General features: G+C 40.4%; 31 protein-coding genes, 2 long non-coding RNA genes and 2 other non-coding genes across 61 annotated transcripts; 21 read left to right on the plus strand and 14 right to left on the minus strand.

Annotated features, from left to right (window-relative positions):
* Positions 1-4,235: 4,235 nt before the first annotated feature.
* mybpc2a (myosin binding protein Ca) lies at positions 4,236-61,146 on the minus strand. Of its 8 annotated transcripts, none has more exons than XM_028600308.1 (30): positions 61,067-61,146; positions 47,249-47,284; positions 47,041-47,049; positions 38,515-38,529; positions 37,819-37,902; positions 37,528-37,676; positions 36,368-36,485; positions 36,083-36,131; positions 31,622-31,678; positions 31,363-31,535; positions 30,958-31,090; positions 26,335-26,459; positions 23,305-23,410; positions 22,726-22,895; positions 21,374-21,539; positions 20,679-20,785; positions 20,562-20,591; positions 19,272-19,411; positions 18,848-19,007; positions 15,947-16,051; positions 15,601-15,789; positions 15,327-15,461; positions 14,618-14,785; positions 14,213-14,301; positions 11,566-11,761; positions 10,331-10,470; positions 8,925-9,084; positions 6,558-6,694; positions 4,693-4,879; positions 4,236-4,388 (listed from the first exon to the last, which is right to left on the minus strand). In XM_028600308.1, the coding sequence occupies exons 1-30, from the start codon at positions 61,086-61,088 to the stop codon at positions 4,354-4,356; spliced, it is 3,390 nt and encodes a 1,129-aa protein (XP_028456109.1). In that variant the 5' UTR covers positions 61,089-61,146; the 3' UTR covers positions 4,236-4,353. The 8 variants fall into 8 exon arrangements, with proteins under 8 accessions (XP_028456109.1, XP_028456107.1, XP_028456106.1 ...); XM_028600306.1 differs by lacking the exon at positions 38,515-38,529 and adding an exon at positions 43,108-43,125; XM_028600305.1 differs by lacking the exon at positions 38,515-38,529 and adding an exon at positions 46,870-46,890.
* An 8,556-nt stretch (positions 61,147-69,702) lies between these two features.
* On the plus strand, positions 69,703-73,899 carry emc10 (ER membrane protein complex subunit 10). 2 transcript variants are annotated; one of them, XM_028599489.1, is made up of 8 exons: positions 69,703-69,876; positions 70,026-70,092; positions 70,448-70,560; positions 70,910-71,023; positions 71,290-71,474; positions 71,796-71,889; positions 72,987-73,084; positions 73,570-73,899. In XM_028599489.1, the coding sequence occupies exons 1-7, from the start codon at positions 69,784-69,786 to the stop codon at positions 73,071-73,073; spliced, it is 753 nt and encodes a 250-aa protein (XP_028455290.1). In that variant the 5' UTR covers positions 69,703-69,783; the 3' UTR covers positions 73,074-73,084; positions 73,570-73,899. The 2 variants fall into 2 exon arrangements, with proteins under 2 accessions (XP_028455290.1, XP_028455288.1); XM_028599487.1 differs by lacking the exon at positions 72,987-73,084.
* A 9,326-nt stretch (positions 73,900-83,225) lies between these two features.
* On the plus strand, positions 83,226-86,417 carry LOC114568863 (uncharacterized). 2 transcript variants are annotated; one of them, XR_003694351.1, is made up of 3 exons: positions 83,226-83,375; positions 86,076-86,101; positions 86,176-86,417. It is a non-coding gene; the product is annotated as an uncharacterized LOC114568863 (long non-coding RNA). The 2 variants fall into 2 exon arrangements; XR_003694350.1 differs by having other exon boundaries at positions 86,198-86,417.
* A 1,003-nt stretch (positions 86,418-87,420) lies between these two features.
* On the plus strand, positions 87,421-97,462 carry zgc:195001 (tripartite motif-containing protein 16). Its single transcript, XM_028600522.1, has 5 exons — positions 87,421-87,512; positions 94,993-95,019; positions 95,121-95,183; positions 96,183-96,322; positions 97,030-97,462. The coding sequence occupies exons 1-5, from the start codon at positions 87,458-87,460 to the stop codon at positions 97,438-97,440; spliced, it is 696 nt and encodes a 231-aa protein (XP_028456323.1). The 5' UTR covers positions 87,421-87,457; the 3' UTR covers positions 97,441-97,462.
* Positions 97,463-99,665: 2,203 nt separating this feature from the next.
* Positions 99,666-103,106, minus strand: akt1s1 (AKT1 substrate 1 (proline-rich)). Its single transcript, XM_028600635.1, has 6 exons — positions 102,950-103,106; positions 101,567-102,348; positions 101,192-101,462; positions 101,020-101,103; positions 100,741-100,922; positions 99,666-100,038 (listed from the first exon to the last, which is right to left on the minus strand). Exons 2-6 carry the CDS (start codon positions 101,957-101,959, stop codon positions 99,901-99,903), a joined length of 1,068 nt encoding a protein of 355 aa, XP_028456436.1. The 5' UTR covers positions 101,960-102,348; positions 102,950-103,106; the 3' UTR covers positions 99,666-99,900.
* Positions 103,107-105,790: 2,684 nt separating this feature from the next.
* On the plus strand, positions 105,791-120,312 carry tbc1d17 (TBC1 domain family, member 17). The gene is made up of 17 exons (XM_028600568.1): positions 105,791-105,897; positions 106,847-106,942; positions 107,016-107,093; positions 107,185-107,296; positions 107,384-107,567; positions 107,755-107,866; positions 108,110-108,280; positions 108,391-108,516; positions 108,805-108,908; positions 109,115-109,209; positions 109,323-109,439; positions 111,150-111,250; positions 111,950-112,049; positions 113,111-113,208; positions 113,878-113,994; positions 114,078-114,164; positions 119,495-120,312. Exons 1-17 carry the CDS (start codon positions 105,871-105,873, stop codon positions 119,657-119,659), a joined length of 1,890 nt encoding a protein of 629 aa, XP_028456369.1. The 5' UTR covers positions 105,791-105,870; the 3' UTR covers positions 119,660-120,312.
* A 5,783-nt stretch (positions 120,313-126,095) lies between these two features.
* On the plus strand, positions 126,096-128,713 carry ccndx (cyclin Dx). The gene is made up of 4 exons (XM_028598521.1): positions 126,096-126,453; positions 126,559-126,774; positions 127,410-127,740; positions 128,568-128,713. Exons 1-4 carry the CDS (start codon positions 126,190-126,192, stop codon positions 128,711-128,713), a joined length of 957 nt encoding a protein of 318 aa, XP_028454322.1. The 5' UTR covers positions 126,096-126,189.
* A 690-nt stretch (positions 128,714-129,403) lies between these two features.
* On the plus strand, positions 129,404-137,115 carry nucb1 (nucleobindin 1). Of its 2 annotated transcripts, none has more exons than XM_028599309.1 (13): positions 129,404-129,503; positions 130,729-130,852; positions 130,945-131,052; positions 131,179-131,311; positions 132,026-132,129; positions 132,395-132,580; positions 133,864-133,954; positions 134,046-134,104; positions 134,345-134,437; positions 134,555-134,644; positions 136,163-136,333; positions 136,522-136,636; positions 136,761-137,115. In XM_028599309.1, the coding sequence occupies exons 1-13, from the start codon at positions 129,487-129,489 to the stop codon at positions 136,844-136,846; spliced, it is 1,377 nt and encodes a 458-aa protein (XP_028455110.1). In that variant the 5' UTR covers positions 129,404-129,486; the 3' UTR covers positions 136,847-137,115. The 2 variants fall into 2 exon arrangements, with proteins under 2 accessions (XP_028455110.1, XP_028455111.1); XM_028599310.1 differs by having other exon boundaries at positions 129,408-129,653.
* A 9,085-nt stretch (positions 137,116-146,200) lies between these two features.
* On the plus strand, positions 146,201-171,885 carry ppfia3 (PTPRF interacting protein alpha 3). Of its 3 annotated transcripts, none has more exons than XM_028600353.1 (30): positions 146,201-146,755; positions 151,837-151,938; positions 152,145-152,384; positions 152,476-152,535; positions 153,634-153,762; positions 153,902-153,994; positions 154,670-154,722; positions 154,819-154,912; positions 155,097-155,231; positions 155,786-155,869; positions 156,144-156,275; positions 157,463-157,525; positions 158,052-158,131; positions 158,629-158,797; positions 160,252-160,472; positions 161,107-161,344; positions 161,827-161,960; positions 162,045-162,199; positions 162,800-162,899; positions 163,000-163,081; positions 163,208-163,408; positions 165,560-165,625; positions 165,831-166,208; positions 166,379-166,554; positions 167,035-167,132; positions 168,946-169,121; positions 170,000-170,068; positions 170,170-170,335; positions 171,238-171,299; positions 171,568-171,885. In XM_028600353.1, exons 1-29 carry the CDS (start codon positions 146,414-146,416, stop codon positions 171,288-171,290), a joined length of 4,089 nt encoding a protein of 1,362 aa, XP_028456154.1. In that variant the 5' UTR covers positions 146,201-146,413; the 3' UTR covers positions 171,291-171,299; positions 171,568-171,885. The 3 variants fall into 3 exon arrangements, with proteins under 3 accessions (XP_028456154.1, XP_028456157.1, XP_028456155.1); XM_028600356.1 differs by having other exon boundaries at positions 166,182-166,208; XM_028600354.1 differs by having other exon boundaries at positions 160,279-160,472.
* Positions 171,886-176,196: 4,311 nt separating this feature from the next.
* Positions 176,197-185,187, minus strand: ntf4 (neurotrophin 4). 4 transcript variants are annotated; one of them, XM_028600117.1, is made up of 3 exons: positions 185,090-185,187; positions 184,058-184,135; positions 176,197-177,764 (listed from the first exon to the last, which is right to left on the minus strand). In XM_028600117.1, the coding sequence occupies exon 3, from the start codon at positions 177,743-177,745 to the stop codon at positions 176,318-176,320; it is 1,428 nt and encodes a 475-aa protein (XP_028455918.1). In that variant the 5' UTR covers positions 177,746-177,764; positions 184,058-184,135; positions 185,090-185,187; the 3' UTR covers positions 176,197-176,317. The 4 variants fall into 4 exon arrangements, with proteins under 4 accessions (XP_028455918.1, XP_028455917.1, XP_028455919.1 ...); XM_028600116.1 differs by lacking the exon at positions 185,090-185,187 and adding an exon at positions 184,286-184,594; XM_028600118.1 differs by lacking the exon at positions 184,058-184,135.
* slc1a9 (solute carrier family 1 member 9) lies at positions 184,695-217,557 on the plus strand. 3 transcript variants are annotated; one of them, XM_028600111.1, is made up of 12 exons: positions 184,695-184,781; positions 186,526-186,701; positions 201,530-201,682; positions 202,358-202,510; positions 203,289-203,542; positions 207,051-207,156; positions 207,309-207,435; positions 209,781-210,014; positions 210,800-210,994; positions 214,397-214,531; positions 214,729-215,161; positions 216,676-217,557. In XM_028600111.1, the coding sequence occupies exons 2-12, from the start codon at positions 186,557-186,559 to the stop codon at positions 216,853-216,855; spliced, it is 2,115 nt and encodes a 704-aa protein (XP_028455912.1). In that variant the 5' UTR covers positions 184,695-184,781; positions 186,526-186,556; the 3' UTR covers positions 216,856-217,557. The 3 variants fall into 3 exon arrangements, with proteins under 3 accessions (XP_028455912.1, XP_028455913.1, XP_028455914.1); XM_028600112.1 differs by lacking the exon at positions 184,695-184,781 and adding an exon at positions 185,730-185,783; XM_028600113.1 differs by lacking the exons at positions 184,695-184,781; positions 186,526-186,701 and adding an exon at positions 190,953-192,125.
* A 2,829-nt stretch (positions 217,558-220,386) lies between these two features.
* On the minus strand, positions 220,387-229,395 carry kcna7 (potassium voltage-gated channel, shaker-related subfamily, member 7). The gene is made up of 3 exons (XM_028600114.1): positions 229,036-229,395; positions 227,426-228,177; positions 220,387-223,381 (listed from the first exon to the last, which is right to left on the minus strand). The coding sequence occupies exons 2-3, from the start codon at positions 228,116-228,118 to the stop codon at positions 222,449-222,451; spliced, it is 1,626 nt and encodes a 541-aa protein (XP_028455915.1). The 5' UTR covers positions 228,119-228,177; positions 229,036-229,395; the 3' UTR covers positions 220,387-222,448.
* A 2,301-nt stretch (positions 229,396-231,696) lies between these two features.
* Positions 231,697-237,710, plus strand: hsd17b14 (hydroxysteroid (17-beta) dehydrogenase 14). The gene is made up of 9 exons (XM_028598953.1): positions 231,697-231,931; positions 232,014-232,052; positions 232,669-232,766; positions 233,127-233,193; positions 233,314-233,405; positions 234,067-234,171; positions 234,265-234,332; positions 235,523-235,619; positions 236,587-237,710. The coding sequence occupies exons 1-9, from the start codon at positions 231,850-231,852 to the stop codon at positions 236,731-236,733; spliced, it is 795 nt and encodes a 264-aa protein (XP_028454754.1). The 5' UTR covers positions 231,697-231,849; the 3' UTR covers positions 236,734-237,710.
* Positions 237,711-237,802: 92 nt separating this feature from the next.
* On the plus strand, positions 237,803-253,086 carry bcat2 (branched chain amino-acid transaminase 2, mitochondrial). Its single transcript, XM_028598952.1, has 11 exons — positions 237,803-238,281; positions 243,429-243,500; positions 243,962-244,162; positions 244,676-244,786; positions 246,393-246,512; positions 246,696-246,859; positions 248,831-248,973; positions 249,107-249,192; positions 249,982-250,122; positions 250,749-250,823; positions 251,613-253,086. The coding sequence occupies exons 1-11, from the start codon at positions 238,264-238,266 to the stop codon at positions 251,652-251,654; spliced, it is 1,173 nt and encodes a 390-aa protein (XP_028454753.1). The 5' UTR covers positions 237,803-238,263; the 3' UTR covers positions 251,655-253,086.
* A 685-nt stretch (positions 253,087-253,771) lies between these two features.
* On the minus strand, positions 253,772-260,348 carry ifi35 (interferon-induced protein 35). The gene is made up of 11 exons (XM_028599820.1): positions 260,262-260,348; positions 259,892-259,918; positions 259,502-259,582; positions 258,243-258,401; positions 256,895-257,011; positions 256,670-256,814; positions 255,683-255,792; positions 255,399-255,585; positions 254,505-254,611; positions 254,211-254,413; positions 253,772-254,023 (listed from the first exon to the last, which is right to left on the minus strand). Exons 2-11 carry the CDS (start codon positions 259,904-259,906, stop codon positions 253,966-253,968), a joined length of 1,182 nt encoding a protein of 393 aa, XP_028455621.1. The 5' UTR covers positions 259,907-259,918; positions 260,262-260,348; the 3' UTR covers positions 253,772-253,965.
* A 1,054-nt stretch (positions 260,349-261,402) lies between these two features.
* Positions 261,403-264,872, plus strand: rpl27 (ribosomal protein L27). Its single transcript, XM_028600524.1, has 5 exons — positions 261,403-261,495; positions 262,050-262,132; positions 262,586-262,755; positions 264,340-264,450; positions 264,786-264,872. The coding sequence occupies exons 2-5, from the start codon at positions 262,052-262,054 to the stop codon at positions 264,832-264,834; spliced, it is 411 nt and encodes a 136-aa protein (XP_028456325.1). The 5' UTR covers positions 261,403-261,495; positions 262,050-262,051; the 3' UTR covers positions 264,835-264,872.
* Positions 264,873-267,075: 2,203 nt separating this feature from the next.
* rundc1 (RUN domain containing 1) lies at positions 267,076-273,707 on the minus strand. The gene is made up of 5 exons (XM_028600023.1): positions 273,113-273,707; positions 271,509-271,667; positions 269,428-269,626; positions 269,205-269,297; positions 267,076-268,942 (listed from the first exon to the last, which is right to left on the minus strand). Exons 1-5 carry the CDS (start codon positions 273,503-273,505, stop codon positions 268,080-268,082), a joined length of 1,707 nt encoding a protein of 568 aa, XP_028455824.1. The 5' UTR covers positions 273,506-273,707; the 3' UTR covers positions 267,076-268,079.
* A 1,059-nt stretch (positions 273,708-274,766) lies between these two features.
* On the minus strand, positions 274,767-284,199 carry grna (granulin a). 2 transcript variants are annotated; one of them, XM_028599365.1, is made up of 16 exons: positions 284,108-284,199; positions 283,400-283,540; positions 282,832-282,969; positions 282,603-282,731; positions 281,641-281,722; positions 280,679-280,785; positions 280,325-280,478; positions 280,085-280,207; positions 279,649-279,746; positions 279,445-279,552; positions 279,256-279,414; positions 278,923-279,159; positions 277,357-277,722; positions 276,370-276,606; positions 275,938-276,195; positions 274,767-275,437 (listed from the first exon to the last, which is right to left on the minus strand). In XM_028599365.1, exons 2-16 carry the CDS (start codon positions 283,538-283,540, stop codon positions 275,294-275,296), a joined length of 2,481 nt encoding a protein of 826 aa, XP_028455166.1. In that variant the 5' UTR covers positions 284,108-284,199; the 3' UTR covers positions 274,767-275,293. The 2 variants fall into 2 exon arrangements, with proteins under 2 accessions (XP_028455166.1, XP_028455165.1); XM_028599364.1 differs by having other exon boundaries at positions 279,256-279,552.
* A 371-nt stretch (positions 284,200-284,570) lies between these two features.
* Positions 284,571-292,209, plus strand: slc25a39 (solute carrier family 25 member 39). 2 transcript variants are annotated; one of them, XM_028599330.1, is made up of 12 exons: positions 284,571-284,875; positions 286,357-286,462; positions 287,267-287,326; positions 287,523-287,573; positions 288,394-288,503; positions 288,589-288,656; positions 289,291-289,415; positions 289,520-289,693; positions 290,324-290,433; positions 290,698-290,779; positions 290,873-290,953; positions 291,039-292,209. In XM_028599330.1, exons 2-12 carry the CDS (start codon positions 286,366-286,368, stop codon positions 291,155-291,157), a joined length of 1,077 nt encoding a protein of 358 aa, XP_028455131.1. In that variant the 5' UTR covers positions 284,571-284,875; positions 286,357-286,365; the 3' UTR covers positions 291,158-292,209. The 2 variants fall into 2 exon arrangements, with proteins under 2 accessions (XP_028455131.1, XP_028455132.1); XM_028599331.1 differs by lacking the exon at positions 287,523-287,573.
* A 582-nt stretch (positions 292,210-292,791) lies between these two features.
* Positions 292,792-296,303, plus strand: rpl3 (ribosomal protein L3). Its single transcript, XM_028599159.1, has 9 exons — positions 292,792-292,893; positions 293,485-293,677; positions 293,933-294,101; positions 294,444-294,579; positions 294,790-294,976; positions 295,065-295,327; positions 295,414-295,509; positions 295,631-295,750; positions 296,181-296,303. The coding sequence occupies exons 1-9, from the start codon at positions 292,891-292,893 to the stop codon at positions 296,223-296,225; spliced, it is 1,212 nt and encodes a 403-aa protein (XP_028454960.1). The 5' UTR covers positions 292,792-292,890; the 3' UTR covers positions 296,226-296,303.
* Positions 294,621-294,714, plus strand: LOC114570443 (small nucleolar RNA U83B). The gene has a single exon (XR_003694519.1). It is a non-coding gene; the product is annotated as a small nucleolar RNA U83B (small nucleolar RNA).
* LOC114570441 (small nucleolar RNA SNORA54) lies at positions 295,965-296,096 on the plus strand. The gene has a single exon (XR_003694517.1). It is a non-coding gene; the product is annotated as a small nucleolar RNA SNORA54 (small nucleolar RNA).
* Positions 296,304-301,181: 4,878 nt separating the features above from the next.
* Positions 301,182-307,023, minus strand: LOC114570182 (uncharacterized). Its single transcript, XM_028600437.1, has 7 exons — positions 306,963-307,023; positions 305,714-305,914; positions 303,136-303,204; positions 302,675-302,787; positions 302,120-302,277; positions 301,672-301,804; positions 301,182-301,574 (listed from the first exon to the last, which is right to left on the minus strand). The coding sequence occupies exons 1-7, from the start codon at positions 307,021-307,023 to the stop codon at positions 301,182-301,184; spliced, it is 1,128 nt and encodes a 375-aa protein (XP_028456238.1).
* A 9,723-nt stretch (positions 307,024-316,746) lies between these two features.
* On the minus strand, positions 316,747-387,320 carry cacng2a (calcium channel, voltage-dependent, gamma subunit 2a). Its single transcript, XM_028599160.1, has 4 exons — positions 386,949-387,320; positions 345,175-345,258; positions 320,906-321,046; positions 316,747-317,713 (listed from the first exon to the last, which is right to left on the minus strand). The coding sequence occupies exons 1-4, from the start codon at positions 387,172-387,174 to the stop codon at positions 317,178-317,180; spliced, it is 987 nt and encodes a 328-aa protein (XP_028454961.1). The 5' UTR covers positions 387,175-387,320; the 3' UTR covers positions 316,747-317,177.
* A 12,529-nt stretch (positions 387,321-399,849) lies between these two features.
* LOC114569333 (uncharacterized) lies at positions 399,850-403,840 on the plus strand. The gene is made up of 4 exons (XM_028599158.1): positions 399,850-400,418; positions 400,952-401,509; positions 401,589-401,708; positions 402,711-403,840. The coding sequence occupies exons 1-4, from the start codon at positions 400,351-400,353 to the stop codon at positions 403,687-403,689; spliced, it is 1,725 nt and encodes a 574-aa protein (XP_028454959.1). The 5' UTR covers positions 399,850-400,350; the 3' UTR covers positions 403,690-403,840.
* LOC114569336 (uncharacterized) lies at positions 402,100-412,099 on the minus strand. Its single transcript, XR_003694396.1, has 3 exons — positions 411,984-412,099; positions 411,068-411,160; positions 402,100-403,575 (listed from the first exon to the last, which is right to left on the minus strand). It is a non-coding gene; the product is annotated as an uncharacterized LOC114569336 (long non-coding RNA).
* A 1-nt stretch (position 412,100) lies between these two features.
* Positions 412,101-419,724, plus strand: LOC114569332 (uncharacterized). The gene is made up of 5 exons (XM_028599157.1): positions 412,101-412,178; positions 412,280-412,347; positions 413,959-414,555; positions 414,633-414,752; positions 418,379-419,724. The coding sequence occupies exons 2-5, from the start codon at positions 412,334-412,336 to the stop codon at positions 419,397-419,399; spliced, it is 1,752 nt and encodes a 583-aa protein (XP_028454958.1). The 5' UTR covers positions 412,101-412,178; positions 412,280-412,333; the 3' UTR covers positions 419,400-419,724.
* Positions 419,725-424,450: 4,726 nt separating this feature from the next.
* LOC114569750 (uncharacterized) lies at positions 424,451-429,339 on the plus strand. Of its 3 annotated transcripts, none has more exons than XM_028599796.1 (4): positions 424,451-424,698; positions 426,208-426,804; positions 426,883-427,017; positions 427,984-429,339. In XM_028599796.1, the coding sequence occupies exons 1-4, from the start codon at positions 424,685-424,687 to the stop codon at positions 428,960-428,962; spliced, it is 1,725 nt and encodes a 574-aa protein (XP_028455597.1). In that variant the 5' UTR covers positions 424,451-424,684; the 3' UTR covers positions 428,963-429,339. The 3 variants fall into 3 exon arrangements, with proteins under 3 accessions (XP_028455597.1, XP_028455598.1, XP_028455599.1); XM_028599797.1 differs by having other exon boundaries at positions 426,883-427,002; XM_028599798.1 differs by having other exon boundaries at positions 424,451-424,638.
* A 739-nt stretch (positions 429,340-430,078) lies between these two features.
* Positions 430,079-432,035, plus strand: LOC114569107 (amine sulfotransferase-like). The gene is made up of 6 exons (XM_028598941.1): positions 430,079-430,301; positions 430,442-430,647; positions 430,794-430,920; positions 431,148-431,242; positions 431,438-431,609; positions 431,694-432,035. The coding sequence occupies exons 1-6, from the start codon at positions 430,160-430,162 to the stop codon at positions 431,801-431,803; spliced, it is 852 nt and encodes a 283-aa protein (XP_028454742.1). The 5' UTR covers positions 430,079-430,159; the 3' UTR covers positions 431,804-432,035.
* Positions 432,036-433,276: 1,241 nt separating this feature from the next.
* LOC114569106 (amine sulfotransferase-like) lies at positions 433,277-438,345 on the plus strand. Its single transcript, XM_028598940.1, is given in 8 exon segments — positions 433,277-433,431; positions 435,912-436,060; positions 436,508-436,655; positions 436,657-436,711; positions 437,131-437,257; positions 437,540-437,634; positions 437,728-437,899; positions 437,977-438,345. Coding segments are annotated over 7 exon segments (849 nt in total). The 5' UTR covers positions 433,277-433,431; positions 435,912-435,918; the 3' UTR covers positions 438,087-438,345.
* eif3d (eukaryotic translation initiation factor 3, subunit D) lies at positions 438,236-450,605 on the minus strand. Of its 2 annotated transcripts, none has more exons than XM_028598939.1 (16): positions 450,429-450,605; positions 449,308-449,433; positions 449,164-449,209; positions 448,413-448,549; positions 448,209-448,294; positions 448,042-448,114; positions 447,330-447,445; positions 447,112-447,244; positions 446,849-446,996; positions 446,257-446,387; positions 445,873-445,958; positions 445,521-445,650; positions 441,932-442,074; positions 441,233-441,425; positions 441,017-441,110; positions 438,236-438,349 (listed from the first exon to the last, which is right to left on the minus strand). In XM_028598939.1, the coding sequence occupies exons 2-16, from the start codon at positions 449,428-449,430 to the stop codon at positions 438,336-438,338; spliced, it is 1,653 nt and encodes a 550-aa protein (XP_028454740.1). In that variant the 5' UTR covers positions 449,431-449,433; positions 450,429-450,605; the 3' UTR covers positions 438,236-438,335. The 2 variants fall into 2 exon arrangements, with proteins under 2 accessions (XP_028454740.1, XP_028454739.1); XM_028598938.1 differs by having other exon boundaries at positions 447,330-447,451.
* A 4,457-nt stretch (positions 450,606-455,062) lies between these two features.
* LOC114568959 (cytohesin-4) lies at positions 455,063-525,809 on the plus strand. Of its 5 annotated transcripts, none has more exons than XM_028598650.1 (14): positions 455,063-456,873; positions 503,888-504,060; positions 506,771-506,853; positions 507,119-507,183; positions 511,451-511,517; positions 517,047-517,165; positions 521,256-521,336; positions 521,494-521,606; positions 521,960-522,108; positions 523,155-523,266; positions 523,383-523,459; positions 523,574-523,645; positions 523,868-524,016; positions 525,223-525,809. In XM_028598650.1, exons 2-14 carry the CDS (start codon positions 504,021-504,023, stop codon positions 525,296-525,298), a joined length of 1,203 nt encoding a protein of 400 aa, XP_028454451.1. In that variant the 5' UTR covers positions 455,063-456,873; positions 503,888-504,020; the 3' UTR covers positions 525,299-525,809. The 5 variants fall into 5 exon arrangements, with proteins under 5 accessions (XP_028454451.1, XP_028454450.1, XP_028454452.1 ...); XM_028598649.1 differs by lacking the exon at positions 455,063-456,873 and adding an exon at positions 497,183-497,311; XM_028598651.1 differs by lacking the exon at positions 455,063-456,873 and adding an exon at positions 497,732-497,756.
* On the minus strand, positions 459,794-461,956 carry LOC114568957 (somatostatin receptor type 5). Its single transcript, XM_075447447.1, is given in 2 exon segments — positions 459,794-461,928; positions 461,930-461,956. Coding segments are annotated over 2 exon segments (1,470 nt in total). The 3' UTR covers positions 459,794-460,485.
* A 3,574-nt stretch (positions 525,810-529,383) lies between the features above and the next one.
* fam83fa (family with sequence similarity 83 member Fa) lies at positions 529,384-546,415 on the minus strand. Its single transcript, XM_028599898.1, has 5 exons — positions 545,846-546,415; positions 540,084-540,251; positions 538,374-538,495; positions 532,226-533,022; positions 529,384-530,142 (listed from the first exon to the last, which is right to left on the minus strand). The coding sequence occupies exons 1-5, from the start codon at positions 546,317-546,319 to the stop codon at positions 530,093-530,095; spliced, it is 1,611 nt and encodes a 536-aa protein (XP_028455699.1). The 5' UTR covers positions 546,320-546,415; the 3' UTR covers positions 529,384-530,092.
* A 2,463-nt stretch (positions 546,416-548,878) lies between these two features.
* grap2a (GRB2 related adaptor protein 2a) lies at positions 548,879-565,711 on the minus strand. Its single transcript, XM_028599854.1, has 8 exons — positions 565,455-565,711; positions 554,792-554,952; positions 554,606-554,697; positions 553,920-554,039; positions 551,962-552,151; positions 550,887-550,979; positions 549,898-550,014; positions 548,879-549,425 (listed from the first exon to the last, which is right to left on the minus strand). The coding sequence occupies exons 2-8, from the start codon at positions 554,867-554,869 to the stop codon at positions 549,246-549,248; spliced, it is 870 nt and encodes a 289-aa protein (XP_028455655.1). The 5' UTR covers positions 554,870-554,952; positions 565,455-565,711; the 3' UTR covers positions 548,879-549,245.
* Between the last annotated feature and the right edge of the window lie 8,661 nt (positions 565,712-574,372).

The following is a 574,372-nucleotide window of genomic DNA, read 5'->3' on the forward strand; positions in this document are numbered from 1 at the left end:
ATAGCAACCTAAAACTATAAAGGGTTAAACTTGCATCTTTTCCACCCTTTTCTATAATATTAATCAATTCTGAACAAAATGTCTAATTCAGCAGACATTTCATTACAGTGAGAGCAATCAAAATACTAGATAAGACATGCATGGTTTTAAGAGCAGCCTGTTAGGGATTAGTGAGGAATAAGGGGCTTTATCTCAAATCAAATGGTGAGACTTTGGTAAGAACAGTCAGACATCTTAGTAGTAGGTGTTGTACTGTGAAGGTTGTGACTTGTCAGCAATCCGTCTTTTTTTCATGCAGTGTTCAGTTTGGTTTATTTTAGTTTAGAAAGAGGACTGAAGTACACCATCACTTGCATTACAACAGCTTTTGTAGGGATCTCCGTAAGACCAGTATGGACCAGAATAATGATAACAGCACCCTGTAACCCTTTACTTTAAAAAAAAAAAAAAAAAAAAGCCTACATATGGGCATGTGAGTATAGTTTTAAGATGTCAACCAGGATTGAGTTTAAAATCCTTCTCTTGACCTACAAAGCTCTAAATGGTCTAGCACCATCATATCTAGAAGAGCTCCTAATACCCTGTTGTCCCACTAGAGCACTGCGCTCCCAGAATGCAGAGTTACTGGTGGTACCTAGAGTCTCTAAAAGTAGAATGGGAGCAAGAGCCTTCAGTTCAGTTTTCAAAACAAAATTTCTCTTGGTTTTCATTCAGTTGCAAAACACTTGCTTTGTTTTATTGCGGAAAATCATGAAAATGTCATGTTAATGCGGCTCCAGCTTCTTTTTTTTGGTACCAAAAAGTCTGTCATGAGTATCTACTGTATGGAATCTACATAAAATGAATAAACACACACTTTGTTACAAAATGTATGATTTAAGACTATACTTAATTTGGAACCTGAGCTTTGCATCGGACTTGCAAAACATTGACTTTGTCCCTCCTTCTTCCACCTTAACTCTAATCCCTGTGACTAGGGCTGCACAATATATAGTTTTTTTTGATATCAACTGCCGCAATATAGATATTGCGAAAGGTTGCAACATATCGCACTAAACACTTTGAGATTTTTTGGGTTAGTTGAAAGAAAATGTCAGTAGAAAACTTTAAAGTGTAACTGTCATTCTTTTTTAGCGGGGCCTGTAATTGTCAATTCAATGTTCAATTTGTTCAATAAAAGAATGTTAGAAATGATTTCCTTTTATTTGTTTTAAATTCAACAAGCGACTTGTTCTATTGTAGAAGAATACTGAAAGCAGCAGAAATGCAGAACTGAGTACATTTAATTACTTTATCGCAAGTAATATCGTTATTGCGATATTCAACAACGTTATCGCGTATGACATATTTTCCTCGTATTGTGCAGCCCTACCTGTGACCCTTACCAGCTCCGTGGTAAAAAAAAAAGAGACCCAGACAAAATGTTTTAACTTTGGAGGATGTTCCCAGACAGAAGCTCAACATCACAGAGTCACCCTCATTGTAGACAAAGCTGTCTGTTTCTGTCAGCCACATGCAGTCATGAAGTTTTCATTATTGTGAAATGTGAGGGCAGCTCTGTCCTTTAACGCCTCCACCCCCTAGATACATTGTGCTCATTATATGGGTCATGAGCTCCGGGAGGGTTTGGGCTCTTTAATCAATGAACACGATGACACAGGGTATAAGTCACACTGGTATTCAATAAAGCATACAACGGCAACCACACACACACACACACACAAAAAGCAAAAAAATGAAGACAGAATGCCCATGTGCGTAAAAGCGTGGTGAAAGATACAGTAAGATGGTCAGGATGTTGCTTAAAAGGGAGGTGGACAGACATTGTGTGCGGTGCAGAGAAAACAAGTGGATGGTTCTATATGATATGTGTGTGTTCTCCCTCTGTTTCATTTAGTTCTTATACTGTAATTACATGGCTGAGACTCACTGCAAGGCTCTTTCCCTCCAGTGCTCTTCTTCTCTTTCTCTCTCTCTCTCTCTCTGTCTCTCTCTTCCTTTCTCACTCCAAGTCTGTGATTTCATGTATAATTACTAGCATAATTATAGTTCCCTCCATCCTACTGTTTCAGGAGGTCTGTTTCTGTCTATCTGGTATCTCTTGTCTGTCTTTTTCTTGAACACACTCTCTTCGGCACACACAGACATAACAGTGCTTGCACCCTACCGATTCTGTCTCCCTCTCACCCAGTGGTAAGACATGTCTTGTCACTCTCTTTTGTCTCGTCTTCATCTGAGGCAGGCCTGTTCTAATATTGGAAAGACAGCAGAGCAGATACAGTGTGCAAGGAGAAGCTGATGGTTTACTCCTGGGCTGCCACGCTTCCTCATTAATTATTCATTCAGACATCACAAACTTAAAGAGCCTTAAGGTGTGTCACAGGGAAAACAAAAAACTAAATGCTTACTACTTAAAGCTTTGTGTGTGAGAAGGTTGGGAGGCACACACAAACACTGACTAGCATTGTAAACCTTCACCTCATGTTTTGAAAGTTTCATAAGGCTCGCGGATGATGCCAGTAGATACAATTAGTTTGATTGCTTAGCAACTGAGCATCACTTTTGAGAGAGGGAACAGGGGGTAAAGCTCAGGTGGAGTATCAAGGTTACATGCTGTTTTTCTGAAGAATCTGTTTTTCCCCAAACTTCCATGCAAAGTAGCATGCGGTGTATCTTCAGCGCCGCTTTCATGTGTCAATCAGCAGAGTAACACACCACGCTGTGTCTCAGGTTAACTGACAATAAGATTATATCAACACCACACATAATCCACACAGCCACACACACACTTGCAGAGTCATTTACTGCTTCACAGGGTTCAACATTTAAGATTTGTGCTGCACCGCAGGTCTACTGTGCAACCAATCGTGGCCTACTTTTAGGTATCTGGAGGATTTTCCCTGCTTTATCTGGACATTTATGCCCTCACCCTATTTCAACTCATCTTTATCAACATGCTGCAATGTAAAGGAGGAAAAGCAATCTATTGGACTCAGAAGTGCTGAATGTTTGAAGTGAGTGCAAGAGTCAGGATCAGGCTGGCATATTTTGGAAGCAGTCAGGTTTGGAGCTTCAGCCAGAGATGCATTGGTTAATGTAATAGTTCTTTATAACCTGCCACTCACGATTACACCACCAGACCCTAATGATGGGCAGTCGTGGTCTTTGTCACTGTTCTCTTACCCCCTCTGCTGGAGAGACAGGAGACCAGGACCTGATGCAGACAGTAGTGGGACGGGCCTGGAGAGTAAAGTCCCTCACGTCTCCAGAGGAGGGTGACGTATTTATCCTGCACATAACTCAATATAACGCCACAAACATCTGGTGCGTTCAATCTCAACTTCAGCTTGGGTTATAGGGGGTGTGGGTGTAAGGAACGGCAGGGTCACTTGGGACGGCGGTCTGGGTTGCAGCACATCGGTGAGGCTTTAATTTGGTGTGCGAGGCGAGCCGCGTCGGACTCTCCCTGCAGAGACGGTGCTGTGTTTGTTTTGCGGGTGTGTAAATTAGCGGTAATTCGTTTGCTCAGTAATGACGTGGGAGAGCTAATTAGGGCAGTGTTGATGGGTGCATTAATTAGTCTCTAGTGTGTGATGCTAATGAGACCCTGATTCGGAGTGTGTGTTTGTATTTGCATGTGCATGAGTGTAAGCCATGTATGTGTAAAGGCCTACCACTATAGGTCATGTCATGAGGAATGTAGTATGAGAGCATGTGGGAATGGGTGAAGACAGGGAGAGTGTGTCTGTGAGTTACAATGGGCGCCCTCGGTATGTGTGTGTGTGTGTGCGTGTGTGTGCACACACACGTGCAGGATGTAGCAGGTATATCTGTATATAAGAAGCCCTTTAATCCCACACCTTGCACGGGAAGAGGTGTGCAGCTGTGTCAGTCTCAGTCACACTGCAGAGGTTTCAGTGCTACAGATGCATCCCAATCATAAATTCATCCCAACTTATAAAAACGTCCCGGACACAAAACAGACAACACAGGGAGCCGTAATGGATGAAAGGCTGTTTTATAAGTGTGTTCAGTGACAGGTCCACTTCACAGATAAGAAGGATCCATCTGTGTGTGGTCACAGCGGGGCACTGCTACTACACTACTAGTAGCTTCTCTCAGTCAGGATGTGACAAGGTGGCAGCTTGCTGTAAGAATTTATGGCATATTACTGATGTGGCATTCGTCATAGCAGCGGTGAGAGGCAAGCATATAGGAGTAAGGGAGGGGGGGGATTGGCTTTAAAGCCTCACCAGTGATCTATTCTAATCATATTTATTCATGACTATCCCATTATACATAATCCATTACTATTCGTGTTCGACTGTATCCTCTGCTGTTTCGTGCTGTCGCTCATTTCTTCGCCTCCACTCCTTTCTCTTGTACAACTGGGGAGAAAAAGAGAAATTTAAATCAGCATGAGAGGCTAGTAGATCATCCTGTTTAAAGAAACTACAGCACTCAGTCTTCTGTGGCTCTGAGACTTTATGACAAATACAATAAGGTGGTTTTATTTTTAGCGCAAGCGGCTCAAATTTTAACTGAAGTTTCTCGAGTAGAGATCAGTCAAAAGGGGGTTGGGGAGATGGAGATTTGTCATGCAGAGCTTTATTAAAGACCGGCCCTGACCCAGGACATGTTCACTCCCTACTCTGAAACTATGGCATTCTATGGAAGTGAAGTTCAGCATACCTCGAACCTCCAGCTTGCACTCCACCTCGTCTTGCCCAAGATCATTGATGGCCCTGCAGGAGTATCTGCCCCCGTCAAATGTGCTTGGCTTGCGGATATTCAGAGTCAACACGCCCTGGTTGTTCTGCATCATGAACTTGGGGTCTTCACGGATGATCATATTGTTCTTCATCCAAATGATCTTTGGCTGAAGCACAGTGTGTTGGAGGAGGAGGAGAATTTAGTGGGATGGAGGAGAAAAGAGGAGGAGGGAGCGTATAAACAGAGTGAGGCACGTTGGGAGTGGAGGAGAGCAGAGGGAAAAGGGAGAGGTGAAATTAGGTCAACATTTCGGCTTGACAAATCTTTGCCGATTCGGAGGGATAAAAAAAAAAAAAAGTGTGTTCAAAGATCTTTCTGCTCCACCTCTTGTTCTAGCTTCAGACATAAAAATACACTCCTGCTGCAAAGGCATCAAAATCCTCTCTGACTGTTCTACATTCACTGTTTGACACTCAAAAACCCCCTCTAAAAACACAAAACATGAAATCTGTGGCATACCCTTGCAGCAAAGCTATCAGGGGCCAACACAGGTAAAGTGTACCCTGGATGGGTAATGCTGCAGCGCTGTAATGTATAATTTCCTCAGAGATAGATACAGTAGCAGGTACAGTAGGGACACTGCCTATATTCTGCATGTTTCTACACTAAATGACAGTCCAAATATGTGTACTTTACCCATTGCCTATATTTGAACAGAAACACACCCTTATTACAAATATAGTACAAAAAATACACTTATTGATAAGCAGTGTTTTTCATTCCTGCAAGTGAAAGGGGAGATCTTTCTGGGAAAATATCATATATCAAAGCGTTCAGAGAGATCTTTTAAAACTTTCTTGGATCTGCAACAACAGCTTCTGGCTTATTCCATGTCCGATGGACAAGCTTTTTTTTTTGATGATTCAAAAGCAAAGACCACATCATCTACTGATATTCAAATGAAGAGTTAATTGAATATGAAACATATGAGTAGTGAATGCCATGGGGGAATGGTGGAGCAGGATGGCGGCCGCAGAGTGGGGAAAGCTTCGGGAAGGGTCTACCATTGGATTCGTGCTCTGCAGACCAACAAAAAGCCTTCTTGAGGCACAGGTCTTCAAAGCCAGAGCACATGAACAGCTGGTAGGCTTGGGATATACAGTAGATCTAAACTCAGAATGCCAGAGGGGACCAAAGAAGTCAGCAGAAACATTGAGACAAGAAAGAGAGAAAGGTGTCTTGAGTATAGACAGTTCATGCTGCAGAAAATGGGCTAGCTAGAGTTGGGGGAGATGATAATAAAGGATTAGGTTTTAGCTATGGCTGAAGCATTCCCTGCCAAAACTGTCTGCGTAGGCTGGAAACTGGCGTTCTAGGGCTGTAAGACTGACATGGAAAGTTGGTGGGAGGTATGGGCAGCAACGTAACTAAGAACGGGCATTGCAAGTGGGTGGTTGGAGGATATTGGGATTGCCCGAAAACCTGGCATACTGTTTTTGAGATAAGGTAGACTAGCCAAATGAGTAACTGGCAACCAGTATCGCTAATTAAAACAGCGTTCTTGTGGAGGTTGTGGAGGAATGGTGAAGTGGATTTGCTGCAGTTGGGGAGACGGTTGGCTAAAGGAGGTGAGTCAAAGTCTTGAAACATTTCAGTACTAATTATTGGTCGTAGCTTAAGTTTGTTGCAGAAACAACTCTGAGACTGAATTGGAAGAGTGAGTGTTTGGGGTATGGTCCTGCTGCTGAAGTTCAGCTAAAATAAGCTTCAAGCTGATTATTAAATAATAAAAAATAAATATAGTTTCACTGACGCACACTGGTTAACTGTAAAGATGTAAATACCTTGGGGTAGCCACGGACAGCACAGCTGATGGCTGTGGCGTAACCTGCAACCACACATCTGTCCACCAGGGGCGCTGTGAATTTTGGGGAACGGTTCACATCCATCTCTTTGAAGGGTGGAGGCTTGTAGTCCAAACCTGGACAGGTGGAGAAGTGTTACACGTCTCAATGTATTTCTTACTTAAAAAAAATGCACGTACACCTCGCTGTAAAGGTGCAGAACAGTGTGAGCTTCAAGTCCATTCAAATGAAAACTCTTGTCCAGTACAGCATGCTATATTCACCAAACATTCTCAGTTGTCTTGTCTTCATTAGGGTAGTTTCTGGTTTCCTTATATGAGGTGTGTGAGGTTGGAAGATTACAGAATTTGTTCCCTGGTTTTAAAAAATGTTTGTTCAACCTTTTTTCTCATTGATGGGTTAAGATGAAAGATTGTATTTGTTTGAGAATATTCTGAAAAGATGGTTATGTATTTATATTCACTATCTTGTACATTTGTGTAACCACTAAGAGTAATGGTAAATGCGGGTTTGCGAGAGGTCCCGGGTTCAATTCCCTGACGAGCCCCCACTTGTCACAAACCGGCTCAAAGCATGTGACAAAGAGGAGACATGCCATGATAAAGTTTAACCAAAAATGTACTTTATTAACTCAAATCAAACCAAATTAGACCAAATAAAAGGATTATTAAGGTGTGGAGTGTGGTTGTCAGTATTGTCAGTGGTGTAAGTGCGCATGAGGGATTATGTGTGTGTGTGTGAGTGAACAGTGCAAGCAACGCATATAGATAAACTAAACTACATAAACAAACCAAAAAGGAAACCAACAAAACTAGGAGAACAGGCCCGGCAGCAACCAGCCACAAGCAGAGCCCAGAGCTGCCCATAGCCTGGGCACACTCCGGTGTTCTGCAGAGACAGAGACAGGTGAAGAGCCAGACACAGCAGGGATCGTCACAAGTATTTTAGAAGAAGAAAACCATGTTGATTATGTTGTTTTGTATGCTTGCTATCTTTGATGATTATCAGTAGGGATCGACCAATACTGTTTTTTCTAGGCCGATACCGATTATTAGTAGTTAATGAAACCGATAACCGATATTTGGAACCGATATGCATTTACCGTGAAAATGACAATCTTTAAATCAATATCAAGATTTTGAAATGTTACAATCTCCAACACAAAACTTTGTTTAAATGCTTTAAGCAAGTATTTAATAAATTAGAAACTTTCAACATAATACACAGTAAAAGATAGTCAGATAGTGTTGTGGGCGGGACATTAAGCCAGACTCAGTGGTGAGTGAAACTGAAGCAGAGGGACAGACACAGAGCTGTAGCCAAGCCAAAGTAGCGCACTTTTTAATTCAATAACTTTATTTATTTATCATGCAAATAAAACGCCAATACAGATAATCTACAAACTGCCAAAAAACTGCCCAATAATTGGCCAGGGATGATAATCGGTCTATCCCTAATCATCAGTCACACTGATCAATAGACAATATAAAAGTACACCTAAAATAACCTCAGACACCACCCTGATGAAGGCCAAATAGCCCAAAACATTTGATCATGATCTCTTTTTTTTTTTTTTACAATTTTATGCTTTTTACAAACTGGTTAGTTTGTGTCACACTTTTAAAGTCACATCTGTTCCAGGATTATGTAAAACATCGACTGAAACGCTTCAATAGAGACCAACTGTTGTGTCTTTCAGCTGCTTAGGGATTGTTTTGCCTTTCATATCCATATAGGCTGCTAAACTAGCTAATTGTTTCAATTAGCAGATTACCACTTGAATTATCGAGACAGAAAACAGACTTTTGTTTCATCATGATGTCAGGTGGGTACTATAATCAACAATCCTCACAATTTTACAGGACAGACTAGTGCTTGGAACACAAAAGAGATTGGCTGGTTGGCTGCCACATTTTCTGGTAGAGTAAGCAAAGGCAACAACACAACAACAGTAGCAGCATTTGGCTGGTGGCAGGTGTTGACTTCCCAGCCTAGTTGCTTTCATAATCCGCAGCCAGTATTAAATGTTATTTAATATTTTTGTTTAACATGATCAGTGTGAATTCATTTTCATTAAGTAATTAATACAATCCAAAAAAAAGAATAGTTCTCATGTTAATGTAGTGTTCTATAATTGAAAATCATTATTACAGATATTTGCATGTGTAATAGTAACCACAATACCTTTCTCTTTTTAGCATTGTGCTCATTACATGCCATAACATTGACTTTAGGTTTTAACTGAATACAGTGTAGCTTACAGTTCAGCATGCACTACATGTTCCTTGGCATCAAAAGCGATGCCCTTACGTTACAGAGTGTGCTGCTCTGCAGGGATTACATTACCTGTTTTGGTAATGAGTGCGGTGTTTTTGCTGATGCCAGCCTCGTCGCTGAGGCCACAGATGTTTTCGCTGAACACTCGAAAGAAATACTCGTTCCCCATGACCAGGTCAGACACAGTGCAGCTGGGCCTGCGGTTGTGCTCATAGACCGTGAACCAATCCTGATGTGAGAGAGACAGAAGGAGAGACATAGGGAAAGACAGAGATAGAGACAGAGGGAGAGACAGAGAAAGAGACAGAGGGAGAGACATAAAAAGAGAGACAGAGGGAGAGAGGAGAAGCAGAGGTTCAAAGAGGCTTATTGCCGAGATTGAGATCTATATAAGGTGAAGAATCTCCTATCCCCAGCATCCATGTTCTTCTGGTCCACCTTCCTGTCGATTCATACAACATAATGACCATGACAGTACCATGAGGCTTTACAGTGACAAATCTCCCAGCAGCCATGCCTACACCCATCGCGAAGGTCCACTGGACGCTTATTGATGTTGGGAAATAGCAATCTTGAAAGTGGCTTCTGTTAACAAGTCTTGTTTCGCTTTCTACTCCAAAACACTTCACAAATCTGTGTCACGTAAACATGGTGTTTATACTCAGGTGGGACCTGCCATTTGTGTCTTCACAACAGTAAAAACTATTTTTGCCATGTCTGCCATTGCACCAAATGTTGCCTTATTTGTGACGCCTTACAAAGGAGCTCACGGCGCACACAGTTTGCATGTGGACGAAAGGCCAAAAGACATAGAAAAAGCTACCCATTTACGACTAGGCCTTAATGTGTAAAGTTACAGATTGCAACTTTAACTGGAACAAACCTGCTTACGTCACTGTTAACTCAATAGGCAGCTTCACACTCATTTAGGTAAGCAAAAAAAGCCTGTCCGCCTGACCAAGTGCATGCCCTGTTGTCCTATCACTAACCTGCGCTATTGTTCTCTCATTAGTGCAAAATGTAGAAAACTAGCAAGCCATGCTGAGCAGATAATCGTTACACCAAACATCTGATTGTCTGACAATGTGAGGAGGCATTTTGGATTTGACCCAAAAATTGAAAAATAATGGATAGAGCTGTTTGCTGATTTAAATGTAAAATGGAACTGCCTTACTGTACCATTATCTTGTACATAACGTTGTTAATTCTACAAAGAGTTAAGAATTAGGCTACGTGGATTGCGTCCAAAATCATTCAACTTAATTTTGTGTTTGTTTAACTTTGTTCGAACTGTGACAGCCCTTGTATTTGGTCAGTGCTAATCAAGCAGATCTTGACTTAAAAATAATTTACTGACGCAATTTCCTTTACAGCTTATTGCTCAAGAGTTGCAGACCTCCAACATGGCTGCCAGGGAGTTATATCCCTGAAACCTTTCCGTACACTCCTAGACAGTTCTCTCCCACCACGCAAACCTTAGTCTTCATGTCTGCCTTCTGAATAGTGTAGCCGATAATCTCGCAGTTGCCGTCGTCTTTGGGTGGCTTCCACTCCAGCGCAGCATTGAAACCCCAGACTTCTGTGACACGCACAGCAATTGGAGGACCGGGCTTTTCTGGTGGGTTTGTGAGAGGAGACAGAGATAGAGTGGGAGGATTTTGTTATATAGCTGGTTGATATAACTGCCTGGGTAGACATGTAGGCAAGCTTTTAGAGGTGGAGAGAGAGAGAGAGAGAGAGAGAGAGAGAGAGAGAGAGAGAGAGAGAGAGAGAGAGAGAGAGAGAGAGAGAGAGATGTAGATTAATAAACTGGCGCAGGAAAGTGCCACCGAGAGAATCAACATTCGCAGCGGTAGAGATTTGGCAAAGATTGACAAATTAGCACAGCAAAAGACAAAGGTTCAAGGAAAGGAGGAGATGCATACATTACTGGAAAAACTGTGTTGGCATAGAACTGACAAACTGAAGAAATAAATAGTATGCTTTGCCTGCCTGTTTTACAGAGCAGAAGAATGCAGCATGCTTATCATCAATCTTTCTGTGTGGCCTGCACTATACACAGCGCTGTACAGAAATACTGTACAACATAGTAATGTATTTGTCATTAATCTTGCTCTGCGTGCTCTCCTCTGTGGAGTACAGCAAAAACAGGGAACAGCGCTACTGTTTTTGCCCGTTAATCCTTCCTGTTCTGTCTCCTGCTGTAACAGTGTGGTGACAAATCAGCCGAGGTGGTGCTGATCAGAGGAGCTGCAGCCTCTCATTAGCTCAACCTTCTCAGCAGAGGAAGTGACAGAGTAGCCCTCAAAATCCAAACCTAATCCCAGGCTACACGCAAATAATCCCAGCGGAGCCCCGCCAAATAATCCACCCGGCACCCTGACCCGGGGAGACGAGCTGTAAGATGAGGAATGAGCTGGCGGCCACAGTGGCAGTGCAGGAGCCAGGATTATACGAGAGAGAGAGAGGAATCAGTACTTTGATGATTTGCTACTGGGTTACAGATCCCTGGGAGTATGAAATTAGGAATTATCATCAAATTTCAAGGAAAAAAACTCTTGACATGTCACAGATTAGGGCTCAAGCCATCATCCCCTTCCAAACAGGTTATTAACTGTGTACCTTGTGAAGTATTAACCGAGAACATGCAACAGGAGTGTACGCTTGTCTAGGTGAAGCTGAGAGGTGTTGGTGCCATGATGGGACTGACCTACAACCTGGATGTAAATGTCAGCGCTGTCTGACATGTTCTCAATCTGAACGGACAGTGTGTACTTTCCGGAGTGGGTTCTCTCTGCTGAGCGGATGAAGATGATGGTGTCCACTTCACTGGTACGAGTTCCCACTGTATTGTCCTCCAGGAGAACACCATCTTTGAACCAGGTCACGACAGGGCGCGGTTTACCCTGCAGTGAGAGTAATGGAAGGGAATCAAAATAAAGTACTGCGAGACATATTCCGTGGAGAGAGAAAAAAAGAAAAAGAATCTGTGAAATAACAGAATAACTTGGTGCAATAAGTTTATAACTGTCAGTTGGCTTGTGATTATCAAGGTAAGCAAGTCGATCTCTGCAGAACACCATTCTGAATATGTTGAAATGTGGTTTTTAGTTATTTGCGACGGAACATTTCTTTCATGTTTTGGGCGTGAAATATTTTGGGGCATCCTATTCTGGGTAAACATGTCTCAGCTTTAGTTACACCAAATATTCCTATGTGTGAAAACAGCCATTGAAATAGACTGCGTCCAGCTCTTGGATAAGATGACAGAGCTGTGGGTGCTCTTTTCTCCCAGGAGAACATCATGTTTTTCTTGTCTGTTTTTATTTGTAACAATGGCTTCCCCTTACTGTATGGTTAGCTTCTTTTTTACCAATGCTATCATTTTCAGGGTCCTGTCAAATGCTGTATTTCCTGTCAAGTGCTGTAATGCTCCCTGTGGCCTTTGAGCTCCTGCTCTCTCTGTGACTGCAAAGTTTACAGATCTGATTTGCATTTCACAAGAAGAAGAAAAAGCAGCTATGGGGTAAATCTTAGGCATGTATTTGCTTACTTCACCTATCAAAAAAATATACTAGCAAAGTGCATTTGGACATGTTATACAGACAAAGTTAACATGGATGGATTATAGAACAGGCCTACCGAGCACAGGCCCTGGGGCCCAAAATGTCAGGGGGCCCCCTGGCATTCACCTGCAAAATGTCACTCGAAGAGACACCTTTGGACCATGAAGAGATGCAAAATGACCACAAAGAGACACAAAACGACTACAAAGAGACACAAAAGGACCTCAAAAAGACACAAATGTCTACATAGAGACAATAAACAACCCACAAGGACACAACATTGCTACAAAGAGGCACATATAGCTACAAAGGGATGCAAAACAACAACAAAGAAAGAGGCAAAACGGTCAGTGTATCTTTTGCTCATTCGATTTTCATTTCATAAACAGGTAATAAAAAACAAATGGTTGTTTGATTTTCGTTTTAAAATACAAAATTGGAAATTGAAATACAAGGCGTTTCTTCCTTTTCATGGTCAAAAGGGGATGAGAGATATTTAAAAATATGCTTTGATATTCATTTTCTATTTCATATAACAAAAAATAAAATCACTCGAAAATAGAAACAAAAAAAGGCCTGTTTTGTTCATATTCAGAGACCGGATGTTGTCATTTCCAAGGCAACAGCGCCAGTGTACCAGTGTTGCTTTCAGCACAGGCTAAAATGACTTTGGAACATAGACTGTTAATATTAATATTTACAGTCTATGCTTTGGAACCCTACTCTGATGATGGTTGAGCGGACTTTTATTTCAAAATGTCCCATTTATTTATTTCCCTCTCCCTGCCTCCCTCCGACTCTCCGTCTCTTAGTACCGGCATTATGCAACATGACCCCACACAAATTGCAACTTCATCTCTTTCAACTGATTTAGTCTCATAAAAGTCTCCTATGACATAAAAAGTCCTAAGAAATCCCATTGCAGCCTATGTTAAAGAATAGGGAAAATATTTGAACTAACAGATATCTCCATTAAACTTCCCCAATTGATTATTTACATTAAGACAATAATCTCTTGTATTATAACACAGGTGGTTCGGGATCAGATCATGGGGATCAGACCTCTGGACCTCTGGACGCTGTGAAGCAGAAGCTAACTTCAGCATGGTGTCAGATGAGTCCATACAGTCTATGGTCACATCAAGTTTGAGCCATTTTCAGCGCAAAATCTCCTCACATTTCTTGCAGAAAATCCTCTTGCCCCCCAAAGTAATTTTAGCCTGTGCTGAAAGCAACACTGGTACACTGGCACTGTTGCCTTGGAAATGACAACATCCGGTCTCAGAATATAAAAAAAAAAAACAGGCCTTTTTTTCATTTTTGTTTTCTAGTGATTTTATTTTTGTAATATGAAATAGAAAATTAAAATCAAAGAATATTTTAAATATCTCTCATACCCTTTTGACCATGAAAAGAAAAAAAACACCTTGTATTTAAATTTAAAAATTTTATATTTTAAAATGAAAATCAATGTTTTTTTGTTTTATAATACCTGTTTATGAAAGGAAAATTTAATGACAAAAAGATAGACTGACCCAAAACCACCACAAAGTATTTGTCTTGCTCTCATGTTGTAAAGGTGGTGGGGCCTTTTGCATGTACAGTATGTGCCCAGGGGCCTAAACTTAAGTGTTAGTTTTAAATGCTTCAGAGTCAGATATATTCATTTCGTAAAAGCACCTTGTTTTGTTCACTCTTGGCAGAACTGGTTTTGCTCTGCTTTTACAAATCTAGTGAATATACTCTAAACTAAAATGGGAAAAGCCGGAGCTTGGCCAGACTCAGACTAACCTGGAAGGGGATGACCAAGTTCACTTTCTCGCCCACAAACTTGACGAGTTTGGTCCTCAGAGAACGGGGCAGGCGGATCTTCGGATTCTCTGGGTGGTGGACACATGAGAAACAGAGAAGGAAAAGATAAATAGAATTTGAGCGGGAGGTGGGGGTCTGTACGTACTTAAGGTTTCATGAGGTTTACATTAATATTACAACAGCTAAGACCCAATGTGAAACTTGATAATTAAATTATGTTTTTTTTCCACCAAGCAGTATTGTTCTTTAACAGTGGCTGACTGGTACCAATGCTGGGTTTCTGTTACAGCTTTATCATATTTGGATATTTACAATGTCTTCCAACAAAAGCAGTTTTTAAATATGCATTTCTGTTAAAAATGACAGGTGACAAACATCTCTGACCCATGATCTCTCTGATAGTGACGGCCTGGGTGAGAGTAGCGGGGGGGCTGCGCCCAGCGATGTTGACAGCCACCACTCTGAACAGCATCTTCTCCCCTACTGGGAGACCCTTCACCCTGTACTGGTTCTTTCCCACTGGTTCTTCGTTAGCTTGCACCCACTGATCACCTGAGGAAGGAGTCGCAGCAGAGGAAGAGAAGGAACAGATCAGAAAAGCAAAAACGATCTATTGTTCACTAATTGACCATTTGCTAAGTCCCGCCCCCCTTAGTTACTGTTGCTATGACTGTCGAGCTTTACATTCTCTCAAAGCATATTATGCTGTTTTGAGTAATAACCTTTTATATATGTCAATGGTAATAACTGAATTAGCACTCAGAATTCAAAGTAATTTTAAACAAGCTTCAAGCAAGGTAGCTAATTAGGCTAATGTTAGCTCCATGAATTGGTTGAAAACAGTATCTATGGCTGACTTTTTACTGACTTTGACTCGCTTTGAAATTAGAATTTTTTTGGGGTCTTAAATAAAGAACATCAACCAAATGCATTTTTCTTACAACCTGGAAACCCAAATTATGTCCTATAATAATAATAATAATAATAATACAGGTCTATAAATCATCAATAATCAATGTATTTAACGTTTACAGCTTATAAACTCTCTATAATGCCTTAGTATAAAGTGCCAAACATTTTTGCATGTATTTACTTCCTTCTATGCAGTACTCAATGATGTAACCGTCGATGCCGCCTGCTCCAATTCTCTCTGGAGGACGCCACTTGAGTGCACAGGTAGTGTCTGTCACATCATCCACCATGAGACGAGTGGGCTCGCTGGTGGGGGCTGAGAGAGACAGGAGCTAATTAATACGTTAATACCCAGTGTAAATGGGATGGGAGGTAGGTTAAGCTGCCTTAAAATGAGCATTGTGTGAAAAGCCTCTGTTAATTAACCATTCTACTAATGATAAATGGCAACGCACCAATGGGCATGAAGGGCTTTGAGTTTGCACTTGGCTGAGAAATGCCAATGCCGTTGACTGCAAACACTCTCATCTCATAAAGTACACCTTCAATCATCTTCTTAGCCTCATATGTGGTGGAGTCATAAACATCAAAGTTGAGCTTGGTCCATCTAGATGAGCCAACCTTCTTCCTCTCCATCAGGTATCCTGGAGGAAGCGATATAAACATACAATGAAGTCATTAAAATATCAGTGTTCGTTAGAAAAGAGTGTAGACATTGCAAATTGAGGAACAGAGTGGATTCTAAACTCCTGGGAGGGAGACATCAGATGTGAACTTAGCTGCTGTGTGTTTCAGGGGTACCTTTAATGGGAACTCCACCGTCAAATGGTGGAGGGTCCCATGTGATGGTGCCAGAGTCCTCGCCAACTGATGTGCACTTGACATTCTCAGGAGGGTTGGGCACATCTGGAGAGGCAAATTACAGTTGGAAATGGAAAAACAGGAAAGATGAAACCGAGATAGAAAGGATAGAAGGCATGAGTATGACAGAAGTGGGTTTTTTGGGCAGTAGAGTAAGTATTTTATTTAAACAGTATTCAAACCTTTTATTTCTTAGCTTTGTTTTGACCCTAATTAAATGATGTCTTTCATAACACTGGTCATCCACTTTCCTGCCAAGGAACTTTGTAGTTAGAGGCCCCATATTGCAACCAGGTCAACTTTAAACGAGCCGTTAGGACTTCCGTACGGTTGTGATGTCACAACTATACTAGATGCTGCTACAGTGTTGTTACAGTCAAGCTCCTCCTCCATCAGCTCCTTCTCCAGCTCCTCCCTCACATTGCATCTGTTTTTATTGATCGAAAAGGGTACAAGCCCTGAGCTACATTCTAGGCTTAAGAACTGTTACTAATACTGTTACAGTCATTCCCCGGTTCCAATGACTCCAGAGACTCCGAGAGCGCAGATGCGGAAGACCCAGAATGTGGTGCCCAAATGATTGACATGGTAAATCATTATACTTTTATACTACTGCTGACCACATTTTGAGGTATAGTTTTTCAAAGCATGCAGTATTATTTTAAGTTATGTGCTTTCTATTCATTTTTGTTTGGAGTAGAACCCTGAAACTCGCATTAAATTCTTTACAGTTAACATATTGTCTGCCTTTATTGGTGTAAAACTCATTTTCACTTTTAACTGCATTAATGCAACACAATAACCTAACTTTTATAAAACATAATAAAAGCAAACTGTCAAACTCAAGTTTGATGGCTCTAAAAGTTTATTTGTGAATTGAAATAAATGAAAAAACAATGGCTGCCTTGAAATATTCATACATGCAGTTTGGATACGCAAATTCTAGTACACTGGCTACAAGATGCAAAAGCGCTGTATGGACCTAAAGTTCTGATGATATAGGGTTTTAAAAGATGGCACCAACTGTGACAATTCTACCCAATTTCTATCCAATTTCAAATTACCCAATTTCAAATTGAGCAAAGCCCTGTAGCTCTCAGTCAGCCATAAAAAATAGAAAAGGAGCAACAATTAAAATTAAAGCTGCAAGCAGCGATGGACGGGCCCTCGCGCCTCTGCGTGCGTCGGGGTTACCGACAGACGCCGCTCCTTGCGACCGTGCATTTGCGCAGCACGCAGACGCCCCAAATCGTCAACAATGAAAAGGGAACTCCCCGCCAAGTTCAACGATACTTCACACAAGACTCTACATCATACGGTTGATTAGCTGTGAAAAGGGGCGTGGCTAAAGCATAGGGGGCGGGTCAAACCATCACAAATTAAAAAGGAAGTCTCTGCTGAGTTCAATGATACCTCACACAAGAGTCTACATCAAACGGATCATTAGTTATAAAAGGAGGCGTGGCCTAAACATAAGGGGCGGTCCAAACCATCACCAATGAAGAAGGAAGTCTCTGCTGAGTTCAATGATACCTCACACAAGGGTATACCTTAAACGGTTGAAATGTTATGAAAGGGGGCATGGCTTAAGCATAGGGGGCGGGCCAAACCATCACCAATGAAGAAGGAAGTCTCTGCTGAGTTCAATGATACCTCACACAAGGGTATACCTTAAACGGTTGAAATGTTATGAAATGGGGCATGGCTTAAGCATAGGGGGCGGGCCAAACCATCACCAATGAAGAGTTTCATGCAAATCGGATGATGTTTGTCATATAAGGCGCATTTCATGTTGCCAGTAGGAGGCGCTATGACCAAAAGTCAATTTTGGCCTGTAGGTGTCCTCAGGCCTGGACCCTTCGTCAATCGTGAGAAATTTCGGGCAGATACGACAACGTACACTCAAGTTACAGCAACTTCTTTTTCATCGCTAAACACTCAAAATGGCCGCCACGCCACGCCCACACCGTCTGACAAAAAGTTTTTCTTTTAATAACTTTTCATCTTTAAGGTGTTGGGATGGTACAGACCAAGTTTGAAGTCCATCGGATGAAATCTCTAGGAGGAGATCGTTAAAGTATAGCACCTTGACTTTTAGGCCTACTTCCTGTTGCCACTAGGGGGCGCTATGACTTTAAGAAAGTTTCGGCCTTTATTTGTCCTCAGGGTTGGACTCTTATGAATCCTGAAAAGTTTCAAGCCAGCTGGACAACGTACACTCGAGTTACACCCACTTCCTGTTTCGGCAGCAAAACGCACAAAATGGCCGCCCCGCCACGGCCTCGCCCTATGACGAAATTTTTTTCTTTTAACAACTTTTCATCTTTAACTTCTTAAGATGGCACAGACCAAGTTTGAAGTTGATCGGATGAAATCTCTAGGAAGAGTTTGTTAAAGTACGACATGTGGAAATGGCCGAAATCGCACTAATTTCGAACTTTGAAATCAAAATGGCGGACTTCCTGTTGGGTTAAGTTTTTTGTACATCTTGACATGTTGCATATGTCTACTAAGTTTCGTGAGTCTATGTTAAACCCACTGCAGGGGCTCAATTTTCTTAACTTTCTAGGGGGCGCAAGCAAGCCATTTTTGGGCGGCTATTCCCAAAACCCTTAAAATACGTAAATTTTCACCAGACTTGATACGACCGCCAAATTTGGTGAGTTTTTGAATATGTTAAGCCCCTCAAAAAGGCAATTAATTTGACTGGGAAAAGAATAGAAAGAAAGAAACAATAATTCCTTCAGTTTCAATAGGGCCTTCGCCGCTGTCGGCGCTCGGGCCCTAATAAAAAATGAGGTGAGAGGTGAAAAAAGGCAAAATAGATAAAAAGCCACTGACCCACTATCCTGACAAAGAGTTCAACCTTGTCCTCTCCAGCAGGGTTAGTCACGGTGATGGAGTACCGGCCCTCGTCCTCTTTCTCCGCCCCCTCAATTACAAAGCTGCTCAGGGTCTTCCTCGTCTCCACGCGGACCCTTCCCTCGGCCTCAGAGACCACCTACCGCACAAGGCGGGACACAGCAAGAGAGACGGACAGAACAGAGGGGATTGTTGAAGAGAACGGTGTCCCATGACAACAGCACAGCTGACACAGTGACACGTGATTCAACCTTCCCACTCTAGTTCATGTTTCATTCTTCCTTTGTGCTGTTCAGTGACTAACGGCCGGATACTCTGATTCATGCACAAAGGTAGAGAGTATCTGATGTATGTTTGAGTGTGTATGAGGTGAATGGTGAGAATCCTTTCTATTCTTCCTCACTTCGCCTCCTTTCATCCAGCACACAGTGGGCGCAGGCTCTCCTGTGATCTCAACGTCAAGGCGAACTTTGTTTCCAGCCACCACAGTGATGGTGTTCTTGCTGCCGGTGCTACTGGTGTCCAGGTGGATTTTGGGAGGGTCTTTCATTATGAGAGAGGAGAGAGAGAGGTCATTCAGGTGAGAAACATAACATGTTTTGAGGGAAGAGCTTCTTGAAGATGACATTCTATGCTATTAACCAGCATGTTAAATTTGATCAGAAATGTTATAAACTTGATAGAATACTGAAATGAAATGTAGCATTGACATGGTGAATATGTGCTACTAACATTTCCACTTTTGGTGTGTGTTGTGACCCTCAGGCGCCTCAGTTCAATATTTTGTCTTTATCTTTTCACCGAGTGTTGCATTTCCTGACCCGACAACTCAATTTTGAGGAGGGAGAAGCAGCAGCTGAAAAATCTGGTGTTAAAGGGATAGTTTGGAATTTTTTGAAGTGGGGTTGTATGAAGCAGGTTGAATGAAGCAGAAAGGAAACTAAGTAATGTACTGCTGTGGGCAGACAGTCCTTTCCGACAGGGAACTGAAGCCATTTTACCCATCTATGCTTTGTTCAAAGCCAAAAAACAAATAACTTTCACTCGCAAGACAAGGGAGTTGCTGGTCTACCACTGCTGCCTGCCTGCCAGTTCATTTGTTTCTGTTAATGTGTGACTTTGGTGAATCCAAACTAACCCTTTCAAACACAAAAGTCAACAAACTAACTTATCGAGGTATAATTACTGTTTTTGTCAGAGGGCTATCTTATGAAAGCACATTGGTTGGACACTGAAATGTTTCAGTAAGATTTTGGTTTTCCAAGATTCAACTATAAAGCTACTACGTGTATAGTCCAGTGCCTGTGAGCAGTTTTTCAGGCAGTTTTTCAGGTACTTGCACCAGCACTTCTATCTTTGTATCTATCTTTTTAAAGACACATAGTGCAAACATGCCTATACTTTGAATACTGCAACATTAGTAAGTAAGAAACTTTCCGGTTAGCAGGGTGAAGGTTTCCATTCAGGTTTTACAACGTTAGAGCATTAAAGTTGTAGAGTAAAAAAGAAAAAAAAGAAGAAAAAGAACCCTCTCAGTCTATTGGCACTAGGTGTCCTGCCTAGTGCCAATATCCTACTTTAGCTCAATATTGGACCTATGCAGAGTATCAGCACCCTCACATAGATCTAGCATATACATGCAAGATGATGAATACAATTTCAGAAACATATTGTACAAAAAAACAACACTTACCTTGTCTGGGAACATAGTCAATCTTGATTTCTAAGGGGTAAAATATATGAATCAGTCTTATTCAAATATGCTTAGCTCATCAAATGCTTCATAGTTGCGTTTACGTGTTGCTCTTACCCAGGAAGTTGAGTTTTGCAGAGAGAGAAAGTGCATAGCCATCAGGGACAAAGGTGTAATCTCCAGCGTCCGAAGGCTTCACATCATCAATCATCAGCTTGTGGGTCCTGGGGAGGTGTTACCAGATGTTACCAAGGAGACAATACTCGTGGCCTGCGATTATGCATGAGACAGTTGCCCTAGCAACGTATTCCATGAGGCAATATCGCAGAGTTAGAAACATACTAAATGGCTTTCACCTTGTGTGACCGCTGTTGCCTTGGCGTATCTCCTGCCATAGGCAGCTCTGATGGAGGGATTACTGAGAGAAAGCCCAGGACCTAGGGGTGTGTATGATGTGTGTGTCTGTGTGTGTTAAGGGGGTAGAGCTTAACAGATTGCAGCCTATCCGAAAACTGGGTCAAATAACTAAGAAACCCCTTTGGTAATAGTTTGCCAAGCCGTGTGGCAGACAGTGCTTATTGTGATAGCTATGCTGTCTGTCTGTCTGTCTGTCTGTCTGTCTGTGTGTGTGTGTGTGTGTGTGTGTGTGTGTGTGTGTGTGTGTGTGTGTGTGTGTGTGTGTGTGTGTGTGTGTGTTTGTGTGTGTGTGTGCGTGCGTGCGTGTCTGTGTGGGCCTGATGGTTCAGAAAAAGAACAAGAATACATTGTTTTTTGACATTCAAACTTTGACCCACAACAGTCAGATATAATACCTTCCTATGTGTGTCATTTTGATGCGATCACTGGGCAGGACTTCGACGCCGTCCTTGAACCATTTCCCCGTCACTTTTTCATCAGACACTTCACACTTGAACACAGCCTGTTCAGCAGCCTTCACTGTCAGGTCAGCTATGCTCTGCAGAACCTGCAGCTCCTTATCTGAAGAAAATGATACCAACATAGATCAGTAGGTAGCATACAGATGTTTGTTCACGCAGACAATTAATTTTATTCTGACCAGTGCAGTGCTGGCAGATGGCGAAGTGTAACAATAGGCAAGAAATGCATGCAGTCATGGCAAAATTCAGCAAAACTTTTATCTCTTCTGTTTTTATAAAAAGAAATCACATTGAGATATATATATCTATATATATAGATATATATATAGAATATATATATCTATATATATATAGATATATATATACATATCGGCAAGAAACGGAATTACCGTATTACCCAACATTTTTAACTGCTCCTTTAAAATTACTTTTATATTTATTGTAGTAGATCACACGTATTTATACATTTTATTTTATTTACTTATTTATTTAAATGTATTTATTACTTTATATTATATTATTATTTCTATATGGTATATATTTTTTTTTTCTTATCAGTTTCTGCACTTGCTGTACTGACTTTGCCATGTCTGTAGACAACTCAATAAAAAAAATTGATAAATAAATAAATCAATTACTTTTATGTTATAATATAACAAATTGAAAAGGGATAGCTGCCTCATACTGGTGGCTAGCAGGTCATATATTTATATATTTGAGGATTTGAGAAAAAAGGCATGGTAATTTCACTCTGAGCTATGTTTTTGTGACTACTGTGGATGTCAGCTATAACGCCACATGTGGGACACAACACCTTTTTAGAGCAGTCTAGCATTTTAGGTTGCAACACCATGTTCATATTGATCACCTGGCGACTGTAGTGTCCACTGAGGAGGAAAGACACACATTTTCTCACACTCTAATCAATTTAGGAGACACGTCTGGCGTGCAAGTATGCAACGTCTGAGGGGTCCAACCATCAATTTTGGCGGTGTAAAAGAAAATTAGCATGATGTGTGGTGAACTACTGATACAGGGGATTAATGAATGAATATTAATTTTGACTTGAGTAATGACTAATTTATTGCTTTTCATGCTTGTCAGGATGGAAGACATCAACATGTGCTGATGTGTACATTTTCTTTAAGTTCCTAATTGAGTAGCCATGTCTGAAATACTTGTTAACTTTATACTTTATACACCAGCTGATCACCCGTAAATTGCACCTGCTGTAGATTAGACTGTGTTGTATTGTAGTGTAATTACTTTAATAGAAGACACTGTACCTTCAACCTCCAGTTCTGCTTTCGACTCTCCGCCGTTAGTGAACACGTAATACATTCCGATGTCCTCCTTAGTGGCTTCATTTATAACCAAAATGTGCCTCTTCCCATCCTTTTTAAACCTGTACTTTGAACCTGCTGTTTCTCTGTTCAACTCAACTCCATCCTTCATCCTGAGGAGACAAACACACATGCTTCAGTGACACTTCAACACACAGAGATGGGAGGAAGAGTTGATTGATACATCTGCAATGGTCTACATGGCTACAGCCTTCAGGGATCACAAGGCTTTGGCACAACAAAAAACTACTGGGTGCAGGAAAAGATCTGGCAATGTCATGATTATACAATATGGTCATACAGTTTCATATTTGGCATTTACTGTGTGAATGTTGCTGTTATTACCTCAACTTAATGTACTTTGTGCTCATGGTCAATAATCTACTACTTGAGTTTTAATGAGACCTGCAAGTCTTTGTCTCAATGCACTAGGTTTACTTATTTGTAGAGGGGGATTTGTAAACCAGACAATAATCTGACCACACAGATTATTAAATGATAATGCATGATATACTGCCTCACCATTTGACGTTGGCTCCCTCCTCGGACACTTCCACCTCAAACTCCACCTTCTCTCCCACCACGGTGTGAACATCATCCAGCAGCTTGGTGATGGTGATTGGAGGCTCTAGAGACAAAACGCAAAGCTTTGAGTCAAACTTTGAAACAGCAGAGTGATACTGAGTCATTAACAAAGTGTACTTCTGTATTATGTGAATCACTTACTGTTCTGTACACTATACGTATCTAGTAAAACTGACAAGGAACATGAGCGGGGGATGAAAGCAGTGTGGTGGATAAACAGAGCTGGAAGGTATCAGTGTGTGAGTAAAGCGAGTAAGGCTTTTTTTTTGTACAGGACATGACAAAACAACAAGAATGGTAATTGTTGGAATTCTAACACATGCAAAGTCTTAATTTCAAGCACAATAACGTGGAAATGCACTTTACTCAAATGGGATATAATTCAACATTATTTATTGTCTATCTGTGAGATTGTATCAGGACATTATTAGTATGTTATGGTTGTACATAAGTCAATTTAATTGATGACTCTGAGCATTCTGTAATTAAAAGTGAACAAAATTGTGGCCGGGTTAGCTCAGTTGGTAGAGCAGGCGCACATATATAGAGGTTTAAACCTCAACGCAGCGGCCGTGGGTTCGACTCCGACCTGCGGGCCTTTCCTGCCTGTCATTCCCCATCTCTCTCCCCTTTCATGTCTTCATCTGTCCTGTGGAAATAAAGGCCTAAAAATAATCTTCATAAAGTGAACAACATTATGTGTTAAAGACTTTTGTCTGATGTAAATGGAACATGGAATCCATTAGACATCATCAATCAGAAGTTCATTAATCAGAATATGAATTTGAATATTTGAATAGAAAAAACATTTTCATGACAAAACTGGTTTGAGTAAAAACAGTATGTGCAATGTGACTGCGGGCTTCACAATCGTTTGATGAGATGAGCTTGATGTTGTCAGTGTAAATTGTGGTTTCTCTGTGTAAAACCCATAGACTGTTATCCAAGAAGTGGATGAAGACTCCGGGTCTGATAAGTAAAGCCAATGCGGAAGTGCCTTAAACCTGTATTCTTTCTAATTTCCAGCAGGGGGCGACTCCACTAAGCTCCGCACAGAGCCAGTGCAAAATAGCCTCGGGAAGGAACTTGTTTTCACGTTTAAGTTCAAAAGTTGTTTTAGTCGTGCAAAAGAAAACTCAGATTGGACAGATAGTCTAGCTAGCTGTCTGGATTTACCCTGCAGAGATCTGAGGAGCAGTTAACCATAGTCCTCAGAAATCCACCGGAGTTTAATGCCAACATAAAGAAAGCGGAAGGAAACGGACATCGGCGAAAAGACACCCATCCGGCAGAATTTCCTGCAGCACCGGAGCAATCCCGGAAGTAGAACGTTGTGGATATAGACTAATAAGAAAATGACCCTACTTCTCACTTAAATTTATTACCTCAATAAACATTTACCTAACAAGTTTGTGGACTCAATTGCTACTTTCAAGTCTTCCTCAATACAGCATGATGTTCATTTTGTAAATGATGGTCCCATTTATTTTAAAATAGACAATAAAGAAGGGTATGTATTAGAGCTTGGCTACCTTGTGATTGACAAGTTGCTACCACCTGTACAAGCTTAGCAAAGCGTATCCCTGGCACTTTGTACATTCAAATAGCCATGAACCTGTTTTTGGGTGTTGTTTGTGTTTTCGTGTTAGAACTTTGGCCCTTTCACAGCCCTTTTCAGTTGATGAATGTTAATTGTGACACATTAGTTGCCTAAAAATGTTTTGTTAAGCATTCCGCTGTACTAAAAGACACTCTAAAGGGTCGGCTTTTCATTTTTTCCAGTGAGTGCATTTTTCGCTAGCCAAAATTAACATCCGAATTAATATCACAGTTAACCTGAATTACAGATACACCTGTGTTAGCTGATAATGTTTGCAAACAGCAACATGCATTATATTTTTTATGGAAACAAAGAGTTTTTGTGTCTATAGAAATCTGTGTGTGCACATACAGTTAAGCTGCACGGTGAAGAGCTTGCCCTCTACTATGCATTTTTTGCTTTTTGCGTGTGTTATTTCACGCCATTTAGCCTCTACTGACTTATATTTTGATGTAGTATGTAGAGTGGGAAAGTCAGCGTAGGAGGGAGGAATGGGTCAAACAAACAGGACTTTCATCCAGGAGAACTCTGTCTGTGTACCGTGTGAAACCAAAAGTCACCGTTGACGTATTTCAGTTGACTACTCAACTTACGTACGGAACTTGTTTACGTTAAAAACAACTTATTTTAAACCCAAACCATGATCTTTTACAAAACATAATCAAGTCCTTTTTTAGTTAGTCATTAGTTGGGAATGAGAACGGGGGTGTTAAATGACCCTTGAAAAAAGATTAAATGCATACACATGATGGGCAAAATGCTTAAAAGTTACACTTAAAAGTGGTGTGCTATTTATATGCCTTTCCATGAGGTCATATTGAAGCACCAGAGTTAGACTGAAAAAACAGTATAAGATATAATATAATATATTTTAATATAATATTTGTCTATTAAAACGAGAGAAGGAATAGTAGTATTTTTGATTATTAATATTATTATTAACAATACAAGAAACAATTAATACTTGTACTTGATTATTTTGGGAGGTTATAAAATTACGATATACTGAATGCTACCACAAATTATTAATATTTTAATTGAACAGTATGAAAGTGACCTTTAAAAACACACATATCAGTCAACCTCTGATAAATATGACACATAAACACAGCACAACAACAGTGATACATGACAAACAAAACATCAGACTTTCAGTCGCCACATACCCATTAAAAATGAGTGAGCAGACAACAGAGAGCAGCATGCTATAAAAGCATGGAAATAAACAGATTATAGATGACAAACACAGACACGAGAAGGGAACAGAGCTGTCAAGCCTCTCAACGCTCAAATGACAGCATTTGCTAAACCGAGCAGAAAAAGCTTTGCTGCTGAAAGGACTCCTCCAAAGACAGTGACTCATGTACCTTTGACAAAAACCTCCGTGAAGCACTTCTCCTCCTCGACCACGCACTCGTACGCTGCGTCATCAGACAGGTTGCACTTGTTGATAGTGAGTGTCCGCTTGTTACCCACGCTCTCAAACACATACCTGGACGCACGGGGATGACGGGGGAAGATCATACAAAGGCGATAAAGAACAAACAAGGGAAGAGAGCCATAGAAAGAGAGAGAAAGAGAATAATGAATAACTGCTTTCAGCCAATCCGGCCACAATCAGATGCAGAGGGGCCTGAAGACAACGAGAGTGACTCACAGTTATAGACCGAGAAAAAGAGTCCACACATTCTTCTACAGACCTTCAGAGCACAAGTATGCTCCCACACACACACACACACACCCAGACACGCACCAGAGTTGCTGTACAAATATGGTGACAGACATCAAAGGATTAGTAATGCCACGGTCTGATCATCACACGCAATGGAAGGTAGTGATGGGAAATATTCCCATGGTTACATATGTTCACATCATTGGACAACTCAAGGTGGCAACTGCCATTCACAGTACGTTTAATTTGAATAGCAACAGATGAGGCACGTGAGGCAGTAAAACTAAGGGCCCTATCTTGCACTCAGCGCAATTGCCTTTGTACACCGAAGCATGTATCATTCCTATTTTGCACCCGACGCACAGCGGACTTTTCCCTCCACAGACGCACGTCTGTAAAATAGGGAATGTATTTGCACTCCCGGGGGCGGTTCAGCGAAAAGAGGAGGTGTGTTCAGGCGCAAACGTTCCCTGGTGCTATTTTGCAGTTTCAGAAAACAATTCCGCCACTGACCAGGAAAAACCTGGTTTAAAGTCAGTGGCGCGTTATTCAGATGCTATTTTAGGGGCGCATGCATGGCCATAATGTAGCGTGTGCACAACGCGCATACACCTTGCTTCCCTCATCTACACGGACGCAGCAATTCCCATTTTTGCAAACCATACATAATTACAAGGAAAAATATTACTGAACATGCGCTTCAAGTGTTTGGATCGGTCAGGAGGCACTTTACAGTACAGTCCTCAAAAAGTTGCAGCATTCTTTGTGGCTTGTTGTGTTTTACACGACATTTCCATGAATGATGGATGTGTTGATGACATAAATGAGGAAATATTAGAGGACTTAAGGAGACATGACGTTGAACTACGGTGGGATTGGACACTCCGGCGGGATCTGGTCCTGGAGTGGCAATGCGCAATGCGCTCCTGATGGAGCGGGTGGACGGAGATGGAGTGGGGGGAGGAGGAAGGGACACAACAGGAGCAAGTGGTGCATTTGGAGGCCCACACTCCATGGCTGCCGCAATCCTCTCCAGACTGTGGAGATACGCCCAAGAGGCCGCAGCAACATCGCCACCCGGTCAAGACGGGTATTTATTACTTTGCCGCATCCTGGACAGCTCCCGCTGGCGTGCGCCATGCAAATCCGCTGTTATAATAGCAATCCGCCATGGAACAAGCGCGCCTGCTCTTAAAGGGAATGTGAAATGACGCTCTGATTGGTTTATTGCACATTACGCCCAAACCACACCTAGCTACTTCAGACCAACCCATTTTAGATTTGCGTTGGGCGCAACACTCATTTATCCCGCCGGTATAATAGCAACAGCGCCCGAGATCTGCCCACAAAGCTACTTGCGTTTCAGATCTTCAAAATAGGGCCCTAAGTTTCTATGATATAAAATAGTATATTAATCCTTGTGCATCACTTTCAAAAAGTTGATCGGATGTACATTGAGGACAAAAATGTCTGCGTCATAAAATTATATATCATATACAGGGCTTGACATTAGCACCCGCCAACCTGCCAAATGCAGGTAGATTTCAGCAGTGGCGAGTGACACGGTCAATCTCACTAGCCACTTTGGCGGGTGGCATGCCTTTATATTGTAACACTGGTGGCTGGAGTACTGTGCCACTGTGCTGCTGCCCTACACAGGAACACAGCTGTGACCCAGTGTGCAACGGCAGCCCACGGCCAGAGTACGGTGGCCCGTACGGCACACCAGAACAGCAAACTGCTGCGATTTCTTAAATGATCCCCTGGCAACAGTTGCGTCTGTACAGGTCATAGACTGTATAAGGTATAGGTTTGTAGAAGAAGTACAGAGAGAGCGCACAGCAGACAATTTAGCAGGACATTTGGTCTGTGCGCTCTGTTTCCCATCACCGAGGGTGCGTGCCGGCTGCTAAGTGACACGCGAGCGATCCAAATCACTTTCAATAACTTTCAACTAATCTTCTACACCTCTGCACCACCTAGCCTATGCATAAGAAGCTACTCTTTTATGTCTGTGTCTTATTCGGTTGCATGTTTTAATTCAAAAAGGATCTTTACACACATTATCAGAGCTGAAAGTTTGATGATTGCAGTGTTATATTTTATGTAGTGTTGATTTAGGTGTTTACACTGCTCCTTTAAATTTGAAAGGGCTGTAGATCTGGTTCTTCAAGTTAATTGTTGTTATGTTGAAATTTAGTTTTTTGTAATACATTGTTTTTCTTATTCTTTTATACATTTAATATGTATATATTTTCTCTTTCTTTTAATCATTCGGAAATAAAGATTTCATTCATTCATTCAGTACTCCACCAATTCAATATTGCACTCCTATAATATCTTTCATTTTCATCTATCAATCCTAACCAGAACATTGAGTGGTAAAATAGCAGCACTGGGCACATAACGATCTTTGTTTTTTAGATAAATTATTTACAACATAATTCTCTGTACAATATTGAATCACACTAAATGTGAAAAAAAGAAAAATGTTAGCGGTATATCTTAACCACAGCAGTGGTTTGTTTGAAATGAAACAAAGAAGACCTAGATTGACTGGAAAAGCCTTAATCCCACCGGCTCTAACCCAAAACATTTGATTGGTTTAGCTCGCGATGGTCACAGTGCAGAGCCTGGAAAAAGTCCCCTTTCCCATAGTAACTGTCTTCATCAAAACAGGATACGACTGCCTTACTTTCAATAAACAGCATTAAGCTACTCAAAATGGCAGATGGTGAAGCCATTGAAAAAACACCACTCGCAACAGCTGTACCCTCTTCAATAAAACACCAAAAGAAGCCTTTGAAGGAGGGGAAAGAGCAAGAGGGGAGCGAGAGACACTGAGGAGAGCTCAGCAGGCTAAAGAGGCTCAAAACTAACATTTATATTTACTGTCTGTTAGTCAGAAAGTCAGATTTATTTTTTATTTTTCTATATAGAGTATTGTTGCAACTGATCAGAGTGGGCTTTCAGTCCACATGCAATGCCAGGTGTAATAATAATCATCATGTCTAGTTAGTTAAAAAGCTACTAATTATGTTAGTTAGTCCAACTATTTACAAGTTACTCTTAATGCTAGTCGCTTTGGACAGCTGACTACCTAACATAACAACCCAACACTCCAGTGAACATAACAATACAGTTTTACATGAAGCACACATGTATTGACTGTATAGGAATGATTACTATCCAACTCCACCTGCAATGGCGACTGAAACAACTTATAACCTCTCTAAAGTGCATTTTTTCCACAAGACGTAACAAATGTTACTACCTCTGAAGTGTGTTTTTGTGATAATATTTTGTATTAACAATGGAAGAAATAGCAAAAGGGTTGCTTGTAGCTAGGAACCCTCAGATAATTATCAACCAACTCTGCAGGTTTCAATCGCTACAAAGCGTTTTAGTGTCTTCTAGTTCAAGGGTTGTAGTTTTGTTTTGCTCCACAATTTAACTGTTTAACTGTTTAACTGTCTAATCTCACCACTTTCATAGACCTCATTTCCAGCAGTGGCAGGCAGCTGGTTTTAGCACCGAAAAAAAGCTCTAATAATCTGGTTACCCAGCACCAAGTGGCACACAGACAAAGTTAACTACTAGCTGGTTAAAATAATGAAGCATTGTAGCAAAAGCCAGATATTTCCTATCTTTCCAAAACAGATCTAAAAGGAGAGTAAATATTGGACATGGTTACCAGAAACACAACTCCTAATAATTGCTAATATTGCTTCAGGTGGTCTGGATGTGTAAATTGGCAATTGTTTGCTAACGCATTCGCCATAACAACTTGATGTTGTCAAAGTTTACAGCTTGTTGCAATTATTTATTTTATTTTGAAATGTTTTCCTTTCTCTTTTTAATTTGCTTTATATTTGTGATTGTATAATATTAAATATATTTGTATAATTATTTCCTATAAATGGAAATAAGCATTGACACAACAATATACAGTGAATAATCTTTTTTTGGCTCAATAGAAATATTGACCAAGAGTCCAAAACACCATGTTACCTGATTGATGGGAGTCTCAGCAAATCACCCTCAGTTATGGAGGCGTCTGTGTGTGCTCTGTGTCTAAATTATTCTTTTTTTCTGGCCACTACCAAGATTGCAGTGAGTGGTAAACCTCCATCAATATATCAGCAATGAACGTGAAAACCTACAGGTAACGTAATAGACACATGTCCATGATTTTGAGTTTATAGTTTAAAGTATAGTTGGCACTCAAGGGCCCTCAAAAAAAATTTTTTTTTACTACTGTAGTATATTCTTTAACATATACCATTCAATGCACCACCTAAAATGGTAATTTGCTCACTTGGCTGATGGTTTGATTTCTTGTCCATTTTTGAGCCACTTGATTGGAGCGTTGGGGTCAGCTAGTTCCACTGACAGCTGAATCTTCTTGCCCTTGTCCACTGAGTAGGCTGAATCCAGCTTCCTCAGGAAAGCTGACAAGAAAGTATCCAGTTAGTATAGTTCAACCACTGCTTTAACAGCCAGATAATCCATAAGTGCCAACCAGCAGCAAGTTTATGCTAACACACACTCCACCTGTTGTCCCTGCAATGTAACTTCCCCCCCTCCCCGAGACCTTTAAACGTCGCTGGTATTTACGGCCTCCTGCGTTTAAGAGCTTGTTTCCTGCCAGCCACCTCACCCCTACTGCACTAGTCTTCTTTTGCCTCATAACACCTGTCCTGTCTCTTCCCTCGCTCCTCACCATCACTTTTCTTGGGCTCCACCTTCTTCCTCATATTCTTCAGCCTCTTCAGCATGCCCCTCAGGTCTGTGATGCCATACTCAAAGGCAATCTTCTCATAGTCGCATGGCTTAGCCGCCTTCAAGATTTCCCACACATCTACTTCTTCTACAACCTCCTTGTGTTTCTTCTCCCTTTTTGGAAGAGAACCAAATTTAAGAGACCCAAATTTAAGTTATGACGTATGCCTGTGACTGTTGTACTTTGTAGATGCTGTTACCTTTTCTTAAGCAGGGCACTGAAGTCTAGATCACCAGCATCCTCACCTGCATCTCCACTGGAATTAAAAGAAAAGAGATGGAGGGGGGTGGGGGATTATCTTGGTACAGTATGTTTATAAACCTGTGCTATTTACAACACCAGTGAATTGGTTAGTGAAAAAAAGAGCATTATGAGATATACATTTCTAATAATACATCCCCCTTTTTATTCCACATTACACAGACCTATAAATACACACAGAAATTAAAATACAATTATAAACCCAAGAAAGACAACACAAACAAATACAACAGCAGAGTTATAATGAATTAGTGGCTGTAGTTAAAGCTTACCCTTTTTTTCATCCTGTGTTCGGATAGATGAAATAATAGGATGAGTGAGAACATAGAGCAGAGCGTTTGATGAGGACTACAAGCTACCATCATGCCCTAAATTCAAGTGACAGACAGACACGTGCATATAAGCAACCGACAAGCAAAATACATAGCGGTCAAACACAAACATTGCATACTGTAAATCACGGGAAGCACAAGTGCATTATTGAGCTGATTGCACAAGTTCTAAAGCATGGCTAAAATGTTGTTAGTACAGATGTGGCTCAAGGTGATGTTATATGGAAGTCTGAGACATCAGTAAATGGACGTACACACTCGATGCATTTTCATGCAGAATTGTATGTTGAGAACTTCACAGAGGGGCAAACTACAACTGTGTTCCACTGCATAAACCCTTTATTACCCCCCCCCCTCACATGCACATTTCCAAGTGATGAGAAGCAATCACGTGGTCTCGAGTCATCAGTCACCTTCTTGTGCTCAACAAGGTGACAAAACTGTGTGTGGCACACGCCAATAAATGTCTACAGACTCAAGTGCTTGTTGTTTTCCTCTTGGAAAAGTTTTCCTGGCATTGTTGAGGCTCATTGAACCCCTCAGAGACAAAGGTAAATGCCAATAAATTCAAAGCCATTCCGAGCAATCGTGTTCATCCTATGGATGAACGGTTCATCCAAGGATAACATCCATCCAAATTGTCCTTGCCATGCTGTAAGCCAGTGAATTCTCCCAGGGTGATAATGCCCTCATTCACGCGGCGCATGTGATCACCAAATGATCGGGTGAGCATGAAAACGATGTTAGCAGTATACTGCATGCAACAATTGCTACATTTCAACCTACTTGCGCACTTTTGAGAGATAGCACCATCAAATGAGGGAAGAAGGGCGCTCCAGGAAGCTTTTACACTAAGTTTGTTTTAACGCATCTTTTCATCATCTACACTAAAGTTCACCGATGTAAAAAAAACAGATTTTCCAAATCTGTTGTGGTGAAGTCAGTTGGACTAGAATTCACATGAAAATGGGACTCAGGGGATGAACTCTCTTTCATGTGCATTGAGAGCAAAGCACAAAATGCTCATCTCTCTCACATTGGCCGATGTCATCAGAAACACTTCATAAACCTGTTCTGACTCCTGCTTGGTCATTGGCTCTCAGAGTGCACATGGAACTGCTGTGATTGATTGAAGATGCGGGAAACTTCAGGTTATTGGTCAAATTTGCAGAAAAGTTGCGGTGATTGGTCAAAATTGTGAGTCGTACCAAATTTGCGGTGATTTGTTGAATTTGCGTGAATTGGCGCAATCGCGACATCTGGAAATCCTGGAGGGACTGTAAAGCCACCTTATTTATTTGAATGAGTCCAGTACAGCGTAACAGCAAGGGTCAATAGAAGGTCTCAACATTTGGCACAACCCAACGTCACATACATGGAAGCGCACATTCCTGGTGCATTACATTGTAACTTTAAGTTGTAATTTTGCGACCATAGTGTTGCGACCAAAACTAAAATCTTTGCCGCCAGTGATAATTTTCTAAGGTTGTAAGATCCTGTCTCTTGGGTATTATAAACCATTGTGCAGTGTCTGATAAGCTTTCAAACCCATGGATCTGTTACTCAAATTGGACTTCCTTGATCAATTTTAATGTCTTACCCACCAAAGCAGTCTGTCACTAGGGCTGGGAAATATATCGATATTATATTGATATCATGATATGAGACTAGATATCATCTTAGATTTTCGATATCGTAATATCATGATATGACATAAGTGTTTTTGTGGTTTTAAAGGCTGCATTACAGTAAAGTGATGTACTTTTCTGAACTTACCAGCCTGTTCTAGCTGTTCTATTATTTGCCTTTTCCACACTTAGACATTATGTCCACATTACTGATGATTATTTATCTAAAATCTAAGTGTGAAGATATTTTGTTAAAGCACCAATTTTCAACCCTAGAATATCGCCACAATATCGATATTGAGGTATTTTGTCAAAAATATTGTGACATCTGATTTACTCCATATCGCCCAGCCCTATCTGTCACATTGTTTAATGCAGGGCTGTTTTCTATCCAAACCCCCGCTAAGTGTTAAACTTTTCTTTACTCCCATTCTAAAATCAAAAAACACATACATGGGGCCCACCTCTACCCTGCTGAACCACTTTGACTTCCATACTTGTGGCTGGAACATAGATCCACATTCTTTTTTTTCTTGTGTTGTGTTGCAGCAATAAATCTAGCACTGCACTTTCTTGAATGGCCACCTGAGGCTGTCTCTAAAAGGGAGTCAATCCCCATAGACCCCGATATTAAAATGTCCAACTTTACTCTGCCAGTAGCAGAGTGGCAATCGGAAGAGTGGGGACTTTTCCCGGTGGGCCGATAGTGTTTCAAGGCTGCGAGGGCCGGTCTGATAATAGTTATACATTGCAAGTTCTTAGCAATACCATCCGGCGGCCTGGTGTGCGGCCGCTGCCTGCTGGTCAAACTGTGCAGCCTCTGCTCAACCCATACGGCGGGCCACAGCAGACTAACGAAGTGCAGGCCACAACCATGTCTAGGATTTTCAGAAATATAGGGGGATCAGTGTGCGGCCCTCCCCAAATGGCATAGCCCTGTTTGGCCTATGACGTAAAGCCATCAAACTTTTCCTCGTCACATTTGGAAGTCTATCAGTAACGTTAACAGACAGTGTGTGAGTCTAATGATGAAAAGCCAAAAAAGAAAAGGTAAAGGTGGAGCTGAGAAGGTTAGACGCAAAAGGAACAATCTACCCTCCCGGTAGATTTCTTTGGTCCCACTCCGCCCCTGTTTACAGCAGAAATAAGCATGTTTACAGCCTGGTACTGGGGGGGTGAATTTCTTTCATAACTCACCCGTTTAAATTATATGCATAATTAAGAGCGTGCCGCTCTGAGTGGCGGGTGGCTGCCATCGTACAGTATGTATTCCATGGAATATTTTCTGTTTCCCTTTGTAGCCTTTTCAGCTGACCAACCAGTCAGCCAAGCAACAACATGAAGAAGAGGATAAGCCTGAAATGCCTGGGGCATAGGTACGATTGAAACTTTGGGCTATTTCAGACATGAAACACATAAGACACAGAGTTAAAATGAAAAAGAAAAAAACTCCACAGACATAAGCAGTGAACAGAAGTGAATATCCTAAAGAATGGATCGAATCTGACAGTAATACATGTTTAGAGAAAAACACAGAGGATCTTATAGGAGACAGTACTCTCCATGCTTACCTTTTAGAGGTTGAGCTGCATGACCTCCACACAACAAGGTGTTTCATTCATTATCTCTTCAGCAACAAATTTGAGTTTTAACCAACTTTTCACTTTCCATTCATCACACCAACCTCTCCCCTTGCCCTCTGTCTCCTTCATATGAGCATTCTGCAAATAAGCACACTGACATCCTGTCTAAACCACAATATGATTCTGTCTTTTAGCCTGCTGTGTTTCTCATCTTACCTGCGCCTTTCTGCTCTAACGAGGGAGGGAAATTATATTTTTAAAAACAGATTACAAACATGGAGACTCGAGATGTCAGTGAGAAAGTGTTGGCTGATTTACGATCACATAGGATGCATACAGTATACAGGCTCAGAACAGCTGAAATAAAAAAATAAACTCTTTAAAAAAGCTAAAAAGTAACAGAATACACACTCCGATACACTTCACACATGCAAATGCAGAGACAGAAATAGCCAGTGAGGGAAAGAGATACATATATATATATATATATATATATATATATATATACATGTCTCGGTGGCAGTCTCTGAAGACACTTTATATGTATATATAAAGTGTCTTCAGAGACTGCCACCGAGACATGTGATGAAGTACATAAGATGCTAAACCATGAGGGACTCCAGGTGAAGCAAGCAACACCAAGGCGGCGGACGCATTGAGATGTGACAGAAAGAGAGAGAAGGCAGACGGACTGACTTGTACAAAGTCGGCTACAACTGAGGGAAAGACAGACACACAGGCAGAGACACTCCTTGAGACTGACAGATGCCCAGAGGCAGCGATCTACAGAGGAGCATATGGGAGACAGTGTGACGGGTGACATGTTGAGTAGACCCTCGCCGACACTGACACTCACGATCGCTTAAACGACTCCAAGATGTTGTCCTGCTGCTCCTCTTGTACAGCTGAAAGCAGACAGTAGGAGAAAGACTGGTGAGAGCCCGGCTAGGTTAATTCATTACACAGCGAGCTTTGAGCAGCAAAGGAATAATGGACTGATGACCTCGCTAGGCCACTAAATGATAGGACCTAATGCATATCGCACTCACTGAGTTATTGGCTGACAAAGCCGGTTATATAATAATGGTGGATACGCAGAATGGAAGATGACAATAATGAGATTGTCTGTCTCCAGACCTACCCTGCACGGAGACTTCGAATGTGCAGCTGTCGCACTTGTCTTTGGAGGTGACCTCACAGCGGTAGCCACCTGCGTCTCCATCCACTACTTTGATGATGCTCATCTCGTAAGTGTAGATCTGACAGAGAGAGAGAGAGAGAGAGAGAGAGAGGGGGATGATGTGCTAGAAACATATGCAGTTAAATGAACGCCCGTGCACACACACGTGCATGCACAGATATGCTTGACGTGCTCACAAGCTCAGAGTACACATAACACGGTTTGACCGATATCGGTTTGCTGATAAAGCCATCGAGCCGATATTTGTTTTTATTAGCTGGTTGGTCGGTGGCGTTTGTTTGATTACACACTCATCATTCCCTCCAGTTTGTTAATGCACAAAGTATCTGTGTCACAGAAGTGGGAAATCCATTGAATGAGGAAGTTGTGATATAAAATAAGTGATAGTATGCAAACCTACAGTCCTGCAGTCTCAGATTCATTTAAAAGTTGAGGGGGGGCATGAGACACGTTCTCTCTCTTTCTCTCTTACACACACACACACACACACACACACACACACACACACACACACACACAAATTAAACTAAACTAAACTAAATAGTTGGAATATCTTAGAATATCTTTTGGTTTAGTTTGAGATTTCAATGTTGAAGCTGCAGCTATGACATATAAAACAAGATGGTAATGTAATGTACTCACAGTGACAATGCTAAGGTGCTATGTTTAGCAGGTAATATTTACCAGGTTCATTATCTTATTTAGCCGTTTAGCATGCTAGCATTGCTAATTCGCAGTAAACACTGCGGCTGCCCGATCCGTACCGGAAAGCCGATTTGTTTTAGACATGTGCGAAGATGGTTGAGTTTATGCTTTCACCTAGAATGGTTAGGATCAGGATAGGTTTAAAACGGATTGGGTAGTGACTAGTCTATTTCGTTTACGTTCCACTTCCGGGATTGCTCCGTTGCCGAGGGAAAGTCCGCCGTATTTCACTCATTCAGCCTGGATATGACAACACATTTCCTTGGTAAAGGACAGTAAATAATCTACTTATCAATCTATTGCTCTGCTTAGAGCCACAGCGTTAGCACGGCTACTAACCTAACGATGAATGTACAAAGGTTATATGTACACATATACAGTATGAACACACACACCTTGGTGTTCCTGTCATAGACCTCTTTGAACTGCAGGTGCTTTCCAGCTTTGCTGCCCAGGTCCAGCCACTTCCCCTTCAGCCATTTCATGTTCGGCTTCCTCAGCAGGCTTGAGGAGTCAACTTTAGCCACAAACGTGATGTCCTTGCCTGCCACGAAGAAGAATTAGACACAGTAATTAATTCAAATAGATTAGCTGTCTGTATTCCAGAGGGAATTTGGCACTAAGTGGGCAACTCCTTTCATTTGGGATGTAATTTAGGGTTTTTATGGCGGATCGTCTTGCCAGACCTTTTGTTGCCGTGACACTCTCCGGCTTCAGCACGAACATGCCGCTTAGCTCGGACATCTGAGGATCCTCCCCTGCTACGTGTTCTGTGATGGGTGGTGAATAGATGAATCACAGAATATAAATTAAAGCTAGAAATCATGATGGGAACGACTCACATAAAGACACAACAAACGGATGACAACAGGAGACAAGTCGACCAAGCAAACCACCTAATCAGCAGTCTTCTTAATCATCATCAATTTGTTGATGAGATGTCTTAAACCAATAAATTCCACCCGCTGATCTCAGAAGCTATTACTTTTATACGGTTATCTGGCACTAAAACTGAGCAACAGTCTTTCCATGAGGCAAAAATATTCAGCAAGCAATGCCTTTACTGTTACACTGCATAAACCATTTGGGACCCTCTGATAAATGACAGGCCACCAAGGAGTCCCCTGGAACAGAATGGCCCCAGGGAATAAAGAAACTCCTCAGATCACCTCTGAAGACATCACATTAGGGTTGACTCTGCAATCTACCCTGACTGAACATAAGCTGAGGCTGTACACTCTTATCTTGGTGATAAAAAAAAATGAGCTGGTCTTAAACCATTCACTTGTTTCTTTTGCAGGTAAATTGATTAAACCTCTGTAAGGTGTTTGCTTGTCAGTTGATTTGCTTTACAGATACGATAATGTGTTCATTTCTCTTACCATCGGGAGGCAACTCTACATCAGATGGGGAAAAAGAAAGAGAGAGCGGGGAACACGTCAGTCTGTACAGTATGTGTGCTGTTTAACACAAGCGTTAATAGGCCCAATGATAATCTTGACTTCAGGTGAGGAACACTCACACGTTAAATCAACGTGCTTTCACATTCCAAAAAAACACATCTTTCTTTCTCTGAGTCTAATTAACAAATCCTGTTTTTTTCTTTTACAAAAAAAAAAACACAACTGTTAATGAGTTATGTCTTCAGCAATCAAGTTCAAAAATCACTTTGACTGTGCTAAAGTCAGGAGGGTTATTAACTGTATGTAATATGCATAAACTCTTGTTTCTCTCACTTCCTGAGTCGAGGCCTTGATCACACTTGGTTTTAAAATGCGTTTCAGGGATCCGAACACAAGGCCAAGACCACCCAACACTTCATCCAACTTGTCGTAAAATGGGTAGGTTGTAGAGTGTTGGCACACTGCCACCAAAATAACCACCACGTCCTGCATTGATGAGGTATTTTCCTGTTACATCCTTGAGGATTATTATTTCAGGATATGTTAGCGTTAACCCTACAAAAGATATGTGGTCAAATGCGTCCCAGACCACCTTGTCAAGTGGTTTGAGTAATCGTGTATTTAGCACTATCCACTTGTGATCCAATCGCCCTAGGCGTATTTTAAAACCAAGTGTAAACAGGGTCAGAATACTGTAAAGGCTATTTATGTTCAACGTTAGATACAGACGCAGACTTCTGTCCATGCTCGGCGCTCATTTTGTCCGTATTTTGCATGTTTTCTGAAAGCTTACAGATACGGACAAAACTGAGCACTACCACTGGAAATTTTGGGGGCATTGTAGGCAATGACACAACGATAGGTAACAACTATATTTTAAAAACGTTTTGAGGAGAGGCTGGGCAAGTTGGTCAGAAATTTAAAACATCTACAGTATACTTACTTTGCCTGAGCACATAAACAACAAGTTACTACAGAACAGCTGGGAGGAGATTGGACAGGACTTAAATGTGAGCTGGACAGTAACAAAGGATAAGTGGAGGTCCGTGTGAGACCAATTTGCTCGAGCCTCCTCTAGTAGATGTACTGTATTGCTTAACATCCATGCTAACATAAAAGACCTATGGAAGTATGTGGGCAATGACAGTTACATCATTTAAAATAGACGTTAAGTGTTTTTGTAAGGGAGCATAAATGAGCCTTAAGTGTTACAGGAAAAGAGGGTTTATGGACAAGCAGCAGGTAAAGATAACATCAGACCACCAATCACGTAGAGTGAGTAGGGCCCTGGGTGGACATCTATTGGACGAGAGCAGTTGCTGAGAGAATGGAGCCAGGGTCACGTGTCAAATAAGGTCATGCGCCTCCATAAATTCAGAGAGCCACACCGTCGGCGCCTCTTCCTCTTCCTCTCTCTCTCTCTCTCTCTCTCTCTCTCTCTTTTTATGGGCTCAGTTAATTTGATCTTTTAATCAAAAGTGCCCCCGAGGACAGATCCAAGTTCAGATGTTCAGGATGATTTAAAAGGTTTCAGTTAGAATGCTAAATGGGTAAAGCCGATCCTGGAATGGCACCCACGGGACACTTTTGAATTTTTACGCTCTTACAGTTTTACATTGGACAGTTGCTGTGTTTGTGATAAGGGTTGCATGGTGAAATTATCTCCAGATACTGTCCTTGGTTCTGAGAAGGGAAGTTTTGAAATTTTGGATAATGAGGACAGCAATTTTAACCCACATTAAAGAGCTCATATTATGCTTTTTGGCTTTTTCCCTTTCCTTTATTGTGTTATATATCTTTTTTGTGCATGTAATAGGTTTACAAAGTGAAAAAGCCCAAAGGGAGCTACCATCTCCCACAGAAAACACTGTTCACTAACTGCTCGAAACAGCTCTATTGTAGTCCAGCCTTTATTTCTGTGACAATCGCGCATCATTTTGCATCACCTTGTAACACACATTGTAACGCTCGCCTAGCTGCTAGTGGGGCACGTCCTCAAACCAAGCTAGTTAGAGCGGAGGCCCGAAGAGTTCAGACAGCTGTATCGCCATGTCCAGGAGACAGTGCAGAATTAAAATGTTACGTATGAAAGACTAATTTGTTAACATTTAAATAACTTACCACTCTGAAACGTCTTGCTCCAGTCTAGGTTGCAAAGCTGGTTTGGTTTGTTCTGCCTGTGTTTCGGGATCAGACTCGGGTTTGAACGTAAACTGCTGACCCAAAGCCATGGTTACCGGCTGAAGCAGGTTTGTTTGGGATCACACTAGCTTGCTTGTCAGGGCCCGCCCTACTCTGCTTCTAACTGGCTAGTAGTCCTTACCTAGGTACTGCACATGTGCGACTCCCAACAAAGATGGGATAAAAGTGAGATGCCTCACTCTGTAGCTAAAACAGAGAACTCAACACACAGAGTGAAAAGAGGAGCCGCAGCAATGTGCAGTATAACAAAAATATGGTGTTTTTTGAAAATTAAACCATGTAAACCTATTCTGGTACAATCTCTCTAATCTCAATGCTCTAATACAATTATGAACCTGAAAATGAGCATAATATGAGCACTTTAAAGTATTCAGTTGATTTTACAGGCCCAGAATTTCCTGATAACTTCCTTATAATTTCTCGAAACATTTCTGGAAATAATAAATGTTATTTGGAACTTATTTGAGTTGAGAGACAGAGTTTGGGACTCGTTTAGTTTAACCCTGTCCTCCCAAGAAGAACAAATTATGTTTCTGTTAAGGTGACAAAGTCCTTTAGTGACTCTTTAATCCAAAAAAGGCAAAAAAGTGGAAGTCAGGTTAAATTGTTACAGCAGCAAAGTTCACATCGAGAGGAGTTCAGGTGGATAGATGGGTCAAGAAGATGTTGGACTATAACACGGGAGACTGCTGATCGTTTCCTGTTTCAACAGTCAACCTTTGTTTCTTTTAGCCATGACCACGATTGTTCCCTAATCTTAACTGAGTGGTTGTTATTTTAACCATGACAATTTCTTGTTTATTTACTTTTTTGTCTGTTTAAATTCATTTTTATGTGTTATGGCCCCTGTAATACTTGCTTTGCTACTTTGCCTATCGACAAATTGCACATTGTTTAGCTTTACCTGCTACTCACTGACTAAAAGCATTCAATTAGAATTGATTATTTAATTATAATTAATGCCAAATTACATAGTTCTTTCTAAGAACCTTCCTAGAGAATTATTAGGAAAGGATTAGGAATTTATGGACCCGTAAAATCAGAGATTATTAAATATTCTATGCCTGACTGGGAATTACTGCACTAAAATAGTAACATATCTATCCATTCCATCCATAAAATATTCTATTCATAGGAACGTATAGTAGTGTAATTTCACAGTCATTACTTATTCAGTATATTCTCCATTTATGATCAGAGCACCACCAGATAAGTGTCTCAAACTCCTTCAATCTCATGTTGTACATACATCATATTACCAGTGTGGTTACCAGCAGTCTTGCACTGTTATATCAGTCAGTAGTAGTATATTGTAGTATATCCACATATCACACACACATTTGATATATACCCAGCATTAGTATAGGCAGCATATATCACTTTTAATAAACCAGACCTTATCAGTTCATTTCACATTGAAAACACTCTCAAACATTCTCTTGGATGCTTTGGTGGAAGCAATCTAACCACTTTAATCTCTTGGGTTTTATTGCTGTCATAAACTTCTCTGTTGTCTGTTATATTTGTATTTTATTTAATTGCTTCATCTAACAGTTTATCTGATGGCTCGAGCTGCTTTCAAGTTGTGTCTTTGCATTGTTTTCCTCCTTTTCTTCTACGTCCCTTTATCTATTTGCTGTGAGGCACTTTGTCACTTTTGTTTGCTACATAAATAAAGTTATTACTGTGATCATTATTATACTCAATGTCCAGAAATCTTCAAGGCTATATCTGTGCAAAAAATAATTATCACGTTCATAAGCAATAATGAATCCATCTGCTGTGAGAAAACCTTTGATCTTAACCACCAATGATGGCCGTCACCAGAGCAGTCCCAGGCTTCTGGGAGCAACACTTTCAGTCTGTCACACTCAGTAACAGATTTACATGTTACGAAGTGGTTGTCACAAAACAAGCAGAGAAACGGAAAGCACAAGCAGGCTGGGAAATAGTGTGCTGTGTTCCTTACCATCCCTAGGCTCATTGTTCGCTGAATGAAAAGAAACAGTTGGTACATGGAAATTAGTAGTGTGGACAATGAAGGGTTAAAATACTTCCTACAGTGATGCTGATCACCTCAGGCTGTGTGTGTGTGTGTGTGTGTGTGTGTGTGTGTGTGTGTGTGTGTGTGTGTGTGTGTGTGTGTGTGTGTGTGTGTGTTCCAAGCTGTTCATCAAAGATCGGATTAAAGACAATACAGTGTAAGCCTATTCACTGAGACAACTACGATATCTTAAGTCTGGAACTCTATACACTCACACACACACACACACACACACACACACACACACACACACACACACACACACACACACACACACACACACACACACACACACACTTACAAATAAGACAAAGCAAAGCGCTTACCTACAGCAGGCTGGACATCTGTTAATGAAGAATAGGCACAGGTTAAGCAGATTAGAAGACCAAATGAGTGGAAATAATAGTAGATATAATGTAATATAAGTATTTCATACATATACAGACTGAACATAAACACACACACAACTATGACAGAATAATGCTTAGCAATGGTTCTGTAAATGATATTGGTAATTTTAGAGATAAATCAATGTGTTTAATTTAGCTGATGAGTATGCGCACACACACACACACACACACACACAACACACACACACACACACAATCCTTAACCTTGTTTATAATTTGGCTTTTGTCCACTGTTTATTGATATTTTTATAGTTGTACTTTGTACCTATTGATATTTTATATTTGCACTACTACAATTGCTGCACAACACTTTCCCTCGGGACAAAGACAGTTCTTATCTTATCTTTTCTCTAGACTGCTGCACTGACTGCAGTTTGTTCCTGGTATTTGATACTTGATCTGAGACCCCAAGTCAGGCTGGATCCAAATTATATTCAGGTAATTGGGTAGGGTCACATGTATTGCCACAGTTCAGTTCATCTTCTAGCTTTAATATTATAGTATTCTATTCATACTATCCTCCCTTCTTGAAGTTCAGAAGAAAGTCTGAGATTTGATGTAGTCACATTCAGGTAAGTTTCCTCTGGTCCATTACATATAGCCCAAAATGTAGCTTTGCTAACAGCAGCTAATTAACATTTACTAATTTAGAAACCCGCCAACACCATAATCTGCCGTGTAGCCCTTTGATTGGTGGTCAAGTAGCCCTGATCATTTGAAGCAAACACTTACACTATCTCATAAACGTCTTGCTCTGGTATATAAATGGTAAATGGCTGCATTTTTATAGCGCATTTATCTAAAGCATAATTTGCTTTACACTCGCCCATTAACACTCACACCCACCGATGGCAACAAGCCATCATGCTAGGTGCTGGCTGACCATCGGGAGCAATTCAGGGTTCAGTGTCTCGCCCAAGGACATTTTAACATGTGGACAGGAGGAGCTGGCGATCGAACCGCCAACCTTGTGTGTATATCACTATGAGCTAATGTCTTTGATCTATGTTACACTTCCAGGGCTACCAGTAACAAGACGGCAGAACATGTTGTAGATTTGATCAGAGGGAGGTGGTGGCAGCAGGTTGTTGCAACACAGTGGACACAACACAGTGGAGGATTAAGAGGACATACTAGCTGTTTAGGACTTCATTGGAATATGATATGGGCTGTGAATACACTACAGCAGGTTAAACAAAAGGTCAGGGTGTTAAAAGCAAACTAAAGTTGTGTCAACCAAATTCTTTCAAGTCGAATGTTATTTTAGCTCATTGATTTTTGTTGTTTTTTTATATATTACTATTGGCCAGTGTTCCCCTTCTTTCAAAGACAGGGACTATGCAAAAATGAGTAGCAGTGGTATAACTCAATGCTCTACCTCGTCACTGCACCTGCACACACTCTCAGCGAGCCACTTAAAGTTTATGCAATAATTCATCTTGAATGGAAGTGTCTGCTCATACACTAAAATAAACACACATAGAAACATGTGTTCATCTTTCTTGCACGTACCGTATTGCTATTGCTCCATAATATGAATTGACATTTAATCCAACAAGGTGAACTGAAACTGTACACAAATGGGCTCTAAATGTACAACAAAGTATGTTTTACTCTCTCTCAGGGGACTCATTACTTATAACTGAATGCGTGCCACTGGCAGAGGAAATCTCCATAAACATACTCTGTATCCTATAAAAGCGTGCAGTGTTGCAGCTGCAGCACACTGATCTATAGTATATATATATATATATATATATATATATATATATATATATCACATATCATGTAGCTACTCGCTGTGGGCTACTACCCCCACACATAATTATTTCACACATTTAGCTGAATGCATTACCCTCAACATGGATTGGACAGAATTTTTAGGAACACAGGGAAAAGAAATGCAAGGAGCAATCTGCCATTCTGAATCTATCTCAGACTTCTTTCTCACACATGTAAAACAGTATTATCGTGCGACGTATACTGCAGGTTGTGAAAATATATATACCGATTATGAAGTGACCGCAGTTAGAATCACACAACAAAGGTCCAGACAACAACAAATCTCTGGCGAATGTCTCAAAAAACTAGCCAGTACTCCCATGTCAGTTCTCCTGTATGTCAGGCATTGTGTTGAATGTAGGATCATTGTGTGGAGGAGAGAGGCTGCCAAAAAAATAAATAATAATAGATTCACATGCCATCAAATGGACCAAAAATAATATAAAAAATTGTAGTCATTAAGTATTTGATAAAATGGGAGATGAATTGATATTAAGTTTTAAAATGTAGTTATTTAATTTTGCATTTATCTTTTGTTTATTTTACATTTATTTTTAAATTAATTTATTTTTAAATGTATTTACTAATGTATTATTTTCTCTTTGCATTTTTCCCCTTATTTATTTCCCAAACTTATTTATTTCTGTATGGATTTGTTTTTATACATTTTGGCAGCATCCGTCCTACATATCATTAGAGCTGCTATGGTCCCACATCATCAAAATGACCCATTATTGGTTCATTCTACAGGTCTGTAAATTCTCAATACCGTAATTTCCTAGGAGTGTCCTGGAAAGAACTATGTAATTTCATGAATCACAGGATCACGTATTATACAAAAATCCATCTTGTCAAGCTCCAACCTAATGCATTTGTGTCTGAACAACCAGCGTACCACACCAATCAGCGTCCGGTCAGGAACTACTGGCTGCTACGGGCGTGGTTTACCACGCCTGATCGTTAAAAACAACAACGGTGGATGTGATAGACAGATGGTTTATCCATTCACCTGGCAGTTATTTTTTGAAAGTGCCTGCCTGCCCTTTCCCAAACAGTTTCCAATGACGGCTTCTCAGAAGGTTCTGTGTTAACAAAGAATCTGGCATGTCAGATTAACTAATTACAGGGAAATGAGACAGATCTCTTTTAGTTTAATTAAATTATTACTGATGTTTCAGATGAAAAATTTAAAGTCAGATTTTTATTTCATGATTAAGAGATTCGTCTTTCAAGACAAGGATTTAAATAAAGAATTTTGGTCATAAAGCGGGTTATGTGCATAAAGTGCATAACTCGCTGTCTCAATGTGATGAGCAACTTTTTTAAATTGCACTTTGTTGGAACTAAGAATTGGCCAAAAAAACATGATCTGTAGTCAGCAGCCATAAGGTTTAAATGAGGAAAGCTAACACTGCTAACAAGACACTTTTACAATGACAGCTGAAGGACAAATGTGAAAAATGTATTTGCATGGACTGTGTGTATGTGAAGATTTAAGTATACTCAAGCTAAAATAGGAAAGTCAAAGTCAAATACATGCACATACATCATATATCATACAGTGCATACATATATACATGTACTTGCATACAGTGTGATGCTTACCCATAAATTAAACACCTTCTATTTTGCTCCTACCACCTAATTTAATTATCATCTCTGGTGCTCAAAATAAACTCATAACATGTCCTCAGCGCTAATAAAAGAATATTGGAGAAACACTGTGTGTGTGTGTGTGTGTGTGTGTGTGTGTGTGTGTGTGTGTGTGTGTGTGTGTGTGTGTGTGTGTGTGTGTGTGTGTGTGTGTGTGTGTGTGTGTGTGGCATCATGCATATCCCCACACTCAATCACCACAGAAGTTTCCTGCTTCTGTGTGTATTTTTCATCAAATCTTACCCTTCTCTTCCACTGGCTTCTCTGAATGAGGGGAAACACATTATTTTGTCGATGAGGATGATAATGACAGTGATGATGATGATGATGATGATGATGATGATGATGATGATGATGATCTATACAGTCACAGACACACAGACATACAAACACTGAATACAGTGTTTTCCTTACCCTTTTTGTCTGAAAAAGAGAGAGAGAAGAACCATTTATTAGAACATTAAACACTCTTTATAAGAAGCTTTTATTAAAGTATTAGTATTTCAGTGGTTATTGTAGTTCAACTGTATAATAGTTGAATATTCTATGCGTAAATCAGGATTAAATTGGATTTCTGGAGCACAGTTTGTGGGCTCAGATTAGATGTCATGAAGGCACTTACCAGCAGGGGCTGCTGCAGCCTTATCGCCCTTGGCTGCTGCAATTAAACAACAATTATGTAAAATAATTTGTACATCCTCATTATTTCATATCATACAACACCAGCAGCACAGTGTTTGGATAGTCACGGCTTCCAGAGCTGAGACTTGGTAAACTGTTTGAAGAGCCGCATCTTGTGATCTGAATCCTCAGGAGACAATAACTAATAATAATTTCTATACATAACTGAGGGCACTTGTTCATCACTCTTTATCTGCATTACTATGCATATATTATATATATATATATATATATATATATATATATATATATATATATAATAATATATATAATCTGAGAAAGCACACAACATATAGAAATAGAAATCCGGCACCTTTACAAATATACAAAACTGTACATAACTGCACAAAATATACACTTTATAACGAACAGATTTATTTCAGTAACATAAACACACATTGACAAGTACCCGCACAGGGAAACTACATTAAGGCAACCTTGCTTTATGCATCTCTTCTTGATTTCTGTAGGGTTTGCCTCTGGCAAAAGAGAGAATACTGGATTTCAGCAGGGGAATAGTGCATGATTCAAATGAGGCAAGGTTTACAGAAACAGTGAGGCTGAGATAAATATAAGTACGTTTTTCAGAGATCATGAGGAATAATTGGGCTTAAAAAATTCTGAAAGGGGCGGCCTCAAGACAAAAATGCTTTTGATAGGATAAGTACATCAAAGTTCCAGGATCCCAGATCTAGGTTACTTTAGAAGCTCAAGGGTGTCTAATGAGATGGTAGATTAGGCATGACGTTCTCTCTGCCAGACAAACTAAAGCACACAGCTGTTGAGCAATAATTCAACTTTGGCAGCATTCACATCTTAACCATCTAATTCAATAATTTCACAGGTCTGTGACCTCTTTAGGGCCGCTGTTTAAATGTTGAAGAAGGTTTTAGTGCCTTTATCCTTCCTTTTTTGGGGATATTCTGTAGAGGAAAGCAAAACGTACATCAATGGGCTGAGCCACATAAATGACGGAGGACATAATTTTTTAGCTATTATCTCTCCAAACCACAGACAACGAGCCACAACTGCAGAGCAAGTGTCCCATGAGACTACTTAACAGTGGGTCTAAGATATCAAGGCCCGGCCTTGGCACTCTGCATGGGTTCCAGGCTGGCACACTGTCTGGCATACTGGCGGGGGGTGGTGGGGGTGGGGGGCAACACTTCTATTTTGGATAAGGTTTGTTTTTCAGGGCGTAATCTTTTAATGCCTCTGTCAGCACTTCAAGAGGGGATCTGTGACGCACCAGGCAGTAAAAACTTTCTTTAGGTTCCTGCTGAAGCATCGATCCCACCCCTCTACTGAAAACAACCCTCACTCTATGACAACTGGGTTGTAAAACTGATGTCACAAACTGGTTCTATAAAGCTTTTTCGATGTAAAAGTCCCAATTGTCATGAATACCCAGTCAGGGCCTCATTTATTGTCAGTGGAGTGGCTGCACATCAATATAAGATCTCAAATGAGAGTTTTGGTTTGTCAGTGTCAAGATTTGAGAGAAAGCTATTGACGCTCAGAAACTCTTATTTGACTGTCTTCAACCTTAGGAATGGTGTATGTGGTGTGTGATATTTTAAACTATTTTAACAGTGCTGATTTAAGCGGTCACTGTGTCTGATGCCAAAATCCTGCAGTCTCAAAAACCAGTGCAAGCTCTCCTAAACAATACATGAATAAAACAAATATTTTGTTTACACGATACACTGGAAAAACACCTTAAAGAGTTAATAGGAGATTAGATGTGCTAATTTCTGAGAGATGGTAAAAAAGCTTAATTCATATTCTAACTGACAACCTTTTTCTTTACATCCTAACTTAAAAATAATAAAATATATGATGAGAAAACATCACAAACATAAGATGCAAGATCCTTCTACCATGCCTCGGGGCGCTGTCTCACTGTAAAGAGGTAAGATAAATAAAGTGACATTCTCGGCAATCACTGTGCAGTACTTCCAGCAATATTTTGTGTGCAGTAAATTGAGTTTCCACAAAATACTTTTTAAAACGTCAGTGTTGCTGCTACCTCCTCTGCAGATGATAACACATGGATTTTATAGATGTTATCAGGATCATCCTTTCATATCTAATTTATAAAATTTCCACTGCACAGTCTTGTGTATTTTTTCTGGTTTAAATAGTTTACAGCGTGAGGTTCTGTATGTCCCAGGTGAAAGATTTTATGCAGATGACAAGAGAAAATAAAATGCAAATTAATAAGCAACATCAAAAATACCACACAGAGAAATATATTTAAAGTCGTTCAAGGCACATTTAATGTTGGCAGTTCAAAGAATTTAAATATCCAGAAATAACAAGGACGAGATGTGATGTAAAATGCACACAAAATACTTGTATTTACAAAAGGATAGCAAAGGGATAAGAGGTAAAAAACCCTACTTAACTTACGTACCCTACTTAACTTACGTGAGTTAACAAACGTACTTACTTGAACCCAAACCACAATCTTTTCCAAAACGTAAACAACTAGTTTTGTTGCCTAAACTCTGCACTGTAGGGGCTTGCGAAGGCACCCTGATCCCTCATGTTGCTGTGCATTCGTAGGATACAGTAATGCATGGAAAATTGTGCATAACTTTTCGTAAGATGTCATATGAGAATACGTTGGGTATGTTAGTATGCTAACAATGGATATCTGTACTGAATTATATGCCAATCCATCAAAATTTCTGCACAATATTTCACTCAGAATCACAAATCACAAAGTTAACCTGCTGGTGGTGCTAGAGTACAGGTCGTGGGATCCCCAAAGTTTGTAGGATTCATCCTCTGGGGAACATGTGTGTAGAAAACTTCATCACGATCCACCCAATAGTTGTCAAGCTAATTAAGTAAGTTGGACCAAATTGATGGACCAATAGGAAAGGAAATGATAGAAAGTTATGATCTGGATCACAAAAGGGCTGAAAGTTTTGTATTAAGTTTCATCAGTTCCATACTCGATGCTCATATTTAATTTGAGCAGATAGGGCAAATCTACAGCATCTCAATTAGTGAAGGTTGTTCTCTACTGAAGCTCCACTTGATAGGTTGATAAGATGTATTTCAAAAATGTATTTTTTCCTGTAATTATCCACAAGTGACCTGCTTCTCCTTCAGCCCACTTTATGAGGTCCTCTCTCTAAAGTCTTCCTCTATCACAGGCCTGTCTGTCTGTCCTGCTTTGTAAGAAAAGCTGTAAGCAGCCGTTAAGTCACAACCAGGACAACTGTGGCCCTTCAACCCTTGGCGCTAATGCTGAAGGTAATGCAGCTGATGAACACGGCGTCTGAGCAGATCCATCTCCTTTCTTCTAACTGTCCACGCTTCATCGACGGTCCTCCCTGGCCTAGATCATTTCACTCTTCAGCCATCTGTCTCCCTGTCTTCTAGGTATCTGTTAAATGGATAATATCTCTTGCAGTCTCCATTCCTTCTTCCTTTTCACTTAATGCAAATCCCTACTCTCAGCACTTTTTCGACCCACCGCTTCTTTGTCCTACTTTAATCTGATTCCACTTACTTTTGAAGAGAAGAAAAAAAAAAAAAAAAAAAGGAGTTAAGCAAGATGGTGAACCAAGAGGTGGGAACTAAAAAGGGGAGACAGAAGAAGAATGAGCCAGGCCAACAGGGGTCAAGGATGGTGTGAGGTCTCACGTTAAGAGCCTGAGGATTGGGTTCTTAAGTGGGCAAGATGAGACCGTTTATATTTAACAAATATGTGAGATGATTTTATTTACTCAGTTTTTGCTGACCCCGCCACTGTCGATACTGCCTTTAAATACATATATTACTTGATGCTCTCTGCATCGTAATTATAGACCGTTTTTATTTCCAAAAGCTTATCACTAATATCATTTTAAACTTGAGGGTTTTAATGCCTTGCAACATGATTCCGGCCATAAACTGATTAAGATAAAGTAAAAATACCGAAGTAGAGACATAGGGGGAGTTTTTTCTTTTGGTTTTTAAAACACTGCCTGGGTTGAGGATTTGTTTCTGACCTATAGCTGAAAGACCTTATACAAAGCTGTGTAGATTTGTTGATATAAAAATATTTATTATAGCCGCTTTACGAATCCCTGACATTCGCTGAGCTGTTATTATAGTTGGTACACTTGGAAACCAACATATCCTCCATTATTTATGATGCCATAATGGTGTTTGACAGAATGCATTTTTCATTCTAACCAGATTCTCTAAAATGTTTTCTAATTATAGTGCGTAACTGTCAAAAATATGGAAATAGATTGAAGTTACTTCCAACTGTGGCCTACCACATAAAAACCCATCACCCCAAAACCAACATATCTAAGTGCTGTTCAGTGTTCATTGCTTCCCAAAATGCATCTGTCAGTACCAGGCACAAAGTTTCATTTATCATGATTTCTTCTATCATGTTATAATCATATACACATCATATTATATACTGTACAGCTCAACAGACATTTAGGCTGTGTTTAGACCGAAATGATCTGAAGAGAAAACGCAAAAGTGAAAACAAAACATGGCTTAGCGAACAACAAAAGCTGACAATTTTATCTATACAGAGGAGGAAGTGGAGTTATTGCTCCAAACAACCTTAGATTATAAAGCCACAAAGGCACAACAGGGTGTGGACTGGGAGTCCTCCCAGTCAAAATATATAGACATTAGGACCAAATTTCTTCAGCAGTAACCTGTACTTGGAGGGACGTCATATCCACACGAGAAAGACGCTATCTGTAAAAGTCAGATATCATCAAAGCTGAAAGCCATCTGACCAACGGCGGAGTGGCCATGGGCAAGTAATCATTCTATATTTGATTTATGTAACGAAATATGGGGTGCCACCGGGAGCAGATCGGAGCAGACTTTTGCGTTTTTACCCTTTAGACGGGAACGCGACAGTGGAGCATTTTTAAGATTTCAAACTCTGGAGGGTGGTTTCACTGTTTTTTCGTTTTTAAGCCCCAAAAACGCCGTCGGCGTCTAAACAAAAGGCACATCTGATAAAATATGTTGTCGTTTTCACTTGCGAATTAACATGCCAGAGATTATTACAATGAGAACCGACAACCTGTATCATGTTTCTTTTGGACTATCTTACCGGAAAACAAACATCCGCAACACAAATACTGAAAAACAAAGAGTAGATTTACATTTGTGTGCTCATCGTCTCCACAGTCTCTCCCTCTCTCCCTCTCTCTCCCTCTCTTGCTCTCTCTCCGGTTTGCTTTTGAAGGGTAACCTCTGTGGAATGTGCTTCGTTAATCTCTCTTGACATTTCCCAGTCTTCCTTTGCTGCGTACGTCTCCTGCTTGTTCAGTCGGTTAAGCCAAAGGAGTCAGGCCAAGCCAAACATTAGAAACCTGAAATCTTTCTCTCTCATCGCTGAATGAGGCCAAAAAAGGGCACAATATCCGCATATGCAATTGTTTGAATGTGTGTTTTGAAACCGAGCACCTGTGTCTTTAAAGGACGTCTAATGCTGCTGCTGAGGAATGCACCAGTGGTTTTGTTTCTGATGGAGCTTGATGTTGGAGTACTGCTGAATAAATTAAGTCACTTAAGCGTGTCTACAACCGTAAGCTATGGCAGCAGCAGATGTGTTAACTAGAGAGTGGGGCCAGCGCGGCCTCCTCTCTGGCTGAGCACAACGCCAATTGGTGGTAACATATTTGCACGGCTCACACTCTGTTAATGCAGCCCGCAGGGTGCCACTTTACACAGCAACCCAGTTGCACCACTCTAAACTGAACTGAAGTGTGACAGTCACAGGTGAAACTGTAAGCTCATGTTACCATGTGTAGCTGTATACATGCAGACCCAACAAGTAGCAGGTCGCAGTTTGAAGTTACTTCTAGAAGTCCAATCTGCTCCGGAGGCAAAATGTTTGAGGTAAACCTCAAAGTGCAGAGCCAAAGAACCAATATTAATATTTCCTTTAGATGCTAAAAGTTTATTTGTCGGCAGATGGCGACTCAGAAAAGCCGAATGAAGAGAAGCCCTGAGGTATAGCAGAAAAAAAGGTTTGTCTTTTTCAACCACGCAAGAACATCTGTGCATCTTGACTGATCACATAACATCAAGCTGAAACCATCTTACATACACGTCGGTCCGCGCTTATGTTCTCTCCAAGATGGTTTTCCACCAAGACACAGAATCAGCTTTTGAGAATCGATATCCAGCTGCTCTTTTTCTTTTTCACATTGAAGTAAACTGAAGCCCAGTGAAAAAGAATAAATTGTAAGAGAGGATTATTTTTAAAGGGGCACTCCACAAATCAAGATTAACAGCTTGTATAAAATGGTTGTAAAATAGTTTTGATTTCTCTGGAGCAAGCATTCAAAAGTTAGTAAAAATAACCAATGGTATCATCAGGATCATCTTAGCTTGGAGCCTGCTATCAAGTTGCATTGTGGGAGGTGTAAGGTCCAGCATTTATTGGAGCTTAACCAAGGACTGCATTGGTTTTAATATTTCTATCTCTTATCCCCAAATTTTATGGAAGTACAATACTAAATTGTTGGAAAGCCCCTTTCAGCCTAGCTAGCTTGGTACACATAATTTAGCCATTAACTGGTTAGATTTCAGAATTTGATTTCAAACTTAATAATGAACTTCAGAGCTGAAAACTGTCTCCACCTACTTAGATTGAACTCAACCAATCAGATTGCTCCGAATTAAGAGCAGCTCTGCTTTGAGTGATATTTTAACTAACAAAACATCCGCTCCAATTTCGACGCACATTTAGCAGCACTATTCAACAGGGAATCCCTCAATGCCTTAAAAGCACCTTAATCCCACTTTAAAAGCAACTCATTTTATTATTATACCCCATGATCACGTGTGGCCAAGCTGCTGCTGCTGCTACTGTACTTAAACCACGCGATGACTGAGATGTGTTTTTGTATTTGCATAATATTTAAATAAATGGGGAATATTGGCAGTGGAGCATAAAAAGAAGATTAATATTCAAACAATCTATTTATAAGCCAGAGTGTGTGGATGAGTATCAATGGTATTATTGGCACTTGGCTGGCATCCATGCGGGGGGGCATGCGTGACTGATGGAGTTTCACCATTTTATGATGAGGATGAAGAGCGGTGCTGTCGGCAGAATCGGGTACACTTAAGCCTCTGCCCTCTCTATCACTCAATCATTTGCCAAGTTAATTTGACAGTCTTGATGATCTGACTTACATCATGTCACTGCCTGCAGGAGGAGGAGGTAAGGGGATACATTCAGAGTCACGATTAAGTATAGCTTGACATGCAGATTCGTAATGGTTTTGTAAAACCAGATATTTCAGTAATTCCTGTTAAACATCAAAAATAATAACCACCTGCAAGTAAAAGTGTCAGGGAGCTGCTTACAGTGTAAGAGCTCCCGGTTCCATAGTTCCATAGTTGGATGATAAAGGGGGGGACACGTAATATTTTTCCTTTCCCAATCTCCATTAAAACTTGTTGGTTAAACACTCTGATCCAAATTGTCTATTCTATCCTGTGTGGATTAAACTATTTTTTATTGACAATAGAACTAACAGAGATATTGTTGATTCAGTTTATAATTATAATTTCTTTCATGACAAATGACAGCTTAAAAAGCTGCAATGACTGGTGAAATTTGTCATTCTAGACCACTTTTTTGAAGGATTTATTTGGTTGAGAAGATAAAATGTGAGGAACTGTCAGACAAACAAGCTCGTATCATAATTGCTGTTTATGAAAATGCTTTGAATTTCTTCAGTCTGCCTCCAAATGTGACAAATGGGACTATTTGCTGTTTCTTCGAGCCTTCTATGGTAGCAAACTGAGTATCTGTAGACTTTGACTAGACTAGACTGTTGGTCGAACATAACAAGCATTCTGAAGACATTTTGTAGACCAAACGATACATCAATTAATCCAGAACATAATCGGCAGATTTAAGAATTAATAATAGAAAAATGTGTTTGTTGCAGTCCTTACGCTGAAGGACACCAAACTGCCAAGATTTAATTGGAGATTCAGTCTTCAGATGATTGTTCTGCTGTCTTTTTCATAGAACTGATATCTTTATTTTGTGTTTATTTTATTGTTGCAGGAGGGATAGAATCCAAAACATATATAACATTATACTACTCTGTTTCATGTTGATCTCAGAAGAATACACTGAGCTCTGCAGATATACCCCTCAAAGAAAAAGGTCATTAATAATGTTTGTCCCACTGCGACAAGTTGACAAACCTTTAAAGGTGTTGACATTGCTGTTATTTAATGTATACATGCTGTTACTGTCATGCAATAAGCCTGTTGTGGCTGAGGACTGAGGGATTAGACACGCACGCCCGTGGAGGAAATGTGAGGGATTGGACGGCTGTATATAACACTAGTTATAGTGATGATGATAAGAATTATGGCTTGTTTGAATTCCACCAGTGATGTCTCTCTCCCCTCCCCTCCCTCTCCTCTCTGCCACACGTTAGGAGGAAGATTTATGGATGAACCAGGGAAGAGAAAAGAAAAGGATTTGTTAATAGGGTTGGTAAAAGGGTTGCCAAACTGAAAATTTGATTTTATGGCATGCACTGCTGTAAACTTTCCTGGCGATTTGAATGAATTGTTATTATGTGAACAGAGCAGTCTCAACATGAGAAAAAACAATTGCTAAATGCAACTCTAATTTAGGGATGAGGAAACTGTGGTGTTCGGTAAACAAAGGCGGCATTAAATACCGTATTAAGCTGTCATTCACTTCAGCTTTCCATTCATTTCCTATGGCCAACTCGCATTAACACAGCCTGCACTCCAAATAGGCCAAGGCCTCTCTCAAATCACAGAGGAAGCTTTTGGAATAAAGAATTCACTCTGGCTGTGTATCTGCTGCACAACATGCTACTTGGGCTGTGTTTAGAGAGACTTTGTTAATGATATATCAGGGCTCACTTTTCACCCCTCTCTTTGTGGGACCTCATGGCGCAGTCGCTTGACTCTGCATCTGTCTGTAATCCATCAAGTAGCGGGTGCATACTGTACCTGTGGGAACTTGATGATAGCCTCGATATAAGGTAATGCAACACTGGACCAGTTGTGAGATGGTGGTTTTGGGGGGGTTATAGGATGTCTCTTTCTAGCCTGCAGCAGGACAGGAGGTTTAACCTTCCACTGAACAACATCTACTCTCCAAAAACAAGATGATAGACTCGTAGATGTTTCACAGTGGGCTCAGTTTTACAAACATATTTTAGACGGGTCTACAGTATAGTGTGTCACAGAGATAGATTCACTCCAGATAGACATCCAGATTCATCTGTTGGAAACTGTTTAGTTCTTCTAGATGTCATGTGGGACTAATTTGCCATAAATTCTGTGTAAATTAAGACTCTTTTTAAACTAAAAAACATTGCTGACGGAGTAACCGCGTCAAGCCGCTCAGCCCTGTTCACTCCAGCAGAAAATGTTGACCTTTTGGAAGAATTCAACATTTTACTGGAAAAACTCATTGAAGACTGTGACAATACAAAAAAAACATCTGGTAGTATAAAATCTCAGAGCAGTGCAGACGCGTAGCAGGACTTCTTTTACCTCCTCACACTCCTCAGAACACAGAATATCTTTGGACAAATGACTGATGATGTCCCCGCTGCTGTATGTTTCTGACAGCTTACTGTGGCCTCTAAAAACTCTTTCCCTTCTGATCACTCCACAACATTGTTAGAAAACCACAAATCATGAGCCACGTTTTTGTCTTTTTTGTCATTTGGTGCAGCTGGTCAGAGGTGTCTCTGACACAGGTGTCTCTGATTGGTGATTGTTCAAATTGATGAGTCGTTGTTAATTAGAAGGATATCTAACCCAAGTTTAGTGCTAGCAGGTCAGTAATCCTCTGTCTCTCCGCTCGTGGAAAACAAAAGTTATGTATTAATCAAAATCATCATAGATATCCAAGGGGTGTAATCTATCCCGGAGAACGCAAAACAGCCGGTCACTCATCCTTTTCTAAAACTATGCGCCATGGAAACCATTTCAGCTGGTGCAACCCTGAACATGTTAGTAGCGCTTAAACTCTGACCTAAGTTAGAACTTACATTCAAACTAGTTGAACTTACACAGCTGGTGCTGGTGCAACCCAGTGCTGAATTCTAATCTAAGGGAAAAGACTGGACTAACACTACAGACCAGTCTTAAATAGCTTTGTAACCAGCCTCAGTTTTAACTTTCAGAACTTAGAACCATTAGATTAGTCTAGTCAACGTTTTTTAGGCCAAGGACCCTTTACCTGAAAGAGAGACTGAGCAGGGACCCCCTACTACATATATTGTATAAAATTGAGTTGCATATTAAACTGGGCCTACAATAATGTGTAGAGCAACCTAAAGCCTCTATACATACCTTTTTACGGTGCCTTACAATACTAAGCTATTAAAATAATAATTATTGACATATTCATATATATTTATACATCATGTTTTAATGTTAGTCATATAGCACAGTGTATCCTTGAAGCTTAACTGTATCTGTGGATGGCTACCTTAACTACAGGCTAGTAAACCTGTCATCAATTACTGTCTGTAATTTGGCCGATTTAGCTTTCCTATTAATATGTTGGACTTATGTTTATGTAGCCTATATTTTCAGACATATTTTAAGTTTTGACAACAAAAACAAAAAATGATTTAAAAAAAAAACATCACTTGGTGGACCCCCTTCAGTAACTCTGAAGACCCCCTAGAGGTCCCGGACCCCCTGTTGAAGATATCTGGTCTAGACAAACAATACTGACTTATTTTAAGCCTTAGAAGTTAGCCAACCTCAGAACTAAGAGCTATGCTTTCATGGTAACAATTATCGATAATATACTTTAACTACATTTTCCTAATTACACACTTTACTTAAGTAAAGTTTTACTTGTAGTGGAGTATTTTCACAGCATGGTAGTACCTTTACTTAAGTAAAGGATCTGAGTACTTCCATCACTGCCTGCTGACCAGCGGCACCAAACGACAAATAAAATAGAAAAACATGGTTCATAATTTGTAGTTTGCCAACATGTTGTCTAAAGAAACGTCTTAAGTCTCACTGTTTGATCTGAGCCATAGTTAAAGTCCGTCTTTGTGCAACTGGCTCCTGCTCCGCCCCGTCCTAAGAGGGGAGTGAGGGAGGGCGGTGTGTTTTGGATAGAGATGCTGGCCTCTAGCAGTATTACTGGTAATTAAAAATTGGGTTGTTATTTCTGCACACGCTCAGCAATGGAGCAGCGCCAGCGAACCGCCATCCTGGCACCCTGCAACTATCAGCATCAACACTGGTGCATGAGGTCTAATTATTGTGCATCTGGCTCATTCCAAAGAGCCCACTGGTTCATCACAAAAAACAAGTCAATAATCCATAGCTGTTGTGAGAAACAATGATTTTGCTGCGCTGTTTTTTTCCTGTTTTATTGGGTCAACTTGCCACTAACCAAGTAGACACACACCCTCATACCCAGTGGCGTCTTTTCCTTCTTGGATCCAAAAGGCCACAGCCCCTACACTTGAGAACTATTCTTGTGACTGTTTATTTGGGATGCGTGCTTCTTCTTGATCCTCACGTCCCAGGGCGTCCTTAACCATGGAGAGCAAGACGCCATGGGGGGAGTCACATGAGACTGTAACTAGCTGATAGACAGGGGCAGAGGGGCTCCAAAGTGTGATGAAGTTCAAGAGAGGGGCAACGATTTGGGATGGGTGGAAACACAAGAACAAGAGGAGCCTGAGAGAAGGTACTAATGTGCTGTTGGAAATATGATATGTGTGATGTCAGGATGCTGGATTGGCGACACATTGGTAAGATATAATGCAATGTAGGGATGGAATTACTGCATGATGGAGAATTAAAAGGCAAAGGGTATAAAGTGCTCTGGAGGGGAAAGATTTCAGGTCTATCAAATGGACGTCTTTTATCACACGTCAACAATGATGTGTGTCTCCAACGTGAAGGTTTAAGGAACTAAGAAAGACACCTTTTTGTTTTCAGCAAAATATACTTTGGATTTTATCCGGTGGAGTTTGAAATTGCTCCCTAAGCAGAAAAAGATCACTGCATTCCTTTCAGCCCATGACAGAGAATGTGACACCTCGACCGAAATCCACAAGAAAATAAAAAAAGTTCTGACTTTTTCCACACAATAACAGTGATACGGTAAACTTCCTGCAGATTGGCAAGGGGAGATGGATGCCAGCGGAGGAGACAGCGTAACAGAATGAGGGAGGCAATCGGGGTCAGATAGATTAGGTGTCTGAGGTGCAGAGATACGACGCAAGGTAGTTACACCTGACTTGGCAGAGGTCCCTCTAACAAATCATGCTGCTCATCTCTCCACTTTTATCTGTTACCTCGTCTCTGCCTTCATTCCCACCTCTCCTCATGCATGCATTTGTTTCTCGGGTTTCAAGCGAACAGCTGATTTATGGTTCTTTGAGGTCAGCGTTGACAAAGGCAGCAGAGCATATTTCAGACTGACACAAACATTACGACATGCACTATAGCCTGTACAGTTTAATGCCACATATTACGGTGTTGTATTAATGGCACATACAGTATATGGTTAGGTTATTATGCTATGCTGCTGGACTCTCACATGTGTAGTTTACAGTGCAATGACAGGGCATATTAGTGACGAAACTGTATACCCCTATTTTTCATTTTATCAAATTGGAATCCTCCAATTTCATTCAACTGAACTGTTTCATCGCTTTAGGTCAACAGTAAACTAAAAACTACATGCATAAATCAGCAATATGGCTTTTTCCACCCAACACATTTTGCAACTGTTGGGTCATTGGGTTCTTTTTGCAGCATTGGGTTATTCATACTTGTTCAGGCCTTTGTACAAGATATAAACACAAATAATAACTAGGTTTCTGTATAAAACTTAATCACATACAGCTAATTAATTTCTTCAGTTATAACCCTAACCTTATGTCAGACATTACAGTAGGCATGACGACTTTTGACCGTTCACCATTCCAGCTTTCCTCAGCTTAATGAACCACGAGGACCTGAGAGGATTCCCCCTCACACAACACATTTGTCCCTATATGAGCCTAAAGGATCCATTATTATTACCATTAGTGACTATAATATCCCTTTTTGAGCGATCCATACTTTTTGATGAATGTTTAATTAAATGAAACAAATACAGAGTAAATACTAAAACCAATCACATCATCTTTTTACTCTCTTAACATTATAAATAAATATTCTTTTGTTCACACGCTGCTTTCATCCTTTTGCATTTATGTCTTCATTACTTTAAAGACAGCTTGAGAGTTTGTCCCCCTAAAAGACAACTTAAGCAACATAGATACTCTGAAGGTGAGTTTACGAAGACATGAGCTTGTCACTAACAACTGAAAGCTAAAACTCATACCACAGAGTAACGCTCATGCTTGACAGCTTTGATTCACATGCCAACTAATGAATTTTAGATAAGACATATCTTGACTATAGTAGAGGTAGTAAAACTCAAACGGCATCTTGGTTTTATGTCTGTATTAGTGAACTATAGACTAAATAATTACTAATGATCTTATAAAAACTTGTTTAAAGCATCATGATACAATTTCATTCATTTCATTCTCATTTGTCTACATTTCAAGCATTTCTTATCAAGAATAAATTATGGATTCAAATTGCTTTGTTGTTTTCTTTTTGACTCATCTGAACGTTTCACAGCATCGTCAGCTTCCACTTTTGTTTTTTGCTCAGTGGGTTTTCGGTTATAATCCTACAGGCTGGACCATCTTACCTGGCTTCTGGGGCTCAGGCATGTCTTTGTCTGTTTATAGCGATTCCTCTGACAGCGTCTTCCTCCCTCCTTGTCTGTGGATCTGCCTGCATTTCCTCCTTCATCCCTTTTTATCACTGCAACACCCCCCACCCCTCAACACCCCCACCCCCCAACACACACACACACACACACACACACACACACACACACACACACACACTACCACTGTCAGTGACTTCATCCTCCCCTCCAACAAGTGGAACAAGGAAGGAAGAGAGTGACAGAATGACTGTCACTTGAAACCTTGGCAGGAGCTGCAGAGCTTTGAGGAGCAGAAGGAAGACACCATGAGGGGTAAAAGCAGTCCAGAGCCATTAAAAAAAAGTCCAGCCTTCAAGGAAACCTGCCAACTGATTAACTAATTTGGCCCCGGAGCCGGAACATTAACAAACTGACTGATGCTAATCACCACTGACTGACAATTTGATGGAGTGATGCAGCAGCGGCTGAAAGTGCTCTGATATGTTTCGTGTTTAACTCGGGTAGAAAAAAACTGACATGTTAAATCTCTTTAGTGGACTGCACAGACATTGTTAGAAAGGAAAGTGGCCTCTGAGTTACTGTGGGTATTTTTGTTGTTGCTGAAGGGACGGTAATCAGATTCTTTTTGGGAGAGCAGAGGAGGTTCTTTTATTTATCCTTTTCTAGGGCTGAAGGGTTGAATAGATGCATTGACATTTTTGTGCTTCATGGATTAGATGCAGAGGAAAACAATCATGTCTCTGCATTAGGGCTTTATTTCCTTGTTTTTAGTCTAGTCCAAACACTGAAGATGTAGGCTATTCATTAATGTGCATTGTCCTCATAAATAAATAATTCTTAAAAATAAATATTGAAATATATATTAAAATATGAAGCTTGAAATCAGGGTTGAGTAGAGAAAATGGTGGAAATTGTGTTGCAACATTTTTTCATGTCCAAACCAACTATCCATAACCCTGAGGAGGGTAAAAGTAAAAGTTAAATAAGATCCCAACCCCAATAACTTTGTACAGTCCATTTCTGAAAATGATGAGATAGAAAAAAAACTCAGAAATAAAAATGAGAGCAAAGCAGCAGCAGCCTTGCGTTCCATTAGGCTCTGACAATCCCATTTGTTCTCCAGAAGCCGTAGCTGTCAACAGGGAGTATTTTATATGGGACCCAAAGCCCTCTGCAGCAATGTGAGAAACATCGTCAAAGACAGTAGAAGGAGGTCGCTGACCTTATGAATTCCAGAAGAGGTACAATACAAACTCCCTAACCCACAAACATGACTATACACACATGCATGCTTATTTGCCATATATATTTACATGTTGTGGAATAAATAAACAGTATAATTAGTATCATAAAACAACGATGGACGACTATGGTCTTTATCCTCCTTCCTTTGATTCCAAATGACAAGGCAGACCCAAAATGGATATTATAAGCATCAGTGTTAAATTATGCATTTAAGCAGCTTTTTACTTTCCATTCATTTATCTGTATACAGCCATCCCTATTTTTTAATTCTGCGCTCGTTTTCTTGCGGCACAAATTGCCCGGGCTGCCATAACCTTGGCGACAACAATAAACATTCTTTGAGACTTTAATTTGGCAGAGAGAAGTTAAGTCAGAAAGAGAGGCAGAGATTGAAGAACGGCTATTTAAGGCAAGTGCAACTTGAGATTCAGATGTTCAAGGAGAACAAAATACCCTCAAGGATGATTATGGAGGGGTTTTTGAATAGGACATAAAAGGTCCTTGAGTCTGTTAGACCTACTGTATATTCTAATGTTACATTACACTGAATTGTCTTTAATAAGTCCTTTTGATGCAATCACAGCTCATCTGTGGTGATGTATACTGTGACTCTTTGGAAATGTTGAAATGCATATATTGTTGCTTTAAAGTGGATATATAACTTCTAAACAGTGGAAATATAACATGCAAATACAACCTTTAACTGTTCTCCTGAATGCTGTGTTTGTTTCAGGGACGTATTAGAAGTATTTTAGTTTTGGTTTGTTTACATGATGCTGGTTGCACCAGGCTCCGTCACAACACAAACAACGGGCGCATCTCCTGATGCAAGCCACGCAACAATGTGTTTTCAGTGAGTGTCCGAAATCTCATTTGGTCGTTCCCTATATATTTTACTATTTAATAAACACCATATAGGGAATAGTGAGTGAGTGAATGAGGGAACGGTTTTGAACACAGCATCTCTCTCTCTGAAATGACCTGTGATTGGCCAAAGTCTCCCGTCACAGGCTACATTTTCTAAAGCCTGAAAACAGAGCCAAGGGCAGATGCAGCAGTCTAGATTTCTCTCAGACCACTTGAATTGCAATATGCTGATAGGTTATTATGGAATTTTTGCCCAACAATACCAAAAATAAAGTGTCTACTGTACCACAGCTAAAAGCTAAAGAAAATATCTAGCCATCCCATTTTACATTTTGAGAGTTAAAAGAGATGTAGAATTAAATATTATCTGCATAGCAGTGAGTAGATATACCGTTAAAACTCCGTGAGCAAAGGTATTTTTGCTGTACCCTTATTTCACCAAATTATGTTTGATATATAGTTAATATGGCGAAAGATCTGTGGTTTAAATCAAGCCAACAACTACGATCAGATTACTGAAGGTGCTTAAAAATGTTAATGTACAAAAAGTCAAGTATTCAGACAAATGACAGTTTCTGTATTAGGGGTTACATTTGACCTAAAATGTTCAGTTTCTCTCTCATACTGTAATTGGGGTCATTATGGTAAAGAAAATAAAAACTAAAATGGGATATACAAGACAGTGCTGGCTCAGTTTGAATTAAACTTTTAAGGATGAGCCATTTTTGCACTTTGGTAAAATATTTCAAACAATTTCTTGTTAATTCCAGTAATTGGTTGAGTCGTCTGATCAGTTGTCGACACTACAGCATGAAATGTATTAACAAAGACCTCTGTCTATACAGGCTGCTGAGAAAATGATTTTTCAGGTATTAACCACAAACCTATTTAAACTTCAGGACGTGAAAATAATTTGTTGACTTTCTGTCTCATTTTTCAGAATGCTCCATTTTAAACAGCACACAGGCAGATATGACATGACAGTGTCTTCCTTCAAAGTGAAAGTCCTGTTGCCATTTCACATAAATATACATGCTTTCATATTTGACTAAGAATAGTAAGTTGACACCGTTGTTTAGGGCGGTGACAGAGAGTAATGGGCTGTCCCAGTAAGGGGGATTAGATACTGTATAGGCCTGTATATAGTTACAAAGGCAGCGCCCCGGGAATCACATGCCACAGTCACCATATGCTCCATGCAGAGCACCCCCACCTTCAAGAAAGACACACTGTTTCATACAGACAGTATCATGATAACAATGATGCGCATCAAAAACAAAACCATTCAAGTGTAATTGAATGTTTAAAATAAAAGGAAAAACTGGTGTTTTTTGTTGATATCATCAGTTGTTGGCTTCTTTGTTTAATTATTGTTGACAGTCTCAAAAGGAGATATGGGGCTTGAACTTGTGTAATGGAGGACATTTTTTAAGAATATTTTTTTTGTAGTTTAAAGGGAAAGTTCATCCCAAAATCAAAAATACATATTTTTCCTTTTGCCTGTTTTTCCCTTTTTACCTGCTATTTATCAGTCTAGATTGTTTTGGTGTGAGTTGTCTAGTGTTGGAGATATCAGACTTAGAGATGTCTGCCTTCTCTCAAATATGATGAAACTAGATGGCATTCGGTTGTGGTGCTTCTGGTCTATATCCACAATGCTCCACTTCTGGGAATTCCCCCGTATTTCACTCTTTTCGGACAGATGTACGGTACCTTCCGCTTTCTTTGTATTCTAAACTCCGGTGGATTTATGAGGACTATGGTTAACTGCTCCTCAGATCTCTGCAGGGTAAATCCAGACAGCTAGCTAGACTATCTGTCCAATCTGAGTTTTCTGTTGCACGATTTAAACAACTTTTTAACATACACATGTTCCACCAAAACAAGTTCCTTCCCGAGCCTATTTTGCAACGGCACCGTGGCTCCGCCCGGCACTTAGCACCGCCAATGCCGACTGTGATTGGTTTAAAGAAATTCCAATAAACCAGAGCATGTTTTTCTCCCAACCACAGAATGCTGTGTGGACTAGCTAGACCCTCCTCCGCAGCACTGTGGAGGAAGGTCTGGCAATGCAAGACTATGGTGCTCCAACAGCGGCAACAAATACATCAAACTCAACAGTAATGTCTCTTTCCAGAAATCATGACCGACCCAGTTGCTTATTTATGATTAGATAATTCACAGACCTGGTTGTGAGCAGTTTTATGTAGGAACTACTTTCTTTCTACCAAACTACACCCACCAACCGTACCAGCACACAGAAGGGAGTGTAATCATGGCAAAGAAGCTCATGATTTTGGGGTGAACTATCTCTTTAAGCTAGATCCAGTCAAGCAAGAACTTTAGGACATGTGGAAAGGTGTTTTTGTGCACATTTCTTTTAACTCATCGAGGACATTCCTCATTTCCAAATATGTTTAATATGTTGTCAGTGATTCTAATGTGAGCCAGATTGACATTAAATGTTGGGAAAAAAGTTAGTGGAGAAGGTGCAACACCCCCCAACGAAGTAGTGTTGCACATTAAAGTGTTCATATTATGCTCATTTTCAGGTTCATAATTGTATTTAGAGGTTATATCAGAATAGGTTTATGTGGTTTAATTTTCAGAAAACACCATATTTTTTGTTGTACTGCACATTGCTGCATCTCCACTTTTCACCCTTTGTGTTGAGCTCTCTGTTTTAGCTACAGAGTGAGACATCACACTTCTATTCCATCTTTGTTGGAAGTCGCACATGCGCAGTATACTGTTAGCTTGTCAGTTGGAGAGTATGAGTGCGTGCCACGCTAGCAGCTAGGCGAGCATTACGTGTGTTACAAAGTGACGCACTTTTGTCACGGAAGTAACGGCTGGACTACAATAGAGCTGTTTGGAGCAGTTTGTGAACAGTGTTTTCTGTTGGAGATGGTAAGTCCCTTTGGGGTGGACTTTGGGCTTTTACACTTTGTAAACCTATAATGTGCACAAAAAGATATATAACACAATAAAGGAAAGGGGAAAAGCCAAAAAGCATAATATGAGCACTTTAAGTCGTGACTTCCAGATACTCTAAACTTTAAAGGATTAAAACTGGATTCAAAACTTCTTTTCAGCACTTTGATGGATAAATGTTGAAGTTTAAAATGATGGATGCCTTTCACTTGTATCCACAGAGGTTTTCTTGCATGTCAGCAGATCTCCTCAGCCAGGAATAAGCATTGAGAAATATATCACATCAATCACATTTGGCAGAAACCTGAAGCTGCTGCTTCTCTTTTCTCTCTCAGTTGATACATCTAAGTTTTGGGGCTCTTCTGGCCACAACCCCAGATAAGTGGAGTCACAGACGTTCTGCCCCTTAGTTGACCCTTGGACCGTTAAACAGGGATTTGGCGCCTGGAAACTTAGCTAAATTAGTAACTGGAGCCAGGATCTATTGCACACAGGCCCAGAGAAACAACGATCCATAGATTCTGGTCTGGAGGTGCAAAATATTGGAGCCACATTCACTGAACCTGTTGAGCTCAGGGAACGCTGCAAACAAACTAGGCCTGAGTCGCTGCCATATAACGAGGAGAAAAACTGGCTGTGCAACTCAGAGTTGTGAATGCTATCATTCTAACGATATTTGGTACATTCACATTGTCAAAACGGATTGTCTAGTTTAGTACTAAAATGTGTCTTGATCTGACCACATGTAGGCATCTCTAAATACCCCAACACCACTTCGAACACATTGGGTTTCTGTCTGCTTCTCCAAACTGGCCATCCATATGACTAAGTACCTCATACAACTCCACTTCAAAATATTCAAACTATCCCTTTAATGCTTTATTATTTCAGAGATACTGTACATCACAAAATAAGTGTTCCTCCCTTGGCTATTTTTTTATTTAACTTGGATGGCAATGAAACAACAAGAAATGAGCAGAGAGGCCCTGGCTGGATTCAAACATGAAAAATTGTGGTTACATGGTTACAGCATCTAAAGCCCTAGGCCACCAGGAGGTTCCTGCGTACATTAGAAGCTTCTCGGACACACTGGGTTACAGTAGATGTGCCTCTGTTAAACAACTCAGACAAGTTTTTTTAGAGTCAGAAGCAAGAGATCAAACAGCCACTGAAATCCTCCTCTCCAGTTTTACAGCCTGTACTAATCGAGCTCTCTCTTCTCTGCTCAGTAGCGGCCACAGTTTCCCACAGATAACAAACAGCATTTGAGCAGGAAAGTCAAATCTGATCACAAGAGGTCATCTTTGTAGCGACAGTGCATCCCAGCTGGATGAAGACACAAAATGAATATAAGACGCTGATCTTGTGAGAAGTGCAACTGCAGTTTTTTTTTTTTGCTCTGTGTGAGTTAACATGTAGTTAAATAAACGCAGGCTAAGGTAGAACATAGAATGCTGACTTTAAGAATTTAAAAACACAAACAACCCTTTTTCTAAATATGTATTATTCTGCTGATAAAAGGCACTTTTAGAGGCCTTTGGAGAGGGGTGGGTTGAGAGGAAGGTTGAGGGTCTTTTCTGGTCTGTTAGCAGCCTCTGCTGGCCCTGGATGTGTCAGTGCATCCATCAAGAGGAGATCCGTAGATATTCACAACAGGTCTGCATTATGTTCAGTTCAGCTGGTAATGTCCAGAGGACTATTTCACAAAACCTAGATAGCAGATGAAGCCGGGATTTCCCAGTTATCCTGGCTCAATATAGCCTTGACTTGGTTTCACAAAAGCAGAGGTACTTACAGTAAATTACCATGGAGATTTATTCTGTGCAGCTAGCTAAGATTTATTAATCCTGGAGCCTTTTCTGTTCACTCAGCAGTGGTTTTACCTTATTATTATCAGCCTGCATTAAAATACAACAGGTGCATATTGCTGTTCAGTATTGCTGTTCAGTTTTGCTGTTCAGTTAAGTACTGTTATTATTTAAAATTGACCATTATTTTTTATAATTATTCATTTGACAGTCATTGTTACTGTTATATTGCTGTATGAAGACTGCTGTTCATATTGTTGTTAGAAGTTTGATGAATATAGTACGGCAGTTGTTGAGATAATTCGAAAAGATGAAGTTGCAAATGTGTTTTAAATAAAGTCTGTTACTAAGGGCAATACATAACATGCTGTACATGTGTGTTTCTATAGTGGACCAATGTACCTTAAATTAATTATTTTGTAGTCTTTAACAATAAAGGATCATGTATGTTCCTCTTCCATGTGCATTTTATTTGGCATTCTGAGCACACAGGATTTTACAATTTTAAGAACATTAAAAACCTAATTGTCCAGTGGCTTTTGACCTTATATTTTGCTGGGGGGAAATAACTGATGAATATACTCTGTTACATTCATGTTTATAGTGTGCATGGAGTTTATCACTTAATTATCTTTATAGTTTCTAGATTTCAGAGTTCAATTTCTTCAGTTTCCTATAGTCCATAGATACAGTCGGTTTGCGATTGTCTGTCACGCTTTCTCTCACTGTTTCATTATAGCCGCCGTGTTTCTTTTCTTTTTTTTTTTTTTAAATAATGTGTTTCATGTTATCACACTTACACAAGAAGCTGCTGCTCACTCTGTATAAAGTATGAACAACGCATATTCCCCATTTTAGATTCAGTAAATATGTGATCGATATTTTTTTTTGGCTAACTGATATTAAACCAACAATATTGGATTGAACTATAAATCCTATACTTACACATTGCTCTAAATATAAAGGGATAGTTAAATAGCTGTCCAAAAACAAAATGATCATATTAGCACATTAGTTGTGTGGGCACTCAACAACTCAATAATGTGTTTTTAACATACTTTGTTATGGCTAACATTTAGAGCAACACTAAGCGGAAATTAAGACAGCCCAAATTAGATATTAGAACCTCTTCAATTCACCAAGAAAAAATGAACAAGACATTGCTGCTGACACTTACAAGACAGCAGCACACATACACATACAGACCTGGTTCATTAGTTGCATTCTGTCAACTGACAAGGAAACTAATGTAAACACCAAAATGCTAAAAATACTAATTCAAGGACTAAATATGGTTCCTGTGCAGAAGCACTGGCAATAGCAGATGACATGTTCAGAAACAGACAGAAGTGAAAAGTAAAGTAAGTTGATAGATATTGAGAGGTATGCATAAACAACACACACAAGTAGGTCAGCACATACCTTAAATAGCTCAGGATGCACATATTAACTGTGTATGTGTGTGAGAGTGTGTGTGAGTGTGTGTGTGTGTGTGTGTGTGTGTGTGTGTGTGTGTGTGTGTGTGTGTGTGTGTGTGTGTGTGTGTGTGTGTGACTTTTAGCTTAAAATAAAAATGTTTGTTCAAACTCTAAAAATGATTATGCATATTTTAAAATTTTAGGTAACACTTAGGGGGAATTAATAATCAATAATAATTGGGTGTTGTACTACCTAAAAAGCTCCCGAATGAGCATTTTAAAAGAAAAGAAGAAAAAAAATACGATTTACATAATGTCATGTATTTTAGAGACTTTTGAGCCTTTTGTTGTGAAAACACTCCGGAAGTGCTAATGTTGTTGTAGAACGCTTGACTGTCTTTTGGTGTCTATTTCTGTCAAAATGGCTCGTCCACTACCATTTAAAATTGCCGTTGTTTCCAGTGTTTTGTTTATCGTATGTACTAATTTTGTACGTTGTAATAACGGCAGAAAGGTAAGTTGGAAATTGTATTAAATTAACCCTACCATTTGACTGCGGTAAAGCAGAAGCTGCACCTGTTAGCCAAGCAATTAGCATTAGCTTTGACTCGGTGAAGGCTAACAATATGTTTTTTATTCCATTCCTATTCTTTTTGTCGTCAGGTTGGCGATGTCATGGACACTGAATTCAGTGGTTTCTCCGTACCTCTTGAACACTCATTTGAAGTCGGTGAGGAAGTGTTATTATTATTTTGTTATGTTGTAAGACACAGTATTGCTAAGCTAGCTAGCTAACTAAGCAGGCTTGTGCTACCAGCGCTAATTACGCCATATCCGAATGGAGAAACCTACACACCAAACTTCATTCAAAAATCTGTCAGTTGAATCTTTTTGGATATATCGATAAGTTAATTTACCAGTTTCAACATAAGTGGAGATCTTCAGAACTGCCAATGTGTTCTTTGATACTCGGCATGTAGCTAGCTAGAGTAAACGGCAACATTATTTAATTTACCATTATAGAGCTAATCAGTCATTCATTCAGCCTATCTGCTCTGTTCAGTCTGTTGTCCTCCTTGTTTCAGATGATGTAGCAAAGTTTCGAGTGCGCGGAGCACTGGTGTTAAAAGCTGGAAGGGAGCCCAGCGTCTCACTAACTCAGAGCCAGCTATCAGAGGAAGACAGAACCAAACTGAAGGCAAGAGGATATGATACGGTTTACAGGATGTGGACTGACGAGTACTGTAGTTACAATTAGTTGTGTCCAAAATAAATATTACTAACACCACACAGAGATGGTGTGTTTCCTCCTTTTTCAACAACAAATGTAAGTTCTTTTTAGACATGTTTTGCTCACGGACAACCACAGACCAAAAGGCTGCAGCAAAAAGTTGTTTCCAATTTTGAAATGAGCACTAAGCAGATTTGAGTCACAGACATAAAATCCTTGGTCCGAGAGCCAGAGGATTTGAGTGTGATCAGTGTGGTATTATGGTATGGTGTGATCCAACCTGCATCTCTTAACATCTGTTTGTTTTGAACTTCAGGAAGTGGCTGCAGTGGACGGTCTGTACAGGGTCAGAGTGCCTCGTGTTTTCCTGCAGGCAGACAGACAGACAGAGCGGCAGATGGAAGGTTACCTCACAGCATTTGTCAGAGCCGTATGTACAGTATTTAATACCGACTTAAAATTGCTCAATCAGACTGTATTTGGGAACTGAGAGAGTATTAGTACATGAAGAGTTTCATCAGTATTTTAGAAATATGTCTGCTCTGTGTGAAATCTGAAATATCTAGTTAATATCTTGAATGAATTCAGATTAAGCCACATCATATCCATCATGTAATATGAATGTGTGTGTGATACTAACTGGCTAATAGTGGTGTAACTCTAACATGGACCTTTTTATTGTGCTGTGATTCTCAGTGTGCCATGGTTGAGTCTCATCTGAGCGATGTCATCTCCCTCCACACTGACGTCTCTGGCTACCTCATCGGTGTCTCCATAGTGACGTTACCTGGAGCCTGCAGGGGCACTGAGGTTGAGGATGAAGTTGATCTTGAGGTTTTCAACACCACACTCAGCATAATGGCTCCTGTCAATGCACCAGGGTCAGTCCTACATCTAGATTTGTTATTATTGTTGTTCTTCTTGCTGCTTTTCAGTTTCTCGTTTTGGTTTTCTTCCTTCCAATCTCAGCTGCTTGATAAAGCTTTATGGTAGCACATTGCTAGTATCCGTAGCTGTCTGTGCATTAGTGAAATCCTCTTGGGTAGCTTTTTCAGATGTCTTTTGATTCAGTTCTATTTGCCTTGGCGTAGTAGCTTTACATAATTTCCCCATAGGTAGAACAAGTCTCTCTGCACTGTTCTGCCTTTCAGATACACTTTTTTTGGGGTTTGTTTGAATACTAATTGCCAACTTTCTTCCAGTCCTGAGACAGCTCTGTTCCTTGAGCGAATGGAAATGGAATCTGAGAAGAAAGGGAAGAATCCACAAGAGCAGAAATCTTTCTTTGCTAAATATGTAAGTACTCATACGTATAAGGCCAGCAGGCTGTGTCTAAACTAAGATATACTCTCTCTGCTTTCGGTAATTGGGTTCTGATGTTGCAATGGCCCATATACTTAATGGATACATGAACATGCATATTAAACTCATCATTTTCTTTTGCTCCACCAGGCCCACCTTAACTTTTTCTATGCTTGCAGCACCTGTTAAAATATAGTGTACAGGGCACATCAACACTGTGGTGCAAATTATATTTTTCCTTTTATTTCATTTGCCAATACTTTTGGCAGAAAAGGAGGAATGTCTCCAAAAAAGTCTAAATGGTTGCATTTTTTTTTTTGGTTTGTTCTCCCCATTTTCACTTTCTGGTTTATTAGGGAAAATCCCCACACTCGTGTGTAATGTATATGTTACCAAATTATCTTGTAGTAATACAACCTATATGTCGCATATATATATATATATATATATATATATATATATATATATATATATATATATATATATATATATATATATATATATATATATATATATATATATATATATATATATATATATATATATATATATATATATATATATATATGTATATATGTATATATGTATATGGCATTCTCACACACAACATTCTCACACAGACCAGTGGTTGGTCTGCTTTTCTTTCACACCATAAACCAAATTGCATCAGAGTCTGTTTGGAGCTGGTGCCAGACCACCCTCTTAAGGTGGCCTTGGGCTCAAAAAGGGGGGCCCGCACCAGAGTTTGTTTGACAGCTGTCATACCAGCCCAAGCCCAGCTCTGTACTGCCATGCAGTCATAGTCATCCAAGATTATTCTGCCCAAGTTAAATTTGAAAATCAGCCCTCTTTTAAAAGCAGCGGTGAGATTTAGTTTGTCTTTTGACATTTGGAGCTGTCAGTTGGCGTAAGCTCCAAGTTTTGAAACATTCCCACAGAGAACCCGGGGCTTTAGTCCTATCGCTTGGCTTGTCTGAGCTCTTTTTTTTTTTATGATCTCTGTATCTTGCTGTGTTCAGTGACCTGTGGTGACTCTGTGCTGTGCTGCATCCAGTGACAGTGTGTTGACTTAGTGCTGTGCTGTGTTCCAGTGGTATTTGATTCTGGGAGGTGCAATCTTCCTCATGGTCACCAACTCAGCACAGCCCCCAGCAGGGGGAGGCAGAGAGCAGAGCTGATTCCCGCTGAAGTACTGTTTTCTTACTTGTGGCTTGTTCTGTCCTTCCTCCTCTGTCAACTCATTAAGTTAACTTCTAAGCAACATGACTAACTGAAACCCACTGCCTTGTTTCCCTCTTGTTCCTTCTTATCCAGTCTTTGATTCCCAAGTTCAATGCCAAATACATTTCAGACTGATAAATGACTAAAATTTTCTGAATTCAAAGTACTTTGTATGAGAAAGCCTCCATGCTAAACCATCAATCAATCCTAAATCTTAATTCTTGGTGTGGATATGTTGAGCATGTGTTTGGTGTTGACCCTCAGATTTCTTCTGTATTTACCCTCTTACCCACTTTTAACTTTTCTTCTCTTCTGTTCAGAAAATAAATATAACGTACAGTAATCTGGGATGAGCAAACAGGGACTGATCTCCGTGATTTGCTGTCTAATTAAAACTGTCTTGTAAATCAAATATTGTTGTATTTACTTCCATTTTTTTCTTGTTCTCTCCAGTGGATGTACATCGTGCCTCTCGTTCTCTTCCTCATGATGTCTGGGGCTCAGGACCAATCAGGCGGAGGAGCCGGGGGCGGAGCAGCCAATGGAGGCGGCCGATGATCAACACGCAACAGCTTCTTTTTCTCTTTTTTTTGGTGAACATTTCCTGGACAATAATTCTCTTGAACAGATTTTAATTGCTGTACATAATGCTATTTAAATAGTATACATGTCTGACACACACACATGCTTAACTTAAACTTGTACATCATAAAGGAGATATTGTGCCCTGCAGATGACTGCATTTTTAATACTAATGTGAAAATAAAGTATTTATTACTTGAACTGCCTTTTTTGTATGTCACTCAGACTGAAGAGTTTCAGACTCTTAGTTCTCAGCCACAGTTCCTGTTGTACTTTGATGCTGTGATTTAGTTGTAACACCAGTACAGTAATATAAAACTCTAAATGAAATATACATACCAATTCCATCCAGGACTCCTTAATGTGTGCAGAAGTCTTTTCTCCTTGAAAAAACAAAAACTGATTTAAACCATGAATTTGAAAATAAATAGATTTGCTTATATTGCAAATGGAAAAGATTTAAAAATGACACATATTCATTATTCATACAACTAATTGGTGTAAACAGGTTAATAATGATGGCACATTTTTAGAGAGGTGGCCCAACTCGAGGAAGTCTGTGATACAAACTAGATAAACATTTATTTTAAGAACATTTAATGTAATTCAAGTCAAATGAAATAAAAAGGCCTCTTCCGGACTCACTGATGAAGGAAACCTGAACCGCTTCTGTGTCATTTTGTCACAGTTGAACTGGAAAGACTCCACTCAGCTGTTTAATCCTTTTTAATACAGCCACAATGTTTACCTCGTTGGGATAAGCGCAGCTGCTGCGGCCCCCCAACAAGTGTCAACTGCTGTGGCAGTCAGTATTCAGTAAATACTGTTTATATCAACAGAAATGTTGTCCTAATATTCCTCCAAATGCTTCATATCATCATGTATATAGATTGTTTCTACTTTCTGTTCTAAAGCGCTGTGGTCTCTCCCATCCTTCCTTTATTCAGCATCCTCTGATGGTTTTGGAATTCCTTGAATACAGTAATGAGATTCTGAAAGAGTTTGTTCCATATGTACTTGATTATACATCAGTTATTTAAATGTATGTATTTGATTTTGTTAAATTACTTAGAGAAAATACAAATCATTTCAAAGAGAATTATAGAAACACAGTAGACTAGATCACAGCCTCAAGGGGAAATCTGTTGCTGCTTTACTTTTTTGTTGCTTGTTATTTTTTTTTATTTTTTTTTCAAGCCAGGAGCCACTAAGGACCACACCATCTGCTTGTCGGCAGTTTCATCACTGTCTTTACTCTTTTAGGTTTCTGCGCAGAAAAAAAAGCATCGTCCTTAACAAGGGAATGCACATATACAAGAAAAAACAAAGAAGAAAAAATAGCATTGAGCCTCATACCTGTAAGGCGACAACCGTTGTTTATATTGATGATTTAAATGCAAGGTCATAAAGGCAAACACTAACATTTCAAATCCTACAAAGGCAAGCTAACAGTCCAAACTAAAGGGCAGCCACCGGTCTGCCTGGGATCCTGAATACAGCCATTTTGGGGAGCGAACATCCGTGTCTCCGCTGCGTCCTCCTGGCTCCTGCCACCTATCTGTGTATTTATAATCATGAGTCAGGAAGAGAGATCACAGATTCAAAACAGCCTGGCTTTAGAAACAGAATGTCCCAAAGTCCGTGTGTCAACATCGCTATCCTCTTCCTCATGTCAGTCAGTCAGTCTGGCTGTTTTTAGTCGCCGTGTCAAACTGTGAGGAAAATCCTCTTATTTTAGGAGGCTCAGCATTGAACTTCAACACTTGAGTGCCCTCTGGCCCCGTCCAATCACCAGCCAGGCCTTTCTCAGAATGACCCACCGAGTCCCACGCTCTGCGGCTGCTTTTCAATCACCTCCTCTTGCTGCTTCGCTGTACAATGTGAGAAATAAGGTGATAACAACAGCTGAGGGAAACGGGAGAGTTAGACTGAAGTGAGCCGGACGATAAAAGTCATCAGTTTGTAAAGAGATCTGCTTCTGTCGCGTCGGGGCAGAGGTTAGGCTGCGAAAGGAGTCTGTGTGTTTTCATTTGATATCATTAGAGTAACACGATAAGCCATGAGAACATGTTTTAAAAGGTTCCTATCAAAAGAAACCAGCTCCTTATTCCACCTAACAAACCTCAACTATCTCAGCTATTATACCTTCAGCACAAACTATGAGTCATGGGAGGCCTCTCAGCAGAGAATGTGATGTATCTTCTTCTACCAGGAAGCCGGAGGACACTGACTCTGGAATCATGTGTGCCATGTGCAGTTACACCGAGGCCCCACATACAGTGAACACATGTTGCTTTTAACAAGTGTATAACAGACTGCAGGCTAAAATGATCATTCACCTAAAAAAATAACAAAGTTATAGCCAAGTAAAATGGACCCAATGACAAATTATAGTATTAGAATGGCATGCAATGTGATTTAAGTAGTAGTCACTACGGTAGCCATTCACAGATACAGCTAATCCGGATTCACTGTGCCACATGTACTGTATGTTTACATTAAAAGATGATTTATAAAATCCCGCCAACAATTATTATTTTAATAGCTTAGTATTCTATGCAAAAAAACGGTATGTATAAAGACTTTAGGCTGTCCTACACGTCATTGTAGGCCCAGTTTAATATGAAACTCTGTCTCTCTTTCATTTGGGGTCCTTGGTATTTTAGGATACCCCTGCCTTGAGTCAAATATTCTTTAAAGTATTAATCTCAGAGATTTTTATTTCAATAAATGTGTGTTACTGTAAGTCACTATCTATCGCTGAATGAAGTAACAAAAAAGGTGATTGAGCCTGAGGCCTCCTAATTAAATCCCTTGCATTTTCAGTATTATGAATCTAGGTGTCCAACCCTAACTAACCACTGTTTGGATCTCTGGGAAATGTGATCCAAAAACAAACCTGCAATTAGTGCTTATCGCCATAAGTGCTGCCAAAGAGAACCAAACGGAGATCTTCGAGATTGTAACTTTGAGCTCGATTTTGGTAACAACCAACTAGCTTTTAGAAAAAGAATGAGAGTAGAACTGACTGACTATTCAAATCAACATGGCAGGATGGTCAGAGCGGCGGCCATTTTTATGTGTAGTCTACTGTAGAACCTGTTGTAACGGCATAAACTTCCATATAAACCAACTTGCGGCAAGTCACAGACTCACTGAGTTGAGATTTTTACAAACGAGCAGTGGAGTAGTACGAAGCATGGAGAGGTGTATTTTGTGCACTATGTCTGTTGGCTTGCTGCTAGTGCTAGAGAGGAATTGAGGATTGCTGGATTTAATTGCTTCATACTTTAATTGCTTCATACATACTAAGCCATATTCCTTAAAGGTCCCATGGCATGACAATTTCGCTTTATGAGGTTTTTGAACATTAATGTGAGTTCCCCCAGGCTGCCTATGGTCCCCCAGTGGCTAGAAATGGTGATAGGTGTAAACCGAGCCCTGGGTATCCTGCTCTGCCTTTGAGAAAATGAAAGTTCAGACGGGCCGATCTGGAATCTTGCTCCTTATCAGGTCATAAGGGGAAAGGTTACCTCCCCTTTCCCTGCTTTGCCCACCCAGACAATTTGACCCACCCATGAGAGAGAGACATCATGGCTTGAAAACAAGCGAAGCATGGCAGTTGGTCAAGGCCACACCCCCACCCTCCACCTTGCCCCCCATCTCTCCTCCTCAATAGCTACAGACACAGAAATGGCACATACTAAGGAAAGCTCATTGTGGGACTGGCTCTAGTGGCTGTAATTCTGCACCAAGGCTGAATTTCGGGAAAGAGACTTAAGATACAGTATTAAGATCCTATAGCCTATATAAAAGCATCCAAAAAGCAGCATGTCATAGGACCTTTAAATAATAGGCCAAAACACAGTTCTCAAACCAGCCCACCGACGTGTGTTGTCACCATAACAACTAACTACAATCGCCATTTTCTCTTGAACTTAGTCAAATGACCATGGCCAACAGTTCAGTGTCTGTTCTACTCACATTCTACATTGTTCTAGCCTCTTTAGACGCTAAATTATCCTCTTTCTTCATCAGTCTGCAGAGATGGCTGTTGATTCTCAGTGGGTTCAGTACTATGGAACTAACTGAAAACCTTTACCTTCATCCGAACACATTTTAATTCACTGTGGATATAAACACAAAAAAAGAAAAGTCATTTAATTTGGCTTTACGTCATATTGCAACCGTTTAATAACTGTAAATAAATTACATTGTGGTTAAAGTAGCTGGTAGCCTTATTCATACCAGCAGCATTATTATTGGTAAGTCTTTTTCCTCCTCTTACAAAGTGAATTAAACTGTGTCTCTCCTTGGCTTTACTGAAGAAAATAAACATTAAATGATGCATTGCCCTTCACTCCAGCCACACGCCAGCGGTAGATACACCAGTGTCTTTAGAACACACTTCCTGTTGTGTCATAAAGGAATGCAGAAAGTGTGATAGACAAAGTAAAATGCAGTTGAGTCCAGCAGATGCTGTAAATCATTTCAAATGTAATGCACATCATTTAAAATGATTTATTGATATGATGCTATGTATCACCTGTAACAGTTAATTGACAAGAAATCCAAGTGCTCACATGGTTTTAACAACACAGAGAGAGGATAAAAGGTCAATGATGTAATGCAGAGAAATATTGCAGAAGAAAACATGATGGCAGAGAGTGGAGGGGCTGAGGAGAAGAGGGTAGGTTACACATGAAACAGGCTGCCGCTTGCATAGCAGCAGTTACTCATAAATCTCATGGATCTCTGTCGCTTGGAGACCAATGTCATGGCATGACACCCTGATAGGCACTCCTTACCCCCATGACATCTCGTGATTTAGGAGTGCAGTTACAAGGTTTATGTTGCACTAAAGCTGTGGGGGCCCAGTTGATTTTAGCCTGTCGTTATCACACTGTAAATCTGGACACTTTAACTACGCACGCTTTATTAAAGATGATTTATAACACAAATCAGTCATTTGCTTTATGAAATTAAGGAATCCAAATGATAAATTCTGCTTCTTAGAGCTGCTGTGGTTTAATAAAGAGAGGAACTAAGTACCTTTACTCAAGTACAATTTTGAGGTACTTGTACTTCTCCATTTCTCCATTCTATCTCCATTTTCTGCTTTCTACTTCGACTCCACTACATTTCAGAGGGAAGTATTGCACTTTTTACTCCACCACATTTATTTTACAGTTATAGTTGACATAAAATATACGTGATAAGCTTCTAAAACACAACACATTGTTAAAGATTAAATAATTGGTTCCCAACACTTTTGACTTGTGAACTGTGGTGGAATGTAACTAAGTACATTTACTCAAGTACTGTACTTAAGTACAAATGTGAGGTAGTTGAGTCTTTTCTTTTCATGCCACTTTCTACTTCTCCATTTCAGAGAGAAATATTGTACTATTTACTCCACTACATTAATCTGACAGCTTTAGTTACTAGTTACTTTACAAATTAAGATTTTTGCACACAAAACACATGTACTTTATAACGTATTATGTTTTAATATAAATTAAACTATCCAATAATATACAGGCCTACAAGTCCAGCTGAAATGATGAGTCGATTAATCACTTAGTTGATTAACTGAACTGTATGGATCGTTTCCACTTTCTAAAATGTGAGGATTTTTCTGCACCTAGTACTTTTACTTGTAATATTTTAAGTACATTTTCCTGATGATACTTACATACTTTTACTTAAGTAACATTTTCAATGCAGGACTTTTACTTGTAATGGAGTATTTTACAGTGTGGTATTAGTACTTTTACTTAAGTAAAGGATCTGAATACTTTTTTCCACCACTGCTTGTGACCCTTTACAAGAAGTAAGTCTAGATGTGTCTCCTTGGCACATTTCACCTTTCCCCTCTAAACCTCTGTGTTTAGCGGCCCATAAATGTCAAATTATTGTTTAAATGTTATTTTCTTCCTTTCTCTCCCATTAATCATTCAACAGAAATAGAAGCTTTATGGTTTCAAGCTCATATCCCCCATTTGAATGCAAATTCTGATTATCTAGATAAATTGTTTGATATGATAGATACAGTATGTGATCATGCCAATTAAATTTATCTCCTTGGAGATCTAAATATTGATCGGAAGTCTTTACATTGTCCACTTAAGAATAAGATTCAAACTATTACAGATGCATGTGGATTAACACAAGTGCTAACTAAACCAACACGAGTACGCTTAAAAAAGGATGGATCCAAAACGGCAACCTGTATAGATCATATATATACTAACCAAGCAGAACAATGCAGCAAAGGAATGTCTTTGCCAACTGGATGTAGTAAGGAAAACAAAGCTCCCAAAAGCCAGACCACAAACATTATTAAGAGAGCATATAAATACTTCAATGAGAACCATTTTATAGAAGATGTTAGCAATATTTGCTGGGGTAGTGTGTTGAGGCAGGAAGATCCAGATGATGCTGTTGAGGCTTTTAATAAGTTGTTTGTAGAAATAGTTGATAAACATGCACCTGTGAAAAAGAGAACTGTTAGAAATGTGAGATCTTCTTGGATTGATGAGGAATTGAAGGATTGTATGGCACAGAGAGATCAAGCAAAGAAAATGGCAAATAACTCAAATTATGAATCGGACTGGCAAGTTTACTGCAAACTTAGAAATGATGTGACTAAGTTAAATAAAAAGAAAAAGAAGATGTATTATGAAAATGCAATTCCACCAACACGGAAAACTGCTAAAATCATTACTTTACCGCAACTGTACCATTTAGTAGCCCGAATAGTCGACCAATTAGCCTGCTGCCGGCTATAAGTAAAATCATGGAGAAAATTGCTTTTGAACAAAGACAATGTTATTTTTCAGTAAATGATTTATATACAGATTATTAACATGCCTATAGAGTTGGACATTCAACAGGCACAGCCCTCACTCAAATGTCAGATGACTGGCACAGAGAGATAGAAAATGAGAAATGAGTAGGGGCTGTGCTGTTGGATTTCACTGCAGCTTTTGATATCATTGATTACAATTTCTTATTAAAAAAACTAAAATGTTATTGTTTCGATTTAAGTGCAATACTTTGGCTAGAAAGCTATTTAGCAAATAGGACACAGGCGGTGTACTTTAATGCAAGTTTTTCTGAGGTAAAATCAGTAAGCTGTGGAATTCCACAAGGAAGCTGTCTGGGGCCATTGCTATATTCTATATTTACCAATGACTTACCTTTAACCTTAACAGATGCAAAAATGGCAATGTATGCTGACGACTCAACAATATACATGGTGGCATCCACAGCTGAGAGGCTTACTACTGTCTTGAATGAGGAATTGCAGTCAGCATTGGAATGGGTAACAAATAATCAACTAGTTCTTAATGTATCTAAAACCACAAGCATTGTATTTGGAACAAAAAATTGTTTAACAAACTTAAATTAAATTTATATGTTGAAGGTATGGCAGTTGAACAGGTACAAAGGACCGAGCTTCTAGGCGTTATAGTAGACAGTAAATTATCCTGGTCTCAACACATTGATGGGGTGGTGAAAAAATGGCTAGAGGCCTCTCAGTTATAAGGAGATCTTCAAATTTTCTCAATAAAAATGTAAAGGGAAACGTCATTAAAACAATTGTCCTATCCCATTTGGACTACTGTTCAGGGGTTTGGTCAGGTGCTGCCATATCAACTATAAAGAAACTGCCAATTGCTCAGAATAAGACAGCACACTGTTTACTAAGGTGCCCACTCAGATCAAGCATTGATGCAATGCATGGCTGCCTATCTTGGTTAAGTGTAAGAAATAGATTAACTGCCTCCTTGCTCAACTTTATATTTTAGTGACTAAACAGCAAAGGGTGTTGTATCAGCAACTTGGTCTTAGTTCTGATAAACATGACTATAGCACTAGGCATGATACATAGGGCAGATTCACATTACCTAAGGTAAGAACAAACAAAGGGAAAAACACCGTAGTATAAAAAGCCATGATTAATTGGAATGCAATGGCTAGTCATGTCATTCAAGAAAACAGAAAATCTCAATTCAAAGTATTACTTAAAGAACATCTCCTAGCTGAGCAGTACTCTGTATTATACACTATGTATTGAATGTTGTTTTTTGGTGGTTGTTTTTAATGTAATGATGCACGTTTGGGTGGACTCCAGGAAGAATAGCTGTGGCTATGGCACCAGCTAATGGAGATCCCAATAAATCAAATCAAATCATTAGCCTGGTCCTACTCTCGTACATTTCATTTGTACAGAGAGTCTGGCCACTCTCCATTGACAAATATTAAGTGTTGGTGTGAAGTGAAGGCGGGTACTCTGTTGAAGTTTAAAACTATTGGATCTGCCCAGAGCCACTCTGGTAGCCTGGCTCCGTCCTCCTATGTACTATCTGGTAGGACCAGGCTAACAAGAGGGGAGACAACAACTATTGGCTTAGCATCACTAGCGTTAGCCTTAGCTAACTCCTTCACCACTAATGGAGCGAGCTGGATAATCAAACTTTTCCCGAACCCCGTGGGGAGGAGGGCCACAACATCATGGCCACAAACACAACTCAGCAAGGACTGTTCTTGCTCGGGCTTTAACTTCTGGATATTCAGCAGCGTTGCCACAACTGACCGTATCTTTCTCCGCCGCCATTACAGAACTCGCCGAAGGTTACCGAACCTCAACGTCATCGTTCTCAGCTACTCCCTCTGTTCGCTGATTCGACCTGTTAAAATTTGATCGGAGAAAACCCAAGAATATACCACAAAACCAGACGTAGTACTGAAGGAAAATGACAATTGAGTGGAAGTACGTAGGAGGGTGGAGCCAGGCTAATTAATCATCTCACAACCCCTTATATTTATCTACTGACCCTTTGGAGGGGCCCCATCCCTAGGTTGGGAACCACTGGACTAAACTAACTGTATGTAAAATGATTGAAACTAGCTCCACCTCGAGCAGCAACAAAAATTAAAGGCTGCTGCTGTTAAAGGCTATATCAGTTAGGGGACATTTTACTGCAGAATGAGTTATTTTTACCTTAAATAAAGTACATTTAGTTGAAATACTTTTACTTGGTTTTAAATACAGGACTTTTACTTGCAATATAAAATTTTTTACATTGCTGCATGGGTTCTTTTACTGAAGTAAATGATCTGAATTCTTCCACCATTGCATTGTTCACAATAAGTAAAAAAACAACTGTTGTTTCCGAGACTCTGGAATAAATGTCAGAATGTGACTTTAGGCAGCTTTTCATTTTTGATCCCAACTTTGTATGTTTTGGTTATTGCCCAGTTTTAGCGGTGTGTGTATTTTGCATTTGGTGTTATTGGTAGATGTGTTGCATGTTTTAATAGTTTTTATTTTGAATCTTAGTGGATTTTCTCTGTTTTCTTGATGGTTTGTTGGACTGGGAATCAAGGTTATGAGGATCAGCTGTGATTGCCTGGACCACACCCCCTCCACAGCTCAGGATTGGCCACAGGCTAGTGATGATGTGCTTGTTAAAGATGGATGTGAAACAGGTGCAGAGGAGAGGGAGGACAAAGAAAAAGAATCACGGGTGTGACGGGTTGCCGGAGGAGAGTTTTGTTTTTAGTACTTTTTATGCAGAAGTAACCTGTTTTATTTTAAATCAAGTATTTAAGAGTCATACTGTGGAACATTTTTTAACAGTGGAAACCCTTTTTTGCTGGCATAACAGGTAGTGTTGTCAGTTAAACGTGTTATTAATGGTATATGGATACCGATATGGATACCAATAAGATTCTGAATGGAAAGTTGCCAAATGGTTCCATTGACAAGACCAAAGTGATCTGTGTGTTTTGTTGTTGTGAACTGAGCTATCCTCGCAGCACGTCCAGTCTGAAATACCACCTGATGGCCAAGCACACAGCTGATGCAAATTCTCCGCCCCCTCGTCAAAGCCAGGCGACAAAAGCACAAAGCAAGCAGATCCACTTTTCCATGATGATAAGAGCATTAAAATGAGAAAAAATAATGGGACAAAAAGAAATCAAGGGACATTTAGAATAGATAAAAGTGTGCGATTAATTGCGAGTTAACTATGGCATTAATGCGATTAATCGAGATTAAATATTTGAATCGTTTGACAGCACTAATAACAGGCCCTAACACAACCATGTGACGTAAACACCCTCAACAGTGATCATACAGAGAGCCACTGAACAGGACAAAAACAGTGAGAGGGGAGTGAGAAGGAGGAAGCACCTGCCTTGTCAATCAGAGGAGAGCCCGGCAAACTCCAAGGAGAAGTCCCTGAAAAGCATCACAGCAGGCCTTCACAGATTACAGCCTCACACCTATTGTATCCATATGTCACTATAGCACCACCATGTTAACATGTAATGAAGTAACACAATAGGACATCTGATGGCCAAACTGGGAGGTAATGTACACTGTAATATTACATAGAGATGGTTGACTGTATAATGATATGCATAGCGCCCCTAAACACACCCAAAGGTCAGGCTACAATACTATTTAAGCCCTCTCACTGACACCAGTAAGTAGCAGGTGTTGAAATGTGTTTCATGCCTCACACAGAGCATATCTGGTATTATAAGAGCCAGCGCTAAGCAGGTAGTTACACTTCATTAAAATTCTTCTTCTAATAGCAGTGAGACAGTGTCTCGTGACAGGCAGTTATTTTTCTATTAATTTGTATCAATTAAGATGCGCCAGTAAAGGAAACCCTCCAAACGTTATCTGATTCTCTATTGCTTTTCATTTGGTGAGCATGTATTACTGCCTGTGGTTGCTAATAAGGGAACGAGACATTTATTCAAGTACCGTACTTAAGTACAATGTTGACATATTTGTACTTTATTTGAGTACTTTCGCTTATTATTTCTGCTCCACTACATTTACCTGATAGTTAATAATAACTTTGCAGATTAAGATTTTGTGTGTGTGTGTGTGTGTGTGTGTGTGTGTGTGTGTGTGTGTGTGTGTGTGTGTGTGTGACTGATGTAGAGCTAATAGGCAAGGCAAGACAGCTATGTTTATCTAGCACATTTCAGCAACAGGAAATTCAAAGTGCTTTACATAAAACATCAAAGAGTGGTTAATAATAATAATAATAATAAAATGTCCAAATATAGTTTTAAATGTTATTTTCTTCCTTTCTCTCCCATTAATCATCTCACAACCCCTTATATATATCTAGTGACCCTCTGGAGGGGCCCGACCCCTTGGGTTTGAACCACTGGACTAAACTAACTGTATGTAAAATGATTGAAACTAGCTCCACCTCAAGCAGCAACAACAATAAAAGGCTGCTGTTTAATAATATATATCAGTTAGGGGACATTTTACTGCAGAACGAGTTATTTTTACCTTTAATACAGTACATTTAGTTGAAATACTTTTACTTGATTTTGAAAACAGGATTTTTACTTGTGATTATAACATTTTTTTTACATTGCTGCATGGGTTCTTTTACTGAAGTAAAGGATCACATTTCAGCAACAGGCAATTCAAAGTGCTTTACATAGAACATCAAAGAGTGGTTAAAAACAATTACAACATTTTTAAAGGGAATATAAAAACAGCTAAAAAGAATAAGACAGGTATGAAATACAAGAATAAATGTTACAGTGTGCTATAGATTCAACTACCAACCAGTAAAGTAGTTACAATTAAACACCTACAACATTAAACTGCAGCTTACAGATCATACTTATGTTGTCACAAAGTCCACTTCAGTTGTCTGATTTCTTTAACATTCTGTGACTCTGTTCCTCCTGGTAGTAATCCAATAATATAAATGATGTAATATGAAAGTTTGAAAGGTTTGATTCTGGTTCATGAATACTTTTACTTTTGAGTTCCTTTATTGATAATACTCTTAGATCCATTCCATTGAGAGTGAGAGAAATGTCATGAACACATCCTTATAGCAGATGTTTTATGTCTGATTACTTGGGGTTCTGTTTTCCATTTGATCCTTAAGGCTTAACTGCATAGCTTTTTCTCAGGTTTGCAATTGTTTAAGTAATTGCAAATTCATGCTTTTGTTGGAAATGTGATTATATTTTTGAATATGGTGCACACACGATATGGATCGATATGGATTTTGTTAGGCAAGACATTAGACCCATGTCAACAAGACAATAATGTGAGCACAAGATTAAAAAACATGTTTTTACACTGCATGGCCTCCAAAGAAAGTACTAATATTTCTAAATATTGTTTCACTAAGGCTGCTAAATTCATGCACCCTTGCATTAGATTAAGTAAATAAATGGAATTAAAGAAAGATTTAGCACTCATCAAAACCAGAGATAAAGTGCTTTACAAGGAAAAAAGTAAATGCAAAATCATGAAGCTGAGTGAAAGGAAGAATCCCTTTACTTACTTATTTATTCTTGTCTCTCTCCAGCTTCTACTCTGTGGGCGTTCCCTCTAGTAAGCAGTCCAACCAGATCTTGCTTCAATCTCTCTTATCCAATCATATCCTTGCTGTCAACCTTTAAAATCAGTTCTCTTCTCCACTGCTGTCAGTTGTCCCTTTCACCTCCAGTCTTCATCATATCAGCGACCAGTCCTGCTCCACATTCCATCATCCAGGGCTTCACCAACTCTCTTCACCCCCACCACCACCACCTGTGTCTAGACCCCAGGGGGAAATATCCTGAACTAATCACAGCATCACTACCCCCCTAAATATATCAAGTCACGATGGGGTCTAATCGCCATAAGACTCTTCTCTAATACTTTTTGTCATGCAGTTGAATAAAAATTGATTGGTCACTCTAAATGAATGTCCTGATTTAAATAAACACATACTAAGTAAAGTATAGTGAACCAAAAGATGTGCATTATTATAAGACATACATTAAACTATTGACATGTATATCTGTTTTCCAACCAGATTTAAGAATTGCTCTTGATATGTAGTATGTAAGTATAAAATGTGGGAGATGAAAGCCAAAGTAATGACGCGCTCATTAAAAATGAATCTGTGCTCAATTAAAAATGAATCTGTGCTCAATTAAGAAGTAGTTACTTGAGATGACAAATGTCAGCAACATCTGTGCTCTGACCACACCAGCACTTCAGTACACTTTGCCCTAACTTATCTGCCAGAGTGCACACCCAGCACTTGCTGATTGATGGGATCTGAAAATGATGACAGCTCTCTGGTGAGTAGCTGGACGCCATCTTAAATACTGACCGCTCCCCCCATGCGTTCTCCACACAGACACAAACACCTATAGCTTGAGTCAGGGTCACTTTAAGCTGCGGTTTTAAAATCAGTGGCCGTTCATTCTTGGAGGGGGTCATCCTGTTGCTGAGGTGACAAAAACAAAGCACAAGTACATGTACTGCACATATGTGAATTCAGTCGCCAAAATGTATGAATCTAAATATTCCACACATGTGGGCACCAACTTTGACCCCCCCACATGGCTGTAAAATCATCTTTCCCTTAATGACTCAAATTAATTTATGTCATTTCACATGAATGTGTTGCTCAGATCTGGGGTGTGTGCATCAGGCACATGCTCAGTCCATGTGTATGCAAATGAGCATGCATACTTGGGATATACTGGGTATTTGCTTGTCTCCAACTATCTGATCCCTAGAAAGGAACTCGAGTGTTATGTGACAGGACCATCCCTATGGGTGGCCGTTGCATCCAACCAAAACATATGCACCCCCCCCCCCCCCACCTCCCCCGCCCACAGGGTTAGAGAGAGAGTCCATAAGAGAGAGCCTCCAAAGACGCACAGGCACACTATCACAAGACCTCCCCGTTTGATGCCAATCAGACCCGTGAGCACCAAGGGAATCATGCCTGTGCCCAAGAAAGCAGGTAAGAAACCACTCAACCTGAGTCTCTATGGGGACCTGTTACATGTGACCATTGCATCATGTGCCATGAGAGTGAAAGCATCACCTGTTTGTCATTTACCATTGAAACTATATTATAATTTGCCTTTGCTACTATATCAAACAAAGTACAGCTACGTTGTACTGATATTTCTTGGCAAATATAGAAGTAAAAATCTATTACACTTTGTTATGATTTAAAGATATAATATGTGTTGTTGTTTTTTTATAATTCTGTGATTCAAATTTGGCAATTTCAATCTGAGAAAATTTTGTGAACTTTTGATTGTTCAGCACCATGTGGCCTGTAAACTTAGCTCAGTTTTTAATTTTAGTCATTCCGAGCTTTTTCTTCTTCCTTCCTTCCTTCTCCTTTTGATATTCAAAATCACAATCGTTATTTATTTTGTTCTCTATTTTGTCCAAATTTCACATTAAGATGACATCAATCATGCAATAACTATAGGGCGCAGAGACGTACCATACTGTTATTTTAGCCATTTTTACTGTATTTAAAGTGTGTCACCACTTAAGCAGATACAAGTGATTTATTGCTTGTCACATTGTTTTATAATCAATATATTTTATGTTACACATGTTGTTGATTTGATGGTTTTTAAGTAACCTCATGTTGACCATCTCTGTAAGTCAGCATCGAGCCAAACATCTGTCCTCACCTTGGATTCTACCAGTTTTCTCTGGATCATTACTCATGTCAACAAAGTGCATGAATGATCATCTCCCAGGGTGGTTATGGTTTCTTCTGCACTCGTCCTGTCGCTTACCAAATTCCCCTTAATGTCAAAGCCAGCTACAATTTCAGAGCTCGTATTTCTGTCTGTCCACTCAACATGACACACCTGTCTCAGCTCTGTCACTACTGCAGGTAGTTCTTCATATGAACATCTATCATCCCTCTCCTGCTTCTTTTGGATAATTCTAATCCATGCTCAGTGTTTCCTATTCCATAAAAGCTTCTATAACTCAGACCCCCCTCCCCCAATTTCCAGCCCAAATTATATTAATCCCTCCCCTGGCAGTCCCAGTAATGAAGTGTGAAATGCTGCACAGCAATTCAAGTCACAAAATCGAAAAAAAGGCTTGGCTGTTTGATTCCGCCATTATGTAACATATGGCACTGGTCCTCTGCACTTTGATGTCTCAAAAGTTGACTTTGTCACCATAACTGAAAGATAGTCTAATAAACTAATGTAATAAACTAATGTGATTAGCTAGTTGCACAAAATACACTAAACATTATTGACGTTAACGTTAATTTAATGTGGCGACTCTGTGCAGAAGCCCACAGGAGACTTCACAGTAGCTTTGCTTTTTTAAAGCTAATGTACTTGCACTTACTACTTGTTGTCTAGAGTTTGGACCTTCTCAGTTGAATGCACTTAATTGTAAGTTGCTTTGGATAAAAGCATCAGCTAAATGACATGTAATGTAATTTTCTAAATCGTACCAGACCCTTTAAAAGGCTTTTCCTTTGGAATTCTTCCTTTTGTCAAGAATCCTTTATCCATCGGTCTATCCGATGTGTTTTATTCCCTTCCCATCTCCAACCTCACATGTGCGCAGGGCTTCCAGCCAGGGATTCCTGACAGGAACCAGAGGGATGAGCCTGGGCCTATGCCAACTGTGCTCATCTCTCCCCCTCCACCTCCTCTCACTGTCTTTTGATCTTGCTGTCTCAGTGGGATGTTTCGAACCTGATCTGCACAGATACTGTAGCTCTGTCCCACTGTGTGCGGAATCTGGGAAGTCCAAAACAAGCAAATCCAACGTTGACCTTTCGACAGGGTACTGCTGAGCTGTTGACTCTTAAACATGTGCTCAGGAGGACAAAACTCATGTTTTGTGTCTTGTCACTGGTGGGAATCCTTTTGAAATTAAACACAACTCAAGCTCAGTTACTTGACAGTTTTTGCTCAAACTCCAACAGCTTCATCACAAAAATTCATCCAATATTCCCGACTTGATTCGTGAGGTGTCTTTTTTATGGTCCCTCTGCCCTGACATATTTCAATGCCTCACACCTCACTCTTGCATCCCCATCCGTCTACTCCATGTGTCTACTGCTGTGATGTCAAGTCATCAATCTTTTTGACTGTTCTGTTTATCTCTGCGGGGCTTTCCTGTTGATCCCGCTGAGCGTGGACCAAGGTTTAACCTCCACAGAGCAGCCGCAGAGCTCACATATCTCCAATCACCCGCAGCGCTTACTGCCAGCCTGATATCTCACTCCGAGGTTATCCGAGGTGTTCGCCTCATTTCCCTCCAAAAAACATCCTAAAGATTTGAAGATGATATATGATACGTCTGTCTTCTAATCTATCCTCAGTAATTCCTCTTAATGCCTGGCTGAACCCAGCACTATTCCACAAGGCTTTTCTTTCATCGCGTCTCACCCGCTGTGCTCCTTAATGGACATGCTCAGAGAAGGAAGGGGAAGAAAGACGAATGAAGTGATCTGTCACCAGTGTCTTTTTGCTCCACCAATTTCAAAGACGACCACGTGACCTTCACTTTACCCCTCTCTGTCCTGCCAAATCTGTCCTCCTCTCCTCACACTTCAGCAACAGGCCTGCTGGAGCTCTGTCCAGTCTGTAAGGACAAGGGGACAATATCCAAACTCAAATCTGCTCTGTAATCAGACCCTAAGCCTCAGTAGGGTCCAATTGATATTCCTGCATGCCCTGTCAATTATCAAATTGTCCGGTCTTAGTGGCTTCAGTCAGGTAATTGTGTTTGACATAATGGTCTCCTGCACAACAGTAATACTGTATATATTTAGATTTTCAATCACATCACAGTATTTAAGACTCTAAAGGAGGAGCCGAGGATCTCTGCCTTCAAAGCCAACAGTTTGAAAGTTGCAGATGTTATACCAGACTCCAAGTTTACCCTTCTGGTTGTAATGCTGCTGGCGTCCCCAGCGGAGGGGCCATGCAGGTCAGGGAGGTCATGTTTCCTCAGGCTCAGACATGTTCCGAGAAAAACTATCCAACTTTCCTCTACAGGCACATGAGCACAAACAGCGCTGTGATCAAAGGCCAGCCGTCACATTTAAAAAGTGCATTCAGTGCATTTACATCCATATTAATAATCCAATAGCACCATATAAAGGCCATACTCTACATACTGCATGTAAACACCTAAACACAAAGATGTCACATAACACTCAAAAAATGCAGAAACACAAAATACAAAATAAAACTATAAATAGCATATCAGACAAACAAGGTGTTCTCCATAAAGCTGAAGCATGAGACATGTAATATAATATGGATTAAGTACCTCTACTCAAGTACTGTACATAAAGTACTCAATTGAGACACTTGTACTTTTGTATTTCCATTTCATGCTACTTTATACTTCTGCTCCATTTAATTTCAGAGGGAAATATTGTACTCCATAGTATATGGTTACTAGTTACATAACAAATTCAGACTTTACATATGAAATACATGATGAGTTTATAAAATATCATGCATTGATTAAAATACCCAACAGTGTGTAAAATAGTTAAACCAGCTCCACAGCTAAAACAGTGAAATGCTGCTTTCACATGAATGCAAAAAGTAATGATAATTAAATTGTAATAACATGTTTTAGTACATTTTACTAATAACACTTTTACTTTTACTTATGTAACATTTACAATACACGGCTTTTACTTGTAACAGATTATTTTTACAATGTGGTAGTTCAGTTTTACTGAAGTAAATTATCTGAATACTTCCTCCACAGTCAGATGAAGGCAAATAGAGTAGACATGCCCATTAATACACTTGGCTTGCTTCTAAAGCTTTAAAGTTACTGTGATGTGTTCAGTATAAACTGCAACATGTCTTTTGGTGTTTTACAAGAACGTAGTAAAAAAGATCTTCTCTCCATTATGTTGATCTGTTCAACTTTAATGTCTATTTCTTTATTTCCCTTCTGTTGGGGATATGGTTTTCTGTAGGGGACCATATTATTGCCAGTTCTCTGCAGCATGTAATTGCTTTGATTGGACTGTACAATAATATGGATTTTCACAAAAGTGTAAATGTCATGTAGTGATTGGTGTTGCAGTTATCGCAGGTCATATAGCTTTTCAAAGTCTGTGATTTTTAAGCTAAATTCTTCCCATCTGCTCTTCCTGAGAGGACGAAAAGCTGTTTATTTTATGATATTTTATCCTGATTATCATTTGCTTCCATTCTGCTCAAACTGTAGTTACCAAATCACTAGTCTCACATTGCTAGACCTTCCTCCACAGCGCTGCGAAGGAGGGTCTGGCAAGTCCACACAGCATTCCGGGATGGGAGAAAAACGTGCTCTGGCTTATTGGCATTTCTTTAAACCAATCACAATCGTCTTGGGCGGTGCAAAGCTCTGCACGGAGCCGCTGCAAAATAGCCTTGGGAAGGAAAGTTTTGGTGGAACATTTGTACGTTTAGAAGTCGTGTGAGAGAAAACTCAGTTTGGACAGATAGTCTAGCTAGCTGTCTGGATTTACCCTGCAGAGATCTGAGGAGCATTTATCCATAGTCCTCATAAATCGACCGGAAAGACATGCATCCAGCGGAATTTCCTGCGGCACCAGAGCAATCCCAGTAGTGGAACGCTGTGGACATAGACTACCAAATCACTGACAAAGCAAACTGTAAGCAACCATAGTTATTGTTCCATAAACAACCCTGAACCCTGTGGCAGTCCAGCATTGCGCCAGCAAATGGCCCAAACACTGTTTAAACCCCCAAATCGTAAATATATCAATTCTGTCCAACTGAAGTAGAGAGAAGTGTATAAAATGGCAAGCAAATGTAGAATATTTCCATTTGCTGTTGTAGCCATAAAAATATGCAATCTTTGGTTCAAATATTTCTCTCAATTGAATCAACACATATCTTCAATGAGACTTCAATGAGTTTGAACATGCTGATACAGAATATATGTGTGGAATGTTCTCAAACTTAGTGGGAAAATGCTATTTTTAACTTTAAAGGGAAAACATATGGGAAACACTGGAGGTAAATATGTCACATATTAAGAATAGAAAGCCTGTTACTACACAGCCATGAGCTATGTGAAAATTATACTTTGAAACGTCCTTATACGGAATCAGGAAAATTGAGGCTGTTCTGTCTAATCTTGGCAAAGGACACTTCAAATGGGCTAATGTGATGATGTAACAGTCTGATATGTGAGTAAGAACGAAGAGGCATTAGTTGTCTGTGTGAAATTTGAGGAACAGTAACTTGAGCGCGGATGACTTACGTACGCACAATCCTGACCTGACTGGCCAGGATTGGATAGCAGTTTTCTCCGAATGTCAAAAGACTCACACACTGAAGGAAGAACAAACAAACAGAGATTATACACCAGCCCACACCATGACAAACATGCCCTCGGCGGTGTGAAGTAACAGCATCATTCTCAGAATGAGACACCATGCTGTCAGTGGCCGTGATGTGTGTCCTCAGATGTATGCGCTGGCCTTCGGATTCCTTATGTTGAAATCTAACACCTAAATGAATCAGCCGACATAGCACACATACGTCTGTGTATGTTGAGAGTAGCAGGTGATTTACTGTCAATGCCTGACAGAAGCCTTATTGATGAAGGGAGAGGCTACAGAGGAAAATGGGAAGGTTTAAAGTAGCTGGCTGCAGTTTCTTTTGTTGATGCCACCCTGAAGAGTGTTGTGCATTGAGAAGAACCTGTAAGAAGAGGCCATAAAACGTATTCTATATACAGTACAGGCCAAAAGTTTGGACACACCTTCTCATTCAATGCGTTTCCTTTATTTTCATGACTATTTACATTGTAGATTCTCACTGAAGGCATCAAAACTATGAATGAACACATATGGAATTATGTACTTAACAAGAAAGTGTGAAATAACTGAAAACATCTCTTATATTCAAATTCAAATTCATCTTCAAAGTAGCCACCCTTTGCTCTGAATACAGCTTTGCACACTCTTGGCATTCTCTTGATGAGCTTCAAGAGGTAGTCACCTGAAATGGTTTTCTAACAGTCTTGAAGGAGTTCCCAGAGATGCTTAGCACTTGTTGGCCCTTTTGCCTTCACTCTGCGGTCCAGCTCACCCCAAACCATCTCGATTGGGTTCAGGTCCGGTGACTGTGGAGGCCAGGTCACTCTCCTTCTTGGTCAAATAGCCCTTACACAGCCTGGAGGTGTGTTTGGGGTCATTGTCCTGTTGAAAAATAAATGATGGTCCAACTAAACGCAAACCGGATGGGATGGCATGTCGCTGCAGGATGCTGTGGTAGCCATGCTGGTTCAGTATGCCTTCAATTTTGAATAAATCCCCAACAGTGTCACCAGCACCACCATCACACTTCCTCCTCCATGCTTCACGGTGGGAACCAGGCATGTAGAATCCATCCGTTCACCTTTTCTGCGTTGCACAAAGACACGGCGGTTGGAACCAAATTTCTCAAATTTGGACTCATCAGACCAAAGCACAGATTTCCACTGGTCTAATGTCCATTCCTTGTGTTTCTTGGCCCAAACAAATCTCTTCTGCTTGTTGCCTCTCCTTAGCAGTGGTTTCCTAGCAGCTAATTGACCATGAAGGCCTGATTCACGCAGTCTCCTCTTAACAGTTGTTCTAGAGATGTGTCTAGAACTCTGTATGGCATTCATCTGGTCTCTAATCTGAGCTGCTGTTAACTTGCGATTTCTGAGGCTGGTGACTCAGATGAACTTAACTTAACTTTCTTTTTACTTAGCTGATTGGTTCTTGCCATAATATGAATTCTAACCGTTGTCCAATAGGGCTGTCGGCTGTGTATCAACCTGACTTCTGCACAACACAACTGATGGTCCCAACCCCATTAATAAGGGAAAAAGTTCCACTAATTAACCCTGACAAAGCACACCTGTGAAGTGAAAACCATTTCAGGTGACTACCTCATGAAGCTCATTGAGAGAACACCAAGGGTTTGCAGCACTATCAAAAAAGCAAAGGGTGGCTACTTTGAGGAATCTAAAGACATGTTTTCAGTTATTTCACACTTTTTTGTTAAGTACATAATTCCATATGTGTTCATTCATAGTTTTGATGCCTTCAGTGAGAATCTACAATGTAAATAGTCATGAAAATAAAGGAAACGCATTGAATGAGAAGGTGTGTCCAAACTTTTGGCCTGTACTGTATACAGTGGTGGAAGACGTACTCAGATCCTTGAGGACCCACACAATGTTTTCTTTTTATACCCATATATTTATTCTATTGATTTAAATTGAATTGTTCTCTGTTCTGAAATAGAAAATGTACCCATATACTCAGAACATACTCCCTGTTTGAAAAAAATATCTCAAAATTGTGCTTAAGCACAGTACTTGAGTAAACGTACTAAGTTGCTTTTCACCACTGTATGTTTTTGTCTTATACATTATATTATTGCAGTGAAATTACATACTACCTTTTTCTTTTGCAGGAAGAAAAAGCAGCAGTGCTGGGGAAGGTAAAGACCTATACATGCTGTATTACTATTGGGAAGTCTCATTCATTAAATTAAATACGTGGTGCTAATTCTCTGGTTATGTCTCCCATCTGTCACCTCAGTGAAGCCACCGCCATATGAGCCAAATATCCCTGAACCCACCACCAGAGCAGACTTCATGAAATGTGAGGCTTTTTTAATTTGTTTAAATGTCTCAGAAAAAGAAACCGGTTTTGACACTAATTAATGCAACACAATATATAAATTCAATCTATAAATGGAAACTTGAGTGTGGAGTTTTTTAGTGTGCAAAGATAAATATACATTATGCAAAATTCATTAAAACTATTTAGAAAGTAAACATTTAAATTCAGGTTTAAAGCCACAATTAATAAAAGGATTAATAGAACAATTAAATACCAATCGAGAACTAATGAAAATAATTAAATTAAATTATTTTTTCACACATTTATTTACATTTACTGTACTTATTTTCTTTCTGTAGCTGTAGTTTTTTTTTTATGAAACATTTAGTTCTAGCTGGACATTGTATGGGTTACACTATGGTGTTGCTGCTGTAAAATGTATTCTTTATTCTTTCTTTTGTGCAAAGTAGAGTATGTTGTTTGTGGACATTGGACCGGAAGCTTTGGGTGATTTGGTCTTTTGTAGAGGTGTCATGTAATTCCGTGTGGGACTGGCCACTTAGTGGCATGACATGTAAATAAACCATATCATATCATATCATATCATACTTAACAATAACTGTATGATAATTAGATGACATGCTACAGAAGTGTTTTGGAGAAAAGATCTTCCATAATAATTATTTGCTTAAACTTCTTTTCTTTTTAGAATAAATATATTAGGGCAAAATAAAATAGTCTGCAGGATGACTAGTACAGTACATATTTTTGTAAATAACAAAGTTGACATGAACACTGTGACACCTGTAACAAGGCAAACGTCACCAATGCCACTAATTAATCTGTCTTCAATCAGTTTGGTCATACAGCGCTATGAAGATAAGTCTGGCAATGCGAGACTACTACACTGAATTTTCAATGTATTCCTTTTTTACTTGATCATTCCCATCCTTTCGGCTCTCTACTCTTCAGATCCCATCCTCATGTAAACAATTTCTTCACTTTTAGTCTCCCACTTTCTGCTTGCTTTTCTCTTAGATTGGCTCCCGCTCACTCTGGATGATAAAACTGCACAGAAACTGTTGTGGATTTCAGAAGGTGGGTCCAAAGTGGCCCGTACGTCAGACGCTGTCTGCCCATATCCCAACAGGCCCGAGAGATATGAACACTCGCCACAGGTAGGCCTGGCCTGAGTTTGGGGAGTAATCACAACTACAGTGTTGCTGTCACTGTCTTGGTCGTAGAAAAAAATTATCTTTGTTGTATGTGATTTCTTTTAAGTCACACAAAACAAAAAAAGCTACACAATAGACTTGCATGCTCTTTTTTCTGTTATGACATCCTCAGTTCAAAAAGTCACGTTGGGCTATTCAAGCATGAGGAACTCCTTCAGTGGTGGAAGAAGTACTCAGGTCCTTAAAGAACCAATACAATCATGTAGAAATACTCCCATTACAATAGCAACTACACCTGTTAAATAAGTATTTCCCTTTGATATGTACTGGAGTAGAAATATTGGAGTAGAAGTAAAAAGTATCGTAAAATGGAAATACTCAAGTAAAGGATCTCAAAATGGTACTTAATTACAGTACTTTCCACCACTGGTCTCCTAATAAATACTTTTGGGTATTCTGGGTTGTTTCCTGCAGTTATTTGAGAATACATTTTCACTCCTCAATAATCTGCATTACAGCATGCAGATATTTGGCATCCCATTACCAGTGGTGGAAGAAGTATATTCAGATCCTTTACTTATACCACACTGTAAAAATACTCTATTACAAGTAAAAGTCAATAATAATCAATCAATCATTTTAGCTGCAGATTATTTTCATGTCGATCAAGTGATCAATAAATCCACTTGTGTGCCTCCTCCCTTCTTTAGGTGCTGTGTAAGGAGGCTGTGATGGGCTACCGGGGGTACTGGGAGGTGGACTACGATGGCTGGGTGGTGCTCGGGGTGGTCTTTGAGAGCGCACCCAGGAAGGGGAACGAAGGGCGCGGACCCTGCGGCCTCGGGGAGAACAGCGGCTCCTGGGGCGCTGGCTGGTCTGGCTCCTGCTACCAAGTCTGGCACAACAGCGAGAACGTGGACGTCCAGCTCCCCCTGTCCTCCACTATGGGCATCTACGTTGACCAGCCCGCCGGCATCATCAAGTTCCTCGCGGTGGAGGGAGAGGGCACGAAGGAGGTGCGGCTGATTCACAAGTTCAAAGCAAACATCCAGGAGAAGATTTTCCCCGGGTTCTGGGTTGGCACAAATTCCTATTGCATTCTTCGGAAAAAGGATCAGTGACAAAGTGGAGGGTTGAGCATGGGAGGTGTGTGGGGGGGGGGGTAGTGTAAATCTAAGGTGTTAGGGAGGGAGTTGGCGAGTTTGTAGAGTGTGTTTGCTTTCTCTGTTTGCATGAATTGCACATTCATATCATATTGTATCCAACGATGGCTACTTATTTTATTTATGGTGTATTTATTTATGTATTTTATTTAACTCAGAATTTTAGACGCAGTCTTGTGTATGTTTTTGTAACACGCAGGGCTTTGCATGTACCAGAGTGCTTGTTTAACTTAAGAGCCTGCATCTTTTTTTATGTGCTGAATGTAGTCAATAAATTCAACTATTGTGTAATAACACTGACATCGCATTATTGTTTTGCCATGCTGCATACAAGACCTGAGCAGAAATCAGATCTTCACTTCAGTAGAGTGCTGAGGCCCTCCAGAGGCCTTCATTATAGTACATCCTCAGACACAAATATCACACAAATACACAAGTCTTTTTTCTCTTGGTGTTGCTCCTTTATTTGAAACATAAGTACTTAACGGAATATGTATCTGTTTTTTTAAATGTCAGAGATGGACATTTGTTTCTTTTAAATCAACTCATTATACACACACACACACACACACACACACACACACACACACACACACACACACACACACACACACACACACACACACACACACACACACACACACACACACACACACACACACACACACACACACACACACACACACACACACACACACACAAACACACACACACACACTAAAGCAAAAAGAAAACACTATAACTCACTATTGATTTACAATCATTCATTGGCAAAAGTAAAAGTAGGCAGATTGTGAGGAGGTGCTGGTGTCCTCTGCTCACATTTTGAAAAGCCACAAGCTTCATGTTCAGTCAACCATTTATGTGGTTTCTACCCCATTAAGGAATAGATCGGTGTGTTTTTCTGCGAGGGGTGGACAACGTCAACAACTGGCTTGTTGGTCATCTTAGCCTGTAAACGATAGGAGCATGCAGGGAAAACATCCATGTGGTCCTGGGAGATGGCTGGCTCTTGTGCTTCATGCTAAAACGTTAAGCATGTACTGAGCTAAATGACGGCAGGGCAATGAGCTATAGCTTAGTGATGGTTAGCTTAGCTTAGCATAAAGACTGGAAGCAAGAGGAAAAACAGCCAGCCTAGCTCTCTCTGAAGTTCAGAAATACACCTACCCACATTTTTAAAGTTCACTAATTAAGTTGTATTTCTTTTCTTTTTTAAAAAGGAGCTACACACCGTTTGTTTGTATCTAATTTAACTTGTTAAAAAGTATGTAACTTCGCAATAGTAGCTTCTCTGGGGTATTTAAATGATGTGACTATGAGGCTATCAGTTGGGGCAGCCATTTTGAAGTCAGAATAACGGGTGGTTTTACTTGTACTTACCAGTTTGTCCAACATTTTATGAATGCAGCGTGTAGCAGGAGATGCTGGGTGGAAACACTGCCCTTTGTCAAGAAAGAGTTACAGCTTAACTTGTTATTTTACATTTCTGCTTGTTTTCCAAAACATGATGCAACATGTTAATTGGTGAGCTTTAGCAGGTGTATTTTTGAGCTTCAGAGAGAGCCAGGATATCCGTTTCCCTCTGCCTCCATTCTATGCTTAGCTAAGCTTACCATCTCCCAGGTCGAGCTCCAAACTTCACACGCAGACATAAGAGAGTAAAAGGTAAAACTATTTCTGTTAAGCTGTTTTTATACCATGTTTCAGATTAGGGACCAAACCATATATCGTCTAGGGTAACTTAGCATTTAGCTTTACTAAACATTAAGGTTGATCAAAAACAGTGTCTGCTAAGGCATTAGCATGCAGCACAGGAGCCAACAATCAACCGGGTACCGATGGCTGCTCCCCAAGTTCTCATCACTTCTCGGGAATTTTACCAAAGGGCAAACTCCCCAAAAACTTTTATCAGCAGCACACAAGGTGCGTAAGAATTAGCCGTGCCAGTTTGACTACTATACACCCTGTTTTAGTTTCCTTGTTGGTCAGTGCAGCAGGGCACTACACACACACACATCTTGAGGTCCAAATCTAACATAGTGTTCTGTGATGTGTAGTAGCTGGTATTGTGACATATGTAGTGACAAAGTGTGTGTGTGTGTGTGTGTGTGTGTGTGTGTGTGTGTGTGTGTGTGTGTGTGTGTGTGTGTGTGTGTGTGTGTGTGTGTGTGTGGGGGGGGGGGGGGGGGGGGGGTGTAGTGTTGAAAATGTTAGTGTTCATAACAACTTTTGTTTTCTCCTCAAAGCATGTGCCGTTAATTTCCGTTAGTGAGAAATAAATGGAGGTACTAGCTTTTACACCGTTTCACATACTGCACACCACATCTGCCAGCCAGTCCAGGTCTCCTTTCAACATGACAACCTTTATCTCTCCCTCTATTCCTTTCTCTTACTCTCCACTCGCCTCACTCTCTCTCAGCGCTTGAGGGAGAAGTCCCCCGTGTTGAGACGGGGCCGAGGCAGGGCCCCAAACATTTCCGTCCCGTCATTGGCTCCGGGGACCAGCAGGGCCTTCATACTGGCAGCGATGTGCTCCAGGTCAGCACAGCCCACCTGAAGAACAAGCACACAGGGGCCATATGTTAGCATTGCACAGGAGGGAAAACACAAGCCCTGGTATTGTTTACATCCAAGCACTTTTATATACAAGGTGAAATCTGGACAAAAATGGAAATTGATGCTAACTTCTTGTAGGATTTTTTTCATTCTCTAAGAAAATGGTGTTTGACATTCTGAAAAAGTTATTTGTAAAATATTTGCCTGGCACAATCTCACACAATTGTCACACACACTTTCGCGGTCACATGAACTGATGGAGCCGTTGTGGTCATTAGTTGGCGCATCAGGATACGGAGACTTGAATAGTTCCTTTGTCTTGATCTTCAGACAGCATGAAATATGTCAACTGACGTCCAAAAACAAAAAAAAAACAGCTTTTTTAACTTTCAGGATGTCTGCTTTTGAATTTAAATCAGGCTGATGGAACCTGGTTATACATTATAAAATCTTCCAGTGATCTGATTGGTCAATAGTCAGGCTGTGAACTTCTAAAGTTACCCTGCTCCAGAATAGGTTAGCCAAGAAGAACAGGTTACCATGGTGTTCTACAATCGTTTAAAGTAAGCCAGCTTCATGCTATCTGAAAACTTGAGTTGACCCCAAAGATAGCTGGCTAACCCACAAATCTCCAACAACATTTTAATCTCTGCAAACAAACCAGCAGCTCTGTCCTATTGTACAATGATGTGTGCTCACCCGCTCTCCACTGTTGCTGTCTTGAGCTCTGTTTCCTCTGCAGCCCCACACAGGCACAGATACAGGTAGCGAGCGGGCCAGAGCCATGGGGTGGGGGTGGGGGTGGGCGTGACGAGCAGAGTACGCAGCCTGGCCCATAGCCATGCCACGCGTCGGCGGAGGGGCATCCTCGCTTAAAGAGCCTAGAACAGGTAGAGAAAAAAAATCTATGTGGCTGATGCACTAATGTGGATGAGTGCGCATATGCGACTACTTTCAGTCAGCATAGCAAACTCTTACCATCAGTACTCTCCTCCTCCCCGTCGGACTCAAAGAACGGCTCGCAGTCCCGAGACAGAGAGTCCTCGTCCATGGAGAATACACCTGAGGCACAATGATGAGAAATATTCTGAATGAACCGCTCGCACATCAAAAGCATTTAGATACACAGATTAACTGCGTCGCCCCTCACCAGCACTTTCATTCCCATAGGGTCTCCTCTCATCCATGTCCTCCTCCTCCTCTTCCTCGTCCTCACACTCTTCTTCCAAGTCCTCAATCCTAGACCTCTGTCTCTCCTGCTCGGCCTCCAGTGCACACTTCTCCCGTTCCCTCTCTCCGTTGTCGTTCTGCCCGCCGCCCTGCCCGGTCACAGCTCCTGAGCTGTAGATTGACGGGTAGCTTTGGGAATACAGTCTGCTATTGGGACTGACTCCGCCCACCCCGCCGTCTCCTGTAAAGCTCTGGAACAACAACAACAACAACAAAATCCACCATGTTATGGATGTGGACATTTGGAATGAATATGATGAAAATGAGCAGTATGCAGCATGTGCAGGCCACTCACCCCCCTGTTTCCGGGGTCAGAGGTCAGTTCACACACCAGCTTGGTTCCTCCCTCTCCCCCCGCCTGGCGTGTGTGCTTTTGGGCTGTTAGCATGGTGGTGGAGTGCAGCACGCCAATGTCGTCCATGTAGCGACGCGCCGACTCGGCCAGAAACCCTTGGCCCCATACATTGTAGGAGAAATCACACTCCTTTGGAAAGGCACTGCTGCTCTCCAGTTTCCTCATCCCGTCTCCGCCTCCAGCCGATGACCGGAACTTCTTACACGCCGTTAGTATGGCCAGGTCGCAGCCAGACTTTTGGCAATACTTTTCCGCGGCAGAAAGTAGCACCAGCCAGCTCTCTTTGTGGTTGTCTGGGATCTCAGGCTCGGACGACTTGGTGATGGAGGCCATAATGGTGCAAAGTAGTGTTTACAGCGTTCTAATATGGATCGACCTGATGAGAGGACTGAGAAATGCTGATGAATGATGAAGCGTTTTGAGGTTTAGATTTTTAAGAAGCTTTGTTGGATTTTGGGGACACCAAACTTAATACAGTATTAACAGGTAACTTTGGTAGCTGCGGTGTACCTGACTTTGCTCAAAATGTTGAAAAATCTCTTAACTTGTGTTTCCTCTGTCCTGCTGGTGTTAGTTTTAGCACTGGTGAAGATACAGGGTAAAATAACGATCCATTGGGTGGAGAGGCACTGGGTGACTTTAAGATATGATACACAGAGCGGTGTCCTTACACACTGGAGAGCCAGGGGAGAGAAGAGATGTTGCCAAGATGCTGGTGATACCTGTAAAACATTGCAAATAAAACAAAATCTGAGTTAGCTTTAGACATTTTGAAAATGGCACAACATATCACGTATTGTAAATGGGTGCAAATGGGTGAAATATATATATATATATATATATATATATATATATATATATATATATATATATATATATATATTAATATGAGTTGATAGACATTGCAAATTTAAATATGTGCAGATAAACATAAAATCAACCTGCTGAAACTGATCTATCAAGATCGTCTTAGCCTTCACCACCTTCATGAGCTGCTTGACACCAATCTATGCTAAATAATGCTACAGCAGCTAACGTTTCTGTAACGTTAGCTGCTGTAGCTTTAGAATGACTCTGCTCTCTATTAATCTCTTTACTGCCATCTTTGCAATCGTTTCTGTCTCGTTTTTAACTGCATTCTACGGACTTCCCTGCACGGTTACAGTCGCTGCTGCAGCTGTTGTTTGTTGATCTTGTTGTTTATTCAGTGTTGTGTGCAACCTCCTCATGATGGAACCACATTTCACCTCCATTTTTCAGGCTTTAGCAGGAGCTGAGACGCGCAAGTATAAATTACAGAAACAAGGAAAGACGTTCACCTACCTTTTTAGTTTCTTTCTTCCACGTTGCCGGATGTTTATCAATCCCAAACTTTACTTCTTTTTGGTCATAACGTAATCTACATTCTCCCACGGTTTCTCTCCCCTAGCTAAACTCGACACAGCACAGCAAGCTAGCAAGGATTAATAACGGCTGTTTTTCCGGGGGCTAGGGATTTCAAAATAAAAGCCGTGTCCATAAACGCGTTTTTGTGTTAAGTATGTCTCCACAGTGATGTGGAGTAACACAAAGTGTAGGGCAAAGCTATAATTGAAGAAAAGTATGACATTCAAATGAGAATTATGTGGTAGTTAGTTGAATATAAATCAAGATTTGTTTTATGTCTGAAACAACAGTTAAATATGATGATAATATGTTCTGCTCTCAACTCAGGAGGAATCTATAAAACATTAGGTAATAATAGGTCTTATATATATATATATATATATATATATATATATATATATATATATATATATATATATATATATATATATATATATATATATATATATATATATATATATAATTTTTTATTTACTAAAAACTTCCAAAAAGTTTTCTTGAAAGAATTATGTAGTTGACTAATATTTTTGTAATAATGTGAGCAGGAATCAATTGGTACACATTCAATTATTGTATTCCAGTTAGCTGCTGGAGTAATCTAGAGCACAGCAGGTCAGCTGATATGCAATTGTAAAATATCTTTAAACAACCATACAATCCAACACATATGAAAAGTAACGTTTTTTATTTGGATTTAAATTAGCTTTTTTGGCAAGAAAACCAAATTGATTAAATTTTTGTATTATTTAAATTTGAAGGCTAATGACATCTATTCTTATCCGGTTGCAGCTCTGACGTCACATGTTACTGACTTCCAATCGGACGCACGTCGTACACGCACTACACGCACACTGTTATATCACAGCCATTGAACTAACGCACATAAAGTGTAACAATAAGCATATTCGCCGAAATTTTCAGAGAAAGAATACAGTTGTGCCAAGGGGCAACTTTTTGTGGAGATCTAAAATTGAGAACATAAATTGGAGAGGGGCTTGGCTTCTACCGTATATGTACTGTGTTTCTAACAAAGCTAAGGAAGTACACCTCAAAATAATACATAAAATATACCCTTAATTGTTGCTAAATTTGCCGACATTGACTCTTCCTTTACATTTTGTAAACAGAATTTTTAAACAATATCTCACCTTTTTTTATTGTGAAACATCCAAAAGATTTTGGACAGATGTAAAGTCTTTCTTTTTTTAAACCACCAACTTTGTCTACACCTTTAACCTTAAAGATATCATCTGTTTCTACAATAATTCAGGAAATGGTGCTCTCGAGTATCATTCTGTATGCCAAATGTTATATTCACAAGCAGAAATGTTCTAATTCATCTCCTAATTGTGTACCTTTTCTCATAGAATTTAAATTTCAACTGAAGTCACTTAGATCGTTGGATAACAAAAAAGTATTAAAATTGTAGAAACTGGAGTGCTTTTTTCCCCCTGAAACCTCTGACTAATTGTAAATGTAAGTTTTCATGTAGGCCTACCTCTTTTTATTTACTTTTTTCTATCTAATGATTCTGTGATCTCATCGTTTGTATTGCTTTGTATGTTTTTTATTTTTATCTTCATAACTTTGTACATTTGTACATACAACATTTTGTCAATGATATAGGCTTCATTAGGCTATTATTTTGAAAGTTTTTCACTAATTCTATTCCAGTGGTGAGAAAACCTCATTCAAAACACCATTGACATCCTTAGCTATATTCTAATAACTAAAAATCCAACGATAGAGCATTTCGCAATGTCATGTAGCTCGCTCAATAAAAACCTGAGATAAAAAAAACAATCTAATAATGTTTCTGTTTAGTATTTATCCATCATACTGGCCCCTATTGTATAATCTCAGTTATCTATTGTATTATGTCTGTACATGATTTGCACATATCCTTCATAGCCTACTTCATACTGCAGACTTTTGCACATCCCCTGGTCAATATTTCGCACATTCCTGCACACAACTATACAGCTTTTTGATTTTAAAACAGATGTAGCCTAGACATATTTTTTTATAGTATTTTTGACATATATTATTGTATTCTTTTTCTATTTCTAATTTTTTACTTTTGCAGTGCTTGCTTTTTTATTTTCTCTTAAGTCAAGTCAAGTCACTCTTATTTATATAGCCCCTTATCAAAATTTGTTTCAAGTGGGTTACAATCTATATTTATATATGTATATATATATATATATATATATATATATATATATATATATATATATATATATGTGTGTGTGTGTGTGTGTGTGTGTGTGTGTGTGTGTGTGTGTGTGTCGCATTGCCAGACCTATCTCCACAGTGATGTGGGAAAATCTGTACAATATATTACACACTCATTTGAGCCTCGATTCCGATAAGGAAAACCTCAGAACCACCGAATAACAAGCATAATGAAGATATAGTCAAGACCATCAGGAAGACTAAATTATAGATACATTGTAAACACATTTAGACTCTGTTTATTGTTATTCACCAAGGCAAATGTATTATATGTATACAAAAATTCTGATGTGCACCATTTCCTGTATAGTATATCAAATGTATGCACGCTGTAATCTTGTGAGATGCTTCTGTCAAAATAAATGTGGCTAAACTGAAGCAACAGAAACTAATATTCCTTTTTTTAGAAACTATATTACTATACATGTAAATATACTATGTTGACATAAAGCGGGTTGAGTGTCTGTTAAAATCGTATTATAATAACAAAAACAAAGCAGTATACGCAGTCTGATTGGTTCGCGGTCCTCGGCGTCTCTTGTAGGGGCGGGGCTATCCAGAAGCAGGAAGTCTGACGTAATTTATTTTGGTAAAACGAAGTCGAGACAGAGGTGACGGGAATAATGGAGCAAACCGTTGAGGATTACAAGGTATTCACAGGTTTTTGTTTTTTTAACAATGTCTAACTGTCAGTATTTTAATTTGTGGATGTTGACATTTTCTCCTATATCGCGACTGGGACATTGTGGGTGAAACCACTCGAGCTTGCTGTCAGTGATAGCTTATTGTAAGTACTTGAAGCTAGCTATCGGTTCTCGATAACGCTCGATAAAGTAAAGCACACTGTCAGCTAGCTATGTGTTTTCATCTGGCTGGATACAAGATGTCGGACTCTGTTGTGTAGCTCGACGATAGCGGTATCTATAACCATACAGACATTACAACTTGCCAGCTAGCAAAGTGAGTCGATACTGGGTCATCATACCTGTTTTTGTATCTGCTTGTCTTGTCTTCACCGAGGATTGATCTGACACACCGAAATCACATGATATGCTTCAGGCATTTACAAGCTCTTTGTAATGTGATTTCACTAGCCTGCCACAGGTTATAGCTGATGTGCCACTTTAGGCCTAGGCTTATTCTTTTGTTTTTATGTGATCAGTAATGTTACATATCATACAGATGACCTGATTTATTTTCACCATATTCAGATGGTAGTTAAGCCATATAACATCATTGTAACAAGCCAGAGTCCATCTGGCCAGACACCATCCCATATATGAGCTTCACACACGTGAGGATTTGTTGCTTTTCTTTGTCATATAGTATACTGAATATAATTGGTCGTACAAAACAAGCGATTTGAAGATCTCATCTAAAGCTGTGTAGTGGAATAGATAGGATTTAAGAGAGTCAGCAGCAAATTAATAGTTTATGAAAATACTGTAATCATCACTTACCAAACATGTGAGCCATCCTATCTTTATTTTTATTTGATATTCTGGAACTCTTGAAGATAGTTATTTATCTTTACATCTTTATTTAATTTTCTGATTGACTTGGATGCATTTATGTGGGGTTTTCTTTCTCCTCCCTCAGCTGATATTTGAGAAGGAGGGAGTGTACCTCCACACAAATGCCAAGAGGAGCAACCAGGACACTACCATCCCAGGGTTCATCCGAATTGTAGAGCGGGTAAGCAAATCTGTGTGAGTTGTTCAGATACAAAGAGGGAAATCAAACCATATTGACCATGCGCTTGTTTTAGGCTGGTGTGCCAGCTTTAGAGTGGAGCCCACTTGAGGATGAGGGTCGCAGTGCCCCCGCTGTACTCTACACCAAAAAGGTAAGTCATCATCTGCTACACATGAAAACAATAAGAGTATTTTCTTTCTGCCTTAAATATAATTTCCATGAAACCACTTCATCCTAATTAGGATGGAGAAGGAGGGGAGGACGATACAAACTTTGATCCTGGGTATGAGCCGGACTGGGCAGTCATCAGCACGGTGAAGAAAGATCGAGAACACGTCCCAGTCAAAGACTCAGGTGCCGTTTATATGTCTGTCACTTTGGGCAAATAGTTAACCTCCACAAAGGGTGCAAAGAACCAAATGTCCCCTATTTCGCCTGCAGGTCAGTGGTCGTTCTCTCTGCCTCTGTCAGAGTTATACTCTCTTCGGAGGGCTCGGTTCTCCTTGGGCCGAAACTTCCTGGTGCTGACTAGTAGAGGGGGCCACCCACTGCCCGCTCTGCACTTCCACAGAGGAGGAACCAGGGAGCTGTTTAGGGCCCTGCAACGTTACATCATCCTGGACCAGTATGTATCATCACCCTAATTTCTAGCAGCAGTTTCTGTCTTGTTGTTACTGTGGAACATGTTAGAATTTATCCAGTGGCTGTTCTTGAAACAGCTGATGTACAGTCTCCGACAGAGCTGTTTACATCTTTATTGACAAATCACATGAGCATGGAAAACATCACTCGGTTTCTGTTGGTATCGCCAGGTCGCCGGTTGAAGGGCGGCTCTTCCTCGCCTACCCTCATGACTCCGGCGCTCTCTCTCAGTCCTTCGATAAGCTGCATCTCTTCGATGACGGAGGCTCGGATCTTGTTTCGGTAATTTGCTTTTATTTTTGATCATCAAATCTTTATTATTAGCTTGTTGGTCAATACCAATGACTCACTGATCAAAGTCCCACTCCAGCCCATACTCTGTATTGGATTGCAGACGTACAATCTATTCACTGAAGTTGCCACTCCTAACCTCCACTCACAATCACTGGGAGCAGATGAACTCTATCTAGCTTGTTACTATTCTCACTCAATGTTTGTGATCCTGTCCTCTCTCTACCTGCACAGAGATTTATCCAGGACCCATATGCCACTACATTCGGTGGATTCTCCAAAGTCACCAATTTCTTCAGGGCGGCACTTCGGCCTCCAGGGTCCCCCACTCACCTGCGAACTGCTCAGGATCGTAGTTTGCCCCCGCAGTCGGATGAAGAGCCCGGCTTCGAACTCATCAACTGTGTAAGAAAAAGGAAACCACAAAAAAGAACAATTTAAAGCACACAGTCGTGTCTAATACATTAAGACTACAGATTGTTATAATGTTAAGAGACATGAGCATTTTTCATTAGGGGGTAGAGCTTGGTCCCAGACCAGACGTAACCAGGGGAGAACCGCTGGACAAATGGGAAGAGTTTCTGGACCCAGAGGGGCAAGTGAAAAACCCAGAGAGGATCAAAGAGCTCATATTCAGAGGGGTGAGACAGTAAATACAGTGACAGTACACCTCCTATGTGAAAGACATACTTTGTTTCCTTTTTCAACCCTCTATCTACTGTGTGTGTGTGTGTGTGTGTGTGTGTGTGTGTGTGTGTGTGTGTGTGTGTGTGTGTGTGTGTGTGTGTGTGTGTGTGTGTGTGTGTGTGTGTGTGTGTGTGTGTGTGTGTGTGTGTGTGTGTGTGTGTGTGTGTGTGTGTGTGTGTGTGTGTGTGTGTGTGTGTGTTTGTGTGTGTGTTGCGATGCGATGCCATTCTTGTCCATTGCAGGGTGTCATACCGTCCCTGAGGAAGGAGGTATGGAAGTTCCTCCTTGGCTTTTATCCATGGAACAGCACTTTCAAGGAAAGAGAGGACATTCTGCGGGCCAAGACGTTAGTGATTTTATTACTGCACACCTCCTTATAAAGCTTTTTGATGGTTAAAGGAATAGGCTGACAGTTTGGGAAATGTGCTTATTTGTTTTCTTGCAGAGAGTTAGCACTCTCATATCTGAGAGTGGTATCGATCTTCTCCTCTAACTCTGTATAATGTCTCATCTATTCCTTTAAGGCAGTCAAACTCCTTTCTGTGTCTGCAGGGACGAGTACTTTAGAATGAAGGTGCAGTGGAAGTCCGTCAGTGAAGAGCAGGAGATGAGGAACTCCCTCCTCAGAGGATACAGAAGCCTGATAGGTCAGCCCCGCAATCTGTCATAAAACAGAAGATGTGTTCATGGTATCAGGCAGCTGCCTGTGACAGCTGCTATAGATGTTGAACTTTAAAGTGTCTTTGTTCTGTTGTGACAGAGAGAGACGTCAGCAGGACAGACAGACACAATACGTTCTTCTCTGGGAACGACAATCCAGGACTGACTCTGCTGCATGATGTGCTGATGACATACTGCATGTACAACTTTGATCTTGGTATGTATGTCTGAACTGTTGGCAAACTGGAAAAAAATAAGTAAGAGTCTGTGTCATGGGGGTCCCGGGCCTTTCTAATGAGGCCCCAACTCGGGAAGAAACAAAGTTTTTGTGGCGTGAGGTGCTTTTCCATCCATCCATCCATCTTCGTCTGCTTATCCGGTATCGGGTCGCGGGGGGAGCAGCTCCAGCAGGGGACCCCAAACTTCCCTTTCCCGAGCCACATTAACCAGCTCTGACTGGGGGATCCCGAGGCGTTCCCAGGCCAGGTTGGAGATATAATCCCTCCACCTAGTCCTGGGTCTTCCCCGAGGCCTCCTCCCAGCTGGACGTGCCTGGAACACCTCCCTAGGGGGGCGCCCAGGGGCATCCTTACCAGATGCCCGAACCACCTCAACTGGCTCCTTTCGACGCGAAGGAGCAGCGGCTCTACTCCGAGCTCCTCACGGATGACCGAGCTTCTCACCCTATCTCTAAGGGAGACGCCAGCCACCCTCCTGAGGAAACCCATTTCAGCCGCTTGTACCCTGGATCTCGTTCTTTCGGTCATGACCCAGCCTTCATGACCATAGGTGAGGGTAGGAAAGAAAACTGACCGGTAGATCGAGAGCTTTGCCTTCTGGCTCAGCTCTCTTTTCGTCACAACGGTGCGATAGATTGAGTGTAATACGGCACCCGCTGCGCCGATTCTCCGACCAATCTCCCGCTCCATCGTCCCCTCACTCGCGAACAAAAACCCCAAGGTACTTGAACTCCTTCACTTGGGGTAAGGACTCATTCCCTACCTGGAGTAGGAACTCCATCGGTTTCCTGCTGAGAACCATGGCCTCCGATTTAGAGGTGCTGATCCTCATCCCAACTGCTTCACACTCGGCTGCTAACCGATCCAGTGAGTGCTGAAGGTCACAGGCCGATGATGCCATCAGGACCACATCATCTGCAAAGAGCAGCGATGAGATCCCCAGCCCACCGAACTGCTACCCCTCTCCACCCCGACTACACCTTGATATCCTGTCCATAAATACTACAAACAGGATTGGTGACAAAGCGCAGCCCTGGCGGAGGCCAACCCTCACCTGAAACGAGTCCGACTTACTGCCGAGAACCCGGACACAGCTCTCACTTTGGTCGTACAGAGATTGGATGGCCCTGAGAAGAGACCCCCTCACCCCATACTCCCACAGCACCTCCCACCGTATTTCCCGGGGGACCCGGTCATACGCCTTTTCCAGATCCACAAAACACATGTAGACCGGTTGGGCATACTCCCAGGCTCCCTCCAGGATCCTTGCGAGAGTGAAGAGCTGGTCCGTTGTTCCACGACCAGGACGGAATCCGCATTGTTCCTCTTCAACCCGAGGTTCGACTATCGGCCAAACCCTCCTTTCCAGCACCTTGGAGTAGACTTTACCAGGGAGGCTGAGAAGTGTGATACCCCTGTAATTGGCACACACCCTCTGGTCCCCCTTTTTAAAAAGGGGAACCACCACCCCGGTCTGCTACTCCTTTGGCACCGTCCCAGACTTCCACGCAATGTTGAAGAGGCGTGTCAACCAGGACAGCCCCTCCACACCCAGAGCCCAGAGGTGCTTTTCCGACTGGAAAAATATTCACACAGCATTTACATTGTGAAATAGGGCATGCTTTGGCCGAGATCATTCAAGCAGATATAGCCATGTCACCCTGACACATCTGTTTCCGTCTGTCCAGGTTATGTCCAGGGGATGAGTGATCTCCTTTCTCCTCTCCTGTTCGTCACCCAGAATGAGGTGGAGTCCTTCTGGTGTCTGACTGGCTTCATGGAGCTGGTGGTGAGTAGAAATGCTCTATTTCTAAGGATCTTTGAATTTCAGTCAGAAACAAGTTTAGTTTTGGTTGCTCCTTCCTCTACCTATGTACATTCAGGCTGTACAGCTGTGATAGGCGTGATTCATGCTTCTGTGTTAAATCTACGCCATAGCTTCGTGCGTAGGTATGTGGAGACACAGACCCTACGCCGTAGCCTGACATGCACCTCTCGAAAAATGTAACTACTCGTGGCTCGGCTGTGGCTTGGTAGCGTTGCATTTCCCCTACTCATTTCCCCTACTCATTTCCCCTACTCATTTCCTGGTTCTCCTTCTCCATAAACAACATGAAATCAAGAGGAGGGTTAACTTTTCCTGCTACAATAATTACCACAAAAAAAGCACAGGGGAGACACTGTTTTTCTCACTATGCCTCTAGAGTCGGCACTCGCTCCGAAGCTAATCGTCGTCACTTTCTCACTCGCTCTACCACACACTCCCCACACACCAACTCATGCCGGCCCTGTTATTCTCTTAAAGAGATCTACACACACACCAACGCACAAGTATAAACTTCAGGCCACATACGTAAGCTACTGCAAAAGCTCTGCATGGAGCCTCCGCAGGACCACAAACCAAGCTTTACTGTGGACAGGTCCAGCTGGTTACAGCTCAGCAGTGACACAAACCAACTTTACAAGTCTTTCCTGTTTTCCTCTGCAGCACCAGAACTTTGAAGAGTCTCAGGAGGCCATGAAGCAGCAGCTCCTTCAGCTCAGTATCCTGCTGAAGGCTCTGGACCCGGAGCTGTGTGACTTCCTGGGTTAGTCAGCTAATGCTCACGCAGTCCGACTGGATTAGATTCAAATCAAAGTCCTGAGGCAAAGCTGCGCACAATTCAATGAGGATAATGCAACAAAAAGTAGGGCAGAAACGAAAATAAAGCAAATGAGATATTTCACATGATGCAGCCTCAAGGACATACATTAAAATCTATTAATGATGATGTATAGAAGTTTACACATTTATAGCTTTTGCAGATGGGGTGCACATCAGGTAGATATGCATGATAAGCATGCAAATGTATGCTAAATGAGAGACAATTCATGCAAAATATGCTTAAAGCCTCTAAACACCCACACAGGTGATTTCAGTTATTGTGGCTGAATAGACCTCAGCTCAGGTTGAAGCCAGAGCTTACCGTGCGTTCATGGGCATCGGAAAAACATTTTCCCCAGTGAAAACATCATCATTCACATCACTTCATGTGGGAATCAGAGGTGGGAAACTGGGGCTAGATTTTGCTAACTGTTTCCCAGTTGGTGACGCGTTGTTGACGACTGATGTACAGAAACATGGCCGACGATCGTTCAAATGTGTTGAAGGGTGAGAAACCTTTCCTAAATATAGAAAATTAACGCATGCATGTAATATATTTTGCAAACGTCCACAATGTGCTATCGTTTTAGGTTGTTATTGTGGCCTCCATGTTTTCACACACTTGATGCTCTAGGCTACGCCCAACAGTTGGTGGCAGTCTTGCAACAAGTTGTTATGCCGAACACCAATATAACAGAAGAAGAACACGCATAGACAGTGAAGCACATGAACACTTGCAGTCGATAAAACAACATAATCACGGGAGCGGCCCCTGATATTCCCAGGTGGCATGAACGGACCATTAGATGGGAACTCATTAGGTCACATATCTTTTCTACCAAACAGTCCCGGGAAGGGGTCTAATCACTTAAAACACAACATGTGGGTGTTCAGGGCCTTTTAAGATGTAACTCTCGATATTAATTATTTAAAAGCAGCTCATTCTTTTTTTCTTGGTCACTAAACTAAATTTAAAAAAATATATATATTTCTTGTGTCCATCAGACTCTCAGGACAGCGGCTCTCTTTGCTTCTGTTTCCGTTGGCTTCTCATCTGGTTCAAAAGAGAGTTTTCCTTCGAGGACATCCTAATCATGTGGGAGGTGAGTGCACTACAGCTGCATTTACTATATACTATATATATTAATCGGAATAATACTGGAATAATGGCGTGCATGTAAACGTACTCAATGTCAATAGTAAAAACACTCAAATGACACCACGGGGGCATTACAGGTGTCTTCTTGATTTTAAAAGTGTTTTTTTGTGAAACTTAAACCTAGCTGCAACATGTCTGAAGAAAAGAAGAGCTCTGTTTTTAGATATCATACTATTGAAAACACAGATAGAATATAATAGAAAGCCTTAAGAGCGCTACTCTTCTATCTATCAGTGCAATAAAGACACAGGAAAACACCACAAAACAAACTTAACTAGCAAATCAACATCGAAAATCTTAAGTCAAATAAATGAATCCATAAGATCCAATAAAGCACAAGATCCAGTAGGTTTTCCCTTTGAAAGACAAAAATAAATTACAACATCAAATCTTACAAATCTTTGTATTTATTTTTCAGCTCCTACTACGCCTCTGTGCGTAACGTAGTTTTTCCTGCGTGTCACTACGACGTGTAACGTTAGATACGTTAACGTTAGATTGCCAGAGGCAATTCGTCACACTGAGACAGATCAAACATAGTGCGACAGTGTGTCTTATCTAGCTAAATGAGTTCACAAATAATGTTTTGTAACTTCCTTTTTTCCTTCCTCAGGTCCTCTGGACTCGTCTGCCATGTGACAACTTCCACCTGCTGATCGCCTGTTCAATCCTCAAGTCCCAGAGAGGAGAGCTGATTGGCTCAGACCACGACTTTAACACTATTCTAAAAGTGGGTACTGTATACGTGTGTTTTTGAGACAGAATTTGAGTTACTTTGACTGTAACTATACACTCATCTGTGCAACTCTTCAGCACATTAATGAGCTGACGATGAAGTTGGACCTGCAGACTGTTCTCCAAGGAGCGGAGGCCATCTACCTACAGCTGACTGCGTGCAAGGTGAGACGTGCTTCATAAGCCAATAAGATTTAGCCTGGAGTCCATGGAGTGTCTCAGTCTCAGTGGTTGCAATGAAGAGCAAAGATGAGGCAAATGCTTAGAACTATACCTGAATTTTAAAAAGCTAAATCTAAAAAAAAAAGAAGCTTTTCTAGAAGCTGTAGGGTCAGTGACACCTCTACGCCACTGGTTCCCAGTGTTGGGAAGGTTACTTTGGAAATGTAACAGGTTACCGATTTAAAATATCATAGCAGGGTAACTATTTACATTACTTCATCAAAGTAATGTAACTTATCGCATTTCATTACTTTTTGATTACTTTTCAAAATTTCTCAGTGTTTCCTCTATGTTGATTGGCAAGTGGCGGTACGCCACGGTTAGATTTCTACCGCCACGGTATCAGAAATGTACAAAAAGCCGTCTATCAGCAGTGATTGTTAGTCCAAGAATAGCGCGGACACGCGCTTCACAACGCGAATGGGTAGGGCTGCACAATTAATCAAATTTTAATCACGATCACGATTTTGGCTTCCCACGATCAAATTTGCGTGATCGAGCGATATTTAAAATGCGTCATAGAACGCTAATTATAAAAGTTTTTGCAAAGCCACTCTAGCGCTCCATAAACCACTCTCTGATCACGTGCCTCTGTGAGCCAATCAGAGTTGTTCCCTGCACCGCGCAGCTTAGTTTCTAGATGTAGACAGTCACAGAGGACAGAGGAGTAACGGGAGGAAAATTCCACAACAGGTAGCAGTCGGTCATTATAAGCCGGTCACAATGTTTACCAGTAAACGCAACATTATGTCCCGTATGTTTTGTTTTTCAGACAACAGCACTGACTATAGTGCCAGTTTGTGTCTGTTAGCTCATAGCTTTAGCAGCAGACTGTTGGACGTCCCGTTGTTGGAAATACATTCACACTACACCGTTTAGCTGTCAGGTTTTTAGCTGTGTTTAATCCATTTACTACAGTACAGTGGGCTAACGTTACCTGCTGTGTAACGTGTTATTAGTGTTTACTGTAGCTAACGGTAGGCTAACGCTACCTGCTGTGTAACGTGTTACTAGCATAGACCGTATATAAGGTTATTAGTGTTTACTAGCGTGACATCCAGCAATGTTTATGTTGCCCCTAACTTGGGTTTCGTAGCATCAGAGCGCAACGCAGACATGTAAGTGGCAGTGTAATGAGCCAATGAAATCCGTGTTGCTATTTCGTCAGGTAGCTACCATACGGCAAACCTGCATGTATGGAAAGCGGTTCCACAACAGCTGAAATGGCATACTCCTTCACAGTATCCTTCAATAAAGGAGGAATGTAGCACAATATGGATGTAAAAGCAGTTATAATTGGCCTATGTGACAATAAAATTTGTTTTGGTTAAATCAACAAATCATCGTGATAATTAATCGTGATCTCAATATTGATCAAAATAATCGTGATTATCATTTTGGCCATAATCGTGCAGCCCTACGAGTGGGCACACGTGCCACTCGGAGAAAAGGGAGAAAGAAAAAAGAGACAGGTTGTCCGGAGGACCCGGGGCCTGTTTCACAAAACCAAGATAAGGGATTAAGCCGGGATTTCCTGGTTATCCTGGATGAATTTAGCCTTGACTCGGTTTCACGAAAGCAGAGGCACATAAATCACCATGGAGATTTATTCTGTGCAGCTAGCCTGGTCCTGACCAGGCTAACAGCCAGGATTTATTTAATCCTGGAACCTTTTCTGTTCACTCAGCAGTGGTTTTACCCTTTTGTTATCAGCCTGGATTAAAATACAACAGGTGCATATTGCTGTTCATTTAAGTACTGTTATTATTTAAAGTTGCGACCATTATTATTATTTTTTTTTATAATTATAAATTTGTCATTGTTACTGTTGTATTGCTGTATGAAGACTGCTGTTCATATTGTTGTAAGAAGTTTGATAAATATATTATGGAAGTTGTTGAGATAATTAGAAAAGGCTGATAAAATTTCAAATGAGTTTTAAATGAAGTCTGTTACTAAGGGCAATACATACAATGCTGTACATTTCTATAGTTCCCCAATGCACCTTAAATTATTTTAGTGTATCATTTCTTTTTTTATTCTTTAACAATAAGGATCATGTTTGTTCTGCTTCCATGTGCATTGTATTTGGCATTCTTAGCACACAATTTGTGTTGTCCAGTAAACTGGGACTATAATTTGGGAGGATTGTACAATTTTAAGAACATATCCTAACTGTACAATCCTCCCAAATTATAGACTTAGTTCACTGGACCAGTAACTATCTAGTGATGTAGGCTACTGTACATTCATGTAACAACAGGGAGAGGACACCTTAATGGTTTTTGACCTTTTATTTTGCCTGGGGGGAAATAACTGATGAATATAAAAAATAAAAAAACGCGAGAAAAAGCGTGACAGATAATAGCGGACAGACCAAATGATAGTCTAAAAATATACATTTATGAACTACTGCTCTTAAATGAAACCATTCAATGTGTCACTTGTCATTTGCAAAAACGAACACCTGTACACTTTGCATTAAAAGCGAGTAGTGGAAGTTAATATGACTTGGGAAATTAATATTTTAGCCAGTGAGAGAGAGGGAGGAACAGAGTGAAAGAGATATTTACGCTTCATATTCTAGCGTTATAGAAAATGGATCTTCATGGTAAATTTCCTGAGTAACATTATCTTCTGCTTACTTTTAAGGCAAAGCGTACAATTGTTAATTTGTGCAAATGATTAGTAGCCTAATCATTGAATGGTAGGATTATGACGGTTTCCATTCAGAGCAGTGGTCAGTTAATGTATATGCTTAGGCTGCTTACGCATTCAGTCGGTCTGCGATCGTCTGCTAAGCTTTCTCTCTGTTTCAGTACAGCGGCCGTGTTATTTTCTTTTTATTCAAATAATGTGTTTCACGTCATCATACTTCCACAAGAAGCTGCTGCTCACTCTGTATAAAGTAGCCTATGTACAATGCGTATTCTCCATTTTGGCATCAGTAAATCTGTGCTCGACCTCGCGGTCTTTTGAGGAAATCCGTGGACGCGCATCTATCTGAATTAGTTCAGCCTGGCTCGACCAAGTCGCTCCTCCTCAGCCTGGCTTGGCCTTCGTGAAACGCACCAAGCCAGGATGCACAGATTAGACTAGGTCAAGCCTCGCTTTATCAGTTATCCTGGATTTATATATTCTGCTTTTGTGAAACAGGCCCCCGGTTGAGATGGCATGTGTGCATCCTTGAGAACTGTAAGTCGTATAACTTATGTTGTCAGTTGATTTAAGCCTGTATTATTAGTCTATAGTTCTTGCACATTTTTAGTTTCACCTTCACCTGCTAGCTAAATTGCACATGGCTGTTGATTCAATACAACGCCCTTGATATCATATCATGGCGTAGTAGGCTAAACCGTGATTATTTCATACATTCATGTCCCGAAACATATTGGGGGAAATTCATTCAACATAATTCACAGCCAAATAACAATTAAAAGTATGTTATTTGAACATTTATAACCTAACCTAACCTGGCACTGCCTCCATTTTGGTGTCTGCTGTGGTGCGCACTGCGCAGCGCTGTTCAGACCGTGCGCCGTTTCCCTTTTTTCCTCCATAAACTCCGCTCTCAGCTACTTTGCCAGTTGCTGCATGAACTTCCTCCGGGACATTTTACAGCTGGTGCACTCCTTGGAGAGGATGGGTTCAATGATTCCAGCCAGTTGTAGCATGTATAAAGTTATATGAACACGTAGACAGCTACCGGCCATCTACGTGTACCGCGCCTTTCACAGAGTGAGCGCCCGGTGCTTTCCTTCTGATTCAGAACAGAGGCCATCCACGCCGTAGCCTACGTTACCGACTCCGGCTTTGCCTTCGGCCCATCGCTGATGCCCACACTTGTTACTCGAGACCGCTACGTTTCTCTGACAGAGACTATGATTATTACTAAGCAACCAAGATGCATCTGCAACCACGCAAAAGATTAAAAACAAAACCGCGAAAAAATGGCCAAAATAGGTAAAAGTGATTGTATTTTCTTTGCCTTTTGTGTAATGTAGGCTATATAAAAACAATTTTAAATAAAAATACAGACTCTTTTAGGAAAAGTCAGGTACCAGCAGGATTGTATTTTTTTATTTAGCAAAGTTATTACACATATAAATTTCAAAACGGTCAAAATGACCGTCCTGGCCATTCTAGTGTTAAAGAACAGGCCACAGGGGGACCATCTAGCAGCATGTATGCTACTCAGCATTAATGAGCCACCTCTTTCTGAATTCCCCTATAGCCCAGCCTTGGAGTTATTTTTGCAAAAGCCAAGAAAAATCAAATGCACACAGCAAGGCTGCAAACTTTGCCACTGAGGCAAATATGCAATTAGTTTCAATATGAATGGTTTCATACTATAGCCTACTTTGGGTTTTGGTTTCCCTATGAAGAATTTCTTGTAAAATTCATTTTGTAGACCTACAGTTCCTCAAAAATACAGTTCAATCAAAACGAAATGAAAATATGCCTCATGTGTGAATATGTCAGTTCCGGGTTTCCGACAGATCTGCCCCCACTGCTAAAAAAAATCCTAAAGGAAACACTGTTTCTAATGAATGTTTTCAACTGTTAAACCTGCTGGTGTTAACCTTACAGCAGTACTCAACACTGACTACCGTCAAACTTCTGTTAAGATCCTTTATCACATGAGTTAGGATTATAATAATTTAATTTTGAAGAACAGCCACCACAAAGTCAGACTTCAGCACCTCTTTTTAATATACCAAGCAAAATATGGTGCTTAAATACATCTTCAATACACATAAGAAGCCCGGTGTGTCACACGGAAGGTAGGCATGTCATGAACCCTCCTCAGATTTTTGTATGAAATGTTTTTTATATTTCCAGCACTTTTATCGGTAGCCATAGCGACATCTCTCAGTCAGCTTGAGAGGCAATTTAACTGTCAGACGGGCTGCGCTGCAAATTCAAGCAGGAGAACCAATCGAAAGCATCCGAATAGCATCAATCTGTGGCTGGAATTGGCAAAAGAAGACGTGTATGTGCATATGAAAAACATGCAAGGCAACAACATTAATATTATTTAACATACAGCCTAGCGTTTTACAGATAAAATTCAGATGTAACCCCCAATGTATTCATGAATGTTTTCAGAGGTAACTGTACGTAATTTAAACTATTTCCCCAGTAACTGTAACGGATTACAGTTACCTTTATTTTGTAATTAAATTATGTAACACCGTTACATGTAACTAGTTACTCCCCAACACTGGTGGTTCCTAACCTCCTGTCATCCATCCCCCCCCCCTCTCTTTCAGGAGATTCCCATGAAGGTGCAGCAGGTTCTGGGTCTCTACACCCCCTCCAGTTCTGAGGAGGACAGCCCAGACTCCCAGGCCAGCGAGACCCAACGCCTCCTCAGCCAGTCCCAGGCAGGAGCTGCTGCTTCATCTAACTCAGCATGCGGTCCCACCTATCCTTAAATCTGCGCTTTTGCTCTGGACTGTTAGTTACCAGGAAATGTATGGACAAACTTTATATATGAACAAAACAAAAGAGATATATGAACTCTATATGATCCAATGAAAAGGAATGAAGACTGTTGTTATTATTTGTCAGAGGCAGGGGGCGTTGTTGAGGCTTGTTTTTCTTTTAAAGTACCCATGAATGTTACAATTGAAGATGTTTAAACACTATAGCAGCCTACTTGCAGTGCTCCTTTTCTTTGTGTATGTTGTCCTCCTCCCTTTCCATGACAGCTTGTCATTTGTTTACATGTCCTGTGTCTTTGCTGAAGAGTATTGCCACCCTTTCTACTCTCCATCCTCCTCTTTTACCTTTTCCCAAGTTATTTAATATCTATCTGTGCTTGCCACTTGTGAAACAGTGTACTTTCAGTGCATTTTGCATTGCGTCCCCTCGCCACTGTTCTGTAAGAAGGGAAGAAGATGAAGGATAAACTCACTGGCAGCACCTTGTTATTACTGTACGATGCCATTCCAGCCCTATGCAAACTCTATTGCATGCCTTATAGTTTCCACATGTGGTAATATTTTAATCCTTGTTATTATCGACACAATGTCATAACATTTTCATCCGCTGATTATTTCCAAATAAATGTTTAAATCTTAATGAAGCAGGGTATTCAGACTTTATATTTGCTCCTTTTTTGTAGTTAATCTCACCGCCAGGATCTGATGTCTTTATGTACAAGTACATAGCACAGACCAGTGTCACATACCACTACATTTAAACTCGCCAATCTACCCTCATTGATATCAATGGGGTAAACAAATATTAGAATCACCTCTCTGTGTAATGCAATACAGTTCAACAACACCACAAACCACATCTTTCAAAACTACCATGAAGTTAAATCAACACCGGTTTTAAAACTGAACATTAGTTAAACCTAGTTTCCAATACCCATCCCTATGATCCCTTACACAAAAACATGCAACTCACCAAGAAATACATAGAAAAAAACACAAAGTCAAGAAACACTTAGAAAACAGCATCAAACTAAAATTCAAAAGAAAAACACAAAAATCAACAAGGAAACCCCTACAAAACAGCCCATAAACCTGTCAAATGTATGTGAAAGCATGTTTTGTGCTGTATGAAAGTATCTGTTGAGAGATGCTATTTTTCTGTATTTTGTGTTGTCCTTGTAAAGCTGCGGATCGGACAGAGTCCAAAACAAATTTCCCTTCCGGGACAATAAAGTATATTATCTTATCTAATCTAATTTTAACACAAAACTCAAGAAAATGCAAGAAACTGGGCGGCCTCTGGCTCGCCCAGTGGGGACATTCGCCCCATGTTGGCTGGGTCCTGTGCCGGCGCGGGTTCGGGTCCGGCCTGCTGCCCTTTGCCGCGTGTCGTCCCCCATCTCTCTCCCCCTTTCATGTCTATCCACAGTCTCTACTACTAATAAAGGGAAAAGCCCCAAAAAGTAATCTTTTAAAAAGAAAAGAAAATGCAAGAAACAAGACAAACTGCACAAGTCGACTTGAAAATACGCATAAAACATACTGCAAACAATGATTCAAGAAAATGACCATGAAACTCAATGATGAGCACCAGATCATTCATGACTAATGAATTGAAAATGATCCCAGTAATGGTCCATTTCGAGGTGGATAAAGATTCCTCGTATCATTCCTCTGAACTGAGAAAGTCGTCCAAATGGGCCTAAGCCAGAAACCCTGAGAGGTAGCAGCATGTCACTGAGCACTGAAGGAGCCTGGGTATTAAAACATGAATGTATGAGTTTAATATAAGCAACGTTTAATGAAATGATCAAAAGGGAAACACTTAATTTTACCTTCCCTTTTAAGCAAAGTTTTAATAATAACACACTATATTGTAGTCGTAAGCAGCTATAAGGTTTACTGTATATCATTGTTGAAAATATTGTACATTAATAATCACTTACAATGTCCTTAAATCGGCTTATAACTACATTATAATGTGTTTAAAAAAAAAAATATATATATATATATATATATATATATATATATATATATATATATATATATATATATATATATATATATATATATACTGCTTAGATGATGAAGACTCTGAAAAATTATGATTCCAGTGTAACAGACCAACTGTTTGTTTATGTAGTGTCTTAACTTGTGAACTGGTTAAACTTTGGCCTCTCCCCCCTCCTCCCCCACTGGCCAGCAGGTGTCTGTGCGAGGTGAATGGCTGAGGGGAAAATAGGACCTCTGTTCTCCACTGTCCCGGGAAATGAGCTGGAAAATGAGGGGCGGGGAACCACACCCCTTTCTCAGGACCTCTTTCTGCTCGCCGCTGTCTCTTTCCCCCTCCGTCCGTGTTGTTTGAATACAGCTGGGACGTATGAATTTAGCAGGGTGCTTAAACAGGCCGCCGATCTGTCACCCTGTGTCTCCTGGCCCCCTCACTCCCTCCGTCCACCCCAACCTGACCTCACTTGACTGGCAGAGCCAAACTTACTCAGCCCTTCATTCAAACTCAATCTGCTTTCAGCCCCTCTCAAAGCCTGTTTTATAGGCGACGGCCTTGTCCACAGCTTTAAACCCAATATTCTCTCACTAATGCTACAATCGACTAAGTGTTAGAGGATTAGGGCCTCTTCATGTTGTCATTATGCTGGGTGTCTTAGAAAAGCTGTTATCGGCAGTAAATGATGTGGCTGAAGCCCTGCCCCATGGGTTTGTTTAAAAAAAATATGTATGACACTTTATATTTCTCCTGGTGTGTTATTATGTGTGGGATTTTACAGGTTTTGTTATTATTTAGTCACTAGTTTTGCTCCTGCTTCACACTGTCTTTTATTTAAATGAACTTAAACACTCTCACAAGAGGTATGAAGACAAGTATTATAAATTACATGCTCTGTTTCTACACATTTATTATGGTCAGTTCACCACCTTTTCAGGCTGATTTACACCTTTATAAGAGTATTTTAAAGGAGAAACATTTAGCTCTGCAGTGAGATTATCGGTGATCAGCCTCTCAGCACGGTCAGACAAATAACATTTATTGCAGAAGGTAAACTGATACCTGCCACCTCTTTAATAAAGAGTTGAGCTGCTTTCTTCAGGGCGACAAGTATAAACCAAGATAAATAAGTTTAAATATTAACAATAAAATCTCTTAATTTGCATGTCCACCCCTAATTGTGTTCCCTTTGTAGTTACCAATTTTGTCTAATTGTATTGATTTGTTTTTATTTACTGCTTTTACCTGTTTTAGTTTTTTATGGTATTTATTGTTATGTTGTGTTCCTCTTTCTAAGTTCCTCTTTTATTTCTTTTTTTAATCGGTTTAACTGATAGATGAGTCTGTTGATGCTGCAAGCCAAATTTACCATGTGGGACAATAAAGACTGGATTAAACTGAACTACTGCTGTTAAGTCAATATCTTCACATAAACATTAGATCAGACCATTAAGACATGAATTCATAATGTCTTTAGGTGGCACTTGTTGGAATTTGTCTTTATGCTAATGGAGTTTTTGTTTTAGACATACTGAACCTAAGTGGAAATCAAGCAGGAATTCCAGCTATGCATCACAAAGTGTGTCCATATGGCAAAGTGTGCCCATTCTGTTATTCAGTGTGCTACTCTTTATTACTATTTCTTATAATTAAATAAATTTTCTTTTAGGGTGGATTTTCCATTTGTAAAATGTGAAATATAGTTTTTGTTAATGTCGTTAACCCAGCTCCACTGACTGCTCACTGTTACCTTGATATAATTATGTCTGCAGTGGAATGTAAGTATATTTGCAAGTACTGTGCTTATGTACAAATTTGAGGTACTTGTACTGTACTTTAAATGTTTCTATTTTTCGCCCACTTTATATTTCTTCTTCTTAACAATTCAGAGGGAAATACTGCACGTTTTACTAAGATATGATGGGTTGTTATAGATTAAACAACAGAATGTAAAATATGTTAAACAGCTGTATATCAGTGTATAATGGTAATAGCTTCAGTCCTATAAATGACAGTTAAAGCAAAGTAACGTAATCATCATCTTTCTATTACATGCTTAACCATGTTCTGCTTAAATATTGTGTCCAATTAAATGTATTCATTTAGTCACAAATAAGTTGAAATAACATGTGCCTCTGTGTATATGAACCTGAATCTACTCTTAGTCATAGTTAGTGAAAATGGCCACCAGCTCTACTTTGAATAGAATGAATAATTGATGCTGAGCTGAAATCATGGTGTCAGTGTGGTCGTCCATTTAACTCCAATCTGAAACATGAGCTGCCATTGAAGCCCTAATGTCTGAAGAGCCACCTGTAATGACTGTCAAATACAATCTGTATTCTCCACTGGTGAGTGCGACCCCTTTGTGACCAGGAGTCCCCGGAGAGTGTGTGAAAAGTGTGTCTACCCCATGAATGTGTGAAGTGTGTGTGTGTGTGTGTAAGGAGCCAGCAGCAGGCAGAAGGCCAGGGGCTGTTGTCTGACACTGATTTGTAAAGGGAGACAATACGGCTCATTGACCTGCCCGGCTCCACTGTCTGTTGCACATACCTCGCCCAGCCCTCCCCGGTGGCTTCGCTGCTCTTTAAATGAGCAGCAGATTGCCCCAGGCGCAGGCAGGGAGGGAAGGAGTGGGAGGGGAGGGGAGTTGGGCAGCGGGCCACAGGTTGCTTTGACAATGAGAATCCTCAGAGAACGGGGGGGGGGAAGGCAGAGCCAAAACTTTGATAAACACATTCATATTCTACAAATCTTACGTTAAGACGCTCGCAGAATCAGTGGCATCTTTAAATCACTTCTTTTTTTATTCTAGCACACTGATTTATTTCTAACATGTCTTATCTGTTTCATTATGGTTTTTATCTTTATATTATTGTTGGGTATTTTATTCCATTAGAGTTTTGTATTAGTTCAACTGTCTGATTTAATTTGCCTCATCGCTTTCCTGAAATGTTTTAATCCTGGTTCAACCATTTAAAACACTTTGTACCTTTATTTTGAAAAGTGCTGTATAAATAAAGTGTATTATTATTATTATTATTATTATTACTATCTTTCCTTATCTATCCTTATCCTATGGTAAGAACTATATAGGATCAATGCAGTATTAGAGGCCAACTCATATGGTGTTTCCACTTATGGTTCCCAAACTTTTACAATCCTACAACTCATGATTATTTTCATTATCGACTGCCAATCCACTTGATCAATTGATTCATTGTTTGGTTTATATTTGTGTGTTTTTTTTTTTTTTGCATACAGCTCCTGCGTGTTTTGAGGTTGTGTGCTGCACTTTTGGAAAGCTTTGCTATTGTTTGGGTTGTGAAAAGTCAGAAAATGGTGAAAAAATGTCTAAAATAATTTTCCAAAGCATGAGGCGATGTCTTCAAATAACTTGGTTTGTCTAGAAAACATACCAAAACCCAAAGATAGTTTATTTACTGTTCTATAAGAAAAACTGAAAAGAATTTCATTCGAGAACCAGAAATGTGATGATTTTTGTTAATAATTAATCAATGATCAGAATTGTTGCTGATTCATTTTCTGTTTGATTGAATAATCGATTAAATTACTAATTATTACTCTTTTTACCCTAACAGATTGCTGTTGATTTCAATAATTTGGTCTGAAGAGGTAAAACTATCCAGTATTTCACAAGAAAAAAAGTAAAGATTGGCGAAATGTTTAAAATAATATGTAGAAAATTGTCATGCCGACCCTGACGAGGTTTGAAAAACCATGATTTGGAACATTATTAGACACTAAAGTAGTGGAATTATTAAAGTAGTAAAGAGTAGTTGATTATCGCTTAAAGACAAACTAATAATAAATGGTAAATGTAATAAATATCAGTACTTGAGGATCTTTATCTAACCACAGCAGACGTTGACATATTTCCTCTGGTGCTCACGTTGTAAACAAACCCTCCTCCTTTTGTCATCCATTCCCATTGTCAGAATCTGTATATGACCTTTTCTCTCCCCTCTCTGCCTCTCACCCCTCGTAGCCTTTTCTTTTCCTTCCTTCTCTCTTTCACTGTCGAAGACAAGCTGTTGCTCTGTCCCTGCGGGCCACTCCCTCACTTGTCTGCTCCTCTTTCCTCCCCCCCGCCTCCCTCTCTCCCATGCTCTCCTTCTTTCTCCCTCTCCCCACCTGTTGAAGCAATTGTTGCACAGACCATATTGTTGTCTTCTTATTATTTTATGTCACTCACGAGGGTCCATGCCCCTTTTTTACACTCTTTTTCCTCCCCTCTGTGCCACTCCCTCTCTCTCTCGCTCTCTCTCGCTCTCTGTCCCTGCTGGGTATAAAAGTCCGAGACGAGAGTTGAGCAGTGATATTCAACAGATCACCACAGGAAGCCCAAACTACTTCAACAAGGAAACAGGATTTCCCAGCTTCTGTTTACCTGCAGAACACCCAGCTTCCTCAGGCAACAGCGGGACATTAGCTGCCGCCTTTCTTTCCCATTTGGACGTAAACACGTTGATATTTTACCCAGCAGGCTGTGCAGATGGACAGAGGCATGTCTGTGTCTCTGTGGTGTGAGGAGGTGGAGGACCAGAGTCAGGACCAGAGCCAGACTGAGGCCCAAACCCAGGTCCACATCGTGGGCTCGTCTCAGCTGCGAGCCGCCTGGGATCCCACCGTGTCCGGACACCGTGTGATCCAGAGGCTGCTTCATGTGGAGGAGAGGTACATGCCCTCCATGCTCTACATCACCCTCATCCAGCGGGAGCCAGAGCGCAGGGAGGACCTCGCCAAATGGGCCCTGGAGGTATGAAACTCTTTCACGCTCCAGTTTCCCCTGGTGGTGCAGGATGAGTTATGTCATCACGGCAGCTGTGATGCCGATGCCTCACATCTTTCTCCTTGTCTCCAGGTGTGCTGTGAGTGTTGCTGTGATGAGGCAGTGTTCCCCCTGTCTGTCTCTCTGATGGATAGGTTCCTGTCGGCCTCTTTGGCTCTACCTGTGTCACCATACTGCCTGACTGCCGGCTGCATCCTCATCGCATCCAAACTCACAGAGTGTGACAACGTCACCGCTGACACTCTCTGTGCTGCAGCTGAATACAGCTTCCAGCCTTCGGACCTGAGGGTGAGTCAGTCACACAGCATCCACACATGTGGGTACGAATGGGGTTCTTTGAGACCTCACAATCAGGGCGGTAGTGGAGTCTGAGCAGAGGTTGGGTCATTTCCAGCTGTGGGTCCCTGATATCATCATCGCTTTTAACCCTACTTACAGTTGCATAGAGCATAGGTCTTAAGGGCTAAACTCAGTTAAACTCAGTTACACCTTGGTTTTAAAAGTAGAATACCTTTCACCTTTTTGCAGTGTTATTACTCTAAAGAGTTGTAGCAGCCATACTGTATCAAAATAATGTAAAGATAGGATGTTAAAGTCAAATGAGGGAATTTTTCTACCATTTGTGATGCCTCGGCCCACTTAAAACTTTAATTTACAATCCAATAGGGCTACAACTAACTTTTTTAAATTAGGCCTACTGGTTTTTCTACCACTTATATTTAACTGATTAATTAAATAGTTTCAACTGTAAAATTAGATGAAATGACAACAGATGCCTCATAAATTACAAGAGCCCCAAATGATGCATGTGGATGACAATGACAAATCAATTAGGGCTGTAACCAATGACTATTTTCATCATCAATCAATCTGCTATAACAATCATTTCTGACTGCTACATGCACCTATCTTCCCTCGATCAGGAGATGGAGCGTGTCATCCTCGCCACCCTCCGATGGGACACAGCAGCAGTGACTCCGCAGGACTTCCTCCCACACTTTCTCGCCTCCGTGGACGAGAGAGGAGATGGAGACAGTGGTGACTGTGAGGAGGGGCTGCTCTCCACCCTGCGGCGGCACAGCGACACGCTGGCTGCCATGTGTGCCTGTGACTCCCGCTTTCTGGGAGCTCCACCGTCCCTTGTTGCTGCGGCATCACTGAACTGTGCTCTGAGGGGTCTGGGCAACAAGGGCCCCGCTCAGCTGGCTGTAATGAGTGATGCACTGGCCAAGCTCTGCCAGGCTGACCTGGTGAGTACACCTGCAAAGTCTGAGGCTGCACATAAGCCTATATTTATCGGATTTTTTTGTGATTTTTTGTGATAATAATTTTATTTTTCAAACAACACACAAAACATACAATTCGCTACATGAACATATCCCCTCTCCTTCGTCATCACCACCCACCCGGACAAAAATCAAGAAAAGATGACACAGTCACTACAATATTCCAGACAATTCAACTAAATAGTAACAAAATAGACAATAAACCATAAACCAAATAAACATTTGTATAAATGACAACACCATAAGCCCATCATACACATTTCTCCCCAGCACAACGCTTCTTAGGAGCCCTACAGAAAGCTCAGGTACTTTCCCCATTTTCTAGTGTAGACATCCAATCTGGCAAACCGTTTACTTGATATTTTTTCAAACGCCGCCACCCTAGCCATCTCACAAGCCCACTCCTGGATTGACAGCCCCCCTTCATTCTTCCATCCTTTTAAAATAATCTGTCTGGCTATCATTAAACTAGTCTGGACCCAGCTTCGTATGTGCTTATCCATCCCGCTTAGGATATAGACCCATCTCCCAGAACAAATAATCTTGGGCTGAATGGAACCTGGCTCCCTGCTATCCGACATAGATCATCATGTATCTATTTATCTGATTTGATCATTCAGGGTTTTTTTGTTTTTTTGCATGAGTGAAGGTTGCAAAAATAATCAGTTTTAAGCAACAGACTCAGTACACTTGTGTTTTGAGGGACCTGTTTGTTTTACAGGCATGCCATCATTTATATATTATTATATTTATATTTATATAATTTATTCTCTCTGTGCCTTGCACCCCAGGTAGTACTGCAGTGCTACAGTGACATGATCGAATATGCCCTCCGACAGCGGCTGAGGAGTGGGCTTCAACAGGGCCCCATGGAGAAGGATGAAGAGGTGGAGAACGAAAGACCCGGGACACCTACTGACATGAGAGAGATTGATTTCTAAACACTGAATCAACTGTTGCATTGAAAGTGTGAATCAATCAAAACCTTTCATAAAGTTCATCAGTACAACTGATATATATGTATAGATTATGACCTCAAAATGCTCTGACATGTTTTTTATATTTTAAAATTACTTTATTGAGTGACTGTTAATTTATTTTTTATCTTTATTTATTAGTGAAACATTTTTGCAATTATGTGTTTTGCATGTGCCATATTTTATTATCTATTTCCATTAATTTTATTGTAGGCCTAGATGTTATTTTGATGCATAATATTTATACCTTTTATTTATTATCACGTGCAATTGTTGACTCTTTCGATGTTAATTTATTTCAACTTACCATGACTTTTATGTTTGTGTACTGAATTAAATATACAACAAATCTATTTTTCAAAGCAATTAAACGTTTAAAACGTTTGTACATATTTTTCATCCGTGTGTTATTTACCAATGGGATTATGCTGCGTTCACTTAGGATTCATAGGCTAGTACTTACGAGTCATAAGCTTGTGTTAAAATTCATTCTACTTTTGCTAGGATATAATTACCCCCTTTTACAAGAGCAAATGTGTTGATGGCTGATTTATCTTTTTAAATCGTGGGTTTCTGACCTATTTTAGGCTGTTGTACGAAAAAAATAAACATGAATTCACTATTTCTGACAGAACTTGAAGGCAGCATGTTGGAACCACAGCTGCAATCTCATGACGTCAAATTTATCCGACGCGAATAGAGACCGCTTTTAGTATCCGACCCGATCGGATCAGATAATGTCAATACACATGCGGTAAGAGAGCAGCTATTAAAAGATATTGTGTTTTATAACACGTTTTAATTGTCGTTTTTTTTATCGGCGCTGTTTAATAGTAACAATTTATAGAACATCGTGACATATAAGACAACACAACGCAGGTAGAAGACGTCTCTACAAGTCACGGTAAAGGATACCCAGGTTCTGTTATATCACCTCTAAAATAACCTTTTAAAAATCGAATAAGGTGTAAATGTTGTTAAAACCAAAACGTAATTCACTCACGCTATAGGTTTAATCTCACAGGTGATTCCACGTATACATAAGATGTTTTTTGTGTTGAGACCTCCTCTCATCCGCCTCCGTGTTGTCCCTGTTTTAAAATAGCTAGCTAGTTAGCTAACGTTAACTAGCTAGCTACAGGCACGAAGGATACCTAAGTTATAATAGTAATGTGCTATTTAAACCGTGTTATTTTAACCGTGTTAAGTAACACTTCTGGTGTTAAAAACTAAATGTATGCTGTTAATTCAGCTCGCAAACTAGCTAAGTGTTCCTGCTCAAAATGTATCGTTTGCCCAAGCGATCCACCTAAGAAATCTGATATTATGTATTCCTCTTCTCGGTGAAGGCGTCTAAAGAAATAATAAAAAGGAGTTAATTTACTATCTTTCCATGTGTGTTTCGGACTGGAGTCATGTACTATTTAGGGAACCATATTGTGATGAACACTGTCTGCACCTTTTTAAATACAAGTCTAACACTGGTCATGTGGAGGATAAATTAAGCGGCCGTCCGGTGTTGCCCTCGTCTACCGTTACATTGAAGATATCTACATAAAAAGTGCAGTAGTGTTCAAGCAACTATAAACCAAACATGGCGCAATACTATACTGCTCAGTTACAGAATTGTTTTATAGTTTGCGTGTGAACATAATTTAAGATTTCAAACGAAAAATGCATCTTGTTTAATTTGTTATGGTCCAAATTTGTAGCCTATATTATGGACTGTGGTAAATAAAAGTGCGAACTGGATTATTTTTGAAGAAAGCTTTGCACACCTGTTATACAACACATCGATTGCACAAGATCTGGTGTCAGCTATTATGTTGGAGAACAACTGACACTCACTCTAAGACATTTATCTTGTTTTTTCTTTCTCACACACCTCTGTCTCTTGTTCTTTTCTGTGCTAAAATTGTAGACTTTCAGTCAAAGCTTTGCATGCTATATTACAACGTACGTTGTTGTTTATTTTGAAGGACGATGACCTTAAAACCTAGCTGGCTGCTGCTACTATCCATCTCTGCTGGGGTCTGGTCCGTGCCTATTGATCGCAATGGAGACAACCAGGAAGCAAAAGAGGAAGTGCCGGAGGAGAACGCGGTAATGACCATAGTAGTCTCAGTCATGTAGCCTACTGTAGTTTAGATTCAGTTTGTTGTCAATAACCCGTCCTTTACAACACACTCTTGCAGGACACAGGCCTGTACTACGACAGGTATCTCAGAGAGGTGATCGAGGTTTTGGAGACAGACCCTCACTTCAGAGAGAAACTGCAAACAGCCAACACAGAGGACATCAAGGTCAGCGTCCATTTCTCCTTCATTCATGCCCAATAACGGGAAACACTCCAAAAGCTTTCTGGTTTACATTTTACTGGTGCCATTTAATCTGTTCTTCTCACCTGTATGTCTTGTGTTGTCCGTCAGAATGGCCGTCTCAGTAAAGAGCTGGACCTGGTCGGTCACCATGTGAGGACGCGCCTGGATGAGCTGAAGCGTCAGGAAGTTTCTCGCCTCAGGATGCTGCTCAAGGCCAAACTGGACAGCACCAACACGCAGAGTGAGTGGACTCATTCTCCTGTTGATCACTGCAGAGGGAGAGTGTTTGTAAAATACCTAGATAGGTAGATAGAGTGCATCAGATTTAATTTAAAGATCTCCAGTGGAAAATTAGATGGTTGGTGTATCAGAGAAAGGCATACAAATGACAAATACTAATGTTTAAGGTGGTATAGTCTTTTTTATAAGTAGTTTATTATGTACTAAATTATAATTTATGTTATTTCCTGCATAAAACGTCATATGTTAAAAATTATCTGAACCAAACGTGTCTTCAAATCTTACTAGTAAATAATAAATACCACATTTGAACTACATTCTGTACTGTGTGAAGCAATAGGTTTGCGTTTGTGACAACTGTAACTGTCAATTTTTGTTACTTGAAAAATGACTAGTGTTATTAATTTAAAAGATTGACTTTACTTACTTACTTTAATTACTTTTTTGGTCCTTCAAATAATCAACAGCTATACTAATTATCAATTGCCAGTAACCGTTTCAGACAGCTTTTAGCAATGTAAGCGTAGATGTTCGTGTAAAATATTGGCCAAAAATAAAAAAAATATACACATGAATAGAAATTGGTAAGGTGTGTATTGAGAGAGGAATGTAGCCCCTCGGCACAGAGATGTGTTCAGTGTGTGCAGGACATAATGGAAGTCATGTGTGTCAAAAGTCCAGCATGTGTCTGTTAATTGCTGTGTCTGCTGTGAAGGCCTGCAGATGGACCACGCCTCCCTGCTGAAGCAGTTTGAACATCTGGATCCCCACAATCAAAACACCTTCGAGGCCAAAGACCTCGAGCTGCTAATCTCGACGGTAAGATCCTCCAGAGATAATCAAAAACTGGATTTTTGTTGACCCCAGAGAGTGAGAAATCAGTCAGTTGGTTTTATGTTCTGACATGAGTAAGTGACGAATCCTGTCACAGTCCAGCAGAATCAGAATTACACTGATCAGACTCGAGGGTGCTACAATTACAGCAGACCGAATGACGGCAGACCTGCCGGTAATTGTTCCAGACACCATATGTGACCCCTCTTTGGTTTCAAGATGACAGCCCCTGTCTGGTGCTTTGTTCTAGGCCACCAAGGACTTGGAGAACTACGACGCCGAGAGACACGAGGAGTTCAAGCGCTATGAGATGCTGAAGGAGCACGAGAGACGCGAGTACCTGAAGGGCCTGGACCAGGAGAAGAGGGAGACGGAGGAGAAGAGACTGCAGGAGCTTAAGGACAAACACCACCAGCACCCTAAAGTCAATGCTCCGGTACGCACAAATGCACCCATGTTGGTTATTTGGTGGAAAGAAGTGGAATTGAATCAGAATCAGTTTTATTGGCCAAGTATACTTAAATACACAAGGAATTTGACTTTGGTAGGTGTTAACTCTCTATACATTCAACAAATAGACATGTAGTAGTAAACAGTCAGTAGACAAATAGTAATATAGACACATACTGAGCAATTAATTGAATTTCGATTTTGGCTCCCAACGATCACCAAAATAGTATAATCGAGAAAAAAAACAATTATTTTGCCATGTTCTGTTTTGCAAGAACACTCTTATTTTGTCTTGTGTTCTGAATGACACGCGCACATCCGCCCCTCCCGAAGCCAGTCAGGGAGGCAAGTCTTGTGCATATCATCCGCTGGAATTTAAAAACTCAGCGCGAGTAAAGATGGCAGCAGCGTTTGGTGAGCAAAAAAAGGCAAAACCAACTCAGTTGTCTGGGAACAGCTAACGTTAGCCAACCCTGCGGTCCCTCTGCCTTTGCCCCCCCCCCCCACCCACCCACCCACTGTAGTAGAGATTGTATTCCCCCGACACGCTGTATTCACTTACTGTTTTAAACTTTTACCAGCTTAGTTGGGGTGCATAGGCATACTGCTCAAAACCAACATGAAAAACATAGTAATGTTCCCTCCGCATTTGGTTTTGTTGTTAAACTGTATGTAAATGAGCAGGGACATTAAATCACCTGTTTCACGTAACGTTACTCTAAGGTACCGTCTATGTGCTGGATTTTTCCTAAGGTTAGCTAGCAAATAGCTAATATTTTTGGCACAATGTTTAGTAATGACAGTAGTAGTGGTCATAGTGAGTGAACATGTGATGTGAGATGCACATTGTGTTATGTCTGTGGAACTGTTCATTAGCTGTGTAACGTTTTGTGTGATATCTGTAAAGCTGAACCGATTCACAGTAGTAAAACAGATTTTATTCTGATCCAAAGACTCTTTCTGTGAGATAAAGGACACTAACAGATTATACCCTGGACACTATCCATTATATCCAAATGTTAATGAGTAATCGTGATTTCAATATTGACCAAAATAATCGTGATTATTATTTTTTTCCATAATCGAGCAGCCCTACATATACTGTACAATAGAGACAACAATATGCATATAGGCACATATCAACTTAATATTAATACAAGTACACATGGAGTGGGATGTAAAGTAGTGTGCAAGATGCATATTGGAATAATAAGTATCAAAGTATAGAATGTTCTTTTACATGTTTTGCTGCATTTTTCCCATATTCAGGGTAGTGTCGCTCAGCTACGGGAAGTTTGGGAGGAGACAGATGGACTGGATCCTCAGGAGTTTAACCCCAAAACATTTTTTAAACTGCATGGTGAGTGACTCCTCTTCTTTTAACCCCTGTCATTTATTCATATCACGCCAGTAAGTTCAACATGAATAAACTTCTTCTCTGCCCTGTTTAGATACAAATGAAGATGGTGTTTTAGATGAACAAGAATTGGAGGCTCTCTTCACTAAAGAGGTACGAAACCCTGCAGTACTGTATATCATGTCTTTAAAATCAAGGTATTACTTGTTTGATTTTACAATGAAACGGCTTAAAATGACATGACAGAATATAAAAAAAAATGGATGATCATCTATTTGAAAATACAGCTGTTTTGTCTGTGCATCGCAGGCTTTTTAAAAGTAGAAGTTTTGAACCTGACCGCAGTGATATGCACAGCAGCCCTGTAACATCTGTTCATTTCTCTTCCTCCAGCTGGAGAAGGTCTACGACCCGAAGAATGAGGAAGACGACATGATGGAGATGGAGGAAGAAAGGCTTCGGATGAGGGAGCATGTCATGAAGAATGTGAGTCTTAATTATTTACTCTTATCTGCTCTTGTTTGACTCATGTGCCGTGAGTCACTCTCCACTTTTCTCTCTGCTTTGCTGTGACTGATGCTGCGTACGTTTCTGTGTTAAAAGGTGGACGCAAATAAAGATCGTCTCGTCAGCCTGGAGGAGTTCCTGAAATCCACCGAGAAGAAGGAGTTCAGTAATCCCAAAGAGTGGGAGGTAAAGAGCCCAGAGGTGGCCTGAAAGTCTGCAAAGTGGGCGGGTGATCAGAGGGTCTGTGGTTCAAATCCCAGGACAAGCTGTGTGTGTGTGTGTGTGTGTGTAAGTGTGTGTGTGTGTAAGTGTGTGTGTGTGTGTGTGTGTGTGTGTGTGTTCGTGTGTTCTAACCCGCAATTTCCACTGACTGCTGTGTTCTGACTCCGTCCCAGCACCGGCGATCCGGAGCTGATACGCAGAGCTTCTATTTTTGCCGGACGCTGGAGAGCTCCGCAGCAATTCAGCACAGGGCAGATTGTGCGGTACAGGAAGTCGAGCGCAGAAACAAAATAAAACAGCCGGTTAATTTTCAAAATAAAATACACCGTGCTCACGGCGGATCATATTTGCCTGAACTACACCTTGAAAACGTCATAATGGCCAGAGACAGGCCTGATGTCAAACTGTTGTTGGTTTTGGGGTTCTGCGCAATCATATGTGAATTCGCGACTTAAGCGGTCAGTCATGGCCGCAGACGCTCCGCAACAAATTCAGACCTGGTGGGTATTGAAGGACGGCGGACCACGGAGCCGACACGCAGTGGAGCAGTTCCGCAGTTGGTGGAAATTGTGGGTAATCCCTTACCAACTCGCAGACCTGAAGTGGCTGCTGTGAATAGAGGTAATGTTGCATTTAGTTAAAAGAGCAATTTAGCACTGCACCGCTACAACACTGTCAGCTTTAGGATGGGCAGTTTAGAAAAAAAGATTTAAAAAACAATTCAGCAGAACCAGAAAGATTTTTATTTCACACATTACTCCTTTCTTTTCAAAACATGGCACCTACAATACCCACAATGCTGTTATGCCTTAAGAAGAGATAAGGAGCAGCTACTTCTCTCTAACTTCACACCCCCAGATTTAAAAATGTTCAAACTTTTAGTCCAACTGACACTTGAGGGCATTCATTAGAGTGTGTGTGTGTGTGTGTGTGTGTGTGTGTGTGTGTGTGTGTGTGTGTGTGTGTGTGTGTGTGTGTGTGTGTGTGTGTGTGTGTGTGTGTGTGTGTGTGTGTGTGTGTGTGTGTGTGTGTGTGTGTGTGTGTGTGTGTGTGTGTGTGTGTGTGTGTGTGTGTGTGTGTGTGTACTGGATTCTACAAAAACATTCTGTAAATGTGTCCGCGAGGAGTTTGAATGTGATGAAAATATAAATATAGTATAATATTTGTAGTTTTTATAATATGGAGTATTACTAGCAGTACGTCTTCTGTGACTAACATAATATAGATTTCTCTTCCAGTAAAGCAGGGGTAATAATTATGTGACATAAAGAGCATTGCAACAGTGGACTATATGCCTTCCTTTTAGTCTAAAGTATGTTTGTATAATATGTACTTTTGCATGCAAAATAAAGATCTAGACCGAAGCAGAACCAACTCATGAGTTTATGTGCATGAGTATGGTGAAGCCTTTACTAAACCATAACCTTTCAGTAGTGGTGTGAATACCTTGCATTACATCGGCTCCCACTGCTGTCTCTGTAGACTCTGGAAACCAGACCGGTGTACACCGAGGAAGAGCTGCAGCGATTTGAGGTTGAACTCCGGGACAAAGAGGAGGAGCTGAAGAGGAAGGCAGAGAATCTGCGTCAGCAGCAGGACCTGCTGAAGGAGAGAGGCAAAGCCCTGGAGGCCCAGAGGAGAGAGTACCAGCAGGTAACTGTCCCGCCACGTCAGTCGCGGCTTTACGTATGTCGTCTGCAACTGGATTTAAAGAATGGATTTCATGACATCATCATATAGGGGTCAAACTTGAATTCTACTAACTCAACGGCCAGTTCTCAGCCTGTGATAACACTGACGCATGTTCAAATGATAATTCAATTGCGATGTTTCAATTTCAGGCAGTTTTAGAGATGTCCCAGAGACAGAAGGAACAGCAAGCAGCAGGCGGGCAGCCTCCTGCAGGTCCTCATGGAGAGCTACAGTTCCAACCAGAGATACAAGTGGAAGATAAAGGTAAGCAATTTTACATAATGGTAAATGTCTTATTGTTGTTATGGATTTATTTTGTTGTGGTTCTTATTGAGTGGATCTCTCTCTCTCTCTCTCTCTCTCTCTCTCTCTCTCTCCCCCCCCCCAGAGGCAAAAGTCCCAGCTGAGCATCAAGCCGAGCTCCCGAATAATCTGCCTGCAGAGCCTCCACAGAATCTGCCTTTACACACTTAATGCAGTACGCTCTGACAGCCTTAAAACACAAACACACACACAAAAACACACACGCACACACTCGATTTGCACTGACACAGATATCCAGATGGGTTCCTCAAACTAAATTACGTGAACTGTATGTATAAATTCAGAGAGACTTGGCTCGTGAACCATGACATATCGTACTGTGTGTTCATCTTTGTGGTCTACATCAGATTTAAAGACCTTAAATGGCCTTCAGTGTAAAATTATAAACCTCTTCAAATAAAGTCTTAATTTAAACCAAACTTCTTGAAATCAATCTATTTTGGGGGCCACTGGCCGGGATAAATTTCAACTGTACACACTCCAGCTTCCTCTCCTCACTGCTACCTGTCACAGTGATGCTGCGTGGATTGTATTTCTGGAGAACGGCATCGTCCTCCATGCAGGTCAGGCAGAAAGCAGCTACCTTTCTTGAAATTCTGAGAACTGGGTGACGTTTACTCATTAGATGCAGCTTGCTAAATCTGAAATGCAACCTTTTTAGTGACTCAAATGATTATAAAAAGATCAAAACGTTGGAAAAACAAAAATTACATTAGTGGGCCAATAAATTGTAACAATAAATTCTGTACATGTTGGGGGGGGGGTGGCCCTTATTAATTGTCTCACAGGCCAGATCTGGCACATGAGCCAGTAGATGGTAAGATATTACATTACATCTATTGTACATATGATGTAATGTAATATTGTATTTATATGTAAGAGCAGTTAGATACAAACTATTATAATAACAGCATACATTACAATAGAATAATATAAGTAATATTAGTGTGTGTGTGTGTGTGTGTGTGTGTGTGTGTGTGTGTGTGTGTGTGTGTGTGTGTGTGTGTGTGTGTGTGTGTGTGTGTGTGTGTGTGTGTGTGTGTGTGTGTGTGTGTGTGTGTGTGAGAGAGAGAGAGAGAGTCAGTCAGTCAGTCAGTCAGTCAGTCAGTCAGTCAGTCATCCTGTTGGGAAGTGTTTTTGTGCTCCTGTTATCCACTGTCATGGCTCCCTGGGGACCTGCTGATGCCTGTTGTTGTCCAGCTGATGAGATGCCTCCGCTCAGGGCATTCCTATCAGCATTCCTCTAACCCACTGACCTCCCGTGACCCGCAGTGCCCCTCCTCTCCTGTTGTCCATGCAGCTGCCTGCTGTCAGTCACCGCTGTCATATCGGCCAAATAAAGACGTCTTCAGGAAGCTGCCTGGATCATCAAGTCAGTGTTTATCACAGTAGATTTATTTTGAACTGCTCAGTCTTTTGGATATATTTGAGCAAAAACCTTGACATGCAAGCTTTTCTCCAAGATGTTGCAGCTGTGTCCTGGGACAGAATGAATTCCTTCCCCTCTTTGGAAGAGGCTTGGTGTTTTTTTCAAAAATACTTTTAGCTCAATTATGAGTAAGCATGCCCCCCTGAAAAAATGTAGAATTCAAAATCGATATAGTCCTTGGTTTTCTAATGATCTGGCTGAGATTATTCATCGTAAAAATGCCCTCTGGAGAAAGGCCCGCTCCACCCAATCTCCAGTTGACTGGTTGGCCTTCCGTCAATGCAGAAATAAAGCAACACAGGCTATCAGAAATGCCAAAATCTCTTATTTTAAAAAGAAACTCACCACATGTGGGAATGATACTAGGAAAACAGTCAAAGTAATGGAAAATGAAGTTGTTTCCTCCAATTTACCAACTTCTGTTATTTAATGACAATATTATCACTGAAAAGTCTTGGATGGCATCACTTTTAAACCATCACTTTATTAATGCAACACATACAGTGTCAACTTCAAATCCTAATCCAGTCTCAATGGACACTTCAGCTATAATTTCAGCAGATCTACAATTTTCCCCACCAAGTAACAGTGGCTTCTCCTTTACGCCTTTTTCCACCTCTCAAGTCCAGGATGAACTTATCAAGCTGAATACAAACAAATCTGCTGGCCTTGATGGTCTTGATCCCATGTTTTTAAAAGCAGCAGTCCGCTTTATTGCCACAAGATTATTTAATATGTCCACACAGCTCTCTGAGTTCCCCACTGATTGGAAATCAGCCATCATTTTTCCACTCTTCAAAGGGGGCTCTAAATCTGACCCAAATTGTTATCGTCCAATTTCTATCTTACCATGCCTTGCCAAAGTTCTTGAGAAGCTCGTCCATAAACAGCTAAATGATTTTTTGGGTAATAATCATATATTATTCAATATGCAATCTGGTTTCCGGATGGAACATGGGTGCATAACCGCCACCACTAAGGTGCTCGATGATGTAATTACAGCATTAGATAGTAAGCAGATCTGTATTGCCCACCTTTATAGACCTTACTAAGGCCTTTGATTCTGTCGACCATAGGATACTTTTACATAGACTTTCCAGTATTGGTCTGTCCACCTCTGCCTGTGATTGGTTTGCAAGTTATCTCACCAACCGTGTTCAGCAATTGAAGGCTGAAACCATCATGTCAGATCCACTTACCATCTTTAAAGGGGTGCCTCAAGGTTCCATCTTGGGTCCAATCCTTTTTTCTATTTACATTAATGACATAGCCAGAGCTGCTGGCACCTCACAAATTCATCTTTATGCAGATGACACCATTTTGTACACAGTTGGTTCTTCTCTCACCTCTACAGCTTCCAATCTTAAATTAAGCTTCACCTCGATAGAACAGTTCTTTGATAATCTTCACCTCTGTATTAATACTAGTAAGACAAAATGTATAATTTTTAGCCGAAAACCTGTTACTGAGACTCCACCTACAATCACCTGCATTAACGGTATGGCTATAGAGTATGTCGAAACATATAAATATCTAGGTATCTGGTTGGATTCATCTTTGTCATTTATTACACACATCAAGAACCTTCAAACTAAAGTTAAAGCTAGACTAGCTTTTCTTTTCTGCAATAAAGCTTCCTTTACTCATGCTACCAAATGCATCCTTGTTAAGATGACAGTATTGCCAATTTTGGACTATGGCGATACTATTTACAGAATAGCCCCAAATACAGTCCTAAAAAAACTTGATACACTCTATCATTCAGCCATCCGTTTCGCCACTAATGCACCTTTTCATACTCATCACTGTGATTTGTATAAACTGGTGGGCTGGCCCTCCCTTCATACACGGCGGCTCCATCATTGGTTTTGCTTCATATACAAGACAATCATGGGCAAGACACCTCTCTATCTGTCATCTTTTTTTCATGTTGCTCATAACACCCATTATACAAGATCAAGTAATTTTATTAAGTTTAGTACCCCCCCTACTTCTACTACCTTTGGACACAATGCTTTCCGTTTTCCAGCAATACATGATTGGAACACACTACAAAATACTCCAATTTCCACCTTTAAGCTTAACCTACAAAACAATATAGTCGATTCCTGTTCCTGTTGATAAACATGAATCATATTTATACACATATACTTAAGCATTTTATTTTTATTTTTTTTCTTTGCTGTCTATTTTTTATTTTTTAATTGCTTGTTCTGTGTGTTATGTGTATGACATGTATATGTATAGTCGTGGAGTAGTTAACATTTATTTCTGTAGCCTCTTGGCCAGGTCATGTTTGTAAATGAGAAGTTGTTCTCAAACAGTTTACCTGGATAAATAAAGGTTTAAAAAAAAAAAAAAAAGTCAGTGTTTATCACAGTAGATTTATTTTGAACTGCTCAGTCTTGTGGATATAAAAGCAAATGCAGTGTGTTATTGAGCATAACCATGACCTTTACAGATGCATAAACCTTTATTTTTGGATATTTTCCAGCCAATATCAATACATAAAATACACGTGTTGCAGTTTTAGCACAAATACATAATGCAAAACCGGTAGACCAATATAAGTGTATTCTGTTCATAATTAAGTGTTGTATTAAAGGACAACCTCACAGTGAAGAAGTGCCAATTCTGCAATTAGTCCAATGTTATTTGATCTTTGCAGTATTCTTCTTCAGTGTGGCTACGGTCGTGTACTGCTGCTATAACAGAACATTCTCCTCCGGGGATAAATAATGTATCTATATATCTTTGTCAGCAGTAGAATAATACTGGAAGATACCAACATTGTATTTTAAGGCTGATGTTATGTTGATGGATACAAATAGCATACCGAGATACATAATTAATGTGTCTGAAATGCAAAAGTGAGAGTATGGCAATACATCTGTTTAGATGCTTTAAAAAAACGTACCTCCTTAATTTAAAACATTCAAACAACAGTATTATAAACTAAAATTAGGATGGAAACTCACTGTTAAAGCCAGTTTTGTACGCTAAAATAAAAACACAATTAAGACTAACTTTAAAATGCCTTTCAAAAATTAAAGAAATCACGACAAACTAAGCTGAAGTTGAGGTATGTACCTATACGTCAATAAAAGCATAATAAAGAATTAGACATAGGGATTTTTTAAATTGTGCCTGTGTTCTATTCGAGATGGGATTTCCTGTGAAATGTTGAGCTGTGTAGTTGAGCTCCCTGTGGGAACTTTAACAGGTCAGCGTTGTGTCTGTTGGTCCACAGAGGGCATCATCCACAGCAGCAGCTCTGACATACATTTCATCCAGCTGTTTTTGAGCAGAGGTGGCACTGAAGCTGTCAACACACTGTCAGTGGGTCTGTTAAAGGTGTGATCTTGTGAGTGAGTATACTGCATTAAGGGGAGTTTTAGTTCAGATACTACGAAATCCTGATACTTTACTGGATAACTTCCCAGATTGTGAGACTTTTTCTCCCCTACTTTGCTCTTGAAATGGCACTTATTGGTTATTTTGCAAATAAATACACAATTTGATGCACTGTTAGCATTTAAAGTAGCCAGCTACTGTATATACATTTACCCAAGGGGCGGGGGGGTTGAGATCGCCACCTATCTATCTATTTGTTTCAGCAGGGGGCAAATTTGGGGCATCAAACACCTTATTTCCTGCATTCTGGTGAATTTTTCTGCAACAATTTGGACGGACAAGAGTTTTTCTTTGCTTGCCAAATACATTGAATCAAGAAAGCCAACCACTTATCATGTTTTACAACAGTTAATATATATATTTTTTTGCACTGGCCAGTTTTGCTCAGGGACACATTGGTTGATGTATCACAGTGGGAATTGAACCCACATCTGCCACACCAAAGGCGTGTGTCATATCCACTGCGCCATCACCACCCACAGTAACAAGTCCTTGCACTATAAAACAAAAAGTTAACAGTGAAAAGGAAAACTCTTCACTAAGAGACATTTTACTTTGATATTTAAGATTTTACTGCAACAACACTTCAAAAAAGTTGTACTTTTAATGTGGTATTATTCCATTATAGGTATTTTAATACTAGAACTAGAAGTATTAAAAGGTAAAGGATACAACTCATTGACTGTGGCCTCTGTGACTTGTGCAATCCCTGAAAGAGGAAGAAACAAACACTGTCGCTCTGTAAATGGTGCGTCCTCCTCCTTCTTTTGGCTGTTTCACAAGACGTCTTTCAGCTGCTTTTGCCAAATCACGCCGTGTCTGTGTCGGTCCGTTCCTTAACTGGTCTCTTCGTGTTTTCACAATCTTAGATGAAGTTGTTATTTGAGGCTGACTTGTCTTCAGGTATTTGCTGATTGTGTGAAATATTTGTGAGGCAGTTAATCGAGTCTGTGATTCTGCTTAGTCACTGACCCTGTCTGTCATTTTACTTTTACAGCTATTGTTCTCAGACGTGATCAAATGTCAATATGACATAAAACTAAATATAGTACAATAAATAAACAGAGCACAAGTAACATTTAAAAAGAAAAGTAGCCATACAATCAGCACCATGATCAATTAGCAGCACTTTCAGGGGATTTTAAAGGGCATATTTACAATTTGATTGTGACTGATTCTGAAGTATTATAAGTAACATTCAAACTAATTGTATGAACTGGTTCAGTGTCAGACAGGACGTTGACAAGTACTTTAATGTACTTGTACTGTTTTGATGTTCTCGATTTTTGAGCTGCTTTGCTGAAAAAAGAATAATCTCTGAGCTGTAAATTATCAGATTTTGAGACAGATGCAGATATCAAGTTGTTTTCTTAAAAAATAGTCCCAATGTTTCTCGGTAAAACCATAACCTGCAGCCAAGAAGAGTGTGTAAGTGTTCGAACTTGTCCAGACAGCTTTGTCTGCTGTTTGTCATCTCAGACTTTATTCCTTCTGTTCGTCTCTAAAATATTTGAAGTTAAATTTGGATGCACTTTGAATCTACCTACTGTACATCACCCTCTCTGAAGAGGACATTACGTCTCCTCCACCCCACCCTCCCCCCCCCCCCCCCGCCACTACGACGCCCGCCTCTTCTGCGATCTGTTTGGCTGACATAACAAGCCTTTCAGGACTGGTGATGGTGACAAAGTTTTACTGACATAAGTAACGGGTGATTTAATAATAAGGGGAAAAAAACAAAACATTTTATTCAATTTGTTTGAATAGAATAATGTAATGCCTAATACATCCCCCTAATGACTCACCGTATGAACTTGCAACAACAGTTCTGGTTATTTTAAAGTTGTTTATTGCTGGTTGACCTTTTAAAAGTTCATCAAACTGTTCAGTTTCACAAAAAACTGCGAATCCATGATGGAAAAAAAAAAAACTATGGTGGCAGTGCATTGCAGTTCTCTTATCGAGCCGCTAGAGGGTGCAATTGTTTAATTATTTTTTTGGCAAGTTCCATACCACTCACTGTGAGAATAATTGCGGGAAATAATTGCCATTCTAATGATGTCCATTGGTTTTGTGTTTAAAGGTATTAAACTGCAACAAAGTACAGTTAGAAGTAAGTTGTGAGCATAGACTGTAAAAATAAGCTTGAGAGGCTGTGAGGAGTTTATGTGGTGATGTGTTTCTTTAAGACCCAGCATCTTTACCGAGGAGGAGAGCTGAGGGAAGATGAACGACGGGAGGTCGTCAAGGTACACAGAAACACACAGACAGGGAAGCGGAAGCACGGTTATTTCTCTTCAGAATGAAGTTTCAACTTGTTTGTCTATGTTTTAGGTTAGGTCATTACCATAGAATGTAAATATGACCCTAATATTTACAGTCTATGGTCATTACTATTTTTTTATTTATTTTTGAAAGATTGATAGGCTACTATATTGCTCATTTTCAACAAAAGATACTTGTCCACAAGGATTCAGTACAGGTCACCTGTCCTAGATCCTTGTTAGCTGTCCTGTAGATCAGTGTTTCCCAACTGTTTTTAAAAAGAATTTTGATAAATACAATAACATGAATTATCAGTTCTGATTTAAATAAAACCAAACATATTTATTAAAGATTTTAAGAGGATTCAGGGGTTTTATTTGTTGCGTCATGCTCATACAAAATGTGCAGTCAAAGGCAGGTTGGCATTAACCTGACTCCGCCAGATGGATTGCTTCGCATTTGCTCGGCGAGTGGAAAATTGGAGCTCGCGAGATCAGGACGGTCTCACGAGGCTAGGTTGGCATACCCTTAAGGCAACAAGCTAGTGCAAAAAATATTTTTTCAATTACTTTTGCTTCATTTATCTGCTATTATTGACTTGAGAAATAGTCTACTTTGTTACATGTTTTTATTTATTTATTATTATTACTATTATTATTATTATTATTATAAATTATATATTAAATTATAATTAGAATAAAGGGAAAGATAAAGGACAGAATTTCAATTATAAAACATTTTAAAAATATGTAATTAGTCTATTGAATCGAGGTATAGGCCTGCTGTGTAACTTTTCAGTATATTAAACGTATAGGATTAATTGGGTCATTTTTAGCCATGTTGGGGTTCATGCCTTTTGGGGCTTAAATCCATATACTGTATCGTCATGGTTCTCAAGCGTTTTATAGACTTGCATGTTTTATTCTGAAACGTCCTGACCGGATGTTGGCTGTGTTTTCTGCGTGTAATTTGCCTGGCGCCGCGGCTGAGCCGAAACATCGCTCCCTCAGCTGAGAGAGGGAGTGGATGGAGCAGGCTGGTAACCGGGCTGGAACGGGGAGAAGCTGCAGCCTCCGTCTCTCAGGTGCTCTGGCGGAGTGAGCCGGGCAACGATGCGCCTTTCCTTCCTTTCTCTGTCGACCATGGAGAGGGTAAGACACACAAACCCTTTGGTGGCGGCTGATATCCACCGTGATATTCGGTGGGCTACACAGATCTAGCTGTGCGTTCGACCGTCCAGCTGTTTTTATGGGTGGGGGGAGTGGGGTGGTGCGGGGAGGAGGCGGGGGGGCAGTGGGGTGTTGATAGGAAATAGACGCCTTGCAGTCGGAATAAAGCCAAAAGCGGCGCTCCGTTTTCCGACGTTTAGGTTTCTCACATCACTAAAAATAATCCCAATTGAATGATAACGTCTGATTGCATGTGTTAATTAGGCCTACATCATTTACAGCATGATTGGCACCTCCTGCTAGATGTGATAGCGGCGTGAGGCTATAGCCTATCCTGCACAGCCCTACATGCATTAAATGCATGTGTTTCCCCTATTTAGGTCATTTATTATGTTAAGACGGCAATTCATTTCCCGTCCTGACAACCTGAGGATAATAAGCCTCCTGAATCACCCAGAGTATTTCTACAAATGGGGTTCCGGAGCCGTAGAAAGGAACCTATTTCCGCACGTAATTACAATTCATGATGACACCCTTTTTTTTTCTCACATGAATGTATGAAACAGCGCCGCATCTTTCTGCTACCTACAGGCCTGATAATTGTTCTGGGTTTCCGTGACGGCTGCTGAGGGAAAGGTACCATTCACGACTCATTTCCGTGCATCATCCGCATTCATTTTCACCATTATGACTATGGACGCTCGGGTACATATAGAGCCGAGACATGCACTGATGGATGAATTAGCCAATACGTTGAGTATCGCGATGCCAGTCAGTGGAAGAGAGAGAATGCTGCTGTAATAGCAATGGTTATTCTTTCTTTTCTTTGAGGTCTGGAGAAACGCCTGAGAAAGGTGTGTGTGTGTGTGTGTGTGTGTGTGTGTGTGTGTGTGTGTGGATGGATCATATGTGTGATGTTATGAGACAACCTGGTCGGAAATATAAAAGCTTTATCATATTTATATCATCATCTTGTTGTGTCCCTCCATTATTTTGTTCTATCAGATTTAACTCACATTTGCCTAAAAATATCCTCTCCCTTTTTTTCTTCTTCTCTTTGCAGGTTCATCTCTCATCTCAGTGAAGCCTGGGCCTGGGGGGGGGGGGTCAGAGGTCATCCACCAAACCTGCACTTCTCCCTCTTACCCCTGCACCCCCACCCCACCCTTCCACCAGACCCTCAGCACCTGTCGCCCTACACTGTATCCCCCCCCAAAAAAACACACTTTTCTCTCACGTACACATTCACAGAGCTGCCCTGTTGGTCTCACGGCCCTGCACTTGCCTCTTGCCTGCCACCCAATTGGCTTGCGAGGAAATTCCCCCTGACCAACGACGCAGCTGTTCGCCGTTTCATGACGAGTCAGTGGTTCCTCAGACGCTGCGCTCAAGTGTCCTAGACAGCCTCTCAGATAACGCCTCTCACACCCAGGCCTCAAGATGATGTGCGAGGTGATGCCCACCATCTCGGAGGACGGGCGCAGCGGCGGCGGAGGCGGCTCGTCTTCCCCGGCGGGGGTCGGAGGAGGGGCGAGCGGAGGGATCGGAAGCATCGGCGGCTACGGCAGCAGGGATTCCCGCGGCAGTGGTGGCGGCAGCGATGAGGGGGGCAGCACTGGCAACCTGGAGTCGCTGATGGTGAACATGCTGACGGAGAGGGAGAGGCTGCTGGAGAGCCTGAGGGAGACCCAGGACAGTCTGGGGACAGCACACCTCCGCCTCAGAGATCTGGGCCACGAGAAGGAGTCACTCCAGAGACAGCTGTCCATCGCCCTGCCACAGGTACGATGACTCAGGGGGTCAGGAGGTGGAGCTGCTCACACACCTCCAACAATCTCACCAGTTTGGATATCACACAATGCTGTTTCAGTACTGTACTGTACGACACATCTCTCAGCTCTACTGCTTATAATCCAGCCTTATTATCATTGTACTATATACCTAAATTTGGAACGGGTCATATTTTAGTGTTGCCTTGTCCGATGAAGGAAGGTTTAATCAAAAAGGTATCTGTGCAACTGGCTTGAAATGGTATTGCATGTAAGGCTGTAGACGTAGTCGTTCAGTATACGTGCATTCAGTTTTTACTCTGCATGTTTGACTTAAAGAAACACTTCACCCCCAAAATTAAGACTCAGTCAGAGTAAAATGTCTTTTAGATTTGGTGTCCAAATGCAGTGCATGGTGGATTGAGTACAAGTGCAATATTTCCCTCGTTATCTCCGTTTGTTACTCACAGTGCTGACAGACGCACCATGCACATCCTACAGTAGCATGCTGGGATACGTTGCGCTGCACGCATGACTGAAGCATTATCATTGAGGAAAAGAGTGGAGATGATTCGGTGAATATTGGATACCTGGACACGTTTTTTTTTATTTGTATATTTACAAAACATGCATTGTTTTGTTAAGAAGCTGTTTTTAGAAAGTTAGAGCCAGAAATAAACTATTAGCTGTTAGCTTTAGGTATATGTATGCTGACTTCAGTGGAGTGTTGACTGACACGTGGGTGTGTAGTTAGGGTGAACTGCACCTTTAAAATCAGGTACTAAATTAAATTGGGGATGTGCATACAGTCTCAGGCTGGGTGTCGTGTTCAAATCTAATGAAGTTAGGCATGTTATTATGAAAAGGGGAAAACGTCTCAAATATTTTACCTTTTAGGTACCAACTAAGAAAATGGTGTACATTCACATAATATAATATGTAATATATATATATATATATATATATATATATATATATATATATATATGCTTTATAGCACTTCATTTGCACAGCAGCAACAAAGGTACATGTTTCAGCACTTAGACAGAACATAAGTGTTACTGCATAGTGGTAGTGAGTGAGACATGTTTGTTGACAGCCTTGTTCGATATTAGAAAATCAGCCGACAAGTCCACACAAATCATCTAAAAAACAAAAACAAATGTAGCAATCATATTTACAGTATATGTATGGTAGTTCCAAATGATGCTATTTTTGTTGTTTTGTGCAAGTTATTTTAAATGAACATCTAAATGCCGTAAAAGAAAACACGAATACAAAAAGAACTTGAACTTGAAGATTCATCGTTGTGAGCAGCAGAGTTGGAAGAGTACTAAAATAAGGATAAGGATAAGGATAAGATATGTCATTTAGGAAATGCAGTCACAATTTGAGAAACAAGCTAAAAAAATCTTCAAAATCAAACCGGGGCTGCCTAAAACCTGATGATGATTGCACAATGTTGCATTTGCCCCTGTAGTGCAGGAGCCATTCATTATATTCTCCCACATCCCAGTGCCCGAGAGCTAATCATTTTGTAATTCCGCTCAACATACAAGAGCTCCATCTCTATTTTCAGGCAAGAGTCATTGTAGGATGCCTTGGGCGGCGTTGATGCCTCCCTCACTGTTAGTGCACTATTTCTCTATGTCGCAGCGCCTGAAAGATCAAAATGAAATAACGGATGTAGCGGCGCTGCACATTCTAACAGTGACTGGACATTAAAGGGCCATATTACCTCACTGAGAGGAGATCAATATGGTGCACACATCTACAGAAACACACACACACACAGACACACAGACACAGACACACAGCCAAAGGAACACATGGAGGGCTATGAAACATTCTACAGTAGATGAGTTCACAGAGTTCGCCTGTGTGTGTTAGATGTTGCCAAGAGAGAAAAATAGGAGAGAGGATGGAGAGAGTGACAGCATGGCACACACACACACAGACACACACACACACAAAGAAAAAAACCTGCTGATATGAAACACACAGAGACTAACAAATCATCCATTTGCATATTGCTGCATGCTAATGAGGTGGCTTCTAGAGTCTGTTTTAGATGTGGTGTATCATGACAGGGGGAGGTTGAAATGGATGAAGGGGGCGGGGGGGGTGGCAGAGATGGGAGAGAGTAGAAAAGAGGTGAATGCCAGAGCAGAATGATTTGCATCGACCAAAATGACGGCGCCCGAAAGAGACAGAGGAATCCAGAAAGTGTCTGGTACCTGCGGTCCATTTCTTGCACTCCATCTTTTACATGAAATAATCACAGAAATATGATATCCTTTGGGCCCAGAACATGCCATCTGCACACAGCATTTCTTCCTTGGTCCTCCCTACTTCCATCTTTTTAAATAAGCTTCTTCCTTTCACGTCTTCTTTTCCCCTCATCCTCCCAGTGAGCACATGAGCCTAAAACCTTGTTACAGACTGTACTGTGTGTGCTATACTTTTTAAACACATTTTGGCTGGGAGAGGGTGTGAGGTAAGGCACTTGTTTGCTGCCGTGTGGGTGAACCGATCATTGTTAACGCCGAGCAAAGATAACAGCAGCATGCATCGGTGCCCTTTAATGTCTCGTTTGCGTTATTTCTTTTTTTGTTTTTTTTAAAAACACATGATTCGCCGCACAAACACGTGGTCGAGGACAGTGTCGTGTGTGCATCATCACGTCGCCATCACACATGAGCAGAGTGGACAATCAGTGCACGGGCGAGTGCTCATGCTACAGTATGTGTGCATAATGTGTTCAGTGGAGGGTAGGCCTGTAACAATTATTACATAATCGTCTAATTGTCAATATTTTTACATAATCACGGTTTCTTTGTTTAACTGCAATTCATTGCTAACATTAGCTAAGGTCCTAAGGGCTAAGCCTGTTGATGGTAATAAAGAGGCGTAGTTTACTTCATAGGCTGTGTACTTGTGTTATTATATTATCTGGGTCACATAACCAAGTGATATAACCAAAAGCGTATTCTGGAATTCATTCATAAATTTAATTTGTTTAAAAAGGTAATACATAAATTGTCTATTGTAAATTGCAATTATTTCTGAGACAATTAATTGTACAGCTACATTTGGAATTGTCACAGCTCTAGTGGAGGGTTGTGATGACAGAAACTAAGACATCTTTGCTGAAAGTTCTGCGGAAAGTGCTTCATGATGTCGCTCATCCTCTCTGTTTATTTGTTGCCATAGATACTGTTTAGTTTCTAGATATTTCATCATAACTATCATGTAGCTAACCTCCCATTATACATAATCGGATTAAATTACACAAAATCACAACAGTTCAACTGGACACTGCTGTCAATTGGAAATATTAGACATTATACTTGCCTGGCCTCATTCCAGCTTCTCTCATGCTTGTTTAACCTCCAGGCGTTTGTTTTAATGACAGGCATATGCACAGCCAGTCCTGGTTATTGAGCAATTAAACCAATTTCAGGTGCAACACGTGCAATAAAGCTGGTTGTTATATTTTACATCGAGGCCTGGTTTAAGACTCCCGGTGGCCATAAACTGTGAGCGCTGTGGTAGATATGGCAAAGATTATACTGTATGTGCTGTGTGGAGCGGTTTCCTCTTTCAGTCATAGCTGCCCGTCTGTGCATGTTACATTCTGTGAGGTTGAATGTGTGAGTTTGCTAATGAAATCAAGATTTGTCAAATTGTTCACTGTAGTTAAGTGTGCCGTGTGGGTTAACGGAAAATATTGGCAGTACACGTTAACCGTTTGCAGTTTTTTTCCTTTGTTCATATGTTCAATAGTGTATGGTTCTTTGGGATAACTGGCCAGAGTCAGAAGAGGTAACCTCATGCTGAGATGGTACCATAGAGTTTGGGAAAAACAATGTGTTGACTGATTTTCATTTGTTGGTTTCAGACCCTCTGACTCAACATTTATCACTCATACGAGGCAGAAACCTGGAAAACTTCACTCCGTAGTAGGGCTGAACCATTAGGCTAATTCTTTTCAAATCGAGATTTAAGAAAAAGCGATTCGTTTAGATCCTGAAGATTGCGATTAATCGAATGTGCAATATTTAGTTGAATATTTGATGTAACATTTGGTTGAGCATAATAATGATGAGAATAATGTAACATATCACAGATTGTTTACAGAAATGTCCATATTTTATTTTTTTATTTCTTTATTTAACATGATATTAGAAGGTGCCATATGTAAATGATGCTATTAAACTGAGGCAGATCAGACATTTCAGTTTACAGGAAAGTACTGATATTTTTTTATTGGAATTAGTGTTTTATTATTATAACTTTAGCTTTTGTATGAATGCTCTGTGTGTTACTGTTCAATGTTCTATGGTTATTAAAAGAAAAACACTTACTGCTGGTTTTATCTGTTACACAGTAAATACTGAACTTCAGCTAAACATTTTTTTTTTTAAATCGCACATTGAATCCTAATATTTGGCAGAAAAATCGATAATTAGATTTTTTCCCCCTAAATCGTTAAGCCCTACTCCCTAGCCACAGCAGGTTTGGGGAATGTGAGAAAGTACAGCGCTTCATTCTAAAATAGTCTCGCTTTGCCAGACCTTTCTCCACCGCGGTGCTGCGGGGGAGGGTCTGGCGAGTCCACACAGAAATCCGGGATGGGAGAAAAATGTGCAATGTTTTATTGGCATATCTTTTAACCAATCACAATTGTCTTGGGCGGTGCTAAGTAGCCTCGGGAAGGAACTTGTTTTGGTGAAACGTTCAAAGGTTGTTTTAGTCGTGCGAGAGAAAACTCAGATTGGACAGATAGTCTAGCTAGCTGTCTGGATTGCAGAGATCTGAGGAGCAGTTAACCATAGTCCTCAGAAATCCACCGGAGTTTAAAATGCCAACACAAAGGGAGCCCAAGGCAACGGATATCCGGGCTAAATGAGTGAAATCCGGAGGACTTTCCCTCGGCAACAGAGCAATCCCGGAAGTGGAACGTCAAGGATATAGACTATTCTAAAAGATTGTGTTGATACAGTTTGATGAATGTGTGTGTGTGTGTGTGTGTGATCCTGACCTCATGCAGCATCATGGAGTCAATAACAGCTCCCTCTTGTGACCCTGCAGGAGTTTGCAGTGCTGACCAAAGAGCTGAACCTCTGCCGGGAACAGCTGCTGGAGAGAGAGGAGGAGATAGCCGAGCTGAAGGCGGAGAGGAACAACACACGAGTCAGTACACTTATGTCTGTTTAACATTATCTTCTTTATTTATTTGGTTAATTAAACTTCTGGTCTCATTCTTTTGGCATGAGTTTGTATCTGTTCTGAAAGAATTCCCAGCGAAATGTGAACTCTAATCATCTGAGACCGTTTATAACCGATAAGAGGTGCACCGTGGGGAGGCTTTATTGTATGTGAACCACATGTGTTTCCAGCTGCTGCTGGAACATCTGGAGTGCCTGGTGTCCCGTCACGAGCGCAGCCTAAGGATGACCGTGGTGAAGAGGCAGGCCCAGTCCCCAGCCGGGGTCTCTAGCGAGGTGGAGGTCCTAAAAGCCCTCAAGTCCCTGTTTGAGCACCACAAAGCTCTGGATGAGAAGGTCAGGGAAAGGCTCCGGGTGGCTTTGGAGCGTGTGGCGTCCCTGGAGGAAGAGCTGCAGTCATCCTCTCAAGAGGTGGGTCCACGTTTCTGTGCTTGTTTCTCACAGGTGTCTGTTAATGAGTGACGGAGACTCTCCTGACCTTTCCTCTTCCACATTGTTTCAGGTTCTGTCTTTAAGGGAACAAATAAAGCGACGGCAGCAGGGACTAGACAACGGTAAAGAGGTAATGGGATGCATTTCTTATGCAATTTCAGAAATGTAGATGCCTCATAAAGAACTTTGACATCCATGATTGACCTGTAGTGCTATCAGAGTGACAGTAGAAACCCAGAAAGGTGAACTTCTCAACCACCTAACATGAGAAAAGAGTCAGTGTAAAGTAACATCAAGAGGTCTGTGAGGCTGTAGACATAGCGGTGCTTTGAGATGAATGCTAACCATCAGCACGCTAACATGCTAACAGACAGATTAGAACCAGGATGGCCTTACTCCGAGTATTTCCCTGTATCTGTCTCACATGGGTTTCACCGCTGCCACGCCTCTTTAGCAGACTAGCGGCAGGTCCTGTATTGATTCCAATAGAGACGTGAACGTGAACACCGATTAGGACTGATTCTTTCGCTCCATAGTCAACAAAGTAAATATGAGACCCATATTTCACAAGCTATAATCCAAACGAGTAAATTGTGTTTTTGTTACCTATTACTTTATTTTAACTCGACTCAACTTTATTTATATAGCACCTTTCATATAAAACATCAACCAAAAGTGCTTCACAGAGCAACATTGAAATACACCGAAATAAAAAAAAAACTAAAAATTACAACAATAAGAAAATAAAATGTTAAAACTGAATACATAAAACCAACAGAATAAAATAAAATAAACCCCATGGATAATGCAAAAACTAACGATTAAAACTTCAGATTAAAACACAGATTAAAAAGATAGGTATTTAATTTACTTTTAAATATACTGAGAGAGCTTGCCATTCTAATATCTGATTGCTGAGAAGTTCAGTCCTTCCGGTTGGTCCAGGGCTGAGGGGGAATGCAATATTTGTTAAAGAGAAAATATGTATCAAACTATTCTGAATTAAGTACTGTGTTGCTGCAGAGACGTCCCAGCCTTCAAATCGTATCCTACAGATTAAATCCTCGCTAAAAACACATTATAATCATATGAATTTTAATATTTTTGTGAATGTGAATAATGATACCAAAATGAACATTCCCTCTGTTATCGGGAACTATATCGCAATCGCAAAATCACTCAATTAGCCCCTACCATTAATTTAAGGAAATCTTTTCTCTTCATTCAGAAGCTTCCCAACGGGCCTTCCTCCATCCTGGATGACGCAGACATCGACAGGCAGCGAGAGGGCGAGATAGAGCGACAGAGGTCCGAGCTGGGACAGCTGAAAGAGAGACTGGCCCTCATGTGCAGACAGGTACTCGATTCGGAGGCAGTCTTATGGTCTAGCGCTTACTCCAAAACAAACAAAATATCACAAGCCACATGATGCTAACAAACAGAAAATGACGTGTGCTCGCTCAGCCTTGTATCCCCACACTCTGGCTTCCCGTCAGGTCGGGGAGATCGAGGAGCAGCTGACGTCCGCCAGGAGGGAGCTGGCCCGATCGGAGGTGGCCAACCAGAAACTACAGAGGGATGTGAAAGAGGTGAGACTCGCCGAGCTGTCGACAGACAATAAACCGCCACTATGTGTGTCTGTCACAGTGGCACAAAGAGTCTATTTTGCTCATCCTCACAGAGATATTTAACAGTTTTCTATGGTAACAAAGCCATTTGCCTACTTGGCAGCTGTTACTGTACGCACCAGAGCCTCTACCCTGTAGCCATGGTGACAGTGCCATCGGTAATCAGTCAGTGTAGCTGTTTGAAAGGTGTGTGTGTGTGTGTGTGTGTGTGTGCGTGTGTGCGTGTGTGCGTGTGTGTGCGTGTGTGCGTGTGTGTGCGGGGGGGGCGTTTTCAAACGAGAACTAGTCGAGACAGTTTACTCAGCAAACCTTCTTCCCTTTATGTCTTCCCCCGGTCTAACTGCTTCTCCTCACTCGCTGTTCTTTTATCTTCCCCTACTCTCCCCCCTCTGTCTCTCTTTGACTTGTGCAACTGCATAAGCGGGTGCTTCTGAAAGCTGTCAACAACAACCAGTCATTATCATTCTTCAGCTAATAGCTGTTGGAGCCCAGTGAATTCCCTTTGATCAACACCTACTTGTAAACTTGACATTAGCCTGATCCCGCTTTCTCTGTCTGGTACCTCTTCGCTTTCTATTTCTACATCAGAATCTTTACATACAGTAAAAAAAAATGTCTTCACTTTAATTCTTCCAGGCACTCTGTCAAAGGGAAGACATGGAAGAGAGAATCACCACGTTAGAACGCAGGTTTGTGTTTCTGTCTGTTCGTGAACTCTCATTACCTTCTTCCCCAAGCGTTCCCTCACTGCTCCGTCTGTCTTCCGCTTTTGTTCCGTTATGCAGGTACCTGAGTGCCCAGAGGGAGGCGACGTCTCTCCACGACACAAAAGATAAACTGGAGAACGAGTTGGCCAGTAAAGACTCACTCTACAGACAGGTGGGGGAAAGTCCATGTTTCTGCTGTTGACTCGCAGCTTGGCCATGTTTCACATTGGCACACAGAGCGTGCCATTAATGTATTTTCTTTTTCTCCCCCGGTGGCTTTAATGACGTCTGCTGCCCTCAGCAACCTCGCGCTCCGAGTTTCACCTCCATTCCCTCTCATCCTTGTTTTCTTACAGAGCGAGGAGAAGAACCGGCAGCTCCAGGAGCGTCTGGATGATGCCAAACAGAAGCTGCAGCAAACTCTGCAGAGGGCTGAGACACTGCCTGAGATCGAGGCCCAGCTTGCACAGAGAGTGGCAGCGCTCAACAAGGTGTGTGCATGTGCGTGTGTGTGTGTGTGTGTGAATGCATGCATAAGTGAATCGGAACACGAGATGTCAAATGACTGATGAATACCAAATGTTTTCATCAAGCGGTGCCAGTAGTTCATAATCAAGTGATCTGAAGATGAAAGCCAGCTCATGACACACAGTCAGCTCAGCTATTTGATCCTTGGGCACTCAACACGTCAAGAACTGCATGCCGCATAAATTCTTCATGACTGACTGATTTAATTGCTTGTATGTTAACCTCCAGCATTCCTGTAAACACAATACTCACTCAATGCCAAAAAAAAAAAAAACACAATTCACTCTCCTCCAGGTAGCCAAACCCATTAAATGGCTACAATTACTTATTGCATGTTCAGGCAAGATGGCTTCTGCAGAAGGATAAGATGAATGGCCCTATAAGACACAAGCGTTTTTTGTTACGCTGTGATCTGTACAGGCATGTAACTAATTGGTAGACTCGGTCAACAAGCTGTTTCCTTTGTGTTAATTTGTATTAGGCTCTAACCCCGCTTCCTTCCTCTCCAATCACTCAGGCGGAGGAGCGTCATGGTAACTTTGAGGAGCGACTGCGACAGATGGAGGCTCAACTGGAGGAGAAGAACCAGGAGCTACAGAGGGTGAGTCATGCTTGCTTTTCCATCTCTCTTTCTCCTCCTCTGTTTTCATCCTCCCCCTCTTTCATGCCGTTCCTTTTGTCAGCCCTTACAAAGGCACACTAATTTTCTAAATCATCTATTTGACCGTGCACATTCAGATAGAAATCTTTGCCTCTCGCTCTCAGTCAAGCAGAATGCTTGTTCTTAACTCTCTTCTGTCCCCCTCCCCCTCCTCCTCAAACTCGATTTTTTTCCTTCTCGTTTGCTCTCACCCGTCTCGCTCTCTCCCCCTCAGGCGAGGCAGAGGGAGAGGATGAACGATGAACACAACAAGCGTCTCTCCGACACGGTGGACAAGCTGCTCTCTGAGTCCAACGAGCGGCTGCAGCTCCACCTGAAGGAGAGGATGGCCGCCCTGGAAGAAAAGGTGACCTGCTCAGACTCCAAACCATAATTCACAGCCTCTCTTCATTTTGATCTAAACCTCCTAAATCTGCAACAGAAAATGTCTCAATCCCCCCCCACCCATAAAGGTGCATCTCTTTATCCCAAAATGAACTCTTGGGGTCAGGTATGTTCACCTGGTAGCACCTCCCTGCCCTCCAGGAAGTGAATTCCAAAAGTGTCTCAAAGCAGCTGTGAATCCTACATACAGAACAGTGGTGGAAAGTAACTTTACTTACTTTAAGTACAACACTTAAGTACAGGTTCGAGGTACTTTCACTAGACTTGAGTATTTCCATTTCAGACTACTTTATACTTCTACTCCACTATATTTCATAGGGAAGTGTGTTGTACTTTACTGCACTGCATTAGTCTGACAGCTACAGTGTAGTTGCTTTAAATACAAAACATATAATCACATTATACAATCTAATGCATTAATACAGATTAACCATCCGTTATGTCAAATTTAGAATAAGCTCCACCTTGACCAACTGTAAAAATGCTATTTACACATTAATGCCATTATAATAATAATAATACTATTATATAGTAGATAATAGCATAACACTCATATGGGTCATTGTTCTGCATTTTACTTTTAGTACATTTTGTCAATAATACATACTTTCACTTTGAATGCAGGACTTTTACTTAAGTAAAGGGTCTGAGTGATGGGTAAAAATCTGGCCCAAAACTCATCGCTGGTTCCATTTTTTTCTTTACCTACTTCCTATAGTGCATTATCAGCACTTTATTAACAACTTCCACCTATTTTCCTTCTCTTGTATTTACCGGAAGCATTTTCTGAGCAGTCAGCATCCCAAAAGGAGCATAGTTACTGTAAATCACAGAGATTAGTGTCTATTTGCAGCAGGAAAACCTACTTTTGAAGGCGCAGGGACATAACATATGGGTGAAACTAGGCTTAAACCACTCGGTTCCGTTTGAACAGTCTGGGTTAAAAACCGAAAACTGCCTGGGTTATTAAACATTGCTGTGCTGTGTGTAGGTAGCTGATGTCCTCTTACAGAATTTCTGGGTGTTTCCCAGTTCTCCTGTGTATAATCCCACTGTAAGACCAGTTCACTAAACCTGCTGTCCAGTTTCTCATTCAGAATATGCTGTTGTTATTTTACAGTAATAAACTTCTCATTCTTCCACCTCCAGAATGCCCTGTCTGAGGAACTATCCAACATGAAGAAACTCCAGGACGATCTCTTGGCAAACAAGGTGCCTTTGCCTCTCAGCTTCACTCTTGGTTAAAGCTAAAGATGTTCATTTTGCCTTCCCCATACCGATTCCGATACCTGAACTTGCGTATCGGCAGATGCCGCGTACCCATCAGATACCAGTGTGGAAAAAAAAAATACATATATTTTATTATGTTTTAACAGCAGTATACTACTATCAATGTATGGATGTGATATTATTGCTATTTTTGTTGTTAAACTCTTTGTGAAACATGAACAAACACAAACAATGAACGCCACAGAACTTTGTTTTAAAATCCAGTTTGACAGTCAGTCATAACGGAAACAAAGAACATGAATAAACTACTTTAAAGTAGATTTTCTTCTGGGCAAAATTTTGTGGTATGGGATCGGTACATAAACTCAAGTACTTTGCGACACCTGCATTTTAGGCATTATCGGAGGCTTTTCCGTTGCTGGTATCGGTATCAGAACATCTCTAGTTAAAGCTAGTAGTCATATGTGGTTTTTTTTCCCCACCAACTCTGTCTGTTTCCCACCCTCAGGACCAGCTGATAGCGGAGCTGGAGCGGATTCAGCTGGAGTTAGATCAGCTGAGAGCGAGGCCCGGGGGCTCTTATTCCAGGTTTGTTGCTGTTTAACACAGAAATAGTGAAACTCTAAACATGATGTAGAGTCTCCAGCGTTGTCTGGCTGTAAAGACGCTAGTGTTGTGCCGTGTCTCTTATCTTGTCAGACATTGTAGATAAATCACTCCACGTTGGAGGCGTTTAACACTGTCAGCACTCACAGGGCTAAAAACAGTGTTGATATGTACACACACTCATTGACTGGGTGCCCACACACACATACATGATCCAACACTTCTAATTAGCACATTGTCATCTGCACGTCTCAACACTTGTAGCCTTTTGTAAACCTGTTCATGGGAATGTGATGTCCTTTTACACATTATATGAAGTAAAAGCACCAGTTTTCTTCATATATTCTTTTAGTTTTGTTATGGCCAGCTGTGTTACGTTTGTGTTTTTCCGTGTTCCGCCACAATCTTATCCACCCTGCAGAGATAATTACCATTTCCTCTTACCTTGCATCATCTTCTTTTTCCCTCCGTCTCTCCAGTCGCTCTCTGCCAGGTAGCGCTCTGGAGTTGAGGTATTCCCACGGGAGCGGTTCGCTCCCAGGAGGCTCGACCACTCACCTAGATCCCTTCGGTAACGCCTCGGCCGGGGGCGTGGTCAGGCGAAGTCACCGGGCACGTTGGAGCTCCGCCAGAGAGGACTCTACCAAGGTGAGAATCCAACAAACCCAGATTCATTCTCATCCATTTGCATCTTGTTGCACTTGTTTCCTCTTAGAAGCATCTCAGTTACTTTTCTGTTGAACAATAAAACATGGTAAAATATGCAACATTATCTAATTACGGAAGTGTAGTGCTGCCACGCCTGAAAAAGAGAAACGTATCAGTATAACATTATGTGAAAAGTTTATGGAAGTAACAAGATGTTTTCACATTTTAACAAGATGTTTTCCCATTTTCACAAGATGTTTTCACGTTTTAACAAGATATTTTCACGTTTTAACAAAATGTTTTCACGTTTTAACCAGATGCTTTCACATTTTAACTAGATATTTTCCCGTTTTAACAAGATATTTTCACGTTATAACAAGCTATTTTCACGTTATAACAAGATATTTTCACATTATAACAAGCTATTTTCACGTTATAACAAGATATTTTCACGTTATAACAAGCTTTTTTCACGTTATAACAAGATATTTTCACGTTATAACAAGCTATTTTCACGTTATAACAAGCTATTTTCACGTTATAACAAACTATTTTCATGTTATAACAAGATATTTTCCCGTTTTAACAAGATATTTTCACGTTTTAACAAGCTATTTTCACGTTATAACAAGATATTTTCACGTTATAACAAGCTATTTTCACGTTATAACAAGCTATTTTCACGTTATAACAAGATATTTTCACGTTATAACAAGCTATTTTCACGTTATAACAAGATATTTTCACGTTATAACAAGCTATTTTCACGTTATAACAAGCTATTTTCACGTTATAACAAGCTATTTTCATGTTACATTATAACAAGATATTTTCACGTTATAACAAGATGTTTTCATGTTTTAACAAGATATTTTCACGATATTTTCATGTTTTAACAACATTCAAACTTATCAAGTACAATATACTATTAATCATGTGAAAAGTCTCACGTTCTAACAATAAATTATTACATTATTCATGTGATAATTTATTGTTATAATGTGGAAATATCTTGTTAAAACATGTAAAACATGTAAAACCCGTAATAACGAGATACTGATAGGTTTTAGTTTTTCAGGCGTGGCAGCACTACGCTTCCGTATCTAATACCTTTACATCAGGAATTGGGAAAAATGTGTTCCCTCTGAAATGTCGTAAAGCCCTAATTTTTTCATCATTCATCATTTGCAACAAAATCTGTTTTTTGTTCTTTCCACTTGAAAAGAAGATTTCTTGCATTTCTTATGTAATCAAAATGAGGTCTAGTTTTGGGATTATTTAACTGCATCTGTTACCTGCAGGTTGATATTACATTTATCCATATCTTCTATGACTTTCTTATTTCAATAAAAAAATAAAAAATAAACTAATGTACCCCGCGACCCGTCACCGGATAAGCGGACGAAGATGGATGGATGGATAAACTAATGTAACATTTTGTTTTTTCACTGAAGAACTACAGTACTACTCTCTGTGTACAGTACCCAGACTGGGAGAGCGGGGCTCTACTGGGGACTGGGTTCGACCCGGGCTTGGATGTGGGCTGCTCCGACGACGAGGACGACGGGGAGCATCGGTTTGGCTCAGAGCTGCTGTCCCCCAGCGGACAGACGGACGTGCAGACCCTGGCCATCATGCTGCAGGAACAGCTGGAGGCCATCAATAAGGAGATCAAGTACGGAAGCTGGGAGGGATGTTAGGAACACCTCGTCTGATGACACCAACACATACTACAGTCTCAAAAACAAACGTATCAACACCTCTCTGACACTGTTTGAAGAAAAACTGCAGTGGTGGAAGAAGTACTCCGATCCTTCAGGAGCATTACTGCTAAAACTAGAAGCCCTGCATTTAAATCTCTATTTAAGTAAAAGTACAAAAGTATTATCAGCAAATTTGATTTAAAGTACCAAAAGTAAATGTGCTCGTTCTCCAGTGACTGATATATACTATTATATCTGACATTAATACATTGTTAATACTGGTGCATCAATGTGTGAGCAGCATTTTTGACTTTAACTTTGGGCAGAGCAAGCTAGTTTCCAGTCTCTATGATAAACTAAGCTAAGCTAAGCTAACCGACTTCTCGCCATAGCTTCATATTTTTCGTACAGAAATCTTAGTCTCATCTATCTCTCAGCAAGAAAATGAATGCGCTTATTTTCCAACATGAGGAACAGTTTCTTTAGCTCTATCCTGATCTGTTCAGTGTTGCATGAACTACACACCAGTACAGTATTTTAACTTCATCATATCGTCCAAATGTTTCAGTCCCTCCTGTTTTACTCACCCTCCACTCTCCAACCCAGGCTGATCCAGGAGGAGAAGGAGAACACGGAGTTACGGGCCGAAGAGATCGAGAGTAGGGTCAGCGTGGCTTTGGACAGTCCGCCCATCCCTCCGTCCTCCCTGGGGAGAGACGGCACAGGACGGGGCTTCATGCCCTCGTCCATCACATCCTCCACCCTGGCCTCCCCCTCTCCCCCCAGCTCTGGACACTCCACCCCTCGCCTGCCTCACTCCCCGGCCCGCGAGAATGATAGACAGGTACGGCTTCTATTCCCGTCCCTTTTTTTTTTATATCTCGCCTCTGTATTTCACCTCTATGTTTATGCAAACAGCTCCTCCAGACAGTGAGTCGTGTAAATCATGCAGACAGGGTCAGAGGAGTGCAGTTATTCTAACTAACAGCTTGTTAGATTGGGCGAGGTTGATTCAAATAACTTGTAGGATGGTATGACGTGAGGATGGTGCCAGACACGCTTTTGGTTCCAGCATTTCTGAAACGGGCGGATGGATTACAAAAGATGGTGCAATAAACACCAAACATGCAGTCAGAGGTGATTGTGAAAGTAATAATGTTAACGTGGGAGTTTAGAACAGAATGGTTCAAGTGATGAAGCAGGAAAACAAAAAACAGCTTAGGACAGAAATTGAGCTTAAAAGAAAAATAGCTCCTGAGGTCGCTGAGCATCACTACAAGAAATATTAGTTTTTGAATATCCCTCTTTTTCCATTTTGTCCTTCAGAACAGCAAAGACGAGGACCGTTCCCTCGCTCTTCTTGACTCAACGCCTCCTTCCACTCCTCGTGCACTGCGATTGGACAGGATGACCCTCACTCATCCAGGAGCAATGCTTGACGACCCCCGGGAGTTTCGCAGGTATAGCAGCCTCACATTAAATACAAACACAACCTTCCTTTTTTTTTTTTTTCTTCTCAGTGATTTCCCTTTGTCCTTTTCCAGTCTCTCGGCAGATGGCAGCAGCTCCAACAGCAGCCAAGATTCCCTCCACAAGTCCAGTAAGAAGAAAAGCATCAAGTCTTCCATCGGTCGGCTTTTTGGGAAGAAGGAGAAAGGAAGGATGGGCCAACCTGGGCGGGATGGATCTGCTTCTCTCGGTAAACAGATGGAGGATAACACTGACTGTTTATCAGTCATCCACGCTGTCAGCATTTTCATTTAAACATGTTTGCTCTGGCTCACTGATGGCGACATTTCACTTCCAGGGACTGTTCAGGTTCCCCCCTGGAAATTCTGCTAGTTGTCCCTCATTTAAGCCGGATGTCCGGTATCTGCCACTTTCTTTGTGTTTGAATTCTAAACTCTGGTGGATTTCTGAGGAATATGGATAACTGCTCCTCAGATCTCTGCAGGGTAAATCCAGACAGCTAGCTAGACTATCTGTCCAATCTGAGTTTTCTGTTGCACGGCTAAAACTATTTTTGAACTTACACGTTCCACCAAAACTAGTTCCTTCCCGAGGCTATTTTGCAGCGGCACCATTGCTCTGTCCGGGGCTTAGCGGCGCCCATGACGATTGTGATTGGTTTAAAGAAATGCCAATAAACCAGAGCACATTTTTCTCCCATCCCGGGAATGCTGTGTGGACTAGCCAGACCTTCCTCTGCAGCGCTGTGGAGGAAGGTCTTAACAATGCAAGACTATCTCTATATTATCTTTCATTCTTGTGACCTTTGACCCCACTGTGTCTCTTCCAGCATCTACACCCTCTGAAGACATGGCCTCTGGAGACCCAATGGGGATTAACAAGACTGGGACTCTGGGTCCAGCAGATAAAGACCGCCGCAGCAAGAAGAAGTTTGTGAATTATGTCTCCTCTTTTGTTTGGTTGTCAGAATAATATTTTGATCTCTCTCTTGAATGGCACCAAATATCAAAGTCTTCCTCTTCTTACCAGGCATGAGCTACTGGAGGAAGCATGTCGCCAAGGACTTCCCTTTGCATCCTGGGACGGACCCACTGTTGTGTCTTGGTTGGAGGTACTGTGCAATCACAGAATCCTAAGGAATGGGAGATATTAACTAAAGAACACAATTTTGGATCCATCTAACATTCTTTCCTCATATTTTCGTCCTTTATTTAATCTGTCGTCTGCCTCCTTCCAGCTGTGGGTGGGAATGCCGGCCTGGTACGTCGCAGCCTGTCGCGCCAACGTGAAGAGCGGCGCCATCATGGCCAACCTGTCGGACACAGAGATCCAGAGGGAGATCGGCATCAGTAACCCGCTTCACCGCCTCAAACTGCGGCTTGCCATCCAGGAGATGGTGTCCCTCACAAGCCCCTCTGCCCCGGCCAGCACCCGCTCGGTGAGACTTGAATACATTTTACATTCTCATTCAAAGAAAAGAGAAATTATATCCACAAATGGTCCTGTGTCATAAACAAAACCCAGGCAGCTTCCCTATAGGTTCAAAGGTAAAGAAGCCTTTAATTTGAGAACGCTAAGATCTTAAACACCTTCTTATTAAGGCCGGCAGCATTCTCCATGCTAAGCACAGAGATGGCAAAAGTACTCATTTCCCTTACTCAAGTAGTAGTACAGATACTTGTGTTAAAAAATACTCTGGTAAAAGTAGAAGTACACATTTACAGTACAGGCTTGGAAATTTACATGAAGTTTAAAAGTAAAAGTAGCCTTGCAAATGACAACCATTTTTTTATGCAAAGCTTCCGGACCACACAAATGTTACTAGAGTGCAAGCTGAGAAACTTCAGTGGACATGGAAAAAAGGCTCTTTATATGCCATTGCCTACATTTTAAATGGATGTCTGCCAATAGGCCTAAAACATCTATAGCTGCTCCCTCTTAGTCGATTAGTCGACTAATCGGTCGTTTTGGTCTTAGTCAACTTAGATTTCTTTAGTCAATTAGTCATGTTTGATGCTTTTTTCATGCTGAATGACTTATTTCCAAGAAATGTACAAGCACATCTCTGGTAAACACAAGAATTAAAGTGGTGCTTTTGCATGAGTCTTTACGGAGAAACTCAGATTTACAGATCTGTCGATTAATACAATTGAATGAGTGTTAGTCGACTAAGAATTTCTTCAATCGAGCACAGCCCTAAAAACATCACATATATGATTATTGTGACAGAGACTGGGACTCCAGGTTAATAAGATTCTGACTTGATGCCAACTGTCTATCTCAAACATCTCTCTCAGATAAGGCTGAGAATGATTGGGAATGTCTTGCTGCTTGTCTGCCGAATATCTGGGATCTCTGTTTTCTTCATTTTCAATCATGTCGCCGTCCATACTACTATGTGCTAACGTTACCGCCATCAAGCCACAATGATTTGCCGCGAATGAATGCCGCTGAATCTGTTGCGTTGTCTTGTAGTGGTGTGTCAAATGCAACGTATATTCCCATCTAATTAGATTGAATTCGGTATTGATGACGCCAAAAATAATAACGGTAAATTATTTGAAACTAAAGTAATAAGCTTATTTTGTAAAATGTAAGGAGTAGAAAGTACCGATATTCATGTTAAAAATGTAAGGAGTAAAAGTAAAAAGTCGGCACAAAAATAAATAGTAGTATAGTAGTAAAAAGTAAAAATATCTGAAAAAATCTACTTGTGTTCAGTACTTCCCATCTCTGGCTGAGCATAGACTCTGTGCTGATAATACCCAAATGTTGCATTCATACAAGGTTTGTAGTTTTGAGATCAGTTAAAATGTTAATGATCCTTGGGAGATTTGCAGGAGAAACTAATAATAGGATACAGAAATAATAATAAAATGTTATTGACAGTATATGATATCAAATAGGGATGATGTCAAATGAAAAGCAGATTTTGTTAAATGGAATATAGGACATGCAACGTATCCTGCATGTGATAAATGTCAAAGATAATAAAAATATGAGTGTATTTTCCATAGGAGAAGGACAGTAAACTGCGCTGGTACTGATAAAGTTCCACCTATTTAACCTTCGAAACAAAACTTGGCAACAAAAACTACACTTTCCCAAATTTTGCGTTCTCACACAGCGACAAAGCCAAACCACATGTTGAAAAATGTCTTAAAACTGTTGCACGCACATGCGTTTGTGCTCCTGTGTTTTAATGTCTTCCTGTTCCAAGAAAGATAAAGTTGCAAATAACCAAAGACTCGATTTTGGGAATTTGGAACAAATGCCAAGTTTTGGTTTGACTTGGCTTTCAAAATCCTTTGCTTGGCTTGGTATTTATTTACACCATGAATCATATTAATGAGATGAAATGTTTAAAAAATGATCACTCACACAATTTCAACAGATTTCACTTCACGTAAACCAGTTGAACCTCTTGTTCATCCCAATCACCATGGCGACGAGAAAGCAGTCTGCTGTTGTGGTTGGCCGACGTCTCGTAATGTGGCAGCATTAATGTACAAGCGTTGAGTCAGGGCTTTAGGCAGGCGAGGCAATATGTGGTTTCATCTCACCGCTTCATCTTTCCTCTCGTTCACAGTCGACCAGTAACGTGTGGATGACCCACGCAGAGATGGAGTCCCTGAACGCAGCCACCAAGCCTCCGGTTAGTGCCCCTGCTGTCCTGTCTCTGTCTGACCCTCTTTTTTTTTTTTGGTTTTATCATTATTATTTTTGAATTATGTTAAGCGTCTTGTCCGGTCTGAATCATGTTGACGAGTCTCTCCCCTCCCTCCCCTTCCCCTTCCTCTCTCTTTGTTTCTCTTTTTGAATTTCTACCTCTTTATTATCTCTTTCTTTGTGTGGCCCAGGACATAGTGTTGAGCATCTTCTTCTCTTCCTCTGGTTGCTGTTTCAGTGTGAACTGCTTCCAACTAATTACCCGTTCACTAACACACTATTCCTTCCTTTTGTTCTCTTTTCCTGCTGCTGCTGCTGCTGCTCCCTCCTCCTCTGCTTCTCCTCCATCATCTCTCCATCCGTCCACCCTGCTCTTGACCCCTGCTCCTCTTTCCCTCGCAACCTCCACATCACTCTCTCCGGCTCTGTCTCTCTCTCTCTCTCTCTCTCTCTCTCTCTCTCTCTCTCTCTCTCTCTCTCTCTCTCTCTCTCTCTCTCTCTCTCTTCTGTCTCTCTCTCTCTGTCTTGTCTCGGCACTGCAGGAGCTCAAAGAGTTCAGCTGGGATCAGGTAAGGATCAACTGACAAGTCAGAATTAGCACAACACGATGCATATTTGTCATCATTTTCTACCTCTAGTGAAACCAACCGCAGTGAGTCATGAGCTGCTGACTTGCACTACCATCAGATATGAAGCCGAGCGTGAATCAGCGTTGATCATCTGTGGTTGTCCCCCCCAGATACTGGCCTATGGCGATATGAATCATGAGTGGGTGGGCAACGACTGGCTGCCCAGCCTGGGCCTGCCACAGTACCGTAGCTATTTCATGGAGTCCCTGGTGGATGCCCGCATGTTGGACCACCTCACCAAGAAGGAGCTGAGAGGACAGCTGAAAATGGTGGACAGCTTCCACAGGTAGAGCTCGGCTTCGGCGTGGCCACTCTCGCCTTTTTTTTTTTCCTTTTCTTTTCACAGCCATAACTCACACTCTCTCCTTTGTCACTTCTCTTGTTTTCACTCTCATTCTTTTCTGTTGACTATGTGCTTGTGTGTGGCGAGGGAAATTAGGGCTGCTCGATTATGGGGAAAAATCATAATCACAATTCTTTTGGTCAATATTGAAATCACGATTATTTATCACGAGTACTCATTGGCTTTTGGAAAGATCTTGCATGTAAGAGATTAAGAGATGTTATTAGAACATATTGAATTTAAAAAACAGTGAAACAATTAAACAAATCAAGTGAAAACACCGCTCAGGTATGTGTCTCCAGGCCCTCTTTTGACAGGGTCACAGGCGCTGGATTGTGTTAATGCTTTCTGAGTAGAGGTGAGAGGGGAAACACGCCCTCAGTTAACCTCCTTTCAACCCTCTGGCACTTTGACCTCTCCCAGGGTCAGTTTGCATTACGGCATCATGTGCCTGAAGCGTCTGAACTACGATCGCAAGGAGCTGGAGAGGAGGAGGGAGGAGAGCGTCCACCACAACAAAGGTGAGCTCTTGTTTTCTCTGCCATTATCTCATTACTCATGCTGTTATTTCTCTGACCCCGTTCACCTAACTAATTCCTCTATTCACACTGTGCTGTTGTCTTTCAAGGCTTACCTCGATGATTACTATACAAACCCTTGACCATTGATATCCAGGTTAATTATTTACACAATTATTGCTGTTGGGATTTTTACCCTGTGTAAACTGGATAATGTGTATCGGCCGCATAGGGCCGCCTATCAGAAAACACCAGTCGTAAGAATGGTTAACATTTAGTACTCGTCATTACAGACTGAAAACAACTGAAGAATAGCTTAATCTGCTGCAACAATAGCTAAATATAAAGAGTCACAAATTAACATCGTCTGACTTCTGTACTGGCAACCGCCGTAATGAAAAGAACACGAGAGAGGCACCATTTCTTGCGTAACTTATGTAATTAGCAAACGTACTCACGTAGCCGGTAACTATACACTGTAATCTGCCCTTCTTCTTCTTCTTCTTCTTCTTCTTCTTCTTCTTCTTCTTCTTCTTCTTCTTATTATTATTATTATTATTATTATTATTATTACACATTAATACTGTATCTTGCTCTGTCCCTTTATTTATTTGTATATCTGTTATTTTTATTAGTCAGTTAGTAATGTTATTTATTGAACCATGTACATACTGTACAAGTACCCTACTCACATGGACTTAAAAGACACCAACATATCAGATATGATCAAAAAAGCTCCTTTCTACAGTAGTAGTAGTAAGTCGTAAGTAGTTTGGATATTTTGAAGTGGGGTTGTATGAGGTACTCATCCATAGTCATAGTAGTGTATTACCTACAGCAGATGGCGGTTGGCACGCCCCCGCTTTGGAAATGAGGCGGGAGTGCCGGCACAGAAGCTAAGCAATGTGCTGCTGTGGACGGGGGCAGCCGCTAAAAAAAGGCCCACCTAAAAAAAAAATATATATATATATATATTAGTTTAAGTGTACGCTATATTAAGAAGATTTTCACAGCTTTACCTTGCCGGCAGACAGTCATTTCCGACGGGGAACTGAAGCTATTATATCGCTCTCTTCAAAGCCACCAGACTCCTCTGACAAAAACAGTCATTTTTACTCTCCGGTAAACTTAAACAGGGCAGTCTGACGGCAATACATTACATTACATTGCTTAGCTTCCGTGTCGGTACTCCTGCCTGCTTCTCCAAAAATGGGGGCGTGCCGTCCGCCATCTACTGTAACACACTATGGATAAGTACCTCATAAAACCCCACTTCAAAAGATCTGAACTATACCTTTAATATTGGCAAACAAAACTAACATTTCCTTTGATTTCTGCAGTCGTCCACATTGCTGGGAGATGTTTGGACCACCCCTTGGTTATTGCTCCCCCTCTCCTCATACTTGGAAGAGATTATAAACCACAGCTTTCTAGTGCAATTTGGCTGTTATTATATAACGATTACATAAATGTCAACAGCATCAGTCATTAGACAAACCCAAACCCTTTCGCTCTCCCACCTCTTCGCCTTGGGATACACATGTTGTACATTCACGTCAGTTCATATTGGCTGATTTCTTCACAGAAGAATTTTCTGAGTGAGTAAATGTGTGGGTTTTTGTGAGTGTTTCACGTTTAGCTTTATTTAACCCCCTCAGAAGACCATTAATAAGCCTGCATGTTTCATCCAGCTTCAGGAAGTGAGCAGAATATTACGAAACCTTATCTGGCTTCTAAAAACAGCAAGCGGACAGCTTGCTGTTTGCAGATGGATGCCTTCTCTCCCTCCCTTCACCTTCTCCTTCTCTCCTGCCAGATGTGATGGTGTGGTCCAATGAGCGTGTGATGTGCTGGGTGCAGACTATCGGTCTGAAGGAGTATGGCGACAACCTGCGTGAGAGCGGCGTCCACGGGGCTCTGCTGGCTTTGGACGACACCTTTGACTACACTGACCTGGCCCTGCTGCTGCAGATCCCCAATCAGAACACACAGGTAATCCACTTATGAAGAGGAAGTACAGTAGCGAGAGAAGAGTTGTTTTTAAGGGCAAATATTTTTTCCCCCTCCAAGCATGTTTTTTAGATTATATCTTTTTTTCTGGCATTTTTTCTTTTTTAATATATTTGAGAGCCGACAGGAAACATGTGTGAGTGGTGCCAAGCCGGAGGGGAATCATCAACATTGTGGTTATGTGGTATGAACCCTAACTGCTGAAAACAAGACGTCTCCAAGCTCACTGGAAATGTGAGCTGGAGGCTTTGAGTTTCCTCATCACACTCGTTTAAGTCTTAAACGAGTAAGTTGTGTACTGGATCATGATTGGCTACCAAACTAGTTCTGAGATTTAAAGTAAAGACAGAGAACTCTCCCTCTTTCAAAACACACTTCTAGTGTCAAACTCTGCACAACGATCAAACATGAGGAGGACTTTAAGTTACCGCTAAACAATATTTTCCTTGCAGAACTAAGGCTTTTTACTCCCCTTCAGGTTTTCTTTTTAGTTTAAAAAGCGTCTTTAATAGCATTCACACTTATGTGTGTAGAATACATAAGTCAAATTTCCTTTGATTCTATATCTACTATATGTGTCCATAACCTTTCAAAGTAATATGGCAGTGACCTTTGTTTGCATCTCTCTTCATCGCTTCCTTTCTCCTGTCTGCTGTCTATTATAAAGGCTTGAAATGCCTTTAAATGTCTTAAACATTTAAGACTTTAACTCTTAACAATAACAAGCCACATCTGATACTTTAGAGTCCCAACTGTTCTGGTTTGAAGCAGGCAGGATATTTCAACATGAACTAATGAATAGCAGCAGAAAATGTGTCATCTGCAGAGTCTCAAAGCTCTTGGTCTCCTCTCTCCTGCAGGCCAGACAGCTCCTGGAGCAAGAGTACAACTCCCTTATCTCCATGGGAACCGAGAGACGACCTGAAGAGGTCAGCATGCTAAATCATCTCGAAGTAACAAGTACATATTTGACTAAGTGATGGATTGTCTGAGCGGGCCATCTTTCTGTTCACACGCTCTGTCTCTGTAGCAGGACGGAGCGAAGACGTTCACCCGCTCGCCCTCCTGGAGGAAGATGTTTCGGGAGAAAGACCTTCGGGGCGTGACGTCCGACTCCGCCGAGACCCTGCCTGCTAACTTCCGTGCCTCAGCCATCTCCACGCCCTCCGTTACCCTGAGAAAGGTTCAGAGTGATGGTGAGTACCACACGTGACCTCTGACACCTCCGCTCTCATGTTCACATTTTTTTGCGGCTCCTCTGAGCCCTCGAGGCGCGTCTCCATTTAAACGATGTGTGGCAACCTGGTACTCTATATGGCAATACTCACATGAAAAGCATGACAGGAATCAGGACACAAGTTCTGTCGGAGCTGATCAGGTATCCTGCACGTAATAAAGGTGTTAACATCTTGGCTTGAAATGAGCCTTGAATAGAAACATTAGTTTTCAGCCAGCAGTGGAGGAATGTGACTAAGCACATTTACTTAAGTACTGTTCAAATTCAAGGTACTTGTACTTTACTTGAGTATTTCCATTTTAAGCAACTTACTCCACTACATCTCAGGGGTAAATATTGTACTTTTTACTCCACTCCATTTGTCTGACAGATTTAGTTCCTTTCAGATGACAGTTTGTCATCCGCTTTCTGTGAAAACCACGGATCTCCAGATGTGTTGATGTTGAATGTTTGTGATAAACTGAAGGATGAAGTGTTCCTTTTATGTGTTGAGAAAATTCTCCTATTTTTAAGCTAAAATAAAGTCTTTAAAAAAGCCTCTTGTATTAGGACTTTTACTTAAGTAAAGGATCTGAATACTTCTTCCACCACTGTCAGCCATGTTATATAAGCCGCTGCACATGCACAGACAATTGGTTTGTTTTCATGCAACCCTGCCATTAGTTTGGCAGAGGAAATGTCTCTTTCCTTTAGCAAAGGAACTGGCAATAATGAGGAACAGACACTTCAAAGTACAGAGAAGGATTATGATCCCTCATTCCACTTCTTAATAGGAATGCCTGTGGAAGGTCAGTGCTGTTTAAGGCACGGCAGTTACGATAATGACCCCATCTGTGTCTGTTTCCCCGGTCTCCAACACAGCCAGCTCTGGTGCCCGGGGTGAATCTGCCTCAGTGAGGACGTACTCCTGTTGAGGGGCTGAGGTGAGAACACTCATAAATGAAACTGTCTAGTAGTGGTGTTGGGTTTTATCTGTGTGGTGAGACAAAACTCTTCCGAGATGCCTTTCACATGTGGCCAGCACATTTCTTTGAACTTGGTTGTTTTATGTATTTGTTTGTAGAGTCGGATTGGTTTGAGCCTGGGATTTTAGGTCTTTAAGTGGTGGGTTTGGTTGGTGGGGATTTAGGCAAGAGTTGAATTAAGGCCACGGAAGCAATGACATGGGAATAATGCTGTTTCTCTCCTCAGGGCGCTGACTGGATCGGGGCTAGAGAACTCTCTCGCTCATCCACGGGGAAAGAAGCAAAGAATATAACCATTTAACTTAACAAATAAATCTATCGGTCTGACCATTCTGCAATAACAGAAGCAAAGGAATAAAGGGGAAAATGACATGAAGAATGTATGAATGCATTTTCCGATCAGACTGGGAAGATTGAGTGGGATCAGCTGTTTTCTCTCTGTGTCTCTCTCTTCCTGTCGCTCTGCCTTTGCTTTTCCTCCCTCGGTGTGGCTGTGCCGCGGGGTTAATGAAGGGGCAACACCGGTGTTGGTCGCGTGGGTTTCTCCCCCCCCTCTTCATTCCTGCCAGAGTCTGCACACAGTCAGCAGAGTCGGCAATATCAGGGCTCATTTCCCTACCTACAGAGGTAACCACTACTCGCTGCCATTTATTCTCTTACAGTTTGAAAACAACAAAACGTGTCGCCTTATAACTTCTGCTTGACAACAGGTGTTTTTAACGAGAGCCGGGGCAGAAGTTAACCTCACCGTAAAGTTTAGATTTTAAAAACAAGAGTAATGACTGGAAGGCTGTTAAATTGTAAAGTGATTGGGAATAATGGCCGGGTTATAATAAACCGGTTATAATAGACAACACCGGTGTTCTCCTTTGTGCTCATGGTGTTCAGTGTCAGCCATCGTGGCTCTATTGTCGGCTTCTATGGTCCCATCAGGGGTGTCTTTAGTGTCCCCGATTGGTCGGAGTGGTGTGGTAAAACACGTCCGAGTTCCGACCACTGTTTGGCTCCGAGCACATCAGAGGGACCCTCCTCAGGCTTTGTCTTTTGGCACCTTGAAAGCCGATAGGCTGAGTAATCTCTTTTGAAGGGACCCTATTATAGAGATCAAAGGCCCAGAGGTGGATGGGACAGGGTGGAGCGAGGCCACAGAGGCACTGTGTTCAGGATGTCCATGGCAGGAAATCCATAAAGGAAGTGTTGGTACCACTTTCTGAAATGTTTATAACTTTTAAAGCGGCACTCTGCTGTTTGTTTTTTTTCACATAAATTCAGTTTGCTTGTTTACATGAGAAGAACTACTCAGCCTGTAAAAACAGTTGTATAGAGTCTTCTGTGGTGCTGGATGAGCTTTCCAAAAATACACTGGGTTGCATTATGGGAAATGTAGGATTCTGCAGGTTTTTTTGCGCTTCATTATTCTGGGGCCTAAATGTCAGAATATACTCCATTTATAAATCAGTTAATAAAAATAAAAAAAGCTGCTAATAAAGACAAGTTTTGGGTTGCCACGTTGTGAAAAATCCATTTAGATGGTGTCAAATTTGTGTCCACTAATGGACAGCTTTAACACATACGTTACCTCCTGGAAGAAAAGTTTTTATTATCCATTTATCAACATCATTAATATTTATAACTGCAGCGTTTGGTAGATAAGTACGAGGAACTTCATGTAAAAAGTCAAATGTTTGTGTCTTATGTCTTAATAATGAGCCATTAGATCTGTTGTCCAAAATGCAGTTATAAAGGCTTTTTTTACTACAAAAACTGTGTGGAGTTTAAAAAGTTATTGTTAATAAATGGATTAAAGAGCTAGCTAAAAAAATAAGACAACAGTCGAATGGATTTTTCACAACGTGGCAACCCAAAGGTTATTTTTAATAAAACAGTATCTTATTACTGGCCGATAAATACATACAACATGAAATATATATACACTTAGGACGGCATGACATTATGGTCAGACTTGTACTCCTCACCAACCGTCACGGACGTGTACAGTAACCATCAGCTCAGGGTCTTGGGCAATCCTGATGATGGGAGACGGGGGGGAGAGACAAAACAGCGACTCACAGGTAGGAGAGAACAAACTGAAAGGATGGACAGAAGCTGGTCATTTTCCTGCACACACAAGCCATAACAGAAACCAAGAGCTCTCTGGGGGGAGGGGGGAGATCAGAGAGCGGCAGGGAGAGAGGGCGAGCCCGAGGAAGCCCAAGAAACAAAACCTTTAGCCTCTGTGTTTACGATGCATGTCAAACAAACGACAATGACCTAAAAACTTTTTTTTGGTGGTGAAGATGATATGAGGTGTCTTTAAAAAAAAAATATATATATATATGTATGATAAACCTACAGGGGTTGGGAGCCTGGGGATCAATTTGTAAAATGTGTGTATTTTTTTCAGTTGTATTTTTTATTTTTTACGATATCTATTTATTTTCTTTAGGTATGTATTGGATAAATGTATGTACGTGTTCTGTTCCTTCTTGACTTCTTTTGATCTAGTTTTAAAGTAAATATGAAACATTGAAAATGGTCATTCAAATACACTACTGTATGTGTACATTTTGAGAACAAATTGTGCAATGATTTAACAAATTTCCATGATTAAAGTGATAGTAATACAAATTGAAAATATCATCTGGAAAATAAACAACAATGATGATGATGAAAATGGTGATGTTAAAGAAGAACAAAAAAAAATAAAGCGATCCAGGTGGATCTGCTGATCATCGCAAACTTTCTTCTTTTTTTTCTTTTCCCCCTTGATTTCTGCTGTTCTTTCCCTTCTGCAGTCACCGGTGTGCAGAGGTGAGTGTAACTAAGTACATTTACTCAAGTACTGTTCCTAATTACAATTTAAAGATACTTGTACTAGAAAACTTTAGGCATCTTTATACTTCTTCTGCACCTAATTTATGAGGCAAATATTGTTCTTTATGCTCCACTTTATTTGATAGCTATAGCCACAAATTACTTTTCAAAGTAGGATTTTGAAAACAAAATATGCAGGACTTTTACTTGTAATGGAGTATTTTTAAGGCGAGACACTACAGGCAATTGTTTTTTCATGCACTGGTCAATTTTGAAATTTCGGGCTATTTCGCTTCCATAACGTCTTTTTTCAGACTAGTGGAAAGAAAACCTCCAAAATACATATTTGGGTGTTTATTTTACTACACTGTCGATTTGCGTCTGTAGATTCCTCTTAAATTCACCAAAAGTAGGCATTACATAATGCCTTATTTTCCTATTTAAACATACATTTTCAGAAAACTTAATACAAATAACAATTGTCTTAATGTAAGTAATCAACCAGGGAAGTTTCACAGTGATATGTATAATTTATAATACATATCGTTTAAGGCGGTTTGTTTTTCCTCATACTCTGAGCCAGTATGTAGCACTTACTTTACATACAGCAAACTTTCCACTTTCGTTCCTATCTATATTCTGAAGGTTTCTACAGAGGAGGTTGTTCATATATCATTCATAGCCTGATTTATAGAACATTTTATTCCTAAAAGCATGGCGTAAATTGATCTTTTTATGGCTGTTTTTCTGATTTATGAAATGATAAAAAGAGATATCCAAAATCCCCTCTGTAAAAACATTTGACTCTAATATGTCAACCAAATTAAACAAGAATTTTATCCAATGTTCAGATTTCTGTTCTGGAGATATATGCAAATTAGCACATATTTAAAAAAAGAAATGCATCATTTGCATATTTAAACATAAAATAAATTTAAATTTAGAAAGACTGTGATCCAAAAAATATTCTCTTAAGTAAATAATCAACTGGGGAAGTTTCATGGTGATATCTACAAGTTAAAATATTTACCCTGTTCACCTGTAGGGTCTCCCCTTAAATGATGGTATTGTTACTTTCACATAAGTAACAGATCTGAATATTTCTAACACTGACTGTGTTTTATGAAGCTCTATTTTGAGGAAACTGAATCTAATCAGCAGATTGCAGCAGGAAAATAATCAAAATGTACTACTTAGGGTAACTTATCTTTTCCAAAATAAATCCCAGAGTGCTTTGAGAATTCAATACTACATATTTTTGAGAATTCAATTCTGCATATTTACATCAGTAACGTTCTGTGGAAAAAAAAATAGCTGAGTACAAAGATCCTTTATTACCACATTTTGGCAGGCAAACGGAACAAACCAGAAGATGGTAACATTAGCTTGTTTAGGTGTCATATAATTCACATTCATGAACCACAATGAACAAGTTCCACACTCGGTGATGTTTCCTGTCACATCATCAGCCTGAGGGAAACCATGCTAAAGTGTGCCCATGTTGTAGTTTCGGTATCCAACACTAAAAACACTGTCACATTCATGGTAATAATCCATATGGGAACAGTGTGGAGCAGTAAAACGGAGCCTCAGTAGGTGGCGCTCCTTCCTCTCACACCATGAGCGGCCCAGAGGCTGGAATTATCATCAGACACTGGAGAGACCTACCACTCCATGAAAACGTCTTCTATAAATACACACAGATATACATAGCTTCATACAAGAAAGGTATACTGGTGTCATATTGTACACATATATAAAGGAATATATTAATATCAAAGACATACACATGCTTACATACTAATCAAAAATAACTTAGATTATGAAAGATAAAATCATACAAAAACAGAACAGTACTTTTCAAAGTAAAATATCTATCTATATATATATATATATATATATATATATATATATATATGACAATTTTCCCTAAGATCTAGTATTGAGGTCTTCTTGTTTTTTTCAAAAGTCATTTGAAATTGTGGTGGTGGTGGTGGGAGGGTGGTGGGAGGGAGGGAGGGAGGGAGGGAGGGATGGATGGAAGAGAGAGAAATAACCAAATCCATCATGTTTAAGGAAGTGCACACAGAAGGATGTCACAGCTGCTCTGCTCTGTGTCACTTTCTACTTCTTGCCATCTCTCTTCTCTCTCACTCTCTCTCTCAGCCTCTCCCCTTCCTCGTCAAGACCTCCCTCCCCAGCGCCTGGTTGACTCTGGACAGCAGCACGCACACGCAGGACGAGTCGATGCGGATCCACCTCCATCCGGTTCTGTTGTTAACGTCTTTGGTGAGCGCTCGGACGTACGACTGCTTGGCTTTGCACTCGCTCAACCACTGTTTTGTATCCACGCCAAAGCAGCCGGCCCCGGCTACGCCTGTCCCGACAGATTTCGGAGGCGCGCCGGCCCTCGGCCTGCCGGTGTTGCTGAGCTGCTCGGCCTCGCGACAGCGAGTCTCATAGAAGTACTGTTTGAGCGGTCCCGTCTGGGTCTGGATCTCCTGCAAGATGGTGACCTTCTGACCGTGGGAGTCGATGGCGGTCTTCTTGTCGGTAACCCAAACACTTTCCGCCTCGCACACCGACTTCTCCCCTCTCCTTCGGTCGATCAAGTGCGAGCGTTTATCCCTTTTAACAGGACGGGCGACCTCAGCCCAGCTCAGAGTGGTGCTCCTGTCGATGGCCCGGTCCCCGTGACCCTCGATGTGTCCGTCCACGTCGTCCTGATCCTCCCGGTCCCTGTCCTCCTCCAGCAGGCCGCTCTCCAACATGAGCAGGAGAGGCGGGTGCTCTGGAGGCGACGGCGAGGGAGAGAACAGGACTCGCGGATGTGCGTCCAGAAACATCTCGTCTCCTTCTAAGATAGTGTCCAGCCCGGTCTCCAGACCCAGCCCTGCCTCCAGGTCCAAGCTCTCCTGAGCTAGACCTCTCGCAGCCCCCGGCGTCCACGTGCTCCCTGTCCCGACTGTAGGCGCATCTCTCAGCTTCTCCGAGGGAACAGTTGGTTCTGGTCCTCTGTGATCCCTTAGATCAGCAGCAGGACTGACGGCAATAAGGGTTTCCGCTGTAGAAACCCGCAACAGTCTTTCTGTGGAGTCCTGAATATTGTCCTTGGAAAAGTCCACAAAACTGGAGTAATCTCGCCTGCTGCTGCGGTCAGCTTTGTAGTCCTTTGGTAGAGAATTATCCTGGGGAATATCCTCGGTCCTGAGCGTTCCTCCTTCCGTGGGAGCATCCACACTGATTTTGTCATCGCTGCCTGAGTTGCTATTTGATTGGTAGGTTCCTTGATTCTCCACTTTGAACGTGGAAGTCTCTTCATCTGCGGAGGATTTCACATAATCCTTACGGAACTGGAGGGGTTGTCGGTTGCTGTGTTGGCTAAGAGCAGTAGCCATGTTGTAGTCCGTTTGTGAGGCATTTCCGTGGAAGTTGTAGTCCACAGGGGGCGCTGCGAGGCGAGCGGCCGGGTGCTCTCTGCGGTCTTCAAAGCCCGGCTCTGTCGTCGCGGCAGCAATCCTGGACACGGGGTTGTGAGGGAAGGGCAGGGCCGAGGCAATCACCATGGCAACCAGGGGAAGCCAGTGCATCACTCCCAAGACGTATCAGCTGGAAGACGAAACAGAGGTGATAGATGGGACAGAGACAGAGAGAACAGAGAGACAATGTTATTTTATACAATGCAAATTGTGGCTTATGCAGTTAAGCTAAGTACCTCAATTAAGATGTAAAATGAGAGGTTTTACTGGTGGCCCGCAGCTTTATGATCCTGGTGCTTTAACCGCTGAGGTATGGCTTTAAAAACTTGGCAGAACTCGTGGAAAAATAGGATGAAGTACAACAAGATTTTTCAAAAAATGGAGTTCAGCTTGGCAGAAGGGCTGCCCTTGATATAGAGACACCCGGTATGTATATGCAAGTCAGAAACTTTACAGGCAGCGGAAATAGATTCAAAAGACTTCTGCGACCAGAGAAAACAAGCCTCCCCTTTCAGCTTTTAATGGCATGACTTTTTCTCTTCTTTTTTTTTTTTGTTCGGTTGTTAAAGCTTTTTCTAGGATCCAAGAATCTGGGAATCTCTTCAACAAACATATGGTTTACCTCAGGTCTACTTGCAAAAACAAGCAAATTAGAAGAAAAGCATCCCAGTACCGCTGAGGTAAACCGCAGATATTCTACCCGATCACACCTGGACTGTGGGGGAATGTGTTTCCTTTGAAAAGATGATGCCTCAACATGATACCATACAACTGCTGCTTTCAATTGAAGGAGATTATTTATGAAATCCAGTGTAAACACCCTGCCTGCCATAACCTGCATTATTTAAACTTTGTGCAGCTTGTTATAACAAAAGGATTAGTAGTTGATTTGTGTAGCAAAACTATGGAACCAATACTGCAGGAATCTTTGTAATAAATCTTCTTAGGGCTGGAGTTATACAGCAGAAGGTGACCGTTAAAACAGTACATTATTAAAAAGTGTTGAGCATGTTATTAAGATGTTATTCAAAGTTTATTTTAGAGCTGCAACGATTAGTAATTCGACAGAAAATAAATGGCTCTCAACTATTTTGATAATTGGTTAATCATTTAAGTCTATTTTTATGCAGAAATACCAAACTTTGAATACTTCCAGCTTCTCAAATGTGAGCATTTGCTGCTTTTTCTTGACTTATATTATAATAAATTAAATATTTTATTTTATTTATCTGATTGTCGCTGACCAAACAAATCATTTTTATTAATCAAGAAAATAATGAGCAAAATAATCAATAATGAAAATAATTGTTAGTTGCTTTAATGGTTCATTAAATTAAATGATAGAAAATGAGACATTTGAGTCATTCGAATAATTTAACTGAATTTAATATTTGAATACAAAAATGTTAGTAACACAAAAAAAATTAAAAGATTACGCAATTAAATAAAAATGATAACATTGGTGTCATCAGAGTGAATGACAATCACATTTTGCCAGATTTGTCAAATTTGTGTTATTCATAACTTGAAGATACATTATGTTAAATGGTGACACAAAGAAAAAGTCCTAATAAGAACGGTTAACCAACAAAACTAAAAGATGAAGACAAAACTCGGAACAAGCACTCCCTCGTGTAAGCCAAATGTAAACACTTCCCCACACAGGGGAGACTTTTCATAGTTTCATGTCTGACACCATCATGAATCACACATCAGATAGAGCTGATTCATTAAAGTAGGGTTCACCTGTGACTTACTGGGAAAAAAAAGATTCCAGTCACCCACCCCATGTGGCATGTGCAGTGGGATAGCATTCAACCAGCACGCTGAAGAGGTGAGCGCCAGTTTAGTTGTTTGTTTTGAAAGCAGGGAGGAGGTCACTTGGAAAGAGTTAAAATAGGTGGAATGATCAGAATGTTAGTGATGCGGCTTTACTGGCACGGCTCCTTCACGGTTTTCCTCAGGCAGCCAAGAGGGAGGGGGGGACAAAACACGTAAAACATAAGTGGGAAGGTGTGGGTGTCACCACTGTTTGTGTGTTTGTTTGCTTTAGGAGGGTGACTGAACGGACGTATCATTGGCCATCGGTGACTGTGTGTGAGCATGTGAATGAGACATGACAAAAGTAAAACCCTGTCGGTGACGGGACATGTCCTCGGCACGGCCGCGCCCTCCACACAATGCAGGAGCAACAAGGTTTGGTCGACGCATCACTCAAGCAGTCACCTCGGGCGCTCAAAGCGTCTGCTTGCCATACTGACAATAAATAACATCAAAGTGCGTTGAGTTTCCTGTTTGCTCTGGCTACTGATCCAGGCACTGGGCCTGCCAAAAAAAAAAAAAAAAAAAAAACAGGCGTTTAAGGTGATGAAAGCAAGTTAAACCTTAAAAACCTTAACTCTGAGAGGCCAGCCAACAGCAGCTAAAGCTGGAAACAGACAAAGGTGAACACTAGGGGGTGGAGAGAAAGAAAGAAAAAAAAATGGATTCATGTATGTATCGTGATTTTTAATTATTTTTCCCAGAATCCATATTTTGTATTTATTTTTTATTTTCCTACCAATGATTCACCTAAATATCTTCCGTTTATATGGTACCGCTGATGGCGACTACATCACATCCGCTTCCAGCAAAACAAAGTGAAAGCAAAACATGCAGAAAATCCATGTTATGTACTTTACAAATGAAATAAATGTCAGACTGACTTTTTTTTTTTTTTTTTTTTAAATAATTAGTTTTTTAGAAACGTTTCATGATATATTGTCTCCAGAAGTGTATTATTCAACTTTTGTTTTTGTTAGAGAAAGAAAAAGAAACCCGCAATACCCGATACTATTCAATCGCAATACTTCTAGAATCGCAATAAATGAAAATCGCAATACAAATCCAATAGTGAAAGAATTGAATCGGGAGAAACGCACATCGTCCCTGCCCTATGTGAACACAATCTCTAATAGAAGATCAATTCAAATGAGCCACTGTGGAGAGGAGGAGGTACAGGCTGAATATCCAGGAAGAATCTGCAGGATTAGTATTCTGTTGCAGGAGAGCTATATGCATCTTTGGACTTTCTTGGAGCACTCAGGCACCACACCGAAGGCAGGCGAGCACACTCTAAGTGGTTTCTTTGTAAAGCAGCAGCAACAGCAGCACTACATCACCATGCTCCATTTGCTACAATGACACGCATCATTTGCGCTCCCTGCGAGGCTAGACGAAGACCACATCGTTCTTCCGCCCTCTGGACCAGACCCAGCCACTCTGAATCCCCCCCAGACCAACACACACACACACACACATCCCAGTCTCTCTAAATCAAAAACCTCACTTAGCAAATAAAACCCCACTCAACACAGACACTTGTATGTTAATCCTAATCTCCGTAGCCTGAAGTTCTTCCAAAAGAGCACATGAAGAATAGCCTGAAACCACAGGACTAGGGCCTAAACAAACCGACAGAACGCAATCACGTCACCGAGCAAAACTCCATGAATAAACAGACTAAACTATGACATTAACTGCGAGGCCTTCCGGGAGTCACAGTGGCACACTGAATTATTCAGCATTGATTATGACTGTATACTAATGAAACGGCGGAGAAGCGGCCTGTTTCTCCTGATTCTGTGTGCCTTTATGTTTACTCAGATCCTCTGGTTAATATTGTCAAATTCAACAGGATATTAGGGAGACCACCTCAGAGAACATCTTTAAGCGAATGCTTCAGACAGATCTATTTCACTTTGCTTTCAACTAGTTTCCTTCTCTCTGGATCACTATTTAGTATTCAGAATATTTACATTAGATTTATTATTTTACTATCATTATTGCTTGTTTCCGTTTACCCATGTTGCGGGTTTTTCTAGTTTCTCGTTATTGCAAAGCATCTTGCGCTACAATTTTCTATAAATTAAAGGGTATTTCATAAATACTTATTATTATTCTTATTAGCTGCAACTAATGACCATTTTCTTGTAATTGACTAATCTACTGAGCCTTTTTTTTTTTAAAATGGATTAATTGTTTGGTGGAAAAAATACCATGTCCAAGGGGATGTTTTTGTTCCATCAACTGTCTAAAACCCAAATAAATTACACCTACTATAATGTACGATGATGTAAAGCAGAAAATTCTCACTTTTTTTTTTTTTTGCTTTAAAATTGACCACAACGGTTAATCAATTTTCAAAAAAGTTGACGATTATTTTCTGTTTATTATTAGTATGACTATTTTGTTTTGTTACCAAGCCACTTTCAAAAAACATAAAACATGCGAATCAAACAACCTCGTTGATGTGCAGCTACTACACACGCCTTGCTCTAAAACAGGCAGACAAACCTTAACATACGGAAAAACAATAAAAAAAAGTACATTCATTATACTGTAGCTATATATTTTCAGAAGTGACATGACATAATGCATAAATAAGTATAATTTTTTTAAACAATTTCTGCAAAACATTTGGTGTTTCTCTACAAAATCTGGCACCTGGCAAATTGGTCTGACTTGTGTTTCCATAAAGCAGCCCTCACACCTGGCAGTAGCTACTGTAGCCTGTTAACAAACCAATGCCCCCCTCATGCGTGGCTAATGTCAGACACTTCCATCTGACAGAGTTAATGCACTCTGTGTTAGTGTTAGGACCAGGTCCCGTCCTAACCTAATCCTGCCTACTTTGAAGTTGACAGGGGTGGAAGATATCTTGAGCATGGCTGATTGGAGGACAGGTTGCACATCACATCTTATAGCAGTTTTTGTGTCAAGTTCCTTTTGACTAAGCTGTCTGAAATGCTGTCAAAAACAGTGACAACAGGAGTGGCTGCAAAACACATGAAGGTACATTCTCTCTCTCTCTCTCTCTCTCTCTCTCTCTCTCTCTCTCTCTCTCTCTCTCTCTCTCTCTCTCTCTCTCTCTCTGTGTGTCAGGGTAGAGTAAAAGCGTTGGTCTCACATGTGGTCATTTACAATGCCTTGCTGTCCCACTGTGCAAACAGCCCATTAATTCCAGGTCTGTGATTGTTTCATACCACGCTCAGCCTGCAAAGATCCAGCCTCCTCTCTAATCTTAGCTCATACTGTATGAAACACCTCTATCAGTCACATCTCTGTCCCACGCATGCTCACGCACACACACACACACACACACACACACACACACACACACACACACACACACACACACACACACACACACAAATAAATGCATAATTGAAGTGAATAATTGCCACATGCACATTGAAAGTGGTTATTTACACAAAAAAGATGCAAAAGAGGAGGGAGAGATGTGTGTTGACTGAGCAGAGATAACAATAAATGAGAAGTTGATCTGCAGGCGGATAAATATTTGAGAGCCTTAGTGTATTATATTATTATGTTTTTAGATTTTGAATTGTCACCTATGTTTCGTTTACATAAATAATGATATTTTCACCATAAATTGGTTTATATATATATCATTTTTATTATTAAATACTGGTTATTTGTAATTGATCAGACTGACTTTTGTATTTATGGTCAAGTATTCTTAAGTGATTTGGTCATCTCATAAAGAGATGTATCTCCCGAATGAAACTAATACATATTGTGCTGTATAGACGAACGTGGATATTACATATTTTTTTATAGTTTGGGGTTGGGGGGGGGGCGGCTACAAACCTCTGAGTACAACATCTGAGTACTTCTTCCACCACTGCTTATACAGTAGTGCAATAAAATAGCCGATAGCACGACAAATGTCTTCATCTTTTAAATTCTTACCTGACATCATATAAGCCAATGTGATGAAACATGTTGTAAGTGAAATGTATTTCCAATAGAAGATGTTAAAGTTGTAATAGTGGATTAAATTATGTCTTTAGTGGTTATTTCACTTGAATTTGCTCCTGATCTTGTGGCAATATCAAATGAAGACATGAGCATCGTGTTTGTTGTATATTAGACTACAACCTGTGTGATCTACCTGCGGGTTTGGATTGGGACTCGGTAGCTGTCTCGCCTCACCTGACTGACTGCCAACGAAAACAAAATGTGAAACAGGCTACAACTGCAGGACTGCCAAAGAAAATAACATGTAAAGTGGGATTGGGACTGTGTTCAAAATGCCTAAATGTTGTTCAAAGAGTTCATAAATGCATGAAATAAGTACACTTTAACTCAGAAATACATTTAAAAAACATTATCAGTATGCCAGTTGTGTCTGCATTCATGGATGTAAGTAAAAAATAAATAAAAAAACGTGAGCCGATAAATTAATAATGAAAATAAATTGCTAAACTGACTTTTTTATATAAGGGGTAGGCTATGTAACTAGTAGTGTATCCAACTGACGGAATAAATCAATAAATATGTAGGCATATGAATTCATACACACTGTAACCGACTTTACATGATGTGTTTCAGGCCTACGTGTATGATTTAAAGCCATACCGTTTAGGTGAGATCCGGACCCCGCGTCCTTCCAGCTGACACCACATTGATTATAGAGTCCTGTCGCCAGTTGCTCAACTGGTTTAAACAAATAAACTCATCAAACACCTTATTACGGAAAACACAAAACTAAACACAAACATTTCTTTCTTCTTTTAATAGTCCGTGACATCGCATGTGCCCTCCAAAAATCCGACGAGGAACACAAAAAAAAATAAAGTTACAAACCAGAAAACTCTCCTGTCCTGGGAGCGCGTCAACTGAGGGGGGTGAAAGGAATAAGCCCAGAAAGTGTCAAAAATGTAAACGTGCCACAACGTTTAGATATTCCATGAGTTGTTACTTCTCCAAGGCAGACCGGGGAAAATGTATCTCAGTTCAAATATGTGAACGAAGAAGTGGAGAGGTAAAGAAGTTGGCCAAATGTTTAAGACCTGAACTCCGCTTGAAACGTGTAAAGTCGGACAAACAGTTAAGCTAGCACGAGTTGGACTTATAACTTCTGGTCTTGACTTTCAACGTAAAAACCTGCTCTGAGGTATCCGTGTCGCAATGGAACGTTTGAGTAGCGGCGGTGCTTTTATTCCGAACACAAAAATAGCCACTTCCGGCGCAACTTCTTCCCCTCCGCTGCTAGCTTGATATATGGCTAACGACTCCGGTTTCTCTTGGGAAGCGCAAAGACAAGCCGAAGTTTTTTTGTTTAATGTTTCCACCTCAAGAGGTTAGTATATTGAAAAGAAACCTACAACATTAAAACGAGTAACATCTGTGAGAGCAGATGTGTTTAAAGCTCGTTTCCTAAACATGTGCATACATTATGAAACAGCAAGCCAGCGTTTAGTGAGCAGAATTAGCCAAAAAAAGGCACATTTCATGCTAGCTAGATTTGATACATTCAAACATAACGTTACATCGTGCAAGTCTTCACTTCACATGTACGTGACTGTGATTATGTTTTACCTTAACCCCCCCCCCTACTTTTTTCCCTCCCCGCCCCACTGTTCCCAAGAAAACTATTTGATGAATTACCAGCAGTGTTGTGTTGGCACGGGTCCACGCAATTTGAGTTCATTATAGGTTGGTAACAGTGCAAATTATTACAAACAAGTTGTTGTGAAGCTGGAAGTTGTCAAGGCTTCTCGTCTGCAAGTGCAGGGTGCAACATGAGCTCATTTGGCTCAATCAGACCTGAGGATGTAACGTTATGTTTAAATGCCAAATCCGAGTCTGTTTTCAGATTGCTTCCTGTTTGCTTGTAACGTTACCAGATCTTTTTTTTGTTTATGTGCCAGCCTCTTTGGCAGGTGAGTGTCTTGCTGAAGGGCATTTTGACAGGATAATTTAGATCTTACTTATCTTACTGACTGATTGGCTGTAATAAGTACTTTCATAAAGGTACTTTATTTTTGTCACATACACGTAGCGAAATTCATTCTCTGCATTCAACCCATCAACCCTCAAGGGAGCAGTGGGCAGCCAATGACAGCGCCCGGGGACCAACTCTGGGGAGCCAGTGCCTTGGAGAACCTAGTACATGTTTTTGATGGTGGGGGAAACGGGAGCAAACCCACGCAAAAATGGGAGAATGCTGTGTGGAGCCTGGAAAGACCTGGATTTGAACACAGAACCTTCTTGCTGTGAGGCCACAGTGGTAACCACTGGGCCACCAGTGGTCAGAACTGCAGTCTATGCTGCTCTAAGACTCTAAAGAGATAAAGTTAAAGTATGTTAAAAAGACCATAACAGAAGTTTCTTGAGTTCAACAGGTAGATGTAAGAAAACATTAGCTTTACGCTCACATTCACTACACATAGCTATGACTTTATGAACCGCCAGACAGAAAAATACACAAGGAAGCTGATACATGCTATTTAATGTGTACTAGTCCAGCCAATGCCTTCAGTTTTTATTCAAAATGTTCATATTACATTCCATACTTCATGGACACAGGACACTATATCCAAAATACACTGGTTTAAAAAAGTCAAAATACAGATGGCACACCAACACCACAGATACATTTTCAGCATGGAAATAGGCCAAAGTCCTTAATTCCATGCATACATTTTAACAGGGGTGGTCTTGCTGATTTTTGGGCCCCCTGAGTCCCAGCCTCCAAATATAGAGATCTGTGGAAAGTTTTGCAACACACAACATTTAAACATGTTTTTGCTGTGAATTACTTAGATAAAAAAAAAAATCAACACGTTATGCATTTTTCAACATTTTTATTTATTATATCAACAGAATTACATTATTGTGCAAGCTCAGTACATATATGTGTTTTCTAGATGTAGTATTGTCCCACTTCGTAAATGTAAGTTCCATATATGTTGTCCCATATATGCGTGCACTCAGATATTTATTATATGAAAGCTTCACGAATGGTTACGGTGAAATGTGGCAGTTAGTTGGCGTAATTAAACATTTTTTTCTTTCTGTATATGTTGGTTGTGTGAGTGCAGGCGGCTTCGGGATTCCTGTAAAGTTGAAAGGATGGAAACAGGAGCTGGTGACTGGCTGCTCTGTCCACTCACAGGTCTTTGGGGGAAAGTCGGCGAAGGCCCAGCGGAGACACAATGGAGGTCCATGGAGGACACACAGGCTGACAGACAGTTCAGCGGGTCCTCTGAGCAGATAAGTCGTCCCCATACAAACCAGACAGGGGTTCACTGCTATTGACCTGCAAGAACAGCGCGTCCACTGAGCCTCCCCACCTTCAATGGCCCTGTTGAAAAGGAGAGCACTAAATTGGCGGATGAGCGGGGGGGCGAACTCTGCCTACTCCCGCCTTCCCCTCTCTCACATGCTATCTCATTCTTTCCTTTACCAAGTAGTGGTTTCCATCTCACCAAACCCCTTTCCCCCTGAATGTTTAAAAAGATGAAAGGATAAGGAAAAGAATGGAGACAAAAGAGGGGAGGGTTCTGTTACAACCCTGCCCCTGAGAGACTGCTCATGAAAGAGTTTGGGGATGGGAGAGATAGGGACCGGAGAGGAGACACAGAAAGAGAAGGGGGATCATGAAAAGAGGTTTTTCAAACTCAAAGCCGCTAAAACGGGTCACTTCTGTATAGAGGGGCAGACTAAAGTGCAGTCTTCACTCAGGGACGGAGACATTTAACACTGTCAAAACCCTCTGATGGAAGGGAGCGTTGATGTACTTGCACCCGTTGACTGATTGCGCAAACACACGTGATCACACGCACACATACACACTCTGCCTATCTCTATTCTTTCTGTTTCTCTTAACCGTACCCACCATACAGCAGCACTCCATTTGTTGTCTTTGCCATTAACACACATTCGCCTCCCTCACGGTATTTAGTGTCAGTCACTCAAAATCCTTGCAACCCTCCCACCATTCTCTCTATCTCCCTCTTTGCCTGAACTTGCCCTGCATGCACTTAGATATTTCCACCTCAGGGTGCATCAGTGAGAGTTGGGGTAAGAGAGAGAGAGCAAGAGAAAGTTGTTAGCTAAGTGTGGACAGGAGTGGCGGTCACACAAAAATGGCTATTGAAAGGGATCGCTCTTTCTCTCTTTCACACACACACCCCTTCAGACATGCAAAACTAACCACAACCATTTCACAGTTGGGGAGATATAGAGATTTATTTCAATTTCATTTACAAAACAAGTTTTCCTTCATATTGTAACATGTCACATTAAAAGATTTCCTAAATCCCTGTGTCGACAAAAGCCTTTAACATTAGTCACAATATATTGCAGGGAATAACGCAAAACTCTTTCTGTTTTTCGTTTGGGGATTTGTATTTTCACCAACCAACATTTTTCATGACCCAAACAGATTTTCAGACTGTTTTTAAAGCCCCACAAAAAAACGATCCTTTTTCTGAACCTGCCTTGTATGCGAGCAACTTGCAAAGCCTTTGGCAACGTCACTCACTGTGTCTCATAGCCGTGATATCACTTTCACTAGAATCATTTTCTACTCATTTTCTTCTGCTCATCATCCACCTTTTTCAATCCTGACAACCGATTCTCAGTTCCAGATGTCACTTTTACTACCCTCGACTCCTTCGATGTAATCTTTCCCACACACAGCGCCATCACACATCAACTTATTGCTTTCGCGTTGGACATCCTCCATTTGAAACTCGGATCTGAGTGTAATTGGAAGGTAGTTATTATGGCAATTATTGCAAATAGCAGAGCTGTCAGGGCGAGGTTAACAGTCTGTCTGTCCACGACTGAGCCACCGAGTCAGACTTCAATTAGGGACCCTAAACCTCCCCGAGGTACCCAGTGTCAGTCCTTCATCATCTCCTCTTCCATCTTTACACACTTTGATCCTCTCCCACTGATTTATTTTACATTTTCAATCCTTTTCATCGTTCCTTCCATCGTTGACCTCACTTACTGCGCTGCACTCCCTCCTCCTCCTTTCCCCTAAATTCAAACCTCTCTAGTAGGAGCTTCACCACCATCACTACCATTACCACACACACACACACACGTACACACTGAGGTATAGCATATGTTTCCAATTTCAGACTTAATGCTCCTTTCTGCGCAACCTGACCCAATTAGCCAAATCCTCCTGGAAATGCCCCAGTCGGCAGCAATGGTGGTAGAGAGGTAAAGGGTCAAAGGTGAGGCCATTCACAGGGGGTTCAGACTCTGATGATTGCGTCACCTCCTGTCTGTCTGTCTTTGTGTCTGTCTGGCTCCCAGTCTGTCTTAGACATCCCTGGCTGCAGCGGTTTAGCTGCTGTGCAACTTCCCCACGGACACATTTGGCACAGGTGCGGGATTGTGCAGAAAACGCAACCCAAGCCTGAAATTAAATTTCACAGCTTCCTAAAGGTCAAAGAGGATGAGTGACAGGGTCTGGAGCCAGACCACACGTAAACACACACACATGCACGCACCCACACACACACACACACACACACACTCTGAAAAACAAACACATGCGCCTACAAGTCTGTCCTGCGTGAAACTGAAATTAGTGTATGGAATGTGAGAGCATCGGAGCTGAAAACCCTCATTAAGGGGAATGGAGGACTTAGTTAGGTAATTCTGTTTTATGCTTAATGAGAAACAGATTTGAATGGGTGCAAACTGCAGACTGGCGCTGCTTTGCATTACCTGGCAGTCTGCCCTGTCCCAAGTCTGTTTAGATTTTCTGCTACGTGTGGTGTTGGTGCAGAAGCCGGGTCACTGTCAGTTTATAGAAGGGCTTCAGATGCCGCCATGCAGCCGGCGTTGAACGCACACACTCTGCTCCTCTTGTTTACATCGTCTGCCCTGCCAATCCCTCTCCTATTACAGCACCTCTCTCTCTCTCTCTCTCTCTCTCTCTCTCTCCAGATCACCTCTCAATCACTCGTCCTTGCCTCCTTATCTGTCCCCCCTCAGTGTCTCCTTACAGGACTCCATCCACCTACAGTGGCTACACTTTTATTCACTTGCCACAGAGTTGTTGCAGTCTGGACGCCCCCGCATCAGACATGCAGCCTAAATAGTGAAATAGCACAACTCCCTGTGTTTTGCGGATTTATTTTGCACTTATCCACCCCCCGTCCTCTCTCTCCCCCTCCTCCGCATCCCCTCACCCCTCTCTTCCATAAGCCAGGTTTTGTCCCTTTTCTTGCCAGAGGAAAAATGTAACACATTGTAAACTTTACTCACTGTACAACACCCCGCAGGATTAGATTTCAGAGGCAGACTTTGTGTTTGAACTGCTCTGGCAATTAGTAGAGTATAGACTTACAGTGCACCTACTGCACAAAGGAGGCACCGGCCCAGTTGTACTGATCCCGCCCTGCCCCTCTCCATCTGTCACTCCTGTGGGACTGCATGTACACAGAGCTATATGTTTGAATTGTTGTACGTATGCGTGCATGTGTGCATGTACGTTTGCTAGTGTTGGTGCTGGATAATAAATCAAATTCAGTAAATGGCAACACTTCACTTTAAATCCCCCTATTGAGCATTATAAGCAGTATTTAAACATTTAAAAATACTTATAACACACTATTATGTGGTTATAAGCAGAAAAAAAGTTTAATTAATGTATTTGTCAGCAACTATAACTCCTCCTATAAGTGCATGCTGGTGCATAAACATATAATGATGACAATATCGTAAGTATCGTGTCATCATAATTGTCATCATAATTTTATGATTGATTTTAGTTTGCATATGTCTGCCATGCCAGAAGAGGCTGTGCAGGTTTCATACCATAACCAGGAGTCTTTGGATATTAATGACATGTCAATTTCAAATTTAATTACACTGCTCAATATCACAAATTTGCACATTCTGTACAGTATACTACACCCTCTGTTCTTTAGATCCTTGCTTCAGAAAAGGAAAAAAACCCAAAACCTTAAACAGGGAAAGTATGGAAGAAACTTCAGGGAGAGCAACTGTGGAGGGATCCCTATCCCTGGATGGGCAGACAGCAATAGATGTCATGTGTACAGAATAACCAACATAATAAAACTACGGTATGGACAATCAGGGTGACAAAAATATAGATAGATTGTAAACATATATGAACAATATGGATCTAGGAGGAAGTCGAGCAGGTTCTGGGTGCCGCCAAATAGACCTGAGCCACACAACCTCCTCCCCACCATGGAATCTAGGGTTGTGAATCTTCACTGGTCTCACGATTCAGTTCGATTATGGTTATCCTGTCAACGATTCAAATCGATTCGATGCGTCACCTCCTCAATATTATTATACATTACTACACATGGTTTTCATCAACAAATTCAAGCAGTCAGATCTAAATGAACTCCCCTTTTTATTGTATCCGCTCTTAAAGAAGACACTTCCTGAATGTAGCGGAGTCTAAGCACAGCAGACAACAGACAAAAGGCAAAAACAAAAAAAAGCAGCGCCTGGAAAATCAACAAGTAACATCAGTAGGCAATAACCGATGGTCTGTCACTGCATCGATGCAGAATCGTCTAGGTCCGCATCGATGCAATGATTCATTTCAACACCCCTAATGGAAACCTGGAAAGAGAGGACAGACCACACAAACACACAAGAGGTAAAAACTCAAGCCAAGAGTGAGAAAGAGGGGCTGAATATCCTAGAGGACAAAGATTCAGATCCAAACATTTGGAATGAGGCAGCGACAGTATGCTGCAATGTTCTCGTGTTAGAATGAGGCTTAAGATGTTCATTGAGACCGAGACCCAACAGGTACAAGGCCTGAAGTAATGAAAGGGATGAGCAACTCGCTGAAAGACGGGTTTGTATTTAAAGGCTTCAACAGAGTCAGACTGTCGGAGGTCTGCTAAGTCACGTCGTTAAACAACATTGTATTTGATAGTTGAGAAGCTACGCATATAAATCAATCCTGGCCGCCTCATAAAGCCCAATCATAGGCCGACATACTTCCTGCCACAGCACCATGTGTCTCCAGTTTGACAAACCTGAAACTCAACTTCTTTTTTCAGTTTATTTCTAATTCCGTGTGTCACGATTCATGGAAAAAGCTCAACCTATGTATGTACAGTATGCAGCAGCTCCACCCATGGGCCTCCATGCTCTTTGAGGCCTCACTGACTGACACTGATATCTGTCAAAGGATCCCTCAGACGGAGGCTACTGTGCAGGTTTCTCCACTCAGTGCAGAGTCATAGCGCCCTCTTGTGGAAGGGAGGGTAATCATGACCCTCACCACCACCACCACCGTGTCTGCTAACACTGTGGTTGTGCTGGATGTCCCAAACTCCCTCCCTGTTGAGAGGAGAGGAAAATAATTTGAGACTAGTTTTGTTATCTTTTTCCCATCCTGTCTGCGGTGATAAACACTGACCGTTTGAGTAAGGGAATCCTGTGATGGAGAGGAAGTGAATGAGGAAAAAAGAAGGGAGGGAGGAGAGTGAGATGGGATGGGAGGGGGGGGGCTCAGAGCACCAAGCTGTTGTATTAATCTGCAAATTTTCTCAGATGACGCAAAGTCTGTGACTTTGCCTCCTGTCCCCTCTCCCTCTTCATCTCCACATCCCTCCTCTCTTCCGTGTCTTTCCCGATGCCTCGCTCTTGTCGGATGGGAGATAACAACACACAGCAGGTAAGCCCGGTTGCCTCCTGGCTGTCATCCCCCCCACCCCACACCTCCACCCTCAGCATGCTCCCATTCATTCACAGCTGACATGTGCGGTGGTTTTGGACCATTCGTCACCTTTGACAGCAGTCATTTTGAATGAGCGTTGATTTATTGGTGTTGTTTTGCAAAGTTAACATTTGATCTTTTGTTTTTAATTCTGCTGTTTGAACATGTCGGGGCCTGTAATATCTTATCAGTAGACATCTGCAGTGTTTCAGCACGCTGTCTGCTTTAATGAGTTTCCAAGGCGTCTGTTGCCCATGCGAGAAGATGGATTTACTGTACTCAGTCCTGCTGGAGAAAGGAGCATTGGAGAAATTGCGACGACAGATCAAAAAGGAAAATAGGGGACAAAAGAGATGGGGGGAGAGAGAGAGAGAGAGAGGGAGAAAGAAAAAGTTTATAAATAGCAGAGCTTTGCCATGGTGAAGAGAGCAGATGTGATAGACAGTCTGTGCTTAAGGAGTTCAAACAACAGATTAATACACACAGATTATCGTCCGAGAGAGAGAGAGGAGGGGAGGGAGGAGGGCGTGTGCCTGACATGTGTGGACACACACACGCACACACACAAACACACACACACATATATACACACACACATATATGTAGAGTAAATCACACACAAAGATGCAGAGTAAATCACTCAAATACACAAGTGTTTTCTCTCACTCACACTTCATGTCCACCCAATCTCAAATACTGACACACACATACACACACTCACACAACAAGGTTTCTGGTTGCATCTATATTTCCTGCCAGACATCTTTTATTGCTGAAATGTTTAAGTCAATTATTCGATTACGTACTTGATAACAAAAAGAAGATAATTAATTGATGGTTTAAGTCATTTATGAAGCAAAATTGCCAAAACGTTTAACCTTTCCAGCTTCCTACAGTAAATTGGATGATTTGCACAGCATTTTTTGCCATAGGTTTATGTCTGCATTTTCCTTTCTATTTCTGTACATCTACAGTATTTAATGCTAAAATGTTAAAAGTTTAGTTAATCAAGATAAAATTAACCAAAAAGGTTTTTTTTAAATTAATGGTTACAGTCATGTATCAGCTTCTCAAATGTCAGGATTTTCTTCTTGTGGGTTTTTATCACTGTAAAAATAAATATCTTTTTTTCGGCTCTTGGAGGTTGTGATGGGCGACCAGTGTAGTTCCACTACAAGTCTGTACAAGATCTGGTTTTAGAGTCGAGCAGCAAATACCTCATAATGCGTTTAAACGTGCCAAGTGAGGACATGTTTTGACTCACGTGTGGTCACAACCAACCGCTGATGGACCGAGTGGAGTCCACATCTGAATGACTCTGACATTCACTGAGAGGGTTTATACCCACGGTTTAACCCTTCTGCTGCAGCGATCTGGTAAAGCCATTCACCACGTGTTTGATGGCAGTTGTGCATATGTTGAAGGAATTAGATGCTGCTCTGCTTTAAGCTAAATGGATACTCAGGATGTGTGTGTTTGTTTATTTAAGAACTAATTTAAAAAACGGGGGGAAAATGATGTAGAACATTATCTGTAAGGAAGCTGCTAGAGGAACCCTATACACCACAACACACTGAATAGAATGTGGTGGCTGTGACTCAGGTTGTAGAGCGGTCGGCTACTAATTAGAAGGTCGGTTCGATCCCTGGCCACTGCAGTTTTTCGTCAAAGTGTCCTTGGGCAAGACCCCATATGCTCCTGATGCTGCGCCATCGGTGTGTGAATGTGCATAATTGTTTATCTGATGAGCAGGTGGCAAATTGTATGGCAGCCTCGGCCACCAGTGTATGAATGTGTGTGTGAATAGTGCCTGTATAGTGTGTAAAGCGCTTTGAGTAGTTAAGACTGGAAAAACGTTATATAATATGAATGTCTATTTACATTTACACTGTGAACCAGAGACAGCATGTTGGGAAGTGAACATCATTGCAACATCAACATCATTGCTAAAGGTTGAGAAAGTCCCGATAATAAAATGCATAATATCTGCTAATTGTTACTGTGGTTTGGGTGTGAAGCACAATAAAACTGGGAAAATGACAAAAGGATGCATGTTTAAATCGCTCAAACAAAACTTTTCTGTAATTTGTTAATTTCTCGAAAAATAATTAGTAGTTCCAGAATATAGGTAGCCTGGCTCCGCCATCCTACGTACTTCTGCTCAATTTTCATTTCTGTTCAGTACTCTGTCTGGGTTTGCGGTATATTCTTGGGTTTTCTCATAGACGGTATCAAAGCCGGTCTACGGAAAGCCGTTCCACTCCCTATTCAGCCCCATTGTACCGAATTTGGTTGCAGTTCCACCAGAGTTCCGCTGGGGGTGATCGCGGTCCAGTGCAAAATGAATGGGACTCTATGGAGCTAGACGGCTAAATGTGTCTCTTTAGCCCGATTGTCGTTGAGAAATCTCAGATTTGATTGTAGTTTTTGCAAGTTCAACATGGGTTATAGGCCGAAAGTTGAATGAACGAGTACTTATGTCCTTTTGATTTCTTACAGGGTGAGTCTGTGATGGAACTGCAACCAGTTCAGAAGCCGGAAGTAACGAGGGAGTGGAACTTCTTCCTATATTAGAAATTCTTTGACAGTATATAAGCAAAGAATTTGTTTCCTCCGACCAAATATTTGGCGGTCCAATCAGCAAACAGAGGGAGTGGCTGAGAACGATGACGTTGAGGACGTGCGGTAGAAAGCCAGCGAGCGAAGCCATTCGGTCCGTTGTGGCAACACTGCCGAATATCCAGAAGTTAAAGCCCGAGCTAGAACAATATTTGCTCAGTTGTGTTGGTGGCCATGATGTTGTGGTACTCCTCCCCACGGGGATCGGGAAAAGTTAAATTTCCAGCTCACTCCGTTAGTGGTGAAGGAGTTGGCTAAGGCTAACGCTAGCGATGCTAATGCTAAATATAAGCCAATAGTTGTCGTCTCCCCTCTTGTTGCACGTGCGCATGACATACGTCATGACCAAACTTTAGCGATTGGTTATGGCAGATCCAGAGTGGCTCTGGGCAGATCCAATAGTTTTAAACTTCAACAGAGGACCCGCCTTCAAGGAAGTTAACACTTGTCAATGGAGAGTGGCCAGACTCTCTGTACAAATTAAATGTACAAGAGTCTGGTAGGACCAGGCTAGAATATAGGTGCATGCCTAATTTTTAATTAATGCAGAATACATTAATTTCATAATATTGCCATAGTTTGGGGATTTGATATTGCCATAGTTTTGGTAATTATTACCACACACCTAAATTCTCTTATGGATTTATGCCTAGCTGTTTGTGTGTTTGATATGTGAGGGGTGTGTTGTAGCAGCATTGTAGAGCTGCAGTGACCATCCTCATCTCCCTCTGCTGAACGAGGGGAGGATCGGGGGGCGGGTGGGGATTATATCTCGATCCCTTTACAAAGGCCACACCAAACAATCAGCCTTTGGAAATAATCCTCTGAGACACCAGGACACCCGCACACAGTTACAGACACACAAGAACATTTCAATGTGTTCATAAAATACACACATTGTCGATTTAGGGAGAATCTACAGCTTTTATCTCTTCAGTTAGCAGTTTAGTGTGGATCTGTAAACATAGTTATATATAGGCTAATGATATATGACAAAGACGAGCAACAAATCATCTCATGTGGGGGCATGTTTGGCATTTTTTCACTGTTTTTGCTTTAAAATTGACTGAATCAATCCTTAGAATAAGTGCATGCTTTTGTTAAAAAGTAGATTTATAATCCTGATGCATGCAATGAATAATTCAATCTTGATCAAACATTAAAGGTAACAACAGACTACAAGTGTATATTAATTGTTGTTCTGTAGCTAGGTTGTGTTAAATATACACAAACAGAATACATAAAGTCAGTTAAACCACATTCATATTGTTATGATGATTTCTATCACAGCTTTTAAATCTTATTGAATGTCTTAATTAAGATCAGAGGCAGGCATACAGATTTAGCAACACATCCTCATACCTAAACAACATTATAGGTCGATATAAAAAGTATAAATTCAAATTAAATTAATTAAATTTCCAAAGCCATTCTATTTACTGCCGCACGTTGGCGGTTTAATCATGTGACTGTAATCATGTGACTGTTCTATTTAACGTTAACAGGCACAGTTTTAAACACGTAGTTAACGTTGTGAAACCAAACTAGTTAAGTTTAGGCAAACAAACAAAAATTGGTTAGGGTTAGTAAAACATTGAGTGAAAATGAGTCACGTAAAACTTGGAAAATTATGATGTAACACAACATCACGGACGTACCTAGGTCACTGACTTACAGTAGGTCCGTAATTTCAAAATGACAGTTGACTTTTGGTTTCACATGGGACATAAACGCTGGTTTTCTGAGTGAATGTCCTGTATTTGTTTGACCCATCCACTGCCCCACCCTTCCTCCTTACGCAGAATTTGGCGCTCTTATACTTTGTCACCTCACTTCCTTGTTTGCTCTCGCGATAATTACTACATCTAACAAGAAATGCAATTGTTGGTCGTTATGGGCTGCTTGCATAATGGCTGGCTGGATTGAGAGAGAGGGGCGAGGTGTAATTGTATGTATAGCCAATGTGCATCTGTTTGATCTCTTGAATCAACATCCGTGATTGGCTGGTGACCTACTTGGATCATTACTTTTGATATGCGGAGGGTGTGGGGTTCTTAACACAGACGAGCCTGTGACAGCCGGACTGAGCTGAGTGCTGAGGTAGTTTGTCGTGTCATGCTCTGGTGGTGTGTGCACCTTCATCTCCAGCTGCTTGGGCTCATATACAGTAATCAAAGCCTGTTCTTCAGGGAGATTAACTCCGATTCTGTCATCGGTGGCCCATCGTCCTGGAAACCACGACAATTAAGAAGATGTCTTAAGTACATGACTGCATGTGGAGACTGATTGTGATGGTTATCACGCACTGCATAGGTCACCATCACACATCTGATGGACTACGAGAGTATTTACATTGAGGAACCTGATGTTTATGCAGTCTGCTTCTCTTAGAAAGTCTCTGTGGGAGTCTCAGCTCACTTTGAAGTCCCTCTACCTTCAGCTCTCATCACTAACATGTGTTTTCGAAGCTCTCTCTAAAAGACTAGGCTTCCTTTCAAAGGGGAATGTCTTCTGTTCCGCAGTATACCTGGCAGAGTAGTAATACCTGTCTCATGTTACCATGAAATTCAGGATTTACTGTAAGCTGCCTGACCAAACAGTCTAAACCCACTGAGTTGAATTGCTGTGTTTTATTAGGGTGCTAAACTGTGATGTAACAGGCGTGTCTACTGGCTGCTCTGATAAGCCTTTTTCCATGAACTCCGGACAATGTTCGACTAATCAGTTGCCCTTTCACACATGTAGCACAAAACAGCAGATTGTCCGTGTAAGACGCATTCTCACTTACTGGAAATACTCTGTTTGGTGTAGGCAAGGGGTGGCGGCTGGATAGAGCGTGTAGGATGCAAGACATGCCGCGGATTAAACTTCGGTCACGTAGCCGGTTCGTAATTTGTTCATAAACAACCAAGTATCTTGCCGTTCCATGAATTTGTCTGACGATTTCGGTATCAGCCCTTACCGACACTAGTTTGCGAAACTCGTTGTAAGACATTTTCGATGCCGTCTTTGTGTAAATGACCCTTCTTCACCTCCAGATGTTTGGTTGTGGTTCTGCGCCAGCCTCATGATAGAAACATCATCAACATGCCACTCGCTCGCTGTGAATTCTCTGGACAATGACCTGCTCTGTTCTCACATGGGCTCAATTGGATATTACACCAACTTTGTTCTTGGGAGCTGGCAAGTCTTTTAATGTCCTCTTCAACTGATTCGGACACTTGCGTTCGCAATACAGCTCTGCCGGCTAATGTCTAGATCATTTCAGGTTTGCAGTTCGTGTGAAAGGGGCTATACTCTGATTAGCATCAGTTTCCTGTGTCCCTATAAACTGTACTTTTGTAAGTACTTTTCAGGCAAGACATAAGAAATGTAAGAGTCTAATTCAACCCTAAAAGGTTGTAAACAGTTTCAGTTTTCCTCAGTTGAACAGACCCACCAGGACAGCCCAGTAAGAGCTAGTTCCTAGAGGCCAGCTACGTTTTGTCTCAAGGCGGCTCTGACATTTCCTGGAGGAGGAAAATAATCTGTCTGTTGGGGAAGGAAGACAGATTTGCAGAGCAGCTTCAGCTCCTTGAGTATGTCCTTTCAGCTTATACTCCCCAGCGCCGCCCTCTTTGCAGGACACATGCTGTTGCTTCATTATTTCAGGGCCTCCATCTGACCTGCTCAGGGAACAAAGGTTTAATATCCAGCTTTCACTCCTGGAGACAACGACAATCATCCTTATTCCTACTCTCAACACGTGTAACTGAGGCTTAAATAACAAATTTATATTGGGAGGTTTTCGTACATGTCATCACAGAATAACCTGCATTGCCAAAACTAAGCAAACCAGCCATAATCCTGGCATGATGACCTCTCGATTTTAAGTTTATCCGCTAGTTTTGGCAGGATCTGATTTGCCGGACAGGTTTACAGAACCTTATCAACCTACTGATCACTGATTTTAAAAATCACCAAACCTTGAGTTAATAAATAAAAAAAAAAGGCAGGGAGGATGATTTCCCCATCCCACCCCCTGTTAGACAGCTGTATAACTGAAGCGTATGTGGTCGACTGACGTTACCAAACAATGTTCATGCTAAGACTAACATAAGGATTGAAAAGAGGATTTGTGAAGACAATAACAGTGGAACACCCTCCCCCCTCCTCTCCTCCGTACTCTGCTCACTGAGGATTATATCTTTGCAATTTAAACTTTAGCAGGACATTCTCCGTCCCCAAAATATACAATTTCAGATTACACTGGCAATCCGACTTTGTGCCTGGACTGGCAATTGTTGCAGAGACGATAAAAGGGGCATAGATATGGCCGGAGAGTGGAGGTGAAAGCGTGAGAGCACACCAACTAGTAGGTAACATTTTTTGTGCTCCCCCTGTAACTTAGTTTGCAACTGTATCCCTACAGCTGCAGAAAATGCCATCCGCTCAGATGATGGATTATAATCATGTCTGATTGCAATTGTCTCACTGAGTCCGACTGTTTGTAAATGTGACATTCATACTTCTGACAAGGATTTGGCATGACTGTGCTGCTCTCACAATGTGTTTATATACGATTAATGTTTAGTGGCGGTGAGGTCTCCGTTGAGTAGAAATGTGTAGTGTTATTGGACAGTGGACATTCTTATGGGTTGACTCTTTTGTGTTGAAGTTGATGACTTTGCCTCGGAGGAAAATTTGATTGCTTCCATAACAATCCTGTGTGATGCACAGGAGCTAAAATAGACTTTGACAGATAGTTATTAACAGTTATCAGGTATTTATTGGAGAGCTGTTTGTCCACTCAAAGAAGTGATGTGGCTCTAGGGTGACTGTTCAAAATGACGGATGCAGACTTCCATAAGTACAAGAATAGAGTTGACGTATATACCATTTTCTGCATACTTTCAGATTTTTTGTGCTGCTGAATTGCATCTGGATAAACATCATACTTGAATGTCATCAATGCCAGATTATCCTTTTTTTAGCGATGCCAGTGCTGTGGCTTTAAACATGGTAATGCTGGTCCACTACTTTGGTCCACACTGAAATATCTCAACCCCTATTGGATGGATTGCGTTAACATTTTGTACAAACCTAATCCCCAGAGGATGATTCTTAAAGACTTTGGTGATCCCCTTCCTTTTCTCTAGTGTCACCATGAGGTTGTTTTTTGTTTGTTTTTTAGTGAAATAGCTCAACTATTGATATGGTTTGAAATGCCATGAAAGTGTATTCATGTTGCCTAAAGGATGAATCCTAATGAGTTCAGTGATCCCTTGACATTTCATCTAGCATCCCCACCAGCAGGTTAAAATTTCACATATCAAGTAAAATATCTCAACAGCTGCAAGTTGGATTGGCACAACATTGTCATGTCAAATGGTCCCATTTGTGGTTAAAGGTGGAATGCCTTAACAACTATTGGATGGATGAAAATGTGGCACATGGCAATGAAATATGGTACATACATTCACATCCCCTCAGGATGAATTGTAATATTTTTGGTGATCCCCTGACTTTTCCTCTAGCACCATCATCAGGTACAAATTTGTTCAGTACTTTGGTTTGTGACCAAATAACTGCAAATGAATGACACTTTAGGGCTAATTAGGAAATGTTAGCATGCTAACACGGAAAAAGTTAGAAGTTGAACAAGGTAAACATTACATCTACTAAAAATCTTTGCATGTGCCGCATTTCCCTCCCCTTTCTCTATCTCCACTATCTATTTTGCAAGGGCACCGTTTTTTTCCCTATCCCAGAATAGATAAGTGGTGTAGCCAGACCATACTCCAGCTCTGACACAGGGTTGTGGAGATAGGTCTGGTTATGCGAGACTAACCAATATGTAACTTCCACTAGGGCTGGGCGATATGGAGAAAATCAAATATCACAATATTTTTGACCAAATACTTCGATATCGATACCGTAACAATATTTTAGTGTTGACTATTGGTGCTTTCACAAAATATTTACACAATGACATTTTTGATAAATAATCATCAATAATGTGAATATGATGCCTAAGTGTGTAAAGGCAAATAATATAACAGTTACAACAGTCTGGTAAGTTCAGAAAATTACATAACTTTACTGTAATGCAGCCTTTAAAACCAGTAAAAGACAACATTTACGATATCCAAAATCTATGACGATATCTAGTCTCATATCACGATATCGATATAATATTGATATATTGCCCAGCTCTAACTTCAACTCAGATCTGTCAGTCACAAATGGTCAGACAGCACACAGTTTCCAGTCCAGCTATCTCCAGCCATCTCTTTATCAGAATAGTCTGTATTGTGTTGTATTTGGATTGTGGCATTTTCCATTTAGAGGACGATTACAGAGTTGTTTCTTCATGTCCTGTTTAGCCATCGCCTGCTGTGTTTGGGTTACCTGCAGTCATGCCTCTTCACTTCCCTTGGGAATGTAAACCGAATGCTCAAAGGACATTCCTGTTGTGTGAATGAGTGAGTGAGTGGTTGGTAACCCTGGTTGTCCCTCTTCCCCCTTTAAGAGCAGAGCAGAGCCAGCCAGCCAGAATAGCAACAATGTGAATCCTCACTAGCCACTGGACAAGAATGCTTTGCTAAGATAGTGTAAACAATCCAGCGTCTTCACATTTGATGAATCAGTTAAAGAGCCAAGGGAGCATCATTAACCAACACTCTACAGGCCAGCGTGTGCTGAATGATGTTTAAGCATGTACTCTCCCAGCAGCAAACCCGTCTCTCACACTGCCTCCACAGGCAGGATGACAAACAAGTCGACAGCCAACCAGTCCAACACAAAAAAGGAGACAGAAGAAAACCAGCGAGATGACAACACAGACGTTGTGTATAAAGATGCAGGTCACTGCAGCCGCAACACGCACAACCTACTGCTCGGACTCACTGTTTTGGGTATGCATGGACTGGGAAACTATCTATCTGTTATTAAAATATTCTGTGCTTAACTGCAGCACATTTCCATCAGCTTGTGAAAACTGGATTTGAGTTGTTAAAAAACAAGAGTTCAGTTTTATTGTTAAAAAAATAGCCATTTGTGCTGCAGCAAATATGAACATGCACACTAGATGTACAGACTCCGTCATCATTTTCTCATGAGACATCTTTGGCTTGTTTTCTTAAGTCTGCCTCTTTAAAAAATAGCCCCTGCCAAGTCGAGAAGTGTGTTATTTTTGTCTGCAATTTGTCATCCACATTTAAACCCAGATTTAAACTCAACCAGTAGACTGTTCTCATTTGTCAGAGGTCTCTTACATGGGTAAAAGAAGTAGGGAAAAAAAACTTCGAAACTGATGGTCTATTAACATGTGGATTTTAAAATTCAATACCAGTACAGAGATTTAGATATGACTCATATTTGGCTGATATTTTGTACCAATTTCCATTATCGTTACATGTAACAAGTATACACAGTAGCTTTATTATAACTTTAAAATAAAAAACCCATAATATATATATATATATATATATATATATATATATATATATATATATATATATATATATATATATATATATTTTAAATCAATGTTAGTTGTCTCCTCTCCTCCCCCCTCTTCTCCTCCTCAGGTGTTGTCATGGGAGTGGGCTTTGGGATGCTGCTGCGGTACATGAAGGTGACGGACAGCTCTGCCCTCACTATGGTTTCTTTCCCTGGAGAAATCCTCATGAGGATGCTGAAGATGCTCATCCTGCCTCTAATCATCTCCAGCCTCATCACAGGTGTGCCATTACACCCACATGCAAGCATAGACACACAGGAAGTAATGTTGGTTGGCATTTTCTTTTAGGTTACAACACATCCACAAATATTGGACATTCGTTATCCCCATTACCTTTCAAAGCACCACTAACCAGTCAAATGTTTCCCTTTTTAGAGCTATTTGATTCATGATAAGATACATTTACTATTGACTTTAAGAGTAATGCTGACATTGCATGCTAAATGCTAAGACGCTGTAAGGACGTTATACTAAAATGCTAAATTACGTGTTTTACCCACAATTCTGGTTTAAAAGCCATCAACAAGATACCTCTAAAGAATGACCAAATTCCTGTGAGCCTCAGCTGTGCAGAGGCTGCTAACTAAATGCTAACATGCTGTAAATATGTTATACTAACATGCTCAACTGTATCAAACTTAAATGCTAAATGTTACACGCTAAATGTCAGCATGTTAACATGCTAACTGTACACAAGCTAACATTCTTATGTTTGCATTTTAAGAGTAAAATTGTACTGCTGGCTCCATGGCTAACTGAGTGCTGACATTGCCTTCTAAACACTAACACATAGGCTAACTAAATATATTACACTAACATGCTAAACGTTAGCTAACCGTAACTAATTGTACAAGATATTAAACTAACATGCTTATTGTTAGTGTGCTAAATATCAGCATGTGCACAAGTCAACATTCTGAAGTTAAGAGCAGTTGCATTCACAGTACATGGTGTGCATATGATGAGTGTAAACACTGATGGTCATCTGTCGCTTTCAGGGCTGGCTGGTCTAGACGCCCGCTCCAGTGGCAGGATGGGTAGTAGAGCCATGGTGTATTACATGTCCACCACTATAATCGCTGCCATCCTCGGGGTCATCCTGGTGTTGGGGATCCACCCAGGGAACCCCAAACTAAGGGGAGGCTCATCAAGCTCAGTCCCGAAGAACCAGGAGGTCAACAGTCTGGACGCCTTCCTCGACCTGCTCAGAAACCTTTTTCCTGAGAACCTGGTGCAGGCCTGCATCCAACAGGTAACCTTAGCATCTGAAATGTGTCTTATGAACTGCTATATTACTATGCTCTTTATTTGTGCTCAGTATACAATTGCTTTGAATGCTGTAATGAAATCTGCATCATTCAACCTCAGGATGATGCTAACCAAACTACATTGAAAAATTAGTTTTAATTAGAGAGGCTTTCAACTGTTAATTTTTGTGTCCAGTAATGCTAAATGCTAATCCACTAGGCTTATTTAGTATGAGTTCTGGAGATTTCAATCATATCACATATAGATTATACTCATGAATGAACTTTGGAGCTCAGCTTTTAAGCCGAAATTGATTGAAAGATTGTGTGAAATGATCTAAAGCTGCGGTTCCAAGCTGTACGTGAGCTGCATTACGTCACTTTTTACGTCATTTGTACGCTGCTTTATGTTCTGCTCCTTGCATATTATGTTCATTTTGTACTAAAGTTCTTGATAAAATAAGAAAATACTTAATTTGTCAAGTATTTAATTCACTCAGGAGTATACAAAAATAGTCTCTACCATGTAGTTATTTCTTATTTACTTATTTATTGAATTACCAGAAAACATGCTAGAGTGTGATATATATATATATATTTATCGTTATTGAGATATAAAATGACCTATATTGGGAATCAGGATAGAAGATTTTGGCCATATCGCCCATCCCTACTTTTACATAATGTTTACTTTTCTCCAATCTTTGCTGTGAAACACTGTCTAGTCTAGCCTATAGTCTCTTTAGCCCTCAACAAAGTAGTCAAATGAAACACTGAAAAATCACTCTTTGATTCAGCTGCTCACATCTCAAAGACATGCACAGAGGGTCACAGGTAGAGGTTGGTGACCACTGATCTAAAGCTCCATCATCACTTTTCAATGGATTTTGAGGTGAGATAGGTTTGTCAATAATTATTATCAAATTCTTATAAATAAAAGTTGCATCAAAGAAAGACCCCTTTATGTGAACCTGAAATGGTCATAGTGTACAAGGTATTAACTGACAGAATGAAGGAAGCACAGAGAGTTGTTAACGACTGGTGATTCTTTGGAGAATCTGGTTGTCCTCCAAACTCCATACACAATGCTTTCTGCATGTGTCAGGAATGAGTGAGAGGATGATTTGACTAACAGGACCATCTGTTCATGTACATCATACACAAGTGTAACCTTTGTAGTGTAATTTTCCACATAAAGATGAAGTTTAATTAATGTGAATACAAGCAGAGCTCCTCAAATAAAAACCTAATGTAGGGCAACACCAGAGACCCTTTTTATTTAATACTATTGCAATTTGAATATATGTTATTTTTTTACTGTTGTTTACACAGAATAATTAAGGTCAAATAAGATATAACTTTCGGCAAATAGGCAAATGGAGATAGGAATTTGTAATGTTTGGGCCATTTAATAAACCTGTTTTGAAGGATAAGGATTTTTTGCAAAAGGTTCAAAATCAGAAATGATCCACATTGTTTTGAATAAAAACTGAAAAATAAACTTTGTGATTTTACGTCTGAATACTCAGTTACAGTAACGATTAGTTGGCTAATGGTGGATGGGACAGGATGACTGTTTATCCAAGATGATCATTTTTAAACGATAATCCAAGTCTCAATCATGATGCGAGTTCTTCTCCGTCCAAATCCTGTCTCCCCCCCCTCTTCTTTCTGTCATGCGTGTGTGTGTGTGTGTGTGTGTGTGTCTGAATGATTCCAAGTAATTGTTAGTGTCAGACTGGCTGGGGGTCAGCCCTTATGCTCCTGCTAATCTCTTTACATCTGTAATGCTACGTCTTTATTTACCACAGCAAGGCATCTGCTGTGGAACTGAGAGCACTGCTGAGCACCAGCTTATAGACTTCTCCTCCCTGGGGTATTCTCTGTTTCTTCCCTTTTTCTTCACTTGTCACATCTCTCTCTCTTCTCTGTCTGCATCTCTGTTTTACTGCTTCTTTTCTTTGTACTCATCTGGAATTCATTGAAGTCATAAAAGGCATAATTGCTTTTGCAGGAAGGAATCGTCCTTCCCCTTTCAACCTTCTTGTCTCTCCTTTCTTTTCCTTCCCTTTTTCCGTTGTCTTTATGTGGGAATCGCGTTCCCTCTTTTGTCTTTTTTCTCTAGACACAAATCTGTGTGTGTTGCGCGGCTGCCAAGCTTTTGTTTGAGCACGTTTAATATGAGAAAAAAATATATAAAAAAAAATCTGGGTTTAACAGGGTGAATTGGAATCATGTCGGTTCAATAATGCCGCTTTGCCGCTGCATGGTATACAGCTCAACTTTTCTCAACTCGCTCTTTTTCGGTTTTCCATTAGCAAAAGTTTTGGATAGTACCAGGTACCTTTTTTGATAACACCTTGGCCAACGTTCTAAGCGAGCTGAGGCGATACTAAAAGGTGTAGTTTAAGGCTCTGACACACCAACCCGATAGTCTTGCGAGGTCAGTGACTCAAGTCTGTTCGGTGTGTTCCGTGCAGTCGTCCGTTGGAGGAGCTGTCGGCCTTCATTTTGGCCAGCCTTGACTTGCTGTTCGAAGGGCGGGCAGTCGGACTCAGTGACCAATCTGATTGGTGGAGAAATGACGAGCAGGATGAGCGTGACTTAGCCTCTCAAAATCTGACAAAAATCTTTTAAACTGACTTTTGTCGATCTGAAATGAAGACAGATTCAGCAACTGTATGGCCTATTTCTCGCTTAAAATGATTTCAGAAACATGTTTTTGTGAACTATCTTTGTAAAATATGAGATTGTATTCCGAACGAAGCCGTCATTCCCAATCGTCCAATCAGCTGCCTGTTTTCATTTTTTGGGTGACAATACAGATTAGCGGCACCTGCTGTTATGGAGACGTATTACGTCCTGCTCACGCGCAGAACATACTCTCAAGTCGGCGTCTCTTCGGTGTGTTCCGAGGCACTTTTTGGACCTCGGGTAGCCGACTGATCAGTCCGACTGTCTTTTCTGCCGACGGTCGGCCGTCGGGTTGGTGTGTCAGGGGCTTTAAACACTGCAGACCACTGATTGGTCAGAGAGAACACGGGACATCCTGCACAAACCCGCCAATATTAAATAGCCAAGATATTATTAAATAGCCAAGATATTATTAAATAGCCAAGATATTATCAATAGCGACCGCAATGTTTTTATTCACTCCACCCAGATTTAAAAAATGGCACCCCGCAAAACTACAGCGTGCACTACGTACATTATGGCGTACAATTGACAAAGTGCAGACATTTCTCTGTTTGGTTGCCGATAAAGGCATGAGGATTCAGCAAGTGTCCCGTTGAAGATGATGTCACGGCAGTTTCACAAGCTGTCGCTATGGCGATCAGCTGATAATCATGCATGCACTTGCTTTTTTTATTATTCACAGTGGAAACCAAAAAGAGAAAAATACTGGTACCAAAAAAGTGAGTTGAGTTGAGCAGAGCCGTAGCATACAGTGGAGGCACGGCATTACCGTCTGAACCCCTGATCAATCTGAAAGTGGTTCTGTCCTCCCTCCAGGTTCAGACGGTGCTGAAAAAGGATCTGGTTGCAGCACCAAACCAAACCGAACCTGTCTTGGTGAGCAGGAAGAAACTGGAGTACAAATGGGGCATGAATGTCCTCGGTGAGTCAATGGCAGAGAGCTGATATTATTTTCTTCTTTGAATGGTTTGAAGCTCCCTGCATTTCATTTTCCTGATGTTTGCTGCTTTGCATTGAGAACTACAGTACTTTCCTGCAGTCTCCAGTGACGTGCTGCTTTGTGTCTTCCTCCAGGCTTGATTGGCTTCTTCATCACCTTTGGGATCTGCATGAGCAGGATGGGCGAGCGAGGGAAGATCATGTGCGACTTCTTCAACATCCTCAACGAGATCATCATGACGATGGTTTCCATGATCATGTGGTCAGTGTCTCTGTCCTCCCCCACCACCCCTTCCCCGGTGTGTGTTTGTGTGCGTCCATCGGCATGCGTGCATAACATGTGTCTCTGGTTTTGTTCATTCGGGCCAACGGCTGCATTACTTTGACATTGTGGAGATACCACACACAGAGGTCAGTGACAGTGATGGATAAGGCGAAGACTGCGTACATGAAACATACTGTGGGAGTGAGCAAGAGTGTCGGACATCGAAACTGAAAAGGAGCGGAAGGAAGAGGAAAAGGGAGAAAGTGTTAATGAAGGACACGGACAGATGGAAAGAGAAAAGAGAGAGAGAGGGTTTCCCTGGCACATCCTGGGGTCTTTGGTATGCTGGGGAGAAGCAGGAGCTGGGGCCCGGAACAATGTTGTCGGCTCCCAGGGGAGCCGGCGTGGATGATCTCCAAAATGTAATGGATCCACCGACGGCAGAGGAGCCACTTGGCAGCAAAGCAGAAAGCAGATGCGTGTGGGAGGGACAGCGGGCCATGGAAAGATGCATGTGAGAGCATGTCTTCAGAGAGCAGTGCACGCCTTGAGGCTTCGCAGGACCCCGGCTAGTCACACAGAGAAAGAGAGAGTAGTGGCACTCAGAGCAGGGACGAGAAGCGATGTGAAGGGGGGGAGCAGGGTAGGCGGTTGGAAGAGAAACAGCAGGATGCTTGTGTTGCAGCTCTCCTAGGCCATCTACATGTGCAGCTGGACACCAAAGGAATTGTGTCCTTGTTCGTATCACTCACACAGTATAAACAGATTACTCACGGGCCTATTGAGCTCGCCAAACACAGAGTCCAGTGTATACAAAAACACATATCATACAAGGAACCCATCCATCACATCATATACACGGCATACTCCACCAAACAACTGTCCCTGAATGCCAGGCTCAGGGTTCAGCATGCAGCTGACCTGGGAGAGAGCAGGCCACTGTTGTGATGGGACCCGCTCTGACTCGGACCAGGAAAGGCCTAAAGGGGAACACCGCTTTAATTCATGCGTCCCACAGCCGTCTGTATTCATGAAGGGGAACAACTGCACTCCAAAGCTAGAAACCAGAGATCCAAGAATGTGTCAAGTCCTCTCAAAGTGAGAAGTGCTGCTTTGACAGTGAATGAAGATGGATTAGGTGTTGACATTTCACACTTAAATGATTGTATAAGGATGGTTGTTTTTTGGCCAAACTTATGAATGCATCCACGTGCCAGGTAATATGCTTTCTAGGGCTGTAACTAACAATTACTTTCTCTTATCACTTTGTGGCTTTTAGTCATAAAGTGGTGTAATTGTTTCCCAGAGGCTGAAGTGACATCTTAAAATATCTTGAGAATATTTGGCTTTTTTTTTTTTTTTTTGCTCCAAAAAAGTATTTCAACGAATGATCAATTATCAAAATAGTTGCTGATGAACTGACCAATCAGTTAATGAACTGAAAGTCTCAGCTCTAGTACTTTCACCTCTCAAGTACAAATGATGATGCTTGATAGCATCTAAGATAAAAACTACAAGATCCACCTTCAACTTTAATTTTCAGGTTTGAGCATGATTTAGGACTGAAGGTTTGATTAAGTTTAAATAAATTAGAGCTGCAACAATTAGTCGATTAATCGATCAACAGTATATTTATTCACAAATATTTTAACAGTTGATTCATTGTTCAAGCAAAACATTTATATTTAATGGTTCCAGCTTTCTAAATGTGAAGATTTGCTGCTTTTCCTTATCTTACATTATAATAAACTGAATATGTTTGGAACTGAAAATCACATGTGGGAAACTGTAATCATTACAGTGTAGTGAATATTCTTTCATTACATTTCTGATGTCTTATAGACTAGACGAATAATCAGTGAATTGAGAAAATAAACTGCACATTGTTGGGGTTTTGGAATTTATAGTGTGGTCTAGACCTACTCTATCTGTAAAGTGTCTCGAGATAACTGTTATGATTTGATACTATAAATAAAATTGAATTGAATTCAATTCAATTAAGCGATAAGAAAATAATCATTAGTTGCAGGCCTAAAATATATAATTATTTAAATATGTATAACAAAACAGCAGTTTCAGAGTGCTTCGCATATATAAGAAATTCTTTACAAATGATAGAAAACAGAAAAATACCGATCGATTTTTGATGCAGTAAAGAAATAGAAATACATATACAGTACATATAAGTATAATCACATATACTAATTTAGTATAGTAGTAAATGACTAGTATAGTTTTAGGAGTCAGCCTTAAAAAGAATAAAAAACATAAAGTAATGAAGAACGATAGCAAGTTATCATAAGTAATCATTCCAGCTCTGATGCGTCTAACTCTGTGCTTAGGTACTCTCCTATCGGCATCGCCTCACTGATAGCGGGAAAGATTGCGGCCATCGGGGACCTTGAGATGGTTGCCAGGCAGCTGGGCATGTACATGGTGACCGTGATCGTGGGCCTGGTGATCCACGGGGGCTTGATCCTTCCTGCTATATTCTTTGCAATCACCAGAAAAAGCCCCTTTACTTTCTACTCTGGAATCTTCCAGGCTTGGATCACAGCTCTGGGCACTGCTAGCAGGTAGGACAGCCTGCAGGAAGTGTGTGTATACGTGTGTGCAAGTTTGGGAATGTGTTAACACATGTGTGTCACATGTTTCTTTTACAACATCTATTCCTCGAGCAGCTGCCGTACTTACTATGATTGATCGGCGTAGCCTGCTACTCGCTTTCAGCTATTTGGGTTGAATCTGAAACGGAAAATGGCGAAAATGTGTATTTACGCAGACAAATCAGTACGGCAGCGCCAAATGTGTGTAAGCACAGGCTATCATAGATGAGACCATGTCAGACAGATCCTGTGTTGTAAATGTCTAAGCCTTCGGATTAGTCATCAGCAGCTAAACTGGCCCCGCTGTATCCTGCCTGGCTCGGCTTGGCTCGGCCTGCCTCGGAGTCTGCATCGCTGCTAAAAACCAACTGTCATTTTGGCACATTACTGAGGCTTTAGTGAATGTGGGTAATCCTATCATCGTTTTCTCTAATTATATTATGACCCGAGCTTAGCAGGGCCAGGAATCAAATTCCTTTAAATCACATGTTAAAGGATTGCAACAGTGGCCTACACCAGCTGTTAGGAGGAGGCTGTCAGCCGACTCAAATTTCCACTATATATTTTTTTTTGTCTCTACCCCCACTTAACTCCCTCACTTCCCTCCTCACCTCTGCACTTCTGTCTTTCACCACCTGTCTACCTATTTTATATCCTTCAACAGACACTGCGCTCCTGTTCTTTGTACATCTGCACCTTTTTTTTTTTTTTTTTTTTTGCCTAACTCTGCATCTTGTGGGGCCTTCTTCTCTCAGCGCAGGAACGTTACCCGTCACCTTCCGCTGCCTGGAGGAAAATCTGAAGATTGATAAGCGAGTGACTCGCTTCGTGCTGCCCATAGGTGCCACCATTAACATGGACGGCACTGCGCTGTATGAGGCCGTGGCAGCCATCTTTATTGCCCAGATGAATGACATCACCCTGGACAGCGGACAGATCATCACTGTCAGGTAAGACACACGGTGGACATCCTCTACACACACACGCCTCGTGGTTTTTCCCTGTTTGTGTCTTTATTTTTTCATACTGCAAAGTTTCATAAAAATCTGTGGTTCCCAACCACGTAACATTTGCTACTGAGAGTTTCTACAAAGGAGGTAAGAGAGATAAAAAGCCTATCGTGTGTGTTAATAATATCCAAACATTTGACCCTTTATTTCGGATGTACGATGCTCCACAGACACACCCCTTTGTTAGCCACTCCACAACAACATTGTCAATATCAAACATCCCGCTGTGCCCGGCCTTAAAGGGTCATTTCAGATATTTTGAAGTGGCGGTTGTATGAGGTATTTATCTTTGGAGAAGCAGGCAGGAGTACCGAAATGGAAGCTAAGCAATGCACTACTGTGGATGGGGGCGGCAGCTAAACTTTTTTTTAGACACCTATCCAGCCAAAATCAACATCAGTTTGTACGCTAAATTTTGAATATTTTCACTGCTTTACCTTGCCGTCAGACAGCTCTTTTCCATGGGGAACTGAAGCTGGTATATCCATCTATGCTCTCTTCAAAGCCACCGGACTCCTTTGACATTTTACCTCGCAGAACACGGGAGTTCCTGGTCTGCTGCGATGAGTTAGTTTGTGTTATTGTGTGACTTTGGTGAATCCTAACTAACCCTTTAAAACACCAAAGCTACTGTCTACTGTAGGTAACACACCGACTATGGATAAGTACCTCATACAATCCCACATAAAAAAAAACTACCCCTTCAAATTACCTAAAGATCTCCTCCAGACATGTTTTAAGAAGATTAGTAAGATAAAAAAAAACACCATCAACATTTGAGTCTAATTTGACTCATCTACTAATCCATAATTTATGAATATGCAAATATCTATCATTTCAAAAGTGTAACCACTGGACACAAAGTCCATTCTCAATCTTTCCACTTCAGCAGATAAATATGAAAAAAGCCTTCTAGTGTCAAATTCTCAGGTCTATAGATCAAGCATCCAAGTGAAGGAATAATATACGGAACAAAACACATTTTTGAATGGAGGAGGAATTCTTTTATTATTATTTATTATTTCAGCACACATGTTTCTGGTCCATGGACCCCCAGAGGTCCATCCACTCTGCCAGGGGATCCATGAAAAGTTTTCAGATTCATTAATTTCAATTATCATGTTTTTTTGTGTTTCTTTTTAAAAATATTTTTACAAAAGGCTTTGGTGGCAAATAGTTTAACTTAATGCAGCTAAGTAGCATGAAGTTACAATTTTGTTGATTTTAATGGGCCACACACTGTGTAAGTCCACGTTTTATTACAACATTCCTGTGTACCAGTGTAAATAAAAGTCCAAAGGCCTTTTCATATGACCTACATCAGTTTGAAGCTGAATTTTAATTTGAGAATGTGCAGAGATGAACGGCAGCTTTGAACTCTGCATGAATGCAGTAAGAAAGTACAATTTCTGCGGTTTCAGTAAAACATTCATGTCTGATTGGAACCAGTCTACTTGGATCAGATTTAGCTTGTTGTGGCCACAGAGTTACAAATGATGCTCAGCACTTTGAAGTTGTTTATTGTATGTATTTCATAAACAGCCTTTAACCACTCGAATAAGATCCATATGTTGTGTAAATCTTATGATTGTCCCACTTAACGTCACAGCGGGGTGATAATTAGCAATGATATAAGGATTGAGATGTAACGCAGAGCCCTGAGATCAGATGAACAACATCGTGAAATAAACAGTGTCCAAACTGGCCTGCAGTCACATCTGGGAGCAACATGAACTGATAATTGCTCTAATTGCAAACATTTCATGACTAGCAGCATTCTTCTGAGAAATAAAGATTTATGTCTGAAAACAAAAGAAGTCAGGAAACATTAAGAGATTTGGTTTTGTTTGGCTATAAACCTATTTTTTCCTCAGATACCACTTTCATACAAGCATTGCATGTACGACACAGTGAAATTTACACACCAGGTTTTTTGCTGTATGACCAGCTTCTGTAACTGCAAACCACAAGATTATACTCCGCTTTACACAAAGTGGGCTAACAGGGTCAACTTTCAAAAACGTATCTGACATTTTAGGCACGCTGGTTTTTATTTTTTTATTTGGTCACATGAAAATGTAATACCACGACTCACATTCTGCAATTATCTACATGTATCTTTGATATTGAGAACGTTGAAATATCTACTCCAATTTTAAAGTAATGCTGTGGAAGGTTACTGTAATGGCATCTTGCTTTAAACCTGTGCAATAATGTATAAAAAGGATTATACTTTGCATCCTCTTTTTCCGCAAAAAATGTTAGATGTTGAAAATATGGCCGTGGAAACAACTTTTAAAAGAAAGGTTATAATCCAAAACACTCAACAGGATTTACTCCAGTTTTTCACATGCAAGTTATCAAAACCACATTTACTGGGCTGTGCTGTTATCAACTAAAACAAAGTCCAGAAAACTGTGATACATTAAATTAATTTCACTTTAGCTCATTCATCCCTCAGATCCTCACGTTTGCATTCCAAGCATCTGGGCTGGATATTCCCTGCATAATGTTTCCAGATTAAACTTCCACTTTTACTATTTCATGTGTTCCAGATTTCTGTTATGATTCATACTTCATCTGATACAATGCAAGACATCATGGATTGCAAGTTTGTTGATTTATAATCATAACAAATAATGCAGCAGGGTTTCATTACTACACAGAACCTTCAAACCACCTTGTCCCAAAACTGTCATGACCAACTTCCGACTCCACATTTACATGGGCTGATTTTATTGCCGACCCAAACATCTGTGCTTTCACTGTCAGCGACTGCTTTTAGATTGGCTGGAGAGCACATAACACATAAATCAGCTGGCAGATATGTGTATAATGCCAACCCTAACGGCAAGTGGTATCTGATCCCTTCAGGGCTCGGACACACCTAGTTAATTGGACTAATTGTGTTGATTGGTGCATTTTCAGATGACTAAGAATGTTGAATCAGCACTGAAGACAGTTGGTGAGAGGTAGTTAGAGAATCACGTGATTTCAAAATGTTGCAGTGCCAGTTGCACCTTTTTATCAAGCATATTTTAAATGTATATTCCAATATGCTGTATGTATGAAACAAGACGTAATGAGAGGAAAATGTTTGGCCATGTCTTTTTTGCTTTTTCATCTGTAGCAATGCTGAGGCTTGGAGTTTTTCTTTTTACAAACTACTGACAAATAACCAATGCACGCATGTCTGATTTCTGCATTCTTTGTGGTGTGTTCAAGTGCAGCATCTAACTAAATTGAGTACACCTTTGTTAGACGTCTAAAATGGAGTTAGCGTCAGGCCCTTAGAACCTCTGTTAGGTTCGTTCTGAAAATTGTCTTCTTTTTCCTCCCCAGTATGACTGCCACCCTGGCCAGTGTCGGAGCTGCCAGTATTCCCAGTGCCGGACTGGTTACCATGCTACTGATCCTAACGGCTGTGGGGCTGCCTACTCAGGACATCAGTCTGCTCATCGCTGTCGACTGGCTGCTGTGAGTCAGGTGTCTGGAGAGTGGAGTGTGTATGACTGTGTGTGAATAGCAGGAGATAAAGAGTCCCTGCTCTGACGCTCCAGAGCTTTTTAAACAATAACATTTGTAAGAGGAGTTATTAAGGTTCTGGTGTTATTCAGCTCTCGGTGGCTCTCTTCTATTTCACCCGCTGACACTGATACTGTTTGTCCACCCAGTGACAGAATGCGTACCTCCATCAATGTGGTGGGCGACTCGTTCGGCGCCGGGATCGTGGACCACTTGTCGAAGGCGGAGCTTGCCGAACTTGACGCAGCAGAAATGCAAATGCTCCAGCCAGAGGAGGAGCTCGATTTCATCCCTCCGCCCCCGATCCTCACCGAGATGGACCTGATTGACCCCATCAAACCGCCCGCGCTGCCACCCCGCTCCCCTCGCCCACCCAAACAAAACCACCACAGTCTCTCCCAGTCTCAGTCCATCACTTACTCACCGTCCCGTTCTATCCGATCTCCATCCCCACACTCCATTCGCTCTCCCTCTCCGCGCTCCGTCTGCTCCCACTCCCCCCGGCCTTTCCGTACCCATTCACCATGCCTCCTCCGCAGGACGGAGGCGGGCTACTGCGCCCTGCCCAGCTACGACAACCAGGTAACTACCCACTTCTGCTTCTTCTGGTTTTAACGCTACACAATATGTGTACCTCTATGATACAATGATACTTTAAATTTGCTTAAAGAGATACACCATGTTTTTGGAGATTGACCTGATGGTCAGAACATACAGTGGACTCCTAAACCATCCATGTATCCTTTGCGATACTGCATGAAAGTGCTCTGTGTGTTGAGTAATAGAAGACTCTTTAGCTTACATACACTGTGTGTCCAATTTAAACGGTCACTTCCTTTTTAGTCCACATTTTAGGACCCTGTATTTGTTGGACATGTAAAAGTTCACCAGGAACGGCTCCTCTGGATCTGGTGGTTCACCTACTAACCTTCAGTCCTCTGAAGAACACACTTAAGCATGCATCCTTAGAACGAGGAGGCGACTGAAATGCAACACAGAAACCATTTAGACTGTTGTCACCTTCCAAAGAAAACCATGTAACTTTAACTTTTCAGATCAATTGATGGATAAAGTGTTCTTTTATGGTTTAAGAAGAATTCTTAAATTTCCCATATTGTGAAAAGTGAGATTTCCATGTCTTTTTTTATTGTTTTTTTTTGGGTGGGGGCAGCTTTTCCCTTTATTATGTAGTGACAGTGGATAGACATTGAATTGGGGAGAGAGATGGGGGATGACAATCAGCAAAAGGCAGCAGGTTGGATTTGAACCTGCGCCGCTGCAGGACTGAGCCAACATGGGGTGAACGCTCTTACTGGGTGAGCTAGGGGCCGCCCCTTTATAATGTTTTATTATAAAGCTATATAAATACTGTGAAAGTACACAAAAGTATAGAAATGCACACAGCCCATATTCAAAAAGGTGACTTTAAATGAGCCGTCAGGGCTTCCGTACTATATATATGTAGAAAGGGCCTGTACAGTTATTCCCCGGCTGACTACGGGGAGTGCAGATGCAGAAGACCTGGAAACGTTGACCAATAAGAGCAGACTGGGCTTTTTCAGGAGGGGGGCTTAAAGAGACAGGCACTAAAACGGAGCGTTTCAGACAAAGGGTTGAATACAGGTACATTTAGACAGACAGTATGAGAAAAATAATGTGTTTTTTGATTGTTTAAAGCAGAGAAACTTCTAGTAGAAACCCAAAATACAAGTATGGACATGACAATGAGCATAATACGGGACCTTTAAAATACATAAACCATTTAAAAACACATCAGATAATCTAAAAAATGCATTTTCACAACTCATAGTAAAAGTTTTATATCTTGGAGATACATGTTTTGTGCCATCTTGCTCCTCTTGTGATAAAGTAACATTTTCTGTGTAATAGTTCTTAAATCTAAGATGATATCTAGTCTCATATCACAATATCGATATATTGCCCAGCCCTTTTTTCAGGTACAATGATCAAATCGCTCCAAACCCTGGTGTATACCTCACAACATTTAAAACGTGTACATTTATATAATTCACCTTTCTTTTAGTCACTTATTATAAACTACATGTTGTCATTATGTCCTTTTTTTGCCCTCTCAGATTCCCACAATGCCTCGCTCCTACAGGGAGAGAGACAGGGAGCGGGAGCGTCTCACGCGAGAGAGTGAAACCGAAGAGGAGGAGAGAGAGAGGGTTTTGGGTGAAGTAAGCGACGGCGAGGAGAGTGACGACACTGCTTATGATCGGAGGCACCCCATGCTGCCGAGCGACCTGCCATGATTGGAGTTTTACCACCAAAAAACTTCCTCATCGACTAGTTTCCGTTTTATGACAGCTTTTGGAGGTCCACAGTGGATTTCTGGCTGGTTACATTGCTACCCTCAGATGTATTTTCAGTTTACTGCTCTTAAGAAAGAACTTTTGGATAAATGATCAATAAGCTCACTTTGAGCTTGATATGCATATATATTAAAATGTTGAGATGGCCCTTAAAACCAGGCCTGTCAGCCTTTGGTTTCCTGCAAAAGAGCTTAAATGGAGAGTTGTTTCCCCAGTTAAATCATGTCTCCATCACTGTCTTGATTTCCTAACCAAATTTAAAATGTTCCTGTATGTCTGAACTTCCTTAAATTTGCCTGATAGGAGAGAAATTGTGAGTCTGCTCCCAATGATAAAAGTATCTTGGTGTTACCAGCGTTTAAACGCGCAACCATGAGTAATTAGTTGGTCCTTTACCTTTGCTCAACTCCTTCTCCTCTACTTCTACTTATTTTCCTGGTAGGAATTAAATTCACCATTTTAAAGGCTGTTATGTGCTGGAATATTTCATGTCTGGGAGCTGAACATTTCTGTAGTGTCCACTGGTTTCCTGCCAGTCGAGAAATAGTCCAAAAAGCCACAACTTGGTTTTACACTTCTGTTTTTGTGTGGATTAAACAAACAAAATACAACACGTTAAAGGGATAGTTCAGATAATTTTAAGTGGGGTTGTATGTGGTACTTATCCATAGTCAGTGTATTACCTACAGTAGATGGCGGTGGACAGGCACAGAAGCTAAGCAATGTACTGCTGTGGATAGGGGCAGCAGATAAACGTATTTTAGCCACCTAAAAAAAGGCCAGCCTAAAAAAAAACCCCCGCTATATTTAGAATATTTTCACTACAGAAACAGTCATTTTACCTCGCATAAAACAGAGTTGCTGGTCTAGCACTGTTCCCATCGGTTAGTTTGTGTTATTGTGTGATTTTGGTGAATCTGAACTATGCCTTTAAAACACCGAAGTCATACAAAAACAGAAACTAACTAACCGGTTGAGGCAGCGGTAGACCAGCAACTCTGTGTTTGGGAGGTAAAACGTTTTTGTCAAAGGAGTCTGGTGGCTTTGAAGAGAGCATAGAGAACGGCTCAGTTTCCCCGTGTAAAGGGCTGTAAAAGTAAAGGTAAAGCAGTGAAAATATTCTAAATATAGCGTACACAACTGATGTTTATTTTTTTGGGTGGCTACAATACGTTTAGCTGCTGACCCCAGTCCACAGCAGTACATTGCTTAGCCTCCATGTCTGCATGGCTGCTTCTCCAAAGTGAGGGCGTGCTGATCGCCTAGAAAGCGTTTTTCCCAAATGTCAAACTATTCCTTTAAATAACCTTGAGAATAGCAACAGGTTCATGTAAATGAAAGAATATGCAACCAGCAGACATTATTTTTATAATTCCCTACCTTCTTGCATCTCTTTACATTTTCGTCCTCGGTGCTGTTCTTGCACATCACCTCTCATCTTGATGTTAATATTGTGTATATCATCTATGGTTTGTATCTTCTTGTTGTGGTTTGGTGTCTGAAATGATGAGTAATAGGCAAGATGCCGCGTTTATTTTGTTGTATGTTTAAATTTACTAATTCTACTCTCACTTATCATTCTTAATTGCTGTAAAATAGCGTCATCAGTCTCTCCCTCCCAACTGGATTGCCTCTCATTTTAAATTTAAGTTCATCAACTGCCTCCCCGCGTCCTTAAATCTTGACTCAGATTCACAGGTCCAGCTCGTGTGTATATTGTATGTAATAAAATCGTAGAGATTTATTTAAAATAATTGCATTTCTGTTGTGTTTTCTCTGCTGCTTAAGTAACTTTGCACAATCGTGGAGGGATTTGCAGTCGAAAGGGGACAGGCGTCAGTGTTTAATGACCAAAGACGCAGGAACAATCCTGCAGACAAAGATATTACTGGATGGAAAAGTTGCAACAGATACACATGCAAACATTACTCACGAGGCAGCGCTTACACGCTGATGAGACAAAGACACACAGAGATACCAACACACTTAATCCTCTCAAAGAAGCGTTAGAGATGGGCAAGGCAGGAGAGAGTGAGGGATGGGAGAGGAATCGGAGGACGGCAGATGGTCGGAAAGACGTCAATCCTTTTCATTCTTCCCAGACAGCATAAGGGCACTGTGGGTAATTGCAAGCAGAGCTAACATTATAGCTCCAGGTCCCTGCACGTCAGAGAGGAGAGCTGAGTTAGGTAGAGGGAAATGGTGATATGCTGCAGGTCAGCAGAAATCTGGAAGTCTGACAATGTGTTGTGAATTTCAAATTTGTGATGACATTCTGGCTGATGTCTGTGGAACGAAGCACTAATCTGTCCTGTAGCATGAGAGAGACACATGACATGAGGATATCACACCATCTGAGGCAGCAGGGGGGTCAGGAATTTAATCACTGCAGCCATCATCATCCAGTGTGTGTGTGTGTATGTGTGTGTGTGTGTGTGTGTGTGTGTGTGTGTGTGTGTGTGTGTGTTTGTTTTTGTGTTCCTCAGTTAAGAGTTACAGTGCTTAGAACCACCATATTGTAAAGCAATAGTAATTTTTGGCTTGACTCAAATGATGCAATCACACGTTTTTATCTGCTTTAGTATAATAACTATAATAATTCAGTCAAAGTCTTTTTTAGATGTCATGGAATGAAAACAACATAATGTAAGTCATCTGGATCATATGGCATCAATGAACATGATCATTTCAAGAGGGAAAATTTTGCATTTGGTTTCTCTGAAGTCTTTCATGTCACATTACTGTAAATTAAATCCAGTGGCAGCAGGAGTGAGACAGATGTCCTGGTTTTAAAACACAGTCTGACATCTAGAGGCAGGCTGACTCATCACATGCACAGTGCAATATGCATACGGCTTACCATACAATCTGTACTCATATCTTTTCTGACCGTCATACTGACAGAAACTGAGATGTGCAGCCTCAAGTATGCATCACCCTCTGATAATACTGTGTAAAAGCCTCATGATGCTTTTAAAACGTTGTGTAGATCCGAGCACACATCTTTACATTCTCCAGAGTCACTGCACAGTCATTTGGAAAGAATTCAGAAATCCATGACCTGAGTGATTAAATATGAACTTTATTAAATAAAGTAAGACATATAAATACACAGCCACATCTGTCCTCAGAATATACTGCAGGTCACACTACATCCACACAGTCAAAACAAGTTATGAAATTATCTTAGATTCATCTCCTTCAGCCTTGAAAAATGTTTCTTAAATGGCTGCATTCTCACTCAAATTCATGTAAATTACAATGGATTCAAATGGTGACAACATTTCACCAAATAAAGTATCAATCTCCCAAAATAACCACATTTCTGCTGTTTTATCTGCTAATCCATACTCTCAGTATCTTCCAAATACTCAAAGGTTTTGACAAAAAATGGCTGAATACACATCTTCCACATCATGCTGTTGACCTCCTCAAAGTTCTGCTGGAATCTGGTGTATTTAGCTGTATTTTGGGAAAAGCAACAAGTGGGGTAAATTAGATTCAATATCTTTGCAAAATATATAACTTTTTGATTACAGTTTATCATAATATACAATTTCTTCTAGAATGTCCATTGAGAAGCTGTTTTAAGATAAATTGAAGAATTGTTAGAAATTCATACTTCATCCCACTGATGCAAATATTCTGCAAAAGTAATACTAACATAAAGCAGTCCAATATGCAGCCTTAAAGTCAGCTGGTAGCCAAACAGCCGATGAATGAGTCGCTGATTGGGAATCAGCTGAAGGGAACCGTACATGTTCGACATCAGTTTAATAACACATCTAGGGAAAGTTGTTCTCATTGACGTGAGGACAAAGCTGTGAAGATTGTTAGTGCTACCACTATCGCCTCGGACCATCAGAGCACAGTGTTGCTCCAGACACTGCAGTTAGTACAAATGTCAGCTGGCTCTGAGCTACAGTATATGGTCTGTGACCTGATATCAGCTTTCTCCACACACCTCTCCAGGCTGTATCTATTGCACTGCTGTATGTAGCTTACAAACTGGCTTTGGACTTGACTACAAGAACTCTGTCTGCACCGCTACCAGCCGATCTCTTTGTTGTCAACGTCAGCGCGAGATTACAGTGCTTCATCTCTGCCATAACTCTGACAAGTACAGGGCATCAACACTTGCTGTTCACTTAGCTCCTATACAGTATGTTCACAGCAGCAGTTAATGGCACTGTGGCTCACTTAACACCATCAGATGAATGTGCAGTGAATTGATTTCCTGCATTCAGCACTTCAGTCATTTTCGTTTCCACAGTGACACCAGTAAACCATCATCACAGGCATTATACAACCTGAATTGTATATTATAATAACGTTGTTATATAAGTTTTGTATGTCTCTGGAATATCTGTCTCTGAAGCAGTAGGATCATCAGTTCTGTTTGTAGTTTACATTGACTTTTGGTGATTTAATTTTCCTTTTTTACATTTGTGATGTTTGCAGTGATGATAACATGCAAGTGAGACGGGCACCTCACCAATTTTTTAACAACACTCTTCTCTGTTTTAAAGACATTTTTGAGTCCTAAAATAATCCTCCATCCAGCCAGCATAAAACATATACCATCAGCTGCACAGGAAAGAAGATGTTTTACCTGCTCTCTTAGCTGCAGCGCTTTTATTTAGCCAAACAAAGATGGTGGCTGGAAGTTCAGTCATTTGGTAATGGTTTATTTTACGGGTCTGTACTTTCTGAATAATTTCTTGGTAATATTCTTGGATGTTTCCCTGAAAGGACTATATAGTTTGGTATTAATTATAGGGAAATAGAAACGGTGTGATCTGTTGGAACACTTTCAGCAACTAAATTCCAATTAAACCGAGATAGTGTTTCAGTCAGTGCACAGCAAGTCAACTGAATATGAGAAAACTGTCCACAATCAAGCAAACATGTCTATATATAAGGAGAATAAAATGTCCAATGATAAATGTATACTGGTTGGAATATTTACTTTAACGTTTGTAATTTCCAGAAAACTTCTAAGAAATTATTATTATGTTAATTATGGACCCATAGCATGAAGCGTTACCTAAAACTTTTATTACCTGTTTCATTTGTCTACATTAATCATTTTTCCCTTGCACAAAACAAGACAGGAAAGCACCAAATGTCAACTCTGGCTGCCATATTTGTTGGGTTTAAGAAACAGAGTCGCAACTTTGGAAAGAAGTTAAAATCTACTTTATTTTGTACGGCAGGTGGTTTATTCTTTTATTTGAGCTGGATAGAAGATTCTTTGAGGTGTCCGGATATGTCTTTACTACAGCAGTAAGTTTTATCAAAAGACCTGCAGGGTTTTTTAAAGGTTAGATTTTATTTATTTATTGAGGAAAAAAACAGATGCTTATCAGTCAAATACAATCATGCAAAAGCCTCAAATGTAACACATTAGAGCTTATATCAGGGCAAGTCTTTGTGAACATTTTCTCCTGTATTGCCCTGCCAGCATCTTTCCAGCTTGGCACTCTCTTTTCCTTGATGTGAGACAGTGGGACAGCCCTGTCCATTATGTCTGTCAAACCTGAGTGACCAGAGGTTCTTTGAGGTAGAAGTTTATCCCTCTCTGATAACCAGCTTCCTGTCCATCACAAAGCCCTGCCAGGAGCGTCCCGTTAAGCGGAGGGCAGATACCCCTGCTGTCTTGCCCGTACAAGGGTACACAATCTCCCATGTGTTCATGCCCCTCGTCCATGCCTTCCTCATTTCCCCCCTCTTCATCGTCCTCTCCTTCCCAGACCGACGTGGAGACATGGTTGTACTGGGTCGTGTCCTCGCACTCCATCTCGCGGTGGTAGAAATAGCTGAAGTTGGACACAATGACGGGAACTGGCAAAGAGATTGTGAGCACGCCGGCGATGGCGCACATGGAGCCTACCAGCTTCCCTCCGACCGTCACCGGGTACATGTCCCCGTAGCCGACTGTCGTCATGGACACGACAGCCCACCAGAACGCCTCAGGGATGCTGGTGAACGCCGTGTCAGGACTATCCACCTCTGCAAAGTAGGCGGCACTAGAAAAGATAATGACTCCGATGAAGAGAAAGAAGATGAGCAGGGCGAGCTCTCTGAGGCTGGCCTTCAGCGTCTGGCCCAGGATCTGGAGGCCCTTGGAGTGACGAGAGAGCTTGAAGATCCTGAAGACCCTCACCAGCCTGATGACCCTGATCAGGGCCAGGGACACGGAGGCCTGCGCGTCCTTGTCCTTGGTCAGCTCCGTGCCCAGGGTGACAAAATAGGGAATGATGGCGAAGAAGTCGATGGTGTTCATGACGTCTTTGAAGAAGTGCACCTTGCTCGGAGCACAGGTGAAACGAACGATGAGCTCAAAGGAGAACCAGATGATGCAGATGGTCTCTACGATGAAGAAGGGGTCCTGGAAGGGAGTGAAGCCAGGTGGGATCAAGATGGTTTCGTTCGCTATGGTGGGGTGCGGTATGGCGGTGAACTTCTGTAAAACAAAACAACAGAAACATTGTTAGAGTTGCCGTCAGAGATAGAAGAAGTCAAAGCCTATACCAGGCAGGTATATTTTATCATCTGTCTATCAAACATGAGTTTGGGAAATATGAGAATAAAGGGGAAGGGTAAGGCTATAATAAATACTGTATCTCCATGGAGACGAAGTTTACAGGTGAGTAAACAGATAGAAAAGAAGGACAGAGGATAAGTGAGAAGAAGCAATTATTCTGAAGTTTGTTCTCAGCACATTCGGAGTATGACACCTGTCATCAGGATCTTATCGAGCCTGTATGATCTGTGATACTGTGCTAACTTTTCTCTCCTCTCCATTTTCACTCCCCCGGCTTTATTTTTCCCTTACGGACTTTTATATAAATCGGTTTCTCTATATTTAAACGCACACAAAAAAACATTAAGTTCATATGACGCTGGGTTGCGTTACACTCCTGACACCGGCACGGCCGCAACATCTGACACTTCATTTAACCCGGCGGCTTGTTTTTTTCTGGGAAGTAGGTGCAGGTTTGAAATGGCTGGGTATTAGTGTCTTTTAACAAGTTAGATAGAGTTACTCTAAGCTTCTGGTAAACCTCGCAGCACATATTGTCCCCAAATAATTCTAAGACTGACACAGTTCAGATAAGGTTGGCCTTGCATTTCCAACAGTCAGTTTTCAGATCTCCACTTCTGAGATTTCTGCCACCGCTTTGACTGACTCAACTATATGTTATCTGGTAAGGTTGTAGTTTGCAGTGGTGTTGAACACCAGTTCCTAATACTGCAAATGCAAGGGCTTTCATCAAGGGGCTATAGGCTCAATCACCACTGTGTTACCTCATTCAACGATAGTGACTTAACAGGCATTTATTTAAATGAAAATCTTCAAGATGCGTGCCCGTTCGGAACAGCTCGACTGCTTGACCCCCGGAAACGCTGCTTACAGCGTTCTCGAGAACTGCTCATCCGATCGACTTCACACTCAACACTGCACTCCCTTGGGTTCGCAGCGATACACTTGCCAAGTTGGAAGTGGATTGGATAAATGTTTTTTGAGATATGCGAAGGACAGTCATACATGCTTACATGCACAGACAGACAGGGATTCTTCCTTTAGATGATGCTGCTACAGCACCACCTATGGGCCAAATGTGTCATGGCCACTCAGACATCATATCTACACATGTCCACCAAATGTGGTTGCAATAGTAGAAAGCGTTCTGGATATAAGCCCTAAACATTTGAGCAAACTTTGAAATCATAAAAGAACTGAAAAAGTAACTTTCAGGCTTGGTTCAGAGATGTTCTGTACTAAATTTGGTGACGATTTCTCGAAAGTTCTCGGAGTAGCAAAACGGTGGAAAATTGATCGATGCAAATTGGCACTTACGGTAATTTACGGTTAAAAAGATGAAGTAGAAGTAGATCCGATTAACGGTTCTCGAGATATGGGAAGGACACACACACACATACACACTCCTTGCTTTATATAACTTATCATATAGAACCAATAACATCATCATCAGAATCTAACAAAACAAATGTAATTGGTTCGATTTTCCCCGATTTTCGACTTTAACAAGACGGCTCTTGTTAAAGTCTTTAATGACATCCACTTAAACACAGATAGTGGCAAAATTTCAGTCTTAGTATTACTTGATCTCAGTGCTGCATTTGATACGGTAGACCATGACATATTGCTTGACCGATTGGAAAACTGGGTTGGTCTTTCTGGCTCAGTACTAAAGTGGTTTGAATCCTATTTAAAGAATAGGGACTACTTTGTGTCTATAGGTAATTATACATCTGAGCATACAAATATGACGTGCGGAGTTCCCCAAGGCTCAGTTCTGGGGCCTCTTGTGTTCAACATCTACATGCTTCCACTGGCTCAGATTATGGAAAACAACAAAATAAGTTACCATAGTTATGCGGATGACACACAAATTTACATAACCTTATCGCCAGGGAACTATAGCCCAATACAACAATTAATTATGTGCATTGAACAGATTAATGATTGGATGTGCCAGAACTTTCTTAAATTAAATGAAGAAAAAACGGAGGTGGTCGTTTTTGGAGCAAAAGAGGAACGATTGAAAGTCAGCGCTCAGCTTCAAACGACAATGTTAAAAACAACAGACAAAGCAAGAAATCTTGGTGTAGTCATGGACTCAGACATAAATTTTAAAAGCCACATTAACATAATTTAAAAATCAGCCTATTATCACCTTAAAAATATATCAAGGGTTAAAGGGCTTATGTCTCAGCAGGATTTGGAAAAACTTGTCCATGCTTTTATCTTCAGTAGACTTGACTACTGTAACGGTGTCTTTACAGGTCTCCCTAAAAAATCAATCAGACAGCTGCAGCTGATTCAGAACGCAGCTGCCTGAGTCCTCACTAAAACCAAGAAAGTGGATCACATCACTCCAGTACTGAAGTCTCTACACTGGCTTCCAGTGCCTCAAAGAATTGATTTCAAAATACTTTTACTGGTTTATAAATCACTAAACGGTTAAGGGCCAAAATACATTTCTGATCTGCTACTACATTATGAACCACCCAGACCTCTCAGGTCGTCTGGGACAGGTCTACTTGTTGTCCCCAGAGTCAGAACTAAACAGGGGGAAGCAGCGTTCAGTTTTTATGCTCCACATATCTGGAACAAACTCCCAGAAACCTGTAGGTCCGCTGCAACTCTCAGTTCTTTTAAATCCAAGCTAAAGACCTATCTTTTTGATGTTGCTTTTCTTTAAATAATCTATTTTATTAACTTTAATTTCTTATACTGCACTGTAACTTTTATTCTTATACTGCACTATCAATTTTATTCTTGTCTTTTAATGTTTTTAATTTGTTTATTATTGTTTTTTAATTGTTTTCTAACTGCTCTTTAATGTTTTATGTAAAGCACTTTGAATTGCCCTGTTGCTGAAATGTGCTATACAAATAAAGCTGCCTTTCCTTGCCTTGCCACCATCCAGGTAGGTGAGTGATTGTGTGGGGATTGCTGTGCATGCGGGTTTTGTTGTGTTTGTGTAGCTTTCCAAAAGCGTCAAATGCTCTGATCACATGAGCGTATCTATCTATGGAAGGGAGTAACGGAGCACTGTTGGTGGTGATGGGAAACGTAAATTCAGCAAGCGCCGCCGCGGTGTCAATTCTGCTGCCCGAACCTCCAGAATCCGCCTCGTCCCCAGGCTACAGGAACAGTGTGCAGGTCGAATTTTTGCATTTTGCGTCGGTCATCAGAAAAGTTGAACTGTGAGCCTCTTTTCCATGCTGTTTTTCCCGTGTGTAGCCTATGAGTTACACCGTTTATTAATACAGACATTCGTTTATGTGTTGATGTGCTCTTAGGGTTGTCCTATCCCTATATATAGCCCTTTAGATCTCCAAGGAGTAACGTGAGACAAGCTCGTCTCTTTTCCTTCCCTTCACACTTGCTTCTTTACCTCTAACTCATTCTACTCGCTCTCTTTTCTCAGTACTTTTGAAGTATCCACTCCACCTGAATGTGCTAGTTGGCTCTGGAGATCAGCCCCGAGATCGTGACAATGCATATCATCTCCACAATGTTAACCTAACCTGCCCGGTCTGTCCTTACTCTTGCTTTTCCATCAGCGGTTTCACTGCCCGGCTCATCTCCTTCATTCCTTCACTACTTCGCCCTAATCTGGGTGGATCAGATTTAACGACAAGTCCAAAATAATCTCAGGAAAACCTCGCCCTCGCCTTCTTCTCTGTCTGCTTTACAGATTCCAATCATCCTTTGGATTTACTCTCCTTTTTTTCCCCTCAGTGTTGACAGAGAAGATAAAGACGTTTTCACCTCGTGCTGGAAGAGCTGCTTCATGTGACACCTGTCAGCACACGTTGTCCTTCTACGTTCACCTCATCACTACCTCGCAGTGTTAACCTCTGCGCCCTGACAGCTACCTGCCCGCTCCTTCACTTATCTGGTCTGTTTCCATACATCACCTCTATCTGCGGCCTCTGTTTCACTCATCAGCACCATTTAACCCATCCTCACCTCCCGCTGTTCCTTCTCATTCCTGAACTCAGGCATAGTCTCCAGGCAGAAGATGAGAATGGAGACCACGATGACCATGACGCTGATGATGGCAATGATCCGAGCTCCGCCGGAGGACTCCGGATACTCAAACAGCATCCAGAGGCGGCGCTGCAAGTCATTGGCGGGTAAGGGCCTCTCCTCCTCCTTGGGGAAGCCTTCGTCCGCTTTGTAGCGATCGATGATCTCCTCCCCGAGCTCGTAGAAGCGCAGCTCCTCCAGGAACATGTCCAGAGGGACGTTGGCGGGCCTCCGCAGCCTCCCGCCAGACTGGTAGAAGTATAGGATGGCATCGAAGCAGACGCGGCTCCTGTCCAGGAAGAGTTCGTTCCGCAGGGGGTCGTAGTAGCGAAGGCGACGCCTGGGGTCACCCAGCATGGAGTCGGGGAACTGGGCCAGAGTGCGGAGCTGGGTCTCGTAACGCATCCCTGACACGTTGATGGCCAGACGTTCGTTCAGAGCCCAGTCACTTCTCCAGTGACAGCGACGCTTCTCCTTCATGGCCTTTCCACTCGGCTCCTTCTCACTGCTCTCCTTCTCCAGCTTGTTGTGTTTATCTTTGGTCCACTTTTCCTCATCACCGACCTCCTCAGCTTTTTGTTTCTCGTTTGTCTGCCCTCCTCCTGTACCTCCTCCCTTGTCTTGGTTATCCATCTCTTAGTCTTTGTTTCTTTCCTCGTGTTTCTTGTCTTACTTTTTTGTGTCTCTTCACTCTGGAAAAGACAATTCAAAGTTAACCTTGCTGTGCGGAAACAACAGAACAGGAAAACATGGGTAGATAAAAAGGAAAAATATTGTATATATAGTATATAACACTTTTTAATCACCATGTCTGTGCATTAAAATACATAAAGGTCATTCATATGAAATATATCTTGAAATAAATTGTCCCTTAGTTGCTTCATTTTGTCATTAATCCACTAACCATTAACACAGCCTCACCAATAATACATATTGTTTTCCCAGAATATGTTGGAACTTATTAATAAAATATTTAAATTTAGATCTCGCCTCTTTTTTGTAAACTCAGCTGAGAAATTTTCTGGACAAACATCTTATTTAGATTACATTAAACTGCATAAAAGAGAGAGAGAGAGAAGTGTCCTACATTAAAAATAAAAAAAGAAATGCTTACCAAACCATTACAAACTAAACAGAATTAGTATTGAGATTTTCCCATTTCGTATGGCTTTACACAAAAGCCCTCATAACAATAATACTAATATTTTATTTATATAGTGTTTTTCCTAGTACTCAAAGACATTCACAATAAAACCAGAATATTAAGCACATTAAAAACAACCAACACATAAAAAGGAGCCTATTAAAAGCAAAAACAAACAGTGAAACCAGCAACTAACAGTAGAATAAAATGTGATATTATTATAAGGTGAAGGCTAATCTAAAGAGGTATGTTTTGATAAGTGATTTGAATGTGTCCAGGCCGGTACAGTCACTGATGTTAATGCAATGTTTTAACCTTTCTCCACCATATTCTGTACCGTAACTACCACCATGCAGACCCTCGGTGCAAAAAGCTCCACACATGCAGTCGGCTTCATGCTCCTCACCAGTTTATCACCATGTCCAGTTCAGCCAGTAGAAACCTCCTCTCACCCGTCTGCCGCTGATTCAAACTAATAACGCCTCCAGAGAGTGACCCTGACTCTCCTACTGTACCTCCACCTCAGGGTGCCTTTTGGGCTAAACCTTCCCTCCTTCTGAGACAGTTTTTGGATCAATTCCTGCATCATGATGTCCAGACAACCCCTCCTCCTCCTCTTCCATGTGTCACGTTTGGGAGAGGTGGCAGGGGGTGCAGCGTGGCTCCTTCAGGGGCTGCTGGGGTGTTAATCTGCAGCGTGGGTGAAGTTAAGATAGTAAAGCTTGTTTGTAGGTCACTCACGGTCTTCACTTGTGCTCTCTGTCATGCTCAGTGCTCCCCAGGGAATGCTGTTGGCCCGAAATTCAATATTCTACCCTCTCCTCCACCAAGAGCACTGCTGCCTCTTCTCTCCTCCCCTCCCCCCTTTTCTCTGCCCCCAACAACCCTTCCTGCCCAAAAATGTCAACCTCTTAACCCCTCACTCTTCTTAAACATACTGTTTGCACGCATGTGTAGACATGAACTTGCACACTCACATAGATGAGGCCAAAACTATAATATAAAAGAAAAGGAAAGATTTTAGGAAAAGTAAACGTTGTGTTGGTTATGGTCGTGATTTAAACTCTGAATGAGCACACACATATATGGTTAGTATTTTCCTTTGGTTTCTGTCCCCTCTAACTGCTTTCATAACTTTGCTGTCATCATCTATTTTAAATTACATTTGGCTACTTGACTGTGGCTTGTCCAAAATTTTCCACAATTTAAAACATGTCAAATGAAACCTGACCTGCCAGTCCAGCCTTAATTTTAAATTAACATAAATCATCTGGATGTCTGTGGTTATTTTAGACTCATCATGAAGTCTACACTCAAGCATCTATGTGTGGCACTGTGTCTGTGTGCAGTGAAACTACAATTCCCACAACAGGAAGCACTTTGCAAATGTTGCCTTTAAATACAGTTTCTGACTTTTCTAAATCATAAATGCAACTGTATAGTACATTAAATAAACAAGAAAGTGGACTCTATCAGAAGATATTGTTAGATTGAAAGCTTTGACTGTGATGATCTAAGGCTAGCCTAATCAATGTCTAATTGAAATTTATATGAAAGCCTTTCATTTTACTTGCATGTTTAATGCTGGAGCATTTTTTTAATTTGTCATTTTTAGCCATGCAAGCGAAATGGCTATAGGGATGATGCAGTCATTCCAAGGGTTGTTCTGTTCACTTCTTTGGTTCAGACAGAAATATCTCAACAACTATAAAATGGATTTCCATGAATTTTTTTACAGAGATTATTGGTCCCAAGAGGATGAATCCTAGTCTCACATTGACAGACCTATCTCCACAGCGCTGTGGAGTAAGGTCTACATCACACATACTTCTGTGATAGGGTTGTTTGCATGTCTTTAAACCAACTACAATCGTGAGGAGCTGAGGGAACTTGTTTTGGTGGAACATTTGCACCCCCGCAAAAGAAAACGCCACATCAAATATTAAATGAAGATAACTGTTCACACAATATAGGCCTAACGTGATCTATTAGCTGGATACATGGTTAAACCATAATTAGCCGTCCACAGCAATCCCACCAATTGGTCCCAAAATGTCCCCGTTAGATAGTAAATACCATAATAATATTCTTTGTAAATCTTTACAACCATTGCCCAAAAGAACCATGCAGAATTTTCATTTTCAGCATTTAGCTTGCTGAATCAAAATGTGTTGTTGTTTCCCGAAGGAAGGGATTTTGAGAACGGCAACACACAAAGAGAGGAAGGTGAGTGACATGTCAGCATGGATGTATTAAGAGAACTGGATACAGTGTTCGGCGGGAAGCCCCGTACGTTCCAATGAGAGTGCTCAAAAATTATGTCAGGCTTTATCCTGGAAATGTAGCCTACTTCCGTTGAGGTCAGCAAGTCAGTGTTTTCACATAATTCTGTGAAATATCTCAATATCTTCTGGATGGATTGGTACAAAATGTTGTTTTTCATGTCCCCCTCAGAAAGAATTGTAACCACTTCGGTAATCCTCTGATTTTGCATAGTGTCAACTTATTAAAATTGTCATTTATCTAATACCTATATATAAATATCACCAAAACTATTCCCATCAGCATCAGCTGTACTTTGTGTTCAGTGCTAATTAGCAAATGATAGCATGCTAACAGGCTAAACAAAGATGGTGAACCTAAACATCACCTAGCATGCTAGCATGCCGACAATATCATTTAGCTCATAGTGCTGTAGCTGTAGCTTTAGTCTCTTGCTAGTCTTGTTATTGTATTGAATAAGGGCAGCCATAGTTGAAAACGTCTGTGTAAAATGAACAATTATTATTGTTGTAGTTTTTGTGAGCTGTAGCAGTTTTAGTAGCGGTTTTCTAATTTGCTGCAGTGATTTAAAGAAGAACAGGTGTGTCATCATTTAACAGCCAGACATGTTTTCATGTAATCCTTCCAGGTTATGTAAACAGAGTTTTAATGTTCTTTATTTAATAAAGTTACCAATTTGGCGACTAAATTCTCCACTTTATTGACAGTTTAAGTGAGTTTTGTAATTTCCAATACTACCAACAGCACCTGAATGCAGCAGAGCAAACCCCATGATTTGGTAAAACTTTGAACCTCACCCACGCAAACTGCGTTGATCTAGCTAAGGAAGTGGGTAAACTGAAGAGACGCTAAGAGACACATTAGAGCAAAGAAATCAATACTCGTCTCGTGCAGTGTTGCGGCGTTTTACGACAAGATCATCATAATCACAGCCGAAATGTCCCTCCGATACCACGACAGAGTTGTCATTGTGACTGGAGGATCCAAAGGAATTGGCAGAGGGATTGTCAAAGTGTTTGGTGAATATTGATATTGATAATGTGGGTTTGTCTGTGATCAGAGAGGAAGTGGCGCACTAAATATTTTGCATCTTTTTTTCAGTGGAGAATGGAGCCAAAGTGGTGTTTTGTGCAAGAGGAGGTTAGTAACATTATTTTTGGTCAACTATTCCTGTTAAATTCTGTTTTATTTGACCATGCCAACATGTTTTTGATTGACATGACTTTACATTTACTCCTAACTCAATTAAAAGTAGTAATAGGTAGAAACACTGTAGTCTCCATTACAAGTAAAAGTCCTGCATTCAAAATGTTACTCAAGTAAAAGTACAAAAGTATCAGTAAACTGTACTTTAAATATGAAAAGTATTTATTTAGAAACACTACTTCCTTTCATTGTGTTATTATGAATACTATATGCATAATACATTGTATTATAGGATATTGTTATTAATGTTGTAATTGGTCAATGTGTAGCAAATGTTAGGTACTTTATGCACTACTGCTTAGCTTAATAGTAAAAGTACTGCAATATCAATGTAGCGAAGTCAAATGTACGATATTTCCTTCTGATATGTAGTGGAGTAAAACTATAAAGTAGCATAAAATAAAAATTCCAAAGTACAAGTACCTCTAAATTGTACTTATGTACAATACTTGAATAATTGCCCCCTTTACTTTCCTCCTATAACTAAAGGAGGGTTACTGAAAGCATTTAAACCTAAAATGTGACTATGTATGGCACTATAATCATACAGGTGCAGTAGGTGAGGCTCTGGAGGCGGAGCTAAACAATGCAGGGCCAGGCTCATGCAAATTTGTCACATGTGACATCTCCAAAGAGGATGACATCAAGGTAGTGTGTCTGTGTCTGTGTGTGTGTGTCTGTGTGTGCGTGTGTGCGCGCGTTGTTTATCAGCTGGTTTATTTCAAAATCCAACAACAATAACAACAAAAAGACCAAACAGACATTGATATAAAAAAAGGCAGTTATTTGGTTACATGGGTGATAGTACATGGCAATTACCCATCAAAATAATCAGCAATCACATGCTAAAACTAGCTTGCATTCAATCTTGCGTGTAAAACTAGTTTGTCGACTCCAACCAGTTCTGTGTTTGCTTGAGCGTCTGTGTGCTCTACTGGGTGAGGCGCTGTCTGTATTTTGTAACTGGGTTCTTGTTCCAATGCCACTGGTGTGATTGTCTCTCCGCAGAGATTGATTGCAGTCACAGTGGAGCATTATGGACACGTTGACTGCCTGGTCAACAATGCAGGGTGGCGTGAGTCTCACACTTCCTTATTCACTCCAGCACATGTGATAATGAGGATGTTTCTAGTTTCTAGTGGAAAATACTTACCCCCTCCCCCCCCCCCCCCCCCTCCCCCCTCTCTCTCTTTAGACCCGCCTCATAAATCCACTGATGACACCACAGCAGAGGAGTTCAGGGATCTGCTGAATCTGAACCTCGTCAGCTACTTCTTGGCGTCTAAAGTAATGTTTCGAACTTGTGTAAAACTTTTTGAAATAACAGATTATTTATCATAACTTTCTCCCAAAAATGCAGAAATGAAAGAAGGGCTGTAAGGTTTTTTATTATATTATAGAGAGACGATAGGAATGGAGCAAGAGATGCAACAAAGGTCCTCAGCCGTAAATACTGCTGTATTTATACTAAAATGTATGTGATCTGAATTCCTCTTTAACGTGGTGTTAAGTGGTGTTACATTTATTTTTTTTCACATTGAGAAATTCAGATTGGTAATTCAAGTGTCCGATATTGAAAAAAGTGAGAGAATGTTGCCTGTACGTATATACATGTGTAATGCTGTGCAGTGGTATCCAAGTAAAACCTAGTGAGGTAGACATAGTGCAAGTAGTAGTGTGGTGTAAAGTTGTATTGCAGTTATGAATCAGGTAATTTAAAAGGGTGTATTAGTATTTGCCCATTGAGGCTTCCCCTCCCGACCCCCCTGTCCTGACACAGAGGGGACTGGTTGAACAGGACACGGGGGTCCGGGGGTGAAGCCTTATAGAATTAAAATTATTACAACCTTTCTTTGCTTCCATTCACCTCCGTCACACACGAATAGACAGTGATGCATGAATGTATACAGGATATTTGAAGTGATTGGATGTCTCACTCTCTCTTCAGTATGTGTTGCCGTACCTGCGACAGCGGCAGGGAAACATCATAAACGTCTCCAGTCTGGTGGCAACCATCGGCCAGAAAGACGCTGCACCGTATGTTGCCACCAAGGTGAGTCCATCCTCCAGGCAACAAGTGGCATTATTCCTTAAAGCTCAGCTGAAGAGAGAGAAGAGTGCTGTAATGTGACCTTTTCTCCACAAGGGGGCGATTATCTCCATGACAAAAGCGATGGCTGTGGATGAGAGTCGCTACAATGTGAGAGTGAACTGGTGAGCCAAACTGCAGTGTAACTCAGATGAACTATAATTTGGGACTTCTTGAGTAAAAGTACCAATACAACAATGTAAAAAAAAAAAAAAAAAAAGAATACTCCATTGTAAGTAAAAGTCATGCAATCAAAATCCTAGTACTAAAAGTACTCGTTCTGCAGTAAAATGTCCCCTGTGAATGATATGTTAATTATATATGATATTAAATTATTAATACTTATGTATCAATGTGGGAGCAGCAGGTTACTGTTGCAGCTGCTCAGGGTGGAGCTACTGTTAACTACTTTATATACTGTTAGCTTGTTTAGTCCAGTGGTTCCCAACCTAGGGGAAGGGCCCCTCCAAAAGGTCACCAGATATATCTGAGGGGTTGATTAATGGGAGAGGAAAGAAGAAAAAAGTAAGTTCTGATAAACAAATCTATTTATTTATTTTTTTTATTAGGAATTTTCTCTCTTTAATATTTGACCTCTTTGGGCCTCAAACTGTTCTTAAAATAAACCATGTGAGAAGTATAGAGGGGAAATATGACAGGAGGCCCCATCTAGACACAAAATCACAAGACTAAAAGGTTTGGAACAACTGGTTTAATCTTTAACAATGCATTGTATTTCATAGGCTTATCACATATGATTTTAATATAAAATCATAATCAAAGTAACTATTTTAATCAGATAAATGCAGTAGAGTGAAAGTACACTATTTCTCTATGAAATAGCATAAAATGAAAACGCTCAAGTGAAATACAAGTACCTCACGTTTGTACTTATATAAAGCACCGGAGTAAACGTACTTAGTTACTTTACAACACTGCCTATTAATGTCAAATGGCACATGGCAATAATAAAGTCATGTCTAAAGGAGATAAACAAAGTTTGCATTAAGTAGCTGTAACCAACATACAGTATTTCTGTCGTATTTTTTAAAATTATTATATCAATTGTAACAGTTTTTTAGACTGATCAATTTTCTTTCAGTTAACTGATACATTAAACCTTACAGAATTTAAATGATGTAAACCACGATATATATATATAAACCATCCACTGATATTTAAAACGTGCAAGAGTCTTTGAGCAGACTCTGGAGTAACAATACTAAATTATATAAAGTATCTGAAAGTATTTAACTGACTACAAAGCTAACCGTACCCTCTCTTTTCTAATAATACTGTCTACCGTTTATTGCAGCTTCTCTCCAGGTAATGTGATGACACCTCTGTGGGAAGAATTAGCAGGACAGACACCAGATGCTGCAGCCGCCATTAAAGTGGGAGAAAATTCTCAGGCAAGTTCTCACAGTGGAACCAACATGAAGCTAGAAAGATGGGGAACATGTTCAGAGTGAAGTGATCTTAATGAGGCCGTGGGAGGTTTGGGAATGGCACAAAAACTTGAAACTGTGAAAACGAAAGACTGTCGATTTGTTGTGCGGCTGTAGTGAAAACTTCAATCCTAAAAAAAAATCTAAGAACTGTTAAACGTAAAGGTCCAATGTGTAGGAATTTCTCACATCTAGCGTTGAGATCATATATCGCAATCAACTCTCTTGCACCACGCACTTCAAAGTACGTATTACAGCTACGGTAGCCTTCACGCTTCACCTGTAAGTTTATCAGGTGACAGCGAAAGGTGGAGCATGTCCTGTATGTCCCTTACCGGCTAACGTATTTCAAGATGGCGCATGAATATGGAGCGGTATGCGGTCACTCTATTGGGTTGTTAATGTTCTCCCTTAATCCTGGATCTAAACAGAAAGAGTTTCTGCAACAGGCTGGTTTTTCTTTTTTTTTTGCCATGCAAATTACAGCTTTCTATGTCTCCCAAAGGTATGAAGGTGAAACCATTAAGAGGAGACACCAGATGTGGTCCTAAAGCACAGCAGTTTCCCCTTTACATACATAAAGATTAATCTGATCTTATTTTTAAGAGTCTCAGCTTGGTCATCATAATTCATAGTGGACAAGTGCAAGCATATTATCGTTATAGATTTAAAAATGTCTCTGCACTTGGTTCTGGAAGTGTTTCTAAAAAACTTCCTTCTTCATAGGAGGGCCCCTCCAGTCAATTTTTTGAAATGCTTGTACTTGGCAAAGATAAGATTATTTTTATTGTGCAGTAACACAGTGCAGCAGCAACACACACACACACACACACACACACACACACAGACAGAAGAAAGTTACATGATGCAACCACTGTTGCTGTTGGAAAGTGAACAGGAATAAGAAATGACACGTTGTCTTCTCCAACAGCTTCTGGGTCGTATGGGGACGGAGGCGGAGTGTGGACTGGCTGCCTTGTATCTGGCTGCTGATGCTACTTTCTGCACCGGGATCGACCTGCTGTTCAGCGGTGGAGCTGAACTCAACTACGGCTTCAAGAGTCAGATCCCTTCTTGACTGTCAGTGGTCGTGAAACAGCTGATTTAACATTAAATTGTTTAATCCAGATTATGCATACACTACCGTTTAAAAGTTTATAATCTCCTGCCACAGAAGCTAGATTGGGTCCAGTCAGATGTCAGTCTGAGAGGATTACTCTATAGCTGTGAATGGTCTTTGATGCTTTCAGGATGTAGAAAGTCCTCTTTACAAATAGATGTTATTTTGTATGAAGGGCTTGTTTTGTACGTGGAGAACAAAACTCTGTTTAATGGTTGAACCAGACTGACAACTGAAAGGCCAGAAAGAGACAAAGATTCCTCTGAGCAACAGTTATATAAGAATGGAAGAAATCAGCAGTCATTGGTAAAAGAAACGGTTAGTTTAGCATCAAAATGTGTGTAGATTTAAATAGGAACAGATTATGTGCATAATAATGCAGCCTATTACAAATTGGAATTAAAGGGCAACTGTTGCTTTCGTAAAGCTATAACTTCACAATAGAAAAAGAAGGTTATTCTAGGGTTAGCACTGTTGGAATTTGATCAGGGAATATCAACTCAATACTTAAGAGTCCAGTTGCACCATTGTGGTGTAATATTGATCTTCACTTAACGCTTTGATGGACTGGAAAACAAATTCAAAATCCAAGTTCCAACAGTATTCTCCCATGTAATGTAAAACTGTAGGGACATTCACTAAATAGAAGTTTTAATAATTTAAATCTTCTTCTTTTGAGGCCACAACTATTTCACATGTAAATAATACATTTGGTGTCTGAATTATACTGGTTTTATAATCTCTGTTAAAATAGCCACTAATTAAGGAAAAAAGAAAAAAACATCAATAGGCCTATAACAGGTGATTCCAAACTTTTGAACTGTAATGTATGTCTAAGTGTGTTGATAACATTTCTAAGATAAATACTAAATGGTTTTAAGGGAGGATTTTCATGCAATAAAAATGACTGATATTTAATAAATAGATAAAAGTGACTTTTCCCTGCTGTCAAATTGCCTGTCAGCTTAAAATGTTGGCATCCTGTCAACTGTGTAACAAGACCTGCACCACTCCCCACCGACCGACCAATCAGCATCAACGTCTTTGACTTCGAATAACCTCCCTTTTTTGAGCCTAATGGTGTCCGCCAATCAGATGTTACGCTTTTGTCACGCCCTCAACGACTTCATGAATGAATTATAATTACAAGACTACTATTAAATTAATGCTGTGGCTCTTTTTCCCCTCTAATATACTTGTGTCTTCTTATAGAACAGTCCAGGTGATTTTAAATGATTAACCAAGAACAAATAGGGGTTGTCACAACCCGTCCCGTTTAAAAGCGTTTATAAATTTGCTAAGTCAAGTGTTTCCGTTAAAGGACTAGCTAATATCACGAAGGGCAGTTTATGAGTTTATGTCTGGGACGTTTCTGGCTTCACCTCAGCCGAACACATAGCGTCTCGTATTTCAAAGCGGAACTCAAGTTGACTTTGAGTGTTTGTTTCCACACGAACGAATAGTCGCGGTTATCTATACGTAGCGGAGATGGCAGCCCTCCGATCGGTAAGTTCATTGAGCGATGTATGTGCACTGTTTATTATCTGTTTACATCGACTGTCTGGGTAAATGATTCACGTAAATTAGCGACAATGCAGCGGATAATGATCGAGATAATAGTCCTTCACTGTAGTCTGCTTCACACGGACTGATGTGTCTGTCTCGCCAGCACCGAGGGTGGCAAAAGAGGAGAGGTCATTAAACCAAACACCATGCTAAAAATATGGAATGTATCTTGTTTTCCTCGTAACGTTAAATACAACCTAATGCCTTGTGTACATCTTCATGGTGCGGTAACGAATTCGGCAGACGTCTAGTTAAGTTAGTTGGTTAATTAAGTTTGACCTTAATTTATGAAATAAAGTTACCCAACGTTGCATATCTTACCACCTTCCACGCATTGGTGGATGGCAGGCCAGTTAGATGATTGGTAGATTATTAGTATGCCGAATTGAAAAATATATCCTTTTGATGCTAGTAGTCATGAGTCTGTTTTCTATTTAGATTTTAAGCGACGCAACAGAACAGAGTTTGGCCCCCTGCGACAAGGCGTTGCTGCTGCACAGTTTGATTTAAAAGCTAGGCACAAATGCTAGATTTAGCTAATTCTATTCTACTTTAATTCCAGACTGTGGGTTCAAGTTAACAACAACAACAACAACAACAAAGATCACATTTCATGCATCTGATTTACACGTGCATGTCACAAACTTCACAGCAAAAACTAACCTGCACATACTTATGGTCGCAATAAAGACTCAACTTGCATCATCCATTCAACAAAGTGCACACACATGGGCTTCTGCAGCAGACTTTTTATACGGATTACTGAAGCATCAATCAGGCTTATGCTGTTTTCTAGAGTAGGCCACTCCCAGACATACTGTATAAACATGACAGTCACAATAAAGTCAATTCGAACTCAGCACCATATTGTGAATGTAACTGTGAAAGACCACCATTGCAGAATGTATGGCAAAGGTAAGGCAGCTTTATTTGTATAGCACATTTCAGCAACAAGGCAATTCAAAGTGATTTACATAAAACATTAAAGATCAGTTAAAATATAAAAACAACTAAAATAGAATAAGACATTATGAAATACAAGAATAAAAGGCACAGTGCAGTGTAAGAAATGAAGAATTTGTTTAAAGAAAGGCAGCATCAAAAAAGAAAAGTCTTCAGCCTTGATTTAAATGAAGTCAGAGTTGCTGCGGAGCCACAGTTTTCTGGGAGTTTGTTCCAGATATGTGGTGCATAAAAACTGAAAGCTGCGTCTCCATGTTTAGTTGTGACTCTGGGGAAAGAAAGCAGAGCTGTCCCAGACCACCAGAGAGGTCTGGGTGGTTTATAATGTAGCAGCAGATCAGAAATGTATTTTGGCCTTAAACAGTTCTGTGCTTTATAAACCGACAGAAGTTTTCCATCCATCCATCCATCCATCTTCGTCCGCTTATCCGGTGTCGGGTCGCGGGGGGAGCAGCTCCAGCAGGGGACCCCAAACTTCCCTTTCCCGAGCAACATTAACCAGCTCCGACTGGGGGATCCCGAGGCGTTCCCAGGCCAGGTTGGAGATATAATCCCTCCACCTAGTCCTGGGTCTTCCCGAGGCCTCCTCCCAGCTGGGCGTGCCTGGAACACCTCCCTAGGGGGCGCCCAGGGGCATCCTTACCAGATGCCCGAACCACCTCAACTGGCTCCTTTCGACGCAAAGAGCAGCGGCTCTCTCCGAGCTCCTCACGGATGACTGAGCTTCTCACCCTATCTCTAAGGGAGACGCCAGCCACCCTCCTGAGGAAACCCATTTCGCCGCTTGTACCCTGGATCTCGTTCTTTCGGTCATGACCCAGCCTTCATGACCATAGGTGAGGGTAGGAACGAAAACTGACCGGTAGATCGAGCGCTTTGCCTTCTGGCTCAGCTCTCTTTTCGTCCTGGCGGTGCGATAGATTGAATGCAATACCGCACCCGCTGCGCCCGATTCTCCGACCAATCTCCCGCTCCATTGTCCCCTCACTCGCGAACAAAACCCCAAGGTACTTGAACTCCTTCACTTGGGGTAAGGACTCATTCCCTACCTGGAGAAGGCATTCCATCGGTTTCCTGCTGAGAACCATGGCCTCCGATTTAGAGGTGCTGATCCTCATCCCAACCGCTTCACACTCGGTTGCGAACCGATCCAGTGAGTGCTGAAGGTCGCAGGCCGATGATGCCATCAGGACCACATCATCTGCAAAGAGCAGCGATGAGATCCCCAGCCCACCAAACTGCAACCCCTCCCCACCCCGACTCGCCTCGATATCCTGTCCATAAATATTACAAACAGGATTGGTGACAAAGCGCGCAGCCCTGGCGGAGGCCAACCCTCACCTGAAACGAGTCCGACTTACTACCGAGAACCCGACACAGCTCTCACTTTGGTCATACAGAGATTGGATGGCCCTGAGTAGAGACCCCCTCACCCCATACTCCCGCAGCACCTCCCACAGTATCTCCCGGGGACCCGGTCATACGCCTTCTCCAAATCCACAAAACACATGTAGACCGGTTGGGCATACTCCCAGGCTCCCTCCAGGATCCTTGCGAGAGTGAAGAGCTGGTCCGTTGTTCCACGACCAGGGCGGAATCCGCATTGTTCCTCCTCAACCCGAGGTTCGACTATCGGCCGAACCCTCCTTTCCAGCACCTTGGAGTAGACTTTACCAGGGAGGCTGAGAAGTGTGATACCCCTATAATTGGCACACACCCTCTGGTCCCCCTTTTTAAAAAGAGGAACCACCACCCCAGTCTGCCACTCCTTTGGCACCGTCCCAGACTTCCACGCAATGTTGAAGAGGCGTGTCAACCAGGACAGCCCCTCCACACCCAGAGCCTTGAGCATTTCTGGACGGATCTCATCAATCCCGGGGCTTTGCCACTGTGTAGTTGTTTGACTACATCAGTGACTTCCGCCTGGGAAATCGGCGACAATCCCCGTTATCCTCCAGCTCTGCCTCTAACATAGAGGGCGTATTAGTCGGATTCAGGAGTTCCTCAAAGTGCTCCTTCCACCGCCCTATTACCTCCTCAGTGGAGGTCAACAGTGTCCCATCCTTACTGTACACAGCTTGGATGGTTCCCCGCTTCCCCCTCCTGAGGTGGCGAACAGTTTTCCAGAAACACTTTGGTGCCGACCGAAAGTCCTTCTCCATGTCTTCTCCAAACTTCTCCCACACCCGCTGCTTTGCCTCTTTCACGGCAGAGGCTGCAGCCCTTCGGCCCCTCGGTACCCTGCAACCGCCTCCGGAGTCCTCCGAGATAACATATCCCGGAAGGACTCCTTCTTCAGTCGGACGGCTTCCCTGACCACTGGTGTCCACCACGGTGTTCGTGGGTTACCGCCCCTTGAGGCACCTAAGATCCTAAGACCACAGCTCCTCGCCGCAGCTTCAGCAATGGAAACTTTGAACATTGTCCACTCGGGTTCAATGCCCCCAGCCTCCACAGGGATGCACGAAAAGCTCCGCCCGGAGGTGTGAGTTGAAAGTCTGTCGGACAGGGCCTCCTCCAGACGTTCCCAATTTACCCGCACTACACGTTTGGGCTTACCAGGTCTGTCCAGAGTCTTCCCCACCCCCCTGACCCAACTCACCACCAGATGGTGATCGGTTGACAGCTCTGCCCCTCTCTTCACCCGAGTGTCCAAAACATACGGCCTCAGATCAGATGAAACGATTATGAAATCGATCATTGACCTTGGCCTAGGGTGCTCTGGTACCAGGTACACTTATGAGCATCCCTATGTTCGAACATGGTGTTCAAGTATAGACAATCCATGACTAGCACAGAAGTCCAACAACAAACAACCACTCTGGTTTAGATCAGGGAGGCCGTTCCTCCCAATCACGCCTCTCAGGTGTCTCCATCATTGCCCATGTGTGCGTTGAAGTCCCCCAGCAGAACAATGGAGTCCCCCACTGGAGCCCCATGCAGGACTCCAGTCAAGGTCTCAAGAAGGCCGAATACTCCGAACTCCTGTTTGGTGCATATGCACAAACAACAGTCAGAGTTTTCCCCCCACAACCCGCAGGCGTGGGGAGGCGACCCTCTCGTCCCACCGGGTAAACTCCAACACAGCGGCGCTCAGCCGGGGCTTGTGAGTATCCCCACACCCGCCCGGCGCCTCACACCCTGGGCAACTCCGGAGAAGAAAAGAGTCCAACCCCTATCCAGGAGTATGGTTCCAGAACCGAGACTGTGCGTAGAGGTAAGCCCCACCAGATCTAACCGGTAGCGCTCCACCTCCCGCACCAGTTCCGGCTCCTTCCCCCACAGAGAGGTGACGTTCCACGTCCCCAGAGCCAGCGTCTGCCGCCCGGGTCTGGTCCGTCGAGGCCCCTGACCTTCACTGCCACCCATGTGGCATCGCACCCGACCCCAACGGTTCCTCCCACAGGTGGTGGGCCCATGGGCTGGCGACAGAAGTTTTTTGAAATAAATTCTTTTGAGGGAGATTATGAGATTACTAAAAGCACAAACTGTTTAACAGGCAGTTAACTGCCTGGACAATTAAGCCACACTAACAGGTAGGGAGAAGAATTGACTTATTATATCAACTTTGCCTGTATTACCTTGCATGACAGGAACTACTGACATCATAAAGTCAGGTAGAATATCAACGCCAGTAAAACAAGAACTGGCATGAACTTGTTTAAGCTGTTAGTATATCAGGTGCCTAGGCCAGTTAATGTGATGTGGATTTTGTGCTTGACTAACAGCAAGCCATTATTGTTGGTTATAAGAACAGATATTGTTTTCCATTGCACCTTTTGTCACCCACATAGGATCCTTGCAAACTCATTTCTGACCTTGCATTCCTCATTTTGCAGAATAGCGTGCATATGCGCCCGATTCTAATTACAGCACAGCACTTTGTCTCCCACAGGCATGTGTGTTACAAGCTGCATACTGTGAATTGCAGGCAAAAATGATTGGTGCTGAGTCACACACACATACACACACCCACCCTCACACACTCAATGTCAGACACGGTGTCCCTGTGTATTCCCATGGCTGGATGAAATGTCACCTGGAAAGACATTGGTGTAAGACCTTCAAACTTCTGATACTAGTACTGTATATTTTTTTAATGTTTTTGTTGTTTTGATTTGCAGGCACTCCATGGACGACTTGTCCAGGCCCTCCCCTTCTCCTTTGGCTCTCTGCGGTTTGCTAGCTCCTTTAAGGTAATGAGGAACATTTTTTATTTCCCACGGTGAGGCCTATTTCTTCTCCATCCAGCTGGATTTACAGTCTGGCTTGCCTGTAAATGTCGGAGTACAAGGTGTTTGTAGATCATTATAGGGAGAAGGAAGTGACCTCTCTCCAAAGACGGGTTTGTCCTTTTCCAATTCAACTTGCCTAGAATTGAAAGTTATTTTCCCCTTTGTCTTTCCCTCACTGTCCGCCTGTTGTAATCATTTAATTCAGTTTAATTTACCTTTTTAATTCATTGTGTCTAATTGAGCAGATAAGTCAGCTTCTCAACTGACTCTTTATAACGCTCAACTAATTGTCTTTTTAAAGCATGCATTGCCAATAACGTTGATTTAAAAACAATCACCGTATCCCTCGCCTGCTCTGCTCTTGTACCGGCTACTTCATTTTCTTCGGCCGCCTCTGGCTCGCTTGTCCTTCCACACCTCAGGCAGCAGATCTCGTCATTGAACGCAACACAGCATGCAAGCCGAAGCCCGACCCCTCCACCTTGGTGTTCGGCAAACACTTCTCCGACCACATGTTGACCATCAACTGGTCAGAGAAGGGCGGCTGGGAGGCTCCACAGATCAAACCTTTCCAGAATCTGTCGCTGCACCCGGCCAGCTCCGCCCTGCACTACTCCATAGAGGTGAGGACAGAGCTCTGATGTTTTCACTGGGTGCAGCAAGACCCAAGAAGTGGATACAGAACTGCTACAGGCTGATATTTCATGCAGATGTATTATTACTGTCAATCTTCTTTACTTTCTCTTTATAGTTATGTAATTATAAAGGTGTAAATGTCTCTGAAGCAGCAGTAAGACCATCATGAGAAGATGTCCCAAAAAAATGAAATCCTTTTGTGTTATGAACGTTTTCTAACCTTGCAACTGAATGTTAGGTTTGTAACCAACCACGCTTGGAATTTACTACAACTGTTCAGTTGGAGGGAAACATTGGGGGAAATTTGGCCTTAAAACAAGTGAAGTAAATGCAACAAACTGTGGAATGAATGAATGAATAGAATAGAGTAGGCGAAGAAGACACTTTCTTTGCGGGTTTACGGCAGGGTTTGCTGTTGTTTGCAGTTCGAGGAGTAACCTTTAGATACATAGAGAGCAGAGATAAAGTGTTGTGTGTGTTTCTGTCTGTCTGCGCTCCAGCTGTTTGAAGGCATGAAGGCGTTCCGTGGAGTCGACAACCACGTCCGTCTGTTCAGACCAATGCTGAACATGGAGAGGATGCATCGGAGCGCCGACAGAAGCTGCCTTCCTGTGAGTTTGTACCCGACCTTGTCCTCCCCCAGTGAGGATAGTGTCAGTCCCTGGAATTGTACCTCATATAATTTCATGTGACAAATAAAAATGGATGAACTATTGGTGGCAAAAACATCCTGATTTGCTCCTGGCTTGGCTGCAGAGCAGTGCCACGTGATTGAGCATAATGCAGAGCACCGGCCATTCGTATGCATCCAGGTGCACACAACAGGGCCTTGTACCATTGTGTTCATTTACTTTAGAGCTGCAACTAATGATTATATTTATTGCAGATTAGTCCATTGATTAAATATCAGTTGATTAGTAGTTTACTCTATAAAATGTCAGAAAATTGTACTAAAATGTCGACCAGTGTTTCCCAAAAGCCAGGACGATGTGCTCAAATGTCTTGTTTTGTCCACATCTCAAAGATATTTGCTTTACTTTAAATCAGAAAATATTGTTGACCACTGTTTGATTAATCAATGAATCTTTGCAGCTCTAATTCACTGCTGCTGTGATGAACTCGTCAGAGTTGTACAGTCCTGCGTGATGTGTAAAAATCAGCAACTGCCCCTCTGTGTTTTGCCACAGTGCTACTGTTCAATTCTTCAGATTCTTTACACACTGACGCCCTGAAGCTATTAAACTTGCCCTATGTTATGTAACTGCTTGGCAGCATTCCCGTTGTAGGCTTACAACCAACACTTAACCGCAGAAACCTGATTCAAGAGTTAATACTTTACCAGAGCGAGGCTCAATGAGGCTAAAGCCAGGGTTTTCTGTGTCACGAAGGTTAACCCCGGTAGATCGCCATGGTAACTTATGCTGCACAGCTAACCTTGTGTGCACCAGTTTCGGTCCGAGTTCTGGCTTGAAATTGGCTAGCCTGACAAGCCAGACCCTCTAGTCTAGAAATCTAGACAAATTTATTTGGCAGCCAGGGGGGGGGTCTAGGCACTCTCCGTTGACTTTCAAGCTGCAAAAACCCAGTTTTGGTCAGGCCAATCACATTGTGTATAGAGTCGGTGGGCGGGGCTTATGGCTGCTGCTGCTGGGAACAGCGGACTTCTGGAAGACTTGGAGTTCAGTTTTTCTTTGATCAAAGAACGGTACAGAAATCATTCTTAAAAAAGGAAGATGTGTTCGGAGTTTTGCCGACCGGATACGGCAAAAGTTGAATCTATCAACTAGCTTCACTACCTTCTTCGTTGCTCTGCCTGGTTGTAGCGCTATCCTATTACGTGCAGAGGGAATTTGAAAGACAACCATTTATTCCGCCTATACTACTTTTGCCGTTTCCAGTCGGCAGAACACTGAACACATCTTCCTTTTTTAAGAATGACTTCAGTGCTTAACTCCAAGTCTTCAGAGTCGCGGCCAAAGCTGATTCAAAAGACCTGCTGCATCAAGTTTAAATTGTCAGAGCTGCGGAATGAGCAGCGGTCACGTTAGAAAGAAAGGGTCAACATTGAGCGTGCGAGTGGTGAAATAAATATATTCCCTTGTGAATTTACACAATAGTCATTTCCTGCATCACTATATCACATTCTCATTCTATTGATATTTTTCAGGGTAGAAGAGCGATTACGGTTTATCTCTTTGTCTTTTTTTCCCGTCGTAGCTGTTTGATAAAGATGAACTGCTGGAGTGCATCAGGAAGCTGGTGGAGGTGGACCAGGACTGGGTTCCTTCCTCCCAGGACACCAGCCTCTACATCAGACCCACCTTCATAGGAATAGAGGTGAGGTTTTATTCGTGATATGGTTTCACAATATCTATCTATCTATCTATCTATCTATCTATCTCTAAATCTAGAAAAGAAAATGTGGTTGGAATACAATCCTGCGTACTCTCTTTCTGTCGTACTAATGGAATGACTTCCTGCTCCTGATTACCCGTCTTCTCTTCCCCATACCTCCTCTAGCCGTCCCTCGGCGTGTCTCGGGCAGGACATGCTATGATCTTTGTCATCATCGGCCCAGTGGGACCTTACTTCGCAACCGGGTCCTTCAACCCTGTTTCTCTGCTGGCGGACCCTTCGTTTGTCAGGGCTTGGCAAGGAGGCGTTGGAGCCTATAAGATGGGAGGGTGAGTTCGGTATCTTTTAAATTGCCCCATTAGGGGCGACCTCTAGCTCACCCAGTAGGGTGTGCACCCCATGCAGGCTGAGTCCTTTGCAGCGGCCCGGGTTCGAATCCAACCTGCAGCCCTTTGCTGCCTATCCACTGTCGCTATCGAATAAAGGTAAAAGATCCCCAAAAAATAATCTTGTGTTAAAAAAACTTCCCCTTTTTAGTTATATATTATTATAATTTTTAAAAGCACTGGGATTACATTTTGACATTAGAATAAGAATAAGAAAACAGAATGAAAGCATCATAATGAATACATCTGTACTATTCTAAAGTCTGCTTTATAGCACTGCTAGTCACGGCTGGATGAAGTTTCTGAAGTGCTTTACCCCTCAGCTGTGTTTTTATTCAGCAGTGAATCTGGATGAAGTACAACTATTTGGATTTTCCGCTTGGCTCATGAAGCGTAGCGAAGGCTGCCACAGAGCCGGCTGGTGTTGGGGGTCAAACCTGTGCCAAGAAAAGAGAGGCGCTGCAAAAAATATACACCTTCTTCAAGAAGGACCTTTTGTCACGCCATAGCATGAAAAGTACAGGTTATTAATGTCAAGAGTCACAAGGACAAGGACAAGTGTAAACGTGTTCCATAAGATCACTGATTTGACTAGTTGGATTAATGCCTGACCAGTCAAAATGTCAAAGGTCTGTTGAGCTGTATTTATATATAAATGAAAGGAATGAGGTTAGACAAGTACGGACAGCAACACAACAACTATTTCACCATGGGAGACCTTTTTTTTTTTCTCTCTGAGTGAATGTTATTAAAGGGTGAGTCCCTCCAGTTTTTGCACTGCAGATACCGTCTGTGCTCCTGTAATCTCTGCACTTATTCCACACAGCCTCTAATCTCAGGCCTGCTTCCACATGAGTCTGCTCAGCTACACTGTGATTACATGACACCACTGAACAGCCACTCGACTCACTAAACCAACAGAATCTGCTCTCGCTGCCGCCAGATTTAGCAGCAGCAGTCACGGGACTGCTGAGTTGATATTTTAAGGTCTCTGTATGTGAATTATGTTATTGTGTACATTTAATGTGTGCAAAACTATGAATTTCAGGTCCCCTTTGACTTTTTAGGATTGCGTTTTTTTTTATTTTTATTCCCAAACATTATTTCCATATAAGGATCTTCTTAGAATATTTCAGAAATGTGTTTGGTATCAGAGGACATTAAAGTGATGGTTCGGAGTAATTTCACCCTAGGGTCCTTTGCACCATGACCTCGAGCCAAACACCCCCCAGAAGCTTTTTTCAGCTGGGTCTAACATTGGGAGAGTTAGCGTAGAGTAGCGTTATCAGCTGAATAGCTTAGCGCAGGGGCTAATGGACCCATGTTTGTATCTCGTAAATGACCCCACTAATAATGCCCGAAATGATTACAAACGTCTACTGTAGTACAAATAGGTTATGTACTACGATGGATTGGAAAGTTTGTAAGTACACCAGAAGTTTATGTAAATAACACTTGCCTGCTGGCTTCTGCTCTCTGCTGTTGTTGTTGCTGCTGTGAGACGAGTGCTTAACATAGTTAAGTATAGCTGAGTACATAACCTATTTGTACTACTGTAGAAGTTTGGTATCATTTCAGGCATTATTAGTGGGGTCATTTACGAGATACAAACGTGGGTCCATTAGCCCCTGCGCTAATAAGCTATTCAGCTGATAACGCTACTCTACGCTAACTCTCCCAATGTTCGACCCAGGTGAAAAAAAAGCTTCTGGGTTTTTTTTTTGGCTCGAGGTCATAGTGCAAAGGACCCTAGGGTGAAATTCCTCCGAACCATCACTTTAACTGTGAGGGGGCTTCCCTACTTCCTGCGGCTTTGCTCCAACCACACCCATCTTCCAGCTCAGCCTTCATTTTAATCAGCCGCCTTGACACTCACGTCTCTGCCTGTCTTTGGTTTATTTGAACTCTCTCCAGTAACTACGGTCCCACGATAGCAGTGCAGAGCGAGGCGGTGAAGCGGGGCTGCCAGCAGGTCCTGTGGCTGTATGGAGAGCAGGAGGAGATCACCGAGGTCGGCACCATGAACCTCTTCATCTACTGGACCAATGACAAAGGAGGTCCGTGTTTTTTTTTTCTGTCTTGACCATCTCTGAAATGTTGTTCCAGAGGTTTTCTGTCTACTACTCTACTTGGTGGAAATATTTAAACACCTTGTCATTTTAAGGATAAAACTTGTTTGTGTGTCTGCAGAGAGAGAGTTGTTGACCCCTCCTCTGGATGGCATGATTCTCCCAGGAGTCACCAGACAATCTCTGCTGGACCTGGCCAGAACCTGGGTAAGACCACCAGAGAGGAGACTAAGCACAACTCTCACATAGACCTCAACAGCACAGATATTGCAATTCACATTTCCCCTAAATTTCTCTCACTGTGCTCCTCAAAAGTTGCCCAAAATGCAACCAGAAAGCCATTGTGGGACGTCTGATTCGTAAAGAGGCATTTCCATTAGTTTTTCCAACATGGAAGTGCAATACCAACGCACTTTTCCTCTTCGGTCCCCCTACAGGTTGGAAGCGGAATTGTCCATTACCGCGGTTTCATTCAAACTACAGATCCGCTACCCAATCTGGCAAACTATCGGTTTTAGCTGATAGAGGGTCGCAAAGCGAATGCAGAGGTGCCGTTCACCCTGTTACGAGGTTGATGAACCACTGAAACAATTTTGGAAACATTATTTTAAGGTACAAAAGAATCTTTGGTGTTGCTTTAATATCCACGAACCAAATGCTGCACCTGGTGTCCCCGAATCTTGATTGATCACATCAAAACTTTCCAGATGGGGGCGCCCTGCATGTCATCCACCTCTCTCTCCCACTTTCCTGTCTTAAGGCAATACCCAATTTAGGAAATAAAAGCCCTAAAAATGATCTTTCAAAAAAATAAAACTTTCCAGATGGATAGATCGTACTCCCGGCAATAAGAAAAATCCCTCTTTGGTTGAACTGCTCACAACTCTCTGACACATTCTACCAGCGATGTAAACAGAAATTTGAAACACAAGCCAAAAACACCTCTGCAGTAGATCATTAAACTTGATTTTAAATAGCTTCTTGTGTGTCTGTCAGGGTGAGTTTAAGGTGACCGAGCGCACGATGGGCATGAAGGAGCTGCTGGGGGCTCTGGATGCCGGGAGGGTCCTGGAGGTGTTTGGGGCAGGGACGGCCTGCGTCGTGTGTCCTGTCGGCAGCCTCCTCTACAGAGGAAAGGTAGGCGTTCGCCTTCTCTCGTGATGATGTTTTTTTGTACCTTGTGTTGCAAAAATCCCATTCTGTTCTTATGATTTGCTGTAGATCTGTGCATACATGCAGTAGGTCAGTAATCAGATCTTTCCCTCACTCATTTTACATGATTTTTAAGAATTCAGCTTCCTGCAGAAAGACGATTGTAAAGTTCTGAGTTTTTGAATTGGGGTTGAGACACTCATCCATAGTCAGTGTAATATTATCTACAGTAGATGGCGGTCATCAGCCCAATTTGGAGAAACCGACAGGAGTATCGACACTAAAGCTAAGCAACGTATTGATGTACACATTTTAGCCACCAAAAGAATATTTTCACCGCTTTACCTTGCCGTCAGACAGCCTTTCACAGCGGGAAACTGAAGCCTATATATCCATCTATGCTCTCTTCAAAGTCACCAGACTCCTTTGACAAAAACAGTAATTTTACCTTGCAGAACAAGGGAGTTGCTGATCTACCGCTGCCTCGATCAGTTAGTTAGTTAGTTAGCTAGTTAGTGTTATTGTTTTTAAGTGTACGTAAACGCACTGATTGTAAATCACTACGAGTAACAGTATGAGCTTAAGTACAATAATTTTTCTTCCTTTCTCAGACATACCAGATCCCGACTATGCAGAACGGTCCGGACCTGGCAAAGAGGTTCCACAAAGAGCTTACTGATATTCAGGTAAGTGCCCTATATCAATACAGTATGCAACCGTTTCTTAAAGCTGCTGCTGGCAAACTTGCATGTGGGCGCCTCCAAGTGGCAGCAAAAGGGAAGAGTTTAAAAGATGTCCAGAAATACCGGTCTTCAGTTTTTCAACTTGGCTGATAGTTATTAACACTTTTTGGTTAGACTTTACTTGAAGGTACCTACATAAGAGTGTCATGAAAGTGTCATAAATATAATATTATAAACAAGTCCTCAACGTTTCTGACATAACGCTTCTTTTAGTAAGTGTCATTTGGTTGTTGTTATGGTTAGGGTTAGAGTTCCTGTGTCATGTGTTCATGACAGTGTCATGTCACTCTTATGTAGATACCTTCAAGTAAAGTGTAATCCCCTTTTTTTATACTGAAGAATCCACAAGCATGTGACAGGAAGTCACATAGACATATATTGCAATTTAGTGACTGAATCATGGCTGCACTAACGATTGTTTTCAATGAATCTACGGATACTTTTTTGGGGGAATATTTACAATAATTGTTTTTATTATTTTTTTATTATAAATATTTATTTTGTTCAATCCTCACACTGGATAAACTGCAACTAGATAAAAAAAAAATTCCACTATTTGTGTTTGATAAACTGAAACAATATTGACTAAAAATAGCTGCAAAAAAAAAAAAAATCATCATTTTAGCAACAACATAAGGTTATTATTTTTTTTGCAGCTCTAGCTCCTATTTGCAGCTGTAACTTTCACATTTAGCTTGTTAATTTTTGCTCTTGTTCCCTTGCTTCACCCAGTACGGACGCAAACCAAGCGAATGGGCACCACTGGTCATTTAAATGGCCGTATTGCACATGCCGGTTGTATCAACAGTTAGTCCCATGACTCCAGTTTGGAAGACCAGCAGCCCCCCCCCCCCCCCAACCCTCATACACTCTCAACCCACTAATGCACTCCTGCTCACTTACAAACAGAGGAGACGGACGCCTCTCTCAAACAACAATATGCAATGTTTTAACTGGACACAACTCTTAACCCTGAGGTATGTACGGCAAAGCAGGAAAACAGCTCTCATTAGACGGAGATAAGCAACCAGATGATAAAACCGCAGGGATGTGATGTGGCTGCTGGTGATATGCTGTATATTAGACTAACACAAGCACATTTAAATCTCAAATCTAATTCAATTTGCATAAAGAACCCACATCATTCAAGTTCTTGTCCTTATACTCACTCGGATTAATTCCTTGTGAGGAGGGCATTGCTTATAGTTATTAGCACAAACATTCATTTTCATCACATTAACAAAAAAAAGGCACAAACTGACATATTTCCGTCACAGAAGGTGATATTTGCAATATTAAAGCAGCTACATATTCAGTGTGTAGGACAGTTAACCTGTTGGCAGCACGCAATCTGTATGTGCTGTTTTATTAAAATGTATTTTACAACAGGATATAACTTATATATTAACAATAACCTGTACTACTTGCGACAACCTGTGGCGTTTTCTCCCCAACCTTTTAACTGTTAGGTGTGACCTGTAAACGCATCACAGGATGATGTTTTGTTACTGTTGTGTACATAATAATCTGAGAGAGTATACGCTGTTAGTTTTCCATGGGGCCACGTCACTTTGACACCAGTGTTTGCACTGACTTTAGTTTAATGTGAGGTTTGTATCTTTTGAGTGTGACTCAGCTTTTTAGGGAGGAATCAATGAGCGGGTTTTATTTTTGTTGGTTTAGTCTGTGGAGAAGACGACTCGCACAAAAACTAAAGATTAAGAAGGTCTGATGGTAGGACGACACGCTGTAGAAGAGAAGGACTGTTACATGCTGCCAGTTACTCCTGCACTAGTTTGTGTGTAATTATTATAACAAACAATGTAACAAGTAGTGTTGTTATTTTGGAGATTTTTAAATTATATTTTTCCCTCGTTTTGATGTGAAATTAGGCTGTCTTCCAAAAGCACTTGACTTGTTAGTGTTTTAATGCATTCTGGGCTTCATGTCCTTCCCTCTCTGGTTTGCTCACTTTGAATTTTATTTTTGACACGCATACTGTACACCTGTCCCTCTCTTCTGTCTAAGTGCCTGACCTCTGTCTGTTAGCTTGTTGTTCTGTGGATCTCCAGCTGCTGTTTTGTTTTTTCCAATTTGTGCACTAGGGGATGTAGCTGGATTCTTTTGTTGGTTTAGTTCTTTTAAATGTGCTTTTACTTTTACTCGGCTGTAATGTTTTTACAATAAACCTGGTCGGAGTTCAGTCTCTTTTTGTACTTCAGTTGTTGTGCTTTTGATGCATTACATCAGTGGTCATTTTCAGTATATTTTAAGGGTTCATTTGCACAAGCAGATATCTTTGTTTTATTTTTCATGTTTTTTTACAGTGCACTCAAGGGAATGTCAAACTATTTGTTATTATTCATTTTAAGAATGGCATTTGCAAAAATGAACGCTTATCACAAAAATGCCTTTCATACTTCGAATTTTTTCCTGTGACTTTCTGGAGACTCCAGTGGTTGCCTGGCAACAATACCCAGACAAGGAATTACCCTACAGAAAATCAAAAGTTGTCAGTTTTTGTACTGCCTAAATAAAATGGATAGAAAATGTTAATAAGTGAGCTTGAGGCGCTGCTGAACAAATAGAACTCATATTTACAGTCATGCTAAGCTGTGCTAACTGGCTGCTAGTTGGTTAGCTTCATCAAACTCCACGTGTGTGTGTGTGTGTGTGTGTGTGTGTGTGTGTGTGTGTGTGTGTGTGTGTGTGTGTGTGTGTGTGTGTGTGTGTGTGTGTGTGTGTGTGTGTGTGTGTGTGTGTGTGTGTGTGTGTGTGTGTGTGTGTGTGTGTGTGTGTGTGTGTGTGTGTGTGTGTGTGTGTGTGTGTGTGTGTGTGTGTGTGTGTGTTGCTTTTTACCAATCTAAAGAAAATGTAAGCCTGTGCCCATAGATACGTATACGGTCTTTCACAACAGTTTAATTGCACTTTCATAATGGAAAAAGTAATAATGTGCAGACCCGTTACATTTTAATGTAATAAAACTGCTAAACATACAGATTCCTTATTGATTACATCATTGTAATTACACTTGAATTATTTGTCATTTATTTATATTATTAAATAACTCGACAAAGAAAAAAGATTAAATACTTTCTTCAAAAGTGATATCCCCAATAGTGACAGGAGTCAGAGACTTTGTTCTAGAAAAAAGAAAGGGCAGTTTTATAAGATAAGAACCATCATAACTTTGTACTAAATTATACGTCCATCACAAAAGGTGTGAAAACAGACTGAAACAGATGCAGGGTTTACATCAGACGATCTCACCCTGAACCAGAGGTTGTTTTTTTTTTTTTTAAGAAGCAACGGTGATAAATGTAATCCTACTTTTCCTCTTTGTCTTCGGAGACGCCCTCAAACAGGGCCGAGGTGTGCTGACCCAGCGGGTTGTAGAGGAAGGCTTCGATCTCTCCTCCGCCGTTGCTGCTTTTCTGGAAGTGGATTTCCAGCAGATCCTGCAGGGTCTCCCGCTCCATGACATCGGGGATTCCCGTCAGCAGCACTGTCCGAGGACACGCCGACATCTTGGTCTGGGAGGGAAAGGGTAAAATAAAAAATAAATGCTGGCAACAACAAAGCATCTGAGAGTGAAAAACTTCTTTTCTCCTGACAAATGCTCACCTTTAAATTTGTGATCTTTCCGTTGAGAAAAGGAGTCACCCTCACTCTGTGAGTCTTCTGTTGTAGCTTCACATCATGGTACTCTGTATCTGTCAGACCTCTGGCAACTGAAAGCACAAAGGGTTCTATCAGCTGGGAGTCAGACCAAAACACAGCCTAGACCAGTGGTTCCCAACCTTTTTTCCTTAGCGCCCCCCCTACTCATGTCTAAGAAAAGCTGACCCCCCGAAATGGAAGTTGAGGTAACTCTCGACATAGAGCCTTACTTTCTTTTTTGATACAGAGGAGTTATCAGCACTTTTACGTTTGTCCGCCACGTTTCATTCATAAAATAGTGAGGCCGTGGCAGCAGGAAAAACCATTGACATAAAAAAATGATAGCAGCTAGCAGCTGACCTGATGACAGCAAGGGTCCCAGGTTAAGAGGTCCCGGAGGTTTGGCCTACTAAGTAGCCTACCTACAATTTTAAGCGAGAACAAAAATACATAGTTTTCATACAGACTTTTGTATACATTATATATTCTAGTGTATTATTGTAATTTGTAACCTGCAAATATTTTTATTTTTTTTACCTCAACCTCAAACCAGATAAAGACTTGCGCCCCCCCCTGTGATCTTTGCCGCCCCCCTGAGGGGTGCCCTGACCCCAAGTTGGGAACCACTGACCTACACAATACATCCTGTCTGTGCAGTAGAAAAAGTAGTAGTAGTTCTCTTTCAGGTGCATAGCCTACAACGTATGTATTATAGTAGAATTTCAAAATACGTGTTGATTCATATTTTGCCATAATGAACAGCTGTAGTCTCCAATGTTCTCCCATAAATAACATTCAACCGGAACTGTACTCCATCATAATCTCAGTATTGAATATAAAAAACAGAAGCCTGCTCACTGTGTTTATCCACAAATGTGAGGACCACAGTCCCAGAGTCAGGCAGCATTTCACAGTTCTCCACCTCTCCGCCTCCGTGTTTCCTCTTCGAGAAGTGGATCTCCAGCTTGTTCAGCAGAGTCTCGGTGTCCAGGTTGGTGGGCAGGTTGGAGATCAGTATGTGCTGAGGACTCACCTCAGAGTCTATCTGCAGGACAGACAGACGACATCAGATCACTCACAGGAAATGAATACCGATATTGATCAGTGGTAGTAAAAAACAAATAAAAGGCTCTGTGTCGCACCTCCACCAGCCTGGGCAGCATCAGATGAACTGGCTGGACCTCAACAGTGATGATGCACCCTCCTCCCAGATCCACTTGCTGCTTCTTCGAGGCCAGGATCTTCCTGGCCACTGATGACAGAAGGAACACAGAGTTCTATCAGTACTACCAGTCGAACTGGATACCTTACAGGGGCCTTGCACCCAAAAACCTTCTTTCAATTTATTTGTTTGTTTTAAACTGACTGTGAGAGCTATTTTCCTCTGAAGCCCGAGACACATTGTGTCAACCAGAGGTAGATGCATAGAGTGTATAAGTGAAGCCAAAACCTCGCGATTGCCCCCCCCTGGGGTGGCTGGCTGCAATACAGGTCATGAATCCCGCCCCCTTCATGTAAGCGGATGGGACATGGGCCAAACAAAAAAAATCTAAATACACCTCAAATATGCTGATGCTATAAAAAAGGGGCTTGTCATGATTGACAGCTGTGATCAACAAATGCCAGGTTTTGGATTGGTACTCTGTATCTACAAGTACCTTCAGATTTCAGAAACCTGCATCTCTAGTTTTAGAATAAAAGTGCTCCAACATACACTTTGCATTCTGCTGTTTAAAGACTAGATAACTGTGTTAAATGAACTAGTACTTTAAATTGGAAAGGACCAGTGGCTTGGTTTAAAAAAAAATAAAAAATAAAAACTTTTTTTTTGGCAGAATCCCAAGGATCTCACATGGGGAAATCTTATAAACAATCATAGAAAAACCCAGATTCTCCCTCTAACAAATACAGATGAGTGAAACACAGCGGCGGCAGCTTGCATACAAACTCACGCTCGATGGTGTTTTTTGCCCCCAACGGCTCCTTCCAGGCAGCGCTGCGACTGCTGCCTTCAAGGCACCTAACCCTAACCCTAACCCTAACACCAACCATAACCAGTGCCTAATCCTAGGCAGCACTGCCTGGAAGGAGCCGTTGGGGGCAAAAAAACACAGATAAACCAAACTCACCGACTTCTTCCTCAAATGTAATCAGTGCTGTCCCGCCCTCCATCGGATAGACTACTCGTGGCTTCATTTCAAATGTTTGTGTGTCGGCTTCGCTTTCCGTCGAGCCGGTGAAGACGACCTCCCTCTCTGGTACAGCTGTGAACACCTGGAATCAAAAGGGACCGGTTTACTGGACGTGTGAGAGATTAGACGGCGGGTGGCGGTGGGTTGAGTTGATAAACGTACCTCACTCTGCTGAGTCAGATGGTCTTTTTTGGCCTCTTCCTCCTTCAGAGCTTCCCCCACCTTCTGGATCTCCTTCATCAGTTCGCTCTCCTCCTGCTTCATCGAGTTCAGCTTCGCCTGCAAGACAGGCAACAAAGCAACCTGTCAGTACCTCGAATCAATGGTACATATTTGAAATCACTACTTGTTCAACAAAGGCCTTTTTATTATATTCCCTTTTGTTTTTTATCTATTTAACGCAAATAGTTACTGCTTTTATAATGAATTTTCTCCTTTCATTTTTAAGTGCAAACCATGTTTGTACGGTTCTTAAAACTGCTACATAAATACTGTTCACAGGCTATGCATACGAAAAAAGATCTTCTTGAGTCAGTGTAAGAACGTGATGCAGTCATGCAGAATTTGTATGTATTATAGGCTCGATAAATTCTAGTGTCTGAGTTTTAACCTCATTAAAAATGTGACATTTTAGTACATCTCTTCTTTCTCTCTTATTGAGAAACCTAAATATCTATAACTATGCAAATATTTCCTTCATTTCAGAAGTTTAACTACTAAACACAAGGTGTCTCCAAAAATTGTCCAAGTTGCATACCGGACCAATGATTGATCCAAACTAGATGTTGTGAAAAAAATTCTCTCTACGTACACATGTTATAATGAGCACAGAGAAACTTTAACCCTCCAGCAGATGTGAAAACAAACTCTGCACATTAGGGGTGGGACCAAATACCTATACGGCAATATATCGTTGTCCTCCTTCGTACAATAAGAGAATCGATACGCTGGCGCCAAATATTGATGTTTTAATTAATAAAATAAGGCATTCTAAATAGATTAGTTATTAGATATAGTAGCATTGCTACTCGGCTCCTCAAGGTGGTGTTTAGCACACGAATGAGGGGAACTTAAAACACTAGTTAACTAGCCGAAGAGGAAGAGGTTTTCAACAGGATGGCGGACAGCAGTTTGAGTAAGATAACAGATGTACCAGCCCCATTTAAGTCCACAGTCTGGACCCATAGTTGCTCTATGTTTGTGTCATTTTAATATACAGACTGAAAAACTTGTGCTGCAGAATTGTGCCATTTTCTAACAGTTTGGACTTGCAGTAAATAGAGAGAGAGAAAACCTGCACTTAACCTTGCAGGATTTGTATTCATAGTTAGACCGATATCGTGATGTCTCATTATAGGATTGAATATATTGATTATCGCAGAATTGCTGTATTGGGAGATTATCTGTATTGTGAGCAGTGTATTGCATATCGTACCCTGTGATTCCCACCCCTGCTACACATACGTACATCTTTGTGCACAGTGAAGCTTAAACATCAAAGCGTGGCTACCTTTTCATTTTCAATCTGCTCTTGGTATGAGCGCTGGTCCTCTTTCAGATCCTGGGCCAGTTTGACGGAGCGTTGCTTGAACTTCTCAGTCATGTCCCGCCGGTCGTCTCTGCTGGTGGCCAGCTCCTGTTGCTCCTGGATCAGCTGTTCATGCTTTTTCTGTGGACAAAAAAGCTGAAAATGAATGTACTTTACCAAAGTAAGCAAACACAGGTGCATCCTTTTACGCACATTTCCCCAAATTCAACCTGACAGGTGGAAGCCTCTTTGAAAACTTATTTTGAGCAGGACACAAAACAACTAAATTTTACCTTTTGTAATTCCCCTTAACTAAGAGGGAATGTTATCTTTGGGTTTAATTTATTGCAATAAAGTGTCTTAGCCTTGTGGCTGGTTAGCTCAGTTGGTAGAGCAGGAGCACATATGTAGCGGTTTATTCCTCGATGCAGAAGGTCCAGGGTTCCAATCTGACCTGTGATGGTTTCCCTGTGTGTCTTCCCCTTCTCTCTCCCCTTTCATATCTGAACTGTCCTATCATTAATGGTGAAAATGCCCATAAAAAAAAAAATCTTAAAAAATAAATAAAGTGTCTTTAAAGCCATATGCCACATTTGTTAAGGCTGAAACTGCATGTCAAATTGATAATTACTTTTGGTTCAAAATGGGAATTTTGGCATCTTTGGAAACTATAAGAAGTTAAATAATATGCAATACAAGTTTGGATCTGAATTAAAAGTTAAATAGGGCGTGGATCTCCCTTCAGTGTGTCTCACATGGTGGTATGTTGTCACTTTTTTATCTTTTTAATATTTTACTGCATATTTTAATTTTGGACTTTTGTTTTTTTAAATTGAGAGTTCCTATTGTACAAACAACACTATTGTATGAATTCCTGTTTCCTAAATAAATGACAATAAACTTGAACTTAACTGTATTGTTATACATACAGAAGCCTAAAGCATGTGTAGAATATGGCATTTAGATACATTGTATCTGTGTGAGTAACATCTCTTGTATAGCCTATGTCTATACCTATATTCAATTGTCACATATTACCTGTATATCTGTATAATACTTGAAAATTCTTGTTTTTATTTAGTGTTTCTATTTCTTATCTTATGTGCTGCTCTGGGCATGGAAACCTGTTAATTGGTAAAGTATAATCTGCTTCATGTTAAAACACAATACACTGCAGTGCAAGCCACACTATACTGTCTACTTTGTACTGTACTACTGTCCGATACATGAGTTTAGTGCACCTTGTAGCTGGTGATTAAAGTCTTTATTCCCTCCAAGGTGTTCTCTAATGGCTGTGGGTCCGTCAACACCAGAGAGAAATCCTGAAACACATTGACACACGATTAATGGAGGATAAATAAACTCATAGTTTTCATATTAATGTAAAAAAAACCCTTAAGACCTAATCAAGACCCAGGTTGTATAACACAGAAGAGCTTTAAGTTAGGTAGACTTCTTTTTATGAGGATAAGTTAGTAAAAACAGTTCATCTCACAGAGGAAATTGTATATGTATATGTTGTAATATTACAGATAGGCCTAAATTCAGTAAATCAGCCTATAATGTGTATTTTTTTTTTAACAACATAACAAGGAAGAATAACAACATGAAGAAGCAAAGTGACGTCTCACCTCATCTGAAGACATAGTGAAAGTAATCTGAAATAAATCACAAAATATTACAGTTTTTACATTCTGTCAGTCAAAGTCAGTGTATTAAATGCAGTTATTAACATATACCTAACAAAGACTGTGTGTCAGTCAGGAATAACACTGTTAAACAATAAACTTTTGGTTATTGATACACTGTAGGCCCTATTTTCAGATAAACAAACCACCGACTCTTTAAATATCGTTTAATACGTGAGAATAATTTTAAATTAGTCACATTCAACAAGAGTTATGACATCTGAAAACTAACATGCTATCGTTATATTAATATGTTGAACCAAACTTAGTAATGTTTAAGTTTTTACTAATAAGCAGTTAGGTAAGAACTTACATCCAGTCGACGATCTGTGCGTAAGTGGCATTTATTCTTTCGGTTTCTTTTCCGAGCAGCAGACAGAATCCGCTGTGTGGTGCTGCATTCAGGTGCTGTCGGAAATATTCTCTCTTTACATTTTAACAAGCGCAAAGCACCAAACCTATAATATTTAAATAATAATAATTAGGCCTACGTTTTTTTTTTAATTATGACGACTTACAGTTTAACGTATTTTAGTGTAAAATTTAAGTTTTACTCCATCTTGCAGCTGTAGCCTAGTTACTAGTTAGGCTACATTCAAAGCCACTTCAAAGTAGGCCTACTGAAATATTTTATGTAAAAGTATAAATCACAGCAATATCCTGTTACCAGTAAAATGCCTGCATTTAAAATCCTAATAAAGTAAAAGTGTAAAAATATACTTACTCATTAATGCAGAATGTCCCATTTCAGAATATTATAATTAGTGATGCATTAATGTGTTCATCACTTTAATGTTGCAGCTGATAAAGGTGGAACTAATTTAACTACTCTATACAGAGTATGATTTAATAAGACATCTTAATTTATTAATTGATTTATGTTAAGACCTTTTTCACAGCAGACATTTTGACTTGTCATAGAAAAGCACAGCTGAAATTGATAACCTTAACGATGGCTCAATTCCATCACGTGTCCCAGTAAGCTATTTCAGTGAGTCAGCATGCACAATACCAGGGCCTCTCCTAAGTGGAATGCAGCCATCATTAATGGTTTGGAATACACCTGTGCTTTTCCTACTATGACATGTCAACATGTCTGCCGTGAACAAATAAATGTGGTGGAGTTAAAAGTACAGTATTTGCCTCTAAGATACAGTGGAGTTGAAGTATAAAGTTGCATAAACGGAAATACTTAAGTAAAGTACCTCAAATAAGTACAGTGCTTGAGTATATGTAGCATACTCAGTTACATTCCCCTCTGCTTTGGTATTCGTCCACCACACAATTAATGCTGTGAATAAATTAAGCATTAATATATGTAGCTAACGTCATAATTTTTTATTATTATTAAAGAACATTTTTTTCTTTAAAAAAAAAGAAAAAGAACATTTTAGCAGTGTAATGCATTTTTAAAGAAATAAATAAACAACGCTCTTTATCAATAGAAAGTTACACCCGGAAGTGACGTAGGTGGATCGGTAGTGTCAAAGGTCACAAAAACCATCTCGGCTTCCTTTCCTGTTAGCGGTGGCCGTAGAACAGCATCAGTGAGTGAAATTTCCCTTGAAACAATCTTCATCCATCGCTCCTAATCTGGACAATTTAACTGTTTTTATCATACCACACGTACGACCATCACTCCTTTAGCTAAGATGAGTCTGTTATTTTCGTGTATTTTGAATTGACAAAGGTAGAAAATTAGCGTTTAATGCAGCTCTTCGTCTCCGTAGTGCTCATTTCAACATGGCAGCTTCCTTCATGTTGACGCACAGTTTGCATATGAACCATCTGTTGAAGACGCTAATTTTATATGTTCACACTGTCTTGTGCCATTTGGTTTTACTGTAACTTATCTAAATGTAACTATCCAATGCGTGTGAAAATAAATGTTAAAAGCTCTAGAAATTGTTTGATAGCCGTACCTTAGCGAGATGCTAATGCTACCTTAGCCCGCTAAGCAGGCAGCAACAACGAGCCGAGAACTGATATTTCCCCAGGTTTCAGTGTTCGACATAGTCATGTTCACATCGGTAATGTTGCTGGTGACTTATTGAATTTGATGAGGTTACACAGGGGTTTGACAATATTTTCTTTGTGGCAGAAATGGGCAAGTTCATGAAGCCTGGGAAGGTGGTGATGGTCCTAGCTGGACGCTACGCCGGGCGCAAGGCTGTCATCGTCAAGGTAAAACATGGCTATAGGTGGATTTTATCCGCTGCCTAATAGGCCTACCAAAGACCTGTATATACATATACACATGTTCAGAGCGGACATTCACTGGTACGTCTCCCATGTTCACCTGCATGGAATTTACTGACTTTTCCAGTGTCATATCCACTTACCTCATGTAACTTAACGTTATTAAGCAACCTGTTAGCTACGTCAATCGTTCCATGTTTATTCCAGCAGATTGCACTATTGTCTGTTTTCAAATGTCAATTTTATTGTGCATTTGTAGTTAAAGGCTTGTTTTACCGTTGCTCTGCTTTGTTGTTCTTGTTTTTAGCTGCAAGCATTGAGAGCAACGAAAAAACAGTTATATTATTTGCAAGTGTCAAGTATGTGAAATAAGCAGCACCACTGTATGCTTAGTGTCTGCCTGACATCAGTCGCTTTAAAAGATTTGTCTCTTTGCAGAACATTGATGATGGCACAACCGACCGTCCTTACAGCCACGCTCTGGTCGCAGGCATCGACCGCTATCCCCGTAAGGTGACCACAACCATGGGCAAAAAGAAGATCGCCAAGAGGTCCAAGATCAAGGCCTTTGTCAAGGTGTTCAACTACAACCACCTCATGCCCACCAGGTTAATGTCTTTTGTCTATTCACATTGTCCTATGATAGGAGATTTCGTTGCTAACTTACTTATTTTACTGATGTGCAGCAGCGCTTATTCCCCAACAATACAAATGTGGCGGTAGGTTGATGAAGCAAAACATACTTACAGAATAACTGATGTACTTTAAGACTAATGATGGACATTAAACTGTCCTTTTCAATCAGTGTAAAAGGATATTAATAGTACAGATGTATAAACCGGTGGGCATAAAACTGTAAGAGAAACAAACTGCAACTCCCAACCTGCATTTTGTTAGAAAACATTTAATTGCTCAGGCTAAATTTCACGTGCTGCTAACTGCTAGATAAAAGCTACCCAAACAGTCATCACTTTAGGATTCTATGAGAATTTTGTATAAATTCTGCAAATATGAAGCAGCATTTTGTTCCCAACTGCCTCTTCATAGCAGCAGAGATCTAGGCTCATGTCTAGTGTCGCATTTAGAGCTGACCGCTGTATAAAACTGAGTGAAGAACAAGTTCTCATGCTTAAACTGGTGGCCATAATCATTTATTGCTGAATTAACCAGGAGATGGCGTTTCTGTCTCACGGAAAATGAGGATATCATTAATACAAAACTTAACGTGAATTTACAGTGGGGGGGAAATGCATCAGAAACCAGCGGCTGCTTCACAGTACTATTGTCGATTTTTTTTTTTTTTTTTTTTTTTTTTTTTTTTATATATATAATTTGCACGAGAAACTTGTATCCCAGCCATGTGTTCAATCATTCTGGTCTTTGTGTTGCTTCTATGGAACCCATACACATTAAACCTCCTCACCCCAGCATTACTGACTCACTCAGTATTTCAAACAATATGAAGACAAACCAGTTTTTAATTTACAAAATGAATCCGTATAAATGTCTGAGTCCAAACATTGTATCAGCGATTGTTTTCCTGACATATATATACTTTAGACATGTTACTTGGAGGGGTTGAAAAGATTAATATATTCAGTTTTTCTTATTTAAAAGGGGTAAAACGCTCTTTAAGAAACTAGATTCCGTGATAATCATCCACTCACCCTTGGAAGCAGATTGTTGTAGCTCTGATGCAGGAATCGGTTCAGTTTTATTGTCATATTTGATAGATGTTGGTAGGCTGTGTAAATTTAATTGAAGTAAATTTGATGATTTTGCAATGTCATTCTAGAGCAATATTTAAACATGACAAATATTTGAGGGAGACCAAGTTAAGAGTGGCTGTTGACTTCAACATGTTCCCTGCTTAAAGTGCGTTTTGCCTAAAATGTTTCTCCTTTAATCGGCTGCAGTAACAGTTTAATTCCTGTGCATATACTAGATGTTAACCGAAATGCACATAGATGTAAAGAGCAGGTTTATGATCGGATAGCAAGTTTGTGAGCCCCAATGAGAATCTGAGCTGTGATAAAGTATTTCTAATCTTTAGGTACCTCCAGCTGCTCTTGTGTGCAGCACTTGTGTACAGATTTAAAACGGAATAAAGAAAGCTATTCTGTTGAATAAACGCGTGTAAAAGTGGAGGAGTTAAACAACCAGTTTTCATTGTTGCGCTGCCTTTCTTTCAGATACTCTGTGGATATTCCTCTGGACAAAACTGTTGTCAACAAGGACGTCTTCAGGGATCCTGCTCTCAAGCGCAAAGCCAGGCGGGAGGCCAAGGTCAAGTTTGAGGAGAGGTGAGTCCATGCAGTTCATTCGGGCAAATGATGGTAGAAATGGTCTCTTCAATAGAAGTTCAACCGGAGATATTGCCTTCGCCACATGCTGTTAGTGATTACCTTATAATGCCCGTCACTAATAGATCAATGTCTTTTGTGAATGCATCATTTGTTTAATAATCCTGATGGCAAACATAAGTATTCAGACCAAAAAGCCTTTCTGTTGCTGCAGTGTGATTATTTTTTTTAAGATAGTGAGATCAGTTGTCCAGATTTTGATGCAGGTAACTTTAAACACTTTGAATGACATGTTATCACATCCATTGTGCTAAACTACCGTGTTCTGTTTTTAGGTACAAGACGGGCAAGAACAAGTGGTTTTTCCAGAAGCTCAGATTCTAACTTCACTTTGGTTTCACAAATAAATGTTTAAAAATGGATTTTGACTGTTGACTCTTGATTTACATTTTGAAGTATTTTTACCGTCTTTGCCAAGTTCCCCAGTCTGAGGATTATTTGTCTGGTTCGTACAATACTTGTGAAAATCCTTTTTTGAAATGTTTCAGTAGTTTTACTGCATGTACTGTGGCGAGGTTTAAAGCCATTTTAGGAGCAGTAGTAAGTACCCACATACATGAAGTCCAGTTTTGAGGTACCTCCACACTTTCAGGTTTAGATTTTACAAACAAAACTTAAGATTAAAACATTCATTATAAACCGTTAAAGTTAAAATCATCTTCACTTTAACAATTAAAACACTGCTCACGGTAGACTAATGCGTTGGTAATATCTAAAACGTGCAGATTATTTTTTTTTTTTTTTTGCATGAGGTGATACTTTGTAAAAGACCTGTATTCAAAATTTTAAAGTAAAATGAAAGTATTGCCATCAAAACAAAGTACTTAAAGTAAAATTACTTGTGCAGAATAGCCCATTTCAGAAGAATCTATTATTGGATTATATTTTCTGATGCAATGGGTTCATCTCTTTATTGTTGCAGCGAATAAAGTTGGGGCTAATTTTAATTGCTATACTTTTTAGGTTTATTTTTAACAAAACCTACAATTTGCAACATGAGCATACCATCGTCATGACCACCCTCGAGTTGATGAACTTTATCTTGATCGTCCGAAGATAGTTAGATAATAGTTTAATCTTTAATGTTTTAAGCTGATTTATATTTTGTATTCTGAATCTATAAAATGTTATCAAATGAAGTAGCACAAGTATAGTACTTGAGAATATGTATTTGGTAACTTTTCATCACTGAATAAAAGTACAGTATTGGTTATATACAGTTTGTAACCTTGATCTTGAAAGTACTTGGTTATAAAATCAATGTAATGAAGTAGAACTGTAAAGTACAAACATAACATGTTTTAAAAGTTTTAAAGTGTGAGTAACTCAAATTGAACTTCAGTACAGGACTTATAATAAATAATTCAGGACAACAAACATAATTCGTTTTCTCCCAATACCTCCTAATAAGCAAAATAAAAATATAAGGAATTCTTTTTTACAACAAAATGAAAATTACTCCACATGGAAAGTTTGTGTGGAACTGATATTTCATGGCAGAAAACTGCTTCAATAGATCTGTTATTCCAAACTAATTGAATACAGTAAATCTTACATAGTGACTATAACTTAACCTAAAAATAACCTAATATTTTTATATTTCATTTAATATTTGTAGATTTTTTTTTACCTTTTATTTATTCAGGGAAGGTTCACCGAGAGGCAGCCTCTGTTTGCAGTTCACACAGTTCCACATTGATACCTGGAAGCTGCCCACAGTCTGATCTGCTGGCCACTGAGAGGCTGGAGGTTAAGGGCCTTGCTCAAGGGCACCTCAGTGGTGGTAACGAGGGACAGACAAAACATTTTCATGAACAACGTTCTGGAAGATGGATTATTTCGCCCAATAAACAAATCTTTTTCATTTATTGAAATCAATGTACAAGTATTTTCATTTAACATATACAATAGACGTCTCCAGGAGATTCTGTCACCTTTGTTCTGCGTGGAATGGGTTCAAATAAAGTTGGATAAAAAAATGATTGCTATTAAAACTAAATCTATAATCTGTACATTTTTTTAAAACTGAAAGGATAAAGACTCAAGCAACACAGCAGTTGGTTTTTTTTTACCATTTAATTTGTTTACATCTGTTCAGTAGGTATGCATTAAACATGATAAAACAAAACAAACTCAATTCAAATCTCCCAATATATAATTTTTAATTAAAGTAGGTAAATAAAAAATTACATAAATAGCTACATTTAAATGATTGAGCGTGTCTATTGTTTTTAGCTACTTTAAGTGCTAAAACACGCTATTATTAAATAAATAAGTCTACATAAATCACAACGTAACAGCGAAACAAAAATGGGGAAACTAGGAAGCTAAATATAGCATATTTACTACACATAGCTCAAACGGAACACAAAGGCTCCAATTACACAGTGACATCAAATAAACAATAAAATGTGTCTCCAGGTGCACTCAAGTCCCAAAGTGCACAAGCTTTTCATCTCGGGAAATACAAGCGCAGGTACACATACCTGTACATGTGGGCCCACAAACACTGAAGTTTCAATCCCATAAACAGCCGGGCAACATACAGCTGATATAAACTCCGCCTCAGTTTAATAGCATCTACGGTTTGTACATTCAGTATTTAAGGATAGGATTCGTGCAACTCAGCGGTCTCAGGAAGATAAAAACTACTTTTGCTGAAAAAAAAACAGAAAGAACTAAACCTTTTACATCCTACAATCATGTTACATACGGGACATTACATCATTCTTATCATACTGTCACCTGAAATAGGAGAAGAGCAGCAGTTCATACAGGGTCTAACACACCCGAAACACAACGTGCTTAAGTGAGAACAGCTTCAGACGTTTATGGAGTCATTGATAGCTGCGCATTTGTGGACAATGTTACACAAAACTTTACATTTGAAGAGTGCATTCTGATGGAAACTGTAAGAGGTGTAAGACATTTTAAGTTGACCTGATCAAGCAATCTGCTACACATGATTTCGTCCCGGTACTTTTCCCCCTGTGAACAATGGACCAATACATCACGAGCTCTTGTTACTGTGTAGAAGCCACAGTATTGAGTTTCTGCTCATTTTTTTTTTTTCCCTTTCTTCCTGGATTGTCTCAGCAGCGAGCACATTACAGTATTGAATACTGTATGCGTCCAACCTGTCTCTTTGCTGCACAGGTTAGGACGATATCATGTACACAGGGGGGGGGAATGATCCGGTATGATGAGCACAGGTCAGGAAGGCTTCTCTAAACATGAGGTAATCTCAATCTCCATTCTAAGGCATGTTTACAGTACGCGTAGCATTGTCATCTTTGACATTTTGGCATCTTAAACATAATGGGATATGCAGATTATGGTTGCTCGTGGCTGACACAACACAATCATCCATGCATGTACTTTAAACATCACATACTTTACTTAAGATGGCTGGCTACTTAAAAAAAAAAAAACCTTTAAAAAAGGTTACATACTTGAAGCTCAAAGTCATGCTTTTGGTCCTGAACACCAGGTAAGAGTAGTGTAGTTCAGCTGATCAAAATACTTGATAGACTGATGACTTTTTTTTTTTAATGGGATGTGTTGCCTCCTCAGAAAGCATCCTTAATGTTCTTCAGCTGCCGAACAGCCAGGTCCACCGGGAGGTTGAATTTGAGGTGGCTGATGCGGCCCAGGATTCGCAGGGCTCCTTCGAAGCCCGTCTGGGCCATGTAGCTCCAGCACTGGTAGTGCGGGTGTATCAGGGTACCAGACTTGCACAGCAGGTTGAGCCACGACACCAGCCGCTGCTCGTTCAGAGCCATGCACACCAGCGCTTTGAACTCGGTGTCTGGCCCTCGTTTGTAGCGCCCGTGCTCCTTCAGCACGGTGTGAATGGCCCACAGCAGAGACTGTTTTGGGGTGACGGTCACCGGGCCGCCCCCTACAGGCAGGCTGAAGGACTGCGAAAGCTGGCGGGCCGGTGTCTCCACAAATGCTTTCCCGTTTTTGGAGTGGTAGAACTTAACAAAGAGTTCCCATGGGTGCATGTTCTGTGGGGCTGGTCTGTAAGGCAGCAGGCAGGAGATGGGGGCCAGCACCAGGCTCATGGTCTGGGAGGGGGAGAAGAGGCCGTGAGCCAACAAGTCTTTCAGAGCGACCGCCAGCTCCTTCCTCACCGACGACGTCAGCTCGTCTCGAGGTCCCAGCGCCGAGTTGCTGGTGTAGTTGACGACGTGTTCGAGGGAGGGCTGTTTGCGCGAGCCCAGCACTCGCACCTTGTCCACAGCTGCCTCCAGACGCTGCAGCAGGGGCCCGTAGTCCCGCTGCGTCGACTCCTGAGGCCACACGTTCTGAGGAAGGTGGCCCGACGCGCAGCCAAACTGGCTGGCAGCGAAGATCTGCAGCACGGCGAGGGCCTTCTGGATCAGCTGCAGGCCGGTCTCTCGCATCCTCTGGGCCTGCTCTGGGTCCACTGCAGTCAGGGATGAGAACCACAAGAACATACTTATACTGGACGGCAACACCGGCGGTTTTATACACAGCATCAAGTAAACCTGGCTCATTTAGAGCTTACCAGTTAATACATCTTTAAAAACAAACATTTAGGCCATTGGTTGAACACTGTAAAGCCGGGTAGATTCAGCCAGATCTTAACTCCAGATCTTGTCTTCTACTGGTTTTTATTACTACAAACATTAAATGGTACCTGTAGTTAGAGATCTGAGCTGACTGACCTTTCTTCTTCACTCCTGGAGTTCTGGCATTGGCCCCTGCTGCTCGTGGCTGCTGGCTGTGTCCATCTGGTAAGAGAGGGTTCCCCACCTCATCTTTAGAAAAGGAAAAGAAAAATCATTCACAGCTGTGAAATGAAAACAAACAAGCAGGCACTGCCATCAAACAGGAGATTCTCATCCACTTGACAGACAGACAGTTTGGACCGTATGTGAGACTGTGTACCCTGGATGAAGTTGATGAACATCTCCAGGTCTCTGATCTGGGTTTTGAGCTGATCCACCAGCTGCTCTTTGACCCTGGCTGGGTTCACTATCTGAGCAATGGCAGCGTCCACTCTCTGTCGCAGCTCCTCGGGCGACATGTTGCCGATGTCCTCGTTCAGGTTCACATCCAGCTTTTTGATCAACTCGTCAATGATGACCTGAAAAGACAGATTGAACGCTAAATAATAGACTTGTTGTAGGCTAAACCACGGTGTCTGCAGTGGTACATTTCTATCGGTGTTGGTGTACTTTTTTTTTAGCACAGCAGTGCAAATTATAAAACTTACATCAGAACAATATCGGTTTCATTTTCTCTGCTGTCAATTTTTTCTTTTTCTTTTCAAACATAAAGACAACGGGAAATGAATACAGTCTGGGAGAGGTAAGTGTAAAGTGCAGAGTGTTTACAGGAAACAGAGGGTGTGACTGGGGAGGACTTAAAAGAACTTGAAAATAAAAAATATTAATCAAAAAAAAAGAAATCATACTATTAACAGAAAAAACCAAGAGGGACATTTCAACAACATTACATTACAAAGTGGTGTCCTTAATGTGTTGGTGGGAAGCTCGATCTTCTGACACTACATAGATGGTTGCAAAGCAGCATTGCATTCTTACTTCTTACTTACAACTTCTTATTAGGGAAGTCATTTTTTAGCCACGTTAGCAGCATGCAGTCTGTCCTCTACTTTGGCCCGTACTGAAATATCTCAACAATTATTGGATGGATTGTCAATTTTGTACAAACAGTCAGGGTCCCCAGAGGATGAACCCTTGTTACCTCGGTGATTCTCTGACTTTTCCTCTACAGCTACCATGAGGTTGAAATTTTACTTATGTGTAAAATATCTCAACTACTGTTAGATTGGGTATGAATTTGGTTTATTACAAAATGCTAGAAAAACTTAACATTTCCATTAGCCTCAGCTGTACTTTGCTGAGGAGCAAAGGTTAGCATAGTCAACATTATACATGCTGACCATCAGCATGTTAGCATTGTTATTGTGAGCATGTTAGCAAGTTGTTGTGCTTAAGCACAGCCTCACAGAGCTGCTAGCACTCTTAGTCGTTCTAATCAGGTAGACCTTTTAGTTCATCTACACTTTAAAAGGAAAGGAGTAAGAATACAAACATTTGAAAAGCAGGTTTGGAATCTGCAAAATGTATTTGGATAGGCTTTCCGAGAGATTTCTCTATATGAGAAACACTAAAGCCTGCAGCGTTTTAGGAACAGACTCGTTACACCTGATCTGAAATAGGTAAACACAATATTATGTGCTCAGACATAACTGACATGTGATAATTAGGATCCAAAACAAGCTTGTGTATGTGTTGGGCCTCTTATCACCACTGCCAAGGAGGTTATGTTTTCGGTTTGGTTTGTCCATTTATTTTTTTGTTGGTTGGTTTATTTGTCAGCAGGATTCTGGAAAAACTACCCGCCCAATTTATTTTTATTATTATTTATTTTTTTAAAGATTATTTTTTGGGGCTTTTCCGCCTTTAATGGACAGGACAGCTAGGTGAGAAAGGGGAGAGAGAGGGGGAAGACATGCAGGAAATCGTCACAGGTCGGACTCAAACCCTGGACCTCTGCGTCAAGGCATATACCTTCATGTCTATGTGCGCCTGCTCTACCCACTGATCCAACCCGGCCACACCTGCCCAATTTTCCAATGAAACCTGGTGGAACTGGAAGGGTGTAGCATGGGCCAAGGAATGGTAGGAATTACATTTTGGAGCAGATCCAAATTCACGGGGTGGATACACTATATTTCCCTTTTGTTTGCTCTGCATTCATGTGGTGTTGGAACAAATGGAAAAATTCACACTGTATTAACACTGTGAGATAGGACATGCCTTGGAGGAGGTCTGCGCTCTCCGAGGGCCCTTCTAGTTTGGGATGTTGTAATCATTGTTTTAAGTATGAGGATTAAAGGCTGATCAGCAACCTGATGCCAGTATGACACATCTACACGTGATAGGATTATACCCAGATTCAGTGGCAATTTTTGCATCAGTACATTTCCACAATCCCACCTTCTGTCTCTCCATGACGACAGACTGCGGCAGCGAGTCGTAGCTGCCCTCCTGATAGGCGTAGCGCTCCAGATCATCCAGCTGTGTCTTCAGTTGGAAAATGAGATCCTTCTGTTTTTCCCTCTGAGCCTCCAGGCGCTCCCTCTTCTCCCTCTCACTCTGACAGGAGGAAAAACACACAATTATTCATATTTATTATTATTATTATTATTATTATTATTATTATTATTATGAGTCACAGTTCTTTGCAAAAACAAACTGTATTCCCTTTACAGTCTAGCAGCTTTTTGCAGTCAAGATGAATTCAAGTTTCATTTACAAGTCCATGTAGCAATTTATCATATATTTATTATTTTTGCATCTTTTTGTACTTGTGTCACAACATTAACACAAAAATACACACACACCAAACTCTCAGAGAGACATCAGGCATCATACTCACCAGATCCCCCTGTAAGTAAAGCATGCAGCAAGGGAGAAATGACATAAAAAGACCTTTAGGGTGGGGAATATGGTGAGAAATAATTACAATACAACAATAATTACGTGAGGCCGAGACTTTACCTCAGTTCAGACTAAATGTAAAGAGGCAGGAAGTCAACAATGTCAGCGACAAAGCAGGTTGCTTCAACATGGTTGTGTACACACAGAAGCCTTTATTAAACAGATAGGGATCTGCTGGAGGCATTTTCATTGAGCCTTCAGCTCTGTGCGTCAACACAAAAGACGTTTTCCAACAGAGATAAGAGATCAATGGGAACACACAGCAGAGGTGGGCGCAGCAGCCTCGAGTGTGACGCAACAAGCACGCTTTTTATCAGAAACCTCACAGCCACTGAGGTGAAGCACTTCAGGTAATATGACTGGGCTTAACACCACAGAGACTCACTGTGCATGTGTTTCACGTCTGTATTTAATACCTATGCATTTATATATATATATATATATATATATATATATATAGTACAGTGTCCATTTATGTGTCTATGAGTGTTTAATATATCTGTGAGGATCTGCACAACCTGCAATTAACCACTACTTTCACTATTGATCAATCTGACTTTCTCAAATCATTGATTATATTACTAGTTTAAAAATGTCAGAAAATAGTGAAGAATATAGATTTTGTCCAACTTACAGTCTTAAACACAGACATTTGCAGTTAACTGTCACATATGACCATACAATCCTCTTGATTAAGAGGCAGGAAGTAGGGTGTTATGCACTTTTTCCTAAAAAAAAACAAACCCTGATTATAATAGTTGTTGATTATTTTTCTGTCAGTTGACTTATTGTTTTCTCACACACACACACACACACACACACACACACACACACACACACACACACACACACACACACACACAGCTTTTGGCAGAGACTGAGACACAGTTGTCATTAATGGAAATACTACACTACAGTCCTAAATCTATGCTAATATAAGTAATAAAGATTAGAATATCTAATTCAAGGATATTCTATTATTTCAGTTGCATGTTTTTGACTATCATCTTTTCCTGGCATGCACTCAGGGTGTGTAAAAGAGTGTGTAGCATCATGGTGGATTATATTTTGTGTTATCAAATCATGACCAGCAGTCTCACCGAGTTCTCCAGCTGTTTGGCATCCTGAGCTCGGCAGCCCACTACATGCGGGCAGCCCCTGAAGGCGAACTCCTCCAGCTCGGCCAGCATCCTCTCCTTCTCCTCGGTCTGGGCGTGAACGATCTGCTTCAGTCGGAACTGAACCTGGGCAAAGTGTGAGGTGAGGGCAAGGAGAGAAGAGTTCAGCAAGTCCTGCTCCTCTTCCAGCTTCTCCAGCCTGGCGGCCATTTCCTCATCAGTGGCCGAGGACGAGCCTCTCTGCTTCGGCTGGCCAGCGCTCCCGCTCCCGCTCTCATCCTCGGGACTGGCCACAGCGCCTACCGGTGCCCATCGCACCCCTGCGCCGGCGAAGGCAGCCTCGCTGTCCGAGGCTGACAGCTCCTCTGTGGACATTTTGGATGACGGAGTTCACTCCAGCTGTTTATCCACGTCTCCAGTTTATTAAAAGTCCGTTCCTGCTGCTGTGCTTTCTTACGTTGCGCAGACAACAACAAGGATCACCACCGGAGGAGAAACAGGTGTATCGCCATCTTGGTAAGGATGATTCAGACGTCAAAGCCAAAAACGGAGACACGTCAAGTCAACTGTAAAACAGTCTAGCACGGAAGTCTAGCACGTTTGGCTTCATAGTAAAAGTGTCCCTATTACATAAAAGCTCCTGTGTCAGTGGTGGAAGAAGTTTTCAGATACTCAACTTTAAGTTACAGGAGCAATTTCACAATAAAAAAACAAAAAATTTCTAAACATATTTTTTTTAAGATGGCATTTTTATAATGTCCTAATCAGGTCTCAATTTACAATAGGCTTTATGAATGGAGAAAATGCAAAAATATGAAAAATGTTGCATTTAAATTATGGAGGAGAAACCGGGAGAAACACTTGATTTGTTTTGTACAATAATGCAATATAGGGCATGTTATTTTAGGGGAAATTATTTAGTTCCTAAATGGTATAAATGAACTTTTTCACACTAAATTCCACTAAATATTGTATAAGTGTGTAATTACAAATTAGATATATTTGATGAATAACACAATAACCTTTAATTCTAATTTTAATTTTAATAACTATTATTCATACTTGTGCCTATATACTTTGTACAAATCATAGCTACTGGAGTTGCACTACTGGATTTCGTTAGCACAACTATTTACACAATTCATTTGTAGAGCTTAATCTATTGTAATGTGTAGATTTTTGAATATGATTTCTCTATATTATTGTTTTTTCCTAATTCATTTCATTCAAAAACGTCATTCTTTTTCAGCTTCTCACCTCTAAACCTACTTTAACAATAAATTATTTGGATGGATATTTTTTTTTATTTTAAGAAAATAAAAACATATTTACTTTAGGCTTTTATTTTGAATTGTATAATCGGAAGTGCCGATTTTTACTCCAACAGAGCTTTACACTGCTCACAAAGGGGAGGCCCCGTAGATATATGCCCAATGGGAGGCCTGAAAAGGAATTCCAACCCGGAAGAATGGATAAGGAAATGAAGAGTCTTCCTTCTTTGATTAGTCTTCGCATTTCTATCACTGTCAGACCTGCTGTCTCCACAGCGCTGATAGAAACTTATATATATGTCAATGGATAGAAACCAGGAAGATACTTTTCGATAGTAATCATAAAGGAATGCTTTGACACGTTGTAATGTTGTCACATCAGATCTTGTTTATTAGTTTTATGGAAAATGTAGAGCAAGCATGTTTTTTTTATATGTTTGCCTCACCGTGGCAACAACATGCACAAAATTAAAACACTGATTTTAGTGGACACCCCTGATTCAATTGTGAGTAAATATTGATAGAGAAGTGTGCTTTACAGCACATGGTAGCTAAAGCAGAAGATAAAGTTGATTGACAGGGAATACAATCACATTGCCTGTGGAGTGTTTTTTTTTATGGATGGAGTAGAGTTTGAAGTAGCTTGTAACTGTGCTTGTAATAACAATGATCTGACTTTTAAAATAGTTATTAAAGTCTTAATGCCCTGATCTTGTTGCATGTAGTTGTTGCAGAACATTATAACTCCAAAGTGCAATTCAATGTTACAGTTCTCCCTTTACTACTTTCCTCTTAGAACAAAGCATTTAAAAATGATCATAAAATCCCTTTGACATTATTTTCAATTAGTGCGTTGCATGCAGAAACAGATGACAGTGTAGGGGAGGTGTTTTCACAAAATTAGAGCTCTCTTTTTGTTGCTGAGGAACACGTGCCAGTTGTGCCAGGGGAGCAAGGTGTCCTTTGTGCAGTCTCCACTGTCGGTGCAGGTGTAGCCCTTGGGACAGCAGTGCTTCGTGTCTGCGCAGCACACCGCCTGTGGAGTGGACAGAGGGAGGAAGGTATGTAACACAGTCAACTTTAGCTAAGTAAAAGTAGTAATACCACAGTTCAAACATACTCTTATACAAGTAAATAACAGCCAGAAGTACAAATGTACAGACGTATTAGCGGCAAATCAGCAAATTTGATTAAGTATCAAAAGTACAAGTACTCATTAATGTCTGCTTTCAGAGTGTTAAAAACATAGGCAGCATTTTAATGATGCAGCCAGACTAGCTCTTTACCCTGTTTTCAGTATTTGTGCTAAGCTAAACTAAGCAGCTGTCTGCCCTAGCTTCATATTTAATTGAATTGAATTGAATTGAAAAAACTTTATTAATCCCGATAGGGAAACTGGTTTGCCACCAACCATACAGCAATCGAACACAATACACAACTAAAAAACAAATAAACAAACAAATAATTCTGGACTAGTAGACCAATTTACGCCAAACTACTCCTTTTGAAGACTGAAGTTATGACTGCAAATCGTACATTAGGAGATGGACAGCAGCCCCATGTAGTAGGAGAGGTCCTGCAGCAGGTCTCCTTATCTGGACAGCTGTACTGTTCATCACACGGGACATCTCTTTGCTTTGAGGGAACGAGCAGGGGTTGATTTTCGGGCAGAGACACCGGTGTTAGCGGGAGGGTGTCCAGCTGCAGCATGATGACCTTCTGACAGGAGTTAGAGGCGATGTTACAGGTGTAACCCTGTGGGCAGCAGTGCTTCATGTCTGGGCAGCACACAGCCTGCAGACACAGCACGCACAAAGGTTAGTGAACATGACATGCCTTGTTTTACATAAGCAAACTCTGACAAAGATAGCTGATAGTGTTTCTTATTGAGTAATTTCTCCACGCACGCACACACACACACACACACACACACACACACACACACACACACACACAGAGAACGCTCACATTTTGCAGCGGGCAGCAGCCCCACTCGCCCGTCAACAGCTGGCAGCAGGTGGTGTGTTGGGGACATTGATGCTGGCCGTTGCACTGCACAGAGCTGGGATCAGCCTCGATGCTGGAGGTGGCTGGCAGCTTGGTGTACCAGGGAATCACCACTTCCCCTTTGACACACGAGGTCTCGCTCTCGTTGCATGTGTAGCCGTTGGGACAGCAGTGGCTCCCGTCAGCGCAGCACACCGCCTGTGGGGAGAAGTGAGAGTGGTAGTGCTACTTTCACATCATCTATTCTGTTTTTAAGTTCTTCTTTCAAATGAATAAACTCAGAATAATACAAGTGGTGTAGTCATAGGAATAAAATGGGTGTAGTGAGTGCATTAATGACTCTGTAACTGCCATAACTTTAGATTGTGGCCTATGGCTGATGGATGCCACTGTAGAAGAGGAACTATATCACTATGCAAAGTAATACTACCGTCATTTATCTCTTGATGTTTGAGAAAACACATTGTAATATCGGTCTCTTTCGCTGCTGAAAACTCCACCGTGTTCACCAGCTGGTCTCTGACTGTGTTGCTGTGACCAAAAAATGACATTATAAGAGTGGTGAGAGTGAACCAAAACAGTAAAGTTGTGGACTGGAAAACCAAAGCCATGAGCTTTGTCTCCTACCATTGAAACTGCACAGTCAGGTGATAATTCCCTCTGGGTTCACTAGGAGCGACCCCTTTCACATTACACATAGTCATGTGATCCATTGTTCATATAAATATATAGATTATAGCCATTTTAAATACATTATTAAACAATGATGCAGTATGTTTAAAGGTTTCAGCTTCTTCAATGTTCAGATCTACAGCTTTTCTTTACCTCATGTCTTTATAAACTGAGTTTTGTGTTCTTTTTTAACTGTTGCTCACACACAACATGAGATTGTAAGATGACTTAAAATGATTTTTTGTTGGCTGGGTGTTACTGGAGGTCGGTGCTCACCTTTGGCAGCGGGCAACAGCCCCACTTTTGAGACGAGGTCATAAAGCAGCAGGTAGTGGATGGAGGGCAGCTGGTGCCGGCGTCACACTGAATGCATTCCTTCTCGTCATCTTCCTCATTCTCCTCCTCCTCGTCTTTTGTCTCCTGTGCTTTCATCACCTCCTGTTTCTCGGGCTCCACTGTTTGCTCTGTGCTTGTTGCCTGACTTTGGGTTGTAGTGGCCACTGTAGTGGGTGCCGCCGTGGCAACCGCAGGTATCTTCTGCATCATGGGCGTTGAGCCCAAGGTGCCGGCACACGAAAGCGTGGCCAGGTCACAGGTGGTGCCAGCAGGGCAGCAGTGCTCATGGTCTTCACAACAGACCGCCTTTTGAAAAAAGTGACGAGAATACTCACAAACATTGTTGGATGAATGAATTTGCACGAGTAGAAAGAATTGTCAGTCAAAGTAAAGTTCAATGGCAGACAAATCATTGCCAAAGGGTGTGACAAGTGATCAAATAAACTGCCCTAACTTTAAGGAATAGTGTTTTGAGAAATACGTTTTCTTGCTGAGATTTAGACGAGAAGATTGATGATACCACTTTTTATGTTTGTACAGTAAATATGAAGCTATAGCCAGCAGTCCGTTAGCTTAGCATAAAGCCTGAAAACAGGGGGTACTGCTAGCCTGGCTCTGTCCACAGGTGACAAAATCCACCAACCAGCACCTCTTAAGCTCACTAACAAACATGTTATATCTTCTTAGTTTGTACTAATCTGTACAACAACCTCTTGTGCTAAATTAAGCTAGCTCTTGTTGCTAACCTGAGCTAACCGGCTACTGGTGCTAGCTTCATATTTACCATACAGACATGCGAGTGCTATCAATCTTCTCGTCTAACTCTCAGCAAGAAAGCGAATGAGCGGATTTCCCAAAATGTTGAACTGTTCCTTTTATAGAAATAATGTGTAAAACCATTAGAGCCATATGAGAACTGAACACTGCCAAACACTGACTGTCTACCCTGACTGTCATCAGCACTACAATTCGCCACAGCTGCATTCCAACTGTATTCCGACCTTTGTATGTACAGTAGGCTATATACTAGTCTCACTTTGCCAGACCATCCTCCAAAGCGCGCTGAAGGAGAGTCTGGCTACTCCACATAGCATTTGAATATGGGAGGAAAACGTGGGCGGTGCTAAACTCAGCACAGAGCCACTGCAAAATAGTCATGCGACAGAAAACTCAGATTGGACAGATAGTCTCAATTTACCATGCAGAGATCTGAGGAGCAGATAACCATAGTCCTCATAAACCCACCAAATTTTAAATTCCAACACAAAGAAAGCGAAAGGAAACAGAAAATACATGCATCCGGCAGAATTTCCTGCAGCACCGGAGCAATCCCAGAAGTGGAACGCAAAGGATATAGACTAGCTACGTACTGCACAGATGTTTACATTTGAACCGCGCCTTTGTATATTCTTTTGTTTGTACGTATTTGTTCCCAACCGAAGGGGCTTTAAAAACTTTTTTTTAAGCCACAGCCATCAGTGTATGCATGTTGCTCTGTGTGTTTACCTGAGGTAGAGGACAGCAGGCCCAGGTTCCTGTTGCGGTCTTGCAGCAGGTGCTGCCATCAGGACAACTCTTGGTGGAGTCACATGTAACATTCCCCACCTGTCCACCCAGTCTGGGGATCGCGGGTACCTTTTCGAACCACGGCACAGAACGTGTGTCGTCATCACATTTCTGAGCAGCCAGGTTACATTTCTTCCCTTTTGGACAGCAGTGAATGAAATCTTCACAACATACAGCCTGACATGGTCAGAAAAACAAAGAATCATTAATGCATTGTCAAAACCTTTAACATAAAAGTTAGGACTGTGTAAAAATGCTAGCCAAAAATTGTACCTCGGGCAAAGGACAGCAAGCCCAGGTTCCTGTTGCGGTCTTGCAGCAGGTGCTGCCATCAGGACAACTGGTGGTGGAGTCACATGTAACATTCCCCACCTGTCCACCCAGTCTGGGGATCGCGGGTACCTTCGCGCCCAGTCTGGGGATCGCGGGTACCTTCGCGCCCTGTCTGGGGATCGCGGGTACCTTTTCGAACCACGGCACAGAACGTGTGTCGTCATCACATTTCTGAGCAGCCAGGTTACATTTCTTCCCTTTTGGACAGCAGTGAATAAAATCTTCACAACATACAGCCTGACATGGTCAGAAAGACAAAGAATCATTAATGCATTGTCAAAACCTTTAACATAAAAGTTAGGACTGTGTAAAAATGCTAGCCAAAAAATGTACCTCGGGCAAAGGACAGCAAGCCCAGCCGCCCTCTTTGGTTTTACAGCATGTGGTGTTATCTTGACAGGCTGTTGTATCATCGCATGGGACATCATTGCCTGGAAAGAAAAAAATACCAATATTAATATTTAGTACATATCTAAAATTTGCCCTCATAGTTAGAAAAAACTCCAGCAGAATTGAACATTTTCAATGACAAAAAAACGTAACCGGGCAGCCCAGGTCATCTATTTTTTATTAAAAAATTTTAAACTATAGCCAAATAGTTTCACAGATGAGCTGAAATTCCAACTTCCTGGAAGACACCTAAGACCTAAACCTGTCCGGTTGCACCTGGTCTTATAATGTACATTTGATGATATATCTGTGATGTGCTTTATTTTTTTAGCTGTGTGCTTGTTTTGCATTACTTTAAGATTTATGATAAGCATCTCACCTGCAACTGCCTTCGTGACAGATGATACTTCCTTCTCTAAAGGAGGAACTGTAATCACTGTAGGGACTTCAGGGTTTTTTTCTGAGCCACTGTCAACAACTGTTTCTGCGGTGGATTGTTCACCTTTTGGTATGGGAAACAAACAGAGATCAGGGCTGCATGAACACAAACACCCTCATTTAGATTTAGACAATGAGTAATCAGAATGAGGAACAAAGATTCACAGAAAACCAATCTGACCCTTTTGGTTCTCCCAGTCAGCTCTAATCCTGGCAGGAAGTTTGGCCCACATTGGCGTTTGTTTTTTGGTAGATGAGGAAATACATTTTGAGTGTTCGACATCACAAATACTCCCTTCAGGACAGCAGTGTGTCTTATCCTCGCAGCACACAGCCTGTGAGACAATAACGAAACACAGAGTATCACCTTGATGATACGACACCATAAAGTCACGATAACTGGACATCCTGGCAGGACATGCAAATCCCTCATTTGACTTCTCTTCATTCATAATCTAAATTATGCTATTGAATAACATTAGCATTTCTATAACATTTGTGTATGTCTGTAATGAAAAGATCAGCCATTTTGTACCCTTGGCATGGGACAACACCCCCACTTTCCTTCTGGGGTTTCACAGCAGGTGGTTTCATCTGGACACTCTGACACTCCGTCGCTGCACAGAACCGTAGACACAAGCTCTGCAACAACAACATTGAAACATTTCATAAAAATGTGCATATGATAACTTTAGGGGACCGTGAGATAAAACTAACCCCATATAAGAGTTAGACAAATTAATCTGTAAAGCACCTTTCATCAACCAACCAATTCATAGTGGTTTGCATAAGACATAAACAGGCGTTGAGAAAAATATACAAGGAAGGAGGCAAATAGACAGAAGGCAAAATAAAAAGTAAAATATAAAATAAATAAGCTAAAATTGAAAATGATAAATAAAACAGGAGAATAAAAGTTACAGTTCCGCTACAGTTCAAAATGTGAATAAATAGTTCCCAATGTATTCAATAAAAGGCAGAACCAGCAAAGTGTTCCGCCTAGATTTAAAAGAGCTGTGAGTTTGTTTCAGATATGTGGTACACAGAAACTGAAAACTGCTCCTGCTGAGACATAAGTCCTTAAATTCTTGATATATGCTTATGGTGATAGTGGGTTGATCTGGGAATTTTCTTAACGTGGATGTTAAAATTGAAGTCCACGGCTACACAATGATTTCTGCCTTGTTTTTTTGTCTTTAACATTAGCGACTAAAGCTGAGCGCTGACTTTTAATATTTTTTTAAAGAATTATTTCTGTGTTATCTTTGTTTAACAAGAGGACCTTTTGGGACATCCAATCACAGCTGAACAGAAGAGGCCCGAGACTGAAGCCTTGGGGAACCCCACATGTCATTTTTGTTCACTCAGATTTGTAAGTACCCATTGACACAAAGGGGTCCCTGTCCTGCAGACAGGATTCACACTAGTTTAATGCTGTGCCAAAAAGTCCAGGACTGTTTCCACACTGTAATAATGTAGTGAGTAGAAGAGTTTCACCTTTTTTGATGCATGAGCGGCTGTCTGCGCTGCACTGGTGGCTCTCAGGACAGCAGTGTTTCCCATCAGAGCAGGGGACTCCCTGTCAAGAGTTGGGAAATCACAATTCACTTACTAAATGCAATACAAATTGGAATCAAATGGCTTATGGATTCCCTCTTGTAATCATTTTTACTCAACAATTCATTAATTAAGGTTGACCTTAATGGTACTTCTCCGCATAGTTAGAGCATTTAAAGTGCCATATCGTCAGCCTGTACTGGTCTCTGCACTGCATTGTACATTGTTGCTGTATGCATACAGCAGACAACTTAACAGCAAACCATATAGAAACTGCTGCCTGGCCAGAGCTGCAGCTTTTGTATTACATTCCCCAAAATAGCAGACATCACTTCCTGTTGTCTTCAGTGAAGTGAAATAGGGGCTGGTTTGTTAAGCCAACCAGCAAAGATCCGTTTTTGAATAACAAATTTTGAATAACATATTTAAGGGATAATGTTGAGCAAGCTGGTCCTTATTGCAAATTAGAAACCCGACAGGATGATGCACCAGTATAACTGTATGAGTGGTTCACCGATGGACAACACCATGGACTTCATGGTTTTACGTGGACTTAAATTATGTCAATGATATAGCAATTCCGTTACACTTTACTTGAAGGTATCTACATAAGAGTGACATGACACTGTCATGAACGTGTCATAAACATTATAAACAAGTCATAAACGTTTGGTAGGGTGTTATGTTAGGGTTAGGGTTCATGGCAGTGTCATGTCACTCTTATGTAGATACCTTCAAGTAAAGTGTTACCAGCAATTCTTTGGAGTAAAAGAACAATTTATCAATGAACTTTGTGTGGTTGTTACTTCTGTTTTCCAGATAATTGTACTATTATTTGAAAATATATCCATCTTTAAAAATGCTACACGTTGTAATATCTGTGTTGGACACGGTTTGATTACCTGAGCTAGGGGACAGCAGCCAAACCTTGTCAAAGCCCTTAGACAGGAATACTCAGGTGGGCATCGTGACTGATCAGGACAGATGTTGTCTTCTTCCTCCCCCATGTTCGCCTTGATCATCCTGAAGGACTGCAGGCACAAGGTGGGGAAAGGTGGGCTCTCACCTTAAATACTTCAAACTCTCATTTAGTATCTTATCATGAAAGCAACGGATGTCTGTTATTCTTACTTTCGAGAGTCTGGGCTGCTCAGCAGAAGCTCTTTCCACCCAGGGGATGGAACCAGTAGAGTTCAAACAGCTGGACGTGGCATTATCGCAGAGTGTTCCCATAGGACAGCAATGTATATGATCCCCACAGCACTCAGCCTTCGAGGACAGCAGTAGTAGGATCACTTTGACTACCAAAGTTTAAAAACTCTTATCACATTAGCTAAATGAGGCCTGAGCTTGTATCTGGCTCATAAAGTAGTAAAACATCACTGAGCATGAATAGTACTGTTCAGCTTAAATTTCTTTTTATTTTAGAGTACACAAGACTGGTTATCTTATATTTACATTTAACTATGTACATTTAACTGAAGTTGAATGACTTTGCTGGGGTTTATCTTGTTAAGAAGATAAGGTACTTTTTTATTATATGACAAAAAAAGAATGACATACTGTATATGTCGGGAAAAAAATCCAGTATCAACAAACCAAATGGGTTCTTTCAACTTTCCCTAGTTTCTTGGAAGAAGTGTATCTGCTCAGGTTAAATTAGAGGATGCAGAGCATGCAGGTGTACAACCATGTCTACCTGATCAAACGGGCAGCACTCAAAGCCGCTGGCCGGGTTGTTGCAGCAGGTTTGGCCATCTTCACATCTCCCTCCATCTGGACACTCATCAGCACCAACCAGAGCCAGGAGAGCCCAACAGATCACAGCCCACCTCTGCATCTGCACACACACACACACACACACACAGAGAGAGAGAGAAAGAGGTCATAAATGAAAGTGAAAGGTGTGCATGCGAAATCCCCTTCTCCACTGAGACATAACATGTTTTGCTGAAGCTATTGGTCAAAGCCTGTAACAGAGCGTATATTAAGCACGCTCAGATATTTCAACATGTTCATAAACTTGTGGCTGTCTGTAACAACATTTCACAGTCATACACCTCAAAACAAACATGCAAATGATGTATGTGATTCAGCTCTGTTTTCATGTATTTCCTGAAAGTGCATTTGTTCCCTTTAGAGGTGTGTTACTGACTTCATTTCGCAATTAATGAAGCAAGTCAAACACAATAGGAGTTTAGAAAGGAAAGGTGCTATTTGTAAAAACATTTCTACTAGTCGGTGGGCTTTTTACATTTACAACGAAACGATTACAACAACGTAAGCAATCTAAAACTAAAAGAAGTAAATACAGTAAATGTTGAATCATTATTAAACCTCTTTACTAATGTGTCGAAAAGGATTTGCCAAGAAAGTATTATGCAAGATTAAAATAAATTGCTCTTACCTTGATAGAAGACTGAAGGACTGTTACGAGGAGTCAGATTTTTCACAAGTGTCTCGCAACTGAAGAACACAAATTATAATAGACCTGCTTCTTTATTGAACACGCCCCACAGAGAGAGAGAGAGAGAGAGAGAGAGAGAGAGAGAGAGAGAGAGAGAGAGAGAGAGAGAGAGAGAGAGAGAGAGAGAGAGGGGGATCCTACTTTCTCTGAATACCTTGCAACACCTCTCCTGGCCTCTTCCTTTAAATCAGCCTTTTTAAATTAAATTTTGCTGGTAAAGTTCAATGAAGTTGGACCTGTTCAGCGGTTTGCTACACTGAACAGGTTGCACTTGTTTACATGTATGGGACAGCTGTGGCGCAGCCAGGGTCTTGTCCACCAGGCGGCGCCAGAGCTACGGCAGCGGGAGGGGGCGGGGGGCGGGGCCAGGCGAACCCTGTCCTTTTACATCAGATCTCTATACTGTCTATGTCAGATCTCCACAACATGCGCACGATCTATCTGAATCACTAACAAAGGGCAATCGCTAAGCGTAGTTTTTTTTAAAGTTTACATTTTGTGACTTGCCCCGTAGGAGGGCGGAGCCAGGCTACCTCGAGCTTTAGCCCGACTCCAAAAAACATGTTTACGGGGGTTATCCGCAATGGAGAACCCGAATAAGTTGCAGCACGACAGAGTGGTTTAAACGTTGGCTCTTAAATGTGGCAACGTAACTGAAATGGGTGAAGACGCCACTATTTTACAACGACACTGGCAGCTAAAGTAGAGGTAAGTAACCTTAGCTTGTAATTAATACATTAACATTAAAGCGTTGCCTGGGAAGCTAACGTTAGCCAACGTTACCCAGCTATATTTCACTGACATGCTGACAATCAGCTAACGTCAACGTTAGCTAGCTAGCTACATGATAACGTTGGGTTACTGACTTTGAATCCAAGAATTTGCTCCTCTCCTCATGTGTGGGTCCAGACATATTTATATTGTTTGTGTATACTGTTAGCTAGCTAATGGTGGAGAAAAGGGACACAGTGTACCATCACAGAATAACATCCTGTCTATACAGCTAACGTTAGTGTTTCCATAACGTTGCACTGTAGCTATACAATGAGGTTATTTCATTGATTGAGTTGCAGAATTCAATGAAACGTTAATCTTTTAAATCTATTTTAAATTAGTTTCTCTCTGTTGTTTCATCAACTTGTTTCCTGTCAACACGACTGTCATCTAGGTTCGTTCAGAATGAGATATGGTTATGCTTCTTCTTGCAACGTTGTGTAATTACATGAAGGTGACAAGAAGACCCCCAAACATCCTCTCAGTTTAGGACACATTTAGCTACATGTTTGTTTGTTTTATTTTGAACACTTGTTTGGCAAAGCAGCTTATTGGCCAGGCAATCCCTGAGGGCCAAGTTGCTATAACTGTCACACTTAAGTCTAATCAAGTCCAGAAATAGGACAAGCCAGGGGGAACAAATGGCAACCACACAGGTAGTGAAACAGGAAAGTTTGAAATATTAGCTACTTATCTCTATAAGAATATTCAGCCAAACAATCTTGACAGCTAGTGATGGATTTGTTGGCATTGTTTTATAATTTCCTAAAAACATGAACAACTTAGTTAAAGACAGGGCTTCCCTGGGTATAGAATTTCATTAGTTTTGGTTCCATTCCAGTATTTCATGTTAAATGTTTATTTATCTGCTACTACCCCCTCCCTCAATTAGGAGTGGGTGGGGAGGCGGGGATCTCTTTGGCTGTCTGTTGACATGCACATTGTAGATAAGCTATCACAGTGTTTCACTGACCCCAGTTTAACAACTACACCTAGACTTACCCAGCTCACTCACTGAAGGTCTGACTTTATTAGACTGTAATAATCTTGAGTTTTTAGTGATGTTTCTGAAGGACGCCAGTATACATTGCAGTTATTTAACTTCTAGTATTGATGGATAACACTTTAACCTATTTTTTTTTTTGGTGCCAATGGCACTAATTACTCACCAATAACTTGGAGCATCTCAGGAGCAAGTGTCACACAATCAGCATTCTGATGTAACAGGACATAAACTCAGTGTTAGGTTTCTGATCGTGCAGGATGCCAACACTCCTCATTAGTTGTTACTAAACAAGGAGACAATAGACACCTGTCTCCAAACGTTCAACAGGGTCAGAAGACACCTCTGTTAAGTTACATAACGTAATGTTCGCACTGTGAAGTGGTTTGGTATTCTTTTTGTGGTCTGACAGGTGGGCAGGATGGGGGAGCGGGCCGTCAGCAGCTCGGTGGCTGCTATCTCTCCAGTGCAGCAGATGCTGGCTTCTGGCACTGGAGCCCTCCTCACGTCTATTTTTGGTGAGATCATGGAAACAAAGACTAGAAAAAAGCAACTTGTATTGCCTATTGTAATTGATATTTTATGTTGGAGTTTCCCCGCAATGTCTTTTCTTGTCCACTTGCTTCATGAAAGTTATAAAGTTCAGTTTTTGTTGAAACGGTTGTAGAGAGGTGTTGATTCCACTGTGCGATCATTTTGGAGGTTTTGTAGTTTGTGGTGCTGTTGGACTGTACTGCATTACACAGAGCAGTGACGTTGCTAGGTACGCGTCCTGCATCGCTGACGCATTAAAATCCGAAAGGACGCAGTAAACTCAAAACATTGTAAACTCACTATTTTTTACCTTTACACTCTTATGTATTTGACCTGATAATGCTACATTGTGAACAACACATGTGTGTTGAAATCATAGAAGTACACAAAAGAACTTTCACACAGCTCAAATAAAAATGAAAGGACCCACTCAGTTTCCCCGACTCACTTAAATCCCCACCTGTGAGTCCCAGGGACTCACTGCATTAAAAACCTATTAACATCACTGACAGAAGTTCTGTTATTTAGTCTACTCTTATTGCTATAAATGGGCTGGACAAAATAATAGAAACACCTGCCAGTATTATAAAACGACTAACCGCATCACAAACTACATCCTCCAGAACAGTTTCGACAAAAACAAGAACATTATAACTTTCGTGAATGGGGGATTTATTGCAGGCGTGTTGTATCAGACGGCATTAGTTTTAGCTTGGTGTACCTAAGAAACTAGCAACTGACTGCATGTCATTCATAATGATTGAGTCTGTCACTGCGTTTGTTTACAGTCACACCGCTGGACGTTGTGAAGATCAGGCTGCAGGCTCAGCAAACACCGTTCCACCAAGGTAGGACCAGGAGCTTGTCTTCTTCTGTTTTATAGATCATACATTAACTAAGGTAATGGAGTACTGGCTTTGCTTTTAACAGCTGCTTTTGGTTGCCACGTGTATCTTGATGCTTTTAACCCCACAACACCTGTTCATTGTGTCTTCATCTTTGTCCTCTGCCTTTCTCTGCCCTGCCTTTTGCTTTGTTTTGTAGCTTTAGCGTGTGAATCCGCTCCGTGGGGGCGCGTCATCCGCCCATCCAAGTGTGAGTATCTGACCGACTGACGCTGCACTTGAAAAACAATCACTGTAGTCCAGCACAACTTGCTTTCTGTCAGCTCAGATGTATTGTAGAATCTCTACCATCATAAACACGCATATCTTAAAGTTAAAGGTTTAACCTTTTTAGATGTGCATGTTTATGTTTCACTTCCTGGCCTTCAGTCTTATTCGTTTGTTGTGTGGCTGCAGTTTTGCGTCTGGCTTTTTTTTTTTTGGATTTTATGTTGGTAGATATTCTAAAGTTTGGTAGCTTCAAGAAACGCAAAACAACACTGAACGTGTTCCCTAACTACAATCAACCTTTCTTTGTACAACATTTTCTTTACTCCTGCTCGCTCATTACCCTTTCTGAGTAAATGTTATGTTTTTTGTTCTCTGGGATATTTCCACAGGGTCAAATTTGTTTGTAGGAGCAGGTTGTGAAATTCTTCTTCTTTTTTTAGAGTTTTTTTTATTTATTTATTGTCAATAGTCACCTCTTATACCAGCTCTAAATAAACACGCAAAGTAAGCAGTGACAAGGACAGCCCTGATGTTATCTTCTCAGTGACTCTGTGGTCATTGCCATCCCATCTATTATTAGTCACATTTCTCTCCTCTGTCAAAGATTATGTATTATATATTATTATTATTATTATTATTATTATGTTTAGAAAACGTAAAAACTTAACAGATTGAATCATACTACTATGCAGATACTTGTTTGACTAGAATATGTTTGAATGATCTGGTGATTGCTGAGAAGCCTTGTGTCATACAGCATGTTTAACTCTGCTAACCGCTGGTTGTTCTGTCTCTCACAGGGAAATGTTTCCTGTATTGTAACGGACTGATGGATCACATCTATGTGTGTCAGAATGGAACCAGTTGCACCAGCTGGTACAAAACCCCAACACATTTCAGTGGGACACTCGTGAGTACGAGTACATCAGCAGCTTTGCTTCTGCCAAAAAATGAATCCAGATGTGTTTACGTACGTTTGTTTGTTTATTCCATAGGATGCTTTTGTGAAAATCAGTCGACATGAAGGACTCAGGTCTCTGTGGAGCGGACTACCACCAACACTGTGAGTGTCAAAACTCTCATCAAGGAAAAAATACTTGTAGAGTAAATGTGTAAGAACCGAAATTCAGGTTTGGGTGAGGAAGACACTGATGTAAGTGGCCAATAGTTGTTTTATTCTGATATTTAGTATTTTACCATAATTACAAGTGTAAAGGTCCCTCTGTAAATGTAATATTTTCCAAATGAAAACAGCATTTGGACTCATTGAATGCTGCGAGGGTTACGTTTTTCAAACAGGATGACCCCGCCACAACCATGCACCTGCAGGGAGAACAGCCAATCATTTACAAAATGTCTTGAACACATGGATAAAGATAATGTCCCAAGAATTTAGTTTGACCGTAGACAGAAAGTCCAAGGTGTTGTCTTGTTTTGTCAGAAACCAAAAAAAGAAGAAGAAAGAAACCAAAACCCGGAGATATTCAGTTTAAATAATATAAAACAGAAAGAAGCAGGGAATCGCCATATATGAGAGGCTGAAAACAACACTTTCTGCCATTTTTGCATGTGAAATAACTTCTTCAGTTTACCTCTCGTGACACATTTGCATCTTTTTTTTGTATATGGAACTTTCTGTTGATATGGCATACCAGTGTACACTGTTGTCCTTGGTTTATTTGCATGTGTATGTGCAGGGTTATGGCTGTACCTGCCACTATCATCTACTTCACCTGCTACGACCAGCTGCGGGACTTCCTCAGATACGGTCTGGGTTTCCAGGGCAGCCACATCCCTCTTGTTGCTGGAGGTCTGGCCAGATGTAAGTCCATTAAAGCACACATACAGTAGATACCCTAATTGTAATATGTTTATGGGTTTTAGACTGCCAACGTGTGTGTGTGTGTGTGTCTGTCTGTGTTGCAGTGGGGGCGGTGACGGTGATCAGCCCTCTGGAGCTGGTCAGGACCAAGATGCAGTCCCGCCGGCTGTCCTACAGCGAGCTGCGGGTGTGTATCCGCTCTGCTGTGGCTCAGGACGGCCTGCTGTCACTGTGGAGGGGCTGGGGACCCACCGTTCTCAGAGATGTCCCCTTCTCTGGTGAGAGCCGCCCCACAGAATGCAGAGATAACAAATGCACAATCTATCCAGTTTTATCAAACTTTTTGTTGACTTCAAATGTGGCTGTAAAAAAGAACCAATTGGTTTCTTAAAATCTACGCCGTGGCTACGTGCGTAGGTACGTGGAGACACAGACCTATGCCGTAGCCTGACATGCACCTCCCGAAAAATTTTATTACATGTCGCGGGTAGCGTTGCATTTCCCTCTACTCATTTCCTGGTTCTCTTTCTCCATAAACAGCATGAAATCAAGGAGAAGGTTAACTTTTCCTGCTACAATATTCCCCACCAAGGTCTGAAAGCTGAGGGGAGACACTTTGTTTCTCTCACTATGACTCTAGAGTCGGCACTCGCTCCGAAGCTAATCGCTGTCACTCTCTCACTTTCTCTACCACGCACTCCACACACACACACACACACTCATGCCGGCCCTGCTTTTCTTTTAAAGAGATCTACGCGCACACCAACGCACAAGTATAAACTTCAGGCCATGTAAGAAAAGCTCGAAAGCTCAGCGTGGAGCCTCCGCGACCATAAACCAAGCTTGAGATGACTGTAGCGTGAAGCAAAGAAACCAAACAAGCTGTCCCTGTTTGTGTGCATTTGCAGCTTTGTACTGGTTTAATTATGAGCTGGTGAAGGCCCGGCTGTGTGAACGGTCCCGAATGACTCAGGCCAACGTCTCCATCAGCTTTACTGCAGGAGCCATCTCTGGAGCTGTGAGTACTCAGCTCTACTGTAAAGACCCACCTGTCCTCTGTTGCAACAAGGACACTTTTCTTTTAAGAATATCCTTGTTGATGTTACTTAACGTAGAAACACAGGATTCTCCCGGATAAAGTAACAGCCCTACAGGTTAATGTTTAGGCCACCAGTTATAATTATTTCTGAAATGAATGATTATTCTAAATGCACAAATAATATTTAACAGTTTGAAGTGTAATGATTGGCTGCACCTGTGTATTGTACATTTTGTCTGTCAGATTGCTGCGATCCTGACGCTGCCTTTTGACGTAGTGAAGACACGGAGACAGATCCAGCTAGGAGAAATGGACACTCTGGGAGGTCTTTACTTATATCTATATTTATGTTATGTGAAATGTATTTACTTATGTGTGCAGCATGTTCAAAACAGTAACTTATTCTGATTCTTCCTAGTTTCCTTAAAGAAAACCACGTCCACGTGGCACATAATGAAGGAAATATGGGCCGAGTTGGGCTACAGGGGTCTTTTTGCAGGTACGCACTTACTGTATGCTGTTTTATGTTAAGTAAAAAAACCATTTGCTTTGCTCAGAGGTGAAAACAATTGTATATTCTCCAGGTTTCATGCCCAGGGTGATCAAAGTGGCCCCAGCCTGCGCTGTCATGATAAGCACCTATGAGTTTGGAAAGACCTTCTTCCAAAAGATGAACCTTGATCGTGAGGGACTGGGATCCTGAATGCTGTCTGTACGGTGCTGGGTGATTGTTCACAGCAGCACAGTCAGACAGTGTTATCGGGACAAAGTCTTCTCAAACAGAAGCTCGAGGGCCTGCATTTGGTTTTATGTGAACATAAAATATGAAGATTCACCCACGAATCAGGGATGTTTCTTCTTTCAAATCTGCTCTCTGGAAATGTAAACACAGACTGATGAGACTTGACACCCCTTACATCCATGAACTGAATAACAAGCTTGGACAACAAGCTTGGAGCTTGGGCCACAGACTTAATGTGTGATTATTTAAGTAAATTTTAAACAGGTATCTTGAAAATTAAGAATTTTCCAATACGTAAGCAAAGGGACACATGACATGGATCCCACTTCTGTGCACATTTTTAAATGATGATAAACCTGTTCAGGACAGTGGTGTGCGGTTTAATGCTTGATGGGAAAAAGTCCACCCTGCATTCGCTTTATGCTTTCTTCTGCATTCTTGTAGCAGTAAAGCATGGCAATTTTGACATCTCAAAAGATGACTGACAAATCAGTTTTGTGTTCTGGATGGATTTTATCACTTGTGACAAGCGCTGTGAAATGAAATCATAAAGATAAGTACATGTTTTTATGTTTATTGAATGTATGTCCCTTCTCGTCTCATAACTGGAGGCTAAACTACAGTACATGAAACACGAGGCCTGATGGCAAAATTAAAACAAGCCTTCTTGGAAGATATGTTATCCTTGGTACATTAATTTACCCTTTTTATGCTATTATATTACAACAATAACAAATAATTCATGAACATTTTGAGCACAATTGTTTTGTGAAAGCTGCTGCAGCCAGCTTCCCAAAAAGCGCACAGATTTTGTTAAATGTTTATGTAATAAAGAAAAAACGAGGCTTCCCCTTGATGGTATTCTGGTGATGAAATGCTTTGAATATCTTCCCTACAATAAACATAATATCAAAACGTGTTAAAACACTGGATCATAAAGAAAAACATTGCTGCCTTAACCTGAAAGGTGTACGTGTCTTTCCTCTTTTTTTTTTTTTTTTTTTTTTTTTTTTTTTTATAAATGAAATGGAAATAAATGTAAAGACAGCTTGATTTTTGTGTGATTCCTTCCTTAGGAGTTTGTAAATGACTAACATCATTTAAAAAAACATGTACATTAGTTATGATTGAGAAAAGGTATTTAATATATTGTACATGAACAAAGACATAAAATACACAAAACAAACACCAAATTGTACATTTTCTCAAATTCACACACAAGTTCAAAGACAGTTGTCCACCTCTGTAGGCAATAATGTTGTATTTTTAAAATGTAAAACTCGCTCATATTGTTTCCTAACTAAATTGTTAAATACAGTATAAAGGCATATATAAGATGTACAGCACTTGAATGTGCAAATCAGAAATATTAAATTAAAATACGCATCTCCTTTTGTACTGTCTAAGTAAAAAATAAATATTTAAATATAAATATTTGTTTGGTCAATTATTGTGCAGATACTTTGTAGCAGCGCCGTATATTAGAGACGGCTCTGCTTTGTAGTAGCGCCCTATATAAAGGGCACTACTTTGTAGCGCTAAACAGTGACATCTAGTGGCTGCTGAGTACATCTACAAAGTGAAATAAATACTGGGGGCAGGTCGTCTTTGAGGATAGTCTCGCGATATTTGCTTGTGTATATATACAAGGTGTTTCCCTTCCCAAAGTCTCTTTGAATCGGATTGGAGACAAAATGGTAAGCGAGTTCGACCCACAGTGGAGAATCCGTCTCACATCTGAGGCATCCTTTACATTAGACTAATGTCAGACTGTCAGATTACTGCAATGGAATGTTTTTATTAATATCTTAAACAGATTACGTGACATTTCAGCCCGTTATTGCACTTTTTGGTGATTCAAACGTAACCATACCGGCAGCTCAGGATCCAAAATGTCAACTGGACATAGGCCGCCGTTAATTTCCAAATAACTTTCCTAGATTAAGCGCTGATTGCATATAATGTAGTTTTATTTATACATGTTCTGGATACTGACAAAGTTTACAGTTTCTCGTTTTTTTTTTTAAAGTCAATTTTTACAACCGTGCAAACACTAATGTTAGCTAGCTCACCATGCTAACAACGTGGTGAACTGCTATTCCCTTGCATTAATTTAAGTTACCTCAGCTTTTAAATTGAGTACCACTGTGCAACTAACGACGTAACTTCACGTCCATGCTATATTCGCTACCTACTATACTAACGTTAAATGATGTAGTTGGATAGCACTTGAACATCGTGGTTAGCTTATCAAATGGACTAATTAACTAAATGTTTCTTCCCTCCAGTCTCACCGTAAATTTTCGGCTCCGCGCCACGGATCTTTGGGCTTCTTGCCCCGCAAGAGGAGTCGTCGTCACCGTGGTAAGGCCAAGAGCTTCCCCAAGGATGACCCCAGCAAGCCCGTGCACCTGACTGCCTTCCTGGGCTACAAGGCCGGCATGACGCACATCGTACGCGAGGTTGACAGACCTGGCTCAAGTGAGTGGAATGACTTTTTATAAACTGATATACTTAAGTATCGTTAAGGTTGTAGATGTGTATGGGGTAGTGTATAATGTATGGTGTTCTGCCTATGATGAGTCTCTCGACGGGCGGACATAATGGGGTTAAACTCCTTGCTGAATGTCGAGCACTGAGCGCAGTCTATACCATGAAATGGTTCACATAATGTGGTTTGAAAAGTTAAGTGTTTGAATATATAAAGTTTAACTTTTCTTTTTTTTTTTTCTTCAGAGGTGAACAAGAAGGAAGTGGTTGAGGCTGTGACCATTGTGGAGACACCACCCATGATTGTTGTTGGAGTTGTGGGTTATGTCGAAACACCCCGAGGCCTGCGTTCCTTCAAGACCATCTTCGCTGAGCACGTCAGTGATGAGTGCAAGCGTCGGTTCTACAAGAACTGGTGAGACACTATACAATTACTTTTACTAGTGTTTGAAGCAGGTGTTAGTTGCACAGTGGAAATTTATAGTATTTGCATTTTCACTGAGTGAGTCTAACATTACGGTGGCCCCTGTGGCAGCTCCGCTCAGGTGCCATGTGCCCTGATGAGCTCCGGGCTCCTCTGGCCAGTGGAAAGAGCTTCTTAGAAACTGTGCCATGAGCCGAAATCATTAGCTGATGCAGCATCCCTTTCCGCATGGAGGGGAGGGCGAGCAGCTATGCACAGTGTTCTTCCGCTGGCCCTTTGGGGTTATGAAGGACCTGTGCCAAGCTATGTCTTCTCTGCACTGCGTGCTCTCAGGTACAAGTCCAAGAAGAAGGCTTTCACAAAGTACTGCAAGAAATGGCAGGATGATGATGGCAAGAAGCAGCTGGAGAAGGACTTTGCTTCCATGAAGAAGTACTGCCAGGTCATCCGTATCATTGCCCACACACAGGTTAGCATGTTTATTGGATTACCAATGAGAGATGTTTACTGGTTTGTCTGTGATGAGACCACGGATCTTGCGTCAGGCATGGCGCCCGACTTATATGAGGATACCTTCCATGCTGCCTTCCTTCTGAGACTACACATCTGAACTACTCACTGTACATGTTGATTATGTTGTGGATATTTTCTCTGTTCTCATTGAGTTATATCTGTGCAGATGCGTCTGCTGCCCCTGGCACAGAAGAAGTCTCACCTGATGGAGGTGCAGCTGAACGGTGGCAACATCTCTGACAAAGTAGACTGGGCCCGTGAGAAGTTGGAGCAGGCCGTCCCTATCAACACAGTCTTCACTCAGGACGAGATGATCGACGTGATTGGTATCACAAAGGGTCACGGATACAAGGGTAAATAAGGCTATAATTAAGTCGTCGCATGCACTTTTTGGTTAATCTGTATTTAGTCTGGACTCTAACGAACCTCTTATCCTCCCAGGTGTCACCAGCCGATGGCACACAAAGAAGCTTCCCCGTAAAACCCATCGTGGTCTGCGTAAGGTGGCCTGTATCGGAGCCTGGCATCCTGCCCGTGTGGCCTTCTCTGTGGCCCGTGCTGGTCAGAAGGGCTACCACCACCGTACAGAGATCAACAAGAAGATCTATAAGATTGGCCAGGGCTACCACACAAAGGATGGAAAGCTGGTGAAGAACAATGCCTCCACTGAATATGATCTGTCCAACAAGAGCATCAACCCCCTGGTAAGTGACAATCATGCAACCTGTACGTTGGTTGATGCCATCTTGCCTTGAAGTAGAAGATCTGACCCCTCGCCTTTTCTTTAAAGGGTGGATTTGTCCACTATGGAGATGTGACCAATGATTTTATCATGGTGAAGGGCTGCGTTGTGGGGACCAAAAAGAGGGTGCTGACTCTGCGCAAGGTTAGATTTAAATTTTTTTTTCTTTTTTGTCTGGTAAACTGACTAAAATTAAGAATTAATCTATATATTCTACCATATATGAATCTTTATCGTCATACTAAAATTTGTTTCCTTTCACCAGTCTCTGCTGGTGCAGACCAGCCGTCGTGCCTTGGAGAAGATCGACCTCAAGTTCATCGACACAACCTCCAAGTTTGGGCACGGCCGCTTCCAGACTGTGGAGGAAAAGAAGGCGTTCATGGTAAGACTTCGTACTGAGAGCCAATTTTTTTGAAGGTCTTTAACGACTTGAGGAGACTTGTCTGTTTTAGATCAAGTTTGAGATGCACTCTTCTATCGCACTCTAAACACTTATTCTTAATAATGCTCTAATGTGATGTAGCATTACCACACTGAGCTAATGATAAATCTAAAACCGTGACCATTTTATACAGCCTGCATGTTTAGTTATTTTCCCGCACTGTTCGTAACCTGGTTCAGTCTCAGTATGAACTCTGGGTTCCATTCCAGTGCCATAGTGAATCCCAGTGAGGCAGGGGAGCAGTGCCTCTTTGTGCTCGCTCCCTGTTCACTCTCTGGGAACATTTTTGCTGCTTTCAGGCAACACATGGACTACATGTGCAGTAGACGAAGTGCATAAAACTAATCTTGTCCTGTTTCTCATCTCACAGGGACCACTCAAGAAGGACCGTATCACCAAGGAAGAAACAGCTTGAAGTCCACAACAAAAGGCTCTGCTGCATTGACTGTCATCACTGTTGTGCAGTTATTTAATAAAAAACCAACTCAAAGAATTTGTCTTGTCAATTTAAAAGCATATTATACAAACTAAGATGTGTAGGCTTATGGTCATAGGAAACAGGGGGAAATGTGGTCAGCTGGTTGTGTTGTAGATAAACTTTTATCAGCAGGTTGACCCTTAATTTATTTGGCACACTTAACTGATGGCTTACAAAAAGTAAGGCATCTGAATAACAAGTCAATACAAACTGGCTGAAAGTTGGCCACTAAATGTGTAACCATTGGGTCTATTGGCATTTGTAGTGCAGTCTTAAAAGATCCCATGACATGGTGCTTTTTGGATGCTTTTATATAGACCTTAGTGGTCCCCTAATACTGTATCTGAAGTCTCTTTCCCCAAATTCAGCTTTGGTGCAGAATTACAGCCACTAGAGCCAGTACCACAATGAGCTTTCCTTAGTATGTGACCTTTCTGTCTGAAGCTATTGAGGGGCAGGGTGGGGGTGTGGCCTTGACCAACTGCCACTTTTCTCATTTGAAAGCCATGATGTCTCTCTCATGAGTATCTTTACTGTAGCTCTGGGATAAATGTTTGGTTTGAAAATGGTGCCTTAACTGAATTTCAGTTAATACTTTTAGATCTAAAATCTTAGTGTATATAAAGTGACTAAAGTTGGCAAATGTAGAGAAGATAAAGTACTATATTTCCCTCAGAGGTATAGTAGTTCTAAAGTAGCATGAAAATACTCAACAGAACAATTATCTCAAATGTGTACTGATGCACAGTACTTGAGTAAATGTACAGTTACTACTCTGAGCTTGTAACATGTGCTCTGACTCCCAATTCCAGCCTCCTGTATGGCGGTTTAAAAGCTTGACATCAGCTGTGATGAGAGCAGCTACCTATGCAGAACTGATGGACAGCAAGACACTTAGTTTAGCTAACATTGCATGTTTTAACTGGCTATATGTGTCCTTGAGCTGTAACGCTTGTATTCGGCTGACATGAGAACTCTAGCAGTCACAGTACAGTAATTAAGGCCCAACATCATCCATTCTGGCTCATCACTGCCAAAACTAAAACCTCCACTTCAGCAGGTTATGAGAAAGACCCTGAGAGGGCTCCACAGGCCATTTAGATGTCCTGCTAAACTTCTCTCTGAGACATATCTGCATAATATTCAGCACTCTTAGCAGAAATGTGGATTTCCTGTAAGGATTTTCAAGGTCCCACCTTCTTTCCATTAACCTACAGTGGAGGGAGTTGAAGCACAATTGTTCTCCGTTGAGCAACATTTCAAAAGTTTGAGATTTTCTCTACCAAAGCAGAACATAATCCTCTAAAGGATATTGTGATAAACTGAGCCCTGAAAAGAAGTTGTAAATGTAGAGCAGCGGGAGGAAGAAGCAGGGTGAAACCCTGTGTCACTGGCCATAGGACAGTCATGGAGATGGCTTTGCCGTTACATAATAACCTCCAGAGGCGCTAGCCTCTGCCCTGTTGCAGTTCAAAGCGCTCACACAGCCCTGCTTTACATAATGCCCCCTCTGCTGAATGGGACCGTTAACAGTGCAGAAGTAGGCCATTAATTGCTCCCTCTGTCCCATTCAGGTGAGGTTGGGTGTCCCAGCGGGCGCTCTCTTTATGACCCCGTACATCTGCCCGTACCATTTCCCCCTATTAGCTCAGTCCTCCATCATCTCAAATGAGCTCTCCTCAGAGCCAGAGACTAATGAAGCGGGGGGGCAGACTGGGGGCACAAATTCAAAGAAAGGGGACACATTTATAAATGGGTAAAGATGCTAATACTCAAATTGAAAGTGCTGATTATTGGCACTAATAAACTGTACATTTTGAATAGTTACATTGTTTATGAATAAACAACTTTTAAGTAACATTGGTATTTATTTGCGATTCGGAAAATTCACTTCTGTCGTAAATATGGACAGCTGTACACGTGCATTCATTGGATTAAATTACTCATGATCAGAAACTAGCCTTTCTAACACAACCACACATCAAGCAAATGCAACAGCACAAGACATATGGGTTAAAATAAGGGTCATTAAACATTTGGGCTTGTAAAAAAGTTTTGTAGCTGTAGAATTATTTTGTGAATGTGTAAAAGAAGTGTTGTAGCTGTAGAATAATTTCGTGCATGTGTAAATCTTGTGGAGGAATATTTTAAACAGTGATGTTTCACAAAGTCTGAGCGACGGACACACAAATTTCCTATGTTCGTGTGCGACACTGAAGTTACAAGCACAATGATTTACAAGTACGAATTTTGAGCACGTTGCCCACTGACCATCCAATCAGAGGTAAAATCAAACTGTCCAATCAGGGGGGCTGCTCTTGTCACTCACTCCGTCTGTAACATGCTGGAATCAACCATCGACACGGGAGCGAGCTGACTCTTGTGGGACACAGGTGAGTTAATTACACGTGTTAGCACAGAAATACCAGTAAAGTTTTTAAAATGGTAATTAACTAGATATATCAAGACAGCTGTGCGTGCATCCCGGGGTTACTTAATTAACTTGCACATATTAGTTTGGTGTGGTGTGCTCGTTGCTAACGTCCAGAGCCAGAGATAGTAGTAGTTGCGACACTCTTTGATCTCGCTAGCGGGGTGGTCACGTGGTTCATGTAGGCCTAAAAAGCCTGTATAGTTCCAAATAGCGCCCTTTATCCGCTTGTTAAGTCGTGACGTAACCACACTCCAATAATACTGTTTCCGGGTCCAAACGCCGGGTCCGCTCTAACGGCTCTAACGCTTTTGCCCGACTATGCCGCAGTGCTGTGTCCCGTGTTGTTTAAATAGATCGGAGTTTAAAAAAACTAGTGACATTCAACTGTCTTTTTACCGCTTTCCATGTGACGAGAAAGAGAAGAGGAAATGGCTGCAGTTGATAAGGTAAGTTACAAATATTAAACAAATGAAGAAACTTTGTTCTGTGCCGCCTAGTTAAGATGAAACTAGCTAGCTACGGCTAGTTAGCTAACGTTAGCTTTGGCAACAGTCTACAAACAAGCCGAAGCATGAAGATGTGCGTACGTAGCAAGAAAAAACATTAGACCAGTTTGATATTATGATAATCTGCTAACGTTTCTCATTTCAATAATAATTGAGCATTGTTAGAGGGAGTCTGACATAAGATCAGAATCCTGGTTAATGGCCAGGTATGTTTACATATTTGATTCTGATCTTACATTGCTCAGTGTACATACACAGAACAAGCCTGGCCAAATCCAATCTTGAAGAAGCTGTGTGTGTCTTAGTATGCTTGGTTTCAGGTTATGGAACAAACAATTCCCCTTTTAGTAAATTAGTGTTATATTATGTAATACAGTATTATTAGGTATTATCAAAATTTCACCTGTAGTAGGTCAGTCTGGTCACTAGGAAGGTACTACAACCTTTTGAACATGAAAAGAACTTTAATCAAATATGTTTATGAAACAATTACTGTAATTGTAATGTTACAGTAAAGGAGGTATTGTCAGAATTTCACCAGTAGTAAGTCAGTCAGGTCAATAGGAACATGCTACAACCTTTGAATAATAATAAAAAAAAAAATCCCTTTGGTGAATTAATGTAATTTGATTCTAAAAAGTAATATTTATTAATTTATTAATAATTATATATTTTTTTTTTTACAGACGTGAAAATACAGAACAACATCCCTCCACAGCCAAGAATCAAACATTGCTGCCAGACTGCTTCCAGCCCTTCCCTAACTGTAGGATCGCCCTCGACTGCACAGAGGTTGCCGTCTCTAACACAGAGGGCTTGATGCACAGTGCCATTTGTACAGCCAGTACAAAGGACGAACCACACTTAAGGCTTTAATTGGTGTTGCGCCTAATGGAGTTATTACCTTTGCCAGTGACCTGTACGGTGGGAGTGCCTCAGACAAGGCGATAACAGCTGACTGTGGACTTCTCCAACATTTACATCCCGGTGATATGGTTATGGCAGACAAGGGCTTCACAATTCGTGACATTTTGCCAGAAGGAGTTTCCCTGAACATCCCGTCTTTCCTTGTCAATGGACAGTTTACGCAGGAAGAAGTGAACAATAACCGATTCATTTCGAAAGCTAGGATACATGTGGAGCGTGCAATTCAGCGACTGAAAGCGTTTCACATTTTGGACCACATTCCATACCAGTTTAAACTAAATGTAAACAAGATAGTTAAAGTGTGTGTGTGTCTTACAAATTTACAAACACCCATTCTCCGTGAAATTGTATGAGTTAACTGTGTTTGTACATGCATGAATTTCTGTATATTTGCTTGCATATTTGATTACACACTACATGTACTTACTATAGAGTTAAAAAGACTAAATGTAAATAGGGTTAGGGTAGAATAAGGGTTTGGTTGAGGGTTAGTTTTACAAGTTTTGTATAGCATGAAGGGCTTAAAAACTATAATAATAAATATATGTAATATTTGTGATGTATAATATAAATGTGATATAATAATAAATATGTATAATAAATAAAATACCTGGCTTGTGTGAAATGTCAAAGTTTCATTTATTTTCTTAAAACTGTGAGAGTTGTAAGGTAGGAAAATCTTTATAAAATATAGGGTACACAGCATTTTATCTTATCTTGAAGTAAGTAAAGCACTACAAACATTCAACATTTATCTTAAATTACTTTAAAGCAGTTAAAGGAAAAAAAAAAAAAAAAGGTTATGCACAAAAATAGGCTACAGCTGATTAAATGCAAGAAGCCACAACAAAAGTATTTACAGAAAACAAGGGGAGACACTGGTGAATACATTTAACTAATATCACGTTTCCCAGTTATTTACTTCCATAAAAGCTTTAGTGGGTAGATTTGTTTTCTTTTCTTAAAACTGTGAGAGAATGTAAGGTAGGAAACAATCTTTATAAAATATTTCCAGAGTGTCAATGTTCACAGCCCATGTAGGATCTTTGAGCACTGGCAGAATGACAAGGTCAAGAGGTGTCCACACAAGCAGGTGACAGCTGTTGGCTCGGTCAGGTGCAGGTTTCCCTGGATCTGATGCCAGTAGTTGTGACTTTGTTTTAGTGTCAGGGAACCAACCACTTCATCGAACTCCATGAAAAAGTCCCTACTCTCCGCTGCCTGCAGGATAGTCTTGGTTCTGGCTGACCACGGACACTTGACTTCAATCACGCAGTTTCCAAACACCGTGCCATCAGGAGATCCACCAAGCAGGCCACTATCAGACAGGAACAGTCCCCTCTCTTGTATAACAACACCAGTGCGCTCAGTGTATTCCTGCTTTGCCCTTGGCTCATGCAGGATTCCCCAATCACATGCCTTGGGGGTAGGGGACAAATACCACTGAGTCTTAATAAGTGTATTCTTAGACACAGATGCCTTCATTTTAAATATTCACTTATTAACTACAGCTTACTTTAGATCCTTCTTTGAGGTTGTACTGGCCAAGCAGGGTTTTGAATAAGGAAGGCGGGTAAGACTTCCGCTTGACTGCTGCCAAGACCAAACCAAAGTTACTTGCTGTTATCCTTTTCTTGCGATATGTAAACCTGTTAAAAGAAACCAACGATTAGAGAGACCAATTTTGCTCAACAATTGGAATTACAGTTTCATGTACAAACAATCTGACATTCTCCAGCACACTTCTACATTTTGAGCAAATTTACAGCCTTTAGCAGACAATTTGGAACTGATCCGCAGCCATTCCACAGTTGGTGAAAATCCGGGGTTAGAGTAAATGACAGCAGAATGTCATCAGGGCTAACTTAGTTATGCTTTTGTTGTCTGTTTGCATGCGTTTAAGGTTCAGCGTGTTAGACTCTCTGAACCACCAGAGTATACTTTATATTAATAAGCTTTCTTACCATAATGAGTTCTTAGCCTGGCCAACAGTTGCTTCCTCAATCTGCTGCTTCTCCTGATCATTGACAGCAAGCATTGACAGCACATATAGAGCCTTGTCCTCAGCTTGGACAAAACCTGGGCTGGTCACCAGCCCATCAAACATCTTGATTGGGAGAGTCTAGATATAAAGTTAGGCACAAGTTGTGAAGTCAGTGAGGTGTCCACATACTTAGCCACATAGTGTATACAAAATACATTTGAAATGAAAGCAATGGTTTACATACATACATACATACATACATACATACATATATACATACATACATGTGTGTAGTTTACCAAATTTATTATGAGCCTAAATTATGTATTGTTATTTTTTAACTATATTACACAGTTTGAAACCTACCCCTGGTTCAAATTTTGAAAAATTAAACATATAACATTGTACAAAACAAAATGATTATGTGTTGGATGACAAAACCCTAGCTGAATTGTCATTGATTTAATGTAAGTGTAATTGTGATGTTTCTGCTAATTCTAATGGAACATTAAAGTACAAACGTAAAAAATCTTACCTGAGGTGTCTCTGGACTCAAAATCCACCCCATCCCTGTAAAACGCCCAAGCTGTAACAAGGATGCCTGAGCCCATTCTTTGTCCTCCTGGGTGACAGGTCTTTTGATGCCAGCTGAAATAATGGTATACAAATGGTTATAATGATAAAATGAGTAATGTATTTATCTCAATTTAATAGCATTTTATTATAATCATCATTTATTCATAGCACACAATCTAAGCTTTTAAAAAAAAAAAAAAAAAAAAAAAAAAAAAAAAATCTCAGTGTACATCTCAGCCTCACTGTCTTGCAACTATATTTCAATATGGTGATATGATCATGATTTTTCAGCTGCAATACAACACACCGCGAGTGTATGTTAACTTAAATACGATTAATCTCATTAGCAATAGCTTTAAACCACATTACGTAGTTAAAAAATAATTCAAACCACGCAACATCAACAAACCTATTACAAACCTCGTGTTGTGGATGGTGTCATCTCTGACACTCTCTTGGTTGCAATGTCGTCCCCTTCGGAGCGTTGGCCTTCTTCCACACACATTCCACGTCGGTGCGGGACACATTTTTCTCAACCCAAATCAACAAAGCTGCCATATGATGGCACTTGTCTCTGCCGATTGGGCACTCGCATGTGCTGTACCTGACTGCCTGGCCCTCAACGTGCACCTGTATTGAAAACAATTTAACCCTCACCCTAACACTTCTAAAACACATTGCTGTCAGCGCTGTTACCATAACAATACTTCTGTAGCTAGCCCGGGGCTATCAGATCATACTACTACATTGACTAGCCTAAAAGTTCCCTAAAACCTGACTGTCACATATTTACTTTTTAATCCTCGTTTAGTTACATCCACAGTTATAGCAGTCCTGTACATTTTTTTTCTTTTGAAATACCTCATCCAGAACATGGAATATCACCTTACGTCAACTAGCTAGCTAGCTTACAGCTAACTCACCTCAACCTCGTAAACCTTCTTTTTCATTGATGCCTGGACTCTACCCTTAATTATGCCACCTGAATGATGCGCTACACTAACCACTCTGTTTGAGTTAAAGGAGTTTAAACCCTTTTTGACCGCCAAGGGTACCTCACTAAAGAAGGACGTGATCGTAAATAAATTTACAGGTTCCGCCATTGTTATTGATCTGGACGTGCTGAGCGCTTGGACCCGGAAGAGGCTAAACGTCACGCGTGACGTCAGACTTAACAACCGGATATAGAGAGTGTGGCCAACTCAAATCATGGGCGCCGTATTGGATACCAACGCCAGATGACTCTACAGTGTAACCCTATGGGGTGAATATGTTATCTTGAAATAAATCTCTTATTTTCACAATAAACAGACATATATATGTTATTATCAACGTTTGTCAATATGTAAAAGGCCCTTATGGAAATATTCCAGTGTATATTTACCTTCTATATCGTAAATGGGCCTAAAAAAAATGCCCATTGTAGTGAGTGACCACATCATAAGTCTGAGCAGTGTTTACCTTTGTAATGTCCGCTAGCATACAGGCTAACTATAGCTAGCTTTGTGTTTAACACATAGACAGTAGGCTATATAAACTGGACCAACAGATCCCGTTGCTCTGGACAGAGACCAGTGAAGGATATTAGAAGCACTTTTCCGGTGAGCTCTGAGCGTAACTGCACAGCCTCCAACTGAGCTTGAAGACGTAGATGTGACGTGAGCAACGTGTCTGAAAGTTGGAAGTCTTCTGGTAGCTGTGCCAAGAGAAATCTCAATCATTCCCAATCTTGCAGAGTTGGAGGGCATATGTAAGGAGATAACATGGGCACAGGCTAATTATTGCTAACTAAAATGCTAGTTAACATTAGTAATTAAACTTAAACAGCTAATGTAAGTCGAAACTGCCCGTGAGCTTCTCCTGTACTATACGGTAATTCCTCTACTATGCGACAGTAAGTCACTTGGTTATGACACAATCGTTTGCCTATTTTTACAAAAACGTCTGCTACGGAGCCATAACGTGAGGTACAAGGTAATGGAGCCTTTTATACATTGTTGTGTTTCTTTAGAAATAAACAATGGACAAATAGAGTCTTTAAACGCTTCAGATGTAAAGTTATTTGCTGTCAAAGTGACGTCAAAATGAATGGCAGTCAATGGAATGGTAACGGGAGGTGATCGCTTTGGAACTTTGGAACAGCGCCTGAACACGCCTCCTCTTTTTGCTGAACCGCCCCCAGGAGCTCAAATACATTCCCTAATTTACCGACGTGCGTCTGTGGAGGGAAAAGTCAGCTGTGCGTCAGGTGCAAAATAGGAATGATACATGCATCGGTGTACAAAGTCAATTGCGCTGAGTGCAAGATCGGGCCCTTAGTGTCAGTTTGTGGTCATTTTTAGTCTCGGTGTTTTTTTTTTATGGTTGTTTCTGTAGTAATTGTCCATCAGTTTATGGCTATTTTGCATCTCTGTGTGGTTATTTTGTGTAATTTCTTGGTTGTTTGCATCATTTTGTAGTCATTGTGCCTGGTCGTTTTGCATCTCTTTGCAGTCTTTTGATTAAATTTCCAACAAGAAATGTTATCACTGACACTTTATACAGAGGTTCAGTTTTGGGGGATCCTGGACCTGCATCCAGTTCAGTGATCCATCCATGATACAGGCCTACTACCTATCACCTTCTGATTCTGGTACGGGGACACCAGAGGAGTCCCGTCTGGCCATGGCCCTGATGGTTCGCTCCTTTTATCATGAGCTCTACTCAGAAGAGCCAGGGACAGATGAAGCGTGTGTGTGTGTGTGTGTGTGTGTGTGTGTGTGTGTGATCCTGCAGTGGATCCACCAGTCCAGTCCTGAGGTAGCAGCTGTTGCTAGTAGGACAGCAGCCAAGTAACCAGGATGCATGCTGGGACGGCAGAGAGAAGGGCCAATTATTTGATTTATGTGAGTGTGTGCAGGTGCTTCTACGTGTAACTAGGTGTGTGCATCTGTGTGTTGGTGTGTGTCCTGGCATCGTGGTCCACCGGCTGGCACAGAGTCAGCGCAGGCCGTCCTACAGAGTGAGGGAAGTGCCTGGGTGGGGCTGCAGCGCGGCGTCTGACAGGAGGACAGACTGTGGGAGGGGACGACCACAAACGTAGCACCATTATTACACACGATGGAGGCCACAAGCTCGGCCACTACTGGTCCAATGGTGACTATCTGACTGCTTGACCAAATGAAAATTGTCTCGATGGCCATCTTACTAAGAGGGGCTCCTGCATGAACACACAATTTAAAAAAGTTATTGCGTATTTATATTCATGTCTGTGCCTTTCTCACTGATTTAAAGTCAGTGTAGTCTATATCCACGATGTTCCACTTCTGGGATTGCTCCGGTGCTGCTGGAAATTCCGCCAAAGGGGAAGTCATGCACTTCCATGCACCAATCAGGGTTTAGCAATGTTCAAATGTCAATCTGATTAACAGTTGTTTGAAGCAGATTAGCTGAGTTGTGCTCTTAATAAATAAGACTTTAGCTTTGATTATTGCAATTTGAGTCATTCATATTCAAGGTTATAGAGAAATACTTAACATTTCAGGGGTTTTGAGTCATTTATCAAGCAATATTACTAAACATTTGCTTGTTCCAACTCCTAAAATATGAGGATTTGCTGCTTTTGTTTGTTTTATTTTTAGTTGTCACCACAGGCTTTGGGAAGTTGTGATTGGCTTTTGTCAATGTTTTCAGAACATTTCCAGACTGAATAATACATCAATTAACCAAAAACATTATCTGCATTATCACTAACCCACAAATAATCACTATTTGTAGCCCCAGTGGAAGTCTTTTATTTTTGCACGGTGGAATTCAATGCACCACAGGTTGCTGCAGGGTGGAGGAGTTGGAGATGATGCTCCGTCTATATATTCATCTGTTACGTGGATGAATGGCTTCAACATAAGAACGTGTTTTTACGGCTTGTATTGTTGAACACAATTCTTTTGGCTACACTCCAAACAAGAACATATTTACATTTCATGCTTTTTATACCAGAACTGAGCATTAGTCACAGCCAAGTCACAAATCAGGATGTAAACCGGTGGAAATCATTAACCCACATCAAAAGATTCCCATCAGTATCGTATGTAACACTGACTAAAGCTTTATTTCATCACAAAGGAGGCAGTAGCCCTCTGTGTCTATGTAAAGGACAGTGAATCTGAGCGTTCCTCCTGGGCCTGCCAGACTGCAGCTCCTGCACCCCTGCACTGTGGCATCAGTATTCCAGGCCCGTTCATGGCCACAGCGTTCCCTGAGCTGACGGAGGCAGCCCTGCACTCCGTCTCCCATCACACCACCAGAGGGCAGAGCATGGCGCTCCATTTGCTTCACGCATCCCAGAGCACTTTGTGTGCTGCAGCCTACTTTGGTTCCTCCTCTTTATCTCTCTCTTTTTTTTAAAAACTGCCCTCTATTCAGAGCTGCATCTAAAAGCTTCAGATGATTTGTAAAATAGCAGTGACATAGCTCAGACTCTTTAGTGCATATATTTTTTATTCAGGAAATGGTAAAGCTTCATACTGCTTGTATCAGCAGAGGGGGTGATGTGAATGTGTCATGTCAGACTATGTTTGCTCCAATGATTTTTTTTCTTTTCTTTTGCAGTTGGTTGACTGTGCTTATAGCTCTCTGTTGCCATTCAACTCTGCATGACCCAAAAATAACCCGGGGTGAGCGCAGTCAGCAACTGTTTTCTGGTCAGCACAAACCGGCCGCACACACACATTTTGCACATGCAGATTCACAGTTTGCACGCACAGGAAAAAGAAACATTCCACTGGTAAAAATCCACACACACACACACACACATTTTGCCTTTAGTTGCCAGAGTGGTAATTCACAGAGTGAATGTCGAACGCTGCAGCCTCCTCCTCAGTGACTTAAAGTTGGCGGTCGCTTCGGAGGCTTCAGGTGACATGCCCACACAGATCCCATGGGTGCCTGCTCACTCTGTCCCAGAACGTTGTCCAGTAAAGTCAGAGAAAGGTCATTTGTCAGTTTGATGTGAGGTTATGTAACTTCACAGTCTGCCAGAAACTCAACGCCATGCTCAGAGAGAGAGAGAGAGAGAGAGTGAGAGAAAGAGAGAGATATTGCGCCTAATATTCAGAGCCAGGAGGAGACAGTGGCTGCGGTTGAAAAGTCAAAAAATGACCTCCTAAGTCCTTTTCCTAGCCACTTTTCCTTAACCCTGGTGGTAAACGTCATGAGGTCAAGGAAAGGGATGAAGGAGAATTCAAAAGGAATTGGAATAAGAAAACCGCGGTGCGAGGGGACTGCGGCTGTCCTTACACTCGGCTGTAATCATGCAACGGCGGATGTTATTGACGTGGGTCGGCCAGCGCATCTGGATACTTCGCCCAGTGCGTTCTAAACGTGATGTTTCATGCAGGCTTTTATAAACGTGGACAAACCGGTGGAAAATATTACTGCATCACCATTTTTTCCCCCTTCTTATTCTGTAATAATTACGTTGTTTCATGTGAAGCACTCATAGGTTGTTTCTTGTATGAAAGGTGTTCAACAAGTTTATTCTCATTGGTTGCTCAGCTCACCCTCCTGTCCACTCATTTTGATCCACATGAATCCCAATTAGGATTAATGTATGAAAATAATTGTTACATGTATGCAAGATAAGCAGAACGAGTTAGAACTACGAATCTACTACAGGCTACATATTCTATGTTATAAGGAATAGATGGTTGCAGGTGGGTGACAGAAATACATTATTAATGAGGACAATATTCTCTAAACTGTAAACAGAGCAGAGCTGTCTGCTGCTGTGCACATTTAGACACGAGGACAGCAGTCAGCAGCGTCAGTCCATCGAATATTTCATTAGCTAAAAGTCGAGTAATGTTTTCTCTGTCAACTTTATAATTACATTTTTTAGTTTTGCTGTTTAAATGTCCCACGATATCAGCTGCAGTGGATTACTGCGCACATGGAAACACTTACAGATACTAAAAACAGCATTCTCATCATTACAGTAAATCTTTGAAGAAAACACTGATATATCACGACAATGCATCATTTAAAAGCAATCGCCTATAGAGACTGTAGAAAGGGTGCAAATAACTTATTTGTGTTGGTGTGGGGGTATATCATGAAATTGATTTGAATGGCGTCAGAGCCGATCCGCGCATTCTCACATAATATTCCTACTTTCACACATGGTCATAATAATGTAGTCATATCTGTAGTAAGTTTTTAACAATTTTATTTATATATATATATATACAGTACAGGTCAAAAGTTTGGACACACCTTCTCATTCAATGCGTTATCTTTATTTTCATGACTATTTACATTGTAGATTCTCACTGAAGGCATCAAAACTATGAATGAACACATGGAATTATGTCCTTAACAAAAAAGTGTGAAATAACTGAAAACATGTCTTATATTTTAGATTCTTCAAAGTAGCCGCCCTTTGCTTTTTTATTAATAAGGGAAAAAATTCCACTAATTAACCCTGAAAAAGCACACCTGTGAAGTGAAAACCATTTTAGGTGACTACCTCATGAAGCTCATTGAGAGAACACCAAGGGTTTGCAGAGTTATCAAAAAAAGCAAAGGGTGGCTACTTTGAAGAATCTAATATATAAGACATGTTTTCAGTTATTTCACACTTTTTTTTTTAAGTACATAATTCCATATGTGTTCATTCATAGTTTTGATGCCTTCAGTGAGAATCTACAATGTAAATAGTCATGAAAATAAAGAAACACATTGAATGAGAAGGTGTGTCCAAACTTTTGGCCTGTACTGTGTGTGTATATATATATATATATATATATTGAAATAAGCCATGACGGGCAAACAGGTAACCTGTTTCAGATGCTGCTCTGGGCTCTAAATAAACCAGTGTCTGGTGCGCTGTGTAACTTTGGATCCAGCGAGCCATTCATTCACAGTTCTGTAAACACATGCTCACTGTCATGTTACGCGTTGGAGAGGAGAGTAAAAGTCTTGCATTAACCGGTTTATTAAACCACTCAAACAGTGCCATAAAGTACATTACCTCTTCACCCCGATACCTACCAGAGAGCTGTGCTGTAGCGCAATCAGAACCAAGAATTTTAAAAGGATAATTCAAGTTTATTACAACTCTGGGCTCTTTTTTTGTAGCTTTAGCCATAATTACCTTCGTCAAGGTGGTTCAGTTTGTTTGTTTGTCTGTCATCAGGAATAAAGAATAACTACTGGCCTGACTGCCATGAAACTTGGTGGAAGGGTGTAGCATGGGCCAAGGAAGATCCCACTTAATTTTGGAGCAGATCCGAATCACACGGAGGATACACAAATTATTTTTCACTTTTGTTAACATTGCGAGATAGAGCATGGCCTTGGCGGAGGTCTGCGCTCTGTGAGTGCCCTTCTAGTTTCTATTGGTTTTGATGATTTTGAGGTCACCAAAGTCGCTGACATCTGGGAAAACAGTGACAGCGCCACTGTAAAGTCTGACCTGGCATCAAACATGAGCAGTCAGAAGATCAGACAGGTTGTAAAGAAGTCAACAGTTTAGTCAGATTATCTAAACCCCTTCATTTCAAATCCAAGCCAAACGCCAGTATTAGGCCTAACACTTCTTTCCGGCAGTCTTTGTTAGAGACGAGTTAGTGAACGGAGTGGAGCATTTAGCAGCTAAAGAGACCGATATTTCCTGCAAGAGATGGTAATGACCAAAAACGGAGCTAAAGGAGAGAGAGAGAGAATATTGGAATTACATTTACCAGGTGGACACAAACAATGTTGCTCCTTATCAGAGGTGTCAATTCCAGGTCCAGAAAGTAAAAGTCCTGCCATGTGTTTATTCCACCAATGAACTCAGCCAGCTGATTTCACTACTAATTAGTGAAATCAGCTGCTAATTAGTAAAATCAGCTGGCTGAGTTCATTGGTGGAATAAACACATGGCAGGACTTTTACTTTCTGGACCTGGAATTGACACCTCTGCTCCTTATCTCCTGGATTTGGTAAATTGGCAACAAGTTCACCACATCAACCTAAAAGGTGATTATTTTCTACTGCCCCCAAGTGGCCAAATAACTCACTTATTGTGGGTTTAAAATGTGCTTCTTGCTCCGTCACATCTGTGTCCCCAGATGTCAGCAGTAATTACGTAAGTAGGTGAGTACATTTATTATCACAAAATATAGAAATGCTAGCAAAACCTATCGAGCTATCCTTTAAGGGACTAACCTTTTTTTTTTTTTTTTTTTCAAGACACTATTTTATATTTTCAAATACCAAGGACTTTTAAGGCCCATGAGTGAAGGAAGGACAATTCCACATCCACACACAAAAACACAATAGAAGGCCAGAAGGGAGTTTTTCTCCTGCCCTCTCTCTCTTTCCTCTTGTCCTATTTCCAATAAATGACACTTTGCGCCCTCCAGCAAACACAGCATGGAAATCTGGCCTCTGTGCATTACAGGGCCCCGCTCCGGCTGGGGGGGGGGGAGCTGTCATCAGTTTCGAGAGCTCCAGCGCTATAATATCATTAGTATTAGCGATGGAGCGCTCGCCCTGACCCTCCCTGACATCACTGAGCAGTGTCCAACTCTGTCAGCCTGCCAAAGAAAAAAAAAGAAAAAGGCTTTGACTCTTCAAGGGCATGTCTCCCTTCCTCTGGACTCCAACTCTGCGAGGAGCCAGAGGAGGAGGAGGAGGAGAAGGGAAAATGTCTTCATCCCACACCTGCACAGTGAGTCAGGAGCTGCAGGAACATAATACAGATTAATGTCATTTGCAGTCTGGTGACTGTTCCAATTTTTTTTATCCAATATATTTGTGTTGTTTTTCACCATTTCACCAGCTGCGCCTTGAACTTGTGTCCCAGTAAAAAGAATAGTTTAACAATCAATCCTCAATCTGTATTATTTCCCTATTATTTACCTGCAAACCCCACATGATAAAGGTCAGTCTGAAACCCCTATATTGATTTAAAAGGTTAACAACTCCCCAAATTAGAAATAAGGGCTGAACTTGTCCTCCCCCTCCCAATCTGTGATAGCACAGGTGATGTATTGTTTCTCAGACATTTACCTGCTGTCTCAAAGATCCAACCCACAGCGAAAAATATGTGACATGTTAGAAAATAAAGATGAGAAAGAGACCTAAGGGCAGGATATGAGAGAGAGAGAGAGAGAGAGAGAGAGAGAGAGAGAGAGAGAGAGAGAGAGAGAGACATTCATTCCTAAAAATGAGAGATTCAGACACCTGCACTGGGGCCAGGTGCTGCTTTATAAGAAAGCCAGTATCGCTAAGCCTCCTCCCCAACACACACACACACACACACACACACACTTTCTCTTTAATGTAATCCAGGCTTGTAAAATGACTTCTGTTTATGAATTCTGAATAAAGATGGCTATACATAAAAAAAAAAGACCTATTCATTTAGACTGCTACGTTGACATATTTTTCCCGTCAAATTTATGTAGAGCGGCTTGTGTCAGTGAACTCAGATAATGGCAAATCAGGATCTCAGCACTTTTTCTAATGGAAACCTTTTCTTATTTGATGAATCTGCTGGCCTCTAAACTCCAGGGAGCACATGCTGTGCATACTAACAAACAGAATTCATGCTGTGAATCCCTTTTATTTTACTTATTTAGTCTTTTTCTAGACGTCTCTCTGCACTCAACACATAACATAAAACACACCACGTTCCTGAAGAATTAACCACTTTTGTCTCACAAATAGATTTGCTTTGTATCTGCATATTTGAGCACTTCCTCACACATATACACACTCACAGCAGTATGTTAAGCCCTGAAAGCAATGCATTTAGGGCAGCGGTGTAGAAAGGTGTTGGATGTTCCCTTTACAGTAGAGTAAACTTGGTGGTGTTTTTGCAAACCTGTGTTTCTTTCTCAGGGATGTCTAGAGCGATGCCATGCCTGTCTGTGTCTTACATGCTGTCTTTTCTGAGGCTTCTTACCTCAAAAGAGAGAGAAAATATATGCTCAGTGGTGTGTAAAAGAGCTGTATCTGTGCAGCAGGAGTCAACACTATTATGTTTCTACTTGATAGATTGTATGTTTGAGCTGCTTTATACTAAAAAAACAAGCTTATGAAGTATCTGTACATACATTAAACTCTGTCTTTAAATTGTATAATTGGCACTAAGTTGAGGTAAAGATGTTTTCTAACTCTATTAATCCACTTAAATACACTCATGTCAACATTAGGGTTTTTTACAGGCATCTGAGGGCCAGTGGTGATATTTTTGGATTGTGACTCCCTGTGGTCGATTACAGTGTGTTATCACCATTTTGCAACAGCAGGCAGAGGCTGTGGTTTTAGCAGAGCACACAGAGTTTTATGTCTGACAACTCAGCTCTTTTTTATGGCTGTATGAAGGCTGATGCCAATATATTTCAGAGTGAAGTTGCCAAAAGCCAATATTTTGTGTCAATATTCAGTGTCTGGAAAAAATGGCCATTTTCAAGCCTAAAACTGTTTTCTAAAAGCATTTCCTCATCCCATGTCTCTGCCAAATCAGTTCTCACTAACATATAGTAGAAGTACAAGAGCACACACACACACACACACACACACAGACACACATTTAGTACTGTCATTCATGTGAGGACCCCTACTGACATAATGCTTTCCCTTCTCCTAACTTTAAAGGAGCGCATGCAACCTTGGCTTGTCATACTTGCCATATCTCAGATTGTGTTTAAATGGATAATTCACTGATTAGCATTAAGCTTTGTATCAGTAGAAACCTGGTAGTATTTTTGAATGACCGTGCTTCCCTCCCTCATGTCCCCCTAATACGAGAGATAGCTGTATTGTGTGTCAGGAAAAAAAACTCTGATGATGCAAAAATCGTCATTTTGCGTCATCGGAGGCTTTTTTGGCCAGAAGCTATGGACTACAGACACAAAAAAAAAATTAGCAAAATGACAATTTTGTGAAAAATGACAAGAGTTTCAGAAACACTAAAAAGTTAAATATAGTCACTTTAAAGGACTTTTAAAACTTGGGTTCAGTTTTATGGTTAGAATTAGGCTTAGGGTATGTGTTGGGGTTAGGTTTGTCAGACGGTAGAACTATGTCTGAAACCCGTGTTAAAGTAAGCAGGGGAGTCATTCTGTGTTAAATCAAATTAAACGAAGAACAACTAAAAGCTAAAAGGGAAAGTGAAAGACGGGCGAAAACGCGAGTCAACTTCGGTCGGGCTTATAACAGATGGAGACAATTACGGGATTGTAAATGATTCAAAAACGTCCCCGAATTGCCCCTCAGGTATGTAATATGTCTATTTCATTCATAAAATAACTTTACAATGCGCGATGTGGTTGTATGTCAGTAGCCGACATTAAATTACTTCCGTTTAGTGCAAACGTTTTATTCATTTTAGTCCGTGTTTGTGTTGGCCTACTATTTTCCTTTCCCTTGTCTCCCTGTACTTGTGTAAAGTGTCCTTGGGTTTCATGAAATGTGCTATATAAGTTATTACTACGTTGGTTGCTACAACAAACTCTTAATGCCTTGGCTCCTGACACAGTGACAGTGATAACGTTACCCGGTTTAGCTCACAAGACATCCAAAGTAGTTACTGTATGCAATGCTTGAAATGCAACGATACATCTGTAACGTATTCTCTTATTGTAAATTAATGATTTTCTGTCTGAGCAAAACATTCATCGCGACTAAATGGCCTCTCCGTAACGCTAACTCTGTAATATACAGTGGGCAACACAGCACCGTAAAGAAAAGAGTTTCATGACAGCAGGTGTGTGGTAAAAACACTACCGCTTTTGTCCAAAGCGGTCGCTAGAATCAACACAAACTGAAAGTTACATATAGCCACTTTAAAGAAGTGAGAACCAGTTTGGAATGTCCTTATTTTGCAAAAAAATTTCTTGCCCTTAAAGTCTGAAACTTTTCCACTGCATAGTACCGCTAAACTAGACTTTACTCGACTTTTTTGGTTTTTCATTAGCAAAAGTTGTGGATAGTACCTGGTACTTTCTTTGGTCCTCACCTGGACGGAAACGCAAGAACACACCCACACACACAAACTATGAGGACACAGCATTGACATCCCTAGTCCTAACCTTTACTTTAAAGTCTCAACTGTAACCCTAAAAAGTCTTGACCTTAAATAAAGAGGCAACTTCCAACATTGTGACTAAATTAACTCATCTTTGTCCCCACAACATGATTAATACAAGTCCACACACATACTATCCCATATGTCTTTTATGGTCCCAAGGGATGAGAATAAAAACACATTTTTATTACACACACACACACACACACACACACACACACACACACACACACACACACACACACAAACAACACAAAATTGTATTTTTAGGGCCATGCCTGACCTCGGGAACAGACATCACACTCTTAACTCAACATCAACTTACTTGATTTTTCCAGAGCTATTAACAGCATCTCATGGTCTTCATCAGCAAATGGAGTTAGTTGTGTGTGGAGGAGTTGGCATTACTTGATCTAGGTGTGAAACTTTGATCACAAAACAGTTGAAAGACAATACAGTTGAAAGACAAAACAAAAAAAGATGAAAGCTCTTAAAAAGCAAGTAAGTGAACATTGAGTTCAGATTAATTTGTCAAATGAGACACTGGCTTCGCTCATCTTTTTCGGGCCTCTTAAAATCCTTCAAATGAAACAATCTGAGACTAAAACGTGTTCATAACCTGCGATGAAGTGGACATTGCTTCATTTTAAGGGCACTCTATTCTACAGCTTACCATAAAGACAAATAGTATACTTTCAAGCCCAATTTACGTAGTTTTTTTTTTTTTTGCTGTCTGTGAAATGGAAACAACATTGCAGATATGATGATGTGACAGACAGACAAGTGTTAGTACTGGTAACAAGAAGGTGTTATAAGGTAAAGTGTGTTAGAGACACGCAGGAAACATGGTGATTTGTTCCCCCTAGGGTTCGTATTTTATTCATCAGGACTTGATGCATCCAAGTATAGGATCATTCGGTTTTGGCACCTTTTAAAGATTTCATTTTCAATTTGAACAACACATTAAAAATCAAATGAAACAAAGAAATGACTAAGGCTGTGTGAGTTTTTAAAAATAAAATACATACATACATATATTTATATATTTATAAAGAAATCAACCAAACCATTTAAAAAAGCAGTTTTGTTCAATGTAGATTGTTTGGTTTGTCTCACAAAAGCAATAAGATAAAATATACTAAATAAATAAAAAAAAGAAAACATAAGAAAAATACACATGAAAACATTAATACGTTAAACTTTAGCGTCTTTGCTTTTTTTCCCCTTATAATTATTAACCTTTAAAACTTAAGTTTCTCAAGAGCAGATTTGCTGTAATTTTATAGCATGCATTTAATTTCTGAAATTGTGAGTCACTTAGCTTCTCTTGTACTATTTCATATTTAACTTGTTTTTATTTTTGTGTTTGGCGTCCTCTTCTTTTCCTTCCCCTCTGCTCCTTCCTTTTTATTTTGTAGAAGTCGTGTTTGGAGTCTTTGTGAACTTTGACCCCTTTTGTTAGCTCTTTCTGTTAAGGGGTTCAACTCTCCTGTTACGACCCCCCCAAAAAAGAAAGCGAACAGGGACTGAGAAAAAGACGAGAAGGTTCTGTTAAAAGAATAGATATTATTCTACTGTTGACTGTCTGCATCTGCCTTTGGTGGCGTCAGTCGGCGTGTACTGCTAACTACCTACAGCACCTTCTCTTGTTCTCAACCTTCAAACAAACAGATACTAAAAGAGTCTTTTCTCAAACCAACAGCACTTGGTTTAGTTAACTTGGTTTTTCTTCTTTTTTGCTTCGGTAAAGTCTGTAACTCTTGATTATTAACGTAATAATTTATTTATAAAAGTTATTTATTTATTTTTATATATATATATATATATATATATATATATATATATATATATATATATATATATATATATAGTACCTTTGTTAGAGATTACAGATTGGGCTAATTCTTACTGAATCCCAAACTGTAACAATTCACAGTTTTAATGCAAAAAAGAAATGAGTCTATAAATAAAAGAGGTGTGAATCTGAGTGGTGGGCCTGCTGAGGGGGAGCTTGGCCTGTTGCTCCAACCAAACTTGCGAGGCAAAACTGTCAAACCAAAGGACTATGAAATCATGAAATATATATCTCATAAATGCCCAGACTCTCCCACCCTGCCTTTCAGTGCCCCAGACCTCATAAACAAACCCTGCGCAAAAAAATGACAGATCTCACTCTCTGTGGACACCCTGACCCATTCTCACTGTTCTGCTATTTAATCCAGGAACACAGCAGACTTGTTGAAACTCTCTCAACAATGGTAATGGAAAAGTCATGCAGCTGAACAAAAAGAACAAATGTCTATAAACATGGAAATCCATCTTCTCCTGGGACGTACCGCGCCCACAGGGGTTCCCGTGTCTCCTGGTCTCCGCCGGGCTGCCCTGGCCTGTGTCGAATCCCTCATACTGGCGTAGTGCGGCGGTTGGCTGTGTTGGTCTGGCTCGAGTCTTTCAGGTCCTTCTGGATGCAGTTGTGGACTTGCAGGAAGCCGTGGTCCCTCTCAGAGTTGTAGGTGGCGGTGGGCGTGCCGGAGGACTTGAGGGTGTCCCGGGGCAGCGTGTACATGGAGATCTCCGTGGATGGCAGCGCGCTGAAGCCCTTGAGGCCCACCGGCGAGGTGTCGCGGGAGTGGGACGGGTCTGTGGAGCGGGAGGAGGAGCGCGAGCGGCGTCTGTATCGGTAGCGATAGCTGGGGATTCGTGTTATGGCTGAGCCTTGGAGGTAGTCGGCTGCGCGCGCCCCTATTCGGAGCTGTCGATGGCGGTCGATGAACATGTGCACAGCCAAAACGCCCACCATCTCAGCCATGATGAAGGAGAGGGCACCAAAGTAGAAGGACCAGCCGTAAGAGTAGCTGTTCTTCTTCGAGTCGCTTTTTGAAGGGTCCCCCGCGTTGGCTGATATGTACACGATGATCCCGATGATGTTGCTCAGGCCTGAAGGGTTGGGAGGTGCAGGATGGAGAGGGATGGGTTATGGGTAATGGGTTCGTGGGGAAAAGGACACAGAAAACAAAACACAAAGTATCAGTCAGGATGAGCTCACAGGCCGAGTTATTCTTAGTGTATGCTTAACTTAATGCAGTATCATACCAAATATGTTCTGATTCATGCACTGTACACAGTGTACTAATCCTGTCCAACTCTCCATCCAACATGACTGATCTGAGACTCCTAATCTTTGCCCTTGCAGCGAGAAAAAAGGCGGCTTCCGTTCTTGATGCAGATCATTTGGGACAGGATATAACATAATCATCACATCCCATCATACATCCACATACAGTATATACTTTGACTTGTTTAGTTAAGTCACATATGGAGAAATGTTTGATCTAGGAAGATGGATCGTAGGGAAAGTGTGTCAGGGACACCGTATTTTTAGAGATGAGTCTCAATGGATGACTTTAGCCCAGCAACAAGATCAAGAGAAAAGAAAAGAGGACAAGATAAGGAAGAATAGAAGAAGTGACTTGTCGCCAGTGTTGTGTGTAACGTTACTGTAACGCGTTACGCTACTACTGAAAATGTGGTAACGAAACGTAGTTCCTTTTTCAATTCAATACTTTTCCCAGGGACAGATTTGACTGCGACACTGCCTTCTCACAAGCTCCACACGGTACGTGACAGAGGCTGGTGGCAGAGCAATCATGGCAAGCGAGAAGCAGCCAAAGCTAACTTTTGAGAGCGTTTTAAGCTTTGTGGCTTTTTGCTGGACGGCGCTCTGAGAACAGGCAGACACAAAGCTGACAACCTCACAGATGGATGCGGTGGAGATGACCTCATACATACACGCAGCGGACCACTGTGGACTTGTGTCGGTTGCACGGACGCATGTGTCTACGACAATGCACGGACCATCGTGGCTGCGCGACCGGTACAAGTCGATACAGACATTACATACACTAACCTGCCGACCATTCAACCCGCGCTGGACTCATTCATAATGAATCAGCCGTCACTCTGTGAGTAGAGAATCCAGTGTGCAGTGTAGTTCAGACACTTCACTGATAAACCAGAGATTAGCTTTATGGTCAAAGATAGTTTTTGTATAATTAACTTAAGTCTCTGCCAGAGACGCCTACTTTTAAAAGTAAAGTAAAAGTAACGAGTAACGTAAAAAGTTACTTTCCATAGGGGGTAACTTAGTAAAGTAACTAGGGCTGTCAATCGATTAAAAAAAAATTAACTAATTAATTGCACAATTTGCTGTAATTAATCACGATTAATCGCTTTTTTAAATTGAGACTGAAGCTTATAATAATGGATATTTAAATGCTAAATCACTTAACTTTGCAAATATGAAGAAAAAAACAAACAAGGAAAGGTTCTGCTAAGTTCAGAATGTTTAATATCTTTCAGAACAACAGCAGCAACAATTTGGCTTATTTAGTCCTGCTGAAGGCTGCTGAAACGGCTAGAAACTGTCTGACTTGAGAGCAGATTTTTGTCACTGTCCCCGGCTGCTGTCGCCTGCTCTCGTCTACTTTACAGGCGAGGCGCAGTTCATCTCCAACGAGCCGAGAGTTCAGTCGGCGGCAGGGCAGTCGGGACTCACCCGGAAATGGCAAGCAGGATGAGGTGACTAGTATCTCAAAATCTGACAAAAATCTTCTAAACTGACCTTTGTTGAGCTGAAATGAAGACAGATTCAGCAACTGCACGGCCTATTTCTTGCTGAAAATGTTTTCAGAAACATGTTTCAGTGAACTATTTTAGTACAATATGAGATCGTATTCTGAACGGCCGCCATGACAGTCTGGCTTTGGATTTCCGGAGAAAACAAACCCATGTGACGCGTTTGTCCAATCAGCTGCCGGTTTTCATTACTTGGGCAACAATACAGAGTAGCGCCGCCTGCTGTTATGGAGGTGTATTACGTTTCTCAGCCGCCACATGAAGTAAACAAACACAGCTGCGTTAATTTCGTAAATTTTTTTTTTAACGAGTTAAATTAACGCAAAAATTAACGCGTTAATTTTGACAGCCCTAAAAGTAACGGATTACTTTTTAAAGAAGTAACGAGCAAGCACTACTTTTTAAAAATAACTTCCCCAACACTGCTTGTCCCTGCAGTACAAGAGACGACCGGTGCATGGCCTTTTTAATTTATTGTTGTGATATAATGTTAATCACAAAAGATCCATCTACTAAACCCTCTAAACTTTTTTTGGACTTTGGACAGAGCCATGCTAACCAGTTGCTGGCTGCATATTTAACGGAAATTTAACATGATGGTGAGGTTAGAAAATAATTTGATAACATGAAATTCATCTGAAATGACTGGCTCATACATTTTGGTGGTCATTTGTAAGCTGCTATTCTAGAACCAACGAAAGGTTTTTATTGTAAAGCCACTGCTGGAGGCAGTCATGGAAGCTAAAAAAGTATTTTTTTAGGATTATGTATTTGTCATTTTTTTCCTTCATTACATAGTTTAACAGTGAAGAGGCAGACAGGAAACTGGGGGAGAGAGAAAGGGACAAGAAGCAACTGCAGCAACAGCTGGAATCGAACCAGCAACGTTGTAGTTATTTCCTTCCAGAAAAATGCGTAGTTTTCTTCTGATTGTTGCGCGCAAAAATCCTTGATTATGCGGCACGTTTTCTTAAAAAATGCGATGGAATATGCGGGATATTTATTCAGTTTTATGCGATGAAATTGCGGGAACTTGCAAAAATTGCGGGAACTTGCAAAAACTGCGGTTTGATGAAAAAAACCCTGCTTTTCGATGATGTTCACGTTGCGTAATTACGTCACTTCATAACGTTCCCATGGCAACAGGGGGAAATGGCTGCTCTTGTGTGAAGTAAACGCAACATTTTTCAACTTTCTGCTAAGATATATGACTTTTTTGCAACAAAAATGTGGGGATTATGAAATCATGCAAGCCCTGCATATTTTCCGTGGAAATCGGCAATTTATGCGGCGACAGTGCGGCGTATTTGAAAAAATGCGGCCCCCGCATAAATATGCGGACTTTGGCTGATTATGCATTGAATTATGCGATCGCATAATCACGTTTTTCTGGAGGGAATGACTTGGCTAAGGCACTACCAACCAGGCATTGTTCAATAAAACTGGTCAAATTCAAAGACACAAGAGGCGCTTTCAAGAGGTGGTTCGCCTCACCTGCAGACACAAAGAAGATTCCTGCGCTGAGGATGATGTTGTGGCGTGACTTGTAGAACTCACTGGCAGCTATACACAGGCCTCCCATGAAGAGCAGGATGACACTGAGGATGGGGAAGATGCTGGAGGCTCGCACCGCACCTGCAAATCAGCGGAGGGCAGAAAAAAAAGGGTGGAAGGAGTGTGACGGGAGAATGGGATGTAATTTTGGTGATGAGAAGAACAGCCAACAGGGGAACAACGAAAGAGGGGAAATGGCAGTGGGGAGTCAAGGGATGAAAGAAACGATGAGTGTAAAGAAACAAAGAGAGAAATGCACATTAGAATCCATTTCAGCATCTGCTCTTTGTGTGTGAGCACATCCTAATCAACACCCCATCAGGCCTGTGAAAGACTCCATCAACACTGTCTAGTGAGTGTGTATCCCCACAGTGAGCCTGTTACCCAACCTTATGTAATCACACCGCTTGACTCTCCCTCTCCACCCCCCTCTCTCTCCCTCTCTCTCTCTCTATGCACACTTATCTGCAGACCACAGAGCTAACTAGCTTTATGTAGCATTGTGTGAATGGCAGTCAACAGAAGTGCTACGGGGCTCTGGCGTGTACTGTATATGAGCCGGGATTGCGGGGCAGAGGGATGCAGCCCGGGTCCTTGAAGCAAAACAGCGTCCTTGCAGCTAAAAGGAGAAGAGGTACAGTATACTTTTTGTGGTCAAGCCAGGGTCAGAAAAGAGCTGCGCCGTCAGGTGTCAGGTAAAATTAGAGCCCTATTTGAGTTCAAGAAGCAGACAGTTGTTGGGAAACAATGAGTAAGTCACCTCCAGCCATCCTTTCATACTCTACCTCCCCTCCATCTCTCCCCCCTCTCTCCTGTTTAACATGCACACTTAAACTTTCATCAGGCTGGTTAAATTTTCACCACTTCACCTCATCTCCCCACGTGGCTGCCGCCTCAGCACTTTCCCACCTTCTCCCCAAAGTGCTGACGCCGGGCTGGGTGGCTCTGTGCTGAACTCGGCCGCCTGCATCTCCACAGGGACCCGCCGAGGCTCCTGGCGGGCCATCTGCCTGCCTACCTGCTGCCATTCATTGCCTACCCCCACCCCCTAACCCTTCTCTCTAACAGGGATTCACTTATCCTCTACTTATCCTCCACCCCACCCCCCAACCTAGGGCTGTAGCGATACACTAATCTCACGATACGATACAATACACAATATTCAGCTCACGATATGATATATATCACGATATTCAGCCAACGATACGATTTGATACGATTCGATATAATTCGATACACTTACATCATTTTCTGAAAGATTTAAAGGGGACCGAGTGATTTTGGTGACATCTTGTGAGTGTTCCATTTACTTGGATTTAATTAATTGAACTGAAAACATCAATTACACAATATATGTCTCTGACTGGACAGAGAGTCTACAGCAGGGATCATCAACTACATTTTTTTCAGAATTTTTCTAAGCACTGGCGGCCGGACTTTCAAATAAAATAAAATAAAATGAATTTATACCTAATACGCCTATTCTTTTTCAGTTTCTTACTGAATTAATGCTTTTTTATTTTTTTTTTACATGTATTAGTGTGAGCAAACTCCTAAAAAACATGGAAACTCCCTAATGATAACTGTCTCTTTAACTAGAAAAAGATCTCAGACTAAGAGGCAGTTCACTGAGGAGTGATGGTTAAAGTCTGTGATTATGGAAAAATGATTGTAGTATGCAGCATCCTGATTGGTGGAAAATGCTTGCAGAAAGAGAGGCTGTTGTCAGGTAAACATGTCACTGTCAAAGAGGCTGAAGCAAAAAGTTGAAGTGGAAAGGCCAAAAGACCAGCTTTAATGATGAATGGACTGATAAGCAGGCTATGCACTCGTCATGTATGCCTCATTTGCAATGAAACGATGTTGTTGCAAAATAATACAACCAGCATCATCATCATCATCATCACTGAACATAACGATCGCGTCATTCACGTGCATATTAAGTAGCTCCAGATTGTCCGCTCCAGCGGAGAGTTTGGTTTGTTCAGCCAGCAGTGAGGTTTACAAGAATTTGTCAAAATTTCCAGATTCCCGGCAACATAAGAGAAACAGTTAGTCTACAAACCGGGGGCTTTTGTTTTAGCTTGATTGTAAAAATTCGCTATTTGCAGAGTAGAGCTGTGTTTGCGTAAAACAGCGCGGTGGACTGAGCAGATTGAAATATCGCTTTCTACATGTTTATGCCGGTCTACACAGGTGAGTGCATTGATAAGTATTGTAGCCTATTTACAGAAAAGAGACAGCGTGAGTTCATCTGCCCCAGCGGCCGTTGGTAACTCTGTATCGTTCCCAGTCAGGTGCTGCGTGTTTTAACCTTTAACACACACACATCTCGGCTCAGCGGTGTGTGTGTTTTAACGCACACCCATCTCGGCTCAGCTGTGTGTGTGGAGCTCGGTCATTGCTGTAGAGAATCCCGGCATGTGAATAGAGATGTAAATACAGGGGGCTGGGTTTTTGCTCTAAATGCTTGAAATGATAAATAACAGTACACATTTTTTCCTCTTTACATTTTGTGAATTCATGATTATTCTGCGGCCAGACTAAAAGCTTTGGCGGCGGGCCGCCAGTTGACGTTGGCTGCTCTACAGCGACACTAACGGCTGGCTGACCAAATCGCTCTTCCTGCAACGTGAACGGGGGTAAACACGGGGTATTTGAATGGGACTTATGTATCGATACTCGCGGCATAAAAATCGATACTTTCTTGGGGAATAAAATATTGATTTATATCGCAGAATCGATAAAATTGCTCAGCCTTACCCCACCCCCTCCCTCACAATACCCTAAGTCTTTGTTGCACCCGGCTTGGTAGGTAAGCCACCCTTAGCCCACAGGCGGGCTGATAGGCAGCAGTCAACAGCTGCAATGGAAGAGAGCGCCAAGCGGTGGCCACGGCTGGCTGGATCATCTCTTACCCTCCACTGGGCTCTCAACAGCAACCACAGCAAGGCTCTGTGTGTGGCTTCATACTGTATGTGCTATTGTGCTGCATGCATCCAAACATGAAGATGTTATTCACGCAATTATTAATTATTATTATTAATTAGCTCGTTTCGATGGGAAGGCCAGCTGTGTGTGTGTGTGTGTGTGTGTGTGTGTGTGTGTGTGTGTGTGTGTTGTAGAGGAGGATTAGAGATACTGGCTTTCTTATAAAGCAGCACCTGGCCCCAGTGCAGGTGTCTGAATCTCTCATTTTTAGGAATGAATGACCGACCTGACCCGAGCCCGACACAGTTAAAATAAAAAAAAAATTCTCATACTAATGACACATAAGTTGGTTTGTGTGGAAAGCCCGCTTTTATTAAGCAACTGTAGGAAGGAAAATTCAATTCAGTTCGGAAATGTCAACAGATGAGTGCATCAGCGCACACGGGGCAACAAGCGCACGTTAACACAGGCGCGCACCTACATAATAAGCTTTTTTAAATTTAAAATGTTCAATACCTTATCGCGCTGATGTAACCGAGCCTGACCCAAACCCTAACATCATATATAAATATCTGTCCGAACCCGGCCCGGCCCGTCGGGCTCAGTTCAGGTATCCATCCTCTAGTGTGTGTGTGTGTGTGTGTGTGTGTGTGTGTGTGTGTGTTTTACCCTTGCACGTAAATACTAAACATTTTTTGTCTCCTATAATATCCCCTTTAAATAAAACCTGCTACAGCCATGTTGAAATGTGAAAATAAAATGAAAAAATTATTTTGGTTGAGACATGTTTTACAGTGATGGGTGAAACCGATTCTTTTTACAATATTGGTTCCTTTGAGCTGAATGCAAATCAAACCTTTTGAAATTTGATAGTAATTTCAAAATATGCCATCTTAAATAAGGCAGTGTCTCTGTGACACTCTTCAATGCATTACCAGTCATCATGTACGACTTTACATAAAATAAAATTTGAATGCTTTGATTCAGCATCCCATTTGAATGTAGGTAGGCTATGTAAGATCAGTACGATGTTACAGAAATGACTGCATTGAGACGGTGATTGCACCACTGCGGCAGGCAGCGTGAGCAGTACCCTACGATAACAGGGAGTGCATGGGCAGAAGGAGTGCGAATCATAAGCGTTCGACAGGCTGACCCGGTACATACCGGACACTTAAAAAGAGTCGTTCAAAATGATTTGTTTGTTCATTTTCGCCCATCACTAGTGTAAGACATTTAAAAACACTTTGACTTTCCAACTTGACTGTTATGTCCTTTAAGTACCAACATCACACTCTAAATTGCATATTGGACCACGAATTAGCTTGTTATGTGACTTCTTCAAATTAAATTGAATTGAAAAAATTCATCATGTGTTGTTTGGTAAAGATTTTGGTGTCCCATGATGATCTAAATGCTGGTCCAGAGGCATTTATAGCAATTAGGCAGCAGGGAAAGAAATCTAGACATACATGACAGCTACAGAGATTCTTCTCATACTTACTGTGCAGAAGGAAGCGTGAGGAGTTCACAGGTTTCTTTATATTCAGGTTCATGTGTGTGAAAATTGCACCCATTAAGAATACAGACTATATATTCATTTTTGGGCATGATGTGAAATGGTCTTGAGGCTGGTGACATCAATCTATTTGTCTAACATTTGGTCCAACTACTGACTACATTGGCGTGAAATTTCATACAGTTCTTTGAGCTCCCTCGCTGAGGCAAAATACTAATGATTTCGGTCACCCTGTGACCTTTCCACCTGTGCCACCATCAGGTCAAAACCTTTCACTTGGAATATCGTGCACAAGAATTAACTAAATCTAATGGAGAGATAAACATGAAATGTACTCTGATTCCCAGAGGATTGCACACAAGATATTTCATTTTCTAATGGGCAGGTTGGCAGAACATTTAGTGGACACAAACGGATAAATTGAAACAATACCTTTTTTATTTTCATCCCAAACGCTGGGTCATTAGAAATAAATAATCCATATGATCATTCTGTCCAACAATTTTGGCTATAATAACCTATAAATGTATTGTTTTATATTCATTTATCATCAATTCCTGATTTGATTGTCCGATTAGACATCAATTAATTGAATGCTTTATGACCATGACGCTTGTGTGGCTTTTTATTTAGTATTACTATTTAAATGACTTGTAATAGTGTAATAATTGTTATATAAATTAATTATTCTATCTTCACATTTGTGTGTTTTTGTGTATAAAACCTTTAAACTCGACTCAGCAATAATGGCGGACTGATCCATCAGTTTTAGCATAATGGGATGGAAGCTGAAGAACGTTTTGTATCACTAGCGAGCCTCTTTATGAATGTGTTTTTGACCCGACACCTTAATGTGTCTGCTCCCTGTCCCACCTGTGCTCATCATGTCATCATTCAGCTTCATGATGTGCTTATCACTTTCTTGAACCTTGACGGAAACAGCCCTGGCGTCTGAGCTGCATTCTGTGTGATGGAGAAGACTTTAATGCCGTTATTCGCCATCCTCCATCTTTCTCTCATCCGTTTGTCCCTGTCGGCTGCACACAATCATCTTGCTGTCTTTGCCACCCAGCAAATCTTTTCTTTCACTCTTTTTTTCTCTCTCCATCTCTCTTAATTCACACTCAGTCAAAGCACGAGACGATTTGAAATATAAAGTGTTGTTTCGTCCTACCACTGCTCCCCCCCTTTCCCCCTCTGTCTCACCATGCGCGACCAGAGGGGATTGTGGGGTTTAGTGTTACGGGTGAGGTTAGTTAATTAAATATTAACTTGTCCTGAGAGTTGACCCTGCTCCTGTGTCCCTCTCTAAATGCATCACTCTTCCTAAATCTATCCCCCCCACCCCCACCCCACACACACACACACACACACACGTCTGTGCCTCCATCTCGTCAACCCTGAAGATATTGACATGGTTGTTCACAGCACATTACCTAGGAGAAAGCACACGGGTTCTTTTTCATCCATCAGCTTCATTTGCAGAGACAAAAGAGAAATAGAGGGCCCGACTAAATGTATTGATTGTTGACAGAGGGGCTGATCTCAAGGTGACACCAAACTTTAAGAAACCTCAGAGAGGTTTTGTTGCAGTCAAATGCAGAGACAAAATGGTTTAAACTGTTTAAACTTTAACACTTGATCATGTCATTCCAGCTTGTTTGTTTGACTTAGACCTGATTACAATCAGGGGATTTTGCCTTTTTATTTCACGAAGTTGCTGACCTTCACAGGCATAGTTTTATTCACTATATCTGATCTCATTGTGGTCATAATTTAGCCCAAAAATAGTATTGGCAACATGTTTAATTTTGTCCATTTTGGTCCAAATTAACAGCTGTCTGTTTTAGTTCCTAAAGTTGTTGCTGAGCCTTCACAATGTTACACAGCCTCATGCTGTAGCCTACTTTGTGTAAATATGATCCATCATATGACGGCCACAAATATGAGAATAAGACCCTGTTGGAAAAATACCAGAATGTCCCTTTAAGTCAAACATGCAAAAAACTAAAACTGCCAAACCTGCAAGAAAATAGTATTATTATTGCATGTATTATGTATTTGTTTTTCTGTTAACTAATTGTTTAGATGCTGGATCATACTGCCATAAACGGTTAACACTAAATAACTGTCAATAGTGTCCCATGTAAGTCTAAACTCTAATTTTCCTCCCAATGAGCTATCTGTGGAAACACTGAGCAGTAAAAGGTGGTCACCCTTAAAAAAGCACAATATACAGTATAAAAATACTACTGCAGACTATTAACAATATGAAATTATATGAAGATCATATAGCAGCATCCACCTTATAAAGCCCATATTATTCGAACCCTTCTCAAAAAAACGTGTTAAATCCAAAGATAAGAACTCGGTGTGGCAGCTGGTCTCTGCAGAACGAGTGTCTCAGGTTTGGAGAGCTTCTGAGAAATCTTGAAAGCAGTGATGGGTTCTTGTGATGTCGGAGTTTTCCGGGGCAAAACAAATCCAACTCATTTGCATGGCTTCTAGGATCGGCTGGCCTGCAGTGCTTCTACGGTCCAATGCATTCTCTGTATTAACATCCATGTTTTAGCAGCACATTTACACCCTGCTACACCCTGTAACACCCTACAGTGCCCTGCTACGCCATGAACTACTACAACTACTATTTTAGTCATAGTTCCATTATGTTTATTGTGACTATTATTGCCACTGTTCATCACACCCCCAACGAGCACCGTCAGACACCGCCTACCAAGAGCCCGGGTCTGTCTGAGGGTTCTCCCTAAAAGGGAGTTTTTCCTCGCCACTAAATGCTTGCTGTTGGGGAAATTACTGGAATTGTTGGGTCTTTGTAAATTATAGAGTGTGGTCTAGACCTACTCTATCTGTAAAGTGTCTTGAGATAACTCTTGTTATGATTTAAGTACTATAAATCAAATTGCACTGAATTGAATTGAATTTAAAAAGTGCAGTGGCCTTCACAGTGACCTCCCAGCATGCACTGTTCCTTCCCTGGGATCGGGTTTCCTGCCCCTTGGTTTGTCTGACTGTGCTCTACTTAATTTCAGGATGCAACTCTGAGTGTGTCTCGTAGCGCACGTATGAAGCTCAGACTGCCGGGTCCGAGGCTGCTTGTTGCCGGGCCGACGATTGGAATTGTTGGAGGAAGACGGGACAATAACTAAGCCCCGAGGCAGCGAGGCTGCTTCTATCTGAGAGGCCACCTATTTAAAATCAATCCTTCCTCAACACATTCAGGAGATTTCACATCTTCACTTCCCATCTTTTAAGGAGCGGCTGTCAGAGTTTTGGATCCTGCCTGGAGGGATGTTTAAGCATAGCAGCACCCCGGGGGGAGGCAGGCAGAGAGACTGACAGGCTGACAGATAGACAGGGAAGTCTCTGCTGTGGATGGGTTAGTGCAGAAACAAGTCCATGCTACTCTGTGTTTAACAGCCCTGCACAGAGACAAATATATTGATTTGTAGATATATTGAGCTGACTTTTTATTAAACATCAGCTTTTGGCTTATAATATCAGCCACCTCTGAAAGATTGAAGGTGTCACAAAACCTGCAGTGAAATGTGACTTTTTTTTTTCTTTGGTTTATTTGACTTGTTTTAGCAGCTCAAGACTACTTTAATGCTAAATTAAATGAATGATAACGCCAATTAAAAGCTCAAATATAAAAAAGAAGCCTGCATTAACTTTAGTCTTGTAGTGGGGGATAATTTGATTTCTATTTTCCTGGAACAAAATAACTAAAGAATTTATAATTTCATGTTTTTTTTTTTATGCCTGTGATACATTAATAAACACATGGCATTTGTGCTTCTCTTAGTTTGAAACTTAATAAATAAAAAAATAAAAAACATTGTTTTTGTTTGATCGTTATAAAAGAATACAAAACAAGGTCACATTTGGGCCCATTTCTGGCAAACTATATCTTTTAGTATTTAGTAAGTATTCAGATCATTTCCTGAAGTAAAAGTACCAATACAACACTACAGTAAAATGTATTAGAACTGTATTTATGGTGCATCTTTTGAAAACAAGATGGTACATCTCAAGGGATTATTCCTAATGAAGAATTTCCAACAACTTTGGGGATATTCATCTGTAGCTTACATGTTACAACTTCACAGCGTGTAGAGAAAGGCTCTACAGCTGCTGGGACGGCTACAGTCCTGAGAAAGAGTTGTGGCAACGCTCCTGTGCGTTAAAATGCTGTAAAGAAAACAACGACCCCATCCAAATGAAAGCTTTAACCTCGGTGCTAATAGCTAATGACAGCGGCGAACTTCGCAGTGTCTTGTGTTTCTGAAGCCCTCGCCTCGGCCCACATGAAAGGATGCTCCAGGGAGCCCTGTGATTAGCACTAAGGTCTGCATTTTGATTTGGGTCGAGGTCGCGAACACAGAGAGTGGTGCATCTTCTGTTTCTTCCCCCCATGACAACCACATTCATGTGACACCCACTTAAATAGTGTTTCTGGGGCTGAACACCAGCTCTGCACTCGGCTGGTTACACATTACACTGTGTTTCAACATGTAGAGCTAATGCGAATCATCGGCCTTTGCTAAACCCCTTTTCCGAGCTGTGATTGTCCGATCTTAGCTTGGCAACTGTAACACACAAAGGTCTGTCAAGCACTGAAACAGTGTGTATGGGGCTTAAATAATAGAGATACTCAGTAACTCAAGAGTTTGGAGGGTGCTGTCTTTTATTTAGCCCTTCCAAAATCAAAAAATACATGAGCAAAAGTGAAATTAAGACCCGCCTACACGCCAAATGTGGGGAATTGTGCCATTGGTGGGTGAAACTGTCAATCTACCTGTCACAATGGCGGGTAGCCAATGAGAATTGAGAACTGCTTGCATTACTTACAAAGGCAAGGAGGACACTATAAGCCAACTAGCCAAAGTACCTTATTTTGTGGGGTTACAGGTTACGTTAGAAAAATACCTATTTAGGACAGGAACATCCGCTGTATGGGAGCTAAGATGCTACCACTAAACACTGCTCACTCCCACATCCAGCCACTCCCTCCAGGCCTGCAGTGACCCCTTTCCCTCCAGTCCCAGATCCCGCCCACTTGCTCACCTGTTCCCACTTTCCTCATCAGCCCTGCACATCTTTAACCAGCCTCAGATCGTCAAAGATGCTTTGTTGCTACTTGTCTTTGCCATCTAGCTGCTGAAAGCTGAAGTGTGTGTGACCTGATGGTTTTGAACCTCTGCCTGATGTTTTTGGAATTTGGATTTCCCACCTACCCGCATTTGTTTACCTTTCTGGTTTTGACCCTTCCTGCCTCATTAATTTGTAAGCTTATGTACCTCCAGTTTTTACAATATATCCCTGAACTGTATCAGTCTGCCTGCATTGAATGCATTTGGGTCCTTTACCTGTTGCCCCGTTTACACCAGCTGTGACACTTCATTTCCAACTCCAGCTAAACTTATGTTGGATTTACTGCATATGTGTCACGCTAGAGTGGAAATCTTGACAGGCAGTGTAAGTTAAATCTAACTTCACACATCTTTTTACTGACAGAACATAGTTTAGCTACATTTACATTTATAGTATAAATACCAGAAGGTGCATCAAAGTTCAACTCAAATGAGACTGAATCTTTGAAGGCAAAGAAAAACAAAATTGCACCTTTCTCCAACTCTTATCTGATATCTGTTCCTACTGTTTGCCTCGTGATGATTGGCACTTTCTATTTACCACCACTATCACTGGCTGTTTTCCTGTCAGTAGCCAAAATGAGAACTGGCACACGAGTTTACCCAGATGGGAGGAAATCTCATTTACTTAGATTTTATTGAGCAAGAACACTGAATATTGTCAGTATTTGGTTTCCCCGATCCTTCAAATACACATGTAGGAATAGGCGAGGAGTTACCCCTGAGGAAGTAAGAGAGGATGGGAGAATTAATCTAAATTTAAAGTTATGGCTTCACCAGTAATGATTTAGGTGCATCCTATTAAAGGGGAAGTATTTTGTGATTTATTTAGATCACCTGTCTGTTGATCATTTTGAAAAAAACTTCTGGACAGAGCCAGGCTAGCTGTTCCCCATATTTCCCGTACAGATAGTGTGGTGACAGAGTGGTATCAATCTTTTCATCTAACTATTGACAAGAATATGAATAAGTCAAACCCCCCAACGCTGAGTAACACTGGCTGCATTTTGTCTTTTTCTGCAGCTCTGTACAGTACGACAGCACAGGCGGTGTCTCGCTCCGCCTGGCCTGTTGGTAGCTGCACCGGGGTAGGAGGAGCTGAGTGACGGAAGCCGGTTCGCCCTGCCCCCAGCCCGGACCTGTCGTCCTGCCAGCATGCGTGCCAACCTGCTCCCAGAGACACAGGGTGATAGTGGATACTGTGTGTACTGTATTGATTGGCACAGCTGCAGCTCAGGCTGGTGTCTGAGCGCTGGCACTCTTCAGCGCTGGCTGACAAACAACTTAATGAGACTCAACACCCATGCAGGCCGCGTGGCTGGGTTTCTGCAGCAGCTAGTCCTCCTCAACGCCACTGTGGCTTCACTCAACCTGAGTAACATTATAGTAAATAATCTGGATATTTAAATCATGCACTGCAACCAAGACTCACGCTGTTGCTTAAATTTCCCCAAACACCAGGAAACAAACGCACGAGGGAGCAGAAGAGTCAATCCACCAATGGGTGAAGTAGTACTGATCTTTTTACTTATACTTACTGTAAGTAAAACTATCAATACTACAGTGTAGAAATACTGTTACAAAAACTTTAAAAAATAAAATAAAATCTTTAGGGACCATTCGGTATTTATGGAATGGACCACCGGAGGAAAATAGGGGAGGGTCATGTCTTTTTATTCTTTGTTGAGGGGAGGGTCATCCAACATTTTTTAGTCCCCCTGGTGGCTGAAACGGGTAATTGCATTGTTTAAAAAATGAGTGGAATAATTATGTCTGGCATGACCAGATATTTTATAAGTATCTTAAATAACACAAAACAACTAAATGGTGGTAGGTAATACATCTGATTTCATATACTGCTTTAGTAAAAAAAGAAAATTCTTGGCTGACGATGGGAGCAGCAGGACGTAAAAAAACGAAAATGACTGTTGCACTAGTCTGGACATCTTACCGTGCCAAGGCTGCAATAAAAGTTTCCTAAATGCCATGTATACATTTGATGTCAGCTTACTAATTGATTGCGGTTTTGTGTAGATTTGGACTTACTTTCCACTTTGTTTAAACGGCGAAGTGGAGGAAGCCTAGTGATGAGTCCATAGCAACCAGTTTGTGTGTTGAATGTTACCCAGAGTGCTTTGCTGAATGTTTTGTTTTATTTGGTGTGAATACTAGTTTACTAGAGGAGTAACTTAGTATTTGAAGTAATGCAGTAATGCAGGAAGTGGTGCATTTAGTTTCCATGCTTATTGTGTTTCCACAACAATGTTAGTGAGTAAATCTACTGAAATGGCCACCACACCATAACAGAGTAGTGTGATGTGTCAGATGAGAAAGCAGAGGTTTAGTCACATACGTCATTACTGTAAAAGAAAAAACAACAGAATGGGGAGTCTGTATATCTTTGTCAAGCGCAAAACAGTACAGAAGGTATCAATAAATTGTTGGGGAGGGTTATGCCTTTTTTTTTCCAAATCGTGGGTCATAGAAAAATTATTACTGGCGGGGGGAGGGTCATGTCTATTTTGACTAAAGGTCCCAAAACTCCTCCGATGGCCCCTTAAATAAATAACAAACAGTCCCTTTATAAGCATCAATGAAAGTACCAAAAGTAAAGTACTCATAATACACAATGGCCCCTTTCAGAAAGCACTATTATTGGATTATGATTATTGATGCATTATATGTTTCATCACTTTTATTGTTGCAGTTGGTGGAGGTCATTTTAACTACTTCATAAACAAGCTGATGTCTTAGTTGATTATATTTTGCATAATCTAAATCTGCAAAGTAACTAAAGTCAAAACCAAGTATGAAATACCATATAATGGAAATACTCAAGTAAGATCTTAAATCTTAATCTTAAAGGTCCCATGGCATGAAAATTTCACTCTATGAGGTTTTTTAACAATATGAGTTCCCCCAGCCTGCCTATGGTCCCACAGTGGCTAGAAATGGTGATAGGTGTAAACCGAGCCCTGGGTATCCTGCTCTGCCTTTGAGAAAATGAAAGCTCAGATGGGCCGATCTGGAGGAGCAAGGTTACCTCCCCTTTCTCTGCTTTGCCCGCCCAGAGAATTTGTCCCACCCATTAGAAAGAGACATCATGGCTTTCAAACGAGCAAAGTGTCAGTTGGTCAAGGCCACACCCCCCCCCTCCTCCTTGCCCCCCCCCTCTCCTCCTCAATAGCTACAGACACAGAAATGGCACATACTAAGGAAAGCTCATTGTGGGACTGGCTCTAGTGGCTGTAATTCTGCACCAAGGCTGAATTTTGGGAAAGAAACTTCAGTTACAGTATTAGGGGACCACTAAGGCCTATATAAAAGCATCCAAAGAGCACCATGTCATGGGACCTTTAAAACGCACATTGACAGTACTTGAGTAAAATTAGTGGACATTTTTTATGGAATAAATGACATAGGCCATATTATAAAATAATAATAATCAGGAAACAGTTAATTATCCTGTCAAATATCTTTAAGGGATCTCTATGATAACAACACTGTATTTAACCAAAACGGTATTAGAGCAGATGGAGCTGTAGGGATAGTGTGAACGGGAAACACAAGACAAGACTAATGGTATATAAGTGTTAAGTTAGCCTAAATCAAGACCACAAGTTACTAAATCGCCCACTGGATGTTTTTTTTTGTCCATGACACCTCCAGAGCTGTTTGGATCTTTGCTTTCTATTAGAATGAAAGAAAATACAAGGTCACGTTTGAACCCATTTTTGGCAAACTATAGCTTGTGCCCCATTTTTTTATATTCCACTGACATCCATGAGCATAACTTAGTACATGTGCACAAATAGTGACACCACACACACACACACGTTCCGTACATGTGAATAAACATGCACACTATCTTCTTCACAAAGCCGTCTCTCTGCACCCTCCGTCCTTCCCGTTCTGTCTTTCTTACTTGCTCTCCTTCTCTCTTTCATTGACAGGGCTGAGAGGAAATTAGCATTGGCTCTTAATCAGCCTCCCCCAGCCCAGAATGTGCTGATGTGCAGGACAGGGTCATGCTAATCAGGTGCCTCAGCTCCCAGGCACATTGATTTAATACTACAAACGCTTATTAATCCCCTCCACACCACCTCCTCCTCCTCCTTCTCTTCCTCAATACTGAGCCCTTGCATCGTCCTCGTCCTGTCCAAGAGGCTTGTTGCCCCTCGACCCCAACTCTTCCCCCCCTCCCAACTTTCCCTCCTATCAACCCTGGCATCAAACATCCACAAAACATTGTGGGAGAGGCTGCCGAGTGCGTTGAAATGTGTGAATCAGTGTGCATAAACAAAGGAAATTAGCTTTGGTAGCTAAATTCAAAATTTGCGAGAATGCTTACGCAGCGTTCAGCTTGCATCTAAAAGCTTATGTGTCCTGACAACACACCGCGCAGGCAGAATGCAATTTGACTTTGAATTGATTAGAAAAGAAATGCAAAGTCCCACTTGCTGGCATTTAACAAGAGTGAGAGCCAAGATGTTCAGATTTGACATTTTTAAGATGCTTCTGGGAATTCATTAACAAGTTATTTTGTGTCTGTTTGTTTGTATTTACACTAATTTATGTTGTCTTGATTATTTAGTTTTGGCAGTTTCTTTGTTAGTCATGTCCTTTATCCATTTCCCATAACTTCTAATGGAAACCCACTCATTTATTTAAAATGTTTATAAAAATCCCCTCCAAGTGACAGAGAAGAGACACAATAATCAACAGATTATTGTGTAAATGTAGCTGAAACGACTCCATTAAACATAAAATTAATCTTTCAAACTATTTTTGATAATCTGTTAATCATTTAAGTAACTAAGTACACTTACTCAAGTACTGCACTTAAGTGCAAATCAGACTTTTACTTTACTTGAAAGTTTCAATTTTATACTTCTACTGCACTACATCTCAGAGGTAAATATTGTACTTTGTACTGTACTCCACTACATTTGTCTGACAGCTTTAGTTCCTTTCAGATGACAGTTTTTCATCCACTTCCTGTCCAGTGAAAACCACGGATCACCAGATGTGTTATTGTTGAATGTTTGTGATGAACTCAAGGATGCAGTGTTCCTGTGTTGAGAAAATTCTCCTACTTTTTAGTTCAAAGTTTGTTTTTATTATTTTTCACAACATAAGTCACATTCACAGTCCCCTATCCCTTAGAATAACATCCATACTGCCCATTAAATCAAAATAGAATTGTAGAAACCAAAAATACATACAAGCATACTAACAAATATTAACCTCCAACCAAATACAACAAATACATACATACATAAAGAATAAAAATGAAGAAATTAAAATAAATAATAAAAAAAAGGGGGAGAAATAAGTAATAAAAGTAAAGTGTCCATAGTAGAGGCGTTATTTAAAGAGACTTATCAACATATTCAATAAAAGAGCGCCACAACTTAAAAAATTGTTTTTCCGATCCTCTTAGCGAGTACCTAATTTTTTCGAGGCAGAGACAAAACATCATATCTTTGATCCATTGGGTGTGAGTGGGCGGCAAGGGGTTTTTCCACTTCAATAATATTGCTCTACGTGCAATCAAAGAAGAGAAAGCAAGGACCTTACACATTGATGCCGACAGCTGTATCTCCTCTGGACCGACTCCAAATAATGCCACCAAAGGTTCCGGCTCTAATCTATGCTGAAGGACCGCAGAAAGAGTGAGAAATATGGATCGCCAATACTGCTCTAATTTGGGGCATGTCCAGAACAAGTGAATTAACATTCCCTCAGCACATTGACATCTATTGCACATAGGGTTAGTACCAGGAAACATTTGAGCTAGTTTGACTTTGGATATATGAGCCCTGTGTATTACTTTAAACTGTATAAGAGAATGCCGGGCACATATTGATGAAGAGTGGACCTGTTTAAGAACACAATTCCAAGAGTCTTCAGAGAGTGGTCTATCAAGGTCTTCCTCCCAGGCTCTCTTAATGTTATCCAAAGATGAAGATGCTAGGTTTATCATTAAATTATAAATAGTAGCAATTGAGCCTTTAGCTATTACATTACATGAAAGGAAACTATCCAGTAGATATTCAGAAGGCATCGCTGGGAAGTCTGGTACAAGTGACTTAAAGGAGAATTCCGGCCAATTTTTACGTTAATCTTGATCGCTATAGCTACGCGAGTACTTTCGATAGAAAAAACCCCGACCCGAATCAGTGCAGGTAACACTGAGAAGCTGCAGCTACGTACTACAAGTGTCCCCTGAGCTAAAACGGCAGTGCTCGGGGCAAGTTTTAGAGTGCCTTTGTGCCTCTTAACAGACACAAAATGCAATTAATATGTCTGTGCCACAAGAACAGGGCCCTTACGTGTCAACAAGATGCGTTTTCAACTCAGACATTGTTTAAATTCACCTACCCTGGTCCCTGTCTCGATCCTGCCAGTAGCTAGCTTGCCCTGCTAGCTGATAGCCGTTAGCTGCTAGCTGCCGTTTGGTGAGTGTATTCCGACAGGCTTCTGTGATAATCATCCCAAAAACAATCCACGGAGCGGTGGTGGTGTGGCTATGTCCTCCAGAGGACAGGTCATGTCATGTCTTGAAGTGTATTCCCCCCTAAAAAAAACAATAGTGCGGTAGTAGCTGTTAGCTGCTAGCTGCCCTCCGGTGAGTGTGTACAGCTAGATAGCTGTTAGCCGTTAGCTGCTAGCTGCCGTCCAGTGAGTGTATTCAGCCAGGCATCTGTGATAATCATCCCAATAAAAATCCACGGAGCGCCCGGTGGTGTGGCTATGTCCCCCAGTTACTGAAGGCTACCTTTAGCTTGTGCTTGGAGCAGCAAGTTCATCTGCCTGTTTCCCCTCTGTCTGTCAGTCTCGTTCTTTCCAACTCTTGAGGCTAGTTCTTCGTCTGTATACTCTGGTTTGAATAAATAAGGATGACCATCAAACGCAAAAGGCTCTTCCGTGTGTTGCATATCTGCTATATTCTTCATACTCCAAGCTTCTTCCGTTATCAACAACTCCGCTTTTCACTCTTCACACACACTACGCTCCAATCTGCAAATGACTGTTTACCTTTTTCTGCTACAACTGAATTCCCAGGAGACCGCGCGATGCAACAGCTAGGCTTCAGTAACGCTATTACTGTGCAAGCCACAGACATCGTTTATCCCGTTTCCATGTAGTTACATAGGATAGTCACTGATATGGTCATAACCACTACAGTGCTCAATTACCTATTTTGAGGGGGAAATAATCTAAACCTGTCGCTGCAAAGGCATGATCTGTCCTATGCAGGATATCCACCAACCCACCGGGCGCTCCATGGATTTTTATTGGGATGATTAGCACAGATGCCTGGCTGAATACACTGTCCGGACGGCAGCTAGCAGCTAACGGCTAACAGCTATCTGGCTGTACACACTCACCGGAGGGCAGCTAGCAGCTAACAGCTACTACCGCACTATTGTTTTTTTTAGGGGGGGAATACACTTCAAGACATGACATGACCTGTCCTCTGGAGGACATAGCCACACCACCACCGCTCCGTGGATTGTTTTTGGGATGATTATCACAGAAGCCTGTCGGAATACACTCACCAAACGGCAGCTAGCAGCTAACGGCTATAGTTCAAGTTCATTGAATGGCCGTCATAAGCAGCACTAAGTCTGAAGCCAATGATCCTGATATTATTTCGGCGACTGCGGCCCTCCAGGTCCGCTGTTTTGGCCTTGAGTTTAGCGTAGTTCTCAGTCAGATTGGCGCACACCGCTTCCAGAGAGTGAATTTGCTCGCAGAGGTCATCTGCGTTAGATTCCAATGATGTTATTCGTGTTCCATGGTCCGACACCGAAGCCTGGACAAGGTCAAGTTTTGCCTCTAAAGATGTCAAAGCAGTTTTGAAATCGGAAGAGAGTTCGGCTCTGTGTTCCTCCAGTAAGCTAGTCAAGGCTGACATGCTAACCTCGCCATGAGCCGCGATAGCATCGTCTTTTGTGTCTTTCTTCGCATGCTTGGTTACTTTGGATGCCATTTTCTGCTTCCGTGTATATTAAAGTTGTTATCTCATTACATTCGGCGAAAATAAACTAGTAGAGGATTATAAACTGATAGAGTAGAAGATTTGTACAGGGAGCGCGAGGTAGACGCGTCTACTTCATTCGCATCCAAAACCGGAAGTCCAAATTCTCCTACTTTTTAAGCTAAATAAAGTATTTAAAAAAGCCTCTTGGATCAGCGGGAAAATGAATCGTCACAAAGCTGGACACAGGGCTGTTTTTCTGACACCATGAACAGTTGACTTTTTTTAGAGATACGTGGTTCTCACAGGACAGCCACGCTGCACACATATGATGATCTTATAGAATATGATGCACTGTTGTAGATTAAACTACCCAACAGTATATAAAGGACTTCAAATTAGCACAACCTCAAACATCTACAGCAGTAAAATGCAACATACACATTAATGCAGCAGTAATGTTAATCCATCAGAGTAAAACACTAACAGGGAATGTCTTACTGCGCAATGAGTACTTTTAATTTTAATACTTTGAAAGTGTGGTATTAGTATTTTTACTTAAGTAAAGGATTTGAATACTTTTGCCAACACTGGATGTACATGGATGATCCCTGCCCATACACAGAGCTACACCATTAGAGCCCTGAAGTCCTCCCACTGAGTACTGCTCTGTCACCACGCACGCACGCACGCGCGCTCACACACACACACACACACACACATATACACACAAACACACACACAGGTCAGTGGAACACGGTTGGAGAGCTCCCCTTACACTGAAATCTCTTCACATGACAGACTCGCTCAGACAATTAAAGTTCCCTCCACAGAACACACTTCAATTACTGTAATTACCCTCCATTCCTCTGCTGATGTCCCCACAGATCACGCCGGAACTTCTGCGTGACAGCCAGAGCCATGCATGGCCAACATCACAAATCAGCAGGTCAGTGAACACCACACTGAGCAACATTAGCACAGGTTTTATCTTTTGGTTACACCAATATAACGATTATGGAAAACTGATAAACACGATTGTTCTGCTCAACATGCTCTTAAAGCATACAGTATATCAAACTAGACTCAGAAATAAAAAATATGAAGTCATACAGTTTTTGTCCCATTAAATCAATGTTTGAGAAACGGATCGGTAGCATCCTCCTATAGCAGCACACTCAACCACAAAGTGTTAAAAACAACAATTAGAGACTGAATGGCACAAAAGTATTCTAATTATCTGCTACAGTGCAGCCAAACCAGGATTAAATCAAAATCTGTGAGCTAGAAATATGCACACAAAGCACATTTTCATGATGTATCTCATACAGAATTTGTTGTTTTCTTTATGCGACACTAAAACTATTCTTATTTTGATATCTTTTGCACAAACTGACAAAGCCGACTCTCTACTGCTTCATGTTTGGAGAATAAAATGGACACAAGCATATAATTTGTCGTTTTCTTTCACAGCGGTGGAGATTTTCAGGCTGTTACATCTGATGAATAAATGTAAAAAACTGATCTGAGAGGGTGCGGCCGTCTTTTGATGATGCTCCAGTGACAGTTGAACACTGTATATTCTATAATCCTGCTTTAATATGAGGACACACACACTCTCTCACCTCTGTGTTTTACAAGCTGCGCCGTCTCTCTCTATTCCCCGTTAACAAGACATAAAGTTAGAGTGCTAGCACTCACTCGGTCAACCAGGACAAAAAATGATTGGCTTTTAATTTATTGGCCCATGTCTGTGTACTGTGTTTTTATATATCAGTCGATATAGTCCTTATTTGTTGCCTTGGATACCGTACGAGGAACAGGATGCTCAATGTCACCGCTGTCAACTGACAGGGATAAACCTGATAAAGCAAACACAAGGGGCGCAGGCTGGATGTTAACCCCTCGTATACAAACTGCTACTAGAGACTCTGCGGTGGTCGGCCAGCCAGTGTTGCTGCCATCCCCTTGCTCTGCCCCACAAGACCATACATGTCCTGCCCCTGACCCATTGATTTTATTGGTCGCACCAAAGCCAGTTCAGACCAGTGTCCAGACTGCCGCGAGGCCTCGGGGTGACACAGGCTGTGACAGGCCTGCCCTTCTGTCACCAATGTCAGCGAATACTCTCAGATGAACGCCTGCAAACACTAGAGGCAGGGATTAACGCTGGCTCGGTGCAATAACACCCGGGAAAGTTCATAAGAAAGTTAATTGAGTGGGTAAAAATGGCCCCAATACTGCATCAGAATATAGTGCATACTTAAAAGTATGTTTCTAGTATGGAAGTGGGACACATTGCAAGAGTGGGGGATTCTTTTCAGTGGGCTGAAGCGCTTTGTGATCTGACAACAAGCAAATATGCAGCCTGAAGCAGCAGAATATGTTGTGGCCAGGAGAAACGCACACACGCACCTTAATAAAAACCATAAAACAAGAAGTTCCGTTAAATTAATCATCATTTAAATGATGGAAGAGGTTCTGCACACAGTTTTTATTTTACAGCTGAAAAATCGATTAATCGTCTCAGTCATTTTTCACGCAAAAATAGTGAAAACATGACACATTTTTTTGGTTCCTGCCTCTCAAATGTGAGGATTTTTTTGCTTTACTCGGTTTAATATATTTGTTATGTAAATATATTTGGCATTTGGACTGTTGTTGGAATTTTAACAACTCATTTGAAGATGACACCTTGGACTCAGAGAAGTTGTGACATTTTATAGACTCCAGAATTCTTTATAGACTATAACGAAAATAATCAGAAGTTGCAGCCCTAGAGCAGAAACTAACTATTATTATCTATCAATAAATCTGCTCTATTTTCTCGACTCATTGTTTGGTCTATAAAATTTTGCAAAGAATGTCCACCACAATTTTCTAAAGCAAAAGGTGAATGAATGCAGTCCAAAATCTTAAGATATTTCAGTTATTCTCACATTAATCAGATATAAAAAGAAAAGCAGCTGGAACCAGAAAAATGACTTGAACGATTAATAGATAACCGAAATAGTTATTTTTGTTGCTATTATTTTTCAATCCACTGACAATGGTGACAATGATGATGTATGCACTAGCATGCATCCATGGCAGTCAGACACACACACCCCTCCTCCCCTCATATGATCCTCCTCTCTATATTACAGTGAATTGATGTCTTTCAGTTTAGCATTAGTAGCTTGCATAACGGGGAGTTTTCTTCCCCTCTTTCTTCTCTCTCAGCTGCTTAGCGCCCAGTAGAGCAGTGGATGATGGGAGCTCCAACACGGCATGATCTAAAAACCCACTGGCGCTTTAGTGTGCCTCAGCTGGCTTATATAACCCTGTGTGGATGTGCAAACTGCCTTGCTATTTGAAGAGCACACGGAACAGACACACAAACAAGGAGAAGCTACAGATATGTGTGTGTGTGTGTGTGTGTGTGTGTGTGTGTGTTTGATGAAGCGGGGGTGCATGTTTAGCAGAATATAGTCAGATTTGTGTTTTTTCCGCTCAGCACCAAATATCCCCCTCCTCCTCTCTACGCTCTTTGATGACATCACCATTGTGTCCCCTCGATTTTGGACTGGCGAGCTCCCCGGTGATGTCACTTCCGCCAGGCCCTTCACCTGAAGTGACATCAGTTTTGTTGCATAACTAACCCTCCCTCTCCCTCTCCTGCATGTGAGAGCAGAGGCAGCTTTTCCCTGTCTTTGGCCACCCAGAGGCGCCGTGTAACTCCTCATTATGGAAATACCAGGTGTGTGTGTGTGTGTCCATGAAATGGAAATGGGCAGCTATAAAAATACATCACAGGGGTTTAATACGGAGACACCCACCAAGATGTCCTGTGTGACCTCTTCATGCACCCTTTTTAAACAGCTTAGTAAATTGTCAGGTCTCTCTTTCAATCCAACAGGAACTGCACAACTCCTGACATGAAATATTCCGGGTGTGATGGTGAAGAGAGGCAGAGTGTGAGAGACAGCGATCGAGAGAGGCCTGACCTATATAAGAAGGAGGCTGAAATATTTATGGATGTGAGTGTCCTAATTGGCAAGCCACTGGGAGCACTGCGGCCTTCTCCTCCAATCACAGCCTAGGAAGAGGTTAAAACACACACACCCACACACACGCACGCACGCACGCACGCACGCACGCACGCACGCACGCACGCAGATGAGTGTCGGTGGTCCGAGTGAGGCCTCTACCCCGTGACCCTGTCATCCCCAGCCTGAGAGACGGCTCTTTCTAAAGAGAGATCTGCCTTCGCCAGAACTCTGGCATTGTTAGAATCATTACCAGAGCTGTTATCGTAACCGTCCTCTCTGGCACATATGGACGGGAACAACCGCTCAGAGCGCTAAGTCAAACACAGCCTAATTGGCTGGGCTTAATCTCCAGCACTGTCACGCAGTGCTCGGCTCTCTGAGAGGCCTCAATAACTGTCCCCGCTGATGGAGACGAGGAGACAGACACTTTCTGACTTCTAGTTTCAAACCACTGCAGGCTGCAGCAGGGGGGAGTGTACCACATACCACATCTAGGGTCAACAGGGACTAAAGTTGGCAACTAATGTGGTATTTAATCAAATATAGCAAACAAAATGTAATCAATTTCACATGATGCATTACTTTAAAAAAAAGTACATACGAATAAAAGTGTACTACTGTACATGTGCAAAAGTGGTATAAAGCCTTTAGTTGCTCCAGAGGGAGCTGTTGGATGTCTGATAAATGTCCGCAAGTGATGTCACTTGAGTCAGCGCTGGTTGAGACTGAAGACTACAAGTTTTAAAATCTGTTGGTGCTGAGGTAGAAAGAAGTGAGACCCTTGTAGCTGTTTCTCATATCTGCTGCAGGCTAGAGGCTCCAGGCTACATTAGCTGCTGCTATGTAACTGTCGGCGGTTGCGTTGCATTATGGGTAATGTAGGCGCCAAGTTTTGTCAAGGAAGAACAATGTGTGGAATGAAAAAGATGATATCTCTGATTGTGCCGCATCGATTTTGATAGTTTTTCCCTAACTGCCCTTAAACAACTCCAAAGCGTCTACACATGTCCCATAATGTATTTAACACATGTCGAAATAGAAAATGAGACATTGTGGTTTAAGAAGCAGCCAGTCTACGTTGAGATGTAACTGTCCCATCTTCACAGTGAAGAAGAGTAGTTCACACACCTCCAACTCTCAACAAAACCAGGAATTATTGAATGCATGTTAGGGCCTAACATGCATTCAATAATTCCTGGTTTTGTTAGGCTAACATTAGCAAGCCTGCTAAGACGGACATGCAGTTAACACACATTTTGGAGTAAAATTTCTCCTATTCTGTCCAAGCTAACTTGTTCGGCATCAGTCTCTCCACTGAACACAGGCCAGATTTATATGAACCCAGCATCAAACTCCCCGTAAAACAACAGCGAACAAGCCGACCTCACAAACTGTTATTGGGATGAGCCATTGCAATGTGATGATTGTAATCCCTTACACTGCTACTGTATCACATGTGTCTGTGTAAACAATGCTTTTCCAATGCAGTGATGCTCTCCAAAAAAGTTTCTCTATCAAAGCTGTTTTAACAGATTGTCTCACAACAAAGAGTCGTCCAAATAGACGTCCAAATTGAAAAAAGAAAATCCTCCTGATTGGACCAGAGCAGCAAAACTGCAACATTTCAGTTATTGTCCTTCCAAAATTAAAACTGAATTCAAATATACTAAAGTAAAAGTAGATTGATTGATTTAGTGTGTACAAAACCAGTACATAAAAAGCTATTTAAGGTATTTATAACTGGTTACTTTCGGAATTACAGTAAGTGACACAACAGCAGAGCAGAGCTGTAACCATAGAACATTTTTTTTTAACTTGCTTCTGTTGCTACACTGTGACGGTGACCATAGAAACGGCTGTCTTCAGCATCAGTTGGCTACACTGTAGCAGAGCGGTAACTAAGCAACATAAGCACATGTAAGATTACCATTCATTCTAACCAGTAATGAAATATGTCGGGTCTATGACTATATTAAAAGCATTATTGGATAAAACCTTTTTTATTTATTTTAGCACAAGATGTTTAACTCGTTGAGTCTGTAATTCACGAATAAATGTCTCAAACGCATTCATTGGCCAATCAGAAGAGAGTAGCCTATTGAGCTCACCAAACTAACAGTACATCATGATAGCAGGCAAATGAGTTCGACAAGCATCTCTGTCTTGCTTGCACAAAGGGAAAGAAAGCAGAAATCAATGGGCTGTGTTTACAGGGTACACAGCCGACTGTAACACTGCACGTTATGTTACACACAGCCAAGCAGTAAAAACAGACGAGCTGCTTGGCAGGACTCAGTCTGGCCAGCCTTGTGCTCAAAGCAGGCAGAGACAGCAGTGACACACAGGCCAAGAGCAGTTACTGGCACCGTGCTCCAGTCTGAGACAGAGCAAAAAGTGGGACAGATTTTAAAAATATTCAGAGTATATGTCCAGAGAACATGGGGGGGTTGGAGGGGGAGAAAAAAGCCTGATGCGGTCTATCATGGTCAAACATTTGAGCAGGAAAATACCGTCAATCTCATGTGCAAACAGGATTTCTCTGTGTGAAAATAGGGAGACGAGATACTCACGTAAGAAGTACTCAGATGGGTCCGCTTCGTAATCTGTTTCCTCAGGAAAGTGGTCTATCTGTTTACACATCCCTTTTAAGTTTCCTGTTGGGGAAAAACAGAACAAGGGTTCAGTGGAGTTGTTACAAGAAGGCAAACAGTAACTCACAGAACGCTTTCCAGTTTCTATTTGTCAGTTTCCATTGTCAGCACAGATAGTGTCAGACCAGAGGACCCTTTTCTCTGGCCACGGCTCTCACACAGACCAGAAGATGCTCTTCAGAAAGCAGACCTGAGCTCCAGGCCTCTCCGGCAGCAGGTGGCGGCTTGTAAACACGAGCAGCGCAGCTGGTGCAACCTGGAGCTGCTCCAACTGCTCTGCACAGGGAACCTCATCTCTTAATGCTTGTTCATTTGGCTGACACCTCGTCGTCCAGCTACTCTGTCCATCCAGGAAGCTGCGTGCCGGCTTCCCTCTCCCTCCCACTTCCTCCTCTATTTGCAGCCTCTCTGCGGAGTTTTGGCATTGATGAGGTCACTCAAGGTGCCGTGGCGGGGGAGGCGCCCATAAGGCGGCCATTACGGCGAGCTGCTGCTGCAGCGAGGAGGCAGATGCCTGGGCGTTTGATTGGACTAGATTAGCGTTTCATTAACTTCTTCATCTCCTCTCCCTCCAGTGTCCCTCTTATTAGGTGAACAGGTGTTGGTTACCATGGGGCCAGGTGTTGCAGAGGAGGTTTTGGCAGTGAGGCATGATGGGCACAGCGGGGTGCGATTATTAGTGTGTGAACGCCCCCCCCCACCCGGTGATGACCACTCAGACATTAGAGAGCGTGTCACCTGGAAAAAACGAGCCATCAAAGTGTCCTCGATCTGCTCTCCCACCCGCGTACGTATTTGTGTCGGAGCTACCTGCCAGTCGACTGATTCAGCTCATGGATAAATGTATTTCAATGTTTGTTGTCATTTGGACTTTCTCCATCCAAATGTGGCGCAAAATTTAGCAGAACATCAGTAAAAAAAAAAAGACATGTAATTGGTTTTACAAAGTGAAAAAGCCCAAAGGGACTTACCATCTCCAACAGAAAATACTGTTCACAAACTGCTCCAAACAGCTCTATTGTAGTCCAGCCTTTACTTCCGCGACAAACGTGCATCACTTTGTAACACACGTTATAATGCTCGCCTAGCTGCTAGCGTGGCACACCCTCATACTCTGCTTCTGACTGGCTAGTAGTCCTTACCTAGCTACTGCGCATGTGCGACTCCCAACAAAGATGGAACAGAAGTGTGATGCCTCACTCTGTAGCTAAAACGGAGAGCTCAACACACGGGGTGAAAAGAGGAGCTGCAGCAATGTGCAGTATAAAAATGTGGTGTTTTTTGAAAATTAAACCATGTAAACCTATTCTGATATAACTTCTAAATACAATTATGAACCTGAAAATGAGCATAATATGAGCACTTTTTACAATCTACTACTGTTGGATATATTGTCAAACCTCTAATGATGGAAAAACCATGATGGAAAAATGACATTTCTGTTTGTTTCATATATTAATGTGAGGAAGGTTAAAGCCTCTTCATTGCTCCACACCGATCTGATATTTTCATCTTTTTAGTGAAAGCTTGAGTGATGGTCAAAGGCCCCATATTGTAAAAAGGGAGATTTCCATATATTAATCTATTATAAAGCAGGTCTAGGTGCTATATAAATACTTAGTGGCGAGTGTGGGAACCTTTGTATGAAAAATCCTCTAATCCTTAATGGACACAATGAAATGTACCTACTGAGTGTGTCCACTCCTTTCTCCCATTATATTTAGCTCTGGCCCACAATTACATTTTTTTTGATGGATTTTCATCAACAGGTTCTTTGGCAATGAGGACAAGAGAAAAGGAGAGATAGAAACAGAGGGAAGCAGGGAGAAAGACAATGTAATGGGAAGAAGGAGGAGGGATAAATATATGAAGGGCATGGAACAGAGAGGTTTTGAAGGACAGAGAGGGAAGATGGAGTGGGAGGTGGAATACATCAAGTTTGAGTGTCACAGTTTAGGCCTCAGTAATTGCTGAGCCATGGAAAAGCCCTCCAGAGTTTAACGGACCTGCACAGTTTTGAGCTCTGAAACACGACAAAAAGCTTTCAGCGGCTGACTGGAGATTAGAGAATTGGGCTCGTTCCAATCAGCTGGAAGGTGATCTCTGTTAACTAGCGCGGTGGCATGAATCTCAAAGTAATACTCTGAAGCTTTGGTGGAGATGCTCGGCAGCTAACTGTAGCACGCCAGCTTTCAGATGTGAGCTAGCGCATACTGTAGGTGTAACCCCGCCACCTCCTGCAACTACTCCCCCAGGCTTCTGCTGGAAATAACAATATGTTCCTCTTCAACTTGCCTGCTTAAATAAGCTCTAGATAAGTTGTATTTCCAGGGGAGGAGAACACACTTGTGCCGCCTCTCAGAGCATATTTCACTGAAAGATGACTTGTGTTTACATACAACTACATTGCATGCTCCCAGTGGAGCTGCCTGAGCAAACTAGCAGCAGCAGCAACCCACAGAGCACCATGTGTGTGTCTTAACAACGTTATCAAGTGGGTGTAAGATTTGGTTTGCAGCTGGCCGTCCCATCCACAGTTGTAATAGCAGCTGTGGAGAGTGGCCTATTGGGGGAACCACTTCAATTAGCGTGCTGAAAGATTTATGTGACACTTAACCGCTCCAAACGGTCCTTTTCTTGTAAGACATGTAAACTCAGCAGGCTGGTAAATGTTTTATAATGGCATTTTCATTTCAGAGACCTCCCCACGTGAGTGTGAGCGCAGGGCCGAGGTGTGGAGAGAGAGCCGTCAGGCCAATAAGGAGAGGGACCACTGTTTGAATGGAGAGGTGTGTTACCGGAGGCACAGGTGTGTAGTGGGTCAAAACACTTATTGCTTAGAGAAACACCTGTATTCACTGAGCAACACTTTCAGCACTGGATTACTAAAAGGGGCTCTGTGTTTAAAGTCACATGAAAACTGTGTCTTGCTTTTGCAGTTTCACATTTCCCTGACAGAAACTGGATGTAGTGTAGGCAAGAAGTGTTTTGAAGGTCCCAAATGTTTTGTTAACGTAAACTGCAGCCAGAAGAATCAGGATTTAGGGACTTGACACCGAAACAAGACTGAAGTGTCTACAGCAATTCTAGTGGCTCTGTGAGGCTGTACTTAATCCCTAAAATTAGCATGTTAGCATTGTTGTTGTGAGCATGCTGATTTAGTTAGTTTAACAGGTACTTTGACCTAATAGTGGTACTAGTCGAAAAGTCAGAGGATCACTACAGTTATTACAATTCATCCTGAGGGCAAATGAATGTATGAACTGAAATTCATGGCAATCTGTCCAGTGGTTGTTGAGGATTTCAGTCTGGACCAAACTGTTGGGTTTTAAAAACCAATCAAAAAGTGTACTTAACAAAAAAATTTGATGATAAAATTGTTCTTTTTTAATGTATGCCTGAGAACAAAAAGTAAAATTCAGCTCGGTGGGAAGGAAATACAGTCAGAAGGCAAAAAAAAAAATTTCAGCATGTAATTCTCTAAAGACAAACATTATGATGTGAAGAATTAACTAACAAGATGAAAATGTGTTTTTCCCAACCGTAAGGGCAGCAAGTCAGGCTTATTTGTGTAGCCTTTAATCACTGTTACATTATCAGCGGGCTTCAGATAATTTAACACAACAAATGAAAAATGAAACGCTCCGAACTCTGAACCCTCGTCGAGAACAAGGTTTAAGGATTGTGCTGAAATCCAGATGGCAACTGTAGCCTGCATAGCCTGACCGAACGTTATAAATTAAGCAGTAATCATTTGTAGAGGCGTCATTAAAAGAGGGAGCAGGTTGTCTGAGATCTCTCCTGCTGAGATCACCAAACACCCTCGGACCCTTGTCCTGGGGTCGGGGTGATGTGTGTGAGTGTGTGTTCGGGTTAGGGGTCCACACTTACTCAATCAGCCCAGTCACCGCTGGCCACTGAGCCCCCTATAGTAGGAATGAGCTATGGGCTATAACCCCATGCCCCCTGCGTCCCCTCCCATCCTCTGCAGCCATAAAGCACTTCATTACCACAGAGCCTGGAGACACAGAGAAGCACTCATGAGTGGAGTCCAGTGGAGAGAAGAGAAGGGGGTTGTTGTGGAAAAGAGAAGGTGGGTGGGTGGATGTAGATTTATAGTTGCCCACCACAGCGAGGCTCTGGGTCTGCTCCTGAGGGACCCAGGGTTTATCCGGTCAGCGTTGAGCCCATTTTCAGACCGCCTTTGGCACAAACACACAACCACGAGGAGAAGCTATTCTTGGGCCTGTGATGTCATTGTGTAGCTCTTTTATTCATGTTTTGTTTTTTTAAAGAAGCTTTCCCTGGGCTGATGTTCACATATACGTGCAGGGTTTTGGAGCTGCTCCAGCTGAGGCAGAGCTCTGCTTAATGTGGAAGCCTTCCAAGGTTTAGGTGTTGAGTGGTTAAGAGAGGTCTATGATGCAGCCGAGAAGGTTTTTCTAATGCTATTGATACCAGAAGCACGGCCCCTGGCTCCTGGTTATTAGGCAGGAACAGGAAAAGAAAACCCTCATTTCCTCTCTTGCCATCTTTCTCTGAGCGGGGACGTTTCTTTCCTTCTGCTGAAGCTGAGCAAGTTATAAGGCAACTACAACCCATTTCTCCCTCCTTGACTCTCACCGCTATTAAACAGTCATGAAAGTGTTATGCTGAAGCTTTTTGTAAATGACTTGCCTGCTGATTATTATTTGTGCAATAGGTTATTTTCTCTTTTTATTAATCATTAGGCTATTAGTAAGAGGTAGTTATACAGTAGCTTTCTCTCTGTCCCAACACTGTCCATGGTTCTAACATGCTCACAGATGTATCGCCTCAACTGATCAGCTTACTTCTGAAGTTGAAATAAATTATATGATATTTTTATCTCATCTGTAACCAAGTTCATGTAGCGATAGCAGTGCAAACATAATTGGGCTCTGTTTTCGTGGCGATGCAGCGCTCTGACAGTTTGGTATTTTCCTGGCCTTGAAATTCGCTTTGCTCGTCTGTGTGGTATATTTTGGTGACCAGTGCAGAGTGCATGGTTTTCAGGTGGGAGGTTCATTCTAATGAGGCAACCCAAAGAGAGTTATTGGTATTTGGGTGGAAATTGTGTCTTAGAAAAAGAATGACGAGTATAGACGGCTCAGAACCATGTCTGCCCTGAACTTGTTTTTGTTTTAATCTCGAACTTTGACCCTCTCGCTGTGTTTTTTCATTTCATCAAAGTTAATTGGAACTTTGGTTGCCTAGAAATGCTTTATTCAGCGTTTTGCTAACCAAGCTAGCTAGCTACAACTAGCTTTAGCTCGTAACTTAACTTTTCTGTTCTGCCGTACATGCAGATACATGGCGGCACCACCTGGAGGTCCGCGTTTACCCGCCGGTAAATCTCCACTGGATGACTTGCTTCAGAAGGGTTTAAAATCAGCAACGTTCCCTCTCTAGAGTTTAACTTAACAAAGTGCCATTGCAACGATAAACAACACTGGCTTAACCCTAACAAATGTGCTGCTATTGCACTTGTTACTGTTACTGCCACTATGTCTGTATCAGATCCAGCACACCGCATCATACCGAGGGTGCATGAATAGCAGCCCCCTCTCTCTAAATTGTATTCACATCGGCTATCATCACACTGTATATCTGCAGGTAGCCTATAAAAAGTAGCAGAACTGGACGAATCCTTCCGGGACGCCCGAGGAGAGAGACATTCTGGCCGGGCCTGCCCACACCCGAAACCCTCAAACTGTGATCAAACATGATCACAGCTGCCACAGCGCAGCAGACAGAGACGAAGGTTTGATGAGACACAAACACGGAGGAGGTACATGATAGGAAGGGGAGGGTGGCGTGAGGAGGACTCTTGACTGAGTAGGAGGTGCCTTTTAAAAAGAGTTATAGAGAGAGAGATTCAAGCCCACTTCTGATTCGTCAGTGGGCGGCATTCTCAAAAACTTTTCAGGCAGCTACCGAGTGCGTCAGCATACAGAACCCCCCTCCCCCACCTCCCCCTCTCCCTCTCCCTCCTCCTCCTCCCACCTCCATCCTCAGTCCCTACGGCAGCCGTTGCCATGTGGACATCAGGACCTTTCGCTTCGGTTGCCATGGATATAGCTATCTGGGATAGGGGAGGATCACATGGATGGAGCTGGTGAGGTGTCTTTAACCCCTGGACACACAGCGGCTTCAGTGACACAGCATGCAGCATTAGTCAGCTGCTGTTACAGTACCAGCACGGCAGCCTGTAAGCTAGCGTTGGCTGCACACAGCAGCCTGCAGTCAGGTGTGCTCGCGTCCTTTCAGGTCAAACACATAAGAGAGATATATTGCATGCACGGGTCATTTAACCACACAAATGAACACAAATGGCCCCCTTTGGTGTGGCGTGGCATGGCAGCGCGTTCATGTGCATGCATATATAGGTATGTGCGTATAAATCCCCTGTGGATGAAAAGGTAATGGGTTCACGCGTGTTACAGGCTGACATCTCCCCCCCCCCCCAATGAACAGCCGCCCTAGCAGCAGTGACAAGAGCCCTAATCGCCTTATTCGTCTTCATAATCACACCTTATTCATCCTTATAATCACTATATTCATCTTGGTAATGACCCCGCTAAGGCAGGGAGGCCCGTACGCACTGTCTCCCCCTCTCCCATCACACACAACACAGATGTAGCATCTCCGGCTCTGAAAACATGCTTTTTTCATGTCAGCGCTGCAGCAGAACTGTTGTGTGAGGCCTTAAAGACACAGTGAAATGACAGTTAGAGCATCTTTAGTTCAAGTAATTTGACGTATTGCAAAAGTGAAACAGAATATGCGGACAGGGTATAATTCAGGAGGCATCCGATCAAATTGTTCAAGGGATTTGAAAATGGACGACGCTCTTCAGCTCTCTATGAAGGGCTGTTTGCCTCCACTCACACCTCCCTCACCAGGAGCTAGAGGAGGAGGCACTAATGTCTAAATTCAAGTCATTTAGACAGCAACCATTCCCTTTTAGAAATGGAAACAAGGTAATCTGACACCCAGACATACCTCCAACCTATCATGAGCTACCAAGTCAAGTGGGATCTATTGACCAGAAGGGTTTAGACTCCATAATTTACACTGTAAGTGGGAATGTGGTCTGTTGTGTATTTGACCAAATACAGTTTCTCAGCAGTTTAGCATGAACGACTGTTAGAGTTTGAAGAAAATAAGACTTGCTTCCACGGCAGTCTGACAAACATCGGCTGATATTAACATGAATTTGTTTAGTTGTCCTGTGCAGCTCTGGAATCAGCTAATCATATTTCTGTTAGAATAGTCACATGGTGACTGATCAGAATGTGTTGCTATTTGTGTTTTATTAGGTGTTTTTAACTCTGAAATTAGAACAGAAGTTAACTCATACAGTATTTATAAGCATCCAGACCAACACAGTTAAAATCAGCATTGTATTGCTTGTTTATTAAGAAAGCAAATAATGTTAATTAAGTTATCAACAATAACCTGCCTCAAGTTAAAGCTTGGGTAGGCAGTTTTCTGGAAAAAGCAAAACACGCCGGAATTTGAAAATCCAGCCCTCCTCTTGCAGCTCCCCACTCTCTCTCATCGGCCCCTCCCTTCATACAGTAACCAGAGTATTAGTCATTTATTTCAATCATCCCCATTGAGATTGTAATCTCAATGCTTTTATACACACGCATTATACACATGCCAAATCTTCAGAAAGTCTTTTTTTACAACATTAAATATTCATGACTAAATAAGCAACGATAAAAAAGACCTTTAGGTATTATTTATTAAAAGTTTAACACTGAAAACTGCTTTTATTTCGCTGTCTTTAATGCTGCAAAAAATATGAAGCAAGAAGAATACAATATTAGCAGCTTTTCAAATAAAGATGCATCTTGTAGGCTGTGGGGAAGTTGGCAGATATGCAACACGGCAGCTGTAGCTGAAGGTGATGTGGGAGGCGGACTAATGGAGGCAGCGAGGTGCCGTCAGGTTTCAGCTCGTTGGAGGATGACTGACAGATGTTAGACAGTCATTTGACCTCCCACGGCTCGGCTCTGAGCGCCTTCCCAACAAAGCCGCTCCTGCTTCTGCCCTGAACGCTGGGATGTCCGCACCACATCTGCGTCTGTCTGAGAGCTGCTGCAGTGATCTGTGGGTCTGTATACCCCTGAGATGACGTGTTGTTGATTGTGAAGAAATAAGATGGGAGGAGGGGATCGCCTTTGAGCCACCACCAAAGGAACAGCAAACCTGTAGGGAGGCCAGAACCCTCTCCGTCATATTCGTTTCACCCCGCTGCTTTCTCGATTCCTCTTCAAATCACTCTTTATTTATAGTCTCCTGTTTTTTATACTGTATCAGGCCTTTTCCACTAAAGGAACATAACGTGTAACCATAGTTTCCAATGTATTTCCCTCCAAATTTCCTGAACCCAAATTCAGGAGGTGGAACTAAGTCCAAGTTCCAGGTCTCGGAAAAAAAAATTATGCATCAGTTTGTTTGCAACAGGCAGTTAATGGCAGGACTTGTTTAGATAAGCAATGCAATTGTTTCAAGATGCGGGTAATATTCAGATTCAGAATATCTGACCTATGTGTTTTCCTGCTTTATATAAAAGATTTTCCTCCCAGGAAGGATGACAACAGCACCAGTAATTTCAGAAAATGAACTTCCCCTGCATTGTGTTTCTGTTACAGAACCAATCAAAGTGATCCAGAACTTGCGTTGTGGAAATATAGTCTATATCCAGGACCTTCCACTTCCGGGATTGCTGCCAGAAATTCCGCAGGATGTCCTTCTTTTTGGCTGAATGTCTATTGCCTCTCGCTTTCTTTGTGTTGGAATTTTAAACTCAGTTGATATGAGGACTATGGTTAACTGCTCCTCAGATCTCTACAGGGTAAATCCAGACAGCTAGCTAGATTATCTGTCCAATCTGAGTTTCCTGTTGCACAATTAAAACAACATTTGAACGTTCACATGTTCCACCAAAACAAGTTCCTTTCCCGAGGCTATTTTGCAGCAGCACCGGGGCTCTGTGCGGCACTTAATTCATGCCAATAAACCAGAGCACGTTTCTTTCCCATCCCAGAATGCTGTGTGAACTAGCCAAGGTCTGGCAATGCTACTGAAAATATTAAGTTGAATATGTACGTGTTGTTAGGTAGACAAGAGCAGTTCAGTTGTTGGACGGAAAACAATGGAAAAAGTGTAGCTAATGTTGTAATTTTCTTTCAAATCTGATGAGTTTTATGCATCATTTCAGTATTTTTAAATTAATAGAGGAGCCCCACGCAGAGTAGGAGGTTGACAGTTTGGAGGAAAGAGAGTACATCAGAACTGCTCCTACGTGTTACTCCAAAACATTGTGCACACAGAAAAATAACAACATGTCCTCCAATTTAAATGACATAATGCACAGTTTTCCATTCCCGTTAGAAAGTGTATTCTGATCGGACATATCAACAGGACGACATCATTTGTCTGTTTCCAAAACAGTTACAAATCACTGTTTAAATCAGTTTTATAATGTGACAGTGCTATGGTTAATGTTGGTATAGGGTGGTATATCATAATTTGTGTTCAAATTACTACTTTATTAAGGTCAGGAGAGCTTTGGTTTCAATGTTACTGTTGGTTGGAAACGGAAATAGTGATGTTAGATTAGCGAACGAATCATAGGTGGAAGGACTCTCAAAGAGAAACAAGATAACTGGATACACAAGGAGGAGTAAATCCAAAATTCTGCGCCTGATTGGTGAATGCGCAGTTGTGCATAAGAGCCAGGTTAACTTCCGAGAGATGCTGCTCCAGACTCTCGTCTCAGCCTGACTCGCTTAGACTCTCATTCAGTGCACCCTGAGCCAAAGAACGACTGAGAGCCACTACTAAGCGACTACTCTCGCATTGCCAGACCTACCTCCACAGCGCTGTGGAGGAAGGTCTGGCTAGTCCACACAGCATTCCGGGATGGTAGAAAAACGTGCTCTGGTTTATTGGCATTTCTTTAAACCAGTAACAATTGTCTTGGGCGGCGCTAAGCACCGCACGGAGCCATGGTGCCGCTGCCAAATAGCCTCGGGAAGGAACTAGTTTTGGTGGAACGTACACATTTGGTGTACGTTCAAAAGTTGTTTTAGTCGTGCAACAGAAAACTCAGATTGGACAGATAGTCTAGCTTGCTGTCTGGATTTACCCTGCAGAGATCTTGAGGAGCAGTTAACCATTGTCCTCATAAATCAACCAGAGTTTAAAATTTCTGGCAGCAATCCCGGAAGTGGAAGGTTGTGGATATAGATACTATATTTTCAGTGAGTTAATCCTAAATGTTGAAAACGTATTCAGAACCTCAAACCAAGACCCATGGGTTCTCACGAGTTCAGGTTATGGGTTGTTTAGAGATATAATGCAGTTTTTCAGCCCCAGTTCAGAACCCTTTCTCCCGTCTTGCTTTTGATTCTTTACAACAGGCCTCCTCTCTCTGCTTCTCTGCAAGGTGTCAGTAGTTCATAAACAAAGACAAGACAAGCAGCATCACCCTCCGCTCATGTCAGAGGGAGTGGGAGGGTTCTCTCCTGCCTGTGGTCCGTCTTGAGTGTCTCACTCGAGACGTGTGGATACACTGGGACATGCGAGGTCACGGAGCGGGGCAGAAGGGCAGGATGAGATTTCACAGATCCAGGAACAGGGAACCAGTGAGTCACCAGTGTCACAGCGGCGTGCGTCATAGCCTTCTGGTCAGACGGGGTGAGAGCTCGCCAGTTCTCAGAAGAGTCCCTCAGCAGCAGCACCCACAGAGAGAGGCATTCCCAGAACGCAGGCCAAGTAAACACCTCATGCTAATGACAGCCAGTGCAAAAGCAACACCTCACCTACGCCGATCACAATCATGTAATCAGCTCGGCGGGAGGAAACTGGTTTGCATTTATTTGTGATCCTGCACTTTAGAAACACGCACAACCTCATTTAAAAACAGCGGTGTGACATCGACCAGCTCAACTTAAACCAGAGAGGAAGAACTCACCAGCTTAATGTGCTTTAGTGTTTATTTGGCAATTTCATTCCTGGAGAATGGCTTTGTCCAAATCGACTGAGAAACCATATTTATTGGCAGCATGAACACACGCATAGTCACTAGAAGAATGCAAATGCAGCAAGATGGATTCAGTTTTGCTGCAGGCGAAGTACAATGAGTCAAAGAGGAATTGACTCCAGTTTAAGAAAATTGCCCGACTCAGTGAAGAGAAAGACAATCAACTAGAGGGAAGTGAGTAAGAGCTTGTAAACACTGGGAAATGGAAAACAGAGCTAAACCTCTCCATGTTAAAATGTTTGTTAACAGCAACGCCGACCACTAACATTCAGTGCTGCTTCCTATCTGCCAAGCCTGGTGTCAAATGATGAAAATTCAGCGTCAGAATACAAATTAGGATGCAAAGGCAGAGTTTGAACTAGTCCACACTGACTCATCTGCAGGGTGATGTCAACCAAAATCACAAATTATAACGGGACCACAGAGATGTCAATTAAAACAACTCTACTCAAAATCTTAATGGCTCGGTCTGTTGTCCTGCTGCTGTCCGTTATCACATCAGGCTCCACGTCAGCCAATCCAAACTCAAACTTTGCTACAAAAGCCTTGTGTACCGTGACAACAGCTTTTTGTTTCTCCTGCCTTAGTTGCTTCCAAACCAGAGTAAAATGCCAGAACAATTCATATCAGGTTACATCATCTTCTGAGTTGCACATATCTTACACAATTGTCAACTTTCATCTCAGACAGCCGAACTTTGCGAGTTGCCAGTCAGTAGCAACATTGTGCCTCTAAAAACGGTTGACCAAGGCAAGGGAAAAGAGATGTAATGCGTCTCTATTTGACTGTGCAGGAGGCAGAGCTGTAAGACAGAGCTAAACTAACCATCAGGTGGATTCGCCATGCCGCTGTTGGACCTAAATCGTCCTCTCTGCAGGACTGAACTGAGTCCTGTCTGCAGCACAGCGCCGCGCTCCAACAAACCTCCACCTAATCCCCCAGACCTGAATTAATAGACCGGCATGAACTTAAAAGCTTCATCCAGAGTCCACAGCAACATGCTAACAGCCTGAGAAAGCATGGCAGTTAATGATCCTCAAATATTTTTATTTTTCCCAAATGAAATAAAATATGTGCAGAAGGTGGTTCAATGCAAACATTCTAAATCATACAGTTTTTTTGTCTTTAAGTCATTTGCTAATCATTTGTTCATTTTATTATATGGCGGACAGTAGAGAGATGAAATGAGGGGAATGAATTGTAAAAAAAAAAAAAAAAAAATGCTCCTCACAAGTAGCTTGTTTTGTTCTATCAAAAGTTTAAAGCCCCAACTTTTGAATTTTTTGCATTTTTGTTAAAAATAACTTATATAACTAGTATGTATATATATATATATATATATATATATATATTTTATATATATATTTTTTAAATTTTCTCTCCATTAACTACTCAATGAATCAACTAATTATTTGAGCTCTACATGCAACAAACATGGGAAGTTGTGGCTCAATGCTGCCACATTAGACAGTTTTCTAATCCATGTTTATTAGACAAAAACCTCAACTTTCACTCTGGAGCTACACTTACACATTTTAGTTGCTGACCAGCTTATGAAATTCAATTCTTGTCTGGTTTTCAACCTACCCATGTTCTCCCACACTACACCACTCCTCCACACCCTTAACTGGCTACTGCTGGCAGCTGGAATCGGATGTAAGACACTGGTACTTGCCTACCACGCTGCGAACGGCTCATCCTACATCCAGGACATGGTCAAACCATACACCCTTCTCCCCACTGACCCATCAGGACAGCAATAACCCTACACTTGTTTCTAAAATTAAGCACTTGAAGCTGAATTTGATGTACTCACATGATTCTTGCGTGCATGTTCTGGGTAGTATCTTCAGGGTTGAATGCACTTTTTTTAAGTCGCATTGGATAAAAGTTTCAGCTAAATGAATGCAGTGTAATGTAATGTAATTGAAAACCAAGAATCTGACGTATTCGGTATATTGAGTTTTGCATTCTGCTGCTCAAACTCTATTTAAAACAATTCAGCCTCAGCCCCAACCAATTAGATCTGGAGATGTGACTTTGTTTGCTGTGAGGTGGAACAGCAAGAGCACATGAGGACACTGATTACAGGAGATGTTATAAATAAATAAATGTTTACATGCATCCTTGGTCCAGGATGTAGCATGCGAGGAACTCTCACAGGGTTGTAAGTGTATTTCAAGTTCAGGCCGACGTCAGCTCCCTGAACAAACACTTCATCCTCCTTAGCAGCAAAACAGCTCAATGCATGTCTTTCCCTTTTTATAACTTCTTCCCTTTTATCACTTTGGGTTAGCTGAGGCTAATCAGATAGCTGTTGTCAAAGTTAGTGTTGCATGGAAACAAGGGTGACGTTATGCTCCTTTTGTGTGCTTTGCATCCAAGCGGGAGAACAAAGCGTCCTTTAAACTTTCTCACCTCGGGTTTATATCCACAGCCTGGAAAACATCACACTTAATTCAGCTCAGTGTAATAAACTGGCAGCAGCGCTGAGGTGGATTGTTCGCCTCTCTGCGCTGGTGATGATGAAGTTATAGCTGATGCTCATTCGCTGTGATGAGATCCTAAATGATTTGACCCCCGCTGCCGGCCTTTTTCTATGATTTACATCACACAGCCTGGAAGTGAGCTCATAATATCAGTGCAAAATCTGCACAGTGAGCACGGCGGGACGGTTCCTGGGCGTCATAAATTCCCTCTTAAAACAGCTGCACATTGATCTTATGAAACGTGCAGCGCTCTTATTTAAATCAACTGGATTCCCAAACGCCGTTAATAACAGCGGGAACACTTGAGGACAGATCTAAAGGGCGGGGGGGGGGGGGATTGGGGTTACTTTTACTGGCGACTATAAAAGATTACAAATCAAAGACAGTCGATGCAGCCTTTTGACTAGATTATAACGATTACTGTGAGGAGGGATGATAGAGAGAGCTGCAAGAATACAGCAGAAAGGGGAGAGAGAGAGAGAGAGAGAGAGAAAGAGATGAATATTTACTGTAAGATATTTAGACTTGATTATTGTCATATAACGTACTACTATATAGCTACTTTTACTATACTTACTGGTACTGTACTTTATACTGCACTGGCTCCACCTACCTACGTACCTGGTTACTTCCTGTTTACATCTCAGTATATATATATATATATATATATATATATATATATATATACTACCTGTACACATCACTGTGTATAGTGGATGTATAATTATGTGCATACCTGCTACATGTTCTCATTATTATACATTTACTACATTACTGCACAACCTGTTTACGTTAGTTTATTTTACTATTAGCCTACTATATCTTTTGCATACTGTATATTCCAGCTGCTGCACTATTGTATGTCTTCTAATTAGATTTGACTTGCATGACTTTTTTATACATATTTGTATGAACATTGTTTGAAGCAGCACCAGATCGAAGAATTGAATTGCCAGTGACTGCTTCACAGTAACTGCTGAGCATAGAGTATGGCAATAAAGAACTTGGACTGATGGAAGGAGAAGAGCCCCAGCCTGACCTAGAGTATTTTTCTGCACATCATTTACAGCATTTTTACAAGTTTAAAACATTATGCAGCATTACCAGCTGAGGGCTTTCAGTTTAACATTATACTTTTCCCCTCCACCAACTAAAAACTGCGTCTGTTACTGAGCCGTCTATATAATCAGATGCAAATAAAAGTTGTGTGAATGTCAAAAGGTTTATATTTTGAGATATACAATTCATGTTTGTGCGTTGGCAGCAAATTTGGATGAAGACGTTTTTTACTGTTGGGTCAGTAACTCTAATTTAAACAGATTTCAACCAAATTGCGGTCCGCTGTACCCCGATTAATGACAGAAAACTGTGTCCTCTAGTTCATGCATTCTGTCAAAGTGTTCTTGACCACGACACTGAACCATCTACCTGTTCATGCAGTGTAAGCAACTTTGAATAAGGTGTCAATTAAAATGTAATAGAAATGAGGAGAGAAAAAGATACTGAGACGAGAACATGCTGGGTAATATACTGTAGTGGGATTTCCCCACAACACCAGTGGTCTGCCAGACACATCGCTGACACATCAGTGCTATAATAATAACTTTATTAAAAGTAAGCTTTTATACAAGACGGTAAGGTAAAACGGTTTGAAAAGGTCTTCCTTAGTTAAAGATCCTTTGAGAGCTGCTGTTCTTCCTCTGGCTGTTGAGGTTGGTCGATTCAAAACTCTTCAGGAGGAAACCAGATTGTGCAAAGACAAAATTGTGTCCTATTTTCCTCTGTACTGTACAAAGTAGGATGATTTAAGAGAGTTCATTTTTCATGATAACTTGAAAACTTTATAACCAAAGCCTAGAGAAGGACTGTTAAATTCATATTTACTCTGATTTATCCAGCATTATATGGTAAATGTTTATGACAGTGATTTATGAATTATATTGCAGACAATAGACGGTCTGAAGATCTGATGGTAAAAATGGTTTGAGTTGGTTTTCTTGTGTTTGAAAATGTCTTCTGGATCTGCCTGATATGAATTTGTATGCATGACACAATTCTAAAAGCCCTATTGATTAATTAATGTAAAAAACACAAAGGTCAGCAAGAGAAGAATCATTTCTGTAACCTGTATGAACGACCAATAATGTTTTAGCATTCCGCCCTTTTTTTTTTTTATAAAGGTTTGGGGGACAGGGATGTTCAGGGGTATAAAAGGTCAACATTATATGCCACATAGAAGTAGCGTACATCATCTGAAAGCTGGGATGGCTTTTGCCCCAAACTGCATGGGATTAGCAAAACATGGGCATATTTGTAAAAAGGAGACTCATGGGTACCCATAGAACCCATTTTTATTCAGATATCTTGAGGTGGGAGGTCAAGGGACCCCTTTGAAAATGTACATGTCAGTTTTTCCCCTCTCCAAAATGTAGCCTAACTTTGTAGCATTATTTAGCCCCCTTATCCCAACAAGATATGTCATGGTTGGTAGCAATGGGTTAGATTCCTTAGATCGTTTAGTTTCATATGATTCGACTATCTTCACTTGAGCTTCAAAACAGAGCCCACCAAAGCCTCTGTGAGGCAGGATGTCGGCCGGGCCCACCGTCCGGGCCGTCGGATCATTAAGAGGTTCAACTTGGCAAAAACCAAAATGTCTCCTTAAATGCTCTAAATGGGTCACAAAAGATTATTAATCCTGTTATACTGTCAGTTGATGTAAAGGCAGATAACGACTTTAGACCAAATATTGACATTAATTCACATCCCTTTCACTTTAATTCATTAGCAGATTTGGTCAAAAGCTGGATAATGCTTTTAGAGCTAATGCATTTAAATGATGTGTACATCTGTGCCCTGTTTGTTAGTGTATATTATATATTATCATATTGTGTAATCTCTTAACGAAATGATCAAGACTACAGGCCTGTAGTGTAGGCTGACTCATTCTTGTGTTTGCAGGACGTTGGGGTTCCTGATTGCCCCCCCAGCCTGCTAAATGCACTTCAACGCTGCTCTCAGCAACACACACACACACACACACACACACACACACACACACACACACACACACACACACACACACAAACACACACACTAATATGCTGTGTATTCAACTGCCCACCTACTCTTCCCTTATTCATCTCACACTGGCATGAAAACCACCACATGAACACACAGGTTTTCTCTCTAGCTTTGCTCTGTGTGTTGCAGTGTTTGTACATGATTATCCAACACTCGCAGTAATATCACAGAAGTACTGTGGACCTGTTTTGTGAAGTCCTTGTTAAGGTTAGATCACAAGCCGACTGAATACTGCAGGCTGATGTTGCCCTTTTTTATTTTTTTTCATAACAGTCATCATGATCTATATGAAGGATAGAGTAAAGCTATGGGCAAGTACATTTACTCAAGTACTGTACTTAAGTACAAATTTGAGGTACTTTTACTTTACTCAAGCCTTTTCTTTTCATGCCACTTTATACTTCTACTTCACTACACCACTACATCTCAGAGGGAAATGTACTTTTTACTTTGGCAGCTTTAGTTACTTTACAAAATATGATTTTTGCACACACAAAATATGAAAATGTACAGGTACAGCTGAAACGAAAATGAATTGCCAACTATAATCATTTAAGTCATTTTATTATGCAAAGACCTTTCATGGTTCAAATTTTTCTTTATTATAATTATTATTTTCTTTATTATTATTATTATTATTTTAAAACATTGTAGTGTGTTTTGGGTTTGGACTGTTGGTTGGACAAAACAAACATCGTGAAGGTGTCACTTTGGGCTCTGGGTGAATGTGACGGCACTTCTGATTATTTTCAGAATGTTTTTAAACCAATCAATGAATCGATTAATGGAGAAAATAATCAGCAGAATAATCCATAATGAAAATAACCATTAGTTAATAGCTCAAAATGAGCTCCACCTCAACCAACTACAACAGTACATTTTCATGATAATACTTTACTTTTACCTAAAGGTTTAGTGTGTAACTTTTTGATATTATTGAATGTCCGTTACATTCAAGCCATTGCCAAATGAGTTGCTAAAAGACTAATAAAGACTATCAGCTCCACACAACTCTCTCTGGATTTCTCAGTATGGCGATGTTCAGAAGATTGTGTCGTCCAGTGACTTTCTTGGCAGAAAATCGAGTGAAGATAAACTTTTCTGAAGAGTCCATCATGTTTTTTTAATCCTCCATGTCGTCTTTGGCTACTAGCAACTGCGTGGAGGAGGGGTGGGGGTGGTGCGCAATCACGGAAGGCTTGTATCATGTGGACGCGCTGTCAGTGTTGTTGTCATTACTTAGAATTCATCATGGGGGTGACAGAACTACGCACTATAGCTTTAAGTAACATTTTCAATGCAGGACTTTTACTTGTGTGGTATAAGTATTTTTACTCATGTGAAGGATCTGAATACTTCCTCCAACACTGGCTACAGGTCACAGAATCTGATGGGTTACAGAGAAAGAGGCGGAGCACTCATTCTCACTTTAGAAGCAGAGTAGGGATTTCTGGCTCAACCCCACCTACTTCCATGGAGTTCCTCTTCACAAGTTCTTACTTTCACAAGATAGACAGCAGATAAATATTTAAGCAAGGGTCTTGTCGTAAATACCCTCCCGCAAATATTGTATTTGGCATTTGGCAATGTGTCGGCCTCAGTTGTGTTTATTCTTGCCCATTCTGTCCTTCCTTTCAGCTACATTCCCACTTCCCTCATGGTCCTTTCTCTACCTGTCCACAAGATGTCCTCAGACTTTTCCACCTCCTCCAGTCACCTGACTCTCACACCCAGCCACTCCCTCCTGCCCTGCAGTTACCCATTTCCTGCCACTCCCATCCAAGGGGGTAAGCTTCGCTTCAGAACTCGAACCTCCGATGGCGCCATTTGGTTGCTACAAAGGTATCACCTCTTGTTAGCATTCCACTGACCACCATTTTTTTTTTACGTCACTTGACTGCGAATAACTTTACATCTGAAGCGTTTAAAGACTCTATTTGTCCATTGTTTATTTCTAAAGAAACCCGACAATGTATCAAAGGCTCCATTACCTTGTACCTCACGTTATGGCTCCGTAGCAGACATTTTTGTAAAAATAAGCTAACGATTGTGTCATAACCAAGTGAGGAATTACCGTATAGTACAGGAGAAGCTCGCAGGCAGTTTTGACTTACATTAGCTGTTTAGGTTTAATTACTAATGTTAACTAGCATGTTAGTTAGCAATAATTAGTCTAGACGACAGCAGAGTTGGATAACACAGTTCTTCAGCTGTTTTAAAAATAATAAAAATGTACATACTGTACAGCAGCAGAAAACAAGCTCAGGAAGCTCCTCTCGTGTGTTTTAGAAGAGATGACAAGGGCTGAAAATGCATCTATCCATCCTGAATATTAGAGCCCATAATCACATTCTCTGAGAGGGGGAGTGAGAGATACTTTTTACAGTTGGCTACATTTACAGTGATTATGATTCACTCTAATGTTCATATGTCAGTCTTTCTTTGCAGTGAAAACAGGATGTTTTGTGTTCCATCTCTCGCTATTAACACATGGAACGATAAGTCATCATCATAATCCAGAAAAAAGCTAAGTTGCACCACATCCTCGTCATTTCCTGCCAACTCCTCGAGAGATGCAGAGATAAATCCTAATAGTGTGATCAACGGTCTTATGCAAGATTTTTTTTAAAGTTCAAGAATGAGCTCTCGGTCCTTTTATGGGCTCAAGGGTGGAGGAAGAACACAAATCTGTTAGTCACAACAAGTTTAGACACAGTAGGACGCATTTCAGTGCCAGGGCTCAACACAGTGAGTGTTTCCTTATTCCCTCATTATTTACTGCAGTGTTGAAGCTTAGTATGACTGCAGCTCCTGGTGATCGAACATCACTTGACTGACTGACCTGAATTTGGTTCCTCTTGCACTGCGAGAAACACAACTACAGGCAAAAGTAGCAATACCACAGTGAAAGAAATACTCTGTAAGTAAATGTCCTGCAATTACAATTTTACTGATTACACTTAAAAGTACTCATTACTGTATGCAGAATGTTCCATTTCAGAATAATACATAGTATATTTATATATATTATAGTCTCGCATTGCCAGACCTTCCTCCATAGTTCTGCAGAGGAGGGTCTGGCTAGTCCACATAACATTCCGGGATGGGAGAAAAACGTGCTCTGGTTCATTGGCATTTCTTTAAACCAATCACAATCGTCTTGGGTGGTGCTAAGCATTGTACGGAGCCACGGCCCCAAACTTGTTTTGGTGGAACATGTGTACGTTCGAAAGTTGTTTTGGTTGTGCAACAGAAAACTAAGATTGGACAGATAGTCTAGCTAGCTGTCTGGATTTACCCTGCAGAGATCTGAGGAGCAGTTAACCATAGTTCTCAGAAATCCACCAGAGGTTAAAATTCCAACACAAAGAAAACGGTGAAAAGAGCATCCAGAAATCCCAGAAGTGGAACGTCATGGATATAGACTATATATAAAAAAACACTCAAGGGGTTATTCTGCATAGTTAGTACTTTTTTGTACATTTTAAAATTAGGAGTTTACATAATGCTTGCAGTTTTTTTTGCATTGTGGTATTACTACTTTAAAGGATCTGATTTGAATGCTTCCAAAACCAGAGATCTAAAAATTCTTTAAAAAGGAAATAATTCATCATTTAGTGCTCTTCCAAAGGTTTTGTTTATGTGGTTGCCTCATTTTTCAGTAGGATGAAGCCCACACTAAATATCTAAGTTACCCCTGTCCTCAGTCCCATTTCATTACCTGGAGCTCATAAGGAAGCCCTCAAGGTTTTCCTTGTGTCTGTGCTCTCTTTGCTTTAGCCTGGCCCCTGATATCCCTCTCCTCCCAGCATATGATATTCATCTTAACACCCTTGCTTTCCTCTCCTCTGTACAATGCCCTCATCTCCTTTTTTGTTTTTGTTTTTCTTCTGAAAAGTGTCTGGTAAAATATCACTCCCACCATCACTGTGCATGTACTATGTGTAAGAGAGAGGCCTTTCCTCAGGCAAACAAAGTACTTGTTGTTTTAAGTGCAGTGAGAACTGGCAGATGGGGGGACATACTCCCGTTTTAATGCAATGCTTTTTAACATATCTAGTTGTAGAAATGTTCAGCCTACTTTTGTACACTTAAATCTTGTGAGGCTTTTTTTTAGCATTACAGGCAAGTGTAAACCTTAACTCAAATAACCAACAAATATCCAACAATTATGCAATAAACCAGCAGGTTCTCAGCTTTTGGCCACTTCCGCCATTGCACGCAGTGTCGCCTAATTTGTGATGCTTCACAAAGGAGATAACAGTGCACACTCTGACGTTACAGCCAAAGACTTGGTTTTCCTCGTCTGTACGACAAAACTGAAAACGGAGATTCTGAAAATCTTCACCCTGGAAGGAGTTTTCCAAAATATATGTTTAATTTACATAAAACACAGTTTGTGTGTTGACAAAAAGCCAAAAGTACTGTAAGTTACAGCTGTTGTAAGTTTCTTTTATATATATATTTTTTTATCAACAAGTCCTACAAACCACACAACAATAGGTAATTTATTCCTACCCTCCTACCCCCCCTAATACGACTGATAGGAGCGTTTTCCGTCCTTATATCTAAACATAACGGTCACAATTTGAAACGTGGTGTTAACGTTATTAAGGATTTCATTTTACATGCAGGAATTTGCTAACATTAGCCAACACAAAAATCTTAATTATTATATAATTCTTGCCGTTTACTTTTATTTTCAAACGGGACACAAACCTCTGCCTCCTGGGTGAAAGTCATGTCTTTGTTGTTGACAAATGCGCTTTTATACTTACTGTTTTCTCCCATCATTATTACTACCATGACAATAAAATGTAAATATGGGTCATAATTGCTAATTATACAAACAACTTATGAAGTCAGTAATTATCAGTTGAGTTACTCAATGATCCTTCCCAAACCCTCTGGCAACTGCGAAATAAGAGTCGACAAATGATAAGAATTTCAAAAAAGCAACCGGTGTGACCCTAAATACGCTAAACTTAAATAATTCCATCAGTGTCCTCGTGTTCCTGAAAACTGCAGACCTCAGCAACACTTGAGCAGTTTAGTAGATAAGGTTATTGAGGAGAGATAAAGTCTTAGCACAAAGACAAACGCACAGAGAGGAATAAAAGCCAAACTCAGAGCAGCAATTTCCTATAAAGGTGCAGAGAGGTAAATGCAGTTACGTTTGGGTAGTGATGAATTTGACAGCAGGAGTTTGGGGCAGTTGGGGGAAAATAAGCCTGTGAGAGTGACTAATGCTGGTTTACTGTAAACACAATATCTCATGCCCACATTACAAATCTTGTGCCGTCTTGGATAGTATCGGATGTCTCAAGTGGAAACATTACTCAGTTTACAAATTCACATGATTCCTAGGGCGTTCGGACAGGCTGATCAATATTTGTGATCGTGAACCTCTCTCTCTCTCTCTCTGAGCCAAAGACTCTGATGTCATCAAAACATGCAGCCTGGAGCTGCTCCATCGACAGCAAACAGCACACTGACTTCATCCAAAACGAAAGTCCTATTTGAGCTTTTCCACCAAAGCCGAGCTCCATTTTTAAAAGCAGAGATAACCGGAATCAGAAAATGCATGATGACACCATCAAAGTCACCTTTCCCATCTCTGCCAATTACAGCAGGTTCTCTGAGGTGCAATACTGTAACTCAACCCGGCATCACATCAGCAGGAGAGACAAATTCCAGCATTGCGAGACAGCTGCTGTATGCCCAGGATTACAAATTGAATTGTGTGTGGCAGTATAATATATCTCAACACTTAAATACAGAGTTATTCACTCTTATTTTATAAAGTCTCAACCCACATTTTAAAATATACGTAAAAAGGAAAACCTAACTGAATAGTGACTGCTAAGCATCCACAACGCCCCGTGCATCATCATGGAAAGACAGGCTGACCGGTTCCATTTCCAAGACATCCTCATACTTAAAAAACACACTACTTTGCAGATTCAGATTAATAATACAAAATATAATATACATGATTCTTAAATAGGACATTTTGCATAATTAACTTTTACTTTTGGTACTTCAAGTATATTTTGATGGTAATACTTTCTATCGCACGTAGAATACACGGTACGTAGATTGATGCACATAATGGTTACCAAAGTTCACAAGCAAATTCCGCCTGAAATGTTTTAGCCGTACGCCGTTAGCAAAGTATGTACTGAGGTTAGCCCAACAAGCGGATTGGCTTTTGAGTCAGTCACGCTATGCCAATCACTGGGATGAGGAAAAAGCAACCTGTATTTTCACTTTCATAGCATAAGAGGTGTTTTTTGGTTTTATAGCCTGTTGTGACCTTTTGCCTTTTGGGAAAGTGTTTGTACTGTGTACAAGTGTACACAAGTGTTGAAATGTGTTGAAATGTTCCTCATTTTTTATAATGAAAATAATTTACCAATGTTCCCTCAGTCCCCGGCAAGATGATTTTTTCTGTCTTTGACACTTTAACTACTGTCTGTTCAAAATAAAATAAATTAAAAGTATCCTTATGCATTTGGGTTTATTTCGGCTAGACCAAATTTACAACGAACTGTGACACCTACACCGGGGTACTGTGACTTTTGTGCACCGTTGCACATCTAATTATGAGCATTATTAGTCACATTTCTAACCTACCAACCTGCACACCTACCATCAAATCAGCAGCACTACATTGTGTTACTTGGTAAACACACAACCCAAATTATGTTTTCAAAAGTAAACTTTCACAGTGGAAACTCTCTGCAGTTTGTTGTTCTTTTAATGCCCCCCATACTCCAGTTCACAGCTTTCTTGCTTTAGTTTCAACACACTATTCTGATAATCGGGGTTTGTGTGTGTGTGTGTGTGTGTGTGTGTGTGTGTGTGTGTGGTCCCAAATTCCCCAAATTCTTAACGCCTTGAGAAATCACTTTTAATACCTTTCTGTAGCTTTCTAAATGCCCCGCTCTCTGGCGCCCCACACTCATCCCCACTAGCCCCACCACTTCCTCCTTTGGACTGCCTAAGGCAGAATGATTAATTTGTGGCTATTGATTTCTCTCCCTGAGCTGAAAGTATGTGAGAGAGGGAGAGAGTGGGGGAGAGGGTGAAGTAGCATGAGAGAGGGTCAGAGAAGCAAAGGGGTGAGGAGGGAGAGACTTGGAGAGAGGAGCAGTGGAGAGAGGAGTTGGGGGAGATACATCCAGTATTCAGTGTAGTGCTTCTCTGCAGTTCTTTTTTTCTAATCTTTAATGTAGGGAAAAAACAGCCAATGGTTGCAGTCTGGATGCGTCAAACCACCTCCCCTAAGTCTCTCTCTCTCTCTCTCTCTCTCTCTCTCTCTCTCTCTCTCTCAATGGCGATTGGTAATTCACTCAGTGTCCACATGTCATCTCTTGCCCTGCTGCAGCGGCGAGCAGCGCGGCATGCTGGGAGGAGGAAGGGAGGGCAGGCAAGATTGCTAGATGGATGGAGGCATGTATTCATCCATCCATTTCCCTGTTTTATTACATCTATGTAAATGCTGCTGGGTATGTTTGCGTCTATGTGTGTGCTAACACACATAGACCCCCCCCACACACACACACACACACACCCTCCCCTCCTCTCATATTGGACAAGCAGTGAACAGTTTTCTTCCCCACCAATTCTTCATAGCCTCTTTTCATTCCTCTTCCCATCCTTCCCTGTGTCTTTCTCTTCAGTTTAATCCCCATGTAGCTGCTGAGGAAATTTATATCATGGCCTCTGAAAAAAAAGGGGGAGGGGGGTCGGGTTAGAGGAGATGAGAAGCTGTGTGATCGACACTTAATTCTATTGGGTAATCATTTTAATTAATCCTGTATGTGGTTAGCAGTGACGAGCCCATCTCTCTGCGTACTACAAGCACATTTCTGACAGGATGACATTTGGAGAGGAGTATGACCTACATTTGCTGTTTGGGAACACATTCACAGAGAGCTTGACTCTATATAGTTAGTGAGAGAAATGAAATATGTAAATATGTGATCAGTAAATGTCCATTCATTTTGTCAATGACCTTTCAAGGGCATATAGTATATACAGTAGCAGTGACAGTTGGTAAAATTAATACATATGCCAAGTGAATCAAACAGGCGTTTAACTAAGAAAAAGACAAATCTTCTTGATCAATAAAGGTCACTGTTTTAGCATTTACTTCCAGGCCCGTATCCAGGATTTTAGCAATACCAAGGTCCAATTTTTTTTATTTCCCTGATCTAAATATGCGCATCCCTGATCTAAATATGCTAAATATTGCTATGCAACTATTGTATAACAGTAGCTTCAAATGCGCGACTGGTTGACACTATACCCAAAAACCACTACGTTTACCAAAGATCGTATAGTTACGGCAAGAAAATTCCACTTCACTGCCTACTCAGTCACCCACAACCCACAAGCAATGACGGTGATGATGATCAGACAGAGGAACAAGTCGTATCTTGGCGTTGTACACGTTTATTTTAGGCAGTTAGTTCCTCAATGGTAGATACGGCCATGTTTACTCATGCTTCATTTTACAGTACAACCAATTGCATTATAGCCTACTATCTGCACTTCATGATGAAAGCTAGAAAATCCACTAAACACACTTCCAAGGTTGTTAGGGATCGTTGTAAAATCACACATATATTAATTCCATTGAAATTAGGAAAATCTAAAAATGAAAAACAATATTGTGGCAAGTAAAAAATCCAAGGTGGAGGTTGAGGATAAGTTTACCTTAAGCTCTGATCATTTTCCCTGCATATATTTAAACTTTTTAAATTGCTTTTTTAAACACAGGGAACGCGTGGTTAACATTATAAGTTCAAACAAAACTATGTGTTTAGGCAACAAAACCCATTAGTTATGGTTAGGAAAAGATTGTGTGTGGAGTTAAAATAAGTAAGTTTGTAACATGACTTCAACAATGTCAAAAATAAGGGCTGACAATCAACTTTCAAAGTTGTTATGTTTATTTGATGTTTTAGGTTTTGAAACTGAATATAGTTAGTTAAACATCTAACAACTAAAGAGGCTGATATTCTTCTCTGCAGTTGGTAGAGACCAAAGCAGAGGAAAAAGGAGAGTGACTATTTAACAAAAACATGACTACAAGGGGGTGTATACATTGCTCTGTATTGGCTGGATGTGTATTTTGCTAATATTTTAGCTTTAATAACTATAAGCAGGTGGTTTATCATGGTTGTGTTTCTGTGAGTTTAGTTTGTGAGTAAAAATATTTCTCAAACTGTAAAAAGATAGCTCCACAACAAGAAATGTAACTCTAATCTTTATCAAAGTTGTATTACATGTCTCCACCTAATTGTTTGCTTATCTTGTTGCATTAAAAACAACAGAAAAAGCCCAATCAGCCTTTTTTTCAAAGAAGATACGTTGTCTTGTCACAGCAGGCAAAACACAGGTGAGAATAATAATATAAATGAGTAAGCCAACATTATAACACTGTTATTAGACACACATGTTTTTCTAGCCATGACATGTTATTTTTTAACAAACTGTGTCTGCATCAATGAATATAAAACAAAAGTCATGAAAGGTGTCCTAAAATGCTTAATCGGTTTCTTATTCTAGGATTTAAATATTCATTTAGCCGAATTTATACTGCACTTTATTTAGGCAATAATATTGGCTATTGGTATTAAAACCACATTAAACTGACACATTTTAGAGGCTTCTTTTATAAAAAGTTTGATAGAAAAGTGTGTTTATAGTCGGCAGAATGAGGAATGACTGTTATATATTAGCATTGATCTTGAAAGAAACATCATCTAATGTCTCATCTCATGGTGAGGAACATAATGTCCACAACATGTAACCCGTGTTTCAGTCTGTGCTTATTTCACGTAATTTAATCAGACTGTTCTGATAATTCCCACTGTTTTATTGTCGTAACTCAAACTGGCATGTTGCCATCAAGGCCAAAGATGATTAGATTCTGTTCAGTGATCAATGCAGACATTGGAAAGGGAAGCCCTGGAGGCTGTTATATTCATTTACTTCATTTCCCAGACATGCAGCCTTTTTATAGTTGTGTTCTGACTTCTGTGGTCGAGCTGCCCCGCAGCAAGCTGTATGAAGAACACTGTGGGTAAATAAAAGATTCATTTTCACAAGTTGTTCAAGCAGTCATCCTAAAGACTGGCACAGCACCAGCCCTGTCACAGAATCACACACACACACACACACACACACACACACACACACACACACACACACACACACACAAATTCTAATGCAGTGTGAGTGTGTCACACTGCTGAGAGAAAAAAAAAAAAAAAAAAAAGCAATGCATGCGTGGTTCATATCTGCATTACATCTGCAGTCATTTCCAGGTGAAAGTGTGTTCTTACATGTGTGTGTGTTCATGAGTGTGTGTGTTCCCACCCAGAGCTGCCTGTGTGCATGCTGCTATGATCATGAGAGACTCCCTGTCCTGGAAAGCGATCTGAGGGAGCAAAGGGAAGCCACGCTGCTGCTCATTAAAAATTCATCCTGTTCCTTACTGCTCTCAGAAACACAGAGACGGTGAAGGTGAGCACACACACACACACACACACACACACACACACACACACACACACACACACAACCACACACACTCATAGGACAGAAGAGAGGGGGAGGAGAGAGGCAGCATGCTCTCCTGGAAATTACATCATCCTCCTCAGTGGACTTAGCAACACCTTATCCTCGCCTACATCAGGATGTAGAGATGATAACAGCGGCGACTTCATTTTGACGAATTCCCTGATTCGCTCTGATCTGCAGATTAGAGCACCGTTGTCTTTTTATCCCGGCAAAAAATCAGCAGCATCGTCAGCAGTTCGGCAGATGCTTTGTCTAAGAGTCACAGTACGCACCTCCACGGACATGAATAATCGAGTGCCAGCCTTTCCCAGACACCAGGTTTACATCATTTCCTGTAGGAAGCCTATTAAATCATCAACCTTCAGGTTAAGCACCCAACTCACTCTATCAAGCTGCTCCAGCTAGACATCTGAGTGATAGAACAAACAGCGTCTAAATCAATTAAAGTTAGGTCACATTTAAACATTTGCGAAAATGAAAATACAGTTCAGTCGTTCAGGTCGTGCAGTTCAGACGTTTGGAAATCCACCCAACGTACACCAAAACAAACTAAATTGCTCTTAGATTAACCTTGTATAACAACTCATCCCTGTGACATGACAAGCTCCTTCTCACACTCTTGTGTTTTGGATTGAAGCGCTTTTCAGCAGTCTCAATTGACAGATATCCTACAGTATCATTACAACTGTTTGTTTTCCCAACAACACCATTTGCAGTGACAGTGGGGTCTGCCAGCCCTGTCGACTGCAGTAAATACTCACTCTGGAGTGCAGTAAACATGACCATCTGAGCAGCGTCACACTGACGGCCAGCTCTGGCGTCCTCAGAGGCAGACAGGCAGCCACAAAGGCCAGGAACATACTTCATTATTTACATTTTCTATTGTACCAATATCAGTCTGGAAAGTGGTATTCAAAAATCATCATTAAAATATTTTGGTGAAAGTAAAATAAAAATATATGAACAAAGAAATATGATTTGTAGTGCAAATACTTGTTTGCCAGTTATTGTTAAGAATCCAAAATGGCGGTCTGTCCACCACTTTGCTTCAGACTGAAATATCCCAACAGCTATTGGATGGATTGCCATGGAATTTTGTACAGACATTCATGTCCCCTGGAGGACAACATTTAATTAATTTGGTAATCCTCTGGCAAATCAGTTTCAAAAGTATTTTACAATGTTAATTGGTAATAAATCAAAACAAATGATGAGATACAAAATGTCTTCAGTGCTGTATCTTTTCCAAACTGATGGTGCTGGTGAGATGACTGTTCACACTTTAAATGTTAATTAATTTGCAATGATTAGTTGATTCATCAATTAGTTGATTGAGTCATTTTTCAAGGAAAAATGACAAACATTTGATTGTTCCAAGTTTTCAAATGAGAGAATTCACCAAACAATCAATAATAATCAGCAGATTAGTTGATAATGAAAATAATATTTAGTAATATTATTATACTTCTTTGGGAGATAGTAAGCTAAGGATGGAGGTTACAGGGGAAGAGGAGCAAAACAGTCTCAGGCTCCTAAACTGTAAAAAATAAATAAATAAAGAAAACCAATTCCATTAGATTAAGCTGTCTCTCTGAAATTACAATGCTGTGTATCTTTGCAGAAAACACATAAACCATATTGGATGTCAAATATCAAAGTCGTCTGATATCTAAATACCCTATAAATCCTTGAGTATACACTTTACACACCTGTGCTATGCTGAGGCATCTGGACCAGATCACCTTTATCCTCTCAGAACGGCTGTTAAACATCACTGTAGAAGCACATCATGCTATCTCTTTCCTTCCTCCTTGCCCTGCTCTCTCTTCTCCATCTGTCACGCTCAGACTCTGCCCTGCTGGCGTTACCTCCAGCCGTCCTCCACCGTCCTCCACTCAGCCCCGGCAGTGACACCCGGCTCAGATACAGGAACCTTCAGCCCTCCCCTGCCTCGGTCTAAGCCTGAGACTCTGCTGTCAGCAGCTCTCCCACTGGGTACTAAGAAGGCTTTGCAGAGGTGGGAACATCTCTGTCGCCTCTCTTCAGCTCTGTTTGTTTGTTTATTAGGATATCATTTAGCTTCTGCATCACAGCAGCTATTCTGTCTGGCACATGCAGGATAATTCAACATTGTGACAATAAGGATTAATCACGTTAAGGGTCACTTCACCAAAAAATCACACTTTTCACACTTCTACTCTATCTAGTCATTTAAACCATTTTTGGTTTTATGCTTTGAGGTTTTGAATTAGACTGCAACTAACTGTTACCACTACTGATTAATGTACCAACTATTTTCTCAATTAATCGATTCATTGTTTGATCTTTGGAATGTCAGCAAATTGCAAAAAAATGCCCCTAAAAGATCCCAGAGCTCAATGTGACCTCTTCACCTGTCTTTTTTTGTCCAAAGAAATTCGGTTTACTATCATGAAGGACAAAGAAAAACAGAAAATATTCACATATACTTACATACTTGGCAATAAATCCATTTCTGATTTTTTTCTGATGTGAGAGGCTGGAACCGTTTTTGACGCCTTTTTTTTACAGTTTGTTTTTGCTTTGAAATTGAAATTTGAAATTATTAAATTTTTCTTCTACACATTTTCAGCGCTTATTTCTACGTCCCATATTTTCTGATATAAAACAAAAACGTCAATGTGACCCAAAGTCAACACAAGGGTTAAAAAATACCTAAACAACTAATCAAAATAGTTGCAGATTAATTTTCTTTTGTTCCGCTAATCGACTAACCCGCCAATCATTTCAACTCTAGTAGGGAGATTAATATATATCACAATGCACATGTATGCAGGATCAGCTCTATTATGATTGAAAGCTTCAAAAATAACATTTGATAAACTCAACAGCAGCATGTCTTTACAGACAGAAGTCAGAGAATGTTTATTGTGTGATTTGGGTGAATGAATCCTTTAAAAAAAAAAGACAAACACTATAAGACATAGATTAGCTCTGACAGAATAAATCAGAGTTAAAGTACTTATCCCTACAGCCGTCACACAATTATTACTGTTATTATTAATATCGGTTTTATCATTAGTGTTATTATAAGCAGGCAGTGGTACAGTCAACTGGTTTAAAGCCACCAAACACTAACTCTCCTTCTGTTCCTTCCTCCAACTCTGAGATGATGCAGTGTGTTTGGGCTGCATTCTGACACAAAGCAAATACGGTGTAATAGATTGCAAATGAACTGCACCACGGACACCACCAATTAATCAAAAGGCAGATTGTTGTACTTTCTCTGTGCCATGGCAGAAAAAAAGGGAGGTGAATCGCACCTCCTTCAAATGAATGGATTGTATCTGCAGTTAATTATCATTTACTATAGGGTCTCTTTGGGATGTTTCCACAGCTTAAGGATACGGCTGGTGAAGTGGAACCAAGAGGAGCTCTGCTGCGATGGAAGCAGAGATTGGTCTGCTGGTAATTACACTTTCATTCATTGTATGAAGATCAATTCCATGTAATCAGAGTGCGATCTCACTAAAAATCGAGTGATTATTTAAACCACTTTAACATGGAAATTTAACATTTTCAAAGGGACAACATTTGTTTGATAAACAGCAGCATAGAGCACATGCAACACCATGGTTGTGGAGTCCGATCACATTTTTGTTATCAATTTGCTGCTGATTAGTTTCAATTAATCAATGAATCCATAAAATCTGGGAAAATAGTGAAACTTAAAATTTTTTGATTTCCCTGAGTCCAATGTGGTGTCTTCAATATATATTATTCACTTTATATATGACAGAGAAAAGTCTTCATATTTGAGAAGCTGAAATCATGTTTCATATTTTTGCTTGATGAATGATTTAAATATTTAGTCAATTACCAAAAAATGTGTTGCTACTTAATATTCTGACTTATTAGATAACTGATTAATCATTTCAGCTTAATAGTATAAAAATACCAAATCTTTTTATGTTCTGGCATTTGTATAACAAGTAAATTGATCTTATCCCTTGCAAATTTTGTGACAGTCGGCATAGTAAATATTTCAGCCAATAATGACAAAGATTTAGAAGAGAAAAGAAGTTGCCAGGCAACCAGCAGAGACTCCAGGAAGTTACAGGTCATAGGCAACAAGTAGTTGGGTACATAACCCAGGGCTGGTGCTAAGCAGGATTTTGTTTGGGCAAATGGCACTTCTGCCAAAATTAGTCAAAACATGGCTAAATACACAGCTTGAGTTTAATGCTAATGCTTTTCTTTTTAGCGGACACTTGCAACTGCTTGCTTGCTTACACCTTTCAAGCCGACAAGTGTTGACACTAAAAACATATTTTTGGTGGAGTACTCCTTCAAGCTTTTGCATGTATTTGCTGCAAAACAGTAATGTGTCCCGTGCAAAATCCTGTTTCAAATGTAAATATGTTGAATTGCAGGAGCAAGACGACGTTGGAAATGCTCGTGCACACAAGCAGTCAACAGTCCTAACAGTCCTATCATGGTCTGGTGAGTTGTGGTGCCGCACACAGTATGCTTACACAAAGACTAGCCCAGGGTATGTTTGATATTGATTTGTTCTCTGGTCATGTAGGATAAAAACAGACTCCACCCAACAGGACCAACTGCAGTTAAAAATAACATGTGTAAATCAAGGCTAGACACACACACACACACACACACACACACACACACACACACAGAGAGTCCTGCTGGCTGTGATGATGTCGATGTCGATGTGTCGGGGGTCAGAGGGGATCGTTATTATGTAGTAAGTGAAACGCTGCTTGTCTTTGACACATGTCCTATCTTTAATGCTTTTATTTTTATTTTTTTTTCTAATTTATAGCAGAGGCTCTTACTCTCTAGACTGTGAGGGGGGGCGGGGGCATCTCCACACTGAGGGTGACAGCATTTATGGGAGAGTGCCGCCGAAGTTTACAGCCACTCTCCCATCGACCAAAGCCATCTGAGCCATTAATCATACACTAAACCAATTACCATGCCATCACACCACTCTACTGTCCATCTCTCTGACTCGGTCAGGACGGCCGAATACTGCTTCACCAAGACATGACTATTAATATACAAGGAGGGGGAATCACAAAGGTGTCTCAAAGTGTGTACTTTAAAGATCCAATATGAAATATATCAATTGTATTAAATTTAAAAAATGACCAAAATATGTCACCAGATATTAAGGGAACATGCTAAGTTGAAATACTATCTTCTCTGACAGCAATGCTAAAGCTAATATTTTCGTCTTTGTAATATCTGTTTTTATTTTGGCCTGTGTGTTGTTGTCATCTGCCAATTTTGACACCCTGGTTGCCAGACATGAATCGCAAACACGCAAAAACAACGTGCGGCAGCCGTCTTAGCAGCAACCAAACAAACTGGATTAACAGAGATAGATTCATTCTACCCAAACTAAAAAAAACAGTTGCGTGACCAGAGACGTGGTAAAACACGGGTAAATATTGGAGATGCAGTTGAAGGATAGCGACAGCTTAGAGCCCAAAAGTACGCAGATTGTGCTAATTTCCTCCTGAACAGGTGAGCACTGAGCTTTATGCTAATATATTACCGCTACTAGGGACGGGCGTGTTCGGTCATTTTAACATTTGTGTACTTTAAATTATATGGAGTACTCGTAGATAGGACAGCGAGATTGCAGTGTTTTTAGCGTTTTTTGCCGTAATTTGAAGGTGAGAAAGGGTGGCGGTCAGTTGAGTAGAGAGAACCGCGCGAGGTTGCGGTGTTTTTAGCGGTTGTTCCAGTAAGGTTTAGCCGAGAAAGGGTGGCTGTCAGTCGGGTACAAAGCTCCGCGAGAGCACAGGCTTTTAGGACTGTCAACATAGCAGCATCTAGCTACTCCGCTGTGCTGTGGAGTCTGGCAATGCGAGACTAGCATCTAGCTAACATTGACATTGTGGGAAATTGGGTTCAGGGTTCTCAACCTGGCAACCCCTGTGCACTTCGAGTCTGGGGAGGAGGGGCGGGGGGAGACGACTCTCCAGTATTTTGAATTTCGACTGCAGTAATCTATATCCACGACGTTCCACTTCTGAGATTACTACTTTGCCAATGGAAATTCCGCCGGATTTTACTCATTTAGGATATCCGTTACCTTGGGCTAACTTTGTGTTGACATTTTAAACTCCGGGCGATTTATAAGGACTATCGTTAACTCCTCCTCAGATCTCTGCAGGGTAAATCCAGACCGCTGGCTAGACTATCTGTCCATTCTGAGTTTTCTGTTACACGACTAAAACAACCTTTAAACGTACACGTTCCACCAAAACAAGTTCCTTCCCGTGACTATTTTGCAGAGGCACCGTTGCTCTTTATGGCGCTTAGCGCCACCCAAGACGATTGTGATTGGTTTTAAGAAATGCCAATAAACCAGAGCACGTTTTTCTCCCATTCCGGAATGCTGTGTGGACTAGCCAGACCCTCCTCCGCAAAGCTGTAGAGGAAGGTCTGGCAATGCGAGACTAGGACTGCAATAACCATTTTAAACACTAGATTACATATTGCACCTTTAAACCTCATTGTCCTCTCAAGTTTGAAATAATTAATAAAGAGAATATAAAGTTTTTTAGTACACGTTAGTTGTACTTTTGTATATTTAGTGCTAATTGGCAAACGTTGGCATGCTGAAACGCTAAACTTAGATGGTAAACGTTATGCCTTCTAAATGTCAGCATTGACATTGTGAGCATATTCGCATGCTGATGTTAGCATTTAGCTCAAAGTACTGCTGTGCCTCACATGGCTGTAGACCTGTACGCCTAGTCCACATATACGTATTTTTGTAAAAATTTGTAAAACGTTTTTCCTTCGTTTTAAAAGACAATCTCATCCACACAAGCACTATTTAAAAAAAATGTTCGTCCAAATTAAAACACAACAACACGGTTCCAAGAGCATGCCACACCAACAGACAGCGATTTACCCCTCACCCTGAAGCCATATTGGCTAATCTTGCAAAGAAGAAGATGATGTTGGCCAATCAGAAGCCTGAGAAAAAGCTTATACTCTATCTGCTGTCACTTATATGTTTGAATGTAGATTTACACATTACACATTACACACAGGCTACACATTATATTATTGGATTAAGTTCAAGTGTGATGCCAATTTAAAATGTCATTTGAAGAACAACTTGAACAATGATGAAAGATAACATAATAAAACAATACTGTTAATAGAAAATGTGCAACACCACAATAGCACTGGTATCAAACCTAAACAGACCTGAGGCTACACTCGAAACACAATCAATGAACTCTACACTGATACCCGGGTACCAGAGTCTGTTGATGCACGTCGCTGTAACTGAAGAATTATAAGAAATGGCAACCTCAACAGTAATACAACCCAAGGCCACAGTCCTGCATTGTTCTCCGGCTGTCTCTGTCCTCAGCCTAATCCGGTAATGTCTGGCCTGTAATTTGGCTTTAGTGGGCAATAGAGAGGGAGAGGTGGAAACCAATAAAACAGTCGTGTTCGGCAGTGACTGTCTGCAGTCTCAGCGGAGGGCAAAATGAATCCCATCCATCGCCGGCTGCAGGGCAGAGTGACACTGCAGAGCAATAGAGCTCAGTCACTTTACACAAGCTGCTATCAGCTGAGGGGGGGAGTAGATACCATCCTGACGGAGGCTCAGTTTTCACTCCAACAAGTGGCTGCGAGGACACTGAATACACTTTCCATCCACTCTCAACTTGTGACTAACTGTAATCCGGCCGGTGAAGCTGGATGTACAGTGGATCGTGTGTCATAATACAGTGTAATGCCAATTTATTGCTGGGACATTAGCCTGGGTGGGCATACTCCAGCTGGGTAATCCTTATCTGATTGGACTATGAGACTAATCCCGCTCTTCTCTGTCGCCCTGCTATCTGCTTTTATCTCAGGCCTGCCTCTCATCCTGCTGTACACACAAGAATACACAAATATGCACAAGAACAAAAAAGCACACACACAACATACTCCCACATGTGTTTTCAAATGCATGAATGTGCACTACATTGATACTCCCACGAGCTTATACATAAAATCATGAGGCAGTATGTGTGAACTGTGATCTGTGGTGATTGACAGCAGCTGTGGGAGGCCATACTGAAGTGGTAGCCATTTTTGCTAAAAAAAGAAAGCACATTTTTTTCAAAATAAACTCTGTTGGGTGCAGAAAACTTGGGTGCACGTACAAAGAAAGACTTGCCATGGCTACAACCCAAATTTAAATTTACATTCTAAAGGCAAATAAGACAAGTGCAAACATTCGTAAGGTCATAATTTCCACAAGATGTGGGTATCCTGTAGTCTCATTTTATAGTCTGAACCTCAGTTAAGTTGATAAAAATGCAGATATGTTCGTCCATGTTCCCTTTGACTGTTATCGTAACTTTATGAGCAAAAGCGAGCACTTTGCATCTGATTGGTGGCAACAACAAAAAAAATTGAATAAATAAAAGCAAAGACAGTAAAGGACTGTTTGTGTCTTTTTGTCTTTTCTGCAAAGACAGTAAAGTAGTTATATAAGATTTGTATTAATATAAAAGGATTACTGGGCAAAGCACAATGTTTGATCAGACAATATCACAACTACCACTGGATGGATTGGCGCAAAATTTGGTACAAACATTCATGGTTTCCAGTTTATCCAGCCCGATATTTCCTCCAATGACACTAAGATAGTGAACATGATAAACATACTCACATAACATCAGCATGTTAGCATTTAGCTCAATGCACCGCTGTCCAAAACAGCATCACAGAGCTGTTAGCATGACTGCAAACTTGTTTAAGCATAAATGCCAAAAACTGCCCAGTTCTGTCTTGTCAAATGTGAGATGGTAAACTTAATATCTTTGGGTTTTGAACTATTGATCTGACAAAATAAACTAACTGAAGACTTAAATACTCAGGCTTTAACAGACTGTGATGGCCATTTTTCAATGTTCTGATATTTTTATAGATGAAATGATTTGCAAATTGCAAAGCAAATATCATGTGCACTGTGGACGTGCAGGAAATTGCATTTCCCATATAGTAGTTTAGCTCTTTGTGTTTTGCGAGGAAAGAAGAAGGGGTGGCGATGGCGCAGTGGATATGAGGCATTCCTTTGGTGCGGTAGATCCGGGTTCGATAGACCCGGGTTCGATTCCCACTGCGATATCAACCAATGTGTCCCTGAGCAAGACACTTAACCCTAGTTGCTACAGAGGCTCTGACATATGTAGCAATTGTAAGTCGCTTTGGATAAAAGCGTCAGCTAAATGAAATGTAATGTAAAGAAGCACCTTGAATGATGAACCTAAACAGACTTCATACAACAGGTAATAAAAGAAGAAACATCAGACACCATAGTGGCCCTCCTTCATCACAGGGTCCACCATTCCTGTCCCACTCCTCCTCCCTGACTCAGTCTCTCTTCACTGTGGAGCCTGAGGGCGGCGCTGTAATGAAGATGAATGCCTCTGATTAGCAAACGCAGAGCGCTACACCTGGCTGAGAGCACAGGGGGGCACAGTGACTGCTCTTACAGACATTCTAAGATAGGACGGAGGAGCGGCGGCCTCCAGGGCCCAATTCATCAGCAACACACATGTTTACTGTGTGCACCGCTCATGCCTCACCGGCTGAATCTCTCTCTGTTTGTGGAACCACAATCACTGAACTGAATTGCCCACACTACTTTACAACATCAACAGAGTACCAATAGCTGCTGGCTTTTGGCAGTGGATAAAATCTAACAGCTGAAAACGTGCAGTCAAACCGTGTCTCGATCAAACTCCCATCTTCACCTAAACTAGTTTACAAAAGTGATACTAGAAGCGAAATCTGGAGAGAAACCAACACTGAACAAAAGAAAATGGAAGTCCAACTGACATTAAAACATCTGTAGGAAAGACGAATTCAGTGTTGTGACGCATCAATATTATATTTTCAGATATTAAACTATTGGCATCCAACTTCAGGACAATGAAAACAGCAGCAAGTGATCTAGAGCTGCACCTGACGATTGTTCCCAGAGCCCAAGGGGACATCTTTAAATGTCAGTCCAAAACAAATATATCCAGTTTACAAAGACATAAAACAGAGAAAAGCAGCAAAGTATCCTACTTGAGATGCTGAAGAACCAAGGAATATTTAAAAGAAATAATTACGTTTTATGGGGAGAATGCGTCTCTTGAAACTGACATGACACGATCAGCTAAAGAGAAGACCTATCACCCTGTTGGAATTGTTGGAACTACATAAATACTTGTGTTGTTACAAAGCGAAGGGTCTTCTCACACAAAATATCTTCGACGAGTACAGATACCGGCTTTCAGAGAGCACACAAACCCAAAAATAGCCAACTTACGCTAACCTACGTTTAACCATAACCTTACTGAGGCCATTACCCCAAATACTACGGGAGGGAAACACTATCTGAAGGGGAAGCAGACTTCGAAAAAAGTTGTTGAATGTTTTGTACACTGATCTTTACAAATGATTACTAGCGTCAAATTTTGCATCTTGCCAACCTCAATGTCTGAACTCAGCCCAAAAATGTTCCACATTCACACACTCATTTTCAGTTGCATGTGAATATGGACTTGCATAATGCTGCACAGTATATCCCGGCTGTGGTAAAGGAGAGCAGCGCTGCAACACTAGCAGGATGAGGTGGACAACACAGTAGATTTCAGTAAAGAAAGCAGATACTGATCCATTAAAATGTGCCCAGATCGGCCCAGATACTGATTGTTGCAGCATTGGCTCAGGACATCTCTAATATATATCTATATATATCTATATATATATACGTATATATATATATATATATATATATATATATATATATATATATATATATATATATATATATATATATATATATATATATATATATATACACACACACACACACACACACACACACACACACACATATTTGGCTTAGTTTTTCCCCACCCCCACTTCTGAAACCAGACCTACGCCCTTGCACCAGATACACAATCCTTTCGTCTTCCATGCAGGAGTGAGATTATTGTGTTTCTCTGACGAGCAGTGAGCGAAGCAGAGGTCGAGGTGATGAAGCACCCAGTGTGGGTATTCCCATTTTGCTTGTTCACAGGTTCTCCTCTCCAGTAGCTGGTTATACAAACAAACCGTCGCCCACCTGTGTCCACTCTGTGAGCAGGATGTGTGGGCCTGCGCTGCCAAACACACAGTCTGTGTTCTCTGCTGCGATAAGGCTTCTACCATCAGTCGCTGCCTGATCACCAGTAAGGCTTTGTTTAAGAGGAGCTGGGGGAAAGATGAATACTAGTCATCTTGGCACTTTGAATTAATTGAGCTGAGCTGCAAACTGAAGCCTAATTAACATTTGAAATGTTAAACTTCACTCCTCCTGACTATCTAGGCTGGATTTGCAGCCTGCTTATCTCTGCAGCTGCATCCGCTCTGTACTTTCCTATTTTTCAATTTCCCCCCCGATTTTTGGTTTAAAATGTGCAAACTACCTATAATTAAATGTACTCGCTTTTTAAGACCCAATTTCCTGAGCAGGAAGTCATTTGAATTAGAATTTAAATGAATCTGACCCCGGTAAGTAAATGCACTGGCCCCCGTTTTTCCACTCTCTTGCCTCTTCTGGGCCAGGGATCATTCATGAATCACAAATGACAAATCTGGGTTTATTTCCTGCCATTTTGATCTCGGATTCAAAGAGAGAGGCTCATTGTGCCGATACAAAAGCAACACACACACAGCCAAGCCAAGACTGTGATGTTTTGATCTCGTCTTGACTCTGTGACGTTTGGTTTGCCAATTAAATAATGGCCTGGCAGGGATAAAGGCCAGTCACTGTCACAATTACACTCCAGCTGTGATTAATCCCATGTGTGTAGGAACAGTTAATACGCCAGAGCACAGCATCCGCATTCAGCGTTATCTCTTTTATATATCCAAGCAAGAAACACTTTGTGACACCTTCACAAACTTACAAATACATTCACATCTGGAGTTGTACCGGTAAAACCACAGTTTTCTGTCGTTGACACCTGAGCAGCTTCTCGGGAACAGCTGAGGTGTAAATGCAGTGATCAGTAGTCGAGGTAAATACCAATTAAACTTTTTTTGATCGTGGTGCCACTGGGATATTTGAATTTCAGTTTAGACACTTAAACGCAAACTTTTTTCCACACCTCACTCTTGCGTGGTAGGAACACTTTTTCTCTCATTTAACAAATCAGTAAATGACCTGCATTTATATATTTTGATCTACAGTTGCTGTGTCTATTCACAATCACAGATGGTGGCAGCTTCCATGCAAGGCACTGGTAGTGTTGGAAAGTAACAATGGCCTAACAATCAGGAGCAATTTGGGGCTCATCTGAATAGGAGGAGTCGGGGATCAAACCACCAACCCTGTGATTAGTGGACGACCCTTTCCACCTGCAGTCATATCCGCCTCCTAAACTGGTCACAAACGCATCAGTGTTTAACTGTGTCTAAACACATAGAGCCATACACAAATTTTGCCTGAATAAATCAGATAATTGCCCAAAGAATCGATTCACAAAACTGTGTTCACCAGCTAGTCACTACTGCTGTTTGCGGCAGAGCAGGTAGTGTACAGTGGGGCTTTAGAGCTTATTTGCTAAAAACAGCTGTGGCCGAAAATGACGCTATTAGAGCGGCGAGAGTGAACCAAAACCGTAAAGTTGTGGGCTGGAGAGCTAAAGAATGAGCTGAAACACATTATATCCATCATAAAGCTGAGGGGGGCTCTTTCACATCTTCGCATTGTTTTCACAGTGTGGTTATATACATTATTGTTGTAAAAAAAATATTGATTATAGCTGCTTTAAAATGGACTTCAAACCAGTTATTAAGCTTTGAACAGAAGGTGAACATAGTCAGAAGAGCCAGAAGAGCATGAAGGCTTTTCAGGATCTCACAGCTAAGAAGATGAGCAGATTTGTAACGCTCTGCGCCCTCACAAGGTTACAGTGCCGCACTCCAAGTCGGCGCCCCAACGCCTCCGACGGAACATGACGGGAAGCACGCCGCCTCCATCTCACAGGGCAGGTCGTCTCGAAACCTGCGCTCAGGATGTGAGGCTCAGCTCAAAGGTCACATGACAAGCTCCGCCATCATGGAGGTTGTCAGGCATGTCAGCAGGCTGCATCTCTGCTACCATGACTTTACTTCTGGGGCTTTATTATGAAAATAAACACCCTGTCCAAACTGCTAGCCCTCTGTCACATCCTTTTTAACTGGACAGAACCCCTGCAGTGTCCCTTAATTAGGGTTAGACCAGTGTATTGGTTTGCCAATATATCAGGCTGTTATATGAGGAAGCTTCCACCCTAACTACAGCTCCTGAATGTTATTATTTCATTATTTATGCTCTAATGTCTGACGAGAGAAACTGTTCCAGAGTGGTGTGGGAGGCTTTTATGCAACAGCTTCAGGCTGCAACCAGAAACCTGCTTCACCCTGCCTGCAGGAGCTGAACACACTAACAGAACTATATTAGTCTGGATTTAGGTGGAGAGTTTTAGTGTTGATGGTTGATATCCAAGTTTGTTTGTTTTTTTGTCTCATGACCCATTAAATGAAGCAGTGTCTCCCAGCGTGTGTCATTTAAACCAAACGGTGAATTTTCTTTGTGATTTTTGTTTCATTAGAGATGAAGGTAGTCAAACTATCGGGTATTTTGCGTAGACAAAGATTAGAGATAAATTAGAACAAAGCCATGCATTTTGGTAGCAAAATGTGTGTTTTTCTCCTCTCTTATTAGTTGAATAATGCTGCAACCCCTCATAAAAGCGTTGAGAGGGGTCCCCCAACAGAAACCTGCTTCACCCTGCCTGCAGGAGATGCACACCCTAAAAGAAATGTATTAGGGTGGATTTAAGTGGAAAGTTTTAGTCTAACTTTTTCTTGCGACCTTTTAAAATGAAGCAATGTTTGACTGCAGCGCGTCACAGGTTGCATGTGTCCTTACAACCCAAAAGTGATGTATTTTTCAAGGGAAAAAAAACGTAACTTTGAAAAATCTCTTTAAGAAAGACATTTTTTTGTAGCAGTATTCATTTCTTTCCTTGTTTCTGTCCTTCGGGACCCCTCAGATTTCTCCTGCAATCCCTTTCAGATTTCGCCTGCAACTCCTTGAAGGACTTCCCAAGACAGTAAGTATTTTGTATGGATGCAGTCAGATTTGCTCTTCTCCTATCAGTTATGGCCTTTAAAGACAAATTCCAGTCAAATCCTGCTGTGCATTTCATGTGAGGAAATGGAGGCATTGAGGGGCATACTTACCCTGCAAGTTGCATGGGAGGAAAAAGCACAGAAGGACTTGACATCCTACAATAAAATGGTATGTTGTGGCCTGCCAGGAGGGCATCGACAGCTTTAAACCACACAAATGAAACCATGTTGGGCAGCAGAGTCTTTCCTCTTACCTTCCAAGCAGCACGTCCTCCACAGGCCCGAGTGGGTCATCACCTCCTCGTTCTTCTTGCTGGTCTCGTTCTCGTTCATGGACTTGGGCCTGCAGACGCCGCGGGAGTACAGCCAGTAGTCTGTGCCGACCGCGATGGTCATGAGGCTGAAGGCCGCGAAGGCTCCCACCGTGGTCAGCAGCATCTGGACTCCGCGGTCGAACAGACCCATGTTTCCGCATTCCATGAAAGGGGGACCCCCTTTCCTCTTGATGTACAGGAAGTAAATATTTGAAAATTTGCGGGACCAAACCAAACCGAAAAAACGGGATATACTCGAGCGGAAGGAGAGGGAAGAAGGAGGAGGAGGATGCGGTAGGAACCTTATGGTTGCGTTTGGGTGAGGACCAAAACAAGAGAAAAACTTTTTTTTTTTTTTTTTTTTTTTTTTTTTGGAGAGAGGAAGAGCCAGAGATGTCTCTTCCTCCCTGTTTTTTTTTCTTACTTTAGTCCCCAAAACAGATGAGAAATCAGGTATGCAGAGGATGACAAGCACCTCAGCAGGCCTCCAGCTGCAGATGTATGGATAACAACACTGAGCTAAAAAGGAATAATTATGCCTATAGTGGCAGCCTAAAAATAGAGGTGAGATAAACCACACTGAGGGTTGTTCTTTACAGGCCTGCAGTAGAAAAAGAAAAAAAAACTGTTTCTTGACTTGTAAAGGTTACAGCTGAGCACAGAGCTGAATGAACATAAGCTCAAATGGAGCACAGAGATGGTTAGGGGGGCGATGTTAGAGTAATGGCAGGCTTAGTACAACAGTTCAATATGTCTGTTACAGTGAGTTACAGTTACTTTAGTCAGAGGTTATATCATTTAGAATTGAAGATTACAACTAAACCCAAAGCTACCCTAAATATTATTAATAATAGTATTATTCTAATGTGCTTTGTTAGTCCAAAGGGGGAAAAGCAAGGAGATAATAAAATGGGTAGGGAAACGAAGGACAACAGGGGAATCTATCATATTAGTGGAAACAAAAGAGAGTAAACAATAAACGGATTCAACTCCTGTCGAGGGGAAATAAAAGCGATTCTCGCAGTGTTTTATAACGACCTATTGTGAGCTTAAAAGAAAATATCACGCTGGCTTCTCACAACCCTACACACTGTGAAATGAGGAAATCAACGCTTAACAAATAAATAAATTAGCAGGTTTTAAAAATACCCCGAAAAAACTCACAAAACCCAAAAAACAACAACAACAAAAAAACATATGAAATTAACCGCGTAGATTTTCTTTTTTCCTAAAATTTTGATCCCCAGTTTCCATATGTAGCCCTATAGCTCTGGGAAGGTTTCCGCCGAAAATGGGGGTCTGCGGTTAGAGGAGGTTCGGTCGTCGACGATCCGGAGAGAGCGGGGAGCATCCAGCAAGGCAAGCCGACCATCACTCGACATAGAGCCGGCAGGAGGAGGACGGGGAGTCGGTGTGGGCGCCGCCGCAGCCGAGGATGCTTCTTCCGTGGATGGAGGAGGATACTGCCGCCGCTTCTGCTGCTGCTTGAATATCCAATTTCACCGTGGCAGTATCACACCCAGGACGGTCCCGTTTGTTTAGCCCTTGCGCCATGTAATAGGAAGAAAAATAAATTCTGATGAATGTTGCAATACCCCCTGTCTGTTTTCCCCTCCTCCTCCTCCTCTTCTTCTTCTTTCTCTCCTCTCGGATGCAGCTTTGGCCGCTTGCAGGAAGAAAAAAAAAAAAAAAAAGAAGATATTACACAATCAGGAGAGCGAGTTGCACAGATCCACAGACAGTGCTGGTGTTGTCACGATGTCAGCAGCGCTATACATTCAATCCATTCAGGTTACAGCCCTTCTCCCCCCTTTTTGTCGGATGATGAGTAATGTCAATGTGAAGAAGATGCTCTTAATTCTGCAGGCTATAGTTTTTCTTCTTCGTTTTTAAAAGACCCACAGTGTGTACGTGTATATGTGTGTGTGTGTGTGTGTGTGTGTGTGTGTGTTTGCGTGTCCTGCAGCAATGGAGGCTCGTTGCTGGAAAGATATTAAAAAAATTTTTAATTCCGTTTCTGTGAGTAAAGGGGGCGGAAGGAGGGGGTTTAGCGATGGTGGACTCTCTCTCTCTCTCTCTCTCTCTCTCTCTCTCTCTCTCTCTCTCTGTGTGTGTGTGTGTGTGTGTGTGAGACCGAGAGTCTCTCTCTTTCTCTCTCTTTCTCTCCCTTTCTCTGGATGGGTAGATGGAGGATTACTGAATTGCATTTGTGCATACAGGCTGAGATTTATGAATTTATGGCTTATAATTGTCCGATCCAATTGTTGCTGTACTCTCTCACGCATGTCTTCCCTGAAGTAGCCTAATCTCACTAAATGTCCGACTTGCGGATTCACTTATCTCGCTTTCTTTCTTTTTATCGCTCTTTTAGGGCTGCAGCTCACAGCTTTAAAGGCAGATATATGTGTCATCATCTGATTAAATGATTCTCCATGAATGATAATTAGCAACGAGGATGAAGCTGTACTAGCCTACTCTGATTTTGGTGATGTTGAGGGTTTAAATTCGTGAACTCAACTTCATCTTTAGTTAGTTTTGTATTTAAATGACCGACTTCTATGTAATTAGCGTTAGCGTGCAGTATTAGCACATGATGATCTGTGTGTGTGTGTGTGTGTGTGTGTGTGTGTGTGTGTGTGTGTGTGTGTGTGTGTGTGTGTGTGTGTGTGTGCGCGTGTGTGCGCGTGTGGTGCTGAAAGGACAGCTCCTCCAGCTCTGCTCTCCCTCTGCGGAGTTTGTCGCCCCCTGCTGTTCAAATGCCTTTATCACAACTAATAAAACATCAAACCCAATCAAAAACAGTCAATCGTTCTGCTTTCTTTTAAAAATTATACTATTCGATGGCATTTTGATCTCTCGTGCATGTTTAATTTCCTCTTAACTCTAACGTCTTGTCATGTTGTGGTGTTTCTGCTTAGAGCACTTTACAAACAGCACTTGGAGTTTGCTTTGGCCACTTAAGTACCAAAGGATTATATGTATTTACAAATCAAGGTGTTTGGCTTTTGTTTCTTCACTTGTTGTTCGAGCGTCAGTGTGATGATTTATGTGCACAGTTTGAAACATCTGCTGAAGGTGGAAAGTTCCTCTGTGCTCGCCAAAACCTGAGTTAGACGTGCACATAATGAGTATGATTTTTTTCTTGAGTATAAACCAATTTGGAATCGAGTCTAGTTGTGCGTGATGTGGAGAATGCACTGTAGCCCAACTGATTCTGGATTTTTGAAGCTGATATGGATATTTAAAAAATTGGATAAGTATATGTGTGCCAAGAGTTGTTTCTTTTGATACAGATCCCTTAAGAGGAATGTATGTCCCCTGTGCCTAATATATATATATATATATATATATATATATATATATATTATTCTTAGAGTAAGGTTTAGTTCAGTTGTTCTCAGTCGAGGGGTCGAGCCCCTCCAAAGGGTCAGCAGATAAGTCTGAGGAGTCGTGAGTTGATTAATGGGAGAGTTTTTTTTTTGTGTGGACGTTTTCTTATATTTGTTAATAAATATATAATTTCAACAGTTATTAAAATGATATATGAGAAGTTCATAGTGGAAATCACTGCTAAAAACTCATAAGGTCTGAAACACGACGAGGGGCCCTAACTGCTTGTTTGTGAAGTATGGGATCCAATGGTTACATCTTGGGAAATGCATTTCATTAGTTTTTCATTTATGTTTTTATGTAAAATCTTAATCTGAAAAGTGATCAGTAACCATTGTTTTAATATAAATGTGGTGGAGTAAAAAGTGCTACGTTTCCCTGAATATAAAGTAAAATAAAACAGAAGTACTTCAAAACTCCAGTACTTGAGTAAATGTATAGTTCTCTGTGGAAAACACTGTGCCAAGAGAATGTTTGTGACTCTTCTTTTAGCTCCTTTTTGTGTTTCTCCTGTCTTATAGCTTTAAACTAAAATCTCCCAAAGGGCTTAAGACTTTTTCCTATTGAACTTTAAATCACTGAGTTAAACATTTTCCTCCTTAATTGACTTTTGTATGCAGATAGAAAGCTTTTCATCAAATATAGCTCCCAGGACAACACCTGCTTCCATGTTTAAAAAAATACATACCAGTATACACATTTTGAAATTGTCTTATTCTTGTGATATAATGAATTATGAATGAATGAATGAATGAATGAATGAAGAAATTTATTTCAGACATATCAAAAATAAACAAAACAAAACATCACAAAAAAAAATTTACTAATAAGTTAAATAAGCAAAACATTCAATAAGCAATAAATAACATTAACCAACATAGACATGTCTGAAAAGGAGTAGGAAGAAGTATACACTTATTTAATCCTACCCCTTTTCCATAAGTCAGTAAATTATTATTTAATTTAACACATATCTTATTCACAATTATCTTATAATATATAGCATATATATATATATATATATATATATATATATATATATATATATATATATATATATATATATATTTGTACATACACATACACACACGCACACGCACATGAACACACACAAACACACAATCATACACATACATCATTGAACACATATATTGCAGCTGTTAAAGCCCTCCTTTCATATAATTTTTGAAAATCATTGCTTTGTACCTCTTTTTGAACTGGATTATGTTATGACATTGGTTTAGTTCTGTTCACAGAACCATTAACTAAAATAGCAGAGACTAAAAATCATTTTCATGTCAGCGTTTGCCATTGTCCACATTTACGGCTGTGTCAGTGCATTGTGAGCGGGCGAAGCTTTGTTTTTATGGGTCGAGACCCGCGGCTCTGATGATGTGGATGAAAAGGGTTGTTAAGCAGTTCATGTAATCAACAACATCAGAGAGAGAGAGAGAGAGAGAGAGAGAGAGAGAGACAAAGAGAGAGAGAGCCTGTACAGGTTGGACGTCTCCTTGTTTCTCTCAGGCCTCTGGGCCACATGTCAGATCCTCAGATGATCCGTCCAGAGACTAGTTTGGACAGGATGATTTCTGCTGCTCTTAGTTCAGCATTTATCATCTCTGAGCGGCTGAGTCGCTGCATGTTGAAGTATATATGAGAATTGAAATGTTTGATGCAGAGAGAATAAAGTACATTGAAAAAACAGAACACTTGAATTGAAGGAAGAAGTATTCCAGTTGTTGAGAAAATGCATAAGTACTTCATTACAAGTAAAAGTTCTGCACTCAAAAAAACTGTTGAAAAATGATCAGCAAAATGTACTTAAGATATCAAAAGTACTCATTATGCAGAAGAATGCCTTCTATCGGTGCTATATTTTTTATATTATTAGTGGTGGAAGTGGCCTACTTAAGTACAATTTTGAGGTACTTGTACTTTACTTGAGTATTTCCATTTTACTTTATACTACTCCACTAGATTTCAGAAGCAAATATTGCACTTTTTTACTGCACTATGTTTTGATTTTCAGATGTGGAGTATTATTAATACAAAATGTAAATCAACTAATAAATTATGATATACGATTATAGGTCAAGCCATACCCAGGATTATGTAAAGTAATTAAAATCAGCTCCACTTACCAGCTACACATTACTGCATCAACAATTATAATCCAATATTATAACATATATGATTTTGAAATGGGCATTGCACAAAGAGTACTTCTACTTCAGTAAGATTTCACGAGTAACAGAGTATTTCTACACTGTAGGCTGCTATTGCTACTTTTACCCAAGTAAAAGATCTGAATACTTCTTCCATTATTGAACAATGAAGCATTAATATGTAAGCAGCATTTTTAATGCTGTAGCTCCTTAATATGGAGCTGATTTTAACTACTTTTATTTTTACTACTCAGTAGGTAGTTAACTGGTTATAAATGTAAAATCATAATCCGTAACTTAAAAGGAGCTATAACTGTCAAATCAATATAGTGATGTCCAAGTGTAAAGTGGCATAAAATGTGAATACTCAAGTAGGAGAACCTCAGAATTGTACTGTACTTGAGTAAATGTGCTTAGTTACTTTACACCGCTGTTAAATTCCTATTTACCGTTCTTCACATATGCTCACACGGATCTCATACTCTGTGCTGAACAAGAGGGGCTATAGATCCAAAGATCTGTAGGGTGTGTCGCTGAGGTTTCCACGTCTGCATTTGCTTCTTTTCATGAAGTCTGTTCCTCAGCAGCCACATTATGAAACCAGTGTTAATTCCACAGTAAATTCTCTTGCAGATACCAACACTTTTTCCCTGAAGAGAGACCTTGAGCTCTGACTAAAGACCTCTCTGATTCTCCCTCTCTGCCAGGATTTGGGACACCCTTCGCTTTCGTTAAACAATTATCCCTGACAAGCGAGGGTCTGCGGAAATCAGGTCCCAGGCCCGCACCCACACTGGTCCCACATGGACTCTTTATGCCAATCTGACATTAATTCAGCAAACTGCAAATCCAGCCCTAATCGGGGCCTTGTTAGAGCGCCCCTCGGGCATTGGCTCAAGGAGTGTTTCCAGGAAATTGTCCTCTAGAGTAAAAGAAGGGAGAGGGAGGGAAAGAAAACAGAGGCTCTCTTAAAGGTGGTTGCCCTTTGAACGTTTCTATCCTCAGTAATTGAGCCTGATTAGAGGGAGTCTCTGGGTGAGGATGCACCCATGGGCCCTCTGGGCTACAGGGTTAAAACACATTTCTTTCATGTCCCTCCAGGAAGGCAAATTAGATGCACAGTGAGTAGTTAGACGCTGTTGGATTTGTCTCTTTTTTTTTTTAAACAAAACATTATATAAATGTTTAAGGTTTTTAAGCTGGCGACCAATAGTGTTTTGTGCTCTTCACTGTTACGATATTGCAAATTATTGTCTGTTATCTAGCCTCAGTAGGTCAGTATAACAATTCAACACCACTGTGTGTTCTGCTGTAAGTTCTGCCGTGTTTCTGTACGTTCTGCTCTGTGTTCTACAGTGTGTTATACCAATGTTGTTCTGCTGTCTTGCGTGTGTGAGTACTCTGCCCTGTCAGCAGTGTTTCCACTCTGATCCCTGAGTGTCTGCGCTGAGTTGAGAGCAGCTGAGTGAGCGTTTTGACATGGACCACACACAGGCATGCACGCACACACACACACACACACACACACACACACACACACACACACACACACACACACACACACACACCTTCCTTCATCTCTCTGCAGGACCATGCATGCTGCTCATGGCTGGATAAACCAATTGGGAGGCCCCAGGGCAAATGGGCCCCTACTGACCCCTGTCTTTCAACTCAGCAATGGCACCCATGTTGCTAACTCCCATTAAGCCCAGTACAACAAGTGCGTTTTCATTTTTTGTCTTTCTTTCTTTACTGTTCATATCAACCCAATCCCTCCCCCAAGTCATAGTTTAGTATGTCAAAAAAGATCATAGAAAAGTCATAGTACAGTATGTCGAAAATCATACTATGACTTTTGTCGACATACTATTCATTGACTTTATTATGACCTTTTATTAACATACCAGACTATGACTTTTTTTAATCACTTTTTTCTACATACTATACCAAAACTTTTTTTCGACATACTATACTATGACTTTTTTTTACAAAAACATGAACTTTGTGTTAGGTAAGATAGTTTAGGGTGACAAGTTAGTATTCGGAAGACAGAAGGTTGAGGGAAGCGAGTCTTATGTGATGAGGAAGTTTTATGGGGCCAATATATCAAGTGAAAAACACGAATATGCCAAAATCATTAAATATTATATCAGGTCAGGGAGCTTAGAGGGATAAGAGAATGATGGGGAGACAGAAGGTTGAGTGTTCAAGTCTTACATGTCTTAGAAATATTTTAGGTCCATTATACTAAGTGAAAGAGGCAAATGATGAAAACATAAACATGTATGTCAGGTCAGATAGCTTAGGGTGATAAGAGAGACATTGGAAGATGGAGGGTTGAATGTTCAAATCCTGGATGATGCTATTGGTTTCAAGACCTACATTACAGAAATGAAGAACTCAAAAACATGAAGAGAACATTTTTGTTTCTGTTACTCTCTTATTACTATTTTTGACATGCTATTCTATGACTCTTTTATCACTTTTTTTGACATACTATACTGTGACTTTTTTATCAATTATTTCGACATACCATAGTATGACTTTTTTTTATCACTTTTTAACATACCGTACTATGACTTTTTTAGACATACAATACTGTGACTTTTTATCACTTTTTTCAACAAACTGTACTATGACTTTCTCGACATACTATACTGTGACTTCTTTCGACATAATATACTATGACTTTTTTATCACTTTTTTCAAACTGTACTATGACAACAACAAACATGCCACAGGCATGAAATTTGTGACAGGTCATGGAGCTTAGAGGGATAAGAGAATGGTTGGAAGACAGACGGTAGGAAGGTTGAGTGTTCAAGTCACGTGTTTTAGCAGTTTTTGAGGTCCGACATATTAAGTGAAACACCCAAATGATGAAAACATAAACACATATGTCAGGTCAGATAGCTTAGGGTGATAAGAGAAGGATTGGAAGACGGAGGGTTGGGTGTTCAAATCCTGGATAATGCTGTTGGTTTCAAGACCTACATTATAGGAATGAAGAATATAGAAAGATGAAGATAAGAGTCGTGTTCCTGTCACTTCTCTTATTACTTTTTTCAACATGCTTTACTATGACTCTTTCGTCACTTTTTTCGACATACTATAGTATGACTTTCTTATCACTTTTTTCAACTATGACTTTTTTTATCACAATTTTCAACATACTTACACTATCACTTTTTTCGACATACTATGATATTTTTGACATACATGGCTTTATCACTTATTTCAACATTCTATACTATGACTTTTTCGATCTAATACATTATGAATTATTTAGCACTATTTTCGACATACTATACTATTAAAGACAGAAGGTTAAGTGTTAAACTCTTATGTTAGAGGAAGTTAGCTTAGAGGGATAAGAGGAAAAAATGGAAGATAGATGGTTGGGTGTTCAAATCCTAGATGATACAATTGGTTTGAAGACCTACATTACAGGAACAAAGAATACATGAAGATAAGAGTTGGGTTCCTGTCACTTCTTTAATTACTTTTTTCGAAATGATTTACTATGATGATGGAATTCAGAAGGTTTAGTGTTCAAATCCTACATGTATCAGTACGTTTTGAGGTCCTATACACTGAGTGAAAGAGACTAACATGCCACAGACACAGTTTTTATATTAGATCAGATGGCTTGGAGGATAAAAAAAAGGCTCCAAAGACAGAAGGTTGAGTATTCAAGTCCTACATGTCTTAGCAATTTTTTGAGGTCCAACATACTAAGTGAAAGAGGCAAACGATGAAAACGTTTTCTCAACATACTATACTATGACTTTTCTCGACAATCTATACCAGGGATGTCAAACTAATTTTCCCTAGGGGCCACACTGGAAAAAGAGAAAGGGCCAGACATGTGGAGTTTATTGACGTGCTTTTGTTACTGCATGTCACTTTTTTTTTTTTTTTTTTTTACATTTTGGTAGCTTTTTTCCAATTTTTTTTTTTTTGTTACAACTTTTTTGTGGCTTTTTGTTGCATTTTTGTTGACATGAAGCTCTACAAAAGTCATCAAAAGAGTTCCTTAGCCATCACTAAATTTAGCAAATCAAGCAAAAACAATGATTCATTTTTGTTTCACAGCCTGAATATGAAAACTCTCTCTGTTTCTCGGGGAATTTCTGAGTCTCAGAGTCGGCAAATCTGCCAAATTCTGCTTTGAATGTCAGGTAATTACAGTTTAAAAAACAATGTCCTGTGTTTTTGGTTTATTGCACAACTAGGAGGGCCAAATCGATTGTGAACCTAGATTGATATATGGGCCGGATCTAAATCTGCAAGGGGCCGGATTTGGCCCGCGGGCCTTGAGTTTGACACATGTGATCTATACTATTACTTTTTATCACTTTTTTAGACATACTATACTGTGACTTTTTATCACTTTTTTCAAAAAGACTTTTTTGGACACACTATACTATGACTTTTTCTGACATACTATACAATTACTTTTTTATCACTTTTTTGACATACTATACTATGACATTTTTTATCTTTTTCCGACATACTATACTATGACTTTTTTATCACTTTTTTGGACACACTATACTATGACTTTTTTGGACACACTATACTATGACTTTTTTGGACACACTATACTATGACTTTTTTATCACTTTTTTGAAATACTATACTATGACATTTTTTATCTTTTTCGGGCATACTATACTATGACTTTTTTATCACTTTTTTCGACATACTATATTATGACTTTTTTAATCACTTTTTTCGACATACTATACCAGACTGATCTCATTAAATGGTGTATGTATGACAATTCGTATGCCATTATTGGCATGTTATCAACACGCATACTCGCTTTTTAGCATTTTTATCAATGCCGTTTGGCCTCCATTGACAGTTTTTCTTTTCCTAAACCCAACCTGCGTTTCCTAAACCCAGCCTAGTGATGGTCAAATGAAGCTTCGGAAACCAAGTCTTTATTTTCTGAGCTCACTAGATGGCGCTCTCTGTTCAAAGAAAAGGTTAAAGGAATGGCAATTTAGTGTGTTTTCAAACCTTTGTTGAACAGAGAGCGCCATCTAGTGAGCTCAGAAAATAAAGACAGTGGTTCGCGAAGCTTCATTTGAACATTACTAACCCAACCCCGTTCTTCTTTTCTTAATCCCAACTGTTTCAACTTTTCCTAAACCCAACCCGCATTTCTTTAACTGTCTGTGCGTGTGACGTTTCCGAACCCCAACCGTAGCCTCGCGATATCACGTAGCCTCGCGATATCACGTAGACTCGCAATATCACGTAGCCTCACGATATCACGTAGCCTCACGATAACACGCCACGTGGCTTTAGAAAGTCGCTTGTATGTTTACGCAAAGTCATGATATCATGTTGTCTATACTATGACTTTTTTATCACTTTTTTTACATACTATACTATGACTTTTTTCGACATACTGTAGTATGACTTTTTTCAACATGCTATAATTTTAATCTTTTTTCGACATGTTCAAAATGTTCAAGTCCTATATGTCTCAGCAATTTTTGAGGTCCAACATACTAAGTGAAAGAGGCAAATGATGAAAACATAAACATGTATGCCAGGTCAGATAGCTTAGGGTGATAAGAGAAAGATTGGATATTAAGTGTTTTTTTCGACATACTATACTATGACTTTTTATCACTTTTTTGAAATACTATACTATTACTTTTTTCAACATAGTATTCTATGACTTTTTTATTACTTTTTTCGACATACTACACTAAGAATTTGTTGTTACTTTTTTCACCATACTATACTATGACTTTTTTTGACATACTATACTATGACTATTCATGACTTTTTTTCGACATACCAACAACAAACCATAGTATGCTACTGGTGTCTTGTGGTTTGGAGGTAAAGTGGTTGCTCTATGTTCACAAAGTTGGCAGTTCATTCCCAGGCTAATATGCTTAGAAAGAGTTTTTATGACTTTTTTTTGACAAACTATACTATGACTAATCATCAATCATACAATACTACTGGTGTCTTGTGGCTTGGAGGTAGAGTGGTTGCCCCATAACCACAAGGTTGGCGGCTTATTCCCAGGCTAATACAATTAGGATAGTGTGAACTGAAGACCAATATCTTTTCAACTATGACTCTTTTTAGACATATTATACTATGACTTTTTTCACCATAGCAAAGTTTCACCAAAGTGCCCTTTTTATTTGTCCCTAATAAATTTAGCTAGCTAACTAGATATTTGAACAAAGATTTACTTAAACTGCTTATGTTATGGTAGCTTGCAATGCTAATACTATTCGCTGATGCTAATCGCTAGCTAGCTAGTTAGCATAAAAAATACAATATCATTTAGCTATTTAGCATAATTAATTTTCCAAGTCATATATTAGTTGATAATATTTTAGTTTAGGATAATTAAGGTAAGAAAAAAAAGGATAATTAAGGTTTTTAGATTCATATGAAATGGAAGTTCGTTAGGGTTTACCCAGGCTAAGCTAAATCATCAATAGAGTAAGAATGGATTCAACTTCAGGTGAAAGGCAGCAGTTACCTGCCAAGGAAGCAGAGCCGCATGGACTGTATCATCCACTTCTCTGATGAGGATTCTGACTCAAACGTGGTGTCACCTCATAATCTGGACTCATGGAAAACTTTGCTGAGGGCGGCAGAAATCAGAAATTTTGGACTTAGCCAAAAACTTGTGTGAGAGAGATATTCCACCAGTGCAGTATCATCACTTGCTAAACTACACTGTATTATATGAAACATGCTTAAGATTGCACTAATGTATACATGTACATCTTAACCCAAACAACGTTGGTTAGCATACAACAAACAAAATGTGTGTTAAGTATTTAAATAATTATTTGATTGTAATAATAATACTCACCTAAATAATTGTCTACATACCACTTTGATTGATTATTGTGAATGCTCTAATTAATAAATGTAAATAAATAGTGATTTGCTTGTAATGACTTTCCTGTTTAGTTTTAACAGCTAGCATCTTGCCATTGTCCAATGAGCTCCTGGCACTGTGAAGTTTTTTTGTAATTATTTTTGTGAGATTTATTTGCTCCCCCTGACCTATAGGAACATCACTCTTTCTGTGGTCCAGGACCTCCTGATTTACAAATGAACTACTGAATATAACACATGAAAGGTACCAAACTCACACAGTAATGTAAAATCTATTCCCCAGTCTAAAATATGTAATTTTACTTTTTCTTCACAACTATCTGGGGATCCCCATGAATGATCTTGCGACCCTCCTGAGGGCCCGATCCCTATGTTGAGAACCACTATCTATTGGTCCATTATATACTGTCTATGGTACCAGCCTTTTATATATGTCAATGGTACCAGCACGGATGTTTTGGATGATTGTACCTCCTCGTCTCCTTGATCCCATGGATGGCTTATCCGTCAGTCGATCTCAGCACAGGACGTCCCAAAAATGCATCTGCCGCGAGGAGAAGAAACGAGGTTTGGACACAGTGAGAAACTATATATCCAAAGCAGTTCTCCCTGCTACGATACAGGACTGGACACACTAAAACTCAAAGCATCTATCAAACTTTGACCTGTGGCTGGCAGTAATATGCTTAGCAGCGTATACTGCCTGAATGATTTTTGGGAGGTGTGGTGCCTCCGAAATTAATAAATCACCTGACTGCCGAGCCTTAAACGAGTTTACCACATTCAGATCAGAAATTGTTGAGGTGGGTGGTTCAACCTGCTGAGTGTTGTCGAAAAAAGGAAAACGAAACCAAACAATGTGAGCTGTTGTCGTTTTGTCAGTTAACGAGCGGATGTCCAATCTTGAAATATTTTCGAACCGAAGACCACAGACCAAGAGGAGAAACATGTCTGCTGCAAGGTAGTCCTACAGAGTCTTTGAGCTGCTTTTGCATAGAAAGGAGAGAAAGTGTAATGTTTATGATTTATAACATGGGACGTTATGTGTCTTACATTTGTTTATTGAGTCCACAAGGGGGCGCTTTAGTTTCATTGTTGTATTGAGACCATACACACATATATATATATATATATATATATATATATATATATATATATATATATATATATATATATATATATATATATATAAGGTTGAGACTGCAGAAGCGAGGAAGTGGTCAGAAAAACCAAGATGGCGGAACAGAAAATCTAAAGGATTGTAACGGAGATTTAGAAGTTCACTAAAGAGTCTAAAAGCTACTTTGCTGTATACATTAAATGCTATATGAAGACGTTAAATAAATCTGACATTTGAGTATTTTTTTAACCTTCAGTCATGATACAGTTTATGAGGATGCACTTTTATGAACTACTGTCACAGAACAAACCTAGGGTTTTGCTCAGTTTAAATTTGTTTTGAAATCTCACAAACTGGATGATGTTTTGTTACAGAAAGGAACTCCAGGAGGCCTTGTGCTGCTACACCGAAGATACCCTCATCTACATCGACACAGTGAGAAAATTCTGTGAGAGGAAACCCAAATGGATGCTTGGGAGGGAGACAGAGTTGGAAATGATGTGGGACATCAAAGACAGGGCTGACAACAAAGGTGAGGGCTTTTGGGAATATATGAAGAGCAAGGCGACCCAGGTGACTGCAGACAGCAGGCGTGCAGAGCTGGAGACGGAGCTGGCTGCTGTGCTGAAGGACACTCTGAGAGGCCTGGAGAAGCTCAACTGCTTTCTGGATGCTGTGGAGAATCTTTCGGTCACCTCACTTCATGTGTTCATGGAGGAGAACCAGGTGTTCCATCTGCCAGAAGGGATCAGTCCTGAACATGTTCAGGTTGTCATCTCTGCTGCACGGATAATCTGCCCTCATCTCCTCGAGTTTAAAAGCGATACAAGTGTTTTCTTCCTTCCTAAACTTCAGAATGTGGAAGTGCTGGCATATCAGCTGGACAGTTACATAAAGACCACCCAGAAAATCTGCGAGAAGTTAGAGAAAAGGTATACTTTAATTTCTTCAAAATAATATACATATTTTGCTAAAAAAAGATCTGTTTTATTAACTAACTTTGTTTCATAGCTCCTTAAGTGACTTTTACCTGGAGATGAATAATGAATCTCTGGTGGACCTCGATGTGGATTTGTCTGAAGATGACATACAAAGGATGCTTCATCACATTAATCAGCTTGATGAAATCAGGTATGATTATGATGTATGTATTTTGGCCCCAAATGTCATGTCAACACAGATGTGCAAGTTGTTATGAGTAGCAGTAATGTAAATGTAGACATACAGTCCAAAATGATAAATCTTTTTGGACTTTTTTTTAAGTTCTTTTTTTTGCATGGATCGGCACAACATGTTCCCCAGAGGAGAAATCTTTGATTTTGGTGATTCTCTGGCTTTTCCTCTAGGACCACCAAGAGGTCAAACATATCATTTGTCCAGTAATTGTAATACTGCAATTTGTCCTGCAAAACTTAAAACATTCCCATCAACCTCAGATTTACTGTCTTTTTAGTGCTAATTAGCAAACACTGACACTACCACACACAACAACACTAACAGTGTTAGCATGCTAATACTCTAAACTAAGATGGTGAACATGGTAAACATTTTAGCTGTCTGCCTTCAGCATGTTAGCATGCAAACGTTAGCATTTGACTCAACAAACCGCTGTGCCTAAGCACAGCCTCACAGAGCTGCTTTATTTACCAGTCATGACAACACTGGTATTGTTTTCACCTTCTGAGTCTGAGTCTGTGTGTGTGTCATCACGGCAAAATGTGGTCCGGGGAGACACAAAATAACAAAATAAAACAAGAAAAAAGTTGATGAGAAGCTCGAGACACAGCAGCAGGGCTGTGGACTATCTAAACAAGAGGCAAAATTATTATAATTCACAACTCATGATTTTTATAATGAACTGCATAAACTCAGAAATGAATGGATACTTTGATTGTAAATTATGGTTCTTGTCTATCAGGAGTTAATACCCCAGTCTATTTTGTAGTTTATTTTATGAAATGTCACTTTTCCTTATTTCAGTTTTATGTAGATTATACTGCTTCTTGTAGCCTCCCCTATGTGTGTTCCAAAAAACAGATCCCAAATACATTATTTTCCTACTGAATTTTAAAGTAACATACTGATGTGTCATCTTATTTAGTCTTTCCTATTTTCTTCTTTTCTCTTCATCAGGATGAACCAGAGCTTCCGTATGGTGTTCTTGTATCAGGACGAGCCGTGTTCTGACTTCATCGATATGTTCAGCGAGCGACAGCCCCGGATGCTGCAGTTCCTAAAAGACCTGGAGGAGAATGCTGTTCAGCTCGACAGGATGAACACGGGGGCAAGGATCTCCAGTGTGGCTGGCAGCTCAGTGGGGGCAGTTGGAGGTGTGCTTTCCATCATTGGTTTGGCATTAAGTCCTGTAACAGCTGGAGCGTCTTTAGTGCTGACAATGACTGGGGTAGGGCTGGGAATTACCAGCGGAGTCAACAGTGCTGTCACCACTGCCACAGAGATTGGAGTAAACGTTACACAACAGAAGAAAGCCAGTGAAGTCTTCCAGAGCTTCATGAAGGATATGCATGATCTGCAGGATTGTCTGAAGGTTGAGATCAAAGAGGGAACCAGCCCGATAGATGTGGTTGTGGGAGTTGGCAAGGTGATTTCAAATGCTGCCTCTGCTGTAAAGATGTTAAAAAGTGAGGAGCTGATTGCAAGTGCTGGCAAAGTGGCAGTGCAGGAAGTAAAAGCCTTACGTAATGTGCCCAGGGTGGCAGCAGATATCCCAGATATCGGACAGGCAGCAGTCAAAGGGCCTCTTGCTCTCTCCAAGTCAGCCAGGGCCGGGCTCATCGGGCTCAATGCTCTTTTCCTCGGCATGGATATCTTCTTCATCTGTAAGGACAGCATCAGTCTGGCCAAAGGCAGCAAATCTGAAGTCTCTCAGTTCATCAGAGCCAGAACTGCACTTTGGCGCTCAGAATTGGATTCATTGCAGAAGATCCATGACTTCCTGTGTGAAGGTCAGCTGACATCAGAGGAAAACAAAGCTATCCTGGAGACCCCATTTTATCCAGAGAAGGAGATGAAGAAAGAAAGAAAAACAGAAATGGAAATTAATTTTGATGAAGTGGATGAAAAACAAAAAATGTTTTGTGTAATACAGTAGTGCTCAGTAAACAGAGACAATTACTGCATTTGTGGCAACAATCACAATGTGACAACTCTGACACTTTGATCAGATATGACATTTATTTAAACTCTGCTTACAGTTCACCGTTCAGCATTAAACGTTTCGTATTAAACACATTTTTCTCATACAGTCTGTCTGAATAGATCTGTATTCATCCTCTGCCTGAAATGCTCCATTTGTAGCGCATGTCTCTTCCAACCCCCCTCCCAAAATAGCCCAGTCTGCTCTGATTGGTCAATGTTTCAGGATCTTTCGCGTCTGCATGTCTGCACAACGAATGCAGTCGGCACTGTAGCAGCACTTTCTATCCATCTATCTATCTATCTATCTATCTATCTATCTATCTATCTATCTATCTATCTATCTATCTATCTATCTATCTATATACAGTTGTGTTCAAAATAATAGCAGTCCAACATCACTAACCTCATAAATCAAATTTTTTGGTAGAAGTAATATTTCTACATGGCAAATAATTTACTAGTAAGTGTTGTAGAGTCATAGAAAATCAACAGACCCAACAGTCATGACATGCATGCTGCTCATTCTGTTTAATTGAATCTGTAATAGAAAGGGGCATGTACAAAATAGTGAGATTAGAATAGTTGATTCTGTGAAGACACAGGCGTCAATTATGGCCCATATTTAAGGAAGGAAGGAAGCAAATGATGTGCATGCTGGATATAGTGCATTTCACACTGAAATACTCAGGACTTTGATTAAAAAGTTGATTGGAGAGGAGAAAACATATAAAGAAGTGCAAAAAACTATAGGCTGCTCCTCCAAAATTATTTCAAATGCCTTGAAATGGCATCAAAAGCCTGAACGACATGGGAAAAAACTGTCAACTACCTTTCGAATGGATCGAAGAATAGCCAAAATGGCAAAGGCTCAACCAATGATCAGCTCCAGGAAAATCAAAGAAGACTACAGTTACATGTGAGTACTGTCACGATCAGAAGAAGGCTGTGAAGGAAAGCTATCAGCTAGAAGCCCCCGCAAAGTCCCATTGCTGGAAAAAAAGACATGTACTGAATAGGTTGAAATTTGTCAAAGGACACATTGACTAGCCAAGGCAGAATTCTGTGGACTGATGAGAGCAAAATTGTTCTTTTTGGGTCTAGGGGCCGCAGACATTTTGTCCGACGACTCCCATGCACTGAATTCAAGCCACAGTACTGTGAAGATCGTAAAGCATGGTGGTGCAAAAATCATGTTATGGGGATGTTTCTCATACTGTGGTGTTTGGCCTATTTATCGCAAACCAGGGATCATGGATCAGTTTCAATACATAAAATTACTTGAAGAGGTCATGTTGCCTTATGCTGAAGAGGAAATGCCTTTGAAATGGGTCTTTCAACAAGACAATGACCCAAAACACACCAGTAAGTCTTGGTTCCAGATGAACAAGATTGATGTTATGGAGTGGCCAACCCAATCCCCAGACCTCAATCCCATAGGTGACATCAAAAATACTGTTTCTGAGGCAAAACCCAGTAATGCAGAGGAATTGTGTAATGTAGTTCAATCGTCCTGGGCTGGAATACCTGTTCACAGGTGCCATGAATTTGGTCGACTCCATGCAACACAGATGTGAAGCAGTTCACAAATAATGGTTATGCAACTAAATATTAGTGCAGTGATTCAAAGAGACATTTTTCAGTTTATACAGTAAATGTTTGAGTTTGTAAAGAAAAATCCAAATACTGCTATTTTTAGGAACAGCCTAATATTCCTTTTTCTTCACTTTCTGTAAAGGTATAACACAAACTTGATCAATTTTGGTCATGTTTTGATTTAGAATTGAATGTGCAGTCTTTCCAATGCATTGCTATTATGGAATTAAAAGCTATTCTAAGGATTTTGAGCATTATTCACTTTTTTAAATCACACTGCTATTATTTTGAACACAACTGTACTATATATATATATATATATATATATATATATATATATATATATATATAGTACAGTATACACCCCAATTCTTTTACTTTTCTATTAAAATTTTAGCAGTTCAAGTCCAATGAATAGCTTGAAATGGTACAAAGGTAAGTGGTGAACTGCCTGAGGTTAAAAAAAAAAGTAAGGTTACCTAAAACTGAAAAATAATGTAAATTTCAGTATTTTACAAAAAATGGGTAAACAATGTAAAGCTGTTCTGCAGAAATGGAGCTTGATCAAGCTTTGAAAGTTGGTGCTACCAATTCCCACAGGTGTTCAACTTGTCTGGATTACTTACAACCCCCTCTGTTTGTATAAAAGTATTGTTGGAACACACTGTGGTACTGTACCTTCGTGAGCATTATATGAACAGTATTGTACTGCAGAAAGTAGTGTGTTGCTATAAAAATGGCGGGAAAAAGGCAATTAACAATGGAAGAGAGACAGCCCATCATAACACTTAAGAATGGTCTTTCCTACAGAGAAACTGCGAAGAAAGTCCAGGTGTCAGTGAGGACAGTATTCTTCATCATCAAAAGGCACTTAGAAACTGGGGGAAACTCTGACAGGAAGAGGTCTGGCAGACCCAAAGCCACAACAGAATCAGAAGACAAGTTTCTGAGAGTCAACAGCTTGCGTGATAGGCGGCTCACAGGACAACAGCTTCAAGCACAGCTTAATAGTGCTCGTAATAAGCAAGTCTCAGTTTCAACTGTAAAGAGAAGACTTGGAGCTGCAGGTCTGATAGGTCGAGTTGCAGCAAGAAACCATTGCTAAGACGTCAGAATAAGAAAAAGAGGCTTGCCTGGGCCAAGAAACATTGTCAATGGACTACTGAAGACTGGAAGAAGGTGTTATGGACTGATGAATCAAAATTTTAAATCTTCTGTTCATCACGCAGGAGTTTTGTACGCCGCCGAGTAGGCGAAAGGATGGTTCCTCGGTGTGTGACATCAACTGTCAAACATGGAGGAGGAAGCGTGATGGTCTGGGGCTGTTTTGCTGGATTCAGGGTCGGTGATTTGTACAGAGTGAAAGGCACCCTGAACCAAAACGGCTACCGCAGCATTTTGCAGCGCCATGCAGTACCCTGTGGTATGCGCCTAGTTGGTCAGTGGTTCATCCTACAACAAGATAATGACCCAAAACATAAGTCCAAGCTATGCCAGAACTACCTTAGCAAAAAAGAACAAGATGGTAAGCTTAAAAACATGGAGTGGCCAGCACAGTCACCAGACTTAAACCCCATTGAACTGGACAGAAGAGTGAAAGCAAAGCAACCTACCGGTACAAGTGCCACACATTTATGGAAACTTCTGCAACAGAGTTGGGAGGAACTTTCTGAAGAATATTTGATTTCCATTGTAGAAAGAATGCCACAAGTGTGTTCAGCTGTTATATCTGCCAAAGGGGGCTACTTGGATGAGTCAAAAATTTAGAATACATTTTGTTTTATAAATTGATTTCATGATTTCTTTTTTAACTTAAATTGTTCATTTGTTCTTTCATTTCAGAGTACAATAAGACATTGAACTGCATGAATTTCAATAAAAACCTGGAAAAATTGGGGTGTTCTAAAACTTTTGACCGGTAGTGTGTGTATATATATATATATATATATATATATATATATTAGTACAGTTGTGACATCACAACCCTACAGAAGTCCATGTGTTGGAAGTCCTGATGGCTTGTTTAAAGGTACCATTTCTGAATATTTTTCTGTGGATTTAGCGTTTTGATACTTTCACATTTCTTTAGCACCTTAACCTGCCTTAAAATCTAAAGGAATGGCAATCCATCTAAAATGTATCTTTGAGGAATGATAAATGATTTTGAAAAATTGAACTGAAGTTTAATTACATTTTAATTCTAGAGTTGCCTTTTTGCTGCCATATAAAATTGTTTATGCTGAAATACATTCTGTATGATCTGTATTGTTCATATGTGTAATTCAATCTGTAAATTTTCTTACACAAATAAAAAAATCAATTCAAAAAAGTTTTTTCTGTATTGCTTACTGAGCTTTGCAACCTCACCTTTAAAATTCTAAAAAAAATTTTACTTTCATTTAATCCCTCGTAATGATAATACCTGAAGCTCAGTTCAGATGTGACAGAAAATACGTAGTGTGGAGGCCACTTCCTGAAAAAAGTGTGGTTAGATATAATAAGATAAGAGTTTATACTGCGGAGACATAGTCAGAGCCATAAATAGGAATACGTCTGTAAAAAAATAAAAAAGCAAGACAAATGTGGAAATATAAAGAGAAAAATAAAAAAGTAAAAAATATTTTTGGACATAAAATAAAATAATACATATAATTGTGGAAATACAAAGGCAACTAATTAACTAGTTAAATAATAATAATAAGCCTTTCTAATTTTTCTGATTTATTTGTTTATTTATTTCTGTATGTATTTATTTGTATACTCTATGTCAATCAACTGAAGACCTTCCCAAAGCCAGTTGATTGACAGCTGTGCCCTTCAGGGAAAAGCAAAAGCCATATGAGAATATGGGAAAATAAAGAGATAACTAAATATATTCAGAAAAAAATAGAGCAATCTATATAGCTATATACTTTTTTTATATTTTATATTTTTTTATATTTTTCAAATTAAATATTTATTAATTAAATGAACAAATAAATAAAAGGAAATGCTTATAACTATTTATTTGTACTTTATTTGTTTTATATTTCCACAGATGTTAATTATTCTTTCATTTATTTGTCTTTATTTCCACATTTATTTATTCTTTTTATTTATTCCTCTTTTATTTCCACATTTTCTTCGACACAGTAAAAATGATGGTACTGTACTGATGAGTAATGTTGGTAAAGATGTCCTCTTTTAGATTTATGTTGCATTTAACTACACAAGAATATGAAAACAAAAAGTAAAACATGAATATAATTTGGTATGTTTTGTATAGGGCTTTGTGTTAAGAACGTTGTTAATTTACAGTTGTGTATTACTGACTGTATGTGAATAGCACACTGCTTCTTGTGTTTAGGCAACACAGTCTCACTCGTTGGTTTAGGCTATATGTACAAGTGAATACACTAGTTAACCTGAGTCCATGCCCCGATGCGAAGGAATAGGGTCTGAATGGTTAAGTGTTCTTTATTTGTCACTAAGTGTTTGATGACCTGAATGGGGCACAGGGCTTCTTACATCACATGCTCATGCCAGGATATGTTTGTTTACTAATAAAGTGAAATTATATCCCAATCTTTAGTACTTTGCATGTATTCTGTGTCATAGGGTGGTGTCATTCTATAACACCAACTGCTATGAAGCTTTGTGAAATATTTGGAAATTGTTTTCAAGTCACTACATGGCAGTAAATTAAGTGAATATGTAAAACCTTCCATACCATCATACATGTAGACTTATAGTAGAAGTGGAAAAAGTACTCAGATGTTTCTTAAGTAAAAGTAGAAATGCCACAGTATAAAAATACTTAATTATGAACAAAAGAACTGAATTCAAAATGTTACTCAAGTAAAAGTAAAGAAGACTTATCAGAAAGTATTCATTATGCAGAATGGCTCCTTTCAAAGTGTTAAAAAATATATTATTCTGTTTTGATCACTAAATAATACATGTAAGAGCCTTTTTAACGTTGAAGTTTATCAATGTGGAGCCACGTTCAGATACTTTGTATACTACTGGCTAGATTAGTATAATATAGCATCATATCATATAAATATGTTTTGTTAAATGTAAAAAGTAAAAACTGTGAAATAAATGTAGTGAAGTAGTAAAACGTACAATATTTCATTCTGAAAAGTACAAGTCAAAATTGTACTACACTAAGTCAATATAGAAAGGGAAAAGGACGGGAGCAGTCAGATGCAGAAAAGGGAGAAAATGTCTTATTAATTTATTAATTATAAGAGACTTCAGAGCAGCTGTTAATTTACACCTTTTTGTGTTCTTGAAGTTATTGAGTGCCATTATTTGTGCACATGTGTGCTCTCCACATTGCTTTACTAATTATACCTCCAAAGCAGAACAGTGTTTGACTCTGTTTGACTCTTTGTTGTTTTTGTCCTTGCAATTCAATCAGGACAGCTTAGGGAAATGGAATTGCTGCTGCTATGCATCAGTGCAATGACTGTCAATGTTACACCCATGTATGGTGTTTTATTTTTTCTAATTTTATGTGACATGCATGTACTGTATTACTATTTATGTTTTTATACAATATATAATCTTTCATCAGATTCTTTGGCTTCAACTTGATAGTCATGCTAATTACTGTCACCCACTCCTGCAAATGAATAAAAACATCCTTCATTCAATTCAATTCACATCGACAGATATATATATCTACAGTTACTTGAAATACACCTTGTATTTCTATCTGGTTCTCCTTTATCCCATCCATCGTGGCTGAGCTGGTACGGAAGAGGACAGAGCACAGCTGGCACATGAAACAAAGACAGAACATCTGAGGGGATTAGCTGCTCGGAGGACTTTGAAAAAGGGAACGTCAGACAGAGGAACACCACAAGCGAGAAACAAGCCAGGCTTATCACACAGCACCAAAAAACACTTTAAGGTAAGATGAAACTTGAATTTTCTCCTTTGGTGTGATGGAATGCTTCAGAGAAGAGAAGACAGACAGAATGATGGCTATTATAGTTTCCTTTGTGTATCATGGCTAAAAAGGTGCTGAATGGAGATTTGAGATTCATACTGAGGAGCCTTCATAAAGAAATATTTCTTTATGCTGGGCCGGCCTTCTTGTTGCTACTGCTCGAGGCCTGGTCTCTATTTCTTTATAATGTCTACTTTTTATTTGATGGATTTGGATGAACCCAGAGGAGTTACTAACTCTGGTAACAAAAAAACATTTAATCAATTCCTCATGCATTTATGCTTTGGTGTTATGTCTAGATGTTGACAAGCTTTTGATTTGACTGTAATGACACCTGGGGAGGTTATTGGTTGATGGTAAGAGATGAATCTCCAGAGGAGAGGCATGCTATATGTAGCACCTTTCAAAAGCAAGGCCATCCAAAGTGCTGTATATAAGACTTAAAAATGCATTAAGACGAGATATCAAATAAACAAAAGGAAATATAAAAAGAGTAAAAACTAAATTAAATAAAAGTTACAGTGCACAGCAATATATGAATCTTTAAATTGAAATTAATACAAAGCAGTGGGAAAAGGAAAGGTTTAGAAGAACTGAGAGTTGCATCTCATGTTTTTTTGTTCTTACCTGGCTAGAAGGGGTGAGATGGAATTAAGATCATACACTCTCTCTCTCTTTCTCACACACACACATACACACACACACACACACACACACACACACACACACACAATTTTCTTTATTTGCCATTTAAAAACTTGTGTCTCTCAGTTTGTACTTATCAGATATCAGAACGTACTCAGATTCGGAGACGACATCCCTGGCTGGAGGATCTTGGCACAGACATCACAGGGATTTATGGGAAGCCTTCGGGGACAAGTAGCTCAGCGATCTGGCGAAATATGGAATTGTTTAGTCCTCTTCCCTGTTCTCTCATGTATTCCAACTGTTGACTGAGCAGCTGAAACTCTTGTACTTGTGTGCTCTAGAGAGGAGGCATCATTTGTTAAAAAAAAGAGAAAGAAATCCAGCACTCTATCTTGTCTCATGCACTTTATCTGCCCCTGCCTTTCTGCAATTCTCCATTGTCCTCAGAACTCTGGGCCTGAGCTTGTACTTTCCACGGAGGAAACAAAGAAATCAAATTGAGAGGGCTATACATTTTGTAAAAAAAAACAGGTATTCGTTTTGCTTTCCTCTTCTTCCACCTCTTCTCCTCAAAGCAGCTGATTCAACATATGTCAAAGCACAAATGTCTGTTTTGTGTATTAGCTAAATAAGAACTTATTTTTATGAGAAAGTCTATAATTCACCTCACTCTTCAGTGAAAGGGACCATCTGTGTATTTTGTAAGTAGAGAGGATCATTTCCGTAAACACTAAATGTTAATATTTTCCATAGAACATGCATCTGTGTCCTTCATACTGTATTACCACAACATGCTATACTACATATTTTAAAAGGTAGCCTACAGCTAGATCAACTAGTTTATTTACTGTGGGGTGATTCATCTGTATCAATGCCTCTTTATGAAATGATTGCGAGGTTTTTTAGCCTATCGAAACTGCAGAGTATGCTATTAATCACAGTTGTCAAATAAATGTAGCAGTGTGAAAAGTAATATTTTCCTCTGAATAGAATGGAAGTAGAAGTCTAATTTAGTATTAAAATGAAATACTCAAGTATAAGTGTTTTACAGTCGTAAGCACACTCACTTCAATCTTTGGGTCCTATCATCTGGTAGGCCTAACGTGTATATTTCCGACAGGACATGAAGGCAGCATCAGGAAATATGCTCGACCAAGTGCTATATGGTTGCAAAAACAGTTTCAGGCTCAGCCTGCTGATGTGGAGAAAGGAAAACGAAACCAAACAGTGAGCTGTCGACGTTTTGGCAACAAAATTCTTCAGTAAGGGATTTTAGCAGATTCAGTCAACACATGAGTTGCGAGCGAGCGATAGAACGATCAGATGTCCAATTTTGATCTATTTTTATTTTAAAACCACACAGGTAATACGGTGAGGCCACAATAAGGAACTGAAACAACAAACCGAGAGGAGAAACATGTCCGCTGCAAGGTAAAGAGTTTAAATAGTTGAGCTGCTTTTGCACAGAAATGAGAGAAAGTCTGTAGTGACAGCAAAGTGTCAACTAAGGTCAAATAAGTAGGCTGGGCTACTATTAGTATTAAATAGGAATGTAGAAATCCATATTGTATCATATTAAGGCAACAAATAGAAGCAATGCTTAGCTTTCGGTTTGTCAACCATTGTAGGCTATATCATCAATGTAAAATTATTTCACAGTTTAAAATATAATCCAAGGAAGGTTAATAAATTCAAGGGCAACTGATTTGAAGGTTTTAGAAGACGTTTCGTCTCTCATCTCATCCTCAGTTCATGAAATGCGTCTTCAAGAACCTTGACTAAGTCCAGGTGCCCCTGAATGTAACCTTCCTTGGATAGCCTACCATGAACCTTCACAGACCTATCAAATATAAAATACTGCACATTATTGTTCCCAAAGAATATGTAGAACACCGCCCAAAGATGGGAAAAGAATGAAGTTTTCTGAAACCTTGACCTCATTATCTTATAATGTTTGATCCTACCAATTTTACCTACATTTGTTATGTAGCCTAAATGGGGATGTAAGAATCATGTTAGGCCTACAACAATAATAAATGAAAACTAAAATAATAGAATAACCGCTATTAATTTCCATATGATTCTTTGTCAAAGCCACAGGGAGCCACTGGAGAGGGGCTAAAGAGCCACATGGGTCCTACCGCTACCTTAAACCTTAAACCTTAAACCCATCAATAAACCTTTTGTGCTCTGGTCACATCTTTGGGCCAAATCGTGTAAATGCTACAAAAAACACTCACACACACCCTGAATTATGAAGAGCAGTGGTTTAATGTTTGGCTTGTGACCCATAAAACAAAGCAATGTTAATGGTTGTTGTCTATGGATTATGACTTTTTTCCTGTTTCATCTGAATAACTTTGTAGCCCTCAAAATACATATTTCACGAGTAAAAAAAAAAAGATCACAGGAACATATGAAGACATGAATTAAAATATCCAAAGTATACATATTTTTTCCTTCTTTTCCAACCTGTTGATTATCCTACAACTCCTAAATTTCTCATTGTGTCTCTTTGTAGTAGGTTTTAGTTGTTGTGTCACTTTGTAGTCATTTTGCATTGCTCCTCAGCTGTTTTAAACTTTACTAATGCTATTGTGCTTTATTTAAATATTACAACAAGCAAATGGATTTGGTTGTCAGATAGTTGATAAGAGTAAAGTCTAAGATAGAGATGTTTATAAGGTTTAGGGTTAAAGCAAACAAACAAAGAAGACATCTAAACTTTCAACTGAGCTCGATACTTTCCACCAAGAAATGTTAAAGGTCTCATGGCATGAAAATGTCACATCATGAGGTTTTTTAACATTAGCATCCAAAGAGCACCATGTCATGGGACCTTTTTTACAATCATTTCAAACAGAAGCCTTTGGCCCGGGGACGCAATAGGCCAAGAGCCTTTGCTAGGTTTTATTTAGTGGTTACTGCCAGATCTCTGTCCCAAACTGTCACAGAACAAACCTAGGGTTTTGTAATGTGAGACCAACTCCACCACAACAATTTGTTTTGAAATCTCACAAACTGGATGATGTTTTGTTACAGAAAGGAACTCCAGGAGGCCTTGTGCTGCTACACCGCAGATACCCTCATCTACATCGACACAGTGAGAGAATTCTGTGACAAGAACCCCAAATGGATGCTTGGGAGGGAGACAGAGTTGGAAATGATGAGGGACATCAAAGACAGGGCTGACAACATCGACCTAAGCATCGGCCATGTTAGACAGTCAAAGAACAAAGGTAAGGCCTTTTGGGAATATATGAAGAGCAAGGTGACCCAGGTGACTGCAGACAGCAGGCGTGCAGAGCTGGAGACGGAGCTGGCTGCTGTGCTGAAGGACACTCTGAGAGGCCTGGAGAAGCTCAACTGCTTCCTGGATGCTGTGGAGAATCTTTCGGTCACCTCACTTCATGTGTTCATGGAGGAGAACCAGGTGTTACATCTGCCAGAAGGGATCAGTCCTGAACATGTTCAGGTTGTCATCTCTGCTGCACGGATAATCTGCCCTCATCTCCTTGAGTTTAAAAGAGATGCAAGCAACTTCTTCCTTCCCAAACTTCAGAATGTGGAAGTGCTGGCATATCAGCTGGACAAATACATAAAGACCACCCAGAAAATCTGTGAGAAGTTAGAGAAAAGGTAAACGCACATTTCTTCAAAATGAAAGGCACATTTTGAAAAATAAAGATGTTTTATTAACTAACTTTTTTTCATAGCTCCTTAAGTGACTTTTACCTGGAGATGAACGATGACTCTCTGGTGGACCTTGATGTGGATTTGTCTGAAGATGACATGCAAAGGATGCTTCATCACATTAATCAGCTCGATGAAATCAGGTATCATTTAGCCATGTATGTATTTTGGCTCCAAATGTCATGTCAACACAGATGCTAGATGTTATTAATGAATGTAATGTAAATGTAGACATGTAGCTTGTTATCTTGTTTACGGCATGGGTCGGCACATAGGGAGCGAGGAGATGTTGCGTTTCTGCGGTACGATAAACTAATTGTCTGCCCTGCCTTCCAAAGAAAAGACCAAGATAAGCCCACAGACGGACCAAGCAGATCATAAAGGTAGTCCATATGTAGGCTACCTATTGATTATAGTTGCCTGTTACACAAAATCATCTGAACATGTCTACTGACAAATTACCTAAAGGCTTAGTATTGGCACAAATTAACATCTGCAGCCTTAGAAATAAAACGTATGAATTGTTCCTCTTTTTGCAGTCTAATAAGGTCGATGTTTTGGCTGTTTCAGAGACTCATTTGGACTGTTCATTTGATGATTCAGATGTGGCTCTGGACGGCTTTTCTGTATATAGGAAGGATAGAAATAGGTTCGGTGGAGGGGTGGCAATTTATATACGTGACCACTTTCCAGTAAAAAAAACACTATGATCTTAACCAACAGTGAGGCTATATGGCTTCAGGTGCAACTGCCGCACTTGAAGCCTATTTTGATTGGCTGTTGTTACAGGGCTCCAAGCTCTACAATACAGAATTTTGACTGCTTATGTGCCATGTTGGATAGGGCTACAGAGGAAACTAGAGAAGTGTATTTAATGATTATTTTATTAACAAGACCTCTAAGCTCAGAGAAAACATGGACACTACTGTTAAATACAACTCAGAAGAGCTTATAAGAAATTGTTTCATGAGGGGTAAAAATTGTGCTTTTGAATTTCATGAGATTAATGTTGATGAAGTAGAGAGATTGTTGAACGTGCTGGAAGATGATAAGTCTGCAGGTATTGACCCACCTAGACTGTAAATTGTTGAAAATATTTGCATCCAAATCTGCCTGTCATATTTTTAATAGAAGCTTGATCAGCAGTGTTTGTCCAACATTATGGAAAGAAGAAAAGATTTTTCCTATTCCAAAAGACAAAAAGTCAACTTTTAATGGTCCAAACAGCAGGCCTATCAGTATCTTGCCTGTACTTAGTAAACTTTCAGAAAAAATTGTGTCCGTGCAAATTCAAGATTATCTTTCTATAAATGGTTTAACATCTATGTTCCAACATGCATATAGAGCTGGTCACTCTACTGGTACCGCTATGTTACAAATGTCTGATAGCTGGCTTACAGTAATTGATCGGTCAATGCTTGTGGGCACAGTTATGTTAGATTTAAGTGCTGCTTTTGATGTGATTGATCATGATCTCTTAATCTGTAAACTTATTTGTTATGGTTTTAAACACTCAGCTATTTTGTGGTTTAAAAGTTACCTGTCCGGTAGATCACAGAGAGTATATTACAATGGCACTTTTTCAAATAGCAAGGCGTTAGACTGTGGTGTTCCACAGGGGAGTGGCCTTGGGCCTCTTCTTTTTGCAGTTTTCACCAATGATCTGCCTCTTGCTATTGGGAAAGCAAATGTTACAATGTATGCAGATGATTTTACCCTCCATTATGGCGCATCCACATGTTATGAGCTTAATCAGGTTTTATCTAGTGAGCTCAACATCGTACTTAATTGGATAATATCAAACTAAATTGTGCTAATGCATTAAAAACAGTCTGTATGATATTTGGCTCTAAACATAAATTAGCACATGGGCCTGAATTGAATCTTGTAGTTGCAGGCAAATCTATAAAACAAGTAAATAAAGTTAAGCTTCTAGGACTACGGCTTGATAGTGCATTGTCATGGTCAGATCACATTGACTATATAGTTACTAAGATGGGCAGAGCAGTTGCCATCACAAGGAAATGCTCACCATTTCTACCCTCTTTTTTTACTAAGGCAAATTGTTTGCTCTTTAGTTCTCTGCCACTTGGATTATTCCTCAGTAATCTGGTCATCTGCTTCAAAAACCCTATTTAGAAAACTTCAAGTATCACAAAACAAAGCTGTCAGACTTGTTCTGAAGTGCAATTCTAGGTCCAATGTTGTTAAAATGCATGAATGTCTTAAATGGTTGAGTGTTGATAAAAGACGTCAATATGCTTACTTTGTTGCACTTTTGAGTTATTCAAACTCAGACACCATCATTTATTTTTGATAGCATAACTTACAGTTCAGATATCCATACCTATTTAACAAGAGGAGCCAGTAAGGGGCAGATGATTTTACCTTTGCCAAAATCTAATAACTTGAAAATAACTTTCATTTATAGAGCAAGTTCTGTGTGGAATAAAATTCCAAGTAACATTTGTTTTATTACAGGAAAGGTATATTTTAAAAAGAAAGTCAAATCTTATCTTCATTTAAATTACTTATCATGACGTTTCTGATTGTGTGGAGAAAAAATGTTTGATTTTTGTCTATTTTAATGTGATCTACCTTAATGTTAGCCATGTAATATATTGTAATATATAACTTTGTTTTCAAGATATTTCTTTATTCTGTTTGTTATTGTTTTTATTTTATTTTAATTGTAATTTTTCTTCTTGTTATCTAGTTTTCTAAGCCGATATTGTTGTATATATTTTCTTTGTTTAAATGTTGTTTAAATGTTGTTTGTCTGAATGTTGTTTTGGACCCCAGGAAGACTAGCTGGTCGTCTAGGCGTCAGCTAATGGGGATCCTTATAATAAATACAAATACAAAAATACAAATACATGTGCACAACTTGTTCCCCAGAGGAGAAACGCTTGACTTTGGGGATCCTCTGAGCTTTTTTCTACCACCACCAAGAGGTACAACATAAAATGTGTCCAATACTTTGATTTATGACCAAATTCCTGCAAAAACCAATAACATTCCCATCAACCTCAGATGTATTGTATGTCTAGAGCTAATTAGCCAACCTTAGCATGCTAACACTCTAAACTAAGATGATGAACATGGTTAACATTATACCTGCCTGCCATCAGCAGGTAAGCATTGTCATTGTGAGCATGTTAGCGTGCTGACGTTAGCAATTGGCTCAAAGAGCTGCCGTGCTTAAGTATAGCCTCACAGAGCTACTAGCAGTCAAGTTATTTATTGTCATATGCACAACAATACAAAGAAGCAGTCGTTGGCAATGTATATGTAAGATCTCAGGCTCCTTCCAACAAAGCTAATACATATACATAGGCTATAAAAAAAGATTCAAACAAACCAACAAAAATGCATAACAAAATAAAACCGGAAAATACAAAGTTGAAGAGGAGCTAGGGACACAGTACCATGGCGGTTTTTTAGCACAACTAAAGGAAATTAGAGGCAAAATTATACTATTATTCATAACTCAAATTAAAGATTTCTATAAGGAACTTTTTGATAGTGAATACAGCACCTTAGGTTATGGATCTTGTCCAGCAGGGGTTAATACCTTTAGTATATTTTGTAATTTATTTAATCAAATATTGCTGCTTATTTCACTTTTATGTTGATTATATTTTTTCTTGCAATAACAAAACAGATCCCAAATATAATATTTTCATATTGAATTTTAAAGTAACATTCTAACCTATGAGATGTGCAATCCTATTTATTCTTTATTGATTCTTGATTTTCTCTTCATCAGGATGAACCGGAGCTTCCGTACGGTGTTCTTGTATCAGGACGAGCCGTGTTCTGACTTCATCGATATGTTCAGCGAGCGACAGCCCCGGATGCTGCAGTTCCTAAAAGACCTGGAGGAGAATGCTGTTCAGCTCGACAGGATGAACACGGGGGCAAGGATCTCCAGTGTGGCTGGCAGCTCAGTGGGGGCAGTTGGAGGTGTGCTTTCCATCATTGGTTTGGCATTAATTCCTGTAACAGCTGGAGCGTCTTTAGTGCTGACAATGACTGGGGTAGGGCTGGGAATTACCAGCGGAGTCAACGGTGCTGTCACCACTGCCACAGAGATTGGAGTAAACGTTACACAACAGAAGAAAGCCAGTGAAGTCTTCCAGAGCTTCATGAAGGATATGCAGGATCTGCAGGATTGTCTGAAGGTTGAGATCAAAGAGGAAACAAGCCAGATAGATGTGGTTGTGGGAGTTGGCAAGATGCTTGGTAAAGCTGGTGCTATTGGAAACGGCATTGATTCTATTGTTGATGCTGCCTCTGCTGTAAAGATGTTAAAAAGTGAAGAGCTGATTGCAAGTGCTGGCAAAGTGGCAGTGCAGGATGTAAAAGCCTTACGTAATGTGCCCAGGGTGGCAGCAGATATCCCAGATATCGGACAGGCAGCAGTCAAAGGACCTCTTGCTCTCTCCAAGTCAGCCAGGGCCGGGCTCATCGGGCTCAATGCTCTTTTCCTCGGCATGGATATCTTCTTCATCTGTAAGGACAGCATCAGTCTGGCCAAAGGCAGCAAATCTGAAGTCTCTCAGTTCATCAGAGCCAGAACTGCACTTTGGCACTCAGAGTTGGACTCATGGCAGAAGATCCATGACTTCCTGTGTGAAGGTCGGCTGACATCAGAGGAAAACAAAGCTATCCTGGAGACCCCATTTTATCCAGAGAAGGAGATGAAGAAAGAAAGAAAAACAGAAATGGAAATTCATTTTGATGAAGTGGATGAAAAAACAAAAATTAAAGCGAAACAAATTGTGTAATACAGTAGTGCTCAGTGAACAGAAACAATTAGCCTACTTCATTCATGTGCCTTTATGCTAACCAATTCATGTCAATGTATTAAGATTCAAACTGTAAATCATTGATCAGCATCAAACATAATTTAAGTCTATATGTAATGCATTATATGTATCATTCAGTAATACATCGTATTAAGAATAATTTTAAGTGAATGATAAAATTACTACTTAACACTAGAAATGCCATTTCCAATTATTCAATCAGTGTGATTTACCATAATCAGTGTCTTATAAATAAGAGCAGAGCACAATACTCTGATTATTTTGTATTAGAAAAATGTTTTTAAGGTGCTTTTTCTATATGTTATATATATATATATATATATATATATATATATATATATATATATATATATATATATATATATATATATATATATATATATATATATATATATATATATATATATATATATATATATATATATATATATATATATATAAAAAACATACTGTATATATAATTATCTACTCATTGTTCTTTTTTCAGATAATAGATAAAATGTCTTTATTGGTTTTTGTCTCATTTCTGCTGCTACATTTGTGATTTATTTTTTGGAAAATGCTATGATAAATTTAAAAAGAAATAAATATGTCAAAAAAAGAAAAAAAGCCCAAATCCATGATGCTGATTTCTGTGCATGTGCACTGGGTCACACTTGTGTGAGTTGCTTTTTAAACCACCGTTGGCCTCCCAACTAGTTTTGTTGTGACAAGAATTAAGCTTATAGGCCCACGCTTAAACTAAGGGGAAGCAAGAAAAACATTCCTCCATCAGCAGATGAAAGTGAAAACATCCTTCTTGTGTCTCTGCTCATGACATTATTCTGCACAGTGAAGCTGGAACATTCAAGTGAAGTAACAACATAGTACATTAATAGTATTTGCAATGCAAAGCATGCAAATGAGTTTTGAGACTCTGTGCTTTTTGGCATCCCTAAAGTTATATTACTAGACAGACTCCAGAGGAGTTTTTAGACCATTGGGAAAAACTGTTATATTTCAGGCTTACTGTTGGTGGCAGTGTGTACCCAGCTGTACCTATTATTTCAGATATAGGATTCATGAAGAAGCCAACATACACAACTCAAAGTCCAGAGTCCAGCTACCCGTGTCCTGTCCAACTCTGGTCGTGAACATTTCTTTCATAGTTCCCGTGTCCCAGTCCAACTCACTCCAGAGCTGGTTCCTCGTCACTTATCCAAAGTCAGGTGAACAAAGTTTTCTTTTATTTGCATAGTTCTGTGTGATTCAGACCACACAACATGGAGCATATGATCAACAGACCATATCTGCAGGGGGGTATAAAAAAACAATTTGGAGCATATGCCGGGCAACTTTCCAGTCAAGGTCACCCCGGCTCTAATGCCTCCTGAACAAGAAGGGAAAGGTCAGTATGTTTTGGAAGTCCAATCCTACGAGGAAAACTCAAAAAGCTTCATTCTAAAATCCAGAGCTTTGAAGAGAATGGTATGTATTGGTTGGCTGGTTAATTTTAGTTTTTTTTGTCAGATTATCTGATGCGTAATCGTAAGGACAACATCATCTCCTATTACCACTTCAGTAATGTCTCACCTATCCAAAGAGGACTCAGGTGACAGAGAAAGAAAGTCTTTTTTAAAAGATCCATCTGATCACATTATTTGCATTTTTGCAGGTTTTTGTGTATTGCTGCTATCCCAAACCCCTATTTTCCAAACCTAACCCTCTATGGGAACAAATTTATCTGATCATACAGTTGATGCATCTCCTGGTTTAACTTATTTGACCAGTAAACACACCTGGGGAGGTTATTGGTTGATGGTAAGACATGAATTCCAGAGGAAAGTCTATATGTGGTTTTATTTGCTACTGCTCAAGGCCTTTCTCTATTTCTTTAAACAAGGCCATCCAAAGTGCTGTATATAAGACTTAAAAGGCATTAAGACGAGATATGAAATAATCAAAAGGAAATATAAAAAGACACATGGTATTTCAAAAAAGTAAAAACAAAATTAAATAGAAGTTACAGTGCACGGCAATATATGAATCTTTAAATTGAATTTAATACAAAGCAGTGGGAAAAGGAAAGGTTTAGAAGAACTGACAGTTGCATCTCATGTATTTTTGTTCTTACTTCTTTTGCAGTAACTAATCAAAATGTCAGACACAGCTGTTGTATTTCCTGCCGACAAGAAGGCACCTCCCAGATTCAAGCATGGGCCATGCGCACATTCAATAGCAAGGTGCCTAAACCTGGCTAGAAGGGGTGAGATGGATTTAAGATCACACACACACACACACACACACACACACACACACACACACACACACACACACACACACACAGTATTTCTTTATTTGCCATTTAAAAACTTGTGTCTCTCAGTTTGTACTTATCAGACGCCATCCGCAGCATGGAGGATCTTGGCACAGACATCACAGTGATAGGAGAGAGTGAGAGGAGAGAGCAGTCAAAGGAAAGAAGGAAGTCCCCCGGCAGTCTAAAACTATAAAAGCATAACTAAGAGCATAACTAAGAGAGACAGGCAGTTTAAGGAGAGGAGCCTGTTCGGGCTTGGAACTCTCCCCTGCTGGATCGGGCTGTACTGGCCTGCCTCCCTCTACTTTTGTTATATTATTATTCTGACGACTATGAAGAGAAGCAGGTGGGCTGGGTTAGGCGGACGCTGCAACTCCTCCTCCCTAACTATAAGCTTTATCAAAGAGGATGGTTTTCAGTTTATTCTTACATGTGGTGACAGTGTCTGCTCCCCGGACCCAGACTGGGAGCTGGTTCCACAGGAGTGGAGCCTGGTAGCTGAAGGCTCTGGCCCCCATTTTACTTGTCTTGTGACTGGTCTTCTTGTCTCATGCACTTTATCTGCCCCTGCCTTTCTACAATTCTCCATTGTCCTCAGCAGCTCTGGGCCTGAGCTTGTACTTTCCACGGAGGTAACAAAGAAATCAAATTGAGAGGGCTATGCATTTTGTAAAAAAAACAGGTATACATTTTGACAACATGCACAGATGTCTGTTTTGTGTATTAGCTAAATAAGAATTTATTTTTTATGAGAGTCTATAATTCACTTCACTCTTCAGTGAAATGGACCATCTGTGTATTTTGTAATTAGAGAGGAACATTTCCGTAAACACAATAAATGTTAATATTTTCCATAGAACATGCCTCTGTGTCCTTCATACTGTATTAACACAACATGCTACACTGACATATTTTAAAAGGTAGCCTACAGCTAGATCAACTAGTTTATTTACTGTGGTGTGGGGTTATTCATCTGTTGCAATGTCTCTTTTTATGAAATGATTGCAGGTTTTGTAGCCTATATCGAAACTGCAGAGTATGCTATTAATCATAGTTGTCAAATAAATGTAGCAGTGTGAAAAGTAGAATATTTTCCTCTGAATAGAATGGAAGTAGAAGTCTAATTTAGCATTTAAAGGAAATACCCAAGTATAAGTGTTTTACGGTTGTAGCACAGTCACTTTAATATTTGGGTCCTATCATCTGGTAGGCCTAACGTGTATATTTCCGACAGGACACAAAGGCAGCATCAGGAAATCAGCTCGACCAAGTGCTATATGGTTGCTATCAAAAACAGTTTCAGAATCAGGCTCCTAAATAAAAAAATCATCCGCCTACAGGCACGGCGTTATAGGCCCACCCACTTTTCAACAGGCCCACCCAAAACTTTTCTTCAAAAAAAAAACAAAAAAACTTTTAATATTATAATTTGGTGAATAATTATTAAAAATCAGCAAATAATCTCATAATTTGTGCTAAAAACAATTTTAAAAAAGCTGGTCATGTCTATTTTTATGTTTCTGCGCAAGTTCAGCAGACAGTGAGGTTCGGATCGGATGTAGCTTGTCGGTATGCTAGGCTAGCTCCCAGTGATCTGAGAGTGAAAATCATTTCCAGTAAAGGACAATGTTGCAACAGTCGTTGTTTAGGTACCTTAAACGTGCACGAACGGTCTCAGAGTCATCGCTGCAACCAGGAGATGAAGGAGAGCTGAGATCCACAACACCGAGCACATCTTCTCTGCCAGCCCAGGATGCTAGCACGGCTAGCGCTGTTAGCGCGGCTAGCGCGACCATCGCCGGTGCTATAGTGCCTTTGCCTCTGCCTCGCGAGTGGATGATATAACCCTGTGGATCTGTCTTCCGTGGATTATCCCACAACTCAACCATGCTAAAGTATCCAGTCGCTTCTTCTGCTTTAGGGAGTTTAATTGGGTAGGACCGCCAGAGGATAACAGTAAAGTATGTGAAGGCTACTCTGTCTGTGTTGTATTATGTTGTTATACGAGATATATGGATTAAAATAATCGATTCATAACTCAGAGCTGCAGGCGCAATTCTATTTCTATAACAGCTTGTTGCTGTTGTCAAGTTGTTTTTCCTTCTTGTCTCTTGTTATGGTCAATGATGCTTTAGGGCTTGTTAATTTGATTTCTTTCTTTTTATAAAACATGTTTATAACATTTATCACACTAAAGTAACAGTTTGTCTCGGTAGAACTTGAGTCTTGTTTTACATGACAGATGACGTTGTCAATGAACAAGTTCTGTGGCCGAGTATCGATTGAAACTGTCGGGCAGTGTTGTTGATCTGTATATTGTTGAAAACTTAAAACAATTAAACAGAATTGTGAAATATTCGGCCTCATGTTATACGAGCAGAACTAAACTATGTTTTGGGGAAATATTAGATTCCTGACCACCTTTACAGTCGATAGGCCTTAGGTTAGGAGAGATGCGCTATAGCGCAGCCAGGTATGGTGCGTAATGGAGAGTCCAAAGCGCTCTTCTTTTGGTCAGAACCAAGGAGAGCGATCGTGGATAGATTCGTCCTTTGCACCGAAACTTTTTACAATGCAACAACATATTTAGAGCATCAAGCTATTACAATCTTTATTATGTGAGCACATATATTATAAAAGTATATTAGTCAGTCATTTATTAGGTTAAACAGAATTTGATAACGTTTTTAATTTAAGGCCCACCCACAATTGGTCTGGCCCATCCAAAACTGGAATCCTGGCGCCGTGCCTGCAGACAAGGTGTGGTGGTTCAGCCTGCTGATGTGGAGAAAGGAAAACGAAACCAAACAGTGAGCTGTCGACGTACTGGCAACAAAATTCTTCAACAGTCTCAGTAAGGGATTTTAGCAGATTCAGTCAACACGAGTATATAATAAGGTGAGGCCACAATAAGGAACTGAAACAACGAACCGAGAAGAGAAACATGTCCGCTGCAAGGTAAAGAGTTTAAATAGTTGAGCTGCTTTTGCACAGAAATGAGAGAAAGTCTGTAGTGACAGCAAAGTGTCAACTATGGTCAAATAAGTAGTCTGGGCTACTATTAGCAGACAGATCTTTGAATGCCTGAAACCCCAATACACATTATGTCATGAAAATGTTCAACATATCTTACATTTAAGTGGATTTAACAGTGCAGATTGTCTTTTTTATATTAAATAGGATATAATATAATCCAAGGAAGGTTAATAAATTCAAGGGCAACTGATTTGAAGGTTTTTGAAGACGTTTCCTCTCTCATTTGAGGGACTCCCTTAGTTCATGAAATGCGTCTTCAAGAACCTTGACTAAGTCCAGGTGCCCCTGAATGTAACCTTCCTTGGATAACGTACTATGAACCTTCACAGACCTATCAAATATAAAATACTGCACATTATTGTTCCCAAAGAATATGTAGAACACCGCCTAAATATGGCAAAAGAATGAAGTTTTCTGAAACCTTGACCTCATTATCTTATAATGTTTGATCCTACCAATTTTACCTACATTTGTTATGTAGCCTAAATGGTGATGTAAGAATCACATTAGGCCTACAACAACAATAAATGAAAACTAAAATAATAGAATAACCGCTATCAATTTCCATATGATTGTTTGTCAAAGCCACAGGGAGCCACTGGAGAGGGGCTAAAGAGCCACATGGGTCCTACCGCTACCTTAAACCTTAAACCCATTGATAAACCATTTGTGCTCTGGTCACATCTTCGGGCCAAATCGTGTAAATGCTACAAAAAACACTCACACACACCCTGAATTATGAAGAGCAGTGATTTAATTTTTGGCTTGTGACCCATAAAACAAAGCAATGTTAATGGTTGTTAATGTCTATGCATTATGACTTTTTTTCCTGTTTTATCTGAATAACTTCGTAGCCCTCAAAATACATATTTCATAAGTAAAAAAGGTCACAGGAACATATGAAGACATGAATTAAAATATCCAAAGTATACATATTTTTTCCTTCTTTTCCAACCTGTTGATTATCCTACAATTCCTAAATTTCTCATTGTGTCTCTTTGTAGTAGGTTTTAGTTGTTGTGTCACTTTGTAGTCATTTTGCATTGCTCCTCGGCTGTTTTAAACTTCACTAATGCTATTGTGCTTTATTTAAATATCAGTGTAACCTCAGTATTCTGTGAAGCTGTAATATAAACAATATCTGGATTTGGTTGTCAGATACTTGATAATAAGAGATGTTTATAAGGTTTAGGGGTAAAGCAAGCAAACAAACAAAGAAGACATCTAAACTTTCAACTGAGCTCTGTGACTTTCCACTTTGGCCCGAGGACCCAATAGGCCAGAGGCCTTTGCTAGGTTTTATTTAGTGGTTACTGCCAGATCTCTGTCCCAAACTGTCACAGAACAAACCTAGGGTTTTGTAATGTGAGACCAACTCCACCACAACAACTTGTTTTGAAATCTCACAAACTGGATGATGTTTTGTTACAGAAAGGAACTCCAGGAGGCCTTGTGCTGCTACACCGCAGATACCCTCATCTACATCGACACAGTGAGAGAATTCTGTGACAAGAACCCCAAATGGATGCTTGGGAGGGAGACAGAGTTGGAAATGATGAGGGACATCAAAGACAGGGCTGACAACATCGACCTAAGCATCGGCCATGTTAGACAGTCAAAGAACAAAGGTAAGGCCTTTTGGGAATATATGAAGAGCAAGGTGACCCAGGTGACTGCAGACAGCAGGCGTGCAGAGCTGGAGACGGAGCTGGCTGCTGTGCTGAAGGACACTCTGAGAGGCCTGGAGAAGCTCAACTGCTTCCTGGATGCTGTGGAGAATCTTTCGGTCACCTCACTTCATGTGTTCATGGAGGAGAACCAGGTGTTACATCTGCCAGAAGGGATCAGTCCTGAACATGTTCAGGTTGTCGTCTCTGCTGCACAGATAATCTGCCCTCATCTCCTCGAGTTTAAAAGAGATGCAAGCAACTTCTTCCTTCCCAAACTTCAGAATGTGGAAGTGCTGGCATATCAGCTGGACAAATACATAAAGACCACCCAGAAAATCTGTGAGAAGTTAGAGAAAAGGTAAACGCACATTTCTTCAAAATGAAAGGCACATTTAGCAAAATAACCAATTTTATTTACTAACGGTTTCTTTCATAGCTCCTTAAGTGACTTTTACCTGGAGATGAACGATGACTCTCTGGTGGACCTCGATGTGGATTTGTCTGAAGATGACATACAAAGGATGCTTCATCACATTAATCAGCTCGATGAAATCAGGTATCATTTAGCCACGTATGTATTTTGGCTCCAAATGTCATGTCAACACAGATGCTAGATGTTATTAATGAATGTAATGTAAATGTAGACATGTAGCAAAAACAGTTATTAGCTTGATTTCTTGTTTACGGCATGGGTCGGCACAACATGTGCACAACTTGTTCCCCAGAGGAGAAATGCTAAAGACTTTGATGATCCTCTGAGCTTTTTTCTACCGCCACCAAGAGGTCAAACATAACATTTTTCCAATATTTTGATTTAAGACCAAATTCCTGCAAAAAACCAATAACATTCCCATCAACCTCAGATGTATTGTATGTCTAGAGCTAATTAGCCAACCTTAGCATGCTAACACTCTAAACTAAGATGATGAACATGGTTAACATTATACCTGCCTGCCATCAGCAGGTAAGCATTGTCATTGTGAGCATGTTAGCGTGCTGACGTTAGCAATTGGCTCAAAGAGCTGCCGTGCTTAAGTATAGCCTCACAGAGCTACTAGCAGTCAAGTTATTTATTGTCATATGCACAACAATACAAAGAAGCAGTCGTTGGCAATGTATATGTAAGATCTCAGGCTCCTTCCAACAAAGCTAATACATATACATAGGCTATAAAAAAAGATTCAAACAAACCAACAAAAATACATAACAAAATAAAACAGGAAAATACAAAGTTGGGACACAGTACCATGGCTGTTTTTTAGTGCAACTAAAGGAAATTAGAGGCAAAATTATACTATTATTTATAACTCAAATTAATGATTTCTATAAGGAACTTTTTGATAGTGAATACAGCACCTTAGGTTATGGGTCTTGTCCAGCAGGGGTTAATACCTTAGTATATTTTGTAATTTATTTAATCAAATATTGCTGCTTATTTCACTTTTATGTGGATTATATTGCTTCTTGCAATAACAAAACAGATCCCAAATATAATATTTTCATATTGAATTTTCAAAATCGATTTTCTCTTCATCAGGATGAACCAGAGCTTCCGTACGGTGTTCTTGTATCAGGACGAGCCGTGTTCTGGCTTCATCGATATGTTCAGCGAGCGACAGCCCCGGATGCTGCAGTTCCTAAAAGACCTGGAGGAGAATGCTGTTCAGCTCGACAGGATGAACACGGGGGCAAGGATCTCCAGTGTGGCTGGCAGCTCAGTGGGGGCAGTTGGAGGTGTGCTTTCCATCATTGGTTTGGCATTAATTCCTGTAACAGCTGGAGCGTCTTTAGTGCTGACAATGACTGGGGTAGGGCTGGGAATTACCAGCGGAGTCAACAGTGCTGTCACCACTGCCACAGAGATTGGAGTAAACGTTACACAACAGAAGAAAGCCAGTGAAGTCTTCCAGAGCTTCATGAAGGATATGCAGGATCTGCAGGATTGTCTGAAGGTCGAGATCAAAGAGGAAACAAGCCAGATAGATGTGGTTGTGGGAGTTGGCAAGATGCTTGGTAAAGCTGGTGCTATTGTAAACAGCATTGATTCTATTGTTGATGCTGCCTCTGCTGTAAAGATGTTAAAAAGTGAAGAGCTGATTGCAAGTGCTGGCAAAGTGGCAGTGCAGGAAGTAAAAGCCTTACGTAATGTGCCCAGAGTGGCAGCAGATATCCCAGATATCGGACAGGCAGCAGTCAAAGGACCTCTTGCTCTCTCCAAGTCAGCCAGGGCCGGGCTCATCGGGCTCAATGCTCTTTTCCTCGGCATGGATATCTTCTTCATCTGTAAGGACAGCATCAGTCTGGCCAAAGGCAGCAAATCTGAAGTCTCTCAGTTCATCAGAGCCAGAACTGCACTTTGGCGCTCAGAGTTGGACTCATGGCAGAAGATCCATGACTTCCTGTGTGAAGGTCGGCTGACATCAGAGGAAAACAAAGCTATCCTGGAGACCCCATTTTATCCAGAGAAGGAGATGAAGAAAGAAAGAAAAACAGAAATGGAAATTCATTTTGATTAAGTGGATGAAAGAACAAAAATTAAAGAGAAACAAATTGTGTAATACAGTAGTGCTCAGTGAACAGAAACAATTAGCCTACTTCATTCATGTGCCTTTATGCTAACCAATTCATGTCAATGTATTAAGATTCAAACTGTAAATCATTGATCAGCATCAAACATCATTTAAGTCTATATGTAATGCATTATATGTATCATTCAGTATTACATCGTATTAAGAATAATTTTAAGTGAATGATAAAATTACTACTTAACACTAGAAATGCCATTTCCAATTATTCAATCAGTGTGATTTACTATAATCAGTGTCTTATAAATAAGAGCAGAGCACAATACTCTGATTATTTTGTATTAGAAAAATGTTTTTAAGGTGCTTTTAAGGTGCTTTTTCTATATGTTTTATATATATATATATATATATATATATATATATATATATATATATATATATATATATATATATATATATATAACATACTGTATATATAATTATCTACTCATTGTTCTTTTTTCAGATAATAGTTAAAATGTCTTTATTGGTTTTTGTCTCATTTCTGCTGCTACATTTGTGATTTATTTTTTTGAAAATGCTATGATAAATTTAAAAAGAAATAAATATGTCAAAAAAAGAAAAAAAGCCCAAATCCATGATGCTGATTTCTGTGCATGTGCACTGGGTCACACTTGTGTGAGTTGCTTTTTAAACCACCGTTGGCCTCCCAACTAGTTTTGTTGTGACAAGAATTAAGCTTATAGGCCCACGCTTAAACTAAGGGGAAGCAAGAAAAACATTCCTCCATCAGCAGATGAAAGTGAAAACATCCTTCTTGTGTCTCTGCTCATGACATTATTCTGCACAGTGAAGCTGGAACATTCAAGTGAAGTAACAACATAGTACATTAATAGTATTTGCAATGCAAAGCATGCAAATGAGTTTTGAGACTCTGTGCTTTTTGGCATCCCTAAAGTTATATTACTAGACAGACTCCAGAGGAGTTTTTAGACCATTGGGAAAAACTGTTATATTTCAGGCTTACTGTTGGTGGCAGTGTGTACCCAGCTGTACCTATTATTTCAGATATAGGATTCATGAAGAAGCCAACATACACAACTCAAAGTCCAGAGTCCAGCTACCCGTGTCCTGTCCAACTCTGGTCGTGAACATTTCTTTCATAGTTCTGTGTGATTCAGAAGTAACATGGAGCAGATCACAGACCATATCTGCAGGTATAAAAACTACAACTTTCCAGTCAAGGTCACAACTCCAGAACACATCGATTCACTCCAGAGCTTTGAAATTCGAGATAGTGACGTATTCCTCGTCACTTATCCAAAGTCAGGTGAGTGAGACAAAGTTTTCTGTATCACATTATTTGCATTAAAGGTTTTGTCCATAGCTGGGAACAGATTTACTGATCATACATGATGTCTCATAACTTAACCCCCCAACCCCCCCACACACACACACACACACACACAGGCACTATATGGACTCAACAGATCATCATCTCCATCTATGAGTTAGAGGGGGGTCTGCATGAATATCCAAACAATTTGGAGCATATGCCGTGGCTGGAGTACAGGGAAGTTCGACAAGATTACACTCTACGACCCTCTCCACGGCTCCTCACCTCTCACCTCACCCCGGCTCTAATGCCTCCGGGACTGAAGGACAAGAAGGGAAAGGTCAGTATGTTATGGAAGTCCAATCCTACGAGGAAAACTCAAAAAGCTTTACATACTAAAATCTTTACTTACTTTGTGTGGAGTTTGGCATCGATTAGAGAATGGTATGTATTGGTTGGCTGGTTAATTTTAGTTTTTTTTGTCAGATTATCTACGTGATGCGTAATCCAAAGGACAACATCATCTCCTATTACCACTTCAGTAATGTCTGCGATGACCTGGAGACTCCCAAGAGCTTTGAGGACTTCCTTCAGAAGTATCTGACAGGCAACGGTAAAGAACCTCCAGAGACTCCAGTCTTGATACATTTTAAAAGATAACCATCTGATCATGTAAACGATCTAAATACTTTCTCCACCACTGCTTATGTTTGAAATTTGTTTTTGCACTATTCTTTGTACTGTGTGGTTAATTTGTGTATTGCTGCTAACCCAAACCCCTGTTTTAACCCAAACCTAACCCTCTTTCGGGGATAAATAATATATCTATCTATCATACAGTTTTAGCATCATCCTGGTTTGACCACATCAGGGAGTGGCATTCAAAGAGAGACCAGTACAACATCCTCTTCCTCACCTATGAGGACATGATTTTGGTAAGATGTGGCTTTCTCTGTGGTTGTTCAGCATTTTTGTGTTGCTTGGACTGAAAAATGGTGCGGGGAAGTGATGCATTTCTAATCCATTTAATACTATGAATTCAAAAGGGCCACACTCACTTGAAAATATAGAAATAAATTCTTTGTCAGCGTTTAAACTTTTACTCTATTGACCTTCTGTTTCTCTTTTAGGACCTGAAGGCGGCAGTAACTAAGATCTGCACTTTCTTGGGGAAAAACCTGAGTGAAGCAGCCATTGAGCAAGTTGTGGAAAAAGCTACATTTAAGAACATGAAGAAAGATTCCAAAGCCAACTACGAGTTTCTGCCACAAGATAAGGTGCAGGGAGATTTCATGCGCAAAGGTAACTCAACATAACTGCAGCTTGTTTGCAGAATCATGGAAAAAGGTATCAGGTCTGGTATTCTTTTTAATTTTTAAATTACAGGTAAGATCGGTGACTGGAAGAACACCTTTACTGCCGCTCAGAGTCAAAGAGTGGATCAACTCCTGCAGGAGAGACTCGGTGATATGTCTCTGAAATTCATCTGGGAGTAAGCAGAGTAGCCCCACCAACCTTAAGCTGTTTACGTGTTTTTAATCCTGAAATATCCCTAAAATTCAAGTACACAGTCTGTCTTGCACTTCCAACATCTACAGTAGCTGTTAATGTGTAAGTGTTGATATACATCACAATAATGCTTTTTATTTTTGGACTTCTGAACACACAGCCGGCCAATCTGTTGTCTTTATTGAATGCCAAAAGTAATTAAATTGTTTCTTTACGTATAGTGAAGGCTTGCTTTGGTCATTAGAGTCCACACTTCAGTTCGCTTCATATAGAATGAGAGAAAAGAAAACAGTTTTCTATCAATATACAAAACAGGATGGAAACAGGTATCTACGTTATAACTGCTGGACCTCATTTAAAGTCTAGTCTAGAGTTTTATTCTTATAAACTCCAAGATATGTACATATAAATTGAGAGCAGCACTCTTGAATAAAGATAGGAATAAAACTCCAAGATGTTTAACTTTAAAAAATATTTGCTGAAAGTGAATTAGGGCTGGGTTATATGATCAAAAATAATTTAGATTTTTCTTCATGCGTGGGACTGATTCACCTGCAACAACTGCAAGGCTGTCATCGTTATGTACATAGAAAAAAATGGTTACTACAAATAGCTATGTCAATATAGATGCTTTAACTAAGTAGAGAACAAACATCCACTTTAATCAGTTTAAAACACAAATGTCTGCAAGTTTGCAGGATTGTTGTGAGTCAGGACTTAAGGCAGCTACCATAGGCAGTTGCTATTTATGTTAGTTTTGCCTCGTGCCTCTCCAGGTAAATATACAACAGTTGTAAGAGGTGGTAAAAGCAAACTCAGGTGTGCGCAGTGGTAGAGAGGCCATGAGCCAGCAGAAAAAGGTGGATCTAGTAATAAGCCTATACTGAGTAATTTAGAAATTAATATAATTCTGGATTAATGCATGACATAAAAGATACATTATTCTACAATTTAAGTTCAGTGGCTGAAAATAGTTTTAAAAACGGTGTTTAAATTTCGCTTGGTTCGTAATTTCAAGTGTTTCACTGTGCATGCCCAAAGCCATGCCTGCTGCAATCATGGATCTTCAACCATGTCCTGCTCTCCCTCTGACAGATCAGATAGAGACTCAGCCAAATGGGGGAGTCTGACACAACCACCTCTGATTGGCCAACACTATTTAGTTTCTGTTAACCCTTTCCTTGACTGGGTTACAGGTGCATAGCATTGGCTACAGCAACACAGGATATTAGACCTGTTAAAGCCTTTTGAACCTGTAATAGTTTGTCCTCCGTCACCAACAGACAAGTTCAGAAACTCCCACTTGAAGCACCAAAATTGAAAAAAATCAATAAATATATATATATATGTTTTTTTATTATTGTTATTTTTAGGGGGACTGAGATGAAATTTAGGGGAGCTTGAGCCCCCCCAAAAAGGGTCTCTTCTGTTCTCTAACATTTCTTTCATTGTTCTGTTTGGTTCAGAAGTAACATGGAGCAGATCACAGACTATCTCTCCAGGTATAAAAACTACAACTTTGCTGTTGGTTATACAACTCCAGAACACATCGATTCACTCCAGAGCTTTGAAATTCGAGATAGTGACGTACTCCTCGTCACTTATCCAAAGTCAGGTGAGTGAGACAAAGTCTCAATCACATTATTTGCATTAAGGTTTTGTCCATAGCTGGGAACAGATTTACTGATCATTAGGGCTGGGTGTCGTAAACATACTAATACCTTTGCCTTTGATAGGCTACCAGTTCCTATAAACGATACTTTTTCGATATAAATTGTTGTTTTTGAGGAATAGGCCGATTTATCTTTGCTAATAAAATGTTGGATTCATGTTAATATTTTCAGACATATTTTCATGGGTGGAGGGAACTTTAAATAACCAGGTAAATCCAATGAGATTTTGTCAAGGGAGCCCTGGCAAAGACAACAGCAATGCAGTGTTTCATACACGCATTCATTAAGACATTTAAAACATAGGAATACACTATCAACACACAGATCATATGCCTTTGAAGACAGACAGGAAGACACGGATCTAGCTAAGGCAGCAATTAGAAATTCCAATTGAATTATCCTCCAAACCCTTTACTACATTTGAAATGCCCTAATTGGGATCATCCTATCCTATCCTATCTAGCAGCAAATCTGTCTGCAAGTGCTTCCAGGCTGCGGGGGCAGAGGACATACAGTAGGCTACCGTAGGGACCGACCGGAAGAGGGTGTCATTTAGCGCAAAGAAACTTGTTTTAGTTGCGATATACCCACAAAGATAAGACTGCTAACGATAGCTTGTTAGTGGAGGCGTTTTTTTGTGTGTGTTTCAACTCGGTGGGGATGGTACTTGCACGATCAGGCTTTCAGGATCTCAAGCATCTTTCTGAGAGGATTACCAAACATGAAAGCCAGCGGACAACGCGGTAAAAGTGGGCAAACAGCTACCCACTGGCAGCGCATTCACACATAACAGCAAACTGAGGAGAGAAGGTATGCACACTGTCGGATCATCTCTGTGTGGGAAATGGCACAAAACCAGAACTAGGCTACACTATTTAACTATTTGAATGGTTAAGTAGTGTAATTCTGGTTTTCCACCTGTCCAGAGTCGTTGTTGCCCCCACCATTTTTCTCGCTGCATCGAGTAGATTGAGAAAACAGCAACAGTCAAACATGTCCATTTGTCCAACTACAAAAATCCCCTCCAGACACATTTAAGACATACAATCATCTGCGTGGAATAACTACGTTTCTGATATGTTCCCCCCATAAGTTCAATTAGTTAACCCTCTGGAGTCCAAGTTCGTTTTGTTTCCCTTTTTTTTTGCAGACTTTCTATGAATTCATTTATTTCTTTTGCACCTTTTTAAACTTTCCTTACCCCACATGGTACGCTTTTTAGCCCTTACTCCTTAACTGTAGGCCTAAGTCTGATTTACCATTGTGTCAATGAAGTGTAAATCTGCCAGGAGCCTAAAGTACAGGCAGGCTACAGTGACACAGCAGTGCCTATAGAAGTACAAATATTTAGTTGTCAATCTCAAAATCACTCAAAATATTATTCTGAAAACAGTTAATGGTTGTAAAAATATTGTCTCCCTGTGTACACACAAAAACAGCAGAAAACCATATATAGTCTATTCACATGATTTAATGCCAACTCATGTATGTGATTGTTTTCATTAAAAGCTTGTAAATCACTGAAAATATGAAGAATAACAAGTTTAAAAAAAAAAATAGTTTACAGGCATAATCTTGCATACATGATATATAAGTAAAGCTAATAATGCTACTATAAATAGAACATGCTCAGTATATTCAGAGGGTTTTTAAACATGAAATCATCCACACTGTTATATCTCAGGCTTTCTGTTGGTGGCAGAGTGTACCCAGCTGGCAGTATTTCATAGGCCTATGGAGTCAACAGCCAATAACATGCATCAGAGCCCAGAGTCCAGCTCAGGGGCGATTCTAGGATCAGACCTTTAGGGGGGGCTCAGCCCCTAATGAGACTGTGACACAGATACAGTGCATTGTAAAAGTGTTAACCCCCTCACCCTGCTAAATCGGTAATTTCATTATCTGATAATCTCTGAGCTAGCTACTCAACAACGTCAGCTAACGTTTTTAACTAAACCTGATCTTACTATAAGTCACAGTAATAACGACCAATTTGACACAATGTTCTAACATTCAGCTATTTTAGTTGCTTACGTTTCAATTTGGGTTGTAATCTGAGCCATGAAATTACCAATTCCTTCTCTGGGAACTACCAACGTTAAACTTCAACTGTCTCCTGCTCGCCCTCTGACAGATCAGATAGAGACTCAGCCAAATGGGGGAGTCTGACACAACCACCTCTGATTGGCCAACACTATTTAGTTTCTGTTAACCTTTTCCTTGACTGGGTTACAGGTGCATAGCATTGGCTACAGCAACACAGGATATTAAACCTGTTAAAGCCTTTTGAACCTGTAATAGTTTGTCCTCCGTCACCAACAGACAAGTTCAGAAACTCCCACTTGAAGCAACCAAAAGCACCTGAGTTTTTTCTGCCCTCTTCTGTTCTCTAACAATTCTTTCATTGTTCTGTTTGGTTCAGAAGTAACATGGAGCAGATCACAGACTATCTCTCCAGGTATAAAAACTACAACTTTGCTGTTGGTTATACAACTCCAGAACACATCGATTCACTCCAGAGCTTTGAAATTCGAGATAGTGACGTACTCCTCGTCACTTATCCAAAGTCAGGTGAGTGAGACAAAGTTTTCTGTATCACATTATGTGCATTAAAGGTTTTGTCCATAGCTGGGAACAGATTTACTGATCATTAGGGCTGGGTATCGTAAACATACTAATACCATGCCTTTGATACCAGTTCCTAAACGATACTTTTTCAATATAAAGAAAGAAAAAAGAAATTACAACACATTATGAACATTTTTTTATTTTTCAGCTCCTACTGAGCCCATCTCTGTGTGACGTTGAGTTTTTGCTGCCCGCCTCTATGACATGTAATGTTAGACAGCCAGTTACAAACAATGTTAGATCTTGGTGGAAGCATGCTGCATGCTTATTGGCTCCTTAGGCATAGAAGGCATTTTTTCGATACTCGATACTTTAGAGGCAATTCGGTCGGTACCCAGCCCTACTTATCATACATGATGTCTCATAACTTAACATATGCCCCCCACACAGGTACTATATGGACTCAACAGATCATCATCTCCATCTATGAGTTAGACGGGGGTCTGTATGAATATGCAAACAACTTGGAGCACATGCCGTGGCTGGAGTACAGGGAGGGTCGAGGAGATTACGCTCTACGACCCTCTCCACGGCTCTTCACCTCACCTCACCCCGGCTCTCATGCCTCCGGGACTAAAGGACAAGAAGGCAAAGGTCAGAATTAATTGGAAGTCCAATACAGTATGTGTTCATACTGCTGGTATTAATACCTACCCTTTACTATTAATTCCATATCTGTGTATATTACTTTGCACCTCACTGCTATTTCTACTTCTGGTTTGATTCCTAATGGCATTACATTTTCTCAGAACTCTGCAATGATTTTAAAAACATATTGACATTATTTGTTGATTAACTTTTCTATAAATCAACCAATGGTTTCAGCTGTAACTGTAAAAATTATGAAATTAGTTCAAACTTGTACTTTCTCAAACAAAAGTACAAAAACGTAAACATTTGTCTTTCATTAAAGATGACGCTAAAACGTCAGGTATCATTCAATCATGTATTATATAAGTTTGGCAAGTTTTTCAACTCTGGGCTGTTTTTTTTTTTTTTTATTTTTAAATCAGATTATCTACGTGATGCGGAATCCAAAGGACAACATTGTCTCCTATTACCACTTCAGTAGAAACTGTGGTGACCTGGAAACTCCAAAGAGCTTCGAGGACTTCTTTGAGCAGTATCTGACAGGCAACGGTAAGGAACCTCCACTCCATTATCTGGAAGAGGATGACCAGATATAGTCCTGTGCTGAACATTTTAAATGATAACCATCTGATCATGAACAATTGATAGGAAGATTGGAAATAACTTCTGTTAAAAAGTCTGTATTGTGGATTTGTTTTTAAATGACTATTAACAATAATTTAAATTGTTTTTACTGTTGCACTATTCATTGTACTGTGTAGTTTGTGTCCTGCTGCTATGACATGCACATTTCCCTCCTATATATAATCCATCCATCCATCTATCATACAGTTGGAGCATCATCCTGGTTTGACCACATCAGGGAGTGGCATTCAAAGAGAGACCAGTACAACATCCTCTTCCTCACCTATGAGGACATGATTTTAGTAAGATGTGGCTTTCTCCGTGACATTTCTAATCCATTTAATACTACCAATTAAAGCATTTAAACTTCTGTTGGGTTTCTGTTCCTCTTTTAGGACCTGAAGGTGGCAGTAACTAAGATCTGCACTTTCTTGGGGAAAAACCTGAATGAAGCAGCCATTGAGCAAGTTGTGGAAAAAGCTACATTTAAGAACATGAAGAAAGATTCCAAAGCCAACTACGAGTTTCTGCCACAAGATAAGGTGAAGAAAGACTATATGCGCAAAGGTAACTCAACATAACTGTAGCTTGTGTGCAGAAACATGTAAACAGGTATCAGGTCTGGTATTCTTTTTAAATTACAGGTAAGATTGGTGACTGGAAGAACACCTTTACTGCCGCTCAGAGTCAAAGAATGGATCAACTCCTGCAGGAGAGACTTGGTGATATGTCTCTGAAGTTCATCTGGGAATAAGCAGAGTAGCCCCACCAACCTTAAGCTGTTTACATTTAATCCTGTAAGATCCCTAAAATGCATTGACATGGTCGGTCGTGCACTTCCAACAATCTACAGTAGCTGTTCATGTGTAAATGGTGAAAAATGAACAGACACGAGTACACACAGCTGGCCAATCTCATCTTTATTGAATGTCAAAAGGAGTTAAATTGTCTTTCTTTACTTATGGTGGAGGCTTGCTTTGGTCACTGGAGCAGTCTCCACATTTCAGTTCTCTTCATCTAGAATGAGAAAAAAACAGTTCTCTATCAGTAAACAAAACAGAATTAATATGGAAACGGGTTCTCCAAGTTATCAGGTAACTGCTGTGTTCCAGATTGGATGTGGTTCAGGGATTTACTCGATAGAGTTAAGCTGCTTCTGGGAACAGACGAGTCACCAAGGATGCAGGGTGTTTTACTTTACGTTTGGTGAAAGTGAATTATCGGTGGACGATTTAGCCCCCCCCTAAAAAAATACTAAAAATACATATTTTGTGCACATTGTAATAACATGATTTTCATGAGCAAAAACTTAATTTTTAATTTATTTGATATATAATTGAATAATGTCATGCAATTGATGGACGGGGAATCTTAAAAAAAAAAAAAAAACACATGTTCAGTGTAGGGATGGGCATGATTACTCGACGATCGATAATTGATTAAGAATTTCGTCGATCACGTTAATTTGTTATTGATTAAACTAATGCTGGTTGCGTTGCGTAGTGAGAGTCTTGAAGCAATGAAATTAATTTTACAGTGTGGCAGCAATTAAACATTTTACCACCCGGGGGCAATATTTGACTCCATACTCCGTTACCTGGCTGCGAGTTTCCGTTTTGATTTCAAAAGTAATCATGAAGAGGACACGGCTAAGTGTGGCATGGGACCATTTCGATTTAAAAAAAAAAACAAGACTTAGTTCACTGCAAACACTGAGATGCCGCGTATAAGTACAACACGGTCACAACTCAAATGATGTAGACTACAACTAAACTAAGTGCATCCGACCTTGGTTAATGTCGGTGGCGGCCGCGGTGCATCCTGCTCAGTCTCAACCTAGCATAAACTCAGCGTTAGCACGGAGGAGCTGCGATGCACAACGAGCAGAGAAAATTACCCAAGGGACCTGCAAGTTCATTGACATGGATAATGGAACCAGCATATCACATTCCGTCACGACGTACCATCACCAGACTGGTAGAAACTCACTACCAAGAACGGAATAAGGTTCCCCGGGCTAGCCAAGTTAGCGAGGAGGTACCGGTGCATCCTGGCAACGCGGCTGTTTTCGGCGGCTGGACTGACGGTCACCAGGTAGCGGTGATCATGTCAACATGCTTATCTTTCTCAACAAAAATCAGTAGACTGGTGCAGAAGTTGATGTGAGTTAGCCTACTGGTTATTTTTTTATTAGGCTTTGTCCGTGCCTTGGATAGTTTTGAGTTACATTTTGACAAAACCTGTCAGATCTAGTATTATGTTTTTGGTCATTATTTAACATGATTCTTTTTATTTATTATTTTGGAACAAACCAGGGTCTCCGTTTAAGAACGCCGGCTCGCAGCTGCAGGTTCTGCTGCTTCAGAGTACAGCAGTGCATATATCTATAATCTATAACCTCCAGTTTAACTGCCACAAGTGGTTCTTCCTGTAATTAACCCTGGTGTTGTCTTCCCGTCAACCTTGAAAAAAACACTTTTGACGCCTGTTTTCACAGTTTGTTTTTGCTTTTTCTAACGTTTTAAATTGTAAAATTTTTCTTCTTTACATTTTCAGCGCTTATTTCTACGTCCCATATTTTCTGATATAAAAACAAAAATTTTAAAACGGGTCAATTTGACCGTAAGTCAACACAAGGGTTAAGATCTCATCGAGGAAAAGCACGCTGTATTTTTGTATTTTCATTGCATTTTTAACTTTAAATAATTTTAATATAAAAATATTAATGATTAATCGTTAATTCTCCCAACGATCGACTAAGAAAATGTAATCAAAATGACCATCCCTAGTTCAGTGGTACCAAAACAAAATTAAAAAAGCTTAAGGTGGTGCCTGATTTTAAATATACCTTGAAATGATGGCCAGCAGCATCAAACTCAACCTGGCTAACCTTACGCATGTAAGACCATACCTAGCAACAGAGACAGCCAGTCTCTTCATGCATGCTAGGATCTTCTCCCACACAACATGCTGTTTACAAGCTGGTCACAAGCAAGCATGACAACTCTGAAACCAATTGAGTTCCTTTCCAAACAGACACTAAAACACTTGACTGAAAGGCCAATATAATACAAAAGTACAATGTATTTAATTTTGATCTTTTCAAACATTTTGCAGATGCTTGTCTCATCTTATGGGCTTGGACGTCCCATGCTGAGTCAGTTCATGATGCAGTAATAGTATAGCATAGTAATGACAGGGCTACTACCCGAGGGGACTGTGGTACAATACAGAAGTAGCAAGTTTGCTTGGCCCGAGCCACGCACAACTGGAGAAGTCTCTCCATTGAATTAAGAGAGAGCACCAAGTACCTAACCTTTAAACTTAAGAGATGGCTTAAAGCAAAGCAAACTTGCAATGAATGAATAATCACACTACCTACTACCTGGCACTGCCTTTACCTCGTTTTTACATGTATCTACTACTTCTGAAATGTGTTGTATCATATTGTGTTGTATTGTAGAATTGGTACCATAAGGCCATTCGTAATAACCTGCCCAGGGAGCACAGATGAAAATGAGCTCATTAGCTAACTCTGGCACATTTACATTAATCGGTGGAATCGGAAATGTTGATTCATGTGCATTGTAACCGGTAAATAAACAAACCAACAGCCTGCTGCCAATGCTCAAACTATCTCTGTGTACATGTGAGCTAAAAGTAGTGATTACAACTGAATCTCACCTTCTTCCTCCTCGTCCTCTTCGTCTTCCTCTTCCTCCTCCTCTTCATCAGAACTGAAGGTCCCATCAGGCAGGCTGTAAACCCGAATCACTTGCTGTTGACAAAATAAAATACAGAATGTCGACCAATCAGTTCAACAAATCACAACTAGCCTTAAACCAGAAAGCTGGTATGCATCCTTGTAGCACAAAGCATGAATAATGATTGACGGCTCACCTTGTTGGGGTCCTTGAGGATGAGGTACTTGCCCTCGTCCAGCTTGCGGCAGATATCGATGACGCAGCGGAGGATTCCCCAGGCGTTCTCCATGCTCAAGTTAATCTGGCTGGCGAACTCGTTGGGTTTGAACTGCTGGGTTCCCAGGATGACGTGTCGAGCAGAGTCCTTTGCGTGATACCGAGACACATACCTGAAGAATGCACAGTGATGCAACGGCTACAGTCAGTCCAAGCCTGAACAAACTACAGCTCTGTTACAATTTTGCGTTTAGCGTCTCCATACAGGTAACTGAATCCTTCGCTACAATAGGCACAATGTGTTTGTGCTTTATTCACTTGACAGACTTATTAGTTTGTATCATGGCCATCTAACCATAAGAGCAAAACCTGAAAGACGTTTGTTTACGTCAGTCTAGGCACCACATTGTTTCAGTGTTGTTAGAGGAAGCCTGAGCCTAAGATCGTCATTGCAAACCACTGCTTCTCTGTAATTGTTGTGCACGCGACAATAAAACAATGGAATAAAACAGGAAAAAGTGTCTCAGTCTCACCTACGTATATTCTCAATGACATTACGGTACAAGCTACAACATACTGACTAAAGCTAAATGCTAAGCTTATGATCTGGCCTCCATTGCTACATCTCCTGTATTCTTGCATATCCACACCCTGACAGAATAACAGGTTTGTTCCTTACCCCAGTTTGAGGTACTCGGATCCAGCCAGCATGGCGCAGCAGGTCCAGCGGGCCAGTTTGTAGCTGTTGTTCTTCAGCTCAGTGGCAAGGACGGCTCCTCTCTGAGAGTCCAGCTTCTGACGCCAGTCCACCCCGTTACAATGCTGGGGATACCACAGAGCGACAAATGCGTTTAGTTTTTGAAAATAAAAATAAAAAAGAAGGCATTTTTTAATAACAAATTAACTTAACAAAAAAATACCTAAATTTTACTATTGAACAGCTGGATCCAGTCGGAACTTAAATTTCAGATTGTTATGGTTTTTTTTAACCTAAATATCTTTTTGGGACTGTGACTCTAAATAGGTTTACATGATTTAATTTTCAGAAAACACCATATTTTTGTTGTACTGCACATTGCTGCAGCTCCTCTTTTCATGTGTTGAGCTCTCTGTTTTAGCTACAGAGTGAGGCACCGCACTTCTATTCCATTTTTGTTGGGAGTTGCACATAGGCAGTAGCTAGGTAAGGACTACTAGCCAGTCAGAAGCAGAGTATGAGGGCGTCCCATGATAGCACATTGGCGAGCAATATAAACGTGTGTTACAAAGTGATGTATGTTCGTCACGGAAGTAAAGGCTGGACGATAAAACAATAACAATATGTATCGCGATAGACACATAATCAATATCAATAGCATTTTCTATTGATCGGTCGATAAAACGTTCGATTAGGGCTGGGCGATATGGACCAAAAGTCATATCCCGATATATTTCGGCTGAATATCGATATACGATATATATCCCGATATTTTTTTCCGCAAAGTGAGAGCAAATGTTCAGTCAAAGCCAAAATCAAATATGACATGTCACAAGTAGTTTCATAGAGACAGTTGCAAAATCAAATAAATAATGAACCGGTTTCTTCACCTGGTTCATGATTAAATGCTCAGCTGTTCAAATAACAATAAAATGTAAACCTAAATACTGTATAACAGGAGTACCTTTTTTGAAATCAAAGCTCCATATTTGTGATTCGTTCCAAAGGTCAATTAAGCTTTTGATATTAATATAATCTACTTTGTTCAAAATGTAATGCCTCATGCCTGTAAGCCTAGGTTTATAGTCCCATTCTTCCACTTGATACTGCTTCCACTTAAGTAAACTAAAAGATGAACTATCGACTACAAAACAAAGAAACTAATGTGTTAATACAAAGAATATTTATTATGATCGGTTCACAGATCCAGAGTCCAAACGGAAACTTCACCCTTCTGAACTAAAAGTTTCTGCTTCAAGGTGAAGTTTAAAACAGACTGAAATGTCCAGGCTCATTCCTCCACTATTTATTTCTGTATGTATTTATGCGTTACGTGTCATTTTAACGGGCACTGAGCTCCAGATCCTGCAGCTGCAGACGGTCTCTGCTGCCCCGCTGTAGCTTCTCTCCGTCCGCCTGCCGCCGCAAACTTAGTGGAACTTTCCGCCCGATATCGACATACAGGTCGCCCTGGACTACGTGTAAGATCCTACCGATCACCACTCTGTCTTTGGCTGGTCCGATCCGGATCAGCGGGGACCGCGCAGCAGCGAGGCAAAGCTGTGTTTTTCCCGGGGAAGAGACGCTGCGGCCGCCACGGAGCTCTCCGCCTCCCCGCTGCCGCCGGAGTCCCGATTGCTGGTCGAAGGCGGCATACATAATCATAAAACACATTGTCACCTGTTAAATGTTATTCATTGCTGTTTGTTCTTTTCATTTCCTCTATCGAACATAATTAAGCAGTACAAAAGTCCGGCATCTTTAGCGTTGATCTGAATGCTTCGCACCCCTGTTCCAAGATGGCGGCGGTTTTGACGTATGTTTCGAACCTCAAGGCGACATCTGTGTATATATCTATGGGAGCAAGGATCACATTTGAACTATATCGATATATGCGATATGGTCTAATTCCATATCTCATTTAAAAATATATTGATATATTTTTTATATCGATATATCGCCCAGCCCTACGTTCGATAACTTGTTTTTCTTCATCAGAAGAAACCAGAGGTTGTGAATCAAGTTTGGTTGGATGAACAAAGGCCCTCACTCTCTGGGAAACTAGCAATGTAACAGTATCTGTTTGGTTGCGCCACATCGCTGTCTCGTGTTCTTCAATAACAGAACCGGCGTTGAGTGGAAAGTGAGTGCCGCAGTGAGCGAGGAAATCGTTGATAAAACAGGAAAAGTCAGTATGGCAGTTTTGGGGATTTTATAAGTCTGACCGTAGTCTGACCAATGTCGTCAGACCGTCGTCCCCACCAACACTGGTAATACCATAAACTTGTTTTACCACTTTAGCCGCGCTCACACTTTGGAGCACAGCCGTATTCGCCATCAACGTCCAACAACATCTGCAGCTGCTACACGGCACAAGCAGCAGACCGCCATGGAGAGGTACTCTGCATCAGCGCCTTACTAAACACTACAAGCAGCAGACCGCCATGGAGAAGTACTCTGCATCAGCGCCTTACTAAACGCTACAAGCAGCAGACCGCCATGGAGAGGTACTCTGCATCAGCGCCTTAGTAAACACTACAAGCAGCAGACCACCATGGAGAGGTACTCTGCATCAGCGCCTTACTAAACGCTACAAGCAGCAGACCGCCATGGAGAGGTACTCTGCATCAGCGCCTTACTAAACGCTACAAGCAGCAGACCACCATGGAGAGGTACTCTGCATCAGCGCCTTACTAAACACTACAAGCAGCAGACCACCATGGAGAGGTACTCTGCATCAGCGCCTTACTAAACACTACAAGCAGCAGACCACCATGGAGAGGTACTCTGCATCAGCGCCTTACTAAACGCTACAAAGAAATAACGAAGGCAGACATGCTGAGCACTGTCCAGAAGCCAGGTTACCAACCTAGCACTAAACCTGCAGAAAATAGTTCCTTCTCAGGTTTTTTTATATTTAGCTAACACTTTGCACTATTTTATGACACTTTATTAAGCATTTCTTACTTATTCTTTAATTTTGCACCTTAATGTTAAGAGATAATAGTTAAGTGTTCATTGTGATTTTAGACCTGTTTACATTTTAATTATTTGAGTGTTTTCCATGGTTGTGTTGACATTTCTGCTTTTATAACTGAGGGGATTATAATCAGAGCAGGGTTAAGTTTAAAATAAAAATGTTTAAATTTAATATATTTTTCTCCTGGTCCTTATTTTAAATAGGTCATAAAAAATATCAATAATTATCGATATCGACCGATATGAAAAACTTATATCGTGATACAGTTTTCAACCATATTGCCCAGCCCTAGGCTGGACTACAATAGAGCTGTTTGGAGCAGTTTGGGAACAGTGTTTTCTGTTGGAGATGGTAAGTCCCTTTAGGATGGACTTTGGGCTTTTTCACTTTGTAAACCTTTAACGTGCACAAAAAAAAGATATATAACACAATAAAGGAAAGGGAAAAAGCCAAAAAGCATAATATGAGAACTTTAATACATAACTGCAAGAACTAAATGAACACACTCTAGGCCTGTTAATATGATAACCATTAAATGCTCACTGAGGATGAACATCAGCCACTACTGAAACACCTCCCGCTGCCTCTTACCCTGGAGTCCCACTCGTTGAGGGTCTTGACGTTAATGAAAGACACTTCTCCGTTGGCGCCGGTCATCACTCCATCGTGCTCACAGCGGACTATCAGATCAATGTCTTCCCCGAGCTTCCAGTGACGGTACCTAAAGAACACACACTAGCGGTAAGCCTGCGAGGAAGCAGTTTTTACATCTCATGACACTGATATATGACACTGTATGTTAGACTTACTTATCTTGTGCTCATAGGATTGAAAAATATATTATTCCACAATTTTATATTCCTAAGTACCTTACACTTTGTACAGGCCTACCGAGGTTTGATTTTAAATGGCAGTAAACTAACCAGCAGGGTTTAGTGCCTACCTGTAGGCTACAGATGCCACCTCGCTCTTGTCCGCATCCTCCTCCACAAATGGGTTGGGGGCAGGGAACTTGTAGCGCTCTCCACCCTGAAGAAAACAAAAACATGACATATCTTCATAAAATAGTCAAAAGGAAAATATCTAATGTGTAACGTGCAACTTCAGGCAACCCCTGTATTACTGGAGGCACTGGTTAGAGCAAAACTTTGACATTTTGGGTAATGTTTATATGCTTTCTGGTGGAGAGCTGAGCGAGAAAATTGAGACCACTCTCATATCTGTCCACCTGACACAGCCAGCAGTCGGTTATCTTAGATTAGCTTAGCACAAAGACCAGAAACAGCTAGCCGGGCTGGTAAGGGGTTTAAACTGTGGGTGCTCTCACCATGCGTAAACACTGCTGGCTGAAGTTGTGGTTGATGTATGTGGCCTCCATCGCCAGGTTACGAGGAGAGTTGAAGGAGTTGCCCTCATCCTGCGGCGGCTCGTTGGCGGTCTCGCTCACGGTGAGCAAATCTGACGGGAGCAGTTACATAATGTTACAGATGTTAAAGCAACACAACGCGTTTTATCTACAGCAGTGCATCATATTCTATGAGATCATCAGATGTTTGTAGCTCTCCTGTCGCTGTCCTGTGAGAACCACGTATCTCTAAAAAGTCAACTGTTCATGGTGTCAGAAAAACAGCCCCGTTTCCAGCTTTGTGACGATGCATTTTCCAGCTGATCCAAGAGGCTTTTTTAAAAGACTTTATTTAGCTTAAAAAATAGAAGAATTTTCTCAACACACAAAGGAACACTTCATCACAAACATTCAACATCAACACATCTGGAGATATGTGGTTTTCACTGGACAGGAAGGGCATGAAAAACTGAAAAGCAACTAAAGCTGTCAGATAAATGTAGTGGAGTAAAAAGAGTAAATTAAGACCAATCTAAAATAACCAGTCGGGTGTCGGTGTCTCTCAAAGCCTCACCAAAGTCAGAGTTGTCTCTCTTGTCAAAGAACAGCTTGTTGCCCACTCTCTGCACGATGATGTCCCAGGAGTTGACCGAGCGTGTGCAGCACATCAAGGTGGCCAAGATGGCGTCAGTGGCAAACACATTACCCTGAGTCTTAGCCAGCTGGAAAGAGAACACAAAAAATAAATACAGGTTGTAAAAGAAAGCATCTTAAATAACTAAATTCTGACTGACGTTGCGTTCCCTGGAGCAGCTCGTGATGTTGAAGTCTGTGTACCTTGCGGATGACGGGGTCGTCAGTGGTAGTGACGGTGTGGAAGATCCTCTTGATGCTTTTCAGCTGCTTCTCGTTGCGGGTGGTGATCCGGTCAAAAGCCTTATCGTAGTGCTCCAAAGCACCGCAGCACTCACTGCAGGAAGAGAGAGTTCATCACCTTCAGTATTTATCAAGATAAATGACTGGGGGCTAAAGAAGAGCAGGCGAGTTTCACTTACATGTCAGAGGGGTCAGCTACCTCCATGTATCTCATCTTCATCAGTCTGGGGAAGTCCATCTCCTCCTTCACCTCCCAGTCACTCCTAACCTCAACTGAGGAGTCTCTGGGTTTCAGCTGGGCCTTGAAGTACATGGACATGGAGAAAGAAAAGGGGTGTATAGAGGGAGAGAAGGGTTGTATGGAGGGAGAGAAGAGTTGTATGGAGGGAGAGAAGGGTTGTAATGAGGGAGAGAAGGGTTGTATGGAGGGAGAGAAGGGTTGTATGGAGGGAGAGAAGGGTTGTATGGAGGAAGAGAAGGGTTGTATAGAAAGAAAGAGGGTTGTACAGGAAAAACAAATGTTAACACCAACGCTACCAAAAGCCCTCAGCAGAAGAATTATCCTGCTACAAAAATACAAATTTCTTCACTCACAAAAAATATATACTTATGAAAACATAAAACAAATTTTAAAATCCTGAAATTACCTTCTCGAATTGCAAACATTATAGAACACGCTTTGCTTTATTTTCACTAGTAATTCATTAACTGTTTATAAAATGTCAGAAAATAGTGAAAAATGCCCATTGGTATTCCTTTTTTAGAAAACCAATAAATGTGCACATTTGAGAAGCTGCCAATCTTTATTTTTGCTTGAAAACAATGAATCTTTATTGACGACTACTAGTTGACGCTCTAATCCAGTAATAAATCCGAATAACTGATCAATACCTGGGATTTCTGGTCCCACTTCTGACGGACCCCAAACTGCTTCTGGAACTTTTTCTGCAGGCGCATACGATCCCTGAACAGAGAAACGCACAGAAGTGATCTCACACTGGGATCCAAAACAAGAAACATTTGACAGAACATCGGCTAAAAAGCAGCGCATGTCTCACCTCTCCTTTTGCTTGGCGCTCTTAGGGAGCGTCTGCATGTTGAACTGAGTCAGGTTCCTACGATCTTTATCCCTGCGCAGATTCCTCTGTTGAAACAGACAGACATTTTATGAGACTACTTCAAATATAACACACAACACTTACATTTTAAATCAACAGGGTGACACTCCGTGTGTGTGTGTGTGTGTGTGTGGTCTGCTGTACCTGAGCAAACCTCATGCGGTTCCTCTGGTAGGCCGTCTTCTGCGTCTTGGCCGTGTCCACCAGCTGGAAGCTCGTCTCGTCTTCCTCATGAAAGTAGGCGTACTGACTACCTCCTCCGAACTGAGAGGAATACTTATCTGGAGACAAAATAAAATACAGAATTTCATTAGAAATTACAACTTTAAACTATTTAATAATTACTAATGTTGTTGTAAAGATTTCAACACTTCCACCAACAGAGGTGGTAAGTATATATGTTTCGATTTTACTTTTAATTTGATGTATGTCCAATTAGAGATTTAATGTGTCCAGACTAGGGATGGTCTCGAGACCCGGTTCAAAATTTCATAAAAACCTGAAAATCAATAAGGTCTGTGCGTATCGATACTGCTATCGAGACTAGTGGATCATATAATGTTACGTCTTGAGAGAAGAGTCATGTCATTTAAATAAAAAACAAACAGTCACAGATTCAGTTTCTGAAATAAAGCAATAATAGTTCTGTGAAGATAAAAAAACATGTTGCCTCTTTCACACCAAATAATAGAAAAGGGTTGAAAATGGCATCGATAAAGACTCAGATCTTTAAGTCTCGAAAATGGTATCAATAAAAAATGTATGATCCCCATCCCTAATCCAGACTTTTTAATCCATCCATATTGCCATCTGTATTCCCACACATACATTTTAGGTAAAAGACGCTAAATACTATTTAAGGCGGTTCATCTGTGTGGACAGCGGTCTGTCTTACTTGTGTATCTCTTGTCTTGATAAGTCGCTCCAGTCCAGTCAGCAACCTGACGAGAGAACACACAACGTGAGGAAAACTGAAGACAGCGTGGTTCCTTCAGTAGAAACCTCATTCATTATTAAAAGTGAGAAAAAAAAAAAAAACCTTTCCCAGGCGGTCTCCTTTGCTGAACGGCTGGTAGGGCATGTCTTTAAACTTCTCTGGGACCGCACAAGGACCCCATCCCGACGGATTGTCCTGGATCACAGGGGCGTTGAACTTTGCCATGATCTGAAGTCAGAGAGAAAAAGACCCTTCTGTAACTCACCTAAAATGATGTCCAGATAAATAAATAAAAAGTGCACAGGGCAATGGTCTAAACATGCAGAGGGTCTCAGGCAGCGAGCAGCACTGATTTCTCCAGCAATGCACTGAAATAAATAGGCACTGATCAGCTTGCGCAGTGGGCTAGTCATCATCGACCCCTGGACATCCATCAACAAGCTGGACCAAGTAGCTACACACATGAAACTGGGACCTCAGGCTGCAACTAACATAGTTTAAGCTGCTGATTCATTTTTACTGGTTCATTTAGTTTGTCATTTATCAGAATCATTAAAAAAAAAACTTTGCCTTGAGTGACACTAAGACTAACACACAGATCAAATCTTAAAAATCTTTTTTAACCCTACTTAGCAGAAGCGACACCACACCTTCATGATCACACTCAACAGTTACATTTCAGATTTACGAGAATAGATTTATTAACGTTAGCTACGTCTGTTCTTTAATAAGCTTGGCGGCCGCTCAATTACTACAAAGCCATTGTTTTATTTGTATGTTTGTAACAGTGTCTTTTATCGATCAGCAGCACCAGCTGACATCTGCACCCCTAGCTAGCTAACGTTAGCTAACATTATCTTTGTGGTGCCTATATCTGTGTGGTGCCTTTACTTTTAACTTAGGGTCACATGCTAACAGAAGGAGGTGATCTCGACTGGGGCGTAAAACTGAATTACCGGAACCAACACATAATATTAAAACAAAGAAGGAGATGTGAGCTTTCTTCTGGATAAATGATTTTTTTTCCCCACCCTGAGCTCTCTGACTCGTTTAGCTAACGGTGGCTAACGCTAGCCATCTTGCCAGGTGGCCGCGCTAGCATGCTAAGCTAACTTGGGTGGCAGGTCACAAACACGTACTCGGGACTCGCTAAGATTTAACTTCAAACACCACTGAAAACGGTGGGTTTTCATACGCCTGTACATATTGAACTGTAATCTTACCGTGAATTATGTGACACCCTGTCGGCACTTTTAATCCAACCAGTCCTCAAACAGCGCAAATCCCCGACGGAGTGCCGGTGTGAAAGGAAGTAGAGAGCTGACGCAAAGCGGAAACTGATTCATGCAGTAGTACAACTGGCGTACTGCCCTCAGCTGGTCATAATGCGAAACTCCACCTCTGTTTATGGTTCCTTTTATTTTCACGATTTTGACCGGAAGTACTACACTAGCTACACTTTTGTGTCTAGCTAACTTGATAGCGGCGCGCAACTGTAATTACACAATGTGGCCACAAGAGGGCAGCGCTATACACATTTTGTCAATCTAAATAGCTTGAAAACACCATTGATATATAAAAAAAAACACTCATAGAAAAACACTAGAGAAACGCAACAAGTTCATCGAAAAGAAACTTACAATGTGTTTTCCTTTGCGCTTATCCCACTATATACATTATCTTAATACATCCTATATACAGTTATATACACTATATACAGTATAGTTATACAGCTATACAGTAATATGGGACTAATGGTAAGCCTTGCTAGCGGGTTAGGGTCACGTCTAGACGCTCGACTAATTACGTTGCAGTTCTTCGGTGTGACCACTAGAAAAAACAGAAAACACTCGTAATTCTACATTCACACATGCCAATTTGATCGTTCATTTAACCACCTTTAATCTTTTATCGTAAAATTTGAAGGTATTGAGGGCTGACTGCAACTAGAGCTGTTACAGCAAATAAAACACGTGAAATAAGTAATTTTTAATATAATGAATGCTTTATTAAGATTAATGTTACATTGTTATTCTCATGTTCATCGCAAACTTCATGTCAATTTTAAATAACTTTACACCCACCCATCTTTAAACAAATCTGTGACCTACATTTTTTATACACAGACACATTGCACAGCTACTTACAGACTTTAATATACACTTAAGTAAGCTATTTTAATACTTATATTACATAGGCCTATATTTGTATTTTCTATATCTTTGACTAATTCGTAATTTTAACCCCTGCTAAAAACTCTAATTATTATTTATGTATTGCACACAAGTAGTTTTGCACAGCCTTAAGAGTATGTTTTCAAAGTAAGAGTATTATTTCATTGAAATTCTTAAGACAAAACTACAAAAAATACTACTGCACATTGTTAAAAACGTGCATACAACCAGCACAGCATTATTCTTTCACAAAAATAAAAGCCTGTACAAATGGTGGAGGAATAAAGTAGGCTAATTTCCTGTTCTATCTTTTACCTTGCTTCGTACACTTTACATTATTTGGTGTTTCTATTCTCTCCTTTCTCTTCCTCTCCTTTTTACACAGGACGTTAAAATATATATGTCACGCAAGCTGCGTTTATGATCAGTCAGATCCTTTTAATTTGACTTTTGAATATTATGTTATACAGATAATTAGGCAGTAGGTCTACACATATCATATACCTTACTCACATAGCCTACAGACTACCATTAGTGTCTGTACAAACATCTCTGTGAGTAATCCTGTTCTTCTCTAGCAGGATAACTGAGCCTCACTGATCTGATTCTCTGCTGTCACTAGTCAGGCCTCGAGTTTGTCTTATAAACTACTCTCTGGATCGAATTAAAATGTCATTCATACGCTTCAAAGGTCGGGCCATCTGATTAATAAAGAGTCTGTGTGATGGATGTCAGTTACATGCAGTGCAAATATTTCACAGGGCTTTGGTTGAGCAATGTTGCCTTCTTTGCACATCTGGTCTTTTAAGCATTTGCATTCATCCACACATCATTTCTGTTGAACCTTAACAAACCACTGATCGTAACTTAACTGCATATTAACGGCTACAATCTCTGTGTGAGTTCTGCCATTTGAATTTTTTTCTACGTTGCGTTATCACCTGGCAGCTGCACAGTGACTCATATCAAACACGTCACACCCACATGTCTTCCTTCAGGGATCTTTGGAGCTGACGGCAGATGGTGAACGCAGCGTGTGCAGAAGTCTGATTCATTATGTATCTTGATCTCTTTTTTTTGCATCCTCTCATTGACTGGTTACATGTAAAAAGTAACGAGATTAGCAGAAGTACAGTTTTGATGCAGCTTACTGGTAGCTACTTCATAACTACTGCATTTCATTTTTGTGAGACTTGATATTTTTAGCCATCACTTTGGTCCAGACTAAAATAGTTCAACAACTCTGCCTATTTGATAAATTTCCTTGTACAAACATTTATGATTCCCAAAGCATGAATCCTAATTAATTTGGTGACCCTCTAACTTTTTCTCTAGCACCACCATTTGCGTTGACTGAAATATCTCAACAACTACACTGCTGGATTAGCCTGGGAAAATCCTGACGAACTTCCGGCAAATTTGAGATTTGCTCTGCAAGTCAGTCTGGCCAAGAGCCCATTCCCAATTTTTCCAAATCGAGGCACCAATCACAACGGTTGAGTTCAAAATTGACTGCCACCGAAGCGAAGCTGCTGTAGCTGCTACGTCACCCGGATCGTTGGTCTGATTGGTTGAAGGACTATCCAATTGCGCCCAGAGGCATTTGAGCGGCGTCCGTTGTTGACGCCCCTTTGGAAATGAGCTGTGAATGAAGCTTGCCCAGACCCACTCTCAGTTACAACTGAGAAGGGTCTGGTGTCAACCAGGCTGCTAGCATTTGGCATGGCAGAAGACTCTCAGTCTTGTTACTTTATTATATTTATCTGACAGCTGAAGGTTCCCGTTACTTTGTAGCTTATGATTTTACTTGCAAATACGATAAATTGTGTATAAATTGGTTTTCTTATATTCAGCCTACCCCAAAACACAAAAGTTCTCCCAACTCACTGCAAATCTTCTGAAAGTTTATCAGCTTCTTCATGATATTTTACAGTCTGTCTTTCAGCTTCAAATTTATTAGAAAAACAGTGTTCTTACAGCACAAACACCTCTCCACCGCCACGAACATAACATCCAATCTAAGCTAGTTGCTAAAGACCCCCGGACCCTGAGACGCTGATGAAAAGAGCATGTTGCAGCTAAGACTTGATTTTCAACAGCAGGTAAACAAATCAGAGATAAATGGGTTTGTGGCAGCATACATAGTGGAGGAAATGTTGCCTATTTGGACAGTGGAATTGCCAGTTTTCCGAAACATACTGGGCAAAATACAGCTTAGGAAGAGCGGACCCCGCCAGTACTTCAGCCTTGTTTTTGACAAATTTTGGGCTGATGTTCACAACTTTGTTGTCAGCTTTATGGTATTAAATAGCATAATGAGACACAGTGTGTATGTCCATAGGATTTGTGTTGATCTGGACATACATGAGGTTTAACTTTGTATTGTTATTTGGCAAGTAATGCATCTCAGGGGATGTTACGGAGTAATCCAAAAGTAATTAACAGGTAGTGTAACTAATTACTGGCAGCACTGAGTAACTGAGTAAAGTAAAGCATTACTTTAAAAAAAGTAGCTACTAATGTGTAATCCACAACTTTTTTTGAGTAACTACCCCAACACTGCCTACTATACAGCTGAGCACAATTTAGACAAAAGCCAACGGTTTCACTAAAACACATCTTTTTTTTTTATTTCTTCTTACTTCAAATCTAAATTATATATTCAATGACAGATTTGTCTTTATGGCACAGCATATTGAACCTGCAGCAGCACAATTAGAAAAAAGCAAACAAATAAATACAATCCAGTTCATCTATTATGCTTATACAAAATCAACGTTCATTTAGCAGAATTATGTTGCCCTGATGGTTTTAACAGTGTAATTTCTGCTGATAAGGCTTTATGCCCTGTTGGGAAACTGTAATCACTTTAATCAACATCAACACTTCAACTTAAGTAATGGTTGAAATTATTAAAAACTCCCACTCGGTTAGCATCACCAGTGGGATAAAACTCATCAAGCATCCTGATTACACTGTGGAGATAAACATGCATTATTCTGTATTTGCATTTGCCAAATGTGCAACAGAATACAATTAGATATTTAATCCCAAAAGGTAAACATTACTGTTCATTATAGGATCATGTGTGTTGTGTTTGCACATGGTTTCCATAGCTTCTCTTGCCAAAACAAAAGTGAATAATAGGCTATCAGAGTTAACTTGTCCATATTGTATGTGGGTGAGATTCTGCAGGCAGAGAATCACACTGAGTCACCAGCAGAAAATCAACTGTCTATCATCTCTCCGTGTACAGTAAGCACAGGTGGGTTATCACCGAGGGGAGTCGGGGATCACACTGGCCAGCAACTCAATATTTATAGCCAAACACACAAACACTAGTAAACAAGAAGAAGGACACACACACCGCTCCCCTCCCCCTGATCAGATCTCAAACTGCCATGTCACTGGGGGGACTGGGAAAATAAAGCACAGCCAGGCATATCCCTTTTTAATGTGCGTTTAATGATGGTTTCATGCTCCTTAGTGGATCTTTGCAGAAGGGTGAGCATGCATGTGTGGGCTGAAGACCAGCAACACAGTAACAGCCAGTTGGACTGTATTTACAGCAAGCTAAATATAACTAGTGTCCCTGTCCTAGTGTGTGGTGTGCCGTGTGTGTGTGTGTGTGTGTGTGTGTGTGTTCACTGAGACACAGTTAACTCACACAGGGCGTGTGTGATGCATCAGTGCAGTAGTACTGGGATAGTAGTGTCTGTAGTTTAGTAGTTATTGCATGCTGCATGCTGCTTCTGCTTGCTACAGTCTGCTTACAGCTACTGCCACCGACTAGCCCTTGTGCAAGGGGCAAAAAGAGGAGCCAAGATCGTAAGTCTCCTCCTGTCGGTACACAGCCTCTCCACCGCCAAGACTCCTCGTGGCCACACACGGTAACTGGGCCCTAGCGGACCCAGGCTGAACTGTAGGGGATCTCGGAGCAGCAGTGGGCCCCAGAGGCACGTTGTGCAGGCCCACCAAGCAGTGGACATGCCCATGCACCCGCCAACCACTATGGGTAAATAGTCCCACTGCCTTGTGGGTAGCCTATATAGGCAAAGGCTAAGGGAGCACACCCTGAAAAAAAAGACAAAAGACCTCAACGGCGGAACAGGCGGAGGATGATGGCTCACTTAAGTGTAGCATCACAACGGCTGGGAAGGCGGATGAAGGCTGCAGCAGGGATGGGTCCCCAGTCGTCTTGGACTCCATGCCACTGGACCCTGACCCAGACCTGCCAAGGACCGTGTGGTGGCTGTCTGTGCACCAGCCTCCCCACGTTAAACAACGCCACGCACAGGCGTCCTCCACAAAGGATCCACCCTACCACTCCGGATAAATTCCTATGGCAACCAGCAAGTGGCGACGGGGGCAGGTTTGTGTAGTCTGGAAGTCCCTAGTCATGAGCTGGCACATCAGGCGATGGGTGTTAGAGTCAGTCGCTGGGCTCTTGGAACGAGGCAGAAGAGCTCTTCGGCAGCTACACCCATGACTAAGCAGTCCTATTTAGGATCCGCTCTGCTTACCCCACATGGGGAAGGGGCTAGAAAAAAGGTGCCCTAAAAATAGCCTGCCTTATAATCTCCCAACTGGATTACCGCGTCCAGAGGGAACATCTCATTTGCGGTCAGAAACTGGATAACACCACTCTGGAAAGCGTGGAACACTTCCCCTACCTTGGCAGCATTCTCTCGTCCAAAGCTGATATAGACTCTGAGGTTAACCATCGCCTGAGCTGTGCCAGCGGAGCCTATGCCAAACTCAGGACAAGAGTCTTTGATGACCGAGACCTGAGGGCTCAAACCAAGCTCCTGGTCTATAGAGCTGTGATTCTCCCAACTCTGCTGTATGGAGTGGAATCCTGGACCACCTACAGCAGACACCTAAGAGCCCTGGAACTATTCCATCCAAGAGCCTTACGAAAAATCTTGAGGATCAACTGGGAAGACAGACGAACAAACTCCAGCATTCTGGGGGAAACAAATATGCCCAGCATCACTACCATCATAATGCAGTACCAACTCCGATGGACAGGTCATGTCATCCACATGCCCAACAACAGATCCTCTACTCCCAGCTAAAAGAAGGACAGCGAGCCCCTGGTGGGCCAAAGAAACACTTTAAGGACAATATTAAGACCAGCCTGAAAAAGTTTAACATCACGTCAGGCGACTGGGAGAATCTAGCGTTGAACAGGGACTACTGGAAAAAAGCTGTGCAGGAAGGTGCCGCACACCATGAAATAGAACTCCGCCGTGCCGCAGAAGCAAAGCGGCAACACCGCAAGGACAAACAGAGACAGGCTCCACCACCATACACCACTTCAACCTTCCAATGCCCACATTGCAGCAGAATCTGTGCATCACGGATTGGCCTTTACAGCCACCTGAGGATCCACAAATAAGACAACCCGACAGAGAGGACAGTCATACTCGTTTCGAGTGACCGCCGAAGGAAGGGTGTGGTGTGCCAGCACTCATGAATAAAGGACTCTGAGGTGAGTTTCTGATGAATGTTTTTTTTTTTTACCTGCATGGTAATCAGTGGTGGAAAAGTGCATTTACTCAGGTACTGCACTGAAGTTATCAGTACACAGTAAAATGGGCCAAAAGCAGTGTTGGAAGAAGATATTATCAGTACTACATTGCTACAAGCAAAAGTCCTGCATTCAATGTTTTACTTAAGTAAAACAAAGGTATTAGCATCAAAACTTACTCAAAGTACCAAGAGTAAAAGTACACCCGTATAATGGACCATTTTAGAATCATGTTTATTATATTATTGGATTATAGTTAATGATGCAGTCATGTTTTCATCACTTTGATGTTGCCGCTGGTAAAAGTGGAGTTTATTTTAATTACTTTACTGCTGGTTAGCTTGGAGATTTACCCCAGAGGATCAACAAAGTTTTATCTTAACCTGTGATAATACATTGTAATTGAATTACTCATTATATTTCATATTATTAGTCTGAATCTGCAAAGTAACTTTAGTTGTCAAATAAATTTAGTGGAGTAAACAGAACAACATTTGCGTCTGATAATTGTATAATTAATGTAATAAACATTAAGCTAACTCAGGAACCTCTTTTTGAGTAGGTAAATTACAACAGGCACTTTATTAAATTATCTTTTGATCCTGGTCCCATAGTGTTTATATTTTTTCCCTCCACTGATTTAGTATTGGACTCCTAGAACATTGTTTGACTCATAATGGACAGTTAAAAAAAAAGAGAATCCAAATTGATGCAGCTGGACCAGAGTCTTTTTTATTTAATGTATTCTACAAACTTCCTTGTCAAAATCTGGTGCCTAAATTATCCACAATGCAACTCAAGACAGACAAGAGTTTGAGTGTGTTGTGCTAGTAGCGGCTAAAACCAGTGTGAGTTGGTTTTACTTGATAACTGAAATTGTTTATCAGCCATGTTAATACAATCTAAAAGTTTCTTCTTAAAACAAAATGTTAGATGATTAACTTAACATAATACTCTTAATTACCTGTTTGAATCTCTGTTGTACTGGATAGAACAGTGATGCCGAAAATGATGTTTTTTTGTTTTTGTTTATAATAACAGAAATGATTAAAAGCAGTATTGTTTCCATCTCCATCATGTGTTTTCCAATCCATCTTGATCTGCAAGCATCAGGCAGCACAGAATGGTTTGTCTGTCATCAACAACAACAACAACAACAAGATGTAATCGTTACGAGTGCAAACTTATCACACACAACTTTATGCATTCAGGAAATCTCTCCAACCATAATGTAAAAGACAAAGTAAATCCTTCACCACAGTCACCACATCTCAGCTAAAACAGATCTTAGATTAATTTCAGAGAACACCCAACATCAGGACCTTGATGTAAGCCAATTACTGTACATACAAGCTAATAATCATAAGCATGTTTTTATATAGGCTAGTCATTGAGAACTCTGTACCACGTGAAGGCATGCAACCCTGTCTTTTAGAAAATATGTTTGCATACAACTAATTTTGCCGCTTGAATTACATTTTTTTGATCAGGAAACATTCGGGATGATGAAAGAGCCACTCAAACCAACAGATTCCTTCTTAATAGGCACATACTAGGGATTTGAATTTGTAAAATTCACCAATTCTCAAGGCATATTTAACACAAAATTATACCTCATATGTTCCATATGATCAACATCATTATCACGGTTTTCCAATTTACTGAGAGCTTTAATTGTTGACATATCTTAGTACAGCAGAGACAGCTGCCTCAGGGTGCTAATGCAGGTCTCTGTCCAGTATCATTCTACTCTGTGAAACTGCATTACATTGTATTCATACCTGTACTCTGTGCAATTACAATCGAGTTGGATCTAATCTAATCTAAATTCTCTGTCGCTCCAACAGTGCAACATCACTTACTGTATAATGCTCTCACGTCAAGTATATCTGTGACTTTCACAGTACATTGCTGCTCTGAAGACACATGGCTCATGGCCATATGAATTCCCCTAGCCTGCCTATGGTCCACCAGTGGCTAGAAATAGTGATGAGTGTAAACCGAGCCCTGGGTATTCTGCTCTGCCTTGAGAGCACAGATGGGTGAATCTGGAATCTCCCCCTTATGACTTCATAAGGGGCAAGGTTACCTCCCCTTTCTCTGCTTTGCCCGCCCAGAGAATTTGGCCCGCCCATGAGAAACAGAGAGACATCATGGCTTGCAAACAAATGAAGCATGGCAGTTGGTCAAGGCCACACACCTCAATAGCATTTAAAGCTACAGACACAGAAATGGCAAATACTAAGGAAAGCTCATTGTGGGACTGGCTCTAGTGGCTGTAATTCTGCACCAAGGCTGAATTTCAGGAAAGAGACTTCAGATACAGTATTAGGGGACCACTAAGGCCTATATAAAAGCATCCAAAGAGCACCATGTATAGGACCTTTAAGATCTTCTATCTTCTTTTATATATACAGATACTGCTATATTTGTCCTGAAAGCAGGACTTGAAGCTCTTCTTTTAACAACATTTTTGTGAATGAAACTTTCCCACAAACGGAGCTAAACAAGCAGTCGTATGTGACAATTTTAGACGTGTTGATTATGTTGAGTCTATCAGGCTAAAACGCACTATTTTCAGGTTAATTAACAAGTTTGTCCAGTATGATGACTTGGAACAGTTGTATGAGCAAACCTCAAATAGAAAAATTTGAGTTTTAGGATAAGATTACAAAAACATTCCTGCATGAGGCCCATTGTTACTGAACTGTACCTGCAAAGTTGCAAAATATGAATATTTGTTTTCATACAATATCCACTTGTAGAAACAGCTAAATTAAATTTTTTATTTTTAGTTATGTTCAGGTATGGGCAGCACTTCAAGTTAGAGAAATATTGTGGTGTTGGTTTAATACAGAAACAATGACTTGAAGCCCAAGACACAATGTATTTATGAACATTTAAATAAAACTAAGATGTTTCACAAACCTTAACCAAAATGCTTTTGTTGCCTAAACCTAACCACACATGGGACTCAGGATGTGAACCTTGTCCTACACTTTATACACCCACCATACACCTTGACCACCTCCCTAAAACCTTCAAACATAACCTTGGCAGCAATTACATTTAACCCTTAAAACCTTTATAAACACAATAATAGGAGATGCGGTTACAGGCATGGGATTCATATCTAAAATAAAGTAATAGCATCAATGTTCAGCTAATGTGTAGATGGTTGCAGTGAATGTTGATTTGAGCTTAAATCAGTCCAATTTGAGCAAATGATTGTCACATTATGGAATAAAAAGGTAAAACAATTAACAAGATACATGTAATAATAGTAAATAAAGGCACAACTTTGTACATTCATATTCATGCATATGTACACAATATAAACAGGAATATATTATGTATGTTGGTGAAGCTTTAGTATATCCTTCAAATGTTAAAGAAACTTTGAGTCTGTTGATCAGAAAAAGCTAATTATAAGGCTTGTTTTAAGTTTTCTTAAGTCTTCATTATATATACATTTTGAATGGGCTTTTTGCTCCATTACAAACAGTTCAGTGTTGGCTGCCCTGTATCGTAATACTGAGTTCACTTCAAGTAAGTTACGGTCCGTCATTTACACTATAAGTAACTTATCTCCAGGGAGGTGCTCTGTTCCAAGTTCTCCTCTGGCAGAGTTTTAATGCTCCCATTTTTGGTTCCATTCAGAAGCAACGGTACAGTCAGTGTTGACCCGTTGGCTGGATCTTTCCCTTTCACGTCCCCAGATTTGTCCTTCCTGTCTGGGGACGACGGCTCCGTTGTTCCTGGAGTCGCTCCTTTCTCGGACAACAGCGGCTGCAAGCTCTGCGGCTGGAAGCTGCTGTTGCCATTTTGGGCGATTCTGTAGATCTCAGTCATTTCCGAGACGTCTTCCTCGTCGTACTCCTCTTCATCCTTGAATACCCGTCTCAGGCTTTCCCTGGGCTTGAGGGCTGACCTGCCCTCCCTCTGCTGCTGCTGCTGCTGCTGCTGGAGCTCCATGGGCTCGTGGTTCTCCACCTTCCTCGTGGAGCGACAGAGGGCTTTCCGGAAACCCCTCTTGAAGTTATCTGACATGAAGGCGTAGACGATGGGGTTGGCACAGCTGTTAGCGTAGCCGAGCACTACAACGAAATAGTAAAAACCCTGGTACTCTGAGGGCAGCGCAACCAGCAAGTTGAGGATGTTGAGGGCGTAGAAAGGCAGCCAGCAGAACACAAACACGGCAACAACAATCACAACCAAGCGCGTCACTTTTCTCTCTGACTTCCTGCGCTTGGTGGAGGTGGCGTGGACTTTTCTACCCGAGCTGCGGACCTTGAAGACGATAAGCAGATAGCAGAAGCAGATGATAAGAAGAGGGCAGAAGAATCCAACCGTGGAGGTGTAAATAATGAAAGCCGCCCGCCATATGTTAGCTGGCTGTGGCCAGGCGATGTTACAGGTACCTCCTGTCTTCTGGATGTTGGCAAAGATCACCACAGGCAGAATAACAAGAAAGGACAGAGCCCAGACAGTGCCATTCACAACTTTGGCCACCTGAGGGCGCCGCCACTTTGAAGACCGAATGGGGTGGACTACAGCAAGGTAGCGATCGATGCTCATCACAGTCAGGCAGAAGATGCTGGTGAACTGGTTGATGGAGTCGACAGTCATGACCAGACGGCACATGAAGGAGCCAAACGGCCACGAGTGGAGGGTGTTCTGAACAGCCAGGAAAGGCAGACTGAGCATGAAGAGCTCATCAGCGATGGCTAAGTTGAGGATGTAGATATTGGTCACTGACTCTATCTTTGAGTAGTGCAGCACAATGTGAATGACCAAAGTGTTTCCGCCCAGGCCGATGATACACACGATTATATATATGAGTGGTAGGAGGACCCCTGCCACGCTAGGACCTAAGGACACAACTGGGATGCTGGAGTTGGTGGAGTTGGACAACGTCTCATTCAGATCGCTGTCGTTAAACATGAGCAGAAACAGGGGGAGTCCGGGCGAGGGGCTGGCGAAACTGCCGTTCTCCCACATGTCATCCATCAATTTTTAGCCCGGGGAGCTAGATGACACCCATAGATGTGCTCTTTCTGTGGCTTTGTCCTTCTGTTGTCTCAGCTCCAGCCCATCTGATCTGTTGGGATGGGAAAAAAAAATCAATTAGTTATCTGACTGAATCGTTTCCTACATCAAATAAAACACATCTTGGTCTTCCAAGGACACAAGATAGTTTTTTTTTTTTTACAAACACAATAAGCTATTATTACTTCCAATAAGTGTTGCTTTAAGTGACTTAGTGTTCCATATTACTTTAAAATCACACACTTTCACTACACATTGACTTGTTGAAGGATTGAATTGTAAATGATATCAAATCTGCCCAAATGTTGAAACTAAAAAAAACACACAAACCTGAAAGGACAGTTGCGACAACTACTACCAAAAAACTAAAATGTTTCCAGTGGTTAAAATCAAAAGAATATTATTAAGCATTATTATTACAAGATTGTTTCAATTAATTTCAAGTGCATCTTTGCTCCGAGTGCCTGTTACAGTATTTGACAAATGCTTTGGCTTTACAGCATCTAATTTTCATCAACACAAACTGCAGTGATCATTTCCTCAATATCATTCATCTAGCAATGATAAAAAAGCCTGCAATTTACAAAAAAAAGTCAGTATTTGAAATGCATTTTGTAAGTTTGTACGTTTATTTTACTTATCTAGTAATATCTTGAATTTCTTATTGAATGTATTGTTTTACTGTAAATAGGCCTATACATGATGAGTCTGACTGCAGTACATTCAGTAGATTAAGATAAAATAATGATTGAGACTAATTCAGTGCTTTTTTGTCCTGTGTGTACCAAGAAGATTGCTTTTAATTCAAGAACCTAAACCGTATTATTATTTCAATCACTTGTAAAGTTCATCATGTAAAATACAGTAAGCTGATATGCAGGAAAATTACCTTAAAGAACAATTAAAACGACTGCAACAGAACCTCAATACATTGCAACTTCGTGCATTCCCCTTACCCATACATTTAAGATGTATGACAGTGTTAATGAAGTAATTAGCAGTTATGTTGCAATAGTGCTCATGAGGATAGTTATGTTAAAATAGGAAGACGTTTCCAAACACATGCACTGTTTCAGTGATTAAACAAGTCGATTGGGTATTTTACACAGTCAAACTGTTGTGAGAACTGAGCACAAAGCAATCATAAAATACTGTAATGTAATCAACATGTTTACAATGAAAAACACAGGACACAGGCAAAGATAACGCTCAGAGGGCAAGTGGCAGAGAGACAAAAAGAAAAACACATGATACAGATAAAATGATGGAAAGCAGATGGGAAATGATGAGTCAGAAAGGAAACAATCAAAACCGGGTGAAAATGGTAGATTGATTTAACCACAGCAGCTATATTTGGTCCTACTGATACGGCAGGTAAATTAAACAGTGTGTTCCCACACGTGGGCAATTTCATTAGCAACCCAGCAGCACTTAGATTAACATGAACTGGGAACACACTTGGGAGTGGGCTGTAGGACACATGGAGGTGAGACTGTGTGGTTTCAGGAGACTCATGTTTGGTAAACCTAACAGCTGGTGCATTCGCCCACCCATTCACACACTCATTTTAATGTAGAAATCAAAAAGAAACAAAAGAACGACCATTTATTCAGGTTAATATTAACCATGCTAGCTGTGTGGGGCAAGGGATGGCAATGTAGGCCGGTCTGTCCAATATTTTGCTCCAGACTGAAATATGTCAACAACTAAGTGGATTGTCATTTACTTTTGTACAAATATTCATGGTCCCCAGAAGCTACATTTTATGAACTACTTTGTGTTTAGGGATAAGTAGGAAATGTTAGCATGCTAACACATTAAACTTAGTTGAATACGGTAAATATTATACCTGCTAGCATGTTAGCATCATCACTGTGAGCATGTTAGCATGCTAATGTTATAAATTACAATAGCTCAAAGCACTGCTGTGCCTAAGCTAGCTATTTCTGTCACTAATAGTGACAGAAGCGTTTAGCCTACTAGTAAAAAATCCCCCATCTCAAAACACCCTGAAGCCTGGTCCACAATTAACTTTTTTGTCCAATAGCCAAATGGCTAGTGAATGTTCAAGTTCTCAAGAGATAACCATTGTTTTTTGGCTGGTGACTGAAGCAAATCTACCAGCCACTTGCATATTTTACCAGCATTTGGCTAGTAAATGGTGCAAATTTTGGACCTGATATCTGTATGGTATTTAATGTATTTCATTAAATTTCTGTGTCACTAATTGGTCTCTTTTTGAGCTTTTACACAGAAATTTGTGAAAATAACACCTAAAATATAAGGGAAATAAAAGGATCTGTGAGCTTCGTATTTATCGTACAGACACAAGAGTGGCATTGATCTTCTCATCAAACTCTTGGAAAGAAATAGTGTATTTCCCAAAATGTTGCACTATATGTTTCCTATTTTTCACTGGGGTTGGTAAACAAACATTTCCATTGTGAACATTAAAACTGATGAAGAGAAATATCCACTATTTCAAGTATCCAGTAATACAAAAGACAACATTAAGGTATATGGAGGCCTGCTACTTAATTTCACGCTACATTAACAACACAGCTGTACCACAGAGTAGTCAATATCATGTCCCAATAAAAGCATCATGAGCACCATTTCAGAGGAAATATTTTTGACCATCTCTTTTTCCCAAAATGATTCATGTTGCTTTCAGAAAATCAACAGTGAGAAAAACACAGATGTATCCTGAGCTCATTGATAGAGTTCATCAAACAAACCGACTAAAAGATTATTGACACCTCGATGGCGACAGTTGCAGTCGACAAAAAACGTCATTCAGCCTCTCTGTCTTCCTGGAGTTCAATTTAAAAGAAATAGGAAAATAGGAAAACAAGAATAACCAACAAATGTACTGTATGTCTTTTTATGAGACTTGAGTAGCTTTTTTCGATTTCACCAAATGAAATTTCACATTAATCATTTTTCAATATCTCCCTATCCTTGTGACTAAGTTTGGAAATCTGGATCACCATAGAAACCAGCAAGAGAGAAAACCCAGAAATCAGTGTCGTAAATCAAACAGAACCAAATAAATGGCAGCACATGGCAGCAAAACAAGGACAGATCTTTCTCTTCTTTTTTTTTCAGTGAAAATGTTTCAAAGAGAGAAAATAGAAATAATCCTACATTTTTGTCCTGGTCCTATAGGTGATAAATGGGGGAATCTAATAAAATAATAACAGCTCAGCTCAAGGCTTCATGCAGCTATTGAAGGCTTATTTCATTATAACTAGGATTAGATCAGTCGGATTAGATCCATAAATTGGCTCCAAGTACACTAAGCTGATATACTTTAATTAAATATTAGTTATGGACCAGAAGCTTCTCTTTAATCACAGCTACAATCTGTAAACCCATGATGAGATGTTATTTGGGATGCTCCTTTGCAGTTATTAATGGTTCAGTACAAATTTCTCCTTCCATTAAATAGTTGATTTTTCCAAAATGCGTCCCTCTTGTCTCGTTTTGCAGCTCCGGCAGTGTGACTGCATATATGATTCAATTGTAGCAAGTTATTATCATTCATGAATGAAGATAAACCTTTTTAATATTGCTAAAATTGTTTGTGTTTTGCCTGCATGTTCATAATGTTTTTTAAACAGAAAATCTCACCGTTAGTGTATAGACTCATAACACAAGAAATGGCTGATAAACGACAAAGAAAAATGACAGAAATAGCACAATTTGGACCAATAGTTTTATTTTAAAAGGCTAAAAGGAACAGAACGATTTTATGTTGTCAAGCAGTAAGCTAGAGCACACATAAAAATAACACAAAAAAGTGGGTGATCCCATTTACACTCAGTGACTTTATGTTTCTTGGGCAGATTGGATAGCTGATATCACAAAGGCTTAAAAGGGTTAAGTGTAAATGCATCGGAGAAGCCTTCGAGATGGATATTTGTGTTAGTGTTGGATAGCTGTTAGCTACCTAGTTATTACTTTCTGATACTGTTGTAAAGTGCACAAGTTGTTTTTGTGTGTGTTTTTTTTATTAAGGCGAACCTGATTTACGTGCCAGTAAAAAACTCAGACCGATTACAATCAGATTTGTGATGCTAACGGAGACACGTGTATGTGGCTAAGTGTAAACAAAAGTGTATTAAATCACATTTGGATTTTTCTGGATATGAAACACTTTGCAGCTTTCATAAACATAAATGGACTTCTGTGTTTGGATACCTCATCCAGTGTTTATACAGTACTCACATTTACCTTCAACACAGCTGCAAAAACAGCCCGTGAGCTTGTATCCACTTATTTTTATGATGTTTGGTTTTGGGCATAAAAACCCCTGAGTGAAATCAGTACAATTTCATTTAAATTAATTTAAATTAGGGACAATTCATTCATTTCTTGCATTGCACTGTAGCTGCGCTGTAACTTTTATTCTCCCATTTTATCTGTTGTGTATGTGTATGTATCTGCATTATGATAATCAATTAATCATTTCAGTCATTTTTCAAGCCATATATTTGCTATATATATATATATATATATATATATTTTTTTTTTCTTTTCTTTTTTTCTTGAATTTAACTTTTCTTTAGTTATGTAGGTTGCTTCTGTTATGTTATCATTATTATTATCAGCACTGGGTGGATTGCATAGATGCATTTAAAACATTTTTTGCAAGGATATGACAACTTTACTGCACTGTACGGTAATAGATTGTAAAATTAAGTGAAGGAGTTGCAATAAAAGTAAAAAAAAAAAAAAAAAAAAGACATCAATTAACAGATTAACCAGTTATGGAAATATTTAATACGGTAGTTGCAAACAATTAGTAGAATCATCTTGAAAGAAATCTCCTTCAGCCAAACCTTAACTGTAGTGCAGCTGTAACGTCAACTGTGATGACTCAGAGAAATCAATTGATACATCTCTCATCTCAAAACACCCTGAAGTCTGATATCTGCATGGTATTTGATGTTGTGATTCATCTTGCCTCATTAATCTTCATACTAAACACTTGGGGGCCATTCAAACGTCTCTGAAAGAGGAAATTAATTTTAAATTGAGGTTCTGAACTACTGTCGGTGTCAAGACCTTGTCTGTCTTTCTTTTCTTTGAATGGCGCGAGCGGAGAACAATCAGTGCAGGTCATGTAACCAATACAGCAACCCAGCCTTACAATCTGAATACTAACTAACAGACTGACTTTCTGCACACATCTGCTTTGACTCGGAAACCAGAGGCTGCAGCTGTCAGAGGAGAAACCCAGAACACTTCATGAAAATAACATCTGATAAAAGATCTGTATTTGAATCTTCTAATGTCGCCTGCTTTTGATTGGTTGGCGGTCTGATCTGTATCAAGGACTCCTCCCTTGTGGTCATGCTGTTACCGGTGACACATTTATTCCACTTTGTTGTTCCACTGATTCACTCTACACAGAATTATTTGGATCAAAAGCTGACAGATTGAAACAGCTTGAAGTTTTAAATTATTTACACACATCTGCTATATAAAGTGTAAACAGACCCATAAAATCATGTTTTATATACAACTAATTTGCAAAAAGCAAATACGATTTGAAGGAAACACAAATTTCTAGTAACCCCATCCATAGTCACTACCCTAAACTAACCTTCATCCTGGACATCTGCCCATTGCATATATTCTTTGCAAATTTTGCACTCAACCCATTCAGCCTCTTTTTTTCTAATGCAACAGTTATTTTGTATGTATATATTTGATTTTCTGTATTGATTGATTATTTCATATTCATGTTTAATATGTTTGTTTGTTTCCGATGCACCTTTCACCAAAGCAAATTCCACATAAGTGTACTTATTGTGGCAATAAAACCTTTTCTGATTCTGAACTGTTAAAGTAACATAATGTTGATTTCCCATCAGATTGTGCAACATACTTTCCACTTGTAGTGTATACCGCCGGTGAGTGTGAGGCAGCAGGGAAAGGACCTAATCAGGGATTTATTATTGACCAAATGGAGGTACATGAGCTTACTGAATAAAGAGGCATGCAGTCAAAACCAGGAAGCCAGCAGGTAAACTTATCTAAACCAAAGAATCATTATTCCATGGACAGAGGCTTAAAAGCAATGGCAAGAAGCAACTTTGATAATCTGGCTGGGAATTGAGAGGAAATGGGCCAATTATATACTGCAGGGGTGATTAGGAAAGTGAAAACGAGAGCATGAGGAAATGTCTAAGAGTATTTGTTGGACAGGTATAAATGGCAATAAAGGGGTATGGGGAAGTGGGAATGTGGCTAAATGGAGAGGCACAATGTAACACTGGCATGTCCGGGAAATATTGTGATTGTGGTTTAATACAGAAAAGGTCTGTAATGACTTGAGACACAACATGTTTATTACCATTTAACTGAAAACCACAATCTTTCCCTGACCTTAACTTAAGTGCCTCTGTTGCCTAAACCGAACCACAGACAGGAATCGGGATGTGAACCCAGTCTCTGGTGTAAAAGTCCTACACTTTGCACATCTACCAACCACCCTGACAACCGCCTCACTGTGACCCCTTAATTAGGAAAATATTGTAGTAATCTAGTATAGCGAGATGTAATTCCAAGGGAACAGGGCTGCTATAACATGGAAGAAAAGCTTTATGCTCAACTTTTCTTTTTTTTTAAGCAATATCAATATATTTACACTAGTTGTTTTCAATGTTAGTAATTAAGAATAATAATTAATAATTGCCTTAACACACACACACACACACACACACACACACACACACACACACACACACACACACACACACACACACACACACACACACACACATGAATAGCAGGGATTTACATGGAACAACGCAGCGTCATTTTATCTCATTGATAACAGCTTCACTGTTTACTATTCACTCCTGTGACATCGTATCAGAGCTAGATTAAGTTACTGCTAATGATAACCAAAAAGCTGCTGCTGCTCCACATTCCACTGGTGGGTTTTAATGTTTCACAGGAAACAATGTATTTGTCACAGAGGTTAGCATCGATTGCAATTTTGTATCTAATATGCATCTACAAAACAAGATACTGCCATTTTCAACATAATATTAAAAATGAATTGGTTTGGCTGCTCTGTAAACAGATAGTCCAGCTGCTCTTCTGTCATATTTCTGAGAAAGTAGCTGCTCGTTTGCTGTCTTATTACAGTAAAATGCAATTGTTGTTACAACCAGGACTGAATTTTTAAGTACAACTTCAAATCGTAGTTGACATCATAATTTGGGCGTCAAAGTTCACTCAAACAAACAATCTTGGACTAACCAAACAATATGTTTTACCAGAAGTGCAGAACAAACTTGCAGCTAGCGGAGCTGCTGAAGGTGAAAGCTGGCTAACTCAAACAAGTGACCGAGACACAAATAACGAGTACTACAAACGGGAAGCACATTTCTTCAGAGTAAGTGCTGATCCTAGTGGAATAATTATTAATTATTAACACCAAAATGTTTTACTGTTTCAACAAAACTATTTACGACTTACAGTAAGGTGCTATTTTGAATGAAGGGTTTTTAAATTGCCTGTGAAAATCATTTTCACAGGTATTTTTTAGATATCAATACAATAATCCAGAGTTTAAAATTCCCCCTAAAAACCTCGAGAGACATTACAAATACTTACAATAATACACACTATTCTCTAACATAAAATTACTTTTTTTAATCACATATGGTTTAAGCAAAATGTTTTTCTTTTGCACAAATATGTTAATTAGGAAGTCCCCAAGGTTTCTCAGTATAGCTTCCAAAACTATTATATATTAAATTATAATAAGGTCTGGTTAAATTTGGAGATACTTTTCAGACATGTTTTAAGTAATTTAAAAACACAAATAAAAAAGTTGTATTACGAGCTAAAAATTCTTAAAATTAGATCTACTTCTACACCTCGTAAAATGCAGTTGTAATAATATAAAATGTCTTCATATGAGACATACAATGATATTATAGTTGCTTATTACTCAATTATAGCGAGTTAAATGTTTATATTTTTAGAATGCTAAATAGGGGGGTTAAAGAATTACAGATAAGGTTTTTTATAACTGCCAGTGCTCTATCACCACACAATTTAAGGACTAAATATATTCACGTAATCAATCAAAAACACAACGATGATAAGCTGCAGGTAAAGACAAGCAAGACAACATTTCTATCTCACACAGGTTTGAACTGCAGCTCGCTGCAGGAGCGGAAATGCCAACATCTTAGCTGTCGAGCACTGCTGCAGCAGCGAGCTGAGCATCCATCACAAAGGTCAGTCTTTCACAGCTGGAGCACTTGAAAGGTTCAGAGTATTTCAGAGAGAAGCTGCGTCATCCTGACAGCAGCACAGATCAACAGATGCATTCAGGTACACAGGGCATAGGTTTGGCACTGTGCTTACTATCGTTTTATGACATTTCATACTTGGTCGTAGTGATGAACCTACAGAGAATTATCATCTGAATCTGCAGCTCCCCTTGACTTTCTGGAGCTTTACAGTACGTTTCAGCTCAAAAAAACAGGACTTTAACCCAGCAGACCGCTGTCTGTGTCCCGTTTGAAACAAAAAGTTAACATTGAGTAATTTTAACTTTATGTAACAGACTTAACTATATCACATGTGTAATAGTCTATATCAACGACGTTTCATTTCCGGGATTGGACAGGAGCCGCCGGGAATTCGGATGTCCTTAATTTGCGGCCGGATGTCCGTCACCTTCCACTTTCTTTGTGTTGGCAATCTAAACTCTGGTGGATTTCTGAGGACTATGGTTAACTGCTCCTCAGATCTCTGCAGGGTAAATCCAGACAGCTAGCTAGACTATCTGTCCAATCTGAGTTTTCTGTTGCACGACTAAAACAACCTTTGAACGTACACTATTTTGCAGAGGCAAGGTAGCTCCGTCCGGCGCTTAGCACCACCCAAGACGGATGTGATTGGTTTAAAGAAATGGCAATAAATCAGAGCACCTTTTTGTCCCACCCCGGAATGCTGTGTGGACTAGCCAGACCCTCCTCCGCTGCGCTGTGGAGGAAGGTCTGGCAATGCGAGGCTACATGTGTAAGTAAGTCATATACTTACGCACGGTAGTGAAGTAACATAACAAATGTACTGATTTGAACCCAAACCACGATCTTTTTCCTACATCTAAGCATGACCAAACTGTGACCGTTTCACAACATTAACCATGAACTGTGACCGTTACGTTTAGGGATGAGGACGTTTTGGTCTGCTGCGACTGGGTAGGGTAGCTAATTTAGGAAACACACCTGTGCGTCGTATTAGAGGATAGGAACAAGCAACCTATGTGGTCTTATGGGTTGGAAGACTGGACTGGTTGGTTTTTATACTTGGATGAGGTGGAAAAGTTAGTGTATCGATAATTTAAAAAAAAAATGCAACAAAGTGCACCTAGCACAGATTTAGCAAATAAATTAGATCAGATTATATTACAAAACTTTATTAATTCCCAATTGGAAAAACTCATCATGCCACCCAATCAACTCGTACAGACAACATACAATATAGACATTAAATTCACAGTACACAACAAATAATACAAAATACAACAAATAAAGAACACCATAAAGAGGCATTTGAGTCATGATAAACAGCTGATAGGTGCTACATCTAAAGACCACAGTGTTCATTAAACACATCTGACCAATGCTGGAAGAAAAGACCTTCTAAGTCGTTCACAAAACTGAAGCATCCTTAGTCGCGAATGAGCTTCTGAGTTCGTAAGTAACACACATGTAATGGATGAAGGTATGACGTACATGAAGCATGTGAAAAGAAACTAAAACTGAATCTGTAAAAGCCGGGACAAAGAGGGAGAGAAACGTGGAAATTAACTAATTAATACCGTAGTTTAATATTTTCTGTGAGGCTGTCTGTAACACAAGAGATCAAAATTTAAAACCACAGTCCATTGTTCTTCTCTCCTGCTTCACAAAGCCAATCATTCTGCACTGATTTCTCAGTACTGACAGGACTGAGCAGTGAGAAGGCAGGTCAGGGTCATGGTTAAAGAGATTGGCAGAGCTGTTTGAATAGCGTATTTGTTTAGCTTTCTTTTGTATTTTCTCCTCTTGAAAGCCGAGAGTGAATGTTCGGCGTTTTGCCAAGCAGTTAATAACTAAACAGTTGGGACCTCAGCAGACGTGAGTGGAGGAGAATGTTATAATATTATTACGGTTTACATTAAAGAATGAAGAAAGAATGAAGGCTGAAAGAAAATGTAGATAAATTATAGCTATGGCCTTCATTTTAACATCAGTCTACTACGATCCAAAAGTGTATGTGTGTTTTGCCATTGGACAAATATTGGGCTGCGGCCGTGATAAATACTGCCCTTAAATGTCATATATAAGTAAACCACGAACATCATTTTAATTTACAGTTTTAATAAGTGAGAAAGGTGGATTCATCTGGTGGTAACCGTAGCAACGATACAGATGCTTCACACTACATTAACATTTAACGCTTTTACTTTCAAAGTGATAATTTGAGCAGTCTTTTAGTTTTTGGTTAGTGGTCATGCAAACATGCACACAGGTGTCCTGATAGAGACAATAATAGACACTGAAGAATAAACCACCAGTCCACTTTTTCCTAAAATCAGGACACCTTGTTGAACATTATCACAGACATACTGTGTCATACAGTGTCTTCATGGCGTCCAGTGGCAACAGATTGAAGCTTCCTCCCTGAGTGTACACTACACAAATCCGGCAGCTTATTTATGTGTTGTGCTTTTAAGTAGTGCAGGGAAGCTCAAGTGTTATGTTGCCTTGGACGTCTTAATAAATTGAGTAGCTTGAGTTTTCAAATATTTGGTATTCAAGCATAGAACATAAAACTGATAAAATATGAAATCAAGAAGTGTTTTTACTTTACTTACTGTGGTAATCGTGTTGATGCTACTTGTATATTATTTTCACGGTCAATAAACAAAAATCCACCGACAGTAGCAAAATAAAGAAATGACCTTGAGATGATGAAAGTATATCAAAATGCGTATGTTGTTATGCTTCCATTTATAAGTCTGGCAGTTAGTTTGGTCACGTATAAAAGCAGAGAGGGCGAGAGCTTTTGTCAGTGTTGGACATACTCAAGCTGTTTCCTGGAGGCAGTACGTACCAGTGCAAACTTGGTGCGAATCAAACTCTTAAAAGAATTGGTACAAAATAATCATTTGTACGGTTTCTGTTATCACACAATACTGACAGTAAAAGCAGAGCTGTTAGTAAGTTATGCTTAAAAAATGTCAGAAATATATTTGACCATCTCCTTGAGTAAGATTTTTTCAAATTGTCTGATTTCAGGCAATCATCCGTGAGAACAGAACACTGTCTGATCAATCTTTTCATATAAGAATATTGAACTACTCTGTTGTCTGAATATGCTGCAATTCTTATCTTTGTGCATTTCATTTGATTGCTTTAATGTTTTTGCCACTTAATTATTCATCTTAAAGTGAGTACAAAATATATTGTTGTTATATTCAGTTATGATACTGTAAAACACAAATCTGTACTCTTATCTGTGTCTGCATTTTAAATTCCTTAACTTTTGATAATCAGTTTGTCAGGTTGCACTCGTCCTGGATGACAGACCACACCACGTGTCGTCTCTCACAGATCAAAATGAACACAGGCTTAGCGATGTCGCACTTAGTTTGATGATTTATTTCGGATTCATATTTAAACAACACAGGACCCTCAGCAAACACTCTAAAATCTTTACTGGATGATAAGACAACATTTCTGTCATCGTCTCATGTCCGTAGAGGGCGTGTGTAGCTTCGCTTTCAGAAGTTCCTTGCTTTGAGCACACCGTAATAACTGAAGATGAGTTTATCAACATTTTCTCTCATCTCTTTTTGCAATATTTGTGAATGATTTATAGATTAAAGTGAGACAGTACACTTAAAAACATTTTTTTTATGCACTTTGGGATATTGTGCTATTTTGCTTCCTTAACATGTCTTCTTTCAGACTAGTGGAAAGAAAACATCAAAACTACACAGGTGTTTATTTGACTACATTTTGTCTGTTTGCAGCTGTAGATTTCTCCTAAATTTAGCATTACATAATGCCTCATTTGCATATTTAAACACAAAGTTTTAGAAAACTTTCAATACAAAAACAAATTGTCTTAATTTACTTAATCAATATCAGTATTTATCCTAATTTTTGCAGTACTACGTATATAGTATATGTTTTGTTGTAGAGAGTGATGGTCTGAAAGATGTTTAAGTTTCCCTCTGGTCCTGGCTTGTATGAATCTATGGTGTCTTGTTGGCCCATGTGGACTGGACATAGTTATATGTATGACACAATGATAAAGATGTCATTCATTTATCCTGGGGCTTTAGAGGAGCGAACAAGGCTTCTCCTCTGTGAATCAGAGGGACTAAATAAACCCAGTGAATTCACACGCAGCTCCAAACCTGGCTTTAGCTTTAAACTTTGCAAAACTTATTCTGTCTTGCACGGATTCTCTATATGAGGTACATGCCATTCTCAAGGGCTGAAGGATCAAGATAGAAATATCCTGTTCCCCTTTTGTTTCTTTTTCCAGCTTCATTTTCAAGAGGAGAGGGATAAGACATGCATCCCCTTTACATAAATGAGATGGCAATTTACCCGGCCAATCTCATGGCTGAAGTTATGGGCATCGAGAATTATTAAAATCAAAACCCAACCGTAGTTACTGTTATGTATATATATATATATATATATATATATATATATATATATATATATATATATATATATATATATATATATATATATATATATATATATATATATATATATATATATATATATATATATATATATATATATATATATATATATATATATATATATATATATATATATATATATATATATATATATATATATATATATATATATATATATATATATATATATATATATGTAACCTGTGTCACTTTAATCAAGGCACAAGTTTGAATTGAATGCTGTCAGATTAACGTAAAGGCCAGCAGCACAAGGTGAAATATCTCTCATACTCAAAGAAAATAAACAATCCCGCAGAGATGCTGCTTCCTCTTGGCTCTTAAACTTCTTGTCAAACACATTCTCAGTATATTACGTATCATGTATGTGACGTTAGTTAAATATGTTATGTGAGTTAATTTAGTATGTAAGTTAAAATAATCAACGTTGACTTTCGGTTTCTTACGGGTGACGAACAGCAGTCATCTGCAAATTCCCCCCCCCAAAAAAACGTGTTTTCTCTAACAAGCAGAACTGACTGTAAAAAATATATCATGATACAATTCTCAGAACAAGATACAGCAGTCCACAGTCCTCATGCGTTAAAGGGTACATTTTTTTTTCCAACCTGGACCCCCATTTCCCCATGCATTTGTGTCTAATAGACTGATGTGACAAATCTTTGTAGTATTGAGCGAGATCGCAGTGACGTTCCGGCGCAAACCGAGCTGCAATGTAACCTAATGGGGCAATTGTGCACCCTCGATTGTTGTCAATTTTTTTTTGCTACTGACAGGCTGAGATTGTTTTTAAAAGTGTCTGATGGGTGCCTGGGTAGCTCACCTGGTAGAGTGCACGTCCATATATAGAAGTTCACTCCTTGATGCAGCGGCCGAGGGTTTGACTCCGACCTGCGGCCCATTGCTGCATGTCATTCCCCCTCTTTCATGTTTTTCAGCTGTCCTTAACAAATAAAGGCCTAAAATGGCCAAAAAAGAATCTTCAAAAAAAAAAAGTGTCTCACAACGACATCGATCTCCCGAGGAGACTTCTTGTCCGAAGACAGCGGTGTGGAGAGCGGAACGCAAGTCGGGAGAAAGGCGTTCTGGTAGTCTGTTGTTTTGGAGTATAGGCTACAGAAATGATAGGCTCATGTTATCTAAAAGATGGTCAGTGCCGTGGTGGCTCAGTATTTAAATGATTTTGACAATGTGGATGAGGTCATTACAGTTCAATGACCACCCTTATTCATTTGAGCCAGAGTATACGGACAAAGAGAGAGAGAGAGACACAATGATAAAAGTGTTATTTCTTCATCCTGGGGCTTTAGAAGAGTGACCAAGGCTTCTCCTCTGGGTCAGTGAAGCAGCGGCTGGAGGGCTGCGAGGATCGGGATATTGGTGGTGCTCCCGTGGGTGCTGTGCCCCTATATGCCCAAAGAATATGTTGTCAGGAATGGGACCTGTTGCCGCCAGATTTCTGTGGTCTGGATGTGTCCAGTGATTTACCTCGGACACTACACAACGCTGTGTCACCACGTCAGAGGATATCCCCCTCTAATCAACATGAGCAAATACGAACCATTGGTTTTATTGAAAATCTTTTTGATGACACAATACCATAATCGTACGAATTACTCTGCAGCTGCAGCCACTCTCTCTCTCTCTCTCTCTCTCTCTCTCTCTCTCTCTCACCTCGTCCGCTCTTCGTCTGTATACTCTGGCTCAAATGAATATGGGTGGCCATCTAATGGAGCTCAGCTTAAGTTCTTTCAGGAAGACTTCAAATTCCTTTTTTCATCACTCCTAATTGATCAGCTGTTCCATGGCATTCACTTGTCAGTAGTTAATCAGATTCAGCTGTTTCATTGGTAGTTAAACCAATCATATTCAGCCATTTGTCAGTTGTCTTGCGTCCCGCCTCCTCCCCTTCAACCACCGGTCGTCAGCTAATTGGCACTCTCGATTGGTTCCTGTGCACCTTCATCACATTTAAATATTGAGCCATGGCATTGAAAAACTTAGATAACAACACAATCCTGTCATTTCTGTAGCCTATACTCCAAAAAAACATGCAGGCTCCTAGAACACCTTTCTTCCGACTGGCGTTTCACTCCCCACACCGCTGTCGTCAGACAGAAGTCACCTCGTGAGATCGATGTTGTTGTCAAACACTTTTAATAACAATCTGAGCCTTTCAGTTGCAAAAAAAATCACTTTTAGTGGACAAAAATCGAGGGTGCACAATTGCCCCATTCGGTTACATTGCAGCTCCTCTTGGCTCTGATTCTAGTCTCTGAAAAGTCTAGACGTGATGGGAGACTTTAGTCAATTACAGGTCATTTCAGAAAGAGAGAGCATTCCTATTCCATCCTATTTCCATCCCCTGCGAAAGAGGGGGGAGTGGGTGAACTCCAGGAAGAGGTCTCACTACTTCAAATCCTGGTGTTTTTTTTCATTGTACCCACTGCAGCTTTGCCTGCACCTTTTGCCGTTGTTTGTAAAGTGTTTATATACTGCTTAGCATTTTATAATGCTAAATAAGAGGATGCATGCTCAGTTATCACTGCTTACTTTATAAAAAAAGGCCACCAGAAACTTTCAATTAAATCCAGCTTAGTTTCAAAATCTTGAGGCTAATGGGCTTTGTTGTTCGAGTAAAGAGAAGCAATGAGAAACACAATGACTTTAAAAAGTGCAAAATGACCATGAAGAGACACAATATGACGGGAAGAGACAACAAAAATAAAAATAACAATAAAAAACTAAGCAATACAACTAAAGTCAAAACAACTAGAAAGAGATTCGGAATGACCACAAAAAGACTAGAGCTGTAACTAATGATGATTTTCATTAACAATTAATCTGTCCATTATTTTTCGATTAATCGATTCGTTTTTTTAAATGTCGGAAAATGGTGAAAAATGTGTTTATTTGGCATTCATTTACAGTGAATGAATAATGCACGCTAAGGTTTATTAGGCTATTGCAAAAAAAACAAAAAAAAAACATTTTTACTCATTTTACTTGTTTACTTTACATCTGTGCCACCCATTAAAAAGTTGTTAAACCCGCCTCTGGAAGTAGGTTAATTAAACACATTTAAGGGATTTTTGTGTTATGATTCTTGGTTTAATGTTGTCAAAAACGATCTTCACTTTCAACGCAGAAGTGAGGAGAGAGACACGGACGTTAGACACGGCTCTCTCGTTTATGGTAAAAACGTCCGTAATTATTACTAAATGTAGCCTACTATTTGAACTTACCTTTACGATGAGACTTCTCAAACCGTGGTCTTCTTAAGCCCGGTCTCGTACGTTGATTTAGGATTTATTGATTGAAACAACGCGAGAGGAGCAGCTGCAGTTGGTTTAGTCAGGACGTGTTTTATTTTTATCCTCAGCCGTAAAACAGTCCGCTCCGGTCCTCCGGAGTGTTTGTCGGTGAGTTTTTTCCCCTCCGTCTGTTCTCGGACCGACTGATGCACTGAAGTCACCACTGCAACATTATAACAGTCCCTCCGTCTCTTGCTTGTAACTAGGTAACAGCCAAGGCTGCTGCATGGAGTCGAGAGGAGGTGTTGAAATACTGTGTGTGTGTGTGTGTGTGTGTGTGTGTGTGTGTGTGTGTGTGCGCGTTTGTGTGCGCGCGCTTGTGTGTGTGTGTGTGTGTGTGTGTGTGTGTGTGTGCGTGTGTATGTTTGTGTTATATCTTGGACCATTTAAAGATTTAATAGCCCAAGTAATATTTCTGCATTAAAATGTCTAAAAATCCCTATATATATAATGAATAATTATTTATTACTATAAATTAATTATTGATTATTTATGAATAAATAATTATATTTGGAATAATGTAAGTACGCACTTACATTACCCCAAATGTTTCCAACAATGTTGAAACCCTGAGAATCTGTAAATTTAATGACTTACGTGTTTGGCCGCCTGTTATTGGCGTCATACAACCATCTAGCCCCTCTAGTTGCTTGAACTTCCGTCAAACATGGGAAATGCCCGGAAACACCACATGATATGTTGTAGAGTAATTGTCAATAATACAATGTCAAAGAAATATACACACAAAAATAAAAAATAAAACAGTAATACAGCATTTTTTTTCTAGCTAGCTGAATGGGTATAAGATTAATCTAATTTTGAGTTGGACCAGCTAACACACTCCAGTCCGTTTGCCTCACTCCCAGACGCTTAGAGACTTCTGTCGGGATGATAGCGGGCAACAGCCCCTGGGACACAGCCACAGTAAGCCTCGGTCCGACATTTAATACTAAACCTGCATGAAGAAAAGTGTGTTTCCCTGAGACTTTCGTCTTCAAATTGTATCTCGGGGTGGGGGATACCACTAGTTGATGCTGTGATTTTGGCAAGGTGTCTACAATCACAAATTGTTGTAAACATATAAATACTGCGGTGAACCCGTGCGTAATGCTGCATGATGGCACTGCTGGCCCTGCTGGAGGACTACGCCAATGGAAGAAACAGGAGAGAAAGAGACTTCAGGGACCATGACGATGACTGGCTGATATGCTGATTTAAATTCCCTAAAGCTGTGCTCTTGGATCTATGTACTGAATTGGGTCCAGTAGAGAGGGCAACGTGCCGGAACCGTGCCATCCCAGTCCAAATACAGGACGGTTTTATAAATTTGTTTTTTTGCTGTACGCCATTTTTGGCTTTTGGGCATACGTACACTTTTAGTAAGGATCCTACACACAGTTTTATGAATGAGAACCCAACTGTGCAGGATATCCAAAGCAACTAAACATTTCACCTAGCTTCCGGATTGTCTTCTTTGTGGTATTTGATCTCATGATAGCCACCTCGGGCCATTTAAATACTGTATGCATCAACAGCAACAAGGAATATTCTGTCCTCAAATGTTCAAGTGAAATCAATGTGCACACGATGCCATGGCTCCTGTGGGAACTCCCAAGAGGAGCTAGAAGTGGGTTGTTTTGGACTTTGTGGCAAGATGAACAGCTTTTGGCCATATCTTCAATCTGTTTATCCATATTTGCCAACAAAATGTAGCTTCTTATTATTTCCTTCATTCATACTATTACTATATGTGTCTTGAATGAAGTTGCTTCAACACTTTGGTGCAAAGTGACAGTGGAATGATGATGACCAGGCCTGCATATAACTCAGGATCATTGCGCATCTCCTTTTTAACCTGTACAGCTGAAAAGGGTGCTCTCCTACCTCCCTGATGTAGAATATGTCTACAGTGTTTGACTCCAGCTTTGTGACACTGAGTGGCAATCTAAATAAACCATCTGCGTTGCAGTGAGAGTCTGACTTGCGATACTTAATGTCGTACAAATGTGCTGACAGCTGCAGTCAGGATGCAACGAGAGACAGCATTCCATGTGTGTTGGCCGAGGATGGTCTTGAGAGGTCAGTGGTCGTTGTTGTTGTTAGGAGCGTAAATGTCCTTCCATACAGGTGCTGATGTAATTTTCTGACTCAAAAAACAATGCTAAGTGCCTCTTGTTGTTATTGAGCATGACAAGTTTCTTCCTTGTTCAATGTCCTTGATGCAAAAGCAATTGGCTTTTCCTCAACATCCAGCTGTACATGAGAGATAACTGTCCCCACTACGTAAGGAGAGGCGTCACAGGCAAGCTGAAGTGAAAATGCTGGGTGGAAGTGAGTCAGGATCTCTAGCGTAGTCAACTGTCCAATTCGATATTTTATCTTGGCAGAGCAGCGCGTGCAGCGGTTGTAGCAGTGATGCCAAGTTGGGAATGAAACGTCTGTAATTGTTTAGGATAGCATCATTATATTTTTTTAAAACTATTTATGTTGCAATTCATTTCTTGTTTTCTTTCATCAGTAATTGTCATTCATTGTATTTACTTGAGTAATTAACTGTCTGTATCTCTGTGTGGTAGTTTTAATTGTTAGTGGCAGAGTATGCTGCTCCTGTGCTTGATTAAAATTGCCTTCATAAGCATGAGGGATTTAGAGGAAATGAGGCAGTATGTTATCAAGCATGACGGTTTCTGTTACTTAGCCTATCCTCACTGATAAATGGGGTGGACAAAATAACAGAAACACCTGTCAGAATTACATTTCAACAAATGGCAAACTGCAAAATTGATTCTAAACGAGTCATAATATCATATGCACACCCAATGTTCATGAGATAGTCAACAAACTGTTTAAAATTGTTTTTAGTGGGTGCCCAGATAGCTCAATTGGTAGAGTGGGTGCCCATACAGTATATAGCGGTTTGCTCCTCGATGCAGCGGGCCTTCGACTCCGACCTGCGGCCCTTTGCTGCATGTCATTCCCCCACCCCCCTCATCCCTCTCCCCTTTCATGTCTTCAGCTGTCCTGTCAAATTAAGGGATAAAATGCCCCCCCCCCAAAATTTTGTATAGCTCTCCGTACATGGGTATTTCACAGCCTGTAGATGATATAGCTCCTGCTTTGTTGCTACGGATCTGGCTGATTGGTGCCGAGGGTCTTGTTAAGCGGATCAACATCTGCCTTTCAGATGCATGGATTTATCAACAGTGCAACAGATCAATAGATTGTTAAGTGTCTCGAAGTAGCCCTCTGACATTATCACTTTTCCCATAAACCGTTCTCTGCTGTAAAGGATTTATCTTCTTTCAAGGCTACAAATGAGGCAATCGCTGTCGTTAAAATGACGATGAGAACAGTGAGGATCAGCCCATCTGTTGATGCATATGTGTGTGCGTGTGTGTGTGTGTGGGGTCTGTCAGATAAAGATTCATTTCACATGAAACTGCCATTACATAAGAGTGCCCTCTGCACAGGCAGTTACAGAAAGTGTACCCTGCATCAGAAAGTGGGCGGACATTTCTTAGCGCAACGCTTTCCTACTTGTATATTTAGAAAACCACTCAACAAACTCCCTTTGTGTATTTCATTTCAGCGGCCCCTTTGAACAAAAGCGGTAGTGTTTTTACTAGACCTTTCCGTCGTAAAGATCTTTTCTAGCGAGTGCCGGCTGGTGCTATAATGTAATGTCCACTGGAGGAAAACGTGTATTACCCCACTGTATTACTGAGTTATCGTTACCGGGAGGTCATATAGTTGCAATGAATGTTCTGCTCAGACAGAAAATCATTCATTTACAATAAGAGAATACGTTACAGATGCATTGGTACATTTCAAGCGTTGCAGTAACTTAGCCTACTTTGGATGTCTCGTGAGCTAAACCAGGTAACGTTATCACTGTCATTGTGTCTGAAACCAAGGCATTAAGAGTTTGTTGTAGCAACCAATATAATAATAATACTACATATAGCGCCTTTCATGAATCCCAAGGATGCTTTACACAAGTACAGGGGGACAAAAAGAAAATAGTAGGCCAACACAAACATGGACTGAAAAGAAAGAAAAACTGGGCACTAAATGGAAGGAGGACGTAAATTTATGTCGGCTACTGACGTACAACCACGCCTCGCATTGTAAAGGAATTTCATAATTGAAAGACATATTACATACCGGTCTATGAAGAGGGCCAATTCAGGGTCAGTTTTTAATCATTTACAATCCCGTAATTGTCTTCATCTCCCGTTTAGCTTTTAGTTGTTCTTCTGTGATGGCCCTGCCCCAGTATCAGCCATAACTACATCAGATAACTTCTAAAATAAAATAAAAATACAAACAGGCCTATATAAAGAAATACCCTGCTACCTTCTACCTGGCTGGATACTCAAACACAGGCTTTTCTGGTGTTACTCCGAAATCTGTGACCTGTCAGAATGTGTTATTGTAGAGCCGGTCTGCCAGCTGTTTGCTGTTACAGGTCATTTATGATCATCAGATGAAAAAAAAAAAAAAAAAAAGTTCCTCATTGTTACTTTAACTGGATTCACCTAGGTGTCATGAGAGTCACATTTTTATGCACCTCAGAGATTAAATCAAGTGCACAAGTCTCCCTTAGTAACCGGCTTTTCAGTTTACAGTGCAGCCAAACAAACTTCTGTTTTAAATGCCATGACCATCCGGTTTTCATGCTTTCAAAAAAATACCAAAAATGACCATGTCTTTTGTTGTAGATGCATTTATGTTTAGTGCTAACAACTGTGGTTTACTGCTTCACCATAAAAATAAAAGCCACCATAGTGTGACTCATTTAATGTGAATTAGAAGCAGCAGGAAATTAAACTTATTCAGCTCTGATAAGGTATTGGGAGAGTTAAGAGTAAATTGTGAAGCTGTTTTCAATGAGATAAAATAGTAACGCTGGATGTCATACTTGTTTGCAATTTGAATCTATCGTGACTCTATCCATCGTCTATCGGACTCCACCAACTAAAATGAAAAGTACTGTATGAGAGATGAGAGATAATAACAGAATGAAAACACATTCATGAGCAATTGCTGAAAAAATGCTGACCATAAATAATATCAAAGACGGGTTTCATTTCACAAACATAAGGACTTTAGGATTATAACTTTAAATTCCTCACATAAAAGAACCACTTCACGGGTTTGCATTTTTTATGCCATTTTCAAATCAGTCTGAACAAAAAAACTGCATCACCGCACAACAATGATGTGAGTAATATTAATGCAGACTTGATCTTACACAACTCAAACATATTCTGAATGATTTCCATTCTGTTTGGTAATACATGGAAAACCAATAACAGGGTGAGTAGTAAAAATACACCCAGAAATCCAAAACGTTACAGCATGTACAGTATATAACAGAGAAAGAGAATGCATTTAAAAATCCTACACACAAAATGTCAGTAAATAAAAAGAGTAGGTGTATTCACTTGTTCACTGGTATGGCTGTAACCACATGTCTGTTATTTGCACATTTTTGTATTATTTGGGAACTTAAGGCTTTTTACTATTCATATTTTTTCTCAGTTTCACCATGCAATCATATAATCCAAGAACTCACAGTGAAAGAGGCCGCAGCATTCAACTGGTTAAATCAAGGTTATCCATCTAATTATTCAGTCCGGAGCCAGCAGAAGATAAAGCTTTTGTGTAACACTCTCTTTATCGTGTAGCCATGTGTGAAGTGGGAGAGGTACAGCACCTCAGGGAATGGACTCCTACAGCACCAGAAAGGTCATGAGTAGTGCCCACGTCCTTTACTGCCTGCTGTCATTGGTACAAATAACATCGTAAATGGCAAACCGGTTCCCTACTGTAGAAGAAAAAAAGTCAATGAAAGTGTCACATTAAAAAATCCCCTGAATCACCCTGGTAATAGGGATGTTTTTGCTTCCACCTTGTGTCCATCACCAGATGTAATAATTGTGTAATTAAATTGGCAGCCTAAAAGAAGAGAGACAGATTGGCACGCCGGGTGTATGTAAGGGATTATTAAATTGAATGCCAGCGAGTTGAGGAATCATCCCCGCCACATAGAAAGCAACATGTCTCAGCTTTCTTGGACGTTTAGCTATTTAGCCATTTGTTATAATTATGCACAAACTTTGATGAGTCAGACGTGAATCATGAGGCGTGGGCGAACGCCGAGCCAAAACAAAAAAAGGATCTTCTTAATGAGATCTCCGCTCCTTCTCTCACTAATGGGCTTCAAGGCCGTAGCAATCCATCAGCTATTTCTAAGTCTTTTACTCAAACAGGGATGTTAAAGGTTAAAGACATTTTCTATGACTTTATACTTTTACTCCATTTCATTTCAATATTGTACTTTTTTGAAAAGAAAAGAACTACAGAAACAAGGGAAAATACAGTTTCCTTTGTTAATAGATGCTGGAATTGATGTCTGTTTTGGTTGGCTGCTATTTCCCATTTGGTTAATGGATTTCTCCCTCAATTTAAAGGATGACAACATCCAGAACAACGCATAAATACAGCCTAGTGCTCCCTAAGGAATCAGCTAACGTACCTCAAAGATGCCTTTTCATTTTGTCCAGGATGTTGACATTATAATCTATACATTTACGTTTACACAAGCTCCGTCAGGAAGTATTACTTTGAAAATCTAAATTTGAATGGCCAGAAATCACGTTGTAATGTGTGATTGTTTCCCAACTTGTTCTGTGATATACATATACGGATAAACCCAACCCCTTCAGATGTACCACCACTGTATCATACTGTTGAAAATTATAGGGAATAGAGGCAACAGCACTGCACTGGAATTTGAATTATGCTCACTTTATGCAAGAAATATCAACTTTAAGATATAAATGGTTTTTGGACAAATTTAGTAGTGTCTTAAGCTTAAAGCTTCTGGGAGTGGGGGCCTCTGTGGTGAACAATAAGTAGACTGTCAAAAGTACCATCAATGGGTAGTCCAGTAGCCTCAGCACTCCACAGAGTAACTGATTCTGGAGTCACTTAGAAACAAACAGAAAAACCTACAGAGTAACATACAGAATTGTAGCATGGATGTCAGTCGGAACCAAAATGTTATGCCTCCAGGAGAACATTAATGTAGCCCACTACTAAAACAGCCTCTTTCCATTACTATTTGATCAAATAAGTATACAAGTGAAACTACATTTTGATTTCAGTTTGACTTTGAAAATATATCTTCTCTGAGTCTGAATCTTTCGCAGTTTGCTCACTGTTGTTCGGGAGTTTGTTGTTTTAAAGTAACTAATCAGACCTCAAAGTGACATTTCATTTTGGCCAAACTGCTACATCTAAAGTGTCTCAGTGGGAATTTAGAAACGCATCCTTCTTCCAGACAGACTTAGATTGATAGTACAACCATCTTGCTCAGTGCAGGTTAAAAAAAACCTCATTATGAAAACAGATGGTTTCACTAGCAAGCAGTTACTACAAAACCTACAGGGAAAACAATCAATCAAACAATCTGCCTCCGTGATATAAAAGGTTTTATGTCTTTTGTAGTTTCACATTGCCAGACCAATCTCCACAGCGCTGTGGATTAAGGTCTGGCTACATCACACATACTTTCTGGGATAGGAGAAAAAAAAATGCTCTAAGTGGTTTGCATTTCTTTAAACCAACCACAATCGCCTTGGGCACTGCAAGCTCTGTATGCAGCGGCAGTGGCTCTGCAAAATGGTTTCAGTAAGCAACTTATTTTGATGGAAAATTTGCATCCCGCCAACAAAAATGCCACATACAATATTAAATGAACTGTTCACACAATACAGTAATGTGAGATATTTAAATTATATATTCTTTGTAAATCTTTACAATCATTTCCCAAAAGAACCAAAAAATCCCTGCCTTGTTCTAAGATCTTTTTTTTTCACACAGAGAAGAGAGCGGAAGGTGAGGGACATCCATCAGGCAATTATCCTGGAAATGTACTTCTGTTGATTCACACTATGTCCTCTCTAACAGATATTGATTGTGTGCACTGAAAACTTGTTATACCATCTGTATGTCTACGTATACTGCAGCTTTTAAAGGGAAATTTCAGCAATTTTCAACCTTATCTCTATATCTGAATGAGGGATTTGGTGTGAAAAAAAACGTCTGTTTATTCCAACGTTCTCTTTGTCTCTGGGGATCAGAGATCCTACTGTATACTTCCGTCCTCCAGTCATTGGACGGTAGAACTACAGCTACTGGTAGCTGCAGTGTTTTGACTGACATGGCTGTTTAGCCGTATTCGTATTCAGCCAGAGAGAGACCGAGGGAGGCTGCAAGTGCATATGGGGAGGATATGGACGGCGGTTGGAAGCCCACCACACCTGAGCACTTTTTTTGGAAACTTATTTATTTAATTTAATAGTACTGTTTTGTATTATTATTATTGAGCCAATAGTGCCCAATTGTTCTATGATTTCCTCTGACCTTAACATCTGCATGCTAGCAGCGTCATTGTGAGCATTAGCATGCTGACGTTAACATTTAGCTCAAAGCAACACTGTGCCAAGTACAGCCTTATAGAGACACTAGCGTGGCTGTAGACTCTTAAGATGCCAGTATGGTCCATCAGAAACCCCCTCCCACTACACCTTCCCGATGTCGGAATTGGGAGAGCTGTGTCCGACAACTTCTATAAATTCCCATAACCGACAATCCGACATTTACACATACTTCACACAGAGATGTGGAGGTGAGAAAGGAGCCAGAGTTTGAATTTAGTCCCATACAGTAGTTGGATGCAGTTATATATAACATAAAAATTATTTTTAGTTACATAATGTTTTTTTTTTACTAGTCTGTCAGTCATGTCAGCTTGTGTGTTTTTGTATTCAGGTGTGGCAGCGGCTTAAGGTTGAGTGCTTATCACTCACTCCTCTAAATTAAAAAGTAAAGCAGTTTCCCATACTTCTTTTATCCACTTTGACGGGAACCAGCTGCTACTCCGATTAGATAAGTGCTTTCTTTTCAGGCTGTCACCTTTACAGCGCCACTTCTTAGTTTCATCTACTTTTTGTTCCTCTGGCAGCTCACATAAATTCAAAATGTCAAAACCACAAATGGAGATCAAGCAGTAAGGAGATCAATTAGATGGAAATCATTTGGTATCTGCTATTTAAATCTTGGCATGTATCTCCATATCTGTGTATGTGGTGGACGAAGTATTCAGAACATTTGGTGAAGTCAAAGAAGTACGGCATTACAGGGTGAAAATACTCCACTACAAGTAAAAGACCTGCATCCAAAAACATTACGTAAAGTATAATTAACAGTAAAAGTAAGTATTATTAGCAAAAGACACTAAAAGTGTGAAAGGTTGTGCAGTAAAATGTTCCCTGTCAGTGTTTTCCCATTATATCTGATGTTTGTGGATTAACATTACTGCTGCATTAATATGTATGTTGCATTTTGCTGCTGTAGATGTTTGAGGTTGTGCTAATGTATGTCCTTAATATGCTGTTGGGTGGTTTAATCTACAGCAGTGCATCATATTCTATAAGATCATCATATGTGTGTAGTGTGGCTGTCCTGTGAGAACCACGTATCTCTAAAAAGTCAACTGTTCATGGTGTCAGGAAACAGCCCTGTTTCCAGCTTTGTGACGATGCATTTTCCCGCTGATCCAAGAGGCTTTTTTAAAGACTTTATTTAGAAGTAGGATCATTTTCTCAACACACAAAGGAACACTTCATCCTTCAGTTTATCACAAACATGTTTACATGAACACATCTGGAGATACGTGTTTTTTACTGGACAGGGGATGAAAAACATCTAAAAAGCAACTTAAGCTGTCAGATAAATGTAGTGGAGTAAAAAATTAAATATTTACCACTGAGAGTTAGTGGGGTAAACATATAATGTAGCATTAAAGGGAAACACTCGAGTGAAGTACAAGTACCTCAAATTTGTAGTACTTGAGTAAATGTACTTAGTTGCATTCCACTGGTTACTGGGCTTTTGTATAATTTAGAGCATGAAAGCCGATATGCATGCTCCACTGCATTTTTTATGTTTACAGTTTACAGTCTCTTGTGATCATATCTTCATAGACTCCCATTAATCAATATTTCCAAATATGTAAAGAGATTAAAAGATGATCAACAGGCTTATTGAAATCCTCTTTGAACTTGATTTGAAGCAGCACTGTTTCTCCTATTTCTGTGTAAATGTGATTCATAAATGAGCAACGCCACATTTCTCTGCATGTTCTGCTCAGATATCAGTGCTATTTTCTCAGCGCTTTTTCATTTGCTGCCAGCAGCATAAAAAAAACTCTCAGCGGACCCTTGACTCTTTGTTTTTTTCAACTTAGAGTGTGTTTACAGCCGGGTCTGTGCATTAATTATGTCCAGTTGACTGAGATGAGCTTTTCCTTTGATTCAGAGATGATTATTAGTGTCTTTTCACCACACCATGAGGGGATTACATCAGCCCTTCTCCAGCCTAAACTGTCAATCTCATTGAGAAGTGTCATGAGACACATTCTACTTTTTATTCTCATGCTGTTGTTCTGCTGGTTGTCATTACTCCATTAGCAATGCAAAGGTGGAATAATTGGCCTCCAAGTAAGCAGGCCGAGGCACTGCCACTTTGTTTTGCAGGTTTACCCCATTAAAAGTGACATAAAGTGAAATGGTCGTACTCAGTCTCTGGTGGAACTTTTCAGCCAGGAGCAGTAAAACCTCGGTTTTATTTTCATCACATGCAACCCCCCAAAACAAAGGCAACAAAACCAGTGCTGAAATGTATTAAGCTGCAGTTCTTCTGAAGGCCAAAATACATTTATTTTAATTAATTGAATTATTGAATAGCCCAATTAAGAACATATTTCAGTTCGGGAGGAAACTAGGGTACCCTGGGTAAACCCACGCTATCAAAATAATAACTGAACTTACATATATTTATTCAAGAGTCCTGCTTCCAGAATCCAGCTGCAGCACTTTGATAGTGGATCAACACACTCAAGGGTCCTTGTTTTTCACTCATTTTAAGAAGCACCGTGACAGTACCTATACATGCACTAATGGAGAGATGTCTGAGTGAGGGAGCTGCCCATGGAAAGGCACCCCGAGCAGTTGGAGGTCCGGTGCCTTGCTCAAGAGTATCTTGGCAGTGCCCAGGAGGTGAAGTGGCACCTCTCCAGCTACTAGTCCTCCACCGTACTTTGGTCCGTACGGGGACTTGAACCAGCAACCCTCCGGTTCCCAACCAAACTACCTACTCCCTACTGACTGAGCTACTGTCTGCAAAGCAATCATCTTTTAATTACTAAAACACAACTGATACATTAGAACATGCACACCTCAAAGGTAAAAGGAATATACAAAGATAAAGGTCCCTCAAACAATTAATTCTGCATTGATTATTATTTAACTTAAAATCATAACCAGGCAACATCTATATCTAGAAAAAAATATAATTGCTGCATACAAAACCACAAGCAACCCCTGATCAACCAATCACATGGCAGCTGCTTCAATGCATTTAGGGGTGTTGTCCAGGTCTAGACAATCTCCTGAAATCCAAACGGAATGTCAGAATGGGAAAGAAAGGTGATCTAAGCAGCTTTGAGCGTGGCATAGTTATTGTGCCAGACGGGCTGGTCTGAGTATTTCCCAATCTGCTCAGTTACTGGGATTTTCACGCACAACCATTTCTAGGGTTTACAAAGAATGGTCTGAAAAAGGAAAAACATCCAGTATGCGGCAGTCCTCTGGGCAAAAATGCCTTTTTGATCCTAGAGGTCAGAGGAGAATGTGCCGACTGATTCCAGCTGATAGAAGATCAACTTTGACTCAAATAACCACTCGTTACAACCGAGGTATGCAGCAAAGCATTTGGGAAGCCACAACACAAACAACCTTGAGGCGGATGGGCTACACCAGGAGAAGACCCCACCGGGTACCACTCATCTCCATTAAAAATAGGAAAATGAGGCTACAATTTGCACGAGCTCACCAAAATTGGACAGTTGAAGACTGTAAAAATGTTGCCTGGTCTGATGAGTCTCGATTTCTGTTGAGACATTCAGATGGTAGAGTCAGAATTTGGCATGAATAGAATGATAACATGGATCCGTCATGCCTTGTTACCACTGTGCATACTGCTGGTGGTGATGTAATGGTGTGGGGAATGTTTTCTTGGCACATTTTAGGCCCCCAATTGGGCATCGTTTAAATGCCACAGCCTACCTGAGCATTGTTTCTGACCATGTCCATCCCTTTATGACCACCATGTACCCATCCTCTGATGGCTACTTCCAGCAGGATAATGCACCATGTCACAAAGCTTGAATCATTTCAAATTGGCTTCTTGAACATGACAATGAGTTCACTCTACTAAAATGGCCCAATCAACAATCAACCCAATAGAATATCTTTCGGATGTGGTAGAACAGGATCTTTGTGCCCTGGATGTGCATCCCACAAATCTCCATCAACTGCAAGATGCTATCCTATCAATATGGGCCAACATTTCTAAAGAATGCTTCCAGCACCTTGTTGAATCAATGCCACGAAGAATTAAGGCAGTTCTGAAGGCGAAAGGGGGTCAAACACCTGTATTAGTAGGGTGTTCCTAATAATCATTTAGGTGATGCGAGACCTACATTTGATAAATTGCCTGGATTGTGCCCACATGCTGTCCACACCTCACTTAGATCCGAACATAATGTGAGCCCGGCCACCTTGGCATGTGGTCTGGCTGATCAGATCCCAGTGTGAGCAAGATCCGATCTCAGAGCGCACCTACGGTTAATACATTATGGCACGATTGGACGACAGAAGTCGCATTGAAAAGACAGGCGTAACCACGGCCTTGCAGAGCAGAGGCTTGAAAAATTATCGTAAGGAGACCATGAGAACCAGAGAGCACGAACGGGGAGTTTATTTCTGTCTAAGTGCAGTAAAAAAACCTTCAGTAAATTAATCTCTCTATCTGCTACAACATTCAGTTCAGGGTTTAGGACCGACGAATAAAAGGCAGGCGGTATGATGTTGCTTTTGAAAAAGAACGTGTCCATGACTGTCACAAAGGTACATTGATTGTTTTGTTTGACACTTTATCATCCAACCTTGAGTACTGACTGCCCTATTTTTCTGTACTAAAACATTTCTAGGAGGAGAAGGAACCGTTTTGTTATTACAGTTTTTTTTTGATCGCTAAAGCACTATTTTCAAAACATTACACACAATTAGCACAACCACACATCCAATCAGCAGAACACCTCAGACTCTTTGCAAAATGAAACACTCTTGCAACAACTATACACTAATTTATAAAAACATATTTTGTTACCATATGAAACACAGACATTTCATATGACTTAATTCAGTTTGAACCAGTTGTTGCTAACCTAAAACACGTTTAGCAATTCTACTTCTCAGTGATTAGAGTACTGTAAATGAAGTACACAGTGTGAATATACAGTACAATAACTTCACCAAACACCACACAACACCAATGCTGCAGACTGAGGAAAATATAATTTATTTCTCTCCATATACCCAAATCAGTCAACATGTCAACATGGAGAATCACAACAAAACATGTCCCAGTTTTCATGCTGCTACAGTAGTGTGCATAACACTGTTAGCTCAGCAAACAACAGACAAACATAATATACCGTATCCAGTACAGGTTACAATTACAGTAAAAAAAAAGAAAAAAAAAAAGAATGATCTGAAAAAAAAACTAAAAATACAGTACAGAAAATACTAGACTTACCTGCTGCATTTTTATAGTGCTTATAGTTTTTCTTGATTGCTTTGATGCAGCAATCAGTTAACACACAGGCCGAAACAGTGGCACCCATGGTCAAAATGACACATTTTGTTTGCAAAAGGCTCTAACCGTGCCAAAACATTTAAAATATGCAAGAAAAAACTTGCAAACAACTGTATGAGCTCTTCCAATCAACCATTACACAGTGGACAACAAAATACAAAATATAGCACTCAGTGCGAATCAGTGCACCATTGCTTGTCATTGTAGGCTATTATTGTACGTAGCTTTCATGCCAGTGCCATTTGTTGTCAAATTTGCCTTCTTGCAAAGAATTGGATCCAGAATTGATTCCATTGATTCTTATTTTCAAACTGTGGCTGAAAACTGAAATACTGTAAATATTACACAAAATACATGTTACAAAATAAAATCTATTACAGTAAAGTATAAACATCTATTACTGTAGAGTATAAGAAATAGCCACTATTGATATTCAGTCTCTTCTTTCATGACCTGGCCTAAACCTGCAGACTGATTGCTAATTGAAGATTTGTGTGAAGGAGTGTCAATGTAAGGCAAGGCAAGGCAGCTTTATTTGTATATCACATTTCAGCAACAGGGCAATTCAAAGTGCTTTACATGAAACATTAAAAAACAGTTAGAAAACAATTAAAAACAATTTCAAAGCATTAAAAGACAAAAAATAAAATGTAAAGAGCAATTAGAAAACAATTTAAAACAATTTAAAATCATTAAAAGACAAGAATAAAATGTACAGTGCAGTATAAGAATTTTAAAGAAAGAGCAGTTAAAAATAGGTAATTTAAAGAAAGGCAACATTAAAAAGATAGGTCTTCAGCCTGGATTTAAAAGAACAGAGTTGCAGCGGACCTGCAGTTTTCTGGGAGTTTGTTCCAGATATGTGGAGCATAAAAACTGAACGCTGCTTCCCCCTGTTTAGTTTAGTTTAGTTTAGATGTAGGTAGTTTCTAATAGTTAGGAACAGATGGTTTCTGTTTGCTTACCATAGCTAAAACAACTGAGTTTGGACTACTTGAATGACATCCGTATTAACTGTTCTGCAAAAGGGTGGGGAAAATGTGTCAATCCAATGAGAAAGGGTTAACACTTTTGCAAGAGGTGTCTTCTGCTCTGCTGAGACAGTGATGATGAAAACCGAGTGGATACCAGTTTCCTTAAGCAGGTCAAAGCAATCAAGAAAAACCGTAAACCTGATTGCTGTGTCTACAATTACTGTAAGCAATCATGTGTTTGCGCACCTGATGGCTGTGTCTCACAGATTGGCTGTGCTCAGTGCTTTGGAATTGCAAGGAAGAGACATCATGATATACTTCTGTGTCTAATGTATACAAGTGTGTTTAGCGTTTTGCAAATCACTGTGTATTGTTTTCCAAAAAGTGTGAGGCTGACATTGTGCTTATAGTGGTGCACATCTGGGCCAATGATTTGCTCCTTGAGTGTAAAGTTTTTCCTAATACTTTTGATTTCAGTGTGTAAGCTATCGGCAAAAACTGTAAGAAAAAAAGAAATATCGGCAGGTGGCTGCACAGAGAAGGATGTTTTGCTGTTGTCTATGATGTTTTTATGTTCCCTTTTGGTTAACTGTGAAGATAGAAAGGCAAAGAAGACATTATGGTCAAAATATAAATAAAATATGTAAATGGAAATAACATTTTCAGCCACTTTGCTTATTTCTAATAACTGCACATTCTTCAAAAATATAGCCAGTTCAACAATCATGCATAAAAATATGGTCATTCTCACAACATGGGGAACTTTTAAAGTGCATCTGTGAACACAAATAAGCTGTGAATATCTTGACTCGCTGTGATAAATCAGAACACATGAAGGGACTATTTAAGGACAGTTATCCTCTCACAAGCCACCATCTACCCATGGTACTGATCACACTGCAGCAGATAAGCATTCCCCAAGGAATGAGCCGGGTTGTTGCTGGTATTCCCACCAGCAGGTAACCAGGCATCACATCCACCCATTCACTTCTTATGACCTTTCTCTACCGACTGCTTAGCTTTGAGAATCCCTGCTTGAGGCAGTGAAGAGAAATATGAAGTTTGCTTAAATTGTTCAGGTCTTTGAATATATTTAACCAGAATCTGCGGTGTTATATCATGTTGTCTGACTGTTGGTTTAAAGGCTTAAGTGTCTGCACTTGTGTTTGTCTTCCCTGTGGTTACAAGTTGCACTTGTATGGAAGACCCATGGATACATGAATCCTGTCACCTGAAGGTCTCTAATCTGATAAGGTAGCATTTGTATTATTAGTATAGTGCCCGTTGAAAATGTGCCTGTTTGGAATGGGCCGATTGCTTGGCTTGTGGTATTGCTGCTTGTAGAATTCTTCAAACGCAAATTCTACCCCAAAATTACTTACAGAAGGACCCCAAACCACTTAATATGCAACTCCACTGTATAGCCTACTACTGACTTACAGTGTATATCCATACAGATTTAGTGGCATGACGGTTAACGGTGAAATATGGATTTGATTCGCGGGGGTATTTTGGTGACGGTAATGTTATTAGTGTTAGCTAATTAATTAAGTTAGCAGTAGACTTAATTAACCCGACCCAAGGTGAGTCTGATGAAAACTGCTGTGTCTGCCGAGTTCCAACGTGACATCATGACTTCTTGTAAATAAATACGCCCACTTTCTTAAGCCAAGTGGCATGTACTCTGTACGTATTTTGAGCTATCCGCGTGTATGTCTACGCTGTATACAGATTTGCGTGTATGTCTACGCTGTATACAGCGGACATAAACATACACGCCACTAGGGCTGGGTAACGAACGTCGATACTTTTATGGTATCGAAAAAAATCGAAAAATTCTTTATCTTTCGGTGCCAAATTTTGGTTCCAAAAGCGTCTGAGCGCGTAAGCGCAAGCTTATTTGTCCTCTCTGCATATTGACACAGAGCGGAGCTCCGACCGACACACACACACACACATACACGGAGAGGTGCGGACGGAGTAAACTGTCTGCAGTTTTGTTGAAGTCACAGAGAGTCACGGTTGGTTTCAAGTGTGGTTACAGTTTTTTAAAACTTCACACAGACAGCGTTTGCTGCGATATGATATTAATGGCGAGCCGAAAGCGGTCGCGGTGCTGTTGATGTTACACTTCCTCTTAGACAAGCAGGCACAACGGTGGTTACCCATCCACCACCCCGACCAACATCCCTCCGGGGATTTTCGCGCTTTCGTACTACTCACTACGGCGTAAATTCACACGCAATCGCAAGGTAATGTAAGTCAATGGAGGCCAAACAGAGTTTATAAGCACGCTAAAAAGCATGTATGCGTCTTCATAACACGACCAATAACGGCATACGAATTGGCGTGTCATACATACGCCATTTCATGAGATCAGTCTGCTGGTTCGGCTCTGAGATTTTCTCCCATTGCACAGCGCTGTGAAGGAATAATCTCAGAGACGTTATGTTCTGCCTCTGTTTAGAAGTGAATGTAGGCTACAGCTCACAGCAACTTAATACTATATAGTGTCTGACTTATATCCAGCAATCATGTAGAGCTAACGTTGGAAGCAGGAAAAGAGACAAAGGCGGTAACACCCCCCCCTACTGTTGTGAAGTGTTCTGCATGTGGCGTCTGCATGTGACGTGCAGGTTACCTTCCCCCCAAAACACAGACACACATATATACAGATGTCTTGCTTTATATAGATTACTATGGCAACTGAATGAAACACCAGGGCCTTTAGGAGGCTAAAGAGGAGTATTTTAAACCAAAGTTTCACAAATGTGTCTGATTGGCAGGTGTTGGGTGATGTGGGGCAGAGAAAGGGTTAAGGTAGCTTGCTGTTGTTGAATCCCGATGACAAATCAAAACACTTGGTGCACTTGTTTCTGCAAGTGGAGATATCTTAATTGCCACAAATTGGGATGGATGGCCCCTTAATAACTCAATTGTCACACAATTGTCCCTTAATAATCACACAATCGTCCCTCTCATCCGACGCACTTTGTGCACCTGCGATTTATGCAGCGTGTCCAAAGTTAATGCTTCTTCCTGTGACTTGCTGCTGATGTGTGTGACTATCAACAACAACTGCTGAAAGCCACTTTAGATGTGATTACGTTTGCTCTGACTGATATATGGCTTATAAAGAGTAGAGCAGTAATCAGGGCTTGTTTCTGTAACCAGGTTCTAATCAGCCTTCAACATTTACCTGCAAAAACACCTCAAGGTCTGGGATCACTACTTCAATACTTTTAGTAATGTCCAGGTTCGAGGGATAAAGATAAGATAGATATCAAATGCACTGACACTTAATACTAATTTGTCTTGAAAACACCAACACACAGTAACTCTTTAAAAAAAAAAAATAGTATTATTGAAAATGTCCAACAATGCATATTACACTCCCATTTACCACCCCAAAATACATGTGTCAACAAAATATGTTCTGGCCAGAAACCACACTTTTTAAGTTGTGCTGCAGCAATAGTCTCTTTAATTTAGTTGTGCACAACCCAGTAAACCTGTTGGAGCTCAGTCTAAAAAAAAAATTATCCGACACGATCCTCCAAATCCACGGGAGGGAAAGACCTTACTCGTGAGATAGTAGAAATGGAAATCCAAACTCAGGCCTGAAGTTCAGAGTCCAGCCCGCTGTCCACCATGCTCTCTCCTGCTACGGCTAGCAGAGTGGAAACACACCGCTCCTCCGTCGCACCCGCGCTGTCTCTCTCACAGGCCGCCACACAGTCCCACAGTACCGCTATGTCAACAGATAAAAGTTTTCAGACACCACCATCAAAAGAAAGAAAAATAAATCACTTTTCAGGATGTTTTTTCCTTTTTTCTTTCAGAGCTAATGTTCGCCGTTTCGCCCTCTGTAACAGGTTAAGGAAAGAACGACACCAGCGCTGCGCAGATGTCACCTAGTGGGCATTACCGCAAAGTGTTTGCCACTGCTGAAAAGTGTTGAGAATTAAAATGACTCAATTAAAACAAAGTGGCATAACCTGAGATATTTGTGTCTGATTAATAAGTGAAAATAGGAAACTCATACCCTTTTTTTTTTTTTTTTTTTTTACTCATGTATTATATCTGAAGGAATATTTTAGCTTCAGTTCAAATTAGCTTGGATGAATGTACAAAATGTCCTATTATGGTGACAAATATTGATCACATAATCATATCATCCCTGCTTAAAATTTTAAACACAACCAGCCAATTTGGGGTGGGTTACATTTACAGCTTGTTTTAAAACGTGTTCTGAGTGATCCGATCACAAGTGGACAGCTCTAAGTAGCTGTTTCCAGCAGGCAGCAGAATGTGTCTTTAAATGCGTCCTGAGTGACCACTTGTGATCAGATCTCATTTCTCTGCTTGTAATGCAAATAACACCTAGGCTAAATTATTACCATTTGCATATAGGCCGGTTGACCCTGTGTGCGTATAGACGGGTTTCCTGTTTACAAACATTACAGGGTGTGTGCGCATACCAGGGGCAGAAAGACAGATTGGTGAGCTGGTCCGATAATGCAAACGCATTTTTGTCTCAGTGCACATTGTCTTAGTCCCTTCATTTCGTCATGGCATTTATATAACACATACTCTATGGTCTTACAAAGCTAACGTTTTTGACCGATTACAATTTAATCATTTTTTGGGAGCTGGAGAGCTCTCGTTATGAGAAGCTAGCTATAACTCTGTTTGCCATTCATTCCAATGGGGAAACCTCGCGGCTAGACTTTCGACATACATTGCATATATTTACACTTTGAATTTCGTCATGGTATTTATATAACACATACTTTACGGTCTTACAAAGCTAACGTTTTTGACCGATTACAATTTAATCATTTGTTGTGAGCTGGAGAGCTCTCGTTATGAGAAGCTAGCTATAGCTCTGTTTGCCATTCATTCCAATGGGGAAACATCGCTGCTAGAATTTCGACATGCATTCCGGTGGCGTATTCCTTTAAGCTTTCCTTATTGCTTGTATATAACTGCTGACTCCATAAAAAATGATTTTAGTTTGATCTGTTTGTCGGTCTTTAATTTTGCAGTGTTATTGTGATATATATGTATGGCTATAATTATCATTTTAGGCTAATGTAATAGCCCGTGTTAGCAGCAGGGTTACTCCTGAGTGTACCCTTATGGTTGGTTTATGCCTTAAACTAATGGCCAGGACTTCTGGGAAAAGGTACGATATGTTAGTTTCAAAACATCACTGCAGGTTGATTGTTTTTCGCAGCAGAGGTTGATTGTGGGCGAGAGGTCCATAACACTGTCTTGGTTAGCTCGCCGAAGCTCTACTGCCACTGTCTCGGCAACGTTAGCTAATGTAGGCTAACTATAGCCAGTTAGCTTTGTATGTAACATAACAAAAACCCACCCATCTCAGAGGAGCGAAGCTTAATATTTCATTCAATAAAGTTATGTACAAAATGAGCACTAACGCCACAGGTCTTATGTTGGCAACGTGGACGCAGACGACTGCCTTCGGAGTTTACTATATCGATATAGTAAACTCCGAAGGCAGTCGTAATATTTACCTAGTAGGCTAGGCTAACACTGTTGCGCTAACGTTAGCAAAACATCGGCGTAGCTTTAACTAGCTGTCTAAACTTGTCTCGAGTCCGGACCTTTAATTGTCTATGGTCCGGACTCGAGTACCACAGCCCTGACAGGTAGATATCACTTAGCTGAACAACCACAAGCTGCAACTTTTCTGATTGATACAATGGGAGCCTGACTCTTGCACATGACCCCAATCTGCCCCTCTTATGGCTTGAAGCCATAACCTTCGCCGGTTTTTGGCAAAAGCATGCTTCCCCCTAGGTATGTTAAACATCAGGCACCCATCACTGGCTCTGTTTGTACAATTAACTACGCAACAACTCCTTGGCATTTTGACTTACGCTATGCCTCTACTAGCTAGCTAGCTACACAAACCACGTCTTCTTTCTGCCCCCCAGTTGCGTGCGCAAGCAGTGATGACGTTGCCGAGAAACCCATGTATAATCTCGCATAAATCAAACATTAGAAATGTGTGATGACTACAGCCGGGGATATAAGAGCGGGCAGTACAGGAATAAAAACATCATTGACAGTATGACAATAGCTTCCAAAATTCCAGTTTCTGTGACATGAGAAATACTTTGAATGAGTACTAGTTCTGCTCACAGTTGAATAGGTAGTCCTTAATCAGTCCCTCCAGGATTTCGCGGACGTTTTTGAGATTGTTGCGGTCCAAAATGCCTGAAATGCGATGTATTTTGTATGTTGGTTGCAATGAAGTTGCGGGAGACAGTGAAAGTTGCAAAAAAGTTGCGATTTTTTTTTTTTTATAGTTCTTTAAAAATAAAAACGAGAGAATAAAACTATCCTGGGCTGAGTTTTCCTAACTTACCAAAAAGGCTCAGGATGCTGCAAATGTTGGTATAATATGAAAATGTCTGGTGGATTTAAGACAAAAAAAATAATAATTTATTGAATGAATCAAATTTGAAAATATCTATGTTGATCTTTACATTGTTAGTTCATTTCCTAACCTGGCCTGGGACTCACATTCATACAGTTTGATAAAGTACTGACTTTGACTTATCATTGCACTTACAATAACGAGCGTAGCTGTCCTCAATTTAGGTCATCGTGTCGTCTCATCTCCTTTTTCTCCTGCATCCACCGTGTGTGTTGTTTGTGTGTCTGTCTGTGTGTGTGTTTGCGTGTGTGCAAGCGTCAGTCGCGGAGGGAACGGAGCAGTAGCCCCACCCGCTGCAGAGAGCCGACAGCCAGGATTGAAACGGCAGCAACTTCAGCGACTTTTAAATTGTTAAAGTCTAAATCGTTGCACGTCTTGCAAAACAGTTTACCCCCGCTTTAGTAAAGAACATCTGGATACTGTTTTTCACAGTCCTTTGCTGTTATTTTTGTAGGTAAATGTGAGACGTTGGCAGCACACATGTCTGCTGCGCATGCTGCTGCATCTTCTGAACAAAACAAGGAAGTGAGTTTGCTGACGTATGACGACGCTTTGCAGGAGACCGCAATGATTGGTCAAAGTTGCAGAAAAGTTGTGGTGATTGGTCAAAATTGCGAGTCGCACCAAAGTCGCGGTGATTGGTTGAATTCGCGTGAATTGGCGCGATCGCGACATCGCGAAATCCTGGAGGGACTGCTTAATATGGATAGGACACATAGGCGACGCATATACCCTGCTATAAGAATGTGGCCATATGTAGCCTAGACCTGCTCCAAATGGTCTGAGGGATTAGATCTTATTGTGTTCTCACTGTGTCTTACACTTCTCCTTCAAATGTTACCAACGCTTCCATCAGACTAAGGGCCGTCCACACGGAAACGTTTTTTTTGTGCAAACGCACGTTTTGCATCGTTTGGGCCGACCGTCCAGACGAATCCTGCAAACGCACTGCCTGAAAACTCACTATTTTGAAACCAGGTCTCAGGGTGAAAAAATCTGATTGTTTGGCTTCGTATGGATGGTGAATACGGATCCGTATTGATGATGTCATCGCCACACCCCTCTTTTACACCCTCTCCCACGCCCGCTGACGCACACAACTGAGGTGAAGCTAAGCGAGCATGTCCCATCTCCGTAGTCAAACCAGCACACTATATCTAAATACTGTGTCTCTGCTCCCTGACCCTTCCCTCTGGACTCTCTACACAAGATATATTGCTAACATTATGTAGCCAACGTTAAACATCGCTAAAGTAGCTGACCGCTACAGCAGCGAAGTAACCATTGACGTAACGTTATCGTTAGCTGCTATGGCTATCTGTTTATAAAGTGGAAGTAGATAACTTATCAACTAGCTAGCTAATCTGTCTGCTTATCAACTCCTTGAACGGATTATAGTAACTTTTACCACGGCTTATTGTAGAAAGGCTACTGCAAGAAAACTTATAGATTATTAAAAAGACATCATTCATGGATCATTGATGTTTGTTTGACTGCCGATGTTAGAGCTAGCGAACGTTAGCGCGCTAACGTTAGCTCGCTGCTAGCGCGCTGCAATCATGCAAAATAAAAAGCAATCCAACAGCACATTATACAACGTAAACAAAGACACATTTTCTTGCGGCGGCCTTTATAAAATGAGCAGTGGTGAAAGTTATTATAGTCCACGGATGTATTAAGAGAAAATTATAATCTAGCTAGTCATGTTATATGGTTATGATGGGAAGTGGAAGTGACTATGCTCTTCTTCTCCGTTTTTTGGTGAATTTCTGTAGCAGGCCTGGCATATGAAGTAACGTATTGAGTCATTTGCAAGTGGATTTGTTTGGACGCAACTATTCTTGAAACGAATCCAGGGAAGACGGGTAAAAAAAAGATTATTTTGGTACGTGTGGACGGGCCCTTAGAAAAGCTACATTTGCTTTTTGCAGATTGTGAGACAACTGGCCTCTAGGCACAGTCGTTACCCCTCCTATCAGTGGCTGTTTTGAGTCTCTCAGTGGTTGTTTTGAGTCAATTTGTCTCTTTACAGACAATTGTGTGACAATTTGTGTCTCTTTGTGCTCATTTTGAGGGTATTTGTGGTTGTTTTGCAGTCAAGTTGCATTTCTTTCATTTATTTGTGTCTCTTTTGTCATCATTTGGTCCTCTTTGCAGCAGTTTTCCATCTCTTTGCAGCCATTTTTTTGTCTCTTTGTAGTTGTTTTTAGTCTCTTTGTAGTTTGATTGACTTTCCAGCAGGAAATGTTAACAGTCACTTCAGACAAAGGCTCTGGCCCAGGGCCCCCTGATCCCTTGGACCCCTGGGCCTGTTGCTAGTAGGCCTGTTTAATAATCCATTGATGGTAGATGTTCTGGCAAGCCTGTCTTATCACAAACTATTCTCCTAAATATGAAATACTGGGAACAATGCATTCCTCATAATGATCAAAAGACCACAATGATTTAAGCCATTACGCAGGATGACAGCATGTCAGACAGAACAGGCAACAGCAGTCTTCTAACAAATGCTCCTGATGATTGACAGTAGGGGAAGTTGGCTTAAAGGTGCTGTAGGTAGGATTGTGAAGATCCAGGACTTAGCCAAAATATTTGAACATCAACATCTTCTCAGTCCCTCCCCCCCCTTTCTGCTAAAGCCCAAACGGTCTCCTATGCCCCTCCCCCCACAAGGGAGAATGAATGCGTGTGCATGAGCAGTGATTGACACACAGACAATTTTAGGATATGATTAGATTCATGTGAAGAGCCTGGCACATTCGTGAAAGAAGTGCAATATGTTATAAGTGGTCAGTGCAATTTGAAAATGTCCATTTCAAACTGAAATAAAATATATTCTTAGTCAAGCATTTAGTCACACTATTCTTACAGTAAGTGACCTTTGTTTCAGGTCAGATCAAGTCAAGAAAGTCAGATATAGTTGATGATTCGCCACACAAAATACTCACATCCTACTTAAAATACACACTGATCTTGACTCATGAAGTTTAAAATATCTGCCTTATTGCACAGAACTAAACTCCCCATACACACGCTTTTTATAACTTGCATTGTCTAAAATCTATTTAAAGTTAGTTTCTTTCCAAACTAACAATTGCAAGGAAGTAACTACATTATATGTACATTTTGTGGTCATAACTCCAAAAGTAATGATATTCTCTTGCCCTTACTTGTGCACTTCAACACACTTCCAGCAAAAGGTAGAAAACAGGAAGCAATTGGGAAATTGTGAAAACAATGTTGGACAACAAAATCATTGACAGGAAATTTGGAAACTGGATTCACAAAGGTACAGATTAACTGTCAAGTAACATTGTTAAATTGTCCATCATGGCAGGAAGAAACAAAAAATCAGTGAAAGATCAACATTAATTCCACATAGGATGTAACACAGTAATATATATAGTAAACTTACAGTGAATAAAAATAGTGAAATATATGTAACATTTACTTATAAAGTTTTATTAGCAAAACATCAGTGTCAGTCACTGACTGAATAGTCAGAGAGTAATGAAACGGCCTAAGACATTGTTGGTTTTGGTCTTCTCGTGTTATTTGTTGACAATAACAGAAATGTTGAATACTTCATTTAAGGACAGCGCACATTAATCAACTTTTTGTAAATGTGCCAAGTATTAATGAGCTGGCTAATTTTCAAGTCCTTTGGCAAGATGTTTTGAAACCAATAAGGTGATGGTTAAAATGAAGCCTTACAGAGGACAACAAGATGACATTAAGACAGCAAATGCTACAAAATAAGCATTCTCAAGACAGTGTACAGTACAAGCCATGCCATCCAACATGAAACAGCAAAACATAAGCACAACAATACAGTAGGAATATTCCCTTTTTTGGTACATGTAGCCGTACAAGCAACACAAAGCAACAAAATGCACCCTGACCAGACTTTTAGAAAGATAACTATGCCACATGCTGAATGGCAGCATAGAGAAAAAGCCTAAAGGCTTTCAGTGCTTGTTTTTCATTCCTACAAATACGGTAAGTGAGTAAGTGAAAACGTAATAATACACCATGATTTGTACCTTATACAACACTGTGAAAGTGTTAAGAAATGTGAAGCACCCACTAGGTGGGGCCTCATATTTAGAAATGAATGAAGACCCGCTCTGTTTAAGTTTTGTTTACTTCCTGTTTAAGAAGACAAGTTTGAGACCATTTTGTAAAAAAACAAATGACATGGTTATTTGGTTGCTATCATACAATACCAAATACATTTGTTGCCAAATTACCAGACCACTGTGGTAAAACAGGACAATGTGATTGTAGCCTATTGGGAAAGTGGTGAATACAATTACATTCCTACCTTATTGAAGTAGAAAAATAAAATGTGGCTCTTATTTTGTGCCTTCCTTTTCATGCATATTTGTTATATTGTATCCTATTCTTTTGTAAGGCACTTAATGTTTGTAGTAATAGTAGTACAGTGTTAGCAGTCATTTTTGTAGAGGTAGTATTTGTCACAAGACGTGTAATAATAGTAAGACTGGTGCTGTGTAATTGTAGGTTTCTAATGAATGAATCTGTGTTTCTTAAAGAAATGTCCCCATAAACAGACTCTATGTCAACATTTTGTTGTGCACGTCACCAGAAATGCAGCAACAGACTGTTGAGTGAAGTTGGAGTCTCTTCAGTGTCAGCGAATGGCATCGCCGGACCTTTTTTCACTCTGACACTCAGCTTGTTTCCTGCACAGCCGTCAGTCGCTCTACACCATCAACAACATGGCTATACGCAGAAAAGACAGCTTCCTCTGGGGGAAAGGTACGATATTATTATTATTCCTTTTAATCTTTACTTTATATTATTACGAAAAGCTGCAGCTCAAAAACAAATACCAAGTTTGTTGTGAGGTGATTTAAATTATTAGTTAAATCATTTGTGTGGTTTAGTGGATAGAACTCACTTTGCATTTTGTGGGTTACAAACACTTCATTCAGTACGTTTACATGCACACCAATATTCAACTATAATTACGAATATGACAATATTCCGAATTTGATACAGGTCATGTAAACAGCATATTCCGGTTGGATATTTCAAATAAAGCCTTTTTCCAAATATAGCATTTTCCGATTAAGACATGTGGGATATTCCGGTATTATTCGGGTGTTAGACATGTATACAGTGCATTTGGAATATGCATCTCAATCGGGCTTTTTACCGCAAGCTTGTGGTCAGCTCTGTCCGTTGCTATGGTTTCTGTACACAAACCAACCAGCCAACAGTTGGCAAGGCTGCAGACCCAATAAGAAGGAGAAACACAGCGACTTTTAAATATTATCAAAGACCAGAGGCCTGTACTACGAATCAAGATCAACATGCCCTGGATTTATTTCAGTTACCTGACTAACTAACCTAAGCCTAACAACCGCGGTCCCAAATAAGCTCTGTCACGACGGTGGTTAAAAACTAGTTCAATCAACCCAGGGTTTCCCAATCCAGTGACGCACGCGTTCACATAAAAGAGGCGGTGTTTGCACAGCTGACCAATCTCAAACATCTACCAGAAATATTCTACATTAGAAGAAGAAACCATAATTCTACATAAATATGAAGAACACAGACACGGTTTTACAGGCAAAACCATAGACTGTATATTAATGGACAACGCATCCGGTTCGGCGAAGTGCTGCAAATGCGAAAGTGCCTTAAACCTGCATTCTATCTGAATTCCAACAGGGGGCAAAAAAGGAGGTCGGTTTCTGTAAAAGTCTATGAGAAAGTGACCCACTTCTCACTTGATTTATTACCTCAGTAAACATTTTCATAATGATTTTATGGTCTCAATCGATAGTTTTAAGTCTTCTGCAACACAGAATGATGTTAATTTTTTGAATTATGGTCGGCGATAAAGCAGGGGGTGTTTTAGGGCGTGGTTATGATGTGATTGCCAGTGAAAGTGTGTAACGTAACGTAGAGTGTAAGGGCTCCTCCCTCACTCCTCCCTCTCGTATAAAATTGTCACATCCGCAAACCAGGATGGCTGTGCCCGTAACGGCAAACTCGACGACGGATAGCAGATCTCCACAAACCAATGGGTGACGTCACACATGCGCTGTCCATTAATATACAATCTATGGGCAAAATGCAATAAAGTCGCTGCTTCCTAACAGGAAGGAAAGCTGGCAAAAAAAGCAGACGCTGTTATGTGTAAATCACAACTTATAGTGCTTATCAATATCACTTCTCCATCAGTCAGGCACAAGATCTGGCCATAATTACACTTGTGCTTTCCATAAAATGTCATTGCTTTCGCCTATTATGTCAGTTGCAACACTGGCAGTGGTAAACAATCGTGAGAGCAAATAAATAATATAAAAAGATAATTCAAACCGATGTGCGCATTGGCAAGAAGAAGCCGACAAATAACCTATACATAATTCCCTCCGCTTAAAATCTATATCTTTCATAAAAATACCCATCAGAGAATGTTAATGGGTTGTCGGTCTCTAAATGTTTTAACTTTTTCTCTCTCCGCGCACCAAGCTCCACCGGATCTTCTAAGAATGGTGACGCTGTTATCAATGGAGTATTGATTGGTCAGTAGGCGGTGCTTTTACACGGGTTGATCTCTAATCTCCAACATAACCTGGTCCCGACCAGGTTAGGTGTTCAGCATAAGTCACCACAGCGATTTTACCCGGTAACAAGTGATCCACCGTCGTGATACACAAAATTGGGTTGAACCTGAAGTTACCTTGTTAACTCCAAATCTTGCTTTGTACTACAGGCCTCTGGATATCAACAGGTTCTTGGATATGCGCAAACATCGCTACACCGACCTTTTCAAGAAGCTGGTTGAAGGAATGAAAGAGGGACGCTGTGTTTGCACGGTCCAAAAAGTCTGCCGCCTCTGATAAACTTTGAAAAAAATTCTGTTTTGCACGGCTACATGTAAACGGGAATATTAGTGGAATACTCACTTTCATTAGCCATGTAAACAGCTTAGTCGGATTATCGTCTTTTTTGGAATTAGGGCAAAAACCGGAATATTATGTGCATGTAAACGTAGTCACTGATGTTGACTTAAGTATCTTGTATGTTTTGCTTTTATGATGAACAGATTTTTTTTCATATTTTACTACATATTTTTGACAGTTCTGTTTTTGTATCATTTGAGACCTGTGATACACTATAATCAAAACTTATCTCACTATTATTATGCTGCAAATTCCTGTACCAACCAACCCACAAATTATGATGACTTGTTCTTTAAAGGCCCCAATGCACTCAGAGTCAACTTGATTTACTAAAAAGAGGAAGAGACACAGCTATTTTCAGCCTTTTCCTTCTCTCATTCAATGGAGGATGAAGTTGTGATGCATGCTGGTCTGTGAAAGCGAGCGTAGGCGTGAAGGAGCTTGTCAAGACAGTCCACAGTGCTACATGTCTACTGACTGTTTCACCAAGTATATGCCACCTTTCTGAAATGTACTCGTGTCCGTGCTAATGCCTGTTTCTCACCACACAGCTCCACCAAAACTCCCCCCAGGAGAGAGGGGGCAGGGTGAAGGCATCAAGATTCACAAGTGTGAATTGCTGGATGACATTCAGGTACTGTGGTGAATATATTCCCTCCAAGGTTTTGCATAAAAATCCCTCATTATTCTTCTGAATGCACCCACTCCTGGAGGCCTCAGCAGAGCTTTTGACAGCACACAAAGGCATTTCATTCACCAACTTTTAATTGAGATATGAAGGCATTTGAAGGTTGGGGCCTGAGTCATCTACCATTGAGTCTACGGCTATATGTGATGTAATGACAAACCTTGGTACCAAACTTACATCACTGCTCTTCTTTCTCAACTCCCTCTCTCAGAAGCTGAGAATGGAGATTAATCACGTCATGCCAGAAATCCACAGCCCTGAACCAAAGGAGCAGAAGTGAGTATATGAGCTTTTTTTTTTTAAAGCAGCTTCTGTGTCAGCACGGCCTTTGGCTCTTATTTATGTGACACCAGCAGACTCCCCCCTCCACACGTTATGCTCAATTTGACAAAGTCATACGTAGCTTTGTTGTGATTTTTATTTAAGTCACAAGCCAAAATAGTTTCCATTACATGCTGCCTCTGCAGTTTAATCTTTAAACCTGCTACTCAAACCTTTTTCCAAGATGTTTTTTTTCATGAAAGTACGTCACATACAGCAGTGGTTTCCTACCATTTTTGTACCCACAGCCCTGTCAGAGTAATTCAAGTCCATGTAACCAATTCAACCATTTATTCATTAAGCTAACTACTTAAGCTAACATGACACACGTTTATCGGTTAGCTACTATAACCTACTACTGTAACTATTTCAACTGTTGATCCATTTGCTAAATATTTAAAGCTATGTAAACTGTTTATCCGTTAGCTAACCAATTCAACTATTATCCATGACTTTTAGCTATTTTGACATCCACTACTTTAGGCTAACCATTTGAACTGTATATCATTATTTTTTTAACTGTCTATCACCATTTTAGTTATCAATTTCAACCATTTCAACCATCCCTTTTTCCAACTTATCTGCTTGATCGCTTGCTAACTATTTTTCATGCACTCTCAACACATTGTTCAGTAGTTCCAGCTGACTCAATATGTGGATTTTTTTATTCAAATTGTAATTTTATGTTATTTTTAAATGAGTTGATCTATTCACAATATTTCCACGTAACCCCAAGTAACTGCAGAAGTAGCCTACCGCCTGGGATATAAGCACCCCTAGATCTACGGAGGATAAAGTGTATCATACTGCAGCTCTGAGCGTAACAAGCAGTTACTGAGTACTGTGACAGAAATTGTAAATATAGTCTCGTGATATATTGAGAATAAGTGCGTGTGGTCATCTAACTACACGTTTGGACTTCCTGTTGCTTTTGCCACTGCTTTCAGTAGGTGCAAATAATATTACAGTATGTCAGTGGTATGACACTGCATTTTGTTTATAACTGTGTTACTGGCATGATAACCACAGTTTCTCAGAACTGCTGACCCCACCCTAAAACCCCAACACCCACCACTTCATAAAATACACCCTATCGAAGGTTTATTTTAATAATTCATTGAAAATGATTTGATGACCATTTTGATTATCAAAATACCAAATACCCTAACCTTCAATAGGCTGTTTCATAGCATTAGCATTTAAATAATTTAAACTACGGGCCAGGTAAAATAAATACTCTGATTAGGGCTGTGACGGTATAGTATTTTTCTTATCGCGGTGATGAAGCATATCACCGCGGTATGGCGGTTAACCACAAGAGTAGCGTAAGTTAGAGCGAGAATGGCAGGGGGCCTTAAGTGATTAACGTCAGTGCCTGTGTGGAGAGTGAGCGGTAACGGAGAGTAGCGTATGAGTGCCGCTGTGAGGAAAAGCGAGAGGAAAAAGAGATAGCAAAGATGATGTAAAGTAAACAATAAAACAACAAGCTTGAGCTTCTCAAGACACAGTGGCTTTATCTGTTGTCAATACTGCCGGTAAAGTGAATGGCGTTACCCCCGAAAAACATCGGCTTAACCCATAGCACAGTGTTTCCATTTCAGCTCAAGTCTTTACTGTGTTTTGCTGTCATTTATGGCCACTCTGCTTTCTCTCCTCTCCGTTGATCTATTCCACAGACAGTTCAGAAAGCTCTATTGTCAATAAAGTAAAAAGAAAAAAAAAAAAGGTTTGCCGACCGTGCCAAGGGCAGACACTTCACAGCACAGCGGTCTTAGCAGCTGAGCAGACAGAGTGCTCTGTCTAAGATAACCAATATAAGCTGCTCTGTTTAGGCTACAAAACGTGCATGCAGGCTGAGATTCAACCGTTCGGTTTTGTCAGGATTAAGCTATATAAGCAGAAGGAAACTCCGCTAGCTGCTAGGCTAATGTGCAATGGTAAACACTGCAGCGTTAACGTTAATGTGTCCACGTCCACCTCAGCTCAATGGACTGTCCATCCTCATGTGCAAAGCTGAAGTGACGGGCAACTTACGTTTTTTTTTCTCCCCATAAACTCTTGAATGTAGGATAGAACAGTCGATGAGGGAAACTACACAATGATTATTGCTTTCATTATATGTCATATCACACAATATCTGTTCTCCTGTAACTTTTTTTTTAAATGGTGATGGCGGTGATGACGTCATGACCGCGGTAGTGGCACGTCACCGCCGGTATTGCGGTGATGCGGTTACAGTGGGGGAAATAAGTATTTGACCCCTTGCTGATTTTGCAGGTTTGCCCACTTACAAAGAATGCAAAAATCTACAATTTTAATCATATGTACATTCTAACAGTGAAAGACAGAATCCCAAAGAAAATTCCAGAAAATCACATCATATGAATTTATTAAAATTGATAACCATCTGATGAGGAAAAACAAGTATTTGACCCCCTGGACAAACGGCATGTTAATATTTTGTAGAAAAGCCATTATTGGCCAGCACAGATGTCAAACGGTTTTTATAGTTGGTGACAAGGTTTGTGCACATTTCGGCAGGGATGTTGGCCCACTCCTCCCTGCAGACAGCCTCCAAATCATTCAGGTTCCGAGGTTGTCGCCTGGCAACTCAATTTTAAGCTCCCTCTAAAGATTTTCAATTGATTCAGGTCTGGAGACTGGCTAGGCCACTCCAGAACCTTGATGTGCTTCTTCTTCAGCCACTCTTTTGTTGCTTTGGCGGTGTGCTTAGGGTCGTTGTCGTGCTGAAACACCCATCCTCGACCCATCTTCAGCTCTCTCACTGAGGGAAGGAGATGTCGGCCCAGAATTCCACAATACATGGCCCCGTCCATCCTCCCCTCAATACGATGGAGTTGTCCCGTCCCCTTGGCTGAAAAGCACCCCCAAAGCATGATGTTGCCACCACCATGCTTGACGGTGGGGATGGTGTTCTTTGGGTTGTACTCGGTGTTCTTTGCCCTCCAAACACGACGAGTTGAGTTGAGGCCAAAAAGTTCTTTTTGGTCTCATCTGACCACATCACCTTCTTCCAGGCCTCTTCTGAGTCGTCCAGGTGGTGAATGGCGAACTTCATGCGGGCCTGTACATGTTTCTTCTTGAGAAGGGGGACCTTGCGTGCGCTGCAGGATTTCAATCCATGACGGCGTAGTGTGTTACCAACCGTTTCTTTTGTAACTGTGGTCCCAGCTGCCTTCAGTTGATTCATCAGTTCCCCCCTTGTGGTTTTGGGATGATTCCTCACCGTTCGCATGATCAGGGACACCTCACAAGGCAAGATCTTGTGTGGAGGCCCAGACCGAGGGAGGTTGGCGGTGGTGTGGTGCTTCTTCCATTTCCTGATAACTGCACCGACAGTTGATCTTTTCTCTCCAAGTTGCTTTCTGATTCTCTTGTAGCCCATCCCAGCCTTGTGCAGATCAACAATCTTGTCCCTGATGTCCGTAGAAAGCTCTTTGGTCTTGCCCATGGTGGTGATCTTGGATGCTGGTTGTTTGGGTGTTGACAAGTGTCTTTTATACAGGTAACGAGGTGAGGCAGGTGTATTTGATGTAGACAATTGGTTTGGATTGGGGCTGTGTCTTAAAGAAAGACTAACTGGCTTGTAGGAGCCAGAATACTTGCTGTTTGTCCAGGGGGTCAAATACTTGTTTTTCCTCATCAGATGGTTATCAATTTTAATAAATTCATATGATGTGATTTTCTGGAATTTTCTTTGGGATTCTGTCTTTCACTGTTAGAATGTACATATGATTAAAATTGTAGATTTTTGCATTCTTTGTAAGTGGGCAAACCTGCAAAATCAGCAAGGGGTCAAATACTTATTTCCCCCACTGTATTGTCACAGCCCTAACTCTGATGATGTCATTTTCAGCCTCAGTAACTTGAATGTTTTGAGTTTGACGTTTCTTTATTATTGCATGTAATGTAAAGGTCCAAACATACAGTATGTAAAGTAAACCGATTGTACATGAGACAAAGCAAAAACACAGTTTGCATATGTAGTATACAGCATATAATATAATAAAAGTAAATTGTCCAATTTGCTTCCTTCTCCTTCTTTTCTGCTTTCTTTTTAAAACAAAAAAAGAAACAAGCACATTTTCAACATTTGTTGTTTGTCATTTCATTTGTTATTGAAACAAATACAAACTTATTATTTAAAAAGTCTGTGCAGTATGTTAATTTATAATGAAAATTTGTTTTTCTTTTGTTGTAGTAAAAATGTTGTGAGGAACAGGAGATTCATACGAGGGAAAAAGAAATTCAACATGGACCCCAAAAAAGTGAGTTTACATTGTATTTTTGGGTCTATAAACAGGAAAAATTGAATTTAATGGATAGTTGATTTCTTGCTCTGATAGTATAACATGTTTTAGGCGTGTCTTAAAACTCTAACAGGCAGGTGTTTGTGCACCTGACCAACACACAGTACCTTTTAGAGATTTCTAAGTGTGTAACATCATCCTTTGGTTCAGACTTGCTACATGGCATTTGATTTAAAGGCTTTAAGTGCAAACACAATGTTACTCTGAGTCCCAGTAAAGGTACACTAGGTGTAATCGTACTTTCACTGACTTCAGTTCCTCTGGATCTGAAGGTCAACAGCCAGATGACAGCGAATTTAACTCCACACAGAGCGGATGTGGATTTCAGTGTGTGTGTGTGTGCGTGAGTGTGTGTGTGAGAGAGATATGCAGAAATGCAAACTGTGCACAGACGCAGAGGATGACTGAATAGCGAGAAAAACCACATCCTGTTCCCTGAAGTGGTGCAGAAGCGCGACCTCCGTCTTTTTCGTTTGCTTCCTCTTTGCGTCCGCTGTTCAAAACTGAATCTCTCGGCTTGTGACCGCTCTGAGCTCAGGCCTCAGGACATGTACGAGTGGGAGGATGAGAAGTTTTAAGACTTATTGAGGTTAAAGGTATCTTTTAAGTGCAATTGATTCGTGAAGAACTACTCAGCCGGAGTACACACTCAGAAGAAAGGGTCATCTTTTGAAGTTCTAGCTCTGAGATTTAGAAATTACAGCATGCAATATTTATTCAACCTTTCTCATCTTCTTTCTCTAGTGAGTAATGACGACAGTGACTCAAAAGGAGAAGAAGAAAACTTTCTTGATGTGTGATATGACTTGTGTAGCAGTGCTGATAATTAGAGGTTGAACAATAGTGGATTTTACCGATACCGATAGCTAGGTTGGGCCGTATTTGCCAATAACCAATTAATCGACTGATAGTATTTAGAATTGATACTGGATAAAACAGTTGACAAAATACATAATTTTTTTCTAAAAAGACTAGACGCTTTTGCCAATAATCAAAATAATAATGTCATATTTATTGATATTATACCCACAGCAATGCTACACAAGCATGTGTGTTGTCTAAAACAGTTCTCCTACATATTTGGAGTCATCCAGTGCAAAAATAAAGTATTATAATTCATATAAAAGGACAAACATTACATTTCTTCAAAAAAGGCCCAAATGTATGCCAAATCTCAAAACAGTGACGCCATTCTTCTCTGTAGAATGGTTTAGACCTGATGTGGTCCTACCATAGACAGTATATAATGGACCAATAGAAGCACTTTTCCGGTGATGGCCAGCTTTACTGCGCAGCCTCCAACTGAGAGAATGTGACGTGAGCAACGTGTATGAAAGTTATAAGTCTTCTGGTAGCTGTGCCAAGAGAAATCTCAATCATTCCCAATCTTACAGATACGGAGACTATAGGTGTATGTAAGGAGATAACATGGGCACAGGCTAATTATTGATCACTAACATGCTAGTTAACATTAGTAATTAAACCTAAACATCTCATGTAAGTCGAAACTGCCTGCGAGCTTCTCCTGTACTATACGGTAATTCCTCTACTATGCGACAGTAAGTCACTTGGTTATGACACAATCGGTAGCCTATTTTTACAAAAACGTCTGCTACGGAGCCATAACGTGAGGTACAAGGTAATGGAGCCTTTTATACATTGTCGTGTTTCTTTGGAACTAAACAACGGACAAATAGAGTCTTTAAACGCTTCAGATGTAAAGTTATTCGCAGTCAAGTGACGTAAAAAAAAAATGGCGGTCAGCGGAATGCTAACAGGAGGTGATGGCCAGTTAGCAACAAAATGGCGCCATGATGGCTCGAGTTCTGAAGCGAAGCTTACCCCCTTGGGTCCTACTCAGATTCTAGTCAGAATGTGAGTCTGAAACTGCTCCATTGGGCTGTGATTATGGGGCGTGTTCCAACCGAACCAGGAAAAAAAAATGCCTCTGCATTCATTGGATAGACCTACAACCAATCAGAGCAACGGAACTCAACTCAACTGTCAACAGAACTCAACACTGTGTATCGTCTCCTTAGCAACCACTCTTTGCACAGTGCATTCGTTCTAACTTCCGACTTTTAGACTTTTTTGAAGCTGGATATATCATTTGTTGCGTGTAAATATAAATGTGGATAACGTTAATGATAGTGACATGCTTGCTACAGTCGCATTTCTAGAGATGAATTGGCAAAAACACGTTTCACTATTTCAATGAGTCACAGCTTTGTTCTAGCGCTGCTGGGCGCTCTCTCTCTCTCTGTCTCTCCACCATATAACGCTCTCTCTCTCCAGTCTCTCTCCATGTCTCTCCACCTTATAACGCTCTCTCTCTCCAGTCTTTATCTCTCTCCACCATATAACGCTCCTTCTCTTCAGTCTCTCTCTATCTCTCTCCACCATATAACGCTCCCTCTCTTCAGTCTCTCTCTATCTCTCTCCACCATATAACGCTCTCTCTCTTCAGTCTCTCTCTATCTCTCTCCACCATATAACGCTCCCTCTCTTCACTCACTCTCTATCTCGCTCCACCATATAGCTAGCTAAGGCCACCGTGCTTTCGGGCAGTTGTTGATGCTCCTCCGCTGAGCATTTTAAAATGACTGCGCTGTCGATTCTCCAGCGGCAGCCACTAGACGGATCGTGGACGATTTGGGTCGGACTTGCGTTTATTTTTGTCAGTGTTTAACCGCTTGAGGTTAGTTAGCCTACTACTAATGTTTAGCGTCATCTCAGCCTCGAAAGCAAACAAACATACTGTTGTGCTGTTCTTTCTCTACTAATGCAGCATATATTCAACAAATTAATAACTGTATAATGATATGACAAAATGTACTGTATACCTTTTTGCTTTCGAGGCTTTAAACGTGCATCTGATGTCAGCCTTCTCCGCACAGCATGTGCACTCCGTGCAGCGCGCAGTAACATGTGTCAAAAATAAACAACACGAGGCATCAGTGATAGTTTTTATTTTGCCTCTAGAGGCCGCTATTGTAATGCATGATGCCAGCAGACCCTTCTCAGCTCTCGTGTACTGTGTAATGAATGACAGCGTGTGCTTCTCAGCCGCTCCAGCAACGGACGAAACCAGGAAAAACTATCTGTATGGTTTTTTGCCGATAACGATAGTTCCACCAATCAACTATCGGTGCCGATTAATCGGCAAAACCGATGAATCGGTCGACCTCTACTGATAATAATTTAGCTTTGCCACAGCAAGCTTTGGCATAAAAGCTTGCTGTGGTACTTATTCCTGTCCTGTAAGTTTAAAGACACATATAAAACCTTTGATTAAATGACTGACCATTTAAACTTTAATCAAAGCCAAATGGGCCAGATTGAACCCTTAAAGCTTTAGTGCGTACCTTTTTGATATTAATGAACGTCCGTAAGCCATTGCAAAATGAGTTGCTACAAAGCTAATCAAGACTATCGGCTCCACAAAACTCCCTGTATTTCTCAGCGTGTCGTCCGGCAACTTTCGCGCACAGAAAGTCACTCGAGTGAAGACAATTACCTCTTCTGAAGAGTCCATCATGTTTTTTTAATCCTCCGTGTCCTCCTTGTGTACTAGCAACTGTGTGGAGGAAGGCTGGGGCACGTGCGCGATCACAGAAGGCTTGTATCATGTCGACAGCCCTACAATTTTGTTGTCATTACTTAAAATTCCTCATGGGGGAGACAGAAACTATGCACTATAGCTTAACAACCGCTACACTACATAAAACATAAGTTTTTGTGTGTAAACATGACATTACTAATTTGCATGCTCCTGGGGGGTATTGTACAAAAGTAGAATTTAAAAATCCAGGATAACCAATAAAGCGAGGCTTGACCTAGTCTAATCTGTGCATCCTGGCTTGGTGCGTTTCACGACGGCCAAGCCAGGCTGAGGAGGAGCGACTAGGTCGAGCCAGGCTGAAGTAATTCGGATAGATGCACATTCACGGCTATGACAACGTGAAACACATTACTTGTGAAAAAGAAACGATCACAGACCGACTGAATGCGTAAGTAGCCTAAACATATACATTAACTGACCACTGCTCTGAACTGAACATTTGCACAAATGAACAGTTGTACTCTTTGTCTTCAAAGTGGGGAGAAGACAGCCTAATGTTATGCAGGGAATATACCATGAAGATCAATTACAACCACTAATCTACAATGCTAGAATAGGCCTATGATGCGTACATATCTCTCTCTGTCTCTCCCTCTCTCTCGTACGGGCTAAAATATAAATTACTTAAGTCATATTAACTTCCTCTGCTCGCTTTTCAGGCAAAGTGTACAACAGTTCGTTTGTGTAAATAATTAGCCTTACTCCTTGAATGGTATAATTTAAGAGCAGTAGTTCGTACATGTATATTTTTAGACTATCATTCAGTCGGTCCACTTCTGCAATGCTCTTTCTCAGGTTTTTTTTTTTATTATTTCTTTTCCCGTTTTTTGTTTCCTTCTTTACATATTATATGCTTTGCTTCCTCCTATATATCAACATAGAAAAGACACTGAAGAAATTCGATTGAAAACCAGAAACTATAAAAGATAATTAAGTGATAAATTGAATGCACACTGTAAACATGACTGCAACACAGTGTATTCATCAGTTATTCTTCCCCTCAGCAAAATATAAGGGCAAAAACCATTGAGATGTCCTCTCCCTGTGGTTTCATGAATGTACAGTAGCCTACAACACTATATAGTTACTGGTCCAGTGAACTAAGACTATGATTAAGGAGGATTGTACAATAAGGATAGGTTTTTGTAATTGTACATTCCTCCCAAATTGCAGTTCACTGGAGAGAGCACACATTGTTTGCTAAGAATGCCAAATTAAATGCACATGGAAGAGGAACATACATAATCCTTTGTTAAAGAATACAAAAATAAATAAATCATCTAAAATAATTAAAGGTGTATTGGTCTATGACCAGTCTGCCATTGTTACAACCACTAACCCGTGTATAGCACTTTATATATTGTCCTTCAACACAGACTTCATTTAAAAACACATTTGCAACTGTATCAGCCTTTTCTAATCATCTCTGCCAACTGCCATAAAATATTCACCAAACTTCTAACAATATGAACAGCAGTTTTCAAACAGCAACATAACAGTAACAAAGACTGTCACGTGAATAATTATAAAAATAATGGTCACAACTTTAAATAATAATAGTGCTTAACTGAACAACAATATGCACCTGTTGTATTTTAATGCAGGCTGATAATAATAAGGTAAACCCACTGCTGAGTGAACAGAAAAGTCTCCTGGCTGTTAGCCTGATCGGGACCAGGCTAGCTGCACAGAATAAATCTTCATGGTAACTTAGGTGCCTCTGCTTTTGTGAAACCGAGTCAAGGCTAAATTCATCCAGGATAACTGGAATATCCCGGCTTAATCCCTTATCCTGGTTTTGTGCAATACCCCTCTGGTTTCCAAATACTTTAAAAATCCTACTCCTGCCCTTCTTCTTCCTTCAGGGTGTCCATTACCTGGTTGAAAATGACCTCCTGGAATGGCGAGCAGAGTCGGTGGCCGAGTTTCTTTACAAAGAGGAGGGACTGAACAAGACCGCCATCGGCAACTTCTTGGGAGAAAGGTACAGTATGCACAAAAGTAGTCTGGATCAACGGACGTACATTTCCAGGATAAAGGCTCATGCACCAGATGTCAGGCTTTGCCCCTCATCTTCCGTTCTCTGCTTGATGCCGCTCCTAAAATCCCTTCACAACGGGAAACAACAAACTAGCAAGCTACACACTGAAAATGGCAAGTTTTGAAGAAAATTTGGATCGTGCAACAAGGCAGTCCTGCTTGGTACTTTCGGTAAATGATTGTAAAGATTTACAAAGAATATGTTTACGGCTTTAACTGGGACGTTTGGGACCAATGGTGTAAGGATAGCTGTGGACGAAGTACACACGGCAATTCACTGGTGAGAGCAAATTACGTTTACGCTACTGTATTTTTAAAAATATTGTATGTGGCGTTTTCTTTTGCACGGTACATGTGTTCCACTAGAACAAGTTCTTTCAGAGACTATTTTGCAGAGCCACTGCCCCTGTGTCCGGAACTTATTGCCGTCGCACAATATGATTGTGATTGGTTTAAAGAAATGCAAACAACCCAGAGCGTTTTTTTTCCTATTCCAGAATGTGTGTGTGGTGTAGCCAGATCTTACTCCACGCCCTGTGGAGGTAGGTCTGACAATGCAAGACTAGCACACAAGTGATCTGGGTAGGAACATGTGGATGTCACTTGGACGCAGAGTAAAGTCAAAGCTGAAATATACTCTGATGCCAAATTGAGACAAGAAGCTGGTCTTCATAAAGAGGCAGGAAAAAAGCTAAATAATTAATTTAGATCACCAACCAGACAACGGCAGCGGTGGAAGAAGTACTCAGAAACCCTTTACCTTAAGCAAAAGTACTGGTGCAACAATGTAGAAATAATTAATTTTAAATTAAAGTCCTGCATTCAAAATCCTACATAGTAAATGTTCAGAAGTATTATCAGCCAAATGTAAAAAACTATCAAAAGGACTATTATTATATATGACATCATTAGATGTTTAAGACTGGTGCATCAATGTGAGAGCAGCATGTTAATGTAGCTGCTCAAGGTGGAGCTACTGTTAACTACTTAGTTAGCTATTTTAGTCCAGCTGTTCCCAACCTAGGCATCAGGCCCCTCCTAAGGGTCACTAGATAAATCTGAGGGGTTGCAAGGTGATTAATGGGAGAGGAAAGAAGAAGAAACAAAGTCCTGCATTTACAATGTAATACTTTTTGGGACTTTTGTGAGAAATTGGATCATTTTAATTCTTTGGGACTCAAAACGTTATTTACTGTAAATAAAACCATGCCAGAAGTTTAGAGGGAACATGTCTCTTTGATGGAACTGATACCAACTTACAGACATCTGAAACATGCCTTGACTAGACACTTGTTTTTTTGAGTCACAAGCCAAAACGGTTGGGAAACGCTGCATGGTTTATATGTAATATAATATGTAATATGTATTTCAGGCTTTTTATGTAGAATCTTAATTACAAAGTCACTAAATCTGTCAAATCATTTCTGTATAAAGTAGCATACTGAAATAAACTGCAAAATGCAGGACATTGTTACTTTCCATCACTGAATAAGCTAGGGCTGCAGCTATTGATTATTTTAGTAGTCAAGTATTTTACCGATTGTTTCAGAATTATTTCAGTATCAGTAACAGTATCAGTTAGCATCAAGATGTTGGGTCTGGGAACTCACCATTGACAGGGCTCAATCCGAGGGGCGGGATAAACGGTTGTCTTTCAAATTCCCTCTGCACGTAATAGGATAGCGCTACAACCAGGCAGAGCAACGAAGAAGGTAGTGAAGGTAGTTGATAGATTAAACTTTTGCCATATCCGGTCGGCAAAACTCCGAACACATCTTCCTTATTTAAGAATGACTTCAGCGCCTCTTTGTTCTTTTATCAAAGAAAAGCTTAACTCCAAGTCTTGGAGTCCAGAAGACCACTGTTCCCAGCAGCCATAAGCCCGCCAACGGAGAGACCCCCCTGGCTGCAAATTAAATTTGCTGGGGTGCGTCTAGATTTCTAGGTATCAGTAACAACAATAGTAAAATAATACAAAAGAGAGGTTTCCTTTTTTAGAAAAAGCTACATTTGTATTGCCTAAATAACAGGGATGGATGCTAATATTTTAAGCACTAACCGCATGGGCCACCAAGCCCCTTATTCTGTTGGCCCAAATACATTTTTGGTGGCCCGAATGTAAATCTTTTTCGCCCCCTTCTCCTTCTTGCCTCATGGCTCTTTACACTGGATATGCAAAAGAGCTGTTCACTGAGCCCAGGTGATAGTGACTGTACAAAGCTTACAGCAGGGCTATTCAACTACACTCTTCAGGGGGGACACATTTCCTGAAGGCTAATACTGAGTGAGGAGATAGACCAAGCCAAAGATCATTTATACTAAGCAGACATCACCGGCATGGTCCGATGACGTCATTCACGTGCATATTAAGTAGCCATGAGGTTAACCGCTCCATGGGGGAGGGGCTGGTTTGTCTCAGGCAGCAGCTAAGTTTACAATAATTTGTAAAAATTTCAAGATTAAACAGTTAGACTACAAACCGACAGCTTTCGCTTTTTAGTTTGTTTATAAAACATCTCTATTTGCAAAGTAGCATGCTGTAGTTGTGTAAAACAGCAAGGTGGACGTTACCTTTGTAACCCTTCGCAGTGTGTGGAGGATGGTCTGGAAAAGCGAGACTCGTTACCTTGTGTCGCGTAGAATGGATGAGTAGACTGGATGGTTTCTACTGACATGATGTAGCACTGACACCCTGTCATTGTGGTAAGCTAGTTTGATTTTACAACGGACACACTGTACAGAGTTTTTTTTTTTTTTTTTGCAGCTTAAAATGATCCCAAACATTGTGTCGTTTTCTCTTGCCTGTCTCTTCTCTTAGGCCCTCACTATTTTCGCGCTCTTCCTTCATTTTGTAATCTACGCCGTCAGTCTTGTGTCCACTGTCTATGGTCAGAAATTCTTTGCTATGGTCCAGCGCATACGTCAATGGTCCAGCGTCAGCCCGTTGTGCACTAGTAATAATCATCCGTGCGGAAACAGTGAGTCGTACAACGTTAGTTACATGAAGCTTCGAGGCAAATTATTTAGCATCGTTTCAGCCCTATAGGCAGCACACATTGTATTTCCAGATGTGTGTTTAAGTTCACTAAACGTTGTCCAGTGCTGCAAATCTTAATCTGATCCAGCTGACTAAGATCTCGATCGACATTTCAGTCACATATTTCTCATCTCTTCTTTGAAAGTAAACCGCGTCCATCGCTGAACACAGACAGTGCTGGAAGATGCAGAGTTGTGAGGAAATTGAATCTTGAATAACACCTGTATATACCTGGTCACTTGCTGTAGAATGCAGATGTGACATCAGATGTTACATTTTTCAGGTCCAAAATCTGACAGGAACCTTTCTGATTCTGGTACTCAAATATTTGATTTTGGGAGACTTTATAGGCCTACTTTTACTTTTATGTTTCAGTAGAAAACGTTGTTGTTTTTTGTTGTTGTTGCTCCTTTTTTGTTTTATAACCTTTTGCCCAACATGAAAATGTAAAATATCACAGTTCCCCTGAAATCTAGAAAAAAAAGATCAAGCTTGGTGACACAGTACACTGTATTATTATCTAGGGCAGTGATTACTTATTTTTACAAAAGGCTTTATAGATCAACAAATAATCCATAATAGTTCATAGATTACGTTTTAACAAATGTATACCTCTCAGAATCTGCAAATGTGTTTATTACATATTGAAAATCTTTCTAATTCATTTCTCTTGTTTTGTTTTTTCACATAACTAAGACTATAGAAGTGTAAAAAATAAATAAAGTCAATTTTTTAAGGGAAATACATCAGGGGGTCCCCTGTATCATATAAGGGTTCCTTGGCTGATAAAAAATGGAGAACCTCTGATAGAACGGAGAGACTTTAGTCAGCTTGGAGAGGATTATATCTATATCTTTAGCTCAGTTTTTCCATTTCACTGTTTTCAAACTGTCTGATCCCCACTTTTGTTCTTGTTTATTTATTGACCTTTTATTTTTAGAATGTACCTCCCATTTCAGGTATGATGATTGTTATTATTTTCTTGCCTTACTTACAGGGAGGAAATGCATCTGCAGACACTGAAGGCGTTTGTGGGCCTGCATGAATTCTCAGACCTGAATCTGGTGCAGGCGCTGAGGTTTGTTGTTCATAACTTTGAAAGTCAGCATGACATGTTGCAGCAGTTTTTACCTTTACTCTGGTTTAGTCCGATGTAGAAATCCTCTTCCTGCTTACCAGCATGTGTTTGACATTGCGTGAGTGAGTTTTTTTTTGACACCTCTGCGGTCTTGCAGGCAGTTTCTATGGAGCTTTCGTCTCCCGGGAGAAGCTCAGAAGATTGACAGGATGATGGAGGCGTTTGCAACTCGCTACTGCGACTGTAACCCAGGTGTCTTCCAATCCACAGGTAACAAAAACAACAAAGGCGATGTGTCTCGCCCGATTCACTTTCTCGGGCAGTCCAGGTTTCATTACTGTTAAATTAATTTCATAAAAGCCTCTCAAAGACAAGTTGTCCACTGTTTCCTGCTACAAAACAAGAGTGAAGCCACACTAACATATAATCTCTCCTTCACTGATCAAAGTAAAAAAGATAGTTCAGTTTAAGTGTTTTTGCTCAGGCAGCCTTCACAGATACATATTAATTTTAATGGGGGTAATTTACAGCTGAAGACAACTAACTGTGGTTTTCTGCATTCTGTGTGTGTGTGTGTGTGTGTGTGTGTGTGTGTGTGTGTTGTGTGCTTGTGTGTGTAACAGACACGTGCTACATCCTGTCTTTTTCCATCATCATGCTCAACACGAGTCTCCACAACCCTAATGTAAAAGACAAGCCCAGTCTGCAGCGGTTTGTTTCCATGAACAGAGGAATCAACCACGGGGAGGACCTGCCCACAGAGCTGCTCACGGTCTGCTACTATTACCAATACCAGTGTCTTAATAATGTCCTATTAATAATATCATAATAAACTCATGTTGGTCACTAAACTAATCAGAAAACAGTCATTCAAATACTGCTAACCTTTGTTAATTAGCAGGGTACAGCTGAGGCTGATGGAAATTAGGGATCGACCGATACTGTTTTTTCAAGGCAGATACCGATACCAATTTTTAGTAGTTAATGGAAGTGGGGGTAGAGGAAAAGTCAGATGATTAAAATTCATCCTCTGGGGAACATGAATGTATGTACTAAGTTGCATGGCAATCCATCTAATAGATATTGAGATATTTCAGTCTTGACCAAAGTGGCGGACAGACAGAACGACATCTTGAAAGCCACTACCAAGGCGAAGATAGAAACACACACACAGAAACTATCTTTATCTCTTTCTTCATTCTAAAATATAGAGCTCGAAGCAATTTTGCTTATTTAAAGGTCCCATGACATGGGGTGGAGGGCGGGGGTGTGGGACAACAATGATTGTCGGCATTATTTACAGTAAAGAGAGAAATTACTCAAAGTGAAGAGAATCTGAATCATTAAAATCCACAAATATAGTTCAGTTTCATTTTACTTGAGTGTTCCCATTTTGGGAGACCTTGTAGTTTCCATTCTGTTTCTACTTTTCTACTTTTTACAAATACCTAATACTAAACTTGAAATCCTCAGTGAAATATATCACTGCTAAAAACATTTAAAAAATCCTAAAATATTATCTATTAAGGTGGTCCAAAAAATGTTTTCATCTTGGTTACGCAATGCCTTGTATACACATCAGAAGAGAGGAATTGGAGATACGTTTTGGGGTACTTTTATTCTTTCATTATCTCCAATCTTCTGGATTTTCATTCTGACCATGGATGCTCGTCACAATGTTTATTTTTGAACATACTATCTGGTAGGCAAAATGGTCACTGCAGGGCTTTCCCAATGTGGATCTATCTATTTTTTCTGAGCAAAATTCCTCGAATCCATCAAAAATCAAAAACTAAAATGTTTTACATTCTCTTCCAGAAACTGTACGCGAGCATCCGCAGTGAGCCGTTCAAAATCCCAGAGGATGATGGGAACGACCTCACGCTGACGTTTTTTAATCCAGACAGAGAAGGCTGGCTCCTTAAAATCGGTGAGATGATGACGTTTGTACCACACAGACAATAATCGGAGTTATCTAAAAGGCTGTCAGAGGAAATTACAACTAAATCTTTTTTTTCGCTCTAAATTGTTTTTTTCTTGTTGAAGGTGGACGAGTTAAAACCTGGAAAAGGAGGTGGTTCATTTTGACAGACAGCTGCTTGTACTACTTTGAATTCACCACAGTAAGAATCTATCTTTACGCTGCTAAAAAATATACAAAATATGTAAATGTAAAACTTCCTACTGATGGTCAAAAGGTCAAATCTGTATTTAATATCCGTTTCCTCTTTCTGCAGGATAAAGACCCAATCGGGATTATTCCTCTGGAGAATCTGTGTGTCAGGAATCTACAAGACACAAACAAACCGGTAGAGTATCTTTTACTTTTGGGATCACCATTATGTAGGAGTGTTGAGCTTCAACACACAAATAATCTGCTAAAATGAATCATACAGCAGCTGCGGAATAAATTTCTAACACAAGTGCTCAAACAGTGAGTCACGAGGCTATCAGAAGACTAATAAAATAAACAGAAAGCATATGCACATTGTAACAGTGCCACATATGTGTCTGCTTGTGTGTTTGAACAGTATTGTCTGGAGTTATATAACCCCAAAGGACAAAAAATCAAGGCCTGCAAGACGGAGAACAAAGGCCGAGTGGTTCAGGGTAAACACCAGTCTTATAAGCTCAGTGCAGCCAGTGCAGAAGAACGGGACGCCTGGATAGAAGCGATCAGGTGAGAGCTGTCAATGGAGAACATGTGAGAGGCCACGTGTCCTCACTGAGCCGTGTTTGTCAAGGTTTAAGATAGAATAACACGTGATCACAGAGAGTTCAAACAAGCAACAAAGTCTGTCAGGATAAAAATCAGCTGACCTCCAAACCTTCACATTTGCCATCTTAAATCTGAAACTGCAGCTTAGTTTTACGGTTAGTTGTGCACCTGACTGGGTTTGGAGTCTCAGCTGGTTGCCCAGCAACTGCTCAGAGCCAAGAAATTCATGTTTGAAATTTATGTCATTTTTATACAAATCAGGTATGTACATATTAAAAAAACGAGATATAATGGGTTAATTGGTGAGATTTAAAGGTGGGTGTTTGGTTACGTTTGGACCAGTGTTTACGCTAAGCTCAGATAACTGCCTGATGGCTGTAGCTTCCTATCGAACAAACATGAGAGTGGCATCAATCTCTGTGAAGCTGTACTAAGGCACAGAGGTGCTTTAAGCCAAATGCTCACAGTGACAGTGCTAAGCAGGTTCACCATCTTAGTTTAGCAAATTTGGTTTATTTATTCATTTAGAAATTGTGGCATTTTTTAGTACTTTCTAACATTTTACGGACTCAGCCATTAATTGATTAAGTGAAAAATAATGAAGAGATGAATCAATAATGAAAACAATTAGTTGCAGCCCTAGCTATTGCAGCACTAGCCTATATCCACGGCGTTCCACTTCTGGGATTGCTCCGTTCCCGACGGAAAATCCGCTGGATTTCACTCTTTTTGGCCGGATGTCTGTTACCTTCCGCTTTCTTTGTGTTGTAATTTTTAACTTGATTCATGAGGACTATGGTTAACTGCTCCTCAGATCTCTGCAGGGTAAAATCCAGACAGCTAGCTAGACTATCTGTCCAATCAAACAATTTTTGAACGTATACCAAAACAAGTTCCTTCCCGAGGCTATTTTGCAGAGGCACCGTAGCTCTGCGCCTAGCACCGCCCAAGACTATAGGATTGGTTTAAAGAAATGCCAAAAAACCAGAGTACGTTTTTCTCCCAGACCCTCCTCCGCAGCGCTGTGGAGGAAGGTCTGGCAATGCGAGACTACGTTAGCACTGACAATGACTACAGTGCTGGGGAATTGGTCACTGGTGTGACAAACGACAGGCAAAACTACTACTACTACTTTGTTTTGAACTGAATCTTAATCTTCTCTTTCAGGGCAAGCATCACCAAAGACCCGTTTTATGACCTGGTGTCTCTACGAAAAAGGAAGGTCATCAGCAACACTTCCTAACATTAAGGAAACACAAGGCATCAGAGGAAACAACATCCGAGTTTGGATCCTGGACAACGTGTTTTATTGGACGAATCATACATGTTTTTATGACAAAACTATAACCAAAACTGACTTGCACAGCATTACAAAGAAATGTACAAATAGGGAACTAACACTTGAGTGAAGAGTGTGAAACGATACAAAAAAATCTATAAGTGGTTCGGCAGTGTAAAGTCTTAACAATACTTCTGCAATGTGCACGCACGCACTACTGCTTCAGAGATGGGACGCTACTGACAAACATCTGCTGCAGGGGTGTGGCCCAGAGGGGTGGCACTGCCCGCTGAAATCTGATTGGCTACTTCTGGTGACCCCCGTACCAGACTCAGAAAAGTGATAAGAAGTTGGCTTGTTAGTGTTATGGGTGGATTAATGAATGGGCCTAATGCCAGCCATTTCTTGTGGGAGAGAAATGCTTAACAACTACAACAACATGTACAACAACCACGAAGAGATGCAAAAAAAAAAACTGAAAAGAGATGCAAATGACTAAAACAAGACTCAAATTGACTAAAAAGAGAAGCATAAAGAGGAGGATAAAGACCACAAAGAGACTCAAAATGACTAAAACCAGACTCACCACAACAACACAAAGAGACACAAACCTAATACAAAGGGAAAGTATCGGTTTCATTTATAGTAATTGTGTGTCTCTTTCAGTCAGGGGGTCTTGTTCCTGTGTAGGAGGGTTGGGGGCCTCGTACATGTCTGTATCCAGGGGCCCATTGTCTCATAATCTGTCCATGACTGTAGGATCTTTGAAGTTACAAATAGCAATTATTAACTGATATCATTTCATATTAGAATTAGAGGTGGGACGAGATATTGTCCCCACAAGATCTTGCAAGATTAAACGGGATGAGATTTCTCGTGGAGGTAAAAAGTGCAGAGCAGCAGCCTTGAAATTAGCATAGAAAATCCCCTGGCCATTCTCCAAAGTTGACTCCGAGTTTACTGTTGCAGAAGTTCTCTGAGTGAAGAGACTATAACGTGGGGTATACTCGCGGGAGCCGAGCTGTCAAGCGCCATTGTGACGTCATGGGAGCGCCGTAACTGTTGATACTCGTGTGTGGTGGTTGCGACACTAGTTGTGTCACACTAGTGTTCTCCTGAACAGAGGTGGTGCTAATTTGCTATTTCTACAGACTAGAAGAAGAAGAAAAAGGTAAACAACGGCCAAACTGGCAGAAGCATTGACGTCAATGCTTCGATTTGATTCGATGACCTACTTTGTCGGAGTCGGATCAAGCCTTTCATTCACAATAAAAGAACTCATCTTAACCCACTAAGTTTACAAGAGAGACTGGCAGTAACTCTGAGAGTCTTGGCATCCGGTTGCTCTCGAGCTCGTTCATGCTTCCTGTTTCCGCTTTTGAGTGCGCGACCAGAGCCAGCGAGATCTATGTCATTTTGATGTCACATTGGCGCGCGCGAGCTTAGCTACGGCGACTGTAAAACGGCCTTATCTCTCCACCATACATATGGAATAAGTAACAGTGTAACTGTTAGTTATAAAGGAGAGAAGCCAGTCATTTCAGTTTGTGGCAAAACCTTTCAGTGCTCAGTTGTCATTTTGTGACTTTTGATTGAATAAAAGGTCTTATTTCTTCATTGAAGTTTTCTGTAAAAAAGTGTCTCGTGAACTCAATCTTGTGTCTCGTCTCGTCAAACCCCTAATTAGACTATTTAAAGTCGTTTATTTGGCATTCATTTATTACACTGAATACAAATTGTTACTATTAATAATGTGCAGCTTATTAAATGCCAAGAATCAGCGCTTTTAAGTTTGAGTCTTAACATATTAGTAGCCTACTCATCTTACCCGTCTTGATTTGGGGTGCGTTAACCAGGAGCTCTTCCAGTTTTTACATTTCTATAACTCATCAACTCATGTAAATTCATTTTTTCAATTCAGTTAATTTTCTCTTTATATCAGTATCAGACTTCAATGTCAGACTTTACAGTATATACCTTCATTTCTGATTAATTGTAAATAAAATGAAAAAGCAGGTAAAGAAAAAAACTTAAATATTAAAATTAACTTATGAATACTTGAACATATTTTTAATCACAGTGTTTTTAATGATGTATGTATATGTATAATTTAATGACTTAATATTGATGGAAGAATCAAACTACTTGTACAATAAAGTGTTGTATTGTAAACCAGCAGATGGAGCTACATCATCATTTCTTGTTTCATTCAGAAGTTTGTGTTTATACACTAACGTCTGCTGTGACACACTGACTGACTATCTTCATCTTGTTATTACTGAAATGGTGATGTAAAGTCAAAAGTTAAGCTACAGAGGAACCCTGTGTTATCAGATTCAAAAGGAAAGTGATGCGTATCTGAAGGCTTTTCCTGTGCAGTTCCTGTCATGACTGTGTGTGTGTGTGTATGTGTGTGTGTGATAGAGTTGTGGTTTCCTGGGAGCAGGTACACACCAAAAATACAAACTAAATACATTTCTTCACAATTTATTCGTCAAACATGGGAGGGTTTGATCGTATGTTGCCTGTAAAATAGACTTGAAGCTTCTTTTAAGCTTTGAGGACCCTTCTGTTTTGTTGACCATAGACCTTACTGCAAAATGTACTTTTTGTTTTCCTTATTAAAACGCAATATTTAGACAATAATTAAAGTGGCAACTCTTCCTGTCACCAATAAACTGGACATTTGATTAAGGTGACAGAAAACAGAAATTATAATAAATTTAAAAGAAATATTTTTGTGTTGCATAATCAAAACGTACAGTGTGTTATCCTACAGAGTGACATTACTTATGTTTGAAGTCAATTAGCTCACAGAGAGGTCAAACTCTCCGTTAGATTTTTTATGAACAAACGGAACAGAAATCCATTTTTATTTTTTGATTTGGGAGGAGTATTGCCTCGTAAAAAGTCCTGTCAAAACTGATCACATATGAAAATACATTCTGTGTAACATGTTTTACAAACACCAAAAAAGACTTATTTTCTGTAACAGACTTCAGAAACATGTCGTAAAATTAGTTAAATTAATAAAACTTATGTTAAATGTGTATTTTAAACTGTTAAAGAGGCTCTTGGGTTACTTACTTTAAATGTACCCTCTTAAATACATCATTAATCCCTAATATGTTAAATCTCTTTCTTGAGTATTTCTTTTAACCTTAAAGCTACTAAAGCAGGGGTCTGCAACCTGTGGCTCTGGAGCTGCATGCTGCTGTTAAGCCCCTCTCTAGTGGCTCTCTGTGGCTTTGACAAAAAGGGATTTGAAAATGATTAATGGTTATTTTTAAACATTTTAGTTTTTCATTTACCATTGCTGTAAGCCTAAAGGGATTCTTACATTCTCCATTCAGGCTACATAACATTTCAGTCAACTAAAATGTTCATCATAACCTACGTAGCGGTTTTTTCATAGACTAGCTACGGATTACAAGTCCTAAAATGTGATATAGAAAGACATTTCCAGAACTAATGCACTGCATTTGTTAAAAAGTATCCGACTGGGGATGAGACAATGATTTCAGAACTGCTGCAGAAAACATCAAATGTACTTTTTAGAATTGGTTCAAATGGTCAAACAACAGGGTAATATTAAACCATATTAATGAATGCTAATAATGTTGGGTTGCTCATTTAGACTTAATAGACTGTTAGATTCCTTATAAGACACAAATATGTTTTGCAGATCCAGACAGATTTTTTTTTACTTTTGATACTAAAGGCTGCTGACGCCTGTACTAAAAGGGACAAACTAATGTTCATGGGTTAATGTTAAATCCCAGGTTCAACAAATAAATTATCTAACCAGAAGAATTCATCAGAACTAAAGGACATTTTGCTAAAACATTAACTGGATTTCGTCTTCAGTGTTAATTACAGTCTTTTCTCTTCAGGGAGACCAGTAAACATGTTTCCAATGGTAATGTACCTGAATGTAACTTTGTTCTTTGGCTAAATTCCGCTTCACATCGCACAAATGAATGAGCTCACTTAACGTTTTTTCTTTTGTTGTTTTTTAATACAATAGCCTTTTTGGCTTGTTGGGAAAGTTGGAATTTTATTTGACATTTCACACAAACCAGTTTTTTATCTGAGGTTTCATCTCTTTTATTCAATTTCTGCTACAAAATTAGGATTATTTGCCTCTAAAGTGGTTCTCAAGAATTCCCAATCTTATCTTTGCCAGTTTCACCTGAACAAACCCAAAGTGTAAACATACAGAGTCCTCACACAGCGTGCAGAAACAAAGCTGGACTGTGTCAACACCGCACACCTCAGCACTGTGTACATTATTCACAGCATGTACAACACTCTCCGATGAACACTTATTCTGTTACCAAGGGTCCTGTCTGTAAGGCGACACTCAGGGACAACAAGCACAACTTCTCCAGTCTCCATAGCAACAAGGTGTGATGTAATGCCCCCAAACTACCTTGGTCACAGCCTGGGCTGCTCTGATGGGGTATACGTTCAAGCATAAAATATAAAAACACTGTTGAATAATTTAATTTAAAAACGGCCATAGAAAAACTAAAACAATGGCGATGAAATCTCCCTCCATCAGCACTTGAAGTTTTTTACTCACATGCTTAGTTAAACTACAACATCTCATTGGTGGTCACTCCCATAAGGACTTTAACCTGAAGGCCAGAGACAGTAATGTCATCCGGTTACAGTGAGGTTATCCTGTGACTCAGCCACAAGATCCTCCGCTGCTCTTTATAACCCTAATGACAGACTGTCCTCTTGTTTCTGATCTCAGGACTGGATGCAGTTCTTCTTTTGATGCCGGCGGCGGCTTTTTGATCCTGTTGGGGGGGGAAAAAAAAGGACATTAATTATAAAACTAGAAAGGCACTCAGAGAGCGCAGACCTCCGCCAAGGCATTCCCTTTCTCACAATGTTAATGAAGTGTGAACACATTTTTCCAATTCTTCCGACACCACATTAATGCAGCCCAAATGTCCTATCTGGCAATGTTAAATTAAGGTGAAAAATTAGTCATGTATCCAAGTTTCATGAAAATAGGGCCAGCAGTTTTTCTGTAATCCTGCTGACTGACAGACAAACAAACCAACCAACCAACCAACCAACCAACCAACCAACCAACCAACCAACGTCTTTGGAGGAGGTAATAATAACAACTCTAAATAGTAAAGAGAAGAAAATAAAATCACAATTAGGGCTGTAGTAGGGCTGGCTGATAATACCGATATAGGTCATTTCATATCTTGATTAAGATATATCACAAAATACATGTTTTCTGGTAATTTAATAAATAGTCTATATGAAATACACCTTTTAAAGCTTATTTTTGTATACTCCTGTGTGAATTAAACACTTCACAAATGAAAAAATAGGCTACTAAGTGTTTTCTCATTTTATTAAAGGTCCAATATGTAATATATTTACTGTAATAAATCCAAAAATGACCCCAATGCGTCATCAGATATTCAAGAAACATGCTTTCTTTTCTGACAACAATGCTAATGCCAGTATTTTCTCCTTTTGAAATTTCCGTTCCGTGACGGGATTTCTGTTTGTGTTTTGGCCTGTGTGTTGTTTAGGCCTGTCGCGATAGTCAATAAATCGAGTTATCGCATGATAAAAAAAAAATGAGCTCTGAGTGTGTGTGTGTGTGTGTGTGTGTGTGTGTGTGTGTGTGTGTGTGTGTGTGTGTGTGTGTGTGTGTGTGTGTGTGTGTGTGTGTGTGTGTGTGTGTGTGTGTGTGGGCCCGCCCCCACGAAGCTCCGACCTGCAGAGGAGCAGAAGCCGCACCTTCGCCAAAATGAAGACTGAAAAACAGAACTATTTTGGTACATTTACTCGCCACGTGACAGATAGCCATACATATAGATTTTATTTATTAATTATATATTATTTAAATGTAATATTTAGTGTTAAATAATTGTAAAATGTAGTACAGAGTCTCTAGTCTGAGAACTTACGTGTCACAAACGGCAATTCCACAACTGTACATCAGCGTGAAAGACGACATACCAAAGGAGATCAAAGACATATTGTGGATATTTAAAATGTTTTCCAGTTCCAGTGTTAAATATTCTTTAGAAATAAAAGTGTATTGATCTTTGAAAAGGTGTACCTGTATTATTATTATTATTAATATGACATTATATTAGATGCAAATGGTCTCTCGATGACAATATTATCGTTTATCGCAATCATTTCTGGGACAATTTAATCGTCCAGCAAAATTTGTTATCGTGACAAGCCTAGTGTTGTTATCAACTGCCAAGTTTGTCAGCCAGGCCGGGTTGGCAGATATACCTGTAAAAACTTAAACCCAGCGCGCTACAGCTGTAAGGTTAGTACAGCCATGAAAGCAGCAAACAACAAACACGATCAACGGAGATAGATTCTACCCGACAAAAAAACGGCATGTTTCTAACAGTTGCATGACCAGCAAACCCGTCTGGGTAAATATTGGAGATGTATTTGAAAGATGGAGACAGCTTAGAGCCTAAAAGGACCTTGAGTTGGCTAATTGTTAAACCATATTTTTAAGCCTGAATAAATTGAGCCTTGAACCTTGATATTAAAATGAGAAACTTTAGAGCCTTCGCATGATTATTCAACCGCTAAATGCTTTCTATTTTTACACCATATTTTATGTAGTTACGTTCTTTCATGACTTTTTATGTTACAACATTCATTTTAGATTAAATACATGCATTTTGATGGAGTTTTCTTTATCTTAAGACATTTGGCTTAAGAAAATGTTTCTGACATTTTAGAGACCAAATAATGAATCAATGAATCAAGGAAATAATAAGAAATTGTAAGATAAAATAATAAAGGTAATCATTCACCCTGATTCGGACCATGATGAAACAAACAGACAATACAATGATAGACTATGTGAGGACGTACCGTCTTCATCTCCGGTGTTGATGGTCTGCAGGGACATACTTCTCTGAAGGATCTTTGAGGGCTTCTTGGTTTTGAATTTCAGCGGACCGGGTTTCTCAATGATCTCAAAGTCCTCTAGCTCATTTCCCACGACACCATTGGTCTCTGACACCTTACAGGTGGGGGAGGGGCCCTGAGGAGTGACCACGCCTTCCTCTATTGTCTCTGTGCTCTGATTGGCTCCCCTGCCTTTCAGGAAGTGCCTGAAGGAGCTCCGTTGTTTCTTTGCTCCAAAGACCTGGTTCTTCTTCAAGCCTTCCTTTCCATCCTCATCCTCCTCGTCTGCCGGAGAACCGGGACTCTGTGGGGGAACTCGGTCCACGTGGTCACTGCTGTTTATGCCGCCATGGAGAACGCGGTTCTGCAGGCCGTTCCTCAGGTTCAGCCCGCCGATGAGCGAGTCGCTCGGGGTCGACAGATCTTGTAGGGAACCTGTGAGGCCCGTACTGTTCCCAAAAACTAAAGAGTACTTAGGATTGTGGTATTTATGTGCAGGCACCTTTAGGTCGACCTGTCTGGAGTCCCCGACAGATACTTGAAAGCGAGACATGGAGACGGGCAGAGGCTGGATTTTCTCCACCTTTGGTTTCCTGATGGGCGTTGCAATAGGCGGCTTGGTGATGTTGAACTCCCTGTAGAGGTCCACCTGTTCAGACACGGCGTACAACTCCCTGAAGTCGTTGTCGAAGGAGTCCACGATCTGTCCCGACATCACGGTGATCGTGTTCCTGTCCATCCGAGAGGAACTCCAGGTGAAGCTGGAGGAGAAAAGAGAGGTCAAAGGTAAAGAAATATTTCTACATTTTGGGAGAAAACAACCATTATTTGTGACCACAGAACTCTTAATGAAGAGTGATTTCAGTATACGGCAGGCCTAAAAAGTTTTTAAAAGCTTTAAAAATCGGACCTAAAAGTCCCACATACCCAAATGTCTTGATGCAAACGTGCACTCAAAATTAGGTATCACACGAGTCAAATCATGACTGCTTATTTCACTTGGTGCGAATCATTCGTTCCTGATGTGCTTCATCAGCCGTGTGGTCAAGAATGTGGTTTACCAGAGCTGGCTCATATAAGACACATTACGTGTGGAAAGATGTGACAACTGTATTCAGACAGAGGCTACTGTATACAGCAGCTTAACTCTTTTTGTTGGATCCAAAACATTTAAATCGGCTTATTATTGCAGGAAGTCTGGGTCAGGTATTTGTCAGTCTCATGTGAGGATGGGCTCTTCTGTCACGAGCATTTCAGTATGATTCAAATACAGAGATTTATACTTATGCAGTTGTGCAATGACCACCTTGTAATGGTTTATAGTGTTACAGTACAGGCCAAAAGTTTGGACACACCTTCTCATACAATGCGTTTCCTTTATTTTCATGACTATTTACGTTGTAGATTCTCACTGAAGGCATCAAAACTATGAATGAACACATATGAAATTATGTACTTAACAAAAAAGTGTGAAATAACTGAAAACATGTCTTATATTTTAGATTCCTCAAAGGAGCCACTCTTTGCTCAGATTACTGCTTTGCACACTCTTGGCATTCTCTTGATGAGCTTCAAGAGGTAGTCACCTGAAATGGTTTTCTAACAGTCTTGAAGGAGTTCCCAGAGATGCTTAGCACTTGTTGGCCCTTTTGCCTTCACTCTGCGGTCCAGCTCACCCCAAACCATCTCGATTGGGTTCAGGTCCGGTGACTGTGGAGGCCAGGTCATCTGACGCAGCACTCCATCACTCTCCTTCTTGGTCAAATAGCCCTTACACAGCCTGGAGGTGTGTTTGGGGTCATTGTCCTGTTGAAAAATAAATGATGGTCCAACTAAACGCAAACCGGATGGGATGGCATGTCGCTGCAGGATGCTGTGGTAGCCATGCTGGTTCAGTATGCCTTCAATTTTGAATAAATCCCCAACAGTGTCACCAGCCCCACCATTACACCTCCTCCTCCTCCATGCATCACGGTGGGAACCAGGCATGTAGAATCCATCCGTTCACCTTTTCTGCGTCGCACAAAGACATTGCGGTTGGAATCTCAAATTTGGGCTCATCAGACCAAAGCACAGATTTCCACTGGTCTAATGTCCATTCCTTGTGTTTCTTGGCCCAAACAAATCTCTTCTGCTTGTTGCCTCTCCTTAGCAGTGGTTTCCTAGCAGCTACTTGACCATGAAGGCCTAATTTGCGCAGTCTCCTCTTAACAGTTGTTCTAGAGATGTGTCTAGAACTCTGTATGGCATTCATCTGGTCTCTAATCTGAGCTGCTGTTAACTTGCGATTTCTGAGGCTGGTGACTCAGATGAACTTATCCTCAGCAGCAGAGGTGACTCTTGGTCTTCCTTTCCTGGGGCGGTCCTCATGTGAGCCAGTTTTGTTGTAGCGCTTGATGGTTTTTGTAACTGCACTTGGGGACACAATTTTACGGACTGACTGACCTTAATTTGTTAAAGTAATGATGGTCACTCGTTTCTCTTTACTTAGCTGATTGGTTCTTGCCATAATATGAATTCTAACCGTTGTCCAATAGGGCTGTCGGCTGTGTATCAACCTGACTTCTGCACAACACAACTGATGGTCCCAACCCCATTAATAAGGGAAAAAGTTCCACTAATTAACCCTGACAAGAAACACCTGTGAAGTGAAAAACCATTTCAGGTGACTACCTCATGAAGCTCATTGAGAGAACACCAAGGGTTTGCAGCACTATCAAAAAAGCAAAGGGTGGCTACTTTGAGGAATCTAAAATATAAGACATGTTTTCAGTTATTTCAAACTTTTTTGTTAAGTACATAATTCCATATGTTTTCATTCATAGTTTTGATGCCTTCAGTGAGAATCTACAATGTAAATAGTCATGAAAATAAAGAAAACACATTAAATGAGAAGGTGTGTCCAAACTTTTGGCCTGTACTGTATATTCTATAAAATTTGAATGTGAATGTGGCTGTTCGGACCAGCTATAAAAAAAATGTGTCAAACAACCTTTTTTGTTTTTGTATGTTTGTTTTGAGCATACAGATGCCTTAAATTCTGATTTGAGGCTGTGTTAAGGTTAAAACAAATTAAAGGATTTCTGAGTTTCATACTTCATACTTTAGTGTTAAAAAATACAAAAAACAAAGAATAGTTTAAATGTTTAGTCATCATATTGACTTTACACATCCTTAATGTTTCTTAGAGTACTAATAGTGATCCCCAATAATAATTAAATGTATATGTATTAAACTAGACTGCTAGGAGGTATGATAACCTCTGTCTCTCCATACATTGGATAGGGGGTGTAAGGGTTAACTAATGTAGGCAGTGTAATTATTTCATTGAACCTGGTTAATCATTTTAAATAAGCACTTAGGTGACGCGCAGAGCTGTTTTTGCCTTCTCGTAATAATCTCAAGCAGGATTTACACGTCTGCCTCAATCAGTAATCACAAGAGTCAACAAGTTGATCTACAAAAACAGACTTATGTGCAGAACCAAGGGTAGATAAAGAGATAGTGCTGTAAAAAGCATTCCAGTCAATACACAAGTTTAATATGCTTCATAAAGTCATTAAGGAGTTATTAGAGTGCTGGTTTGAGTGCTTTTCTATTGTAGCATGAAGCTTTTAGAGAAAGTTGTTTTGATATGTAAAGCCTCTAAACATTTAACGATTACCAATGTAACGGTATACCACAATAAAAATGTTGACGATAACAATTACCATTTTCATTTAAAATATCATTATTATCACGGTGGATTACTATGGCGTGGAAACCGCGTGTTCCCAGCTTCATCCGAGTCACCTGAAGTTGCCACACGGCGCACTGCGTAGCTTACAGTGTGTTTCTTGAAGTTGGAATCATGGCGGGAGGAGGAGATGACAGCGCTCAGGACATTTATCAGCCTTGTAAAAAAGGCCATAGTACAGTCCTTTCAGAAAAATTTAGAGTTTTTTTGTGATTGTTGCGGGCAAAACTCCTTGACTATGCGGCACATTTTCTTAAAAAATGCGATGGAATATGTGGGATATTTATGCAATTTTATGCGATGAAATTGCAGGAACATGCAAAAACTGCAGTTTGATGAAAAAAAGTGATTCCCCAACACCCTGCTTTTTGATGATGTTCACGTCGCGTAATTATGTCACTTCATTACGTTCCCATGGCAACAGGGGAAAATGGCTGCTCTTGTGTGAAGTAAACGCAACATTTTTCAACTTTCTGCTAAGATATATGTGACTTTTGCAACGAAAATGCAGGGATTATGAAATCATGCAAGCCCCGCATATTTTGCCCGGAAAACGGCAATTTATGCGGCAAAAGTGCAGTGTATTTGAAAAAATGCAGCCCCCGCATAAATATGTGGACTTTTGCTGATTATGCATTGAATTATGCGATCGCATAATCGCGTTTTTCTGGATGGACTGATAGTAACACTTGCTCTTTCTCTGAGATGATTGACCAATCAGTGACGAGAGTCATCACCTTAATCTCCTGCCAATCACTCGCGCTCAGGCAGGAGAAGGGGACAGAACAGCAGCTGTTAACAGACTTTATCATTCCTTTCCCGTTTTCGGACTTGTTGAAGTGATGTGTGTAGCCCAGAATGTAAGTTAAAACTATTCTGTAGCTTCTTAAACTGTCATGGGATTTACTGCCTCATTATCTATGTAAACATTGAAGCTACAGTACGTTTATTTATATTTCAATACGTTTTCTGCTACGATGTGGTTTAGCCCGTGTTACAACGTGACATTTATTTGGAGTGAGAGAGATATAATATCACCTTGATAATATTGCTGTTTCTTATTGCATAACTGATAGATGTGCAGATTGTTTAATATTACTTGTGCAGCCACGTGTTGATATTCAGGTTGTGTTAGGGCAATTTGCTAGCAAGGTGCAATCTCCAGTAAACAGACTAGCGCTGTTGAGCCACGTGCTTAGCTATTGAAGGTGTATTACACTGTTTGCTCCATTATGGATATGTGTGCTGTAATAGATGTGGCTTATTCTCAGTTTGTGTTACTGAGCAATATGTTACATTTATGTTAATTATTACGGAGGAATGAATTTAATTCTTAGTATTGTTTCTTGTTATATGCTGGTGGCTATAACATTTAGTTTTGGTTATTTGTTTATATTTCAGAACCACATCCAACTTCACATGTAACGTCAAATATAACTTCATAGTTAACTTCATGTTCGAGTTGTAGATAAATCTTCCTGGATCTCAAAGTCAGACATCTCTGGTTCCAGTTCTTACCGGACCCCCTACAGCGGGCCAGTGTTTCTGTAGTCAGTTTTCAATAGTTTTTCCAAGCCTATTGCCTATATTTTTCTAAAACAATGAACACTGTTTGAAACTATTTCAGCTTGTTTAGGTCTATCAGTGCTTTCTGAACATGTTGAACACACTTTTAAAAATACTGTGATATTACCGAAAACTGTGATCATTTTGGTCACTATAAACGTGAGGTTAAATTTTCATACCGTTACATCCCTAATCTCAGTGTGAAACTGCCTGTCCTCAGTTTTAGTTTCACATGCAAATAAACGGAACTTGCGCAATGAAATTAAGCTATATTTATATTAAGTGAATTGTAGCCAATACAATGGAGAAATATCTAATGTTTTGAAAAATGAGTGAAGTAATATTTTTAATAATTGTACTTTTTAAAAAGGTAGAAATAATTTTCCTAAACAATTTCATGTTCATGAAACTATGTATTTTCTCTATCTGCTGAGGAAAATCCTGTGAAATGTTTTATTGTTATGACATACTATAAGATATATTTTATTATGTTTTGTATTTATTTTTTACCATCTTATTGGTTTTTCTTCATAGCTCATAACATGAAAAAAAAGAGAGCTCTAAAGTACTCATTTTTTTTCCTTTTTTCCCTTTTCCCTTTTTTCATTGTATTTCTGGTAACTCTTTTGTGAGTAAGCACTCACAAAAGAGTTACCAGAAATACAAAAAGAAAAAACAGACCTCATGCACAAGAACTGGAAAGACTCAGTATGTGTTCAGTTTTGGTGTTAAACCCCCACAGTCCTGTCTCAGCTGTGAACGGCTGATTTTGGTGGTGAGTTTAAGGCATTGCTGGATATTCATGCTCACCTGTAAGACCCAAACATGACTTTCTCTCCATCCACCAGCATGTATTTAGAGCACAGAGACCCGGGAAGCTTTCCAAATGACAGGGCCAGCCCTGAACCTCTCACCATCCGCACACGGAGATTCTGTAAAGAAACGCCCACTCGATTACACACTTGAGCTGGCCTAGCATCACACGGGTAAAACCTGAGTAAACTCACTCAGCCCCAGCTATTAAACATCCCCTGCCATGTCATGTATGACTGATCTGAAGATGTGCCAAGTCAAACTGAGCTGTCACACCTTGCAACATAAAGTCAACTTATATTCAACTTAAGTCAACTAAGAAAGAAAGGGCAAAACTTGAGCCACATATGTTTACTTAGGGAAGAGAAAGGAAAGGAGACGTAAATACTGAGTGGACACACTGGGAGGAGCTTTTCCTCTGCCGAAGCATCGAGTTACAGTCTTTGGATCTGTTCTCAGGATCTATGAATGTTCATTTGTGAGAAGTAAGAGTAACAGAGCCCAGTGCGCTGAAAAGGCCTTTCACTGCCTTATCAACTGACACCACTGACACCACTACAAGCAGGTATTCCAGTGCTCCAGTTAGACTAGGCCGGAGCTACAAAACTCTGCATACAGCAGATAAGGCCGGCTATTGTGTCCCTGTGGAGATAGGATGACAGTCTGGCTCAGTAAAACGGCTCTTCTCTCTGAATCTAGAACAGCACAACAGACAACAGTCATTTCTCCGGTTCTGCAACACAGAGTAGCAGTTAATTACTAAAAGTAGAATTATTATGTTTAACCGTTAAATTCATAGGTGGGGCAAAAAGTATGAATATTTCAAAAATTTTATATTCTAGGTATTCTTTAAAAAAGACCCTCTATTAATAATTCACTTTCATTTTTTTTACTTTTTATGAAAATGTATGAAAAGTTTTTGTAATATTACCCTAATTTTCCATAGGTTGGTCAAAATGAGATGTATGCATTTGTAATACTTGTGTGGCATGTAAATATTATTAACAAATTCAATTTCTTCTAATATGGTTCATTCTTTTGATCCATCACTACTGGCCACACATTACGCTACTCTTATACCAACGTAATATGTTAACATGTTGATTTCAGCTAACAATTTTTACTGTTCAGCCAATACTTAGCTAAAGAAGTAATACAAATTGCTAGATTAATTGTGCGATTATCCAGAGTATCCTGGATACATTTCCTGGAAAAAAGGGTGTTGTTGAGTTTTTTCAATGCTTTGAGCACTACAAATAAAATTCCTTCCACCTTCATTGTGTTGCAGTGAAGGCAGAAGTATCAGTAGCAAAGCCTTGGCAAATAAACATGAAACAATATTCATGAATACATTTTAGTATAAAAGTATTTGATTAGGCAAATTCATAATCATGTTTTAACAGGCAAGGTTTTTTTTTTTTTTTTTTTTTTTTTACACACAACACTGAACCAAACACACTTGAGGTCATATATATATTGTCTTCTACTTGTCAGTAATTTCCTAAATCTCGTGAGATATGATACATGTTTTTTAACCCATGATAATTACTGTCGTTGTCTGCTGAAGGAGGAAGATCAGTGAGCCACTGAGGCGTTTTCCTTAAAACTTTCCATCTTTATTTGCTCTTTGTGTATTGTATTAGTGATCCTCCCTCCCTCTATAGCCCTCTGTCATGCTCCCCAGTGTTTGCTGAGCTTACTCCTCACCCGCAGATGTACTGCATTAACCTGCAGCCGAGTGCACATATCCAGGAAGTGGGGCACTCCCCTGGCCTCCAGCAGAGCGTAGACAGCCACCCCACGCCGTGATGAGGCATCCAGCAGGTCCTGGAGGATCTGCAGGTCTGTCAGGAGGTCCATGACTACGGCCACCACCTGGGGAACACAGCAGGGACTGATTCAAATGCAAAGTCAAGGTCAAGGTAAACTACAGATACACAAGACAGTCACAAATACATATACAAATATTGATATAAATATGAATAAATATAAATATGCCACGTGCCATACTTACACGCATGCACGCAGTGTATTTCCATTCCATGCTTCTTTACACTTCTACTCACCAAAACTCAGAGGGAAATATTGTACTTTTTGATTTACGATTTTAACTGTTAATACATTCATTTTAGCTAACTATTTTAGCTATGTTTTATACTTAGCTAAAATATTATGATTTTAAGACTTTATCCATTGCTACACTCAACATGGGGCATTTATAGCCTCCATACTTTTACTTTAAGGACATTTTGCCTTCAAAATGACTTTACTTGATTTCAACTTAACATTTTTATTGCATGACTGTTGCTGGCTTTTCTAATTGAGTTATTTTTTTAATTCAGGATTGCTAATAACTGAATACTTCTCCACCACTGCTCCACTGGACAGCAGGACAACGAAATGCCATAACCTTCACTAAGACTACAGATGTTTGTCCCGTTAGCCTAGATCATTCTGGTGTTTCTCGGATTCATTTTCCTCTCATTTAGTTTCACTGTAAAACATCCCCGACGAGGTGGCTTGTTAAAGACGTGTATGTGTGTGCACTTTACTGATATCACATTTGATGATTTCTGGGTGTTTGATAATTCACACCCCGCTGCCTTTAAGAACAGCCAATATAGAAGCCGACTGCTGCAACATTAAGACTCGTTAACATTTTCACCACTCCCACTGTCTGTAAACACAATGTCACTCCACTAACTTATTATAAGTGTTGTGATTTAAAATTGAAGTATAATTTACCGAGGCAGTTGATGATGCTGTGGAACTTGTTTTTCAGGTGATTCAAATGTTACTCAAGACAGTTTGGAGTCCAGCAATGGCTAGGATTAACATCGCTAATTATTTCAGCAGCGGTGTCTTTCTGCCACAAGAAACAAGATACAGTACATACTGTACCACAAAGGAATCAGTCTATAGCACACAGAACTAAATAATGGGCTTTCCATGTTTGTCTTATTTTCAGTGTATCTTTAATACTGTCTACTTTATTAAACAAACATGATGACTGTTTTTCAGTGAAGAATTTTACAGCCACACAGTGGTTTTATATTCTTGAGTGCAATTTAGAGTGATCATGTGAGGCTTTTTTCTGTTTCCTTATTGCAGCACTCTACATGTTTGGGCCTGATCCAACAAGTTGACCAAACAAGTTTTCCTTAGGGTGTGACAGCAGCTCTCAGTCAAATTTAATTTGACATCAATTATTAAAAGTAAACCACCTGTGAGTCTAAATTAAGTACATGTATGTCAACAAACACTCACGTTAACTGGTTATTAGATGCGTATTGAGAAAAACATTTGCCCAGGGAAGGGGACAGTTACACGTCTTTCAAAGTAAATCCATCGGTTTTAAGGAATAAAAGTGGTATTTTAGCTGGTGGCCCACCACTTTGGTCCAGATTGAAATATCTCAACAATGGAGCTGGGCAATATATCGATATTATATCGATATCGTGATATGAGACTAGACATCATCTTAGAGTTTGGATATTGTAATATGACATAAGTGTTGTCTTTTCCTGGTTTTAAAGGCTGCATTACAGTAAAGTGATGTAATTTTCTGAACTTAGCAGACTGTTCTATTATTTGCCTTTTTTCCACTTAGTCATTATATCCACACTACTGGTGATTATTTATCTAAACTGCCATTGTGTAAATATTTTGTGAAACCACCAATAGTCAACACTACAATATCGTTATGTATCGATATCAAGGTATTTGGTCAAAAATATCGTGATATTTGATTTTCTCCATATCGCCCAGCCCTACACAACAACTATTTGATGGATTTCCATTACATTTCATACGGACATTTATGGTCCCCAGAGGATGAATTCTACTGCCTTTAGGGAGCCCCTGACTTTTTACCACTAGCGCCAACATGCGATGGACATTTGTGGCCTTGAGTGAAATGTCCCGACAACTATTACATGCTTTGCCATAAACTTTGGTACTCACATTCATGTTCCCCTCAGGATCAAGTGTAATCACTTTGGTGATCCCTGAAAGAAAATCTACTTAAGACGTAGGGCTGTCCTCGACTAAAGAAATTCTTAGTCGACTAACACTTATACAATTTTGTCGACTAATCGATTAGTTGATTTAATTGACAGAGCTGTGCGCTTTGAGAGGTGGTTAAGACTAGAAAAGAACAATATAAATGTAGTTAATTAACCATCTGTAAAACGGAGTTTCTCCACAATTAATCCTGCAAAAGCACCACTTTAAATCTTGTGTTTACCATAAATGTGCTCATAAGTTTCTTGGAAATGAGTAATTAAGCATGAATAAGCATAAAAATGACTGATTGACTTAAATCTTAGTCAACTAAGGCCAAAACGACCGATTAGTCGACTAATCGACTAAGAGGTGGCAGCCCTAGACGTAGGAGAATGCTCTCAACCCATAAAGAAACACTTCCTCCCTCAGTTTATCAGCAACCTTCAAAATCACCAAATTGGAGATAGGTGGTTTTCACTGGACAGTAATTGTAATCTGAAAATTGACGTTGCTACGAATTGAAGTTGCAGGACAAATGTAGTGGAGTAAAAAGTACAATATTTGCCTCTGAAATGTAGTGGAGTAGAAGTCTAAGGTTGCAAAAAAAGGAAATACACTACATGGTTTCAGAGAGATGAAGACTGCATTAAAAACAAGATTATCTCACCTGACTGGCAAAACTTAATTTTCTGCAAGACTGTTCTTACTCTTAAATGCAGTTCAACCAGAAACTTCCTAATTCTCTATCTGTCATGTAGAGCTACACCTGGCCTGAAAACCATTTCTACTTGCAACCCACAGCTCATTGTAACATAAATTACACAGCTGTGCTTCATCTCTTGATTTGAGATAGCAATCTCCTGTAGCCTTTTTCTGCTTCCAGAAGGTGTGTGCATGCCTTTCTGTAAATATAAAGACCATCTGCACTTTCCGATGCTAAAAAGCAGTAGTACTTGGCAGGCTTTCAGGAGATGATTTACGGTAGTACTTCACCTTAAGGGGAGCAATCTCAGCATGCCGTCAGTTACTCAAGCTGTCATGGACCTGAGTAGGTATATTAATGAGGATTAACTTAGGCGTCATGTCCAATTATTCACCAATAACAGCTCTGCACCTATCCGCTTTCAAAGAGCTCCGACCAACCAATCCCTCAGCCACTCAAACAGATTTTCCGGATACGTTTATTGTCCTCCACACCTCAAAAAGAGAAACTGTGTTTCTGTGCCAGTTTGAACAAACCCTATTACCTGCAACTGTAGCTTCTGGTGCTGCATGTCTCACCAATTACAGGTGAGAGTTCTCTACTTGCATACCTGGGAGGTCATCCAATCAGAGGCAGCTGTTGGAATCTCTGAGTGGGTGAGGGAAAAATAAAGAAGCACCAACCCAAACCTGGGTTGCATGACATTTGGGGGGGGAGTCTGCTGCAAGTTCTGATGTGAAGCTGACATTTAGAGCTGCATGGCCAGAGAAGGCACCACATACAACTCAGCCTGTTCAAACTTGCATAACATTTTTTTATTGATGCTGTAGGCTTTGTTAACCCTTCCCTTATTAATGTCTTACTGGAAAATGCTGCATGTGCAAAATATGATTTTCTGTGTGCATATATTAGGTTTTATAGGCAAACATAAGTCGGTTATTACTGCATCTTTAATTAGCCGTGTAAATAATGCTACATACTTTAGGTTTCGGAGGGAAGGTTAAGAGTGCCTGGGGATATTTATATTTATTATATATAGACTTTCTTTATCTGACAAAATACACGGCTGTCGGTTAGAAATTAGAACCAGTCAGGTAGAAAAATGAAGATTTCACGTCAGTGAAATATGTTCTTTAAAATGGATTCATTAAGCCAACGTTAGCTAGTTAGTTAGCTACAGTTGATTAAATCTACCAGCAACATTTCAGATGATAAAATAGACAGTCACTGTCTATAAATAAGAAGCCCGCTTTTGTTTACTTCTGTGTGAAGTCAAAGACCCATTGTTTAAAAAAAAAAATCTATGAATTTCAATGCTAAATCTGCCACCGTTATCCTTGTAAACCATCTCGAGTGAGAACAGAAAATGCTATCTTTTCTCTCGTGCAGCTCATGAACCTAGTTTAATGTTTTATTAAATTATAAGATTATAAACCAACTTTTGTGTATTACCGCAATCAAAACTCTAAAAAAAAGTTAAAGGAATAGTTTGAAATGTAGTAAGATGAGAAAACCGAGATCACTCTCACTTTAAACTACAGCCAGTGGCTGGTTAGGTTAGCTAAGCATAAAGACAACTGAGACGAAATGGAGCATTTCTTATATTTCCCCAAAACCAATGTTGTGGTTATAGTCAATAAATCTAATCCATAACATGCATGTTTTGGCTAAGCAGTAAGAGATTAATCTCAGCCTGGAGCTTGGTCTCTTTCACCTGTAAGAGGTGATAATTTTGAATATTTCAGAAGTACTGTTTTGAAAGTAATTCAGGTCAAGGACATAAAGTACAAGAAGACACTGATAAGTTTTACGGCACGGTTGGTTTACATATGGTCATATGCATTTTACTTTGTCTTTTTTAGGGCAACATGAAGACTTCAGGTTCAACATGATCCTTAGTCTACAAATGAACTCTGCCTTTGGGATTTTAGTAGATCCAACTTTCTTTTTAAACTTTCAAACTTTAAACTTAATCTGCATGCTTTATTATTTGCAGATGCATATATTTCTACCTGAATGTAATTACATGCATGCGTCATAGAAAGAGTTGACCTAAATTATGCTGTAAGAAGACAAAGCAGAAATTATGGTTTTTAGCCTTTAATCAGCAACTATTTTGATCACTGATTTGTTATGCAAGTCATTTGTTTCAAGCAAAAATGCCAACAAATCCTAAAGTATAGCTTCTCAAATGTGAATGCTTGCTGGTTTGACTGTTGGTCAGACAAAATAAGCTATCTGAAGACATCACCTTTTGACTTTGGTAAAGTGGGATTAACATTTTTCAACATTTTATATATTATATATATTAATTGATTAATCAAGACAATTATAGATTAAAACATATAATTGTGAGTTGTAGCCTCAATTGTTTGGTTTATGAAGGTTTGAATTAATTTTGCTCCCTTTGCCTCATGTTGTTCTCATGATTCTCACATAAAAAAGGCATTCATTACTGGCCATTTATTATTAGAGACAAAAAAAGTGGGGTAAAACACAACCAAGGGTGAGGATAATTTAACCAAAAGATTCTGGGATTGAGCTGATGTTCAATAATCATGTTGCATAATTCATAAAATGACGCTAGGCTATTATTCATGAACATGTAGGCATATTTGTATTAGAAACAGGTGGGAAAATGTAGATTGCTTTCATTTGATTTAAGAAATAAAATAACTTTTTAGACAAAAAAATGACTTAGTTATCAGTGTTAGTCTATCAATAATAATATAATAATATATAACAGTAGGAGTTAAGTTACCTTGTGTGCCTCCTGTATGAGCCTCCTCACCACCTCCTTGATATGCGGCCCGGACTCTTTGGGTGGATGGGAGAACACGGACACCCGGGTCACCCCCTTGTAGACGCCGCTGCTGCCGGGCCAGCCGATGTCCAGAGACGGGACTTCGGTGTCCGACATCTCGGGCCAGTAGGTGGAGTGGACACCGGAGTCCGCAATGGAGGACGCCTTGGACTTCTCATGCTCTGCAGACTCAGAGTCACTGTCCGTTTCGTACTCATGAAAAGTTTCCCGGATGAATTTGATCTCCCTGGCGCAGAGGAAGTCCTTGACGTTGTCTTCTTTGAGGCGCATCTTGAAGGCCCCGTCGCCGTTCTTCAGGAGCTGCTCCAGAGCCGCACGCTGCTCCTCGCTGTAGTAAAACTGCGGTTTAGTCTCCGGGATCTTCTCGTTGACGTGCTCGTCGTCCATGCACACCAGCTGAGACTCCGCCATCTCCGGGTCCGCTGCTCTCTGATGCTGAGATACCTGTGCCGACAGGCACGGCACGTCACGGCAGATGCTCAGGTGAGTCCCTCAGGTGGGAAGCAGGAGGCGGGACTAACTACTGTTTGGAAGTCAACACGGTCCGTTATTATAGAACTTCCTGTTGTAGAACTTTCAAAATAAAAACAAAAGTTGTTCTATATAAATGTATGGGAAAATCACCTGTTCACAGGTTGAACTCACTGACTTTAAAAAATAAACACCATATTTATGCTGGCTAGGGTGAAATTATATTCTTAAACAATGCTTTTTTAACATTTTCTCAAGTACTGTACTACAGTATAGCCTACTTGTAGGACAACTTTGCTTGAGTCCATTTTATGCAACTTTCTACTCCACTACATTTCAGATACAACACTATACTTTCTACTCTTTTACAGTTATCTACGTTACTAGTTAGTAAGTTTTCAGATGAGGATTTTACATTTGATAAATGTACGAAATACAACCCATTGTTAAAGATTAATCTTTAAGCTGCTAATACTTATATACCTTTACTGAGGTAAGAGTTTGAATGCAGGACTTTTACTTGTAACATAAACATTATGCATCCCTTAAACATATTTTCATGGATAATGTGAATTTCAGCAGAAATGGAGGGCCAGTTTTGATGGTGCATTTAGGTGCTTTTTGTCAACTTGTAAAGATGAAAACCAGATTATATGTATGAGGTGGCTTTGTCTCAGGAGGTATTAATTGTTGGTTTGCTCTCCAGCTCCTCTTGTCCACATGTTGAAGTGTCCTTGAGCCAAACACTGAACCATTATTCCTCCCGAAGGCCATGCAATTGCTCTGCTGCCATCCATGTATGCATAGGTAAATGAAAGGCCCTTTGTGAAGCACTCCGCTATGAAAGCACTACATATAATTGCAGTCCATTTACCATCAATCACCTGTAAATATATCAGCCTGATTACAATGTTAATGACCCTTTTTTGGTGTTGGTGGTGTTGGCGGGAGGGGCGAGCAGATGCTACATCCTGTAGGATCCAGGGGCCTTATTTATGAACAGTGCATAGAAAATGTTCTAAATTCTGTCTTATGAATGAAATGTATTAGGCAATGTGCTTAAGTACAAAAAAATCTGCATTTATCAAAAGCGTGCAAGCCAATCGTACGCACATCAGTAAGTAATCAATCTTGATAAATCCCAACTGTTCTTAACAATGCTCGTTCACGATTAGGCATTCAAAAGCATTCAGAAACGCCTCCAATTAACCATAAATGGTAACAACACATCCCTTTATCAACCACGTGAATGTGTTTTTTCCCTCACCGCCATAATGGCAAAGAGAGCAAAGAAGAAGAACTTCTCAAACACAGAAATGGAGGTACTGCTAGACGAGGTTGAATCCAACCAACACATATTGTTTGGTTCACTCAGTGCAGGAGGTATTACAAACAAAAGAAAAACTGCTGCATGGGAGAAGGTCACGAATATCACTACCCAAATCCAGCAGTACTTTTTTGGGGAAGCGGTACCTACTTAGAAGCCACTCTGTGCACTTGCCAAGTAGATCAGCGCGATCTTTGAGTGCACTGTTTGCCAAGTCTTCCCATAACGCAAGATAAGCCATTGCACTATATTTCAAACATTTGTCACAGCTGTATTTTATCGGGTCTGACACCAATTAGGCAACTAGACAAATGACTAATTGAGTGTTTTCTAATTTAAGGAAACACATGACATATGTGGATGTTGATTACATAATGCATACTGTGACACATAAATGCTTTTTATTTGTAGATTTATATATTTGTACTAGATTCTGTCCTTAAGCATGGCCAGAGCTGTGGTTATATTTACACACATTCCTAAGTGTAAGTACAAGTTGGTAAATTCTACACTTTGCGTGGCAATGTTCTTACGCATTACATACGCAGACATCTGTGTAAACGCATGGTTAATAAATGAATCCCCAGGCTGTTAGTTGGGACAAGGGTCTAGTTTAACTTGTATTTTGAAGGCTAACTTTCTATACTTCTGGGTTTATTTTTGGCTGGCTCTGGTTATCCTTATGCAACTGGATAATCCCTTAATAAATCAATTTCAGGGTTCCATAGAAGTAATAAAAACAGCATGCATCTACTGTAGATTTTAGGAAGTCCTTATATAAATTACATCATTGGCCTTTCTTTGTATAAATGTCCCCAGAAGGCCGTCATTATTCAGAGTATTAAGTTTAAACATCAAATCAGTGATTAAAAAAAACAAATTTTATTGTGAGGGAGTTACACGTCTATGTTTAGCATTCAGACTTCTTGAGGAAATTTCCTACAAACCTTTTTGTGGTATATAACATGACTACACTTACAACACAAGCAGAAACCGTTAGATTCATCAGCAGCAGAGGTGTCAATTCCAGGTCCAGAAAGTAAAAGTCCTGCCATGTGTTTATTCCACCAATGAACTCAGCCAGCTGATTTCACTACTAATTAGTGAAATCAGCTGCTAATTAGTAAAATCAGCTGGCTGAGTTCATTGGTGGAATAAACACATGGCAGGACTTTTACTTTCTGGAACTGGAATTGACACCTCTGATCAGCAGACCAGCCAATGAGCACTTTGCAAATAAGTACCTGCTGTCAGACATGTCATGATGCAAATTATAAAACATTCCTGGGTGCCACCTGCAGCAGGTAAACATGAAGCAGGTTATAGTAAGTTCCTGCTCCTTTGTGCAGTATATATGTGAATATTATGTGAAAACACTGACAGACTCACAGTCCTTTGGGCAACGACGGCTTGATGAACGTGCGGTGCAAAGATCGGATGAGTCAATGTTTCTGTTCAAAAGCACATTTTGATGCAACTGCTCATCGAGTCTGTGAATGTGTGCAGTAGTAAGTGCATCGCCCGGGGGTGTTTTTTTTTTCACAGCTGTATTGTGTAGTTGGCAGGAAACAGCCCGCTTTTCCCTCGCAGCTTCCCTTTCCACCAGGACGGGTCAGAGCGATCCAACACCTCGATGATGTCACCCGTGCTGAAACCGAGTTCGTCTTCTTCTTCTGCGGTGAAGTCGTACAGCGCCTTCACCTGCAGCGTGGGCGCCCTCTGTGGGACAGAAGAAGGAAAATGATCAATACCTCACAGATGGCTCAATAAATACAAAATCTGGAGTGTTTAAGATGAGTTCAATGTTTTTAAAACAGCCTTGTTAAAGTGTTTACCATTATTTATGATGATGATAAAAAAAAAACATTCTGTTGTTCTTATTAGAATCAGGTTTATTGCCAAGTAGGTTTTCACATACAAGGAATTTGCCCTGAATTGGAATTTCATATTTTGGTGCATAACAATAAACATAGTAAGAGAAAATAAAAAACGATGCAAAGCAAGTACTGCAAAAGTCAAGAAACATGAATGCTCACATGGAATCACAAAATGTATAGGTAACAAAATTCATATTTTGAGTGCACAAACTGCAAATTTTAGGGAATACATTGGAATTTGACAAGATGAAACACTGATTGTATTCTTCACAATTGTTTGACTTTTAGCAGATTAAGGAGAGAGGACAGCTGACCTGGGGGAGAGGCATGGTTTCAGATGTGCGACGGGGGGGATAGGCAGTTGCGACGGGGCTGTTTCTTCCTGTGTGACCGATGGTGTGAGCTCGCTCCTCCAGACCCGATCTCTTAGCCTGGAAAAGAAAGAAAAACACTTTATGTTTCTGCTTTAGCTGCAAACTAAACAGACAATTATCATATGAGCCATAATATGGTGGATAACTGTGATTCTCCAGTGCCACTTAGCCTACTGGGCACCAGGAGTTACTTCTACAGTTGCTTGGGGTTAAGATTGTGGATTATTTCAATTTATTTGAAAAATATGGAAATGATTGACCCATGTATTATCTGCGACTGCTTATCCTATACAGGGTATACAGGGCTGACTTTGGACACTGAATACTGTAGACACTAGACAACTTTTCACGCTTACATTCACAACTATGGGCAATTTAGAGTCAACAATTAACCTGACCTGCAACTTTTGGACTGTGGAAGGAAGCTGGGAAACCTAGAAAACATTCAAACTCCACGCAGATGGGCCTGTGAGGCGACAGGGCTAACCACCGCCCAATTTTACATTTACTTTCAGGTTTAAAAATATGTAATATGTACTGTATCCACATATTAAGCCAGTTGTGACATCTGAACATTATGTGTTGCAATTGAGAGTGCGTGAAAAACTAGTTTGCAAGGATGCAGAGCAGTCAAAACAATTGAAATAAAATAAAAGTAATAGATAAATCAACAAGCTAAAATAATAGATAAAGGGTTAAAGCTTCCAAGTGGATTACGAATGCAAACTTAACCCAATGGACCATAAAATCAACATAGTATAAATATATAAATATTGTGACAATATCTGCTTTTATATAATTTGATAGTGTTAAAATTTCATCCAGTTCTAAAATCTTTTCCAATGAACACATTGGGGACATGACAGGTATCAATGAGTAGGAAACATCAGACTAATAAAGGTTGAGAAGCAGAGGTAGAGAGAGAGTACCAGCTGGTTGTGAGGCTGGTCTGAAGCTCTGCGCGGTGAAGCAACGATGGCTGCAGCTGTGTTACGTTGCTCAGGCAAACTTCCCCTCTTCACCTAAAGGAAAGAAAAACACACAAAGTAGATGACAGTCCTCTGTGACATTAGGAACTACATGTTGACAGTTGTCATTTCTATTTGTATAACAGTATTTCTATAACTTCCTCAAAATACACTGAAACTGAGAAAACTGGTGTACAAATTTAACAAAAGTGCAAATTAGTGTTATAAACAGCAAGACGTCGATGATGAAAACATGTTGAATATTTAGAGCTGAAGTGAGAAGTTTCAAGTTCATTGATTAATTTGTGAATTGATTGACAAACAATTAATCAAAGACAATCATTTATTTAGGTTATTCATAAAGTAACATTATTTTAACAACATTTCCTTGTTACACCATCTTCTTTTACACGCGTGAAGTGAATAATTAGCTCACATTAAAAACATAACATAAAGCAGATATAGAAACTAAACTTCAGACAACAGAGATTTAGGTAGAAGCTCCAAACGTACTGAGAGCTGAACACACAAACGTCTTTTTTAACACCTTGATAATCAATTTATCATTTGAGTTATATCATTTTAAGCACAAATGTAAGAAAAAAAAACCACTGTTTCAGCTTCTTAATTATGAATGTTTTCTGGTTTCTTTTGTCTTCTAAGATAATAAACTGTTTTTTGTTTTGTTTTGCAAAAACAAGATATTTGTAGACATCATTTTGGACCCTGGGAAATTGTACAGTTTGCTATTCTTTTAATAACAAGTAATAGAACAAACAATTGATCGATTAATCGAGAGAGTACCTGGTAGGTTAATTAAATGCAGCCTTAAACATGTCATCTTATATCATACCATTTGTCAGCATGTTTATTGAAAATAAAAGGGCTGTAATAGTAGAACTCGATTTCCAAACCGCAACTTTAACAAGAAACCCACCGAAGTAGGTCACTGTGGTGTGGCCGTTTGCGACATTAAGAAGTCTAGTTTAGGCAAGTTAAGTGAACCATTTAAGGCGTGAAGAGAAATGTCTCCTACCGACTGGGTCGCGGGGGGGCTCTTAATGTCCGAGCTGCCATCGTTGAGGTAGATCTCCCTGGTTTTAGAGATGGACGTGCACTTGTAGAACTCCACCAGCTTGTTCAAGGAGGTGAACTTCTCTGACCACAGGAAGTACTGGCCTTTGTTGTCTTTCATCACTTTGAAGTGCTGAACGTCACTCTCATGTCTGAGGGAAGAAAAAGCGTGTGTTGTTAGAGTGTTACATTAGCGTCTGACGGCTCCTCAGGCTCCATCATTCCAGCACATCAGCTGTTTGTTCGGCTGTGGATTGTCCTCTGCTGGTCATTGTACAAAACTATGACATCAAAGATTACTAGAAAGGAATAAGACCCTGGTCCCTGGTGGCCATAGTGGATATCCTCCGCGCACAGTGTAAGCAACAACGACTAAGAGTAGAAAATAGAGTTAAAGTAAGCTGCAAAGTGTGCAGAAGGTTTTCACATAGGGCTGGGACGATGTGCTTTTGTCCCGATTTTATTCTTTCAGGATACATAGGAGCCGAATGGATTTGTATTGCGAGTTTCATTTATTGCGATTCTCGAAGTACTGCAATTCGACCGTATTGAGTATTGCGATTTTCTTTTCCTTCTTTAACAAAAACAAAAGTTGAATAATACACGTAAAAAATCATGATACATAGGTCAATCGTTTGTTTTTTCCAACCCCAAGTTTTCACTGGTGGTATGACTGACTGTAAACACTATGAGGTAAATTAACTGGAACTCGGCCTCCGTCTTGTTTACTCTAGCCCTGCTCCTGCAGCTGTCTCCTGGTTATAAATATGTGAAGTCTTGCAGAGTTTGCAGCACATCAGAGAAGCACAGAGGGCGAGATGATGAGTCAGAGTTTACATCTTTTTTATATATAATGATGGGCGTCGAGGGGGAAACATTGGTTTTCTGTTTGTGACGGTTAAATCAGGCTCCAAAAAGTGTAACTGATCTGAAGAGATTTCCATCACATTTATATATCTTAAAGCCCACATATCAACAACCAGATTAGTAATTATACTCTAAATCAGTGGTTCCCAACCTGGGGTCCGGGCACCCCCAGGGGGGGCGGCAAAGATCACAGGGGGGGCGCGAGTCTTTATCTGGTTTGAGGTTGAGGTAAAAAAAAATGTTTTGCACATGTTAAACAAATTATAATACACTAGAATATATAATGTATACAAAAGTCTGTATGAAAACTATATATTTTGTTGTATCCTCAATTTTCCTGCCCCACGGCATCACTATTTTATGAATGAAACATGCCGGAGAAACAGTGCTGATAACTCCTCTGTATCAAAAAAGAAAGAGAGGCTCTATCTCGAGAGTTACCTCAACTTCGGTTTTGGGTGGGGGGGGGCTCAGCTTTTCTTAGACATGAGTAGGGGGGGCCAAGGAAAAAAGGTTGGGAACCACTGCTCTAAATGACGTTGATGATCGTTTGAATGTTTTGCTGATGTCACTGAAAGAACTAAATCTCTCTGAAATCCGTTCAGTGAACACATTATTGTTTCTGACTGCGAGCAGATCATCTAATCGCTAATAAATCTAATTGATTTTGTGTTTAGACGTAAGCTTTTTTATATAGGCAGCACCTGATTCAACATGTTACTGTCTTGCTGTGAACACATGTGATTAGCACAATGCCACCACGTGGCTAACAGGTAGCATACCAACTAGTTATAGATTAACATGAACTAATTTATCTTTCTGGCTGATAAGGAGCCGGGCTAAAGACAAGGACGTTTGTTTGGAGACGAAGCTAGCGTTATAAACAAATCCAAATCTTTTATCTGGAACTGAACTGATGATGAGTGTAAAGACCAGGGACAATTAATGTATGTTGATGGATTTTGGGTGCAATTGATTTACAGTGAAAAAATATGCTTGCAAGTTTTTGTTGAAGTTTCTGAGTTTTTTTTAAAGACACAGATCTTCACTCACTTGACAGAGATGGAGAAGTCTCCCGGGGAGCTCTGGCATCCTCGGATCACAAAGTCTCCCACACCTTTGTAACGGAGGACTTCCTCTGCAGCGCTGCGACTGGCGTTCTCCTGAAACCACCTGATCACACACACACAAACACACACACAGGATATAATGCTGCTGCTTATCTGATGTAAAACACACATGCACACACACACACACATGCACACACACATGCACGCACACCTACAGCCAGTGTCACGTCTGCTGTAATTCCTCCAGAACAAGGAAGTTCTGGTTCACAAGGAAGTTCACAGCTATTTTTGTCCACAAGCCCAAAAATGACAAACCTAGAACATATGTGAATACAGTCTTGTTCCTGTTCCTGAGTTTATTATCAAAAAATAGTGCTAATTAGTCTAACTGATACTGAATCGAAAATTTACACAGACACATACATACAGTGCCAGTCAAAAGTTTGGACAAGCTTTCCCATTCAAGTGAATGAGTAAGCGTGTCCAAACTTTTGGTACTGTAAATGTATGTGTGTTTAATCTGCATTCCTGTCGCTAAATTAGCAACTGTTCGCTGTGATATGTGGACTTTCAAATGGTTTGCACAGGTAGATTTGTTCTCTCAAACGATGTATATGAACTAGCATCCGTCCAGTGCTTGTACAGGGGTTTTACTGTAGTGTCTCAAACCTTGGAGTGTGAATCTCAACGTAGTTTTGTGGTATGAATCCTTCCTCTCCGTTCATCTCGGCTTTACACCACTCGTCTTGTGTGCTTAAAATCTGATCAGAAAAAGTAAAGAAACAAGATAGTATTGCACAAGGGTAATAAAACATTTTGAAGCCATATCAAGAAAAGAAACCATCATCCACTGACCTTAAGTATATCACCCTTTCTGAAGCTGAGCTCGTCGTCTGCTGTAGCAGTAAAATCATACTTTCCTCTGGCTTCCATCGGGACTGGCTGAAGTGTCCCAAAGGTTCAGCAAACGTAGAAAAGGAGCAAAGAGTCGATCAGGGAGTCCACGACAAGTGTTTCTAGAGAGGAAGAATTTTAAACGTCAATATTAAAATCTGCAGTTTCTCTAAGACACCTTTTTTTGAAGTTATGATTCATGTTGCAGTACAATATACAGTACATCTGAAACAAAAGGAATATCCTACAGGCAAAACGTCTCATTTGTTATAATGGAAGAACATTAATAGACCTAGGAATGGATGTGGAGGTCGAAACGAATGATCAAAGAGACAGAGCAGTTTTTGAGTGTTTGGGGTGTTGGGGGAGCAGAAACTCTTTATTTATCTATTTAGTTACATTATATTTTGTTTAGTTTCTTTTGTATATTGCTGTTGTTGTTTTTATTATTAGTAACGTGCAATGTGTTCGAGAGGGGAGGTTATGCTAAAATGAGGGGGGTGAGTTGCCACCTTTTCATGTTACCTCTCCTCGGTTCAGCTTTCTAATGTTTATTTGTGCCTAGTGAAAAATGTACTGTACTATTGTCTATGTCAGTGGTTCTCAACCTGGGGGCGAGGTCATTTCTGGGGGTCGCCAGATGGTTGGGAGAAAAAAAAAATGAAATAACATATTCTAGACTGGGGAATGGTTTTTACATTACTGTGAGAGTTTGGTAAATTTCATGTGTTATATTCACAGCTTCATGTGTAAATCAGAAGTTCCTGGAACACAGAAAGGAGTCTGAAGGCGGGTCAGGGGGAGAGAAAAAGTCCCAAACGCATAAAAAATCCACAGAGCCTGGAGCACATTGGACAAGGCTCGGTGCTAGCTGCTAAACTCATTAAAGCGAACCATTATTTGTTTACATTCATTAATCAGAGCATTCACACACACAATTCACTCAAAATCAGCAGGGGGAGTCGTGTAGAAACAGCTGTTTACACCGGTTTGCAGCTCGTTGTCAAGGGGGTTGGGGGGGGGGACAATGAGGGAGACAACCTCATTGTTCTGGGGGGTTACAACTCAAAAAGTTTGAGAACCACAGTGGTCTACGTTTTAGTTGTTGCTGTTGTCTTCGTAGGGTGCAGTTGGGGAGTACTGTCATTGTTATTATCAATGTAATGTTGCTGTAGTGGCGGAGGTAAGGAGGTAATGAATTTAAGTGTTAAAAACTCTCTGATTTCCATTCTAAACAAGTAGCTTCAGAGTGCGTGTTAGAGAGCAGAGAGACTTCTCTATCTCCGATATGGCAGCATTCTGATTAGCCCTGAGTGATACTTAACAGCTGTGGTTTGAAGAGAGTCACAAGATTAGTTTTCGGAAGTCACCAGATGATTATAAAAACCGAAATGATTATATTTCTACATTTTTGACTCTCAGAACAATCAATGAAATGGCCAATTTAAGGAACATTTTGCGGTCATAGTCGTGTCTTAACAAAATAGAACTGTATCTCCCAGCCTCTCTTGCTTGAGCAATTAGTCAAATCAAAAACTTTATTTATACAGCATCTTTCATACAGTCCTAAATGTTTTACATACCACAGACAAACTACTAAAGTTAAGTCCTTTGACATTTTGGGGGAAATACACTTTCTTGATGACAGTTAGATAAGAATATAAGTCACTCTCATGTCTGTACGGTAAATATGAAGCTACAGACAGCTGGTAATCTTAGCACAAAGACTGGAAACAGACAGAGGGAAACAGTAACCAGCAGCACCTCTAAAAGTCACTAATTCACTAATATTATTTGTTTAATCTGTACAAAAACCAAAGTGCAAAAATGGCACATTGCAGTTTATGTGGGATATGAGCCAGACTGCAAATCTACCTCTCTGCAAGAAAGCAAAGTGTATTTCCCAAAATGTCAAACTATTCTTTTAATCCTTTAGACCGTAGAAATAAACAGTAAAATGGTGATATATTAACCATTCTGTGCTTTTCAAACACAGGAACTTTCCCCCACAACTAGAAACCTTCTGAGGAACTTGTTGTGTTTTGACTGCAGGGACCAGGGTCTTTATTAAGTTCTGGGGGATTTATTTCTCCCCCAATAATAACCCTCTGTCGGGATGGGGTGGAGGGGGGATGTTTGACTGTCACTTATTGGTCAAACACACACAGCACGGCTGCTTCAACTCGCCGACCACTTCATTTAAATAATGAAATCCTACCCAAAAGTCATTCACAAACAAAGATGTTAACAGTATTTAATTCTACATAGTGACATTATTTATGTTTGGGGTCAATAACCTGTTTGTTTCTCTTTAAAGAAAATTTTTTAAGGAATATGATGGGAACAGGATGTTGACTGAATATAAACATTAAACACAAACAGCAGCAGTGTCCGTTATTTGCAGGCCACCAGGAAGTGTGTCAGGCTTTGAAGCCAATTTGACATAGCGATCAAGTACAACTTCTGTGTCCGTCACATGATGCCTTGGGGCCCAAAAAGACTTTTCACCATAGAGTTACGTGGCGGAAGACACTTCTGTAAAGCAGTGGATACATTTTTTTTTAACATCACAACCCGCCTAACAAATGACTCGTTTTTTCTATCAGCTATCAGTAATTTGATACATCAGGTAACATTTGGAAAGTTCAAAAGAGGCGCACGATTAAAGCTGGCTCAGCTGGCGAAGGTCACTAGTGCGCCTGCTCTATGGGCCCATAGTGCCGAAGCAGTGCCAATCATCCGGGTAATTTTACACCCTGAAGTTGAAATGTTTTGGCTTCATGCGCCACTGAGCAACTCTCAAAGGAATGAATGAGACTCCACTTTGAACACTCTATCCAGTTCTTTACATCCATGGTTATTCCACTCCATTTTATACATCAGTTCCTGATAATTAAACAGTTTGTGGTCATTCTGTATGTGACACAGCAATCCGGTTTCCAGCTCTCGATATAAATAACGGACATGGACATGACGTGTAGAGAAAAGGAACTGGAAAAAATCCTTTGTTATCTATTTTAAATTAGAAGAGTCACAAAAGCCACTACCTCATTTGCTAACTGCTTACCTACAGATACACAAACAGGACTGGAATGTAGAGTTAAACACATCATTAGTGAAAATGTAATTCTTCAATTTACAGAATTAAACTTTTGAAACACAGATCAAAAGTCAAATTAAAACTACAGCCAAGATTTGAATCCCATGACAGCATTATTTTGTATCTTGGGTGTTACTTTTGGTTATTTTCCCACAGACTTGAATACAATGTTAACTCTGTTTGTGGTTATTGAGTGACGGATGTGGTGAGGTATCGTGAATTAAACTGGATCTACCTTCGCTTCACTCATGCAGCAGTGTTTTGCAAGCTACAGTACAAGTACTTTCTTCTTTCTTCTTTGAACTCAAGTACCTTAGGAGTGGATGTAGTGCTGTAAAATGCCCACTGTATTTACCTATGGGGCAAACAAAATCCCTTAATAAAAAAAGATTTATCCTCTTATAATCTACGCTTAAAATAAACTTAAATTTCTGAATGCCCTTTAATCTTTTTGAGGGAAGGCAGACCTCTTAAACATCCCTCAAATTTACTGAGGTGTTAAAACCTTTAATCACAGTGAATTAAACCAGTTATTCCAAAGCAGGCGGTACTTTTGCAATTGCTTTAGCTAAAAGTAAGGATAGGATAAGGATACGTAAGGATAAACAGTTCAGTTAGCTTAAAGTAATGGATAGACAGTTGAAACACTTACCTAAAAGTAATGGATACACAGTTAGCTAAAAGAAATGGATAAACAGTTAAAATAGTTTTTTTAAAGTCATAATATGTAGTGAGTATCGCTGTGTCTGTCCTTCCTCCTCCGCCGGCAGAGAAAGAATGCAGAGGTAGTCGAGTGAGCTAGAGAGTGAATCAAGAGAGCGCAGAACAACACAGTGAATCTGAGAAATAAAAATAAATTGCCAGATTATGAGTCAACGCAGATATTCACCATCTGTGTTTCTGTGCCTGAGATGCTGAGGGGCAAAGCAGCGGTTGGAAATGATAATAGGCTGCACAACCTGCACACTGTTATTGGCTGGGGGTTACACACCCACGTGCAAGGTTGGGAGTAACCCGTTACAAAAGTAACTAAGTAATTACAGTAATGTATTCCTTTTTGCTGTAGTAATATAACGCATTACTAATTAAATTCCGGTAATATTTTACCTGTTACAATCTCAGTAACATGAGTTACAACTCATTTTAACCCAACATTTAGTGGTGTTTTCACCAACACTGCGAAACATTTCTTCACAGGAAAAAAAAAGCCAAGAGTATTATTTCCTGTTGCTGTATTCAATGGTTGAGATGACTGCAGAGACAGATACATTTGCGAGATGGATATTATTTTCAGGAGTTATTACGCTGCGTTGAAGCGAGCTGTCCCGTCACTGTTCCCGTGGTCAGCGCCAGAACCAGAGATGGTACGTCAGCGCGGACAGATATAAACTAGAGCTGTCAGCATTAACGCGATTAAGGGGCAAGCTAAACGCGTTAATTTTTTTTAATCGCATGTCGTCATTTATTTTCACTTCACTCGGCTTCGTGTCGTGCCTAACAGGCTACTATTTTGACCCTTTGCCGCACTTTGCCATACTTCCTCATAACACATCCTGCTGCTGCAGGAATAGCAATGTGGATTTTGGTGCCTCATTCCGGTGCCACTGATATGCCTGCGCTTCTCTCTGATGCTCTGAAACAGACGTAACAGGCAACAGAAACATCGCTGCACGTGACGCTAGTTAACACTACACTCGACAGCAGCTAACGTTAGCTTACCGCTAGCTAGTAGCAGGATTAAACATGGTTACAATGCTGACAGCTAACACTAAACAGTGTAAAGTTTGTATGTATTTTACTGTAGAGGATTCCGACACCGGGATGTTACAATCTGCAGCTGCCGTTGTCGGAAAAACACAGACGGTGCGTTCAATGAAACTGTTAACCTACAGCCTCGTGATGTATTTAAAGTTATTGTTAAATGCCCTTTTCCCATCTGGTGGTTGTTTTTGTCGTTCAACAGTTTACTAGTGAAATAAGTTATTGTTAGAGTTATTACATTATTATGAAATCATTTAATTTGGACCATATGGCCTTAGCAATAAAAAGCCGTTCTTTAATGTCGCCAACTGTTGTTTAGTAGGCCTACCCTTCTTTTTTTTTACTTTCTTAAAAAGTATTGGTTCAGGCACCGTTAAGGCACCGGTACCGTTATAAAAGTACCGCTGTAGCACCGGTATCCAAACCAAACAATACCCAACCCTAATATTGACTCTAGATTAAAATGTGTGACTAGATTCACACATTTTTCTTTTGTTTACAGCAAATAAAAATAAATAAAAAAACAAATACAAATCTTAAAATCAAGTTCATAAAGTCACTTTCTTTGCATTCATTTGATTCCCAATCAAGATACACTGGTAATAATTGTTTTCCATTGTTAATATGTACTTAAAAACAGTTCTGAAATGCAAAATAATAGAATTTTAATCATGTGATAAAATACGCGATTAATCGCGATTAACTATAGAAATTCAGCGATTAATCTCGATTAATTTTTTTTCCCCGTTTGACAGCCCTAATATAAACATGTCGGGAATTAATGTTTTGTCTCTATTTATATAGTTTTAGTTACTTTGCATATTCATATTAATTATACAAAATATTATAAAAAATAATCTATGATGTATTAAAGTGGATCCGGTAGTGAAATTCACAAGCTACCTGCCACGTAAAATTTTTGCTGTTATTTTGGTGAAAGTAACTCAAAAGTAATGCAAAAGTAGTGTAAAGCATTACAGTTCAGAGACAGTAATATTGTAATATTACTAATTACTCTCAAATGACAGTAACTAGTAATCTATAATGTATTACATTTTGGAAGTAACTTGCCCAACACTGCCCACATGGGGCCACAAGACTCTTTGATGACGCCCCAAAATGTCCCAAACTAACTAAAATAGGAAGAAAAGAGAAAATACATTCAGGGGGCAGGGTCTCTGCAGATAGAGACGCCACCACGCATTTCTGGGTCATAAGTGATGATTGAGAGAGATTACTTTTGTATTAGTTTATACTTTTTTTTTTTTAAATATCCTACTTATGAAGTAATAGATAAGCCTAAATGGTTGAACTTAGTAGCTAAAAGTAATGGTTTGTAAATGGTTAAAACGCAGCTTCTACCACTCTAAGTGGTGTGTGATCATAAACCCCTACTGACCAAACTTCGAAACTGTACCTGTTGTTCAAACATTGGAAATAGAGACATCAAGTCATTTCTTGGTTATTTCATGGTCTAATAAAGCATCACATATTGTTGTGATTTCCCTCATTCCTCAACACACATTGCACGTTAATCTTGATATGAAAAGTTTAAGGTGGTTTTAAGCCTAGTTCTCAACTGCTGACTATGTGTTAAAATGCAGAAATAAATAAAGGGGAACTCAAGTAGGCACCAATTTTAACACAGCAAGCTGTTCCTGCATGACTTCATGAAAACAAATCTCTTCTTTAATTTGTAACTCATGCCTTTCCTGCTTCAGTCAACATATAATGATTGATGTTACAATTACCTCCCACATGATAACAGCAAGAACTCCTAGAGAAGTAAAGCAAGCTGGACAGGACGCCATTGTGAATTCATTGACAGTAAGGTTCTACCATGTAACCACAAAAGCATGTGACAAGTGATTTTCCTGTGTTTGACTTTCCTTAAAAGACTTATTGTGCTTGGCTTATATTCAAAATATTGTTCATTTACTTTACAGACCAATATGACATGCTAGTTACTGACATACAGTAGACAAGGCTCATTATTATTATTTTAAATATGGATTAATGTGCCAATTATTTTCTCTATTAATAATACTTTTGTTGGTCAAAAACATTTCTGAAATGTCTTGTTTCGATGACCAACTTTGTTTGTCTTCAAAGGTCACATTTTGTCATTTATGTGAAGATATTCAGTTATAGATGACAAAGAAAACCAGCAAATATTCACATTTGAGAAGCTGAAACTGTGAATTTGTCGGCATCTTTGTTTAATCATAACAATTAAATAAACAATTAATTGCCGATTAATGTGTTCTGTAGATGTGAGAAAGTTGATTAGTGTCTTTTTGAGTGTATATAAAAGGCATTGAAGGTATGTTTAATGACACAAAGGTTCATATCATTTCTTAATGACATTTTTTTTTAAATGCAATTCATACTTTCACTTGCAGTATGGGCTGCAGTGTTGCATTTTGCATTGCCAAATGCAAGTGGGCAAGTTTCACTATTTTAACTACCGAAGTTTTTATCTCATTTTGCACCTGCATCGTGAACTGCGCGGTCTGTGAGCAGACTGCCATGATGCAAAAGTTATTCTGAACCAGAATAGTTGAAAGCAGCTAAAACTGTTCATTTGATTCCTTTTTCTGGAACAATCACACTGTTATTTTTCCATCTTTGAAACATGTTTCACCAGTGGAGAAACATTGAGATCCTTTACTTTTAACATTAACTTTCCTGCCATAAAAAAAAATACTAAGTTAAAGTCCTGCATTGAAAATGTCACCAAAGTAAAAGTCTGTAAATATTAATAGCATAATTTAACAGTACAAAATACTTGCAGAGTTTTTCCTGCATAGAGCATGTGGTTTTGGCACCCCCAAAACAGGTTTTTAGCCATTGCAAAAAGGTAAATCCCAAGCGCCAAAACGTGTGATTTTCAGCAGCCAGCCTCCCTATAATCCACAGCCTATATACTGTACACATGTGGCTACCGCTGATTTGACTGGACCTGAACGCTCCGCTGTGAAGCTAGCGCTAATGGGATCACATGTCCATATACGCGTTGTTTTCACGGAAGGGATCGCCCCACTTCCCAGCATTGCACACTAGTGGGCTCGCCACCAGTTTCTCTAAAATGACCACTGACGAGCAAAGAAGTCTACACCCTCTTACAACCGCCATGGCTGCCCCCGATTGGACGAACGCGTCAGGTAGGTCTTTCTGCTACCTAATTTCCAAACCGAAACCATAATGGTGGCTCGTTTGGAATACGATCTCTTATTTTACGAAAATATTTCATCGAAATGTGTTTCTGAAAACATTTTAAGTGAGAAATAGGCTATGCAGTTGCTGAATCTGTCTTAATTTCAGATCGACAACGGTCAGTTCAAAAGGTTTTCGTCAGCTTTTGAGAGGCATCGAACTGGCCGCTCCTCCTGTGCATTGCACAGCTGCTCCCATAGAAGTGAATAAGTAGCGTGGAAATGATGCTGACAATAGTCCCACTCTCCCAATGGCCATGCTGCCCTAGAGACCGGCAGAGAAGCCACTGCTGTCAGCCTTCCGCCAGAGCTCGACTGCTGTCTGTCTGCGCGGCGGCCAGCGCTGCTGTCTATCAGTATTAAATTGCGACAGTTTCATAACCTGTGAAAACGTCTCGTAGTCAGTTAAAATAGTAGTCCAGTTCCTGTGTTTTGGTTCAGTTGGTTTAAACACCTGATCTCCATCTCTCTGCTGAGCCCGTTCACATAACAGCGGCAGTAAAACTGTATTTCACACTATGATGGTTCAATTTACAATTAATCTGCGGTTCACATGCATACCGAACCGTATTGGCGGTCCGTTACACTACTACTGTATATTCAACATCACTGACAATTTATTGATCAATAGAATGTATTTCAAAATAGAAAACATTACACTTCATTACGTTTTGTATTCATAACACAACTGCATTATTGTACAAATTAGCTACGACAGTGATAGTTACCTTATGTGAGTTACTCCTAAATTTTTCAACTTAGCAGCAAAATGTGCTGCTTGGGGAAAAAAGTTACTGTTATGCCCTGTCATACTATTCAAATGAACTGGACTTTGGGGTCAAGTGTAGACAGATCCCTTACTGCATTATATTCCATTATATTTTATACTTCAAATTATTACCTGGCACCAGAATTTGGTGTTTTCCTTAACATAAATTGAGACGTAACTTTTGACCATAAATTAGTGCTTGAAAAAGTCAAATTATTATATCCATTATACGATTCGTTTAGTCTATTAAATGTTGAAAAAATGCTCATTACAATTTCTCAGGGCTTGAGGTGATGTCTTCATATTGCTTGTTTTGTCTGACCAAAAGTCCAAAACCTAAATATATTTACTGTATAATAATGTATGGCGAAGAAAAGCTGCAAATTGGCACAGGGAAGTAGAGAATGTTTGGCATAGTTGCTGATTATTTTTCTATCAATCGACTAATCAACTTATCAATCTTCTCAAATTTTTAGTAAGGTCAAAAGACAACTATATGTCTGGGATTTGGGAAAGCTTAAAATGCATTTTGAACTATTCAATTCAATTCAATTCAATTCAATTCAATTTTATTTATAGTATCAAATCATAACAGAGTTATCTCGAGACACTTTACAGATAGAGTTGTGTCTGACACGTTAACTAACTCTTAATCTCACAGCTAATGACTGAAATAGTTGCAGTAATAAGTTTTCTTACACCCCTGGGTGCAGACGGAAGGGTGTGGACCATGTTTGCAGTGCAGAGGATGTCTTGACATGAGGTTGGCTCACAGAGACCAAACAGCACATTGACCTCTCACACTGATGTCTGACCGGTCTGTGACAGACATGCAGGGATCTCAACTGACTTACGCATAAATTACTAGGGCTGCGCAATATATCATCATCGCAATATCAACTGCCGTAATATACACATCGCTAAAGGCAGCGATATATTGCAAAAGACACTCAGACATTTTTTGTGTTCGTCGCAAGACAATATCAGTAGAGAACTGCACTTGATAATGTAACTGTCATTCTTTTTTAGTGGTACCTTTTATATTTACTTCAATGTTCAATTAAAGAACGTTGTAAATGATTTTCTTTGATTGTTTTAAATTCAACAAACAATTTGTTGCATTTTAGGAGAACACTGAAAGCAGCAGAAATGCAGAACTGAGTAGGCTACACTTTAATTACTGTTTATGTATGCAAGTAATCTCATATCGAGCAGCCCTATAAAATATAACATATTTTTCTGAACTAATGAGATTATGAATGAGTTTGATCAGTTAGGACCTCCTCTAAACCTGTTGCACACCAATAATAGCCTAAAAAAAACACTTCCCCAAATCGAGGGGCATAAAAGCATGCAACTGAGGAAATAAAACAAGCCAAAACAGACAGTAAATGAACATTATTATGAAGTAAATGAAATTAAGATTTAACCTGTGTTTACTTTGGTATAATGTAAGTAACTGGTGTGCAGCCTGCTTGAGGTGTCCATTATAGGCTCTAACTACTTTTAAAAGTCAGATTGTCATGTTTAATGCGGTGTTAGCTGTAATAGATGCAGCAGATATTTCCGTAAGGGTTTCATTCAATAAAAAAATGAAAATACAGTCAACATTTTATGCAACGTTCAGCAATAGAGAAGTGAGAAAAAGAAAGAAAGAAAGAAAGAGAAAGAGGAAGAGAACTGAGCGGTTACTAAGATTTATATATATATCTATTTCTTCTTTTTTTATTTTTATTTTTTTACAAGGAAGTAATATTTAATCAACATTGTTCTTCTTACCTTTCCTTCTCTCCGGAGTGGACTTCAAGTTGTGGGGAGTTTATTCTAAGGCTGGCCTCTTCTTCTTCTTCCGAAGTGTGAACACAGCAGCATATTTGTAGGCTCAAAATATCTTTGCATAAACAAATAATAAGTCCTGGTTTGGGTGAGGGGTGTTTTCTTGCTCCGTTGACTGGAAGAAGTCGAGTAAAGACGGATGATTTATGAGCTCCGTGTGTCTCTGCTGTGCGGATGTCGCTCTGATGCCGCTGCGTGACGAGAAGACCGCCTATGATAAAAGTACCAGCCACGGAGCGGGTCGAATGTCACTTCCGTCCTAATTTTCAAAATAAAGCTCCACTTGTTGCAACATTTTAAGCAAGTTTCCAAGTCTGAAATATATACCCAGCAAACATTTGGACGTTTAATGACCGTTGAAAAGACGTCCGTCCGAGACGTCCCGTCATGGTTGAAAAATAGTTCCAAAATGAAAGTTGAACCGACGTCTTTGACGTCACTTGGCCGTGAATTCCACGTCTTTTCTGGCCGTGAATTCCACGTCTTTTCTGCACGTCCCTGGACGCCAGAATTAGTCTTCTTCTGGATGTTTATAAGGTGTGTTTCTGCATAAGTGTAGGCTATAAGCCTGCATATTAAACAATCATACACCCATTGTGTTAAATCGTGAACGGCGATCTTGACGTTTACACATCTAAACTTGACAAAGGTTCTAAAAAGGTCCAAAATCGGTCCAGTCATACCTGAACGTCTATAACACGTTATAATCACGTGTAGATCAAACAACACTTTACTTATACATTTGAGTTCTTAATATAATTAATTGCATCTGAATATAGGGTTAAGGTTTAGTTAAAATTTATAGTTATTACAGTAACTACATGTAACAAGGACACTGTAAAATAAACTGTTCTTATTTTAATTTTAGTAGTTCATTACAAATGATCATAAAGATAACGGGATGAACTAAAAAGCCACAAAATTCAAAATCACATTTATTTATTTTACGGTTTATACAATACAGATTCACCCGGGAAACAGGAAAAACGTGTTCATTACAAAACAAATTCAGTTTTAGCTCAATTCCGTTAATTTAGTTCAGTTCAATAACACTGTCACAAATATCTCCCTTTGTGTAGCAACTTTTTGCAACATCATTTACACCAGGAAAGTTATTTGTTATAACCCCACACTCTTCCTGGAGCATGTTTCAAGTGTTCCACCATAGCCGCATCAATTTCTGATTCAGTTGAATTTGGGCTCCACCTCTTCACAGCATCTGAGGGAAGAGAATATTACAATAAACAAAACAAACAGTAGGAAAAAAATTACATTGAATTATTGTCTAAATGTTTTTATGGTCCTATAACTAAATAAAAAAAAAAAAAAATGAAACAAGATTTTGCACCAGTTTCATGAATGAAACTGAGTTAGAAAAAGCTAAAATCAATATATATATATATATATATATATATATATATATATCCCTAACCCATTCTATGAAAAAAAAATGTAGGATTACTTCACCTTAGAAAAAATAACCAAATAAGGTAAAAAAAAAAAATCACGATTAACAGTACAGTGCAGCGTAGCAATTGCATGCAATGTTAAAACATACACTTTCACACCTTTGACTGTAACATTAAACATACTTTATACTATGGTATACCGTTGTATAAGTTCAAATTAACTTTTAGCCTACTAACGTTAGCTAGCTAGCTAATTTTAGCCAAACTCAGTACATTTCAGATGACAATGTGGGCATAATTTCTTTCGGTTCATTCATGTCAAACAAGTAAAACTCAAGCACGTTAATCTAATAATACAAAATGTACTTACCCAACAGTAGAGTTTTAATAATATTATCGATACAACTCAATTCCTCCTCTCTTCGTGGTTGTTCAACGTTCAAGTTACTGGCTCCGGAGTCTATGGGGAGAACGCGTTAACATCTCGCGAGATAATCTATCCTATCGCGGGATTTTGTAATATCGCGAGATCTTTTGTTACTACATCTTGGCAGCAGTTTTCCTGTCAATGGCAATTACATGTTATATACAAGGGGGTAAGCTTCGCTTCAGAACTCGAGCCATCATGGCGCCATTTTGTTGCTAACTGGCCATCACCTCCTGTTAGCATTCCGCTGACCGCCATTTTTTTTTTACGTCACTTGACTGCGAATAACTTTACATCTGAAGCGTTTAAAGACTCTATTTGTCCGTTGTTTAGTTCCAAAGAAACACGACAATGTATAAAAGGCTCCATTACCTTGTACCTCACGTTATGGCTCCGTAGCAGACGTTTTTGTAAAAATAGGCTAACGATTGTGTCATAACCAAGTGACTTACTGTCGCATAGTAGAGGAATTACCGTATAGTACAGGAGAAGCTCGCAGGCAGTTTCGACTTACATGAGATGTTTAGGTTTAATTACTAATGTTAACTAGCATGTTAGTGATCAATAATTAGCCTGTGCCCATGTTATCTCCTTACATACACCTACACTCTCCGTATCTGTAAGATTGGGAATGATTGAGATTTCTCTTGGCACAGCTACCAGAAGACTTACAACTTTCAGACACGTTGCTCACGTCACATTCTCTCAGTTGGAGGCTGCGCAGTAAAGCTGGCCATCACCGGAAAAGTGCTTCTAATAGCCTTCACTGGTCTCCGTCCAGAGCAACGGGGTCTATTGGTCCATTATATACTGTCTATGGTTATATATGTCAATGATTACATCCAACTCCGACATTAATGGTGACCGGATATATTTATGTTTTACATGTATGCATACATTAAAACAAAAATCAAAGAATACATCAGGTACAACAGGTTGAAATAATGACTAAAATGCAGTGGCTTTGCAATCACTTAACCACACTGGGCACTGTGTAATTATAATTTATTTAAACAACATAAAGTAAATGTACTTTGTATACAAATCGTGTTTCTTTTTCTTTTTCTGTTTTGCTTGACTAGACGTGTAAAAGACGTCAGTGGACGACTATCCACAGCCTTGACTATAGACGTGTAAAGGACGTCAGTGGACGTCTTCACAACCTTTTAAAAACATGGCGAATTAAATTAATTATTGCAGTATTAACCATGCAAGGGTTTAGCGCAGCTTTATCACAATTGATTTCATAGAGGGGCATGATGGACTATAAATGCACGTGTAAAGGACGTCACTTAGTGGACGTCCACTTACAACTGATTCACAACATGGTATATGTTGAAGTACACGTAGCTAAAAGTAAAAATAACAATTATACATGCAACCCCACAGAACTGTTGACATGTTCAAATGTATCTGAATGCATTTTTAGGAAATGTTCTGTGTAACATCTTTTTACCGATTTATGCCGTCCTACCGCGACTATTTTTGGGCATGGACACAACGTTGCCGTCGGACCAATGTTTGCTGGGTAGTAATTCGATATTTTTGGGAAATGATTCGCTTTCTTGCCGGCAGTTAGATAAGCTTGATACCTCATACCTCTCCCTCGCCTTATTCATTTTATTATACATATTTTCACCTAAATTATTAAAGTGCTCATATTATGCTTTTTGGCTTTTCCCCTTTCCTTTATTGTGTTATATATATATATATATATATATATATATATATATATATATATTTTTTTTTTTTTTTTTTTTTTTTTTTTTTTTTGTGCACATTATAGGTTTACAAAGTGAAAAAGCCCAAAGTCCACCCCAAAGGGAGTTACCATCTCCAACAGACAACACTGTTCACAAACTGTTCCAAACAGCTCTATTGTAGTCCAGCATTTACTTCAGAGATGAACGTGCAAAGATGGAATAGAAGTGTGATGCCTCACTCTGTAGCTAAAACAGACAGCTCAACACACAGGGTGAAAAGAGGAGTTGCAGCAATGTGCAGTATGACAAAAATATGGTGTTTTCTGAAAATAAAACCATGTAAACCTATTCTGATATAACTTCTAAATACAATTATGAACCCGAAAATTAGCATAATATGAGCACTTTAAAACATATTTTCTCACTTTCAGTGGTGGAATGTAACTAAGTACATTTACTCAACTACTTAAGTACAAATGTCGAGGTAGCCTACTTGTACTTTACTTGAGCCTTTTCTTTTCATGCTACTTTCTACTTCTACTCTGCTACATTTCAGAGAGAAATATTGTACTTTGTACTCTACATTACACTACATTAATCTGATCTAATCTGAGCTTTAGTTAGGCTATTAGTTACTTTACAAATTAAGACTTTGGCATACAAAACACACAATGTTTTATTACAAATTAAACTACCCAATAATATACAGGCCTACATGTCCAGCTGAAATGATGAGCCGATTAATCGCTTAGTTGATTGACAGAACGGTTTTGATCGTTTCCACTTTCTAAAATGTAAAGATTTTTCTGCATTGAGTACTTTAACTTTTAAAACTTGACTTTACATTTTCCTGAAGATACTTACATACTTTTACTTAAAGCTATAGTGCATAGTTTCTGTCTCCCCCATGATGAATTCTAAGTAATGACAAGAAAACTGTCTGCTCTGTTAATTCATCAGAGAAGGTTTATTAAGATGGGGAGAGAGAACATGACAACTATGTCTCAGCCATCTTTGCTGAATGAAGATGTTGCATAATTCAGTAAAGATACCAGCAAGTCAGGGAGGTAGGTGCACGCCTGTATGTAGAAAAGAAAAATGTAAATCCAAGTCTGCTCTATTTTTGTGAAAGTTACATTATTATTTTATGATACTCAAATGAAAAGGCTGCACTGTTTTATCATGCATACAGTTTGAAATGGGCGGAAAACCACTGGCATCCTGCACCGTTAGGAAAACACAATTCCACAACAGCATCCTTTAGAAAATAGTTAGCAGTTATGTAAAGTATTTATGATCTCTGTTAAAACATGCAAAAGACTGCTACTGTACAACACTGTAAGACCTGCTGTGTATTCAGCAACAAACTGATGCATGACTGCTTAACCGACGTGCATGACTGACTAAAATTTCCCTCGGGATGAATAAAGTAGGCTACTGTATCTGTCTATCTATCTGATTTACCAACTGAGCAAAGTGAGCAACTGTCCCAGGAACCTAGACTCTCCCTAATGCATCAACTTCATATGTGGCAGGTGTTTGTGTCAATTTCATTAATAGCAAATGTATTAGTTTGTGGTAATATGCACCAAAATATTAAGATATAAACTAAAGTTACAAAGCTCTCGCAGTTGGTTTCTGCATGTTAACTTAATTTGAAGGCCTTGTCTATGTTACTGTATATTTATCTCTATTACTTGCTGACTATGCAACATATTAAGTCAGTGAAGTTCAACTCTATTTATTCTTGAGGATGTCCTGTTTGTGGAGAAGCTTTTCATCAAGCTGCAAAGAAAACGAATAAAAGAAAAGAATAATTTAATGTTGTTCATTAATTGCAAGTGTGAACAAATGTCTGTATTGTGATTATATAGTATTATCTTGCACATAATGTGATTTGTATAGTTTTTTTTATATCTTCCACACTGTTAAATTACATCAGTGTTATCATAAGGAATGGTAGCAGTGATGGACATTATATTGATGGAACGTTATTGTAGAGGACAGACAATCGTATTACCTTGAGTGCGTTATTGCTTAATGAAAATGTTTATTTCTCTTCACAGTAACAATCAACCTCTCTATGTATGTAAATGTGAATCAGTGAGAAAGGACATGTTTGATGACATGTTCTTTGTTAATGCCGTATACAAGCGCATACCATACGGGTTATAAATTATAGTCAAAGTATCTAGTAAAAATCAAATAATGTTGTTTGGTTTGAGCCGGATCAAGTTATGAAATTGCATGTAGACATTTTTTTTCAATATATGGTGGATGTCTGTGCTGTTAAATTGAATAATACGATGGTAATAATGACATTAAATTAATCAAAATGACAACATGCAGTGTCAACATGTCCCTCCTTTCCTATTTTCCTCAATAAGTGAGATTTATTAGTTCCTGAAAAGTCTGTTATATGTGTGAACATCCTTGCACAGGGAAAACAGATTCTAACATGTCTGATCAGCACAGTTAAATAAGTGACTGAATGGATGATACTAAAGTGCACTCAGCGTGGTGTCACAGTCAGACAGCAGAAACAAGCTGTCTGCAGAAAAGTATAAAGACGCATGTCTGACCTGAATCTTTGTTGTCTCCAAACCGCTCGCCTTGCACAGCAGCTGCAGGTGGAGCTCAGTCATATCCGCCCCGCAGCCTGTTACTCAATACCACAACTGTGTGTGTGTGTGTGTGTGTGTGTGTGTGTGTGTGTGTGTGTGTGTGTGTGTGTGAGAGAGAGAGAGAGAGAGAGAGAGAGAGAGAGAGAGAGAATATTTGTAAAGAAGTACTGCAGGTGTTAGTGGTTCATACTCAAACTCAGAGCACCACCAAATGGCTACAGCCCCATGCCACATAACTGCCACGTTACATTATATTTGTTGCATCTCATAAACCTTTTCTCTCCACCGTTTGTCCTTCATGTCTGCCTCTTCACTGTGAACTGTGAAAAACTGTGTTTTGTTGTCTCTTCAAAAACAAAATATCATCAGTAAAACGTTAAGCTATTGATGTGTCAACATAATCTGTCATCCAGCCTGCTAGGTCATGACAAATAAAGGAATGGACACGGTGGATGACTGTAAATGAAATATATTTATTGTAATAAAGCAAACAACTGCAAATATGAAGCATGTCAGTCAGCTGAGAGTTGGGCTTTTCCAAATCTGGCTGGCTGCTAACTGCGTTCCTCTGGTACCTTCAAGTACACAGGGAGGGCCATCAGAAATGTTGTGTGTACTGTACTGTGCATACATGTCCAGAAGCTGCCTTACCTTACTGCTGGGCAGCTTAAACATCAGATTGATAGTTACAAAAAATGTGTGCGATGAAAACATGAATAGTTGGTGCAGTGTATTGATGGTGTTTCACAAGAAATTGTACTGCAGTATGTTGGCATATAAATTGTGTATGTAATAAAGAAGGTGTTACACAGCCGAGGCTCATTGTAGAGAAGGTAAATATCACAAAAGAGTGGAGAAGTTATTGAATGTAGAGTGTCAGCATTAAAATAAGAACAGCAGGTGGAGCCAGACACACACGGACAGACATCAGATATACTGTCATCACTGCTCTTCTTATTGAACCTGGTCAGTGAACGCACCATGGCCTCTTCTCTCTGATTTTCAAAAACAGCAACAGAGAGCATGCTGGGAAACTACAGCATCTGTCTCAGTTTGTCCACAAAGTTTGTTTTCATTAAATCTCTCACACTGCATACTTCATACTGTGCCTCAAGACATTGATTTGTATGACTTTCTGTCATTTCATTGCCCACTTTTTTTTTTGACAGAAACATAATTACTGCGAAAATATGAATTGCCTGCAATAATACAGTAGTTTTAGTTTTGGTAGTAGCAGTAGAAGTTTAGCATATTTTCAGCTGATCTACAAGACAATATATTTATTATCACATTTTGCTTTGTGCCAAAACCAACAGACGGATGTCAGACTGCCTTCAGGGACCAGTGAGACATTTAAGTTAAAGTGTAACATCCGCACAGAGACACTTGCTTATTGCTTTTTATCCTCACAGGAGTCTGTTTCCCCCTTTGTTAGCTACAGCTTCACTTCCACATAGAAAAGCACTTCTTCCACCTCACACTTTAAATTTAATTTGACTTTTCTTTAAATCACCAAATAAGCTCCACCGGTTTTTCCACTTTTTTAGGTCTGTGTAATAGAGGTGTTATAAATCCTTTTTAATTGACTAAGTTCACAAACTAAATGTGACAAGTGATAGAAAACTCATTTCTCTGTGACAAAACAGTTTTAGTGAAGAAAGTTGAAAGGACAGAGATTCTAAACATGAACACTGTACTTGTGGTGTTTCAGGAGGAAACTGCCTCACTTAAGGCTGTTTTATGCTTCTGGGCCAACTCCAAGCCGTAGCTTCGGCGTCGTGACCCTTTCGGAGTTCTGCGTCGGGGTTGCTTTGCATCGCGGTGCATTTCACTGCCATAACGCTAGGGGGTGATAAGTCTGAGGTTATTTGCAAGGTGTCTGCCTGCCAGTTTATGTTATGTTAGCAAGAAAACTTTAGCACAACTGCCCACAAAGTACTGCTTGCTGGCAGAGTGCTAATTTCAAAACATTACTGACATATAGACACTTTACAAATGGATAACCCCGTCATTGTTAACCAAAATATGTCTTAGTTTATTTGCAAAACTTATGTCAGTAAACTAGCATGTTGCTACTTCCCACAGTAGGCTGCTTGAAACACCGACTATCAAAACACAAGACGAGTTGACCAATCACAGTCCTTACGGTCTGCGTCGCCTCGACGCAAAGTTAAACATTTTTGGAGGTGCACATTGAGCAGCGGAGGGCTTCGGGGCAGTCGCGCCGACGCAGAGGGGTCTGTGGGGGTACGCTGTCGATTTGACGCAGAAGCATAAATAGTAGTAGTTTTCACATTTTCTTCATCACATTTGTATGACCCTGGAATGAAGACAAGAAGATAATACTTGGTGCGTTTGTTTATTTATCATGTAAACCTTCAGTTTGGTCTCACATTCCCGTTTAATGACTCCTAATCAATTGTTTCATGTACAGGTTCACTTCAGCCATACAATCAGTATGTTTGACCAGAATCTCAGCTATGTAAAGAGCATAATGAATGATCTCCGCATAGATTATGATCAGGATGATTTCAGTTCTATAATAGCTCATTACAACAGCAACATCTGCTCTGCCAAACAAATAAACGTGATTATAGATTTCTTTACAAATGTATAAAAAGAGAACAAAGTATAAGCAAAAGGATGTCTGGTGGTTTCTCTCATCAGAAGCATGCAAACAACAACATGCTAATGCATC

The sequence above is a fragment of the Perca flavescens genome, chromosome 15 (genome assembly GCF_004354835.1).
Source record: "Perca flavescens isolate YP-PL-M2 chromosome 15, PFLA_1.0, whole genome shotgun sequence".
NCBI classification, from domain to species: Eukaryota; Metazoa; Chordata; class Actinopteri; order Perciformes; family Percidae; genus Perca; species Perca flavescens.

Bases quoted from the DNA above. Each gene is read 5' to 3' on its own strand.
- LOC114569332 (XM_028599157.1), top strand. The intron at 414,556-414,632 runs GTAAACGCACAT...TTTTTTTCATAG, and splicing joins TGTGAGAAGTTAGAGAAAAG to CTCCTTAAGTGACTTTTACC. The intron at 414,753-418,378 runs GTATCATTTAGC...TCTCTTCATCAG, and splicing joins AATCAGCTCGATGAAATCAG to GATGAACCGGAGCTTCCGTA.
- slc1a9 (XM_028600111.1), top strand. From the start codon at position 186,557: ATGGAAACAGGAGCTGGTGACTGGCTGCTCTGTCCACTCACAGGTCTT. The intron at 207,436-209,780 runs GTCAGTGTCTCT...CTCTGTGCTTAG, and splicing joins ATGGTTTCCATGATCATGTG to GTACTCTCCTATCGGCATCG. The intron at 214,532-214,728 runs GTGAGTCAGGTG...TTGTCCACCCAG, and splicing joins ATCGCTGTCGACTGGCTGCT to TGACAGAATGCGTACCTCCA.
- LOC114569333 (XM_028599158.1), top strand. From the start codon at position 400,351: ATGTCCAATCTTGAAATATTTTCGAACCGAAGACCACAGACCAAGAGG. The intron at 400,419-400,951 runs GTAGTCCTACAG...GTTTTGTTACAG, and splicing joins AGAAACATGTCTGCTGCAAG to AAAGGAACTCCAGGAGGCCT. The intron at 401,709-402,710 runs GTATGATTATGA...TCTCTTCATCAG, and splicing joins AATCAGCTTGATGAAATCAG to GATGAACCAGAGCTTCCGTA.
- ntf4 (XM_028600118.1), bottom strand. From the start codon at position 177,745: ATGCACTGGCTTCCCCTGGTTGCCATGGTGATTGCCTCGGCCCTGCCC.
- slc25a39 (XM_028599330.1), top strand. From the start codon at position 286,366: ATGGGGGAGCGGGCCGTCAGCAGCTCGGTGGCTGCTATCTCTCCAGTG. The intron at 286,463-287,266 runs GTGAGATCATGG...GTTTGTTTACAG, and splicing joins CCTCCTCACGTCTATTTTTG to TCACACCGCTGGACGTTGTG. The intron at 289,416-289,519 runs GTAAGTCCATTA...TCTGTGTTGCAG, and splicing joins TGCTGGAGGTCTGGCCAGAT to TGGGGGCGGTGACGGTGATC.
- zgc:195001 (XM_028600522.1), top strand. From the start codon at position 87,458: ATGCCAATCAGACCCGTGAGCACCAAGGGAATCATGCCTGTGCCCAAG. The intron at 87,513-94,992 runs GTAAGAAACCAC...TTTCTTTTGCAG, and splicing joins GCCTGTGCCCAAGAAAGCAG to GAAGAAAAAGCAGCAGTGCT. The intron at 95,020-95,120 runs GTAAAGACCTAT...CTGTCACCTCAG, and splicing joins AAGCAGCAGTGCTGGGGAAG to TGAAGCCACCGCCATATGAG.
- akt1s1 (XM_028600635.1), bottom strand. From the start codon at position 101,959: ATGGCCTCCATCACCAAGTCGTCCGAGCCTGAGATCCCAGACAACCAC. The intron at 100,923-101,019 runs GTAAGAGTTTGC...TACCTGTTCTAG, and splicing joins GGAGGAGGAGAGTACTGATG to GCTCTTTAAGCGAGGATGCC. The intron at 100,039-100,740 runs GTGAGCACACAT...CTTGTTCTTCAG, and splicing joins ACAGCAACAGTGGAGAGCGG to GTGGGCTGTGCTGACCTGGA.
- ccndx (XM_028598521.1), top strand. From the start codon at position 126,190: ATGGACAGAGGCATGTCTGTGTCTCTGTGGTGTGAGGAGGTGGAGGAC. The intron at 126,775-127,409 runs GTGAGTCAGTCA...TCCCTCGATCAG, and splicing joins TCCAGCCTTCGGACCTGAGG to GAGATGGAGCGTGTCATCCT. The intron at 127,741-128,567 runs GTACACCTGCAA...CACCCCAGGTAG, and splicing joins CTGCCAGGCTGACCTGGTGA to TACTGCAGTGCTACAGTGAC.
- eif3d (XM_028598938.1), bottom strand. From the start codon at position 449,430: ATGGCAAAGTTCAACGCCCCTGTGATCCAGGACAATCCGTCGGGATGG. The intron at 446,388-446,848 runs GTGAGGCTTTGA...TGCTCCCGTCAG, and splicing joins GAGAGACAACTCTGACTTTG to ATTTGCTCACCGTGAGCGAG. The intron at 445,651-445,872 runs GTAGGCACTAAA...TGTGTTCTTTAG, and splicing joins GTGGCATCTGTAGCCTACAG to GTACCGTCACTGGAAGCTCG.
- cacng2a (XM_028599160.1), bottom strand. From the start codon at position 387,174: ATGGAATGCGGAAACATGGGTCTGTTCGACCGCGGAGTCCAGATGCTG. The intron at 345,259-386,948 runs GTAAGAGGAAAG...TTTCCCCAACAG, and splicing joins GAGGACGTGCTGCTTGGAAG to GAAACTTAAAAGGGATGTGT. The intron at 321,047-345,174 runs GTGAGTATCTCG...GCTGATTTGCAG, and splicing joins CCCATCTGAGTACTTCTTAC to GTGCGGTGCGAGCCTCCAGC.
- ifi35 (XM_028599820.1), bottom strand. The intron at 256,815-256,894 runs GTACGTTTATCA...TTTTGATTCCAG, and splicing joins ATCTGACTCAGCAGAGTGAG to GTGTTCACAGCTGTACCAGA. The intron at 255,586-255,682 runs GTGCGACACAGA...TCTGTCCTGCAG, and splicing joins TGCTGCCCAGGCTGGTGGAG to ATAGACTCTGAGGTGAGTCC.
- rpl3 (XM_028599159.1), top strand. The intron at 295,328-295,413 runs GTAAGTGACAAT...TTTTCTTTAAAG, and splicing joins ACAAGAGCATCAACCCCCTG to GGTGGATTTGTCCACTATGG. The intron at 295,510-295,630 runs GTTAGATTTAAA...TCCTTTCACCAG, and splicing joins GGGTGCTGACTCTGCGCAAG to TCTCTGCTGGTGCAGACCAG.
- bcat2 (XM_028598952.1), top strand. The intron at 243,501-243,961 runs GTAATGAGGAAC...TCCACACCTCAG, and splicing joins GGTTTGCTAGCTCCTTTAAG to GCAGCAGATCTCGTCATTGA. The intron at 246,860-248,830 runs GTGAGTTCGGTA...AACTCTCTCCAG, and splicing joins GGAGCCTATAAGATGGGAGG to TAACTACGGTCCCACGATAG.
- kcna7 (XM_028600114.1), bottom strand. From the start codon at position 228,118: ATGGATAACCAAGACAAGGGAGGAGGTACAGGAGGAGGGCAGACAAAC. The intron at 223,382-227,425 runs GTGAGGATGGGT...TTTGTTTTACAG, and splicing joins ATGAGAAGGAACAGCGGGAG to AAGTTCACCGCCATACCGCA.
- grap2a (XM_028599854.1), bottom strand. From the start codon at position 554,869: ATGGAAGCCAGAGGAAAGTATGATTTTACTGCTACAGCAGACGACGAG. The intron at 550,980-551,961 runs GTAGGAGACATT...TCTTTCCTTTAG, and splicing joins GCCCCCCCGCGACCCAGTCG to GTGAAGAGGGGAAGTTTGCC. The intron at 549,426-549,897 runs GTCAGCTGTCCT...TCTGTCCCACAG, and splicing joins AAACCATGCCTCTCCCCCAG to AGGGCGCCCACGCTGCAGGT.
- LOC114570182 (XM_028600437.1), bottom strand. From the start codon at position 307,023: ATGGAGCGCCATGCTCTGCCCTCTGGTGGTGTGATGGGAGACGGAGTG. The intron at 303,205-305,713 runs GTAGGACGGCCT...GTGTGGAAGAAG, and splicing joins CCAGGCACTTCCCTCACTCT to GCCAACGCTCCGAAGGGGAC. The intron at 301,575-301,671 runs GTAAGCTGTAGT...CCTACCCCCAAG, and splicing joins ACCTCAAAGAAGGATCTAAA to GCATGTGATTGGGGAATCCT.
- mybpc2a (XM_028600305.1), bottom strand. From the start codon at position 61,088: ATGCCTGAGCCCCAGAAGCCAG. The intron at 47,285-61,066 runs GTAAGATGGTCC...GTTTAATTGCAG, and splicing joins GCCTGAGCCCCAGAAGCCAG to CAGCCAAGGGCGATAAGGCT. The intron at 4,880-6,557 runs GTATTTACATCT...ACTGTGCTTCAG, and splicing joins CTGTCCGTGGCTACCCCAAG to CCAAAGATCATTTGGATGAA.
- grna (XM_028599364.1), bottom strand. From the start codon at position 283,540: ATGCAGAGGTGGGCTGTGATCTGTTGGGCTCTCCTGGCTCTGGTTGGT. The intron at 277,723-278,922 runs GTAAACACACAG...TTTTTTCAAAAG, and splicing joins CCTGCTGTCCTCTACCTCAG to GCGGTCTGTTGTGAAGACCA. The intron at 275,438-275,937 runs GTACGATTTGCA...TCCACTCCACAG, and splicing joins GCTGCTGTCCATCTCCTAAT to GCGGTGTGCTGCGCAGACAC.
- hsd17b14 (XM_028598953.1), top strand. From the start codon at position 231,850: ATGTCCCTCCGATACCACGACAGAGTTGTCATTGTGACTGGAGGATCC. The intron at 232,767-233,126 runs GTAGTGTGTCTG...GTCTCTCCGCAG, and splicing joins CCAAAGAGGATGACATCAAG to AGATTGATTGCAGTCACAGT. The intron at 234,333-235,522 runs GTGAGCCAAACT...CGTTTATTGCAG, and splicing joins TACAATGTGAGAGTGAACTG to CTTCTCTCCAGGTAATGTGA.
- nucb1 (XM_028599309.1), top strand. The intron at 131,053-131,178 runs GTCAGCGTCCAT...GTTGTCCGTCAG, and splicing joins CCAACACAGAGGACATCAAG to AATGGCCGTCTCAGTAAAGA. The intron at 133,955-134,045 runs GTGAGTGACTCC...TGCCCTGTTTAG, and splicing joins AACATTTTTTAAACTGCATG to ATACAAATGAAGATGGTGTT.
- LOC114568959 (XM_028598650.1), top strand. From the start codon at position 504,021: ATGGCTATACGCAGAAAAGACAGCTTCCTCTGGGGGAAAG. The intron at 506,854-507,118 runs GTACTGTGGTGA...TCCCTCTCTCAG, and splicing joins AATTGCTGGATGACATTCAG to AAGCTGAGAATGGAGATTAA. The intron at 517,166-521,255 runs GTACAGTATGCA...CCTTACTTACAG, and splicing joins GGCAACTTCTTGGGAGAAAG to GGAGGAAATGCATCTGCAGA.
- rpl27 (XM_028600524.1), top strand. From the start codon at position 262,052: ATGGGCAAGTTCATGAAGCCTGGGAAGGTGGTGATGGTCCTAGCTGGA. The intron at 262,756-264,339 runs GTTAATGTCTTT...CCTTTCTTTCAG, and splicing joins AACCACCTCATGCCCACCAG to ATACTCTGTGGATATTCCTC. The intron at 264,451-264,785 runs GTGAGTCCATGC...TTCTGTTTTTAG, and splicing joins AAGGTCAAGTTTGAGGAGAG to GTACAAGACGGGCAAGAACA.
- LOC114569107 (XM_028598941.1), top strand. From the start codon at position 430,160: ATGGAGCAGATCACAGACCATATCTGCAGGTATAAAAACTACAACTTT. The intron at 430,302-430,441 runs GTGAGTGAGACA...ACACACACACAG, and splicing joins CGTCACTTATCCAAAGTCAG to GCACTATATGGACTCAACAG. The intron at 430,921-431,147 runs GTAAAGAACCTC...TCTATCATACAG, and splicing joins GAAGTATCTGACAGGCAACG to TTTTAGCATCATCCTGGTTT.
- LOC114569750 (XM_028599796.1), top strand. The intron at 426,805-426,882 runs GTAAACGCACAT...TTTCTTTCATAG, and splicing joins TGTGAGAAGTTAGAGAAAAG to CTCCTTAAGTGACTTTTACC. The intron at 427,018-427,983 runs GTATGTATTTTG...TCTCTTCATCAG, and splicing joins ATCAGGTATCATTTAGCCAC to GATGAACCAGAGCTTCCGTA.
- ppfia3 (XM_028600353.1), top strand. From the start codon at position 146,414: ATGATGTGCGAGGTGATGCCCACCATCTCGGAGGACGGGCGCAGCGGC. The intron at 156,276-157,462 runs GTGACCTGCTCA...TTCCACCTCCAG, and splicing joins TGGCCGCCCTGGAAGAAAAG to AATGCCCTGTCTGAGGAACT. The intron at 160,473-161,106 runs GTACGGAAGCTG...TCTCCAACCCAG, and splicing joins GCCATCAATAAGGAGATCAA to GCTGATCCAGGAGGAGAAGG.
- emc10 (XM_028599487.1), top strand. From the start codon at position 69,784: ATGGCTCGTCCACTACCATTTAAAATTGCCGTTGTTTCCAGTGTTTTG. The intron at 69,877-70,025 runs GTAAGTTGGAAA...TTTTGTCGTCAG, and splicing joins GTTGTAATAACGGCAGAAAG to GTTGGCGATGTCATGGACAC. The intron at 70,561-70,909 runs GCAAGAGGATAT...TTTGAACTTCAG, and splicing joins AAGACAGAACCAAACTGAAG to GAAGTGGCTGCAGTGGACGG.
- fam83fa (XM_028599898.1), bottom strand. From the start codon at position 546,319: ATGGCGGAGTCTCAGCTGGTGTGCATGGACGACGAGCACGTCAACGAG. The intron at 533,023-538,373 runs GTGAGCATGAAT...TTTCTCCTCCAG, and splicing joins GTCATGTTTGGGTCTTACAG to CTTCACCTGGAGTTCCTCTC. The intron at 530,143-532,225 runs GTACGTCCTCAC...CCCCCCCAACAG, and splicing joins CAACACCGGAGATGAAGACG to GATCAAAAAGCCGCCGCCGG.
- tbc1d17 (XM_028600568.1), top strand. From the start codon at position 105,871: ATGGAGCAAACCGTTGAGGATTACAAG. The intron at 108,517-108,804 runs GTGAGACAGTAA...TGTCCATTGCAG, and splicing joins AAGAGCTCATATTCAGAGGG to GGTGTCATACCGTCCCTGAG. The intron at 108,909-109,114 runs GTTAGTGATTTT...CTGTGTCTGCAG, and splicing joins GACATTCTGCGGGCCAAGAC to GGACGAGTACTTTAGAATGA.
- rundc1 (XM_028600023.1), bottom strand. From the start codon at position 273,505: ATGTCCACAGAGGAGCTGTCAGCCTCGGACAGCGAGGCTGCCTTCGCC. The intron at 269,627-271,508 runs GTGGGATTGTGG...CTGTCTTTTCAG, and splicing joins TCGTCATGGAGAGACAGAAG to GTCATCATTGACGAGTTGAT. The intron at 269,298-269,427 runs GTACACAGTCTC...CCTTTTCTAAAG, and splicing joins GTTCATCAACTTCATCCAGG to ATGAGGTGGGGAACCCTCTC.